This window comes from Rhodnius prolixus, unplaced genomic scaffold (assembly GCF_049639745.1).
Source record: "Rhodnius prolixus isolate KJV_2025 unplaced genomic scaffold, Rpr scaffold_16, whole genome shotgun sequence".
Classification (NCBI taxonomy): Eukaryota; Metazoa; Arthropoda; class Insecta; order Hemiptera; family Reduviidae; genus Rhodnius; species Rhodnius prolixus.
The window spans coordinates 3,180,821-3,666,849 of record NW_027411616.1 but is presented as its reverse complement, the minus strand read 5'-3'; the positions used below and the strand labels follow the sequence as shown (position 1 = coordinate 3,666,849).

The following is a 486,029-nucleotide window of genomic DNA, read 5'->3' as shown; positions in this document are numbered from 1 at the left end:
ACGTGGACAGCTGGTAGACGGTTGGCGAGTGCACCCCGGTCCACGTAATGGACCCTCGAAACGCGTGGCCAACTTCGCGCTATAATGTTTAGTTGCGGAAACATCACGAAACATCCCTGGCCAAACGTACGACCTCTTGCATACGATACCTTTCACCATCTAAAACGGTTCGAGCCCTTAGGAGATTCTTGGGCATATATATGATCTTGGTACCGTCGGTTTGTACCAGACATGTCCACAGTACGGATCCTCTAAATAAACTATCACGGAAGAATCGTAAATGGACTTGGGAAGCCGAGCAAGAGAACTCAGGAACTCAAAACCAAACTTACAACTGCACCACTGTTAGCTCAGTCACATTTTGACCACCCGTTCCAGTTACAAACGGACGCAAGCAGTTCGGAGCTGGGAGCGATCCCAAGTCATTGAAGGCCGTGAGTATATAATGCCAATGGGCTACGCTAGTCGCACGTTACTTCCGCGGGAAGGAAATTTTCCGTAACTGAGCTAGAGTGCTTTGCTGTAATCTGGGAGGTCCGTAAGTTTCGCCCTTATTTTGAGGGGTATCGCTTTACCGTGATCACGAACCATAGCAGCCTTCAATGGCTTCATAACCCACAGGGCGCCTGGCTAAATGGACATTAGAGGACCAGGCACTGGAAGAAGAGATGCATTCCGTACAAGGAGAGCGAATACGACGTATTTTTGAAGCAGAAGTCGCGGCGGTAGAAGATACCCTATCTAATACGGATGACCCTTGGTACCGCTATAAATTTAAGGGGATGACACACAGACCGAATGACCACCCAGATTGGCGTATTGAGGGTGGTGAGTTATAAATTCAGGGGCATAACCCTAAGTACGAGTAACTCGTAACAGCAGACAGATGGAAGCTGGTGATGCCAAAAGGTAAGCGGGAAGAAATACTGGTTGAAAACCACGACCGACCGGAGTGTGGCCATCTGTCTGGACGCACAAAACTTAACATCGTATTTCAGGGTCTTACTTTTTGCCTGGGATGTTTCGTGATGTCCACAATTATGTTAAGCATTGTCAGGACTGCCACCGTAATAAGTATGACCAACAGACTCCAGCGGGGTTGATGGGCCCCCGAAAAATAGTGGGACCATTGGAAGTAATGGCCACAGACTTGCGCCCTTACCCTCGGACTAGTGTGGGCCACCAGTACATTCTCGATTCCAGGATCATTTTACGAAATAGGTGGAAATAATACCCTTAAGTGAGCCACAGCTAAGGTCATCGCAGACCAGGTCCGGAAATTAATCTACCGTTGGGGAGCACCGCATGCGATGTTGTAAGATCGTGGCATGCCGTTCCTTAATTAAACATTGCAGGAGCTATCGGAAACATACGGCTTCCGGTGGAACAGCACCTGTTGCGTAGCGCACGAATCGTACCATTAAGCCCAGCTTACGACGTTCGTGAGTGAGAATCAGAAAGATTGGGACAAGTACCTGCCAGAATTCATGTACGCCTTATATTCGTCCACCCAAGAGTCCTCGGGGTTTACACCTGCTCTATTGCGTCTAGGACGTGAGCTGCCTCAACCTAGTCTCTCAAAAGCTAGCCAAAAGGACGGAGACCCCTCAATAATGGGTGCGTCGGTTTGAGATACTGGACAAGGTGCGAGCAAAAGCGGAGGAAAATATACTGAGGGCTGGCCAACGCCAAAGCAACCGGTATAACCTCAGGCGGAGGGTAGTCTCCTTCCAAGTAGGAGAACTAGAGAACTAAAAAAAACTCATACCCTATCTTCGGCAGCTAAACATTATAGCGCGAAGTTGGCCCCACGTTACGAGGGCCCATTAACGAGTGATCAGGGTGCACTCGCCAACCGTCTACCAGCTGTCCACGTTAAAAGGGAAGGATACCGGGTCATAGCATGTCTCCGAATTGAAGAAATAGAATGAACGCAGGGTGGTTCCGACTCCGTAATGTTGTATTAATGTAAGTGAGCGTCGCGAAGGACCGGACCAACTAAGTTGTCCCGGTATTGGGCAGTAGGTATGACGTAACGTCAAGAAATTAATTTATGCCTACTAATAATAACATAAAAAGAAGAGCAATGTAATTTTTGAATAAACTATTATAGTCACGGATAAGTACGATGGGGAGAGGTGGTAAGCGGTGGAGAGGGAATGAAGTTGGAGAGGGGATCCGTACGGAGCGGAGTGGGGAATGGCTAGTGCTGGCGAGAGAGAAGGAGTGAGAGAGAGAGCCTGGATACCAGCTGGATAAAAGATAGAGCGTGTAATGACAATAGACCGTTACGCCACTAACGCCTCAACTGGAAGATCGAACCTCTGGCTCGAGCCATGACCAACCGTGAACCATCGGCGGAAATAGGTTGCCGTGCCTCACCAACAGATACTCTTGTGTTGTGTGGTAACCCCCCCCCCCCCGCGTCTAAAACCACTAGGAACTGCCAGGACTATTAACCATTAAAACTAAAATAATTATTAACCAATCTGCTGGGGCACTAGATTTATTTTGCGTTTTATGTAGTATGTATGTTTAATTTTATTTTAAATGTAAACAAACGGTTAGTCCGTACTAAGTTTATGTGAAGGATCCTTAGTTTATTTTTGTGGGATTGTATACTATTATTATTATTATTAGTAGGCATAAATTAACTTACGTCAAGTGCTCACTTGAGGTGCTCTGTAAGAACCTGCTAGGAAGAAAAAATCTAAGGGCCAGCAGATCTCTGCTTGGGAATCCAATACGCTAACCGCTTAGATAAGCCCCTCCCCTCTGTATTCATATTTTAATATTTTTAAGTTTTGCAATTATTTAACTCCGCACCCCCAAATAAAAAACCATTAAGTCAATATTTGAGAATATAATTCATACACTCAATATTCAATTTAAAATGGTGGTTCTCTAGCCTCGTTTCGTTGGACCATCCCCTCATCTATGGATTTTTTTAATGCTTTCGCCTCTTTGCGTGGACAGTCTGTAACTTTGCATATACGCTTTAAAGTCAGTTTTCAACTAATTCGTTGGAATATTTACTAAAATTAGGTACATCTAAAGAGATGAATGATTCCTCTTCCTCTACTTTTTCGATATTTCGAAACTTCTCTCGATTTTCCTTTATACGTGTCCTTTTTTCTTCATATTCCTCTATTAAGAGTTCAGCATATCTAGAAAGAAAATAATAAAATAACGTATGAAGTTATAGTTAAAAGAATAAAAGTGTTGATATTGTTAACATGAAAAAGTAACAATCTGGTGTAAACACAAAAGTTTCTTATTACGATGCTCAAAAAATATTCTTCAGACAAATTTTTACTGACTAGTAGTATCTTGAATAATTGGAAAAATGTTATCTGTGTTGATGAACATGTTTTAAAAAAATCATTGTTTTTGAGTGCGTAGGAAGGGCAAAAGTGAGTTCAAAGAGCTAATTCCAACGCAAGACGTTGGACGCAGAAATCTTTGCTAATGATGTGAGATCTATCCACAAAGAAACTGCATTGTTTCCAAATATCTGTCTACTAAATAATGTCTCTTTAAAGGGCACGTCAATTAGCACTGGAATATTGGAGGGTGTTAAAACTACTTTTGTCTATAAATAAAAGTTATATATGCAATGGGATATGGACAAACATAATGCGGTGCAGGTACATATGTGGCCTCTTGTGGCTGCGGTGCCGTGGGGCACAGGTCCCGTCCTGCTTTCTAATCTTAATTTTAATCTTAACATGCGTGGAAGGATAACATCAAGTTAGATCCTTTATTTCGAGTGTACCCCCTTAACAATAAGTACCCTCTAATTTGTCCAGCAAGAGCTAGATTGGAATGAAAGATATCTCCTGATGCGTGTTTTTATCACACATTCAACTAAATGGTTATAGTAGTACTGATTGGAGGCCTACTGATTTAGAGATTTAATAGCAATATCAAAACCTTGGAAAGCTGGGACCTTGAAATGATGCAAATACATGGACTGAGAGCAGTGAATTTAAATAATGTCAACTAATAATAAAATCTGTCGATCAATTATTCAAATGTTTAACAAATCATCTTTATATTGATGTAAGGATGAAAGGTTGAATACAATATATATCGAGAATTAGCTTTAAATAATAAATTGACATGAGAAAACAGATAGTTTTCGCCGCGGTATAGGACGAGGTTCGACCTCAGATGTTCTAAGCAAAGCAAAAAGGACTATGTTAGACCAAGAAGCAAATATAGATCTGAATCTACTCGTATGATCACGGTCTCAAGTTGTATTCTATCTAAAAATGTAGTGCAAAATAAGGCGCTTCGAATTATAATAGGAGGAGCCAAATTATTCCCTTCTCACTTGGAACTACATGCCCAGGGCGAACCTCTAAGGCTCAGAAGATAAAAAAGTACCTTTGTTCTAAACAAAAAGTTGCTGGGCAAAGAAACGACCAGAATTCAGAGAGACAACATAGCGTTTAAACACTTAATTTTTTGTTGTCGAAACCAAGAAGCTTTTAGATGAATCGGGTATATGCGTGGAACAAATCGAGATCACAACTCAGTTCTATTCCAGAAAGGCTGCGAATCTGGTTTTCTCAGAATCAAGACCAGTAAGCAACACCATTAACCTCAGATTAAGAACTGAAGTCTGAATTTTTTGTTTTATTAATTTAATGTCTGCATATACGTATAATGCCGACACGTCTGTGAAAGAGGCATCTACAAATTCGCACCCACCTTTTCCAGATTGCTTGCCAGTGGAAACGCGAGCCAATTATTTCTATTGACAAGTCGCAGCGATAGACTTTGCTTCCAGTAAGTTGGCTGAGCTAACACGTAAGCAAGGCAGTAATTTATGTTGATTTCAAAGCGACCATTGCTGCATTATTTCGAATCGGCCAGAACTGTCAACCTTCAAAGAGAGTGCAGAGGTAGATTGTTCAGCTTTGTTCAGCTTCCAGAAGAATGTGAGGACTGTGGTCGCGCAATGGTTGCCGACACATTCCGTCGATACAGAAGAGGCCTGGCAAGAGTTGGCGACACACAACAGCAACCTCCAGTGTCCCTTAAGACTGCAAACAGGATAATTGCGGTTGAGATAAAACCGCAAGCGCACGGCTCAAACAGAAACAGAAGTCAGGATAAAAGTTGAAAAAAATGGTTTTCAACCCGTTACCAGCGGTTAGAGCGACTATGCAACGTGTTTTCGGTTTATAACTGGATAAAACTATTAAAACGCATTTGTATCAGACAGCAACAGTGAACCCCCTATATGCAGCATCTGCAATGGTGACGAGCCTATGAATATGGACTACATAGACAGATGCCCAGTATTTATAGTTATTTTGTGGAAGAGATCGCCAGCCTTGAGACGTGGGCTCACAGATAAAAGAGCGGCAAGAGAACGTATGGCTTAATAGCTACTATTAAAGCTTAGAGAAAGTCGTGTACGAGTAGTGGTTCGTATTTGTCGATATAACCTAAACAGGTGCCCTGAACGGCGGGTGCGTTCACTTAGCAACTAATATTTTCCAAAATTGACATAGTTCTAAAAATGACAAATCAAATAATAATATGAAAATTCGTTATTACATAATGCATATGTCAATATTTTGTATTGGCTCAATTGGGGCCAGCGGGTGACTTGGGAAAATGGACTGTACTGGTGTTATTCGGAATAATGGTGCGCTACTGTTGTAGATCTCATTCTCCGTCATAAATTGCTCCATATTGTATAACTTGCACATTAACCAGTACAACTGTTGTTCAATTACTGGTAATAAAACTTTGATCGGTGAAATACCAAATTTGTTTATATGATCTGTAACATAAATTGAAACTCTTCAGTCCCATCAAAACTGGCCGCGTTTTCCAAGTCTTTTAAAGACTCCTCTTTACAAGTAAGAGCCATAGCTTACCATAGTAAGGGGAATGAAGGAATCTTAAATACATAAATAAACAAGCAGAATAAAACGTTTTCAGCACTTAAGCAACCGTTATAAGGTTAGCCAAAAAATACTACTGATGATGTTTCAGCAACCGCCGTTTAAGATAAACTCTGGGATTCGGAGAAACTTGATTTATTTTAGCAAGGTAGATTATAATAAAAGGTGTAAAATGTATTATAACTTGCACACTAGGCATCTCCTTCCCACAATCATGGCACCACTCCACCACTTTAACTTTTATTCGAAACGTTTTCCTGAGATATAATTTTTAGATCTTTGGGGACAAAACTAAAGCATTCTGCAGAGGTAGTTACGCGAATAATATAACGGTTAAATGTTCGGAATTGGGTGATCGCGGCTAGGGATAGAGAGATAAGGTATGGAATTCTTGAGCAGGCCATGACCCAGCAATGGGTTGTAGCGCTAAGGAATAAGTTAGTGGCTGTTACAGTTTCGCTGCTACACAATATAAAGTTATAATGAATGTATTGCTTACTCTAAACGTTAAGAAAATTTGCATACCAGTTTGCATCTTTACATAATAGAATTTTAAAGGTTTAGAATTTTCTGATAACCATTAGATTATTTCTAATGTTAGAATGATGAAGAAATATTTATTTATTTCTAGCTAGGCAATTTTTTGCTAAAAAGTAGTCCCTTGAAAAAACATAAAATTAAAAATATCTATAAAACGGAGCCGAATCGAGCCGTAGTTTATATGGAATTTTTTGTTGCAAATGATGCCCACAATCACCTCCTGAAGTAACGGTAATTTTATGCTGAACACCCTGTATATACATAAAAGTTACAGTTTGTTATATTTAAATGTTAACATTTATTTCACTGATTAGCTGCAGCATATAATTTTTGCAATGCCAACATAAGTGCACGTGTACATTCCCGAGAAACCCCCTCTTGACATTTCTGTATGTAACATACTTCATATTATCCACAGATCATAATTATAATTTAATTCTTATTTGTACCTTTTTAGTATATGGACAATAGAGTTCTATAATTTTTATAAGTTAAGAGAATATTAACTATATCAATTTTGTATTCCTTTGTTAAATTACATAGCGGTGTATAGTTTATATTTTTTTTTTTTTTTAAATGATTTAAGGCGCGTCAACAGCTGAGGTTATTAGCGCCCGGAGCTTTTTTCAGTGCACTGTACGGCCTCCGGACAGTGTTCTCTCGTTACAGACAACACTGCCCATCACCGGACAGTGAGCTGTAAGAAGCTCCTAGGAAGAGAAAATCTAAGGGTCAGCAGCTGGATTCGAACCCGGGACCTCCGCGTGGGAGACCAGTACGCTAACCGCAAAGCTAATCCTTTCCCGGCTAATGTAAAGAATAGCGCCCGGAGGTGTGGCCTGTTTATTGTTGGTGCATGCGCAGTACAGCTCAGTTACCGTTGACTTTTTAAACTACTTCCCGCCAATGTTCAATATATTCTTTTTAAATTTCTCAACTTCCCGCTAATGTGCTGAATATAATTTTTTTGAATTTCTTACCTATTTATGTTTAGCGCGCGTACACTTACTGCTTCCTTTTCAACGTATTATCAGTTCCCGCTAGTGTCTAGTGTGTAACTTTAGGTGCCTTTTTTTTGAAACTTCATAAAGCATGAGCGTTTTGAATTTACAGTTTTTCTTTAATTTAAAGCATGAATGTAGTCTGAGGGAGGATGAAGAGATGAAAGTTTTATCATTTTGAATGGGCGTTCGTTTAATTAGTAATAGATATATATATCCGAAGTGTGGAACTGAGTTGATAAGAATGTAAAAGAGTCATTCTTCCATGGGCGATCACATGAGAGCATTATTTGAGGGGAGTGAATAAAGTGTACAGGATAGGCTACTTTTCTTTTGTTTTCCATGTGAGTAAATTACAAGTTAGAGTTGTGTGTGTGGATTTTGGGAAGGGTGGGGATGTGGGGGCGAAGCCCCCATAAAAATAAAAAATAGATCAGGAGGTGTGGAAATTTTTTAAATAAATTATCAATCTTGAATTAATAATTCGAAGTGATTCTGATTTGCTGTTACCTTATAACCCGCCAGATTTAAATGTAAATATAAAATAAATATTTTTATATTTACATTTGAATTTGGCGGGTTATATGGTAACAGCGAATCAGAATCACTTCAAATTAGGCCACACCTCCGGGCGCTATTCTTTACATTTACCCCCTTCCCTTTTAAAAATAAAGTTTTTAAAAACACAGCTGTTTAATTTAAAAATATAACTTATATATAAAATTACCTGGATAAGTTGGAACTTCATCAGGGGCACAACTAATGAGATGAAATAATTGTTTGTAATAAGCATAAAAGGTTTCACGTAAAATTTTATTTCCATGTATTTTCAATTTCAAATCTGTTAACTTTTTCAGTAACCGTTTGTTAGTTTGTTCCATGTCCAATATAACTTCTTTGATCATTTCAATTTCTATACGTTGCTTTTTCTTAACTTGCAAACGTTTTCTTTTAATATCCTCTACCTTCAGCATTTGTTCTTGAACCTAGCAACAGAAATATCTGGTATATACATTAGGAATATTTTAGAATTTATTTATATAAAGACACTGAATACATCATCAACGACTCACCATTGGACGAAAACATAAAAAAACATTATTTAAGGAAAAATTACAAATATAATTAATAGCACCCAAAAATACACAAAACAAAACTTAATGCATATCAAACCACAACAAATAAAGAACACAAAACAATTCCCACAAAAGACAACCGTAATATAATTACCTGTGCTGATAAAGGTCAAAAAACTGCAGTAATGGCAAAAACAGACTACGACTACGAAAAACAGACTATGGACAACTAGTTAAACGACACAGACATTTACAAAAACATAAAAACATCCAACTAACAAAATTAAAACAAACAATTGCAAACATTCTATACAAAACTGACAGCTTATCTTAAAAATTAAAAGTATCAATCACTACCCATAATTCCATTTCCCCTATGGATGTCCCGAAATTCACAAAGGTATAGATTTTCCACTACGTCCCATCATATCCTGCATAAATTCTCCCACCATCAATCTATCCAAATTTCTTATACAGCACCTAACACTAATACGGAACCAATATTACATCAAGAACTCATTTGTCTTTATAGATTTCATACACCAAACTACCGTATCTTCAGGCTGCAAAATGATCTCCCTAGACGTAACCTCCCTTTTTACCAACATACCAACTTCTAAAGCAGTATTATCCTCAATAAAGGAGACTCTCACATCAAACAAACACAAAAATAAACAAACAAACTTATACAGACATCTTACAATTTTGCATTAACACATTTTTTTTTTTTTTTTTTTTTGTTTTCTTTTATTGGCATTGGCTTCCGCCATACAGCCAGCATCGTCTAGGTGCTTATCACTAGAATATCACTCACTCTCCACATCATATTTCCGTTGTGAAAAATTTTATGAACAAACAAAATAAACTAGCGATGGGAAGTCCCCTTATCACGGTCATTGCCGACATTGTGTTAGAGTTAGACGATTTTTTAAACCAAATTACAACCAACCACCCACACATTTACTTCGCCAAAATATGTAGATGACACAATATTATGCATCAAAAACACAAGAAATGCTTTCACATTTCAACAACTATCGCCCCTATACACAATTTATAATAGAACAAGAAACCAACAACCGAATTCCCTTTCTTGACCTTGCTCTCATAAGAACAGGCACTGGACAAATTAACTCAAAATCTACATACTTACATATACAGGGTTTCCCAAGCTATATGGATAAAGCTATTTTTTAGTTTTTTTCTGGCTATCTTAGTTTCCGAGAAAAAGTCGTCCAACTAACCTCTAATACCGAAAACAAACTGTGCCAACAATTTCATTTAACTTAATCTAAAACTCACTTCCACCCAATATCATCAGGACATAATAGAAACTTCCAAAACAATACTTCAACTTAACAAGATAACAAGAACCCTCTTAAACACATCAACATCAACCGATCGGATCAACTCCTCATGAACAACAAACCAACACTAATAGTCACAAAACGATACCAACCTATAAATACAACCAAACAAATACGCTTCTTTACCATGTGTACAGCCAGTCACAAACAAATTAAAAACATTACTACAAAACTCAAGAAACACAATAATTGTTACAAAAAACAGCACAAAAAACAATTTTTCTTAAATTTGAAGGAACGGACTGAAAAGACAATCAAATCTTTACGAAATAGAATTCAAAGATTGTTACACAAAATATATAGGTCGTATATCGCACTACTTATTGTAAAAAAAAAGACTGTACCAACACTCACGACACAAAACTAAAAAAAGAACATCTCTGCACTTTTTTTTATATAGCACAGAAAATCATCACACTTTCAATTTCCGAAAGACAAAGATACTAAAATCAGAGACAAACACACAAAAAAGGAAAGTACTGGAAATGATTTATATCAAAGTCTGAAAATAGTCTAAATTTCAAAATTGGCAGGAACAATCTAAACAACATACACGCAAACTTATAAAACACTTAAAAGCATCTTTGAAAGTCGGAAACACGACCTAGTCACAAACGAAGCATTTAAAACCAACAACACTCAGTTCATAAGCAGACAGGACAGAAGATACCTTATAATAACAATGTAAAAATATTAAAACTGACCGGTAGGACAGTTATATAAGGGTTGATCGTCAAAAAGTGCTCGAAAAAGCGTAACGTTGAAAAACACCCAACTTTGACAATTTTTTCCTCTTTTTCCATGAAATATAAAATTCCTAAATTTCCTTTAAAATATAGGGCAAATCCTCCTTTGTAACTGTAATTTTTTTGGCCAAACCCAGATATAATAGATTACGAAAAAAAGTTGCTGAAAATGAGCAAAAACAGTATTTTCATCAAAAAATCTTCTTCTTCTTGTTACCTTTTTTGTAAACAAGGTAGCGCCTAAACGCGTGAACCGATTTTCATAAATGAGGTGTCATTCGATTTGGAATTTCATGTAGATGTGCCTTTTGGGGGCCTCAACGCTGTTATCGAATGGGAGAGGAGTTCGCCCCCTCTCTAAAACTATTATGACTAACATTTCTACAACGCATAGTCCGATTTTGCTAAAATTTAGCACGAAGAAGCGGCTAAAGCTTCCCTACGTGACTCTAAAGTGCCATCATGCTCTTACACCTACTAAGAAGAAGTTCTTCTTCGTTCTGATCGTTCAAATTATCGACGTACCAACTGATTTTAATGAATGAATTGTCTTTCGCTTTGAAATTTTAGATACGGTAGATAAGGCTATTTCAATGTTATATTGAAATATATAATGGTCTCAATGGTATATACTCGTATTTAGAAGGGGAGTTTGCCCTACGTAAATAAAGCCCCCTTTTAAACAATTATTAATAATAACTCTGTATAAATCTTCGCCCGTCTTTGATCAAATTGGCATGAAGAAGAATTTAGAATGCGTGAGATTTAAGTGTCATCCTGCTATTATACCTACTGAGAGGAAGTATTTGCAACCTTGCCATATTCGCAGTTTAAATTCTCTTTGTCCGTTTGCGGAGAAGAACTGTAATTGCAAATGATTTTTCTTTCCCCTCTTTAGAAGTTATCGGGATCACAGCTTGTTTTCTCTTACATCCTTTAAGAGGAATTTGTGTTATCAAAATTTATCTTACTGCTCTTATTGGAAGGAACGGGTAATTGCAATTTTCTATCTATTATCCCTCTTAATGGGTTGTAATTATTCATCACTTAATTCCACAACATTTCTCCACTCTCCGTCTTCTTCCCACCAACTTGTTACCATTTCCTCATAACTTGTGTGAGTTTTTTTCTTCTTAGATCTTCCAATTAATTATTCCCGATACCCATATATTTAAAAATCATTGGATGTATATAAATTTGTACCAAGCAAGGAACAAAAAGAAAAATGTATCCAAAAGATACAAAAATCTACTTTACAAAAACTTACAGTTTTAAAAGTTAAGTATAAGGGTTGATTAAACGCCAAAAAGTACACAAATCAGCAAGTACCCAACTTTTCATTCATACTCCTAGAATCATAATGTTTAGAATGTATTAGATGTCACAGACCCTTATGCTGGCCATTTTTATGCATAAAATATTTGTTCAGTAATAAGTAGCACCCATTTAATTTAGATTGCTATGATGAAAGTATGATGATGAGATACATCTTTTATTATTCTAGCAGAAAAATATTTATGGATGTTAAAAAACCAGCACATCTGCGTCATGTAATACATTGTAAAAAATATCATCTCCTTAACAAAAACTTACAGTTTAAAAAGTTAAGTAAAAGGGTTGATTAAACGCCAAAAGGTACACAAATCAGCGAGTACCCAACATTTCATTAACACTTCATTGATATTATTTAAGTAATTTTACCGCATTAATTTTCATTAATATTTTTTAAGAATTTATTAGATGTCACATACCCTTATGCTGGCCATTTTCATCTACAAAATATTTGTTCAAGTAGCACACCATTTAACTTAGATTGACTGTAATATCTATTATCTATAATAATCAAACTATTGATTACAGGTGAAAAAGAAAACGTTATAAAAAATAAAAAAATATGAGGCTAAAAAATTCATAAACGTTTTTTAAAAATTGCTTACACCAACTTACATCAATGATTTTATTTATTTATTTTTATTTTTAAATAAAAATCGTCGGTTTAAGTTCATTCTTCGATTAAAGCAATTGTTATTTTATGTAGTAGTCAATCTGGCTTTGTCGTAAATAATATAGTTTTCTTCAATTACATTCTCCATCTAGGTATTCATCCCACAATGTTGTGTATATGTAATATAAAATAAATAAGATATGCATATTTTTAGGACAACTAATTATTCCAGTATTTTACCATAAGTAAAATTAGGGGAACTAAATTAAATTACAATTGAGAAATGAATAAATAATGTTGAATAATCGACTTGTTATTAACTGTGTTATTTGTCCTCACGAATATTTCGGTAAGACGAATTCAAGACTGAAATATTGTTTTAAATCCTCCGTGATTCAAATTTAAACGGTAGCCGACTCTAAATTTGTCTTTTTCTAATTTAACATGCATGTATATGTGACATCTTCAGAATAAAGGGCACATTAAAGAGAAATCAGAAGAATAATTTGGAATAGAGTTAAAATAAAGTACCTATTTATACGAAGATATAATATACATTTTATCACAATTATAACTATTATGAATGAACTGGCCAGCATAAGGGTATGTGACATCTAATAAATTCTTAAAAAATATTAATGAAAATTAATGCGGTAAAATTACTTAAATAATATCAATGAAGTGTTAATGAAATGTTGGGTACTCACTGATTTGTGTACCTTCTGGCGTTTAATCAACCCTTATACTTAACTTTTTAAACTGTAAGTTTTTGTTAAGGAGATTTTTGTACCTTTTGGATAGATTTTCCTTTTTGTCTATTAGCAAAGTTACGTCTGCTTTACAGATTTTTTTAAAATTTGGAATAAGCTATTCTATCATTATAACCTGATAAGGTGTTAAATCGGAACCGTAACTACCACTGGAGAGATCTTTTTAAAGAATGGTTATAGTTGCGGTCCCCAAACCATCCTCAATAACCATTTTTTTGAGAAAGCGTTTTGAATAAAATAGGAAGGTATTTGTACGTAAATAGCAAAATTAAACTGCGATTTCAGTACTTCCTTTTAAGAGGAGCAAGAAAAATAAACTGCGATTACAGTACTTCTCCCTAAAAGGCAAAGATTTTGAATCGAACGACAATTCATTGATGTAAATCGGTTCACTCATTGATAATTTTAACGATTGCAGTACTTCCTCTTAGTAGGTGTAAGAGCATGATGGCACTTCACAGCCACGTAGAGGAGCTTTAATCACTTCTTCGTGCTAAATTTTATCAAAATCGGACTAAGCTTTGTAGAAATATTGGTAATAATAGTTTTAGAAAGGGCCTTATTTGGGTGGGGCAAACTTCCCTCCTTATGAGGCATAGCGTCGAGACTTTTAAAGGGCAATCTGTACAAAATTTCGATTCGAATGACACTTCATTCATGAAAATCGGTTCACGTGTCGATAATTTGAAACGATTGCTATACTTCCCCTTAACAAGTGTAAGAGCAGATCGTCGCTTTATTGTTAGGTAGGGGAGCCCTAACCCTATCATCCTACCAAATTTTATCAAAATCGGGCCAAGATTTACAGAGTAATTAGTAATAATAATTTTGGAGGGGGCCTTACATAAAGAGGGCTAACTCCTCTCCCATTCGATGTACAGGGCCGAGACCCCCAAAAGGCACATCTACATAAAATTCCGAATCGAATGACACCTCATTCATGAAAATCGGTTCACGCGTTTAGGCGCTACGTTGTTTACAAAAAAGGTAACAAGAACAAGAACAACAACAACAACAACAAGAACAAGAACAAGAACATTTTTTGAAAAAGCCGTTTTTGCTCATTTTCGGCAACTTTTTTCTCGAAACCTATTAGATCTGGGTGGTTGCAAAAAAATTACAGTTATAAAGGATGGTTTGGAGTAAGATTTAAAGAAAATTTGGGAATTTTATCTTTTATAGAAAAATAGAAAAAAATTGTCAAAGTTGGGTGTTTTTCAACGTTACACTTTTTCGTGCAGTTTTTGATGGTCAACCCTTATACAACTGTCCTACCGGACAGTTTTAATACTAGAAGTGTGAATAAAATGTTGGGTACTTGCTGATTTGTGTACCTTTTAGCGTTTAATCAACCCTTATACTTAACTTTTTAAACTGTAAGTTTTTGTTAAGGAGACAGCTATGGTTGATAAGGATTGTACTAAAAAAATGTAAACAAGGAATGGAGTACATAATATGTATAACATATTATGTGGAAATACTTACTGAGACCTTAAGGCGTATAAAGTGAAACAACAAATCACCATTTCTATAGATGGTATTTGTAATAATATTTGTCACCGGCTCAGAAATGGTGCCTGTAACTTGCAATTCGGTTCTTATATCACCGAATAATTTTATGTATCTCCAAATTTCTTTTTCGCATCCTTGTATATTAGTTGTGTACGTGTAAAAAGGATTCTTATGTTGCCTCCTGATGAAAAATAAATAATTAAAATGCTCGTAATATGTGTGGGTGTTTGCTAAGAAAAAATAAAAGTAAAAAAAATAAATAAAACGAAGTACCCATATCAGAAAAGATAAGATACCGTATAACGCAGAATAAGCATGAGGAAGTTTCCGAGTTCTATTAAGACCAGGCAATACTTCACTTCCAAAGACCTCTACAGCTCGCTGATAGTGTTTGCGACGAGATAACATAGTCTGGATGGCGCTAATGACGAAGGCAAGTCGATGCGCCAAAGAAAAAGAAAAAAAAACATAGTCTGGAGACTGACCGTGCACTAAAACAGCTCCGGACGCCCAAGGCTGGTACATTAAAAATAAATAAATAAGTAAAACTGTTAAAAAATTACAGCCGATAAAGCACTGAATAGGGGAGATACAATTCTGTTAAAATTAGGAGAGATTTTTCTAAGTAATTAATTCGTGAAACATGAGTAGGAACGAAGGATCAAATGTTGAAGACACAGAAACAATCAAGAAACACTACAAAAATATTCCATCCAGATTTTGGAGTCAAGCACAATTAAATTAATTTTTAGTACTGTCATTGAAACGGTCTTCCATCCTCTAGGCGCCAGAAAATGGTATTTATCGCTAAATTTAAAAAACCATAGACAAAGATTTCTGACTGGAGTATCCAAAAGAAAGGGAAAAATTGTGAGAAGTACAGGTTAAAAGAGCTCATCTAGAGTGGCATTAGATTAGATCCCCGAGGGGACGGCAGAGGCAAAACATAGGAGTGACGGTAGAATGGCAGGTCTTAATTCTGTACCCTGAAAGAAAGATCGGCTTGATCGAAGGAGTTGAAGGGAGACACTTCATGAGACCTTAACAGCTAGGAAAAAGCCGGATAAAAGTAAGTAAGTATCAAACTTCTTTGAATGGCGATTACTGATAGCAAATAAAATAAATAAGTAAACTTTATTCACTCACATGGAACGATCTCGGAGTTTCAAAGTTTGGAAAAATTGAACATCATATTCTCGGAAACATAAAAGCCAACCTTCCCTTAAATTTAATTCAAGTACTTTGATTATACGATTCATGTTTTCTTTGTTGGTCTTTATTTGTTTTTGAAATTTTTGGCTGTAACAAACAGGATAATAATAAATTGTTATGATTTCAAAATTATATATCAACATCTGCCAAGAGTGACCGAATGGGAATTAAAATATTACAAATTCTGATACTTGAATAAACATTTTAGTGAAAAATTCAGGATGTCTAAAGTTTTGCAATCATTTCTTTTAGCTCATCAGAGCTGAAAAATCAGTTAAATTGATTTCCTAAATTTAATTTTCTAATTCTATATCAAGGATAGTTGATAGTAGAAAAAACATAACTCTTTCTATCCCGGAGACTAATCCGATTATTCCGCCTCTGCCGCTACATAATCTTAATTCTTTGGTGTCTCAACTGTTACAGCACAAAACATGCAGCATAAGTCGTTAACTATGTAGTTTAAGCTTCCTATTTCTTTAAATTTCATTTCTTTTTATTTTAGAAGGATTTTTAAACTTTTCCAAACCTACCTTACTTCTGTAGGATGGGTTTTCATTTTTGCAACAAAAATTGTTATCCACTTTACCCATCAAAGCCCCTTAATTCCAAATAAATTTCTTAAAAATAAAAAAATATGGAAGATAAAATTAGAAATCAGATTCAGAATAAATTGTTTTAAACACAAAAGCCAAGTTAAAATGATCAGTGTTCTGTATCATCAGTCTCGAGCAGATACTAGGGCGGTTTGGTATACCGTACCCAAAAAACAGTCTGACTTAATATAAAAAATTTAACTGCAACGACATCGCAGCCAACTGTATAATTAAAATGAAATAATATATCAACTTGAAAACTCAGTTCAAAATAAAATCTAAGAGAGACAAATCAATTTATATTTTTCAACAGAACTGCGACCTAAAAGCTCTGTTGGGCCAACCTTAACTGTTAATAGGATGAAAAAATAATTGCCATTTCAGTCGAGTAAAATTTATTTTGCCGAGCTTTCGACCTAGGGACTAAGTCATCTTCAGTGCTAGTTTAGCAAGTATACTTTTACATTTCAGTTGGTGTGTCTTCTTTCTTGTCTGTTCATGGACTGACACACCAACTGAAATGTAAAAGTATTACTTGCCCTCTATATATTGTGTAAATGTTAGAGGTTCAGTGTAGGTTCAGTGATGTTCGTGTTGATAAACTAGGACACAAAGATCGAAGAAATAGCTAGTCAACTTCCCCTATTTTGGCAATGGAGTACATTTTACAAATGATTATTTATTTTTGTGCCTGGGAGATTTGGCATTTTTTGGGCTACTTCTAAACAATGATTTCACTTCCCTTTTACAACTCAGATAACGCTGCACAACGGAAAAACCCTCTAAAACAAGCCAGACAAGCTAGGAATTGATTTGTTAAATATTTACTTACATTTCTTTATACGTTTCCAATAATGTTGAAATCAACTTAGGTTCTAAGTTCCATAAATTTAAAAGGTAGTCCTTAGCATAATTATTCAATTCCAAGTAGAACAATCTCCGTTGGTTGAGAGCGAATTTAATTTGAACATGATATTGTTTTACTTTGAGTTGTGCATTGAATTTTTGAGGAATTCCCTAAAAATAATGTTATATTTTATATTACATTAGTTTAACAATATTCGATAATAATACTAATACTACCATTGTCATTATTAAAAAGTATTATTAAACATTAGAATCTCTAGAGAGATTTGAGAAGAGCTAAGAAGAGAAGTTTAAGGAAAGACTTAGGACTTAAGACTACGCTTTCAACTCTTGGGAGCTTCTAAGATCAAAGACATTACACATGGACAATGCTTGCATTATCGAACAGCTTTGACACAATTAAGTGGTTGGAATCAACCTTACAAGAAATAGACAGGTTATCTATGTAGAGGTGACCAATGTACAAAAGGATCACCCATCAGCCTCTGCAGAAAAATTATATTTTCAAAGATCGGATTATTGATTGAATAAGACAGAAAATATCTGTAGAAGGCAGGGAAAAGCGTAGATTGCGTACTTTCGCGCTAGTGCCAATTCTATTAATGAGCAGTCTGTAGCCTAGATAGGGGATGTAATGTATCTCCTAAACTACCCAATCGATAGTGATAGATGTAATCAAGAATACGATCTTGAGTAGTTACTAAATCATGCCAGGCAGCTACATCAGCAAGATAATCCACTGTTCCCGCAAAATTGCGCCCACAATCAGAGAGAATTTTTCAGGTTTTCCCTTTCGCGATAAAACGAACAAGGACATTAATGAAGGCTTCTGTGTATAATGAAAGCAACAATTTAAGATAAACAAGCATATTTTTGTATGAAGGGGTATTTACAACTTCACCTGGGTGATTTTAGTCAAGGTGCCTCTTTGCATAAATTTGGTACAGCTAAGATTATTCGTGTTTAATAGATGGCTCTGACTGAACAATATCGTTCGGGAGGCAGGTAATCCTCGATTGGTATTTGGTTTGATCTGGTCATTATACAACAAATGATGCATTTTCGTTTCCTTTGCTTCACCAAACTTCTTGCAGCAGGAATCCAATATTGCTGAATACAGCAAGAAGAGTAACAGGTCTGAATTATGCACATTTCCTTTATGAAAATAATCTACCAGAATGTTAGTTAATTGACTGTATGTTTAGGTTCAATGTGTAAAGAAGAATGACGTGATCTACTACCCACCCTAGGAGTTGTGTTGTAGCTTTCAACCTGTGAACACGTCTTTTGCTGTCTGTGTTAGTTTTATTTAAAAAATATAGTTCTATTTATTATTTTGCTATAATTTTTGGCGTCAACATTCTATAGTACATTCTGTTTAATGTGACAATTTTTTAAAAAAATCTATCGGACTGTTTTTCAAGAAATTCAAGTTGAACTTTCTAAAAATTTAATTAAATCAGTGATTTTTGTGCGGTGTGTTTGTTTAAGAGGGGATAGTGTGTTATCTGCTTATCCCTTCTCTATGTTTTTGTTCTGTTTGACTCTTGAACAGTAAATAATTTAAACAAATAGTTACTTCAAAACAAATTTTTAACTACAATTTCTAGTTGTTTATGTTTGCCGTATACTTTCCGTATTGCGCAGACCAACTTTCTTTTGCAAATAAAATATTCGTTCGTTCTCTAATTCAGATTTTTTATTACTTTATTTATTTTTTATTAACTGTTGAACGAATATGAAGGAAACGGAAAAAATTTTAGAGGCAATTAACTCATTAAAAATTAATATTGATGTTAATTAAAAAAAAACTGATGAAATTAGGAACATAGTGACTGAAACAAATAGTAAAATTGAATCGCTGAATAATGAAATAAAACATTTGAAAAAGAATAATAGCGAACTAAAGAAAGAAAATGCGTTACAAAATATTAAAATAAAAATGCTAGAAAGAGAAATTAGAAAAAGAAATTTAATACTTTATGGTTTGGAAACTGACGCTGATGATAGAGACAGCATTTCCACAGAGATTCTAAGTATAATTAATACTACGCTGGGTGTTAAGTGTACCGAATGTGATTTTACTTATATTCGTAAAATCATAAATAGTTCTAATAAATTAATTTTTTTAATTAAGTTTGAATCCGAAAAGAAAAGGGATGAAATATTTCTCAATCGATATAATCTGAAAGGAACTAAATTGGTTTTGACAGAAGATTATCCAAAGGGAGTTAGAGAGGAAAGAAGAGAGCATTATAAGTTTTACAAAGAGTCAAAAGAAGAAGGCAAAGATATTAAATTGCGATACAACTATGTTATTTTAAACAATAGAAGACTGTTTTATGAAGATGTTTTGCAAATTAGAGGCACTTCAGGTATTCCGAGTAAGAAAAAGAAAACTCCAAGAAGAAGAACAATAAGAAAAAGAAGTAGTGACAAAGATGTTTCCCCGACTGAACATTCCAGTCGACCTTCTACTTCCCAATCAGGTCAGCTCGATAAGTGGCTTAATATAGGTGGTCGAAAGAAATTGGATAAAATCCTCAAGAAACCAAAGACCAGTGATAGGCCTTGCGCTTCCGAATAGCAATCACTGCTTCATCATGAAAAGGAATCTCCCAGTTGCAACTCCAAATCATCTACCTCGCTCCAATGATGAATTCAAGAGAAGAAAATAATTTTAATGATAATGATTCTTTTAAGGTATTTGTAAACACGTTTAAAATTTTATTTTGGAATGTTGAAGGTATGACGAATATCCCAATAGAGTCTTCTGTTCTTAATGCCGCTGATATTCTTTGTCTAAGTGAAACCTGGGTTACCAGTAACAAAGTAAATTTGCCCCGTTCTCTTCATGAGTTTCAAGTGGTAAGTTCTTCATCTGCCGTAAAAGATAAAATCCGTGGCCGTGCCAGTGGTGGTCTCTTGCTTTTGAATAAACATGAAGGTTTAAATATTTCTGTTCTGCACTCAAAACCGTGGTGGTTAATTTTCAAAGTTGATACTATCCTCATTAGCGTAATTATAATTTTTGTTTATTTTAAGCCTAATATAAATTTGGAGGAAGTTCTGGTTTCTCTTGAAATAAAACTTAAAGAGCTGATGTCTAAATATAATAGCTCAATGTTTATTATTGGCGGCGATTTCAACTGTAGGGTTGGAACCGCCAATATGTTTGATGTTAACATAAATAGTCCTAATGTTAGCTCTTATCATTCCACTTGTGATAATGTATTAAACACCAAAGGAAGGGTTCTTACTGAGTTCATGGAGACAAACTCTTTTATTCTTCTTAATGGGAGAAATCATAGCAACAGTCCCGCTAATTTCACCTGTACCTCGGCACTTGGTCAATCTGTCATAGATTTGGTCTGGTGTGATAGTAATCATTTAAATGTTTTACAAGATCTAAAGGTTTCAGTTATCGATTCAGGGTCTATTCATCTTCCGGTTTTAATATCATTAGATATCGATGTTTCCCCAGCCTGTCATTACTTAAGTGTTAAACCTTGTGCGAGATCTACGTTAGTATGGAAAAACAATTTAAAAGAAAGTTTTGTCATTGATCTTATGTATAATAAGAGAATATCTTTTGATTTCTCTAATAGCACAATTGATTATGTATTTGATAATTTTCTTCAAGCTGTTTTTGATAGCGCTAGTATTGCTGGAATGTATGTAAGCAAACATTATAAAAATTATTTCCGCCCCAAGAGATGCCCGTGGTATGATAGTGAGTGTCGTACATTAAAGCTGGACCTCCTCTCTCTTCTAAAATATTGTAAGAAAAAGCATTTCAATTGTCCTGAGAAAGTTAATTATACTAGAATAAGGGCCGTGTATAAAATGTTAATTAAACGAAAAAAGGCAGAGTATCAAAAACTTATTGTTGATAAGATAGGTGAAATTAGCGATTCTAGGTCGTTTTGGGATACTGTTCGTCAGTTTAAACCTTCAACTATTGGCACTAATGTCTTGCCCATAGAACTATGGGAAAGATTTTATTCTCAAATGTTTAAACCCAGTGTAAAAGATGATAGTATGTATTTCGGTGTATGCCATCCTTTTTTGGATAATCCAATAACTAGTGATGAATTAATAGCTTCTTTAACAAAATGTAAAAATTGTAAGGCTGCAGGAGTAGATGGAATCTCTTATGAGTTCTATAAGAATCTTCCACAAAACTGGTTATTGTATTTAGAAACGTTATTTAATAAGATTCTATCTACTGAGGTTCTTCTAAAATCATGGAGTTGTTTTTCTATGACAATGCTGTATAAGAAAGGGGATCGTAGCAATCCATCTAATTATAGAGGTATTGCCTTAGCCAACTGTGCCCTGAAGATTTTTACCCAGGTCTTATTGAGTCGTTTGTTAGTGTGGGAATCGGACCTCTCTCTGATTCCAGAATGTCAATCTGGCTTCCGACCACAACGTAGTTGTGTTGACAACATATTTGTTCTTTCTTCAGCTGTCCATATACATTTACGGTTGCCAAAACGAAAAATTTATGCCGCTTTTATTGACTTCAGGAGAGCGTTCGATTCTGTGAATCACACACTATTATGGACCAAACTATATAGGCTGGGTTTCAGTTCTAAACTTATAAGAATAATAAGAAGTTTATACAGCAATGCATCTTTTCGAGTTAGAGTGAGAAATGAGTACTCTTCAGAGATTCATCTCTCGGAGGGAGTTTTGCAAGGAGAAGTACTCAGCCCATTTCTCTTTTCTCTATTCATATCGGATATAGAGATGTATTTTAGACAGAATGAAGCAATTGGGCTCAGTATTGACCAACATTCTGATATTATACTTCTACTGTATGCTGATGATCTTATTCTGTTGGCGGACTCTCAAGTTGGTCTTAGGAAAAAAATTAATATATTAAATAACTTTTGTGTTTTAAACTCACTCAGTGTCAATCCTTTGAAATCTAAGGCTTTAATTTTTCGTAAAGGTCGAGCTAGAAATCGAAAGGAGCATTTTGCCTATGGTGAGGAGGAGTTTCAGTTGGTAGATAAATTTAATTATCTAGGAATAGAGTTTAGTAAATCTTCCTTATTTGCTGAAGCCACAAGTTGCTCAGTTGGTAAAATGAATATGGCTGTTGGAACTGTCTACAGTATTCTTTGCAGCACTAAATGTGAAACCTGGGATTCAATAGTAAAATTGTTTAATGCTATTGCCCGTAGTATTTTATTATATGGCGCAGTAGTCTGGAGTTTGAGATATGTCAATATTTTGGAAAGAGCTCAGATTAATTTTTATAAAAGAATTCTACATTTACAGAAATGTACTCCGGATTACATAGTGAGAATTGAAACGGGTATAACACCTATCTTAGTTCACATTACCAAACTTATAATTGGTTGGCTGTGTAAAATTTTGTCCATGGGCTCTGAGAGGTTTCCTAGGATTTGTTATAATAGATTGTTTTCCTTGGATTCAAAACCAGGAAATATTTATAAGTACAACTGGGTGTCCAAAGTCAAAAAGATATTTTTGGATTTAAACTGTGAGCACCTTTGGAATGAGCAGTCTGCTGATAACTTTCGAAAAAGAAAGAAGGAAGTTCTAAATCTACTACAGAAAGAATTGCGTGAAGCAGATTATAATAAGTTGGCTGCCTCACAGTTTAGCAGAATTTATAGTTCACTTCCGTTAAAGGGCGGCACTGCCCAGGAATACTTAAACATAAGCATTCCATTTTCTATCACCAAATTAATTGCACAGCTTCGAACTTGCAATAATTACTGTATAAAGCTGACTATAAAGAATATAACATATGTTATCAATTCTACAAAAAATTGTTATATTTGTAATATGGGAGTGAATGAAGACGTAATTCACGTATTTATAGAATGCCCCGCATACCATTCTGTTAGAGAAAACTACCTTTCTCATTATGGTTCACCTATAACCTATGACAATTTGTTTCACCAATTATTGTCATCTGCGGTGAAAGAAGACCTAATTAAGGTGTTTAATTATGTTAAAAAAGTACTGCAGCTAAGGCAGTCCTTATGCCAATAATCTGTTTGCATTCTTTATCTTTTTAAATATAGTTAAAAGTAATTTTTGTTTTTGTTTATTTACTTTTCTCTTTCTATTTGTAACATGGAAGATTTATGGACTATTACAATATTTATTTTATTATTTCATTTTATAATTTTAAAAGAAATCTTTTGTGCACAATACTATTAAATTTTGATAATTTTTCTTTTATTACTATTATTATTATTAAGTAATTGTTATTGATAAGCAGATTGTATGTTGTTTAATTTCATTTAATAATTTTGTGTATATAGATGTGCAACTCAGCTCCTTCTATGGGTTATGTAACCTAAGCAAATAAATAAACTAAGAGAAAGAAGACAATGTTAAAAATTTTAGGAGTAATTTTCATTATTTTAATGTTCACTAATAAAAAGGATAGTCCTTAGCAAATGAATATCATTTAAAATATTAAAATGATGCCTCATAAAATAAAAAAATAAAATTATTTGTTCTACTACCCACCATAAGATAAGAACTTAGTTTTAGGTTTGATGCTAATGCAATGATGGGGCACTTAGGCCCAATGTAATTGGAAAACATCGTTTCAAGTTCCAATCAGTAAGCATAAGCAAAAGAATTAACCAGACGAAAGTATTTAGAAAATTCGTTCAATCCAGATGACAAAATCCGATTAAGGAAAAGTAGCTTTTAACAAATATGAATATATAGTTTTCGTGACCGCAGATTGTTAAGCTTAGGATGGAAGATTTGCGAGGAATCGGTCAAATACAACAACTCGTCTTTTTGCCAACGTTTCGACAAATATATTGTCCTCTTCAGGGCGTGGCTCTGCGGGTTGGTTGAGTTACAGAAACTGTTAACGTTAGCTGTTACGTAGCTGTTAACGTTATGTAAAACTATGATATTTGAGTTCTGTTAAATTTCCCGAGAAACTGTAACGTACTTCAAAAGGCTAAAAGTTTTCAGAATTGGTTATCCACAAGGGACCCACCATAAGAGATGATTGAGAAGACTTCTAAACCGCTGGTCCGGCAGACTGGCACCGGTCCATAGAAAAATTTGGCGGGCCCTCAGAGACTTTTACCTGTCCGCGTTATAAAAATTTTCTTATTTAGCACTGGTCTAGTTTTGGAACACTAAAGACGGAAATTACTCTTCTATCTCTATAAATACCTTTTCCTATTTTTGCACTTCTAGAAGACGGTAACTACTTTTTTAGGTCTCTAAATAAACGAGTTTTTCAAAATTTAATAGAGTTTTCCCGCTTCTACTTTCGGATTGAGGAGAATCTATTTATACTATCTGGCACTTATAATGTTTTGGGACTTGAGAGTTCTGTTAATTGGCGAGTTTTTTCTATTATACATGGAGTTTTCGCAATTCAACCTTGCAATTAGGGTAGCCCTTCTATCTGTAAACTTTTGGAATGTTCGATCCAATGCTAAGAGTCACAATTAATTTCTGAACCTTTGTAGAGTCGTATCTCCTTTAAAGCAAGAAGTCTACACATCTACGTAATTTATACTATTATTACCCTATCGTATTCATCTTTAACTTTCGACAGTCTCTTGATCACTTTATCCATCTCTTTACGATTTTTTTCTTTAACCATTATGCTAGTCTTGATCCTTAATATGCCTTTATCACGTTCCAACAGCTTCTCAACCGTTTTTATGTTTGCCGAAGTCCATTTCTCTAATTCATCAATTTTTTGCTATAAAAAAGTAATTATGTTAAATTAATGCACATAGCTTATTAATTACTCCTTAATAAAAACTTACAGTTTAAAAAGTTAAGTATAAGGGTTCACTAAACGCTAAAAGTTACACAAATCAACAAGTTACCCAACATTTCATTAATACTTCATTGATATTATTTTAAGTAATTTTACTGCATTAACTTTTCATTAATGTTTTTTAGAATTTATTAGATGTCACAGACCCTTATGCTGGCTCTTCATTTATAATAATGTTTATGTGAAAATAATAATTAATTGTACATTACATCTTCTTAATTAAATAGGCACTTTATTTTAACTATTCCAAATTATTCTTCTGATTTATCTTTATTATGCCATATACTCTGAGTAATCGCATACACATGCACGTTTAAGAAGAAAAAAGACAAATGTAGTGTTGGTTATACAAACATAGTGGGAAAAACACCTAGATTAAGAATGTAGTTATAGAAAACTACATGATTAAATATAAAGTCAGATCAATTATTATGTATTTTTAATGCTTGACTTAGTAGTACTTTATGAATCAGACAAATAATTTAGAATAGAGTTAAAAAATAGTGCCTACTTATTTATGGAGATATAATGCACATTCTGTGATTATATTCACCCAAAAAGGGAGTCTGGTGTTATTGTTACTAGAGTTCACTTCGTGTCTTTAGTGTCCGAATGAATTTTATCAGTTTGGTGGTTTAAAGTTCTCTGATTTGGATAAATTTTGGCTCAATTGGAGATTTTATTACATATATTAAGAGTTTCAATATTTTCCTTTTATTTGAAACTTTCGTCGAGCAAGATGGAATGTCAGAATTTGATGGCATTTTCTCGGGGTTTGAGCTTTTGTGGATTCCGGCGAAAAGAACAGCAAAGTTTGGCAGAGCATCTGGCGGGCGTCTGTGTGGTATTAAATCTCATGGCTTCACCAAGGAGTCAGCTTCATTCTATAATGTTTCGGGTAAAAATTTGTTGGTGGTTGAGATGGGGTTGCATACTTTACATATCTGTCCTGTTTATCTTAACTGTACTAGCTGGGACTCGGACTTCTCTGAAAATTATTCAATTAATATGTGTCTAGTTGGAGATTTCAATGCTCGAATCGGAAACCTGCAAATTATTTCAAAACATTGTTTTGATTTAAACTCTAAGATTCTGTCTACGAATAGATGCTCTAAAGATAGTGTTTTCAATTCCAACGGGAGAAATTTACTCGATTTGCTTGATAATTTCGGGCTTACGTTACTTAATGGTAGGAGTGGTCAAGACTTAAAAGGCGAGTTCACATTCGTTGGTGCGACCGGGGCTTCTGTCTTGTGTTACTAATGAATCTATTCCATTTGTTGATAATTTTAGAGTTGATGAGCAAATTTTTTCTGACCACATGCCATTAATTATTTCTTTTGTAGTTAGTCAATGTTTTTATTTTCAAAATAATATTCTGTCCCTGCTGCCAAAATTGAATTGGTCCAAACAGAATCTTCTTGAGTACCAAAATAAATTAGACTTTTATTTAAAATTTGTAATTTGTGAAAGCAATGGCATGGAGGAGCAAGTATTTTATCTGACGGATATAATTAATAGCTCAGCTGAAGGTAACAAAATTTTTAGTTCCCCAACAATTTGGAGAAAACCCTGGTATGATAAAGTTTGTAATAAGTTGAGGGTTGATTGTTTTAAGCAGCTTAGGTCATTCAGAAAGTCAAACAATGATGGTGATAAAGTGTTGTATTTAGTACTTAATAATAAATATAAGAGCTTATGTGCGCTGAAGAAAAATTTTTTTTATCTAAATTGTGCAAAAAACTTATGCTGTACAAAAGATAGTGTTAAGCCGCGTACCATCCTTTCTGGGCGGTACCGTTTGACAGTTCTCCATCTCGCCTGTTTCTATTGCTCTCTCTCTCTCGCCTTATTCCAATTCTCGTAGTACGCGTTATTTTTCGTTAATCTTTCCTTTGTTGTCGCCGCCAATATCTTATTTTTCTGCTATTTTGTGGTTTTGTTTATTTCTCAGTTCCCATGGTTTCAACCTTCCCCTTCTCTATTCTCTCTTAACCGTGGGGGTTTTCCGTCTGCTGTAGTTCAGTACGCCTTTGACACGGATAGAGTAAGTTTGTATGTGCCTCTATACCTGCTTTACAACGCCTCTAGTCGCTTCCGCCGTTCTGGATATTGCCCCGCTCAACAGCACTGTTCTGCCTGCAAGCTCCAGCTGTTCGCTTCAAGTACTGTTACCGCACTTCCGCTTCAAGACATCATCACCGGCCGCTTCTCGCACTTCTGGGCTCAATACCTGCTTCACCTTCCCTTGTACCGCTAGCCATCTTCGCTTCCTAGAAACCTTCTACGGATCACTTCTGGTCTGTTTCCGCCTATTTGGCCCTTACTTCCTCCTACGCATCTCTGTGCTGAAAACACACACACACACACACACACTCAATACACATTCAAACAAGCACACACCTTTCTTCCGTTTTCTTTCTTTGCCATCCCCTCAACAGCATCACCTTCATCATCAAGCTGAGACTGAGTACCTTCATCCACATTGCCTCAAAGGTAAGTGCATTCTTACCCTTCTCTTTTCTATATTTCTTTTAAGTATTTCATCTATCTTATTTGCGTTACTTTGTCACGGTGTCAACCTCGGTCACTTATCGATTCTTAAACTGCGTTTACGCTCACTTTCATCTCTGCATCTGGGTGTAAGCCCTACGCGCTTACATTTTGGTCCTCCGGGCCGGATATAACGCATATGCATTCTATACAGTCCACTTTTTCCGCATATTGAGTTCTGCTCAATTAACTGCTTCTATGGGGCCAAAAAGGGGAAAGGGCAATGCAGGTGCCTTATCCTCTGCCGCATTTACCCGCTTAATTAGCGGAGCTAAAATGGCTTTAAATCGCCATCTGGAGCCCTTCCTTCAGCGAGCCAAGGACGCTGAGATGACTTCATGCTTCATCGCGTCATTGCGTAGCCTTATTGATGATGACATCGCCGCCTTTCAGAGGCGAGCTGATGCATATCTTGAGGCGGACTCACCCCCTGACGGCCTCACTGAGGAAATGTTGTTGGGCGAGGTTCAGCAGGTGAGAGATCTACACCGTCACCTTGTGAACACGCTAGCGGAAGCCCGCCCCGCCTCCTCTTCCCCCACTTCTCATTTCCCCGCTGCTCGCCTTCCGCAGATTCCGCTTCCTCAGTTCGATGGGAATTTTCGGCATTAGGTCACGTTTCGAGACTCCTTCACTGTTCTGGTGGCAAACCAATCGGATCTTTCTGACGTCGAACGCTTACACTACTTACGCAGTGCCCTGCAAGGCGAAGCTCGAACTACCATTCAGCATATCCCCTTGGGGAAGGGGCAGTTACGGACGGCTTGGGCTACGCTGCTCCACGCCTATGACAACCGCCGGCAGCTCGCGCAGCAACTGTTATTCAAGCTTCTAGATATGCCCTCTCCAACTGCCACACCATCTGTGGAACATATCCAGCTGCTACGTGGCTTGTGCGGAAGCCCTGCTTGAGATTCAGGCCCCAGATTTAGCCGGTCTTCGCGCTGCTGGCTCGCCAGTTTTAAAATGCCCACGTGGGTGTAGAATTCCCCACGGTGAGGCACCTCAAGGCGTTCTTGCGCGACACTCTACATACCCTACAGGTTGCCCCGCCTAACCCCTGCGCTACTCCTCCATATCGCAAGCCGCGTTCACCCGCACGGGCCCAGTCTCGGCCATCGTCGCCCCTTACGCCCCCCGCGAAGTTTGCGGCTTCTACTACCACGCGAATGCCAAGCTCGGCCCCCCTACCCTCAGCGCAGAAAGTTTATACCTGTGAATACTGCAAAGGCAAGCACTCCATCCGTCAGTGTTTAGGATTCAAGGCCCTATAGGTGCCGCATCGCCGCGAGTACGTTGATCATGTTGCATTATGCCAAAATTGCCTATCCGCGGTGCATCGAACTTCTGCGTGCCGCTCTCTTCATCGATGCGGCTTTTGCGGGGAAGCGCACCACACGCTGGTCCATTTGGACCGCCGAACCGAGATTACTCCAACTGAACCGGCGTCGCCGCCACCTGAGGAAAAGCGATCTCCATCTTCTCTATCCCTGTTTCTGCGCCCTACCTCTTCTTCTTCACGACGGACACCCTCACCTCAGGCCTTGACGACGGCGCGCCCCCTCTCTCCTTTGACCCACCTCACGTGGGCTAACTGCCCTTCCCCACCGCAATCTCCTTCCCCGCTGCCTAACCGAGAAGATTCGATTCCCGCTGCCACCCGCGGTCACGTACGAACTCGGATGTCGCAGTCGTCTTCTTGTTGACGGTTTCCTCCGCCTTGCTTCTCTGTCAACGTGACTCCAGTCCCCACTTCTGTCCTCATGCCTACCGCAAATATCCACCTTTGCCACGAGCGACGCCAGTGCATCATTCGCGCTCTGCTCGATTCCGGCAGTCATCAAACCTTTATCACACTCCGCTGCGCCCAGCGGTTGGGATCACCGCTGTTTCGTGCTGATACTGATTTGCTGACCCTGGGATCAAATACACCCTTACGGTCGCGCTATCGCACCACTTTCACGCTCATGCATCACGCTGATCCTCCTCTCTTGGTGGTACATGCCACAGTCTTGGACAGCATCGTTCCTCCCACTCCGCAAATGCCTTACCTCGGAGAATGGCCACATCTCCGCCGTTTGCCTTTGGCCGACCTGGCCTTCAATCAGCCGCGGGAGGTTGAGATTCTACTAGGTAACGATATCCTCCCGTGCCTGCTTCGCTCCGGACATATCCATCGCACTCCCCGCGCCCCGGCCGCATTTAACACCACGCTTGGCTGGGTCCTCTATGGTCCTTATCAGCCTACTCTCAGACCGAAGAGAGTACGGTTTATTCTTCCGCCTCCCGCGAACCGGCTTCGTTCTCGGGCGAGGGCTCGTCCTGAGTCGGTGACTCGGCCTTCCAACCTCTTGACACCTGTGTCTCCGGGCGAGGCTTCGGAGGAAACCGCTGAGACCGAGGCTCCGGCCACACTGAGTAAAGGCGTTCATTGTGCAGCCGCACCTCAACTTCTACCTTCTTGTCCGCTCAAGATGAAGAAGAAGAAGAGCTTACATGCCTTGTGCGACGGTTCTGGGATCTAGACAAGGTTCCGGAGAACCTCCCGCTCACTGCTGATGAACGCGAAGGTGAACGCATGTTCACGCAATCCACCGCCCGCACTTCCACTGGCCGCTATGTAGTCGCTCTTCCGTTTCGCTCCCATGAGTTGGGGGTCTCTCTTAGCGTTGCCACACACCAGTTCATGCGGTTGGAGAAACGCTTACTTCGCAACCTCTCGCTTCGCGACGCCTACACAGAGTTTATGCGAGACTACCTGGAGCAGGGCCACATGGAACCTGCATCGTTGGATGAAACATCTTCCGCTACGCCCTTCTACATCCCGCATCATGCCGTTCACCGCCCTGGCGACCCGTCTACCAAGCTGCGGGTGGTTTTCAATGCATCCTGCGCTTCCTCCAATGGCCACTCTCTTAATGACCTTCTCCATGTTGGTCCTAAACTCCAGGCGGACATCGCCACTCTCTTGATGCGCTTCCGGATGCACCGCGTAGTATTCACGGCGGACATAAGGCAGATGTATCGCCAGATCCTTGTGACCCCTGAGCATCGCGACTACCAGCGCATTATTTGGGGGTTCTCCGCTCAGGAACCCGTTCAGGCCTTCCGCTTAAATACCGTCACTTATGGCGTCTCTTCCGCGCCTTATCTCGCGTCGGATGAAGGGGATCAATACCCCTTAGCCAAGACTACTCTGCTTCACGAGGTGTATGTCGACGACATACTTACCGGTGCATCGTCGGAGGAACGGGCGCAGGAACTTCGTTCTCAGCTTTAGCGACTCCTCATGGCGGGCGGCTTTGAGCTAAGTAAGTGGGCATCAAACTGCCCTGCCCTTCTACAAGATCTGCCCGCGGATCATTGCCGCCCCACTGCTTCTGAAGATCCCCTATGCTTGGATCGAGATCCAATACTTAAGATCTTAGGGTTAGGATGGAACCCCGCCTCAGACAACTTCTTTTACGCTGTTCGTCTCTCCGAGACCGCGCTTACCAAACGAACAATTCTCAGCCAAATGGCGCGGATCTTTGATCCTCTCGGGTGGCTGACACCCGTCACTTTTAGGGCAAAGATATTCTTCCGGGATCTTTGCCGGCTTCAGGTAGGCTGGGACCAGAGACTCCCCCCTGAGCTAGTGGAACCCTGGCACGCGTTCCAGCAGCAAATTCCCGAGCTGGGACGCATCCGGATACCCCGAATGCTGCCTGACCCTGCTCCACTCGCCCAACATCATTTGGTCGGGTTTTGCGACGCTTCCGAATCAGGTTATGCCGCCGTCGTCTATTTACGCACCTCTTCCGGCCAGGGCCCCGCTGAAGTGCAACTGTTGACGGCTAAATCTAAAGTTGCTCCTAATAAAACGTAATCATTGCCACGCCTCGAACTTTGCGGAGCCCATCTCCTAGCCAAATTGATGCACGCTGTGCGCACTCGCATGCTTGTCTGTCTCGAAGCTCCAGTAGTTGCTTTTTGTGACTCCACGGTCACTCTGGTTTGGATACGTGGCGAAAGTCACCGTTGGAAAACCTTTGTGGGTAATCGGGTCGCTGACATCCAAGACCTCATACCCTTGCAGTCTTGGCGCCACGTATCTTGCGCAGACAACCCCGCTGACTGCGCCTCTCGAGGCGTCGCCCCTCATCAACTACAATGCCACTCCCTATGGTGGAACGGACCGGTCTGGCTCGGGGATCCTCCGGATACCTGGCCTAACCTCCGCGCATCCTCGGATCCAACCGCGATCTCCCAAGAAGCTAAACCACAGGTCAGCTTGTCACTAGTCACCACTGCTCCTGAAGACGATATCATTTCGCAGTTCTCATCATTGCTTCACCTCCAACGCATCACTGCGTATTGCCTGCGCTTCGCGTTTAACTGCAAGAATCCTTCCGCTCCTCGTAAGGGCTGGCTAATCTCTGCAGAGCTGCGACACGCGCTTCATCAGGTCATCCGTGTTGTGCAAACCCGGCACCTCGCTAAGGAGGTACAAGAAGCGCGGAACCCGCAATCCCGGCTACGTTTAGTCCGCCAACTGAATCTCTTCCTCGATGCTGAAGGTCTTCTGCGAGTTGGCGGGCGCTTAAACGCTGCCTCCCTGCCATACGGTTTTCGTCATCCGATTCTGTTGCCCAAGGATCAGCATCTCACCTGACTCATCATCGATGATTCTCATCTTCGCTTGCTTCACGCTGGCTCCTTAGCCACTCATTCTTTCATCCGTCGCCAGTACTGGATCCTTGATGGCCGGAACGTGGTCCGACGCCGTATCGGAAAATGCAACAAATGCTTCACCGCCAAACCTCGCCCTGTGATTCAACCAATGGGGGTATTGCCCCCCGAACGCACTTCCGCAGCTGCCGCCTTCACGGTGACCGGTGTTGATTTTGCCGGTCCCTTTGCCATCTCTAGCGCGTGATTGCGCGGTGCCACCAAGGGTTATCTTGTTGCCTTCATCTGTTTTGCCACTAAACGGTGCACTTCGAGATTACCTCTGAACTTTCCACATCCCCCTTTCTAGCAGCCTTCCATCGTTTCATTGCCCGACGGGGGTTGCCCTCAAAGATGTTCTCTGACAATGGCACAAACTTCGTCAGCGCCCACAATGAGCTTCGTGAACTGGGTCGATTGCTTAACAACCCACAACATCAACAAGCGTAAGTCGCGCTGCTACTGCGGCGGGAATCGATTGGCACTTTATTCCTCCTGCCAGTCCACATTTTGGCGGTCTATGGGAGGCGGCAATAAAGTCAGCCAAGCATCATCTAACCCGCCTCATAGGGAATCAGCGCCTCACCTATGAAGAATTGCTAACAGTGGTGACCCAAGTCGAGGCCATTCTGAATTCCCGACCGCTCTGCGCCGTCTCTTCGGATCCAGCCGATCCCGAGCCACTGACCCCTGGGCACTTCTTAGCGTTTCGTCCATTGACTGCTCTTCCGGAGAAGGATCTCACCGCGGTAAATCCCAATCGTCTCTCCAGGTGGAAACTTGTTAACCGCATCCAGCAGGACCTCTGGAAACGGTGGCGTAATGAATACCTGCATACGCTCCAGCAGCGATCAAAGTGGTTCCTGCCTGCCTCTGACGTCAAGCCTGGTACCACTGTCATCATCAACCAGGATAATCTTCCTCCGCTCCAGTGGCCTTTTGGGCGCATTGTTGCCCTGCATCCTGGAGGATTCAATTAACCGCGTTGCCGACGTGAAAACCCCTTCTGGCATCATCCGCCGACCCTTAGTAAAGCTGTGTCCCCTGCCCACGCAGTAATCACTGAAGCCGAGTCTTCAGGGCGGGCGGGATGTTACGCCGCGTACCATCCTTTCTTGGCGGTACCGTTTGACAGTTCTCCATCTCGCCTGTTTCTATTGCTCTCTCTCTCTCTCTCCTTATTCCAATTCTCGTAGTACGCGTTATTTTTCGTTAATCTTTCCTTTGTTGTCGCCGCCAATATCTTATTTTTCTGCTATTTTGTGGTTTTGTTTATTTCTCAGTTCCCATGGTTTCAACCTTCCCCTTCTCTATTCTCTCTTAACCGTGGGGTTTTTCCGTCTGCTGTAGTTCAGTACGCCTTTGACACGGATAGAGTAAGTTTGTATGTGCCTCTATACCTGCTTTACAACGCCTCTAGTCGCTTCCGCCGTTCTGGATATTGCCCCGCTCAACAGCACTGTTCTGCCTGCAAGCTCCAGCTGTTCGCTTCAAGTACTGTTACCGCACTTCCGCTTCAAGACATCATCACCGGCCGCTTCTCGCACTTCTGGGCTCAATACCTGCTTCGCCTTCCCTTGTACCGCTAGCCATCTTCGCTTCCTAGAACCTTCTACGGATCACTTCTGGTCTGTTTCCGCCTATATGGCCCTTACTTCCTCCTACGCATCTCTGTGCTGAAAACACACACACACACACACTCAATACACATTCAAACAAGCACACACCTTTCTTCCGTTTTCTTTCTTCGCCATCCCCTCAACAGCATCACCTTCATCATCAAGCTGAGACTGAGTACCTTCATCCACATTGCCTCAAAGGTAAGTGCATTCTTACCCTTCTCTTTTCTATATTTCTTTTAAGTATTTCATCTATCTTATTTGCGTTACTTTGTCGCGGTGTCAACCTCGGTCACTTATCGATTCTTAAACTGCGTTTACGCTCACTTTCCTCTCTGCATCTGGGTGTAAGCCCTCCGCGCTTACAGATAGTAAAGAATTTTGGAGATTGGTAAAGGTGCTTAATGGTAATAAATCCTGGGCAGTGGGCAATATTTCTTCTTAGGATTGGTTTGAGTATTTTAAAAATTTACATAACTCTAGTCACATTTCCTCTAGGATGTTGTATGCAGAACCGTTCTACACGAATGATTCGCTAGACAGACCTTTTAATTTGAAGGATTTACAATCCGTTTTAAATAACTCTAAGGATAACAAAGCCACGGGAGTTGATAGAATATCCTATAAATTTTCTAAACACGCGTCATTAGATTTTCTGGAAAAGCTCGTAATAGTTTTTAATAGAATATTCGATAGTGGTGAGGTACCTGTTTCTTTCAAAAAATCTATTGCCTTCCCATTATTCAAGAAAGGTAATAAAGATCAACCCTCCAGCTATAGGGGCATTTCATTTATTAATACAATTAGCAAAATATACTCAGGTTTAATTCTGCAAAGATTAACAGAATGGTCAAATAATAAAAATATCCTACAAGAATTTCAAGCTGGATTTAGGCCAAACTACTCCACTATTGACAACATCTTCAATTTAACTAGTTTAATTAAATTACAGTTATGTACGAAAAAACAAAAAGTGTTCGCCTTTTTTATAGATTTCGCTTCGGCGTTTGACACAATCGACAGGTACAGTTTAATTTATAAATTATTCTCTCTAGGGTTATCAACCAAAATAATAACAAGGATAAAACACTTGCTACAGGATACCACAGCCTCTGTTCGGTGTAAGGACGGACTCTCTCCCGAATTCTATACAGAAATGGGTGTAAAACAAGGCTGCTTGTTGAGCCCAATTCTTTTTAGTTTATTTATAAATGACATCATTGACGATTTGGGAGGAGGAGTCTTGGTTAGTGATTGTAAGATTAAATTGTTAGCCTACGCCGACGACGTCGTTCTGTTGGCTTCCCATCCCTTGGCCCTGCAGTTAATGATTGATCACTTGGGTCAATATTGTCTCTTGTGGAATCTTAGATTAAATCTGAAAAAGTCAAAAGTGGTGGTCTTTCGCAATGGCGGTAGGCCGGCAAAAAATGAAAGATGGTCTTTTAGAGGAGAAAGTGTTGATGTCGTGAATTATTACAAATATTTAGGAATCACACTTACTCCCTCCCTGTCCATGGGCAAACATTTAAAAAATAAATTATCTAAAGCGAAAGCAAGTTTAAATGCTGTCTGGTTTCAGTTGATCGAGAACAATGACATCTCCTACCCTGTCAAAGTCCGAATTTTTAACAGCGTCAGCAGATCTGTACTCTGTTATGGGGCGCAGGTCTGGGGTTGGCAGCGTTTCGATGAGGTAGAAAAGTTGCTGTATTTCTTTATCAAAAAGTTATTCAGAGTACCCAAATACACTTCCTCCGCCTTTATTTGCACTGAAACAAGCCTGTCACCTGTGTTTATTTATACTCTTAAACTCCACTTTAAATATATTCTCAAAATTCTTGATCTCCCAAATTACAGATACCCAAAAATTTTGACCAGGGAAGTAATTAAAAGAAATCTATCCTGGTTAAAAGAAGTTAACAGATATGCAGAAAAGGTAAATTTGGAGGTAAATCTGAACTTAGACAACTTTAATGACACTGATCTATGGAGGAATAGCTTTATATTGCTAACTAACGAGCTTAGGAAATATCTTAAAAAGCAAGCTCTGCAAAAAACTTTAGAGACTAGCTTCTCTTCGCTTTACTGTGAGCTCTTGTTCGATTTGGGAAACAATTCCTATCTGAACAATGATCTTCAACTTTATAAGGCAAGGTGGATTTTTAAAGCAAGGGCAGATGTTTTGCCGCTTAATTACAAACGTTTCAAGACTTCCGATACAAAGTGTACGCTGTGTAACCGAGAGGAAGTTGAAGACCATTTCCTAGTGGTGTGTCCGGTATTCGGTAGTCTTTGTACAAAGTGGCTTGGCACCTCTTCCTTTTCCAGTGCAGCTGTTTTAGAGTTCCTAAATGGTAGAAATTGGCTAGCATTGGCAAACTTTATTGGCTCAGCCTTTGCCCTTAGATTAAAACTGATGAGCTCTTAGGTCTCTCCTAAGGCACAGTATGCCATCCCTCCTAACCTCTCTTCACTTTCTTACATAACTCCATTAATAACGGAGATGTTAATAGCAATAATAATGATTTGAACCTTCACCAATCTCTTAATGAACACTGAATTTAGACAAGTAAATCAATAGTTATTTTTATTTTTATTATTCAAGTCATAAATTCTGTAAATTCAAATTTATTGAAAGATTGTATAATCCAGATGTGTATACTTTTTATTTTACAATTTTTATTTTTAAATATTAATTAGAATTTTCCCCAGACCCCACACTGACGGTCTTGGACCAAGTGTTTTTGTCTTTATTTTGTATACATTAAGTTTTTATGTTCTTTTTGTGATTTTTTAATTTCAGCAGTTCTTTAAATTTTGAAAGATGTAAAGAAAAAAGTTTTTTTTTTTTTATAATGTAAATATTGTACTTAACAAAAACTTACAGTATAAAATGTTAAGTATAAGGGTTGATTAAACGCCAAAAGGTACACAAATCAGCGAGTACCCAACATTTCATTAATACCTCATTAATATTTAAGTAATTCTACTGCATTAATTTTCATTAATAAGTTATTTTTTAGATTTTATTAGATATCACAGACCCTTATGCTGGCCATTTTCGTCCACAAAATATATGTTCAAGTAGCACTGTAGATTGACTGTAATATCTAGTTATTTACTCCTTAACAAAAACTTACAGTTTAAAAAGTTAAGTATAAGGGTTGATTAAACGCCAAAAGGTACACAAATCAGCAAGTACCCAACATTTCATTAATACTTCATTGATATTATTTAAGTAATTTTACCGCATTAATTTTCATTAATATTTTTTAAGAATTTATTAGATGTCACATACCCTTATGCTGGCCATTTTCATCATTTTTATTTTTATTTTTAAATAAAAATCGTCGGTTTAAGTTCATTCTTCGATTAAAGTAATTGTTATTACATGTAGTAGTCAAACGTTTATAATAATAGATAATAATTATCTGGCTTTATCGCAAATAATATAGTTTTCTTCAATTACATTCTCAATCTAGGTATTCATCCCAAATGTTGTGTATATGTAATATAAAATAAATAAGATATGCATATTTTTAGGACAGCTAATTATTCCAGTATTTTACTATAAGTAAAATTAGGGGAACTAAATTAAATTACAATTGAGAAATGAATAAATAATGTTGAATAATCTACTTGTTATTAACTGTGTGTTATTTGTCCTCACGAATATTTCGGTAAGACGAATTCAAGAATGAAATATTGTTTTAAATCCTCCGTGATTCAAATTTAAACAGTAGCCGACTCTAAATTTGTCTTTTTCTAATTTAACATGCATGTATATGTGACAACTTCAGAATAAAGGGCACATTAAAGAGAAATCAGAAGAATAATTTGGAATAGAGTTAAAATAAAGTACCTATTTATACGAAGATATAATATACATTTTATCACAATTATAACTATTATGAATGAACTGGCCAGCATAAGGGTATGTGACATCTAATAAATTCTTAAAAAATATTAATGAAAATTAATGCGGTAAAATTACTTAAATAATATCAATGAAGTATTAATGAAATGTTGGGTACTTGCTGATTTGTGTACCTTTTGGCGTTTAATCAACCCTTATACTTAACTTTTTAAACTGTAAGTTTTTGTTAAGGAGATTTTTGTACCTTTTGGATAGATTTTCCTTTTTGTCTATTAGCAAAGTTACGTCTGCTTTACAGATTTTTTTAAAATTTGGAATAAGCTATTTTATCATTATAACCTGATAAGGTGTTAAATCGGAACCGTAACTATCACTGGAGAGATCTTTTTAAAGAATGGTTATAGTTGCGGTCCCCAAACCATCCTCAATAACCATTTTTTTGAGAAAGCGTTTTGAATAAAATAGGAAGGTATTTGTAGGTAAATAGCAAAATTAAACTGCGATTTCAGTACTTCCTTTTAAGAGGAGCAAGAAAAATAAACTGCGATTACAGTACTTCTCCCTAAAAGGCAAAGATTTTGAATCGAACGACAATTCATTGATGTAAATCGGTTCACTCATTGATAATTTTAACGATTGCAGTACTTCCTCTTAGTAGGTGTAAGAGCATGATGGCACTTCACAGCCACGTAGAGGAGCTTTAATCACTTCTTCGTGCTAAATTTTATCAAAATCGGACTAAGCTTTGTAGAAATATTGGTAATAATAGTTTTAGAAAGGGCCTTATTTGGGTGGGGCGAACTCCCCTCCTTATGAGGCATAGCGTCGAGACTTTTAAAGTACAAATCTGTACAAAATTTCGATTCGAATGACACTTCATTCATGAAAATCGGTTCACGTGTCGATAATTTGAAACGATTGCTATACTTCCCCTTAACAAGTGTAAGAGCAGATCGTCGCTTTATTGTTAGGGAGGGGAGCCCTAACCCTATCATCCTACCAAATTTTATCAAAATCGGGTCAAGATTTACAGAGTAATTAGTAATAATAATTTTGGAGGGGGCCTTACATAAAGGGGGCTAACTCCTCTCCCATTGGATGTACAGGGCCGAGACCCACAAAAGGCACATCTACATAAAATATTGAATCGAATGACACCTCATTCATGAAAATCGGTTCACGCGTTTAGGCGCTACGTTGTTTACAAAAAAGGTAACAACAAGAACAACAAGAACAACAACAACAACAAGAAGAACAAGAACAAGAACATTTTTTGAAAAAGCCGTTTTTGCTCATTTTTGGCAACTTTTTTCTCGAAATCTATTAGATCTGGGTGGTTGCAAAAAAATTACAGTTATAAAGGAGGGTTTGGAGTAAGATTTAAAGAAAATTTGGGAATTTTATCTTTTATAGAAAAATAGAAAAAAATTGTCAAAGTTGGGTGTTTTTCAACGTTACACTTTTTCGTGCAGTTTTTGATGGTCAACCCTTATACAACTGTCCTACCGGACAGTTTTAATAATAATCAAACTATTAATTACAGGTTAAAAAGAAAAACGTTATAAAAAATAAAATAAAAATATGAGGCTAAAAAATTCAAAACCTTGTTTAAAAAAATGCTTACACCAACAAACATCAATGATTTTGTTTATTTTATTTATTTATTTTTATTTCTTAAATAAAAATCGTCGGTTTAAGTTCATTCTTTGATTAAAGTAATTGTTATTTTATGAAGTAGTCAAACGTTTATAATAATAGGTAATAATTATCTGGCTTTATCGCAAATAATATAGTTTTCTTCAATTACATTCTCCATCTAGGTGTTCTTCCCACAATGTTGTATATATGTAATATAAAGTAAATAAGATATGCATATATTTAGGACAGCTAATTATTCCAGTATTTTACTATAAGTAAAATTAGGGGGACTAAATTAAATTACAATAGAGAAATGAATAATTATTGTTTAATAATCTACTTGTTATTAACTGTGTGTTAATTGTGCTCACGAATATTTCGGTAAGACGAATTCAAGACAGTAGCCTACTCTAACTTTGTCTTTTTCTACTTTAACATGCATGTACGTATATGTGATTTATCATAATTATAACAAAAAAATAATATAAATGAAGTGGCCAGCATAAGGGTCTGTGATATCTAATAAAATCTAAAAAATAACTTATTAATGAAAATTAATGCAGTAGAATTACTTAAATATTAATGAGGTATTAATGAAATGTTGGGTACTCGCTGATTTGTGTACCTTTTGGCGTTTAATCAACCCTTATACTTAACATTTTAAACTGTAAGTTTTTGTTAAGGAGATTTTTGTACCTTTTGGATAGATTTTCCTTTTTGTCTATTTTACAAAGTTACATATCTGCTTTACAGATTTTTTTAAAATTTGGAATAAGCAATTCTATCATTATAACCTGATAAGGTGTTAACTACCACTGGAGAGATCTTTTTAAAAAATGATTGTAGTTGCGGCTCCCAAACCATCCTCAATAACAATTTTTTTGAGAAAGCGTTTTGAATACCATAGGAAGGTATTTGTACGTAAATAGCAAAATTAAACTGCGATTTCAGTACTTCCTTTTAAGAGGAGTAAGAAAAATAAACTAGGATTGCAGTACTTCTCCCTAAAAGGCAAAGAGGCAAAGATTTTTTAATCGAACAATTCATTGATTTAAATCGGTTCACTCATTGATAATTTAAACGATCGCAGTACTTTCTCTTAGTAGGAGCAAGAGAATCAGCAACGTAGAGGAGCTTTAACCACTTATTCGAGCTGAATTTTATCAAAATCGGACTAAGCGTTATAGAAATATTGGTAATAATAGTTTTAGAAAGGGCCTTATTTGGGTGGGGCAAACTCCCCTCCTTATGAGGCACGGTGCCGAGACTTTTAAAGTGCAAATCTGTAAAAAATTTCGATTCGAATGACACTTCATTCATAAAAATCGGTTCACGTGTCGATAATTTGAAACGATTGCTATACTTCCCCTTAACAAGTGTAAGAGCTGATCGCCGCTTTAATGTTACGTAGGGGAGCCCTAACCCTATCATCCTAACAAATTTTATCAAAATCGGGCCAAGATTTACAGAGTAATTAGTAATAATAATTTTGGAGGGGGCCTTACATAAAGGGGGCTAACTCCTCTCCCATTCGATGTACAGCGTCGGGACCCCCAAAAGGCACATCTACATAAAATATTGAATCGAATGACACCTCATTCATGAAAATCGGTTCACGCGTTTTGGCGCTACGTTGTTTACAAAAAAGGTAACAACAAGAACAACAAGAAGAACAAGAACAAGAACATTTTTTGAAAAAGCCGTTTTTGCTCATTTTTGGCAACTTTTTTCTCGAAACCTATTAGATCTGGGTGGTTGCAAAAAAATTACAGTTATAAAAGAGGATTTGCCCTTTATTATAAAGAAAATTTGGGAATTTTATCTTTTATAGAAAAAGAGAAAAAAATTGTCAAAGTTGGGTGTTTTTCAACGTTACGCTTTTTCGTGCAGTTTTTGATGGTCAACCCTTATACAACTGTCCTACCGGACAGTTTTAATATACTAAATTTTAGTAATAAAGACATGTCTTCTTCTTCTATTCACCCAAACATTGTTACAAATGAAATGGCCAGCATAAGAACCTGTGACATCTAATAAATCCTACGAAAGGCTGACTGTACACCGTGCATTCCAATCAAGATGAATGCTTCTTTCTTCGCATGCCGTTGGTAAATGTGCCCGGTTTTTTCTCAATTCTTTGAGGATTGCCAACAACGCTACACACGCCACTTTCCGCAGTACATGACAAGATCACAATTTATTGGAGAACGAACGACACTGGATGTATACATTAAGGACGCGTGCATCACGCAGATCAAATTCAAATCCAAATCAAATTCGTGCAATATCCAACAATGGGAGAAAAATAAATCGCACATGGCTGAAGAAGTTTTCCTTCGTATTCGAAAGAAAAATTCAAATATTAACATGGTTTACTCAGCAGGAGTGTAACAACGAAGCGAGTTCTCAATCAATTGGGAATGTCATCACCAATCTGCTGTTGCTTTGTACGATGAAGAATTGCGTCGTGAACAAAATTACAACACGGTTGATCTTTTGTCATATGTGCAATCAAATATTCCCAAGCTAACGCTTGAGCAGAAAGGCATTTACGATCAAATTATGCAAACTCTCAACAACGGGGTTGGAGTAATTCTCAGATGCGCCAGGAGGAACCGGTAAAACGTTCCTAATTAGATTGATTCTGGCAGCAATTCGATCCCAAAATAACATAGCCTTAGCCCTTGCGTCGCCCAGAATAGCTGCAACATTGCTACTAGGTGGAAGAACTGCTCATTCCGCTTTGGAATTGCCGTTGAACATGCAATTCATTAAAACCTCACGTACAACATTTCCAAAGCATGCAATTCACCGAAATGTAGTTCCTTCTGCCGAAAAGCGCCCGGCCAAGTTGGCTCCACTCAAGACCGTCCGCTACTTACACGTCAGCTGCCCCACTCGTCACCCGCAACTACTACTATTGCTATCGCTCTCTATTTATTCAGTAATACCAAGATAACTTGTCTATTATTTGTTAAATTTTTTTTTCTACCATTATTATGATTATTTTATTTTATTTTATTTACTTCCTAAATATTGATAATAAACATTACTAAACAATAACCCGATATTTCACCCTTTACGAAAACCTCCATTTCGTGCTTAAATAACATAATTATAGAACACTCTTCGAATACCTTCGGGTTCGGGGTTATTTTCGAAAACCCCGCACACCTGACACCAATGTAATGCTCCAACTTATTGTAAGTATGCAAACTAATAACTTACTGTTTGAGATGAATGCACAATGGCGCACAAAAAATCACTTGAGGCTCTTGATCGACCTTTGCAAGATTTGCGTGGAAACATCAGACCATTTAGAATTCATTAATATTGCTTGAAGAAGGTTTCAGGCAAACATTACCTGTAATTTCTCGTTCGACATGACCGGACGAAATAAATGCTTGCCTGAAATACTCTACTTTGTGGTGACACGTAATGACATTAAAATTGACAGCAAATATGCGTGCCCAGCTGCAAAACGATCGATCAGCTAAGATATTTTCACATCAATTGCTGGAAATTTGGAACGGAAAGAAGCCGGTTGAACTGACACAAACTAACTTCCCACAAATTAGTGACGTCAAAAAAAGAATTGGTTGAAAAAGTATTTTTCAAAATTCAAACCAGTTATAAGAATCACGATTGGCTGAGTGAACGAGCTGTTCTTGCAGCCAAGAACTAAGTCGTCTACAAACTTTAGAATATTATTCAGTCTAACATTCAAAGTGAGGTAGTCCATCAACACTGTGGAAGTAGATAAGCGCTTAATTATTCAAAAGAATTTTTAAATTCACTCGATAGCCAGGGATGCCACTGCACGTACTGCAATTGAAATTATCATGTTACGAAACATCAACCAGCCAAAACTTTGCAATTGCACGCCGCTAGCAAAAAAAAAAAAAAAATGAGGGAGGTCGTAGTAACAATCTTGACAGGATTTCTAAGGTGAAGATATCCTCATTCCTCGTGTAATGCTCCAACCCTCCTTGGCTCTCGGGGTTTCAATTAAAAAAAAAGAACACCTGGTCGACACTTAAAACTTTATTATTTTACATAAAAACCCTTAACTAATAATGATACAAAAACAACTACTAAAACAGGAGTTCCCCCTTACCGCCCGTCGCCCTGCCTACCGGGACCAGAGAGTGGTAACCCCAAAGACCTTAAGACAGATTTGGCTTACCCGCCGCCAACACCTGCAGCTTGCCCATTCCTCGCCAAAAATATTCTCGTCTTCGTCAGGGTTTTTCGCACTCAGCACCAGCCACTTCTTTCGGTCACACTCACTGTTCTGTTTTCTGTTCCCTTTTTTCTCTCATACCCCATCTCACACAGCCCCACATAGACACACCCTACACACACACACACCACTCTCTAGGCCCCCACCATTCCGTCGGCAGCGCGAACAATGCTCAAAGTAACTTCCTGACTATGCATTCTAAGACTACATTATAGGTATCGTGTTACATTCTCTATGTATAACAATTTAATTCTAAAAGAAAATATAATTACAATTCACCAAAACCACAATTCCGTCCCCTACACTCGCATTCCTATGATTCCAATGGATATGCTATTTCAATTTAAGAAACTGCAATTCCCAATTCGATTGGCGTTTGCAATCACCATCAAAGCTCAGCACCAATCTTTAGAATTGTGCGGTTTAGATCTAGACACGGATTGTTTCTCACATGGACAATTATATGTTGCGTGTTCTGAAGTCGGAAAACCAGAAAATTTCTATAACTGCACAGACAATGTAACAACAAAAATATGGTATACTTAAACGCAATGCGAATTAAACAGATTAGAAACGTGCGCTTTCTCATTTCATTCTTTTCCATTTAACCAGACTGAGCCACAGCAATGCGTGGACGGGTACAGCTAGTATAAAATAAAAATAAAACATTACCTCAATCTTAAGTTATTGTTCAGCATCTCGTGACGAATAACTTAAATGCGAACTGTTCATTATTTTTGGTGACTGATTCATCCTAATAAATGCTTACCTTTCGTTCTATAAGATTTGCAATGTACGGTACGCATCTAACAAAATATTCATTTTCGTGATATTTTTCCGTTTCGACAACTTTGTAAGCTTCAATTATACTCTTGTGTTCTTCAAATATACCACATTTACTGAAAAAATATTTCAATATTTTTGTTTAAACGTGTCGTTTTACAATTCCGGCTGATTACGGAGTATATGAAAATGATTCGTGATGAAGAGTTGGCTAAACAGGATTCATTGCTCTCACCATTCGAACTAACTATGATTAGAAATGAATTAGTCGGAGAAATAATGAGTCTTCAGAAAAAAGGGGAAAGTCTGCTTAAAAGAAGAAAGAGGAATCCTTATTGCTTTCTGATGCCTATTTCCGCATCATACCTGTAGTACTTGCATCGCCTCGTTATTGCTGATACGTTATGTCATATGGCCACATTACAATGAGCGCAGATAAGCTGCTCAGCAATCTGTAACCACAACATTGAGAAACTGCTACTAGTTTATTTATTGGGAGGCTCGTAATAAAATGGTCTGTGCTATAAACCCTAGGTAAAACTTGTAAGACGTTTCCTTTTCTCCATAATCATTCAGCAGCTATCTCTGAAGTTACAGAGGAAGAATGAAAAAAGAAAGTGAAAAGCTAATTTGTTTAAAAATTTAAAGCTTTTTCCAACTTATTAACATACTATAGTTACAATGGATTCCCTCACTCACCTAATGCTCGAACAAGTTAAGGTGGTTCACCTAATCAATTACCTAAAGAAAAAAAACAAACAAAACAACGAAGAAACAACGTCCCTCCGTCGATTCAATTCTTAAACGCTTAGATCACTATCAGGAAAATTCTGTTCAATATCGTGTTTCCGCAAAACACAAATTCTGACCACAGGAGTAGAAAGAAAAAAAATACGTCTCTTAATCTTGTGAATTATAAATTTTCTTCACACTACCTAAAAAAATTCTTATCGTAACTTGTTTTTTCTTATGACTTCTTTCTTTTTATGATTCTACTGCTTTACAGGACCTCTTGTAATTTTTAACATTCAAACAACTAACTTGGTCCAATGCTGAAGCAACTAACTGCACTAAATTTCAAAATGCTTAGCACAACGTGAACAAATCACGTCTCCCCGAGTCAGGGTCAATTAGTGTAAGAGGCACATTTTTCGCTTCCTGAACATTGATTCTTATAGAAATTTCATTACTAACAAATAAATACATTTTTATACATTATTGCCATTTACGTAAATGCTTAAAAGAGCGATTCTCTAGAATTTTAAATAGGTTATATTTTTTAATATCTTTTACTTTTTACCATAGCACAACCTGAAAGTAGGAATTTCCCAATTCTTATTATTGGTACATTTTATTGCTATCAGTTTATGATGGCAAATCCAATAAATTGACAAGTTTCTGGATTTTGTTTTAAGTTATAAGATGTGTGGCGGCTTGCAGCAAAACAGTTTCAGTTGCAACGGAGATTAAGTTCAATAGGTGAGAGTCATGAATACTATTAGATGTAAATATTATGATAACACAAAATCTGAACTTGTAGTTCTTAATAGTTTACTAAGTGTTTGAAGATGTTAACAACTAGTTTACTGAATAAAATATTTTGAGTTTTAAATCATAGAAACGGGGACCCGTGTACAAAACCTTCCATTGAATGGTTAGAAAACGCCTTCTGAGATCAAATTATCTATCGTTAATCCTAGCTAACTTCATTAGATAAAAAAAATTGAATTTGATGAAAAATCAGAATAAATTTTAACAATAGACACCAACAGACGTGGCCTAATAGTGAAATGATTGTTTAGCTGTTACCTTCTCAACCGCCAAATTTAATTACACAAATATAAAACATTTTTTAATTGCACTATTTACACTGTATATTTCAATATGGTGGATTCCATACCACAATTATTCACGATCAGTTCAATATTGATCATTCTATATCATTTGAGGACTTCGCCCCCACGCTCCACTCGCTAGATTTCCCCTAGATTTTTCCCCACGCTCCACTTGCCTACATTTCGTTTTAAAAGAAACCTCACTTAATTTTATTGCAATCCGCAAGGCATGTGTAACGCGAAACTTGAAGCACATATTTCATAAGTTATTCTAACAAAGAAAAACAAAATTAACTTACCATATTCACAGCAATCCCCATCGCACGTTTTTTTTTCAAACTTATTTCTATTTCACACCTTGATCACATGTATATACCTAGTAGCAATCAAACCAACATCCACGCAAAATCTCACAACTTTCATCTCACCTTCTACTTTCATGCTACAACGCAAATAATAACTGTAAATTGATGGTAGTCATCACAAATGAAGTTACAAAAAAAAAAGACAGCAAATCTAAGGCAAAATTGTGGAAGCTATACGCAGCACATTACTACAATTCCAATTACTATACATACACACGTGATACTTAGAACACAAACTACACTTAAAACAAATTACTATCTCCTAATTCAATATGTATACATTTATTGGATTAAAAAAAGTTTTAAAATTCTAAACTTATGTGTCAGTTGGCATGGTAACAATAACAAATACTACATTCAAATTAAACTAGCAAAAAATAAAAAATAAACCACACTGGTAGGTAACTTAATTTTTACATCAACCGAATTTAGAAGCAATTCACTACACAAGCTAAAAGTTAATGGTGTCAAATTCACGATCAAGCTCGTCAACGGTTAATAAGATCTTGAATGGGTTTAGTACAAAAATAGAGAGTAATCACTTAATATTCACTGAAAATTGTAGACAAAGCAAATCTTACTCATAAAATCTGCTATTATTAGCAAAAGCCAGTGCCCTTTCTTTCTTCTCGACAGCGTCTCTCATTGAATGTCTACATCTTAGTATTTGCTTATACAGTTGCCTGAAACTTTTCATTTCTTGTATTGGAGACAATTTAGGTTTCTTTTCTTTTGAAGTCATTTTTGTTTTATTTATTTATTTATTGAAAATTTAATTATTTAAAAAGAGAGAGGTAAAATAATGTTGGTCCTGTTCTAAAAGGTTTTTAACTTCAATACTGAATTTCATCTCATAGCAACGGAAAGTTATAAAAATATACTTTATTCAAAATATTAAGCCCAAAGAGATAATTTAGAAGAATAAATTTTTAAATATTCATAATGATATTAAGCAAAACCCACAGTTTTCTCTGCGTATTCAAATTTTTTAGAAATTTTGTATTTTATTAAAAGTTAAGTTGACTTAAATTTAATTAGTTTTACTAAAAATATTTTTAGGATAATCTTGACATCCCTATACTAACCTAAAATCAATGTGGTCGTGGTCAAAAGAAAAATCGAAAAAAAGTCGGAGTAAAATCGAACTTCTGCACTGATAATCCTCAGAATTTTGGCAGTACCTTTCATTTTAATATTATTTCTTTATGCTAAAATCGAAGAAGTATTTAGAGGAAAGCCTTAAAGAAACGCTATATACTTTGTCAGTAAAAGAAAATTATCTTCTTCAACAGTTATGCACTTCAATCCGTGGTAGACTTTACTAATAAGTATGAGTGTTCTTAAATCGATGTAATCAGAAGAGACGAACTTGACGAGATGTCATGAATGCAGGAAGATTCATGTACTGCCACTCTACGGCTATAAAGATGAATAGTATTTCTTATGATGCAACTACTTTCAAAATAAAATTTCCAGGATGTAGTATAGTATGTAATAATAATCTTTATTTTTAAAAGATTATTGACCTATACAAACTCATAACTTTATACAAATTCATTATAACACAATTATATAAGCAAACTGTAAAATATATTCCACAGCCCTTAAGATGACTTAGTTCATAGGTCGAAAGCTCGGCAAAATAATATAAAATCATGACTGAAATTGGCGTTATTCTTTCTTCCTTCCTTAATAGACTTGTACAAAATGAATAAAGCATAATACACTTAATAACAAAGTGCAAGAGGAAGCAGTTAAACAAAAAATAAAAAAAGAAAAGTTAGCAAGAGTCAATAATCCAAAAATACCTAACCTGCCATGCAAGGCGGTTTTACGACACAGCGCGAGGATGTCCCTGGGCTGATAGAAAAGTAATTATGTTGGCCCTGGAGAGGACGCGTTTTCAAAATAAAGTAAGCGAAATTCTTTCAAAAGTGAGCATTCTCTCAGGAAATATTAAAAATCTTCAGGGTGAGAATTGCTACGTTGACATTGTTCCAGCTCCGAATCTCTTTCAAGCCATGATCTGAAATTAGGCATAACAGTCTCTCAGCTTGAGTAACCAACGCATTTCAGTAAAATTAAGATCAAGTGATAAGGAGGCCGTACCCTGGTCTCTGTTCCTGCATTCACTTGCCAAAACCATGTATAAAAAGAATCAGTTTGGAGACCTAAGGGGAGAGAGCTGATCATGCTATTTTGAGAAATTCTCTAAGCAACCGTTGAAGTGAAAAAATAAGTTCGAGACAGGGTGAGCCAGTGTTTGAACCAACGAGCTCTTTCCTTAATCACCTCGTGAGCAACCTTCCTAGGCGATCTATATTCCGGAAGATAAAGTATCTTCAGGGATACTTGAGTGACCTGAGTGTTGGTGATGAATTGTAAAACACTCGAGTAGCTCCCCGGTTATTACTATTGTCAACATGTTATGAGGGTGAATAATTTCCTGATGAAAAATATCTGAAACTTTCAGCATATCTGTAAACCCCACATCTGTCCTCCCTAGCCCCATTGCACACGATACACTGTTAAAGATCCGGTATTTAGTACTTAAAAACTTAAAGAAACATTTCTGTTCAGAATGAAGTTCGACCAAACTGACTTTTTTTTTATAGGCGTTTCCTCAAAGCAGAGGCTTTCGCTTACCTGGTTCCTCCATGTTAGCTTGGGTCTCTCTCTTTTTCTTCTGCCCTCCACCTGCCATTCCAACATTCTCATCGCTATCTGTTCCCTCTCCATCCTCACCACATGTCCAAACCATCTCAATCTCCTCTCCTCTATACGCATTAACACGTTACCTCTCACCTCCATTATCTCCCTTACTTCTCCGTTCCTTCTCCTTTCCAGTCTAGAAATCCCTGCCGACCTCCTCCAAAAATCCATCTCCGTAGCAAGGAGTTTCCTTCCATTGGCTTTGGATATTGTCCAGGTTTCCGCTCACCACTACACTGCTATACATAAGCTTTATTGTTCACTGTAAATTACTACTCCACAAAACTAAGTTCAGCATGCCTATCACTTTCCTACCAGACCTTAACCTTCTTTTCATTTCTTCAACTGACGAGCCCTTTGCTTCGATGATCAAACCCAGATACTTGAAAGAATTCACCCTTTTAATTCAATTCCCATTTACTAAGAGATCCTCGCTGTCGTTCCTGGTGGACATGCATTCCGTTTGTGTCTATTTTTGCTTTATATATTCTGTCCTCTAACTGGGAAAGAAAGGAAAGTCGAGGAGTCAGAACTACGCTAAGGTATTTACAACTTCAATTCTTTAGGCTTTAAACTTCCACTTTTCCGAAGAAGCAAACCTTCCTGCCATATTTTCGAAAAATAATTTTTGACTTCTGTAAATTAACCGCTAGATTCGATTGATTACAAACGCTTCTAGAATATTAATATTTCTTTGGAGTGTTCCTTAGTAGAATAGTATGTAGCTACTACATTATTATACATATAGAAATATTTTGGAAATCAATTTTATTTCAGTAACTGTAAAGTGTTGGTTGTGCGCAATAATAATAATAATAATAATAATCGTAAATAATAAATATGTAGAGTAGGTAGAGTACAAAGTGCAGTAAGGTAAGAACCCTGGTGAGTGGTGGGGAGGAGTGACGGAGGCAGAAGGTGCGAAGCCAGTGCCGAGTTAAGTCCACAAGTTGCTGAGAATTATATCTCTACCCGATTGGCGTGAGGTGAGCCAAACTCCAGACTAAGCCCTCTGTGTACCCTTAACCACTCACCAGGGTTCGGCCATTAACTCTTATCAATTAATAATTAACGTATCTATTTTTTTTAGTTAGAAGAAATTAAGTTTGTTTGGCTTTTAGTTATTTTGCGTTATAGTTGCTGGTTATTATTTCAAGTTATTTCAGGTTTTTTTTATGTTGTGGACATTCAGTTATAGTAAGAGATTTTGTAAATATTGAGTGTATGTAGAATAAGTCATTAGGTAATAAAGAGCTAACAAATTAACTGTAACTTATTCCTGCCCCCTACCTGTGTGTGAATGGTCGTGTGAGTGTGAGTGTGTGCAGAAGCTGAAGGAGAGCGCGCGCGTCTGAAGGACCGCGCGCTGTGCCGTAGGTTGGCACTCAGAGAGGTTTACAGTACTATAAAAAACCATTTTCTGAAATAAAAAGTATAATCCACAAGTATCAGTGCTAACTGCTTTAAAAATAACACACTTCATATAATGACGTGAAAATTATTTAACTGTACTCAATATTATAGTTCTAAATTATTTAAATTCATTTCATCACGTATGATTATAAATAAGTTCTTTTAGTGTAACAATAATGAACAATAAAATGACATAATTTGGGGCATTGGTTTGGGTTGTTACCAAAAAAAGGCAAGTTCAAGGCGGCCAGCATGTGATTCGATGAAGTTTAACAAGAAACTGGAGAGACATAATTCATTCACAAGTACTCGTGAACTTGCAGCAGTACTGACTAAAGACTCGTACTGTGAGAGAGTTGAAAAGAAGATGAAGAAAAGTGCTGCATGAAGGGGTAGTTGCAGAAGAATGTAAAACTAACAATTTGACCAAAAAATCATTTAGATTAGATTAAAGATTCAAGATCTTTTAGATTAGATTAAAGATTCAAGATCATTTAGATTAGATTCAAGATCATTTAGATTAGATTCAAGATCACTTAGATTAGCTTCAAGATCATTTAGATTAGCTTCAAGATCATTTAGATTAGATTCAAGATCATTTAGATTAAATCATCTTCTTTAAAAAAGAATACAGAAACTGAGGAGTGGATTTAGGTGAAACATGGCAATAATTATTTAGTAGCAATGAGGTCATTGGTGTATTTTGTTAGAGCAAAAAGCAATTCAAGAAAATGTCTATTTTGTGCGTATTCGTGAACAATTAAAAAGTAATTTATTCCCGATGAGAGAAATCGCCTGACCTCCCCCTTAAAAAAAGAAATCCAGACTAAGAAAAGAAAATTGAAGAAGTGAATATTTAACTTTTACATTCACCCTATATTTCAGATAGAGTTCCCACCGACTACCATTTCCTTCCATGCCACCTTTCTTTGCAGAAAAATGAACCAACTTCATTGGAGCTGAAACCTGAGAGGTGGAATTTTTGATGCCAAATCCAACAGTGGTGTGATGGGAGGCAGCCTGCAGAAAGATGGCAATGACAGTTCTTTTGGTCCAACAATAATGTACAATTAAATAACTTTTACATATGGGGCATCGGCTTAGGGTTGTTGGAATGTATCCCCATGGGTCGCAGTGACTATGGGCCAATTAGCTCAATTACATCTCAGCTTAATTATATATGAGGTCTGTCTAAAAAGTATCCGACCTTTATTTTTCCCTCGCAAAATAAAGACGACAGCGCGGCGCCACTGAACTCAGAAAAGGAAGTTATTCATGCACATGTGTGAATTTTGTGACTGCCTTCCAGCGCGTCAGTCGCTGCCTGTGGGTCGCTGAGTGAGGTGCTACACGACGTGTTCGTCGCATTACCGATTCTTCGACTTCCGGATCCGATTCTCTCAAGATGACTGAACGTAATGAGCAATGGCACTGCATCAAATTTTGTCAAAAGCTTGGTGATTCTCAAAGCGAAACAATTCGTAAGATTCAGCAGGTGTTTGGAGACGAAGCGATGGGTGAAACACAAATTAAGGAGTGGTTCCGCCGCTTCAAAATAGCCCCACATCAGTGGAGAGTGATCAAGTTGTTGTCGCCGGAACAAAAGGACCTCCGTTTTGAAGTTGCATTAACTCCAACCTCTCGGGCAATCTCCCGCACGGTCAAGCGACGATCTGCCATCACCAAATTTCGCATAGCCTCAACAACGGCTGCACTCCGAGCAGTCTGGGGCCCGCCAGAACGCTGGTCACTCTCCGCTGATGTGCGGCCATTTTTGAAACTGTTGAACCACTCTTTAATTTGTGTTACACCCATCGCTTCGTCTCCAAACACCTGTTGAATCTTACGAATTGTTTCGCTTTGAGAATCACCAAGCTTTTGACAAAATTTGATGTTTCAGTCATCTTGAGAGAATAGGTAATGCGACGAACACGTTGAGTAGCACCTCACTCAGCGACCCACAGGCAGCGACTGACGCGCTGGAAGGCGGTCATAAAATTCACACAAGCACATGAAGGTGTCTTCCTTTACTGAGAACAGTGGCGCCGCGCTATCGTCTTTATTTTGCGAGGGAAAAATAAAGGTCGGATACTTTTTAGACAGACCTCGTATATAGCGGGAAGAACTCTTGAGCACAGTTCTCTTTTCAATACATACTCAAAATTGGCCGAATTGACTTGGTCAATTTCGAGTATGAATTGAAAAGAGATGGTTAAATAAATAACACTCATTAAATTTTGACACAGGATTAAAAAAAGAAATAAATAAATAAATTGTGACATAAAATATACTTTTAATTATACACATTGTCCATATACAATATATTTTTTATTATGAATACAATCGTTGAACTTTACACATTAGTGTTTTATTGATTTACAACTGTACAAACAAGTTCTATATAAATTCCGCTGTGTGCAAAGTTCTTATATTGTTCTATATTTACAAATATTAAATAGATAATGAACTAACGATTGCAGTTCATTAGAATTAGTATATAGATTTTTTTCATAATATATGTTATTATTATTAGGTGAGACACAAGGAAGATAAACTGACAGATTGGTGACTTTACTACGTTCTATATTATGAATAAATATCAGAGCATAAGTCGCGTGTATTTTACTCTTGTAAGACACTCGTAAAACTTTCTTTTACTGCAATGCTTTGGGTGTAAAAAATGGGACACTTGGGTTGTTTAAGAAATGGTTTTCATAACTTTTTCTCTTTTTCTTTTGTGGCTGATCAGATTATAAAGTACTGATTATTTCGCAAAAATTGAGTTTTGTTTTTGATTTGTTATGAGGGTAAGAGAAGGCCTCAAAAAGTTAAACGCATCCTTTTTGAGAGAACTATTCACATTAGATATGCATTACACCTACTTACTTTTCTTAACATTAGAATGAGTTTAACAAACACATAAGTGTGTGCCGAAAAGGTTGTAGGGGCCCCGCCTTGCAGGAATGGAGTTATTAATTAAGTAAATAATCAAATCAATTAAGAATAACCACAGAAATATAATTAATAATAATAATAAATTACTTAAATCTAATTAAATAAATAAAATATTTAAACATTTTATTGTAAAGAAAAATTCCAAATATTAAGTTGGTAACCAGATAGAGGTTAAAAAGAAATAAAAAGATGAATGGGCGGAGATTTTGCCGCGAGCAAAGCATGCTTTTCCCTTACTTGAGTGTTAGTGCCTATCTAAAAGAAATAGAATGAAAATAAGTAATTAGAGAGATTGGGTTTATGTATTAAAAATGAAAGTGATTAGGTGATTAACTCAAAAGAATGAATAAATTATCACATATATCAAATCCGTGCTATTTATTTCTTAAACTATAACCCAAGACATCCGCTACAAAATGTTGTTGGAAGGAGGCAGAAGTAACATAAGTCTCACAGTTCGCATGTGCAAAGTACATTGCAGCAAATAATCCACAATTGTGGAACGCTTTAAGCGGGAAAGTCTAACAGCAGAAAGCGCAAATGAAGAGAAGCGAGAATAATGAAAAGGTTCAGGTTAATTTCGTTATGTTGGGAATGAATACGTGAGACGGGAAGTCGAGAGTTTACTTTCCCGTTATTCTGGAAAAAAGAAAGCAAGCCGTCTCAAGGCTTACCCAAGGCTGCGTCCGAACAATCAATAGATTTCATTCCAAATCCTTCTCGAGGTTTGTGGGTGAGCGCAGATAGAAAATTGATTAAGTTCAGAATCTAATAGCACAATTAGACTAATGTAGCATGAGACGTATTCTTTTCTCATACGAACCTTTTAATACTTACTAGACAAAGAGCCTGCTAGAAGGGAAAGAAAAAGGTACGACCAAACTGGGTGTTTACTTGCACCTCAGTAGATTATCGCTCTACAATTTGAAGTTATATTCCATCAATATGATCCCACAAACACTGCCAAAACAATTTTGGTAGAAAAATGTTACTAATGTGCATGTGTATCTGAACACTTAAAAGTACAACTATGATATTTTTTCCGCAAAATAAAGTTACAATCTGTCGTTATGTTTTTCCGCTCATTCTAAATTCCAGTTGAATGAATTTATTATTTACAATTTCTATTTGACATTGTTTAAAAAAGTGAATATATTCTCTTAATTTTATTTTAGAATAATAACATTAATAAACATCCAACAGTTAACACTACTTATACGTATATAAAATATATATTTTATTCTAGAAATAAAAATCCGCTAGTTTTTTAAATAGCGAATTAAAACAAAATGTAGCAAATCAATTTTTTGCCACAGAATAAAATGTTTAAAAAAAATGCTTGAGTTATATACTCTGAAATAGAGGAATTAGAGATTTGCATAAAATTTTTCATTAAATAATGTATCGTGTAAGCTATATTCTCAAGTCTATCGCTTACACTTATTCAGTTTAAAAAAATAGCAGTTGTGGCATTCTAGTTTGTAAAACATTTAGATTACAACAGAATCGGAATCTCTCGCTAACATAGCCAGAAACTGGAATGTAATTATACTGAGTTCTAGCAAAATAGGCACGCCTATAAAATGTAATCAACGTCACCCAAACTAAAGGAGAGGACTCAATTTCGAAGAATCTGTTTTCGAGAAAATGCAATAGCTATTCTTGGAAAGTCGCAATTCTGTTTAATCGATTTTCTTCATTCTACTAAGAATTTCAGCAATGCTTTTAATTTTATAGATATTAAATAGAAAGCGAAACATTAAGGGGAATCTTCCGTGAACCACCAAAATAATCTTTCCTAAACAAGTAATTTTTAAAAATAGATTGGCTACCGCTTAAAAACAAAAAAGATCTGGTGCGAAAAGTTAAATGTTCCTGGCTAAAATTGATGACCAGCCCTATGCAGTCTCCTAGCGCCAAATCTTTCTTCCTTTCAATTTCAAAAAAGTTTTCAATATAAGTGATACACCTTTATGTATATACTTATGTCATACTGTGTTCAAAGAGTAGTTTTAGCTGTTCTAAAAAAAATCGAGAACGAAAAAAAAAACAGTACAGTCGCACATCTTGTTAACGGATTTGGAGTGAAAATGTAATAATATAATCATAATACTTTTATATGAGGCGCTCGGCGCAATACTGGCCCAACCCCACTGAAGTACTTATTGGGTAAAGTAGATTTGAAAGTTTGATGAAAATCTGTATTTATTTATGGCAATGATTTTTCAAGTAAATTCCAAAACTTTATCATATATTGCAGTGTAGTACCTAGTTTTCACTTTTGCATTAAATTGGTACATTAAAACAAACTCTCCTTGCTAGTACATGTGGGTTGGGCCACTATTGCAATATCCGGTTTCAGTTTATTTGGGAAAATATGTGGGATAGACTTATATTATAATGCTAAAAATCCGGTAATATAAGAAGATAATACGTTATATTCTTTATGAATACTTTTCACACCTTATCCACTTCCTTCTTCTTCATCAGAACTTCCCAGCAATAAACCAGGGTCTTCTGTTGCTGCATTTTTTTTTATTTTAATGTTATTAATGTTTATGTCCTGACCTCCACATTGATCACTGTACATCATAAGTTTGCTTGTCTTTACAAATGCCTGTATACAGGGTGTTCAGCATAAGACTACGGTAACTTCGGGAGGCAATTCTGGGCATCATTTGCAACAAAAAATTCCATATAAACTATGGCTCGATTCGGCTCCGTTTTATAGATATTTTTAATTTTATGTTTTTTCAAGGTGTTACTACTTTTTAGCAAAAAGTTGTCTATATTTCTCAAACTATTAAAGCTACAGCTATTTTAATCATTAGAAAGAAGGTTAAATTTCCTTTTAAATAAGCTAATTTGTATTCCAAAATAATAATATAAAGTAATTCAAATTGTGGCCCAAACATAAGAAATAGCAAGTTTCTAATTTTTTCCAAAAACTTTGACTTCATTTTTCTCAAAAACATTTTATATGAAAAAAACCGTGCACTATTCAGGAAAAACATCTACATACGATCATCTTTCGAACGGTATACAATAATTGGGGTTATGTTAAAAATTGATGCAGAAATCTGTGATTAACAGCAAAAAAGTAGGCTTCAAAACAGCGTCGGCATGAAAGGAATTCACCTACCATAAAAATATAACTGATCAGAATCATCAAATCCAGTACGATTTTTTGCAAACGTGTAATTTAATAATTTATTTATTTAAGAACTATATTCAAAAATATAAAACTTACATTAAAAATAATAATCGCGATATTCAATATTCGTATACGTTGGCATAATGATAGCAAAATGACGAACTAAATATCTAATGAAAATGTAGACTTTTAACTATCTTTTCTTCTTGTTGTATTTATTTGTTTTTATAAGCCGTATTAGGATAAATCATGTCAGTTTTTAACTTGGAGATTAGAGCGGTAAGTAAGTTCTCGGCTTATTCATTAGCTCTTCACAACCTGTTAATTCCAAAAGTTTATTGAGTAGTTCAAGAAAATCTGTGATTTATTCACATTATTTGGCATATTTCTTTTAATTAACATCATATTCATTTTTCCTCTTTTTATTTTATTTTATTATTAACGTTTTTGCTAAAAAGTAGTAACACCTTGAAAAACATAAAATTAAAAATATCTATAAAACGGAGCCGAATCGAGCCATAGTTTATATGGAATTTTTTGTTGCAAATGATGGCATGAAACGCCTCCCGAAGTTACCGTAGTCTTATGCTGAACACCCTGTATAGTGCAAGATATAAGACCCTATTTCTTGAGGACCCCTTGAAGCCTTCGTCCCAGACATACATACAAGCATCCTGGTTATTGAAATTGTGAATCCCTTGACAATATGTCCAGAGCTGTCTTTTATAATAGCACATACCCACAGAGAGAACTGGTGTAGACAAGTTTTCATTACATAAAACGCTATAACTGTGACATCATTTTCTGGTTTGCCTACTTCAGCACCGGCCTTCATTCCAGCTCTGGCGGACTCACCTTTTCTTAAATGAAGTTCTTTTTGAACTTTGCAATGCTCTAGTTGCCTTCCAGATGCTGTGATTTTCTTCTGTGCAATAACACACTTTCCATGTCATCTGTTGAGTAGACTGAGAAGAAGGGTTGGGCCAATATTACACTCATAGATTAGCATATGGTGAGTGCAAACATGTTGTTATCTCAGTTTTCACATTTTTGTGGGTTGGGCCACTATTGCGCTGAGCGCCTCATGTATGAACAGTAGAAGTAAAATTAAGTTAACATATGTACTTGAAGATTTTTTTTTTAATTTGTACTATTAATTAAATAATTTTGAATTTTCATTATTATAAGATTAATTTAATTCCTGAATAGTAAAAAGTTTATGCACTCCCTAATTCATATTTACTATAATTAGTTTCTTAAATTTTTATTTTTAAATGTTAGCCATTCATGAAAGGCACATAGAGTCACCGTCTTTAGTAGACTTAAATAAGGCCTATCCTCGCAATTATTATGAATAAAGTAATTTTAAATTAATATTTTATATAAATATATATATATACACATATATTTATATATATACATATATATATATATTTGTTTTAATAAAATAATTCGGACCTTTACATTACTAAAAAAATACAATTCAGAGAAAGTAAAAACGTGTGGTTAGCTCCGCAAAGCTGGATAATATATTTGATTTTATCCGTCGTAGTATGCATATTTCTGACCGGTTTCGGTCTTTCCTCCATCATCAGAGGTGATTAATCTTGTTTAGCGTAGATTGACTTCACTGGTCAGCAGGTGCAGGCGAAAAGGTAACGCAAGTGAAGTCAAATCTACGCTAAACAGATTAATCTACCTCTGATGATGGAGGAAAGTCCAAAACCAGTCAGGGATACACGAAATATGCGTGCTACGACGGATAAAATCAAAGATAGAAAGTAAAAAAGCTTAACGATAGAAAAAAATAATTTCATAAAAACTTACAAGTCTTCGACTTTTTTGAAAGAATTTATTTTCTGAATTCTGTTAATTGAAAAAAAATCAACACCTCAAATACGGAATTATTTCATTAAAACTTAATGGCCCCTTAAAGAAATTAAGTGAAATAATTATAAGTTTATTCAAAAAATAAACGAATCACTCAATATGATAATAATTAGCAGAAAATAGAAACAAAGTTATTTGGAATTTAATAATTTTATACCTGATAGTTTACCCGCTGCTATCGGGGAAATATTTGCAAATTCATTCAAAATTGAAAAATACAAAGAAACTTTGTTGTTTAACAACCTCCTGAGGAAGCAGGTTATATAAATGGATTCTCTATAATGCATTATCTCCATAACTTAATATAATCATAGGGGATTTATTTATTTATTGTATTTATGGTCTTGTATCATAGGGGATACCATTTTATTTTAATTTTTATTTTTTTACATTTAAGGACTATGTATATTACCCACTAAGATTGCCAATAATATCTTAAGTGGATCGGTCAGGGCACTGAGAGGAATGTTGCCTATGTTATCAGGTACTTGTACGATAGAGGTACTGTCAAAAGCAAGAATGGACAACACAGGACCTGATTTTTTCTTGCTAGTAGAAGAGTAAAACAAAGAGATCGATTGTCATCTATCCTCTTTAATTGAGTTCTGCAGAAATTTACCGAATTTTAGCTTGGAACAAAAAAAATATATGAGAATTAATGGCACCTCCCTTCCTTTCAATTTGCAGATGGCGGTACTCTTTCCAAATCGCTGCAGGAACTCTCTGTAATGCCCCATTCAGACTATCATTAGTTTACTCTAGCATCAATTAGGTTTACACTGATCTCTACCTAGAAGGATCCATACCAAGATGTTTCAAAGTACCACTTATCTTTGTCAACTCATAACATTTACAGTGGTACTACCAAGGACACAAACAGTTGTATTATATTACCATAGCATGTAAAAGGTTTCGGAGCCCAAATTACCAATAAATTGACTATTTAGGCAAAATTTCTCATAGGTTACCGCGACTGATTTAATTTTTTCTTCTACCTTTTATTTTTTCCCTAATTAACTTAAGCAGACAATTAATTTTATTTTTACATACATAAATATTGCAAACTACTAAGTATTTTGTTTTAACAAAGATATCTTTTTAATAACTTTTAGAATCAAAATTCATAATTATTCGTTCGACTTTAACAAGAATAACGTTTCAATCGCGGGCCTATCATTCTCAAATTCTGTAAAAAAATTTAAAACCCATGTAAACGCATTACCAGCCTCCGGACGATATTCCCTTGTTACACTCAAACTGTCCATTCTAATGCACTAACCCCTCAGCTAATCCTTTCCTTTGTTATATTATTATTTTTAAAATTTAAGGGCTTCTTACAAACTGCAATGGTTGGGTTATTCATCAGTCACCATTCTTAAGAGTTGAGCAGGTGTTGGTTACGTCCAAACGCTGACTGTCCACTCTTATTCTTCCACTTCCCGACTTCTTTTAGACCGAGGAGTTCACATAATGACTCGTTTAGGGTAATCGGTGTTTAAACCAGGTAACGCCCACCCCATCTCAACCTGTTCGTGGGAGTCCAGAGTTTTGGATTGCCTATCCGTTGATTGTGCCTAGTTTGAACAGATTCTTTAAAAAAAATAACGTAATTTTGACAATAAACTGAAATTTGTTTTCCATATTTTAAAATACCATAACTTTTGAAAAACCTAACCGATTTCAAAAAATTTTTTGTGTGTTTTTTAGGAGCTCAAATACTATAAAAATATGCAACAAAAAATATAACGTTCCATTTAAAAAACAAAAGTTGGATGCTGTATCTCGAGATACAAGGGTTTAAAAAATTAATTTACTATCAATCAATCAATTTCAAATTATAACAATAAATGCAAAATATTCCCTAATTTAGACGTTTCAGTAACCAGAATTATTTGTTTTTTAAATTCTGTACGAAACACATGAAAAATGAAGTGATTTTAACGTTAATTAATAGAATTTTTTCAAAAATGTATATTTTTCCTAATATTTTTTTCTAAAAAATACAGCTTCTTTAATTATTCATAACTTTCATTCAATTACATGTTTTGCTAACAATTTTAGAAGATACAAAACATTTAATAAGGATTTTTTATGAAAAAAAGCAAACCAGAAATTTTTTGATCAATGGTAGCGACCTCTAAATATTAATCGATTTCGCTCTAATACGGACGAAACTTTTTGTTTTTAAATAAACTTTGATTTTCCGCCCGGCGCTCTTTAAAATTTAAAAGTCATCATTTTTTGAAACACCCTAATATATATATATATCTCGATTAGTCCCTACAATTGGCAGTTAGGCATAACTATTAGGCTTAAAGTTCCTTTTTATGCGCTTGGAAACTTCATAGTCGAGATAAGCAAACTACTGTTTCAAAACATTAAATGTGAACACCGATATTATTTCCAATAATATTTGAGTCGTTTGTTATACTGCTTGGTCTTTTCTTTATTAAGTCCCATTTTTGCTTTCGCTGACATACCGCTAAACACAAGCTAGAATACAATGTAAACCTTTGCCTGAACATACGGTTTTAAATAAAATATAATCTGCAAGGGCCAGCAGTTTTGTGAAAAACTGTACCTATCGTGCTCTCGCTTATTCCCTGACCTTCGCCAAATAGAATAAGGGAGGCGAGATTACTACCTGAAAGCGAGTTCAAGTCTTCCAGGCAACTCTTCTTCACTTCGTGAGGCCAGGAAAAAAAACAAACAGATAATGCAAAATTTTTCGACATGTGTATTTAAGTGCCCCTTTTTATTTTTAAAAGTCACCAATTGCACAGGAAACAGAAACTCGTGAATGAATATGTTGTAAATAATATGCGATAGTGCCTCTAAAAAATAAGCGAAACTTACATTGTACTCAAACTTTACAAACTTCCTCTCGCTAAAAACATTGTCCGAGAAGTTACAACAAGGAATTACTTTGCTTAACGCAGAAACAAAAATACCCAGTATGGATTTTAAATCACATATTTGTCCTAACAAACATATTATTACCTATTTATTTAAAAACCGTTGATAGTTTCAGCCTAAAAGGTAATTTACTCAGTATACATCGAAAAGCAATCTACATTTAAACAATGTTATAATTACAATTTCTTATACCAAACCAGCAAATGATTTAATGTAGAATTAAATAAAAAATAAAAAACTAAGATAGCAAAAAAACACGTTATACAAAGGTCCGAATTTATTCATTTATTTTCTCCACATAGAGCTCTTTCGACTTTTTCATTAAAAATTGGTACTTCTAAAACACAATTTTATATCATTGAAAATCTCTAATTTTGTTTATTTTTAAATTGAGAAGCCCTGTGATGGTTTCCACTCGCCAAACTGGTAAAAAGAAGAAATGAGTTGTAACCATGATTTCTTAAGTTGTACAATTTTTTTTTTTCAAAAAGTTAAATAATAATTTTTTGCACCATCTTCAGGACTTCAATGGTGTGCTTAAATTATACTAGAAATCCTTAACAAAAACTTACAGTTTAAAATGTTAAGAATAAGGGTTGATTAAACGCCAAAAGATACACAAATCAGCAAGTACCCAACTTCATTAATTCATTAATATTTACGTAATTTTACTGCATTAATATTCATTAATGTTTTTTAGAATTTATTAGATGTCACAGACCCATATGCTGGCCATTTTCGTCTACAAAATATATGTTCAAGTAGCACTGTAGATTGACTGTAATATCTAGTTATTTATAATAATCAAACTGTAAGAGGGGCACAGGGGCACTGGATTGAGCAGCACCGCGAGAGGGTCGAGGAGTAGGGCGCAGTTGGAGTGGGGGGCCGAGTCGGCACGGCACATACAGCGAGAAGTCAGTTCTGCCCAGAGCCAGGGCGAGGTTGTATTGCTAGACTGACTGCTACGAGCCCTTTTGCTACATCGGACGCCCTAAACCGGAAGGTGACCCAGACGCGCTGGACGAACAGGCATCCCGTTTGGAGAGCAAGGCGAATAATCACTTTTCCTTTTATTGTTTGATTTATTTTATGTTTACCCTAACTTTTCAATAAACAAGGTTATTTCTGTTGGTTACTTAATTGTGTTATTCCCCGGCCATCCCCATTCTTACAAAACTGTAAATTACAGGTTAAAAAGAAAAACGTTATAAAAAATTAAAAATAACTGTGTGTTATTTGTGCTCACGAATATTTCGGTAAGACGAATTCAAGACAGTAGCCGACTCTAACTTTGTATTTTTCGACTTTAACATGCATGTACGTATATATGATTTATCATAATTATAAGGAAAAAAATATTATAAATGAAGTGGCCAGCATAAGGGTCTGTGACATCTAATAAATTCTAAAAAATATTAATGAATATTAATGCAGTAAAATTACGTAAATATTAATGAATTAATGAAGTTGGGTACTTGCTGATTTGTGTACCTTTTGGCGTTTAATCAACCCTTATACTTAACATTTTAAACTGTAAGTTTTTGTTAAAGAGATTTTTGCACCTTTTGGATAGATTTTCTTTTTGTCTATTTTGCAAAGTTATATCTGCTTTACAGATTTTTTTAAATTTGGAATAAGCAATTCTATCATTATAACCTGATAAGGTGTAAAGTCGGAACCGTAACTACCACTGGAGAGATCTTTTTAAAGAATGATTATAGTTGCGGTCCCCCAACTAATCCTCAATAACAATTTTTTGAAAAAGCGTTTTGAATAACATAGGAAGGTATTTGTACGTAAATAGCAAAATTAAACTGCGTTTTCAGTACTTCCTTTTAAGAGAAGTAAGAAAAATAAACTGCGATTGCAGTACTTCTAGGCAAAGAGGCAAAGATTTTTTAATCGAACGACAATTCATTGATTTAAATCCGTTCACTCATTGATAATTTAAACGATTGCAGTATTTCCTCTTAGTAGGTGCAAGAGCTTGATGGCACTTCACAGCCAAGTAGAGGAGCTTTAAGAACTTATTCGAGCTGAATTTTATCTAAATCGAACTAAGCGTTATAGAAATATTGGTAATAATAGTTTTAGAAAGGGTCTTACTTGGGTGGGGCAAACTCCCCTCCTTATGAGGCACAGCGTTCAGACTTTTAAAGTGCAAATCTGTACAAAATTTCGATTCGAATGACACTTCATTCATGACAATCGGTTCTCGTGTCGATAATTTGAAACGATTGTTATACTTTCCCTTAACAAGTGTAAGAGCTGATCGCCGCTTTAATGTTACGTAGAGGAGCCCTAACTCTATCATCCTACCAAATGTTTTCAAAATCGGGCCAAGATTTTGCAGAGTAATTAATAATAATAATTTTGGAGGGGGCCTTACATAAAGGGGGCTAACTCCTCTCCTATTCGATGTACAGCGCCGAGACCCCCAAAAGGCACATCTACATAAAATTCCGAATCGAATGACACCTCATTCATGAAAATCGGTTCCCGCGTTTAGGCGCTACGTTGTTTACAAAAAAGGAAACAAGAACAAGAAGAAGATTTTTTGAAAAAGCCGTTTTTGCTCATTTTCGGCAACTTTTTTCTCGAAACCAAATAGATCTGGGTTGTTGCAAAAAAAATACAGTTATAAAGGAGGATTTGCCCTTTATTTTAAAGAAAATTTGGGAATTTTATCTTTTATAGAAAAAGAGAAAAAAATTGTCAAAGTTGGGTGTTTTTCAACGTTACGCTTTTTCGTGCAGTTTTTGATCATCAACCCTTATACAACTGTCCTACCGGACAGTTTTAATGTTCACAGTGTAATTTGAGGAATCGGATTTTTTTGTTAGTTCAAAAACACTTCACAGCTTAAAAAAAAATCTTGCATGAACAAGACTTTTCTTACTACGATTCGAACTTAACAATCATTTACTTCAAACTCTGAATTGTAAAACACACACTATTATTAAAACTGTCTAGTAGGACAGTTGCATAAGGGTTAATAAACAATTATTCAAAAAAGTGGAATGTTGAAAAACATCCAACTTTGACAATTTTTTCCACTTTTTCTATAAAAGTTGCAATTCCCATTTTTTATTAAATTAAAAAGCATACGCTACCACCTAGGATCAGAAAGATTTCGAGAAAAACCATCCAAAATAGCTTTTCCATTGTGAAACTGTTGTAACCTTTTTTGCAAACAATGTAGCGCCTTATTACGTAAACCGATTTTCATGAATGAGGTATTATTTACTTCGAAATATCGTGTAGAGATGTTTTGGAGGTCTCGACGTTTTACAAGCTGTACGATAGAAGTTAGCGCCGTCTAGCATACATAAGTGAAGTCGAAATCTCTACACCAATCTGATTCTGATGATGGATGAAAGTCCGAAACCGGTAGGGATACAATAAACATGCATGCTACGACGGATAAAATCAAAGAGTTGTATAATTCGCCTTATCTGCTTTACCTGTGTATAATGAAAGTGCACACTCTTGCCTTCAAGTCATGATATAATAACAAAAACTTACAGTTTAAAATGTTAAGTATAAGGGTTGATTAAACGCCAAAAGGTACACAAATCAGCAAGTACCCAACATTTCATTAATACTTCATTAATATTTAAGTAATTTTGCTGCTTTAATTTTCATTAATATTTTTGAGAATTTATTAGATGTCACAGACCCTTATGCTGGCCATTTTAGTCTACAAAATATTTGTTCAAGTAGCACTGTAGATTGACCGTAATATCTAGTTATTTATAGTAATCAAACTATTAATTACAGGTTAAAAAGAAAAACGTTATAAAAAATAAAAAAAAATTATGAGGCTAAAAAATTCAAAACCTTTTTTAAAAAAAACACACCAACATACATCAATGATTTTGTTTTATTTATTTATTTTTATTTTTAAATAAAAATCGTCGGTTTAAGTTCATTCTTCGATTAAAGTAATTGTTATTTTATGTAGTAGTCAAACGTTTATAATAATAGGTAATAATTATCTGGCTTTATCGCAAATGATATAGTTTTCTTCAGTTACATTCTCAATCTAGGTATTTACCCCACAATGTTGTATATATGTAATACAAAATAAATGAGATATGCATATTTTAATGCAACTAATTATTCCAGTATTTTACTATAAGTAAAATTAGGGGGACTACATTAAATTACAATTGAGAAATGAATAATTATTGATGAATAATTTACTTGTTATAACTGTGTGTTATTTGTGCTCACGAATATTTCGGTAAGACGAATTCAAGACAGTAGCCTACTCTAATTTTGTCTTTTTCTAGTTTAACATGCATGTACATATATATGATTTATCATAAATATAACAAAAAAATATTATAAATGAAGTGGCCAGCATAAGGGTCTGTGACATCTAATAAATTCTAAAAAATATTAATGAAAATTAAAGCAGCAAAATTACTTAAATATTAATGAAGTATTAATGAAATGTTGGGTACTTGCTGATTTGTGTACCTTTTGGCGTTTAATCAATCCTTATACTTAACATTTTAAACTGTAAGTTTTTGTTAAAGAGATTTTTGCACCTTTTGGATAGATTTTCTTTTTGTCTATTTTGCAAAGTTACATATCTGCTTTACAGATTTTTTTAAAATTTGGAATGAGCAATTCTATCATTATAGCCTGATAAGGTGTTAAGTCGGAACCGTAACAACCGCGAGAGAGATCTTTTTAAAGAATGATTATAGTTGCGGTCCCCCAACTAATCCTCAATAACAATTTTTTGAAAAAGCGTTTTGAATAACATAGGAAGGTATTTGTACGTAAATAGCAAAATTAAACTGCGATTTCAGTACTTCCTTTTAAGAGGAGTAAGAAAAATAAACTGCGATTACAGTACTTCTCCCTAAAAGGCAAAGATTTTGAATCGAACGACAATTCATTGATGTAAATCGGTTCACTCATTGGTAATTTTAACGATTGCAGTACTTCCTCTTAGTAGGTGTAAGAGCATGATGGCACTTCACAGCCACGTAGAGGAGTTTTAATCACTTCTTCGTGCTAAATTTTATCAAAATCGGACTAAGCTTTGTAGAAATATTGGTAATAATAGTTTTAGAAAGGGCCTTATTTGGGTGGGGCGAACTCCCCTCCTTATGAGGCACAGCGTCGAGACTTTTAAAGTGCAAATCTGTACAAAATTTCGATTCGAATGACACTTCATTCATGAAAATCGGTTAACGTAACGAGAATTTGAAACGATTGCTGTACTTTCCCTTAACAAGTGTAAAAGCTGATCGCCGCTTTATTGTTACGTAGGGGAGCTCTAACCCTATCATCCTACCAAATTTTATCAGAATCGGGCCATGATTTACAGAGTAATTAGTAATAATAATTTTGGAGGGGGCCTTACATAAAGGGGGCTATCTCCTCTGCCATTCGATGTACAGCGCCGAGACCCCCAAAAGGCACATCTACATAAAATTCCGAATCGAATGACACCTCATTCATGAAAATCGGTTCGCGCGTTTAGGCGCTACGTTGTTTAGAAAAAAGGTAACAAGAACAAGAAGAAGAACAAGAACAAGAACATTTTTTGAAAAAGCGGTTTTTGCTCATTTTCGGCAACTTTTTTCTCGAAACCTATTAGATCTGGGTTATTGCAACAAAATTAGTGTTATAAAGGAGGGTTTGCCCTATATTTTAAAGAAAATTTGGGAATTTTATGTTTTGTAGAAAAATAGAAAAAAATTGTCAAAGTTGGGTGTTTTTCAACGTTACGCTTTTTCGTGCAGTTTTTGACGATCAACCCTTATACAACTGTCCTACCGGACAGTTTTAATTTGAACTTCTTACAGAATTATTGGTGAAATTGTTTTTTTATTATACTTATTTTTATTGCGTTGCAACTCGCATCATTCATTACAAAGAATATGTTTCAAACTTTTAAGTCAATTTATAACAAGTCCCTAAACAAATCATAATTATCTCGTAATGATAATAAAAAACTTTTCTACCGAAAAATTACCCTGTCCGTTCATGAATCTTTGCTGATCAAATGAACCTGTCGGCAGATCATTCATCAAGATTCTGTACAATTTGGAGAACAGAGATCAATTTTTTAGTGTAGCCTCCTGTACCTAGCATGTTTCATTCAAACAGCGCGATGTATGACAGGACATTTCCTTAATAGGACGAAGATTATATTTTATTTTGCTTAAAAATTTGGCTAGTCCAGGAGCGATAGCTTGTCTTTCCATCAAGAAACATCTTATCATCATTAATTTTACAGAATTTAATTTTTTTAAAAATAGTTCGAAAAGATGTGATGTTTCTAGTGAACTGTATTTTTTTCTTAACACAATTTAGATTTGAAATGGCAGATATCTGCTCCTTTATCATAAAATTCTTATATATAATATTGAATTAGAACTTTCTCAATGCATTCATTTCTGTAATGACGTTTTAAGCTTTTATTATAAGTTTTTGTAATATTCTGTGGTGATCAAAAGCATAGGCATCTGAATTGGATGTCAGCTTTTTCATAAACTCGCTGCAGTGTCCGAACGATACGTTTATCTCTGCGCTGTGAATTTTGCACAACCCTAAAAATAACAACTTCACAGTTTTCAAGTAACTTGAAGAAACCGTAAACTAGCCGTTTTCTTGAACTCTTGCACTTATTAACGCATAGATTTTGTTGTCACATGACGTGTAGCCATGAGGAAAGGCCATGACCATGGGATAGGGGTTTCCTGGGAATCTTTGCAGTCACATGACGAGCAGTCAAGTGAAAAGGCAGAAACGATGATATGGAGTGACTCCTTATTGGACTGGCGACCACTATAAACAATAATATGCTAATTTTAGTTTAAATACTCATTTATTTTTTTTTAATTACCTTTCATTGCCTTAACATTTTTTGGAGTAGAATCTGCCCAACAAATTTTGTAAAGAATTCTGAATGTACTCAACCCAGCAAGCTTTACAAGTATCAAGAGTATAACTTCACAAATAATCAGCAGAACATCAAAATTAATAAAAACATTACAAAAATGAAATTTCTAGACCACTAAAGTACCTTTACGTTTGAAATAATAATGATTATGCTCACCTTCAACTAGGTTAATGTGAAGACATTTTTTCATTTTCATTTAAATTCAATTGATGGAATTTTTTGGTATTCTAGTAGTAACGCCAAGACCTGGTCGAGCATTACTGAAACATGAATAATTTTTAACTAGCAGAAGGAAAAATCAACACATAAAATAAGAAAAATATATAGATATAATTGGTTGTTACAATAGTTAAACTACTTATTTAAAAGAAGAAAGAAAACAACTTAACATTCACACAAATATCTCAAGAATACTCACCTAGAAAGTATCTTTTGCTTATTTCATTTAGGGAATATTGTAACTGTTATTAAGCATCATACAAATTTAAGTAATATTTAATATTATTAAGAAAAAAATATTTTTTTCATACATCAATACGTAATTGGTATAAACAAATTTTTGATTAGGGATGGATCAAACTACGATCGATTTATTAGTGTTTAGTTAAAGCATATATGTAGGTTTAAAGAACTTTTTAAATTAATATTTTTGGGAACATGCAATGTACTTATCAATACTAATCCATACATGTTCTATATTTATCTTAAAACTGGTTAAAAAGTTAGTTCTATGTTTTTTGTGGATACATGTGTTTAACATTGTTCGGGGTGACTATGATAAGACTGGGGATGGATGTTACCGAAGAATTGCAGGTCAGAATCTTAATACTACACCAAAGCGAATTAGAAAGTACAGATTTTGAAGTAATGCACCAAAAAAGATTCACATCAAAATTTCGTTTAGCAAATAAAAACGTTACATATAGACAACAAAATGAATTGGCTAGCATGACAGTTATATATGCACAAAGCTCTAGACATTAATAAATCTGATCACGAGCAGAAAGAGGGCTTAGCCAGAGTTTTGTTACAGTTTGGGAAAAAAATGAACTATTAAGAAACTACACCAAAAAACAGCAACAGACCAGTCTAGGATCGAAATCCAATCCTGGTACAAAACTACTGAAGATATACTCAAGTACGAACGAATAGAGAAACCACCTTAAATGTAAATAGGAAAGGTGGCTCCTTCATCGTTTACTTACTTCGACTAAAATCCTAAATCTAACTGCCTCGCACCCTAAACAATCCATAAGATTTCTTCGTCTCACAGACTTTAGGTTAGGAAATGAGCTCATTTTTTTAAAGGTGTCCGTTTAAACCATAACGTTCAGTCAGGGAGCCCGAGAGAGTTTGTGAGGAACCCCACAGCATCTCACTAACAACCATCAGGAGATAGCGGAGAGCTGTAATTTTGTCCAAAGAGAGGTGACGTCCTTAGGATAGCAGCATAATTTTTAATTCTTTAAAAAGCTGGAACTCTAGCCAAACAAGCCCTTTACACTACCACTGTATCCTCCATACTTAGGCTAACCTTACCAGGTAAAGGCATGTGCTTTCCAAGTCTTCAACAGTCATTAACAGAAGATTAATTATTTAAAGTTAATCTCAATTCAATTTATTTTGGTAAAATGAAAATCAGAATTTTGATATCTACTAAATAAAATATAAAAACTACCTAGTAGCTTTTCTAAACGAAGAGAAAACTATTCACTACTCTACAATAGCAATATAAAATAAATAATCTAAAAATATGGCGTAAAACACGCACACAACATTCTCTCTCTCCAATCCTCACAATTCTAATTGAACAATTACATTATAAAACGATAATTTATGGTAAATACTTACTATCCTTAATTACCACCAAGTGGATATAAACTGTTAAAGCATTATATAACAATCAAATCAACAAAGATGTCAATGGAAATGGACGGGACATATACTTACGAAAGGTAGAAAAGAAAATTGCGGAGTAGTTACCGCTTGTGAAAGGAAAAGAAGACATGGTTAGCCGAATTGGGTATTTTAGATTTATAAATTATAAGAACATTAACAGATTAAATTTTCAACACGATTGCACTTATTTTTGCCAATATATTACCTTTCTTTGATTAATTACAGCCTCTTTTTCTTCCAATTATTCTTTATGAAGCAATTTTCTAATATTTTTTTTATTCTCTTTATAATATATACATATGTATATTATTATACTTCTATTAATACATTTCGAAAAACAATTGAAACAACTTTTGCCTTCATTGAATTCATTTAGTGCAAGTTAATTCAAAATGTGATTATAGAGTAAATAAATTGATTGTTCAAAATTTGCTGAAGTATTCAATTCGTTAGTAAAATGTTATTTATAGCTATGTAGAGCTAGGCTAGTAAGCGAACGGTGAAATCAAATTTATTTGTTAAACGAATATGTTCGAATAATTCCCATCCCTGGGCTAAACTGAGATCTGAGGATTGCGCGAAATGAATACGAGCGCAAGATAAAGGGTTGTGCAAGTAACTGGGGCCATGCTCACGCCCAGAAAATAAATTATCACTTGCTCCACTTGGGTACATACTTCTGAAATATGGCGGGATGAACTTATTAAAAAATAATTTGCAGGATAATAATGTCAACTTAAATTTTAATTTCAGTCCAAATACTTAATTAGATAACGCTGACTTTTTCCGCCGTAGCATGCATACAAATGGTATCCCAAACCGGGTTTGGACTTAATTAGATCGACTTTGATATGCTACCTGCAAAAGAAGTAGATGCAGAACCTAAGATAGTCAAGAAAACGAAGAAATTAAGATGTCTGAAAACCAAAAGTCAAAGACCACTACAGTTGCAATATTAAATTTAAAAATTGCATTTTATTCTGGTTGTACTTGAGTGTGGCACGAAAATGGAATTCTTACATGATAAATTGGTGTTGAAAATTAAATAACTCCAGCAGAGTCAACGAATACGTTTTTGTTTTTCTCTTTTTATACCTTACTTATACGGGCGTCGATCCTGAGTAATTTACTTTGCTTTTCCAAAAGAGATTTATTTAGTTTTATTGGTTAAAAAAGCAGAATTACATTTATGATATTTAGATATTTTATTCTAGAGTATCGCACATCTTTTTGGGTGACGGCTTTATTGTAGAATATTATACATTGTTTCTGGCGACTGATAAAATAATCCAAAAGAAGAAAGATTATTGCCAATTTCAGTCATTTTTTTTTAAAATTATTATTTTGCCAAGCTTTCGGCTTCGGGACTTGCCATCTAGGGCTGTAGAACATATTTTACTGTAATATGTTACAATGTACATAATTCTGATATAAAAAACACAGTTCACAAAAATTATTTACATTTTGCTTGTTATAGTTTCTACATAAATATTTTTAACATCATAAGATTGATGTGTCTTTTGTTCCTGACTGTTTAGGTACAGACTGTAATAAGTTTCAAAATGTTCTTGTTTGTATATAACAGGGTGATCCATTTAAAACCCACCAAACGCTAATAACTTTTTAGGAAAGCGGAATTTCGAAAAAACCCACGAAGTAAACTATATGTTTTTTTTTGGTCTAGTTTTCAAATGTTTCACCGCCAAATGTTTTGGCGAAGTTACGGCCAAAAACCCGAGTGGGGTTTTAAAAAGACCACTGGATTTGACAATGATTATGAAAACTGAATAAGTCACTGTGGAAAATGACGTTAACTCCGTTTCGATATCCCTAATATTAGTCGAGATATTTAAGATCAAAGTTACAATTTTATCTATTCGTGAACGGTTTTCGATATTAATTTTCCACCAGAAATACATTTTTTGGGAGGTCCTCTGACTGCAAAAAATGTTAAAGAACAAAAATAATAATAATTGAAGATTTTAAAATATGAAGTGAAAAGTAATGGTTGTGGGTGAATTAGTTTTATCATCAAATAAAAGCAACCAACACATCATTTTAATGTACTCCGTACGCAAGACTTCTTGAACTGTGATTACGGTAAGAATACCTTGCCAGGTTGTTGGTCTAATGATTAAGAGCGTGGCTTTGTAAGTGAGAGATCACCAGTTCAAATCCCGCGTATGCAGTTATACATAATACTTAATACATCTAATACTTTTTTTAATAAAATGTAGTCATACGAGGGATTCGAACTGGGGATCTCCCACTTACAAAACCACGCTCTTGACCACTACAACAACACCCGCCCCTCCCTGGCAAATCTCGACAAATATTAGGGGTATCGAAACGGGGTCAACGTCATTTTTCACAATTTTTATGTAGTTTTCACAATCATTGTCAAAACCAGTGGTCCTTATGAAACCCCAATTGGGTTTTTGGCCGTAACTCCGCCAAAGATAAAGATACAGTATCGGGGGTGAAAAATTTGAAAACTAGGCCAAAAAAAACATATAGTTTACTTCGTGGGTTTTTTCGAAATTCCGTTTTCCTAAAAAGTTATTAGCGATTGGAGCGTTTTAAATGGAACACCCTGTATAATAAAGTTTTTTATTGTTTACTTGTTTTGTAAAAAGTTGGAGTTTATGTTTTTCAGGTTGTTCGTATCTGTGGCGAAATTTCTGTCTCTGACATGTAAATCATTTATAGTACTTTACTTTTTTATTTTGTGTTTGCCTCTTATTTAGTATTTACAAACTACAACAATTACATTTCATGAAACCTAAATCTCATGTCCACCCAATATCACCATGACATCATAGAAACTTTTAAAACAATACTCTACCTCTACCCTCGCAAACACGTAACTATACCATCGACTTTCACTACGAAAAAGCCAATCAAATCACTCCTCAAGATAATAATTCCAACAAAGGTGTAAAGTGTTGGTAGTGCGCAGTACGTTTAAGAAAGCCGACGGACTAATAATAATAAATATGTAGAGGACAGAGTTCGATAAGGTAAGAACCCTGGTGAGTTTTGGGGGGAGGAGTGACAGGCAGAAGGTGGTAAGCCATTGCCGAGAGAAGTCCACGAGTCGCTGCGAATTAAATAACCAGCCGATTGGCGTGAGGAGAGCCAGCTTCCAGATTAAGTCCTCTGTACATCCCTTAACCAGGCTTCAGGCTTTAACTCTTGTTAATAGTAATTTACCGTTTAACCCGAGGTTATTTTTTAGTTGAAAGAGTTTTGGTTTATTTTGTTTTTAGTTATTGTGAGGGATATTTTTAGTTATTATTGTTATTTATTTCAGGGGTTTTTATGTTGAAGAAACTTAATTATATTGGGAGATTTTGTATATATGAGTGTACGGTGGAATCAGTAATTAATAATAAATCGCTAACTAAATAACTGTATCTTTTCCTCCCCTCTACCTATGTGAATGGTCGTGTAAGTGTGAAGGTGTGATTGCAGAAGCTGAAGGAGAGTGTGAATGAGTAGGTAGATACCAGAGAGGTTTAAAACACAAACAATCTCACAAGGGCACCAACCTAACTATAGAACCAAAAAGAAACGCCTCTTAACCATATGTACAACCAGTCACAAAAGTTAGTGTAAGCTCACAAACGTCGATTTGTAAGTGGGAAATCCCCAGTTCGGATCCCGTGTAACTACTTTTTACAAGAGCTACTTCTTATTTGTTGGAAAATTTATTTATTCATTTGATATTATGCTTAGTACTCTAAGTAAGAAATGTAGTGCAATCAACGTCAAATAAAACAACTTAAACATTACATTCTGAAAACAGAAGGAATTGTACTACAACAATATGAAATTGTAAATTGGAAAATACTTAAAAAAAAAATTATTATTGTCTTCTATTGCTCACAAATGTTCATTTTATAGCGTACTATCACTCATACACTTACCCTCTTAATTGTTTCAAAATAAATCAGGCACAATTTATTGAGCTTAGCCCACTACTAAATTTTATCAAAATTCTAAGTTGTTTGCTCTTCTTGTCCAGTTCTTCTTTATAGAGATTTCTGAAAAAAACTTTTCATATTGTCTTCATAATATCGTTTCTTGTTTCAAATCGCCCTTCTCTTTATTATAACAGGAAGCCAGGGAGTTCTATCTAAAGTTTACCTCTTTAATTAAAACTGTCCGGTAGGGCAGTTGTATAAGGGATGTTTTGTAACAGTATTAGTGTTTTCAATTGCCATCTGATTAATTTTTCACAATTTTCATTAATTTCTTTAACCTATATGGTACCAAACCTTTTTGCACACAATATTACATTCAATTTTTTGCACTTTCGTTTTTTTTTCTTTCATCCCATCTCTTTGATTTATTAGTTCTTTAACTTCCTTCGACAGTATCAAACTTTTGTTCTTCTGAATAACATTTCTTGTCACAGACTGTTAAACTTATTTCAAATAAATTCAAACATCTCTTGTACGTCACAAAAATACTTCTGATCTACTATGCTCAATTATTCTTTTAATTTGTTAGTAACTAACTTCTTACTTAAGGAATGATGACTAATATCTGTGCGATAGCCATTCACGTCGAGGTTTTAATTTTATAATTTCCATATTTAATTCAATTCTTAAATCTCATCCCATCTCTTTGATTTATTAGTTCTTTAACTTCCTTCGACAGTATCAAACTTTTGTTCTTCTGAATAACATTTCTTGTCACAGACTGTTAAACTTATTTCAAATAAATTCAAACATCTCTTGTACGTCACAAAAATACTTCTTATAATTCTATGATCAAAGAGAAATTAAATTTATTTAATACATATAATTTATTTTATAATGCTTTATTCTTTGCAAGAATATTATCATTTTCATTCCAACACACACTTCGGTGATTCCCATGTCCACGTTTTGTCGCTAAGATCTTTAAACAAGATCTAGTATAATTCATACTTGATAATTGATTCATAATTGAAAATAGATCAATGATCTCTTTACCACATTGTACAGAAAAGTTTGCTCTTTCACCGATATAAATATCAATGTTCTAATGATAATAGTGAATGATATATGGAAGGTTAAAGTTTGGAGGTTTTCAAATACTTAAAATTTCAAACCTCTGTATCTCTTTTCGTATTGTTCAGAATTCAATGATCTCTTTTCCAAATTGGAGAGAAAAGATTGCTCTATAACTGTTGTAAATGACAATGTTCTAATGATAATAGTTAATAAGATACGTAAGGTTAAATTTTAGAGGTTTTCAAATGCGAAAAATTTTAAACCTCTATATCACTCTCATAGTGTTGATAGTTCAATAATCTCTTTACCAAAATGTAGAGAAAAGTGTGTTCTCAAAATGCTTTATATGGCAATGTTCTAATGATAATAAATAATGAGATATGGAAGGTTAAATTTTGGAGGTTTTAAAATAATTAAAATTTAAACCGCTATATGTCTCTTTGGATTGTTCAGAAGTCAATGATATCTTCACGAAATTGTATAAAAGATTTATATGACAATGTTTTAATGACATTGTAATGAGATATGGAGGGCTAAATTTTGAATGTTTTCAAATACTTAAAATTTGAAACCTCTATATCTCTCTTCGTATTGTTCACAATTCAATGATCTCTTTATCAAATTGTAGAGAAACGTTTGCTTTATAACTGATTTAAATGGCTATGTTCTAGTGATAATGAAATTTAATTATGCTCAACTAATTCCCAACCTGTTTGATTTCGGTCACCATGCCGGTTAGATTCCTGCAGACAAATTGTCAAAAAAGGTTAGAATGTAAATATATTACTGTTAAACTTGGATAAACAAGTAATACATAAACGTAATTATCAAAGTAGTAAATAGTAAATACGAGTATTACTGATCTCTCTTTGAAGCTAACCCAATTGTGGCCACAGATACACAATAAATCTACTTATCCTCATCTATAGATTCTAACAAGATCTCCACACATATGTAAATGACAACTTAAGTTCTTTTGTGTATCTAGAAAACTGACCGATAATTGCTAGGCAAATTTCCATGAAAGTACACTTCCTAGAAACTAAAGAAAACCACTTAATCACTGACAAGGTTTTTTGCAGCAGTGCTAGCTCAGAGAAACTGGTTTCGCTTTATAACGCATAATTCTTTCGCCTTTTAATTTTACTTTACATTCGTACAAGTGTCGTGCAAATTATTAATATATTGCATTAAAAGTTAGCTTTCCCAGTTAATAGCAAGACGATATTTCTTTAACTCACAGAAACTAAAATTCCTAATTTGCAATTACTCTTATTATCTATAAAATTAACACTTAAGTCTACCATTAATACAAAGTCTGAAACACTACGCTCAAATATAGGATTTAAAGCAATTCTGTTTTATTATCCAGCTAACCACTAGGAGGTTAAGAATTGAAAATTAATTTTTAAAAATATAATTTTCTAGAAATAAAACGCTCTAGGCTTAACTCGTTTTTGTCTATAACTATAAAGCACGAATAATGTTTAAAAAAAATAAAAACGCAGAATGACCTAGTGTGCAGAGGACTCAGTCCTAGTTACTATTGCACCAATGCAGAGTAACGAGTCCAGACTCGTTCCAGTACCGGAGTTGATAGCGTGCATTTCTATTAGTTAGAGTCGGTGAACGGATAGAAGGGCCAAGGAGTCCAGACTCAAAAGGATTTAAATGACTCCAGATTCTGCTCCACTGATTCTAAGAGATTTAACCAATGAAAGTGTTGGGATTGGAGCCGGAGTTGTTTAATCGTTCCAATCCCTCTGCTGCTTGTATTGAATCAGCTAGTTCGTATCTAATAATTGTTCTCTATTATGTAATATTATTGTAGTAGTAAATTCATTAATTATTAATTAATATTATCTGTTAAATTAAAATAATTTATGCTTTGATACTTATGAAATAATTTTCTATTGTTTACTTTATGTACAAATGAACATACAGTGCAACTAACATAGAGCTTGTTGGCTCATGGTGTTAAGAAATAAACAGAATAAATAAAGAAATCAATAATATTATTATTATTTTAGAATTATTGTCTTTTAAATATCTTGAAACTTATGCCCCGCTTCAACCATCAGTATTTTATGGTTGCCAGGTTTTTTAAGATGGTGCGGATTGATTTTACAAAAATATGTCAGAGATTCCTGCATGATAGCCTCAAGTCAGTTAAAAATTGTATTTCAGCGTAACATCTATGTAACTTCAGTATTGATTATTTCCAATTAGTTTTTCCTTAATTTTTGGGCTGATTACTTGTTAAATAAGGTTTTGAATCAACTAATTCCACCATTGGATTCGTTCCAGTGGACCGAGTTCGTTCAATTAGTCCATCACTACCCTCAGAATAGAAAACACTTCAACCTTTTATGATTACAATGTAAAACAAATTACAATTATTAATATAAATTTTGTAAACTATTTCGATATCAAATAAATGTACTCTGTAATCTGTTTCTGTAAAAAATATGTTCCACAGCCCAGATCGAAAGTTAGGCAACAAAAAAATTATGACTGAAACTGGCAATTATCTTAATTTATTTTATACTAACAAATGGATGAGAAAGGCTTATTATTATTATTATTATTATTATTATTATTATTAGATTGCACACAAAAAGTTTTATTGTCATTAAAATCCATCTATACTTGTCCGATGTTTACATTAATTATTTTTTCTCAAGGCATCTCTACCCATTTCTTTCCTTCGAAAACCGATCAAATTTTGTTTTAAAACAACGGTAGTTAAAGAAAAGAAGTTTGACAAACTTTTTTCAATTGGGTAAATTCACCTACCGTTATGTAAACCCCTCTTACAAAAATAATATTTTCTTCGAAGAGAGAGTGAGAGAGAGAAAATGAAATAAAAACTGTAATAACAATAATTATTGTTATAATTAAAAAAAAAAAGACAAACTCGTATCAAAAATATATTTACATATATTTAGTTATTTAAAAAGAAAAAAAAAATTTTTTTTGAAAACTTACGGAGTAGAGTCATGAACTGATGGGGCCGTTTGAGCAGATTCAACATTAAAAGAAGATTTTGCTATTGACCGTGTTAAGGGCCGTTGGCATACCAAGCTCGTCTTCGATCCAGTTGGACGTAACAGGTTCCGGTTGCTGCACACTGAACTCCCCAGCCAGACGTTTCTAAGCAGACGAGAAGTCTGATTTGAAACGTCTTAAATATTTATTTTTAACAAAGCCTTCTTTTATTTAGCGAATTATTTTAGAGGGTCTTACTAGAATTAACTTGTTTGTTACACATGCCTATCAGGTTTAAGTACAGATTACATGCAAGTCTATTCTACGTACTATTAACTATCTCTGTAAAGAAGAAAAAATAAAAAAAAATAAATGCATCCCAACATGCCCAAACCATTATGATAAAGATAAAAGTGAGAAACATAGTACACTTGATGTTTCACTTAACATAGTTCACTTAATGATTCATAGATATAAAATTCAATCAATCAAAATAAACATAATAGGCAGTGTTGTCAACAACAACAGAATATTACCCGGAGGTTAGCAGTGCCCTGAAAAGCTATCAGCACCAATGACCTCAGAAATTGACGCGTTTTAAATGTAAAAACAATTTATAGATTGAATTAATTTGTGTAGATTTGTATGTTTTTATATTTTAAATCGGTGACCGAACACTTTCTTCTTCTTCTTCGAGTTATTGGTTCATAAGGTTCGTGTAGAGAATTGGATTCCCAAATACAAAGCAAGGTTGAAGTATGTAGATGTCAAGCATTTGTGTAATCAAGACGTTTTTACTTTGCTTTGCAATTTTTTGTTTTTACTGTGGTTTAAAATAAATTATTAGAATTTTGTACCCAAGAGATACAGTTTGGTTGTTTACATTGAGGGTATTTTTTAAAAAAATCTATCGAGTTAATTTTTCATAAAACATGATTTAATGCGTAATTAGGAATTACAATTTGTAGCAGTGTGAAGTTCAGCTTTGGACTAGATACCACACTGCTGTTGAACAAAAACTTTGACACACAATTTGACTTCTCTAAAATTTCCATCTCTCCTAATCTAAGCTCTCCATCTGTTTTTTTTCTTTTTAATACGCGCTTGTTTTTAAGTCACTTGCCTGATGATATGATTTGATTATAAAAACATTTACTGACCTTTTATTCTTCTTTCATCGGTCAGCTGTTTCTAGAACTTATATGTAGTTGCTTAACACTCAATTACCTCACTTTTGAAAAGCAGTTCTGTCATCGAAAGTTCTTCCTACGATGTCCATGTCGTCATCATACGCCAAGATTTGAACGGACTGGTGAAAAATAGTGCCGCTTATCTGCATGTTCGCGTCCCGCAGTACCTTAGCCCTAGAAAAGCTAAGACAGAAAGCACCTTGCCTTAAGCTTTGATTCACACATAACTCAGAGGAGAGCAATGTCATTCGGACTAAAGTTATCTTAGGGAGAATATTAATTTCCAACAGCGCTTTGTTAAGTTCTTCCCACTTGACACGTCATAAGCCGAATTGAAGTCCATAAAATGATGTTGGGTCTGTTACTTATATTTTCTACGCTTTCCCAAAATCAAGGTTGCCAAGGTCTTTACTGGCTTACTTTTGCAACATCAGCAGGCTTTTATTATGGACAATGGTCTTTTGGGTTAGTAACTAGTCGAATTCCGATATGGTTAATCCAATTTTTCCGAACTTTTAAAATTAAATTAAAATGTCTAGAAAAAAAGAAAAGATCTATTGTTTTTTCGTAGATATTTCGGCGGCTTTTGGCTGGTTGACCGTCGGGCATTGTTTCTTAAAGTTATTCAACCTGGGAATAACTTCAAAATTTATTAGGTCATATTATTCCGATGCTATAGCGGCAGCTAGAGGTAAGCAGGGCATGACAGAGTGTCCGCATTAGTAATGGGGTTATTTATGGATGTCTCCTGTCACCGCTTCTGCTTTCGATTTTTTTGGATGGTTTAACCAGATATCTGGGGGAGGAGACGTATGGCGGGAAACTCAGTGAAGGTCCTTATATCTATGAAAACCCTCTCCAGTCCCAAAATAACAATAATATCTTAAAAAATTATTGCGTACGGTGAGATCTAGATGTTAATCTAGAAATATCAAAGATTATGGTGTTTCGTTGACGCGGTAGGCTGACCTCATTTTATATTGTTAAAGTGCGCAGTTCACAATAAATTCCTCGAGATTTACCTCCTACAGGCAGCTACATAGGCTGTAAATTATTTTCTTTTGATCACCATCTCTCTTCATTACGTTAAATAGATTTCAGATGGTTTTTTGAGACGCGAATAACTATATCTGAACTTTATGCCCTGAGTGGAGGGGGATGAGGATGGATGGAAGTGGTCCTCATGTAACCCCAAAGCGGGGGAGGATATTGTGCATTTCCTTGCAATTTGTCCAATTATGGCGGAATTTCGCGTGTGATATCTCGGGGTTCGTTCTTTTTCTGTATTCTCCTTGTGTAACTTCTTATTTCTTTGGATCGTACAGGTTTTATTAATTTTGCTCGCTCCCCATGGTAGTGTCGGTACCAAGTAATGCAGAACTTCAATTCTTAAAAAAGTAAAAATTTAATTATTTTATTTAATAATTTGTCTTTTACTTTTTCTACTTTTCTTATTTAGTTCGATGTGTTTTAAAGAAAGTACAATATACAGGGTGAACCAGTAAGTATTGTCCATAGGCCTACTGTGGGTAGTACATCTAAAGTGGAGTTCAATTGACGTATTGGCCAACTTCATATTTTCCACTGTTCTTGAGTGACGTCACTTTAATTTTTTTCTGAAGTCATTACTTTTTTCCAATAAAAATGTTATAACTCAGAAAGTTTTAGTCCGAATTCGATTCTGATGACACGGTTAGAAAGACAGATAAACTTTCTAAAAATTGATGCCATTTCAAAGCATAAGTTATTCTCCAAACAGCCTCAATCTTCCTCCGAATGCTGGAAAAATAAAAGTAATCGAAATTTTCAAGAAAACTCATTAGGCCCTTATGTGATCATTATCAGACCTAGGTACTGGCACTTTTTATAAAAGTTTCCTTGTTTAATGGGCTTTCAAACGGTTTATCATTTTCCAGGATTCCTTTCATCTTCGTATGAGAAATTACGTTTGTTTTGCAAGAAAACGAGTTCACGAGCACTCAAGAGTGTTAGTTATCAAGTTGTTTAATTCATTTAAATCACTTTTAGATGGACCAGTAGTCAATTTTTAAAGTAGATTGTCTTAAAATAAGGAATGAAGGTTACAAATTGCACTAAAAAAAAAAAAAAGGGTTGTTAAGGTTTATTCACATTATTTTCTTTGTCAACAGTGTAGTTGTGTGTGAAATTGTAATTTGGAGTAAATACAAACTACACGAATTTTTGTTTATAAAAATAGTACTTTCTGAAATATTTTCTCAAATATTTCAGATAGAGGCAGATTGAGGCTGTTTGGAGAATAACTTATGCTTTGAAATGGCATCAATTTTTTGAAAGTTTATCTGCCTTTCTAACCGTGGCATCAGAATTGAATTCGGACTATAACTTTCTGAGTTATAATATTTTTATTGGAAAAAAGTAATGATTTCAGAAAAAAATTTAAAGTGACGTCACTCAAGAACAGTGGAAAATATGAAGTTGTCCAATACGTCAATTGAACTCCACTTTAGATGTACTACCCACAGTAGGCCTATGGACAATACTTACTGGTTCACCCTGTATATTTAAACATGTTCCAATTTTCTAATTTTTAAAAACACGGTCTCGTATTTTACTTTTTTTTTAATATCCCAACAGGTTGGTTTCTTGCTTATAATTTATTATTCATTGTAATTATAATAGCAAGGGCTAATTATCTGTTACCATGAAAACAGTATATGTGAAAACCTTTCCCTCCGGTTTCTTTATTAGAAGCAACATACTCTCCCTCTCTCTCTTAATTATTTTTATCTAACAAAACTGAACTTACGAGTATTATAATCAATACAAAACATCTCACCTTTAAAATAAGAAAACTAACCTTAGTAAGAATGTTATTTAATGGCATCTTAACATATCAACATTGGTATAGAAAACATATGTAAAATTGCTATTTTTTGAAAATCGATTTTAATTAATTGATGATTTCAACAGAATTTCGTGTATAAATAATTTTGTTGAGGATTACTAGTAATTACATTTATTCATTTATTGTTTTTTTTTGTTTAAGTATCAAGTAAACTGTATGTAAACTTTATTACTTGCATTATAGAATTGATTATCTAGAACTGAAGAATTGTTGTATCTATTTGATCTTTTTTTTGTTTTTTTTAAATTTTTATTTAGGGCGCTTCAACATCTCAGGTCACTGGAGCCCGATGCTTTTTTCGGTGCATTGCTGGCCTCCGGACAGTGTTCTCTCATTACAAACAATACAGTCCGTTACCGGACGGTGAGCTGTAAGAAGCTCCTTGGAAGAGAAAATCTAAGAGCCAGCAGCTAGATTCGAACCCGAGATCTCCGCGTTGGAATCCAGTATATGCGTATATGCTAACCACTGGGCTGATCCCTTCGCTAATTGACCCTAATTTTCTGTTACCATGAAAACAGTATATGTAAAAAAACCTTTCCTTCCGGTTTTCTTTATTGGAAACAACATACTCTCCCTCTCTCTCTTAATTATTTCTATCCAACAAACAAAACATTTTTTTCATTTTATTCTTATTAAACTAAAAGTAAATTTGCTTAAGACCAAATTTAATTTATTTTTTAAGGGATATGATAAACCTTTATTACCAGTCTCATAAACTGTCAATGTGAGGCCAATAATAAAAGGAAACTATTCTTTTCATCAAATAATTAAAATTAATCTTTGAAGTTTTAATAAATTAAATTATAGTTGTAGCCATTAATGCCCCACAATTTAACAACAAATGAAAAGATACATCTCTAAATTTAATAATTATAAAAAATATCACTTAGAATATTTTTTGGGTGTAGTGCTACGCTCAGTTAAAGCGCGGCATTGAAATATGGCGTTCAGTCGGCGGCAGTCAATGTCTTAAAGGTCTTACCTGATGACTGGAAACGTTGACTATTTGGCCTAAAACGATACGAATTTCATCTGATTATGTGTTTGGTTTTCGTTCAAAATTTTATATTATCTGGGCTTAATTTTCCTTAATTCTGTGGCAGGTTTCTATTGTTTCATTATCTTTAAATAATACATTATCATTTACGTTAAACTCCTTCCCCATACCTTGTTCCTTTATTATTAATAAGACTGTTAGGAATTTTTTATTATTTAAATCACTGCTATATTCCAAAATTATTATGAATTTCAGTTGTAAATTTTCTGTCTGAAATTATGCAGGAGACCTGTTACTACCTGCAAACAGTGTAATTTTAAATTTAAAAAAAGCAGATTTCATTTCAACCATATCTGACTTTGGATATTTCAAACTAATAAACGACCAAAATCCTTCCAGTCGGCCATTTCTCAGTTTTCCTATGAGGAAAACGGAACATTGTAACCAAGCGATTGTAACCTTAGGTATACTGAACATAGAAAAAATGGATTTTTATTTTTTAATTATCTCATCTGCAGCTTTAGACTTAATGGGATTTAACACTAGCAATACAGAGTATTAGACATGCTCTTTTAAGTTCGCTATATTGTTTAAATCAAATACGTAGTTCCCACTTTTATTACAAATAGCACTCTTCACATTTCATATATAGTATTCTTAATACTGATTATAAGGTTATTATGCTGAAACTGTTCATACACTTTGCAACTCAATAAATTTTTCAATACTTTTTTGGGAGGGATTCCTGCCCAAAATGAATGTCTTCCTACTCGACTTTTTATTTAATTTAACTTGAGAAGCCCGAAATGTAAGATCTTATTAAGATATTAGGATCTTAGTTTTTATGAACAATTAATTTAAAACTGCAACACACCAAGCCATCCTTTCAAAGACAATTTATTGGCGTTCTTAGGCCATTCTTTCAACATTAAAATCCACTGATTCGCAGAATACTGTGTCTGCCCAAGTCATTTCTACAAAAAATTAATTTTTTTTGTCTTCAACTTCAGAACTTACTTCAATTATTTGCACTAATTCGCTAGCAAAATCGTCTCCTTTCCCTCATTTTTCAGACTGAATCTTGAAAGTATGTCAGATAAAAACATCAATTTGATTAAAGTTAATTTAATTCTGTATTTTAATAATTTTTAATCGCCGACATTGTAGGCGCGGGGAGGAGTGGATGCTATGGGCAACTAAAGGATTAAGATTCTTAAGTTCTTCAAACTAGAGATATTTCTTCTTCAATTTACGCAAAATTTATCTTAGTGCTGAAAAAACTTTGAGAAGCGAAATGTTATTTCATAAGGTAATACGCATGAGAAAAAAATTCAAACAGTTTGAATCTCCAAAATTTTCGGAATTCAGCTGAACTGATTTAGGTGGATAAAATTTTCATCAATTAATACCCTCTTTAGCGGGTCTTATCCTTCTTTAGAAAGAATCTTATCAAAATATTTTAATATTTTTAATTAATGAGATTAGAATGGATTTTTTTGTTAATTAAATTTAATATTTTTCTCCTTCTCGATCCAAAATTGTTAAGTATTAATTTTTTTTTTTTTTTTTAATGATTCAAGGCGCATCAACATCTAAGGTTATTGGCGTCTGGAGCTTTTTTCAGTTCTCTCGTTACAGTCAACACTGTCCATCACCGGACAGTGAGCTGTAAGAAGCTCCTAGGAAGAGAAAATCTAAGGGTCAGCAGCTGGATTCGAACCCGGGACCTCCGCGTGGGAGTCCTGTACGCTAACCACATAGCTAATCCCTTCCCTCGTTAAGTATTAATATGTTCTTCTTCAGTCGCGGAGTGAATTTGAATAAAATTAACTGTGACATTACCTAGAATTTAAATATATTCTTTGTCATTTCACTTGAAATTCCCTGGGTGCATGTGATACCTAACGGAGGTCTTTAAAATTTGTAAAAATCTTAAAAATTTCTCAAAACAGTTCATCTAAATTTTGCTTGATAAAATCCGTTTTTTTAAATTAAGTAAGGTGAAAATTTTTGCACACGTTAACTTCTTAGTTATTTCTTCGAATTACGAAATTTTTGGCAAATTATGGCTTTTTTTACTTCTTCGATGGGCGTTTAAGCAATTCAAAGGGAAGGTTTTTTTTCACTAATACCAAAAAAGTACTACTAACCTCGATTTGGGTTCACATTGTGAGAGTCCTTCTTGTTTAAATTTTTCTCATTTTAATTTCAACTTTCCGGTCTGCGCAAGGGGGCACGCCTAGAAGGCTTTATAATAGATTTTAAATCATTATCTATTTATATTTTAATATTGCAAAATTCTGAAGAAGTATTAGCCCTAGGGCTAATTAGTCTAGACTCTAATTAGTTATTTCTTATGATTACTTTTGCCAATATCCGTCATTATGTCTACTTTAAATTTAATTTCTTCATTATTTTGAAATTCTAGTACCAGTCACTTCATCAATTGCAAACCCATCAAAAACCATGGAATTTCAAATAAATTTAGCCAGTCGCAAAGAAATTTTTTATACTACATTTGTTAACTGCGACTAAAAGATGGACAGTTTCTATGCACATTATTAAAAGAATAACTAGCGTCTTTAACATAAATCGCTTAATTTCTAGCCTTTCCTGCATCACTAATCCACCCTTTTCACTCTTCTTCGCTGACTTGATGAAACTCTTCTTCCCTGACTTTTTCTTATCTTTTTTTACGTCCATTTCTCTCGTGGTATTGAGGTAATCTACTTAGTTTGGTAGCTAGATTAATAGCATTCACCTGTTCTCTGCATAGCTCAGCCGATCGTCCAATCTTAATTGCTTTTTCCAATAAAAAGTTTTTTCACTCGAACAAACGCTGATCAGTTTCCCATAGATTAGAAGCTAATCTGCAAGGTCTTTAGACTTTTTGAGTGATTGTTTTGCAGTATGTTTTTTTTTTTGTAGTTCCATACATATGCCTCGCAAGAAAACTTCAAATTTTTCTTCCTATCTCTCATATAATTCTTTGCTTTCAGGCTCGATAACCTAAGAAGTACGACTGTTATTCTTACTCTGAAGGATTTTGTGTTTGCGATTTCTGCAAATGTTATGAAATCTCCAGGTCTCTACGGAAGGTTTGCCAATTTTTCGTAAGATTTCCTTGAAATTTCATTTTAGAGGGTCTTGTTAACAAATCCATTTTATTTAAACTCGGTTATTTTATTAATATTTTCTTTATTTTTACTTTTACTGTTAGCAGATCACTGTTACTAATTTAGTGAAAGAATAATTATCAAACACAATTTTTCAGGCACTCACTAACTTGGTTCTAATAAGACTGCGTCATGTTGTGTATGGGAGAGATAAAACAGAAGTATCCAGGTGTGCACTCCACATCTCAACTTAGATCATTATAAACAATACACAACTTAAAGCACATTCAAATGTGTTCGCGTCACTCTAAAACGGTTTCAGGTGGTTCAGATAGTAGGTTTCAATCTGTCATGTAGCATTTAATTACTCGTTTTGGAAAGAGTTCATAATTGACTTGAAGTTTACCAGAACGCAATCGCACTTATTTCTCACCCTCCCACACGAGGCTTTAACACGGAATCTTCTGAAACAGCAATCCAGACATCCCTGTTACAGACAAAACTATGGACTAAGAGACAACTAACAACACAATATTTTCGTGCTGTAGAACATTTGAAATTCTTTCACTAGGTGTATCTTGCGCTAGGTTGCGTCAGTGGAGTGGCTACCTTAAGTTATTTTGGGCTACAAGATCGCGCAAGAAGAAAGAGGAGTCTCACGTAATGGCGTAGAAAATATCAATTACGCAAATATTGTCTCACACTTATATGAGGCAAAATCTTTGTAAATGAAATTAGTCAAATTCTCAGCTCAAATCTCATATAAACTAATATCTGTAAATTTAAATAACGATCAGATGAAAAAAAAAGAAAAAAAAACGCTAAGAAAATTAAAAAATCAACAAAATAAAATTGAGCGTTTTAGAGCCCGCTGGCTATAATAAATTATTCATTCCATGCCTTCCAGAATATTATTTTAATGTATATATGGTCGCCCAGTATAGAATGAAACAATAATTAACTGAAACGAAACTATTAAATTTTCCGTTGAGTAATTGTTGAACGTCAGTGGAGTGGCTACCTTAAATGAAGCGCTTCCACTTCGTTGGATTAATGAGCTGACATAGTTAAATCCAAGCCGGTAGTCAAGTTCAGCCCAGTTATTTTCCAATATTCCGCTGGATTTAACTCAGCCTTTTCCACTAGCTCTGTGTGTGTGTGTGTGTGTGTGTGTGTGTGTGTGTATGTGTGTGTGTGTGTGTAGCTGTGAAAGCGAGGCACTCTTTCACTAAAGACATATTCAGGTTTTTAAGATATCTCCTTAAGGAAAAAACTGTCTTATACAATATTCCATACACAATGTATGTATAATAATACTCTAGAAATTATTATTTTTTTTTTTAAGCCATCAGAATAATTTACTGTTACTGTAGTCCAAGATTTTGTGGGCATATCTTAAATCCCCTAAAATTGCTGTGAATTCATTTGATTAGTGCTGTGGATTTAAATTCATATACATAAAAGCATAGAACGTCTGGAAAAACATATCTCCTGAAAATTTATAGAGTAAAAATTATTTTTTAATAATTTTAGCTCTATAAAAATCAAGTAACTTTTATTGTGTCAACTCAAACCGTATAATAAACAGAGCAACTGCAGTTCCAGCAATATGAACTCAATTTTATTTAAAATCTAAAAATAAATTGTACATGCAAGGAAAAACAAATATTTTTTAAGTGATTTTAACTATTTAGATGATGTTTTATGAAAATGATCGATTGACTTGATTCAAAACACAATTTAATAGGGATTGTAGTAGCTCAAACCTTATAGTTTTCTTTGCTGTATAAAGATGAGGAACGCTAAAAAATAATTTTAAAAATATACATGGGATCTATAACCAACAAACTGTTTCAGCCCCTTAAAAAGTAACGCACAGAAGGTTAAAAAAATTCCTCAGTGCTCCATAAGGTTCCTCGGAATTGTCATTTTTACTCAATTCATTTACAGAATAATATAGGTTCATACTTGATCAATAATAATTTTGATTATTGTCTTATATTGTTATGATATATTTAATGAAATGTTCCAATATAAGTACTTATATTTAATATATAAGTACAACGGCCGAGACAACTCATAATGAATTTATTTCTGCCAGCAGATTTGAATTATTCTCTATTCCTGTACATCTGCTCCTTAATAAGGAATCAACATTTCTAGTCAGTGATTGTAGTATTTAATTAGGTGTGATTATATTCAAAGATATTTCAATAAATATTATAGATTTATCTTATAATTTTTATAAGATAAATTAATCCCTGCAACATAAAAATTTCTGAAAAATGTAACAACGTACATACCTTCTACTAATGACAGATCGGATTCCTCGTTTAGAAAGAGTTGTCGAAGAAAGTTTATCAACTACTTTTGTCACTTTTAACGGTGATTCTGTTTCTTTTTCTGTAACATTTTCTTTAATACGACCTGATCGCACCATGCTACTGTAAAGACAATTAACAAAATTAGAAGGATTAAAGATTCGAAAATTAAATAATTACTGAATTAATTCCTTTCTTTTACAATATTAATACAGTTCGTAGGAGAATTCTGATCTAATTAATCTATAAATAAGACCTTATCGTCAACCTCAACAAAATTTACTTGCATAACGTCAGGGCAAATGCGAGAGAAATCTCTACACCTGCAATTACAAGCACCAACTTCAACAACTTAATCGCTTTGGAGCATATTGCATTCATTCTCCAAGGAAACTGAACCTGGCCAAATTTAATGCAAACTGGTTTCGTAGCTATGTTAGTAGATGTTTCCGTCAAGGCAAGCCCTATGACTGGTTGAACTCGTGTACTGCCAATGAGATAATTTTTTTGGAGCTCTCCGCAGGAGAAACCTTGGATTGCTTCAGCTTAATGTTAGTTATAATTTACAACGTACTTTTTAGAAAACGAAAAATTATGTGTACTGAACCATGAAATAAAATTCTTTACTTCATTGGAATATTACTGGAACGAGGTTTTCTTCGCATCATTTTAATCTGGTTCAGATGATCACCTTGCGTGAGTAAACTATTTTGATTCTTCATATCCTTGATGCTAGATATTGCTTGCTTCTCCTGCAATAAAATCACTCCAAAATAACCAGAGCAAGTTAAAAAAAATACATTGGGTTTTCAATACAAAATGCAGAAGATAAAAGAATTTTGGTTCTATCCTACACTTTTCTGAATATCATCAAATTGATTCCCTTAATGTTCATGCATTTAGATATGGAAATTTGCAAATAAATACACGCATTTAGTTTTTTATTTTTCATTCTAATCACTTTTCAAGGGTTCCCTGAATCTAAGTGGTTTTTAGAAATTAAACTGCATCCGTGGGTGTTCATCAAAAACGGAAAAACGCGTTGAGTTCAAATTTAATACTTCGTCATGGAACCCATCAATAAGTTTTTGGCCGAAACTTATCATATGTAAAAGACACTATTCTTAATCAAGTTTCTGATTATTGCAATTTTCTCGAAAACAGCCGAACAGATTTATCTTTAAAATTTAAGTGTATTCACTAAGTACATGCAAGTCTATATTTTAATTTGAAACATAATATCTCTAACAGAAACTTACAGTTTAAAAAGTTAAGTATAAGGATTGATTAAACGCCTAAGTATATTTGCAAGAAATAATTGACAACTTCACGATTGTCACTACAATTCTATAAGTAAATGTAATTATTTTTAAATACAGCCGATATGAATATGTCTTATACAATAAAATATCCTTGGACTTATCCAAGGATGAATTGCAATTTTTCATAAACGACCCGCATTCAGAAAAAATCGCCTACCCGTGCTCCAGTCAAGACCTGCAAAACCATGTGAACTGAATGTGTTCAACGGGTTATGTATAGGATTAGTTGACTGGAAATGTGACTTTGACTTTTTTCCATTTATATGTATTCTCTAGATAAAAGCAAGAACGGATGTTTTTGGACTGGGCTAACTTAGTTCATCGCTTTTGGTGACACGATTCATTGAAACAAAAGGAAGAAAGATTGCTTATTTCAGTCATAATTTTTATTAGTTTCAGCAAAGCTTTCGACCTGGACTAGGTCATATTCAGAGCTTATGCTTGTAGACAATTATGCCCTGACTGTTTAAGTTTAGACTCTAGACTTTGTTTAGGACACACCAACTTTTACTGTTCAACATGTAAAAAATATTATAATTTCAACATGCATAAGCCCTGAAAATGACCTAGTCCAGGTCGAAAGCTTCGCTAAAAATAATAAAAATGAAAATAATAACTGAAATTGGCAATAATCTTTCTTCCTATTAGTAAACTACCTTTATTCATGACAGATGCCGGGCTGCAAGAGATGAATAAATACTATTTGGTTCACTCATGAAAAAAATGAGGTTGTAATTGTTTTCATTCTTGTTCGTTTAGAAGGATAACTTTACTTTATCTCTAGTGACTGCAACAAAGTGACACATTACTAATACTGAAATGAATACCTTATTTTGCGGATGTTTCTTAACTCCATCCACTTCAGCCTTATCTTCAATTTTCATTGTATCAACCTTAAATAAAATTTTCGTAATTGAGTCAGGATAATGAAGTAACTCGTTTCGAATACTCTCAATACCAACTCGATCAGAAATTTCTTTAAGTCGTTTACTATATATTCCATAATTGTGTACAGGGAATTTTGAAGATGATCCATATACAGCTTCACGATATTTATTTCCACAATACCACATCTGTTGTTCTTTTCTGCAACATTAGCAACACATTCATCTTAAGTGTAAGTTGGGACCGAGATGATCAGACTGTTAAAAATACATACCTATATAATCCAGGCATAGTTATGTCTGATTAATATGTAATACGCTTTAAACAGGCATAGTTTTACGGATCTGCCTTAAGAGAGAATTAGCTCATACAGAAAAGAGTGGCTGAGATCACAGTGCTATTCTTTGGAGGTTTTATACCCTCCGTGGGCTTAAGTTAGCAAGCAGTCGAGCCAGACTGTTAACTTGTTACTTAGTTTTATATCAATCTCCTTAACAAAAACTTACAGTTTTAAATTTAAGTATAAGGGTTGATTAAACGCCAAAAGGTACACAAATCAGCAGTTCCCCCAACATTTCATTAATACTTCATTGATATAATTTAAGTAATTTTACTGCATTAACTTTTGCTTCACATTTTTTAGAATTTATTAGATGTCACAGACCCTGCGTTTCAGGTTTAGCTCCCAACATTTCGGAGGTATGAGGTAAGGCAGTCTGTCAGGTTCAAAGAAGAAGAAGTGAAGAATTTGTAAAAGAAAATTTCTATTTAAACATGTTGTCGTATAATATTTGCGGGTTAGGTAGTAAACGTGAAGAAGTTGGGTTTTTTAATTTCATTAAAGAATATGATTTATTTTATTTAATAGAAACTTTTGTTGTAGAGAAGGATATAGTTATGTATGAAAAGTATTTTTCTGGATATAATTTACATTGGATAGCAGCAGAGAAAGTAAACAGGTATGGCAGAGGCAGGGGTGGATGTGTTATTGGTATAAAAAGTAATTCCCCTTATTCAAAATTTTTAAAAATTGTTAATGTAGATGGGCTCTCTGTAATAAGTTATGAAGATAGGAACATAAAATTTTATATTGTACCATTGTATTTAAATATTAGTAGCTGGGATGAAGAATTTGTAAAATTTTCTAATTTTGTTAATAAACAGTCTAGTAGTAATTTTATTGTAATGGGAGATGTGAATGCCAGATTCGCAGATTTGCAGACTATACCAGAAAGTGTTTCGAATAATCTCTATCAATTTAATATAAAACGACAATCAAAAGATAAATGTATAAATAGTAAAGGTAAACGTTTTATGGAAGTTTGCGATGATTTTAATTTAATACTGCTTAATGGGAGAACGGCTGGTGATTACGAGGGTGAATTTACTTTTGTAGGTGGGCCCGGTAATTCGGTTATCGATGTATGTTGTGTATCGTTTGATATATTACATATTATAAAAAGTTTTAGTGTAAATGTTAAAAATTATTCTGACCATATGCCACTAAGTATATCTGTTTATTCAAAAAAGGAGGAAAGGGATGCAAATATAATGCCTCTGCTGCCTAAATTAATCTGGTCTAAAAATGATTATTTATTTTTTAAGAAAAAATTGGAATTCAAATGTAAAGGAAATATAGTTGTGCCAAATAATACACAGTTAGCAATAGATTATTTATGTTCTATGATTAGAGAATCTGCTGCCTATGGTAAACAAACAAAAACCTTTCAACCTAAACAAGCAAAACCCGTGTGGTATGACAATACTTGTAATCAACTTAGAATATGTTCATTCAAATTGTTAAATATTTTTCGAAAGAATAATTCAGGGTATGTTAAACAATTATATTTGCAAGCTAATAAGGAATATAAAAGTATTTGTAGAAAAAAACGAAAACGTTATTATGAATCATTAAACAAAAAATTTGAAAGTATTAAAGATTCTAAACAAATGTGGTCATTAATAAAAGTTTTTGTAAAAAAGTTTTTTGTATGTGGTGCTAATATAAAGAGCGATATATGGTATGAGCACTTTAATAAATTGCTCAACCCGGCCTCTGAATATAGTCCGATTCTATATGCAGCCCCTTATTACGGTGACGATATTTTAGACTCTAAATTTACAATTAATGAATTGGAGGCTGTGATTATGAAAGCGGGCAGTAATAAGGCCCCGGGCTTTGATAGAATACCGTCTGAATTTTACAAAAACTGCCCACAAACTTTTTTGGTACATCTTTTATCTGTTTTTAATTATATATGGGAGTCCGGTAATGTGCCACATTCGTTTGCTAAATCGATAATATTCCCACTGCATAAGAAAGGCGATGTAAACAGGGTGGATAATTATAGGGGAATTTCATTTGCCGATGCCGTTTCTAAATTATTTACGGGTATGCTACTTTTGAGATTGGAAAATTGGTGTTCTATTAATAATGTTTTAAATGAGTATCAGGCAGGCTTTAGAAAAAGCTATTCTACAAATGACAATATTTTTAATCTTTTTAATATAATTAAAATAATTTTGTCCGTTAAACGCCAGAAAGTTTATTGTTTTTTTATAGATTACAAAAGCGCATTTGAAAATTAGATTACAATAGTTAGAAAATCACTTTTTTATAAATTAAATTGTTTAGGTATTTCCTCTAAATTTATCAATATATTAAAAATGCTATACACAGACACTCAATCAGCTGTTTGGGTCAAAGAGGGTGTAACCAAATGTTTTAAAACAGAACTAGGGTTGAAACAGGGGTGTCTACTCTCTCCGATCCTCTTCTCCTTGTATGTGAACGATCTCCCAGAATATATCGGCGGTGGACTCAATATAGATGAAATGAATATAAATTGTCTCTTGTACGCGGACGATATAGTCCTAATGAGTTCAGACCCGGTTGTACTTCAAAATATGATTAATAAAGCAAGTGAGTATTCGAAGTTATGGAACTTAACTGTGAATCTCAACAAATCGAAAATCATGGTATTTCGGAATGGGGGTAGACCGGCTAGGAGTGAATACTGGACCTGGGAGGGGTCACCTATCGAAATTGTAAACTATTATAAATATTTAGGAGTTGGTGTTACACCTCAGTTATCGTTGAGAAAACACTTTGAGGAAAAGCTCTCAACAGCTAAATTCGGTATCAATACGACCTGGTCTAATTACATTTTGAGAAAAAAAGTCCCATTATCAGCAAAATACTCCGTATTCGAATCGGTTTCACGGGCAGTGATGTGTTATAGCGCTCAGGTATGGGGTTTCAAGCCTTTTGATGAAGTGGAAAAAATTCAGAGATTTTTTATTAAGAAACTTTTTGGTCTTCCTCCCTCCACTCCCAATTATATGCTGTATTTAGAAACAGGACGTAAAATAATGTACCTATATACTTTACAGCTGCATTTTAAATACATTTTAAAAATCTTAAGGCTGCCGGAAAGTCGATTGCCTCAGTTTATCGCTAAGAAAATAATTCAAAAGAAGCTGTACTGGTACAGGGAATGGCTGGATATGTCTGAGAAATATGATTGCAATATCGAGGAAATTGGTGAAGATTGCGATAGGTTGGGAGAAAGTCTCGATATGGTTGTTTGCCGGGTCGATACTTTTTATTCGCAACACTGGTGGTTATTGGCCTCTCGATCGCAGCATCACTCTTTATATGGTGAATTGTTATTAGGAGAAAGTCCTCGAAGTTACATTACGAATGTAAATAAATTGCACTATATGGGAGTGTTGTTTCGGTCGAGATGCCAACTGTTAAACCTAAATTTTAAACCCTTTTCCTCGGACTCGAGCGGACTCTGTACCATGTGCAATCGATCTGAAAAAGAAGACTGTTTTCACTTTTTAGCGGTATGTCCTGTGCTGAATGAGTACCGTAGCAGGTGGTTGGGGAAAGCCCAGTTGTCAAGGGAGGAAGTGATTCAATATCTAAATGGTAAAAACTGGAACCATCTATACCAGTACGTGACCAGGGCATCCACATATAGAAAATTTTTAATAGACCACTATAATGAATGAATAAAGGATTCTTCATTATTCATTCACGTAAAGACCTATAAGAAGATCGTAAGGAAGGTAAAAAAACCTGAAAATTCTAAGGTTCAGATGTAAATTTTATTTTGAATTCAAACTAATTATGTTATTTTATTTTGTAATAATTAAAAATCATTTTATTTTCAATTAGAAGGTAACTTGGCAGACGGACAAATTGTCCATTGTCTTAAGTGTTTTTGTTTATAAAAAGTGTAAGTTTTCCTTTTATTTTTTAAATAAAACACTATCTATCTATCTATCTATCTATCTATCTATCTATCTATCTATCTATCTAGATGTCACAGACCCTTATGCTGGCCATTTTCGTCTACAAAATATTTACTCAAGTAGCACACCATTTAACTTAGATTGACTGTAATATCTATTTATCTATAATAATCAAACTATTAATCACAGGTGAAAAAGAAAACGTTATAAAAAATATAAAAAAAATATGAGGCTAAAAAATTCATAAACTTTTTTAAAAAAATGCTTACACCAACATACATCAATGATTTTATTTATTTATTTTTATTTTTAAATAAAAATCATTGGTTTAAGTTCATTCTTCGATTAAAGTAATTGTTACTTTAGTAGTAGTCAAACGTTTATAGTAATAGGTAATAAATTATCTGGCTTTATCGCAAATAATATAGTTTTCTTCAATTACATTCTCAATCTAGGTGTTCTTCCCACAATGTTATATATATGTAATATAAAATAAAGAAAATAAAGATATGCATATTTTTAGGACAGCTAATTATTCCAGTATTTTACCATAAGTAAAATTAGGGGGACTAAATTAAATTACAATTGAGAAATGAGTAAATATTGTTGAATAATCTACTTGTTATTAACTGTATGTTATTTGTGCTCACGAGTATTTCGGTAAGACGAATTCAAGACTGAAATATTGTTTTGAATCCTCTGTGATTCAAATTTAAACAGTAGCCGACTCTAACTTAGTCTTTTTCTACTATAACATGCATGTATATGTGACTACTCAGAATAAAGGGCATATTAAAGATAAATCAGAAGAATAATTTGGAATAGAATTAAAATAAAGTACCTATTTAATTACGAAGATATAATATACATTTTATCATAATTGTAACAAAATAATATTATGAATGAACTGGCCAGCATAAGGGTCTGTGACATCTAATAAATTCTAAAAAATGTGAAGGAAAAGTTAATGCAGTAAAATTACTTAAATTATATCAATGAAGTATTAATGAAATGTTGGGAACTGCTGATTTGTGTACCTTTTGGCGTTTAATCAACCCTTATACTTAACTTTTAAAACTGTAAGTTTTTGTTAAGGAGATTTTTGTACCTTTTGGATAGATTTTCCTTTTTGTCTATTTGCAAAGTTACGTCTGCTTTACAGATTTTTTAAAATTTGGAATAAGCTATTCTATCATTATAACCTGATAAGGTGTTAAATCGGAACCGTAACTACCACTGGAGAGATCTTTTTAAAGAATGATTATAGTTGCGGTCCCCAAACCATCCTCAATAACAATTTTTTTTAGAAAGCGTTTTGAATAAAATAGGAAGGTATTTGTACGTAAATAGCAAAATTAAACTGCGATTTCAGTACTTCCTTTTAAGAGGAGCAAGAAAAATAAACTGCGATTACAGTACTTCTCCCTAAAAGGCAAAGATTTTGAATCGAACGACAATTCATTGATGTAAATCGGTTCACTCATTGATAATTTTAACGATTGCAGTACTTCTCTTAGTAGGTGTAAGAGCATGATGGCACTTCACAGCCACGTAGAGGAGCTTTAATCACTTTTTCGTGCTAAATTTTATCAAAATCGGACTAAGCGTTATAGAAATATTGGTAATAATAGTTTTAGAAAGGGCCTTATTTGGGTGGGGCAAACTTCCCTCCTTATGAGGCATAGCGTCGAGACTTTTAAAGTGCAAATCTGTACAAAATTTCGATTCGAATGACCCTTCATTTATGAAAATCGGTTCACGTGTCGATAATTTGAAACGATTGCTATACTTTCCCTTAACAAGTGTAAGAGCAGATCGTCGCTTTATTGTTACGTAGGGGAGCCCTAACTCTATCATCCTACCAAATTCTATCAAAATCGGGCAAGATTTACAGAGTTATTAGTAATAATAATTTTGGAGGGGGCCTTACATAAAGGGGGCTAACTCCTCTCCCATTCGATGTACAGCGTCGAGACCCCCAAAAGGCACATCTACACAAAATTCCGAATCGAATGACACCTCATTCATGAAAATCGGTTCACGCGTTTAGGCGCTACGTTGTTTACAAAAAAGGTAACAAGAAGAAGAAGAACAACAACAACAACAACAAGAACAAGAACATTTTTTGAAAAAGCCGTTTTTGCTCATTTTCGGCAACTTTTTTCTCGAAACCTATTAGATCTGGGTGGTTGCAAAAAAATTACAGTTATAAAGGAGGGTTCGGAGTAAGATTTAAAGAAAATTTGGGAATTTTATCTTTTATAGAAAAATAGCAAAAAATTGTCAAAGTTGGGTGTTTTTCAACGTTACGCTTTTTCGTGCAGTTTTTGATGGTCAACCCTTATACAACTGTCCTACCGGACAGTTTTAATGTGATCTTTTTTTACAGCGAGGCTGTTGTAGAGCTACTGTTTTGCTAGCAATTTCAGTTCAATATTAGAATGGGACTGCTTCAATATCCCAACCGAGAATGGGAAGCCAAAATAAGGTTTCTTAGGATAGGTCTATGGTAACTCCAAACAAATAACTTTATTATTCCTGTAGAGTGCTGTTCACCTTTTTAGGTCACTGATTCATTGATCCAAAGGGAACAAATATTATTGCCCATTTCAGTCACTTCTTTTTATATTGCCAAGCGACCTAGGGTCTAGATCATCTTGAGGGCTTTGGAACATATTTACAGAAGCAGATTACAATTTACATTATTTCTGTGATATAAAAACAGATCATAATTATTTACCTTTTACCTACGAACAATTGTAATATGTTTTACATTATGCATGTTGGCTTTAACGGTATGTATTCTTCTGTCCTGATCATTGAGGTACTGAGTGGTCGGTTTTAAAATGTTATATGTGGGAAGACAGCTTGGCAATTGTCAGAAAGATTACTATTATTATTTTATTTATCTATTGTTTTACATGTATATGGTAAGTTGGCGTATTATGTAGTTTGGATTGTTCGTATCTGGATTGGAAATTTAAACTGTTTTCTTTTTGTAAACAATTTGCAGTACTATCTTTCTTTGTTTTTTGCATGACATTTTTTTTTTTTTTTCTTGGATGGGAGATCATCAGCTTGTGATTTCTACTCAAGAAGCCACACCAACTTTTAAGGCACTCTGCTGCATAATGTAAAACATAATTGTTCAAAAGTAAGGTAAATAACCGTAAACTGTTTTCTATACCAAATCAATGAGCATTGTAATCTATTTCTGTAAATATTTTCCAAAGCCCTGAAGAAGATGACCATGTTCCTCGGTCGGACGCTTAGAATTAATAATAATAATAAAAAAAAATATTGAAATTGCAATAAGCTTTCTTCCCTTTCATTGTTCCTATTTACTAAAACTTATCGCCATCAAAGTCGGGAAGCCTCGTTGGCAACAGTAGGCCTCTTTACTATCGATTGCAAATAATAAAGCAAATAAATCGTATGGGCATGTCCGAAGTGGAGAAAACAGCATTCCAGTGTGTGTCAGTGTGAAAGGGCTTGTATGACAGAGATCGACTCATTGCATTATAAAAATGACTCATGGTTTAAATTTAAACATGCCAGCTCTCTCCCAGCTCCTAATTTAATCGACAGATTTGTTTTTTTTTTTAAATGATTTCAAGCGCGTCGACATCTGAGGTTATTGGGGCCCTGAGCTTTTTTCAGTACACTGTCAGCCTCCGGACAGTGTTCTCTCGTTACAGACATCACTATGAGCTGTAAGAAAATCTATGGGCCACCAGCCAGATTCGAACCCGGATCTTCGCGTGGGAATCCATACGCTAACCGCATAGCTAATTCCTTCAGTTGGAGCTCTAATTACGGGTATCACACTGAGTCCCAACGGATCGCAGTGAGGTAAGGTAGCTGATTCCTAATCTAAAAGCAAATTCCAAAAACTAAACTAGCAGAAATTTAACAATTTAGCGTACTCCTTAAGCCAATGTTGTTGATGGCCAATGATTGACCCAGGTCTACATATCCTTATCCATGCAATCGCTTCCATCACATTGAAATGGTAATGCTTCATTATATAGCAACCAATTAAAGAACCAGTACGTCCTAGGCCGGCTGTAAAATAATGTTTTCTGTTAAAAATATAAAAAAATGGTATGATATTCTGAATGTTATTGACTTTGGGAATGTTTACTTGGAATTGTATAAATTTTACATTACCGTTAGTTAGTAGAAAGAGAATTTCTAAATACTTACCTTTACAATGAACAGCAATAGCATCAGGCACACTTTCAGATAATGCCAAAAACTGTTTCAAAATTGTATCGCTAGGAGTACTTCCATCAACAAAGAATAAATCCCTATGGTGAAATCCACAATTTGTGAATCTTGATGAATCATATATCTTTTTATTAAGGCGAATAACTGTACTAACGTTATTCTTTCGAAAATAATTAAAATATGATTCTGGAGAATGTAATGGGTAACCTTAAAAAAAAAATCTCATGTGAAACAATCACACACATTTCCTGCATGGCATTTATTGTAATTCTATCTTAAAAATAATCTTCAGATACCACGTTAAAAAGTACAACACATAAAGATGAGCAAAGAGGACTAACAAGTTTTTAAGTAAGATATACGATAGATCTAAAATGTCAAGAAGTCCCTAAGAGAAGCAATCCCTGTCTTCTTCCCTTTCTTGAACTTGTACAGTAGTCAATCCTAACTCCCCGAAAACTCTCCAACACTTTTTACAGAAACTTTTTTTAAATAATAATGATTGACTTGCATCTAAATAGTACCTGAACTTTACAGAAATTACCTTTAAGATTTTTCCATACAATTCCTCCAACCCAGAAATTTCATTAATAAATTTTCGTTTCCTGTAATCTATTTCCTTTACATTAAACATGATATCCTAGCAACGCTTTAAACAACCTTAATTGATTTTATGAAGGATAAAAAAAACCCTACGTCATGATGAGGTGGCTCTTTAGTGTGAGCTAATTAGTGAAAACAAATTGTTTTTCTGTGAATAAATCTCTAATAATAATCTTAGACCAGTCAGTAGTACACATTGATATGAAAATTAAAGGCGATAACGTAGGAGTGATTTGCGTAAAAAAGAAAAACCTCATAAAATTGCCATTCCGGTTGAGTGATTTGAAAATCGGAAGCTAACTTCAAGCATTAACTTTCTGCAAGTTTCCGTTTTTGAAATATTATGTTCATAAAGATAAATAAAATACATTTAAAATAAAGGAGATCAGCACAATCATAAACCAAGCGCTAAAGGCGGTTTTTCGCATTCTGGAGTTCAAAACAAGTATTTCCGGCAAGAACTTTATTTAACAGATTAGAATAGTGCCTCTGTCCAGGAGTCACAACTATATTTAAAAAACTATTGTAACATAGAAAGTAGATTGCACAGATTCATTCTAATGCAAGCAAGCAGGTTCATTGATATTACTTGTTATGTTTTTATTTGATGCTATCACACAATATGCAGAGGCAGATAATAGTGTTTGTATAATTTTAAACTGACCATTTTCTACTTTTGTGATTGCATGAGGGCCACAAAAAGCAAGAAATTTTTGTGGCACAATCCAATTTAGATCACCATTTTCTACTCGCTGAAAAAAAAATAGAAATAGATGTACTATAATAATTAGAAAACAAATTAGATGAACACTAATCAAAAATTATTTAAGAAAATAATAAAAATTCAAAGAATGAAAAGCACAGGGTTTTTTCTTACTGCGATTTTCAAATTCCAATTGGAACTTATAAGCCCCGTAAGCAGTGATTTAGATGATTGGAAGAAAACAATTTTTTTTTTGTTTTTAACAAAGCCATAAGGCGAAGAATACCAGACTTTTATAAGATCATTACCAATTTTGGGTCTTACAGCTCCTGATTCTATACCCGCGAATAAACGTAATAAATGAAGTGATTTCATTTGAGAAAAAGTCATACCTACCAGTTTTGTAGCAAGTGCTAGAGTCTGTGATTGAATCTTACCCAAAAAATCCCAAAAGTTTCCCAAGAAGTCTCCAATATTTAGAAAAACACAAGGCGGTACGCTATAAATGGACATTCAACTTTTTCTTTTCATTTAAGATTGTTACAATAGAAAATCTACCGCGCAAAACACTTAAGTAAAAATGCAATAATGTTGAAACTCAACAGCTGTCCTGCTTTCTTTTCCTTCCATAGTCAATCTCTTTTCTCGTCTTTTCCTTCTTTGTCTTCTAAGCTCGGCGACCTCATCTACCACAAATCTTCATTCTCATACTTCTTGAAATTTTTGAAGAAAATACTCTTCTTCTCCTTTTACAGAGATTAAGTTTTATCGGTCCATGCGATTGTATGGTACACGGATGGGATAGTGCTCCCGAGGGAAGTGTGACTAGAGTGTCTAAGCCAAGAACGAGTTACTCAGAACCCATGGCAAAATTGCCTACATCTATCAACAGATTGAGGAAACTCAAAGAAACCATCTCACTGATCGCATTTTAATTATTCAAGGAATTATTCATCATCTGATGGCAGATGATTGGACCACCCCAGATCCTTAGATTTTTCAGATATTCTGGACCGGAAGAGGAAGTTGTTGAGTTTCGACTAGAACCAGAAAGGGACCCTGATAAATAAAGGAAGTGTTTTCAATTTCACCGGACTTCTCCTTAATTGGATTTCCTAATGTAACTTCGTACAGTTTTCCCAATGTAGCTGCTTCACCGTATCTTTTAAATACGATACACACGATGTATCTTAAGTAGTGCCGCTAAGATGTAATTTCCGATAATAATTTTCTCCTTCTTCTTCTTAAAATTTTGAGATCTAGCCACTTAGTAGTTCGGCAACAATTAAAAGTCTGCGGCGCATTCTCCTGCCAAACACAATCCGTCGGGCTATTCTAGCACTCTAGCAATACTGAGTGCTATGCTAGAAAGCCATACGTTGAATCAGCGTTTTGTAGTATTGATTTCTGTTTAACTGTTGGCTTAAGAAAAACTTTGGACTTGCAGTGATATGACTAAAATGCCATTTTTGCGAAAATTTTCCAAAAATCAGCTAATCTTACTTGTTCACATTTCGTCACCAACATTTTAAGGATTCCATAAAAAAAATGCATGAGCGTGCAAAAATCCATTTGAGGCTCTGAATTAACATCGTTAAAATCGTTTTTAGCTTGGCGATAATATGATATTAACTCCAAATCTCTAGAAAAATTGTCCTAACAGACAAGAATTTTCTTACGTTATGCTCTAATATATCCGCCCCTACCTATATCTAGCTGAAATTGGTGTGGGCAACAGCTGTTTGATTTATTCTAGCGGTATTCGATGCTTGCATTTTTTAAGTCCCGACCGAAACATGACCACCTGATGCATTCTCGGGCATTTGAATAAATGATAAGTTTAAATGACAAAAATTTATTGATATAAATTAGTACTCATAAACATTACCCTACCTTCTATTGACTCCATTTCAATGGCCATCAATGTTTACAGGCATAAAAACTTTTATTTATAACTTAATACTAATAACTTTAATTAAAATAATTCGCTATAAGATGAAATATTTTTATTTCTAGATAGAAGCATGAAAATAAAAACTGATATATTAAAGAAACTTACCTCATAATGTTCATATTCATCGACGTCAAAATCATCGAAGTTAAAAAACCCAAGATGATATGCTTTGTAAACAGCCTGTAGACAATCGAGCAAAGTAACATGGAATACTGAAACGCCACTTGAAGCATCTCTAAAAACATGTTAAAGATGACTAAAAATGCATAAAATTTAAATAATTTCATTATGGTTGTCCAGTCGGTTACAGAACTTTTAATTGTCAATGGTTTGATTTTACGCATAAGTTAAAAATGGTTCGGGCAAAAATTAACCAACCAGATTTGCATCATGAAGGTGGGAGTTGGAATAAGACCTGGATGATTGGATAGGCAATCTCTTCCTTTTTTAACGAATTGCAATATTATACAATATATTACTTCTTGTCAATTAGTCATTAATTTTTTATTCCTAATCATAAAAAAAGTTCTCGCTGACGATAGTAACGAAGAGTTGAACTTATTCGTATCTGATTTGCCAAATTCTTTTTAAAAATATTACGAGGCGATAACCATTTCTCGTGCTTAATGTTAAAACTAAGATGATAGGTGTGACTTACAATAGAAGTTTAGGATATTCCGAAATTCTTATCAAGCACTGCTTATATTTTACTGGGTTAACATCCACATTAAAGCGCTGTACAACAATGGTATTGCCGTCAATTAGAAGGTGCAGTGGAGTTAACTCCATGCAGTATCTGCAGGCGCCATAAGGTTCCAGGCGCAGCTACTATAAGTACCCTTATAAAGACAATGCTCCTTAACGAAACATGTTGGCAAGTGCCACGACCGAATTTGGCGTGCCTAAGTCCTAACAAGTTGGTTTTTGCCAACCTTCTTGCTTTTGGACCGAAAACTTATTTTGTTTTCTCGATTTGGGAAAGCTTCCTTACTTAAGTTATGCTTACATATGAGAGGGAGGCAATTAATGGACACCATAAAAAGCTAATTCCTAGGGAAACTATGATACAATCTCAGTTATGTCTATGAAGTTTCAAAATTCTGATTTATTACTTTAAATTGTTTTAAACAGACATATTGGCTAAACAGTTCAACAAACTTTTTTTTTTATGAGAAAACAATTATCAACGAACTGATACAAATTCATTATCTTAGCCATTTTCAATACATAAATTCAATGTTGCTACAATTTTTACTTTATTATTACATATTACCAAGCAAGAGTATGTTTAAAATACATGAAATCTCTCCAAATATAACTTCTTCCATTGATTTTATTATTTCCTCTGCAATTAATAATGAAATAGTGTACATACAGCTCGCTCTAATTAATAATGAAATAATGTGCATACAACTTGCCTAAATGGTATGAAAGGTGGTTGTAGTCCTTCCACGAGGGCTTTAAATGCTTCTTCTGGTGTCTTCTTAAGATACAAGATCTAAAATAAAATTATTTAGATAAATCTGTTTGATTCCTTCAAACAATATTAAAAGTTTAACTAACGGAAAAATTTAAACTAACCGCGTAGGATGCTATTAGATAAGCAGCATTTACTCTTTTTTGTGGCTCAATTGTTGTGTAATGTACGACTTTTTTATTAGATTGTAATGCTACCTGAAAAATATTAGAAGATAGTCAAATGAATTTTAAAAAAAGGTCAACATGAAAACTAATCCACTATTGGGGGCAGCATTAGTAGTGGTCAATTTTATTAATTACTTTTAATTCAAAGTACTTTGGATAAATGTTTAAAGTTTACATTTGTGTTTTTAAATTATAGATCTACAATTAAGACCACACAATCTTATAAATGTTTAAAAATTACAGTAAACTAGTCTTGCCAAACTGCAAGCTGCAGACTGAGCTGTTAGTAACGAGGGGTATATCAGTGGGTGTATTATTTACACATTGGAAATATACTGCTGCACTTAATTCAAGAAAAGTTCAAGTTGGTATTTACTAAATCCGTTAAAATCCTGACAAAACTATAGTTAAAAGTATTCAATAGATAGATCCTACATATAACATATATATATATATATATATATGTTACATCTACCTAAATATATATACATATCAAACTAAATTACCTTTCTTTTACGATTAAGTTTGATACAATATCTGAAGAGCATTGCCAAATTGAGTGGACCAAAATCGGAAAAGAAATTTTCATAAACAAGTTCATCATCGATGCAGAAATAATGGGTATTTGATGTTGATTTGGGTTTAACTGGCGTCCTTAAGGTAATAAAATATAGTTGATCTAAAACAAAGATTTCCATGTAATTTATATCAATATTTTTCGTATTATTATCTTCGATTACCTTATTAGGTTATTAATTATTATTATTATTAATGGATTAGCTAGTTGTTAAAGCATTGTATGCCCACGCAGGGATCCCGGGATCTTGAAAAAAGTTGCATGATTTCAGATGTTGACGCGATTAAATCAGTTCTACAAGCCAACCCTATACTTGTGTTGAATTTATCCTCACCGAGGAAGACAACTCCATACGTTAATTTTACTATTGATGTTGGCTAGAAGGATCATGCGATCCTTGCCTGGGCTAGAAATTCATTTGCCGCTTGAAAGGACGGTTACAAAAATATTTTAGGAAGTCAGAAATGTTCGTAGCAAATCTGAAACTAATGTCACTTGACAAAAGGTAAGCGAGGAGATATCCAGAAAAACTTACCGCCATACTTGCATGGCAAGGGCTGAAGGCTTAGAGGGCCCTCGGTGGTCTGCTGGCAGGTTTAGGAAATACTTCAGATTACCACTAGTGGTCAGTATTTGTTTTGTTTGGTTTTGGAAACCACTTCAAGATTTTTCCTTATTGACTGAAGAATTGCTCACGGCGATGAATTAGCTGTACAGTGCAGCTATGTGGCTCGCGAGTAAGCTTTCAGCTGCTACATACTCTGGAGATGTTAACACGTGATAACCGAGGACTTAAGAAGGTTACAGAACTCACTCATTATTCAATGGAAAAGCATACTTTTCGTGTAATAATAGCGTGGGCCTGCTAGTGAGCGACGCGCGATGTTGTGTGAGCCTTTTGTTAACGCTGGATGTTACTTAGTTCTGAGGGTGCCCTCCTTCTCTCGGTTTCCATTTCCAAGATATACAAATAAGATAGAGGTTAGTAATATGAATACCCTTTAAATCAATAAATAAAGAAACAAAACTCTAATTATTCATTCACGGATAAAATCTCCCTTTTCCAAAATCAAATTATTCATTAAATCTGTTTATCAATTTTTTTCAATATTTTTGCAAACTGGGGAAAAAATTTGATGGAGCATAATTTGGAGCCTCATCGAAATCCGCAAAGGGAATGAATCGCCTACAGCGTCTAATAAACTTCACACACACTGTAACTGAATGCTGATATTGAATGAGTGACAGAAAAAGAGACTAGATTAAGAAGATGAGGGTATTTTCGGAAAGAATGGCTGAATTGAAGGCTCTGAATAAACTCTAAATTAATGGGTGGATGTAAAAGAATACTAAGTGTTGCTCAGTAGATAACCTGAAACTCCTCAGAGTACCCGAGCATATCGGAACGAGGGGCAGACGAACTAGTTGAAGGTGGGTTTCTACTTATGAAGGGAAAAAGTCTGGAATCATTTTATCAGATGGCAATAAGGAAAGTTTTTAAACGATCTATGAATATTAAGACACTCAGTTTTTTAAACCACCGAAATTTTATTTTGAACTTTCACTCTTTTCTTTACCAGGGTTATTCTACACGACTCTTTCATTTTTAGTGAAGATTCTTTATTTAAATAAACTCTTCCACATTACTTTTAAGAATATTGCCTTTTCAAGCAGCTAGCACACATTAAAGAATTACTAAGTATCCACTGTCTTAACAGGAACAAAAAACAAAAAGATTCAATGCCCTGCACATTGGAAACACTACTTTGTCGCATGATCTTTGCTATTCAGCTTTACCTATGGCTAATGAATGTTAAATAAGAGATTAAATAGAAGTTACTTATAATGATCGGAAATAATCTTACCTTTAATAAATTCACAAGCCGCTACTAAAACCCCATTATAAGGTTCCATGCTATGCATTTTTGGAAACAACCCTAGAGCCCTAAAAAACTAACTCGAGCTCATAATACAAAATTACCTAAAAGCTATAAACCTAAAAAAAAACATTTAGAGAACGTTATCACAGCCTCTACCCTTAAAATATTTTCGAACACACTTTATTTCACATGCACATTTAACGAAGGAATTTTTTTGTAATTACGTTAACTATTTTCATCAAGCCTGCATCACCATGGTCGTTATGTGGGTAGCTACACATAAATGAGAATACGCAGTTATTTACTGACTCCAACGCGCGCGCTCTCACTCCTACTTTACTGTAATCGGAATAAAATCAAATGAAATCGACATCACAACCTGTAGAGATGCTGGCAAGTGAAAGATCCCTTGGTATCGATAGGTACCCAACAATAAGTACTTCTAGTGGCGGATTTTCACATAAGCAATAAGCCTCTGCAGCACCCCTGAATTAAAATCTTTTTTGCTGCCCTTCACAATAAACGTTGTGAACTTGCTTCATTCTTTAAATAATCGCATCACAAGATATCTATGTTAAAATTTCACCCTCCGCTAGAAGCAAGAGCAAGACATTCTTTTTGTTCTTAGAATAGTAGAAAACCTTACTTTTTGTTTGTCATGAATATTTTTCGAACAGTATATGCGTAGAAAAACTATGGCAACTTTCATCGCCATGGCTTATGTTTTATATTTTGCATGTTCTATATGAAAAACTGAATATTCCTTTTAATACTCAAGAATTTTTATCATCATTCACTGGTTTCCTTCAACTAAGCGTTTTAAATGATTACTATACTCAAAGATATTCTATATTAGCTGTCAATTCAAGTTTTTTCATCCAAGTATAATTCTGTATAATTTGGCAATTTTATAAAGGAACCCTAAGATCAATTATTTTATTAGAAAAGTCTGAATGAGGCGTAAAAATCAATTATTTAGAGTATTTTAAAAATTAATTGTCGAAAGGGATCAAAACTTTAATGATTGGAATGCCTGGGTATGAAATGGCCATTATTATTATTATCTCCTTAACAAAAACTTACAGTTTAAAATGTTAAGTATAAGGGTTGATTAAACGCCAAAATGCACACAAATCAGCAGGTAACCAACATTTCATTCATACTTCATTGATATTATTTAAGTAATTTTACTGCATTAACTTTTTATTAAATTTTTTAGAATTTATTAGATGTCACAGACCCTTATGCTGGCCATTTCATTCATTATAAGTTTTTTGATATAATAATAAAAGGTGAGTAATATCAACATAATTAGTTATAAAAATTTAAGTAATTTTACTGCATTAACGTTTCCTTCACATTTTTAGAATTTATTAGATGTCACAGATTATGAATGAACTGGCCAGCATAAGGGTCTGTGACATCTAATAAATTCTAAAAAATTTAATAAAAAGTTAATGCAGTAAAATTACTTAAATAATATCAATGAAGTATGAATGAAATGTTGGTTACCTGCTGATTTGTGTGCATTTTGGCGTTTAATCAACCCTTATACTTAACATTTTAAACTGTAAGTTTTTGTTAAGGAGATTTTTGTACCTTTTGGATAGATTTTTCTTTTTGTCTATTATTTGGGTGGGGCAAACTCCCCTCCTTATGAGGCATAGCGTCGAGACTTTTAAAGTACAAGTCTGAACAAAATTTCGATTCGAATGACACTTCATTCATGAAAATCGGTTCACGTCTCGATAATTTGAAACGATTGCTATACTTCCTCTTAACAAGTGTAAGAGCAGAATGTCGTTTTAATGTTACGTAGGGAAGCCATAACCCTATGATCCTACCAAATTTTATCAAAATCGGGCCAAGATTTACAGAGAAATTAGAAATAATAATTTTGGAGGGGGCCTTACATAAAGAAGGCTAACTCCTCTCCCATTCGATGTACAGCGTCGAGACCCCCAAAAGGCACATCTACATAAAATTCCGAATCGAATGACACCTCATTCATGAAAATCGGGTCACGCGTTTAGGCGCTACGCAGTTTACAAAAAAAGGTAACAACAACAACAAGAACAACAACCATTTTTGAAAATGCCGTTTTTGCTCATATTCAGCAACTTTTTTCTCGAAATCTATTATATCTATGTTGTTGCAAAAAAATTACAGTTGTAAAGGAGGATTTGCCCTACATTTTAAAGAAAATTTGGGAATTTTATCTTTTATAGAAAAAGAGAAATAAATTGTCAAAGTTGGGAGTTTTTCAACGTTACGCTTTTTCGTGCAGTTTTTGATGATCAACCCTTATACAACTGTCCTACCGGACAGTTTTAATTTATTTATTTTTTATTGCCCTTTCAAACGTTATCTTGATTCTAGATTGAAGCATCAAGTTTAAAACAGAGGCAATACTGTTCGTTCGTATTCCCATAACATAATTGCAAAAGAAAAACTAAAATGCTTGGGCCCATAGACCAGAAAATTGAAACGTTAAATGTAGAAAATTATTTTTTTATTGCAGTAATCGGCCTTAAATGGTATTGTTTTTATTTTTAGCATGAAATGTATGTAATTATTTCATATTTTTTAAGGAGAAATTATTAAATTAGAGTGGATGTTACTGTTGTAGATACTGAACAAGCATATTCATTTGGGGGTGGTGGTAAATACAAGAAGACCATCGGGACCTTAATGGGAAATCTTATTTTATAATTGACATCGGTTAACAACCTTAAATTAATGAAACAATGATATTATGAAAAGGCAAAATTGAGTCTTCTCTTTTGCAACTTTTATTCCAAAATTTTGCACATGAGAATGAAACGAAGGTTTTGAAAAAGGCGCTTTGCCAAATGCCGTTGAAAAAAATACTATACTACGTTAGATTATTATTTTTTTAGCACCCATTCGGCTGATTTTAATCTGTCTTTCCCTCCCCATTTATTTAATTCATATCATTGAGAAATTGCTGCTGTTGATGTTAAACGAAAGTGACAAGTATGAAACACTATTTTTATAGTACAATGCATACATGAAATAATATTCCGCAAATTGTTTTACTTGCACCTGGGAGACGTCCCTTCACTATCTTCAATCCAAACTTCCTGGCTTACCTTAGACTATTTAACTAACCATCAGTCTTGTACTATTTACCAATTGCAATGTATTATTGCTTAGCCACTCTGTCCTTAAAACACACTTCGAACAAATGTCAACTTATCTTTTTAGTTTTATAAATGACAAATTTCCTTCAAACATTTAGCTTCTATCTAATAAATGCAGAAATTGTGCGGTATAGTGGGCAAACAAGTGATTACACTATAGTTCAATGGTAATGCGATACCCCTTAAAACTTGAAAGAAAGATCCTACATCGATTATCAAAAACCTAGCACACCCTTAAAATCAACTTCTATTTGTATAGAACAGCTGGCAAACTTTAGGTTAGTTATTTTCTTGTATCGAGCAAATCGTTGAATAACTCTTTAATTGAGACATTTATGTGACAGCTTTTAGGTCGTCGATTGAACGAGAACCTCAATGAATTTTTCTTTGGAGTTAATGAAAACATAGATTTGCCTATTTTTTCAAAAAACTGATAACAAGTTGGCATTTTTATGTACACCCATTTTTCGCCTAAAATCGACTTAACCACTTATTCACATTGCCATATTACACGGATGAAAAATCAACACTATTTTTGTTTTTTCAAGTTTTTGTTCATTATAGCTCTAAAAATTTGACACACAATTCGTTGAATGATAAAGGTTCAAAATAAAGGTGTTTTCAAAAAACAGAATGCATTTTTTTTACTTCGGGTTAGGTTACAGTCGAATGATAACTTGTCGACAGTTTTCCACCTTAATGCTCAATCTAAATATAATATTAAAGATTAAACTTATTCTATTCAATGTAGGACTTCGACATTCTTTGAAAAAAGTCAGTTCTGATTGTTTTAAATGTGCCCTTACTGTTTGATATAAAAAAATTAAATCAATAGGTGGCATTGTAAGTAAAAACGTATTTTTTTGTTTTTGTTTGAATCTACTAGAATTGCAAAGAGTGGTCAGTAATTAGTCATGTTTACAAAAAATAAAAAAAAAAATATTGTCTTAGTTCCATCAAGTCCAGGAGAAAAATCTCATGAGGGCAGAAGATTGTTAAGGCAAATTATTTAGAAATGTGAAGCAACATCCGCAAAAATATTAACAGATATGAAAGCTTTGAAGGGCGAAAAATATATGAGCATGAAATGAAAAAAAGAACCATGCCACACATAAAAAAATTAAAGCTCGTTTAAATTTTGCCAAGAAGAATAAGGCCTAATCAAGTTAACGGTTGATTCTTTAATGTGTTCAGATAAAAAAAGAACACTGTATATCTGATGAAAGAAAACACTTAAGTTGGAACTTCTAACATGTGAAATATGGGAGTCGCTTTTTTAGTTTTTATAGGGGTGCATAAACAGTTTTTTTAAATTTGTTTTTTTAACTCTCTTTATTTAATTTACAACTGCCTATTGACAACAAGTAAATCGGATTAAATACATAGATAAAAATGGCTTGAAAGATTCGAATGAGGGCCATCCAACGATAACCATCATGAGTCGGCTCAGGTGATCGCGAGGCCATCGACGCTTCAGTCTTCGGTGAGGATTAGAGGGAAGAGTACTTTGGGATAGATTGTTTATGAGCGGGTTGAAGTGTTGGGAAGGTTTCGAATGAAATTTGGTGTAACGGAATTTGGCTAGGTCCAGGACAAATGGGATTTTTAAGTCAGTGTGGATGGTGTGATTGCTTACGTAGAAAGGAGCGTTAAGGATTGTGCGTAGGATTTTCGATTGAAGGGATTGGATGTGGTTGAGATTGGAACGCTTTGCAGTACCGTACAGTTCAAGACCCAGATTGGGGCTAGGCTAGTAGAGCTGTGTAGATTTTCTTTTTGTTGGTAAGAGACAATTTGGAGCGTTTGTCGAGGAGTCTTTTGGTAACGTAAGTAAAGTTCCTGTCGTTTGAGTCGATTATGAGGGTTCTAAGTAAGGCGCTTGTCGAGGGAAAATCCAAGATAACGCACCTTATTTGCCGGAGGAATAGGAAAATGGTTCAGGTAGATTGGAGGGAGTACCTTGTGATTGAGGGTAAAGGTTATGTAATGAGATTTAGACTCATTGACCTTTATTCTCCATTTGCGAAACCATGGTTCGAGGATATGGAGATGAGACTGGATGAGACTGGATGGATCGGATTGCGTTCACTGGATCTGAATTATGGGATAGGATGGCCGTATCATCGGCATACGAATAAATTGTAGTGTTCGGATGGGGCGGAAGATCAGCCGTATACAGGGTATAGAGAAGTGGAGCGAGAATACTTCCTTGAGGGACTCCTGCTAGGATAGGATAAATAGAGGAGGAGGAGGAGGTGGGATAACTTGAAAGAAGCGGTCTGATAGGAAGGACTTAAGGATGAGGTAGTAGGTGCTAGGAAGAATAGATTTGAGCTTAGCTAGAAGGCCTTGATGCCACACTTTGTCAAATGCCTGGGAGACATCCAGAAAAACTCCTGGGCAAAATTGCTTGAGCTCAAGCGAGGTGGCGACAGTATCCACCACACGGTGGGCTTGGTGGATAGTAGAGTGACAACCTCAAAATCCGAACTGGTGGTCTGGGATAGAGAATATATGATAATGATGGGATGTTTTGTAGACGAATTAGGAGCACCCTTTCCAGCACTTTCCCAAGAATTGGCAGGAGGTTGATGGGTCTGTAGGATTTGGGATCATGGGAAGGTTTCATTGGTTTCGGAATCATGCAGATAGAAGCAAATTTCCAGAGGATGGGGAAGTGTGTGGTTCTTAAGACGGAATTATAGTATATGGTAGCAATGAATACTATATAGCTTTTTTGGGAAGTTGGATTAGGATGTTAGAAGTAATCAAATCGTAGCCAGGACTTTTTTTCCTAGGTAAGTTTTGTACAGCCATTTTGACGTCGTTCGGTGGGAAGGGTTAGGGAGGGAGAGAGAATATAAATGCTTCTGAAGACACACCAACCCTTAAATGTAAAAGTATTACTTTCTAAACTAGCCCTGAAGATGACCTAGTCCCTAGGTCGAAAGCTCGGCAAAATAAATTTTACTGACTGAAATGGCATTTATTTTTTCATCCTATCGAAACTATAAATCAGTCACCAAAAACAATGAACAACAAGAGGGAGAGAGAGTTGAAGAGGTACGTCAAGTTGACTGAGAACGTGTTCCGTATTGCTTGGATCCTGTATGTCTTCGTGAGGTGTAAATACAGATGAGAGTTGTTGAGCCAATAGTTCTACTCTTTCTTCTTCGGATTTGGCCCCATACACAGCTTATGATTCTATAATCATTCCCTGAATACAATGAATAATAAACAGCTTATTTACTAATCAATTCTACAGCAATATATCTTCTGTATCATTAGCATATGCCATTTTTCAAAAGCGAAGTCATTTATCATCATACACTCAGAACTAAATCGGTCGAGCAATGGCTAAGTCACGCATATGCAGTTTAGGATAGCCTGCAAAAGTCCTGAGCTTAACTTGATTGATAATTTCTAGGCTCAACTAGAAGAGATGTTACAAAATAAAATATATATATGTGAGTGTGTGTTGATGTATTTTTATTTAGAGAGGAGTTATGTTTGTGCTGTGCAGGGAGAAGGTATCGTTCTGTAGACTCTCACTCTAAACTGGTTTTATTATTGGTATAATAAATAAATAAACAATAAAGTATTTATACTAGTGCACATGATTTTTTACGTACTTTCGATTGCTGTGTTGTTCAGGTTATTTTCTGCAAGTTTTTACAATTGAAAATAGTGTGTGTTCAAGATGTGAACGGGCATTCAGATTGGGGAAAGAAGTTGCTGCTATCAGGCGGGGCTTAACGTCCAACTACCAATTAGGTGTCGTGGACGGAGGCGACTAGCAAACATACTTTACTATAAATTTCTTTTATTAACCATTAAATAAAATCCAAGGCCTAAGACCGAGAATTGAACCTAGTACCACAATGCATATTAGCTTTGCAGGTCTCGCCTCTAACCGCTCGGCTACCGTGGCGCCTTGCTACTAACAATACTTTTATGTAACTCTGACCTCTGAGGTAGCTCTTTACGTACTGTTGTAAGCAATGTGGACAATAAATTTGAGGATCTGTATAAACAATTTTACGTTGAAAGGAACTGGCAATAAATTATTCAGTTTTACCATCCCAATACTTTATAGTGATATCGCACGAGGAAATACAGACGGCTTTAAGAAACAGTTAAACTAAGTTGGATTCTTGGAGCACTAAAATAACTCTCCTAAAAGTTCAGGTTATGAAAGTTCTACTGAACTCCTCCGAGTTGTGAGGGGCCGTTTTATTGTTATAAATTGAAAACTGTGCAGCTTAGGCCTTTGAAATCTGTATTTCACTAGCCGCGAAATGCCCCAACCACTTCATACGTGTAGAATGTGTAATAGAACGAGAGAAAAATGATGTACTAAAGAAAATGCTTATTTACCGGAACAAAATTAGAGATATGAGCGATGACCGTTATCCAGAATCTACCTGAATACATTAGACTTATTAGCGCCAAAAAGTAATCAGAAATATTATTGGTATTTAAAATTTAAAACATAAACTCTCAGTAACTGGCACCGAGAGTTTTGTTCCTTTTGAACAAAAATGGAAAAAATATCGCAGTTTGATTGAAAAGATTCGTAAATTATAATATCTTTTTGGAGTTCAGCTGTGTTTTAAATTCCCGATTTAATTCAAACTACTGGAGAATTAGAAGTCTGAGTACAAATGCAGAGGTATATTTAAAACTGAAAACTAACATTTCTAGGCACAGCTAGTAACTAAGTCTTAACACTTATGTCAGAATTAGCCTCAAGGGCAAAGTAACTAATGAGTTATTGCAATCCAATATGTACTAATACTTCCCTTGATAATTTAGCTCTCTTGCTAGTATCATGTCTGTTGAACAATTAACGAAATAGGCACCGAAATGCTTTATTAATATTATCAATAATGATAGTGTCCAAGAGAATGTTAATATTCTCCTAGAAATACAAAAAAACAAAACATTTTTTATTATGCCACATCACCTTCAAGATACACATGTATATGTACAAAAATTATGTATGGATTTATAACATATGTTTGTTTAGATGTTTACGGTTATTTCATGTTTTTATATATTATTATTTTTAGGCCTGTTTAACTACATTCAAAATGTAGTACAACGCCGCCTGAACGAGTGTCCTATCTCTATCTGATAGAAAGTTATGATTTTTTCAGGTTTTTTTCGACTAAACCCGACCTTACCTCATAACAACACTATTTCTCAACTTTTGCCCCACTTATTTACATTTTTCACCTCATTTTCGGATTCAGCATTAAATTTCCTATAATAATAGATCAATTTCGTAGTTATTTAACTTTAATCAGATTCATTTATTACAATAAGAACGTTAATTTTTTTAGGAATTTAGAATTTTCAAAAATTAGCCTCTTCGACAAAATTGGTCTTAGAGGCTGTCAAATTTCACAAAAACTGCTCCTTTTAATACTCTTAATACTCATGCTTAAAGAAATGATTTTGTTAATAAATAATAATTTTGATATGCGAGTACGCTTCATCCAGTCCCCTTTGCTTCCTTCGCTAACACCGTGTTTTTCAGCACTTTCTCAGTAATAGACCAAAGGAAACAGCTATTATTGAAACTGATTATACCATTGGAAAGAGTATTAAAAGGAGCAGTTTTTGTGAAATTTGACAGCCTCTAAGACCAATTTTGTCGAAGAGGCTAATTTTTGAAAATTCATGAAAATTCTAAATTCCTAAAAAAATTAACGTTCTTATTGTAATAAATGAATCTGATTAAAGTTAAATAACTACGAAATTGATATTATTAAAGGAAATTTAATGCTGAATCAGAAAATGAGGTGAAAAATGTAAATAAGTGAGGCACAAGTTGAGAAATAAGTGTTTTTATGACGTAAGGTCGGGTTTAGTCGAAAAAAACCTGAAAAAATCATAACTTTCTACAGATAGAGATAGGACAGGGGTCGGCAACCCGCGGCTCGCGAGCCGCATGCGGCTCTTTTATCCAAATTGTGTGGCTCTTCAGCCTGTCCAAAATATATTGTATATTTTAATTTTTAATGAAACAAATGAAAAGTTCATTTATTAAAGTAAAGATATTTTTTCAAAAATGAATTTAAATGTGATAATTTTGAAATTGAATTAAAATAAAGTACGTAATTATATAATATTTTCATCCAAACACAGGTTTAGTTATTATTTATTTGTTTATTTACTTTCTAATATGTAAAAAGTAAATATATAAAACATTTATATGTTATTGAATATCATAAAGTAATAATTTGAGATTACAAATGATCTACAGAGTTCTTTACTCCTCATCCTTGCGGCTCTTGGTAAGATTTATTAAAATTATTTAAAGAAAAATGGCTCTCTACTTAAAATAGGTTGCCGACCCCTGAGATAGGACACTCGTTCAGCCGGCGTTGTACTACATTTTGATTGTAGTTTAACAGAAATAATTTTTCGTCACTTATCCGGTTCCACCCTGTATATATGTTATATAGTATATATATACATATATAAAAGATATATATTAGGTTTGGATGCCTGTTAAAGTAGTTTCTTTTTTGCATCGACTGTTTTGGCCAGGTGCGTCTAAACGTTTTCTTATTTTTATTTTTGTTGTAAAAGGAAATGTATAAACGTACTTCAGTTTTAAAAAATGTAATGTATTCATCGAATATTATATGCAACAAATTAGGAAACTTTGTTGGTCTAAACTGTTTTAAATTTTTATTAATCTCATTAATTTTGTTTAGTATATTCGTGTTGCTGCAAATACTAAATAAATTAAAGCTATAATAATTGTCCAATACTTTTATCACACGTACTTAAAACTAGAGAAGAAGGTCAACACAAAGCAATGAAATTTCTTGTTTTAAAAAAATAACCAATATATTAATAAAAATAGATCTGGAAATATCTTGAATACAAAATAGATACTTGGTGGACGTGAATCCCAAGAAGAAATAAAATTACAATTATTTTAATTTCAGTTTATTTAAACAAAAGATTGTACAAATAAAATTTACTTTCAACTTTAGCCCATGAATGCATTCATACAGCCTAAATAGTTATTTAAATCGTTGACTCTGTTGAGTAAAAAATTAAACTTTCTTATTCCAACGGTACGCAACTGAACAGTCTTCTGCAGGGTTTTATTCTGTAATTTAATACAAAATATTTCCAACCTTAATGGGAGTAAGACCACCATGAAGAGAAGTCTCGAAAGTGTGAATTCTTATCTAAGACAGGGGAGCGCCAACTGGGAGCGATGCATGTAACAAATTATTTGTGCCTACATAAGAACATTTGAATTGGAAACTGCTCAAACGATCAGCGAAAATAAGACCCTACAGAATAGTACACTAATCTGAGATACCGATGCTCAACCTATGTCTCTCAACTTTGTTTTTCTTGTTAAAAAAAATGTTGAAAAATCTTTAAAAATACAATGTATAATTCTGGAGAAGGTAAATTAAGTTTTTGTACCTGATTTTCGTCAGTTTTAACAACTTTCTTTAGAAAGGTAATTTTTTCAGGAATAAAATCAACCCATGCACTAAGAAAGATTCTGTATTGAGAGCAGTTCTCTTAGTAAAATAAAGCGCAAATCTGTACGATATTTCGATTCGAATGACACTTCATTTATGAAAATTGGTTCACGTGTCGATAATTTGAAACGATTGCTATACTTCCCCTTAACAAGTGTAAGAGCAGATCGTCGCTTTAATGTTACGTAGGGGAGCCCTACCTATCATCCTACCAAATTTTATCAAAATCGGGCCAAGATTTACACAGTAATTAGTAATAATAATGTTGAAGGGAGCCTTACATAAAGGGGGCTAACTCCTCTCCTATTCGATGTACAGCATCGAGATCCCCAAAAGGCACATCTACATAAAATTCCGAATCGAATGACACCTCATTCATGAAAATCGGTTAACGCGTTTAGGCGCTACGCAGTTTACAAAGAAGGTAACAACATTAAGAAGAACAAGGACAATTTTTGAAAAAGTCGTTTTTGCTCATTTTCGGCAACTTTTTTCTCGAAATCTATTAGATCTGGGTTGTTGCAAAACAATTACAGTTATAAAGGAGGGTTTGCCCTATATTTTAAAGAAAATTTGGAAATTTTATGTTTTATAGAAAAAGAGATAAAAATTGTCAAAGTTGAGTGTTTTTCAATGTTACGCTTTTTCGTGCAGTTTTTGACGATCACCCCTTATACCACTGTCCTACCGGACAGTTTTAATAAAAGCAACCAAAAGCCTACGCACGCCAATAACCGTGGTTAAGATTGGACTACCTTTGCACTGCCGTCGGATTATAAATACTAAGCGATAATATTAACGCTTCGTTTGACTATTTTCTATAATGACTGGTTATTTGTACCCTTCAGAATAAATTTCATTTATCGCAATTATTTTATTGCTTGCCAATATTCTTGGGAGGTTAGGAATTGTTATTCTTTAATTTAGACTTTCATTAAATATCAAAACCCTGCACTTATCCCTTCTTTTATTTATTAATTTGTAAAAGATAGTTGGATACATTATGAAGCTAATGCTTGAATATTGATTAATAATTATGTCGTAAGAACAGCCAGATAAAAATAATTAAATATTTTTGTGATCATTTGTGATGTGGAATTTTTCTTTCGTCAACAATTTCAAAATGTAAGCATCTAAGTTTGACTAGAATCTTGTAACAAAACGAAGAGAATAGTTATAAGAATTTCATGCAGAAATCTATTATAGATTGGAAATTCAAGCTGTGTTGCATCCTCGCATCTAATTCTGTTCGTAAACAAGCTAATAGAAGATCCAATAATTTATCCACTGCCCCTCCTTGGCTACTGAGCCAATTGACTGCGTACTAACAGATGTGCTTTCTCTAAATCCAAAAGTTTGATGTAGAAACATCAAAATAAATGGAATGAACTCTAAAATTTGCAGTTTAAATTGCAGTCACACAGGTTTGCAGCATGAATGGCGAGGATGAAAAATCGGGAGAGGGAAGGGATTAGCTCTGTGGATAGCGTATAATGGACTCCAACGCGGAATTCCCGAGTTCGAATCCAGCTGCAGGCCCTTAGAGTTTTTCTTCTTAGGAGCTACTTAAAGCTCACTGTCCGGTGTTGGACGTCTGTGATGAGAGAATACTATCTGGAGGCCGGCCGTACATTGAAAAAACGTCCAGGCACCCATACCCTCAGATGTTGAAGCGCCTTAAATTAAAAAAAAAAAAAGTAGGTGTTTATATTAGATTTTTCATATATTAACAATTTTGATGGGTTCTAAGACATCCTGCTTTTTCTTTATTTTAGCAAAATAATAATAATAATAAGTACCCACGCTAGAAAAATTAAAACCCTAAATCATGAAAAACGTTTTTGAGGTAAGCGTATCGAGATAAAAAAAAATGAGATAAGAATGCTGTACGTTAAAATAATTGTTTGTCCCTTCAGAATGCAGGAACTAAGTGGGCTATACCATGAAAAATGAAAGACAGTAAATCCTCCAAGTTAGCTACTACATACATAAAAGAGGCTCAATAATCTCAATGAAGTTCTGGAAGTGGAGGTTAAAGGTGAATGGACAAGTTGACCACGCTTTTTTACACTTTTGATCAAAGTTTTAAGAGCCTTTCTTAATCCATAACATTTTTTTTAAATTTTATTATTTTCATTTCATTTTTGAAAGAGGAAAACGGGGACTTTTTTATTAAACATTTTTATTTTAGGAACTTAAAAATTAAAATATAAATTCATTGCAGGAATTTTATAAAAAATAAAATAAAAATTGTCATGTAAATATTACACATAGTAAATATTAATTATAACAATTTTGATGAATTCTAAGTCTATCTGCATTTTGTCTCTTACTCTTACATAAAAAAAAAAATGAAAAAAAATATATATATATATATTACTTTATATATATATATATATATATATATATATTAAGTACCCACGTTAACAAAAATTCTTAGAAGTTGTAAATATATATATTTATATATACATTGTATCATATATATATATATATATATATATATCATATATATAAATATATACATGATTGTAAGATACGATATGGCAATTGGTTATGGCCTTTTTTAAAAACAGAATACACTCAAAATAATTGATTTTGTAAAAATGATTTTAAATAAAAAATAATGAAAAGAGATACATCTTTATAGAAGGAACATCATTCTAAACTATAATGTTAAATTAAATATAAAAAAATAAAAATCTTACATTAATTAAAAAAGAAAAGTTCATAATTTATAAAAAAAAACTTGAAAGGTTAAAAATTTTTATTGAGTATTTTATAAGTTCAGATCCAAAATTTCAAGTAATAATTATTGTAGAAATATGCTAATCAAAATAGGGGAACTGCTATTTTTGTGACGAGCGGTTGAAAGGATTAATAAACTCCTGTATTAAATAAGATGGGTTGCTTTGCGAATGGGCCCGTGGGCTGTCGAATTGTAATTTTTAAAAATACCATTCAAAAAGAAAGTAAGAAAAAGAAAATTATTTGTTAAAACCCTCATACAAATAAGTGGTTCAGAATGGTATGAATGTATAAATATAAGCTTTCCACTTTGTTCCTAAAAATTTTTGATTGCTATAAAATATTAAATGATATAAGTAATACTTAAATCTGTTTAGACAACTGCATCATTTCATACACTAAAAAATGAGCAGAAAATTCTTACTGTGTTGAAATAATTCCTAACCTAAATGCTCAAACAAGTAGATTAAGAGTGCAAATCACAGCACATTTTGAGGGTTAAAGATGGACAAGAGATTCGAAGCGCTCCTGAATACAATTCGCCATATTATTACACCGCCTGAAAAAGATTTCTTCTCTTTCTAAAAATTTGTCACTTCTACTCAAAATTTCTCTCTCACTTTCTCTCTTCAAAATACTGGCTTTTTGCTGGTGACACCATGAATGAAAACGAACATTTTTCAGAAAATTGTTCAGCTGTAATACCAAATACGGCACATAAAGAGATTTAAAAAGCTTTGAAGAAGGGTGAGATCCAATTCCGGCCAGGAACAAGAAAAAATCTTGCTTTGAATACCAATCTCACATATTATCAAGAACTATAAAAAAAAAGAAAGAAAGAAAAAAAAAAAATTACAAATTTAGAAAAATTTCGGTAAATTTAATTAATTCCATTTATGGAATTAACCTACCAAAAGTAAAAATTACCCAATGGATCACACTGAACAGATTCAATGTACGTTGTTGTACTTTGGATGAACTGGCGTAAACCAACCTTAACAGGCCTTTATTTGCTTGTACTATCACGCTGCACTGATGACACTAAATTATTGTCAACAGTAAGATAGCAATAGAATAAGAAGAAAATAAAAGCTTATGCAGTTTCAAGTTTAGAATCCTGAGTTTAGCATTCATCTGTTGCCATACCTCAGGTTTGCAGATGGTTCTTGAATAAATAGATATAAGATATAAAGTAGCAGTCTTTTCAGGAGACTGGAGAACACTTGACATAGTCACATGAAGAATGGATTTCTGTTCAAATTGATGTGTATGCTATTCATTGTTGTACAGAATGGATTCAGCTGGCCAGAACTAATCTTTAAAAGATGTGAACATTCGCTCGCATAATTATCCTGCGTTATATTCACGCTGCGCTTAAGACACTAATTCTTCTCTCTTCCCCTCAAAACTTGAGTAGCTGTAGATTAATAAGAAACAATGAGCTTTGTTTGTTTTTTGGGGAACCAATAAGAGTCTTATGTAGTGGGCAGGTAGATAGTAGGCTACACTAACAGAGACTAGGTGTAAATTCAAGTATGTCAACATACCCTCTTTCTTTATTTGATTACGATTACTGTTGCAACCGATAAGACTTTTACATGCTAGTAACCTAATAAAAATAGGAGGTAGGGAATGTAGTAGGCTCAGTCAAGATCACTTGAGTTCATCTCAGAAACCTACTTTATAAAATTGCATTACACATGGAAATTTCTCTGAATAATCGTTCATTTGGAATTTTAGAAATACTTGTAATGGCTCTTAATAATACTACACTGTTAGTTCTGGACTTTTCACTTCCTTTAAAGAAAGGCTGGTTTTAGGTCGAAACCCACCAAAGTGACGAATACTGAAAACCCACTTTCGAAAATTTGAGACGAGTCAGAGAAAGTGAAACAATACAACTTTACAATCCTTTCTACTTGTCACGCCACTGTGAAGGGCTATGTACACCCTTAAAATGAAAAGTAAAGATGAAACATTGAAATTTTTCTCCCTCTTAATTTCCTTAAAAAAAAAAGAAGAAAAAAAGCTGTGATTTATTTATAATGATTTCTTAAAATAATAATTCAAATGCTATTTAAAAAAAATTGTATACAGAATTTTTATTTTTATCTTTTCATTTATTTATTTATTTAATTTCTCGTTTTTGATAATCAGTATTAAAAATAAATTTCTTAAATTTGTTTTTATTTTATTTGTATCAATTATAAATTACTTCAGCAACTCAACTCTACAATTTCAACAAGAATAAATTATTTATTACATAATTTTTTTTATGATCAGCTTGTTTCTTCACAATTTTATTTATTTTTTTCCAAAAGAAGTGTCTATACTTCATTGTATTTATAATTTTTATTTTAAATTGTACGGAAGTTACTTTATATTTCTATCAAAAAAGTAAGCCATCAAGTGATCGTTATATGTATTTTAATTCATAACCAGGAAAATGCACAAATTACTTTAATTTTTTCACTTCCAAAAATAATTCTTTACAAGTTTTTATGTATATGTTTTCTTAAAACAAACAAGTACAGAATTTATGTTTGAATTTTATATACTGGTTACCCAAATTTAGTAGGGTTAGTAGTTTCTTCCAAAGTAGTGCAAGATAGAAACTTGTACTACTTGTAAACCATAGTTATTTTTTTAAAATTTAAGTAGATTCTAAATATGAAGTTTGATTTTTTTAAGGCTGTGCTCGTAGCCTGTTATAAATTTAGGTTTTTCTGGTTTTATTATTATTTATTAACTCGTTCAACATCTCTATCATTGGCACATACACACCTCTGTGCACTGTTGCCTTGCAGGCAGAAAATACTGCCCTTCACTGGTCAGTGAACTGTAAAACCTACTAGAAGGAGAAAGTATGAGGGAAATAGTGTCTTGATTCGAACCCAGAAAGTCTAGTGGGCTAAACCAATATTTTCCATTCAGTTAAATTTTAAATTAATGTAGTACCTGTCAGAGTTCAACGTGAAGAGGAGACTTTTTCTCAGTAATAACAAATATATGAAAATGTAAAAACTCATTCTCTTAGTCTGATTTTAATAAACTTTTTCCCTTTATTTCATTAACTAAACTAAGTAACTAATTCCGAACTGTAGGTCCACCATCAGATTTCTCCACTATTGTAATGAAGGGCATATATTTTTGAGCCTCTAGTCTCATTACTTGTTTTATTTATTTTAATGACACAATTAAATTATTGTTTGTTTCAGTTTCTTCTGCCTATTTTTTTTTATTTTTCTTAATTTGAAGGGGGTTTTATCTTTACTTCACTTAAGCCTGTTTTACAATATTTTCGCCTAGTACACATTAAAGTGAAGTGAATATAAACTTAAAATATATATATATATATATATATATATATATGAAACAAGATAGGAGAAACAAATAAATAAAACAAACAACTCAAATCTGCCATTTAAAAAAATAAAATAAAGCAAGTAATGAGAGATGTATAAAAAAAATAATAGTGCTACCACAGAATAGTAGAGAGATCCACTGAGACCTCGGAGGTCGTAACGTCTGGATAATAAAATAAAGGAACAAAGAATTAAAAAAATAGTAAGACTAAGAGAAAGATTTCTTGAGTTATAAGTGAAAAACAACGTTATCAAAAAAACTTAGTTTGTACATAAGAATCAAAGAAAATACAAGTGAAACTTCAAAATACTAGCTATAGTATGCCAAAAGGTCAAAATTTAGTATTCAGATGTATAAAATTAAATGTAGATAAATTACTGTATATGTTTAGCAAATTAAGATAATACATCGTTTTAATGTAGATACTGCAAAAAAAAACTAATTTAATTTTAATTTAGTGCTATTACTAATTTAATTGCAACTAAATTAATTATAATAAAGAAATAACCTATTTTTTTTCCATTTTTTATACACATATGTGTTATGTTACCATTTACATTAAATTATTTTAAAACAATAGTTTGGTTTGGTAATTAATGAGTTATAAAAATGCCAGCGTTTCGATTTATTTAAGGCCTAAATTATTAAAAATAAACTTCGGGTACAATGAAAAACTTTCAAAATATGTAAATGGTACTTTTATGAATAGAATATAAGAAATATAGAAGAATAATAAACATATTAAATTGATTATAGCGTCCATACATGTTTTTTTGTTCAGTTAAATTAGTGAAAATAACTTTTATAATAGCGGTAAAGCGGTATGGAATTTCCTAAACTACTGCAATGCAAGTTGTTAGGAATTTTGTGTTATAAGAAATTAGATTAGAGTTAATGCAGGTAAATTTATTTGTGTCCGATCCAAAATTAAGCGTTTGGATATTTGGTTTCCATGAAAAAACATCCAATTGCCATTAATTTCAGAACGGGCACAAATACGTAGACTTTCCGACATTTACTCAAATCTAATTTCTTAAAATACTACTAATATACTAATAATCTAATAAAATAATAAAATACTACTAATCTTCACTAATCTTGTACGCCATTTGAACTGAATAAATTACACTTCCCAATCAAGATATTTCAACTTTGCTCAAATTCTGTATTTAAATAGGTATTTTACACTCGTATTTTTCCTATATTTATTTAAAATAAAGTATTAATCACACATTTTTTACGTTTTCATTATTTTTTTTTTTATATTTTTGAAAATTTTGGTAAAAAGATGAGATATATCAAAACGTTGGCATTTCTAAATCTTATCCGTCGCCGAACCTTACAAATGATTTTAAAATAATTACTACAGACGGCTGATATAATATACATTACAACAATTTATATAAATTTATTTTAACACATCAGACAAAAAAACGTACGGGGAATCGGATTAGGCACTTCTTCATGGATCTTGAACTCCTTTTGGTACACCACTCTAATCACATAACACTGACACTGACACCTTTATTTCTCCCGCAGTTTACGTAGGGTCTGTAGAGGTGTTACTTTGTATAGTTGGGTTTTGCTACCAACAAGCAAACTTTCGTTACTATCTCTCTCTATTATCATACACACCTACTCACTCACTCACGTATATACATAATAGACTTTACAGATGCTTACATCAATGGAAAACACTGATAATTAAAGGGGTCATAATAGATATTTGAGGACGCTATATTTTTGAATTTACAGCGTCTCTATACACAAATTTCAATTTACGCCAACTTATTTGCCATTTTATTATTTTTTTACTCACAAAGTAAATTCCTCATTATTACTTTTGGGATAAAAATTATTATCACACTAAATACCTCTCAAATTCCATATTTTATTAGAATCAAGTACTAAACAATTTTTAGGTCTTAATAAATTAATGTTAAAATATAGTCATATCTACAATGAATCCAACCAATTTGGGTTCAGAAAATCGATAGAATATTCCACTTGAAGAGGAGGGAACTGTATCTCTAACCAATAATAATTACATAAACTGTACTTTCAAATTCGAAAGGGATTTAGGAGACAAGTACTCTTTTTTACTGTTTCAGGAAAATGTGCTGATTTGTTGTGCGTTAAAAACCCGTTTATTCATGAAACGGCCATGAAGACATTAGAGCAAGTTAAAAAGAAAGGTTGAAAAAATCTCTTTCTGGCTTCACGTTTAAAACAAACACAAAATATTAATTACGTATGAAGTATTATATTCAGGAATTTTATGTTTTAAATAAACAGGCTCTTAGAGACTTCAGATTATTTAGAATCTATAAAAATATTGCCAAGAGAATAGTTCGTATTTTTGTTTTCATGTAGTACTTACTACTTTCTTTAAATAATGTTTTTCCGTGAAAATCTACTGACCTGATAAATTTGAGCTACCCTGTACATATATATATATATATATATATATATATATATATATATACACATAAATTTTATATAAATATATACATATAAATACAATTTATATGTATATTTTTAATTAAAGAATAGCTGTTTTTGTCATGAAGGACTAAGATAACAGGAGATCAAATGATTGTATTTATTCAATTTCTCAAAACTATCAGCTATTCACAATATATACACTGTCTTATTCTGAATGTACTTATGAGAACACTACATTTACTTTTTTATTTCCCGCGAGTGATTGATATAAATCAACACAAAAAAACATGAAAATAAAAAGTAATAACTAAAATCTAGTAGTAAAAATTTTAATTGTTTAAAAAATATTAAATAAGAAATGAAAATTCTTTACAATATTGTCAATATCAGCCTGGCACTAGTTATTGTCACCAAATATGTCGATAAATATTTTCATGGAGAATGATCGTGTAAGGGTGAGGATTACTGGATGTTTAAGGGCCTTATAGCATCCTTTGATTGTCAAAAGATTGTGATAGAATGATTGACTTTTTTTGCAGGAAGCATTAGAGAAAACGGCTGAAATTTAAATATTTCACGTTTTCTTAAAAGCTGGGAGTCTATAATTTAATCCGTCAAGGCCGTGGGGCTATAAGGATAATTGTAGGCCTATTAGCCGGCCACTGCAGGCTCAGAAAACACAGGCATCGCATGGGCCTGGCAGATGATAGCCTTGTAGGTTCTGTCCGGAAGAGGAGGAAACGGCACTGCACGTGTTGTGTCAGTGTGAGGGGCTTGTATGGCTAAGGATGTTACTTCTCGGGGAGGGAAAACCAAGGCCTGTAAGCTTTACCCAAGAGTCGCTTTCCAGAATTAAGAGTCTGATTAAACGGACGGGTCTGGAGGGCGATCTCAAGAGAAGAGGAGCCACAATAGATCCAAAGGGGTCGCAGTGGCGTAGACTTAAAGGCAGCCCTATTAGAATCTTATCTTATCTTATAACTGAAAAAGGAGGAATTGAAAACAAATCCATTTTTTAAGATACATTACACTGAGCATTTCTGATTTCCCATTACAGATTGACCAAATGTTTAGGCAACATAGAACTCATCTTTCTGAAGTTATTTTCAAAGTATAAATGTACGAACTTCCATAAAAATTGCATCTAATATACAAGAAATTCATAATTAAATGCACTGTTTCTTTCATTTTCAGGCATTTGATATCAATTTAAAACTTGCCGTTTTCTTTTGCCACCCAGTACAAATAGGCAGTATTAGAGTTGGTGCTTTAATTGTGGAGCTACATAACCTATTTATCTCTATTAGGAAATAAGAGTGGAGATCCAGCCACGATTAACACAGTGCATGCAAACATCTTTTAAAAATATTATTTGCATTTCAAGAGAACTGTTATACATAGCGATCTAAATGCTGAAGTAATAAAAACAAACACCATCACATAATTATGGAAAGAGTGAAAACATTAATTTAAGACTTTTTTATTTTTATCATCCGTCGGGATAAGAAATAAATAAGAGCGTGATGTTCGCAAATAGCTATACTCCCTACAATATAGTTTTACAGACCTATTAAAGCATCTGAATTACTTGAAACGTGTGTTTCCTTTGGGAGTTGCTTTAGCAACTCTACATTCAAACCTTTTTCTTCTCCACAAAGACTATCGATGTAAATCAATAGACTTTTTGGACACTTTCAGAATAGCCTTTTTACGTGCACTTTATGTTAACCCACTTTTCATTTATTGAGTGTCTTTTCGATCCTTCTACCAAGTAAATTAGAAAAAACAGGTAAGGTAGTTTGCGATCTATGATTAGTTTTAATTTTTTTAAATAGGTTTAAATCCTTTTATTCTTATTAGTGGTATGAACTTGTACCCAAGTGCCTTTAATAATGCTACAATACGCTTTTATTATTGTTATCTTGTTCCAATAAATTTTATTTACTATAAAACTTACTGATCGAAATAAAAATTCAGGGACCCTGCAGGGAGACATGACATATTTTGAATGAATAAAAAGTGTTAGTGGTGGAGGACTAAATAAGCCTAATGATTGGCAGTTACTTGCTATTTATTTCGGTAACCATGTACCATCATGTCTTAGTTATTACACCATTTATAAAACGGGTAGTTCAATGGGATTATTTTGCATTTGGTTGCCAAAAAGTTAAGGTTTAAATCAATGAATCACGTATTCTAGAAGACCTTTCAAATGATGTGGATGAAAACTTTAACATTCAAATGGCTTCGTGAAAAATAATCTCACTCTAAATTCTGATGTTGAGTAATCACTTCTTAACTAACTGTTCTATTTAACGATCCTAAAACCCAGATCCAATATTCAATTTCAATAGTTTCATAGCCTCCGAAATGGTGTCAAATTGTCAATCATTTCGCAAGCGGCTAGGTCCTTCCCGAAATACATTTACCACCTTATCGGATCCAAATAATAGAATTTTCTTGTATAAGTTATTTTTCAGTTTCTTTTATTAATCTTAAATGCTAATAAGGGGTGGCTGTTTTATAGGATTGCAGGAAAGAGTGCGTTCCTATTGAAATATAATTGGAAAAATTTGCTTACTAAAAAATAACAAATAAAGCTGATAGGTTTATGATTGCAATGAAGGCTGCGTTCTACCTCAACATCGTGTAAATGCGCAGTTCTCCACTTGTGAGAAATGAACTGCTTGAGGCAACTATAGCTATGAATACAACAAAGGCGAGACGCTTATATAATCTATAATCCGCTGATGTTTTAATTGAATGCTTATTAAATTCTCTGCTGACTTTTTACCTTGAAATCTGCCACGTCGATTCATTCCATCAAGTATATCTTATTTTTTCGCTGGGATAGCGTGTAAGTATTTTTTTTACTGCGAGTTTAAGAGTTACAGTCAGGTGGGGTCGTCTTGGAAAGTAGTCTGGGATAGTGCAAACAGGTAATCCTAATCGACGGCTACGGAGTCACTGAGATGATCGCGGTGCAATCATGTTGGATTGGTGCTAATGAATAATTATTGTACAAAGGGATAAATGAGTGGTGGTAGATTCATGCAATTTTCCTTTACAGAATTTTATTAAATGGGAAACAAAAGGAATTGATAGAGGGTAATTTTTTGTGACAGTGTAGAAGGTAATTTTAGAAACATTTCATGGAATATTGGTTTTTAGGACTTTATCAAGTTTTTGTATTGTCAAGTTTTTCCAAGAGAAGTTTCAAGTGTCGATTGAGGTCTAGTTAGGATGGCACAACGAAAGTAAATATATAATTTGAGGGGGGGGTAACTTTTATTCGCTATTTTACAACCAGTCTTCTACGGAATTCACGTGGGTCTGGAGCGCTCTAGAGGCGAGGACAGGATCGAAATGCAGAGATATGATGCCAGTGTGATTTTCGTGGTTAAAGATTATTTTAGGGTGGATAGGTATTTCTGCAGTAAAGAAGGTGTGAAGGAGAGGAGCTGGTAGGGTTGAAAATAGGATTGAAAGAATCGGTATGGACCCAGAAGAAGCGGCCAAATAGGGAAAATTTGAGGATTAGGTAATGTAGAGGAAAGGATGCTATTGAGTTTCTATTGCGACTAAGGGTGCCATAACGATAAGTTTGAGTAACACCCTAGGGCGGTATTGTTTCTCTTAAGTGTAGAGGAGAACGTCTACAGTGCGATAACATAGTTCGACTTTGGAATGGAGAGATCGGAAGCCTAATTTGTTATCAGGAATGCATTTTTTTAGAACGAGACCTATGCGTTTAAGGAAAAGTTGTTTAAGGGGTTTTCACAGACGAGGTGAGAGACCTCTAGACGGTAGGATGATGGTAGATTTGAGGGTTTCTAAGGTCTGTGAAAGAGAATTATATTAGCGAATATACATTGGGACAGGAAATAGGTTCTCCTCAGGGCTGTAGAGGTATGTTAGAAAGCGAGTGGATTTTTTTGTAAAGAAGAAAAGTTGTGAAATGGCTGTTTAACTTTGAAGGAGCAGAAAGCTTAAATGGAGTTGATAGCTAAGAATGAAAATCAAGGTTCTTTAACACCTGTTTCGGTGTGTTGAGAATCATGGATGTCGGGATGTAGGACCAAGTTGGGAAAAGGTGTTTTGTACAAAAGTTGATTTTTTCTTCATCTGATCTTGGCCCAATATATTTTCTCGGAGGAGAGAGCGGTAAAAAGTTTTATACGAGAAGATCTTTTCGTAGCATTTCAAAGAGATTGGTCTTTAACAGATAATGACTCTTTCAAGTGTTGTTACACGTTATTATATAATTTTACGTATATATTATAGGGGCTGGTGTCCTGACCGTTAGCATTCCATATGAATATGGAAAGGGAATTATTTGTGACATACATAAATGTAAAGGGAGCTGGCAAGGAAGGATTTGGTGACGGCGGTAGTCAGGAAGGATAAAAGAGGGAGGTTTTTTGGCGACTTTAAAATTTGCAAGTAAATTCTTTAGGATTGAGGCTATTGATTCGATGTTTGGAAATGATGCTTGGGATACGAATCGAAACGTACTACTTAGATCCCGAAGTAAAAATAAATCTACATCAAAACTCAATCAATCTACATCAAAAGCGTTATTTGGATGCGTCCACTGTTCATAGGTGTTCTTTAAGAAAAAACGAGTTGTTGTTTTTATTTGACCGATTCCTCGCCAATTTTGAATCCTTACTTTAAGAAAAGTGTAGCTGTACAACTATTGGAGGGTAACCACGGTTACAGTCTTTATTGATTACTCTATTAATTATCTGCTTTTGAAGGTTTTATTTTATTTTTTAGCAATAAAAATTTTGTTTTTCTATTTTTGTAAACATTTATTGGGAATCACCGTCGCAGACAGATAGAAATTCATGTCTTCTGTGCTCCAAATTTTATACATACAAATATATGTGAAAGGTTTTTTAAGGAAAGCACTATTAGTACTATTATTTTAAATATTTTTTAGTCTTTTATAATTGACATAACATTTTTTGAGGATTCAACCCCCTGGTAAACCTTCAGAGTAGGCTTAATGAGGCGGAAGAGGAAGACAGAACAATCTGTGAAGACAAGCCTGTTTTAATTTATATTCAAAAAGATATAATAAAAATAATGTATATTCATAAATGTTCATGCTGAGGTCTTCAAGTATGGAGAGAATTTTAAATAAGCTAATACCCAGAAGTTGGTTGGAATAAGCCAGAAAAGACTGAAGCTAAAGAAACATATCTTATAAATTGGTTTACTTAGCGAAACAGTAAATTTCGCACCGACATGTAAATTTGTCTTTATTTTCTTCTTACTGGCCTTTGTATAACGCAAATTAGCCTGTAAATTTCATTCTCTTGTATAGCTAAATTTAAATTCACAATTAAAAAAAAAAAAAGACCGAAGGCCGAAAAAAAGGCCGATCGATAAAACATTCACCCCAAATATGCGAACTAATTAACAGGTAAAGTTTTCCTTGAATGCAATATATTCTAATCCCAGTCGCGCAATGTAAGTCTCTGTTATCGCACTGTTTATCAAAACATGCTGAAGGTGCACGGATGCCTGCAACTGGTAGATGGCAAAAATTAGGCAGTAATGAGCATCCAACCAACGTGATTAATAATTTTATTTAATTCTACAGACGAGCCATCCCTTGCACATTTATTTAAGATTATTAAAAATCTTTTTGAGTGTTGATTAGTTATAAATGTGTATTTGCAAAAAATGAGGTATTGGGTATTAAACCAGAGAGAACATTTAAAAAAATAAACCCTCCCTTACCCTGATAACCATATTTCAAGTATTTTTTCTTCAATGTTTGAATTTTATTTCGAACGCATTTTGAATGTATATAACCTCTTAAATAGACCTACTTCTAAAAGGTTTATTTAATTTAGTTTTAGCCTTTCATATATATATATATATATATATATATATATATATATATATATATATATATACATATATACATATACTTATATAAAAATAGTGTATATCATCAAAAAACTCTAAAATGTTTTGCCCATTATATTTAAGGAATGGTTACATATAATGTAAATGTAATGTTCTCGATAAGGCTTACGATTAGATAAGACATAGGCACTGAGTGTTTTTTTTTTTGTTCTTTAAGATATGCAATAAAAATCCTAAAAATATAGGACCTGAAAAAAATAGCATGCATATCCGGAACCTAAAATGGTTTTGTAATTATCACGTCGTTCAAAATACATACCATACAAATATATAAATTGAAAAAAAACTATACATTTATAAATTTTAATTATTTTAGGTGCATTTTTTGTTTTATATACACAAATTATAAATTGCATTATAGACACTAAACTTTAATATTTTATACTTTCTCTTCGGTCATTTAAATTCTTATTTTAATAATAATAATAGTCATCAAATGCACGCTTAAGTCACAAAACATTAAAATTAATCAATCATAGATTAGGTTATCAAATGGATTCTTGCCACCATTTAAAGGAGGTCTTATCTTCCATTCCAATAATTTCACACAATTAGAACGTTTTTTTAAATTAATTTTGTACTATTTTTAACTCAGTTTCGTTGAGTGTAGGTGTTATAAAAAACAGTTTTTACACTTCAGAACGCTGATATGTTTGTTATTCCATTGATCTCTACAAGAACTTATAAAGGTCCCATGTAATGTGGAGGTAATATTCTGTTGAATTTATAAGGTGACAAATGCGGCAATCTTGAACCTGTTTAATCGCATGCAATTCTTTTGAAAGTTTTTCTGCAAACCTTAAACATCTTATCCTATCAAGTTAGTTAACAAATCGTTTCTTGCAAATAAAATTAATCAATTTTACCCTGATCTTGTAGTGCTTTTGTTACTGTTGAGCACAAATATTTGTACCAAAATGTCATTTTTTAAATAGAATGAGAGAAAACCCAACTAAAAGTGTTTCAAAACGTCTATCTGAACTTTATATATGTATATATGTGTATATATAGGGTGACCAGAGTTATATGCTCCACCCACTTTTTTTTAAACGGCGGGAAATTTCGAAAAAACACGTATTTAACCATTTTTAGTCTAGTTTATTTTTAGTGATTGACCCATTTTTTTAAACCTCTGTATCTCGAGATACAGCATCCAACTTTTTTTTTCAAATGGAACGTTATATTTTTTTTCCATGTTTTTATAGTATTTGAGCTCCTAAAAAAAAGAAAAATTTTATTTTAAATCGGTTAGGTTTTTCAAAAGTTATGGTTATTTAAAATATGAAAAACAAAGTTCAGTTTAATGTCAAAATTACCTTATTTTTTCTAAAGAATTTGTTCAAACTGGGCACCATCAACGGAAAGGCAAGCCAAAACTCTGGACTCCCACGCTCTGTTTGTAGCAGCAGTTATGGTGGCGAAGTCAAGATCTAGGCAGGCTAGAGTTATTCGACGTTTCAGATCATCGACTGAAGCCACGGGATTAAGGTTACTGTACACTTTATTTTTTAGATATCCCCACAAAAAAATATTCTATTGGGGTTAAGCCCAGAGAGATCGAGGTGGCCATTGGATGGGACAATGAGTCTCTAAGCACTTTTCATATAAGAAATTATATGGACAGAAATGTCCAGGTAACCTCGAACAACTCTCGCATTATGTGTTGGGCAACCATCTTGTTGAAAATACGTACATATCTAGCCGACGTTGTAGATGAACATCTTCAAGCAGAAATGGCAAAATGTCTCTTAAAAAAAGTTAGATACCTTGCACCAGTTAAGTTCTCTCTGTAGAAGTATGTGCCGATTAGTTGATTTCCTAAATCTCCACACTAAACGTTTGTAGAAAAAACAACCTGAACGTCAAATAACTCTAGCCTGCCTAGATCTTGACTTCGCCACTTAAGTGCTGCTATAAGCAAAGCGAGGGAGTCCAGACTTTTGACTTGCCTATTCGTTGATTGTGCCCAGTTTGAACAGATACTTTAAAAAAAAAACGTAATTTTGACAATACACTGAAATTTTTTTTTCATATTTTAAATTACCATAACTTTTGAAAAACCTAACCGATTTCAAAAAAATTTTGTTTTTTGTTTTTTAGGAGCTCAAATACTATTAAAATATGCAAAATAAAGTATAACGTTCCATTTGAAAAAACAAAGTTGGATGCTGTATCTCGAGATACAGGGGTTTAAAAAATGGGTCAATCACTGAAAATAAACTAGACTAAAAATGATTAAATACGTGTTTTTTATTTTTTCGAAATTTCTCGCCGTTTAAAAAAAAAGTGGGTGGAGCATATAACTCTGGTCACCCTATATACATATATATAATATCAGTGGTTAGAATTAATGTTCAAGGACATATACATTCACATAAATTTCGAAGTAGATACACTGTACGAGTGAATTACAACTAAACAGAGCAAAAGTTGTAAGTCTGCAGAAGAAAATGTAATTAAAAATAATAGGTATTAATAATTTACATATATTTTTATTGAACAGAGAAAGCTTAACTCAGACTGAGAAAAAAATACAATTAAACGTTGGGAATGAATAATTGTCCATAAGTGATTCAAACATCAGCTCAGTCTCACATTTGAATTCAATCTGCATATTTATTTTTATTTAAATAAACCCACATTTAAACCTACAGTAAATGAAAGATCAGGTTGCAGAAACGATCAGTAAAAAACAAACTTTGAAGACCGCGGTAAAAAAGAATGAGAGAAAATCGATATGCCTTAGTAAAAGGTGTTTATTCAATGAAATGACTTTTAAAAAATTGCAATTATGCAGTTGGAATACCATACAGTATATTTATCTGTGCGTCCAATTAAAAACATAAGACTGTTTTCTAACCATAATCTGTACTTATTATTGTTTCTGTTACTGTGTTAATAGCTCAATTGATTAATAAAAGTTAAATTTCTAACCAATTACTCTTGTATTTAAAATGTTTCTCGTCACCAACCGTTAATTTTAACAGCAACAATTAGTTTACCCGGATTAAATATCCAGCAGATGTTCAGCTAGATGTTAGGTTACCATTCCAGCAATGACTGGAATGATTTATCAACAGTTTTTGTTTAAAGCTTAAAAATTCGGAATAGTTTTAAAAGAAAACACAAGAGACATGTATTTTTTAGGCTTAAATAAGATTTCAAGCTAGTCTAAAATTAGAACTATAATGTAAAAAAAAAAAAAGAAAAAAGAAGTACTAAGCGTTGGTTATTACATTCACCCTTCGTCCTTTCTCACGGATCCACAACAATCTTTCTTTAGCTAAGACATTCTATTTTATTACTAATTCCGTTCTATTGTAGTAAACACAGAGAGAGAGGTAAACATAACTGCAACACTATGGATCAAAACAGCACTTGTCATCCGATGCATTTAACGTTTAATATTATATGATATACTTTTAAAGCTAAAACTATAATGCAATTTATTTTTTGTATATATATATATATAAATGACCGAAGCAATATACATATAAATATATGATCAATTACGTGCTGATATATAATTACATTTTTACCCAAATACATATTATGTAATATATATATCACATATATTTATATTCTATTAAAAAAAAGAAAACCATAATATTAAAAAAAAAAACCTTATGTTTGATATTCTAAAAACAAAGCCATGACACTTTTTGAAAAATTTGTTTTAATTTTTTGTTTATAACTTTGCCCTCGTATCCTAGTCTTTGACAAGTCTGTATATGTGGTGCTGGGCGCCGTGTTCAGATGTAGACACTTCAAACACGTAGGCAGTACACAGTAAGGTTTCTTGAGTTTCACGGTTCGTTACAACCTGTATAAATAACGGAAAAATTAAAAAAGCATGAACAAATTAATTTATGCTCAAATCACTTTCTTCTACGGCAAATACAATTTTAATTGACAATTTTTGAAGGGTCAGATTATAAAATTAATAATACAATTGGTCTTATAGGCATTAAAATCGGCCTTAGGATTGACCTTAAGTACAATGTTTATGCTCTAACTTCTCAACCACAGAATATGTAAGGAAATTGTAAACCATCATTTCACTCATCAGTCTATAAAACCTCTTAAAATTAGTTTTCCTGGGTGATTATTTAATAAAGAAATAGTTAAAGGTTTAATGAAAATCGTTAGGACTATTTCCGTAAATAAGAATTTTCAATAGAAAATATTAGTGTTATTCTTCCTGTATTTCTCCCTTTTTGAGATGCATACACAAAAAGACACAATCTTTCTTACATGTTCTCAGTTTTCAAAAAAAAAAAAAAAATTCTTCAAGTAAGCAATTTGGAAACGATAGTAATACTTTCTTCTCACTTCTTAAGTATCGGAAGCAGTCGGAACCATTAAAAATTGGTTAGAGCTTTTTTTGAAAAAATAGCAAAGATGACAAAATGATTCAATAAAGTAGTTCCGATTGGTCGATTTTGATGAAAAGGTTATGTCGGCGTCCCTGGTAGCAACTAACGAAACGACAAATTTTCCACTTTTCATTTTTTGGGTTATTGAGGTTATTGAAATAGAGTAATTTGTAAAACACTTTTTAGGTCTACAGAGAATTCAAAACGTACATGTATAACTACATATACATAAATATAAAACCTCTCTTTCTATATGTATAAAGTAAATAAATGGATTTATATATATATATATATATTCAATAAAAGCTCATTTTTTAATTAGACATTTCTGAAATAATTCCTCTTACTGTGAATACATACTCTTAGAAGAAAAAGCAAATGTGGTGTACACTTATAAACAAACTTAATTAACAAAAGTTCAATGTTTTTACCTGAAGAATTGTAAAATTCTCAAGAACACTGTTTTTATTATATTTTTCTGGAAGGTGCTTGAGCTTGTGTATAAAATTAATCATATATTCACACATGGGAGATCGGTGAATCCGATAAACGAATCGTCCATTTTCGAACCGTGCATATTCTGTTTCTACCTTCTCTACCACTTGCTTGCCAAAGGAGCAGACCTTCGTAGAACAAGTGATGGTCATGTTTTCATTACTCTCATATCTAAAAAAAATAATAATAATAAAACTCAACATATAATATATTTAAAACTGAAAAGTTCGACTGCATAAATTTCAAAGAACCAAGAAACTTTAGTTTTATATATCCCATTCCGCTGGTCATTTCTATCCTTTAAGGAAACATTCTGAACCTCCTCTAAATTCCAAAATAAATAGCTTATATACCACAATAGATTCAAGGGTGTCGCAAACCAGGTGCTCATCAGATATAAAAGATAATATTCATCTGGAGGAAGTCGAGTTAATAGCTACGGTGTTCTAAGTTGAGGTTATGCTACTATTTATTATGACATGAAGGTGCAACACTGTCAGGAGAATCGTTATTGCTCCGATAGTCATGTGGTAATTAAGGTAATCTGTGTAGAACGAATTATTCCTAGGCTAGTGGTATTTTCTTCCATTGAGGTAGTTACCTTGAGATCCCTACTGCGGCGTGCCTAGGAGCTGAAACAAAACTAAATCTCATGGAGAAATGCAAGCGAAACTACAGGGGATCGTAACAAAACTTTACGGTAGACTAGCTCACTCGGCGCTATTGGGCTTCTTTAACAGCAATAATAGGCCTAATAATGGCACTATAGACTTAAGGAAAGAATTTACCTGCTTTCGGGGGTTCTATATAGTAGCAGGTTTTACTTGACGAAGAGACACAGCTTCATTACTCGGCCATTGCAAGAAGAAGCTAGAGCGAGATCCCTCTAATAGTTTGTTGAAACTCAACTACACAGAAGCGACTCTCAAGCGGCTTCGAAGCTTACTTGTTAGCGTCTTAAATCATCGGAGGATGTAAAATAGACCTTTTTCAATCAGTGTGATTATGAGTCATTAGGCTAAGTTCCATTTTTTTTTTTTTTTTTATCTGTGGACATTTTTTATTACCCTAACTAGTCCACCATAATCTGTCTTATCTAATTTTTGTTTTGAAAGCAGCTGACTTCTAATAGATGTTAAGATCTTCCTGCAACATAAATTTAGCTAAGGAGATCACTCTGTCCATAAAAGCTGTAGGTTGCTTTTTTAAAGTTAGCATCCAATGGGTACCACAACAAAAAGTAAGTTTTGACATTGAATTTATCTCTCACAGAGGTCCCAACCACATTTTCAAGTAAGCATTTGTGATGAGTAATGTATGACAGACGACGTCAGCAAGAAGGGGAGACTGCAGCGGAGCTGTGTGCATGGGAACTGTTGCGCTGTTCCTGTGCCGAAAGAGAGCAATGCTTGTACCTGGTCAGGAAGTGCAAAGGTGTTGTAGTATTAAGTGATGATATTTTAGGTCCTGGCATTGCTCGGAAAACAGCTATTTAATTTTAAAATAGTACTTTTTCCGCATACGTGTAAAATTTCATTATTAGCCTTTGTGACATTTTTTACGCCTATAAATTACTTATAAAGTAACATATTACTATTGAGGGGAAAGGCTTTGAGAATTGCGGAGAATATTTACACATCGAAGGGTATAAAAGCCAACGTGCGAGAGCGGGATTCTGTCTACTGATTAACCAGAAATTTAAAAGATAATATCTAATTGCAAATACATAAATGAGAGGTTAGTGAAGGTGGAAATGTCCCAGTTTGATAGCAAATAGTATATCTTTCGTTGCATGTCCCAACATATATTTCTAAGCAAGATGAAGAAGAAGACTACTTTGAGATTTGTTCCTACGTAATAGAACACATTTCGGATCGTAAGATACTAATGTGCATGAGGGATTTCAATGGAAGGGTTGGAAGGAGAAGAAGTGATAAAACTGTAGGGAGTTTAGGTGAAGATTATGTCAATGACAATGGCTCAAGATTACTAAGTGCACAGTTTGATCTGAAGATACTTAATGGTTTTTTTTAGACACAAAAGTATCCACAAGTTTACTTGGCAAATAATAATATTATTATTAATACTTCAGATGTTGATGCGTCTTATATTTATAATTATTATTATTATATTTATTATTATTTAATAATAGTAATAATAATAGATTGTATCATAGTGAGGCAAACTATAAAATTAAAGTAGATGATGATTAAGGAGTTATGAGAGGAGCCGAGTGCGAATCTGACCATTTTTTGTAGGAAGGAATTATTAGGTTTAAATCACACAATCTAAAAAATCCTAACCACCTTTAAGTAATATGTTTCAAATGAAAAATAATGAATGAACATGAATATTCTTTCGAAAGCACGACTTATCAAGATTCAGTGAATACTCTCTTTAGTTTTAGACTAAAAGAAAAATTAAGGATCGAATGTGAAAATAACGACATAAACGACAAAAAAAAAGGAGAGAAAGGCAGCGGCATCTGAAGTAGTTAGGGTCATAACAAATATTAAACAGAAGAGTGATAAATATTGGTGGAGTGAAGCTGTAGAAAAGTGGCTGTCCATAAAAAGAAACGCTCATATTGTGCAGGGTGATCCATTTAAAACGCACCAATCGCTAATAACTTTTTAGGAAAGCGGATTCCGAAAAAAACCCGCGTAGTAAACTATGTGTTTTTTTTTGTCTAGTTTCAAATTTGTCAACCCCGATGCTGAATCTTCATTTTTGGTGGAGTTACGGGCAAAAACCTGTTCGAGGTTACATAAGGACCATTGGTTTTGACAATGATTATGGAAACTATATAAAAAATTGTGAAAAGTGATGTTAACCCTGTTTCGATATCCCTAATATTTGTTGAGATATTTAAGATCAAAGTTACTATTTTATCAATTCGTGAACGGTTTTCAATATTAATTTTCCACCAGAAATACACGTTTTGGGAGGTCCTCTGACTACAAAACTGTTATTTGTGACGCAAAGAACAAAAAAAAAAATTAAAGATTTTAAAAATGTAGTGCAATGTAATGGTTATGGTTGAGTCAGAATAAATTTGTTTTATCATCAAATAAAAACAATCAAAACATCATTTTAATGTACCCTGTATGCAAGACTTCATGACCTACGATTGCGGTAAGAATATCTTGCCAGGGAGGGGCGGGTGTTGTTGTAATGGTCAAGAGCGTGGTTTTGTAAGTGGGAGATCCCCAGTTCGAATCCCTCGTATGACTACATTCTATTAAAAAAAAATATTAGATGTATTAAGTATTATGAATAACTGCATACGCGGGATTCGAACTGGTGATCTCTCACTTACAAAGCCACGCTCTTAATCATTAGACCATTATTAGATAAAATTGTAATTTTGATCTTAAATATCTCGACTAATATCAGGTATATCGAAACGGGGTCAACGTTATTTTCCAGTTTTTTATGTAGTTTTCATAATCATTGTCAAAACCAGTGGTCCTTATGAAATTCCAAACAGTTTTTTGGCCGTAACTCCGCCAAAAATGAAGTTACAGCATCGGGAGTAAAAAATTTCAAAACTAGACAAAAAAAAAAAAAAAATAGTTTACTTCGTGGGTTTTCCGAAATTTCGCTTTCCTAAAACGTTATTAGCGATTGGTGCGTTTTAAATGGATCACTCTTTATAAGAGTTAGTTTGTTTTGTTTCTATGCATGATTTAATTTTGTAATAAGTTTAAAAACCTGGGGTGAGGATACAAATTTTATGAATTTATATTTATATCATAAATTATATTATTATAATATATTGTAAATTTTCTGAGGCTATCTTTTATTCTTTGAATCATTTATACTCCAAGCGGGTGATTGGAGGCCCCGTTACCTCTGGACAACTGGTTTATTTCCTAGTCAGGAACATTTACCTAACTAGGTGAAACCTTAGGGACGGTAGTCCTAAGGCGTGTACTGTAGATGACCTTGTCTGTAGTGATCGTGTTTTAGTATTAGTGTACAATGTACCGTTAAGATGAGGGTGCATGGTGTAATGAGCTGTGGTAACACGTGGGGTAGCTGCTCCCCAAGTGTCTGCATGCATCAGACACCCCTTGCGGGGACATTAAGTCAGTATACCAGGAACCTAAGGCAGTTGTACGACTGAACGGGGAAGTATCGGGTCCATTTAATTTAGAGAGGGGTGTGAAGCAGGGTGACAGCTTAAGTCCTCTGCTTTTTAATCTTTTCATGGACGAGATAAATAAAGTGTGTAAAAGAAGAACACTCCAAGTAAAGGTAGGTAACTGGAGAATGAGGCCGATATATGCTCAATCGTTTCTCTACGCGGATGATGTAGTACTGTTAGCGAGTTCCAAAAAGCATCTGCAGCATTCAGTAGCTGAATGGAATGAAGTGCTCAAATCGAAAGGAATGGCGCTGAACGTGAGTAAAAGCACGTTGGAAGGACACAAGAATCAATCCGGGTGGAGTGTGTAGGGGCATTCATGGAACAGGTAGAGGAGTTTAGGTACCTTGGAGTCTTGTTTAGCCGGGATGGCAGAATCGATAAAGAGGTGCTGAATCGGGTGGGTGTGGCCAATAAAGCCTTCGGTCTGATTAGGAATACTGTGGTCGGTAAAAGAGAGGTCAGCAAAAAAGTGAAAATGACCGTCTTCAAGACCGTGTACTTACCTCTTCTTCAGTATGGGGCAGAATCGTGGACTATGCTGGATAAGCATGCAAGCCGAGTTACAGCTGCCGAAATGAGATTTCTCCGCCGGGTCGAAGGGAAAACTAAGCGAGATAAAATTAGAAATGAAACAATAAGGAGCAGCTTAGAGGTACAACCCTTCGTAAACAAGTTGGAGAATCGGCAGTTGGGGTGGTTTGGCCACGTCTGCAGGAGAAGAGAAGAGGAGAAGATTAGATGCTTGATGGAGGCCAAATCAGAAGGCCGTAGACCAAGAGGCAGACCAAGATTGGGCAAATAACAAGGAAGAGTACATCCGTTGGTTAACCTTCCAGCGGGCGCGCTATCTCACAGATACAAGCTTAGACTAAAATAATCGCAGTTTAGAGACGGAGCGGCGGAGGATGCTGTCCTTTAAGCAATGCTACACTCTCATGACTAGTTTCCTTCAGTAAAAATCTTATCTTGTTTGGGGTTGTACATTTCTTTGCAACTGCCGATCCGTGCCTGACATATACTCGCGACCATTCGAGTAAGTTTCCTGACTTATCAATTATTTATATTTTTTCTTTTATACGTGTTCATCAAATTGAACTATTTTCAACATTGTTTATAAGAATATTGTTTTCTACTGACAGAAAAAAACATTGTATATCTCAGATACGAGGAGGAAATAACTGCGAACACTTTTAGACAGTCTAATGGCTGAACATGCTGATTGTAAAATTACACTTATTGGCTTGTAAAAAATAAAAAGTTCTGTCGTTTTCTGAGTCTTTTTTTATTTGTTATTTCATTATTAATAATTATAGATGTTATTTAATTAATTTCATTTCTTCTATTGATAGAAAAAATTAAAAATACCAAAGTTTATCTGTAAGATACGCGCGCCCGTTTTTGTAACTTTTTGGGCGCGCCCGCTGGAAGGTTAAGGGTTTAAAATATCTTAAGCTCGACGCTGGAAGGCATAAGAGCATTAGATAAAAGAAGAAGAAGAAGAAGTAAATTTTCTGGCATTATCTATTGAATGCACTAGTCACATTGCCAACACTATTTAATACATCCTGAAGATTTTTATAGTGGTGGTTGTTGGGTTAAAAGTCTCAAACAAAAAAGAGTTCTGATTTGAGATGGCGTGGTCGGCAAATTGTATGCTGGTTATTACCGATATTAATATTTTAAACACTTACTTGTGGTTTGGTTGCCACTGAGACAAGGACAGGACGGACGTTTTGGGGGAAGATGTCATCACAGTTAGATTATCAGAATTTTAAGTTGAATTATACTATTCGGAACGGAACCTTGATTGTTGGAAAGAGAAACAAAGTAAGAATAAAAGGAACTGAAGAAGAAAAACAAGAACTAGTTGATGTATTACACAATTTTAATTTTTTACTTTAATAAAGAGGAAGTCAACTTAACCTAACTAGTGAGTGTAAGTGGGTTATTTTGCAAAAGGTATTTTGTTTAGTTTTCTAATTTGGGAGCGTCTTACACCTCACTCTCCAGGAATGGAATGTGTTGTCTGTAACGAAAGAACACTGTCCGGAGAACGGCAGAGTACAGAAAAAACTCAAGGCTTCAATTACTTATGTAAATTCAAAAAATAATTGAATGTGTGGTTCTTAAACTTACAACTTATACTAACTTTTTCTCAGAAAATTCAGAGATTTGTTGAACACCGACTGCCTATAGCATAACTTTTTTTTTAAAAAATGTGAATAGGGAAAAAATTGTGTGAACTGGCAAAATGAAAAGTAACGCAAATATTGAAAATGTAGTTAGGTTAAACCAAACCCTTAAATAAATGCTAGTTTTAATTGATTCTACTTTATTATTTGTCACACAAATTTGTCATAATATTTCAAAAAACAAAAATCTACAACACGTAACTACCCGCACTCAGTAAGTATAGAGTAAGACTGAAACTATAGTTGAAGTAAAATTCTCTATTCACGAAAAACTATAATTGGTGATTTGTATGTGAATTAAGATTTGTTCATGAATTTAGCCTTATAGCCACCAGGTCCATTAACTGAACAGGCAAGTCATGAAAACAATAGTTATGAAATATGAATTTCATATTTGGCTGATTACCTAAGTACATATTACCTACATAGCCTTAATTGAATAAGAAGGCCGTAAGTTGGAATTTTGTAGTAAGATGACCAACTTACTGGCTAGTAACACCATAAAAGGCTCCCGCCTCATCCTGGATGTTAGTATTGAGATCAGCCCAGAACTTCACCAGAAAGAACGCATTCTGTGGTCCTTTATCATACAGCTCCTTCAGGCCACCTTTTTTCTCAGGGAACTTGTCATAGATTTGTCGAACATCCACAGCCTATAGCAAGAATTAATTTTTCAAATGTGAATAAGAGGAAAATTGTGTTAAATGAAAAAAATGAGAAGGAACATAAATTGTGTCAGATTCTCAGTATTGATTTCTTATGAACATACTGAGGAGTACTTCAAATAAGCATTAAGTTAAAAACTCAATGCAATAGCAGTTGACTGAATAAAATATTTTTTATAAAACCTAAAAATAAGAATAAACTAACAAGTTTAATCAAGTAACAATGTTAATCTTACCTCTAAGAGGGGATCTGTGTAGGTAGTAGCCCCACCGATGTGGACGAACAGATGCTTGTGATACTGGAAGTACAATAACAAAATAAGATGAAGATGATATCTTTAATAGAGTAATGTAAAGTAATCGCCCATTTTTTCAGGCGGGGCTTAACGTCCAACTACCAATTAGTTGTCGTGGACGGGGGCGGAAGCTCACACTTTAAACAATTTGTTCTACCAAATAAAAAGTAGTCATGTGCGGGATTCGAACTGGGGATCTCCCACTTACAAAGCCACGTTCTTGACACTAGACCAGCACCCACCCCAAATAATAAATCATTTATAATAATAACATTAATCCCACTAAATATAAGATTGTTCCTACCAACATATACAGTTTTTATGATTGGCTAAAAAGTTTACTCGCATATCCGATGGTGTAAAAGTATTAGACCCTCAGAGAATACACTAAATATTCAATCAACATTGATTTAGTTGATTTTTTTGATTGACATAATAGGAATCAATTATTTCCCTTAAATTCATGAATGGAACATTGACGATATATTGATATCAATAAGTGATCAACTCTTATTAGCGAAACCAGCAAAATTTCATTTGCCGCGCAAATTAAGCTTGGCACGTGTACAAGTAACGAGTATTCAATTACAATTACTAAAATTATTCCTTAACAAAAACTAATCGTCAGAAAAGTTTAAGTATAAGGGTTGATTAAACGACAAAAGAATACGAGAGCCCAATTAAACACAGTTAATAACTGCCAGGTACAGGTAGTCCTCGGGTAACGACGGCTCGAGTTACGACGTTTCGTGGTTACGACTCCCATTTACAGTACAATACTGTACAGTATGTACTATGAAAAGCCCGCGAACTACTGTACGTGTTTTGGTGTGCAGTACTGTACAGTACTATGAAAAGCCCGCGAACTACTGTACGTGTTTTGGTGTGAAGTATGTACTGTACAGTAGTATGAAAAGCCCGCGAACTGCGATTTGGTGTGCAGCGGCTCGGGACCGAGGAAGACGGCCTCACCAGCATCCCTCGCCATTAACATCGTTGACAAGATCACTTTTTGCCCTTCATTATGGCTCCCAAACGTAAGGCAGACTCTTCTGATGGCAGTGTGCAAGCCAACCATAGAAATAAAGGTAAGGAATTGTTCTCTCTTTTTTATTACAGAACACTACTGTTTTTTATTACTGATAGATAGTTAGATAGATGTATTTAGTGTATATATACACATTTCAGGGGTTCTGTGTTACATAGAGTATTTTACAAAAGTGTAACTGATAAAATCATAATTATAATATAAATTGAATAATAAACATAATAATGGCTGTGGTGGCAACTTAAAACTAAAAATGAATATGAATATGAAACTGTTTCATTTCATTATTAAACGTACTGTCAGTATTTTATATGTGTTTTTTGATAATTATGTAGGGTACTGTGTTAGGATAGGCTAAGTGCTTACAGTACTGTAATGTTATTATGGCAATACAGTACTGTACTGTACGAGTATATGGTACAGTTTACGTATGTTCCGACTTTCGTCGAAAAAACGGTTTACGACGCCGCGTAGGAACGGATCAACGTCGTAAGTCGAGGACTACCTGTATGTTGATGAACGCTTTTTAAAAAAAAGTATCTTGAATTTTTAGCGTTATAATTTATTTAACAGTTTGTTAGCGTTTTTTAAGAGCCTACGCGTTAATAGTTTGATATCTAGCATTACAATCAATGAGTTAAAAGGCGAATGGCGAGTGGTACTCTTAACTAAAAAAAAAAATATATTGTGAATGAAAATGGCCAACACAAGGGTTTGTGACATCTCATAAATTATGAAAAATATTGTATTTATAACAATCCATTGCACTTTTGGTAATTTTTTGATTTTACCATTTAATTAATTTTACTGCATTAAAAGAATATACTGCATTACATCAGAAGGCTACTTATACAGTATCTAAAATGTATTAATTTATATAGTCAAATTTACGTTAGTTTAGTTATTTTAAAGGGAAAAAGAATATCGAGCACTTTCCCCTTGTGTAGATGCTTCCAATGAGTACATTATTAAAACTGTCCGGTAGGACAGTTGTATAAGGGTTGATCGTCATGCTATATTGTAGGGGTGAATATATTTATTGGCGAGAATGCATTTATTGGCATAAATGTATTTATTGGCAAAAAAAAGTCGTATGTATGTTTAGGTTAGGTTCCCCGTAAGGGGTAGTGGATTAGCCACTTCTTCAGGGTACTTGGCGTCCCTGCGGGTATCCCAGCCTAACAACATGAACATGAGTAACATTACACTGTAACACCCCAATACATTTACATAGTACACATAGAGCATAGTGGTGGTATACCCCCACAGCTAATCATTGCTTCTATCCCTCCTTTGATCCTGTCTGACCCCGCCCGGATCCCTACCCAAGCTGAGATGGGGACTCCTGTCGAGGCTGAATGCGAACAGGGTAGTAAAATATAAGTGCGGTAACGATCATCTTGGGGCACCGGGCGACAACCCATTGTAATGTAGCCTTCCTGTGGTAGTGAGGGTCTGTTACAGTGACCGTTGATCTCCCCACCTCATGATGGAAATGACTGCCAGAAGATGCCCTGGATAGGGGGGGTCCTATCCCCGCTCCTGTGGAGCAGGGTCGCAGACGACTAACTTGAGATGCTAGACCTTCGTGAGTTCTCTGCCCTCGGCTATGCAGATGATATTTCTGTGGTGGTCAGGAGTAGGCACGAGATAATCTTCGCTGCGCTCATGGAGGAAGCACTCAAGATCATAGATTTTACTGAGAACCCTTCTAAGACTATTCTGGACCCTTTACTAGGAGAAGGGACATAGAGACAAACAATGATTTTTGATAAAACTCTAGATGTGTCGCGTGAGGTTAAGTATCTGGGCGTTGTCCCAGACGCAAGACTCACTTGGAAAGCATATTTAGATAAAGTTACACTGAAGGCAAAACAGGCTCTTAGTGGTACTACTAGAACCTGTGCGAAACATGGGGTTTACGCTTTAAAATGACCCACTGGCTCTATACACGAACACTCATTCCTATTATCACCTACGGTGAGGTAGTGTGGTGGAGAAAGACTGAACAACAGGCCATCAAGGCTCTAGCCAGGGTGCAGAAACTGGTCTGCCCTTTTGATTACGGAGGTCTTGAGCAGTGCCCTTACAGCCTGGGAATCACCATGGGTGCAGTCCGTACGGCTCCCAGAGACTGAATCTGAAGAGAACATGAAAAGAACTTGGTGAAGTATTCTGGGGTCAAACACAGCAAGACTATGATGTCTTGGTTGTGTAAACAAAAAGCCAAAGTGACTCTATGATTGGGTAGAAATTAGATTACTCTGATCATAGGCCTATTCACAGGGCATGATAGGTTCAGGTAGCATCTGTTTAAGGTAGGGCTTATCAGCTAAGATTCGTTGAGCAAAGAAGAGGAGGAAACGGTTTCTTACTTGTTGTTCGATTGTGTTGCAATCGAGTGATTGCGCAATGAAACCTTTGGATCTTTGAGACCAAAGGAGATAGTAGCGCAAAAAGAACTAGTAGGGGAAGTCCTCAACCTCTTTAGTAGGGGAGGTTTCGTCTACTAGATCCAAAAAAGCGGAAGGCACAATAAACCTCTTTTAGCTGCGGTGCCATGGGGCACAGGTCCCGCCCCACTATTTTAAAGCTAAATCCTTAGGTTAGGTTTTTTATACTGGAGTTGAAAGAATTTTATACAAATATTTCAACCCTTTGGGATAATTTTATTTAGTTTTAGTCTCCTCAGATTAAGTGTGTACTATAATGAAGCCCAAGCAAACAGTAACTGTAGAAGTTATAAATATCCAGAAATACTTTTGGTATTGTTTAAAATCAATACAACAGAATATAATAATAATTATTAACTCTCACTTAGATATTTAATATAAAATTTATTGAATTTAAGGGATGACACAAGGATATTCCAATCTCTGTCGTCGATAAGGTCGATGAAAAAAGAGAGGATATGTGAAGACACCCTTGCATACCTAACCTCCACCCTACCTTATAAGGTGATTTGAGTTATAAGGTAGCACGTGTCATCCCAGCTCAAGTGACAAAAGAAAAGAGAAAAGAAACATGATTATGGGCGCTAATAAATGTGGCAGTCGATGCGCCAAAATACCAAAAAAACTATTTCTTTAAAATTTCTATTCTTATTGTAATAGTGTAGGTCTACAAATTCTTTTAAAATAATTTTTCAAGATAATTCGATTAAAGAGGCTCAAGGGAGAGAAGTTCTATTTCGGTGCAATATACGGCTCTGGGTGTTTTATGCAATAAAGGGCAGTTAAATGGCTTCGTTAAATTCTGAGTTAGTAATAAATTCCAAAACTACCAGAAGTACCTCATTACTCTTTGATCTTTTACTTATCTGCAATTTTTCTTTCAAATATGTCTTCTTACTTTTCTTTAAATTAAACTTCGCATTAATATAAAGTTGTTATTCAATAATTTTTTAGAGAAAATTTATTTTGGGCATTTTTTTGGAGTGTTCAACAACTCGAGAATAGTAGTAAGAGAATGTCGTGTGAGTGTTCACAACAGATTTCACTCAGTTTTTATAATCGTCGAGTTTATAAACAAGTCTTCGTTCGGCTTGCTTCAGAAATGCTTAATCTAAGAAAGGAGGGCGCTCTGGACAAGACTTATTTCCTGGCTCATATCACCCCATCTAATTTTTTTGAAACAGACCTGGGCAGCCCTTAGAGAAACGGAGGCTTCAAGTACCATTACAATCTTTTTTTTAAAAAAGTACTGACGCAAACTGGGCAGGAATTTTTAGATTTAACTTGACTATAATTAGTCAGTTCCTCTTTAGCTCCTGTAGAAATAAACTGAATGCAGAAGGGCTATCTTCGGTAATCATAGCTGGTAAAAAACACAAAGTACGAATGAGGATTAATGAAAAAAACGCTTGATTGCTTAGAATATTAAGTTGCAAAAGCAATCTGATGTCATATTTAAAATTAAAAATACAATTCTGCATAACTTACGGTGTCAGGTTCTCTCTGGTGCTCCATAAATGCTGAAAATTCTACCAATCTTAATTTATGGGTAGCTATCGCCCGTCCTTCCCACGGCGGCGGCGGAGGTACGCCCAGCTCGCTTGTCGCTGAGCTCACAACCCCGCTAGGTTTGCCACTGTACGTTCCTGCTCCCGAAAATGGTTTTACACTGAAATGTTAAACAGAAACAAAATATTATTAAATTTAATTTTAAGATTTTTTTTTTTTTTTTTAATGATCAATCAGTTTACTAAAGTAAATTTAAGTAATAAAAGAATTTAAACTCAACGAAAAGTGAATTCGGTTACATTACGATTCTCGATCAACACAAATTATGATGCTATTTATTTCAAATTAATATTAACTTTAAAGAATTTCTAGTTAATCGATTGGGGTTCAAGAGCTGAGAATCCTTGTTCGCTAATTTGCTGATGAAGAAAAGTTTATCTGTTCAGGTTACTTCCTCTCTGAAATATCAATTCGGGTTTAATCTGTTCCAGATATGCTTGCTAGGGGTTCTCAGGCGGAACAAAATCGTGAGACATTGTACATCTCAACTCTCACAGTGGTGCTAAAAGGCGTCAAGGCAGGCAGTGAAACATTCGGCAGTAGGAGCGAATTGCTGGAGCCCAAAGGCTACTTTGTATATTGGAAAGACAACTTTTTTAAATAAGTGGAAACTAAGAATAAAGGAGAGGGAAGTGAAACATTACAAGACTATCCACATTTTTATAGCGGAGTGGAGAAGCATGAAAGAGCTAAAGCAGGAGTAGCCGTTTTAATTTAACGGAAATTTAGTTAGAGACTATGAATGTATCAATGAAAGAATGATTAGAGTGGAATTGAAACTGTTCGGAGAGACTGTTGTCATTTTGGGGGTATACGCACCGACTGATGATAAGCCATTGGCAGAAAAGGACCGGTTCTTTGGGGAATTAGAGGAGGTAGCGGAAGCAGTACCAGGTGGGAAGATTCTCGTGATAATGGGAGATTTGAACGGAAGGGTAGGTAGAAGGAATGGTAATAACGTGGTTGGAAGGCATACCTTCATTCTCCATAGAGAAGAAGAGTGTAACCACAACGTAAACGACTTATTAATCTTTGTGAGCTGCATAATCTGAAAATACTGAACGGTTTTTTCAAACACAAAGAAATACATAAATTTACCTGGTGCCAACCCAAAAGACAGCTTAAATCTGTTATTGACTATCTGATCATTAGATACAATTCCAGATTGATGCCTAGAGATGTGAGAGTAGTGAGAGGCGCGGAATGTGGTTCGGATCACTACCTTGTGAGGGGCACCTTTGTGTTAAAGATACACAAATTACCCAGAAAACAAAACGCCAACAATTTCGGTGGCAGTAAACATGAAATAGTCCGTATTGTTTAGATAGTTTGAGCCAGGAATCAACTAAATACCTCTTCAAAAATAGAGCTTCATTGGGGTTAGGCAGTAATGAGAAGAGCATCTCTAAACAATACGACAGCGTAAAGAACTGTTTACATAAGGCGGCTTTTGAGGCTTAAGGATTGGAAAATAGAAAGAAGAAAAATAAATATTGGTGGAACGAAGAGGCTGAAGAATTGGTAGGTAAGAAAAAGAATTTATTCCAGAAATGGCTAGCCACAAAGGGTGCTGCTGTCTATGAAGATTACAAGAGGATAAATATAGCAGTGAAAAAGAAAAGAAAAGAATGGTCTAATAAATACTGGGAAAATACTTGTAATCGGATTAATACTTACATTGGAGGGCAGAAATCAGCTGAGGCTTGGCAAGTTTTGAAAGAAATAAAAAACCCTAAACCTAACAAGATTAATCGTCATCTAATAAGATTAGCTGATTGGCGGGATTATTTCGCTAAACTTCTAGAAGAAGATAGACCATCTTTCTTTAATGGCCAGACACCCTTTTCCAGAAACGAAGAGTTTCAAGACCGAAATATATTTCCGGTAACAGTGGAAGAACTGGAAGAGGCCATAAAATACATGCAAAATAAGAAAATCACCCGGGCCAGGCGACATACCCATTGAATTAATAAAGAACTCTGGTTCTGATTTAGAAGATAAGTTAGCAACAATATTTACGGAATGCATTAATGGAGCGGAAATTCCTTCTGATTGGACTGTTGGGCACATTATTCCTGTGTATAAAAAAGGCAGTAAAAAGGAATTTAATAATTACAGAAGAATAACGGTTACGAATAGCCTCAGTAGACTTTATGGGAGAATACTGGAAAATAGAATTGAAAGAGAGTATTCCGGGAAGTGCCCAGAGGAGCAGGCCGGTTTTCGAACTGGACGGTCCAGCGTGGACCATATTTTCTGCATAACCCAGCTGATAGAGAAGAAAAGTGCTTGCAACCGAGAAGTTTACTTGGCATTCATTGACTTACAGAAAGCATACGACACCGTTCCTTGGGTAAAACTCTGGGAGGCTCTGGGTAAAGCGGGTGTGAGCGATTATTTAATTCAAGCCGTACATAAGGAAGCGAGATGTTCGGTCAAAATTGGTAACTGCCTTTCTGAATCGTTCCCTATATCAAAAGGACTTAAGCAAGGTTGCTGTGTTTCGCCCGTCCTCTTTAACATCTTTATCGATGTAGCCCTCTCTGAATGGAAGAGAAAATGTTCTAATATGGGAGTTAAAGTAGGAGAAGAAACCCTATACACGTTGCAGTTTGCGGACGATCAAGTGCTTATAGCTGAAGATGAGGAGGACCTATCGTACATATTGAGGAAGCTGCTTGCAGCGTACTCAGAATGGGGTTTAGAGGTCAACAAGTCCAAAACGCAATATATGGTGGAAGGTGGATCTTCCCCTACGTCCCTGATTGTGGATGATTGGCAGCTGCATCCTTGTAGCGAGTTTAAGTACTTGGGTGCCTGGTTATCAGCTACTGGGTCTTCAGAATTGGATATCCACAAGAAAATTGTAAAGGGAAAGCAAGCTATCCAATTATTGAACTCGGTACTTTGGGGTAAATCTATCCGCATGGAGATTAAAAAAACACTCTTCCACGTTTTCTTGGCGAATATAACCCTCTACGCGGCAGAAACTTGAAGCCTAACGAAGAAAATGGAAGACAGGCTATTGGCCTTAGAAATGGATTGCTGGAGAAGTAGCTGTGGGGTCTCCAAGATATGGCATGTGCCTAATCCGGAAATACGAAGACGCTTGAATACAAATAAACATTTTGTATTCCATTGAAACACGGAAATTAAAATGGTACGGCCACGTGATGCGTATGAGTGGGGAGAGATGGCCTAGGAAGATGATTGATTTCATTCCTAGTGAGAGGGGCAGGAAAAGGAAGGCCTAGGAAAACTCAGATGGAGGGTATCACCGAAGGAATGGCCTTCGGGAAAGGGAATGGGAGGACAGGACATCTTGGACTTTGGGCATTGGGGATATGATTCCTTGGGAATGGTCTTTAACCCCCCCCCGAAAAAAGTTTGCGCCTAATCCTGAGGTCAAAGTAAATCGAAAAGTTAAACGACTTCAGGCCCGAACTGTGTAAATGGTGTATGCAAAATGAATAGCTACACGAGTTAATAACATGAAATGCATTGCCAGATAAGGATGCCGCAGTGAAAGGAAAAACGATTGGTCCGGCTGGGTTTGAGGAAGACCTAGGAGAAGGTGTTTAGAGGAAGTGGAGGTCGACTTAAATAGCTGGTAAAAAGTAGTGTAAGGCTCAGAATAGGAGTTTCTGGAAATAGAAAATTGAAGGAGGTCAAGGCCCTTCAGGAGGCAAAAAAGAAGAAATCCTTCAAAAAAGAGTAATTCAGAGTCTTGACACTAAACCACAACCAGAAAGAGAAATAAACAGTCGCCTAGTTTCCTTGACTGTCTAGTAGACCTCGGACCCATGTAACCAACCATTTTCTCTATTCTCTATTACTAACGTGGCGGTTTTACTGGTTTCCCACTTTCGGCTATTATTCAGCCTCGTTGAGAATTATTTTTTTTTTTTAACAGATTTTCAGCATTATTTATATCACTATTTTATTATTTTGACTATTAATTAACTTTCTTACTCTTGAGAGGTTCCTGGTTGTAATCCTGGCTGCCAGAACTGAAACAATACAAAATTTAAATAAAATTTAAATTTCTATAATACTTCAATCATTTCCTAAGGAACATCCCAATCCCATAGTCAGAATGCAACTTTCGTTCCTGACAAAATGCCCAACCTAATCACCGTTAGCAAAAAAAAAAAAAATCATGACTTTTTTTAATTTTATTTTTAGAAGAATTTTATTAATTTTTTGGGATCTCCCTCAGAAATTCGATAAATAATTATTAAAAGAAACATGCAAAAGTAAATTTATAAAACTTTAGACTTTTTACAACAGGTAAGTTATTTGCTCAATTCAATTAAGCGAAACACAATGGTAAGTACGCAAGCGCTCACACTTAGTAAAATAAAAGTTAATGATAAAAAAGTCAGTTGTTAAAAACAAAACAAATAAAAATTAATAAAAGAATCAGAAATTATGAACTTCATGCTACATACATTCAATCCTCGTTTTCGTGCTACATTTGTTGGAGGTTTCATTTTTTAAATTTTATTTGACTACATGTGATGATCATGACCAAAAATGCAAAAACGTTTTGGAGAATTGTAATGAATGGTGCCGACTATTATTTTCAAGTAAGAGTGGCACTGTGTACTGCAGTATTGACGGATAGTGTAAAACCAATACTGTGAAGTGCATTTTTTTTGGAGTGACCTATTAAAAGCTTTACCCTTTAGGGCTATTTGGAGTATGGTTTTCTGCGTTTCACTGGATGGCTTCAGAGTTGGTTCAGTTCCCAATTAAGGACTGTTTCGGAGACAGGTGCTGCAAGTTCTGTTTGGGATTTGCTGTTAAGAACTGTAAAGTTTTGGGTTATTTACTAGAATGTGTTGGAATCTACACTGATTTGGACTGTTTTGGAATTAGGTGGTAAGATCTGCATTCCGCTTTGTGTTGTTAAGATAGGTAGATATATTTTATGTTGTTAAGAAGACAATACTATTGGAGTTTTGGTGTATGGAGTTTAAGCAAAATCGTTTTGCGGGGAATTTCAAAAAAATAAAATAAATAAATAATTAAAAATAAACTTAAAAAAAAAAGATACACTGTTTTAGTAATTTATTAGAGTACTGTGTTGTGAGCTGCCAACAACTACTCAGAAAACAACGTTTTACGGCTGTTTGGAGATGTTATTAAATGCTCAGAAATTCTAGAGAACACTTTTGGATTATGTTGTAAAACTATTTTTTTGGGTGCAAGATATAATTTTGGCTCATTCCACTACAGTTATCCATTACAATTTATACAGAACTAAATTTTTATTGCCTAGTGATGGAAATAATTTTTTGCTGCCAATCGTATTTACCTACTTTAACCGCATGAAAATAAAGACTGTGTAAGAAAACTTTCGATAATACGTGGGATGCTTATAACATCCCAATATAACATGTTATATGTGGTTTTGCAGTCGATAGCATTTTTAGCAAATAACCGAGATAAGTACACACCCCACCACTTATCGAAACTTCTCATACATATTAATTATTACAAGATATATTTGATTATAGATTTTTCTTATCAAATTAGTTTGTTGAATTTTAAAACTAGAAGAATGGATTAAAAAATAATAATAATTCTGTGTTTAAAACTTCTCTGCTAAGAGTAATCAGCGATGCTTTGTTTAATTCAATTAAAGTTATAGCTGCATGCAACATGGTAAGTATAAAAACTTATATTTGATAGAAATCAAAGACACATATATTATTAATCAAAGGGAAGACAGATTATTACCAATTTCAGTCATAATTTTTTAATTTGCATTAGTGCCATTACCTCAGGACAGAATACATACCAACCTTTGAGGCTAACACCCATAATGTAAAACCTGTTACAACTGTTCATTAGTCTGGTTCGAATCCAGCTGCTGGCCTTAGATTTTCTCTTCCTAGAAACTTCTTACAGATCACTGTCCGGTGATGAACTGTGATGTCTGTAACGAGAGAACACTGTCCGGAGGCCGGCAGTGCACTAAAAAAAGCACCGCGCGCCAATAATCTCAGATGTTGACGCGCCTTAAATTAAGAAAAAAAAGCATTAGTATAAGCCCTGAAGATGATTGATTACCTGCGCCTAGGTCGAAAACTTGGCATTAATATAATACAAATAAAAAAAACTATGACTGAATATTGGCAAAATCTTTCTCCCCTTTGGATTAATAAATCAGTTACCTAACTAAAAAAAACTTATCTATAAAAATTTATATCCTACCCCTGCACCAAAAGAGGGCTGTTAATTTGTTTTTTATTTATGATTGCGCAGGATTCCGCTGGAAAGATTTTCAGTTTTTATATAAACTCAAAAAAATGTTTACAGATCGTGGGCAAACTCGATTTCACTATTCGGGTTTATGAAAAAGAAACGACCAATCTAATTAAAGACGTCTTAAGGACTCCTAAGCAGAACATTATATAAATCTTAGACTCCATAGAGTGTTACAATACATATATGACCCTTCAAACAGTACAAATTGTTGATTTTTGTTATTAGATGCGGCTGTGTTTTCGATGTATAATAATTTTACGTCATGATGAATAAACTGAAAGCCAAAATAGGACAAGTAGCTGAAGTTACGAATGATGAGTAAGATCCTCCATCATTCTATTGCAAGGCGTTGATTTCAAAATTAAATAATAGTGATACAACCTTAAGTAAGAAAATCAGGTTCTGGGCGGTCATCATGTGATTTTAAAACATAACAGAAAGCGGTAGAATTAAATCCAAATGATTCATGCACTTGCTGTAGAAATGCCAATGTCTAATGACACCATTAGCTGCCATCTTAATATCATTGTAAATGTAAAAAAAAATTGTGGATAGTGCCACATGAAGTTAAACAGGTAAAAAGAAGACAGTAAAATGGTTACTTGACAACTTCTCCTACCAGTTACATTTTTTGCATCTACAAAAGAATAGTGTCATAATAAATGTATTTAATGAGGCCAGTAATTGGATCACAGTTTATCGGTATTTCAGGTAGGTTTATGGGGAAAATGATACGCGTTTTAACCATCTCAAAAAAATCATAAGAAAGAATGACGAAAAAAAATAGAAAAAAAGATGAAGGCGGCAGAGGGTGGTGGATCTTTTTGAAGGGGAAATTGCTAAACCTCACCCACGGACATTTCACCCTCATCTTATACTCTCGAGTCAACGCGGAATGATGTCTCCTACAGGCACACTCTTTAGAACGGATGTGAAAATGAGGGCATGGCAAAATTGTCCCTGACGGAGGATAACTAAGTTAATTTAACGATTTTTAAAGTATTTCAGAAGGTCAGTAATTTGTCTCACTATAGGCTCAAAGTAATTCCTCACACAGATAGACGTAGAAACAGATATTACGATTTGAATATTCACTTGACAAAGGCGCTTAAAGATCGACTAGGCCAGGTCTATAAGAGAGAGACTGCATGAACAGATACTGTGGTGATTCACTGCGGGCATATCTTTAAAGCCTGTAATGGTTAGTAAAAAGTTAAGTAATAGCGTATTATTTCAGGCAGGGTTAAGGTCCAACTACCTTCTCTAGGGAACATAGAACATACCAGGTGTTGAAGCGGAATATATCCTCCCTGAAAGGCAGAGAGTTGTAACCATATCCTGACCTCTTGCCAAGCTGTGGGAATTCCCACGTTTAGGCAGTTTGGGTGGTTACCAAAATTGGAGGGAAGAATATTCTCAACTTCTTAATTTAAGGTGCCATCTTTGAAAAATCTATGGATGACGTTTTGAGGAGGAGTGCATGGAATACCAAAGAGGATTATCTCTGATTGTCCATTCTCCTTTCTTTCTACATCTCTCGAGAGCTCGGTTCCTTTAATTTGGGAAAGCAATCCTCAGAAATGCGGAAAACATAGGGGGAGGCGTGAGTTGTGCCCTAAAGAGAATCTAATAGTTACCAGTTGTTGCAGAGAAAAGTCAAATATTGCAAAATAGCGTTAGAGGTGCAAGTGATCAAGAAACGCTGTTTATTTCAAAGCCAATTCTGGGAAGGGAGGACGTGGTAGTACTAACAACCTGAAGCCTTGGGTTTAAATTCCTAGGATATCTAAAATTTGCTGTAGCTTGTACCCAAGCTAGATTGTTTTCAGAAATTCTGGTTAAAATAATGGACTATTGATTTCAGCAAAGTTCTTCAATTAAATATGACATAGGTTAAAAAGTGGTTTACCTAATAGTTAAAACAGTGTAGATTATGAAGTTAATTATGGCACATAACAAGTTGCAAGAAGATTCCTCGGGAGAAAGTCCGAATAAAATAGTGAACACACGGAGTAAACTCTTATTTTCTGAAGTTTTTAAATCACAAGAAACAAATAAATTAGAAACTAAAAGAAGAAGCGGAAGCACGCGCAATCATAATGTTAGTAAGGTGTTAGGGAGGGGTCGGGCTGGTGGTGCCGCTGGACAGACTCACCGGCGGTGGGTAGGAGACCTGGGTGCCAAGCGCCAGCGACGCCAAACCTCCTCCGGCTTTGCTGTGTATCGCAGTGGCTGAGACAATCTGTGCGGAAGACATTGATGACATAGTCTGTAGAGCTTTCTCCTTGGCTGCTTGATCCGTCGGCACTACCTACGCCAAGAAGGGGACAAACACCGTACCAGACCGCTCCCAGCCCAACATGCCTTACCAACAATCTTTTTTTTTTTTGTATTTCTTCCATTGAGACTGAGACCGCCTTTGGGCAAGGAACGATCCTACTTTCAATTTCATTATAAACTTTACTAAGTACGACTTGAAAAACTGATAGGTTCTCCAAATTATTTATTGCAAATAATTACACAAAGAAAATGGGCAGTATATCTGGAGTGTTCAGACAGCTTTTGGGACAGGTAGGCAGCTCGCAAGTGACGGTTATGATTGAATGGTGGCACGTCTAATTCACCTGAAAGTTATTTGATGCTCGTTCAAGTTTCTGCTTTTTCACAGCCTTCCTTAAGTCCTGGATCTAAGAATACAGAGATCGCCCTGGACCTAGCTCTTACCCCTCCCCTTTTTTAAAGTCAGTAATTCGGATGCATTTAAGTGTCTATATCTTGAATAAATTTTTCAGCTGTTTTAATATCGAAACCCTGTCTTATGGTGAGCTTCGGATCATCTTCTGTTTTGTTTAACCTTCTATTGATTCTAGGAACTTGAATCAAATTCTTGAACTTAAGTCTGCAGCCGACTTTTAGTCAACGGTTAACTAACGCTAGATAAAGATAAACAAATTTTTATAGACTACTTTTTTAGTTTTTTTAGTCACCTTCTCTTTGGTAAGATAGCCCTTCTTCAAACAGTAGAACAGATGTGTAAGGGATAATCATCAAAAAGTACACAAAAAGGCGTAACATTGAAAAACACACAACTTTGACAATTTATGTCTCTTTTTTTATAAAGACGAAATTCCCAAATTTTCTTTAAAATATAGGGCAAAGCCTCCTTAACAAGAGTAATTTTTTCGCAACAACATAGATTTAATAAATTTCAAGAAAAAAGTGTCAAAAATGATCAAAACTGCGTTTTCAATAATTGTTCTTTGTCTTCTTTTTCTTCCTACATTTATAAACACAACGTAGCGCCTAAACGCAAGACCGATTTTCATGAATGATTCGTCATTTGATTCGGAATTTCATGTAGATGGGCTCTCTAGAGGTCTCGATATCCAATTGGAGAAGAGTTAGCCCCATTTACGTATGGCCCTCTCTTAAACATTTATTACTAATAACTCTGTAAATCTTGTCTCGATTTTGATAAAATACTACAAGATTTAGAGTAAAAGCTCCCCTATGTAACATTAAAGTGGCGTCCTGCGCTTACACCTACTAACAGGAAGTATTGCAATAGTTTCATATTATCGATGTGTAAGCCGATTTATATGAATGATAAGTCATTTGGTTCAAAAAATGATGTAGATTCGCATTTTAGAGGTCTCGAAATCTAAGACATTGATGCCAAATGTTAATGTGCGTGGGTGTCCAGAACCTCGAAGCATTAATAATAATATTTTTATTTCCTATTCACGGCATAAATCAGCCCAACTATTCTAGATATCCCAATATTTATTTATCATTAGATATATTTTTTAAAAGTTGTTCAAGGCAAGGTACATAAAGAAAAATCTATTTGAAAGGTTCAAAAATTTCCTTAACAAAAACTTACAGTTTAAAAAGTTAAGTATAAGGGTTGATTAAACGCCAAAAAGTACTCGAATCAGCAAGAATGTAACATTTCATTCATAACAATTGATATCATTTAAGTAATTTTACTGCATTAAATTTTCATTCCTAATTTTTTAGAATTTATTAGATGTCACAGACCCTTTATGCTGGCCAATTTCAAAATATTAGTTCAGTAAAGAGTAGCACACCATTTAACTTATTGTACACTGACTGTAATAGGAGGTATCAAACTATTCATGCACAGATTAAAAAAAAACGTTAGTAAACAGTTAAAAAGTTATGATCCTTAAAAATTCAAAACACTTTTTTAAAAAATGCATACACCAAAATATATTAACGAAATTATGATAATTTTTATGTACAATATATCGGAGCCTGCGGCTCTGGTGGCGGTTGGAGTAATCCCCATCGATTTGATTGCCCAGGAACGGCCAGGATGGCCTACGATCTAAGGGAAGTCCTCAGAAGATTAGAGGCAAAGGTGGTAGCCAGAGATCACTCTATTAGGTCCTGGCATGAGAGGTGGCGGACGGGCACCCGAGGCAGATGGACTGCACGGCTCATTGGCAACTTTTCTGAGAGGGCCGGAAGAAAGCATAGCGAGGTCGACTACTACCTCACCCAGTTTCTTACAGGACACGGGAAAGTTGGAGACCCATGTATTTTCGAAGACTCTGACCTCGATGACGCACATCACACATAATTCTGGCTGATTGATGGATGCCGGAGAGGGAGAGCTAAGAATAGGAGATCGGGCGAATCACGCCCGAAAGTATAGTAGGGATTATGCTCTCCCACAGAGTCTGCTGGGACTGGGTGGCTACCTTTGTCAAGGTAATATTAAAAAGAAAGAAACAGGAGCTGGACTTCCGTCTGCTCTAGAGAGGTGAATGAAGGCCGGTTGGAGCTCGTATGGGCTATTGTGAGGTACCACCTTGAAGTAATGCGTAAGTGGTTCCAAGGTGGGTTTCTCTAGGGGAGGTGGGTTTTTTAGTGGGTGAGGGTCCCACATCCGTGGGCATTTCTCCACGATGATGCATTTTTCCCCCTCAGTAAAAAAAATAAAATACAGTCAATAGTCAATGTAGGTTAAACGTGCTTCTCTTTACTGAACAAATATTTTGTAGATGAAAATGGCCAGCATAAGGGTCTGTGACATCTAATAAATTCTAAACAAAATTAATGGAAATTTTTTACGTTATTAATGAACGTTTTTGTCAAGGAGATATTTATTCGAGTTAACTCCTCCTGAAGTATTGCTAGATTTCTTTTTAAGGGTCATATAATTCTTAGCAAACATTTGCAACACATCAACGAATCCAATCTCATTGTGAGGTAAATCGGTTGCAAGTTTTCGTATCCCAAGTGAAAGTTAATCTTAAACATACTTTCCTACCGGTTTGGCATCCAAAACCTTTTCCGAGGGTCGCTCGAATTTCTCTCTAACAAAGTGTCCAACTACTGTTGTGTATTAAAAGTTACTTACCTTAATTATACATTTCACTGCAACAAAAGGGTAATGTTGAGGGCAGTAAGATCGTATCTGCAACGTTCCCCAAATCGGCCTCTAAATAAGTGTGTTAAGTATGTCAGATCTTAACAAAATCCACTCATTCAGCAATTTTTTATAACTCTTTTTCATACTTGATAAATTACTTTTTTTAAAAATTAGTTTTTAGATTTTTTTCTCACTTTTAAAGATTTAAGTTTATTTTGACAATTTTTTTCGAGTTAGTCTCACATTTACATGTCATTTGACGTGGTACTTTAGCATTTTCTTTTATTATTATTATTATTATTATTATTATAAGTAATTACTCTTAAGTACAGAATGAAGTTTATACAGAATATTGATTTTGTATTTTACTTTGTTTCATTTCTTTTGTTTCTGTTTTGTTTTTCTGCTCATCGACCTCCGGTAGACAGATATTAATTCAAGCTGTAAAGTACTGGTGTATTTCAATGTAACATTATTTGTAAAATTAAGCTCTATGATTATTTTTTGTCCATAAGTTTAAGTAGACCGTAGGGGATTATTTCCAACCCTATGATCAAAATAATCCCATTGAAAAATTTCAGTACTATTATCACTATGTCTGGAACAATAGACTTCTAGGGTTCCTCGAAGAGCGAGGAATACAGATCCAGCGCGTGCACATTCCACAAAGTTTCTTCGGGCATCTGGCCATCTGCCGAGATAGGATTGTCCTTACAGCACTTAGCTGATCTTTCAGCTCTTTTATTCGATATTGAAATTTCCGTGTCTTTTCGGCCAGTATATTTGCCACAGGTAGGACTATCCAATATCTAAAAATAAACTGTAGAGGGTACCAGGAAGAGAAAATCTAGGAGCAACCAGCTGAACTTGCAACCTAAGTCCAGCACACTGAACTATTTCTTTCCTCTATTCTATTCATTGATATGGAGGTTTTAGGAGAGCTTAACTTCACCAGAATCTCTCGGAAAAAAACGCCAAATTAAATTCGAAGAAAATAATAGAGGCGTGAAAAAATTTATTGAGTAAAGAATTTCCTTGTTAATTTCAGGTCCACTGGTTGCACCTAAACTCAATAAAAATGTTTCACTTTTCCGCTATTTTCTGTTTATAAGTTATGCTGAACATACACATTTTATCTGTTGAAATGCTAACTCTAAATTCTGCACGTATTCAACGTTCTCTTTACCAGAACATTAAAAGATAAGATCTTCTGCGGCAGATATTCAAAGTACTATCTTGAATATTCTTACATTGTTTTGTATTTTTTTTTACTTATCAACAATATATTAAACTCTTTATTCCAAATGGTGAATTAAGCAATAAGGCCTTACAGATGATAGGATCGTACATTACCCAGTGGCAATCTCTGTCTCAAACTCTAAGTTCAAACCAATGGCCAAAATATAAATATATATAGTAATTTAAACAAATGAATGTTTAAGGTCGGTTACTAATTATAAATATCTCAGGTGTTACATAGTATGTGTGGAATTGCAGTCTATTTTCATTCTGGATTTTTTGAGCAAGGGTTACTTTTCTTCAAGTTGTAGAATTATTAGGTGAATTTTGGATGTGCAGGTAAGTAACAGAGAACTGTATCTGTTCGTACAGTTAAAGCATTGAATTCTTGAGAGCCTTCACCTCCAAAGAGGTGTTGGAATGATTTAGAAGACATGAAAAATTTCTATAAATGATATTTTTCAAGACTGGCTACCAGTAATATGGACTTCTTTGGCAATGAGGAGGTGAATGGATAGGTTAGCTAAATCAAGCTTTTCACTTCCATACTTTGTAGTTTCACACAAGTATTCGTGCTTCCTAGCATAGACGGTTTCACAGCATTCATGCTTGTGCGCGTACGTCCAGGGATGATTGTGAGATGAAAGATTTTTCACCGACTTCTTTCAAGTTCCTAGTTGGGTTCTTCGATTTATAGTTTGAAGAGAGTTTCTTTAAGTAATGGGGTTTATATCAGACCTCTTTTGTAAAACTAAGAAGAAACACTTATTTTATCAAAGAAAGCACTTATGTTTTAACTGCCAGATGTTTGGGATCTGACGGAATTAGGATCAGGAGGTTTGGTCTGAGCCTTGAAAAAGTTTTGGCATTTTCTCCTGAAGATTGTTTCCGGTTCTTCGGACTGCTACGTCAGTGCGATTAGGTCGATACATCCTCAGCTAGGAGTCTTCCAAACTCTGCACACTGTCTATCACCGGACAGTAACCTGAAAGAGTCTCATAGAAAAAAAAAATCTAAGAAAGTACGCCTGGAATTAAGCACAGGACCTCCGGTTTACTAGTCCACCGCTGAGCTAATCCCTTAACTTTTCAAATTTTTTTTTAAGAGAAAGCATGGGCCATTGCGGCTGTGCCTCTTTTCACAGAAGAAAAATGACATCCTTAATAAAATAAGGCCAGTACGTTACAATGGAAATCAGGGATTCCTGATAAAATTCTCGATTTGGGTTACACCATACAGAAGTTGATATGTGAGTAAATCTAATGTTTTGTGAAAAAATTTAATTTGTGAAAATTAACTTAAATTACAGTAAGCTGGTGATCAGTTCTTTTATTCCTTCAATCCAGTAAAATATGAGTGGCCATCATTGGTTCAACTTCAGGAGCAAATATTGTGGTACATCTTATTATAACATAAAAACAGTTGCAAATCATATCTGATTACAAACATTACCACGTAATCGATTTAAAATTGTATTAAAAATAATTTATACTATTCATAGACATATATAATACGAGGTAACATTTATGTATACATAAAAGATTTAAACAACGTTGAGTTCAGAGACTGTAAAAAGATACACTATGTAAATAACTAACCAAATAATCGTTATAAAATACTTCAATTCATAAAAATACAATTTTTTTATTAATTTATATGAAATGATTTTCAAGGCTCTATTGAAAATCGTGTACGAAGAAGCAACCATTATGTTCTGTTCAAATATTTACAGTTTAAAGGAAAACATGGCATGCTAACATTTTAGATATACACATTGTACAATTTCAATTTATTTTATCACTTTTTACACTAAAGAAGATATTCATATTTTATTTACTATTGTGTAGAATTTCATTTAGATTTTACTATTAGAAAGCGAAAGATAATGGTTTAAAGTTTGTGGATCTCGATGGTTTTTTTATAAATTCAACTTACTATGGGTGCGTTCCACAAAGCGTTCACGACCGCGGTTTTGCCCGTTCCACTTGCTTGCGAACGTTACAATCGAAAACCCAAGTGGAATGGACTATGGGGCGTTTTGACCGTTCATGTAAACATTACAAATGGCGACCTCGAAAATAAGTCAGAAGCTTGAAGAGGTTGTTTTTTTAAATTTAACCCCGTTCTTAAGCAGTTAAAATAAACTTTATTAATTATTGGTAAAGTTGACTTATATTAAAAATATATATATAATTCAATTTTTATATTACATTTTCGTGAAGTATTTATAAAATTTTCGTTTAAATAAAATTAAAATGTCTTTTGTGGCAACAATTGGATATTTATTAATGCAACGTAATAATGTGTAGAGAGCGCTAACAATGATGTCGTCTAGCCCCCAGAGGAATCCGTGAATAGTACTAAGGCACATCGATAGTTAACAGCTATCGATGTCGACCACCTTCCTTTTTGGTGGGGCACAGGAGATAACCAGGGGAGAGTTTTTAGATTGTGCTTTGGTCGCGGCATAAAAGAGGCGCTTGTTTTTGGTATGCATAATACGTTAAGGTTGCAACCTGTATTGTCAAATGTAATTTAGTGTTCGTACTTAGTTTAGTTATTTCATGCGTTTAGCTTTGTATTTTATGTTATTTTATACTATAAAAACCTAGTTTAATAAATATTTTGTATATTTCAATGTGTGTCCGTTACCCAGTTACCACTCAATGCTCCAACAGTGGTAACCCCGACGTGAGTAATGCTAATTAGTTTTTTTATTTTTAGTTTATGGTAATTTGTTTTAATAATTAAAGTTTAATATAAGAAATTGTTGTAATTATAAAGTAGGCGGTAGTACATCATTCACATTTTATGCCCGGATGTACCAATTAGTTAATGTATCAGTTTATGTTTTTTGAATCTAATCATTTCATTACTTCTTGAGATTCCTTTCATATTTTCTTTAATTTTAAGTGTTTGTTTTTAAATTAAATCAAGCATAGATTACTTCTCTTTCTCAATTTTAGTTATAGAATATTATTTAGTTTTAAGCTTTCAACATTTCGCTTTTCTTTTTAGTTTTTAGCGTTTAAGTAGTGGTAATATTATGGAAGGTCTTACTCTAAAGACAGAAGAAGGTGGTACTGCAAAAATGGAGGAAGCCAATAACCAGCAAGTAGAAGTGGCAGCTTATTCTCCCGTACTCAGAATTCCGTCTTTTCACAAAACGGACCCCGAATTATGGTTTCACCAGGTCGAGTCTGTATTTAAAAAGAATAATATCGCTTCTAGCGCATCCAAGTTTCACACTATTGTACCCGCGCTGGAGTTTGACGTCCTTCAGCTGGCAAGTGATATTGTTAAGAAACCTCTTTCTACCACCCCTTACGAAGATCTTAAGGCACGGCTAGTTAGCGCCTATACAGAATCGGAAAATAGGAGGCTACAGAAACTTCTGGAAGGTCGGCAATTAGGAGATGAAAAGCCTTCTCACTTATTGAGACGAATGAGACAATTGGCAGGCGAAACTACAGCGGATGAAATGTTGAAAACTCTTTGGATGAGGTCGCTTCCGAGTAGCATGCAAGCTTACTTATATCCACCGGACATACCAACTTGGCCGACCGAATTCAAGAGGTTCATTACCCAGCTGAAGTTTATTCCGTAGCTGCAAATGATGAAATCGGGAACCTTAAAGAGGAGAACCGGCGATTAACGAATGAGATAGCTGAATTGAAGCTCGGAAGGCCCAACGAGGGACGCACAAGAAAACTGAGCAACTCAAAGGGACGTAACCCCAACAGTCCTGATTGGCTTTGTTTCTACCATTTCAAGTTCAAACAAAACGCTAAAAAGTGCGAGCAACCATGCTCGTGGAAGCGAAGAGATGAAGATCAATCGGGAAAATAACTGAGATGTCGGAAATGGCGTCGTCCGGCATCGAAGAGAGTAGACGCCGCCTTTCATCAGAGACAAGAGGTCTGGACTGTTTTTTTTTATTGATACTGGTGCTGCTGTTTCCGTAGTGCCACCTAGTAGCCTACAAAAACGGAACCCCTGTGATTTTAATTTGTATGCCGCAAATGGAAGCACAATAAAGACATATGGTGAACGAGCAGGCACTTTGGACCTTGGGCTAAGGCGCACTTTCAAGTGGAAATTTGTGGTCGCCGACATTCCCAAACCCATTATAGGGGCAGATTTCATGTACACGTACGAGTTACTGGTCGATCTAAACAGTAGGCAGCTCATTGACAAAAAAACAGGACGCACTTCCTTCGGAAAAGTTTTAAGCCAAACCGTTCATATGATTTCAACACTTCCAGAAAGTCTGAAATATGGAGATATCCTGAGGGATTTCCCAGGGATAATCAGACCAAATGCGATGACTAGAGAAGTTAAACACCAGGTGCAACATGTTATAGAGACCACCGGACGTCCAGTAAACGCTAAAGCTCGCCGATTGCACCCAGCAAAGTATAAGGCAGTTAAAGAGGAATTCCAACGCATGATGGAGGAGGGAATATGCCGCACATCTAGGAGTCCATGGGCCAGCCCGTTACACCACCCGTTAAGGTGGTAGATAAAAAGGATAGCACCTTTCGCCCCTGTGGAGATTATAGGTAACTAAATTCGCAAACCATCCCGGGATAGGTATAGTGTACCCAACCTACAAGATTTTCGCAACAATTTACAGGGCAAGAAAGTCTTCTCTACGTTAGATCTGGTTAAAGCATATTTTCAGATTCCCGTAGCGGAAGAAGATATCTGCAAAACGGCTATAATTATGCCATTTGGCCTTTACGAATTCACGCGGATGTGTTTCGGGCTGCGTAATGCCGCCCAAACCTTCCAACGATTTATGGACCCAATACTTAGGGACCTGCCATATTGTTTCGTCTATGTCGACGATATCTTGGTAGCCTCAAGTGATGAAGACGAACACCGCTGCCATCTTCGTGAAATATTTCAAAGATTAGATAACCTTGGCGTTACCCTTAACCCTGGTAAATGCAATATGTGTTCGTTACCCAGTTACCACTCAATGCTCCAACAAATGCTTTAGAAAGTTCTTCATCTAGTTCCGATGAAGAGTGGAATGCAATTTTACAAAATCGCAATGGTGAGAAGCAAAAACTTAGGCCACGTATTATTAACTATCTAAGTGTAATTGATCGTTATTCAGTGATTTAGTATGTAAAGGGATAAGTAATTTTTCTTTTTATTTATTTTTTTTAGACTTTCGAGAAACACATTCAATTATTTACATGAGATAATACTTTCATTTACCTGATATAATTTTTTTGGTCGCCATCTTTTCGTTTAAAAATTGCGCCAAATTTCTGGACGCCCACTTCGACCCAGCTCTTTAGGTGAGCGAAAATAATGACGTCATTATTTTCGCTAACGCGAAGCCGCCCACAACGCCCCATCTATAGAGCTGGGTCGAAGTGGGCGTTCAGAAATATGGCGCAATTTTTAAAACAAAAGATGGCGACCGAAAAAATTATCTCATGTAAATGAAAGTATTATTTCATGTAAATAATAGAATGTGTTTCTCGAAAGTCTAAAATAAATAAATAATTACTTATCCCTTTACACACTAAATCACTGAATAACACAAAATCATTTACCTGAAATAACTTTTAAATTCTTCATCTGAATAAAGATTAATTACACTGATAGCTAATAATACGTGGCCTAAGTTTTCGCTTTTCATCATTGCGATTTTGTAAAATTGCATTCCACTTTTCATCGGAACTAGATGAAGAACTTTCTAAAGCATTATTACGTTGCATTAATAAATATCCAATTGTTGCCACAAAAGACATTTTAATTTTATTTAAACGTAAATTTTATAAATACTCCAATAAAGTGTAATATAAAAAATTGAATTATTTATATATTTTTAATATAAGTCAACTTTACCAATAATTAATAAAGTTTATTATAACTGCTTATAAACGGGGTTAAAATTAAAAAACAACCTCTTCAAGCTTCTAACTTATTTTCGAGGCCGCCATATGTAATGTTTACATGAACGGTTAAAACGCCCACAGTCCATTCCACTTGGGTTTTCGATCGCAACGCTCGCAAGCAAGTGGAACGGCCAAAACCGCGGTCGTGAGCGTGGTCGTTGTGGTCGCTTAGTGTAACGCACCCTAAATCTCTTCTTCTAATCTATCTAGAATGTTTATGTTACATCTATTTGTAGAGATAGCAGTTGTTATCTACTATTGTGTAGAATTTCATTTAGATTTTAACATTAGAGCGAAAAATAATGGTTTAAAGTTTGTGGATCTCGATGGTTTGTATAAATTCAACTTACTATATCTCTTCTTCTAATCTATCTAGAATGTTTATGTTACATCTATTTGTAGAGCTAGCAGTTGTTATCTACTATTGTGTAGAATTTCATTTAGATTTTAACATTAGAGCGAAAAATAATGGTTTAAAGTTTGTGGATCTCGATGGTTTGTATAAATTCAACTTACTATATCTCTTCTTCTAATCTATCTAGAATGTTTATGTTACATCTATTTGTAGAGATAGCAGTTGTTATCTACTATTGTGTAGAATTTCATTTAGATTTTAACATTAGAGCGAAAAATAATGGTTTAAAGTTTGTGGATCTCGATGGTTTGTATAAATTCAACTTACTATATCTCTTCTTCTAATCTATCTAGAATGTTTATGTTACATCTATTTGTAGAGCTAGCAGTTGTTATCTACTATTGTGTAGAATTTCATTTAGATTTTAACATTAGAGCGAAAAATAATGGTTTAAAGTTTGTGGATCTCGATGGTTTGTATAAATTCAACTTACTATATCTCTTCTTCTAATCTATCTAGAATGTTTATGTTACATCTATTTGTAGAGCTAGCAGTTGTTATCTACTATTGTGTAGAATTTCATTTAGATTTTAACATTAGAGCGAAAGATAATGGTTTAAAGTTTGTGGATCTCGATGGTTTGTATAAATTCAACTTACTATATCTCTTCTTCTAATCTATCTAGAATGTTTATGTTACATCTATTTGTAGAGATAGCAGTTGTTATCTACTATTGTGTAGAATTTCATTTAGATTTTAACATTAGAGCGAAAGATAATGGTTTAAAGTTTGTGGATCTCGATGGTTTGTATAAATTCAACTTACTATATCTCTTCTTCTAATCTATCTAGAATGTTTATGTTACATCTATTTGTAGAGATAGCAGTTGTTATCTACTATTGTGTAGAATTTCATTTAGATTTTAACATTAGAGCGAAAAATAATGGTTTAAAGTTTGTGGATCTCGATGGTTTGTATAAATTCAACTTACTATATCTCTTCTTCTAATCTATCTAGAATGTTTATGTTACATCTATTTGTAGAGCTAGCAGTTGTTATCTACTATTGTGTAGAATTTCATTTAGATTTTAACATTAGAGCGAAAAATAATGGTTTAAAGTTTGTGGATCTCGATGGTTTGTATAAATTCAACTTACTATATCTCTTCTTCTAATCTATCTAGAATGTTTATGTTACATCTATTTGTAGAGCTAGCAGTTGTTATCTACTATTGTGTAGAATTTCATTTAGATTTTAACATTAGAGCGAAAAATAATGGTTTAAAGTTTGTGGATCTCGATGGTTTGTATAAATTCAACTTACTATATCTCTTCTTCTAATCTATCTAGAATGTTTATGTTACATCTATTTGTAGAGCTAGCAGTTGTTATCTACTATTGTGTAGAATTTCATTTAGATTTTAACATTAGAGCGAAAGATAATGGTTTAAAGTTTGTGGATCTCGATGGTTTGTATAAATTCAACTTACTATATCTCTTCTTCTAATCTATCTAGAATGTTTATGTTACATCTATTTGTAGAGCTAGCAGTTGTTATCTACTATTGTGTAGAATTTCATTTAGATTTTAACATTAGAGCGAAAAATAATGGTTTAAAGTTTGTGGATCTCGATGGTTTGTATAAATTCAACTTACTATATCTCTTCTTCTAATCTATCTAGAATGTTTATGTTACATCTATTTGTAGAGATAGCAGTTGTTATCTACTATTGTGTAGAATTTCATTTAGATTTTAACATTAGAGCGAAAAATAATGGTTCAAAGTTTTTGGGTCTCGATGGTTTGTATAAATTCAACTTACTATATCTCTTGTAATCTATCAAGAACAGGGATGGCCAACCCGCCGTCCGCCTTGAATAATTTTATAGCCCGCAAAATTCATCACAATTTTACAAAATTTGTTTATTATCTCCAAATTGACTTACAATGTAATATGAACTAAAATCCATTTTTCAAACATCAGATTCAAAAACAGGTTTTTATAACACCTATTTCTCAAAAGAAAAGTTTTCTAATCTGAGAAATCTAGCACAAAAAGTTGTGAACGCATTTGGATCAACTTACACCTGCGAATCTTTTTTTTCGAAAATGAAATTTACCAAAGAAATCACGCTCGAACTTAACGGATGAAAACCTGCAACATCAATGTTGTGCAAACACGCGCATTGCGATCGACTTGTAAGAGATAAAGTGAAAGAATTTAGAAACAAATATCTCACTAATTAAATAAATTAAATATTATTCGACCATCTCATAATTGTCATTATTATATTATCTATGTTTATATGTATGTATAATAACAAAACAATAATAATAACAACAAATTATGATTTGACTTTTCACTGCTTAAAGTTTTTGTAGTCTGTCCAGTCTAACAGATAGACATATAATTTTGTAAGCGGCCCGTAGGCTTATAATGAATTTCCTAAGTGGCCCGCAAGATCATTTTGGTTGGCCACTTTAGATTTAGAACGTTTATATATCATCAATTTGTTGAGGTAGTAGTTATCTACTATTTCAGTTAGATTTGAACTTTAGAAAGCGTGATAAAATGGTCTAAATTTTGATGATTCCTTTGTTTTTATAAATCCAATTCCTTCTTCTAATCTAACTATAACTTCGTATTACATCTTTTTCTTGAGAGTTAGTTGCTATTGTGTTCAATTTCTCTAAGATTTGTACATTTAATAGCGAGATATAACAATTTAAATTTTGAGTTGAAATTTTAGAATTTTCTATTAAAATTTTTAAAGTCGTGAGACTCTAGAGAGCACTGTTGTGATGGCTTTTATTTCATAAAAGTGAGCCACGATTTTTAAAATAATTTATTGTGTACAAAAAACTATTTCATTGTTGAAATAGTGGAACTCCCTTTTGTTGAAAGATTTTCTGTGATTTAAAAAAAGAAAACTTTTTACGCCAATGGTTTTAAACTATATTTAGTTCTTCAATTTCGCTACAAAATAGAGGGAAGAACTGGCATAAAAAACAGAGGGAGTAAAATTTGATTTCATTAAATTGAATTTGAATTAAAATTACAAGTATAGAATTCCATGTCACTGTTAATGTCCCCGGCAATAATGTTAATAAATATTTCTCTGATTTTTGAAAATGCACGATTTGTAATAAACTCATAAAACTTGTGGTGTGTTAGACGGAATCAATATTAGCATTTGGTTTTGATTGCGGAACACTGATGTAGGGTCGTAGTACGTCTGCTACTATTGTGCAAGCAATATAGGCTAGGGAAATCACCAGACTTTTTGGGTCTGGGAGGCAGAAATTGAGTCAGCCAGTTAGTGTTTTCTTTTGTTTTTCCTAACACCTAATCTCCTGCACAAAAGAGGACTTCGGAACTCATCCACTTTCACCTGCTATCATATTCCGCTCTATACTCTGTATAGGTCTGTGACAGTTTGGCCAGATTCACACCAACTGGGCCTAACGTTCAACCTCACTTGAAGCTTCTCACTTCGTACACGACCTTCTAAGATTCAGTGGCCTATGTGGCAATAAATATAAAATAAAGAATAGATATCAAAATATAAATTCTTAAAAAAAAGTTCTGAAATTCAAACTAAATAAAAATGAAATAAGTAGTTACGAAAATGAAAATAAAGATTACTTGTGGAGCTGGTGTACTGACCACTTTCAGCTTGGCCTGAATCTCTCTCAGCTTCCGCCTGGCTAACACCTGAATGTGCGAACTGACTTGCTTCCGTGTCCTCGTCTTACCTGTTCTCAGCTTGATATATCGAGCTATCAGCTCATTTCTTCCTAAAAATAAAGTAAACATTTTAGTTCAAAACTGAGAGCGATTTTGGCGTCTCCAGGAAAGCAGGTTGGAGCTGCTGCCTCCTACCTATACAAATTAAACATGAATATATATATACACAGGCTGACCAGAGTTATATGCTCCACCCACTTTTTTTTTTAACGGCGGGAAATTTCGAAAAAATAAAAGACACGTATTTAATCATTTTTAGTCTAGTTTATTTTCAGTGATTGACCCATTTTTTTAAACCCTTGTATCTCGGGATACAGCATCCAACTTTTGTTTTTCAAATGGAACGTTATATTTTTTGTTGCATATTTTTGTAGTATTTGAGCTCCTAAAAACAACAAAAAAAATTTTTTTGAAATCGGTTAGGTTTTTCAAAAATTATGGTAATTCAAAATATGAAAAACAAATTTCAGTTTACTGTCAAAATTACGTTATTTTTAAAGAAGCTGTTCAAAGTGGGCACCATCAACGGAAAGGCAAGCCAAAACTCTGGACTCCCACGCTCTGTTTGTAGCAGCACTTATGGTGGCGAAGTCAAGATCTAGACAGGCTAGAGTTATTCCACGTTTCAGATCATCGACTGAAGCCACGGTATTAAGGATACTTTACACTTTATTTTTTAGGTATCCCCACAAAATATAGTCCACTTGGGTCAAGTCCGGAGATCGAGGTGGCCATTGGATGGGACAATGAGTCCCTAAGCACTTTTCATGGAAATTTCTGTCCAGGTAACCTCGAACAACTCTCGCATTATGTGCCGGGCAACCATCTTGTTGAAAATACATATCTAGCCGACGTTGTAGATGAACATCTTCAAGCAGAACTGGCAAAATGTCTCTTAAAAAAAAAGTTAGATACCTTGCACCAGTTAAGTTAAGTTAAGTATGGGCCGATTAGTTGATTTCCTAAAACTCCACACAAAACGTTTGTAGAAAAAACAACCTGAACGTTGAATAACTCTAGCCTGCCTAGATCTTGACTTCGCCACCATAAGTGCTGCTACAAGCAAAGCGTGGGAGTCCAGAGTCTTGGCTTGCCTATCCGTTGGATGTGCCCAGTTTAAATAGGTTCTTTAAAAAAAATAACGTAATTTTGACAGTAAACTGAAATTTGTTTTTCATATTTTAAATTACCATAACTTTTGAAAAACCTAACCGATTTCAAAAAAAAATTTTTTGTGTTTTTTAGGAGCTCAAATACTATAAAAATATGCAACAAAAAATATAACGTTCCATTTGAAAAACAAAAGTTGGATGCTGTATCTTGAGATACAAGGGTTTAAAAAAATGGGTCAATCACTGAAAATAAACTAGACTAAAAATGATTGAATACGTGTTTTTTATTTTTTCGAAATTTCCCGCCGTTAAAAAAAACGTGGGTGGAGCCTGTAACCATGGTTACCCTGTATACACTGACGTAATAAAAATATTGTACAATTTTCTTTTCTAAAGTTGAATTAGAACCAGTGACTGCCACTAGTAAATAAGTAGGCTCGTAAATGATAAAACACGCTTAACCGTTAACAACTCTGATTTATTACAAAGCAAAAGATGTACTAGCGTCAGGACTATTTTTACAGGAACTAATTCACTAAATTGACAACAGTTCACTGTTACACACTGATAACTTCACTACATAAACCTACAATAGTGACTTCTCCGCTTTTTCGCCGCTCTTTTGCTTTTTATACTGTCATAGTACGTTCTGCAATTAACTAGAAGCTTACAGTGTAAGCTAGGCAAAAACTACGTTACTCTACTCAGAGTGGAATGCTCCAGATCATTCTAGTTTTTCCTAGCCTTTCTATGCTAGCTCTTCCTAGTGGCTCCCTAGCGAACTAAAGGTTCTATTATCTTTCAAGAGAGGGTGCTAAAGTCACTTCGTTACAATATGTTTGCCACAATTGGTATAGAACAGCGGTTCCCAAACTGGGGTACGCGAAAGATTGTTTAGGGGTACGAAAAAAAAAGTTATTATGTCGGAAAATGTAAAAATTCGAAAAAATGTTGCTTTAGTTTTGACTAATATTGCACATGGTCCGCTACAATTTACTTCTCTTTTATTAACGCTTTGCTGTTTCAATTTACCACCCCTGCAATAGTTATTGGTTTGAAATGTTCACCTATTCATAGATGATTTTTTTAATAGGAACATATCATATGTGTATGTTCTTTACAAGACACATTATATTCAGATTGTTTTGCTGTTAATTTAAAGTTACAATACGTAAAATCAAGAATACGATTATTTATTTTTTTTTATTTATATATTATATATATGTATATGTTAGGGGTACACACTAAGGAAACAATCAGATAAAGGGGTACACTAATGAAAAAAGAGTGGGAACCGCTGAATAGAAGAAAGCAAAAAGTGCTGGGCTGCTGGAATTAATGATTATATTCATAACTGCGAGTTCGCTTATAAGGCAATGTACCAATCAATAACGCTGAACTTAAACTGAATAAATTTACTGGCGAGAAGCTTTCATACTTTATTTTCACTAACCTCGTAAACGATTTTTATTTGGGGAAAAATTGTAACAATTAAGTCTAAGTTTTTGGGAAAAGAGTAAATTGTTACAGACTAGCTGCTACACTGAAGGCTAACATTCACAGGACTCTATGAGCAAAGCCAGACTCCACGATAGGTATAGGAATCAGCGGGCAACCATTATCTTATTCAATGGGCCAGATTATTTTTAGCAGACTTCAACAATGTCAATGCAGATCGTCCTGCTGCGTTGTACCCGACCGCGACGGCTGGACCGTCCTCTAGTTCTGACCATTCGGACATTGCGTACCTGGAGTTTAGCTGGACCTTCTCCACGAGGTGAGGTTTGGATGTTCACCGTCAGTGAGCTCACCGTGTCCGTATATGATCCCTCGGTGCGAATTACTGCCATCAAAGTTATTTGCAGGAGTTGCGTGGGCTGTCGAAGCGTGAAACAGAAGTCACACTTCGCGGGAACAGAAATGTAAACCAAGAGCTGCTCTTCTCTTTTCCTAGTAGAATGCTCGAGTCAGTTAAAGGTTGCCGAGTTGACTTAAGGCTTTAGTTGAGGATGTGCTACGCAATTTACGATCGCGTTCCCTATTCTCTCACTCGTCATCTGAAGCAGATTCGTCTCCTGACTCTAGTCGCAGGGAAACTAGTTGGCAGGGAAACCCAGTGACCCTCAGCCTTTCCAGTCAATCTGCAGTCAATGACGTGCGCTCTGCCGTCAGAGAACTGCTTTGGGAGACCGTTTTTCGGGAGAAAGCTTCTATACTGAAAAGCTTCGTTGATTAGCGGCGCGGGCTCTCAATGGTCGCGACGTGTCTGAGAGATTGGTTGAGTGATTGCGATACTGCTTTCCTCATTCATTAAGAAAACTTTCCCTAAAAGACGAGACGTGAGAAGACGAAGGGGCATGCGATGTTTGCATTTACATCTATAAACATAGATCTGTTACTGTAAACTTAGATACAATTATTCTAGATTTTAAAGAGTAATTTGAATAATAGAGTGTGATGTTAGTAAGAAAAAGTGTTTCAAACATTCAGAGTTTGAGTTTGGATTGGACCTTGAGAATTTAGTAAACGAAAGTCGTATGAGTTTCCATAGTTATTTTCTCGTACACGTTGGAAAAATGTTAGGATTTTTCCAATTTCCCATTTTGAGTATTCACGGGAAATATCCGTTTGACGTCCCACATAGGCGCAGTCGTGATGTAAGGAGTCGAAACCCCTGAAAATGTTTTAAAAATAAAAGTTTTTCTATAAACTGCAATAAAAATGTAATTAAACTACACACTTAATTCAGAAGTTCCAGGTCTAAGACAACATTAACATTACTTGCTAACTCTCCTAGAACTGCATAGAAACATAACTGAAACACTTTTACAGTACGTAATATGTTTCGTTAGACTTAAAAATTTGAAGTGTGACACCTGAAGCAAGAGTTTAACTTTGCCAAAAAGCAGAACTTTCAGCTGTATAGGACTTTCTGACTACTGGTGCAGTGATGTATTTTCTTCTTTTTGACAAACTTATACATATAAGCTAACCGTCGATAGGCCAATGCAATGCGCTTGCACAGTTGCCCGACAAGAGGTCTAAATTTATGCGAATGGCCCCTCGTCTAGATGGTGTATTAACGAATGAACTTTTCGCCTGCCTCTTGTTTTTTATCTACCATTGCGTTTTGGCAATGCGATGCCATAAACGGCTCAGGTCATTTGAAGTACTTTAGGAACTTTAACAAACTAGACCAGCGCCATTTCATTATTCTCTTGCCCTGAACGGCACCCAGAAAAATATACTCGTCTAATACGTATCCACGGAGTTCCACACTCTCTTGAAATAAATTCTTAGGATTGATAGCCAGCCAGTAGAGCCACCTCGATGTCTGAGAAAATTAGGGCTTTCGAATAATTTCGTTCCCTGGCTAATACTACACTAAAATACAGAACGTTTTGGACTTCGAGTTCATCTTTAGACTTACAAACTAAAAAAAACATTTTGTTTTTCAGATTGTAACGGTTGTTGATAGATTCATGGAGGTCCGAATCGCCTAGAACAAATACAAAATTAACAATAAATTATAGATGCTATCAAGATAGCAAGAGATTTTTTTAAATAACTTATTAATGTTAATTTTATAGCTTAAAGAGGTCATGTTGCCTAAATCATTCTGTAATATCAGAAACAATATATGTATATATAAAAATTATTTTAATGCATGCTGAATTTAAGAACAGTTCTAAAATGAGAAATTAATGCATTTAATTTACATACCAAAACTCCCCACCAAAAAGATTTTGCTTTTTTAGGTTTATTCCGGGAGGAGGAGCAACTCTCTGATTTGTCATTTCAACGGAAATACAGTTTTATAGAGGTATAAAGTTAGTGAGAATTTAGAGTTTTTCTAAAATTCTGAGGGATAAAATGTGTGAGATAATAAGAATTGTAGTTTGAGTCTTTTACACACCATTTTCCCAAGTAATAAGAAACTAATTATGGGTTCTAAGTCATTGTGTACTGGAATAAAGAGATTTTTGCGAGTTTATTAAAAGTAAGGTAGGTTAGAACTAATTGAATTAAGGAGGAGACTGGGGAGGCACTTTTTCAGCTATAATTCCCCTCTGATTAACTTGAATGAATCAGCAGGCGGCCTCCCCAGAAAAGTGCAAGGCAAAACGTAGCAAAACAAAGCCTCTTCTTATCTCGAATTTAATTTAATATGAACCAGCCAGGAAAAAATCGATTGTAGCCATATATTTGTGTATTGATGAAGTCCCCTTTCTAAGTAATTTCTTATAAGTACACTTTCATATTTCATATACTGTCTAACGTTCGTCTCTTCTTGCACCAATACTGTCTAACGTTCGTCTTAATGCTACTCTCTAAAAATTTAGTTTAAACCAAATCGCTCCTTACCTTTCCTTCGAAAGGATTTGCAATCAGCAGCATTAAGTATTGCACTTTCAGAGATTACACTTTGTGGTTCCCTGAACCTAAAATATTTATTTTATAAATTGATCAGTGTGTCAGTTAATAACTAATTTTTCTTTATTGTTATGTTTCCATATTTGGTTTAGGTACGACCATTGAACCCGACTGCAAACTTGTGTCCAAATTAGCCGCTGAAAGGATTTTCAATAAAATAGCTCCAAGCATTTTCTTTAAACATACAACTCTCATCACATTTTTTAAAATAAGTTGTAAACCTCTATACATCAGTACCTCGGAGGTGTACAACACTATATCACATTTATAACTTTTTACAGGAGAACAAATAAAAGAGTTTTTCGCGGTTTTTTCTTACTTATAAACCCACGGAAGTTATTTTGTTTAAATCTTCGGTGGATAATAAGTAACATAGATTCACGTTAACAGATGGTTGGGTAACAAAAAAACAATAATTTTGATTAGAAAAATTAAAAAATAAATTTTGAAAAAATGGACTTAGTGTTGTACTGGATATATCTTCTTTAGAAAAACTTACAGTTTTAAAAGGTCAGTTATAAGGGTTGATCAAACGCCAAAAAGTACACAAATCAGCAAGTACTCAACATTTCATTCATACTTCTAGAATTTGGGGTGGGGGTGGGCGCAATGAACTCTTGTTACTTCTAGTATAATCTTTTTTAGAATGTAACATATGAGATGTCACAGACCCTTATGCTGGCCATTTTCATGCATAAAATATTTGTTTAGTAATTAGTAGCAACTATTTAATTTAGATTGCTATAGGAGATACTAAACTATTCATGCACAGGTTTAAACAAAAAAATAGTTAATGAAAAATATAATTGTTTTACGTTAAAAATTAAAAATGCATATACCAACGTACATACCGACTTTATTTTGTTTTTGTTTTTGACGTCTGATTTAAGTGCAAGTTAAGCGCAGCAGAAGGAAGTAAAAATCGTCGGTTTAAGTTCATTGTTCAAATAAACTGATTGGTACTTTACCTAGTAGTTACGCGTTAAAAATAATATGTAATTAATAATTAATCTAGCTTGTTAATACTAAATGTTAATGTAGTGTTCTTCAATTGCATTGTTATCTAGGTGTTCTCCTCACAATGTTATATAAAATAGATATGCATATTTTTAGTTGGTTATAAAACTTCTTTACAACAAGGACTCAATTAAAGGGCTACATTGCATAGAAGATTGAAGTTTGAAAATGAATGAATAATAATTACAAGTATTATTTATTTGTGATTAACTGTGTAATTTGTGCTCACTTAAGACGAATTCAAGACAAAAATTTCGTTGTAACTCCGTGATTCAAATTACATCAGTAATAGACCAACTCCAACTTTCCCTTTTTCTTTTTAATGTGCGAGTGAATGTGATGATTATTCACAATAAAGATAAATCGCAAGAATAATTTGGAATAGAATTAAAATGAAATGCTTCTTTAATACTAACTATGATGACGAGATACATCTTTTATTATTCCAACATAAAAATATTTATGGGTGAAAAAAGCCAGCATAATGGTCTGTGACATCTAATACATTCTAAAAAATATGATACTATGATAAATGAAGTGTTGGGTACTTGCTGATTTGTGTACCTTTTGGCGTTTAATCAACCCTTATGCCTAACTTTTAAAACTAAGTTTTTGTAAAGTAGATTTTTGTATCTTTTGGATACATTTTTCTTTTTGTTCCTTGCTTGGTACAAATTTATATACATCCAATGATTTTTAAATATATGGGTATCGGGAATAATTAGTTGGAAGATCTAAGAAGAAAAAAACTCACACAAGTTATGGAGGAATGGCGACAAGTTGGTGGGAAGAAGGCGGAGAGTGGAGAAATATTGCGGAATTAAGTGATGAACAATTACCACCCATTAAGAGGGATAATAGAAAGAAAATTGCGATTACCAGTACCTTCCGATAAGAACAGTAAGATAAATTTTCATAACACTACTTCCTCTTAAATGATGTAAGAGAAAACATGCTGTGATCACAATAACTTCTAAAGAGGGGAAAGAAAAATCATTTGCAATTACAGTTCTTCTCCGCAAACGGACAAAGAGAATTTAAACTGAATTTCCTCTTAGTAGGTGTAAGAGCATAGTAGCACTTTAGAGTCAAGTAGGGAAGCTTTAGCCGCTTCTTCGTGCTAAATTTTTGCAAATTCGATCGCAGCGTGTAGAAATATTCGTAATAATAGTTTTAGAGAGGGCCTTACCTGCGTGGGGCAAACTCGTCTACTAAAAGATATACAGCGTCGAGACCTCTAAAAATGCAAATCTATATCAGTTTTTGAACCAAATAACACTTTATTGAAGAAAATAGATTCACGAAACAATAATTTTAAATGATTGCAAAACTTTCCTTTAGTAAGTGTAAGAGCAGAACGTCGCTTTAATGTTACGTAGAGGAGTCCTAACCCTTTCATCCTTCTAAATTTCATCACAATCGAGTAACGTTTTTCTGAGTTATTAGTAATAATAATTTTGGAAGTGGCGTCACATTTATGAGACTAACTCCTCTCCCATTTGATGTACTGCGTCGAAACCCCCAACAGGCACATCTTCATAAAATTCCGAATCGAATGACACCTCTTTCATGAAAATCAGTTCGCGCGTTTAGGCGCTACGTTGTTTACAAAAAAGGTAACAAGAACAGCAACAACAACAAGAAGAACAAGAACATTTTCTGAAAGTTTTTGCCCATTTTCAGCAACGTAATGCTCGGAATCTATTTAATCTATGTTGTTGCAAAAAAATTACAGTTATAAGGAGGATTTGCCCTGTATTTTAAAGAAAATTTGTGAATTTTATCTTTTATAGAAAAAGAGAAAAAAATTGTCAAAGTTGGGTGTTTTTGAACTTACACTTTTTCGTGCAGTTTTTGACGATCAACCCTTATACAACTGTCCTACCGGATACACTACCCCTCACAAGTATTTTCCCACATCAATTTTCATCGAAAATCATGAATTTTAAGTGTTACAAAGTAATGAAAGAATCATATAAAACAAAATATTATGTTTTTGATTATAAATAGTAATATATAAAAATTTGTAATTTTTTTTGACTGGCGATTCATCAATGTAGCCTCCTTTTAACAGCTGTTACCGCACAACCAATTTAAGAAATCCTTTTATCAAGATAGCCGCTTTGAATCTTAACCCATTCTTTTTTGGAGGATACTCCAGAGGTGATGTTCAGATGATGGAGCAGATTTCCTCACATTCCGGTACAGTTCATCCCACAATAGTTATGGTTTTTTGAAGGCGCCCCTGTATGGTCTGAACACTAATATCTTCAGAGCGAGTTCTGGCAAATCCATTGGTTACAAATTTATTGACCTTATTTTTTATTTATTTATTTTTTTAAGCGTCCCTGAGCGCTAGCTCACACCCACATTTATTGACTTTATTTTTTATTTATTTATTTTTTTTAGGCGTCCCTGAGCGCTAGCTCACACCCACATTTATTGACTTTATAATCAACAGTTCTTCTTGAAATGCTTAATTAATTTGATATTTTCCGATTGCTTCTTCCTCTTTTATGGAATGCGATTATTTGACAGCACATTTCCAAAGAGATTTCCTTTGATTTAACCATTTTAAGCAACTAAATTAAAACACAATAATTTTATACAACCAATTAGCAAACGCTATAACGCGCTGATAATCAAATACTACAATAAAATGCAAATTATATTTAATACTCTTGTTGTCAAGATAAAAAACATAAAGCAAACAATAAAAGTAAATAAACTGCTAATGTTTTAAAAATGAAAACTAAAGATGCAGCTCTAAACGTACGTACAATTTAACCGTAATTCTGTTTGTTGTTACTAATTGTTTCAAATATAACATTTAAATTATGATAGTTTTATATAAATAGAATAGTTTATATAACTAGATATTTTAGAATAGATAGAATAGATATTTTAGATAAATAGAATGATTTCTATTTAAATGTTAGCAATAGTTATGCAATCGATTTAATGAACAGAACAAAATCTGGCAACTAAAAACTGTTAATTGTAAATAATGGGAAAAAATTGTGTGGGCAAATGCTTTTGAGGGGTAGTGTATATATGTCATTGTGCAGACTCCGTGTCTAGAGAGGCGTGCTGAGAGAAGCCAGTGAGTGCTAGAAGTCAGTACATGTGGTCTTGGGTGCTAGGAGTTTAACAGCCCGCGTGGCCTACTTCTGACACGCATTCGAGTTGAAGAGCCTCAGAAACAATTTGAAATCGTTCAGGGCAAACGATGCCAACAATTTGGACATATCAGCAGATCTTATTTCAACATAACCGGCTACACTATCCACAGAACTGATCACCCTGATGATACTGCCCATAGGGGGCTCTGCAATTCTAATAAAAAACTGTCTTCAACACAATCTGATCCCAACTAATCCTACCAATTCTCTTCAATCAACAGTCATCTCTCTCCCAATAAACTCTTTCCAATTGACAATAGCATCAGTTTACTGCCCTCCTAATCTTACGTAAGACTTTTAAATAAGTTAATAACTGTATTAACATAATTATAATGCAGATTAAGTGAATGGGAAAAAATGGATGGACAGCCCATTTCGGAATAAATAAAAGATGATGTAGTATGTATACTCAGGCAAATCAAAAAATTTCTTAATGAAAAAACAAAATTTTTTTTAGACTCCCGAGACTTGTGTTCCATAGGAAATAGATCTACTAATGTCATTTTTGCAAAAGGATATATAATTATTTTTAGAAAATCTGCTTCATAACCGAACTTGGCTTCGCAGAGGTTAACGCTGTTATTTTTCATGCAGAGTTTAGAAGAATGTCTAATTGCTAAACAATTATAACGATTTATATTTTCATTTTCGGCACCACTCAAGAACCACTTCTTGAGTTTACACAGCCACTCTTAAAAATCCTCATTTTAGATTTATTCCATGTTAAACTTTAAATCGTCCAAACAATCCTCAAGACCAATCTGTGCTTAGGCTACCGAAAAAATATTTAAGTTCTCAAAATGAATCACTCAATCAGAAATACTGTTAATGTTATTAGACATTAAGATAAGTTTTTTTAAACCTTTAAATATCTTATTCCCTTCCAAAATTCGCTACTAATTTTACTAGTATTAATTTGATTAAACGAATTAATAAAATAGTGTTTTTTTTTCAAACAAACATACATTTTTTTAATGATTATTATATTTTAAGTATGACATTTTATCGGAAATCGAATATGATAATGAAAGAGTCAAGCTGAAGCACAATTTATCAAACCAACTTTCGCTGCATTCTACATTTCGACGTGACAGCCAGCCGCCAATTGTGCCATATTTAATAAGAAATCGACTTCACAAACAATATTATCACAAAAGCGAACTATTCGCATTAAATATAAATAATGTTTACTTTTCTTTGCATCTTCAGACCATTCCAGTTTTGGTAAAGGTAATGTATCATTATTTGTTTATGAGATACCAACAATGATAAAACCACTGGTATAAAAAATATCTCTGGTAATAAAATTTGAGAGGCTGTAAAGATGCGTTTGGTGGGACTAAACCAAACGGTCTTAATCATTCCACTGTTTTCTCTTTTGAGATATTCGATTCGCATACGTAGTGCAGAATTTGTGTAGCAGGGTTTGAAGTACTGAATGGGGTAATTGATTCTATTACGACGCAGATGTTAAAATTTATTAAGTTAAAAAGTTATTTAAAAAACCAGTAAATAATATTTTTCTCCAGTTCTTATTAAGGCATTAAACTTGGATGATTACGGTTTGGCGTAAGCATAAATTTGATACACTTCCATGTAAGTAGAATAATGATATTTGTTTGGAAGTATGGGGGATACGAGGTTGGAGTGCCGGGTTCAGAGTGGCGCGAAAATAAGTGGAAGTGAGTTGAAGGATGGAGGGCAACTATGCCAAGAATGTGCAATTAGTGAAGACAGAAGCTGCGAGTTGGGAAGCCCTAGGATAAGAAAATGAAAGAACGTCATGTGGGGCTGCATTCCTGCGCACTTCCACCCTCTAACTTTGCGTCTCTATCAGGAATGCAACTTGCCCACGAATTAATTATTTTTAAAATTTGCAAATACCATTGCTCGCAACAAACATCAATTACTTTTACGTCACGAAGCTTACATTCAGAAATCGCTACTTTCCAGTTCGTTATCGCGTTTTCAAAGAAATTCATATTTGGGGAACCACTTTAATACGATGCAAAATTCATTTGCCTCAATATTACAAATCCAATTCACAATCATCATTAAAGTCTGTTTTAACGCAGACTCCGCTAGATTGGAAGGGTTAAAAACAAAATAATACAAATAAAAGAAAGACATGTACACTAAGTCATCTTCAGGACTGTTCAACATATTTTTTACAGAAACAGATTACAATAGGCATTGATTTGATATCGAAGGTAGTTTACAAAAATTGTTTACTTATTTATTAACATTATTATTAGTTTTACATTTTTAGCACAAAGATTGGTGCATACATCACCAGAAACTCATTTGATTTTTAAGATTTCATAGACCAAACTACCGACGTTCAGGCTACAAACTGACCTCACTAGACGCACTCTCTTTTTACCAACATACCAACTTCTAAAGCAATAGAGATTACTCGTATGTTCAGCACTTTATTTATCAGGGAAATTCTCTGTGAAGTTGGTATGCATTTTTATAACCAACACTAAAATATGGACAATTTAAGTACCATAAAGTAGGGTCAAAATTTCTTAACTAGGTAACCTTGTTGGCATATTTCGATGAAGTACTATTTTGTAAATGATGAAATTGATTGGGGTAACCTGGTGCTTCCAATATACATGTATGTATAAACACAAAAACTCCATTTAGCAGACATTTTCATTGTATACTATATTATTTGCGGAATTGTTTAAGGGTAAGCTATTACAATGAATATCTTGAATCCAACGATTGAGAAATTACAATTAAATTATTTAATTCCATTGAATTTTGTTGCATCAATTTCATTTAAAAAACACAAAGAGTAGTCGGATTGAGGTCTAATTCGAAATTTAATTTTAATTAATGTTGCAGATAAATGTTAGGATTTATAACTCATAATACTGAAGATTTAACAAATTTATACCTGCGCCCTTAAGTTACTAACCAGTTAGTCCTCTCTTGAGTTCTTGAGAACTGACTGGGCTCCATTTATGTAAAATATTCCAATATTTCATAACGTTCAAAATAAGTTTCAATGAGTTTTGTATTGGGCTTCGAGTTTGTCTTTGGACAAACTTGAGATTTTTTCGCTGATGGCTAAGCCATATGACGACCTAGGTACACTTGGACATATTGGACCCTTACATTCAAAATAAGTTCCTAAGGTTAATAAATTTTAAGTTGAAAATTCCAAAATAGGAAATAAATAACATTAAATAACGTTCAACGTAAAATTTATTAACTTGTTCTGAAAGGGAAAAAATGTTCGAACATGCTATATTTATGATTTTTGGCGCGGAAACCTAGTCTCGTCGACAATAATGTACAATATCGCAGACTGTTGTCCATAAATTTACTAAGAAATTTACTTCTTCCACTTTTCTATTCCTAGAAACACTCTTAGTATAGACAACAAGAATCAGTTTAAAAGTAAAGCAATAAATTGATGTAAATGTAAGTCCGAAGCCCGTTAGGGATGCCATAAATATGCCTACTGTGGCGGATGAAATCAAAGGAAAAGTAATTAAATTATTTAGCCTTAAATCATAATCAATCAGTTTTCAACACTTTTTAAATCGCGCTCAATTTCAGATCAACATCGCTTTATAACTCCTAAACAAAAACTTGCAGTTTAAAAAGTTAAGTATAAGGGTTGATTAAACGCCAAAAGGTGGCACAGCGTCGAGACTTAAATGCAAATCTGTACAAAATTTCGATTCGAATGACATTTCATTCATGAAAATCGGTTAACGCGTCGATAATTTGAAACGATTGCTGTACTTCCCTAAGGGTGTTAAGACAGGTGTAAGAGCAGATCGTCGCTTTAATGTTACGTAGAGGAGTCCTAACCCTTTCATCCTACCAATTTTTATGAAAATCGGGCATAGATTTGCAGAGTAATTAGTAATAATAATTTTGAAGGGGGCCTTATATATATGGGGCTAACTCCTCCCACATTTTAAATACAACGTCGAGACCCCCAAAAGGTACATCTACATAAAATTCCGAATCGAGTGACACCTCATTCATGAAAATCGGTTAGCGCGTTTAGGCGCTACGTTGTTTACAAAAAAGGTAACAACAAGAACAACAACTATTTCTAAAAAATGCCGTTTTTGCTCATTTTCAACAACTTTTTTCTCGAAATCTATTTCATCTATGCTGTTGCAAAAAAAAAATACAGTTATAAAGAATAAGAATATTAATAATCAATTAAATCATCAATGGAACTATTTTGTTGATAATAGTATAACCTTCTCGCGGAAGGTTATACTTCTTAATGCTGTACACGAGTATATTTCAAAAAATATTTATATATTTTTTAATAATGGGTTAATATTAAACTAAAATTATTAAAATTATTTTTCAAATAATAATTTACATTAAAAGTAAAAAAGCCTAAATTTTATTTCAACTAGAAACTATCAGGTTAGCATGTTAAAGTGGGCAGCCATTACTTGAGACCAATGCAGCTGCAGTTTAAAAAATAAAATTATTTGCTTTTATTATTTACTGGTTAAAAAAGAGGAAGGTTATGGGAGACTAAGATCTATCCTAATCAACTAAACTTTTTAATTCAATTGAATTAATACAATTAATTAGCTTTTATTTTCTTTCAATTAAATATTTAATAATTTTTTTAATTTAATTAAAGTATTGCTGCATTAATTAATAAATCTCAATAGAGTATCGTATCAGTGACTTTTGATCACTGACCCATTTACTTTGAATTCTAACTTGAAAATTTGATTTCTTTAAATGTTTACTATCTCTACTTCGATTCAATTTTTAATAGATTTATGTATAGAATTTCGCATGTAGAACTATCATTAGAATTCTGAATTCAAAGATTTTTTTTCAAAAACCCTTTTATTACTGTCAAATTCAAGTTAAATTTTTATATATACGTGATCAATTGAATTTATTTAAAAAAAATCAAATTGGATATTCAATAATATAGTTTGTAATTATTAGACGGGTTAAAGCACAATTGGGTTGAGCACTTAATAGTTCGTGTTTCACTTTATGCTCAAAGCTCTAAACTTTTATGCAATAAATAACTAATTTTAAAAATAATTTTGAGCTTTTTACTTTTAAATTTATTGTTAAAAAAGAATGTTGAAGATATTTTTAAATAATTTAAGACAGCAAGTTGATAATATAATTATAGGTTAAATATTTTAGTAATTATTGGTAGGTATTCATTAAAAACGTAAACTTCTTATTTTTAACAATAATTTGGACTAGAATTTATAGATTTTTTTAATGCCATATGGTAAATAAATTTGAAAAGAAGTTATAAAACATTTTGAATACAGAATTTTAATATAGTACTAAGCACCAATTCAAGTTATTTAAAAAAAAAAACAAAGTATTTAGTAGATATTAATTTGTAAATTGAAATGAAGAAATGAGAGTAAAATTTATTTAAAACATACTACATTCTAAACTGATGATCATGAAATTTACTTTGAGCTTTCGCGTGCTTGTTAATTTTTTAAAGTTGATTTGAATAATCTTAAAAAGTGCTTAAAAGTGTTTCAAGATCTATAATTTGTAGAATTTAAATGGGTGGAAAGTGAGGACGTTTTAATTAAATCTATATGAGATAAACTTATCAAAGACAAAACAAAAGTTTACATTTTTGGTAGATTAGGAATTCTAATAATTATTATTAGATCATTTTTTATTTCTAATAATTTTACTTCAAAATGTATTTTTTTGGCATATTACTGTGACAATTCGGTTGAAATTCAACTAATCATATTACTTGAATTCTGAAATGAAGATCTCAATCTTAACCATAACATATATGATAGGTTTGCTTTAAGAATTAAAGTTGATTTAAGAACTTTTAAAGTCTTATCAAATAACATCAAATAAATTAAAATGAAATTTTGTAAACCATATCATTTTTGGACAAAAATATATTTGTATTCATCAGATATTCCCTTTATTCATGAAACGTCTTAATAAAATAAACCAAATAGATTTTATATAAAATAACGATGAGTTCAATTTGAAACGGATTCAATTAAAATTTTATTGCAATTTGAATGAAGCATACAAAAATTTATTCCCAACAATTTTTTTATCTTTTTCTATAAAAGATAGCATTCCTAAATTTTCCTTAAAAAATAGGGAAAACCCTCCTTTAAAAGGGTGTACATTCGTACTTTGAACAAATAAAAGTTAACACTTTCTTAACGGAACGAAACTTTTACTAACTACTTTTTGTTGTTATTTGGAACCACATCTAAATTTTGTTTTCCGGTGGATTAGATAATTAAAGTAATATCAAAATGAAAGTTTACAAATTGCTTTTTAGTTAGGGTTCTCAGGTCGATCTTCAGGGGTCCCCCTCTGTTTTCTTTCTTCCCGGTTCTTCTTCTTTCTTATCGGGTCCTCCCTTCCCGAGTCCTCTTCTTCTCTCGTACCAGGTCCTCTTCTTTCTTCTCTCTTCCTGGGTCCTCTTCTTTCTTCTCTCTTCCAGGGTCCGTCTCTTTCCTCTCTCTTCCTGGGTCCTCTTCTTTCTTTTCTCTTCCTGGGTCCTCTTCTTTCTTCTCTCTTCCTGGGTCCTCTTGTTTCTTCTCTATACCTGGGTCCTCTTCTTTCTTCTCTCTTCCTGGGTCCTCTTCTTTCTTCTCTCTTCCAGGGTCCGTCTCTTTCCTCTCTCTTCCTGGGTCCTCTTCTTTCTTTTCTCTTCCTGGGCCCTCTTCTTTCTTCTCTCTTCCTGAGTCCTCTTCTTTCTTCTCTCTACCAAGGTCCTCTTCTTTCTTTCTCTTTCTGGGTCCTCTTCTTTCTTCCCTCTTCTCGAGTCCTCTTTTTTCCTCACATCGTGTATATGCATATTGTAACGAAGTTGACCTGGGCATAGAAGAAAGGCCTAGATTGTTCTAGGGGGTGAGCGATCAAAGTCAGTAACAGGCCGCCACTGCATAAACAAAAGGGCGGTATCTACCTGTGGCAGAGAAGAAAGGCCTAGATTGTTCTAGGGGTTAAGCGACCAAAGTCGGTATCAGGCCACCACTGTGTAGACAAAAGGGCCGGTTTCTACCTGAACTAGAAAGGAAAGGGCTAGATTGTTCAAGGAGTTAGTGACCTGTGTAAAAGCCAGCTAAGAGAAAGACCTCAGTTGGGGTGGGGGCACATGTGTTTTCCCAGCCAGTGATTGACAGGTAGGAGCGAGACAGAGATTAGGAGGAGGGCGGCCCCAGCTGAGGTGGTGGCAGTATGTTTTCTCCAGCCAATGAACATCAGGAGGGCGTGGAAACTTATGCTCAGAGAGTTGGAGGAGGGCAGTCCCAGTTGGAGGGAGGCACGCAGTTAAAAGGAGGCAGTCACAGCTGGAGAAGTCAGTTTTTAATCGAGTTCTAAGAGTTTTACAGTCTTGTAGTTTCTAGTCAGTCAGTGAGTTTTGGAGTTAGTCTTGGAGAGTCAGTGTTGAGACATAGTTAGAGTCAGTGTTGTGGAGTGCTTCAGAGATAGCTAGTCAGGCGGTTAGTCAGTTAGTGAGAAGAGCTTTGTTTGTGTAGCAGAGACTGGTGCAATTCGGTGCAGTGCGGACCAGTGGTCAGTCGGGGAACAGTTTTGTGGCGTTACGTAGTGAGTAAGTAACAGTAAACTGTTGTGACTGTTGTAAATGGTGACTGTAATGAATAGCGTTAGTTGCTAGTAAAGGTTAATGTGAGTAAAGGTAATGTGTTAATAAATCAGGTTATTACTTACAAATTTAGCGAGTTATATTATTTAATCAAACCCACATATTATTTAATAACTAGTGGCAGGCACTAGTTGTGTAAGTAAAGTTTTCTTAGTAAAAGGACAAGAAAAACTTTACAATATTGTAACGAAGTTGACCTGGGCGGAGAAGAAAGGCCTAGGTTGTTCTAGAGGTTGAACGACCAAAGTCAGTAACAGGCCGCCACTGCATAAACAAAAGGGGCGGTATCTACTTGTGGCAGAAAAGAAAGGCCTAGATTGTTCTAGGGGTTAAGCGACTAAAGCCGGTAACAGGCCACCACTGTGTAGACAAAAGGGCCGGTCTGTATCTGAACTAGAAAGGAAAGGGCTAGATTGTTTAAGGAGTTAGTGACCTGTGTAAAAGCCAGCTAAGAGAAAGGCCTCAGTTGGGGTGGTGGCATATGTGTTTCCCAGCCAGTGATTGACAGGTAGGAGCGTGACAGAGAGTAGGAGGAGGGCGGCCCCAACTGAGGTGGTGGCAGTATGTTTTCTCCAGCCAATGAACGTCAGGAGGGCGTGGAAACTTATGCTCAGAGAGTTGGAGGAGGGCAGTCCCAGTTGGAGGGAGGCACGCAGTTAAAAGGAGGCCGACACAGCTGGAGAAGTCAGTTTCAATCAAGTTTCAATCAAGTTTCAATCAAGTTTTAATCGAGTTTTAAGGAGTTCTAAGAGTTTTACAGTCTTGTAGTTTGGAGTTAGTCTTGGAGAGTCAGTGTTGAGACATAGTTAGAGAGAGTCAGTGTTGTGGAGTGCTTCAGTGGTAGCTAGTTGGGAAATTAGTCAGTTGATGGTTAGAGCTGTTTTAGTGCAGCTGAGACTAGTGCAATTCGGTGCAGTGCGGACCAGTGGTCAGTCGGGGAACAGTTTTGTGGCGTTACGAAGTGAGTAAGTAACAGTAAACTGTTGTGACTGTTGTAAATGGTGACTGTAATGAATAGCGTTAGTTGATAGTAAATGTTAATGTGAGTAAAGGTAATGTGTTAATAAATCAGGTTATTACTTACAACTTTAGCGAGTTTTATTATTTAATCAAACCCACATATAATAAAATAACTAGTGGCAGGCACTAGTTGTGTAAGCAAAGTTTTTTTTTTGGGGAAAAACTTTACATTGGTGTCAGAAGTGGGATTTGATAAAGCCGCTAGACGAGTAAGTGTGATTCGATTAGTTCGAGTGTATTGCCGGAAAGTTGTGGAGAACTGACGAGTGTTATATGCCCGTGAGTGCCAGGAAGCAGAACATGGATGAGTTAATAGCACTGATGAGGGAAATGAAAAAGGGCCAAGATGAGTTTAAAAAGGGCCAGGATAAGATGATAGAAGGTCTGAAAAACATGAAAAAAACCCAAAGTGAGATGATTGAAGGTTTGAAAAACTGGCGGTTCGAGATTAGAACCGGCAAAGATGAAATAAATGGAGAAATAAAAAGGGAAAACGAGATACCAGGAAAAAGGAAGGCCGAAACAGACAACATACAAGAAGAAGACGAAGGCAGCAAGGACGACGCAGGAATCAGGTCGGACACTGGAGGTAAATGTGACCAGATTAAAGGAAGACATTGCCTTGTACAAGTTCAGGAAGCTGCGTGGGAAAAAGAAAGCATAGCAGTGCTAGAACACTGCGGAGGGCAGGAAGAGAAAGAGCAAGGTAAGGGAACTTTTGTTAAACCAGTTGTGGAAGAGTGCCTTGAAGCGTGGACAGCGAGGAAAGAAGAGGGAGATAAAGTACTCCTGCCAGGGTCGAAAAGGGAAGAAGGGCTATCGGGAATTCACGGAGGTATCACCGGAAGTCACCTTGGAGTGAAGAGGGCATGGGCCAAGCGGAGGCAGCGGTTCTCTTTGGTAGGCTACCACGAGGACGGTGTAGACTGGGGTAGTCGTAGCACCGAGTGGGTAGCAAGAAAGGGAACCAGCCGGAAAACCAATGGCGCCCTGAGGCAGGACAAGGTTGGGTTACCGCTCAAGATAGCCTTCGATATGGCAGGACCTTCTCCTGATTACAGAAGAAGAATGCGCTGTAATCTGGTTGCGGTGGACCACGTCAGTAAGTGGGCAGAGGCACACGTTTTGGCAGATCAGGACGCGTCAACGGCAGCTGCAACAACGAAGGTCTACAAGATCCTCGGCGTCAGGAGGACAAGGTCGACGCCGCTACACCCTCACTCTGACGGCATGGGGGAGCGAATCAACAGGACAATAGAGGGCCATCAGAGGTCTTTGGGGAATGAACATCAGGAGGACTGGGAAGAATACACGCCTCTCCTAAAGATGGCGTACCGTTCAGCAGTTCCAGAGACCAAAGTGCGAATGCTTGCAAGCATTGCGTTTGGTAGGGAGCGTCGACAACCCAGTGACATTTTATTTGGCAGCCCAGAGACGGACGAGTCGGACGTGAACAGCTATGCTGTGGAACTTCGACGTAAGTGGAGAGCTGCGCGGGAAAAGGTACGTGGCAGGACGGAACAGGATGGTGACCGGACGAAGACATCGTACGACAGGCAGGGCATTAGAAGAACGTTCCAGAGAGGGGAGAAAGTTTGGTCATACAAGCGTGTCCGCAAAAAGGGAAAACCTCCTAGGTTGCTGGGTAGGATCTTACACCACTGTCTCACTGCTCAACGACCTGGTGTTCGAGATCCAACCTACGCCCAGATCCAAGATGAAGGTGGTGCACTTGGACCAATTGCTGCCGCACGTCACGAAGGAGACTTCTGTTCGGGACGAACAGTTCTAAGAGGGGGGCAGTGTAACGAAGTTGACCTGGGCGGAGAAGAAAGGCCTAGGTTGTTCTAGAGGTTGAACGACCAAAGTCAGTAACAGGCCGCCACTGCATAAACAAAAGGGGCGGTATCTACTTGTGGCAGAAAAGAAAGGCCTAGATTGTTCTAGGGGTTAAGCGACTAAAGCCGGTAACAGGCCACCACTGTGTAGACAAAAGGGCCGGTCTGTATCTGAACTAGAAAGGAAAGGGCTAGATTGTTTAAGGAGTTAGTGACCTGTGTAAAAGCCAGCTAAGAGAAAGGCCTCAGTTGGGGTGGTGGCATATGTGTTTCCCAGCCAGTGATTGACAGGTAGGAGCGTGACAGAGAGTAGGAGGAGGGCGGCCCCAACTGAGGTGGTGGCAGTATGTTTTCTCCAGCCAATGAACGTCAGGAGGGCGTGGAAACTTATGCTCAGAGAGTTGGAGGAGGGCAGTCCCAGTTGGAGGGAGGCACGCAGTTAAAAGGAGGCCGACACAGCTGGAGAAGTCAGTTTCAATCAAGTTTCAATCAAGTTTCAATCAAGTTTTAATCGAGTTTTAAGGAGTTCTAAGAGTTTTACAGTCTTGTAGTTTGGAGTTAGTCTTGGAGAGTCAGTGTTGAGACATAGTTAGAGAGAGTCAGTGTTGTGGAGTGCTTCAGTGGTAGCTAGTTGGGAAATTAGTCAGTTGATGGTTAGAGCTGTTTTAGTGCAGCTGAGACTAGTGCAATTCGGTGCAGTGCGGACCAGTGGTCAGTCGGGGAACAGTTTTGTGGCGTTACGAAGTGAGTAAGTAACAGTAAACTGTTGTGACTGTTGTAAATGGTGACTGTAATGAATAGCGTTAGTTGATAGTAAATGTTAATGTGAGTAAAGGTAATGTGTTAATAAATCAGGTTATTACTTACAACTTTAGCGAGTTTTATTATTTAATCAAACCCACATATTATTTAATAACTAGTGGCAGGCATTAGTTGTGTAAGTAAAGTTTTTTTATTTGGAAAAACTTTACAATATCTTATATGATTTACTAAACTCTTTAATATATCTTCAAGTGTTAGAGTGACTTTGCGAAATTATCCATTCTGATCCATTGACAATGCCAAGTTCTTTTTTTTTTTTTTTTGTTTTCTTATGTACATATCACATCGTCTGTTCAGCATCTTTAATGCTCTAACTCCGTATACCAATTCACAGCTTGTATTACATTATCAATCGATATTACAATCAACTTAATATCTCTTTCATTCGATGATAACATTATTTTGTAATTACAACCTTGATATTTTATAAATACTTTATAACACACACATAAAATGTGCGCGGTCATCTTCGAATATAACTGTAGTTGGGCGATCGAAAATTTATAGCAAGCTTTGAGAGGTTAAGAGATGATTTTAAAGAAATGGTTGTTTCACAATAACGATGGCAAAATGGACCATGGCTCGCAAGAATTTTTTTTAATACTAAGTGAACCTGAATCAAGTTCATTCAACGATGAATATTTTTAAAAACCTTTACTTTTGGACGCGCCCGCTGGCAGTAATCTAAAATCAAGTCACATATTCTGAAACTAGAGGTGACGGGCAACAAATTTTTCCTCCACCATTATTTTGCTCAGATCAACCGTTTAAGCATGAAATGCATTTCAGTCGTCTTAAAATGAACTCCCCGTAAATACTCTTTAACAAAAACTTACAGTTTAAAATGTTGAGTATAAGAGTTGATTAAACGCCAAAAGATACACAATAACCTGATATGGTGTTAAGTCAGACCCGTAACTACCACTGGAGAGGTCTTTTAAATGAACGGTCCCCAAAGAATCCGCAACAACAGTTTACTTCGGTAAACGTTTCATTTAAAATTGAAAGGTATTTGTGCGTAAATAACAAAATTAAACTGCGATTTCAGTACTTCCTTTTAAGAAGAGAAAGAAAATTTTTAGCGCGTTTACAGTACTTCTCCCTAAAAGGCAAAGAGAAATTAAACTTCAAATATGCACGATTGCAATACTTCCCTTTAGTAGCTGTAAGAGTAGGATGTCACCTTAATATCACGCAGTAAAAATCGAACAACTTCTTCCTGCCAAAATTTATCAAAATTGGTCGTAGTTATTGATTATTAAGGCGGGCCTTACTTAAGTGGTGCAAACTCCGTTTCTAATGTTGAAAACTCGAGATCCACAAAAGCTTTATTCTCATAAAATATCGAATCGAATGACAATTCGACGATTGACGTAAATCAGTTCACGCGTCGATAATTTAAACGATTGCAATACTTCCTCTTAGTAGGTGTAAGAGCATAGTAGAACTTTAGAATCACGTATGGAAGCTTTTACCACTTCTTCGTACTAAACTTTATCAAACCGGCCTTAGTGTTATAGAAATAATAGTAATAATACTTTTAGAGTGGGCCTTACTTGCGGGGGGCAAACTCCCCTTCTTATGAGGCATAGCGTCGAGACTTTTAAAGTGCAAATCTGTACAAAATTTCCATTCCAATGACACTTCATTCTTAAAATCGGTTCACATGTCGATAATTTGAAACGATTGCTGTACTTCCCCTTAACAAGTGTAAGAGCCGATCATCATGTTAGGTAGGGGAGCCCTAACCCTATCATCCTACCAAATTTTATCAAAATCGGGCTAAGATTTACAGAGTAATTAGTGATAATAATTTTGGAGGGGGCCTTACATAAAGGGGGCTAACTCCTCTCCCATGCGATGTACAGCGTTGAGACTCTCAAAAGGCACATCTACATAAAATTGCGGCTCGAATGATACCACAATCATGAAAATCGGTTCACGCGTTTAGGCGCTACGTTGTTTACAAAAAAGGTAACAATAACAACAAGAACAAGAACAATTTTTGAAAATGCCGTTTTTGCTCATTTTCGGCAACTTTTTGCTCAAAATCTATCAGATCTAGGTTGTTGCAAAAAAATTACAGTTATAAAGGAGGATTTTCCCTATATTATAAAGAAAATTTGGGAATTTGATCTGTTATAGAAAAAGAGAAAAAAATGTCAAAGTTGGGTGTTTTTCAACGTTACGGTTTTTCGTGCACTTTTTGACGATCAACCCTTATACAACTGTCCTACCGGACAGTTTTATAATAATACTAGGATTTTATTAAATTTAAGTTCCTTTACTTGTTAGCCTCTTCATAGATATCAGTTTCGGCATTCTTACATATATGTACATTTTTTGTTTGGGCAAAGTGAATAAAAGGCTGGTAATAGATTATTCCTCCGAAACGTCTAGTCACTTAAAGTTAAAGAAAAGGGTTTAATCACGACAGAACCAGCCAAAGAACTGTGGAGCGAAGTAAACTAGTCACACAAAAGCGCAGCATTAGGAAAAATAGGAGTGCGAAATGGGCTCATTTCTATGGTGAGTTGAAATGGCAATGGGCCGACCATATTGCAAGATAGATTCAGGCAGCGGGAGGAAAAAAATTTCTGATTTGAAGTTGTACACTCAAGAAGGCGAGTGCAAGGATAAGTGGTGACTCTGAGCTGTGACATGTCACGCTGCTTGGGACCGACAGACTTTAGCAGACAGACTGGGAGAAGCCTAGGCTCTGAGAAAAGTTTAGTTTACAAAAATAATAATTATTCCTATTTTATCTTTAATTTTTCTTTTTCATTAGCTTTTTTATTTATTTATTTAAAGAAATACTTGAAGAAATTTTCCATTTCTTATTTGGATTATTATTAATAACTGCAGAAAGAGGTCAGGTGAGGTTCACATGGGAATTTAATATTAAAATTAACGATCTAGTTTTATTTGCAGGGGGCTTAAGGTTGGCGTGGTATGTTTGGCGGTGCAAGACAAGTGGCTGTAGCCTGTCAAAGAGTCGATACGCGCTGCGGTGGGATGTAATTAAGGAGCCTTTGTAACGTGGCTCCCTTTTACGGAGTTCGCCTCGTCTCGTCCAACTTAACCGTCTCAACTACTTAATTCCTCGCTTTTCATCAAAGCTTCTATTATTGTAGAAAGGAAATGAGTAATGCTGAAATATGTTACAGTCTGTTCCCAACTCTGTGATCTTATAAGAAGAGAAATACCTTGGGTCGCTAATATTCTTTCAGTATATTCTAAAGGTATTTTATTACACCGCTTTGACCTTATTTAAGAATGAAAAAACTACCACCTTCTTGTGACGTCAATAATTCCAGTTTTTCTTCTTGGAATTTTGTAAATTATTATCTTGGTCTAGGTTGGTTCTTCAAAAAGTAATCGGAACTATTGGAATTTAAATGACGGAGTACTGAAGTAAAAAATATTTTGATATTGAGGGTACCTTCGCGATTTTCTTATCATCCAATTATTACTCTCTCTAACTGCAAAATTCAGCAACGCCCTTTTGTGCAAAATATTGGGCAGGGAGTGCATCAACAATTGGTATTCACCATTTTATGACGATTAAATTTTGGCTAAGTGAAATTTATTTTCTAATTATAGAGCGAAAACTAATAAAAGTTATGAGCACCAATGGGTAGAGGAGCGAGGTTCGAAACCAACGAGCTCGTACCTTTGTAACGTCTAGTCAGATCTGCGATAATAAATAGGATTTGCAAAACTTTCTTCACTGATTTTGGTAGCGTACTTAGGATAGCATAGCAAAAACAATTAGATAACTCTCTTTTATATGCCTTTATTTTATTTTTTAGGTGCCTTTATTTATTTTCTGTTCAAAAATAGAGCGCCAGATTATCTGTATTCACTATTTAGTAGCAAAGAACAGTTGCACTTGAGAACCACTCGCCAAGTGGATACAAAGTTGTACACGCCCACACCTAGAACTGCAACCTATCAAAATTCTTTTTATTTAAAAGCTTGCTAGTTATGGAACTCTCTTCCGATTGGTTTGCGTGCAAAGTCTGTCAATACGTTTAAACATCATTTATACGAACATCTAATCAAAAGTTATCTAAATCAGTGATTTATTATTAAAGTTATTAAAACTGTCCGGTAGGACAGTTGTATAAGGGTTGATCGTCAAAAACTGCACGAAAAAGTGTAACGTTGAAAAACACCCAACTTTGACAATTTTTTTCTATTTTTCTATAAAAGATAAAATTCCCAAATTTTCTTTACAATATAGGGCAAATCCTCCTTTATAACTGTAATTTTTTTGCAACCACCCAGATCTAATAGGTTTCGAGAAAAAAGTTGCCGAAAATGAGCAAAAACGGCTTTTTCAAAAAATGTTCTTGTTCTTGTTCTTCTTCTTGTTGTTGTTGTTGTTGTTGTTGTTGTTGTTGTTGTTGTTCTTGTTACCTTTTTTGTAAACAACGTAGCGCCTAAACGCGTGAACCGATTTTCATGAATGAGGTGTCATTCGATTCGGAATTTTATGTAGATGTGCCTTTTGGGGGTCTCGGCCCTGTACATCGAATGGGAGAGGAGTTAGCCCCCTTTATGTAAGGCCCCCTCCAAAATTATTATTACTAATTACTCTGTAAATCTTGGCCCGATTTTGATAAAATTTGGTAGGATGATAGGGTTAGGGCTCCCCTACCTAACATTAAAGCGACGATCTGCTCTTACACTTGTTAAGAGGAAGTATAGCAATCATTTCAAATTATCGAGGCGTGAACCGATTTTCATGTATGAAGTGTCATTCGAATCGAAATTTTGTACAGATTTGTACTTTAAAAGTCTCGACGCTGTGCCTTATAAGGAGGGGAGTTTGCCCCACCCAAGTAAAGCCCTTTCTAAATCTATTATTACCAATATTTCTATAACGCTTAGTCCGATTTTGATAAAATTTAGCACGAAGCAGTAATTAAAGCTCCTCTACGTGGCTGTGATGTGCCATCATGCTCTTACACCTACTAAGAGGAAGTACTGCAATCGTTAAAATTATCAATGGGTGAACCTATTTACATTATGAATGAATTGTCGTTCGATTCAAAATCTTTGCCTTTTAGGGAGAAGTACTGTAATCGCAGTTTATTTTTCTTGCTCCTCTTAAAAGGAAGTACTGAAATCGCAGTTTAATTTTGCTATTTACGTACAAATACCTTCCTATTTTATTCAAAACGCTTTCTCAAAAAAATGGTTATTGAGGATGGTTTGGGGACCGCAACTATAATCATTCTTTAAAAAGATCTCTCCAGTGGTAGTTACGGTTCCGATTTAACACCTTATCAGGTTATAATGATAGAATAGCTTATTCCAAATTTTAAAAAATCTGTAAAGCAGACGTAACTTTGCAAATAGACAAAAAGGAAAATCTATCCAAAAGGTACAAAAATCTCTTTAACAAAAACTTACAGTTTAAAATGTTAAGTATAAGGGTTGATTAAACGCCAAAAGGTACACAAATCAGCAGTTCCCAACATTTCATTAATACTTCATTGATATAATTTAAGTAATTTTACTGCATTAACTTTTCCTTCACATTTTTTAGAATTTATTAGATGTCACAGACCCTTATGCTGGCCAGTTCATTCATAATATTTTTTTATTATAATTATGATAAAATGAGTGATGAATTATTCTGAGTAGTCACATATACATGCATGTTAAAGTAGAAAAAAACAAAGTTAGAGTCGGCCACTTTTTAAATTTCAATCACGGAGGATTCAAAACAATATTTCAGTCTTAAATTCGTCTTACCGAAATATTCGTGAGCACAAATAACATACATTTAATAACAAGTAGATTATTCAACAATATTTACTCATTTCTCAATTGTAATTTAATTTAGTCCCCCTAATTTTACTTATGGTAAAATACTGGAATAATTAGCTGTCCTAAAAATATGCATATCTTTATTTTCTTTATTTTATATTACATATATATAACATTGTGGGAAGAACACCTAGATTGAGAATGTAATTGAAGAAAACTATATTATTTGCGATAAAGCCAGATTATTTATTACTTATTATTACAAACGTTTGACTACAACATAAAATAACAATTACTTTAATCGAAGAATGAACTTAAACCAATGATTTTTATTTAAAAATAAAAATAAATGCATAAAATCATTGATGTAAAAAAAGTTTATGAATTTTTTAGCCTCTTATTTTTTTTATATTTTTTATAACGTTTTCTTTTTCACCTGTGATTAATAGTTTGATTATTATAGATAAATAGATATTACAGTCAATCTAAGTTAAATGGTGTGCTACTTGAGTAAATATTTTGTAGACGAAAATGGCCAGCATAAGGGTCTGTGACATCTAATAAATTCTAAAAAATGTGAAGGAAAAGTTAATGCAGTAAAATTACTTAAATTATATCAATGAAGTATTAATGAAATGTTGGGAACTGCTGATTTGTGTACCTTTTGGCGTTTAATCAACCCTTATACTTAACTTTTAAAACTGTAAGTTTTTGTTAAGGAGTTATTATCATTACTATTATTACTTCTTTGTTCTAATTATTATCTTTATTTTGTCATGTTTTCCTCTACTTATTACCACTATCACTATTACTATTATTATTGATATTATTGTTATTAATGTTACTATTATCATTATATAATTATTATATTGTAAGCAGTAGACCTATTCTTTTCTTTTAAGTTAACATTTTTATTTAGGTATTGATTTGTGTACATACACAAACGGAAATGGAATTTTAGTTTTATTTTTTATCTTTTTGTTTTACTCTGTATATATTGTAAATATTAATTTGGCAGCAACTCAGAAGAGAAATTTTAGTTCATTAAATTTATGTATATACTTTTTGTTGTCCTTAAGGGACTAATGTCCCAGGACATTAATAAACGTATTTCTTCTTTCTTTCTTTTAACTCTCCTGAACATTTCTCATTAAGAAGTGTAAGGCAAAAGTTTTGTCTTTAGACAGAGTTACGATTGGAGAACGGAAGTCCATCTGTATGATTCCAAACATTATTGAATCTAATGGATTTTTTTATTTTAATTCTCCTACATTTATAAATGTCAACGCCCGACCACATGTGACTAGCAGATATTGCAAATGAGAACGTACGGAGTTTCTATTAGTAATGATCAAATTTCTTCAGTAATGTCGAACTTCCGGAAGATGGATTACGGTCATAACCTAAATATCGGAAGCGACAATACTAAAGGATGATATAACAATTTTGGTCTTTTGGTGACTCGTCGTTTTGGAATGTTCTGTTCACACCCTAACTTTAACTAGCAATCTATGATTGAAATAAATAGATGAACCCGATGCTGTTAATAGATAAACAGACTAGTTAGGTTTTCTTGATTTTTTAAACAGCAGCATACTGATCTTTTATTCACTTGGGACACTAACTAAACCAGTCCTATCTTTTTTATTGCAGCTTGTAAGGGAATAAAACAAGCAAATGAACGGTGCAATCCCAGACTTGGAGTTGGTGTAACAATACAGAAAGAAAGATTATATTGTTAACAACCATAGTAGGATAGCAGCGCTACTGGAATATTTGTTTTCTATTGTCCCAGAGAGATCGGGAGCTGTAATGTACAACGACACGAGGGCTGGAGGCAGGCCGTCATGGAATTTAGCGCTTTATTGGACGGGGGCATCAGTATTGCCAGCCCCCGAGAGGTGGATGTTGGCCATGCTAAACGTCCCTGGAATGCATGCAGCGAACTCAGCGATTTATTGCCGAATAAAGTCCGCCGCTGGGTCATGCGATGGAGAGTACATTTGTGTGCGCCATTTGCATTAACAGTGAGTTCGTGAACTTTGGGCACAACCAAAATATCGTATAACTGAGCATATAGGCTCGATTATATGAGCACTGTGGTAGCAGTTATAGTCTTTAATTTTTATCAATAGAATAGATAATACATATTCTTTAAATACGCATCATTTATGATACATGAGCACTGAAGATGGTCCACTTATTGTGCCATGTATTGATGGATGCTGTGCCATCACAATGTTCAAGCCAGCACTCACCATTTTCTGCAATTCTCATTTGCTATATTTTTAAACACCGAATCTTAAAACAAAATTATTAGATGTTACAAAATATCTAGCTTATAAACCTGCGCTTTATATAGAAATGAGCCTTTTTGAGGGATCCTGAATGCCCTAAAAAGAAATTTGCCACAAGAATTAAATAAAAGTTACTAATTTACACAAAATTTAAAGTTAAGAGACAATCGCTGGATGAACTTTTCGCAAAAGTAACTACGTTATGAAATGTATGATGCAGGGGTGGCAAACTTCCGGTCTTCTGGGAGAGACTTCTCCGCTTATTTCAGGAGCCACTGCATTCTGGAGGGTGGGTCCGTGTCGGGATTGGCTCCTCGACATAAGTGTGAATGGTCGTATGAATGTTGGTGTAAATAATTATGTAAGTATGTAAATAAGTTTTTATCTTAGATTAGGTTATTTAGGTGATGCGAGGTACATCAAGTACTCCATCACAAATTGCGATTAGTGTTAGTAAATTGTGAGTGAGTGAACGAGAGATTGCAGTTTAGGTAGATCTAATTTGTGATTGTATTTATTGGATGAAAGTATTTATATGCATGAATCTGTTTTTTTATTAGAACGAGTGTTTTAGAATAATCGCAGTTTAATTTTTTTTCTCTTTGTTGCAGTACAGGGAACTATTCCTCATTCCTGAAGGGCTACTATAAGGTAGTGGTATAAGGATAGTGGATTCTCAGGCTAGTACATGGTATAAGCGTTCCGTTATAGTGAGACTGACTGGTGTAGAGAAGTAATGTCAGATGCAAAGGACCTTAGATGTTGAGCACCTGTAAAAAAAATAGCTTTTTCCAGTGCACTGCCGGTCTCCTGACAGTGTTCACTCGTTACAGACAACTCTGTCTATCCAGACAGTCAGCTGTAAGAAGCTCCTAGGAAGAGAAAATCTAAGGGCCAGCAGCTGGACCTCCGCGTGGGAATCCAATACGCTAACCAAATAGCTAATCCCTTCCAAAGGGAAGGGAGGCAGGCCGTCATGGAATTTAGCGCTTTATTGGACGGGGACATCAGTATTGCCAGCCCTCGAGAGGTGGATGTTGGCCATGCTAAACGTCCCTGGAATGCATGCAGCGAACTCAGCGATTTATTGCCGAATAAAGTCCGCCGCTGGGTCATGCGATGGAGAGTACATTTGTGTGCGCCAATAAAGATTTTAATTAGGATGTTTTCATTATGTTTTAATGTAGCTATAGTGTAAGTTCAGAGTAGTTACTGTAGCACAATGTATTGGATTTGGTTACTTTCACTAATATTGGACTACACGATACCTAGGTTACCAATCCAAAAATGCTGATCAGTTTCAACATTGGTGAAGTTATTTAATTTCCCCCTCTATGGATCGTGAGACTAATGATAGTCGGATGACTACTTAGGTGGTGGCAAAAGAAGTCCAGTGACATCAAGATCATCAAGTTTTTCTGTGACAGGGGGTGTGTGGTCGAATGGAACAAATTTCATTTACGGGTGACCAAAGCTTAATGACGTTAGGCCAATTTATTTTAGCAATAAAGTTGTTAGGAATGAAGCCCTGGAATTCCTAAAAAATCCGTTAGAAACGAGGTGGATTTTTAAGGGAAGTTGGCAAATATCCATGACTTTTTGTGACGTACAAGATTCATGTTTTTACAGCACCGTCACTTCTGTAGCTGGTGTAAAAACATTTACGGTTAGTTCTGAAAAGCTACAATAAGGTCACTAGTTGGCCATCCATTTCGAAGAAGATACGTCTTCTTTCTAAGGGTAAGTTTAAGCAGATGATCCCCTTTGATTTCATACGAAGACCTCGACCTTCAACTAGTTATTAAAAAAACGTGAAACAGCCAGTTGCCCAAACAGCTCCAACTGACTATTTGAATGGTAATAGTTAACTGAATAACTCTTCACAGTGTATGATATCGTGAGTTTCAATCATCTGCTACATGCGAATTGTTTTCATATGTCAAAATCAGTCTTTGTTCATTTGCATACCCTAAGGACAATCACTTTATTCACTCACCATACATCTTTCCTTCATCAGAAAGGATGATCTTCCTCCTGCCACAGGGCGGATAGATAGCAAGGGCCTCTTGGAAGCTCTGTTCAATGTCAGGAGACCAGACGCCTTCCGCGTCCGCTGCCGCCAACTCCTTGTCATCCTCCGAGTCGGCAGCTACCTCTAGCGGAGACTTGTCCGGGCCGGGGCCGGCTGCAGCACTGTCGGCCACCCCCGGCCCGCCAGTCCACTGGCCGCTAATTCTGCTATCCCCTGCCAACCACAACCTGCACATACAAACAACAATCTTGCACTTCTACAATAATAATTATTCTCATATTTTCATAAATGGATTAATCCGCACTAAGAATTTCTTTTACATAAAAATTTATTTAGAAAAGGAACATTCATTAGAGCTGTAATGAAGTTATTGTTGAAAGAAAGAGACAATAATCAGGAGATCTTCCTTTACAGATTATAAATAAAATGCTTACAAAACTTCCAGCCAGCGTCACTTTTGACGTCAAAGAAGTAATATAAATCGTTCATTTATTTTTAGAACATTCACTTAGTTTTATTTATTTTAGTGATTTAAGGCGCCACAACATCTGAGGTTATTGGCGCCCGGAGTTTTTTTCAGTGCACTGCCGGCCTCCGGACAGAGTTCTTTCGTCTCCATCATTAGACAGTGAGCTGTAAGAAGCTTCTAGGAAGTGAAAATCTAAGTGCTAGCAGGTGGATTCGTACCCGGACCTACGCGTGGGAATCCAAAACGCTAACCGTTATGACGCTTGTCTTTTTAACTTGTGATTAATAGTTTGATTGTTATAAATTAATAGATATTACAATCTAAGTTAAGTGGTGTGCTACTTGACAAATATTTTGAAGATGAAAATGGCCAGCAAAAGTCTGTGACCTCTAATAAATTCTAAAAAATATTAGTGAAAAGTTCACGCAGTAAAATGACTTTAATGATATCAATGATGTACATATTAATGAAATGATGGGTACTTGCTGATTTGTGTACCTTTTGGCGTTTAATCAACCCTTATACTTAACATTTTAAACTGTAAGTTTTTGTTAAGGAGATTTTTGCACCTTTTGGATAGATTTTCTTTTTCGTCTATTCTGCAAAGTTACATATCTGCTTTACACATTTTCTTAACATTTAGAATAAGCAATAGTTTCATTGTAACATGATATGATGTTAAGTAACCACTAGAGAGATCTTTTAAAAGAATGTTTCTTGTTGCGCTCCCCAAAGAATCCACAAAACAATTTTTTTGGGAAAACGTTTCGAATAAAATTGGAAGAAATTTGTAGGTAAATAGAAAAATTAAACTGCGATTGCAGTACTTCTCCCTAAAAGGGAAAGAGAAATTAAACTTCAAATATGCACGATTGCAATACTTCCCTTTGGTAGCTGTAAAAGAAGGATGGCACTTAAATGTCTCGCAGTAAAACTCGAACCACTTCTTCCTGCTAAATGATCAAAATTAGTCGAAGGTTATTGATTATTAAAAAGGACCTTACTTAATCGGAGCAAACTCTATCTAAGTAGATGTCGAGATCCACAAAAGCTGTATCCACACAAAATTTCGAATAGAATTAGAATTCATTGACGTAAATCGGTTCATGAGTCAATAATTTGAACGATTGCAGTACTTCCTCTTAGTGGATGTAAGAAGATGATGGCACTTTAGGGCTTAACCTTTAGAGCTTTAAGCTTTAACCATTCTTCGTGGAAAAGTTTTATCAAAATCGGACTAAGATTTACAGAGTTATTACTAATAATAATAATTTTGGAGGAGGCCTTACATACATGGGGCTAACTCCTCTCCCATCTAATGTAGAGCATCGGGACCCCCCAAAAGGCACATCTTCAAGAAATACCGAATCAACTTGATTCAGGCGCTAGGTAGTTTACAAAAAAGGTAACAACAAGACCAATTTCTGAAAATGCCGTTATTGCTCATTTTCAGAAACTTTTTTCTCAAAATCTATCAGATCTGGGTTGTTGCAAAAAAAAAATACAGTCATAAAGGAGGATCTGCCTTATATCATAAAGAAAATTGGGGAAATTTATGTTTTATAGAAAAAAAGAAAAAAATTGTCAAAGTTGGGTGTTTTTCAACGTTACGCTGTTTCTGCACCTTTTTGACGACCAACCCTTGTACAACTGTCCTATTGGACAGTTTTAATAGGTATAATATTTCACCAAGAAAAGTCTAACTAAAATTTTAAGTAGGAAGTCCACGCAAAGAGGCTTTTTGCGTTTTCTGCTATTTCCTCGACAGTTCCCAAAGAATACCAATGGATAAAATATATGTTAGGTCTGTCTGTGAGTAGGTTTGAACCTTTTTCTCAACGATCATTTTACACTTTAAATAATTTTAAATTTTAAAAATAAACTTATTAAGAAAATTTTCGGAGAATTTTGTATGAACACACAAGATTTTTGTTTCCGTTTTTACATCACATACGTTAATGATTAAATTCCTGGAATAACGAGAGAAATGCAAAAGTAACTCGAACAGATGTCAACAAAGAATGCAATGTTATTCTAAGTACATTTGAAAATGAAAGAATAAGCCCATCAGAGATAATGTTGAATTGTGGGTAGTAAAAAACTGATTAATTACGTCGTTTCCCTAAATTTTAGTGACACTTTCATGAAAGCTAGCCCGCGCAAACGAATTGCTAGAGAGCAGGCTTCGATCCATTTTTAATTAAAACAGGTTGAGCGATGGCCTGTCCATAATACACGGCCAATTAATTTCCCATTGTTGCTTAATGAGATTTATGGCGTACTTTCCAAGCGAATGTCTAGTTGATAACGCTTTATGCCGTCGTTTTACCACTATTAGTAATCCTGCGGTAGCAATCAACGTTTACTGCAAAACTCTTTAATTGTTGCATTCAACTAGTTGTAGCATGTTTCTTTACTTTTAGTCATCATTTGTTAGATTTTTGAGCTTCGCATGTACGAAGAAACATTACTTAATTTTTTGTTTTCAGAATTTTTGTCAGTGAAACACAAATTTTTCAAGATATTGACGGTTTTTTTTTAAGGTCAATCCCACAATATTTTCTTTACAGTTGATAAACATTTGTCAACCATAAGAACCGGAAAGAATACCAGTTTTTTCCTGTTAAATTAATAAATCATCATGGGAGTACCTCGGAGTATCTTCACATAGTGTGAAACCTGTGACAACTTCTCCAAGGAGCAGGCCTGCAGAGACACTACTTATCGCACAACCGGCTAAGAGGTGAACAGAGTGCGTCATGCTCAAAACATCTGGAGATGTTTGGGGAAGGGAAGGGAATATACGGTAATATGGAGCAATATATCCCAGACTGCTACTCCACTCTCTTCCATCACTTTCTAGCCCTATCCAAAGCGTCATGGCACCCGTGTCGAAGAACAGATGATAGAGGGGTTACTGTGTCGAAAACAGAGCCTCTGAAGTGCCAGTAGCCTTTCTCATTTCACGCGAGTCTGAGAGGACATTAGGCCTCCCCAAAAAAACCTACTCTCTTGTGGGCTGGAAGGGTGTCAAGGCCTCAATGGTTAGTAATCCCAATCGGCCGGCCCAATGGGTACAGAGAGCCTGGTGGTCACCAACTGTTGGGACAGGAGTATCGTTCCTGGAGTGGGTTCTACCGCCAGGGAGTGGATACCTCAAACTACAAGCATTGCAGTAAACAAAGATGAATCTGTTGTTAGAGCAGTAAGGTGAACTTTCAGTCTTGTTAACAAACAAAATCACGGCCAGTTTGGGTGATCAGTTAATCAAAAGTGTCCGGTAGGACAGTTGTATAAGGGTTGATCGTCAAAAAGTGCACGAAAAAGCGTAACGCTGAAAAACACAACTTTGACAATTTTTTTCTCTTTTTCTATAAAAGATAAAATTCCCAAACTTTCTAGAAAATGTAGAGGATATCCTAGTTTAAAACAGTAATTTTCTTTGCAATTACGTAGAATTAAGAGAAAAAAGTAGTCAAAAACGAGATAAAATGGCATTTTCAAAAGTGTTCTTGTTCTTCTTCCAGTTGTTGTTTCTGAAGTTACCTTTTGGTAAACAACGTAACACCTAAAACGCGTGAACTGATTTTTATGAATGAGGTGCGATTCGGAATTTCATGTAGATGTGCCTTTTGGGGTCTTGATGTTGCATACTTAAAAGAGGGAGTTCGCCTGCACGTATCAGAAGCTATATGAGGAGCTGGAGGCTGGCCCTGTTTTGGGCCTGCCTTCGGATGTTATGATCCCCAAATATAGCTTCAACAAGCCTTTTAAAGTCTTTATTTGAGGCTTGGAGGCGCGGTTCCCCAGATGTGGAGGACTCAATGTGGTACACGGACGGCTCCAAAACAGTGGAAGGGGTGGGAGTGGAAGTGTACGGGGTGAAGCCGAAATGTAGGTTTTCGGTTAGCCTAGGAAATCTAGCTACGGTTTTTCAGGCTGGGCTAGTTGCAATTAGCTTCTGTGCTGCCGAGATTGTTGGACGAGGAATAACTAATTCTAAGGTCGTGATTTTCTCGGACAGCTAGGTGGCTCTGCGAGCTATCGGTTCATACCAGGTCAATTCAAGGCTGTATGTGACTGTCTGGGTGCCCTGAAGGAAATTAGTGACCAAAATAAGGTCTTTCTAGTGTGGTGCCTGGTCATTCCGGACATAAGGGAAACGAAGTGGCAGATTTATTGGCCAGGAAAGGCTCTGCGGGACACTTCGTTGGCCCGGAGCCCTATTTTGGAGTCCCCAAGTATCTTAAGACTGTGGCCATTAAACTATGGGTGCAGACTAGGTCTCAGGAGTGGTGGGTTGCCACCACAGGGCAGAGACAGGCGAAGGAGTTCATAACGGGCTATTCGCCAAAGCTGACTGCAGATTTAATCCGTCAAGGCCGTGGGGCTATAAGGATAAATGTAGGCCTATTACCCGGCCACTGCAGGCTCAGAAAACACATGCATCGCATGGGCCTGGCAGATGATAGCCTTTGTAGGTTCTGTCAGGAAGAGGAGGAAACGGCACTGCACGTGTTGTGTCAGTGTGAGGGGCTTGTCTGGCTAAGGATGTTACTTCTCGGGGAGGAAAAACCAAGGCCTGTGAGCTTTACCCAAAAGTCGCTCTCCAGAATTAAGAGTCTGAATAAACGGACGGGTCTGGAGGGCGAGCTCTAGAGTGAGGGAGCCACAATAGATCCAAAGGGGACGCAGTGGCGTAGGCCTTAAGGGCCGACCTATTAGAATCTTATCTTACCTCGCCTTCACGTAAGAAGACCCCGTCTTAAACCATAATTAAATAATAATTCGCCATATTTGCTATAAAAAAAAGTTAAAAAAATCTGTAAACCAGATATTCTTACTTTACGGAACAAACTTTTAAAGGTTTAGAATTTTCAGGAAAACGGCATTGTCGATTATTTTAAAAGTTAGAATGATAATTAAAGAAATATTTAACCATTACTTTAACAGGAAAGTATAAGCAAAAAATTAATTGGATTTATTTTTCTAGAAAATCTACGTGTTTGATGTCAAATGTTTGTGTGCGTGGTTGTCTAGAACCACAAGGCATCAATCCAAACTTTTTATCCCCTACTCCTGGCGTAAATCAGCCTAATTATTCTAAATAGATATCGTAATATTTATTTATCACTAGATATATTTAGAAGTGTTCAAATCAAGGGGAAAAATAAATGTATCCAAAAGGTACAAAAATCTCCTTAACAAAAACTTACAGTTTAAAAAGTTAAGTATAAGGGTTGATTAAACGCCAAAAGGTACACAAATCAACAAGTACCCAATTTTTTATTCATGCTTCATTGATTTTCTCATCTACAAAATATTTGTTCAAGTAGCTCACCATTTAACTTCGATTGATTGCAATTGGAGGTATCAAATTATTTATTAATCATGAAGTCTTTAAAATTGCGAAAATAACTGCCCTATGCTAATAAAAATTGCAATTGCATACAAATGGCGAGGAAAAATAGGTAAAACATTACCCACAATTTTCTTTTACCTACTTTCCAAGATAATAACCATTATTCCCAATTTTATTTTTACTTTTACGTTATTAGTATAGAAAACAAGACATTAAGCAATAAAAATCTTCTATTTTTAATGTTTTTATTGAGGAAATTGTTTATTGCATAATTTTATACTTCATTAAATACCTACGGACGAAAAATTAGTAAACAAAAAAAAAATGAAATTTTGTTTTACATAGAAATAATTAGCAATAAAGAATTGGCCAATGACAGTAAAGAATGGAAGTGTGAAAAGTAGGTTAGTTGAATAGCTAATCAGAAGTGAGAAACATTTATTAAACCACGCCTACCTTCCATGTATGTCACACCCCGCCCTCTTTGGCCCATAATAAAATGGAAAATCTTTATTTTTCATTTTCCTACTTTCTGTTACTTTTGACAAACTAAAGTATTTGTCAATTTTATTTAAATTAGGATTTTGTGCTATAGAAGAATACGAGAGCACAAATTACACACAGTTAATAACAAATAATTTTTTTTTTTTCGTTTTTTACTGAACAAATTTTTTTACCCCTTACTTAACAAACATTTTGTATTTGAAAAAAATGCATTGAATTCCTAATATCTAAATGTTTATTATCTGTATAAAAATGAAAGTAAGTAAAGTAATGCTGGAACTCGCCTGAAGGTCTATGTGTTTAAGAATTTTTTTAATTAAGTATGTATGTATGTCCATTACATGTAAGGAAGTCTCAATAGCACTTAATATTAGAACGACCAACTCCCCTTCTCACCGGGAGACACCACGGAAATGTATCAACAAAGAACAGTTAAGCCTTTATACGAATAGACTTTGTTAAAGGACGAGCTATGTGGAGGAACTCTGCCAGTTTTTGCTAAACAGTATAGTTCAATTCACAATCTGGGCTGTGGGAGTTATGGTAAATAAAATAACAGTTCACACCCATCTCTGAATCAACACAAACACGATATTATGTTCGAAATCAGAAGGCTTAAGCATACAATCAGTTAAGTATAATTCTTAAATGAGAACAGCTGAAAAAATCAATTAACAATGCAAACGCGGGCAAGCTCGCATGTAGCATAACAACCGAGAACCTTGGGACTCACCTTTTTTAATAAAAAAGATCCTAATGTGATATAAATTTTTTATTGCCTCAGCGGGCAACTTAAAATATCTGCGGTGTGAGGCGTGACAGAACAAACTAAAGGTCTGGGTGAACGAGAACTTCCACTATCGTACATATAAAGTGATGTTCACAAATTTTAAAGAAAGCTATTGCAGCCGTTTCTAGCAATCAGCAAAAAACTAAAAAATGGATTCAGTTAAAGATTCTCATTGGCGAGGAATCGGTCCAAATGAAAACAACAACTCGTCTTTTTGCCAACGTTCCGACAAATGTATTCAATCTTAGTAGCACTTCCAAATTCCGATTGCCTGGTTTGGTACAAAAACCTCACTACACGAACCCCTAGTGACACTTAATCAAAGTATACTTGCCATTTTTTCGTTTTTGAGTCATGGAAACCGGGTATACATTTCCTAAAAACACATTTCCATATTCTTGGAAATTCATAACGTATATTTTCAGTGAAATATAAAAATACAAATTTCAAAAAATTCAATATGTGCACTTATTAAGAAGTTTGAAGTCATTTTTGAGTTTGGAATACAATAAGTAGGTGTAATTACATGTTTTGCAAAAAAATAATAACTTCTTTCAACAAAATCAACAATATGTCCAGTGAATTGTTATAAGGTGAGCGAAATATTGTAAAGGAGATAAGGGTGATATGGACTCAAGCATTGATTGTTCCAAGCCGTTGCTAGATGGGAACTAAGCAAGCATAAAGTTAGACTTATAGCCGCTAGAGAGCAGACAAGTGTTGTATTTCCAAAAAAACGCTACCTGTTGCTTCAGACAAGCACGCTTTGTTGGCCATTCATATGTACATATGTTTTTATGTTCGCTTCCATGATGTTCAAAACTCATTAACATACTGCTGATAAAAGCAGGATATGAAACTTTGGCAAGCATTCAGATTAAAATACCTTCCAAATTCCCTTCGATTATAATTATATTAGTAATTTTATTTCACAACTGAAAACAATACATTGCGAACAATCACAAAACTTCTTCTCTCAGCATCTTTGTTTGGATTGCCTCTAAGTTTAAGCCACCTTCCGAGGTCATGGGCACCCGTTGCCTTCCTCGTGCACTACTGGCCACCGGATCGTTAGAGAAAACATTGCTATTCACCGGTCAATGAACTGTGGAGACTTCTAGAAAATGCGACATTTTAGTATCTCGATTTGGTTCCACCGGAGGACCTATTTCTTATAAACTACTATCTCTAACAAAAACTTACAGTTTAAAAAGTTAAGTTAACTTCCTGCGTAACTTTAACAAATCGGGCTAAGATTTACAGAGCAAATAGTATTAATACTTTTAGAGGGACCCTTACACACGTTGAGCAAACGTTTTTCCTTCACTGTGTTAAGCGTGGAGACCGACAACAGCCATATCTTTTATTGAAAATCTAGCCATCTGTATATCATTATCTGTTATAACTAGAACATTGCAATTTACACCAGCTATAGAGCAAACTTTTCTCTATAATTCAGTAAAGATTTCATTTTAATCGGAACAATACAATGAGAGACATAGAGGTTTGAAAGTTACACATTTACAAAACCTCCAAAATTTAACCTTCTATATCTCATAAACTATTATCACTAAAACAATTTAATATGTATCAGTTATAGAGCAAACTTTTCTCTATAATTTGGTAAAGATTTCATTTTAATCGGACCAATACAATGAGAGACATAGAGGTTTGAAAGTTACACATTTACAAAACCACAAAAATTTAACCTTCTATATCTCATAAACTATTATCACTAAAACAATTTAATATGTATCAGTTATAGAGCAAACTTTTCTCTATAATTCGGTAAAGATTTCATTTTAATCGGAACAATACAATGAGAGACATAGAGGTTTGAAAGTTACACATTTACAAAACCTCCAAAATTTAACCTTCTATATCTTATTAACTATCCTTAGCCGAATCTTCCCGGAAGTGTTATGAGAAATTTATAAATCTACTTATATGCAATATATGTTTTAATTTTAAAGAAATCCGTCTTAGCCATTTTCATTAAAATTGCAAAAACTACCTTCCCCCCCAAAAAAACGCTTTTGATTTTTTTCAAAGTGCTTGTTACTTAAGGTCCTAATGTGGGTCCAAGTGAGAATATTAATTTTGGCTTTGTAATATTTTTCGTTTTTGAGTTATGATGACTGAAAATAATGATAAAGCCTCCTGGCGCCAATAACCTCAGATGTTGGCGTTCCTTAAACGAAAAAATAAGGTTTGTTTTTTCTCAAATAATCGTTTACTGATTCACATGATCTGAAAAGAATTTAACATTTTAGTAATGTACTGGTTCTAGGCAGCTACGCTTACATTTGACATCAATGATTTTTCAGGATACAAATCTAATTTTTTAGGGCAATGGGATGAACGTTTAAAATAAAAGTACGAAATATAACATCTATAATAATAATAATAATAATTTTATTGCTTTAATTACAAGTGTAAATAAGCAAGGAGTTGTGTTTAAATTCACACAAAAGAAAATAAATAAATAAAAAGCATACAAAACCAAAAAAAAAACACAATAAATCATAAATCAGTATTGAAAAAAATTAATAAATTGAAAACAACTATAATGATAAAAGAATATAAAGCTTCCGCCTAAAATCAGTAATAAGGAAAAAAATAAATATCCTCAATGAACATGATAACCAAACGAAAGAAAAAATAAAAAACTTTTTATATAAACATTAAAATAATAATTAATTCACCCATATAAAAATAAATACACATACAGTGACTCCCATTAATATTGGGACACCTATTACAAAATGATTTAAAAGGAAAATGAAAACAACATACAAAAGTTTGGAATTTTTTTTTTTTTAAATAACATTAGCAACATCTGTAGAAATTATATATAAGTATAAATCGATGAAATTCCAAACTGTTAGGTAACACTTTTTGAAAAAGTGTAAAATAAGGCTCTCAAAAATATTGGGACACCAGAAGTGCTAGAGTTTAAATGTTCAATATTTAAAATCTCCTACTATTTAATAATTGGTTGGTAATAATTTAATAATTGCTTTTTGACTTAAAACAGCCCTCAAACGATCAGGCATAGGTGAAACAAGTTTTTGGTTAATTCAGGTGGTGTTTTTTTCCCATTCTTCCAGGAAACATCGTTTTAATTCATTTTTGTTAGATATTACTCGTTTGCTTAAAGCACTAGCCAACTATTGCCGTAATTGTTCAATGGGATTAGGATCTGGTGACTGCGGAGAGGTTTGGAAAACTTTTCGGCAATTATATAACAGTCACTGACGTATCACCCAAGCCGTAGGTTTGGGGTCGTTATCTTGGTAGAATTTAAAAGACCCTAAAATACCCAATTTTTTGGCACTTTTCCAAATTATTTTTTAATATATTACTATAAACTATTTTGTCCAACATTCCATCAAGAAAACACTAATTCTCCAAATCCTGATGCGGACATCCAGCCCCAAACCATAACTGACCCACCTCCACCCGGAGGTGCAGCTTTAAAACCCTTTAATGTTGGCTGTAAATTCTTCTTTTCGAGCTCAGCATTCGCTTTCCTCCAGCCCATAACCCTTCCATCTGACTGAAAAACATTAAATTTTGATTCATCGCTAGAGTATATCATTCCAAAAGTCACTATTTCCATTAAAACATTTTTCGGCAAATTTCACTCTCTTAACACGATTTATCTTACTGACAAAAGGATTCTTCCAGGCTACTCTACCATGATAGTCGAGTTTTCTTAGCACTCTCCGAACAGTTTCTGCCCCTTTTTTGCTTTCTAAACATGTCAAAAATTTCACATAGAAGTTTTGGAGCACTAAGTCGGTGATCTTTTTTAATTCTTTTAATATATAACGCTGCTCTCTGCTGCTCTCTCTCAGAGAGCAGTTGAGGACGGCCTTTTTGTGGGGTTGAAACAATTCTTTTTCTTTTTGGTAACGCTGAATGATGTTCCACGCAGTAGATGTTTTAGGTCCGATCAGTTTTTCTGTCTCTCTAACACTTTTTTTTTTTGTCTTTGTGCAAAGAAATTACAATTTTTCTTTGTTCAATCGTTGTATTTGTATTTTTGCGCGACATGTTACACCTGGCTTGATTTATATAAACTAATATAATTATTAATTTCATATTGAATATATGCTTAAGGTAAATATTTACAAATTGTATAAATATTCGGGCAAAACCTTGGACAAACTATAAATTATTTAATAATAGTGTCCCAATATTTATGAGAGGTAGAATTTGCACTTATTATAATATATATATTTTTTAATCTACCAAAACATTTTTATGTAATTATTTAAATAGTTTTTATTTAATTAATAGTAATTATAAAATGAAATGAATTTATAAAAATTTGAATAAATGGGTGCCACTTTTAATTTTCGTCAATTTTTAACTTCTGTATGTACTGTCCCAATATTAATGGGAGTCACGTACATAAATTTATAACCATAATAAAATTTTAATTTGTGTACCTTTTGGCGTTTAATCACCCCTTCCACTTAACATTTTAAACTGTAAGTTTTTGTTAAGGAGTATATTACAGAATAAAATACAAAAACTTCAAAATAAAGATCATTTACATTTTAGGCTCATCACAACAAAAATTAAAACTGTCCGGTAGGACAGTTATATAAGGGTTGATCGACAAAAACTGCACGAAAAAGCATAACGTTGAAAAACACCCAAATTTGACAATTTCTCTCTCTTTTTCTACAAAAGATAAAATTCCCAAATTTTTTTTAAAATATAGGGCAAACCCTCCTTTTTTTGCAACAACCCAGATCTAATAGGTTTCGAGAAAAAAGTTGCAAAAAATGAGCAAAAACGGCATTTTCAGAAATTGTTCTTGTTGTTGTTACCTTTTTGGTAAACAACGTAGCGCCTAAACGCGTGAACCGATATATGGAGTTAGCCCCATATATGTGAGGCCCCTTCTCAAAAGTATTATTACTAATAACTCTGTAAATGTTAACCCGATTTTGATAAAATTTGGCAGGATGAAAGGTTTAGGGCACTCCTACGTAACATTTAAACGACGTTCTGCTCTTACCCTTATTAGGGGGAAGTATGGTAAACGTTATAAATGATCGACGCATGAACTAATTTTCATGAATAAAGCGTCATTCGAATCTATATCTTGTACAGATTTGCATTTTAGAAGTCTCGACGTTGTGCCACTTCAGGAGGGGTGGAAGGGGTAGAGAGCTAAGACTCTCTTTAATACTACACCTAATAAGAGGAAGTGCTGCAAACGTTAAAATTATTGACGAGTGAACCGATCAATTTACATGAATGAACCTTAACGAAAACTTACAGTTTAAAATGTTAAGTATAAGGGTTGATTAAACGCCAAAAGGTACACAAATCAGCAAGTACCCAACATTTCACTAGTACTTCATTGATATTATTCAAGTAATTTTACTGCATTAATTTTCATTAACATTTTTTAGAATTATTAGATGTCACAGACCCTTATGCTGGCCATTTTCGTCTACAAAATATTTGTTCAAGTAGCACACCATTTAACTTAGATTGATTGTCTGTAATATCTATTTAACTATATTAATAAAACTATTGATTACAGGTGAAAAAGAAAACGTTATAAAAAATATATATATCTATAAGGCCTTATATATACACGGTGACCAAAGTTATATGCTCCACCCACTTTTTTTTTTAACGGCGGGAAATTTCGAAAAAATAAAAAACACGTATTTAATCATTTTTAGTCTAGTTTATTTACAGTGATTGACACATTTTTTTAAACTCTTGTATCTCGAGATACAGCATCCAACTTTTGTTTTTCAAATGGAACGTTATATTTTTTGTTGCATATTTTTGTAGTATTTGATCTCCTAAAAACAACAAAAAAAAGTTTTTTGAAATCGGTTTGGTTTTACAAAAGTTATGGGAATTTAAAATATGAAAAACAAATTTCAGTTTACTGTCAAAATTACGTTATTTTTTTAAAAAGGATCTATTCAAACTGGACACAACCAACGGATAGGCAAGCCAAAACTCTAGACTCCCACGCTTTGCTTGTAGCAGCACTTATCGTGGCGAAGTCAAGATCTAAGCAGGCTAGAAGTATTCGACGTTCAGGTTGTTTTTTCTACAAACGTTTAGGTGGAGTTATAGGAAATCAACTAATCGGCCCATACTTCTACAGAGAGAACTTAACTGGTGAAAGGTATCCAACTTTTTTTTCAGAGACATTTTGCCAGTTCCGCTTGAAGATGTTCATCTACAACGTCAAATAGATATGTATTTTCAACAAGATGGTTGCCCGGCGAGAGTGGTTCGAGCTGGGCAGAAATTTCCATTAAAAGTGCGTAAAGGACTCATTGTCCCATCCAATGGCCACCTCGATCTCCGGACTTGACCCAAATGGACTATATTTTGTAGGGGATACCTAAAAAAAATAAAGTGTAAAGTATCCTTAATCACGTGGCTTCAGTCGATGATCAGAAACGTCGAATTACTCTAGCCTGCCTAGATCTTGACTTCGCCACCATAAGTGATGCTACAAGCAAAGCGTGGGAGTCCAGAGTTTTGGCTTGCCTATCTGTTGATTGTGCCCAGTTTGAATAGATTCTTTAAAAAAAATAACGTAATTTTGACAGTAAACTGAAATTTGTTTTTCATATTTTAAATTACCATAACTTTTGAAAAACCTAACCGATTTCAAAAAAAATTTTTTTGTTGTTTTTAGGAGCTCAAATACTACAAAAATATGCAACAAAAAATATAACGTTCCATTTGAAAAACAAAAGTTGGATGCTGTATCTCGAGATACAGGGATTTAAAAAAATGGGTCAATCACTGAAAATAAACTAGACTAAAAATGATTAAATACGTGCTTTTTATTTTTTCGAAATTTCCCGCCGTTAAAAAAAAAAGTGGGTGGAGCATATAACTCTGGTCACCCTGTCTATATGAGGCTATAAAATTCATAAACTTTTTTAAAAAATTTTTACACCAACATACATCAATGATTTTATTTTATTTATTTATATTTTTTAATAAAAATCGTCGGTTTAAGTTCATTCTTCGATTAAAGTAATTGTTATTTTATGTAGTAGTCAAACGTTTATAATAATAGGTAATAATTATCTGGCTTTATCGCAAATAATATAGTTTTCTTCAATTACATCCTCCATCTAGGTGTTCTTCCCACAATGTTATATATATGTAATATAAAATAAATAAGATATGCATATTTTTAGGACAGCTAATTATTCCAGTATTTTACCATAAGTAAAATTAGGGGGACTAAATTAAATTACAATTGAGAAATGAATAAATAATGTTGAATAATCTACTTGTTATTAACTGTGTGTTATTTGTCCTCACGAATATTTCGGTAAGACGAATTCAAGACTGAAATATTGTTTTAAATCCTCCGTGATTCAAATTTAAACAGTAGCCGACTCTAAATTTGTCTTTTTCTAATTTAACATGCATGTATATGTGACAACTTCAGAATAAAGGGCACATTAAAGAGAAATCAGAAGAATAATTTGGAATAGAGTTAAAATAAAGTACCTATTTGATAACGAAGATATAATATACATTTTATCACAATTAAAACAAAAAAAATATGAATGAACTGGCCAGCATAAGGGTCTGTGACATCTAATAAATTCTAATAAATATTAATGAAAATTAATGCAGTAAAATTACTTAAATAATATCAATGAAGTATTAATGAAATGTTGGGTACTTGCTGATTTGTGTACCTTTTGGCGTTTAATCAACCCTTATACTTAACATTTCAACGAGAAAACGAGATATTTAGAGGTAAATTTTGGTTTCGTGTGAAACAGTGAAATCATTATCTTAAAATATCTCGAAAACTATTCAATAGATTTTGTTCATATTTTATCTGTACATATGTCGAAACATCTGTTGTCTATTACTGTTTAAAATTGCCTAAAAATCTGTCGAGTAGAAAACGAGAAATTTAGAGGTAAATTTTGGTTTCGTGTGAAACAGTGAAATCATTATCTTAAAATATCTCGAAAACTATTCAATAGATTTTGTTCATATTTTATCTGTACATATGTCGAAACATCTGTTGTCTATTACTGTTTAAAATTGCCTAAAAATCTGTCGAGTAGAAAACGAGATATTTAGAGGTAAATTTTGGTTTCGTGTGAAACAGTGAAATCATTATCTTAAAATATCTCGAAAACTATTAAATAGATTTTGTTCATATTTTATCTGTACATAGAGACATATTTTGTCTATAATTGTATAAAATTTCGTAAACATCAGTCGTCTAGGAAACGAGATATTTAGAGTTAAATTTTGGTTTCGTGTGAAAAGGTGAAATCATTATCTTAAAATATCTCGAAAACTATTAAATAGATTTTGTTCATATTTTATCTGTACATAGAGACATATTTTGTCTATAATTGTATAAAATTTCGTAAACATCAGTCGTCTAGGAAACGAGATATTTAGAGTTAAATTTTGGTTTCGTGTGAAACAGTGAAATCATTATCTTAAAATATCTCGAAAACTATTCAATAGATTTTGTTCATATTTTATCTGTACATATGTCGAAACATCTGTTGTCTATTACTGTTTAAAATTGCCAAAAAATCTGTCGAGTAGAAAACGAGATATTTAGAGGTAAATTTTGGTTTCGTGTGAAACAGTGAAATCATTATCTTAAAATATCTCGAAAACTATTAAATAGATTTTGTTCATATTTTATCTGTACATAGAGACATATTTTGTCTATAATTGTATAAAATTTCGTAAACATCAGTCGTCTAGGAAACGAGATATTTAGAGTTAAATTTTGGTTTCGTGTGAAACAGTGAAATCATTATCTTAAAATATCTCGAAAACTATTCAATAGATTTTGTTCATATTTTATCTGTACATATGTCGAAACATCTGTTGTCTATTACTGTTTAAAATTGCCTAAAAATCTGTCGAGTAGGAAACGAGAAATTTAGAGGTGAATTTTAGTTTCGTTTGAAACAGTGAAATCATTAACATCAAATATCTCGAAAAGTACTGGATAGATTTTATTTATATTTTATCCGAATATGGAGACATTTATTTTCTATTACTGCATAAAATTTCGTAAAAATCTGTCGAGTAGAAAACGAGATATTTAGAGGTAAATTTTGGTTTCGTGTGAAACAGTGAAATCATTATCTTAAAATATCTCGAAAACTATTAAATAGATTTTGTTCATATTTTATCTGTACATATGTCGAAACATCTGTTGTCTATTACTGTTTAAAATTGCCTAAAAATCTGTCGAGTAGGAAACGAGAAATTTAGAGGTGAATTTTAGTTTCGTTTGAAACAGTGAAATCATTAACATCAAATATCTCGAAAACTATTAAATAGATTTTGTTCATATTTTATCTGTACATAGAGACATATTTTGTCTATAATTGTATAAAATTTCGTAAACATCAGTCGTCTAGGAAACGAGATATTTAGAGTTAAATTTTGGTTTCGTGTGAAAAGGTGAAATCATTATCTTAAAATATCTCGAAAACTATTAAATAGATTTTGTTCATATTTTATCTGTACATAGAGACATATTTTGTCTATAATTGTATAAAATTTCGTAAACATCAGTCGTCTAGGAAACGAGATATTTAGAGTTAAATTTTGGTTTCGTGTGAAACAGTGAAATCATTATCTTAAAATATCTCGAAAACTATTCAATAGATTTTGTTCATATTTTATCTGTACATATGTCGAAACATCTGTTGTCTATTACTGTTTAAAATTGCCTAAAAATCTGTCGAGTAGAAAACGAGATATTTAGAGGTAAATTTTGGTTTCGTGTGAAACAGTGAAATCATTATCTTAAAATATCTCGAAAACTATTAAATAGATTTTGTTCATATTTTATCTGTACATAGAGACATATTTTGTCTATAATTGTATAAAATTTCGTAAACATCAGTCGTCTAGGAAACGAGATATTTAGAGTTAAATTTTGGTTTCGTGTGAAACAGTGAAATCATTATCTTAAAATATCTCGAAAACTATTCAATAGATTTTGTTCATATTTTATCTGTACATATGTCGAAACATCTGTTGTCTATTACTGTTTAAAATTGCCTAAAAATCTGTCGAGTAGGAAACGAGAAATTTAGAGGTGAATTTTAGTTTCGTTTGAAACAGTGAAATCATTAACATCAAATATCTCGAAAAGTACTGGATAGATTTTATTTATATTTTATCCGAATATTATTATTATTATTATTATTATTTATTTATTTGTTACATGGGCATAGCCCTATACAAAGGAGTTGCTACAAAAAACAAAAAACAGTACATATACAAAAAACAAAAAGAAAAACTTGTACATCTTACATAGCAAACAAAAGAAAACAATACCAGTGTTATAATTTAAGTAATAATTAATAGAAATCAAAATCATCTTGCGATAAATGAGTTATTAAATATTCATATAAATCAATAATTCATATTATTAGTTAAACACTGTATTATTCATTTAGAATAAATGCCCTCAGTTTTAACACATTTTCCACATAATAGTATAATTTTTTTATATTTTCAGCGCTGATATTATGAAATAATATTGGAAAATTAAATTGATCAACATCTTGTAAAAAACCTAAATATTTTAAACGAAATTGTAAATATATTGGGCAATTTAACAAAATATGGGACAAATCTTCAAATTGGGCGGTGTTACACAAAGTGCACTTTTCATTTGGATTTAATGTATATGTAATTTTACCAATACTAATCTTCAATACATATTTAGAGGACAAACGCAACTGAGAGAGCAATCGTATAAATTTAAAAGAAATAGGAAAATTCAAATAATTCTGTGGCTCCTGATCATTAAAAACTAACGCAGAATAGATTAAACTGAAATTGGAGCTGTGCAATTTGCAAAGGTCAGATTCTTTAAGCGACTTTTTATAGCTAACTAAAAACTGTTTCAACTGCTTCTTCAAACTGGAAATATTGTCATTGAATAAAATATCTGATAGATTTAAAGAAGGAAACAAGAAATTTAATTGTGAAACCCAATTATACTTGGTATTTACTGCATTACGACTTAATTCCAACAGCTTTAGAAAACACAGCAACGGGTATCTGTCGGGCGACATAGCTTTTAATTTATAAATCCAGTTACCAGCAAACTTGAGAAGAAGATAACTAATGTGTACCACACCAAATTCCAAACGCACGGCAAAGTTGGGCGTACAACGCGGTAATCCAAGCAAACGCTTGTAAAAATTTAGACTACATGCATCCAACGTGTTGCTGTACCTGAGCCCCCATATATGGGCACCATACAATAATACGCTCATCGCAATGGCTTCATTCAGTTTAACCCTGGAATCCCAACAGATTAATTTCGATGCAGCGCAAGTATTTAACACAGTTCCAATAGCCGCATTTGTTTTAGATACCGCATTTTCAGACGCTTTTAGAAAAACCATTTTATCCGAATATGGAGACATTTATTTTCTATTACTGCATAAAATTTCGTAAAAATCTGTCGAGTAGAAAACGAGATATTTAGAGGTAAATTTTGGTTTCGTGTGAAACAGTGAAATCATTATCTTAAAATATCTCGAAAACTATTAAATAGATTTTGTTCATATTTTATCTGTACATAGAGACATATTTTGTCTATAATTGTATAAAATTTCGTAAACATCAGTCGTCTAGGAAACGAGATATTTAGAGTTAAATTTTGGTTTCGTGTGAAACAGTGAAATCATTATCTTAAAATATCTCGAAAACTATTCAATAGATTTTGTTCATATTTTATCTGTACATATGTCGAAACATCTGTTGTCTATTACTGTTTAAAATTGCCTAAAAATCTGTCGAGTAGAAAACGAGATATTTAGAGGTAAATTTTGGTTTCGTGTGAAACAGTGAAATCATTATCTTAAAATATCTCGAAAACTATTAAATAGATTTTGTTCAGATTTTATCTGTACATATGTCGAAACATCTGTTGTCTATTACTGTTTAAAATTGCCTAAAAATCTGTCGAGTAGAAAACGAGATATTTAGAGGTAAATTTTGGTTTCGTGTGAAACTGTGAAATCATTATCTTAAAATATCTCGAAAACTATTCAATAGATTTTGTTCATATTTTATCTGTACATATGTCGAAACATCTGTTGTCTATTACTGTTTAAAATTGCCTAAAAATCTGTCGAGTAAAAAACGAGATATTTAGAGGTAAATTTTGGTTTCGTTTAAAAAAGTGAAATCTTCAACTTCAAAGATCTCGAAAACTATTAAATAGATTTTGTTCATATTTTATCTGTACATAGAGACATATTTTGTCTATAATTGTATAAAATTTCGTAAACATCAGTCGTCTAGGAAACGAGATATTGAGAGTTAAATTTTGGTTTCGTGTGAAACAGTGAAATCATTATCTTAAAATATCTCGAAAACTATTCAATAGATTTTGTTCATATTTTATCTGTACATATGTCGAAACATCTGTTGTCTATTACTGTTTAAAATTGCCTAAAAATCTGTCGAGTAGGAAACGAGAAATTTAGAGGTGAATTTTAGTTTCGTTTGAAACAGTGAAATCATTAACATCAAATATCTCGAAAAGTACTGGATAGATTTTATTTATATTTTATCCGAATATGGAGACATTTATTTTCTATTACTGCATAAAATTTCGTAAAAATCTTACGAGTAGAAAACGAGATATTTAGAGGTAAATTTTGGTTTCGTGTGAAACAGTGAAATCATTATCTTAAAATATCTCGAAAACTATTCAATAGATTTTGTTCATATTTTATCTGTACATATGTCGAAACATCTGTTGTCTATTACTGTTTAAAATTGCCTAAAAATCTGTCGAGTAGGAAACGAGAAATTTAGAGGTGAATTTTAGTTTCGTTTGAAACAGTGAAATCATTAACATCAAATATCTCGAAAAGTACTGGATAGATTTTATTTATATTTTATCCGAATATGGAGACATTTATTTTCTATTACTGCATAAAATTTCGTAAAAATCTGTCGAGTAGAAAACGAGATATTTAGAGGTAAATTTTGGTTTCGTGTGAAACAGTGAAATCATTATCTTAAAATATCTCGAAAACTATTCAATAGATTTTGTTCATATTTTATCTGTACATATGTCGAAACATCTGTTGTCTATTACTGTTTAAAATTGCCTAAAAATCTGTCGAGTAGAAAACGAGATATTTAGAGGTAAATTTTGGTTTCGTGTGAAACAGTGAAATCACTATCTTAAAATATCTCGAAAACTATAGATTTTGTTCATATTTTATCTGTACATAAGTCGAATCATCTGTTGTCTATTACTGTTTAAAATTGCCTAAAAATCTGTCGAGTAGAAAACGAGATATTTAGAGGTAAATTTTGGTTTCGTGTGAAACAGTGAAATCATTATCTTAAAATATCTCGAAAACTATTAAATAGATTTTGTTCATATTTTATCTGTACATAGAGACATATTTTGTCTATAATTGTATAAAATTTCGTAAACATCAGTCGTCTAGGAAACGAGATATTTAGAGTTAAATTTTGGTTTCGTGTGAAACAGTGAAATCATTATCTTAAAATATCTCGAAAACTATTCAATAGATTTTGTTCATATTTTATCTGTACATATGTCGAAACATCTGTTGTCTATTACTGTTTAAAATTGCCTAAAAATCTGTCGAGTAGAAAACGAGATATTTAGAGTTAAATTTTGGTTTCGTGTGAAACAGTGAAATCATTATCTTAAAATATCTCGAAAACTATTCAATAGATTTTGTTCATATTTTATCTGTACATATGTCGAAACATCTGTTGTCTATTACTGTTTAAAATTGCCTAAAAATCTGTCGAGTAGAAAACGAGATATTTAGAGGTAAATTTTGGTTTCGTGTGAAACAGTGAAATCATTATCTTAAAATATCTCGAAAACTATTAAATAGATTTTGTTCATATTTTATCTGTACATAGAGACATATTTTGTCTATAATTGTATAAAATTTCGTAAACATCAGTCGTCTAGGAAACGAGATATTTAGAGTTAAATTTTGGTTTCGTGTGAAACAGTGAAATCATTATCTTAAAATATCTCGAAAACTATTCAATAGATTTTGTTCATATTTTATCTGTACATATGTCGAAACATCTGTTGTCTATTACTGTTTAAAATTGCCTAAAAATCTGTCGAGTAGGAAACGAGAAATTTAGAGGTGAATTTTAGTTTCGTTTGAAACAGTGAAATCATTAACATCAAATATCTCGAAAAGTACTGGATAGATTTTATTTATATTTTATCCGAATATTATTATTATTATTATTATTATTTATTTATTTGTTACATGGGCATAGCCCTATACAAAGGAGTTGCTACAAAAAACAAAAAACAGTACATATACAAAAAACAAAAAGAAAAACTTGTACATCTTACATAGCAAACAAAAGAAAACAATACCAGTGTTATAATTTAAGTAATAATTAATAGAAATCAAAATCATCTTGCGATAAATGAGTTATTAAATATTCATATAAATCAATAATTCATATTATTAGTTAAACACTGTATTATTCATTTAGAATAAATGCCCTCAGTTTTAACACATTTTCCACATAATAGTATAATTTTTTTATATTTTCAGCGCTGATATTATGAAATAATATTGGAAAATTAAATTGATCAACATCTTGTAAAAAACCTAAATATTTTAAACGAAATTGTAAATATATTGGGCAATTTAACAAAATATGGGACAAATCTTCAAATTGGGCGGTGTTACACAAAGTGCACTTTTCATTTGGATTTAATGTATATGTAATTTTACCAATACTAATCTTCAATACATATTTAGAGGACAAACGCAACTGAGAGAGCAATCGTATAAATTTAAAAGAAATAGGAAAATTCAAATAATTCTGTGGCTCCTGATCATTAAAAACTAACGCAGAATAGATTAAACTGAAATTGGAGCTGTGCAATTTGCAAAGGTCAGATTCTTTAAGCGACTTTTTATAGCTAACTAAAAACTGTTTCAACTGCTTCTTCAAACTGGAAATATTGTCATTGAATAAAATATCTGATAGATTTAAAGAAGGAAACAAGAAATTTAATTGTGAAACCCAATTATACTTGGTATTTACTGCATTACGACTTAATTCCAACAGCTTTAGAAAACACAGCAACGGGTATCTGTCGGGCGACATAGCTTTTAATTTATAAATCCAGTTACCAGCAAACTTGAGAAGAAGATAACTAATGTGTACCACACCAAATTCCAAACGCACGGCAAAGTTGGGCGTACAACGCGGTAATCCAAGCAAACGCTTGTAAAAATTTAGACTACATGCATCCAACGTGTTGCTGTACCTGAGCCCCCATATATGGGCACCATACAATAATACGCTCATCGCAATGGCTTCATTCAGTTTAACCCTGGAATCCCAACAGATTAATTTCGATGCAGCGCAAGTATTTAACACAGTTCCAATAGCCGCATTTGTTTTAGATACCGCATTTTCAGACGCTTTTAGAAAAACCATTTTATCCGAATATGGAGACATTTATTTTCTATTACTGCATAAAATTTCGTAAAAATCTGTCGAGTAGAAAACGAGATATTTAGAGGTAAATTTTGGTTTCGTGTGAAACAGTGAAATCATTATCTTAAAATATCTCGAAAACTATTAAATAGATTTTGTTCATATTTTATCTGTACATAGAGACATATTTTGTCTATAATTGTATAAAATTTCGTAAACATCAGTCGTCTAGGAAACGAGATATTTAGAGTTAAATTTTGGTTTCGTGTGAAACAGTGAAATCATTATCTTAAAATATCTCGAAAACTATTCAATAGATTTTGTTCATATTTTATCTGTACATATGTCGAAACATCTGTTGTCTATTACTGTTTAAAATTGCCTAAAAATCTGTCGAGTAGAAAACGAGATATTTAGAGGTAAATTTTGGTTTCGTGTGAAACAGTGAAATCATTATCTTAAAATATCTCGAAAACTATTAAATAGATTTTGTTCAGATTTTATCTGTACATATGTCGAAACATCTGTTGTCTATTACTGTTTAAAATTGCCTAAAAATCTGTCGAGTAGAAAACGAGATATTTAGAGGTAAATTTTGGTTTCGTGTGAAACTGTGAAATCATTATCTTAAAATATATCGAAAACTATTCAATAGATTTTGTTCATATTTTATCTGTACATATGTCGAAACATCTGTTGTCTATTACTGTTTAAAATTGCCTAAAAATCTGTCGAGTAAAAAACGAGATATTTAGAGGTAAATTTTGGTTTCGTTTAAAAAAGTGAAATCTTCAACTTCAAAGATCTCGAAAACTATTAAATAGATTTTGTTCATATTTTATCTGTACATAGAGACATATTTTGTCTATAATTGTATAAAATTTCGTAAACATCAGTCGTCTAGGAAACGAGATATTGAGAGTTAAATTTTGGTTTCGTGTGAAACAGTGAAATCATTATCTTAAAATATCTCGAAAACTATTCAATAGATTTTGTTCATATTTTATCTGTACATATGTCGAAACATCTGTTGTCTATTACTGTTTAAAATTGCCTAAAAATCTGTCGAGTAGGAAACGAGAAATTTAGAGGTGAATTTTAGTTTCGTTTGAAACAGTGAAATCATTAACATCAAATATCTCGAAAAGTACTGGATAGATTTTATTTATATTTTATCCGAATATGGAGACATTTATTTTCTATTACTGCATAAAATTTCGTAAAAATCTTACGAGTAGAAAACGAGATATTTAGAGGTAAATTTTGGTTTCGTGTGAAACAGTGAAATCATTATCTTAAAATATCTCGAAAACTATTCAATAGATTTTGTTCATATTTTATCTGTACATATGTCGAAACATCTGTTGTCTATTACTGTTTAAAATTGCCTAAAAATCTGTCGAGTAGGAAACGAGAAATTTAGAGGTAAATTTTAGTTTCGTTTGAAACAGTGAAATCATTAACATCAAATATCTCGAAAAGTACTGGATAGATTTTATTTATATTTTATCCGAATATGGAGACATTTATTTTCTATTACTGCATAAAATTTCGTAAAAATCTGTCGAGTAGAAAACGAGATATTTAGAGGTAAATTTTGGTTTCGTGTGAAACAGTGAAATCATTATCTTAAAATATCTCGAAAACTATTCAATAGATTTTGTTCATATTTTATCTGTACATATGTCGAAACATCTGTTGTCTATTACTGTTTAAAATTGCCTAAAAATCTGTCGAGTAGAAAACGAGATATTTAGAGGTAAATTTTGGTTTCGTGTGAAACAGTGAAATCACTATCTTAAAATATCTCGAAAACTATAGATTTTGTTCATATTTTATCTGTACATAAGTCGAATCATCTGTTGTCTATTACTGTTTAAAATTGCCTAAAAATCTGTCGAGTAGAAAACGAGATATTTAGAGGTAAATTTTGGTTTCGTGTGAAACAGTGAAATCATTATCTTAAAATATCTCGAAAACTATTAAATAGATTTTGTTCATATTTTATCTGTACATAGAGACATATTTTGTCTATAATTGTATAAAATTTCGTAAACATCAGTCGTCTAGGAAACGAGATATTTAGAGTTAAATTTTGGTTTCGTGTGAAACAGTGAAATCATTATCTTAAAATATCTCGAAAACTATTCAATAGATTTTGTTCATATTTTATCTGTACATATGTCGAAACATCTGTTGTCTATTACTGTTTAAAATTGCCTAAAAATCTGTCGAGTAGAAAACGAGATATTTAGAGTTAAATTTTGGTTTCGTGTGAAACAGTGAAATCATTATCTTAAAATATCTCGAAAACTATTCAATAGATTTTGTTCATATTTTATCTGTACATATGTCGAAACATCTGTTGTCTATTACTGTTTAAAATTGCCTAAAAATCTGTCGAGTAGAAAACGAGATATTTAGAGGTAAATTTTGGTTTCGTGTGAAACAGTGAAATCATTATCTTAAAATATCTCGAAAACTATTCAATAGATTTTGTTCATATTTTATCTGTACATATGTCGAAACATCTGTTGTCTATTACTGTTTAAAATTGCCTAAAAATCTGTCGAGTAGAAAACGAGATATTTAGAGGTAAATTTTGGTTTCGTCTGAAACAGTGAAATCATTATCTTAAAATATCTCGAAAACTATTCAATAGATTTTGTTCATATTTTATCTGTACATATGTCGAAACATCTGTTGTCTATTACTGTTTAAAATTGCCTAAAAATCTGTCGAGTAGAAAACGAGATATTTTGAGGTAAATTTTGGTTTCGTGTGAAACAGTGAAATCATTATCTCAAAATATCTCGAAAACTATTCAATAGATTTTGTTCATATTTTATCTGTACATATGTCGAAACATCTGTTGTCTATTACTGTTTAAAATTGCCTAAAAATCTGTCGAGTAGAAAACGAGATATTTAGAGGTAAATTTTGGTTTCGTCTGAAACAGTGAAATCATTATCTTAAAATATCTCGAAAACTATTCAATAGATTTTGTTCATATTTTATTTGTACATATGTCGAAACATCTGTTGTCTATTACTGTTTAAAATTGCCTAAAAATCTGTCGAGTAGAAAACGAGATATTTAGAGGTAAATTTTGGTTTCGTGTGAAACAGTGAAATCATTATCTTAAAATATCTCGAAAACTATTCAATAGATTTTGTTCATATTTTATCTGTACATATGTCGAAACATCTGTTGTCTATTACTGTTTAAAATTGCCTAAAAATCTGTCGAGTAGAAAACGAGATATTTAGAGGTAAATTTTGGATTCGTGTGAAACAGTGAAATCATTATCTTAAAATATCTCGAAAACTATTCAATAGATTTTGTTCATATTTTATCTGTACATATGTCGAAACATCTGTTGTCTATTACTGTTTAAAATTGCCTAAAAATCTGTCGAGTAGAAAACGAGATATTTAGAGGTAAATTTTTGTTTCGTGTGAAACAGTGAAATCATTATCTTAAAATATCTCGAAAACTATTCAATAGATTTTGTTCATATTTTATCTGTACATATGTCGAAACATCTGTTGTCTATTACTGTTTAAAATTGCCTAAAAATCTGTCGAGTAGAAAACGAGATATTTAGAGGTAAATTTTGGTTTCGTGTGAAACAGTGAAATCATTATCTTAAAATATCTCGAAAACTATTAAATAGATTTTGTTCATATTTTATCTGTACATAGAGACATATTTTGTCTATAATTGTATAAAATTTCGTAAACATCAGTCGTCTAGGAAACGAGATATTTAGAGTTAAATTTTGGTTTCGTGTGAAACAGTGAAATCATTATCTTAAAATATCTCGAAAACTATTCAATAGATTTTGTTCATATTTTATCTGTACATATGTCGAAACATCTGTTGTCTATTACTGTTTAAAATTGCCTAAAAATCTGTCGAGTAGAAAACGAGATATTTAGAGGTAAATTTTGGTTTCGTTTAAAAAAGTGAAATCTTCAACTTCAAAGATCAGGAAAACTACTCGATAGGTTTTGTTTACATTTTATCTGTATATAGAGACATCATTTGTCTATAATTGTACGAAATAGTGTAAAAATCTATCGAACAGGAAACGAGATATTTAGAGTTAAATTTTGGTTTCCTTTAAAACGGTGAAATATTTAACTTTAAATATTTAGATAACTACTTGATAGATATTGTTTATATTTTATCTGTATATGGATATATCTTTTGTCTATAAATGTTAAAAATTTCGTAAAAATCTGTCCAGTAGAAAACGAGATATTTAGAGGTTAATTTTGGTTTCGTTTGAAACAGTGAAATCTTCAACTTCCAAGATCTGGAAAACTACTCGATAGATTTTGTTTGCATTTTATCTGTATATGGAGACATCTTTTTCTATAAATATTTAAAATTTCGTAAAAATCTGTCGAGTAGATAAAGAGATATTTAGAGTTGAATTTTGGTTTCCTTTAAAACAGTGAAATATTTAACTTCAAATATCTGGATAACTACTCGATTGATTTTGTTTATATTTATCTTTATATGCAGCCATTTTTTGTGTATAAAAGGTAAAAATTTCGTAAAAATTTGTTGAGTAGAAAACGACATATTTAGAGTTGAATTTTAGTTTCTTTTGAAATAGTGCAATCTTTAACTTCAAATATCTGGAAAACTACTCCATAGATTTTCTTTATATTGTATTAAAACTGTCCGGTAGGACAGTTGTATAAGGATTGATCGTCAAAAAGTGCACGAAAAAGCGTAACGTTAAAAAACACCCAACTTTGACAATTTTTTTCTCTTTTTCTATAAAAGATAAAATTTTCAAATTTTCTTTAAAATATAGGGCAAACCTTCCTTTATAACTGTAATTTTTTTGCAACCCCCCAGACCTAATAGATTTTGAGAAAAAAGTTGCCGAAAATGAGCAAAAACGGCATTTTCAGAAATTGTTGTTGTTCTTCTTCTTCTTCTTGTTGTTGTTGTTGTTGTTACCTTTTTTGTAAACTACGTAGCGCCTAAACGCGAGAACCGATTTTCATGAATGAGGTGACATTCGATTCGGAATTTTATGTAGATGTGCCTTTTGGGGGTCTCGACGCTGTACACCGAATTAGAGAGGAGTTAGCTCCCTTTATGTAAGGCCCCCTTCAAAATTATTATTACTAATTACTCTGTAAATCTTAGCCCGATTTTGATAAAATTTGGTAGGATGATAGAGTTAGGGCTCCCCTACGTAACATTAAAGCGGCGATCTGCTCTTACACTAGTTAAGGGGAAGTATAGCAATCGTTTCAAATTATCGACAAGTGAACTGATTTTCATGAATGAAGTGTCATTCGAATCGAAATTTTGTACAGATTTGCACTTTAAAAGTCTCGTCGCTACGCCTCATATGGAGGGGAGTTTGCCCCACCCAAGTAAGGCCGTTTCTAAAACTATTATTACCAATATTTCTATAACGCTTTGTCCGATTTTGATAAAATTTAGCACGAAGAAGTGATTAAAGCTCCTCTACATGGCTGTGAAGTGCCATCATGATCTTACACCTACTAAGAGGAAGTACTGAAATCGTTAAAATTTTCAATTGGTGAACCTATTTACATTAATGAATTGTCGTTCGATTCAAAATCTTTGCCTCTTTGCCTTTTAGGGAGAAGTACTGTAATCGCCCGTTTATTTTTCTTACTCCTCTTAAAAGGAAGGTCTGAAATCGCAGTTTAAATTTGCTTTTTACGTACAAATACCTTCCTATTTTATATAAAAAGGCTTTCTCAAAAAAATTGTTATATTGAGGATGGTTTGGGGACCGCAACTATAATCATTCTTTAAAAAGATCTCTCCAGTGGTAGTTACGGTTCCTACTTAACACCTTATCAGGTTATAATGTTAGAATTGCTTATTCCAAATTTAAAAAAAACAGTAAAGCAGATATGTAACTTTGCAAAATAGACAAAAATGAAAATCTATCCAAAAGGTACAAAAATCTCCTTAAAAAAAAACTTACAGTTTAAAAAGTTAAGTATAAGGGTTGATTAAACGCCAAAAGGTACACAAATCAGCAAGTACCCAACATTTCATTCAAGCTTAGTTGATATAATTTAAGTAATTTTGCTGCATTAACTTTTCCTTCACATTTTTTAGAATTTATTAGATGTCACAGAACCTTATACTGGCCATTTTCATCTACAAAAAATTTGTTCAAGTAGCACTGTAGATTGACTGTAATATCTATTAATCTATAATAATCAAACTATTAATTACAGGTTAAAAAGAAAACGTTATAAAAAATAAAAAAAATTACGAGGCTACAAAATTTAAAAACTTTTTTAAAAAAATGGTTACACCAACATACATCAATGATTTCGATTATTTTATTTTTAATAAAAATCGTCTGTTTAAGTTCATTCTTCGATTAAAGTAATTGTTACTTTATGTAGTAGTCAAACGTTTATAATAATAGGTAATAATTATCTGGCTTTATAGGAAATAATATAGTTTTCTTCAATCACACTCTCAATGTAGCTGTTCTTCTCACAATGTTATATATATGTTATGTAATATAAAATAAATAAGTATTGCATACTTTTAGGACAGCTAATTATTCCAGTATTTTACTGTAAGTAAAATTAAATTACAATTGAGAAATGAATAATTGTTGAATAATCTACTTGTTATTAACTGTGTGTTATTTGTGCTCACGAATATTTCGGTTAGACGAATTCAAGTCTGAAATATTGTTTTAAATCCTCCGTGATTCAAATTTAAACAGTAGCCGACTCTAACTTTGTCTTTTTCTACTTTAACATGCATGTATAAGATGTGACAACTTCAGAATAAAGGGCATATTAAAGATAAATCAGAAGAATAATAATTATTTGGAATAGAGTTAAAATAAAGTACCTATTTAAAAACGAAGATATAATATACATTTTATCATAAGTATAACCAAATAATATTATGAACGAACTGGCCAGCATAAGGGTCTGTGACATCTAATAAATTCTAAAAAATGTGAAGGAAAAGTTAATGCAGCAAAATTACTTAAATTATATCAACTAAGCTTGAATGAAATGTTGGGTACTTGCTGATTTGTGTACCTTTTGGCGTTTAATCAACCCTTATACTTAACTTTTTAAACTGTAAGTTTTTTTTTAAGGTCTGTATATGGAGACATCTTTTGTCTATAAATGTTAAACATTTCGTAAAAATATGTCGTTTAGGAAACGAGATGTTTAGAGTTAAATTTGGTTTCGTTAAATATTGAACTTCAAATATCTGGAAAATTACTTGATAGATTTTGTTTATAATTTATCTGTATATGGAGACATCTTTTGTCTATAATTGTGTAAAATATCGTAAAATCTGTCGAGTAGGAAACGAGATATTTAGAGTTAAATTTTGGTGAAACAGTGAAATGATTATCTTCAAATATTTACAAAAAATACTTAATAGATATTGTCTATATTTTATCTGTATATGGAGACATATGTTATCTATTACTGTTTAAAATTCCGTAAAAATCTGTCTAGTAGGAAACGAGATATTTAGAGATAAATTTTGGTTTCGTTATAAACAGTGAAATCATTAACTTCAAATATCTCGAAACCTCCACCATAGATTTTGTTTATATTGTATCTGTATATGGAGACATCTTTTGTCTATAATTGTACTTTAATTGTGTAAAAATCTATCGAGTAGGAAAGGAGATATTTAGAGTTAAATTTTGGTTTCGGTGAAACAGTGAAATCTTTAACTTCAAAGATCTGGATAACTACTTGATAGATTTTGTTTACATTTTATCTGTATATGGAGACATCTTTTTTCTGTAATTGTATGAAATTTCGTAAAAATCAGTGTAGTAGAAAACGAGATATTTAGAGTTAAATTTTGCTTTCCTTTGAAACAATAAATTTTTTATCTTCAAATTTATGGAAAACTACTTGATAGATTTTGTTTTTATTTTATCCGAATATGGAGACATCTATTTTCTATTACTGTATAAAATTTCGTAAACATCAGTCCTGTAGGAAACATGATAGTTAGAGTTAAATTTTAGTTTCGTAAGAAACAGTGAAATTTTAACTTCAAATATCACTAAAACTAATCCATAGATTTTGTTTATATATTATCTATATTTGGAGAAATCTGTTGTCTATTAATGTTTAAAATTACGTAAAAATCTGTCGTGTAGAAAACGAGATATATAGAGTTAAATTTTGGTTTCGTGTGAAACAGTGAAATAATAAACTTCAAATGTCTCGAAAATTACTGGATAGATATTGTCTATACTTTACTGTATATGGAGATATCTTTTGTCTATAAATGTTAAAAATTTCGTAAAAATCTGCCGAATAGGAAAGGAGATATTTAGAGTTGAATTTTGGTTTCGTGCAAAACAGTGAAATAATTAACTTCAAATATCTCGAAAACTCCTCCATAAATTTTGTTTATATTGTATCTGTATATGGAGACATCTTTTGTCTAAAATTGTACAAAATTGTGAAAAATATATCGAGTAGGAAACGAGATATTTAGTGTTAAATTTTAGTTTCCTACTTGATAGATTTCGTTTATATTGTACCTGTATATAGAAACCTCTTTTGTCTATAATTGTATAAAATTTAGGAAAAATCTGTGGAATAGAAAACGAGATATTTAGAGTTGAATTTTGGTTTCGTGTGAAATAGTGAAATCATTATCTTCAAATATTTGGAAAACTACTTGATAGATTTTGTTTATATATTATATCTATATATGGAGACATCTATTGTCTATTACGGTTCAAAATGACGTAAAAATCGGTCTTGTAGAAAACGAGATATTTAGAGTTAAATTTTGGTTTCCTTTGAAACAGTGAAATCTTTAACTTCATATATCTGGAAAACTACTAGATGGATATTGTTTATATTTTATCTGTATATGGAGACTTCATTGGTCTGTAAATGTACAAAATTTCGTAAAAATCTGTCGAGTAGGAAACGAGATATTTAGAGATAAATTTTGGTTTCGTTCTAAACAGTGAAATCATTAACTTCCAATATCTTAAAAACTCCACCATAGATTTTGTTTATATTGTGTCTGTATCTGGAGACATCTTTTGTCTACAATTGTACAAAATTGTGTAAAAATCTATCGAGTAGGAAACGAGATATTTAGTGTTAAATTTTGGTTTCCTTTGAAACGGTAAAATATTTAACTTCAAATATCTGGAAAACTACTTGATAGACTTTGTTTATATTATATCTTTATACGGAGACATAGTTTGTCTATAATTGTGTAAAATTTCGTAAAAATCTGTAGAATAGAAAACGAGATATATAGTGTTAAATTTTGGTTTTGTGAGAAACAGTGAATATTTTAACTTCAAATATCTTAATAACTAATGGATAGATTTTGTTTATAATTTATCTGCATATGGAGACATCTTTTGTCTATAATTGTACAAAATTGCATAAAAATCTGTCGAGTAGGAAAGGAGTTATTTAGAGTTGAATTTTGGTTTTGTGAGAAACAGTGAATATTTTAACTTCAAATATCTTAATAACTAATCGATAGATTTTGTTTACATTTTATCTGTATATGGAGACATCTTTTTTCTGTAATTGTATGAAATTTCGTAAAAATCAGTGTAGTAGAAAACGAGATATTTACAGTTAAATTTTGCTTTCGTTTGAAAAAATGAAGTTTTTATCTTCAAATATCTGGAAAACTACTTGATAGTTTTTGTTTATATTTTATCCGAATATGGAGACATCTATTTTTTATTACTGCATAAAATTTCGTAAAAATCTGTCGTGTAGGAAACGAGATATTTAGAGTTAAATTTTGGTTTCGTTTGAAACAGTGAAATTTTTAACTTCAAATATCTGGATAACTAGTTGATAGATTTTCTTTATATTTTGTCTTTATATGAAGATATCTTTTGTCTGTAACTGTATAAAATTGTGTAGAAATCTATCGAGTAGGAAACGAGATATTTAGAGTTAAATTTTGATTTCGTTTAAAACAGTTAAATTTTTAACTTCATATATCTGGAAAAATTCTGGATAGATTTTGTTCATATTTTATTTGTATATGGAGACTTCATTGGTCTGTAAATGTACAAAATTACGTGAAAATCTGTCGAGTAGGAAACGAGATATTTAGAGTTAAATTTTGGTTTACTACTCGATAGATTTCGTTTATATTGTACCTGTATATAGAAACATCTTTTGTCTATAATTGTATAAAATTTAGGAAAAATCTGTTGAATAGCAAACGAGATATATAGTGTTAAATTTTGGTTTCGTGAGAAACAGTGAAATTTTTAACATCAAATATCATTAAAACTAATCGATAGATTTTGTTCATAATTTATCTGCATATGGAGACATCTTTTGTCTATAATTGTACAAAATTGCATAAAAATCTGTCGAGTAAGAAACGAGATATTTAGAGTTGAATTTTGGTTTCGTGTGAAACAGTGAAATCATTATCTACAAATATTTGGAAAACTACTAAATAGATTTTGTTTATATTGTATCTGTATATGGAGACTTCATTTTTCTGTAAATGTACAAAATTTCATAAAAATCTGCCGAGTAGGAAAGGAGATATTTAGAGTTGAATTTTGGTTTCGTGCAAAACAGTGAAATAATTAACTTCAAATATCTCGAAAACTCCTCCATAGATTTTGTTTATATTGTATCTGTATATGGAGATATCTTTTGTCTATAATTGTACAAAATTGTGAAAAATATATCGAGTAGGAAACGAGATATTTAGTGTTAAATTTTAGTTTCCTGCTTGATAGATTTCGTTTATATTGTACCTGTATATAGAAACCTCTTTTGTCTATAATTGTATACAATTTAGGAAAAATCTGTGGAATAGAAAACGAGATATTTAGAGTTGAATTTTGGTTTCGTGTGAAACAGTGAAATCATTATCTTCAAATATTTGGAAAACTACTTGATAGATTTTGTTTATATATTATCTATATTTGGAGAAATCTGTTGTCTATTAATGTTTAAAATTACGTAAAAATCGGTCGTGTAGAAAACGAGATATTTAGAGTTAAATTTTGGTTTCCTTTGAAACAGTGAAATATTTAACTTCATATATCTGGAAAACTACTAGATGGATATTGTTTATATTTTATCTGTATATGGAGACTTCATTGGTCTGTAAATGTTCAAAATTTCGTAAAAATCTGTCGAGTAGGAAACGAGATATTTAGAGATAAATTTTGGTTTCGTGTGAAACAGTGAAATTTTTAACATCAAATATCTCTAAAACTATTCGATAGATTTTGTTCATAATTTATCTGTATATGGAGACATCTTTTGTCTGTAATTGTACAAAATTGCATAAAAATCTGTCGTGTAGAAAACGAGATATTTAGAGGTAAATTTTGGTTTCGTTTGAAACAGTGAAATGTTTAACTTCAAATATCAGGAAAACTACTCGATAGATTTTGTGTACATTTTATCTGTAAATCGAAACATGTTTTGTCTATAATTGTATAAAATTTCGTAAACTTCAGTTGCGTAGGAAACGAGATATTTAGAGTTAAATTTTGGTTTCGTGTGAAACAGTGAAATCATTATCTTCAAATATTTACAAAAAATACTTAATAGATATTGTCTATATTTTATCTGTATATGGAGACATATGTTATCTATTACTGTTTAAAATTCCGTAAAAATCTGTCTAGTAGGAAACGAGATATTTAGAGATAAATTTTGGTTTCGTTCTAAACAGTGAAATCATTAACTTCAAATATCTCGAAACCTCCACCATAGATTTTGTTTATATTGTATCTGTATATGGAGACTTCATTTTTCTGTAAATGTACAAAATTTCATAAAAATCTGCCGAGTAGGAAAGGAGATATTTAGAGTTGAATTTTGGTTTCGTGCAAAACAGTGAAATAATTAACTTCAAATATCTCGAAAACTCCTCCATAGATTTTGTTTATATTTTATCCGAATACGGAGACATCTTTTCTCTATTACTGTATAAAATTTCGTAAAAGTCTATTGTGTAGGAAAGGAGATATTCAGAGTTAAATTTTGGTTTCGGTGAAACAGTGAAATCTTTAACTTCAAAGATCTGGATAACTACTTGATAGATTTTGTTTACATTTTATCTGTATATGGAGACATCTTTTTTCTGTAATTGTATGAAATTTCGTAAAAATCAGTGTAGTAGAAAACGAGATATTTACAGTTAAATTTTGCTTTCGTTTGAAAAAATGAAGTTTTTATCTTCAAATATCTGGATAACTAGTTGATAGATTTTCTTTATATTTTGTCTTTATATGAAGATATCTTTTGTCTGTAACTGTATAAAATTGTGTAGAAATCTATCGAGTAGGAAACGAGATATTTAGAGTTAAATTTTGGTTTCGTTTGAAACAGTGAAATCTTTAACTTCAAATATCAGGAAAACTAATCCATAGATTTTGTTTATATATTATCTATATTTGGAGAAATCTGTTGTCTATTAATGTTTAAAATTACGTAAAAATCTGTCGTGTAGAAAACGAGATATATAGAGTTAAATTTTGGTTTCCTTTGAAACAGTGAAATCTTTAACTTCATATATCTGGAAAACTACTAGATGGATATTGTTTATATTTTATCTGTATATGGAGACTTCATTGTTCTGTAAATGTACAAAATTTCGTAAAAATCTGTCGACTAGGAAACGAGATATTGAGAGATAAATTTTGGTTTCGTGTGAAACAGTGAAATTTTTAACATCAAATATCTCTAAAACTATTTGATAGATTTTGTTCATAATTTATCTGTATATGGAGACATCTTTTGTCTGTAATTGTACAAAATTGCATAAAAATCTGTCGTGTAGAAAACGAGATATTTAGAGGTAAATTTTGGTTTCGTTTGAAACAGTGAAATCTTTAACTTCAAATATCAGGAAAACTACTCGATAGATTTTGTGTACATTTTATCTGTATATGGAGACATCTTTTTTCTGTAATTGTATGAAATTTCGTAAAAATCAGTGTAGTAGAAAACGAGATATTTACAGTTAAATTTTGCTTTCGTTTGAAAAAATGAAGTTTTTATCTTCAAATATCTGGATAACTAGTTGATAGATTTTCTTTATATTTTGTCTTTATATGAAGATATCTTTTGTCTGTAACTGTATAAAATTGTGTAGAAATCTATCGAGTAGGAAACGAGATATTTAGAGTTAAATTTTGGTTTCGTTTGAAACAGTGAAATCTTTAACTTCAAATATCAGGAAAACTAATCCATAGATTTTGTTTATATATTATCTATATTTGGAGAAATCTGTTGTCTATTAATGTTTAAAATTACGTAAAAATCTGTCGTGTAGAAAACGAGATATATAGAGTTAAATTTTGGTTTCCTTTGAAACAGTGAAATCTTTAACTTCATATATCTGGAAAACTACTAGATGGATATTGTTTATATTTTATCTGTATATGGAGACTTCATTGTTCTGTAAATGTACAAAATTTCGTAAAAATCTGTCGACTAGGAAACGAGATATTGAGAGATAAATTTTGGTTTCGTGTGAAACAGTGAAATTTTTAACATCAAATATCTCTAAAACTATTTGATAGATTTTGTTCATAATTTATCTGTATATGGAGACATCTTTTGTCTGTAATTGTACAAAATTGCATAAAAATCTGTCGTGTAGAAAACGAGATATTTAGAGGTAAATTTTGGTTTCGTTTGAAACAGTGAAATCTTTAACTTCAAATATCAGGAAAACTACTCGATAGATTTTGTGTACATTTTATCTGTAAATCGAAACATGTTTTGTCTATAATTGTATAAAATTTCGTAAACTTCAGTTGCGTAGGAAACGAGATATTTAGAGTTAAATTTTGGTTTCGTGTGAAACAGTGAAATCATTATCTTCAAATATTTACAAAAAATACTTACTAGATATTGTCTATATTTTATCTGTATATGGAGACATATGTTATCTATTACTGTTTAAAATTCCGTAAAAATCTGTCGTGTAGAAAACGAAATATTTAGAGTTAAATTTTGGTTTCCTTTGAAACAGTGAAATCTTTAACTTCATATATCTGAAAAACTACTAAATAGATTTTGTTTATATTTTATCTGTATATGGAGACTTCATTTTTCTGTAAATGTACAAAATTTCATAAAAATCTGCCGAGTAGGAAAGGAGAGAGTTGAATTTTGGTTTCGTGCAAAACAGTGAAATAATTAACTTCAAATATCTCGAAAACTCCTCCATAGATTTTGTTTATATTGTATCTGTATATGGAGACATCTTTTGTCTATAATTGTACAAAATTGTAAAAATATATCAAGTAGGAAACGAGATATTTAGTGTTAAATTTTAGTTTCCTACTTGATAGATTTCGTTTATATTGTACCTGTATATAGAAACCTCTTTTGTCTATAATTGTGTAAAATTTCGTAAAAATCTGTAGAATAGAAAACGAGATATATAGTGTTAAATTTTGGTTTTGTGAGAAACAGTGAATATTTTAACTTCAAATATCTCTATAACTAATCGATAGATTTTGTTAATATATTTTCTGTATATGGAGGCATCTGTTGTCGATTACTGTTTAAAATTACGTAAAAATCTATGGAGTAGGAAGCGAGATATTTTGAGGTAAATTTTGGTTTCCTTTGAAACGGTGAAATATTTAACTTCAAATATCTGGAAAACTACTCGATAGATTTTGTTTACATATTATCTGTACATAGAGACATCTTTTGTCTATAATTGTATAAAATTGCGTAAAAAACTGTTAAGTAGGAAACGAGATATATAGAGTTAAATTTTGGTTTCCTTTAAAACAGTGAAATTTTTAACTTCATATATCTGGAAAAATACTGGATAGATTTTGTTCATATTTTATCTGTATATGGAGACTTCATTGGTCTGTAAATGTACAAAATTTCGTAAAAATCTGTCGAGTAGGAAACGAGATATTTAGAGTTAAATTTTGGTTTCCTACTCGATAGATTTCGTTTATATTGTACCTGTATATAGAAACATCTTTTGTCTATAATTGTATAAAATTTAGGAAAAATCTGTCGAATAGAAAACGAGATATATAGTGTTAAATTTTGGTTTCGTGAGAAACAGTGAAATTTTTAACATCAAATATCATTAAAACTAATCGATAGATTTTGTTCATAATTTATCTGCATATAGAAACATCTTTTGTCTATAATTGTACAAAATTTAGGAAAAATCTGTCGAGTAGGAAACGAGATATTTAGAGATAAATTTTGGTTTCGTTCTAAACAGTGAAATCATTAACTTCAAATATCTTGAAAACTCCACCATAGATTTTGTTTATATTGTATCTGTATATGGAGACATCTTTTGTCTACAATTGTACAAAATTGTGTAAAAATCTATCGAGTAGGAAAGGAGATATTTAGAGTTAAATTTTGGTTTCCTGTGAAACGGTGAAATATTTAACTTCAAATATCTGGAAAACTACTTGATAGATTTTGTTTATATTTTATCCGAATACGGAGACATCTTTTCTCTATTACTGTATAAAATTTCGTAAAAGTCTATCGTGTAGGAAAGGAGATATTCAGAGTTAAATTTTGGTTTCGGTGAAACAGTGAAATCTTTAACTTCAAAGATCTGGATAACTACTTGATAGATTTTGTTTACATTTTATCTGTATATGGAGACATCTTTTTTCTGTAATTGTATGAAATTTCGTAAAAATCAGTGTAGTAGAAAACGAGATATTTACAGTTAAATTTTGCTTTCGTTTGAAAAAATGAAGTTTTTATCTTCAAATATCTGGAAAACTACTTGATAGTTTTTGTTTATATTTTATCCGAATATGGAGACATCTATTTTCTATTACTGCATAAAATTTCGTAAAAATCTGTCGTGTAGGAAACGAGATATTTAGAGTTAAATTTTGGTTTCGTTTGAAACAGTGAAATTTTTAACTTCAAATATCTGGATAACTAGTTGATAGATTTTCTTTATATTTTGTCTTTATATGAAGATATCTTTTGTCTGTAACTGTATAAAATTGTGTAGAAATCTATCGAGTAGGAAACGAGATATTTAGAGTTAAATTTTGGTTTCGTTTGAAACAGTGAAATCTTTAACTTCAAATATCAGGAAAACTAATCCATAGATTTTGTTTATATATTATCTATATTTGGAGAAATCTGTTGTCTATTAATGTTTAAAATTACGTAAAAATCTGTCGTGTAGAAAACGAGATATATAGAGTTAAATTTTGGTTTCCTTTGAAACAGTGAAATCTTTAACTTCATATATCTGGAAAACTACTAGATGGATATTGTTTATATTTTATCTGTATATGGAGACTTCATTGTTCTGTAAATGTACAAAATTTCGTAAAAATCTGTCGACTAGGAAACGAGATATTTAGAGATAAATTTTGGTTTCGTGTGAAACAGTGAAATTTTTAACATCAAATATCTCTAAAACTATTTGATAGATTTTGTTCATAATTTATCTGTATATGGACACATCTTTTGTCTGTAATTGTACAAAATTGCATAAAAATCTGTCGTGTAGAAAACGAGATATTTAGAGGTAAATTTTGGTTTCGTTTGAAACAGTGAAATCTTTAACTTCAAATATCAGGAAAACTACTCGATAGATTTTGTGTACATTTTATCTGTAAATCGAAACATGTTTTGACTATAATTGTATAAAATTTCGTAAACTTCAGTTGCGTAGGAAACGAGATATTTAGAGTTAAATTTTGGTTTCGTGTGAAACAGTGAAATCATTATCTTCAAATATTTACAAAAAATACTTAATAGATATTGTCTATATTTTATCTGTATATGGAGACATATGTTATCTATTACTGTTTAAAATTCCGTAAAAATCTGTCGTGTAGAAAACGAAATATTTAGGTTAAATTTTGGTTTCCTTTGAAACAGTGAAATCTTTAACTTCATATATCTGAAAAACTACTAAATAGATTTTGTTTATATTTTATCTGTATATGGAGACTTCATTTTTCTGTAAATGTACAAAATTTCATAAAAATCTGCCGAGTAGGAAAGGAGAGAGTTGAATTTTGGTTTCGTGCAAAACAGTGAAATAATTAACTTCAAATATCTCGAAAACTCATCCATAGATTTTGTTTATATTGTATCTGTATATGGAGACATCTTTTGTCTGTAAATGTACAAAATTTCGTAAAAATCTGTCGAGTAGGAAACGAGATATTTAGAGTTAAATTTTGGTTTCCTACTCGATAGATTTCGTTTATATTGTACCTGTATATAGAAACATCTTTTGTCTATAATTGTATAAAATTTAGGAAAAATCTGTCGAATAGAAAACGAGATATATAGTGTTAAATTTTGGTTTCGTGAGAAACAGTGAAATTTTTAACATCAAATATCATTAAAACTAATCGATAGATTTTGTTCATAATTTATCTGCATATAGAAACATCTTTTGTCTATAATTGTACAAAATTTAGGAAAAATCTGTCGAGTAGGAAACGAGATATTTAGAGATAAATTTTGGTTTCGTTCTAAACAGTGAAATCATTAACTTCAAATATCTTGAAAACTCCACCATAGATTTTGTTTATATTGTATCTGTATATGGAGACATCTTTTGTCTACAATTGTACAAAATTGTGTAAAAATCTATCGAGTAGGAAACGAGATATTTAGAGATAAATTTTGGTTTCGTTCTAAACAATGAAATCATTAACTTCAAATATCTTGAAAACTCCACCATAGATTTTGTTTATATTGTATCTGTATATGGAGACATCTTTTGTCTACAATTGTACAAAATTGTTTAAAAATCTGTAGAGTAGGAAACGAGATATTTAGAGATAAATTTTGGTTTCGTTCTAAACAGTGAAATCATTAACTTCAAATATCTTGAAAACTCCACCATAGATTTTGTTTATATTGTATCTGTATATGGAGACATCTTTTTTCTGTAATTGTATGAAATTTCGTAAAAATCTATCGAGTAGGAAACGAGATATTTAGTGTTAAATTTTGGTTTCCATTGAAACAGTGAAATATTTAACTTCAAATATCTGGAAAACTACTTGACAGATTTTGTTTGTATCATATCTTTATACGGAGACATCGTTTGTCTATAATTGTACAAAATTGTAAAAATATATCAAGTAGGTAACGAGATATTTAGTGTTAAATTTTAGTTTCCTACTTGATAGATTTCGTTTATATTGTACCTATATATAGAAACCTCTTTTGTCTATAATTGTGTAAAATTTCGTAAAAATCTGTAGAATAGAAAACGAGATATATAGTGTTAAATTTTGGTTTTGTGAGAAACAGTGAATATTTTAACTTCAAATATCTCTATAACTAATCGATAGATTTTGTTAATATATTTTCTGTATATGGAGGCATCTGTTGTCGATTACTGTTTAAAATTACGTAAAAATCTATGGAGTAGGAAGCGAGATATTTTGAGGTAAATTTTGGTTTCCTTTGAAACGGTGAAATATTTAACTTCAAATATCTGGAAAACTACTCGATAGATTTTGTTTACATATTATCTGTACATAGAGACATCTTTTGTCTATAATTGTATAAAATTGCGTAAAAAACTGTTAAGTAGGAAACGAGATATATAGAGTTAAATTTTGGTTTCCTTTAAAACAGTGAAATTTTTAACTTCATATATCTGGAAAAATACTTGATAGATTTTGTTCATATTTTATCTGTATATGGAGACTTCATTGGTCTGTAAATGTACAAAATTTCGTAAACATCTGTCGAGTAGGAAACGAGATATTTAGAATTAAATTTTGGTTTCCTACTCGATAGATTTCGTTTATATTGTACCTGTATATAGAAACATCTTTTGTCTATAATTGTATAAAATTTAGGAAAAATCTGTCGAATAGAAAACGAGATATATAGTGTTAAATTTTGGTTTCGTGAGAAACAGTGAAATTTTTAACATCAAATATCATTAAAACTAATCGATAGATTTTGTTCATAATTTATCTGCATATAGAAACATCTTTTGTCTATAATTGTACAAAATTTAGGAAAAATCTGTCGAGTAGGAAACGAGATATTTAGAGATAAATTTTGGTTTCGTTCTAAACAGTGAAATCATTAACTTCAAATATCTTGAAAACTCCACCATAGATTTTGTTTATATTGTATCTGTATATGGAGACATCTTTTGTCTACAATTGTACAAAATTGTGTAAAAATCTATCGAGTAGGAAACGAGATATTTAGAGATAAATTTTGGTTTCGTTCTAAACAATGAAATCATTAACTTCAAATATCTTGAAAACTCCACCATAGATTTTGTTTATATTGTATCTGTATATGGAGACATCTTTTGTCTACAATTGTACAAAATTGTTTAAAAATCTGTAGAGTAGGAAACGAGATATTTAGAGATAAATTTTGGTTTCGTTCTAAACAGTGAAATCATTAACTTCAAATATCTTGAAAACTCCACCATAGATTTTGTTTATATTGTATCTGTATATGGAGACATCTTTTTTCTGTAATTGTATGAAATTTCGTAAAAATCTATCGAGTAGGAAACGAGATATTTAGTGTTAAATTTTGGTTTCCATTGAAACAGTGAAATATTTAACTTCAAATATCTGGAAAACTACTTGACAGATTTTGTTTGTATCATATCTTTATACGGAGACATCGTTTGTCTATAATTGTACAAAATTGTAAAAATATATCAAGTAGGTAACGAGATATTTAGTGTTAAATTTTAGTTTCCTACTTGATAGATTTCGTTTATATTGTACCTATATATAGAAACCTCTTTTGTCTATAATTGTGTAAAATTTCGTAAAAATCTGTAGAATAGAAAACGAGATATATAGTGTTAAATTTTGGTTTTGTGAGAAACAGTGAATATTTTAACTTCAAATATCTCTATAACTAATCGATAGATTTTGTTAATATATTTTCTGTATATGGAGGCATCTGTTGTCGATTACTGTTTAAAATTACGTAAAAATCTATGGAGTAGGAAGCGAGATATTTTGAGGTAAATTTTGGTTTCCTTTGAAACGGTGAAATATTTAACTTCAAATATCTGGAAAACTACTCGATAGATTTTGTTTACATATTATCTGTACATAGAGACATCTTTTGTCTATAATTGTATAAAATTGCGTAAAAAACTGTTAAGTAGGAAACGAGATATATAGAGTTAAATTTTGGTTTCCTTTAAAACAGTGAAATTTTTAACTTCATATATCTGGAAAAATACTTGATAGATTTTGTTCATATTTTATCTGTATATGGAGACTTCATTGGTCTGTAAATGTACAAAATTTCGTAAACATCTGTCGAGTAGGAAACGAGATATTTAGAATTAAATTTTGGTTTCCTACTCGATAGATTTCGTTTATATTGTACCTGTATATAGAAACATCTTTTGTCTATAATTGTATAAAATTTAGGAAAAATCTGTCGAATAGAAAACGAGATATATAGTGTTAAATTTTGGTTTCGTGAGAAACAGTGAAATTTTTAACATCAAATATCATTAAAACTAATCGATAGATTTTGTTCATAATTTATCTGCATATAGAAAAATCTTTTGTCTATAATTGTACAAAATTTAGGAAAAATCTGTCGAGTAGGAAACGAGATATTTAGAGATAAATTTTGGTTTCGTTCTAAACAGTGAAATCATTAACTTCAAATATCTTGAAAACTCCACCATAGATTTTGTTTATATTGTATCTGTATATGGAGACATCTTTTTTCTGTAATTGTATGAAATTTCGTAAAAATCTATCGAGTAGGAAACGAGATATTTAGTGTTAAATTTTGGTTTCCATTGAAATAGTGAAATATTTAACTTCAAATATCTGGAAAACTACTTGACAGATTTTGTTTGTATCATATCTTTATACGGAGACATCGTTTGTCTATAATTGTACAAAATTGTAAAAATATATCAAGTAGGTAACGAGATATTTAGTGTTAAATTTTAGTTTCCTACTTGATAGATTTCGTTTATATTGTACCTATATATAGAAACCTCTTTTGTCTATAATTGTGTAAAATTTCGTAAAAATCTGTAGAATAGAAAACGAGATATATAGTGTTAAATTTTGGTTTTGTGAGAAATAGTGAATATTTTAACTTCAAATATCTCTATAACTAATCGATAGATTTTGTTAATATATTTTCTGTATATGGAGGCATCTGTTGTCGATTACTGTTTAAAATTACGTAAAAATCTATGGAGTAGGAAGCGAGATATTTTGAGGTAAATTTTGGTTTCCTTTGAAACGGTGAAATATTTAACTTCAAATATCTGGAAAACTACTCGATAGATTTTGTTTACATATTATCTGTACATAGAGACATCTTTTGTCTATAATTGTATAAAATTGCGTAAAAAACTGTTAAGTAGGAAACGAGATATATAGAGTTAAATTTTGGTTTCCTTTAAAACAGTGAAATTTTTAACTTCATATATCTGGAAAAATACTTGATAGATTTTGTTCATATTTTATCTGTATATGGAGACTTCATTGGTCTGTAAATGTACAAAATTTCGTAAACATCTGTCGAGTAGGAAACGAGATATTTAGAATTAAATTTTGGTTTCCTACTCGATAGATTTCGTTTATATTGTACCTGTATATAGAAACATCTTTTGTCTATAATTGTATAAAATTTAGGAAAAATCTGTCGAATAGAAAACGAGATATATAGTGTTAAATTTTGGTTTCGTGAGAAACAGTGAAATTTTTAACATCAAATATCATTAAAACTAATCGATAGATTTTGTTCATAATTTATCTGCATATAGAAAAATCTTTTGTCTATAATTGTACAAAATTTAGGAAAAATCTGTCGAGTAGGAAACGAGATATTTAGAGATAAATTTTGGTTTCGTTCTAAACAGTGAAATCATTAACTTCAAATATCTTGAAAACTCCACCATAGATTTTGTTTATATTGTATCTGTATATGGAGACATCTTTTGTCTACAATTGTACAAAATTGTGTAAAAATCTATCGAGTAGGAAACGAGATATTTAGAGATAAATTTTGGTTTCGTTCTAAACAGTGAAATCATTAACTTCAAATATCTTGAAAACTCCACCATAGATTTTGTTTATATTGTATCTGTATATGGAGACATCTTTTCTCTACAATTGTACAAAATTGTGTAAAAATCTGTCGAGTAGGAAACGAGATATTTAGAGATAAATTTTGGTTTCGTTCTAAACAGTGAAATCATTAACTTCAAATATCTTGAAAACTCCACCATAGATTTTGTTTATATTGTATCTGTATATGGAGACATCTTTTTTCTGTAATTGTATGAAATTTCGTAAAAATCTATCGAGTAGGAAACGAGATATTTAGTGTTAAATTTTGGTTTCCTTTGAAACAGTGAAATATTTAACTTCAAATATCTGGAAAACTACTTGACAGATTTTGTTTGTATCATATCTTTATACGGAGACATCGTTTGTCTATAATTGTGTAAAATTTCGTAAAAATCTGTAGAATAGAAAACGAGATATATAGTGTTAAATTTTGGTTTTGTGAGAAACAGTGAATATTTTAACTTCAAATATCTCTATAACTAATCGATAGATTTTGTTTATAATTTATCTGTATATGGAGACATCTTTTGTCTATAATTGTGTAAAATATCGTAAAAATCTGTCGAGTAGGAAACGAGATATTTAAAGTTAAATTTTGGTTTCGTGTGAAACAGTGAAATTTTTAACTTCATATATCTGGAAAAATTCTGGATAGATTTTGTTCATATTTTATTTGTATATGGAGACTTTATTGGTCTGTAAATGTACAAAATTACGTAAAAATCTGTCGAGTAGGAAACGAGATATTTAGAGTTAAATTTTGGTTTACTACTCGATAGATTTCGTTTATATTGTACCTGTATATAGAAACATCTTTTGTCTATAATTGTATAAAATTTAGGAAAAATCTGTCGAATAGAAAACGAGATATATAGTGTTAAATTTTGGTTTCGTGAGAAACAGTGAAATTTTTAACATCAAATATCATTAAAACTAATCGATAGATTTTGTTCATAATTTATCTGCATATGGAGACATCTTTTGTCTATAATTGTACAAAATTGCATAAAAATCTGTCGAGTAAGAAACGAGATATTTAGAGTTGAATTTTGGTTTCGTGTGAAACAGTGAAATCATTATCTACAAATATTTGGAAAACTACTTGATAGATTTTGTTTATATATTATTTATTTATGGAGACATCGGTTGTCTATTACTATTTAAAATTACGTAAAAATCTGTCGTGTAGAAAACGAGATATATAGAGTTAAATTTTGGTTTCCTTTGAAACAGTGAAATCTTTAACTTCATATATCTGGAAAACTACTGGATGGATATTGTTTATATTTTATCTGTATATGGAGACTTCATTGGTCTGTAAATGTACAAAATTTCGTAAAAATCTGTCGAGTAGGAAACGAGATATTTAGAGATAAATTTTGGTTTCGTGTGAAACAGTGAAATTTTTAACATCAAATATCTCTAAAACTATTCAATAGATTTTGTTCATAATTTATTTGTATATGGAGACATCTTTTGTCTGTAATTGTACAAAATTGCATAAAAATCTGTCGTGTAGAAAACGAGATATTTAGAGGTAAATTTTGGTTTCGTTTGAAACAGTGAAATCTTTAACTTCAAATATCAGGAAAACTACTCGATAGATTTTGTGTACATTTTATCTGTAAATCGAAACATGTTTTGTCTATAATTGTATAAAATTTCGTAAACTTCAGTTGCGTAGGAAACGAGATATTTAGAGTTAAATTTTGTTTTCGTGTGAAACAGTGAAATCATTATCTTCAAATATTTACAAAAAATACTTAATAGATATTGTCTATATTTTATCTGTATATGGAGACATATGTTATCTATTACTGTTTAAAATTCCGTAAAAATCTGTCTGGTAGGAAACGAGATATTTAGAGATAAATTTTGGTTTCGTTCTAAACAGTGAAATCATTAACTTCAAATATCTCGAAACCTCCACCATAGATTTTGTTTATATTGTATCTGTATATGGAGACATCTTTTGTCTACAATTGTACAAAATTGTGTAAAAATCTATCGAGTAGGAAAGGAGATATTTAGAGTTAAATTTTGGTTTCCTGTGAAACGGTGAAATATTTAACTTCAAATATCTGGAAAACTACTTGATAGATTTTGTTTATATTTTATCCGAATACGGAGACAACTTTTTTCTATTACTGTATAAAATTTCGTAAAAGTCTATCGTGTAGGAAAGGAGATATTCAGAGTTAAATTTTGGTTTCGGTGAAACAGTGAAATCTTTAACTTCAAAGATCTGGATAACTACTTGATAGATTTTGTTTACATTTTATCTGTATATGGAGACATCTTTTTTCTGTAATTGTATGAAATTTCGTAAAAATCAGTGTAGTAGAAAACGAGATATTTACAGTTAAATTTTGCTTTCGTTTGAAAAAATGAAGTTTTTATCTTCAAATATCTGGAAAACTACTTGATAGTTTTTGTTTATATTTTATCCGAATATGGAGACATCTATTTTCTATTACTGCATAAAATTTCGTAAAAATCTGTCGTGTAGGAAACGAGATATTTAGAGTTAAATTTTGGTTTCGTTTGAAACAGTGAAATTTTTAACTTCAAATATCTGGATAACTAGTTGATAGATTTTCTTTATATTTTGTCTTTATATGAAGATATCTTTTGTCTGTAACTGTATAAAATTGAGTAGAAATCTATCGAGTAGGAAACGAGATATTTAGAGTTAAATTTTGGTTTCGTTTAAAACAGTGAAATCTTTAACTTCAAATATCAGGAAAACTAATCCATAGATTTTGTTTATATATTATCTATATTTGGAGAAATCTGTTGTCTATTAATGTTTAAAATTACGTAAAAATCTGTCGTGTAGAAAACGAGATATATAGAGTTAAATTTTGGTTTCGTGTGAAACAGTGAAATTTTAACTTCAAATATCACTAAAACTAATCCATAGATTTTGTTTATATATTATCTATATTTGGAGAAATCTGTTGTCTATTAATGTTTAAAATTACGTAAAAATCTGTCGTGTTGAAAACGAGATATATAGAGTTAAATTTTGGTTTCCTTTGAAACAGTGAAATCTTTAACTTCATATATCTGGAAAACTACTAGATGGATATTGTTTATATTTTATCTGTATATGGAGACTTCATTGGTCTGTAAATGTACAAAATTTCGTAAAAATCTGTCGAGTAGGAAACGAGATATTTAGAGATAAATTTTGGTTTCGTGTGAAACAGTGAAATTTTTAACATCAAATATCTCTAAAACTATTCGATAGATTTTGTTCATAATTTATCTGTATATGGAGACATCTTTTGTCTGTAATTGTACAAAATTGCATAAAAATCTGTCGTGTAGAAAACGAGATATTTAGAGGTAAATTTTGGTTTCGTTTGAAACAGTGAAATGTTTAACTTCAAATATCAGGAAAACTACTCGATAGATTTTGTGTACATTTTATCTGTAAATCGAAACATGTTTTGTCTATAATTGTATAAAATTTCGTAAACTTCAGTTGCGTAGGAAACGAGATATTTAGAGTTAAATTTTGTTTTCGTGTGAAACAGTGAAATCATTATCTTCAAATATTTACAAAAAATACTTAATAGATATTGTCTATATTTTATCTTTATATGAAGACATATGTTCTCTATTACTGTTTAAAATTCCGTAAAAATCTGTCTGGTAGGAAACGAGATATTTAGAGATAAATTTTGGTTTCGTTCTAAACAGTGAAATCATTAACTTCAAATATCTCGAAACCTCCACCATAGATTTTGTTTATATTGTATCTGTATATGGAGACATCTTTTGTCTACAATTGTACAAAATTGTGTAAAAATCTATCGAGTAGGAAAGGAGATATTTAGAGTTAAATTTTGGTTTCCTGTGAAACGGTGAAATATTTAACTTCAAATATCTGGAAAACTACTTGATAGATTTTGTTTATATTTTATCCGAATACGGAGACATCTTTTCTCTATTACTGTATAAAATTTCGTAAAAGTCTATTGTGTAGGAAAGGAGATATTCAGAGTTAAATTTTGGTTTCGGTGAAACAGTGAAATCTTTAACTTCAAAGATCTGGATAACTACTTGATAGATTTTGTTTACATTTTATCTGTATATGGAGACATCTTTTTTCTGTAATTGTATGAAATTTCGTAAAAATCAGTGTAGTAGAAAACGAGATATTTACAGTTAAATTTTGCTTTCGTTTGAAAAAATGAAGTTTTTATCTTCAAATATCTGGATAACTAGTTGATAGATTTTCTTTATATTTTGTCTTTATATGAAGATATCTTTTGTCTGTAACTGTATAAAATTGTGTAGAAATCTATCGAGTAGGAAACGAGATATTTAGAGTTAAATTTTGGTTTCGTGTGAAACAGTGAAATCTTTAACTTCAAATATCAGGAAAACTAATCCATAGATTTTGTTTATATATTATCTATATTTGGAGAAATCTGTTGTCTATTAATGTTTAAAATTACGTAAAAATCTGTCGTGTAGAAAACGAGATATTTAGAGATAAATTTTGGTTTCGTTCTAAACAGTGAAATCATTAACTTCAAATATCTCGAAACCTCCACCATAGATTTTGTTTATATTGTATCTGTATATGGAGACATCTTTTGTCTACAATTGTACAAAATTGTGTAAAAATCTATCGAGTAGGAAAGGAGATATTTAGAGTTAAATTTTGGTTTCCTGTGAAACGGTGAAATATTTAACTTCAAATATCTGGAAAACTACTTGATAGATTTTGTTTATATTTTATCCGAATACGGAGACATCTTTTCTCTATTACTGTATAAAATTTCGTAAAAGTCTATTGTGTAGGAAAGGAGATATTCAGAGTTAAATTTTGGTTTCGGTGAAACAGTGAAATCTTTAACTTCAAAGATCTGGATAACTACTTGATAGATTTTGTTTACATTTTATCTGTATATGGAGACATCTTTTTTCTGTAATTGTATGAAATTTCGTAAAAATCAGTGTAGTAGAAAACGAGATATTTACAGTTAAATTTTGCTTTCGTTTGAAAAAATGAAGTTTTTATCTTCAAATATCTGGATAACTAGTTGATAGATTTTCTTTATATTTTGTCTTTATATGAAGATATCTTTTGTCTGTAACTGTATAAAATTGTGTAGAAATCTATCGAGTAGGAAACGAGATATTTAGAGTTAAATTTTGGTTTCGTGTGAAACAGTGAAATCTTTAACTTCAAATATCAGGAAAACTAATCCATAGATTTTGTTTATATATTATCTATATTTGGAGAAATCTGTTGTCTATTAATGTTTAAAATTACGTAAAAATCTGTCGTGTAGAAAACGAGATATATAGAGTTAAATTTTGGTTTCCTTTGAAACAGTGAAATCTTTAACTTCATATATCTGGAAAACTACTAGATGGATATTGTTTATATTTTATCTGTATATGGAGACTTCATTGGTCTGTAAATGTACAAAATTTCGTAAAAATCTGTCGAGTAGGAAACGAGATATTTAGAGATAAATTTTGGTTTCGTGTGAAACAGTGAAATTTTTAACATCAAATATCTCTAAAACTATTCGATAGATTTTGTTCATAATTTATCTGTATATGGAGACATCTTTTGTCTGTAATTGTACAAAATTGCATAAAAATCTGTCGTGTAGAAAACGAGATATTTAGAGGTAAATTTTGGTTTCGTTTGAAACAGTGAAATGTTTAACTTCAAATATCAGGAAAACTACTCGATAGATTTTGTGTACATTTTATCTGTAAATCGAAACATGTTTTGTCTATAATTGTATAAAATTTCGTAAACTTCAGTTGCGTAGGAAACGAGATATTTAGAGTTAAATTTTGTTTTCGTGTGAAACAGTGAAATCATTATCTTCAAATATTTACAAAAAATACTTAATAGATATTGTCTATATTTTATCTTTATATGAAGACATATGTTCTCTATTACTGTTTAAAATTCCGTAAAAATCTGTCTGGTAGGAAACGAGATATTTAGAGATAAATTTTGGTTTCGTTCTAAACAGTGAAATCATTAACTTCAAATATCTCGAAACCTCCACCATAGATTTTGTTTATATTGTATCTGTATATGGAGACATCTTTTGTCTACAATTGTACAAAATTGTGTAAAAATCTATCGAGTAGGAAAGGAGATATTTAGAGTTAAATTTTGGTTTCCTGTGAAACGGTGAAATATTTAACTTCAAATATCTGGAAAACTACTTGATAGATTTTGTTTATATTTTATCCGAATACGGAGACATCTTTTCTCTATTACTGTATAAAATTTCGTAAAAGTCTATTGTGTAGGAAAGGAGATATTCAGAGTTAAATTTTGGTTTCGGTGAAACAGTGAAATCTTTAACTTCAAAGATCTGGATAACTACTTGATAGATTTTGTTTACATTTTATCTGTATATGGAGACATCTTTTTTCTGTAATTGTATGAAATTTCGTAAAAATCAGTGTAGTAGAAAACGAGATATTTACAGTTAAATTTTGCTTTCGTTTGAAAAAATGAAGTTTTTATCTTCAAATATCTGGATAACTAGTTGATAGATTTTCTTTATATTTTGTCTTTATATGAAGATATCTTTTGTCTGTAACTGTATAAAATTGTGTAGAAATCTATCGAGTAGGAAACGAGATATTTAGAGTTAAATTTTGGTTTCGTTTGAAACAGTGAAATCTTTAACTTCAAATATCAGGAAAACTAATCCATAGATTTTGTTTATATATTATCTATATTTGGAGAAATCTGTTGTCTATTAATGTTTAAAATTACGTAAAAATCTGTCGTGTAGAAAACGAGATATATAGAGTTAAATTTTGGTTTCCTTTGAAACAGTGAAATCTTTAACTTCATATATCTGGAAAACTACTAGATGGATATTGTTTATATTTTATCTGTATATGGAGACTTCATTGTTCTGTAAATGTACAAAATTTCGTAAAAATCTGTCGACTAGGAAACGAGATATTGAGAGATAAATTTTGGTTTCGTGTGAAACAGTGAAATTTTTAACATCAAATATCTCTAAAACTATTTGATAGATTTTGTTCATAATTTATCTGTATATGGAGACATCTTTTGTCTGTAATTGTACAAAATTGCATAAAAATCTGTCGTGTAGAAAACGAGATATTTAGAGGTAAATTTTGGTTTCGTTTGAAACAGTGAAATCTTTAACTTCAAATATCAGGAAAACTACTCGATAGATTTTGTGTACATTTTATCTGTAAATCGAAACATGTTTTGTCTATAATTGTATAAAATTTCGTAAACTTCAGTTGCGTAGGAAACGAGATATTTAGAGTTAAATTTTGGTTTCGTGTGAAACAGTGAAATCATTATCTTCAAATATTTACAAAAAATACTTAATAGATATTGTCTATATTTTATCTGTATATGGAGACATATGTTATCTATTACTGTTTAAAATTCCGTAAAAATCTGTCGTGTAGAAAACGAAATATTTAGAGTTAAATTTTGGTTTCCTTTGAAACAGTGAAATCTTTAACTTCATATATCTGAAAAACTACTAAATAGATTTTGTTTATATTTTATCTGTATATGGAGACTTCATTTTTCTGTAAATGTACAAAATTTCATAAAAATCTGCCGAGTAGGAAAGGAGAGAGTTGAATTTTGGTTTCGTGCAAAACAGTGAAATAATTAACTTCAAATATCTCGAAAACTCCTCCATAGATTTTGTTTATATTGTATCTGTATATGGAGACATCTTTTGTCTATAATTGTACAAAATTGTAAAAATATATCAAGTAGGAAACGAGATATTTAGTGTTAAATTTTAGTTTCCTACTTGATAGATTTCGTTTATATTGTACCTGTATATAGAAACCTCTTTTGTCTATAATTGTGTAAAATTTCGTAAAAATCTGTAGAATAGAAAACGAGATATATAGTGTTAAATTTTGGTTTTGTGAGAAACAGTGAATATTTTAACTTCAAATATCTCTATAACTAATCGATAGATTTTGTTAATATATTTTCTGTATATGGAGGCATCTGTTGTCGATTACTGTTTAAAATTACGTAAAAATCTATGGAGTAGGAAGCGAGATATTTTGAGGTAAATTTTGGTTTCCTTTGAAACGGTGAAATATTTAACTTCAAATATCTGGAAAACTACTCGATAGATTTTGTTTACATATTATCTGTACATAGAGACATCTTTTGTCTATAATTGTATAAAATTGCGTAAAAAACTGTTAAGTAGGAAACGAGATATATAGAGTTAAATTTTGGTTTCCTTTAAAACAGTGAAATTTTTAACTTCATATATCTCTAAAACTATTCAATAGATTTTGTTCATAATTTATTTGTAAATGGAGACATCTTTTGTCTGTAATTGTACAAAATTGCATAAAAATCTGTCGTGTAGAAAACGAGATATTTAGAGTTAAATTTTGGTTTCCTACTCGATAGATTTCGTTTATATTGTACCTGTATATAGAAACATCTTTTGTCTATAATTGTATAAAATTTAGGAAAAATCTGTCGAATAGAAAACGAGATATATAGTGTTAAATTTTGGTTTCGTGAGAAACAGTGAAATTTTTAACATCAAATATCATTAAAACTAATCGATAGATTTTGTTCATAATTTATCTGCATATAGAAACATCTTTTGTCTATAATTGTACAAAATTTAGGAAAAATCTGTCGAGTAGGAAACGAGATATTTAGAGATAAATTTTGGTTTCGTTCTAAACAGTGAAATCATTAACTTCAAATATCTTGAAAACTCCACCATAGATTTTGTTTATATTGTATCTGTATATGGAGACATCTTTTGTCTACAATTGTACAAAATTGTGTAAAAATCTATCGAGTAGGAAAGGAGATATTTAGAGTTAAATTTTGGTTTCCTGTGAAACGGTGAAATATTTAACTTCAAATATCTGGAAAACTACTTGATAGATTTTGTTTATATTTTATCCGAATACGGAGACATCTTTTCTCTATTACTGTATAAAATTTCGTAAAAGTCTATCGTGTAGGAAAGGAGATATTCAGAGTTAAATTTTGGTTTCGGTGAAACAGTGAAATCTTTAACTTCAAAGATCTGGATAACTACTTGATAGATTTTGTTTACATTTTATCTGTATATGGAGACATCTTTTTTCTGTAATTGTATGAAATTTCGTAAAAATCAGTGTAGTAGAAAACGAGATATTTACAGTTAAATTTTGCTTTCGTTTGAAAAAATGAAGTTTTTATCTTCAAATATCTGGAAAACTACTTGATAGTTTTTGTTTATATTTTATCCGAATATGGAGACATCTATTTTCTATTACTGCATAAAATTTCGTAAAAATCTGTCGTGTAGGAAACGAGATATTTAGAGTTAAATTTTGGTTTCGTTTGAAACAGTGAAATTTTTAACTTCAAATATCTGGATAACTAGTTGATAGATTTTCTTTATATTTTGTTTTTATATGAAGATATCTTTTGTCTGTAACTGTATAAAATTGTGTAGAAATCTATCGAGTAGGAAACGAGATATTTAGAGTTAAATTTTGGTTTCGTTTGAAACAGTGAAATCTTTAACTTCAAATATCAGGAAAACTAATCCATAGATTTTGTTTATATATTATCTATATTTGGAGAAATCTGTTGTCTATTAATGTTTAAAATTACGTAAAAATCTGTCGTGTAGAAAACGAGATATATAGAGTTAAATTTTGGTTTCCTTTGAAACAGTGAAATCTTTAACTTCATATATCTGGAAAACTACTAGATGGATATTGTTTATATTTTATCTGTATATGGAGACTTCATTGTTCTGTAAATGTACAAAATTTCGTAAAAATCTGTCGACTAGGAAACGAGATATTTAGAGATAAATTTTGGTTTCGTGTGAAACAGTGAAATTTTTAACATCAAATATCTCTAAAACTATTTGATAGATTTTGTTCATAATTTATCTGTATATGGACACATCTTTTGTCTGTAATTGTACAAAATTGCATAAAAATCTGTCGTGTAGAAAACGAGATATTTAGAGGTAAATTTTGGTTTCGTTTGAAACAGTGAAATCTTTAACTTCAAATATCAGGAAAACTACTCGATAGATTTTGTGTACATTTTATCTGTAAATCGAAACATGTTTTGTCTATAATTGTATAAAATTTCGTAAACTTCAGTTGCGTAGGAAACGAGATATTTAGAGTTAAATTTTGGTTTCGTGTGAAACAGTGAAATCATTATCTTCAAATATTTACAAAAAATACTTAATAGATATTGTCTATATTTTATCTGTATATGGAGACATATGTTATCTATTACTGTTTAAAATTCCGTAAAAATCTGTCGTGTAGAAAACGAAATATTTAGGTTAAATTTTGGTTTCCTTTGAAACAGTGAAATCTTTAACTTCATATATCTGAAAAACTACTAAATAGATTTTGTTTATATTTTATCTGTATATGGAGACTTCATTTTTCTGTAAATGTACAAAATTTCATAAAAATCTGCCGAGTAGGAAAGGAGAGAGTTGAATTTTGGTTTCGTGCAAAACAGTGAAATAATTAACTTCAAATATCTCGAAAACTCCTCCATAGATTTTGTTTATATTGTATCTGTATATGGAGACATCTTTTGTCTGTAAATGTACAAAATTTCGTAAAAATCTGTCGAGTAGGAAACGAGATATTTAGAGTTAAATTTTGGTTTCCTACTCGATAGATTTCGTTTATATTGTACCTGTATATAGAAACATCTTTTGTCTATAATTGTATAAAATTTAGGAAAAATCTGTCGAATAGAAAACGAGATATATAGTGTTAAATTTTGGTTTCGTGAGAAACAGTGAAATTTTTAACATCAAATATCATTAAAACTAATCGATAGATTTTGTTCATAATTTATCTGCATATAGAAAAATCTTTTGTCTATAATTGTACAAAATTTAGGAAAAATCTGTCGAGTAGGAAACGAGATATTTAGAGATAAATTTTGGTTTCGTTCTAAACAGTGAAATCATTAACTTCAAATATCTTGAAAACTCCACCATAGATTTTGTTTATATTGTATCTGTATATGGAGACATCTTTTGTCTACAATTGTACAAAATTGTGTAAAAATCTATCGAGTAGGAAACGAGATATTTAGAGATAAATTTTGGTTTCGTTCTAAACAGTGAAATCATTAACTTCAAATATCTTGAAAACTCCACCATAGATTTTGTTTATATTGTATCTGTATATGGAGACATCTTTTGTCTACAATTGTACAAAATTGTGTAAAAATCTGTCGAGTAGGAAACGAGATATTTAGAGATAAATTTTGGTTTCGTTCTAAACAGTGAAATCATTAACTTCAAATATCTTGAAAACTCCACCATAGATTTTGTTTATATTGTATCTGTATATGGAGACATCTTTTTTCTGTAATTGTATGAAATTTCGTAAAAATCTATCGAGTAGGAAACGAGATATTTAGTGTTAAATTTTGGTTTCCTTTGAAACAGTGAAACATTTAACTTCAAATATCTGGAAAACTACTTGACAGATTTTGTTTGTATCATATCTTTATACGGAGACATCGTTTGTCTATAATTGTGTAAAATTTCGTAAAAATCTGTAGAATAGAAAACGAGATATATAGTGTTAAATTTTGGTTTTGTGAGAAACCGAGAATATTTTAACTTCAAATATCTCTATAACTAATCGATAGATTTTGTTTATAATTTATCTGTATATGGAGACATCTTTTGTCTATAATTGTGTAAAATATCGTAAAAATCTGTAGAGTAGGAAACGAGATATTTAAAGTTAAATTTTGGTTTCGTGTGAAACAGTGAAATATTAAACTTCAAATATCTCGAAAACTACTTGATAGATATTGTCAATATTTTATCTGTATATGGAGACATCTTTTGTCTATAAATGTTAAAAATTTCGTAAAAATCTGTCGAATAGAAAACGAGATATTTAGAATTGAACTTTGATTTCCTTTGAAATAGTAAAATCTTTATCTTCAAATATCTGGAAAACTACTTGATAGATTTTGTTTATATATTATCTATATATGGAGACATCTGTTGTCTATTACTGTTTAAAATTACGTAAAAATCTGTCGAATACGAAACGAGATATTTAGAGTTAAATTTTGGTTTCGTGTGAAACATTGAAATCATTATCTTCAAATCTTTAGAAAACTACTTGATAGATTTTGTTTATATTTTAGCTGTATATGAAGACATCTGTTGTCTATTACTGTTTAAAATTATGTAAAAGTCTGTCGAGAAGAAAACGAGATATTTAGAGGTAAATTTTGGTTTCGTTTGAAACAGTGGAATCTTTAACTTTAAAGATCCGGTAAACTACTTGATAGATTTTGTTTATATTTTATCTTGATATGGAGACATCGTTTGTCTATAATTGTATAAAATTTCGTAAATATTTTTCTCGAATAGGAAACGAGATATATAGTTTTAAATTTTGGTTTCTTGAGAAACAGTGAAATCATTAACTTCAAATATCTCGAAAAGTACTTGATAGATTTTGATTATATTTTATCTGTATATGAAGACTTCATTGGTCTGTAAATGTACAAAATTTCGTAATAATCTGTCGAGTCGGAATGGAGATATTTAGAGTTGAATTTTGGTTTCCTACTTGATAGATTTCGTTTATATTGTACCTGTATATAGAAACCTCTTTTGTCTCTAATTGTGTAAAATTTCGTAAAAATCTGTAGATTAGAAAACGAGATATATAGTGTTAAATTTTGGTTTTGTGAGAAAAGTGAATATTTTAACTTCAAATTTCTCTATAACTAATCGATAGATTTTGTTAATATATTTTCTATATATGGAGGCATCTGTTGTCGATTACTGTTTAAAATTACGTAAAAATCTATGGAGTAGGAAGCGAGATATTTTGAGGTAAATTTTGGTTTCCTTTGAAACGGTGAAATATTTAACTTCAAATATCTGGAAAACTACTCGATAGATTTTGTTTACATATTATCTGTACATAGAGACATCTTTTGTCTATAATTGTATAAAATTGCGTAAAAAACTGTTAAGTAGGAAACGAGATATATAGAGTTAAATTTTGGTTTCCTTTAAAACAGTGAAATTTTTAACTTCATATATCTGGAAAAATACTGGATAGATTTTGTTCATATTTTATCTGTATATGGAGACTTCATTGGTCTGTAAATGTACAAAATTTCGTAAAAATCTGTCGAGTAGGAAACGAGATATTTAGAGTTAAATTTTGGTTTCCTACTCGATAGATTTCGCTTATATTGTACCTGTATATAGAAACATCTTTTGTCTATAATTGTATAAAATTTAGGAAAAATCTGTCGAATAGAAAACGAGATATATAGTGTTAAATTTTGGTTTCGTGAGAAACAGTGAAATTTTTAACATCAAATATCATTAAAACTAATCGATAGATTTCGTTCATAATTTATCTGCATATAGAAACATCTTTTGTCTATAATTGTACAAAATTTAGGAAAAATCTGTCGAGTAGGAAACGAGATATTTAGAGATAAATTTTGGTTTCGTTCTAAACAGTGAAATCATTAACTTCAAATATCTTGAAAACTCCACCATAGATTTTGTTTATATTGTATCTGTATATGGAGACATCTTTTGTCTACAATTGTACAAAATTGTGTAAAAATCTATCGAGTAGGCAACGAGATATTTAGAGATAAATTTTGGTTTCGTTCTAAACAGTGAAATCATTAACTTCAAATATCTTGAAAACTCCACCATAGATTTTGTTTATATTGTATCTGTATATGGAGACATCTTTTGTCTACAATTGTACAAAATTGTGTAAAAATCTGTCGAGTAGGAAACGAGATATTTAGAGATAAATTTTGGTTTCGTTCTAAACAGTGAAATCATTAACTTCAAATATCTTGAAAACTCCACCATAGATTTTGTTTATATTGTATCTGTATATGGAGACATCTTTTTTCTGTAATTGTATGAAATTTCGTAAAAATCTATCGAGTAGGAAACGAGATATTTAGTGTTAAATTTTGGTTTCCTTTGAAACAGTGAAATATTTAACTTCAAATATCTGGAAAACTACTTGACAGATTTTGTTTGTATCATATCATTATACGGAGACATCGTTTGTCTATAATTGTGTAAAATATCGTAAAAATCTGTCGAGTAGGAAACGAGATATTTAAAGTTAAATTTTGGTTTCGTGTGAAACAGTGAAATATTAAACTTCAAATATCTCGAAAACTACTTGATAGATATTGTCAATATTTTATCTGTATATGGAGACATCTTTTGTCTATAATTGTGTAAAATATCGTAAAAATCTGTCGAGTAGGATACGAGATATTTAAAGTTAAATTTTGGTTTCGTGTGAAACAGTGAAATATTAAACTTCAAATATCTCGAAAACTACTTGATAGATATTGTCAATATTTTATCTGTATATGGAGACATCTTTTGTCTATAAATGTTAAAAATTTCGTAAAAATCTGTCGAATAGAAAACGAGATATTTAGAATTGAACTTTGATTTCCTTTGAAATAGTAAAATCTTTATCTTCAAATATCTGGAAAACTACTTGATAGATTTTGTTTATATATTATCTATATATGGAGACATCTGTTGTCTATTACTGTTTAAAATTACGTAAAAATCTGTCGAATACGAAACGAGATATTTAGAGTTAAATTTTGGTTTCGTGTGAAACATTGAAATCATTATCTTCAAATCTTTAGAAAACTACTTGATAGATTTTGTTTATATTTTAGCTGTATATGAAGACATCTGTTGTCTATTACTGTTTAAAATTATGTAAAAGTCTGTCGAGAAGAAAACGAGATATTTAGAGGTAAATTTTGGTTTCGTTTGAAACAGTGGAATCTTTAACTTTAAAGATCCGGTAAACTACTTGATAGATTTTGTTTATATTTTATCTTGATATGGAGACATCGTTTGTCTATAATTGTATAAAATTTCGTAAATATTTTTCTCGAATAGGAAACGAGATATATAGTTTTAAATTTTGGTTTCTTGAGAAACAGTGAAATCATTAACTTCAAATATCTCGAAAAGTACTTGATAGATTTTGATTATATTTTATCTGTATATGAAGACTTCATTGGTCTGTAAATGTACAAAATTTCGTAATAATCTGTCGAGTCGGAATGGAGATATTTAGAGTTGAATTTTGGTTTCCTACTTGATAGATTTCGTTTATATTGTACCTGTATATAGAAACCTCTTTTGTCTCTAATTGTGTAAAATTTCGTAAAAATCTGTAGATTAGAAAACGAGATATATAGTGTTAAATTTTGGTTTTGTGAGAAAAGTGAATATTTTAACTTCAAATTTCTCTATAACTAATCGATAGATTTTGTTAATATATTTTCTATATATGGAGGCATCTGTTGTCGATTACTGTTTAAAATTACGTAAAAATCTATGGAGTAGGAAGCGAGATATTTTGAGGTAAATTTTGGTTTCCTTTGAAACGGTGAAATATTTAACTTCAAATATCTGGAAAACTACTCGATAGATTTTGTTTACATATTATCTGTACATAGAGACATCTTTTGTCTATAATTGTATAAAATTGCGTAAAAAACTGTTAAGTAGGAAACGAGATATATAGAGTTAAATTTTGGTTTCCTTTAAAACAGTGAAATTTTTAACTTCATATATCTGGAAAAATACTGGATAGATTTTGTTCATATTTTATCTGTATATGGAGACTTCATTGGTCTGTAAATGTACAAAATTTCGTAAAAATCTGTCGAGTAGGAAACGAGATATTTAGAGTTAAATTTTGGTTTCCTACTCGATAGATTTCGCTTATATTGTACCTGTATATAGAAACATCTTTTGTCTATAATTGTATAAAATTTAGGAAAAATCTGTCGAATAGAAAACGAGATATATAGTGTTAAATTTTGGTTTCGTGAGAAACAGTGAAATTTTTAACATCAAATATCATTAAAACTAATCGATAGATTTCGTTCATAATTTATCTGCATATAGAAACATCTTTTGTCTATAATTGTACAAAATTTAGGAAAAATCTGTCGAGTAGGAAACGAGATATTTAGAGATAAATTTTGGTTTCGTTCTAAACAGTGAAATCATTAACTTCAAATATCTTGAAAACTCCACCATAGATTTTGTTTATATTGTATCTGTATATGGAGACATCTTTTGTCTACAATTGTACAAAATTGTGTAAAAATCTATCGAGTAGGCAACGAGATATTTAGAGATAAATTTTGGTTTCGTTCTAAACAGTGAAATCATTAACTTCAAATATCTTGAAAACTCCACCATAGATTTTGTTTATATTGTATCTGTATATGGAGACATCTTTTGTCTACAATTGTACAAAATTGTGTAAAAATCTGTCGAGTAGGAAACGAGATATTTAGAGATAAATTTTGGTTTCGTTCTAAACAGTGAAATCATTAACTTCAAATATCTTGAAAACTCCACCATAGATTTTGTTTATATTGTATCTGTATATGGAGACATCTTTTTTCTGTAATTGTATGAAATTTCGTAAAAATCTATCGAGTAGGAAACGAGATATTTAGTGTTAAATTTTGGTTTCCTTTGAAACAGTGAAATATTTAACTTCAAATATCTGGAAAACTACTTGACAGATTTTGTTTGTATCATATCATTATACGGAGACATCGTTTGTCTATAATTGTGTAAAATATCGTAAAAATCTGTCGAGTAGGAAACGAGATATTTAAAGTTAAATTTTGGTTTCGTGTGAAACAGTGAAATATTAAACTTCAAATATCTCGAAAACTACTTGATAGATATTGTCAATATTTTATCTGTATATGGAGACATCTTTTGTCTATAATTGTGTAAAATATCGTAAAAATCTGTCGAGTAGGATACGAGATATTTAAAGTTAAATTTTGGTTTCGTGTGAAACAGTGAAATATTAAACTTCAAATATCTCGAAAACTACTTGATAGATATTGTCAATATTTTATCTGTATATGGAGACATCTTTTGTCTATAAATGTTAAAAATTTCGTAAAAATCTGTCGAATAGAAAACGAGATATTTAGAATTGAACTTTGATTTCCTTTGAAATAGTAAAATCTTTATCTTGAAATATCTGGAAAACTACTTGATAGATTTTGTTTATATATTATCTATATATGGAGACATCTGTTGTCTATTACTGTTTAAAATTACGTAAAAATCTGTCGAATACGAAACGAGATATTTAGAGTTAAATTTTGGTTTCGTGTGAAACATTGAAATCATTATCTTCAAATCTTTAGAAAACTACTTGATAGATTTTGTTTATATTTTAGCTGTATATGAAGACATCTGTTGTCTATTACTGTTTAAAATTATGTAAAAGTCTGTCGAGAAGAAAACGAGATATTTAGAGGTAAATTTTGGTTTCGTTTGAAACAGTGGAATCTTTAACTTTAAAGATCTGGTAAACTACTTGATAGATTTTGTTTATATTTTATCTTGATATGGAGACATCGTTTGTCTATAATTGTATAAAATTTCGTAAAAATTTGTCGAATAGGAAACGAGATATATAGTTTTAAATTTTGGTTTCTTGAGAAACAGTGAAATCATTAACTTCAAATATCTCGAAAAGTACTTGATAGATTTTGATTATATTTTATCTGTATATGAAGACTTCATTGGTATGTAAATGTACAAAATTTCGTAATAATCTGTCGAGTAGGAAAGGAGATATTTAGAGTTGAATTTTGGTTTCGTGTGAAACAGTGTAATCATTATCTTCAAATATTTGGAAAACTACTTCATAGATTTTGTTTATATATTATCTATATATGGAGACATCTGTTGTCTATTACTGTTTAAAATTACGTAAAAATCTGTCGAATAGGAAACGAGATATTTAGAGTTAAATTTTGGTTTCGTGTGAAACATTGAAATCATTATCTTCAAATCTTTAGAAAACTACTTGATAGATTTTGTTTATATTTTAGCTGTATATGAAGACATCTGTTGTCTATTACTGTTTAAAATTATGTAAAAGTCTGTCGAGAAGAAAACGAGATATTTAGAGGTAAATTTTGGTTTCGTTTGAAACAGTGGAATCTTTAACTTTAAAGATCTGGTAAACTACTTGATAGATTTTGTTTATATTTTATCTTGATATGGAGACATCGTTTGTCTATAATTGTATAAAATTTCGTAAAAATTTGTCGAATAGGAAACGAGATATATAGTTTTAAATTTTGGTTTCTTGAGAAACAGTGAAATCATTAACTTCAAATATCTCGAAAAGTACTTGATAGATTTTGATTATATTTTATCTGTATATAGAAGATGTCTTTTGACTATAAATGTTAAAAATTTCGTAAAAATCTGTCGAGTAGAAACCGAGATATTTAAAGGTAAATTTTGGATTCGATTGAAACAGTGAAATATTTAACTTTGAAGATCTGGAAAACTACTCGATAGATTTTGTTTACATTTGATCTGTACATAGAGACATCTTTTGTCTATTATTGTATAAAATTTCGGAACAATCTGTCGAATAGAAAACGAGATATATAGAGTTAAATTTTGGTTTCGTGCAAAACAGTGAAATCATTAACTTGAAATATCTCGAAAAATCCTCCATAGATTTTGTTTATACAGGAAGTGAGAATAAAGAAGAGGACTCCGGAAGAGAGAAGTAAGAAAGGGACCCAGGAAGTGAGAAAAAAGAAGAGGACTCCGGAAGAGAGATGAAAGAAAGGGACCCAGGAAGAGAGAAAAAAGAAGAGGACTCCGGAAGAGAGAAGATATAAAGGGACCCAGGAAGAGAGAAAAAAGAAGAGGACTAAGGAAGAGAGAAGAAAGGAGAGAGGGGCTACTGTTTAAATTTGAATCACAGAGGATCTAAAACAATATATCAGTCTTGAATTCGTGTTACCGAAATATTCGAGAGCACAAATAATACACAGTTAATAACAAGGAGATTATTTGGCAATAATTATTCATTTCTTCATTGTAATTTTATTTAGTCCCCCACATAAAATAAAATAAATAAATAAAATAAACAAAATCATTGATATATGTTGGTGTAAGCATTTTTTAAAAAAGTGTTTGAATTTTTTTAGCATCATAATTTTTTAATTTTTTATAACGTTTTCTTTTTAACATATAATAATTAGTTTCATTATTATAGATAAATAGATATTAAAGTCAATCTACAGTTCTACTTGAACATATATTTTGTAGAGGAAAATGGCTAGCATAAAGGGTCTGTGACATCTAATAAATTCTAAAAAATAATTATGAAAATTACTGCAGTAAAATTACTTAAATTATATCAATGAATTATTAATAAAATGTTGGGTCCTAGCTGATTTGTGTACCTTTTGGCGTTAAATCAACCCTTATACCTAACTTTTAAAACTGTAAGTTTTTGTCAAGGAGATAATTAGTATAAATAAATTATTTAGATACACACTTGTTTATTTTATTATTTAAATTTAATTTCGTAACGGGGTTGAAATTGTGATTCAGCCAAACCAACAGTACCTTGTGGCATCATTATGTACAGAGGCTGTATTACAGACAAGTACCAACTGAATTTTATGACCAACCCTGACTAAGCATCCGATACGGGACTTATTAGGACGGAGAAAAAATTACTCAAAAGATTATAAATTTTGATTAAGCATGGCACGTAATAAGCATGTATCAGCAAGTTGTTTGGTTAGTGCACTTCATCACAGTGGTAAGTACAAATAACTATGAATATCTGCACAACAGCACGTATAAGTTGGCCATCTTGTACTCATATGACCTCCTCCATAGTAAATGATTACAATAATATTGACACAACCAAAATCTAAAGTCAGTGGAACAACCATGGGAGGGAATTACCCGCAAACTTCCGGATAGAATTAAATTTCCACTGGAGCTTCCAGCCAATTACTTCTTTCTTCCGTCTTTGCTGACACTTGCAATGACGCCATAGACATGATTGTGTCTCGACGCAAATGAAAAAGTAATCTGTTGAGGATATTCACGCACTTTCTGTTTATTTAATTAAATTTGATGACTATAAAAAACTGAGTAGTTGACTTGAATATTATATAAGTTCACCGTATATTCTTAAATAGTTAAGTACAAGAGTTGATTTTTTTTAATCATTTAAGGCGCGCCAAAGTCGAATAACTCTAGCCTGTCTAGATCTTGACTTCACCACCATAAGTGCTGCTACAAGCACAGCGTGGGAGTCCAGAGTCTTGGCTTGCCTATCCGTTGATGGTGCCCAGTTTGAACAGATTCTTTAAAAAAAATAACGTTCCATTTGAAAAAACAAAGTTGGATGCGTATCTCGAGATAATAATAATAATAATAATAATAATAGCCTTTATTGTTCCCAGAAAAAATACAAATAATATATACAAGAAGTACAAAGAAAAGGTTTAATTGAAAATTACGTAATAAAATAAAATAAAATGTGACTTCTATACAAATATATACCTTTCTATACACATACACTTTTCTATACACATATACTTTTCTATACAAATTGAAATCTGGTAACTAGGCCCATCTGAGGGCAAAGGCCTCTCCTAGATTTTGCCATCCCTTCTTGTTTTGGGCACTTCTTTGCCACAATGTTCCACAGAGTCCCGTTACAGCATCCTTCCATCTCGAGAGCGGTCTACCTTTTCTTCGAATGCTATCCAAAGGAATCCATTCAGTTACTCTCTTCGCCCATCTATCTTCCTTCATCCTTGCCACATGCCCAGCCCATTTCCACTTTATCTTCAACGCCGCTTCCACCACATCAGACACTCGAGTTTTTTCCTTTATAAGTTCATTTTTAATTCTGTCTTTTCTCGTAATATTAAGCATACTTCTTTCCATTGAGCGCTGAGTCACCTTAAGCCTGTTTTGAATTTTTCCCGACGTGGCCCACACCTGTGCACCATACAACAAGCATGGAAGAATACAGGAATCAAAAACTCGGGACTTCAATTCTGTTCTCATAGCACTTTTAAAAACAAATTTGAGAGACCAGTATTTCTTCCAAGCTATACTAATGCGACGGTTTACTTCTTTTAAGGTGCCATTGTGAAATGAGAGGAGCTGCCCAAGATACACAGTGCTTTCGACCCACCTCAGTCTCTTGCCTTCCAGGAGAATGGTACCAGCGTTATTACTATTTGTCATTAGAACAGTTTTTCCTTCATTGATCGTAAGACCAGCCTCTTTACCTGCCTCATTCAATGATGTTATCATCTCTGAAAGTTCCTGCTCCGATTCTGAAAAGAGGACAACGTCATCTGCAAAACGTAGATTTGACAAAAATACCCCATTTATTTTCACTCCTATATTACCCCAGTCCAAAGTAGGAAAAACCTCTTCCAGCGCGCAGTTAAACAATATGGGCGATAAAGGATCGCCTTGTTTGACTCCTCTCCTAACAGCGAAGTCTGGTCCAATTTTGTCCATTACCATTCTCGCCTGGCTTCCCTCGTACCAATCTTTTATAAGTTCAACAATATTATTATCAATGCCCTGGTTAATCAAACTTCGAAAAAGAAACTCATGCTTTACCAGGTCAAAAGCTTTTTTATAATCAATGAAGGCCATGTAAATGATCTTCTCATACTCTTTTGCTTTTTCGAGGATTTGATTTATTGTATGAAGATGATCAATCGTGGAATAGCCACTTCTGAAACCGGCTTGTTCTGCTGGCTGCTGTCCTTCTAGACTTCCTTTAATCCGGGATTCAATTAGTTTTGTATCTCGAGATACAAGGGTTTAAAAAAAATGGGTCAATCACTGAAAATAAACTAGACTAAAAATGATTAAATACGTGTTTTTTATTTTTTCGAAATTTCCCGCCGTTTAAAAAAAAGTGGGTGGAGCATATAACTCTGGTCACCCTGTATATAATTGGGGCGCCACGGTAGCCGAGGGGATAGAGGCGTCACCTATAAAGCTATTATACATTGTGGTACTGGGTTCGATTCCCGGTGTCTAGGCCTTGGATTTTATTTAATGGATAATAAAAGAAATTTACAATAAAGTATGTTTGCTAGTCGCCTCCGTCCACGACACCTGTTTGGTAGTTGGACGAAAAGCCCGCTTGAAAAAATAGGCAATTACTTTACTTTTTTACTTTTAGTCCGTTATCATAATCATTAAATCACCCCCATGAACACGTAAGTGCTCTGTCTGTTTCTCGTTCGAGGTTAATCGTTTGACAGAAGGGAACATGTATAATACTGACGTCAACTATCCTTTAGTACGCATTCCGTAAGTTGCAAAAAAAAAATGCAGTTACATAAATTGAGGTAAGGGGAAGTGGTTTAGGTGCCACAACATAATTTTGTTTTAGTTTAAATTAATATGTATTGATCCAAAGCGCTATGCGATTCAGGCAAAAGAGAAGAGATCGGAGCATCCAGGCATAGGGCAACCCATCTTTCCAGACTACGCGAGCTTAAGATGGCCGTTGACTTCCCAAGAAAGCATTGTTACATGATAGTGCAGAAGGATTTAACTTCTCTTGAGAAGGGAGGGTCATTTCAATTTGCAATGATCATTAAGCATAGCATTATTTACTCCTATACCAAAATTACAGTTCTAAGAACAAGATAAAAGAAAGGTAAATGCGAAAAATAGTCAGGATGACTCATTGATTCTGAAGATGAGTGAGAAGTTTTCTCGGTGCATTAATAAGCTTCAGGGAGAGAAGAAAAAAGAAGACATTTCATTTACATTAGGCCATACTTGGCGCATCTTATCTTAAGTAAGCAACGGAAATATTTGGAGGCGGAATGCCAGCTGACGAGGAATGTCGTATTGGAAACGTGAAAGAAGAAGGATGTCTTGATAATGAAATCCTAGCATTCCAAGGTATACTGCTGCTATATTACAATTGCACAACATTAAATAAAATTAAGCTTTAATTCTAAAGATAAACATGTCTCCAGCTGTGAGCTCTAGCACAAATCAACATTGTAATTCCATTTGTTCCTACTGGCACAAAGGTTTAAGCCGCAATTTGTAAAACCGCAGTACCACTTTATTGATACGATTTCTACAGCTCATTTCTCTAAATGTCTATCAATTTTATTTATAACTTTAATACAAATTGATTTTGGGTAACAATTTGCTGGGGGGAGAGATATATATTGCACCGTCGCCAAAACAACATCAATTATCTTAACAAAAAAACTTGCATTTTAAAAAGTTACTTAGCTTGATTAAACGCCAAAAGGTACACACATCAGCTAATACCTAACACTTCATTCATACTTCAGCTAGTAAATTCAGCCTTAGTTATACACGTTTGGAAAAGATTGGGTTTTATTTAAATTTGTTTCTAATTTTGTCCCAACTTCCTAAACTTATTTTTCTTTTATTGGAGCTTTCTAAGTTCCTTAACTCGCCTTTGAACATGTATTCATGCATCCTTACTAAAGATATTTAAAAAAACATTGTACTTCTGGAAATTTTATAACCATTGATACCATTGTTTTATCACATTACATTTTAATTAATCGTTTTAAAAATTTATTTGATGACACAGATCCTTATAATGGCATTTTCATATACAAAATGTTTGTTCAGTAAAGAGTAGCACACCATTTAAGTTGGTTGATTGTAATAGGCGGTATGAAACTATTCATGCACAGGTTTTTAGAAAAACGCTAATAAATAATTTAAAAAATATTATGCTAAAAAATTCCACATTTTTTTAAAAAAATGCAACACCAACAAACATTAATGAAATTATTATTTTTTGACATCCAATTTAAGTGCAATCTTAGGCGCTACAGTAGCTGAACGAGGCATGTGACCCAGTATTGTGGTAATGGGTTCAATTCCCGACAGGTATTGGATTTTATTATGGTTAACATAAGAATTTAATAGTAATGTTGGCCAGTTTCCACCAGCCACGAAAACTTCGTCAGTTTAAATCATATTTTAACTAATTCGTACTTTACATACAGCGATGTTGCTCCTTTATATTTTTTTGTGACATTCTTAAAAAAAAAGACTGTACCAACACTCTTACGACACTAAACTAAAAAAGAACACCACAGCACTTTCCTTACACAGCACAGAAAATCATCACACTTTCGATTTTCCAAACACAAAGATACTTAAATCAGAAACCAACACACAAAAAAGGAAAGTTCTAGAAATGATTTACAGACCAAAAACTACCCATTACATCAACCAAATACCCAGTAGTGTGGCAAACCAGCTTCCAGCGTTATGTGAATTCTCTTTTCTAGCTATTTCGCTAAATCCGATCACACCCACATTCTTTTCGCTCTCGTCTGGAAAAATTAAAAATAAATGTACGTGCACATGATATTTCAAGCGACCATTCCTGGAAATGTGTCGGACCTTGTTTTGTCTGTGGTTACCGCGAGTTTTAGTCTTTTTAGGTCTTTCTATTATCTCTTGAGCACCATAAAATATATCTTGCTTGTGACAATAAAGAAAATATTTGGTTATAAAGCAGTAAACGAAGGTAGGAATGGACGGAGAAGAATGCATACTTAGGGAAAGTACATCACCTGCCGTACTTGGTATTGATTTCCACGAAGAAAAGAATTATTGATAAAAGTAATAGAGTAAGGGATGGGTCAGAAACATAAAATTACCCTCTTGATTTTCGTCGACTCACAAGATCTTTAAAGGAGAATTAATATGAACATAGTTAATTGTGCATCCATTATGGTAACAACCAATTTGGGCGCCAGAGTAACAGGATTAGTGGCACGGCCCGCAAAGCTGGGTTCCATTCCCGATCTTGGGCTTTGACGTACATATAGCAAAGGGCATATGTTTGTTATCGATCCACGAAACCAAATTGAGTAAAGCCAGTCGTAAAATATTATATTAGATATAATGAAATATTTGGCGAGGAGAATTAGTCTTTGGTAATTTATGGACAGTTCTAGGGAATAAACTTCTCCTTAACTGCCATTATGTTATAAAAGATGGCTTCACATATTAACCAACAATAAAATGTTAAAGGAATTGGGAGTTTGAAGGAAATAGCGTGGATTGAAGTACCCAGTTCAGCTGTAAGGTTTTCCTCTACAACGGGTTTCTCGAAACTGAACTCCTAGCACTCTCATGGTATACCTCTGCCAAAAGACCCAAACTAATTTTCCCTGAAAATAATTTACACAATAGTTTTAGAGCTAAACCCACTGTGCCTTAAATCGAATTTTCCCCCAGAAAGTGTTTCGATTTTTTTTTTTGCGTTTATTTTTGCTCCAATCAGCGCGTTGGCGCTATAAGTAACAGTGATAACAGTAACAACAATAACAGAAGAATACGAGTGGAGAAGTTACCCAGCGGTAACACTCCAAATGTTTCAATTTAAAATTAAAAATTTATATATTTATAACTTATGCACAAAATAGAAAGAAGGTCGTTGGAGCCACTTTAGAGATAAACTCCAAAAATTTAAAATCTACTTAGAGTAGAATTTTGGCTTAAATAATTCTCAGAACTTTATAAACAAATTTAAGCCTACTTAAAAGTACGCAGTGAGATCGTAGATTAGATGATATGGCGCTGTCAAAAGAACTGTTTTTGGATATATTCAAGAGCACATTTGGGCGCGACGGTAGCAGAGTGATTAGAAACGAGGCCTGCAAAGCTAAGATGTATTGTGGTACTAGGTTCGATTCCCGGTCTAGATCTTGGATTCTATTTAATGATCGATTTGAGAAATTTATAGTGAAAAAAGATTCTAGTTACCCCTTCCACCGTCAGCCAGAATAGTCATTGCTTAACACAGAGCTTAATTACTTCATCAAAGAATTATCTGAAGATTCAAACCTTTTTACCAAAATTGTCTTCTCCTCAGTGATTTTATCCGGATCTGACTCACTGATTTCTTCTAAGTCCAAATCAACATCACCACCAAAATTCACTTCAATTCCAACAGAACTACGCATACTGCCCATTCGAAGTGAATAAACAATTAGAAAGAAACATACAAAGGTAGAATTCACTTCGTTAACAACAATTATCACACAGTTGAGAAAATACTTTGCTCGCGCAGTAAATAATAATAGAATTAGTGGGAGCTTAGGTTTAGAAAGGAAGATGCGGACAGTCGCCTTGCAATTGCCACTAATGGTACTAACTTTCAATGTACTATATTTAAGATTTCTAAGGGCGGCAGGAGGTGCTAGTAGGAAGGGATAGTTCTGGGTATCCTTTCTTCAGGTCAAACCTTTATATGGATACCTTTCTCTCAGCCCCAATGACAGCACAGTAAACTCTAGTCAGTTAGAATAACTGTTTCCATTATTCACTTGTAGGACTAGAACACGCTTTTCTACAAATTAGGACATTTTTAAGTAATTTACACAATCCTCAAATAATTATCTCAATCAAGCGATTTTATCAAAACTTTCCATTTTTGAGGTCTTATACGACTAGTAAACCATTTATTTACATTTTCTCGGAAAAATATTTTAAATAAACGAGAAAGTTCTCAGAATTTATAAAATACGCCCTTTTTGATGTTTTTTTTTTTAAAAAAAAGTGAATACCATTTTCTAGAAAATCGAAATAAAAAACAATTTAACTCAATTTAACTTCCAGTAGTTTTCCCTTTTTCATCACTATCTCTTACCCTCCAAAATTTTATGAGCGTTTCGAATTTGAAATTATACCGTAAATGCGAAACATGAGAAAATGGTTTCTACCAAGATTTCTAATGAGAATTGATAGTGATCAACAACAGGTATTAAATATGTTCCGTAACCACATTACCTCCCAGGTCACAGACAATATTATGAATATTAATAATATTCATTATGGTCGCTTCTGATTAAAAAAAGTCATGGGGCCCAGTTTTTTAATTTTCTCTTACTAGGTAAGGCAAGAATTGCGATTATCCACATGTACCAAATTTAGATTGTACCAGAAAACCGTTTCAGGTCTCCTGAGCCAGAACATGTGTACTGCGAGTGTAAAAGAAATATTCAAATTTCTTCATATTTGGACTTGCTCCGAAAGTAAATTAGTGGCGAAAACCTTGGTAGATTTTAAAAGGGTGTATGTATCTGTAGGAAACAAAACTAAAAACCTATCGAGCGTTTTAAGGTCTGGAGCTGTGACGATTTCTTCTGCTACTGGACAGGGTATCAAAGAACAGGACTGCCGCCTTTCAACTAGACCCCGAGCATGTGTTTTTAACCTCTAGGCTATTTGAGCCTAAATATGTTCAGAGTTGGGATAAAAGGCGACAATTCCAATAACTGGCCTATTGCTTGCAAATCTGTCCAGTAGCAGAAGAAATCACCGAACTATAGAACTCATAGAAGAAGTAAAGTGGCAAAAATTAGATTCTATTCCAATGTTAGTGAAGTAGGTTGGAATATTTGCTGAATTACTAAAATAGTTCTGTAAGGTTGGATAAATTTTCCTGTATTATCGGAAACGTGGTTTTGTGCGGAAATTCCTGTTCTGTTCTATAACATTGCATAAAAATAGGTCTACCTCTTCATTTTCCGCTGTTTGCAAATGTTCCAGTAACTAAGCGAATAGCAATATTATTATCATCCTTCCGACTTGATGTAAAGTAAGCACTCTTGTATAGTGTGATTGTATAAATGGTAGTAACTACTATATTATAATTTTAAGAGTATCAACTGTGTAGTTCAAATTGCGAATTAGAAGAAGAGCATTTGACTGGACACACGTGCGAATTCTCAAATGTTTTTTCAAGTTTTGGATTACTTTGTAGAGAGTCGTCTATGGGTTTCATTAAACTTAGAAACGGCTTTTTAGGGTTATCACTTTGGTATGCAATTTTCTCAGAGAATATTGATTTTAGGGGCACTTCCTTCAACTAAATCAATTCACTAGAATTGATTTCTACAAAATCAACTATCTTTTTAACGTAAATTTAAAGTTCATCAAAATTTAGTAATGTAATCGGAGAGTGTTTACACCAGATATTTACAGAAAAGGTACTTTTTCATTTCTTGATGGTGCTGGTATCCTAGCCGACATGAACATTCATCAGAGTGGAAGTAACAAACTATTCGCTGAGCATTCTTGTCGGCCTTCACACTGTGAACAAGTTCCACAGCCCTGAAGATGACCTAGTCCCCAGGTCGAAAGCTCGGCAAAATAAATTTTACCAGAGTGAAATGGCAGTTATTTTTCAATCCCAATAAATACTATGGTCGTGAAATAGATATTTGGTGAATTTTAAAACAAAGCTAATTACTGCCCCCTCCAGGTGCAGGTATTTGTCATAATGATCATGAGCGTGGCTTTGTAAATGGGAGATCCCCAGTTGGAATCCCGCGTAAGACTATTTTTTATTTGTTCGAAAAAATTGTTTATAGTAAAGTTTGAGCTTCCGCCCCGTCCAAGACACCTAATTGGTAGTTGGACGTTAAGCCCCGCCTAAAAAAATAGGCGATTACTTTATTGCCCCATCCGCTGCTTACCTAGACAGCTTTTAACCATTAATCTCGTAAGCCAGTTGGAGTAGTTACTCCAGCTCGTAGCGGAGCCCGTCGGAGGTGATTGATGTAAAGTGTGAAGGCCGACAAGAATGCTCAGCGAATAGTTTGCTACTTCCACTCTGATGAATGTTCATGTCGGCTAGGATACCAGCACCATCAAGAAATGAAAAAAGTACCTTTTCTGTAAATATCTGGTGTAAACACTCTCCGATTACATTACTAAATTTTGATGAACTTTAAATTTACGTTAAAAAGATAGTTGATTTTGTAGAAACTCAATTCTAGTGAATTGAAACTATGAATCAGTCACCAAAAAGAATGAACAACAGTAGTATTTATTATTTCTCCAATTAATGAGTGAAATTTTAGCACTTTAGAAAATGCAAAAAAAGAAATCCAGCTTCAATATAGACATTTTAAGATAGGGCAGGCCGAGTAAAGAGTGCAATGGAATCGATACCTTCAACTTCCCTTAAATAGGGCAACTACGAGGGTCGTTTAAAAAGTCCGTGCAAAAATAAAAACTACTTAATTTTTTGGGGTAAACCTTTTTTATTTTTCAACATAGTCTCCTTTTAGGCTTATACACTTCGTCCAACGCTGCTCTAGTTTGTTGATCCCTTCCGAATAATAGGATTTGTCCAAGTCTGAAAAATAGCCATTCGTTTCTGCAATCACCTCCTCGTTTGAATAAAATCTTTTTCCCGCCAGCCATTTCTTCATATTGGGGAACAAATAGTAGTCCGAGGGAGCCAAGTCTGGAGAACAGGGGGGATGTGAAACGAGTTGGAACCCTATTTCCATTAATTTTGCGACCACAACTGCTGAGGTGTGAGCTGGTGCGTTGTCGTGATGGAAAAGGACTTTTTTGTGGGCCAATCGTGGGCGTTTTTCTTGCAGCTCGGTTTTCAAACGGTCCAATAACGATGAATAATATGCACCTGTAATAGTTTTACCCTTTTCCAGATAGTCGATGAGGATTATTCCTTGCGAATCCCAAAAGACAGTCGCCATAATCTTTCCGGCCTTCGCCTTTTTTGGCGCAGATTCCCCCTTGGTAACCCATTGTTTAGATTGTTCTTTGGTCTCAGGAGTGTAGTAATGTATCCATGTTTCATCCATAGTGACGAAACGACGCTTAAAGTCCTGCGGATTCTTCTGGAACAGCTGCAAACCGTCCTTGCAACACTTCACACGATTTCGTTTTTGGTCAAGCGTGAGCAATCGCGGCACCCATCTTGCGGATAGCTTTGTCATGTCCAAATGTTGATGCAAAATATTATGTACCCGTTCATTCGAGATGCCCACAGCACTAGCAATCTCACGCACTAGCAATCTTCACTGTTCTGTCATCCATCACCATATCATGTATTTTATCAATGATTTCTGGAGTAGTAACCTCAACAGGGCGTCCAGAACGTTCAGCGTCACTTGTGCCCATATGGCCACTCCGAAAATTTTGAAACCACTTATAAACTGTTCTAATCGAAGGTGCAGAGTCACCATAATGTTTATCAAGCTTCTCTTTAGTCTCCTGAGGCGTTTTGCCTTTCATAAAGTAGTGTTTAATCAACACACGAAATTCTTTTTCGTCCATTTTTTGAAAATCACTCGACTTCCTCGATTCAAACGAATGCCAAACACAAAGAAATAGACCGATCTGGCTGAAACTTGGTGTGTGTTCTTCCAAGAGATGCTACTAACTAAACATAACCTCGATACGCGCCAGTAGTGCTATTTCTCTGACTTTGCACGGACTTTTCAAACGACCCTCGTATGTCGCTCTTCTTCCGAACGCATTAAATTGCAATTTAAATTAACTAATTGTCCTCTTAACTTAAAAATGACCTTCTTAAAACTGAAACTGTTATTATTAGATATGTAACCACTAACTGCCAAATCAGTTATTTAGCGTTTACACAATGAATGGAAATAATTACAACACTAGTAATTAACAGTTTGTAAAGCGTGCGTTCCCATGTCATGTTTCATTCTTAGCAAGCATTCCTCCCGATACGAAACACCATTACTTCTTTTTATCTATAAATTTACGGTTAGATTCCACATTTCACAGTACCCAACCACTCCATTCATCAAAGACAAATAAATATTTTGTATTAGAAAATTGCCAGCATAGGGTCTGCGACATCTAATAAATTCTAAAAAATATTTATAAAAAGTTACTGCAGTAAAATTATAACTTAAATGTCAATGAAGTATTAATGAAATGATGGGTACTTTTATCGTTTAATCAACCCTTATACTTAACTTTTTAATCTGTAAGGTTTTGTTAAGGAGATTATTAGAGTAAATCAAAGTTCAGATAAGGAAATATTGCAAAACATTTTTTTCATTCCTAATACATATAAGGAATTATTAAAACTGCCCGGTAGGACAGTTGTATAAGGGTTGATCGTCAAAAACTGCACGAAAAAGCGTAACGTTGAAAAACACCCAACTTTGACAATTTTTTTCTCTTTTCCTATAAAAGATAAAATTTCCAAATTTTCTTTAAAATATATACATATAAGGAATACTGTGGTCGTGTCAATTTGTGTGATTAAGATTTGATCAGAAAGCGCTTGTTTTGAGCAGCATTTAAGGTCACGTGTTTAGCAATAAAATACTATGAAACTTGAGTCTATATGTTTCTCAGATTCTCTAAAAAAGGATATTATTTTTGCTAGGGAGATTAAGGTATCGGGCAAAAACAGAAAACCGAAAGTAACATATCTGTTTTTTGACAATTTTCTTAAAATGGCTCAACTTGTTTTTAGCTTGGTTTTTATTAATAAAAATGTCGGACTATCGCGTCATTTGACACTTTAAACCGGAAACTTGATTTCTTCATTCGGATTCTCTTGAATACTACCTCTGCTTCCCTCTGAGTGATCCATCTGAAAACTTACTCTTCTGGATCTATCTTATACCTAGGAACATTAAAATTCTGGAGTTTCAAATTTGTACAAAATCTGATTTTAAGTTTTCTGTGTTTTTCGTAACTGGAAAACGGCTAAAACCGCTATTCGCTGAAATTCATCAATAATTACTCTGAAATGAAACTATAGGTTTCAATTTTAAATTATTTTATTTATTATTTATTTGTATTTCCGTGGTCTATTCAAAGAGGATTGTACATCATTATTATAACTGAAATCAGACAAAGATACAAAGAAATCAGGACAACACAAAAATGAATTACAAAATAAAAATAAAGTACTTTTTGACATTTAATAAATTCCATATGAAAGAAATTTTAATGAGCCAAGTATTTTCAAATTGGAAAAATTTCTTAACTGAAATAGATATTCTAGGCTCAAAATATGATAACTAAAACAATTTTTTCATTTCTTTTATATACTCTTTAACAAAAACTTACAGTTTAAAATGTTAAGTATAAGGGTTGATTAAACGCCAAAAGGTACACGAATCAGCAAGCACCCAACATTTCATTAATTCTTCATTAATATTTAAGTAATTTTACTGCATTAATATTCATTAATATTTTTTAGAATTTATTAGATGTCACAGACCCTTATGCTGGCCATTTTCGTCTACAAAATATTTGTTCAAGTAGCACTGTAGATTGACTGTAATATTTAGTTATTTATAATAATCAAACTATTAATTACAGGTTAAAAAGAAAAACGTTATAAAAAATAAAAAAAAATTATGAGGCTAAAAAATTAAAAACTTTTTTTTATAAAAAAAAATGTAATATGTAATATAAAGTAAATAAGATATGTATATTTTTAGGACAGCTAATTATTCCAGTATTTTACTATAAGTAAAATTAAATTACAATAGAGAAATCAATAATTGTTGTTGAATAATCTACTTGTTATAACTGTGTGTTATTTGTGCTCTCGAATATTTTGGTAAGACGAATTCAAGACAGTAGCCTACTCTAACTTTGTCTTTTTCTACTTTAACATGCATGAACATATGTGTGATTTATCATAATTATAACAAAAAAATATTATAAATGAAGTGGCCAGCATAAGGGTCTGTGACATCTAATAAATTCTAAAAAATATTAATGAATATTAATGCAGTAAAATTACTTAAATATTAATGAAGAATTAATGAAATGTTGGGTGCTTGCTGATTTGTGTACCTTTTGGCGTTTAATCAACCCTTATACTTAACATTTTAAACTGTAAGTTTTTGTTAAAGAGATTTTTGTACCTTTTGGATAGATTTTCCTTTTTGTCTATTTTACAAAGTTACATATCTGCTTTACAGATTTTTTTAAATTTGGAATAAGCAATTCTATCATTATAACCTGATAAGATGGTAAGTCGGAACCGTAACTACCACTAGAGATATCTTTTTAAAGAATGATTATCGTTAAGGTCCCTCAAACCATCCTCAGTAACAACTTTTTTTGAAAAAGCGTTTTGAATAACATAGGAAGGTATTTGTGCGTGAATAACAAAATTAAACTGCGATTTCATTACTTCCTTTTAAGAGGAGTAAAAAAAATAAACTGCGATTGCAGAACTTCTAGGCAAAGAGGCAAAGATTTTTTAATCGAACGACAATTCATTGATTTAAATCGGTTCACTCATTGATAATTTAAACGATTGCAGTACTTCCTCTTAGTAGGTGCAAGAGCATCAGCAATGTAGAGGAGCTTTAACCACTTATTCGAGCTGAATTTTATCAAAATCGGACTAAGCGTTATAGAAATATTGGTAATAATAGTTTTAGAAAGGGCCTTATTTGGGTGGGGCAAACTCCCCTCCTTATGAGGCACGGCGTCGAGACTTTTAAAGTGCAAATCTGTACAAAATTTCGATTCGAATGACATTTCATTCATGAAAATCGGATCACGTGTCGATAATTTGAAACGATTCCTATACTTCCCCTTAACAAGTGTAAGAGCTGATCGCCGCTTTAATGTTACGTAGGGGAGCCCTAACCCTATCATCCTACCAAATTTTATCAAAATCGGGCCAAGATTTACGGAGTAATTAGTAATAATAATTTTGAAGGGGGCCTTACATAAAGGGGGCTAACTCCTCTCCCATTCGATGTACAGGGTCGAGACCCCCAAAAGGCACATCTACATAAAATTCCGAATCGAATGACACCTCATTCATGAAAATCGGTTCGCGCGTTTAGGCTGTACGTTGTTTACAAAAAAGGTAACAACAACAACAACAACAACAACAACAACAACAACAACAAGAACAAGAACAAGAACATTTTTTGAAAAAGCCGTTTTTGCTCATTTTCGGCAACTTTTTTCTCGAAACCTATTAGATCTGGGTTGTTGCAAAAAAATTACAGCTATAAAGGAGGATTTGCCCCATATTTTAAAGAAAATTTGGGAATTTTATCTTTAGTAGAAAAAGAGAAAAAAATTGTCAAAGTTGGGTGTTTTTCAGTTACGCTTTTTCGTGCACTTTTTGACGATCAACCCTTATACAACTGTCCTACCGGACAGTTTTAATTAATAAAAGTTTGTGTGAATATTAATAGATATGTTCCTTGTTAATCTAAAATTAAATTTCTTACTTTACATTTAACTTTTTTAAACTTGATACTTGTAATCCACAAGAGGTTCGCTACGATTTTGGATATAATCCCGCAGAAATCTTTCTTTCAGGTTTGCCAGCAAGGGACCTCCTATAAAGAAGTGATTTAAATAATCACTTTCGCCGGAATTACATATCGGGCAACTTTTAGAGCTGTCCATCACATAACTATTCTCGTTGAGGAATAATCTTATTCATTTAATACGGCTAATTCGCAATTGAAATATAAATCGTGTTTTGATAATAGAGAATTTAAAGTTGCTATAAAGGTCAACAAAGTCCAGAGATGATATTTTCCAGTAAAATGGGTTATGGTTAGAATTCAATATCGGGACAACATCCTGGGAGAAAGAGTGGTTGGTTAATTTAGAAATCAAATCCGTTTTCAGTTTCTTGAAGTTCCAGTTATTTTGGTTTTCCCATATATTCTGTTCTCCTATCACAAAAAAGAAGAAGCTGTTGGAAGTAGAAAGATGGATTTCAAAAATTTGGATTGACGTTGCTCAACCACATCAAAATATCTGAGAGCCCAAACCTCCGATAAATATAATAAGGTTGGTTCGGCTATTGCTGAGAACAGTTTTAAGCGACCCTCATAGGATTCCACTCTTCCCTTTCTAAGGATTCCCTTAATCTTACTGAAAGCCATTAAGCCCTTATTTTTAAAGTAATTGGCAGCTATTAAAAACCTACCAGATGTAGAAAGGGGGACACCCAAGTAAGTATAGTTTTGAACTATTTCAATCTTTTGTTCTTCATAATATAAATCCCTCATTACCTTTCGTTTTCCTCTCTTTTGGAAGCACATCTTCTTAGTCTTAGATATGTTCAACTGAAGACAATGACATTTACAATATTCTGCCAAAAGTCTAATTTTCTTTTGCATATCTGACCAAGAATCTCCTAGTATTACAAGATCGTCTGCGTATAATAACATTAGTAGATCAATGTTATTGTTAATTTCAATACCAGAAACTCCATGATCTCTGAAATATTCCTCTACATTAGAAATAAATAGATTGAAGAGGAGAGCGCTCAAAGATTCACCCTGCAATGCTCCCTTGTTAATCGCTATTTCTGCACCATTGACATCAAGTTTTATTTTGGCTTCATTGTAAAAATTGATCATTATGCGTAAAAATTTGGCGCTCACCCCCAAGGTCCTTAGCTTGTCCCACAATTTAACATGACTCAAAGAGTCAAAAGCTTTTTGAAAATCAATAAAAAGACCCAACACAGGAGTTTTTTTCATGATCAAATTGGAATTAATTGTGGAAATCAACACAAACACATTATCTAAACAACTGCGCGTCTTTCTAAACCCACTTTGTATTTCGGGGTTTTTACTATATGTTTCTGCCCAATTTGAAAGTCTTAACCTTAATATATTAGTAAATAATTTAGAGATTGTATTGAAGAGTGCTATGCCTCTACAATTTCCGAGATCAGTTTCATTTCCTTTTTTAAATAATAATTTAATGATAGCTAAGGACCAAATTTTAGGAGGCTCCTCACTATCTAAAATTTTGTTAAGCAGCCGAAGCAAATATTCCATTAAACAGGGGGTTAAAATTCAATTTTAAATTTTCACTGGAAATTTATTATTGGAGAGTACTGCGATCAGAGTTTCCGGTTCGATGAGAGAGAAGACTTTTTGTAGCGAAGAATCTAACAGATCGATTCATAAATTTTTGCCTAAACCTTCTTAAGCGATCCACCGAACTACAATTAAAAGTCGGAAAAACTTTTGAATAAAAAAATAATCGTAAATTAAAATAACGTTGAGAATTGCAGGTAAGGAAGTTGAGTGCAAGTGTACCAAACGAGAGGATTCAACAATGATCCCCTCTGAAACTGCCGAAATTCTTACTTTCTCTATCGGAAGAATATCAGAAACGAGATCATTTCCAGTAATCTATCTCAAGAAGAAGAAGTAAACAAATAAAAATTATCTGGTGTTTGTCCAGACTCCCAAATCTTCATGAAGGCTGTGGCGAACAAATTTCATCTTAAGATTTCAACTGACACTGTAATAGTTACATGAGAATGAAGGAGCGGTTTCACAAGGTTCTTCCGGATAACCTAACATTTCATATGAAAAGTGACTATAAAAAAAAGTAATAAAAAAATGGAAAAGTGAATTAGGCGATAAAGAGACAAAATTAAAGACAGGTGATGCTTAAAGTTAATAGAAGAAGAGTTGTCACAAAACTGAGAACAGATCACTCCAGGCCGATGTTCCTGTTTTAGATAAAGAAAATTTTGGGTTCGGCATCAATTGAGTAAAAGAGAAAGTGACTTTACAATAGTTTCCGCTCCGGAACCGGCAATAAGCTTTTTGATAAATTAGTCCACCGGAACAAGCACTTTTTTAAAAATGGTTTTTTGATTTTCTCTAAAACAACTCTTACGATTTTCTCTAAACTTGACTGCAGTAAGTGCCTATTTTTTGGGGCGGCCTGTACTCCCAACTACCAAATTATGTGTCATGGACGAGGCGGGAGCACATGCTTTATTATTCACATTTCTCTCAAACAAATAAAAAGGAGCTACACGCGAGATTCTAACTAGGGATCTCTCACTTTTATTAATAAAGGTGTGATTGGAGTATTAAAGACAAGCAGGATATATTGTTGGCCATGTGAGCAATGTATGTAATTTGAAGGCCGCTGGAAGTAGATCTGGTCAGCGGAGTGTGTAATATGTAATGAAATTAGGGCTGTCGCTTGACAGAGGGAGGTTTAAAAAGAATTGTATACAAGGCGAGTTAGCAGATTAGCTGGGGTATGTAAAATATCGACGATCTAGGGTGGCTATCTGCAATTCAAGCAATGTATGTACGCTACTCTGTCTGTTAATTAAATAGGGGTGCAAACATGGAGAAGTGAATAAGTCCGGAGCAGGGTGCCAGAAGACAGGCGACAGATGGAGCTTGCTGCCAGATAGACATTATGTTCATCCTAAGGTGCCAACCTTCTTGGGCTCGGTCAGTCTTCGTTTGCTGCAACAACAGTTTACATCGACCAATGGCAGCATTCAATTACTTGATTGATGGTAGAGCAAGCACTGCAATTGTCTGGGGATTGAACGTTGTTCTTCTGGTGGTAGACATCCAGTTCATTCCTGAAAGTAGCCACATGTACAACAGGAAGAAATCTAAAAATTTACGGTGTTTAAGGAGAATCGTAGGAACCAGAAATGCGATAAAACTGAAAATCATGTAGTAACGTGTGGGTTCGGATGAGGGATTTCCACCAAAACTTTGTATTAAGTAGTCATTTTGATGTTGATCTAAAGACATAGAAGACATAAAGACATAGAGGAAAACAGTATTTTATATCTAGAAATGTCACTTAAGTCTGCCCTTGATCGGACTGTCCCAGTAAAAATGTTTCAAATAACAGCTGCACATTAACACAAGTACAGTTAGTTTATAGGAAATCGCTGGAGCTACTTTTCAGTTCTCAAAAAAGTGAACAATCCATTCACTAAATGGCTACTTCCGGTGGAGGTATTTCAGCACACTCGGAATTTCCGGAACACAATTACCCCCTTACCACCGTACATTATAATGAAGTGATATTTTGGAGGAAAACCTACCACCCACCACTTCTGGTAATGTCCTCAATAAAACTGCACTGTTGTTCTGAAACAATTTCACAAAAAAACAGACTCAAGAGTACAATGTGCGTAGATAGTATGGCGGAAATTGGAGCAGTTCTCGAAAAAACCTCATTAAAATGGAAAATCCATTCTGCAAGATTTTAATTCCGGCAGATGAATTTTACTGCTACCCACCGGTTCCGAATATCTAATCCTTGGTCCAAATGCTCCAGCTTCATTCAGTTCATTCAGAAATTCATGACCCATCCTTGCCAAAACAATCGCGGATTGCTGCTCCATTCTCTCTTTATTTGCGAAATTATATTTATTGATCACTACGTTGTTTGGGAAGTTGCAGAGAGGGAACAACTATTCCCGGCTGCCAATGCTCTTCTTCGCTCGTATTCTGAGGACTGGTAGTTGGAGTGGTGTCACTTTCATTTCAGAAAAGAATGATTTCGGTGTCACATGATGTTTTCATCAAAATCATTTTTTTGTTACGATAGATTGTATGACCTTATGGCTTGCATTCTCTATGTGTGTAGTATTGCAGATCAGGATGATGTGACAGCAGTAACTAAGTTTTAATGTTACTTAATGTTGTCAAGCAAATCTGTTAAAATAAACAGCTATTCTTTAGAGTTTTCTGGGTATTTAAAACGTTATTAGGTCTATAGTGATAGATAATTTATTTTATCACAAAGTTACAAGTGTAGTGCGGCACGGAAACATAAGTGATTTCGAATTCTCTACCTAAAGTGATTAATCTACTCTGATACTGGATGAAGGTCCGCAATCGGTTCGAGATAAACGAAAAAAATCGGAGTGATACTGGGAATTGCAGCAGCAAAGGAATGATAGATTTCATTTTTCCCTATTCACGTTCCTTCTTGGGACATTGATTAGAACTGTTTTACCAAAGAGAACATGAGACGAGAAAAGTTATAAAGTGTATGCGCATGGTAGATGGGAGCAGAGTAGGCGGTAATGGTTTGACTATCAGCAGATACGGCACACACATGCAATACGGCGCTCAACGAATAATGCAGGCCCGATCAAAGAATGGGAATGTGTGGTCACGATACTCGGTCGTTCCGGGAGGCAGCCTCTGCTGGCCACATATCCACGGCTCTTCAGACCACCGCATCTATAATTATTAGCACACGCACGACTTACTTCGCCAGACACGCCACTCACAAGTTACGTAAGAGAGAACATCCTCTTGGCCTATCCAGGGCTTCTTAAACTTTTTGCGACCAAGACCCCTTTTTAAAGTAAAAGTTTCTTGCCGACCTCTTTATATCCGAACACCTAATGATTAGGCTATAAGTAGATTTAAGGTTATATTTGGATATGATTGTATAAATAAGCTTATCTATGAAAACATCAGGCCGTAACATCGATAAATTTATCCTCGATTTTTTTAAACAGGAAACTAAAGTTCGTAAACATAAAAAACTGTACATTAATTTTAGGCTTATATAGTTAATTTATAATAAAAATTATAAACTATAAAATATTATAAAAGCAATTAAAACATCAAATCAATATCTCAACACTTTTTATAAATAAAAAAACATAAATATAAATTTTATCTTAAGTTATCACAAATAAACTTTTATTGTAAAACTAGAAAACCGTAAAAATGTTTTGTATTAAAATTAAATTTTTTATGAGAAGCATGTGCTTGTTTACCTTTACACAATAAATTAAATCTGGGATAAATATTTGTTATTGAAGGTCTCATAGCATTTTCAATATTTTTTAATATTGGAACGGTAGTTTGTTTTTATTGACGTTAAAGTTGAAAATGATGATTCACATAAGTATGTGGTGGCAAATGGCAAAAGAACTTTCAATGCTTCCTCAGGGATTGTTGGATATTCTTTTTTAACTCCAATCCAAAAAGTTGCTAAACTTTTCTTGGGAAATTCAAGTTTAAGACTTCAGCATCAGCAGAAAGTTCTGCAAATTCTTGCTGTGCCTTTAGTGGTAAATGTTGCACTTGATCCATTTCTATCAGCAATGGTTTCAATACCCAATCAAACTGATTAGATTCAATATCTGAATGTAAATATTTTTGAAATTGATTTTCTAAATTGTCCAAATGACCAAGTATAATCTGCTGTATTACCTGAAGACCGTTTAAACTAAAATTATCAATAATGAAGAATGCTGTTAAACATTTCATAGTTCTTGCTCTCTATTTTAGTTTCTTAAATGATTTTTTTTTTTGCGCATCAACTGCTGAGGTCATTAGCGCCCCTAATCATTTTAAGCTTCTCTCTTCTTCTCAAATGATAATTTTTTTTTTAATGAATGCTTTTACTTTATTTATCAGATGGAGAATGTTAGTATTTTCTCCCTGAAGAGACAAGTTTAGTTCACTTATCTTCCCAAAAATATCTGACAAATAGCATAATTTGTAAAACCAAATGTCATTGTGAAAAAAAATTTCATATTCAGAATTACCTTCTGATAAAAACAACATTACTTCATTTTTCAAATCAACTATCGTTTTAAAGTTCGCCCTCTCGAGAGCCATCTTACTTCTGTATGAAATAATAACCGTTCATTATCAGATACCATAATATGGTATAACTTTGCAAAAAGACGACTATTTAGTGATCGGCCTTTAATAAAACTGATTATTTTAATCGCGTTTTGTAACACTGAGTGTAGATCTACTGAGATCTGTTTTGCTACAAGAGCTTCTCTGTGAACAATACAATGGGCGAATGCAATATGGTTATTACCTTCTGCTTTAAGTATCTCTACAAATCCAACAATTTTCATTTCATGGCTGCACCACCATCAGTACAAACACCAACGCAGTTACCCCATTCCAATCCCCCTTGTTTAAAAAAATCCACTTTTAGGAATATGTCTTTCCCTGTTGTATGACCTTCCAATGCCCAGCAAAATACCAAGTCTTCATATATATTATTATCATGACAATATCGTACAAATACTGACAATTGAGCTGAATGCTGTAGACTCATCAAATTTTGGGCTTTGTTTAATTCTTTCCATTAATTGTTGAAACAAGTCCTCGGCAATTTCTGTAATCCTTGTACAAACTGTATCATTTGATAATTGAATTTTACGCAGTCCATCTGCACACTGTTTTCCATGAATTAACTCAGTAACTTTAACTGCTACATGCAATACAAGTTCCTCACCAATTGTAAAATGGGTTTTTCGCTTTCGCTGTTATGATGCTTTGTAGGATGCTTGTAAGTATTTTTCCTGGACCGAAGCTTAGCTTATTTTTCTAAACTTAGTTTTTCTTTTTTTCCAACCCTTCAAAAGCCTTTCAAAATTTCGACTTTTTCATTTGAGTGCTTCGTTTGGAAATGCCTGTTTAATTTTGTGGGCTTCATGCTACACTAACACTTCATTTTCATGGGATCTTTGATAGGATCACTACAACATATATCCTACTACTTGCTGACGAGTAACTGAAATAAACCAAAAAAACTTGTTTTTTTATTTACTTGTTACTAAAATGTTAATAAGTGAATTAATTTATCAGTTCACAATATATTTCCGACCCAGAGGTCGCGACCCATAGTTTAAGAAGCACTGGCCCTATGAGACTTTACCAAGCACGGTGTGAGCCGGTTCTCGTCCCTCGGTGGGTCCAATGGTAGTCCATTTCTTTTAAAGAAAGCTCTCTCTCCGATACCAAACTCTAAAGATAAAGCAGGGAGTCGGTATTTTGAAGCCACCCACGCCACAAGCTGCCCAGCAGTCCTGAGAATGCCTTCACCTAGATCAGGAGAACTAGGCTCTCCAGGAAAGTTATGAGAGAGAGAGAGATAGAGAGAGTACCTGGCTCTCTTGCCGCCCTTCTCGAAACACCAATATGATGAAAATTGTGAAAGCAGAATCGTAAGATGTTGAATTCTGGAGATTCCAAACGCACGGAGATTAACTCACAAACTTTTCAAATTGTATTTTTATGTTCGAAAACTGCATTGCAAATCAAATAATAAACTCAAATGATCCTAATCAGTTCTTACAGAAACCAAGTCATTGTTCGTATCTCCTACAATATTTGAGAGTAACTCGTATTATTCCGATTGGTCGCAATCCTTCCTTTTCCTACAGAAGAAAGTAAAAATCATTAAGTTAAATTCCGTTTTAAAAACTAAGAGTGAATAATATGACTGAAAGAAAGTGAAGTGGGGCGGGTGCTTGCAGCGCTGGAACGTGCTCCAGCACGCAATAAACACAAACCCTAGTAATTAAACCGATAACCCTTCATTACTATCATTAAAGGGCCACAAGGGGAATCAATATATGCGGCAGCACGACTTGCCCCCAGTTCATGCGGCTTGCCAATCCCTTCAAGCACACTTCAACTCCGCACTCTGGGGCCGCTACTCTTTTATTTATTGCTCTCGTATACTCTAATAACAATATATTCCTCGCAATTTATATATTAAACGCTTTTTGTGTTATATCGGAATTGTTGTATTTATTAATTTGCTAACCACTCCCCATGGTCTTTCGCCTAAACTGCAGACTAGAGGCGGAACCGGGTGCCATTGGTTGCAACCGCGCTCTGAAAATAAGGCGGCCCAATAGTTTCTCTCCTCAGCAGCAGCAGAAGAGCTATCACTTTCTTTTTCAAACATTCAAACGATAATTGGTCATTTTAAAAGAAAAGCAAGTGTAGTAAAGTTTCAAATTAATTCTCTTACTATAACCTAATACGTAGCAAATTTGCGATTGTGTCAAATTCGCGGCTTTTTGCCGGCAACGTTAGCTTTGACGTTCCTTGAGTGGAAAAGATGGTCTTTTCAAGTTGGTTTGTGTGTTTGTAGTTCTATCTGTGGTTAGCATCTCAAAAACGAAAAATCACAGCAAGTTCAAACTTGTTAACTGGATTAGGTGCAATCATTGCACCCACAATTAAGAGTGCTACTTTACAGAACCAATTTTCCCGTTTTTGAAGATCTTAAAAACTGCTTTGAAGATTTTTTGAACGCAGCATGTATTGCGAATTTATAAAATTTTCGGAAAAATTCAATTAAGCGCACTTTGGCGAGGGGCTTTCCTGGAAAGTCTTATTTGTGTGCAATGGATGTCGCCTGTTAAATATTAATAACATTTAAATGTGTATCCGGAATTCTAGATTTAAAAACATTGGCATACTTGAGGATTTCACTGGATACAGTTTTGTTCTTTTCAGCTAGTTTTTCGCTAAAGGAAAATGTGAGATTGAAGCACTTTTTATCACAATTGTAGTTTTAAGAAAACCATTTAAGAGGGTGACTTTATCATAAAAATTTCCCCATGAGAATTCCTGTTGGTGTAGTTCCGAAGAGAGTAGGCTTTCCTCTTAGTGCCGCTTATAGAAGGAGTAAGATTTTAATCTGTTAAACAATTTTAAGTTTGAATGAAATTCGAATTTTAGGAATAGCATACTCTTACTGTCTCATTAGCGTTCACACCAGATTGTATCTATAACTCTATCCAAGGTTTCATTAATGCGCGAGGAGACACCTGCCAGCTATCGGGTGGTCAACGAATTGGACTTCTCATATCGTTGTTGCATACAGACTAGAGAGGTCTGTGGTTTTTCTAGCTACGCTAGAATCTGTGTCTTCTACTTCTAAGAAGATAGGTACCAGCAGAGCAATTTACTTTTTAATATGAAAATGAGTCTAACAATGCATTTATTTAACTTGATGCATTATTGGCTTTGATGCAGTAACTACCGATCTAAATAAGCTTAAATATGTATGAAACTCTAGATGGACAGTGAAGAAAGAAGTAGAGGGGACAGACTGACAGTTCGGGCTTTACAGCTGCCTTTGTTAGCTTTCAAAACTCCCTATTTCATCGCTCATTACGACAAATGGTATTTGATTTGAACAGGGGCGCAAATTTCGTCTAACCCAAACTCTGGTATCCGACAGAAATATTTCGTTATAATGGATTCCAGCTCACTGCGTAATAACAGGAATAGATGTGCCGACGAGGCGGTTACAGGGTTACGCTCTCACCCCTCGAACTCCTTTAAATCTTGCGTTGGCCAAAGCCTTTATTAAAGAGTAGATATTTCTGTCGGATTGCGCGACTTCTTTACAAATCCAGGACTTCATTTTGCTGGTGAATACAATAAAAGTTGTGATTTTTTTCTCAGAGCTTTTATTACCGGCTATCTAAAAGTCATACCACAATAATGGGAGCTTGGTGTATTCGAGCCAATGAAATACGACAGAGATGAATGTTTGGAAGAAAGAGAAAGAAGTTTGCATGGATGTAATGTTAGTTGTAGCAGCAACGCTTGATAGGTATGCCTGATACTGAGAATAGAAGAGCGCCCTCAGGAGTAGGTACACATTCTGAATTCCTAAACAGATGCCAGTCAGGTTTCGAATGGGGAGCGGCTTCTTTCATCTCCGCGCACTTCCAGCTATTTGCTGCCCCACTCCTTGTCAACAAATCAACCACTTAGAATATAAAAGAAAAAAACGTAAATAAATAATAATACTAATAAGAAAAGATGGGAGAAAGACGGTCGGTTCGGAGAGTTAACCAGCACTACTTCTTCAGTCTGTAATAGTTCCCACGATATTTTTGGAGTGAACGCCACATCTGACCACTGATAGCCAAACAAAGTTTAATTTTCCAACGACAATAGCACCTAAACGGCCACCCGGCCGCAATTATATTAAAATCATTTTTAACTCTAAAAGGCAAACAAAAATCTAAGTAATGAGATATAATGTGAACACATGTATGACTCGCTCCTGCTGCAACTCCAAAGTTCTAACTTCTACTACATTTCATTGAAACATATTGAACCTTACTCATCTTTTACAGTTTGTAAAAACGTTCATTAAAATGGTGTGTCAATAAAGAGTTCTATCCTTTTCAGAACACCTCCCTAAAAAATTGTAGAAATTTTTTCAAAAATAAGTTAATCCAGTTAAAAATAAATCGTTGGAGCTATTTTGGAAAAATATTAAAAAAATGCAAAATCTATTTGGTCGACTGTAGTTGTGGTGGAGAATTTGGATCGATCAGGTACAACCGGTTACCCTAGAGGCGACAAATACGTATAGGGTTCTGAGATTTCCAGTTCTGAAATATTTTGTTCACACAGAGAGAGCTAGCGAGAGAGAGCCTTTTTTGAAAACCTCTTTTTCGGGGTCAGGAACCATAAAAAGGTGTATTCCCAGTGAAATTTCAAAATTGCCTATCTGCAATTAATTATGCAAAACCTCCTCTGACAAGCTCAAGTGGGAATTTTGATTCGTGGAAGTTATTTGTGTTGGGCGAGTGTGGAAGGTAGAGCAGCACAGGATAATGGAAACTGCGCCACCACTACCCACTAAATAGAATAACAGTTATAGAACATGTGACAAATGTGGCCGATACAACTATTGTCTTGCACTTCATACTTATAAAAATATTTCAACGAGACGCTGTGGGCATTGTCACTGCCGACTATTATACATTAAATCATAGAATTTATTTACAAATGCACAAAACATTACAAAAACTATTTATTACGGTAAATTGTAACAATTATATTATGGCTTAGTCTAGACAATACCATTCATTATTTTATACATCTCAAAAACTATTGAGTAATCTATTTATTACGGTAAATTGTAACAATTATATTATGGCTTAGTCTAGACAATACCATTCATTATTTTATACATCTCAAAAACTATTGAGTAATCTATTTATTACGGTAAATTGTAACAATTATATTATGGCTTAGTCTAGACAATACCATTCATTATTTTATACATCTCAAAAACTATTGAGTAATCTATTTATTACGGTAAATTGTAACAATTATATTATGGCTTAGTCTAGACAATACCATTCATTATTTTATACATCTCAAAAACTATTGAGTAATCTATTTATTACGGTAAATTGTAACAATTATATTATGGCTTAGTCTAGACAATACCATTCATTATTTTATACATCTCAAAAACTATTGAGTAATCTATTTATTACGGTAAATTGTAACAATTATATTATGGCTTAGTCTAGACAATACCATTCATTATTTTATACATCTCAAAAACTATTGAGTAATCTATTTATTACGGTAAATTGTAACAATTATATTATGGCTTAGTCTAGACAATACCATTCATTATTTTATACATCTCAAAAACTATTGAGTAATCTATTTATTACGGTAAATTGTAACAATTATATTATGGCTTAGTCTAGACAATACCATTCATTATTTTATACATCTCAAAAACTATTGAGTAATCTATTTATTACGGTAAATTGTAACAATTATATTATGGCTTAGTCTAGACAATAACATTCATTATTTTATACATCTCAAAAACTATTGAGTAATCTATTTATTACGGTAAATTGTAACAATTATATTATGGCTTAGTCTAGACAATACCATTCATTATTTTATACATCTCAAAAACTATTGAGTAATCTATTTATTACGGTAAATTGTAACAATTATATTATGGCTTAGTCTAGACAATAACATTCATTATTTTATACATCTCAAAAAAAATTCTTACAACTTGTCATGTACTGCATAATTTTGTTTTGAAAATTTTCAGTCACTGAGTTTGAAATGAACCCAAATTCTCGTTATTTCGTCATTCAGTAAGGGACAAAAAATGTAACAGATATTTGGATTTGAACGACTCTATCACACTGTCGCTGCACCCCATCCCTAAAAACAAAAATGTAAGCCACTTTACTATAGTTAAGGAAAGTATTATCTTGCGACATGTACTAAGCATTGTATTGCTTCGTTTAATCTAAAATGACATGATAAAGTAGGCCTTTCAACTTCCACTATGAGAAGAAATACCCAAACTTCTACGAAGTAACCAATTGGAAACAGAAAAATTGTTGGTTCGCAGAAGCAGGTTCTCCTTCCAAAAAATCGTGTATCGTTTGGAGAGCAGCTGTTTTCCGTGCCAAGTATCAAAATCTGTTGGAAATTCTAATCGGAATTTTACAAATTGAATGGACATTATATTTATTGGTGGCGGGGCATTAGTATGTCTTCATATCTCTAATAAAAAATTAATTTAACATGATACTCGTGTACCTTAGCTGAAAATTCATTGAAATCTGAAGAATACGAAAAGAAACACAACGGTTTAAAATTTGAACAAATTTGACAACCACCAAAATTCCACCTTCTATATCTCATTAACTATTATCACTAAAACCTTTAAATTTATACCAATTATAGAGCTAACTTTTCTCTATAATTCAGGAAAGAATTTGAACAATACGAAGGATAGATACCAAGGTTTGAACGAATATAAAAACTTCCAAAATTCAACCTACTATATCACATTGCACATATCACGCTTTAAGATGCTTTCCCGCCCAACTCCCCAATGTTTACTAAAACATTTAAATTTATACCATTTACAGAGCTAACGTTTCTCTATAATTCAGGAAAGAATTTGAACAATACGAAGGATAGATACCAAGGTTTGAACGAATATAAAAACTTCCAAAACTCAACCTACTATATCACATTTCACATATATCACGCTTTAAGATGCTTTCCCGCCCAACTCCCCAATGTTTACTAAAACATTTAAATTTATACTATTTATAGAGCTAACGTTTCTCTACAATTCGGTAACGAATTCATTTAAATCTGAACAATACGAAGAAACGTACAAGGGTTAGAAATTTGCTCGAATTTTAAAACCTCCAAATTGAAGCTTCTATATTTCTTCATTTTTGAAAAAGCCGTCTTTTCTCATTTTAGGCAACTTTTTTCTCGAAATCTATAAGATCTGGGTTGTTGCCAAAAAACTACAGTTATAGAGGAGAATTGGAGAAAAATTTCATCTTTTATAGAAAAAAGAAAAAAATTATCAAAGTTGGGTGACCAGACAGTTTTAATAACATCGTGTGAGTTTCGAACCCTATTCTCTCTTTTTTTATGAAGCAAATAGATGGGAGTTTGCTTAATAAGGGGGCAGGTGTGCCCAATGGGGGTCGGCCGGCCGTTATTTATGATTTAATTAAAATTTCTTGTTAGGATCCAATTAACCGGGTGCAATATACAGACCCACGTAAATCTCTTGTGCGTGGACGAGGTAGACCGCGTGGAGAATTCTCAGCCAGGCCGCGCTGCCAACTCTGGTCTAGCACTACATTTGCTGTGAAAGGGGTAAAATATTTTCTACTTATTCTTTATTTTGGTTGACCTTGCTTCTATTGCAGCGCAACAAGTGCTGCTGTGTGATAGAGTTAGAGTGCGCACGCGCCAGTTTTCACTACACGTTGCCGCGCTTTCAGACGCTTTCCCGCGCAACCCCCTAAGCAGGCGGCTAAATCAATTTCCAGCCCCATACACCTTACTCAACGATCAAATAGTTTTACACAATACTTCAATTGTTATATTACTTCTAATTGGCGAATCTGATGTGTACAAACGCGACTTCTCTAGCTGAAAATCTCAAGGTTCAAACGTAGAAAGCCCAAATTTTTATACATGAAATTTAATGAACTGTTCTTAACATTACACAATATGTTTAAGCATATAATATACTCCAACAACGCCTTAAAATTATGCTCCCTAATGAACTAATTTTTCCAGAGAAATGAAAAACTTATACAAGAATGTGCGTTTAATTAATATAATTATTAATAAGGCACAATAGATCCAGTTAAAGGTCTCAGTGCAAAACAAGCCACTCAGAGCCATCCAAACTCATTTTGCACGGAGTTAGTATTGATATTCACAAAGTTTGCAGCGCTTAGAATTTCTTCTCGTGCTGCCGAGTAGACAGTGTAGTGAGTAGGAAAAGAACTCTCCGAAGGCCGTTAGAAAACTGATGCGGTGAAGTATTCTCAGATGCTGACAGCAAAAGAGAGATGGTACTGAATTTTTGTTAATAAGATAAAACAGTATTTTCATTTGAACCTAAGCACAACATTAAAGGTATACTAATTTTAATTCCAATAAAATGACAAAATCCGAAAGAATAATTTGCCTCCACCATAGATATCTTTAAAAAATTCTTACCAATGACAGGGTAGCTTGCGTTTAGAACAGTCTTGGCGGCTAGCGAGCGTATTCTCGTTGGTTCACACTAATATTCACTAAATATTCAACCACACAAGCAAACAATAATTTGTCCAAACCGCACATACACAAGATTGTCACTGCTTTTTAATTAGAACTACACATATTAGACAAGAATCTTCGCTATCCAACAGGGTAAATCTGCAGCCAATACCTGGGATCAAAAGTTATTCATTAACAAAATAAATCATAAAGCAAAGCAAATAAATAAAGTTGGAATATAAATGATTTTGGGAGATAATGAGGTGGGGTCAATAATTTTACAAACAAATTTTGTTTCTTCATACCAACGTTTCGGAAAATATATTACCTTCTTCAGGGTATTGTAGAATTTGTGGAGTTTAATGTTAAGCTACATCATCATAACTGTTGGACATCAACATAACTGTTAACAACAGTTAGAATATAAAGTTTGACAACGTTTTGTAGGTTCGTTATAACCTAAAAATTCATGAGGGAAGATAACTCCCAGAAACCATCTACAATCTATGTTCCCTAAAATAGAGCTTAATTCCCACGAACTTCATTTTACCGACTTGCCCCGGAATCATTATTCAAATAATTATTGGTAGACCTGAAGGCATACCTAATAGTGTAGTGGTTAAGAGCGCCAACACGTAAAGGGGAGAAACCCAGTTCAATATTCACGGTAATTAATTAAGTTTCAATTGTTAGTAAAATGTCAATAACAAGTATGAACTTCGTCTCTGGATAAAGCCGAAATTCTACCTCTATCTCTTCCGACCAAATACTCGTGTTGCAGGGCTTGGAGGTAACAGCAATGTCATATCTCTTCAAGTTGCTGAGAAGTGGGCAAGAAGAGTCGGTTAAAGAGAACCTGGCCAAGATTATTACTTACAAAATGCCACTTATAAAATCTTAGAGAGAATTAAATAAGTTGTTCTTCCGATCTAAAGCTTTTCAAGTTTTTGACATTTTTTCTATAATGATGGTTTTGGCTTTCGACCGTTGTTGATTGATGATTTTGAGGAATATGAGGTGCGGTCATCAATTAAAAAACAATTTTCGTTACTTCATACAAACGTTTCATACAGACCTTCTTCAGGGTCTGTACAAAAGGAACATTACACTAATATAGATATACATTGAGAAACATAAAAATATACATACTTAAATTTTTTACAATGTAAGTCATTTCAAATATTTATTTATATTATTTTTTAGACAATTTAAAAAAAAAAAGAAGCAGTTTTATAACTTTTATTTGCAACATTTTGCCGGGAAGTTTTGAGCACTTCATGGCCCCTTTCTAATGCGCCACTTCAGGGTAAACATGTATCATCTATTCATTTAAAATAATAATCAAAGGTTATTTACAGAAAATAGGACGACAGCAAGTGCCACATTAAGAAATAAATTGTACGCATTAAGTCCTTTTAACCAGTTCGATCCAAATGACCTGCAAAATATTAAAGTAAAGAGTATCTTTGAGCACATTTTGTAAATCTCCTGAACAAAAACTTACAGTTTACAAAGTTGATTAATAAGTGTTGATTAAACGCCAAAAGGTACAACAATCAGCTGATTACTAGCTAGTACCCAACATTTCATTTATACTTCCGCTAGTGATGTCAGCCATTTAGAAATATTCGAAAAAACATGTGTTTAATGGAATTATTATAACAATCGATATCATTTAAGTAATTTTACTGCATTAATTTTGATTAATATTTTTTAGAATTTATTAGATGTTACAGATGCTTATGCTGACCAGTTTATTCATCATAATTATTTGTTACAATAATGATAAAATGTACATTATGTCTTCATAAATAAATAGACACTTGGAGATTGGACACGATAGTCAACAGGCTTACTAGGGCCATGTCATGTATGGACCGATTTTTTACCAAGTGGAAAATAAAAATTAACCCCCTTAAAAACAGAGGCTATCCTTTTCACCAAGCGCAGGCCGATCTTGTATCGACATGTTCACTTCGGGGGTCGGAATGTGCCGTGAGCTGCCACTATCAAGTATCTTGGGGTATTACTGGATCTTAGGCTGACTTTTACCCCCACACATAAAGGAAAGAGTCAATAAAGGCAAGGCAGCCATTCGGGTACTATTCCCGCTGTTCTGCAGGGACTCTAAACTGTCTCCAGAGAATAAACTCCTGCTGTACAAGGTAGTGGTTAGGCCCATGTTACTTTATGCTTGTCCCTCCTGGAGTCTGGAGTCTCTGAGTCTAACCAATATCGGCTCGCTGCAAATCATCCAAAAATCAATTCCTCAGGCTTGTGACAACTTCCCCCCGCTACAGACTTACACTCTAACACCAACATGGACTATGTAGAACACTACATCAAGTACCTCGCTACTGGTTTCTTCAGTAAGTGTGAATCAAGTCACAGCCACCTACGCAGACTATAGTTAATAGGGGACTATAGTTTGAACACGGTGCAAAGACACAGGAAAGTTAAGGACTCCCTGACGTAGAACTTTCCTTAGAGGCTTTTCATTGTTTTTTCCCCTCATTATTTACTTTTATATTCTGTAACAATTTATGTAATTTATAAGCAGGAGGTTATAGTATTTATACTGGCACTCCGATGTATATACTTTCAACTATTAAATAAAATGTTTCTTTTTCTTCCATAGGTACTTTATTTTAACTCTATTCCAGATTGATCTTTATTATCCCTTTATTCTGTGTAATTACATACACATTAAAATAGAAAAAGACAAAGTTAGTGTTGGTTACTGTTGAAATTTGAAGTTCAGAGTTAAAACAAAATTAGAATCTTCTATTTGTCTGACAGAAGTATTCGAGAGCACAAATTACACACAGTAAATTACAAATGGATTAATCAACAATAATTATTCATTTCTCAATTATAATTTACTGTAGTCCCTTAAATCGAGCAGTAGATTAAATTGATAGTATTAAAAGGGCGGTTCCACCAAAAAGGTGAAGGAACGCAGGCAATCCAAAATGCCCATTGTTCCCCGCCCACCCCTCATCTCATCTCCGAGATACCGGGGCTTTAAAACAACAAATCCGGCCACAGTTTGCCAGATGCCAATATAATAAACTAATAAAGTAGCAACAGGACACTAGGGAGCATAGCGACTCAATCTCCCAGTGCACTGAATAAACCTAGAAAGTTCGTTAAGATTACCAGATGCTACAATCTCCGGTAGGGAGACATTTGACCTTCCGAAGACGAGAAATCTAGTTTTAGAATAAACGGGGCACACCTCTACGAAGTGCCGCACAGTCTCATTGGTCTCACCAAAGTCAGCGCAAATTGGCGACTGGGTAAGGCCGCACTTGAAAATATGGTACGCTAAATTCGCATGTCCACTCAACACCTGAACCAACTGGCGGATCCGGGACCTGCTAAAACCAACTATAGCCGTTTTTGACAGACCAAGAATTTCTTTAGCCTGACGGCAGTCAGCTAGGGATCTCCACCGTTTCCGATGTTCCTTCAAAATCCACTGCTCCACCTCTGTTCTACAACGTCAATAGGATACAGGGACAATGGGCTGAGGAGTCATTGTTATCATCGCAGCTCCTTCCTTTGCTGTTTAATCAGCAAGTTCGTTTCCCGAAATCCCCGAGTGACCAGGGGACCAAGCAACCGAAACAGTATTCAAAGCTCCCAACAAATTGAGAGCAGCATGGCAAGAATTGACCGAAATTTGGTTCTTACTAGGAGAGACCAGAGCTTTAATTGCAGCCTGGCTATCTGTAAAGAACCTAATATCAGTATTGGCAAATCCCTTCCAGCGGAGTAAAGTAGCTGCCATCTCAATGGCAGATGCATAATTACCAGGGTCAAGACAGGCGCGTTCCCATCTGAGCCCAAACTGGGGTCCCCAGATGCAGAGGCCAGCACCTGCCCTATCCATCAATGAACCATCCGTAAAAACAGAGATGGCGTTTATTGGCAACTCGACAGCCGAAGCACAAGCCTCCTCCCTAGCTAGTATCTGAACCCCATAATCCCTACGGAAATCCAGAGTCGCAGGGAGGAAGTCCCCCGGCATGGAGAGCACTGCAATTTGCTTTTTATCTTCCCGAACCAGATCAGCATGACTCAAAAGTCTGCCTTTCCGACCGAGAAAGTTCGTAGATGCCCACGTGCCGACACTCTCAAGTCTACGCGCGGCCATCAAAGCCTCCTCTCTAAGAAAAATATCCAAGGGAGGAAGCCGTAACATAAATTCCAGAGCGGCAGTAGGAGTACTCAGGATGCTCCGGTAATCAATAAACATGCTAGCCGCTGAACGCGTTGCCAAACATTACAAAGCGTCTTCTGACGAGTAGCATTCAACCAGAAAATACAGCAATAGGCTAAAATAGGACGCACTACGGCCGCATACTTGAGCTTAGGGGAAATTTACACTGTGTTTTCCTGGGGTTGTTGAAGTTAAATTTTTCATGGCCTTTTGAACTGACAGAATACATATATATGTAGGAACCACGGTAGCCGAGCGGGTTAAGAGGCGAGACCTGCGAAGCTAATATGCATTGTGGTACAGGGTTCGATTCCCGGTCTTGGCCTTGGATTTTATTTAATGATTAATAAAAGAAATTTACAGTAAAGTATGTTTGCTAGTCGCCTCCGTCCACGACACCTAATTGGTAGTTGGACGTAAAGCCCGCCTGAAAAATTAGTCATAACTTTACTTTTTTACTTTATTTATCTTTCCTGTTCTGTATTATTTGGTAACTATATAATTATTTTGCAAAGAATATTATTTTAAATAGTAAAACTGAGAATGTCAGTTCTATGCTAATAGATGTATTACACGTAGCAATAAATGAATATAAGTACTAATCTCCTTAACAAAAACTTACAGTTTTAAAAGTAAAGTATAAGGGTTGATTAAACGCCAAAAGGTACACAAATCAGCTAGGACCCAACACTTCATTAATACTTCATTGATATTATTTAAGTAATTTTACTGCATTAATTTTCATTAATATTTTTTAAGAATTTATTAGATGTCACAGATCCTTATGCTGGCCATTTTCATCTACAAAATATTTGTTCAAGTAGCACACCATTTAACTTAGATTGACTGTAATATCTATTAATCTATAATAATCAAACTATTAATTACAGGTGAAAAAGAAAACGTTAAAAAAATAAATAAAAAAAAACATGAGGCTAAAAAATTCAAATACTTTTTTAAAAAAATGCTTACACCAACATACATCAATGATATTATTTTATTTATTTATTTTTATTTTTAAATAAAAATCGTCCGTTTAAGTTCATTCTTTGATTAAAGTAATTGTTATTTTATGTAGTAGTCAAACGTTTATAATCATAGGTAATAATTATCTGGCTTTATCGCAAATAATATAGTTTTCTTCAATTACATTCTCCATCTAGGTATTCATCCCACAATGTTGTATACATGTAATATAAAATAGATGCATACTTTTAGGACAGCTAATTATTCCAGTATTTTACTATAAGTAAAATTAGGGGGACTAAATTAAATTACAATTGAGAAATCAATAAATATTGTTGAATAATCTACTTGTTATTAACTGTGTGTTATTTGTGTTCACGAATATTTCGGTAAGACGAATTCAAGACTGAAATATTGTTTTAGATCCTCCGTGATTCAGATTTAAACAGTAGTCGACTCTTTGTCTTTTTCTACTTTAACAAGCATGCATACGTGACTACTCAGAATAAAGGGCATATTAAAGAAAATCAGAAGAATAATTTGGAATAGAGTTAAAATAAAGTACCTGTTTAATAACGAAGATATAATATACATTTTATCAAAAGTATAACAAAAAAATATTATGAATGAACTGGCCAGCATAAGGGTCTGTGACATCTAATAAATTCTAAAAATATGAATGATAATTAATGGAGTAAAATTACTTAAAATAATATCAATGAAGTATTAATGAAATGTTGGGTACTGCTGTTTGTGTACCTTTTGGCGTTTAATCAACCCTTATACTTAACATTTTAAACTGTAAGTTTTTAAGGAGATTTTTGTACCATTTGGATAGATTTTCCTTTTTGACTATTTTGCAAAGTTACATATCTGATATACAGATTTTTTTTAAAATTTGGAATAAGCAATTCTATCATTATAACCTGATAAGGTGTTAAGTCGGAACCGTAAGTACCACTGGAAAGATCTTTTTAAAGAATGATTATAGTTACGGTCCCCAAACCATCCTCAATAACAATTTTTTTGAGAAAGCGTTTTGAATAAAATAGGAAGGTATTTGTACGTTAATAGTAAAATTAAACTGCGATTTCTGTACTTCCTTTTAAGAGGAGCAAGAAAAATAAACTGTGATTACAGTACTCCCCCCTAAAAGGCAAAGATTTTGAATCGAACCACAATTCATTGATGTAAATCGGTTCACTCATTGATAATTTTAACGATTGCAGTACTTCCTCTTAGTAGGTGTAAGAGCACGATAGCACTTCACAGCCACGTAGAGGAGCTTTAGTCACTTCTTCGTGCTAAATTTTATCAAAATCGATCTAAGCGTTGTAGAAATATTGGTAATAATAGTTTTAGAAAGGGCCTTACCTGGGTGGGGCAAACTCCCCTTTTTATGAGGCACAGCGTCGAGACTTTCAAAGTGCAAATCTGTACAAAATTTCGATTCGAATGACACTTCATTCACGAAAATCGGTTCACGTGTCGATAATTTGAAGCGATTGCTATACTTCCCCTTAGAAAAAGTGTAAGAGCTGATCGCCGCTTTAATGTTACGTAGGGGAGCCCTAACCCTATCATCCTACCAAATTTTATCATAATCGGGCTGAGATTTGCACAGTAATTAGTAATAATAATTTTGGAGGGGGCCTTACATAAAGGGGGCTAACTCCTCTCCCATTTGATGTACAGCGTCGAGACCCCCAAAAGGCACATCTATATAAAATTCCAAATCGAATGACAACTCATTCATGAAAATCGGTTCGCGCGTTTAGGCGCTACGTTGTTTAAAAAAAGGTAACAACAACAACAACAAGAACAAGAACATTTTTTGAAAAAGCCGTTTTTGCTCATTTTCGGCAACTTTTTTCTCAAAACCTATTAGATACGGGTTGTTGCAAAAAAAATTACAGTTATAAAGGAGGATTTGCCCTTTATTTTAAAGAAAATTTGAGAATTTTATCTTTTATAGAAAAAGAGAAAAAAATTGTCAAAGTTGGGTGTTTTTCAATGTTGCGCTTTTTCGTGGTTTTTGACGATCACCTCTTATACAACTGGCCTACCTGTAAGTTTCAATCACAGATGGTTGTAATAAATTGAGTAAAATATTAGGTGCATTACGCCCTAAATGGGAACTTTTAATTTCGCACAAATGCATTCTAAATCCCTTGTGACGAGAATCTCTTCACGAGGTAGTTAACCCGAGTGCTGGTGTCAGAACATTTTCCTTTGCATTCACATAGTGTGTGAACTTGAGACAGCGTCTCGACCTCATTCCGCAATGTATTAAACTTTCCAATATTGCGCTGCTTTCGTACCGGACAGTTTTAATAGATATGTCAGTCTTACTACTTCCGTTTTTATGGTCAACTGTGGGAAAATCAACGTTTTCGTTTAAAAGGAAAAGTGAATTAGCGGACAGAAAAGCTGCGGTACAACCCTCTTGAATTCACAACACTGTCGTACCAACTGCGGGTCTCGCGGATTCATGTACTACTGTATCCAAGTAATTCAAATCGCACAAAATATCACTATCTCTTTCAAAGTAAACGCTAATTGCACAAAATTTAAAGTTTCATAACATGTACAATTGTCAGTTAATCAATTGAAAATGTATTACCTAATATTACATCTAGTTTATTGTTAATTATTAGAATAAATAAGATAATAATGGGCACTACAGCCCATAATGGGAGGGAAGGGATTAGCTATGCGGTTAGCATACTAGACTCCCACGCGGAGGTCCCGGGATAGTATCCGGCTGATGACCCTTAGATTTTCTCTTCCTAGGAGCTTCTTACTGCTCACTGTCCGGTGATGACACCTGTAACGAGAGAACACTATCCGGAGGCCGGCAGTGCACTGAAAAAAGCTCCGGGCGCCAATAACCTTAGATGTTGACGCGCCTTAAATGATTAAAAAAATAATGGGCACTACAGCCCATTACTGAGCCTTGGCCACCACAACTCGCTTCTGCCAGTAGTCTCTATTCGTTGCAACAACCTTCCAGTTTATTGGTATCCTCACTCACCCCATCCGTCCATCTGAATTTGGGTCTGCCTACTCCCGAACCCGGTCTGGTTATTAAGACTCCTTTTCTTAATTTATTATTTCTTTCTGATAAATTCTAAAGTTATTTGGAAATCCATTCATTCCATTACAGATTGTATAGGGTTCTTGCAATAGTGCGAGTCTATCTGGATGGTTAATTAATAGTGACAAAGTGTATCTACCACCTTTGATTTCTGCATCTTTATTTGAACCCATTTGACAATGTAAACTGATTGAATCATAGATTTTTTAGTGTTATTGTTACTATGCGTAGCCTATATTTTGTTTCTTTGTGATTCTGAGTAAGAGCAGAGGGTAAGCTCTGCTCTGGGCTGCGTGTAAACAGTCTACATACTACCGTGGCAGTGTTTAATATAGTTCAAAAGTTGATGCCCCTGTGTTCAGCAGTAGAAGACTTATATTCTGCCATACTGTGGTTTTGTTTACAATTATGTAAGTTCTACAAAGTGTACAACTTAAGAGAGATAAGTTCATAACTTTCCTGTTAAAATTCTTTTCTTAGGAGTTAAAGGATAATCTTAAGTAGTAAGAGATTTGTGTGAGCCCCTATTCCAGACTTTTTCGATTTCAAAGATCGCCAACGTTCATTACAAGTTCCAAAACGGAGAATCGGCACAATCGCGACACTTCCTGTACTGGGGCAAGAGAAAGCAAAAATCTGTTCGATCAAAGTATGACTCATCGCCGCGACTTCAATTTTAGAAAATGGTAAAATACACAGCAACTTTGGCGTGGAGTGTATGAGTCATGCAGTGGCCCAACCCATCTGGCCATCCCCACTGCACACAACACTGCCTGGTGTGCAGACATAGCACTACTCTAAACCAACAATAATGTCTAGCAGAACCACATACTTTATGTAAACAAACTCTCGGTCACCTTCTCACATCACTTCTTCCGCCAATTATTCTCTCTTAACGCTAAACTTCCCTATAGCAGTAATTCCCTGCTATTGGCCCGTCATACACATTCTGATTGTGACTAGTTACATTCGTGTCGCAGGCTACTCTTACTTTGTCACAAGTACGTTTTTTCAAGTACCGTTCGTCTGGGGCAAGAGAAAATGTTAAGAGGATCCCCTTGCTAACATCCCCGGAAATCACAGGAAACGCAAAGAGACTTCCGGTTTATGACATTCTTGCTAAGAAAGGACGAAGACTTGCCGAGGAAGGAACTCTAGTAGGGCATATTCGTGACCCTCAAACAGTATCCTAATATGGCTCTTTAGAGTAGAGCTTGAGTTTTTTTTTTAATTCTAAATCCATTGAATGGAATCGTTGAGGGATTTAAGAGGAGGCTAATTGGTTACAGAAACTCAGTTAATGTGGCTGGTATTTTGAGCATTAATACAAAATTCCTTAAAGGAAAAATTAGATTTTTCTTATTGAAAAACGGTCCCAACTTTTATATACTCATTCGCTTTTGGCGCGCCTAACAAAAAAACAACCAAACTAAAAGTAAATATTGTAAACTTAAACACTGATCATACCCGGTAGTTGACGAAGGCTTCTACACTCACCTGCCACAGTCAGATTAGTATTGTGATGCGCCAATAACTAAGTGCTTACACATTATATTACTTTCGAATTATTATTATTATTATTATTATTATTATTAGTTGCGCTGTATTTGTGTTTTTGGCAATTTTAGTTAATTTTTCAATGGTAAGATAAGAACGTGATATATTTGGTTATTTAATTGTTTGAATACAAAAATATAATTTCTATGCTTAAAAATACTTACAATAAAATACCTTAGAATAATTAATCAAAAGTTTAGACCTAAGTCATAAGACGTCAGGCCATTCCGTTCAAAATATAAATATCACAAATGCAGACAGTAAATAATTAACAGATATAATTTCTTAATCAAAATACATCACCTAGGTCTAAATGAAGACCTAAAAATAACTACGTCAGGGAAAGATTAATAATATACTTATTTCGTATAGTAAGAATGATATTGGACCTGAAATTGACCAATATAAACTAACTGATTAACTAACGTTTATAAATTAACTCCGTTTGCTTCAATCATACGCACGGCCCACAAATTTATTTACGGCGTGTCGTATTTGAGTGAGGAATATTACCAAGGTATACAAGTATATCTTCGCAAACCTCTGCAGCGAAAAGGTCGAAAAAAATTTTCCACTAAGTGGTGAAAAGTGTAGCGACACATGCTTCCGAATCCTGGACTTTATACCGATGAGATGAGAGCAGCTCGCTTCAAGATGCCCGAATAATCGGGCTTTGTAATGGTTAAATCACTACAACTACAGGGAACGAAGATGCAAGATCAATGAAATGTACATATCCGCACCAAACCTTCGCCTCCGAGGGAGTTGATCCAGAAACTCACTTCGGATAAGAAAATGTAAATCCGTATCATCTAGATTAAGGCCATGGAAATGAAGCTATGAAATACCATGAAATGGGTCCAATTGCTCTTCAGATTTCTCTTCAGATAGAACAGTTCCATACATTATCAAGACTGTACAAATTTTCTCGCCTGTGGTGAGAGAAGATAAATGACATGTCGTAATCCTAGGTATAGGTTAGTAAGTGAGAATGGAGACTGGAAACGTTATGTTACATTGATTAAGATATTCACTATTATAGATTAAAGGAGGGGCAGGACTAATCAAAAGAGAATGAGTGGCACGTGGCATTTGCCAGCGGAACTGGTCTCTCAGGACAAAGCCTTGAACTGGCTCCGCTGGAGGAGTTTTGAAAGAGCAAGGATCACGGGTTACCTTTCTCCTCAGCATCCAGCATCTCTGCTGTAATCATAATCTGTCTTAGGCAAAAACCGATCACTCACACGCTACATTCTCAAACAACCCGTTATTTGAATCATTTTCAATCCCTACTCACATTACACTGCAATGGCAGAATAGAGGGAAATCTACTCCAATCCATCCCGGAAACGTGGCAGAAAACGAATTTACTACGAAACAACATTAAGGTAAGTGTTATAGGTTTGCTTAGTGGAATGCAGACCAAGTTTTATGAAAATATCTTGGAGATGAAAAAATAGAGGTAAGACAATATTATCTTTTTAAATTCGAAATTATAGCCGTACGATTCTTGAACTCACCTTAGCAGGGCATAAGTGATACCCATAAAAGACATTTTAGAGTCTAAACTCTAAACTGTAGTCGCTATCTGAAACACATCAAAGCTACCTAAGTGTAGACAGAGACATGTAAGGTGCAGGTACTTCCCGCCGGTCCTTTCCTGATTATTTTTTTTAAAAAAAATTAGGTTAGATCTAATAACATCTAAGATCCATGACGGCCTTCTCAATGCACTGCCAGTCGCCAGAAAGTGTCCTCTAATAAGCAAAAAACTGCACAAGATATTCTTCCCACCAACTGGATGAAACGTTCATTTAGCAAAACGCTTTGAAAAGTACACCTTTTAAAACCTGCGAAAATTTTCTGCCCTAGTGTTGTACAGGCGGTGCAGCAAGTAAGTTGTTCTTTAGGTATTCGGAGGAAAAGTATCGTACTTCTCCGACAAGCTCCGGAAAAATAAATAATTGGAGCCACTTGATCAAACCACAAAATGTTATTATTAAGAATTAATTGTTTTTATGGAGATATCTTAATTGTAATTCTATCAACTGTAAGAGAAAGTGGTGCGTTATTAGAGAATTTGATCTCATGTAGTGAGAAAGGGACGGTGGTATTTGACTGGGAGAAGCGGTCGACCTTGTGTCCGAGGGTCGCTGAGACAGCTGTTGCCTCCCCAGTCAACCCTATACTTCCTACTTGCCCGTAAGTGGAGGAATATTACGTCACGGAAATGCGAGTTTTACTCCCTCTACCTCTCACAAAGTGATAAATCACTTCACCAACCTTATCATTACAATGGGAATATTTTTCTAATTAATGTCTTTATCTTAGCTCAAGTCCAGAAGTTCGCTCGGAGCTACGAAAGCAGCGCAATATTGGAAAGTTTAATACATTGCGGAATGAGGTCGAGACGCTGTCTCAAGTTCACACACTATGTGAATGCAAAGGAAAATGTTCTGACACCAGCACTCGGGTTAACTACCTCGAGAAGAGATTCTCGTCACAAGGGATTTAGAATGCATTTGTGCGAAATTAAAAGTTCCCATTTAGCGCGTAATGCACCTAATATTTTACTCAATTTATTACAACCATCTGTGATTGAAACTTACAGGTAGGCCAGTTGTATAAGAGGTGATCGTCAAAAACTGCACGAAAAAGCGCAACGTTGAAAAACACCCAACTTTGACAATTTTTTTCTCTTTTTCTATTTTCCAATTTCTTTAAAAAATAGGACCTCCATCATTCACAAGAATATTTTTTTTAGAGATAAGATTTATTCGATTTTGAGAAAAAAGTTGCCAAAAATTAGTCATTTACCTTAGACTGAGTGTAATGGCAGGTATTAACTATTGATGCACAGGATTTTCAAAAAATGCGCTAATTATTTAAAAAATTAAAAACTGCATTCACCAACACATAATAACGAAATTTTTATTGCAATTGTTTTTGATATTAGATTTACGTGCAAGTTTAGTGCAGTAGTATAAAGTAAACATCGTTGGTTTAAGTTCATTCTTCGATTAAATTGATTGTCACTTCACTTTATCAAGTTGTTTAGCATTAAAAATAATATGTGACTAATAATTTGTTTCTATTAAAATAGTATATAGTTTTCTTCAATTACCTTTTTAATCTAGGTGCTCTACCCACAATGTTATATATTTGTAATACCAAATCAAATTAAAATTTTATTGTTTTTGAGTAATACAACTCTACCACTTCGGCGGTACATACGATCGTATACTAAAAATATGTAATATAAAATAGATAAAAATATGCATATTTTGCAAATACATCCACAAAAGCTATATCCACATAAAATTTCGAATCGAATGACAATTCATTGGCGTAAATCGGTTCACGCGTCGATAATTGGAACGATTGCCATACTTACCCTTAATAGAAGTAAGAGCAGAACGTCGCTTTAATGTTACCTGGGGGAGCCCTAATCCATTCATCCTGCCAAATTTTATCCAAATCGGGCAAAGATTTACAGAGTTATTAGTAATTTATAATTTTGGAGGGGGGACTTCACATACATAGAGCTAACTCCTCTCCCATTCGATGTACAGCGACCCATTCAAGTCAGATCTATCTAAAAGTCCGAATCGAATGACACCTCATTCATGAACATCAGTTCACATGTTTAGGCGGTGTTTACAAAAAGGTAACAAGAAGAAGAACAATTTTTGAAATTGCCGTTTTTGCTCATTTTCTCAAAATCTATCAGATCTAGGTTGTGGCAAAAAAAAATTGAAGTTATAAAAGAGGATTTACCCTATATTATGAAGAAAATTTGGGAATTTTATCTTTTATAGAAAAAGAGGTAAAAATGGTCAAAGTCAAATGTGATTTCGAAAACTATGGCAGCGACCGTCCACATACTCAGCCAACTGTGGAGGATGGATTTAATTGAGTGGATTTTTTCAATTTTGTCGTGCTTTTCTTGGAAATGGCTCCCACTACTTTATTTAAACTTTATAAACTAATTTATCCGAACATTGGGCCATTTAAATATGCATTTATTTTTTGGAGGCGATCCTCCTAGTTCGGACGGATTTAGAAGATGGGAAATACTTTCTGAGGATGTATCAGAAAGGAACGGATAGTTTATATGAAAAGGAGCAAAAATCACGGGCCTAAAGACGTTCGCATGTTTCACGGACGGATCAAGATTGATTAACAAGAGAGCACTGGCCTTTCAAAAAATGGAATTTTGATAGGAAGAGAGGCTATTGAAGTCTACCACTGAGTTTCAAACAGATTGAGTATAGCATGCTAGGGATAGTTAGGAATTAACGGACAAAGGAGGTTAGAATGTCCTCCTACAGTCAGACTGCTTTGAAAGCACTGACTGGCCCGAAACGTTCATCAAAGCTTGCAAGAGAACGCAAAGAAGATTTAACGAAATAGGGCAGCCTAAATAGGCCATTTGTATTCCTCCGGTAATGAGGAGGCGGATGAGTGGCTCATCGCAACCGTACATCAGTCAACACGTGGTGCTAGCTAAAGCAGAGGAATTTTGGAACTCCAAAATTCCGGAATAGGAAGTAGATGAAATGAATAGACGATGGAGGCAGCGTTCGACTACCATTCAACCTAAGAGATGTGTACAGAATCACATAACAGACTTCATTAGAGAGCTGATTCATTTGATAAACGCTTTGACTAACACGGTAGGGCTGGCATGCAGAAAAATATTCTTAGTTTCAAAACGGACAAGAAAAAATGCGACTTTACAACCGAATAGAACTGTGGATTCTTCAGCATGGATGGGTATCCTAATCTTAAGATGTTTCTGAATAAGTTTTAACAAGAAATCAGATACAATAGAGTGGAAGAAATAAATAATTTGAGTAGCAATTAGGACGGTATGTGTTAATTTCTTGCATGAACATTGGGCCCCGAATTCAGTACTGACAGAGCGGACCCGCCAGCGCATTAAGTTGAGTTTGACAGGAGTACGATCCGGCAACAGCGCTCTACATCCCCACCAGCCGGCTTGCAATTATACTCCTACTAATATACTATTACATTAGCTACCACATTAACAGCAGTACTAAGGCACAACTCTTCCTGGAGATTGCGCTCAACAAACACCTTTTCGTGAACTTTGCTTTATGTTTTAAACTATAACAAACTAATTTAGCGCTAACTAGCCCAAAAAATGTATAACGCGTTCTTATCTAAAACACCTTAGCAAATTTAACTAGGATACAGTATACAAAAAAGATCTGCATCCCATTTTGCCATATCAGATTAAAAAGTTGTCAGAAAAATATCAAAACAAAATACTGCACATTGGTTAATGCATTTTACTGCAATTAATCCTTAAAAATTGACACTCGGTCGTGTGTTTTTTAAGATAATAAAATTAATTTTATTAATTAATATTTACCGCAAAAAAAAGTTTTCTCTATAAATAGTATATATTGCAATTTTCTACTTGCGTAATGAGATAGAAGGTTAAATTTCAGAGGTTTGCAAATTCGTTCAAATTTTAAACCTTCATATCTCTCTTCGTGTTGTACAGATTTCAATGAATTCTTCACCGATTTGTAGAGAAAGGTTATCTCTATAAATAGTATTAGTTGCAATGATGTAGTTATATTAGGTAATAAGATAATATGTAGTTGATTAAATTTTTACAGCCATAACGGATGTGACTGTTGTCGGTCTCGACGCTGATCAGAGTTAAAAGGAGATACGGTTGTCCCACGTAAGGCCCCCTCCAAAAGTATTAATAGTAATTACTGTGTAAATCTTAGCCCGATTTTGATAAAGTTTGGCAGGAAGTTAGAGCTTCTCTACGAGCTTTATTGTGTTTAAACTTTTACACCTACAAGGAAAGTACTGCAATCGTTCAAATTATTGACGCGTTAACCGACTTACATGAGTGAATTGTCATTCGATTCGAAATTCTATGTGGATATGGCTTTTGTGGATCTTGATGTTTACAACATTAGAAAGGGAGTTTGCCCCAATCTTTGTTATGCCCTTTTAAACTATTATCAATAATCTGACCAATTTTGATAAAATTTGGCAGAAAGAAGTGGTTCGAGGTTTACTACGTAAGATTAAAGTGCCACCTTACACTTACAATTGCAATCGTGCGCATTTGAAGTTTATTTTCTGTTTGCCTTTTATAGAAAAGTAATGTAATTGCAGTTTAATTTTTCTTACAACTCTTAAAAGGAAGTACTGTGATTGCTATTTAAGTACAAATACCTTCCTATTTTATACAAAAAATTTTCCCAGTAAATTATTTTTGTGGATTCTTTGGGGACCGCAACTCTAAGCATTCTTTTAAAAGATCTCTCCAGTGGTTACTTAACACAATATCAGGTTATAATGGAAGTATTGCTTATTCCAAATGACAAGAACTTGGTAAATCAGATATACGAGTATAACGTTAAAATTACAGTTTAAAAAATTAAGTATAAGTGTCTGTGACATCTAATAAATTCTAAAAAATATCAATGACAAGTTAATACAGTAAAATTACTTAAATGATACCAAAGAAGTATTAACGAAATGTTGGGTACTTGATGATTTGTGTACCTTTTGGCGTTTAATCAACCCGTATACTTAACTTTTTAAGCTGTAAGTTTTTGTTAAGGAGATTATTATTTCAATTGTTTTCATTTAAACTTTTTCATTAAAAGAGAGTATATGGAAAAGCTGAGCTGACACTAGGGACTATGGATCATTAATTTCAATCTGAGGGCAAAGACTGAATTTATGAAATTCACTAAGGCTAGCTAATTTTTACCGTTAATCTAAGCTAAGTCATCTAAACTACTAAGGGAAGGAAAGCGAGCCACTTAAACTGCTGAATACTGGACAAACCGCTAGGAAGTCCTCTCCTACACCTCGCTTACAAAGCATAAATCTGTCCTTGCTTTAAAAATGCTCCATAAAGCTGAAGTTCGTTGTTTACGTAAGAATGATTTCCAAATCGCAGGGAGAGATTGCAGTAAAGCGGGGAGAACATAGTTTCTATAATTTTTCGCTATATAATTTATTTTCTAATCCCATTAAGAAGGTTAAAATTATTTCTCCGCATATCAGCGTTACTAAAATTATCTAAGTTTAAATTTATATTTAAATTGAACATTACTGCATACTTTTGAATTAAACCGGAGTCAATATTTTTCAACTGCTTCTACAGCTAAAATTTTTGGATTTCAACAATAAAATGGAGTTTAAGGGCTTACATGAAGACAGGTATATTCTTCATTTCTTTCCTTGCGAATAAAGGCGGAGGGAGCCCCCCCTCTGAACAACTTTTATAGAAAGAAATAAAGCAACTTTTCTACATCAAGGAAAGGTTGCCAGCCCTAGGACCTGAGCCCCCAATTCAAGTAGGTTCAAACCTACTAACACCCTTGAAAATCCGAGCGATGTATCTTCCACATAAAGTTTCATTTCGGTGAAGTGCAGTTTATGATTTAGTAATATTAGTAAAATAATTAAATATGTTTTAACATTTGCAGGTTGTCACTAACAGGAAATCGTGTGGGTGTGTAGATTTTGAGTAACTTGACCCATATCTCTAATGAATCTTTATCATATATCTCTGCAGGGGCATTGATCTCCCTTTGTTGTTTTCCTTAACGCACTGCTCGCGCTGTGTTGCTCACGATCGATCTTATGAAGGATGATACTGGGACTGTCTCTTGCTTAGTTATATTCTCTCACTTGCTCCTCCACTAACTGCGAGGTCTCCTCGTCGCTGCGTCTACATTTAGCAAGAGCGAGAGGTTTGCAAGCACCCAACAACCAACACAATGGGGTGGACCTTCAGGCGGCAGTGGGCGCACAGACACAGCTTCATAATCCCGTGATGCAGGAGAGTAGACTTTCTGCGGGACAAGGCTGTCAGGGGGTTCGCTCAGGAATCCTGACAACTATGCGGGGAATTCCGCCTCCTGTGTGTTCTGGTACTAGTCGCACCCCCTGTTCATTACGAGAAGGACGAGTGGTTGTGCGTATATATACATAGGCTCAGCTCCTACACCGCAATCATATAATAATAGCGTATTAACCTGCCACCGACACAACCGCGCTTGCGTCCTAACCGCCCTTATTTAACATTAACCAAAAACAAGCCACTATTTGGGCAAAAGTTGGAAATTCCAAAGGCCTATCTGTCATCCTTTTATCTATTCCAATTTTTCAAAGTTTCTCAAACATAATATGGCGGCGACATTAGGTTCAAGCGCTGTAAGCCATAACAATTTGTTACTGCCTTCAATTTCTCTTGAAATAGTGTCAAATTTTCGGAATATTTTCACCGGTAATGCGGGTTTCGAAGACAGTGGAAAGGTTTTGTGTTTAACCTTTCGTGTTTTCCGGCCAACCAAAGGAAGATGAACAAGTTTTATTGGACAGCAATGTCCAACATATGATCGTTAGGGTAATACCCACACTCAATTTCCCTTTGAACACCATATTCCATATCAGTTGAGTTATTAAAATTTTTTAATAATTCAACGGTTAGAGGCGACTAGCAAACATACTTTACTGTCAATTTCTTTTATTAACTATTATATAAAATCCGAGGCCTAAGACCGGGAATCGAACCCAGTACTACAATGCATATTAGCTTTGCAGGTCTCGCCTCTAACTGCTCGGCTACCGTGGCGCCTTAATTATTTACAATATGAGTGTAATGTATAGACAACTTTACAATCAATCTTAGGAGGCATTTTAAGGAAAAATATTCAATAGTGAAAAGCGCTTTAGGGTCATTCCATGTCAAATCAACACGGGGTCTGAACCTCACCATCTCGGATTTTCTTGAAATTTGGCACATGTGTACTATTGGTATAGACTTGGAAAAATATGAAATTTTACTGTGATATGTCAACTGGTTTATGAGTTACATGGCTGTAAAATTGCCAAAAATGGGCTGAAAAACAGGGAACCCCGTGTTTTTGAATTACTGTAGAAGCTTTCCTAATTGAGCTACAGACTTGGGATTGGTGTCATTTTATAGCATATATAATGCCCTTTTCTGTGATATGCGACACCATATGAGTTAGGATAAATAAAGTTTGTTAAATTTAAATTTTAAATTTAAATTTTAAATTTAAATTTTAAATTTTTTAATAAGTACATATTTTAAAATTTTAAAATTAATTCCATGAATAGCTAGTAGTGTTATGAATCACTGGGCAAAATATTAATTTGGGACGACAATGGCTTCATTGTTAAAAAAATTTAAGACTAAAGCTCCAATCCGATTAATTCAACTCTGAATTCATGTTAATACAATAATGCTAATAATAATTCCACTAATAAGTCCAAAGTAAAACATACTGTTAAGTAATAGGATCTCTTTAATATTTTAAGCTTGAAAAGGCGTCATTTGTTTGTCATGCATCACTTTCTAGTAGGACATATGTAAGTTCTTCCAGTCAGAGTCACAGGATCAATTTTTATCAAAACATCCACTACTGAGACCCAAAGAATATCGGCATTTCTTGGATGCGAGATGATTTAGAGGGTCCAGCTGGATGAAGAAAAGTTACTTTTACTTCATCAAGTTCTTCATTTTTCTCTAAAACATATCCAAGCCAAGCCACCAGTTTCTTTATAGACTACACTGATATACAACCTGATATGGCGGCTAATTTTAGTTTATTAGGGAATTTTGAAACTTCCATTTCGCAAGCTTCTGAGTTCATAGAAAAGTTTTTAACCAATATTTTGGATTTACTTCTGGGAATGAAAGCATGGTATTGCTGTGTTCCTTTAATAGCCAATGCTTGAGCAAACCGATTTTTTAAAAAACACTCAGATTAAACAGTCTTCCTGGGTTGAATATGCAAAGTCTATGTTGGTGATGTTTTCTACTGCCCACTCAAAAAGTTGTAGTGAAGTTTGGATTTGATTTCCATAGGGTGGTTGCAAACTGGCACGAGCTGCCAGTCTCTTTACCGAACCCCCTACTCCATCACAAGGCCCTTTGCCGACTTAAACCAACTTAACGAGGCTGTTATCTCAGCCAAAGAAGACTATTCTTGAACAAAGATATTGAATTGAATTATTTTTGTATAATTTGATTAACTGCATAATTTCATTAAAATAATATATTATAATTACTGTAATCATAATTATTAATTCTAAAAATGATTTCAAAATCAATATTTTAAATCTTAATAATTATTAATTATGATTCATTGATTCATTATTACTATTTTCAATTTATTTATTACTTTAATTTTATTAAAATATATTTTCCATGAAAAGGAGCTGTAGTCTTAAGTTTTTTTAATAATGAAGCCATTGTCGTCCCAAATTAATATTTTGCCCAGTGATTCATAACACTACTAGCTATTTATAGAATTAATTTTAAAATTTTAAAATATGTACTTTTTAAAAAATTTAAAATTTAAATTTTAAATTTAAATTTAACAAACTTTATTTATCCTAACCTATATGTTGTCGCACATCACAGGAAAGGGCATTATATATGCTATAACATGATACCAATCCCAAGCCTGTAGCTCAATTAGGAAAGCTTCTACAGTAATTCAAAAACACGGGGTTCCCTGTTTTTCAGCCCATTTTTGGCAACTTTACAGCCCTGAAACTCATAAACCAGTTGACTTATCACAGTAAAATTTCATATTTTTCCAAGTCTATACCAATAGTACACATGTGCCAAATTTCAAGAAAATCCGAGATGGTGAGGTCAAAAATGGTCTTTTTTGTGTTGATTTGACATGGAATGACCCTTTAGTAAAAAAGGCTAATCGCGGATGTTAATTTTTTTCAACTCAAACTTTTTGCTACGCATCCTTCCGGGACCGAACATTGTACTGAGCTCTACAATCAACCCCCTCTCCAACATTTCCCTCAATCGCATCCTTCATGGACCGAACATTTTCAAGATAATTATTGTTTGGATCCATGATTTTGAGCCACTTTCCAGGAAAAATCTCCTTAAAAAAAGAAAAATCTTATGAAAGTGAAGAAAGATAAAAATGAAAACATTTTTTTAAAAACGTTTCGGGCAGCATTGTGTTCTCGTTTCGGGCACCATTGTCTCTCAGTTTCAATTTTTTTATCACATATCTGCAGCACTCTTCCTGAAGTCCGGAAGTTTCTGAAGTCCTGAAGAAGGACACCTAAGTAAAACACCAATAAAAAGTTTTTTTATTAAAACTTTCACTGGCCATTTCCAAAATATCCTTCTATTTCTAATTTAAGTTCAAATTGTGGACAAAATTAAACAATCCTATTTTTGCCAGCGAATGTCTAAAATTAAGCCTTATACTTAAATAAAAATTTAACTTAGCAAACGATTTCCTACTACATAACCAAACTATCTGGTATGCGGAGCACTTTAATTTAAAAAAGCTTAAATTAGTTCAGTGAGAGAGAGAGAGAGAGAACATTCTCGAAGAAATGGCAAGTATTGCGCAAAAGGGTACTGGAATGGAGATGCAGAGAGCGTCTCGAACTGGCTGAATCCCTTTGCGAGGTAAGATTTCGCCGAATACAGCATCAACATAACTTAATATTTTTGTGCGAGTTATTTTGCCGGCGCTGTTGCTGCCTCAAAAGCCAGTTATTGCTAAATAAGTGTTCAATGTAGCTCAAAGGTCCTCGCCTTAACTTCGCCTCAAAGGGCCCCTAATAATCTTCAGTCAATATAGATACGCAAAGTAGCTCCTCTTACAATGCCCACTAGTGCTTACAGCCACCTTGCTGTTAACTTTTAAAAAGAGCCCTCGTCTGCTACTTCAACAGATCTCTGTCCTTATTGTTTTTCATTTTTCCTCACAAAGAACAATTTGTTTCTGTTGGAACGGCTCAAAATCTTTCATTGCTTTTTTATTGATTTTTCTCTAGAAGTAATTTATCTTCGATTTATGACGCCAATGCCAATATTGTCCCAAACCAAATGAAATATAGTTATGGAGGTAGTTATTTTTTGCTAAGTAAGTCCTAACGACTTTATAACCAATCTGCTTGTGTATCATGTTTACTAACACGATATTATAATTACTAACCAGTCAATTCAAATTCAACCAATTTAGTAAACGGAGATTTTAACTTGTATCACAGTCCAACAGTGTTCAAGATTCTAATTTACACATTGCCTTCTCCGCAGTTAATTCTCACTAACTTTATGCAGTTGGTATAAATCTATAAATCTTCATTAGAGGACTACCCCCTCTGATCACTAGTACCCTTAAGAGTTAGAATGTAATGAAGGAGAATGGCGAACCAAACGGCACAAGTTACTATTTCTGGTATGAACTTAATTTCAATTATTTTTAAGAGAAATAAAAAGCTCAATGTAAGCTTTCAGTGCACTGCTGGCCTCATAATAGGACCTCAAAGTGACATAGGACATTAGGCCCCACCTGAAAAAAAAAAGGCGATTACTTTACCTTTTTTTAAATTAAATATCCTAATTTATTTGAAATAATACATTTAAGGGATAATGGTTTGATCATTAAAGGCGATGTTGTGGAATGTTTGACATAAACCGGGTAGTTGTGTTCCTTGAAGGAAAACAGCGATTCTGGCGTGCGATATCCGTCTGACCGAGCAAAGGGCCAGCTGTCATGTTAGGCTGGGCAATTGTTCAATTATCGTTTCCACGTGCTCGACCAAAGGAACCCTGCCGGCTGTTCCCTCTCCTTCGCATTGAATAGCTTTCCACTCTGATTACAACAGATTCTCACTTGTTACAATACTCTCCTCTACACATGCATACATACTTATATGTTTAAAATGCACTACAAATTTGGAGAATAATTATTCGCCTATCTCCGTAATAATGAGTTTGCTCTCAGTGAACTGTAAATAAATTTTCTCTAAAAACATTTACCGAAGAATAAGAGAAAGTCACGAACACTCTCTTAATAATTTACAAAATATCTCACAACATTGAGGTCCACAAATATTAGATGAGAATACCGTTTCTCTCTCTCAGACATAAAAGTCCTAAATTTCGCAGTCAGCCACGCCCCAAAGCACTCAAAAAGAAACTCCAAGTCTAAATCGTCACAATTTCACCAACAAACTATTTTAGATAAAAGTGACATTTTTAGAACTACCTGCTTGGCAGGTTTAAAGGGAAACAGTAAATTTAAATATTAAAATCACCAAGCGCTGCGGCTACCCAAAGGGTAATTGGAGCAAATTGGATCACTTACACATATCACAACACTATCACTAACACAACATATTTAATTTCTTTTTATTTTACTTGATTTATTTCTCTCGCGGTAGCGTCAATAATTTAATGTATTTCATGGTATTCTCATTACTCTTCATTACTAATAATCATAATTAAGATTAATAATAATAATAAACGGGCGCTAATGGCCACAGACGTCGATGCGCCGGCTGAAAAAAAAAATAATAATAATAAAGAATATAACAATGTAATCTTTAAATAAACAATTAAAATAACAAATAAGTGCAGCGTGAGGAGAGATGGTAAGAAGTGGAGAGGGAATAGTGACTGGCCTGAGGAGGAGAGGGGAACTTGATGAAGTGGAGTGGTGACAGAGTTAGTGCTGGCGAGAGAAAGGGCCCGCTTAGAGGGAGATTCGGAAGAGTGGGCCGACCCGCGAAGAACGCCACAGCTGGATTATCCAGAGACCGAACTCCTGGCTCCAACGACGCAAGTAGGCTACCGTCACAGGAGGGTGGTCAGCGAGGTATACTCTATGTTGTGTGGTACAGGAACTGCAAACACTATTAACTATCGAATTAAAATCATTATTAATCAATCCTGCTGTGGAAATTAAACTACCTTTCATTTTGTTTGGCTACATGTAAATAGCTGTTAGTCCGTAAGAAACTATTGGTGAAGGATCCCAACATTTTGTAAACCAGTATTTCATTTTGTTTGGCTACATGTAAATAGCTGTTAGTCCGTAAGAAACTATTGGTGAAGGATCCCAACATTTTGTAAACCAGTATTTCATTTTGTTTGGCTACATGTAAATAGCTGTTAGTCCGTAAGAAACTATTGGTGAAGGATCCCAACATTTTGTAAACCAGTATTTCATTTTGTTTGGCTACATGTAAATAGCTGTTAGTCCGTAAGAAACTATTGGTGAAGGATCCCAACATTTTGTAAACCAGTATTTCATTTTGTTTGGCTACATGTAAATAGCTGTTAGTCCGTAAGAAACTATTGGTGAAGGATCCCAACATTTTGTAAACCAGTATTTCATTTTGTTTCGAATATATTTGTATACACATCTTAGTATTAGCTTATTATTATTTGTCCGTTTCTTTGGTGCGTGAGGATGGTGAGTGAATAGCTAGCATCCGGAGTTTCCATTGCCCTATTCTTGCCACGTCAGCTTCATTGCGATACCAGTCGACGCTAAGTAACTGTAGTGTCACCACTAACTTCTTCACTGCGGTACTCACGTCTGATCTAAATAATTTTCTGTATTTACTATACATTCCCCTTAGTCTCATTCTTCTGTTAATTTCTTTATCTATCTTTTCCTCTTTATCAATAAGTTGTCCTAAATATACATTTTCGACTGCTTCTTCTATCGGTTCTTCGTTTATCGTTACCACCGCATCTTCAATGCTGTTTATTTTCATTATTTTGGTTTTTTGTGGACTTGTTTTTATTCCGAGCTCTCCGTCATATTTAATTAGGTCTCGCCACATATTCATTATCCCTTAATGGAATTTCCCAATTAGCACTAGATCGTCTACAAACTTCATGATTACCAATTGCTTTCCATTCACATTAATACCGTAGTCATGCCATTGGCATTTTTTAAAAATTTCTTCCATTACTACTTCAAATGTTTTTGCAGAAGGTACATCTTGACGTAGACCTAATATTCTTCCTTTGATATCCTATGTTAAACTAAAGTTCGGCATTTTTGTAAATAAATTCTATAATTTTAATACATTCATCTTAAATTTGTTTACTCTGGTAAGGTTTTCAAAATTACTTCGGTGTACACACTGTCTCGAAGTCTATGAACAGTAAGAGTAGGGTGCTTTCATAATCTTGTGTTTTCCCAATTAGTTCACGAATCACCAGAACAGCATCTTAAGTGGAAAATTTGTTCTTGAAACCAACTTGATCTACAGGTGAATCAAAACCTAAATGTCTGTCCATTCGTTTAGTAAGAATCGTTATAAATAATTTATATTTTACCGATAACAGCTTTATTGGCCTATAGTTTTTAATATTCAATTTATCCCCTTTCTTGAAAATTCATTTTGATTTCAGCCAGGATAGAGGAACATTTTGTTATTGTAAACAAACATTGAACAGGTCGCATAGCTCAATTACTTGTCTTTCACCACCCAATTTCAGCTGTTCATTCACCTCCTCCAGTTTTATCACATTTCAGTTTACTTATAGCATTTTCAACCTCAAAGCGTAGTATCTTTTGTGGTTTTTGTTCTAAGTTCCGATAGGTCTTGAATATCGTTATGCTCTTGATCTATCTGTTCTGGTGCACTATGTAGTTCACTATAGAAGTCGCAAATAATATTTAATATATCTTCCTTGTCTGTCCTAATTATACTATTCTTATCTTTCTTCGCTATAATAATTTTCCTTCCTAACATTTAAGGTTTTATACACTTCTTTAAACTCATTAAATGTACATGTAGTGTTTGCATATTCGCTGTTGCATTGATATCGGAATTCATCATTCTTGATTTTTTTGTCGTTAAATTCGAAGGTTTTGCTCTTTTAGTTAGAGAATTCTAGTAAGAATTTTACATAGTTTTTGTGATTTAATAAATTATTAAGTTTATTAATTAAGTGGCGCAGTTGTTGTTTCTCTCACTACATAGCAACCAAAATAAACAAACCTGAAATTTAATAAGGTACCAAGCCGACAATCTAAGCTAACTCTTTCAAGAGTTTCTCTCACTGCATTATACATTCTCGTTAAAAACTGTACTATAAATTGTCAAACTATAACACTCTGAAATTACTCTTCAGAGAGAAGCCCTCCCCTAGAAAAGTTTTAGATCTATGATAGTGTAATCTATACACGTAATTTTCAATTCAAGCCGGTCGCAAGAAATCTCAAAAAAACATTCGGTAAAGTGCTACTTACTATCGAAGAATTTTCTTAAAACTTCTCATTTCATAAACCAATTTGATCCTTCCTTATCGTATATCATGAAAAGACGTACCGCCGGAAATGACGTTTCAGAAGGATACGTCTCCTACCCGTCTCCAAATCATGACCTAAGTAGAATTTAAATGAAAAAGGGTTTTTAACTAATGTTCTTGATCTTTACTAGAGTTGTTCGATTCTTTTACATTTCATATACATTCCACACTACTTATGTGACATGGATCGTCGTGACGTAAGCTTTCTGATCAGTTCTTAAGGAACCACACGCGCAGCACTCACATGAAAGTAAAAGCAAATCTAAATAAGTAATCAAAAAAAGGGGACCCAAGTTAACAACTTATTTAAGAGTATTAATTTGTAGCATAACTCTCTTAAAATGAATAACTGTGACGGCGTGGAATTATCAAAAAGAAGGAAATGAAGTTTCTTGGGTTGGTTGTTAAATTCCACTTGAAAAGAAAATAAAGTTAAGAGAAAGGTATGAGGGATTCAAAGAGACAAAGAATGTTGGAATGGGAATGAAATTGTTATTAAGTGAAATAGCGCGATCAAGAACGACTGTGGGCAAGCCGAAGAACTGGGGTCGAGTTGACCAAGGTATAACACTGTGGCATAAAGGAGTTAAGAGGTGTGTTGAGGTATCTCAAATATAATGAGCACTCCTGACTCTGTTATTAAAAAGTTGCTATATTTTAAAGTTTGGTCCGGAGAAGGTTCTAGAAAAGAGAGATAGCGAGTAGGTCGCCCTCGCAGTCCCTCTGACCAGCCAGGAATCTCGCCTTTAATTAAACTTAACTTCCAAATGCAGCATTCCCTTTTATCCTTAGAACACCTCAATTGACAGCAGAAATTAATATTTTTCTGCAATTAGAAAGAAAAACAGAGGGATGGAGAAATGAAGGGAGAAGTGTAATAGGGATAGAGCGAGCACTAAGGCCTGCACAATCATGCTCTAGCATCAAGCTCTCAACCTTAGATGTTGACGCGCCTTAAATAATAAAAATAAAATAGGGGTTGTAGGATTTAAATGAGGGAACTGTTGGCTTTAAGTGAAGGGACTGTTGATTTTAAGTGAGGGATCTATAGGATTTAAGTGAGTGGACTTTTGGTTTTAAGTGAGGGGACAGTAACCCTACTGTTATGCTGCAAAGGGATTACCTGAAGCCAATTGTATCCGTATTTATTTAAGGAGAACTAATGGTCTGAAGAAAATTTTTACTTTACAAGTGTAAACATAGGCTCAGCCGGGGTGAGGGAGCCTCAAAAATGTCTGAAAAATTAAATGTTTTTCAATCATATATTCCTAACGTATATTAAAAATTCATTACACATTACATTCATTATTTAGGAAATTCAAGCTATATTACAAGACTAAATGGCTAATATCTCAGACAGAAAAAAACACGAATCTATCAGCTGTCTGAATTCTATTCATAAATCTTTAATCTGAAAAGTAGACCTGTTAGATTAGATCAGATTCCATGAGAATTGACCAATAAGCCTACGTCACTGCAACTTAGAGGGTTCGTTGTGGCAAGTTCTATTTATAGAAACCCACATGTCTGTTTGACTAGACTCCACGAGTTTGGATAGGTGGTCAAGAAAGCTGGAGTCTGACTTTTCCAAAACGCCAAAGTCAAGCGCAATCTGAGCAAATTTACTCATCCCGTCAAGGTGCCTGGTTGGCATAATGGCTACCTTATGCCTGAACAATAAACCCTTTCACTTGCCTCTGACCTGGAGTATCACTTAACATTGGTACCATTATTAGTGTGTCCACGCTTCTTCTGTCTTGGAGCCGTCCAAGAACCTCAAAGCTTAATTTATTAATTACTGTCAATTATTGTAGTAACGTTTATTTTACAGCTTGAAGAGATGATAAGCCTAAATTATTTAGTATACATATTCTCAGAAACAATCTCAATGAGAAAGTGACTGCGCTCTACCCTAAAGGAAATGAATACTTTCAAAAGGAAAGAGGACTGCATTTACTTCTCTAACTCCTGATATGCGCTTCTCATTGCAATTAGAGTAGGAAAAAGTCGTGAGAGAAGCCATACCAGACTGGTGCACTTTTACAGCTGGTAAGCGGGACCATTGTTTTGATCGATATACGAGTACGCAGCGAGACAAGCAACATAATGCAATATATATCGGAGTTTAGTCAGTATAACGCTTATTTCATTTTGTTTATTGTTGCAATAACTTCATGCTGAGTAGATCGCATAATTAGCAACAGCTGTAATTCCGCACTTTCCATTTTATGAAAGTATATTTTTTACTTTAATTGATAATAAAATATGCAGATGCTGTAATATTGCATTAGTATTGTGATGCCATTTTCTCCCATCACCGTAAGGGGTAGCAATTGTGATAATCCAAGACTAGAATATTTCAGCTTTTGCAACATCGTCCAAAACAAAATACCAAATGTGCATTTGAAGTTTCTGCTTAGAAATTTCACAACTACATTTTATACAGGCAACAAAACTTAAATAAAATGGCACTTTAGAGAACAACTCACCAATTTTTAAACTTGGTGAGTATAAATTTTAAGGCGCACTTTGTTTAATGCGGATATTTACAAATATGGGAGCGCTTCTTTAGAGTACAATCTCTCAGTTTCAAGAAAGTTGGGTTGCGAACCCAGAAGTAGGAGAAGGTCGTCTGGGTGTTCACCCAGGTTTTCTTTAAACCCCAGTCACAGGTTCAGAGGCCTTTTTAATTCCGAAATTGGAATAATTACAGTGTTAGAAATGAAGAGCTGAACGTAGGGCATAGTTCCCAATCTCGGCTAATAATAAATACTTCTGCAATCGTAGTAAATGCATTGCGCAACAAGTCCCAAATTAGCATTCTATTAAAAAGCACTATAAATACACAAACCCACTCTCGACACACTGGCAATGAAACCAATACAATTATAAATGTAAAATATTAGTAATTTACATGTTATAAAAGTAAGTGAGATATGGTGCGAAGATAGAGAGGGAGGTAGTGCAAACCGGCCGGTTACACAATCAGCAGTTCCAATCGCAACACCTTAACACGGATATAGGCAATCAGTTGGACTAAATATAACGCTGCAGTGAAAGCACACAACCTTGACAAAAACCGCTCTACACACTCGCTGGCCGGTTGAGGTTGACTTATTTCTCGTAAATTCATAACCAAAATCCTGGCAATAAAGCAAGATCCAAGAATTATGGAGTAACTTCAAAAATCCGCCTCAAATAAAAGGAGCAGATTTGTGTGCAGTTCAACTGTAAGATACCCACAGTTATCGCACATGGGCACATTAATGGAGGAGCATCACTCCAGTAAAATATCAAAAATTAACATGAAATATAAACAGAATATATCTATAGTTAATTGCGTGAACAGGTCACGAAGCAAGAAGGGCTATTTACTCCCTACGACTTGACTGGGAGGATGCAATAGAGGATCGAGTGCATCCTACTGGCGCAGTAGTTAAAAGTGCGCATTAAATAACATTCACTACAGAAGCGACTTCCATATCTCTCCAAAAATATCTTTGAATTAATTTTTCCATAAAAAAGTCAAATAAAAGTTTTTTTTCTATTAAAAAAAATAAATAAAATTTATATTAAGACTGAAACATTCGGAGAAGAGTTCACAGCACGCAAGAAAGGCAATCCTCTAAAACTATTAATTCTAGTAATATTGTAAATCTTCGCCCGATTTACGGCTAGGGAGCCACAATAGATCCAAAGGGGTCGCAGTGGCGTAGGCCTTAAGGGCCGCCCTATTAGAATCTAATCTAGCCCGATTTTGATAAAGTTTGGCAGGAAGCGCTTGCCTACTTAACATTAAATTGGCATCCTACTACTACATTTACTAAGGGGAAGTACTGCAATCGTTTGGGTGAACTGAGATTCATGAATGAATTTTAATTCAATTCAAAATTTTATGTACGTATGGCTTTTTAGGTTTTCGATGGTGTACTCTTTAGGAAGGGAGTTTGCCCCCACGTAAGAAGGCCCTTCTTAAACGATAAAAGGTACAAAAATCAGCAAGTACCCAACCTTTCATTCATACTTCACCTCGTAATTTTAGCCGTTTAGAAACGTTCAAAAAATCTAATGTGTTCTGTTCAAATTTTATAGCCGTAACGTCATTTAAATAATTTTACTGTATTAAATTTTCATTAATATTGTTTAGAATTAATTAGATGTCACAGACCCTTATGCTGGTCATTTCAAATACAAGAAGAAAAATTAGTAAAAAAAAAAATAATAATCTTTTATTTTTCGTTGAAATAATTAGCATTTAAGAATTGGCCAGTCACAGTTAAGAATGGAAGTGTGAAAAGTAGATTGGTTGAAGAGCCAATCAGAAGCTCTTTATTAAACCACGCCTACCCCTATGTATGTTATAGCACGCCCTAATAATATGGTAGATCTGTCTTTTCATTTGTCTACTTACTATTACTTTTGACACACGAAAGTATTAGCCAATTTTATTTAAACTAGTTATTTTTTGCTACAGAATAATACGAGAGAATAACTAAATAATAATTAATTTCAAAATTATAATTAAATGCAGCCCTTTAATTGAGAACTTATAAAAAAAGTTTTACATTCAACTACTTAGTAAATTACTTTAACAATAACTGTCTTTTATAAAAATATGCCTTTCTTTATCTATTTTATATTGCATACGTTAATATAACATCGTGAATTCCTCTAGATTAAGAATGTAATTGAAGAAAATTACATTATAATTTAATATTAACAAACTAGATTACATATTATTTTACCCCGCTAAACTACTAGATGGAGGGAAGCAATTTAATCGAAAAATGAAGTTAAACCGAACAAAGTTTACTTCTTACTGCTGCACTAAACTTGCGCTTAAATCAGATGTAAACATAAAAATCGGTAATGTATGTTGGTATGTGCATTTTTTATTTTTGTTTAAAATAATTAATGTCAATAATAATTTCTTATCATTGCCAGTTTTTTAAAAACCGTGCATGAATAGTTTGATACCTGCTATTACAATCAGTCTAAGTTAAGTGGGTGCTACTCTTTACTGAACAAATATTTTGAAAATGGCCAGCATAAGGGTCTGTGACATCTAATACGTACATTCTAAACAATATTAATGAAAATTTAATGCAGTAAAATTACTCAAATGATACTATTGTTATAAAATTTGAATAAAACATATAAGCTTTTACGAACGTTTCTAAATGGCTGAAATTACAAGCTTAAGTGTTGATGAAATGATGGGTACTTGCTGATTTGTGTTATTTTTGTCGTTTAATCAACCCTTATACTTCACTTTTTTAACAGCAAGTTTATATAAGGATATAAAGGTTGAGCTTCCCAGTATTTTTGTGGTTTGAGCAAGTGATTTAAACTAAAAACTAAACAAAAACAAAAAAAGAAGCCTCTTCGGAGAATAAAAAACATGCTTTCAAACTGTACTCGGAATTTTGTATATTAAAAATAAATGAAAGTTGGGTGTAATATTTAGAGTTAGAGCACTTCATGGAGTCCTAAACAGATATTTAAGGCACAGACAGGTTGTGTGCACAGACCACACATTACAAAAAAAAAAATAATTAATACTCTGGGGACCTCATAACAGTGAAAATATTTCGAAAATTTGACATCACATTGCGTTCAATTTTAAAAAGTAAGAGAACAAAAAATCGAACCAAAAGAAGTTGCACATATAAAATTCAAAATATTTGAAAAATGCTTCTCCTCTGAAAGGAAAAGCAAAAAATAAAGAAATACAGAAGAAAAGAATTTCGGGAAAGCTTTGGTGAAGAAGTCGGGGTGACTCACTCACCGTGGAGTCCCTTATTTACACGGATGAAGCCGCGTCACTCGCCTGCAAAAACTAAAAATATTTTAAATTAAAAATATCCTACGATCAAATAGTTCACTTTGGTTGATAAAATAGTTTAGATAAAATTTATGGGTCTACATACGTGCAATTAGACACCATCTTTAAAAGAAATAACTACGAGATATTTTCGAGAAAATACCTAAAAGCTGGAAAATAAAAATTCATTGAAAACCCGGAATTCTGAGTTCCGGTTTGCTGATTTTGTACAAATTATTGTCGCATCCCATGGTGATACCTAATCCAATTTTTAAAATTTTAAATTTCTGCAACACACACATATCAAAAAGGTTTTTGTGCACTTATGGGGCCTGTCAACAGTTATTTTTGTGAAAACTCTTTGAAAGAAAATTTCAAACCAAATTCAAAGACTCTCTCAGTCTCCCAATGTCATATTTCATTAACTATCTCCCAACCTAGACTTCAACTCTAGGTATGTTGTCTCCAACATTTAGTAGACATGTTAAAAAGCCCAGCAAAACTCTAACATGACTTGTCCTGGTCAAATAATTAATTAAAGTGAGTCACTGATGCGTGCAGTGAGACGACATTGAAAATCCCAACACTAAAGCAACAATATCTTCAACTGATTTGACAAAAGCGTATTGTCAGGTCCTTTGGAAGTGCCTAAAATGTAACAAATTGGAACGTAAGTGCTAAGCGATGACACGGCGACAAGCAATGTACTCGTATAAACCAATAAGTTGAAACCACTTTTTCGCGCTCAGGTGATCCTGAGGCACCACGATAGCTGAGACGGGTATTTTGGCACTGTGTTCGATACCCTTGCATTCGGATTTTAGTAGGTTCGGCCAAGTTTTATATGCCAGCTATCTGCATCCGTCCACGACAACTGATCAGTAAATGTATAAAAAAAAGGAAAGTAAAGTAAAGTAATCGCCTATTTCTTCAGGCGGAGCTTAACGTCCAACTACCAATTAGATGTCGTGGACGGAGGCGACTAGCAAACATACTTTACTGTAAATTTCTTTTATTAACCATTAAATAAAATCCAAGGCCTAAGACCGGGAATCGAACCCAGTACCACAATACATATTTGCTTCGCAGGTCTCGCCTCTAACCGCTCGGCTACCGTGGCGCCTCAGTAAATGTATATAACAATAAGCATTATTAGTAGGGTGAAATAAGATTTCCGGCGCACCTAATACTCGTACACATAATGGTAGCCATCCAAATCGTTCCTACTGCAACTCACTGCCCAATCATCGAATGCGAGGAGGCTTTAAGTTACCCCCTTAGTTAAACATTTCACTGTTTCAAACCAAACTAAAATTTAACTCTAAATATCTCGTTTCCTACACGACAGATTTTTACGAAATTTTATACAGTAATAGACAATAGATGTCTCCATATACAGATAAAACTCTTTAACAAAAACTCACAGTTTAAAATGGTAAGTATAAGGGTTGTTTAAACGCCAAAAGGTACACAAATCAGCAAGAACCCAACATTTCATTAATACTTCATTGATATCATTTAAGAAATTTTACTGCATTAACTTTTCATTGATATTTTTAGAATTTATTAGATGTCATGGACCCTTATGCTGGCACCAAAGGAGGGTGTACATTCGTACTTTGAACAAATAAAAGTTAACACTTTCTTAACGGAACGAAACTTTTACTAACTACTTTTTGTTGTTATTTGGAACCACATCTAAATTTTGTTTTCCGGTGGATTAGATAATTAAAGTAATATCAAAATGAAAGTTTACAAATTGCTTTTTAGTTAGGGTTCTCAGGTCGATCTTCAGGGGTCCCCTCTGTTTTCTTTCTTCCTGGGTTCTCTTCTTTCTTCTCTCTTCCTGGGTTCTCTTCTTTCTTCTCTCTTCCAGGGTCCTCTTCTTTCTTCTCTCTTCCTGGGTTCTCTTCTATCTTCTCTCTTCCGGAGTCCTCTTCTTTCTCATCTCTTCCAGGGTCCTCTTCTTTCTTCTCTCTTCCTGGGTCCTCTTGTTTCTTCTCTATACCTGGGTCCTCTTCTTTCTTCTCTCTTCCTGGGTGCTCTTCTTTCTTCTCTCTTCCAGGGTCCTTTTCTTCCTTCTCTCTTCCTGGGTCCTCTTCTTTCTTCTCCCTACCAAGGACCTCTTCTTTCTTCTCTCTTTCTGGGTCCTCTTCTATCTTCTCTCTTCCTAGGTCCTCTTCTATATTCTCTCTACCGGAGTCCTCTTCTTTCTCCTCTCTTCCTGTGCCTTCTTCTTTCTTCTCTCTTCGTGGGTCCTCATCTTTCTTCTCTCTTCCTGGGACTTCTTCTTTCTTCTCATTTCCTGGGACCTCTTCTTTCATCTCTGTTCCTAGGTTCTCTTCCTTCTTCTCTCTTCCAGGGTCCTCTTCCTTCTTCACTCTTATAGACCCGAGAAGAGAAAAGAAATAGGAGGACATAAGAAGAGAGAAAAAAGATGAGGACCGTGGAGATGAAGATGAAAGGAGAGGTCTGGGTCTTCCTCTTTCTTTTCACATCCTGGGTCCTCTTCTTGCTTCTCTCTTCCTGAGTCCTCTTCTTTCTTCTCTCTTCTAGACCCGAGAAGAGAAAAGAAACAAGAGGACCCAGGAACAGAGAAGAAAGAAGAGGACCCAGGAAGGGAGAAGAAACAAGTGGGCCCAGGAAGAGAGAAGAAAGAAAGGTACTGAGGAAGAGAGAAGAAAGAAGAGGGCTCAGGAAGAGAGAAAAAAGTAGAGGACGCAGGAAGAGAGAAGTAAGAAGGGGACCCAGAAAGAGAGAAGAAAGAAGGGAACCCAGGAAGAGAGAAGTAAGAAGGGGACTCAGGAAGAGAGAAGAAAGAAAGGTACCGAGGAGGAGAGAAGAAAAAAGAGGACTAAGGAAGAGAGAAGAAAGGAGAGATGGGTCCTCTTCTTTCTTCTCTCTTCCTGGGTCCTCTTGTTTCTTTTGTCTTCCTGGGTCCTCTTCTTTCTTTTTTCTTTCTGGGTCCTCTTGTTTCTTCTCTCTTCCTGAATCCTCTTCTTTCTTCTCTCTTCCTGGGTCCTCTTCTTTCTTCTCTCTTCCTGGGTCCTCTTCTTTTTCCTCTCTTCCTGAATCCTCTTCTTTTTTCTCTCTTCCTGAATCCTCTTCTTTCTTCTCTCTTCCTGAATCCTCTTCTTTCTTCTCTCTTCCTGGGTCCTCTTCTTTCTTCTCTCTTCCTGGGTCCTCTTCTTTCTTCTCTCTTCCTGGGTCCTCATCTTTTTTCTCTCTTCCTGAATTCTCTTCTTTCTTCTCTCTTCCTGAATCTTCTTCTTTCTTCTCTCTTCCTGGGTCCTCTTCTTTTTTCTCTCTTCCTGGGTCCTCTTGTTTCTTCTCTCTTTCTGGGTCCTCTTTTCTCCTCACATCGCATCTTCTTTCTTCTCTCTAAAAGCTTTTTAGAGTCACGTATGGAAGCTTTTACCACTTCTTCGTGCTAAACTTTACAAACCGGAATAAGTGTTATAGAAATAATACTTTTAGAGTGGGCCTTACTTGCGTGGGGCGTACTCGTCTTCTTAAGTGGCACAGCGTCGACACTTAAGTGCAAATCTGTACAAAATTTCGATTCGTAATGTGAATTCATTCGTGTAAATTGATCGGTTCACTCGTCAATAATTTTAACGTTTGCAGCACTTCCTCTTATTAAGTGTAAGAGTATGATGGCGCTTTAAAGTCACATAGGGAAGCTTTAACCATTTCTTCGTGCTTAATTTTATCAAAATCGGACTAAGCGTTAAAGAAATATTAGTAAAAATAGTATTAAAGAGAGTCTTAGCTCTCTACCCCTTCCACCCCTCCTGAAGTGGCACAACGTCGAGACTTCTAAAATGCAAATCTGTACAAGATATAGATTCGAATGACGCTTTATTCATGAAAATTAGTTCATGCGTCGATCATTTGAAACGATTACCATACTTCCCCTTAATAAGGGTAAGAGCAGAACGTCGTTTAAATGTTACGTAGGAGTGTCCTAAACCTTTCATCCTGCCAAATTTTATCAAAATCGGGTTAACATTTACAGAGTTATTAGTAATAATAATTTTGGGTCCACAAGGTCGTTGTGACTCCGGTTGAAAGCTTTATGCGATTCCGGAGGTCAGGCGGCAAGTCAACCCCTCTTCCTCGTAGTGTGGACTGGTAACGCGGCATTTGTTGCGGCTAACGGGGCTCTGACGGGTCGGTGTGTCTCCCCCATCGGCTTCCCTCCTTCTATTTCCCCATCCTTTAATCCTTTCTTGTACCCCTACTGCCAATCCTTGCGTCTATCCCTTTATCCTTTGATCCTATCTCTCCCTTTCCTGCCTCTTGAATCCCTACCCAAGCCGAGATGGGGACTCGTGTCGAGGCTGAATGCGTACAGGGTAGTAAAATATATGTGCGGTAACGATCACCTTGGGGCACCGGGCGAAACCCCATTGTATTGTAGCCTTCCTGTGGCAGTGGGGGTCTGTCACAGGTGACCGTCTATCCCCCACTTCTCGTGGGAACAAGATGAGTAATTACAATAAAAAACTAGATTGTAAAACGACAGCCAGTGGTGTTCCTCAGGTTACTGAGGAAGGAACACAGGCTGGGATAAAACCAAAAGGGGAAAGAGTGAAAGGCCCTAAGACGGATTTGGTGGGACTACAGGGAACTTCTTCTGGAGGGAGCGGCAACGCAGACCCTCCAGGTAAAGAGGCAGTCACTGGAGTCTCCCAGAAGTTGAAGGGTATTCACATTACACCTAGGAAGCCGAGTGGTGCTCAGCGGAGAAAGCTAGCTAAGCTTAAGGTCGCTGAGGCTGGGAAGGAGTGGATTCCTGGGAAGGACTGGAGGGAAAGGGGGAAGGGGCAGAAGACCTCCAGAGTGGTAAACCAGCCAGGTGGGCAAGGTATAATTCCTTCGACCTCCTCGGATGGGGCAGGCATTGGGAAGGAGGCGAGAGTCGTTAGTTCTCTCCCTCCAGAAACAAGTCAGACCCCTAAGAGGCCTAGGTCGGAGGTCAGTACTCCAAGTTCGGCATCGGGGAAGGCGGTGGCACAGGGTAGCAAGAGGGTGAAACTCCCAGAGGAAGGGCCTACGGGCTCTTTCAGGGACGCTCTCTGCGCTCAAAAGATGGCCATCGTTCTTGACTCCTATCCGAATGACTTTTTGTCGGAGGAGCAAGCGGATCTTCTTCAGCAGAAATTGGTGGAGGAGATCTGTAGTGAGAAATGTACTGGCAGCATCGGACCCCAGTTTCGGAGCTGCTTTCTCTCCAAAGGTGCACTCATTCTCGCTTGCGAGGGTGAGGATGCGAGACTTTGGTTAGAGAGGGTGGTTCCGGAGCTCCGGTTGGGTGAGGGAGCTAAGCTGAGGGTGGGTCCTGCCAGAGATATCGTGAGGGCGGCTAAGGTGGCTATGTGGGTACCTGGCGCTCTCAAGAATACCACTCCGTCCGTTATTTTGGACAAGCTGCTCGTTCAAAACGAGGGCTTGGATATAGCGGAATGGAGGCTCCTAAATAGGAAAATCGAGCCCAAGGGTCAAACTCTTGTGTTCGAAATATCGGAACAGGCCCTGAGTAGGTTGAAGGGGACTAATTTCGAGGTTTTTCTAGGACTCGAAGTGGTCAGACTCAGGGTAGTTTCGAAGACTTCTACTAGTGCTGCAGCTCATGACCCCCCTGAATCGATGGAGGTTGCTTCAGGTGAACCTCCATCACAGTAGAGGGGCGTCTGCAGCTCTAGTAAAATTCATCAAGGAGGAAGATATCGCCATTGTCCTCATCCAGGAACCCTGGCTGGTACGGGGGCGAATTGCAGGACTTGGCGAAGCGAAAGGTAAGATTTATTATGACCATAACCTTGACAATCCCAGGACATGTATTTTTGTTAGGGAAAACATTACTTCTTTACTGCTAATGGAATTTTGTTTCAGAGACCAGACCGCAATAAAGGTGAAGCTACATGTGGATAAGGAGGCCAGGGAGATTGTCGTGGCCTCGACCTACCTTCCATATGACTCTACAGTCCCTCCCCCATCGGAGGAGATGCAGTATCTGACCAACCGGTGTAGGGAGAGAGGACTGCAACTACTGATTGGGTGTGATGCTAATTCCCATAACGAGGTATGGGGTAGCTCAGGAACCAATCAGAGAGGTAAGTATCTTCTGGACTTCATTAGTGCGAATAATTTGCATGTTATAAATGAGGGAGAAGAACCCACCTTCCACAACTCTATTCGTAGGGAAGTGATCGACCTAACTTTGGGAACTAATTTTGTATCGACCCTTGTTAGGAACTGGCATGTGTCGGGGGTCCCCTCACTTTCGGATCACATGTACATTAGGTTCGACATTGGGTTTGACTGTAAGGAGGTGGTTACTTACAGAAACCCTAGGAGAACAGACTGGGACTCGTTTAGACGGGATCTCAGCGCAAACATTGGTACAGTCAACAATAACTTTAGGACCCGGATGGACATTGATGAAGCTGCTGAGAGACTTCAGGGCGTCATCAAGGAGGCCTTCTGGGAGAATTGTGCGGAGACAGTGATAACATCTAACAGGAAAGTAGGCTGGTGGAATAACCAGCTGAAGGAGCTCCGCAGTAAAGTTAGGAAACTGTTCAATGTAGCTAAAAGAAGGGGTACATGGAAGGAGTACCGTGAGGCCCTAACTTCTTACAACATAGCCATTAGAAAGGCTAAAAGAGATGCTTGGAGGAAGCTCTGTGAAGAGGTAGAGATGACCTCGGAGGGGGCTAGGCTCCATCGCATAATATCAAAAAGTCCAGGGGGTGCCCTGGGTACCATCAGGAACGAGGAAGGGATTTTTACCAAATCGGGGAGAGACACATTGGAGTGTCTCATGAGAACACATTTTCCCGATTCGAAGGTAATTGAGTCAGGACAGCATGGTGAGGATACTCTGGGACCCGATAGGTGTCGGGGGACCAGGGAAACCTGGGCCGTGGCTAAATACTGCATTACCTACAATAAGGTGGCCTGGGCTGTAAATTATTTTAAGCCCTATAAATCCCCGGGTCCTGATGGCATTTTCCCTGCCCTTTTGCAGCAGGGGAAAGATTTAATTACTCCTATTTTATGCAGGATAATGAGGGCATGCTTGGCACTCAACCATGTCCCTAGGGCATGGAGGCCTGTAAAAATTATCTTTATTCCAAAGCCTGGGAAGAGAACTCATACCCAGGCGAAGGAATTTAGACCAATTAGTCTAACATCGTTCATGTTGAAGGTGCTAGAAAAACTGATTGACATGTATATTAAGGAGGTGGCTTTAAAGCAACGGCCTCTGCATGCCAATCAGCATGCCTACCAAACAGGCAAATCTTGCGAGACAGCCCTCCATTGTCTGGTTAAGGAGTTGGAGGCTTCGGCATTTTGCAAGGAGACAGCTGTGGGCGTGTTTCTGGATATTGAGGGTGCCTTCAGTAACACTACCTACAGTTCAATTGCCTTGGCGATGGATAGACATGGCGTAGAGTCCACTGTTTCAAGATGGATCTGTAACATGCTATCGTCAAGGAGAATCACAGCGACCCTTTTTGGGGAATCGCTGGAGTTAACGACAGTTAGGGGGTGCCCTCAGGGGGGGTTCTATCCCCGCTCCTTTGGTGTATGGTCGTAGATGAGTTACTTGAGGTGCTAGACCTTCGTGGGTTCTCGGTCCTTGGCTATGCAGATGATATTTCTGTAGTGGTCAGGGGTAGACATGAGACAATCGTGGCTGAACTCATGCAGGAAGCTCTCAAGGTTATAGAAAATTGGTGTAGAAGGGTAGAGCTTTCAGTGAACCCTTCTAAAACTACTCTGGTCCCCTTTACAAGGAGAAGGGATAAGGAGAGCTACAAAAACCTTCGATTTTTTGGTAAAACTCTGGATGTGTCGGGTGAGGTCAAGTATTTGGGCATTGTCCTGGATACCAGACTCACTTGGAAGGCGCAGATTGAGAGAGTTACATTAAGGGCTAAACAGGCCCTTTGTGGAATAACTAGAACCTGTGGGAAGACATGGGGTCTTAGCCCAAAGATGACCCACTGGCTCTATACACTTACAGTCATACCTATCATCACCTACGGTTCAGTGGTGTGGTGGAGGAAGACTGAACAACAGACGGCAATTAAGGCTCTAGCAAGGGTGCAGAGACTGGCCTGTCTGATGATCACGGGGGCCTTTAGTAGCACCCCTACTGCGGCGCTGGAGGTACTTCTGGGGTTGGCTCCGCTTCAATATGTTATTCAGGCGGAGGCAAGGGCCAGTGCGTACAGAATGGCGAGCAATGGGCAATGGAGGCGTATAAGTTCCTGCATTGGCCATATGATTATTTCAGATAAGGTCGACCCTGGGCCGGTTATTGACATGGCAGGGGACAGTATCTGTCCTAAATACAGTTTCGAGACTCCTTTTCAGGTGTGTATTAAACCGAGGACTGAATGGAGGGTAAACTGGACGGATCAGTACCGGAAGGGAGGCATTTGGTTTACCGATGGCTCCAAGATGGACTGTGGGACTGGGTCTGGAGTGTATGGGGTTAAACCCGAGGTACTCATTGAGAGATCTCTTGGGAGATACGCCACAGTCTTCCAGGCCGAGGTTTTTGCTATTAAAATATGTGCTGAGGAAAACCTGCGGATGGAACCTAGAAATAGGGAGATTCGCATCTTTTCGGACAGCCAGGCTGCACTGAAGGCTCTCGTATCCTTCAGAATCACCTCTTCCCTGGTCTGGGAATGCAGGAAGGCCCTAGAACTACTGGCGCGGCACAACAAAGTTCGGTTGGAATGGGTGCCGGGTCATGTGGGTATTGAAGGGAATGAAAAAGCTGATTATCTGGCCAGGAATGGGGCTAACACTCCTTTCATCGGTCCAGAGCCTGTCCTGGGGATCACCAGGGGTTCGGTTCGCGCGGCTCTCAGAGATTGGATCTGGAGGGAGCACGAAAAGAACTGGGTGATGTGTCCTGGGGTTAAACACAGCAAGACTTTGATGCCTTGGCTGTGTAAGCAAAGATCCAAAGAGACCCTGTGTTTGGGCAGAAATCAGATTACTCTGATTACAGGCCTATTCACGGGGCACGGTAGGTTCAAGAAGCATCTGCGCAAGGTGGGGCTTATCAGCTCGGAGCCGTTGTGCAGATTATGTCAGGAAGAGGAGGAAACGGCCTCTCACCTGTTGTTCGATTGCGTTGCAATCGAAAGTTTGCGCTATGAAACCTTTGGAACGTTGAGGCCGAAGGAGATAGTAGCGCAAAAACAACTAGTAGGGAAAGTCCTTGACCTCTTTAGGAGGGGAGGGTTCGCCTACTAGAACTAAGAAGGGACTGGCACAATAAGTCTTCTGTGGCTGCGGTGCCTTGGGGTATAGGTCCCGTCCCATCTACCATCTAATCTAATCTAATAATAATTTTGAGAAGGGGCCTCACATATATGGGGCTAACTCCTCCCCCATTCGATGTACACCAAAAGGCACATCTACATAAAATTCCGACTCGAATGACACCTCATTCATGAAAATCGGTTCACGCGTTTAGGCGCTACGTTGTTTACAAAAAAGGTAACAAGAAGAACAAGAACAATTTCTGAAAATGCCGTTTTTGCTCATTTTTGGCAACTTTTTTCTCGAAACCTATTAGATCTGGGTTGTTGCAATAAAATTACAGTCATAAAGGAGGATTTGCCCTATATTTTAAAGAATATTTGGGATTTTATCTTTTATAGAAAAAGAGAAAAAAATTGTCAAAGTTGGGTGTTTTTCAACGTTACGCTTTTTCGTGCAGTTTTTGATGATCAACCCTTATACAACTGTCCTACCGGACAGTTTTAATAATACATATTTTTTTTTTAAGAATTATTACTTGTCGCTGTAGTGTGCAGTAAAACTTTCGGAATGTAGGCAACGAATGAAAATTTCCTTACCAATCTCGCTACTTTTCTGCTGTGGATGTCCCCACAACATGACGTCACTCCTAGTTAGCCAATAGAATTGCGTGGCTGTTTCCCCCACTCTAGCTCCCTCTCTCTCACTCTCTCGCCATGGTGACTCCTACCCCTCACCTCTCATTTTTGTAACAAGTCCCAACTTGTCCAACCACTTCTTGCACAAAATTTTGTTTAAGCAAAAACTTGATTAAGATTTCAAATTCAGGTAATCTGAAAGATTAGAAAATTTTATCATCTAATATTTCCTTTAGTATTGCATCTCTAATGTTTATATTTCTCCCACTTGGGAAGATAATTGTGGTCTATAATTATGCTGAAATACTTGGCGTACGGTACGAAAGAAATTAACTCAGTCAAATTAGGTAGTAAAAGTGGTAAACCTCGGAATGGAAGATAATAAGCAATCAACTCGTATAAATCTTTTTATAAGATTAACTCGTATTTTATAAGTTGGCTCAAAGTCGGAAATCAGTGGTCAAAGATCAGGAAAATCGGGTTTTTGTTAATATCTTGCTCTCTTTGCTCTAAATATCATTTATAGTTTATTACAAAAGTTGTAGAGCATAAAATTCTCTACAACTTTTGCTCCTATGCAACCGTACTTGAGATAGAGCGCGAAGAGTGGGAGGCGCTTAGCCGTATGTATAGTAACGTTAGGTCAACTGTGTAATTCAGTATCATAGTACGTTTCATAAAGTTACAAAAATATTATAATTATTAAGAAAACCTTGGTTATTAACTAATAATATTTACAGATATTATTCATAAATAAGATATATGTTTTATAATATTTAGTAAAATTATATAAAAAACTAGCTGCATCCGGCCACGCTTTGCTATGGCTCAGTCTAGTTAAATAGAACTATTCTAGAAATGAATGAAATCAATTTATGCAGAGCGCTAGAGGTTAAGACTTGTGATAATTAAATTGCTTATAGGTTGACAGTTGTTTTAAAAAATAAATCGATACTGTTCAGTGCGTGTAAATGATGTACTGTTAATCGATATGCGTAATCTAAATAAACATAGTACAGCTGCGTATGGTTTTTAGGTCTCAACGTTCATCACAACTAACTGGATTTTGCGCATGCATATGGTCGTTGGATGTGAACAGTACTTTTGTTTGAACAGTTGATTTTGAATTAAAATAGGCAATAGTGTGAAGAGAAAGTTTCCGCAATTTTTGTTCCAAAAGCTGTGGGTAAAAATACCACAGTTGAAATATGCATAAATTAGAGAAAATAAACACCAAATAGATTGTGGCCAGGGGCTAGAGATGCATACTACAACTGGTTCGCACGTACTCAGAGAGATTCTTAATAACTTAGAACAAAAATAAATCTATTGGCTAGTTGCAGTGTGGGCATAATGTTAGTAGCGGCAGGCAGGAGAGCAGCTTACATGTTAGTTCGCGTTTAGCTGTTAGGGCATGAACGTCGTCCAGGAGCAGCAGCAACACCAACACCAGGATCAAGGGGTAACTTCAAGTAAGGTTAGCATGATCAATTTTTATTTTTATTTATTTACTTTTCCTAATTAAATTTTTTGTTGCAGTGAGAAAGGGACGGTTTTCCATTCACCTGTTCTCCCGAGATCTCTTGGGCTGAAGAGGTAAGTTACTTAGGGTCGGTGTTATGCGTCATACTAGTTCACTCGACCATTTAAGACACACCTCCGCCTACGGCTCCGCCGTAACTGGTCACGGGTCACCAAGTCCTTTCTTTAGGGGCCTAAACCTTTTTGCAGGCTAAACATCAGTTCTCAGCAGGAAGAACTCAGGAGGGAGAGATGTGCAAATTCATGCTCTAGGCCAACATCCCAGCCTTCTTGTCTTGGTACATAGGGCAGGGGAAGTGTTCAAATGTTCTGCAAGAAAGGTTTTTGGGTCAGCTCTATTGGAAGCCAGTGAGAGAGCACGCTTTGTGGACGAGTGCTGGGCTTAACAATAAAATAAATAAAATAACGCCTATTGAGGAGAGTTTCCCTCCTACGTGCCATTTCACCATTTCAGGTTCAGGCGGCTTCACCGCCATGACAATAATAGCTTTATTAAGATAATCTATTAAAGCCAAGCCTCTCATACGGAGCGAACTGGTTCTATGCCACCAGTTCAATCAAGACTAACTCTTTGGCGAGGCTAGTCTATGATTAGACACAATCAAGCTTTGCTAGTGTTAGGTTTTCTCAAGAGTCATTGTCGATTTTAATGACTTCTGATGTAGCTGGATTAGGAACTGCAAATTCTATGGGAAGATAGAAGAATCACCTTCTATCTAACTGCGTTGCCATCGTTTTCGTTGAAAAGTAGTTTATCTAGTAGATGGAAGATCTGTAAAATTTACTGGCATGGCACATTAGAAGGGTATGCTGTTTGCCAACTGAAGGTTCCTAAGCAATATTAAGAAAAAGTCAAAATAAAAAGTTTGGAGCAAGTTTGACCCCTTGCTTCAAATGCTTTAGTTGATGGACGGCACATTTAATCCGAATATCTCTCAGAAAGAGATGCAGAGGCAAAGAAGAAAGAAGTTACTAAGCGGACTGGCCGTCGATCGATCGCCACTTGGAAATGATAACTCCCCGGACTTAATCTTAATATCCTTAATTAAAAAAAGGAGTAGCGAAGGAAGTGGACTGAGAGTGGAGGTTCAAACTTGGAATAGGATTCCAACTAATTAGCTTTAATATGATGGTTGGAAACGCTACAGCTCTTCTACTTTATTAACTAAATACAACCCTCGTCTGTCCTTTTAATTATTTTTAACTTTTTCGTTGATAACGACGGCATTCATATATCCGTGAGAACACCATTTCACAAAAAAGTAAAATCGTGGGGTGTTGGTAAATAAACATTTGGATTTGATCACACCACCTAAATATGGTATCGGGCAAAATCTGTTAATTCTCAGACTATTTCTCTAGGTTTTTTTATAAATTTGATTATAGGCCTCCCTGTAAAGAGCCTGGAGCGAATTAACGTCACTCTAGAGAAAGTCTTGAAAACCGAAAAATTCAATTATTTCCAAAACCATGGTACCAATGCGGAGTGAATTTTGTCAATAGGCGTGAGTGTTTCACAGAAAGCCAAATTGTTTCGAAATTACGTTTTAAAAGAGAGTGGGAGTCGGCTTCCAGCATAAAGTTTACACTTTTCATGCAAAAATTACAGATATTATCACAATTTATACAAAGAGAGTCTGGAAGAAATGGTACGGAATAATTATTGAATTAAAGGTTTTACGCAGAAGGGTAAGAAAAGAATTATGACAATAATTGGCAGAAAACCTTTTCCAGGGAGTGAAGCCACGGCTGGGGAATAGGGTGTGGGGTGTGCACTAATCCGGAAAGAGGAAGATTAATAAAATAAGGGACACGCGCGATGAATTTCTTATAAGGGAGATAAGAGAAGCTGCTTAGGCTTCTGGGAGCAGAGTCGACTGATTCTGGCAAGAAAAACGGGCCAGCGAGGTTCTAGGCCTAGAAAATAAATTACAAGTCCTCAAGGATGGGCTGGGCGATTGAGTAAGTAGGGAAGTATTCAATTTGGAGGGGAGCCACCCCAGGGTGTTTTGCAACGGAGAACAATGACACACTGCGCAAGAAAGTAGAACTCACAGCAGACCAGCTCCAAACCAAACTTATTAAACACAAAGAGGGGGCTGTTAGCACACGCGTTTCCCTCACAACTATTAAAATTGTAATTAATAACTTCCTTAACATTTTCTGATTCTTTCAAAATTTATGGTTGGATCAGTTAGAGGTAATATCACTGATTACGGTATTTTAATAACCTGACTACCCTTCCTTTGATCTTAGCGAATGCCCCTCACAAAACTTTACAAAAATTACTTTTAAACAAAAATCGCAAATAAGAGTTTTGGGAAGGGATTAGCGGAGTTGTTAGCGTAATGGATTTCCAGGCAGAGATCTCGGGTCCCTTAGATTTTCTCTCCCTAGGAGCATCTTACAGCTCCCTGTCCGGTGCTGGATAATATTGTCTGTAACGAGAACACACTGTTTGGAGGCCGGCAGTGCACTGAAAAAAGCTCCGGACGCCAATAATCTCAGATGTAGACGCGCCTTAAGTACATTAAAAAGTGTGCCACTTACCCGATTCCCTCTTATGCAATTAAATGCACTGAAACTTCGAATTTGTTCTAAAAAGATATATGAAAGTATTCTACAAAATAGATAGACCGTTTTGGCGGTTTGTCCAAATGAATCCTATTGGCAACTGCCAACGAAATTACAGGAAACGCGAGAATCCTATCTCTAAAGTTGCAATTATTTCCGCTGTGTTTCCTAGTTAAATTTAGTTCAATATTTCAAAAGCAAATAATACCAAGGAGTGACGCAACATTTTACTGAAGAGCTTCACCCCTCCCTAAGAAAGACACTAGAATTAAGTTCTCATTAAAACAAGTAATATATCTAATGTTTAGAGAAAATCATAGGAATTAATTTTAAAAAAAGGAGCAAATTTGTTAAATTAAATTACATTTCTATTCGGCCCACATTCCTAAAATTTGAATCATTCCTACGTATAAATTGTTAATTAAAACTGCACGAAAAAAGCGTAAACTTCCAAAAACACCCAACTTTGACCATTTTTTTCTACATTAAAACTGTCAGGTATTTTAACGTCATTTAAATTGGAATAATAGAAGGAGAGGCATAGAAGTATACAATTTGAACGATTTACAAAACCTCCACAATTAACACTTTTATATCTCATTAACTATTATCACTAACACAATGAGATTTATACCAGTTACAGAGCTATCTTTTCTCTTCAATGCGGCAAAGATTTCATTAAAATCGGATTATACAATGAGAGATTTAGAGGTTTGAAAGTTGAACGTTTTATAAAACCTCCAAAATTTAACCTTCAATATATCTAACTATATTCACTAAAACAACGAGATTTTTACCAGTTACAGAGCTAACTTTTCTCTATAACGCGTCAAAGATTTCATTAAATGGTTTGCTTAAGCGAAATTTAATATTATAATAATGTCAATTATTACCACAATGGAATACCCTTCCTAGTGGCAGTAAGAAAGCATTATTGCTGCAACAGAAAGATGGTGAGAGTTACCTCACATTGTTCATACTAATGTGACTTTTGAGTTTATTTTGAGTTTGAATTTATTTTGATAAATTTATCAGATGAAAACAAAAAAATGAAAATCTTCAGAATTGTGATAGTTCTTGTTATGAGTGAAAAGAGAAAGTAAATGCTTAATTTGAATCAAGAGGAAGCGAACCAGCCTGTACAGTGTTGTTGGCTGTAGTAGCGTGTTGAAAGCTGTGAGGAAATCGATAAGAAGGCTACGAGAAAGGATAGAGATAGGTGAAGGCAGCGAGCAAGAAAGACCAGGCGAAGAATAAAGGCGATTTAGAGAGAAGGAGCAGAGATGGATTGCATGGCGAGAAGGAGGTATGTGTGTTGCCTGAGGAGGTAGTAAGAGGCTGGGATAGAGAAAAAGTAGAAGAACAGTAGAAAACGGGGTAGGACTATTGCTTTGACTTGTCACATCCACCGGAGCAAGCAGAGTGTGTATGGGGCTGTGGGAGAGTGGGAGGGACGAGGCCTGAGAGGGTGATGGTCAAGGCTGGTCGCCATGGAGACCGACCAAGACACTGGTCAATGACGATCGTTGCCAAGCTGAGAGCCTAGCGAGCTTGGCGCTCCTTCAACAACACAAACTAATTAGCATCATCCTTCCGCAACAAACTGCACATTCCGCTAGTTGCCTACGTGCAAGAGCTCGCACTTCTCTCTCCAAGTGCACTAATAATTAATGGAACAATTTCTCTGAATACTCGTTTAATTTACGCAATAAATATTCTAGAAATATAAAAGTTGTACTTTCATCAGTCTTAGGTTGAAAGATAGTAGTCTAAATAAGAAAATATCTCAGAAACGAAAAATGGCAGTCAGGTGAAACTGAATAAAGGTCGAAATCCTCCCCAAAATATGAAAAATATAAATTTGTTAATAACGTGCTACAAAAATTATACATTACATGCACTATTTAGGAAATTCAAGCTATATTACAAGACTAAATGGCTAATATCTCAGACAGAAAAAAACACGAATCTATCAGCTGTCTGAATTCTATTCATAAATCTTTTCACACCGACCAACCTTTATCCAACTGTCCTACTAAACATTTTATAAATTTTCGCTGCTGTAGATTGACCCTCTCGGACGTCACGCTTCCCCAAGCCCCACTTTAATCGTCCTCAGACGAACGTAACTAAAGAGATAAGCCTAACCACCAAGTAAAAGACCTGCATGTAGCTTACACGAAGTCATCAGGAAATCATTGAAAACATTCTCCAAAAATTTGCTAGACACTGAAAAATTCTATTAGATCGAACTGAATTAAAACCGCAAAATGACTTAAAGTTCAAAATTAAAACTTGCTTTAGGTACTACCGACATAATAACTTCTTAGTCAAAATAAGTCAGCTAATGAGGCTTGCTGTAATCAAAATACATTTTATTCTCTGTTTTCTGAAAAACAACGATTTCCTTCAACTCCCGTACACTGGCTGCGTACAGTAGATCAATAACCTATATTCGAAATAACTTTCAGGGGCAATCTTGTTACGGCATTTTGGCTTCGCTCTAATGTGCCATTTTAGAAGAATGTACGACTTTACTTTTGTCATGTTAATGAAGATTAATGTTAAAATTCCAGGATTCGATAAAATCGCTTGAAGGCTTTCTTAAATTCAAATTTCTTTTAAAAAAATTAAAAAAACGCCAGCTGCTGTATTGTATTGTCTTTGTACCAGTTTTCGTTTATATTTACTTCGCAAACTAGGGAAGTAAAGTAGGGAATGAAGTCAGTCATGGCATCAAAATGTCACCCTAGTGCTTAATGGATAGGAAACCTGGATATCCGCTTGAGAAATGAGGCGAAAATTCTTTGGAGAGTCAAAATGCTGAGGACAATGTTTGGACCGATGAAGTACAGGTAAATATAGTTGATTTGCAAAAATTAAAATTTAATTGGAGAACTAGATATTGTGTTGACAATAAAGTGGACAATACTTGTTGAAATGGATAGGAGTATAGGTGTAGGAGTTGGGCGGCCAAGCGAAAAACCAAGGATGGGTTGTTGCACTTTGGAAGATGATTTGGCCGAATTGGGGTAGCGCTGGAGAGAGGCAAGAACTCTCCTTTTTATTTAAAATCATTTTCTGGAAATCAATGGAAAGGGGCTTTTTCGACTGTTGGACGCCTGGCTTCCCTCCCAAATATCGTTTTGGGTAGGATATTGAAGTAAAAGCGAAAAAGCTTTGTTGACAGATCCCTTTAAGAGAAAGTTGTGATTGTTAACGTAAGATTAGTTATTATGCTGATCACAACGCAATTATCTAACAATCACTTTTCTCACTCAGAGCACCTCAATCGTATATTTCCATTGGGAAATTAAATTAGAAAAATTTGCATGAATATGGCACTGATCTTTATAAATTGGTGAAGTAGTCAAATGTTGGTTTACATTTGGCAAGTAATAAAGTAAGTTGTTGAATTGTAAAAATAAGTAAGGATAAACAAAAAAAAAGTTTCAAACAGTATAAAGGAAAGGAGATGTGGGGGCGCGCGAGTGTGTAGAACTGTGAACAAGTGGAGTGCGCGTGGGTCCACTGTGAGCCCAGAGTCACTGACCCAATCTTACACAGCTTGCGTCAAGTAGCTCACTCACCTAACCTCTCCTTTATCAGGTGATAATATTTTGCTCGGTCCGAGATCTATTGTGCATCCATAATATACGCAATTTTTGTTTCTTTTGTTTACAAGGAAATTATTGCAATCGTGTCCAATTTTCGATATGGAGTTTCCACCGGAAATGCCTGTTTGGAGCTCCTTTGGGTCTGGAAATGTGTTTCTAGGAAAAGGATTAAAAACTCAAGGTCAAAAATGGCAGGAAGGTCAATAATTGACCTGGTGACCCCGATGGCGATGAAAATCCGCCGACCGGAAGTACCAATGTTCACAATGAGATTTCCATTCTTTTGAGATCTTCTAAAAAACAGGTCCTTTAGCTTTAAACAGAGTGCACACGTAACTCTGTATACATTTTATTTTATTCTAATTCGGGTATATTGCTAGCAACATCCAGCCGGAAGTGTTCAGTTTACGTCGGCAAGAGCTATTTGGTTCACAAGATTTTGTCATCCGCTTCCATTTAGTACTAGTGATAGCTCAAAGATGGCGTTGAGATGCATCGGCAAGCTCAATGACCAGGAGAAGGGGGAAGTTACAGCCATTCTATTCTGATGCCGAAGCGTAAGATTAATCAGTGATAACTTAAGAGAGACGAGGAGGGACTGGCTCCTGTGGATTGCTATTATCTCACTTGTATAAACAAACTACAGATTTTTAATTGTGCAGTAAATCATGGCACCCTCTAGGAAGGAAGCGCTCCAGGATGCGAGAAATGGAATAACATTTGCTAACAAAGGCCATTTCAAACAGAATGCGCTAAATTATTCGCGACTCGCCGAAATAACCAGTGACAAGAAATTTATCTGCCAAACTGATTCATTTGATTAAATCTTAAATATCCCTGCTTGTGATAAAGTGGTAGTTGCATATTTCAAAATTTAGCTTTCCCAACAAAATGTATGTTCAATGAACAACTTAAAATGCATAAAATTGAATGACATTATTTATGTTTCAAGACCCAATTATCAATTTGTAGTAATTGATGCAAATATTAGAAAGAATACGCAGGAAACTATCGCAATGCAATACTGAATTCAGATGGCAATTTATGATTTAGTAACGTTATTTATTGTATTTATTCTATTTATATGCATTTGGGATCTAGCCCCATACAAAAGAGTTTAGCGTAACCACAACGTTGAAGGAAAATACGAATATACTAAATTTATACAAAATAATTAAAACTGTCCGGTAGGTCGTATAAGAGTTGATCGTCAAAAAGTGCACGAAAAAGCGTAACGATGAAAAACACCCAACTTTAAAATGTTTTTTCTCTTTTTCTATAAATGATAAAATTCCCAAATTTTCTTTAAAATATAGGGCAAATTCTGCTTTATAACTGTAATTTTTTGCAACAACCCAGATCTTATAGATTTCGAAAAAAAAGTTGCTGAAAATGAGCAAAAAAGGCATTTTCAAAAATTGGACTTGTTCTAGTTCTTCTTCTTGTTCCTCTTCTTGTTCTTGTTACTTTTTTTGTAAACAACGTAGCGCCTAAACGCGCGAACCAATTTTCATATATGACGTGTCATTCGATTCTGAATTTTATGTAGATGCGCCTTTTGGGGGCCTGGACGATGTACATCGAAAGGGTTAGCCCCATGAATGTGAGGCTCCTTCAAAATTATTATTTACTAATAACCATGTAAATCTTAGCCCGATTTTGATAAAATTTGGATGATTGAAAGGGTTAAGGATTCCCTATGTAACATTAAAGCGACGTTCTGCTCTTACACCTAGTAAAGGGAAGTATTGCAATCGACGGAAAATTGTAGGACAATTTTGATAAAATTTAGCAAGTAATAGTAATTAAATCTTCCCTTCATGGTATTAAAGGATCATCATGCTCGTAACCTACTAAAGGGAAGTACTGTACGACATCGACGCTTGAACCGATTTTTATGAATGACGTATCAACTCTAAACTTTGAGTTAAATATTTTTTGGGCAATTCTAAATAGTTTAAGAAATATGGAAGGATAAATTTTCGTGAGTTTGTAAAAGGTTCAAATTTCCAACCTCCATATCTCTTTCAGAATTGTTCCGATTTTAATCAATTCTAAACCGAAAAGTAAAGAATACAATGATTTATAAACGATATAAATTGCCATGTTTTCGTGTAATAGTTTAAGAGATGTGGAAGGTTAAATTTTCGTGGGTTTCTAAAAGGCTCAAATTTCTAACATCTATATTTCGTTTTGTATTGTTCCGATTTTAATGAAATCTGCACCAAAATGTAGAGAATAGATAGCTATATAAATGATATAAATCGCAATGTTTTCGCGTTAATAGTTTCAGAGATATAGGAGGTTAAATTTTCTTGGGTTTGTAAAATATTAAAATTTCCAACCTCTATATTTCTTTTTGTAGTGTTCCGATTTTAATGAATTCTATACCGATATGTACAGAATTGATTGCTTTATAACTTTTTGTTTATTCATTTATCTATTTTTATTAGGATTTAGTAACGTTATAACAGCCTTAATCCTTGGAGGAAGAATAATAATTCCCACCGTACTAATGAGGGCCACAGCTTTCGAAAAAATATACTCTTTCACTAACCACAGATTACATAAGCAAATCTTAAAACTGATAATTGCTACTTGGAAAAAAGGTGACTTTAATATTATCTCTTACGAAGCACTTTTTTAGTACCTATCTACTTACCTCTACGTAGTAAACGTTCCTACTGCTATCGGTAGACTTACAGGAATGAATATGATGCTTTAAGGACCGACCTGAAACCTGACAATCTTAAAAGGTACTGGGATCGCGGGAGTACTGACTACTCACAACAGCTGTTCCAGACGTGTTTAAAGCACATTGGTGATAAAAAAAACTAGAAAAGTGGGTGCCTCATGATTATAAGAGTCAAATTTTCCTCTTAGGAGGTTTATTCTTCACACACCTCATCATCAAAAACGACCTATTTTTCGATTGAAAGGTGTTTTGTAATTAAAAGGGGACCCCGAAGAAAATTCTCCATTGAGAAGCAAGTATTATTTGTCATATCCGCAGAATTTGGAGCTATTAATTGTACACTAATGGAACAATTACTTATTTCTTGTTGGCAAAGATGTGTTTTCCAATGGTGCTTGTTTTTATCCAACTGAAGGAGTATTAATTGAGTTGCGTTACGTTAAAGCGAACTTTCAAAACTTTATTTCATCCTCAAATAGGTAAGTAACCATTTATTACAGTAAATCTAATAAAGGCAATCCTCACAGCCAGTTTTAAGTAAAACCAACTAGTACTGGATGCGAAAAAATTACTTGAAAGGGAATGTGTGAATTAAAACATTAAAAGTTGCCATAAGAAAGTAGAAAAAGTCACACTGACTTTATTTATTTACACAAATATATATTTTTAATGAATTTTATTGAGAAGAGGGTGGAATATGTTAGAACAGCCAGCAAAGCCAAGTGGCCATTTTTGTGGTGTGCCGCTGATATCGGATGCCTGAGTTCATTCAAATTCTTTCCCGAGATATGTAACAATCTACTCAACTCCATCACTCGCTCTTATTCCACTTTATTCTATCTAATACCAGATATTGTTTTGGCTCTATTCTTAATCCTCAGTGAGCAGATTTAATAATTATCAGGGGCAACACATTTTTTCTGGTCCCTAAACATTTTTTTTTTTAGTTCTATTATCCTCTTCTACCGCAGAGGTAGGGGATGTACTGAAGAACTGCCATTCTTCTGTCCATCTCTCATCTTTGTATTGAAGGTTCTCCCCCAGGTTTGCCTCCCTCTTCTTCTTACTGTCGATGCCCTGCCCGAAACACTAGCTAAAATGCTGTAAGAGGTGCTCTTGTTTTAACCATTCTTTTACTTGCCCAAATCTAAGCACCCAATGGCTTCTAAAGAGGTGCTACCTATAGGCTGGCTCTCAAGTTGATACTACCTGAAACAGTACATTAGAGGATGGTTTAACTCCATTCCTCTTCAAGAACTCCCTCTAAATAAAGTCTCCTTGAAGAATATTTCAAGTGTAAATTTTATAGACCTACAAGACATAGTGTACACACATTCTGAACAAAAGCATTGCAACCATTCCATTACATCAAGAAGTGTGACCTCAACCTTCTGACTGATACCCATACTGAACATTTCGTGGTCATAATATTGTTTATTCTCAAGTGGCCCTTCAAACATCCTTAACTCCCCTCTCCCGCCAGAAGTTTTTTTTTTTTTGGCGCCTTGGTCATTAGCGCCCACTATCAATAAGTGCTCTAAATAGCAATTTTTCTAGAAAAATGTTTAACAAAAAAATTGTATAACTACATAATTAGTATTTCCGGTTTAAAGGAAATAATTGGAGCTAATTTTGGGGGCAAAAAAACCCGGGTCTGACCGCTCAGAGACTTTTTCTTACGCAATTTTCGCAACTGAACTTCCTTGGCGTTACTGTTTGTACTCCAAAGTTAGAACTTGCATGTTATAAGTGTAACCATTAAAATTGCTAAAAAAGAAAAATCTTTTGAGAAAATCTAACGTACGGCAGACCGGTTTTCTTCCATCCTGGAATTCAGTGATTATTAACGTTTAACAGGTGATAAGTCCTGACGTAACTGAAGAAACAGGGCGAGGTCACCCTCCGCAACTCAAGTATTTTCCGGTTAAATGTTCCAAATAAACAGCCAAAAACTACTTGTGAGCAATAAGAAAACAAGTTTCCGAAAATAGCAGCGGTTCACGAGAAAATATCAAAAAAATAAAAAGTCATTGATTAAACTCCCGTTGTGAGCAGTAGTATTTATCACTTTAAATCGTGGGAGTGAGAATAGGTAATTTATTGTGCCAGATGGAGAAGCTTTTACAGACGAAAGCAAGTAATGCCCTCGGACTAGGTCCTGAAAACACTCCCATTTGTTCAATATTAATATTTCTCTGCGGCTGAATTATCAAGACCATATTGGGGCACCCACTGTCGCCACCTGAGCGAATATGAACTTTCTTTAATTTTTTGTTTTTGAGTTACCATGGATACGCAGACAGAGACACAGTTAACGAGATGTGTGGAAATATAAGGCCTCTGGTCAGGGTTACTCACCTAAAAACAAAAAGAGTGGACTCTAATTAGTAAAAAAAAACTTTTCTTGAACTCAGGTTTCGCTTCTCTTACCAAGAGAGAGGAATTGAAGAGAGTAAAATTTCTTTTAAGCACTTCTTTCTTCACTAGTGACTGAAGAAAGAACTTTCTGTACGAAATGGAGTGTAGTGAGAAACCTTTCTCCTTACACTGTGAGTGATGGGTGAGTACTTGCGACTGAAATACAACAGAGTTCAGCCTTGGTACCATCAAACACGTTTGGGCCAAATTTCTTGCGCTTTCATCCGCATAAGGTGGTCCTAGATTAACCCAGAGAAAGGGCCGTCATCAACGAAACTTTGTTTTTATGTTGGCAAACTCAATGAGCTGCAGTACTCACAAAATCTCACTTTAAAATATTCCTTACGACCGCGATAGTTTCTCTCAAGATGATGAGAGGGGAAGCAGATATAACTCGATGTAGTGAGATTAGGGTAGTAGTCAACGCACAATTTATTATATAAATGCATTCGTTATAGAAATCCGTGTAGTTATTTATTAAAAACCAAGCAGTAGGGATTTAGCAAAATAATGGAAACAAAAGCTAGAGCAAAGTTGTGTGTGAATAGCGGGAGCGAAAGTAGGATTGTTATGAGAAAGGGGGTACAGATCTGTCCCACTTGTCGTCCGGGAGGTGGATTCCACTGGAATGGGCCTGGAAAACAAAGGTTAGAACGGGGACGGCGGGAACGGTTGAGCGGCAGTCACGCACTCAGGACAAAGCGACGAGTGTAAGTGGACAGAGAGATGGGGCATACAGAGGGACCGGGGACTACAGTGGTCTGCGGTCCGAGCTATGCATGCTCCGCATTTCATCCCGCATTCCTACACTAATGCCTTGGCTGGGGCCTCGGGATTTCATTCCATGAACAGGCTGACACACGCGCATATACGCATATGTACGCTTTTGGTCTAGCCAGGGGCGAGCACAGGGAGCGCGCTCGTGCAAGTGATTGAGCGGCAGAGAGATATAGTGGGCCAAAACCCAGACGCTGTAGAATAATTAACCGTTTCTCCAACCCCTAACAGCAGCGCCTGCATTCTCTGGCCAGTTTAATATGATTATTACTTCATAAGTCCATTATGGCCTTGCTCACTCAGCCACAGTCTGCCCCCGGCGCACAGCAATAAATTTAGAATTTACCACACTTAGACCAAATTCTCTTCTTATCTGCCCTAAATTAGTAATATACCTAACTCCCTTACATTCCTCCACACAAAAAAAACATTACAACTTGTAAATTAGAAAATTTATACAGAAATTCTTCGTACGATATCTAGTAATTCGCTAATTCCTTACTATGGAAAATTTCTATTTTATATTAGGCCATTTAATGAAAAGAAGAAGTCGATAGGAAACTAGTAAATTTGTTCTTAAAAAAAATAAAAAAATAGTTTATTGCGATACTATCGATGTCCACATCGAAATGATCCCTTTGGCGGTAGCGCGAAATAAGCTGCTGCCGGCGTGCTGATATTCCTCTTACCAAGATACTCTTGGTCTTTAAGTACTGAGCACACAAAGTTAAATAAAATCGGAACCATTTAACAAAAAAAATACTAAGAACTGTAAACCTGTTTACTAAAGTGATATACGGGCTGACTTTTTTCTATATATGAAATTTCACTTGCGTGATGATTCGTATTAATAATACACATTCGTTGCTGTAGACTTGGAAGTCAATTCATATCACCTAAATTCAGTACCCGCAATAAGTCACCAAAACTGCAAAAAATAATTATAAAAACAAGCAACTTTGAATCACTAAATACCATTGAGGCTAATAAAATTAGTTTTACTGCAATGTAGTCATCTATTATAGTTAACAGATTACAAAAGTTGCGCCTGTTTCTTTTCCGAAATCCACCCTGCCATAACGTGCTGATCTCAAGTGTTATCAGCTCACCAATTAGAAATGTTTAAAGAAATATATCACCTGGGTAAAGGAACCCTACTTTGAGTACCAGGACATGTTGGAATTAGCTCGCTACTGCGACCGATTGAAGAAGGAAGCCAGCAGAGAAAAACTAACAACTGACATACAAGAACTGACGAGAGGATTCCCTCGGCAAGGCACGTGATTGCACCAGCAGTTTCTGTGGGGTGAAACTCTAATTCACCTACTTACTCACTGCCAAGCTGTTGTCCAGAAAATATTCAAATTCTTGGGTAGGTAAAGGTGTTGGAGGAGGTGCTGCAGCGAGCAGCAGTAGGGGTTAGAAATTAATAACCATCCAAACTAAGAGACCAGAACTTCTTTTTAAGGAACATTATCATAGCATTTCAGTAATCATGAAAACCAATATGTATGCACTATTACATGAAGTGAAACTTGAACACGATTCACAGCACTAAGGAAAAGCATAAATTAAATAGAATTAAAATTGAGGGTACATTAAATTAGACAGTGATATAGTTCTGCCACGTTTGTTGACACGTGGAATTGAATGTCACAGAGGAGATGGAGGAAGATGGCGATGGTTGGCTCTCCGGGTTTTCCCGTAAAAGTCAGTCGGCAATTCAAGCCGGATGCATTTTTCTAGACTAGTCAGATTATGTCTTCACTCTAGTATTTAAATGAAATGCATTTAATGCATCGCCAATAATCAGACATCTTGTATTTAAGAAAATGTACTATCTTAAACTTACTGCTCTTATTCCTCTTAAGACCTAGCCTTACGATGGTGTAAATTTAAATGATCATGCAATATTTTATATATGCTGGTGGAACTAATGCCTAAGGTTGCTTCAATCTCTCAGTATGTCACATTACGATCTTGCATTATTAGTTTTTGCACAGCATCAATGTTTTCTGACACAACAACTGATTTTGGACGACCTTCACGACTTTCGTCGGTGAGCGAACGACGACCACGATTGAATTTGTTATACCAGCGTTTCACAGTGGCAAACGATGCGGCTTTATCGCCATAAGTGGAAGCAAGTTGATCGATGCACTCCTGTCTTGATAATCCACGTCGAAAGTCGTAATAAATCATTGCACGAAAATTTTCAAGAGTTAATTCCATTTTTTCGCTGAGACACAATTTTCAAGTGACTGTAATCAACACAAATCGCGCTCAAATAACAAAACGTTCTGAAGAAGGTTATGGTCAAAAATGTCGAAACTTTCAAGTGGAAACGTCAGATAGCACCTGACAACACTCAGTGTTGCCAAGCTCAAAATATAAATAGTGCCCTAAGTATTTAATTACTTCTAATATCATAGTATTTGCAAAACTATACACCACACTGTCACACACAAATGTCCCACTAAAAGAAAGCGTCTCCCCCGAACTTTGTAAAAGCAGCTCTGGAGTCAGCTCTCCCCGGGCCAGTTAAGAGTAATATGAGTTCAAATTTGGAGGAAATCTGTTGGTTGAATACATTTTATAGATTTCAGCGATTTCTTCGCACAAATTTGTTCTTGGCGCTAATAACCTCAGCATCATTGCGGCTAGAAACAATAGAAATAGCGAACAAACCAATAATTGCCCTTGCAAGGAGCGTTCTCCTGCCCAGAACTGGCAAGAAACTAATTTTTCTGCAAACTTGTTAGAAACAAAGTTATATCCTCTATATGAATGGATAGTCTAATAAATTTAAGTCTACTTCAATGATTTTTGAGTACTTGATAGATGCGGGGAACTACAATTTCTTCAGGGAATACTCTTAAATATTATTTGAGATAGCAAACATTGTAGAGGAAAAGGGATGACTGACCAGCTGGCTCACAGGAGCAACCTGAGACAATATTGCAAATAACTGTTAGAGATCTCTTGTAAGATCCTCGACAATCACACCTGCAGTCTGATGCCTAAATCCCACCCTTCCGTCTCAAGGACCTCAAAACTGAGGTAAAAACTCGAGAACATTTTCTTCCTTGAGAGAGAAAAAGGCGCTGTAATGGTTGAGGTTGGTTGGAGAAGCGAAAAGCGGATATTGGAGGAAATTGTGGCTAACCTGCAGAGTGTGGGCCGCTGAGAGTTGGCGCCACAGGACTCCTGAATTCAGCGTTCTGCCGACCCTATTTATTAGCTAGCTGAACCCAGCAGCTGGCTCTGCTGACTGCCAAACATGGCACTCATTAATACATCAAGTTTAACTCTTACTCTTCCTCGCGGCCGAGCGGTCAAGAAATTTTCTTCCAACCCGGAATTTCAGCTTCACATTTACCCCTTAAAGTCAAAGACTCAGGAGCAGAAGTGGTGCTGCAAAAGTCTATCCGCCCTCTCTCACAGAAGCTACTCATTAAAATTTTTCAAACAACGCTGCAGAGCAACATGAGTACAATAAGTGTAAAAAGTATAGAGAAAATTATAAAATCAATTTACAAGAAAATCTCAATGTGAAAACTCCATTCAAATAAGTGTACTTCCCCTTCAGAGATTTCGATCGCCAAGGTACAGTCGGGTTCGCACAAATATAACTTTCAATTCCCACGAGTTTTCAGTTTTTGACATAAAGAGGGATCAATTTTATTACTGCAAGTGTCTTTGCTTCAGCGTACTTAGACCATGTAAAGTAGGGGTTTCGATGCAATCATGACCTTCTAATTTGCCTTAACTCGCCGTAAGTCATGTTAAAAGTAATAGCAGTTACAGTTCTAGCTAAAGAAAGGACGTGTCAAAGTCATACCACTCAATGTTGTACAGCACATTTCGAACTATAGCTATCTTTTCCATCCGCACTCTAAACTGTTCCGTTTAGGTTCAGATTCAGTAAAAGTGTGACTGTTATTTCCATTGTAAATTCCAAATCGAAAATCTCAGGATTATCATTAATATCATTTATGTTAGTTAAATGAACAGTCACCACACAACTTATCTGAGCCAGTATATGAAGACGGGGGCCCCCACAATTCACTGACATGTTCACCAGAAGTTAGCATTTGATGCGCCAAAGAAGTGTAACAATTACAGAAATAAACAGAGTTATAAGTAATAAATTAAGAGTGAAGAAAAAAAATTAAAACTAAAAATTTAGTAAGAATTCTGTAATAAAAGGTAGCGCAGTGGAGACACTTAGTTGAGCGATGTTGATGTGCGAAGTTCATTAGTAATAATAGTTAGAATAATAATAATATTAAAAGGGGGCCTTACTATTTAAATAGGGCTAAAACTAATTTCTTATCGGATGGACAGCTTCGGTACCTTTTCTAGAAATCTATAAATCAAGGTTGTTGGGTAACTTTAATCTAATCTGTAACAACAGTATTCATGCTGTGAACTGCACACTTCACTGAAATAGCGCTTTTGAACAGTCATCATCCTTCCTTAGAATACAATGAAATGACTTTTCGAAACATTTATTCAAATAAAAGCCACAGATCTACTTGAGTGATCATGAGAGCCATTTTCGAAACATCTCAGAAAAGTGAAAAATCAATAAGGTGGTAGCGGAATACCCTTCCAACTCGGAATTAGAGCTAAAATTAAACAAAATTCCAAATGTACAGAATATCGACTAAATGGGGAAATTACCAGATTCGTGAATAGATTTTTGTAGTTTTAAATGATTCTGTCGAATCGGTACTTTTAAGTGAAACCTAGAAATGTGAGCTCTATTACTTGTTGGTACACATTGTAAGTTTCAATTGACTACATGAGCTGAAGGTAAGAGTAAGTTCACGCCAGACTAGCTTTCCAACTTGGACAGCGATAATAGATTACAGATGAGTCTAGCATAATTCAATACGTCATATAATACAGTAAATAATTTATTTTTTACCGTACTCTGATTAAAATTGCACCTAAATTTGATTACAAATTTGAATTACGAGTATACTTAAACCATCCCACTTTCTCATTCTTCATCAGAATAGGAAGGGCTAGAGGAAATTTGCAGAGACAGTTTTTATCCCCCAACTTATAAAGAGAGGTTTGAGAACAGTAAACAAAGTGCATTTTTAATATTTTATATCTATATATATTTTTTTAATTATTTACGGCGCGTCAACTTCCGAGGTTATTGGCGCCCTGAGCATTTTTAAGTGCACTGCCGGCCTCCGCACAGTGTTCTGTCGTCACAGACAACACTGCCCATCACCGGACCACTGTCGGAAGCTCACTAGCTGTAAGAAGCTCCTAGGAAGAGAAAACCTAAGGGCCAACAGCTGGATTCGAACTCCACGTGGGCTCCAGTGAAGACTAAATCTAAGAGGCGTTGGTCTCACAACTACCGCTCCCTCTTCACATTCGTTGACATGGTGTTGGTGGTACACTGTTCCGAAGAGCACGATGGCCATCTAAAATCAGTTTATCAGAAACAATGTTTCTGTTGTTCATATAAACAAATGGAGTGTCCATTCATGTTAATGAAAATCGTTGGTTTCGAGAAATCTCTATGAAAATTTTCAATGTGATTTGATAGAGATAGAAAAGTGCATGAATCGTAATAACAAAAATATTAAAGCTTTTTAATCGCACCTAAATTTGCGTTCAGGTGCCAATTTGGTGTGGCTGCAGGTAGAGGTTTGGGCGCTGTTCCGCTTCAAAAATAAATTTAACCTTTTAAGAGTTGGACAGCAAACCGTCACCCTGAGACAGAGGGGAGCGATCGTCTGATTCAGAGCACCCTTCAATTAATTAGGTAAACAACAGAAATTCCAGATGGTTTCAAAGCAAACAACTTTACTGTTTCTCTTACAACTAGAAACAGGACATTTTGCGATCGAGCTAAATTTTCCAAGTAAAGTTTTTAACGTAAATACCTGCTTTGAAGTTCTTCTAGCACAAAAAAATCTGGTTTGTCACTCACCTTGTACTCAATTACACTGACTAAACTCAATATACAGGGTGATCCATTTAAAACGCACCAATCGCAAATAACTTTTTAGGAAAGGGGAATTTCGAAAAAACGCACCAAGTAAACTATATGTTTTTTTCGGTCTAGTTTTCAAATTTTCCACCCCCGATGCTGTATCTTTATTTTTGGCAGAGTTACGGCCAAAAACCCGATTGGGGTTTCATAAGGACCACTAGTTTTGACAATGATTATGAAAACTACATAAAAAGTTGTGAAAAATGACGTTGACTCGGTTTCGATATCCCTAATATTTGTCGAGATATTTAAGATCAAAGTTACTACTATTTTATCAACTCGTGATCGGTTTTCAATATTAATTTTCCACCAGAAATACACGTTTTGGGAGGTCCTCTGACTGCAAGTACCCTGCATGCAAGACTTCATGACCTATGATTACGGTGAGAATATCTTGCCAGGGAGGGGCGGGAGTTGGTCTAGAGCGTGGCTTTGTAAGTGGGAGATCCCCAGTTCGAATCCCTCGTATGACTACATTTTATTAAAAAAATTATTAAGATGTATTAAGTATTATGAATAACTGCATAGTTGGTTGCTTTTATTTGATGATAAAACAAATTTATTCTGACTCGCCCATAGCCATTACATTGCACTACATTTTTAAAATCTTTAATTATTATTATTTTTGTCCTTTGTGGTAATATCAAGAGTTGGGATTCAAGAGTTTATCTTTTTAGTTCAATTGTAAAAAACGCTCTGCTTTATTGCAGTCCAATTTGGAGTTTAAGATACATGGAGGAATTGGACAATGTACAATGTCGTTTCTTTAAAAGACTGTTAAATTTGTCAAGGAATACCCCCCACTATTTACTTCGTTTGGAAACAGGTAGCTCACAATTGCAACTTCTTATTGTAAAACAAATCCTTAAATTTTTATTAAAAATAGATCAAATGAATGCGTCTCGGCTCCCTAAAATTTGCCTATCAGAATTGAAAACTTTCCATTCCTCCTCCATAAATAATAGTAAATATAACTGGTGGTCGCAGTTCGTTTCTATAATTGAAAAATTTATTCCTGATCCTCAAAATTTAATTATCCATAGTAAAACTGATTGTTCCTCAATTTTAGATAGACATAAAACTTTTTTATTCAGTTTGGACTGCAATAGAGCAGAAAACTCAACATACAATAGTTATATAAAACAATTATTACCTAATGAACAGTTATGCCAGCCTTATTTACACCTTAACGTTCCTTTCAAATATATTAAACTGTTATCTCAGGTGAGATTAGCCAATAAATATTATTTTAAAATTAGTGTTGGGAAAACTACAGTTAAATTTGATGGCCAGTCTGTTTGTAAAGTTTGTAATACTGACAAAGAGGATATCTTTCACATAATGTGTAAATGTCAATCATATTTAGAAATTAGAAAATTGTGTTTTAACTCTTTGGATAGTGATTTTATTTTAAATGAATTTATAGCAGCCAATTGCAATTTGGAGAAATTACATAAATTATACAAATATTTAGATTTAATTTTAAAGTTTAGGCATTTCTGTACTACGTTCTAGGGTTCCTTAGCATTTTTTTTTTTTTTCTTTCTTACAGTTAAAAGTTCATTTAAGTATTATTATAAAAGAAATTTTTGTTATTTTAAGTTATTGCTTTTTTTGCTTACTTTGTAATTAACCATTGCTCATTGTTGATTGCGACTCTGTATTGTAACGTTCATTCTTATACAATACACATAAATAAATAAATAAATAAATAAATAAATAAATAAAAATAAATAAAATTATTTTTGTCCTTTGAAGTATCGTTCAATAGGAATTCAATTTGAACTCAAAAAGCAAACATAATTCCGTTTATCTTCCCCGAAATTCATATAACACAGCTTTCATACGCCAATTAATTTATCATTAATGTTTAAGTGCCGAGGGGGTGGGTTGCTAAAAGTGCTAGAAGGAGAGATGGAAAGTTTTGGCCTCCTTTTTTGCATCTTATTATTCATATTAATTTGTAGGGCTCCACAAATATAGATCTGCCCACTATCCACATCCCAAAAACGCAAATGTACAGCAAATTTTGAACAGAGTGACACATCTTTCATGAAAATCAGTTCAAGTAATTCGGCGCTACGTTCTTGTAAAAAAAAGTTCTGAAAATGCTGCTTTTTGCACACGTTTGATATTTAAATCTGTTTTAAATACGATTTCGCAACACATTTCGTTGGTTTTTCGCGCAGATTTTGGCGATCCACCCTGACAGACACCAAATTGAGAAAACCAATTTTCTGAGCCAGGGTACCGCAATTCAGATAATAATCGGATGAAAAATTAAAAAATGAAATCTGCCCGGTTGTTAAGAAATTGCTCTTAAATTATTGAAACTATTGAGAACACATTTAGTACTAAACAAATCTCCTTAACAAAAACTTACAGTTTAAAAAGTTAAGTATAAGGGTCGATTAAACGCCAAAAGGAACACAAATCAGCTAGTACCCAACATTTCATTCAGACTTCATTGATATAATTTAGGTAATTTTACCGCATTAATTTTCATTAATATTTTTTAAGAATTTATTAGATGTCACAAACCCTTATGCTGGCCATTTCATTCATAATAGTTTTTTGTTATAATAATGATAAAATGTACAGTAAGTACATCTTCATAATAAAAAGGCCCATTATTTTGTTTCTATTCCAAACTATGCTTAAGGTTGATCTTTATTATCCCATTATTCTGAGTAATTTTCACATGCAAGTTGAAATAGAAAAAGACAAAGTTAGTGTTGGTTACTGTTGAAATTTGAATCACGGAGTTAAAACTAATTTTGAATCTTCAATTCGACTTACAGAAGTATTCGTGAGCACAAATAACATAGATAATAACAAATCAATTATTCAATAATAATTATTTCTTTCTCAATTATAGTTTTATGTAGTCCCTCTAATTTTACTTGTAAAATCCTGTAATAATTAGGTGTCCTAAAAATATGCATATCTTTATGTACTTTATATTACATATGTATAAAATTGTGGGAAGAACACCAAGATTAAGAATGTAATTGAAGAAAACTATATTATTTAATATAAATAATTTAATATAATTATTAAAATAATTATTAAATACTGACTACAACATGAAGTAAAGTAACAATCAATTTAATTTGAGAATGAACTTGAACTGACCATTTTTATTACAAAATCAAAATTAATAAAATAAAATCATTGAAATATGTTGGAGTAAACATTTTTTAAAACTGGTTGAATTTTTTTGATTATTGTAAAAGTTTTTCTTTTTAGCCTGTGATTAATAGTTTGATTATGATTGATTAATAGATATAACAGTCAATCTAAGTGAAATGGTGCGTTACTTGAACAAATATTTTGTACTGAAATGGCCAGCATATGGGTCTGTGACATCTAATAAATTCCAAAAAATATTAATGAAAATTAATGCAGTAAAATTACTTAAATGATATAAATGAATTATTAATGAAATGAAGTCTGTGTTTGTACTTTGTGCAGTTATCTTCATGTCTGATAAAACTCTAAATTAATCATTTTATACGGTGCCTACGTTCATAAAATTTTGCATGTAAATAGTGACAGTTGCAGTTAACACAGTGTTGAAATTTAAATAAAATTTATGGAGTCGATTTTTAATTATATTCAAAAAACTATCTCAATATTTTATTAAATTTTGTGAATTTTAGAGTGTAATCTAGAAGAGAGGGGATTTATACAAATACATCGTGTGGCGTGCGCATTGTCTTGATTATAAAAATGTTATAGTACAGTAATATATGTACATATAAAAAATATATAAATATAATAATATATATAAAAGTTACAGTAATATACAGGGTGATCCATTTAAAACGCACCAATCGCAAATAACTTTTTAGGAAAGGGGAATTTCGAAAAAACGCACCAATCGCAAATAACTTTTTAGGAAAGGGGAATTTCGAAAAAACGCACCAATCGCAAATAACTTTTTAGGAAAGGGAAATTTCGAAAAAACGCACCAAGTAAACTATATGTTTTTTTCGGTCTAGTTTTCAAATTTTCCACTCCCGATGCTGTATCTTTATTTTTGGCAGAGTTACGGCCAAAAACCCGATTGGGGTTTCATAAGGACCACTAGTTTGATATATAACTACTTTATATATATATATATATATATATATATATATATAATTATATTACTGTATGTTGAAGTTGTTCATCTTTATACTTCAAAAGTTTAAAAGAGCATCCAAATAAACAAGGAGAGGTAACTTATTGTGATCTACTTCAACTGAAGGTGGGGACACCTGAACACACGTACATACTACAATCTCGCTGCACTATTTCAGGTACCTTCTAATGCAACTCTATCATTGTTTTAGTTTTTGTGTAATACTGGATTAAAAAAAAAAAATTAAAAAAAAGTAATAATAATGAATAAATAACAAATAAAAAATGAATCAACATACTAAAGAGCTATTAATGCAATTTAAAGATGAATTAAAGCAGCAAATGCAATCCCAGAGTAAACTGATAATGCAATTTAGAGACGAATTAAAACAAGATATGAATAATCAGCGTAATTCGATAGTATCTGAAATTAAAGATTTTAACTTGAAAGTTTAGATACCAAGGTAAACCAAATGGATTTGGTAACCATTGGATTTGAGACTTACGTAAACGAAATTTAATTCTGTTTGGCATATTAGAATATAAAAATTATCGGGAATTAGAAAATTTTGTCTGTACCTTTCTAAATGAAAAATTGCATCTAAACCTAACCGAAATTCATTTTGACTTTATAAGAAGACTGGGGATAATACAAGAAAAAATGGCTCTTACCCTATTCCGAACAAAATTAATTATCCTAAAAAATAATCCTAAACTGAAAGGTACTGGCATAAAAATATCTGATTATTACCCCAAAGAGGTACTACAAATAAGGAAGGCGCTTTTACCAAAATTGGTTGAGGCAAGAGAAATGGGTAAATACGGGGTAATAAAATATAACAAATTAATAATAAAAGACAAAATTACCTCTAACAATGAAAACAATTCAGGACAATTAAAAAAACGAATGCTGTCAAATTCACCCCCTACAGATACAGCAGCACATAATAGGAAGATGGATCAGGCGAAATCTTCAAAGAAAACTAAGTCAGCCACTGACTCCAGTCTAGCAAAAATGAAGCTTCAGCAGTTTAGCTACACTCGCAAGAGTTCTGACGAATAAAGTGAGAGCTCTGATTCTCAGGTTACACCTACATCTGTAGGGAAGAAATAGCAGTTAACAAGCTCTCTGGAAATTCGCGCCTACAATATAAGAGGACTACGTCACAAGAAGCACAACACAGAACTCACAAATCATTTCATACCTAAACATTGTGATTAGGCGTCCTGTATTTAAAATATCGAAATGAAATATGTGACAGTCACCACTTTTATTTATGTAAAAATTTATGTAAAAAATAAAATATCTATATATATATATATATATATATATATATATATATATTATATATGTATATAATATATAAGAGGGAAAATCGTTATAAATGAACTCAATTGAATTTATTATATTTGTACGTAGAGAGTAAAATAATATATTCTGTTTAAAGTATGCCGTTAATAATTTTTCTGCTGTACAAAAGTAAATATTTTGGTTAGTTGTTTGTGAAACATAGACGCCACGGAAGGTCAATGACGTCTTTATGGGATTGTATTCTTGTTTAGTATTTACTATGAAAAAGTGTTTTTATGTAGTTGATTTTGTCCAAATGTATGTGGATCATCTTTTGGTTATTTTAAATAAAGACTTTTTCTTCTTTTCTTCTTCTATGAATAAAAAGTTGGGTACTAGCTGATTTGTGCACCTTTTAGCGTTTAAATCAACCCTTATACTTAACTTTTTAAACTGTAAGTATTTGTTAAGGAGATTTTTGTACCTTTTGGATAGATTTTCATTTTTGTCTGTTTTGCAAAGTTAATAATAATAATAAGTGTTTTCTTTAATTCCAACTATTTACATAAGTTACATTACAGAAAGCAAAAATAATAACACTCGAGTGCATGGAGCGTACTCCGTCCGCAGAGTTGAGTTTCGTTTATATAAATTAATAAATACAACACATTTAGGAAAAAAATAAAAATAAAATAATCCACTAGTGAGTAAAATAAATGAGTAAAGAAAATAAATGAATATTTTTACAAAAAAAAAAAGGAATAAACTAAATAAAACATTTTAATCTCAATTAAATTCATTAATTATTAATTTTCTGTAATTTAAGGCCTCTTTTAAGTAATCGCATAAATTATTCCAATTCCAACCGTTTAATATTGCATACAAATCATTTTCAGTAAGATTTTTTAATTGAAATACTTTAAACAGACAGTATGGAGTTAAAATAGGACATACGCTAAATGTACTGTATCCTCTACTTGATTAAGATTGCATAATGTAAATAAGTGGCTGGTGTCAGGTTTAAAAGGTCGGTAGTTTAAACACAATGTTTCTGTTCTGGCTTTTAATACTAATTCTATGTCGCCGAATTGCCTGTTTGAAAAATAATCTAGATTATAAGTTAATTTGGGATAGACTTTATGGTGGATACCATTTCTTGCTTTTGACTCTTTTGCAAAGTTATGTATCTGCTTTACACATTTTCTTAACATTTGGAATAACTTTCATTATAACCTGATATGGTGTTAAGGGATAACTACCACTGGAGAGACCTTTTAAAAGAATGCTTATAGTTGCGGTCCCCATAGAATCCTCAATAACAATTTTCTTGGGAAAATTTTTACTTGGCATTTTTTTTTTTTTTTTGAGGAGTATGAAAAATTAAAGTGCGTTTACAGTACTTCTCCCTAAAAGGCAAAGAGAAATTAAACTTCAAATACGCACGATTGCAATACTTCCCTACGATACACTGCGTCGAGACCTCTAAAAATTCCGAATCGAATGACACCTCATTCGTGAAAATCGGTTCACGCGTTTAGGTGCTACGTTGTTTACAAAAAAGGTAACAAGAACAAGAACAACTACTACTACCACAAGAAGAAAAACAGGAACAATTATTTGAAAATTCCGTTTTTGTTCATTTTCAGCATCTTTTTTCTCGAAATATATTAGGTCTGGGTTGTTTGAAAATAATTACATTTATAAGGGAGGATTTGCCCTTAATTTTAATGAAAATTTGGGAATTTTATCTTTTATAGAAGAAGTTTATGACGATCAACCTTTATATAACTGTCCTAACAGACAGTTTTAATGAGGGAGTAGAAACTCAACTCCTCTTACTTGTATAATAAATACATTACTGAAAAATTGTCATTTTTCCCTTTAATTATTTAAAAATGCTGATTGAAAAAATACAAGCGACAGCAGTAAAGAATTATGAATAGTTTACATCGATAGTTATAAGTATTTATTGAAAATAATAGATGCGGAGGGTTACTAGCAAGAAGCAACACCAAAGTGAATTGAATAGCGAAGACTAGGCTGGGTGAAGCAAGGGCCCTCGTGCCCGACCGAAGTATTGCGCTAATCAAAGGGTGCTTTACAAAGCGCCAAGCCACTTCAAGCCAACAATCACATCTCAGCCACTCGCTTTAATCACAATCCAACAATACATAGCATTGTGTTTATTTTATGCAGCCAGCTCTGTCTACGAAACTGTAGTTTGTTCACTTTCTCTTAATGCACGTAACAGAAACTGATGCGCATTTTTCTCCTCTTGCTGCAATTGGTGCAATTACTGTTTGTAAAATGAAGCGTGAATAAGCGCACAAAGTTTCAAGTGCAATAGACTAGAAAAGAAACGCTGGAATTCCCCCTTTATTTTTCTTCGCTCCCCACGCTTCATCTGCTGCAGCCATCAAAATGATCCTTTACAAACTCCCGTACAAATGGATCATCAATTGGAGAGCAGAATATTTAAAGGCTAATGTCGTGCGGAATTTCATGAAGTTAGTGAAATAGGCACCCCTTTTTATTTATTTCTTTCTATACTGTGATGAGTCCCTCCTAGGTAAGTCTACGATGTTTAAGGGGAGGCATTCTTAGTACATACTTGCCTAAAGAATTTGCCAAATTGACCTAAAGAAATATCACAGAAAAGAAATGATGAAATTTAAGTAAAGTGATATTCAGTATCACTTTAACAGGAACTCAAAAAGACGTTGAAACAAAATAATTAAATTTCGCTATTCCCTGAAAACGCACTTGAAGCAAAAAACGGCTTCTGGCCACTGGCACTGTGTAACAGCCTGCGGCAGCATTTAGTTTATGTCGTTCTTCTAATAAGGCGTACACCAACATGAGAAGAAGTCCTATTAGGTCTAAACCAAAACAAAGTACATGTTTGCCACTAGGAGTGCAGCTTAATAATGGAATTATTAATCTACGAAATGATACGTTGGAGCATGTCGCTAGTTCAAGCTATGCTAATGGTGGTAAAGCAAATGTTATTGGCCACTCGAAGAGTTTTACGATCCGGGTTAATACAGAGGCAAGCCACATGTTGCCACACAAAACACAGTTAAGGCTTTCTGCCACTTATGGAAGCCAGAACTAAATTCCGACAAAGGGAAACTGAACGTCTGTTAAGTATTTGGGAGAAAAATGTTCTGAGAATGATTTTCGGAGCAGTTAAGAAAAAACCAGGTCCAGGAATTGAAGGATTTGTGTCTGAAGCAAGGGTTCTTTAAAAAAGAGAGAAGGTGGTTCGGCCACTTGGGAAGAAAAGTCGGAGGACAGCTGAGCTGTAAAGATACACCACGGTCATCCAGAAAGAGTAAGAAGGTGAAGAAGCTGGAGGAGGAATGACGTGGGGATTTGAGAGTGATGGTGTTAGAAGATGGAGAATGCTGGCAAAGGACGAAGTGGACGGCCAAAGAGGAAGGTAGGAGAGTCGCACTTCCGCCTGGTTATATTTACCACAACCTTATTGTCCACAAACCAAATACCATACCATACTCTCTGGCATTTTCTGTTCCTTCAACCACTCAATGACCACTTTCTAAAATTTCTCTTTTTCTCAAAATTTCTTCTCTATGCCCAACAATTATGCGTGTGCAATTTAGTCAGCCTGTGATAGTCTAATTAATTTAGACAAATAAGATATCGCAATGTCAGAACCACAGGAACGAAATTCCAAAATTCAATTTTTGACTTATTCGACGAAGGTACTTATTTCAATGAGTTCTTTGGAAACCGTGTGACGTATACGTAATTTTACTTTTTAATGGTATCGCCTTCTCACTATATTTTTAAATTAAGAAAATTCTAGAACAAATGTTTTGTCTGGAAAATTGTTTGAATTGGTGCTACGTCCTTTGGATCTCAAATAGTGTATGTATCTCGTAATAGGGTCATTCCATGTCAAATCAACACGGGGTCTGAACCTCACCATCTCGGATTTTCTTGAAATTTGGCACATGTTTACTATTGGTATAGACTTGGAAAAATATGAAATTTTACTGTGATATGTCAACTGGTTTATGAGTTACAGGGCTGTAAAGTTGCCAAAAATGGGCTGAAAAACAGGGAACCCCGTGTTTTTAATTACTGTAGAAGCTTTCCTAATTGAGCTACAGACTTGGGATTGGTGTCATTTTATAGCATATATAATACCCTTTCCTGTGATATGCGACACCATATGGGTTAGGATAAATAAAGTTTGTTAAATTTAAATTTAAAATTTAAATTTTAAATTTTTTAAAAAGTACATATTTTAAAATGTTAAAATTAATTCCACGAATAGCTAGTAGTGTTATGAATCACTGGGCAAAATATTAATTTGGGACAACAATGGCTTCATTGTTAAAAAAATTTAAGACTAAAGCTCCAACCCGATTAATTCAACTCTGAATTCATGTTAATACAATAATGCTAATAATAATTCCACTAATAAGTCCAAAGTAAAACATACTGTTAAGCAGAGTTGGGCAAAAATTTAATCAATTAAAAAACAACTGAATTAAACCGAAATTTAATTTTAATCATTAAAATTTTTAATCATAACTAAAAATTAAGATTAAAATTAAATAATCATAATTTTAATTGATTGAATTAAATTCCAAATTTAGTTTTAATCACTTTGGACGATTAAATTTTTTAATTTAATCAAAATTTGAGAGATTAAATTTTTAAAACCAAACATTACCAATGGTTAAACCAGAATCTGACCAATGCATCTTTATTCCGCCTAGCTGGTGCCTCTTCTCTATCAATATTATCACATTTCCCAAACTTGGCACCTTCATTCTACCAGTCTGTTGACTCATCTATACCATGTTAGTGTCTCTCAAGACTTACATAGGACCACCTTACACTCACATTTAACCATGTTTACCACTCACTAGACTTAGATAGGACCACCTTACACTCACATTTAACCATGTTTACCACTCACTAGACTTAGATAGGACCACCTTACACTCACATTTAACCAAGTTGGCAACTCACTAGACTTAGATAGGACCACCTTACACTCACATTTAACCATGTTTACCACTCACTATACTTAGATAGGACCACCTTACACTCACATTTAAACATGTTTACCACTCACTATACTTAGATAAGACCACCTTACACTCACATTTAACTATGTTTACCACTCACTATAATTAGATAGAACCAACTTACACTCACATTTAACCATGTTAGCGACTCACTAGACTTAGATAGGACCACCTTACTCTCACATTTAGCCATGTTTACCACTCACTAGACTTAGATAGGACCACCTTACACTCACATTTAACCATGTTTACAACTTTTAAATTTTTTGGGTCATGAAATTCTGTAAAATTATGGCCATTCTATATCTCCCACTGTGAACCACGTATTCGTATGGAATTTACTTCTCTTGTACACTTTGTTTTTATCAAATATGAACTATAGTTATTTTGTGCACAGATCTAAAAAGGTAGAAGATATAAAGGGTTGATAATTTTTTGGGTCATGAAATTCTGTAAAATTATAGCCGTTCTATATCTCCCACTGAGAACCACGTATTGATATGGAATTTTGTTCTCTTATACACTTTGCTTTTCTCAATTATAAACTATAGTTATTTTGTGCACAGATCTATAATTTTAGAAGATATAAAGGGTTGAAAATTTTTTGGGTCATAAAATTCTGTAAAATAGTTGCTGTTCTATATCGCTCACTGTGAAAAACGTATTGATATGGAATTTTGTTCTCTTATACACTTTGTTTTTCTCAATTATAAACTATAGTTATTTTGTGCACAGATCTAAAAAGGTAGAAGATAAAAAGGGTTGAAAATTTTTTGGGTCATGAAATTCTGTAAAATTATGGCCGTTCAATATCTCCCACTGTGAACCACGTATTGGTATGGAATTTTGTTCTATTGTACACTTTGTTTTTCTCAATTATATACTATTGTTATTTTGTGCAAAGATCTAAAAAGATAGAAGATATAAAGCGTTGAAAATTTTTTGGGTTATGAAATTCTGTAAAATTATGGCCGTTCTATAACTCCCACTGTGAACCACGTATTGGTATGGAATTTTGTTCTCTTGTACACTTTGTTTTTCTCAATTATAAACTACAGTTATTTTGTATACAGATCTAAAAAGGTAGACGATATAAATGGTTGAAAATTTTTTGGGTCATAAAATTCTGTAAAATAGTTGCCGTTCTATATCGCTCACTGTGAACCACGTATACGTATGGAATTTTGTTCTCTTGTACACTTTGTTTTTATCAATTATAAACTATAGTTATAATGTTCACAGATCTAAAAAGGTAGAAGATATAAAGGGTTGAAAATTTTTTGGGTCATGAAATTCTGTAAAATTATGGCCGTTCTATAACTCCCACTGTGAACCACGTATTGGTATGGAATTTTGTTCTCTTGTACACTTTGTTTTTCTCAATTATAAACTATAGTTATTTTGTGCACAGATCTATAATTTTAGAAGATATAAAGGGTTGAAAATTTTTTGGGTCATGAAATTCTTTGTAAAATTATGGCCGTTCTATATCTCCCACTGTGAACAACGTATTGGTATGGAATTTTGTTCTCTTGTACACTTTGTTTTTCTCAATTATAAACTACAGTTATTTTGTATACAGATCTAAAAAGGTAGACGATATAAATGGTTGAAAATTTTTTGGGTCATAAAATTCTGTAAAATAGTTGCCGTTCTATATCGCTCACTGTGAACCACGTATTCGTATGGAATTTTGTTCTCTTGTACACTTTGTTTTTATCAATTATAAACTATAGTTATATTGTTCACAGATCTAAAAAGGTAGAAGATATAAAGGGTTGAAAATTTTTTGTGTCATGAAATTCTGTAAAATTATGGTCGTTCTAAATCTCCCACTGTGAACCACGTATTCGTATGGAATTGTGTTCTCTTGTACACTTTGTTTTTCTCAATTATAAACTATAGTTATTTTGTTCACAGATCTAAAAAGGTTAAAGATATAAAGGGTTGAAAATTTTTTGGGTCATGAAATTCTGTAAAATTATGGTCGTTCTAAATCTCCCACTGTGAACCACGTATTGGTATGGAATTTTGTTCTCTTGTACACTTTGTTTTTCTCAATTATAAACTATAGTTATATTGTTCACAGATCTAAAAAAGTAGAAGATATAAAGGATTGAAAATTTTTTGGGTCATGAAATTCTGTAAAATTGTGGCCGTTCTATATCTCTCACTGTGAACCACGTTTTGATATGGAATTTTGTCCTCTTATACACTTTGTTTTTCTCAATTATAAACTATAGTTATTTTGTGCACAGATCTATAATTTTAGAAGATATAAAGGGTTGAAAATTTTTTGGGTCATGAAATTCTTTGTAAAATTATGGCCGTTCTATATCTCCCACTGTGAACCACGTATTGGTATGGAATTTTGTTGTCTTGTACACTTTGTTTTTCTCAATTATAAACTACAGTTATTTTGTGCACAGATCTAAAAAGGTAGACGATATAAATGGTTGAAAATTTTTTGGGTCATAAAATTCTGTAAAATAGTTGCCGATCTATATCGCTCACTGTGAACCACGTATTCGTATGGAATTTTGTTCTCTTGTACACTTTGTTTTTATCAATTATAAACTATAGTTATATTGTTCACAGATCTAAAAAGGTAGAAGATATAAAGGGTTGAAAATTTTTTGGGTTATGAAATTCTGTAAAATTATGGCCGTTCTATAACTCCCACTGTGAACCACGTATTGGTATGGAATTTTGTTCTCTTGTACACTTTGTTTTTCTCAATTATAAACTATAGTTATTTTGTGCACAGATCTAAAAAGGTAGAAGATTTAAAGGGTTGAAAATTTTTTGGGTTATGAAATTCTGTAAAATTATGGTCGTTCTATATCTCCTACTGTGAACCACGTATTGTTATGGAATTTTGTTCTATTGTACACTTTGTTTTTCTCAATTATATACTATTGTTATTTTGTGCACAGATCTAAAAAGGTAGAAGATATAAAGGGTTGAAAATTTTTTGGGTCATGAAATTCTGTAAAATTATGGCCGTTCTATAACTCCCACTGTGAACCACGTATTGGTATGGAATTTTGTTCTCTTGTACACTTTGTTTTTCTCAATTATAAACTATAGTTATTTTGTGCACAGATCTATAATTTTAGAAGATATAAAGGGTTGAAAATTTTTTGGGTCATGAAATTCTTTGTAAAATTATGGCCGTTCTATATCTCCCACTGTGAACAACGTATTGGTATGGAATTTTGTTCTCTTGTACACTTTGTTTTTCTCAATTATAAACTACAGTTATTTTGTATACAGATCTAAAAAGGTAGACGATATAAATGGTTGAAAATTTTTTGGGTCATAAAATTCTGTAAAATAGTTGCCGTTCTATATCGCTCACTGTGAACCACGTATACGTATGGAATTTTGTTCTCTTGTACACTTTGTTTTTATCAATTATAAACTATAGTTATATTGTTCACAGATCTAAAAAGGTAGAAGATATAAAGGGTTGAAAATTTTTTGGGTCATGAAATTCTGTAAAATTATGGTCGTTCTAAATCTCCCACTGTGAACCACGTATTCGTATGGAATTGTGTTCTCTTGTACACTTTGTTTTTCTCAATTATAAACTATAGTTATTTTGTTCACAGATCTAAAAAGGTTAAAGATATAAAGGGTTGAAAATTTTTTGGGTCATGAAATTCTGTAAAATTATGGTCGTTCTAAATCTCCCACTGTGAACCACGTATTGGTATGGAATTTTGTTCTCTTGTACACTTTGTTTTTCTCAATTATAAACTATAGTTATATTGTTCACAGATCTAAAAAAGTAGAAGATATAAAGGATTGAAAATTTTTTGGGTCATGAAATTCTGTAAAATTGTGGCCGTTCTATATCTCTCACTGTGAACCACGTTTTGATATGGAATTTTGTCCTCTTATACACTTTGTTTTTCTCAATTATAAACTATAGTTATTTTGTGCACAGATCTATAATTTTAGAAGATATAAAGGGTTGAAAATTTTTTTAGTCATGAAATTCTTTGTAAAATTATGGCCGTTCTATATCTCCCACTGTGAACCACGTATTGGTATGGAATTTTGTTCTCTTGTACACTTTGTTTTTCTCAATTATAAACTACAGTTATTTTGTGCACAGATCTAAAAAGGTAGACGATATAAATAGTTGAAAATTTTTTGGGTCATAAAATTCTGTAAAATAGTTGCCGATCTATATCGCTCACTGTGAACCACGTATTCGTATGGAATTTTGTTCTCTTGTACACTTTGTTTTTATCAATTATAAACTATAGTTATATTGTTCACAGATCTAAAAAGGTAGAAGATATAAAGGGTTGAAAATTTTTTGGGTCATGAAATTCTGTAAAATTGTGGCCGTTCTATATCTCTCACTGTGAACCACGTATTGGTATGGAATTTTGTTCTCTTGTACACTTTGTTTTTCTCAATTATAAACTATAGTTATTTTGTGCACAGATCTAAAAAGGTAGAAGATTTAAAGGGTTGAAAATTTTTTGGGTTATGAAATTCTGTAAAATTATGGTCGTTCTATATCTCCTACTGTGAACCACGTATTGTTATGGAATTTTGTTCTATTGTACACTTTGTTTTTCTCAATTATATACTATTGTTATTTTGTGCACAGATCTAAAAAGGTAGAAGATATAAAGGGTTGAAAATTTTTTGGGTCATAAAATTCTGTAAAATTATGGCCGTTCTATATCTCCCACTGTGAACCACGTATTCGTATGAAATTTTGTTTTCTTGTGCACTTTGTTTTTCTCAATTATAAACTACAGCTATTTTGTGCACAGATCTAAAAACGTAGATGATATAAAGGGTTGAAAATTTTATGGGTCATGAAATTCTGTAAAATAGTTGCCGTTCTAAATCTCCCACTGTGAACCACGTATTCGTATGGAATTTTGTTCTCTTGTACACTTTGTTTTTATCAATTATAAACTATAGTTATATTGTTCACAGATCTAAAAAGGTAGGAGATAAAAAGGGTTGAAAATTTATTGGGTCATGAAATTCTGTAAAATTGTTGCCGTTTTATATCTCCCACTGTGAACCACGTATTGGTATGGAATTGTGTTCTCTTGTACACTTTGTTTTTCTCAATTATAAACTATAGTTATTTTGTGCACAGATCTAAAAAGGTAGAAGATATAAAGGGTTGAAAATTTTTTGGGTCATGAAATTCTGTAAAATTATGGCCGTTCTATATCTCCCACTGTGAACCACGTATTGATATGAAATTTTGTTCTCTTATACACTTTTTTATTCTCAATTATAAACTATAGTTACTTTGTGCACAGATCTATAATTTTAGAAGATATTAAGGGTTGAAAATTTTATGGGTCATGAAATTCTGTAAAATAGTTGCCGTTCTATATCTCTCACTGTAAACCACGTATTGATATGGAATTTTGTTCTCTTGTACACATTGTTTTTCTCAATTATAAACTATAGTTATTTTGTGCACAGATCTAAAAAGGTAGAAGATAAAAAGGGTTGAAAATTTATTGGGTCATGAAATTCTGTAAAATTATGGCCGTTCTATATCTCCCACTGTGAACCCCGTATTGGTATGGAATTTTGTTCTATTGTACACTTTGTTTTTCTCAATTATATACTATTGTTATTTTGTGCACACATCTAAAAAGGTAGAAGATATAAAGGGTTGAAAATTTTTTGGGTCATGAAATTCTGTAAAATTACGGTCGTTCTAAATCTCCCACTGTGAACCACGTATTGGTATGGAATTTTGTTCTATTGTACACTTTGTTTTTCTCAATTATAAACTATAGTTATATTGTTCACAGATCTAAAAAAGTAGAAGATATAAAGGGTTGAAAATTTTTTGGGTCATGAAATTCTGTAAAATTGTGGCCGTTCTATATCTCTCACTGTGAACCACGTATTGGTATGGAATTTTGTTCTCTTGTACACTTTGTTTTTCTCAATTATAAACTATAGTTATTTTGTGCACAGATCTAAAAAGGTAGAAGATTTAAAGGGTTGAAAATTTTTTGGGTTATGAAATTCTGTAAAATTATGGTCGTTCTATATCTCCTACTGTGAACCACGTATTGTTATGGAATTTTGTTCTATTGTACACTTTGTTTTTCTCAATTATATACTATTGTTATTTTGTGCACAGATCTAAAAAGGTAGAAGATATAAAGGGTTGAAAATTTTTTGGGTCATAAAATTCTGTAAAATTATGGCCGTTCTATATCTCCCACTGTGAACCACGTATTCGTATGAAATTTTGTTTTCTTGTGCACTTTGTTTTTCTCAATTATAAACTACAGCTATTTTGTGCACAGATCTAAAAACGTAGATGATATAAAGGGTTGAAAATTTTATGGGTCATGAAATTCTGTAAAATAGTTGCCGTTCTAAATCTCCCACTGTGAACCACGTATTCGTATGGAATTTTGTTCTCTTGTACACTTTGTTTTTATCAATTATAAACTATAGTTATATTGTTCACAGATCTAAAAAGGTAGGAGATAAAAAGGGTTGAAAATTTATTGGGTCATGAAATTCTGTAAAATTGTTGCCGTTTTATATCTCCCACTGTGAACCACGTATTGGTATGGAATTGTGTTCTCTTGTACACTTTGTTTTTCTCAATTATAAACTATAGTTATTTTGTGCACAGATCTAAAAAGGTAGAAGATATAAAGGGTTGAAAATTTTTTGGGTCATGAAATTCTGTAAAATTATGGTCGTTCTATATCTCCTACTGTGAACCCATGTATTGTTATGGAATTTTGTTCTATTGTACACTTTGTTTTTCTCAATTATATACTATTGTTATTTTGTGCACAGATCTAAAAAGGTAGAAGATATAAAGGGTTGAAAATTTTTTGGGTCATAAAATTCTGTAAAATTATGGCCCTTCTATATCTCCCACTGTGAACCACGTATTCGTATGAAATTTTGTTTTCTTGTGCACTTTGTTTTTCTTAATTATAAACTACAGCTATTTTGTGCACAGATCTAAAAACGTAGATGATATAAAGGGTTGAAAATTTTATGGGTCATGAAATTCTGTAAAATAGTTGCCGTTCTAAATCTCCCACTGTGAACCACGTATTCGTATGGAATTTTGTTCTCTTGTACACTTTGTTTTTATCAATTATAAACTATAGTTATATTGTTCACAGATCTAAAAAGGTAGGAGATAAAAAGGGTTGAAAATTTATTGGGTCATGAAATTCTGTAAAATTGTTGCCGTTTTATATCTCCCACTGTGAACCACGTATTGGTATGGAATTGTGTTCTCTTGTACACTTTGTTTTTCTCAATTATAAACTATAGTTATTTTGTGCACAGATCTAAAAAGGTAGAAGATATAAAGGGTTGAAAATTTTTTGGGTCATGAAATTCTGTAAAATTATGGCAGTTCTATATCTCCCACTGTGAACCACGTATTGATATGAAATTTTGTTCTCTTATACACTTTTTTATTCTCAATTATAAACTATAGTTACTTTGTGCACAGATCTATAATTTTAGAAGATATTAAGGGTTGAAAATTTTATGGGTCATGAAATTCTGTAAAATAGTTGCCGTTCTATATCTCTCACTGTAAACCACGTATTGATATGGAATTTTGTTCTCTTGTACACATTGTTTTTCTCAATTATAAACTATAGTTATTTTGTGCACAGATCTAAAAAGGTAGAAGATAAAAAGGGTTGAAAATTTATTGGGTCATGAAATTCTGTAAAATTATGGCCGTTCTATATCTCCCACTGTGAACCCCGTATTGGTATGGAATTTTGTTCTATTGTACACTTTGTTTTTCTCAATTATATACTATTGTTATTTTGTGCACACATCTAAAAAGGTAGAAGATATAAAGGGTTGAAAATTTTTTGGGTCATGAAATTCTGTAAAATTACGGTCGTTCTAAATCTCCCACTGTGAACCACGTATTGGTATGGAATTTTGTTCTCTTGTACACTTTGTTTTTCTCAATTATAAACTATAGTTATATTGTTCACAGATCTAAAAAAGTAGAAGATATAAAGGATTGAAAATTTTTTGGGTCATGAAATTCTCTAAAATTGTGGCCGTTCTATATCTCTCACTGTGAACCACGTATTAATATGGAATTTTCTTGTCTCATACACTTTGTTTTTCTCAATTATAAACTATAGTTATTTTGTGCACAGATCTAAAAAGGTAGAAGATATAAAGGGTTGAAAATTTTTTGGGTCATGAAATTCTGTAAAATTATGGCCGTTCTATATCTCCCACTGTGAACCACGTATTGGTATGGAATTTTGTTCTCTTGTAAACTTTGTTTTACTCAATTATAAACTATAGTTATTTTGTGCACAGATCTAAAAAGGTAGAAGATATAAAGGGTTGAAAATTTTTTGGGTCATGAAATTCTGTAAAATTATGGCCCCGCTATATCTCCTACTGTTAACCACGTATTCGTATGGAATTTTGTTCTCTTGTACACTTTGTTTTTATCAATTATAAACTATAGTTATTTTGTGCACAGATCTAAAAAGGTAGAAGATATAAAGGGTTGAAAATTTTATGGGTCATGAAATTCTGTAAAATTATGGCCGTTCAATATCTCTCACTGTGAACCACGTATTGATATGGAATTTTCTTCTCTCATACACTTTGTTTTTCTCAATTATAAACTATAGTTCTTTGTGCACAGATCTAAAAGGGTAGAAGATATAAAGGGTTGAAAATGTTTTGGGTCATGAAATTCTGTAAAATTATGGCCGTTCTATAGCTCCCACTGTGAACCACGTATTGATATGAAATTTTTTTCTCTTGTACACTTTGTTTTTCTCAATTATAAACTATAGTTATTTTGTGCACAGATCTAAAAAGGTAGAAGATATAAAGGGTTGAAAATTTTTTGGGTCATGAAATTCTGTAAAATTATGGCCGTTCATATGGCCTATATCTCCCACTGAGAACCACGTATTGATATGGAATTGTGTTCTCTTATACACTTTGTTTTTCTCAATTATAAACTATAGTTATTTTGTGCACAGATCTATAATTCTAGGAGATATAAAGGGTTAAAAATTTTTTGAGTCATGAAATTCTGTAAAATTACGGTCGTTCTAAATCTCCCACTGTGAACCACGTATTGGTATGGAATTTTGTTCTCATGTACACTTTGTTTTTCTCAATTATAAACTATAGTTATATTGTTCACAGATCTAAAAAAGTAGAAGATATAAAGGATTGAAAATTTTTTGGGTCATGAAATTCTGTAAAATTGTGGCCGTTCTATATCTCTCACTGTGAACCACGTATTAATATGGAATTTTCTTCTCTCATACACTTTGTTTTTCTCAATTATAAACTATAGTTATTTTGTGCACAGATCTAAAAAGGTAGAAGATATAAAGGGTTGAAAATTTTTTGGGTCATGAAATTCTGTAAAATTATGGCCGTTCTATATCTCTCACTGTGAACCACGTATTGATATGGAATTTTCTTCTCTCATACACTTTGTTTTTCTCAATTATAAACTATAGTTATTTTGTGCACAGATCTAAAAAGGTAGAAGATATAAAGGGTTGAAAATTTTTTGGGTCATGAAATTCTGTAAAATTGTGGCCGTTCTATATCTCTCACTGTGAACCACGTATTGATATGGAATTTTTTTCTCTTGTACACTTTGTTTTTCTCAATTATAAACTATAGTTATTTTGAGCACAGATCTAAAAAAGTAGAAGATAAAAAGGGTTGAAAATTTTTTGAGTCATGAAATTCTGTAAAATAATGGCCGTTCTATATCTCCCACTGTGAACCACGTATTGGTATGGAATTTTGTTCTCTTATACACTTTTTTATTCTCAATTATAAACTATAGTTATATTGTGCACTGATCTATAATTTTAGAAGATATAAAGGGTTGAAAATTTTATGGGTCATGAAATTCTGTAAAATGGTTGCCGTTCTATATCTCTCACTGTAAACCACGTATTGATATGGAATTTTGTTCTCTTGTACACATTGTTTTTCTCAATTATAAACTATAATTATTTTGTGCACAGATCTAAAAAGGTAGAAGATAAAAAGGGTTGAAAATTTTTTGGGTCATGAATTTCTGTAAAATTATGGCCGTTCTATATCTCCCACTGTGAACCACGTATTGGTATGGAATTTTGTTCTATTGTACACTTTGTTTTTCTCAATTATATACTATTGTTATTTTGTGCACAGATCTAAAAAGGTAGATGATATAAAGGGTTGAAAATTTTTTGGGTCATGAAATTCTGTAAAATTATGGCCGTTCTATATCTCTCATTGTGAACCACGTATTGATATGGAATTTTCTTCTCTCATACACTTTGTTTTTCTCAATTATAAACTATAGTTCTTTGTGCACAGATCTAAAAAGGTAGAAGATATAAAGGGTTGAAAATGTTTTGGGTCATGAAATTCTGTAAAATTATGGCCGTTCTATAGCTCCCACTGTGAACCACGTATTGATATGAAATTTTTTTCTCTTGTACACTTTGTTTTTCTCAATTATAAACTATAGTTATTTTGTGCACAGATCTAAAAAGGTAGAAGATATAAAGGGTTGAAAATTTTTTGGGTCATGAAATTCTGTAAAATTATGGTCGTTCTATATCTCCTACTGTGAACCACGTATTGGTATGGAATTTTGTTCTCTTGTACACTTTGTTTTTCTCAATTATAAACTATAGTTATTTTGTGCATAGATCGAAAAACGTAGAAGAAATAAAGAGTTGAAAATTTTTTAGGTCATGAAATTCTGTAAAATTATGGCCGTTCATATGGCCTATATCTCCCACTGAGAACCACGTATTGATATGGAATTGTGTTCTCTTATACACTTTGTTTTTCTCAATTATAAACTATAGTTATTTTGTGCACAGATCTATAATTCTAGGAGATATAAAGGGTTGAAAATTTATTGGGTCATGAAATTCTGTAAAATTGTTGCCGTTCTATATCTCTCACTGTGAACCATGTATTGATATGGAATTTTGTTCTCTTGTACACATTGTTTTTCTCAATTATAAACCATAGTTCATTGTGCACAGATCTAAAAAGGTAGAAGATAAAAAGGGTTGAAAATTTTTTGGGTCATGAAATTCTGTAAAATTATGGCCGTTCTATATCTCCCACTATGAACCTCGTATTGGTATGGAATTTTGTTCTCTTATACACTTTGTTTTTCTCAATTACAAACTATTGTTATTTTGTGCACAGATCTAAAAAGGTAGAAGATATAAAGGGTTGAAAATTTTTTGGGTCATGAAATTCTGTAAAATTATGGTCGTCCTATATCTCCTACTGTGAACCACGTATTGGTATGGAATTGTGTTCTCTTGTACACTTTGTTTTTCTCAATTATAAACTATAGTTATTTTGTTCACAGATCTAAAAAGGTAGAAGATATAAAGGGTTGAATATTTTTTGGGTCATGAAATTCTGTAAAATTATTGTCGTTCTATATCTGCCACTGTGAACCACGTATTGATATGAAATTTTGTTCTCTTATACACTTTTTTATTCTCAATTATAAACTATAGTTATTTTGTGCTCTGATCTATAATTTTAGAAGATATAAAGGGTTGAAAATTTTTTGGGTCATGATATTCTGTACAATTATAGCCGTTCTATATCTCCCACTGTGAACCACGTATTGGTATGGAATTTTGTTCTTTTGTACACTTTGTTTTTCTCAATTATAAACTATTGTTATTTTGTGCACAGATCTGAAAAGGTAGAAGATATAAAGGGTTGAAAATTTTTTAGGTCATGAAATTCTGTAAAATTATGGTCGTTCTATATCTCCCACTATGAACCACGTATTGGTATGGAATTTTGTTCTCTTGTACACGTTGTTTTTTTCAATTATAAACTATAGTTATTTTGTGCACAGATCTATAATTTTAGAAGATATAAAGGGTTGAAAATTTTATGGGTCATGAAATTCTGTAAAATTGTTGCCGTACTATATCTCTCACTGTAAACCACGTATTGATATGGAATTTTGTTCTATTGTACACTTTGTTTTTCTCAATTATAAACTATAGTTATTTTGTGCATAGATCTAAAAAGGTAGAAGATCTAAAGGGTTGAATATTTTTTGGGTCATGAAATTCTGTAAAATTATGGGCGTTCTATATCTCCCACTTAGCACCACGTATTGATATGGAATTTTGTTCTCTTGTACACATTGTTTTTCTCAATTATAAACTATAGTTATTTCGAGCACAGATCTAAAAAGGTAGAAGATAAAAAGGGTTGAAAATTTATTGGGTCATGACATTCTGTAAAATTATGGCCGTTCTATATCTCCCACTGTGAACCACGTATTGGTATGGAATTTTGTTCTATTGTACACTTTGTTTTTCTCAATTATATACTATTGTTATTTTGTGCACAGATCTTAAAAGGTAGAAGATATAAAGGATTGAAAATTTTTTGGGTCATGAAATTCTGTAAAATTGTGGCCGTTCTATATCTCTCACTGTGAACCACGTATTGATATGGAATTTTTTTCTCTTATACACTTTGTTTTTCTCAATTATAAACCATAGTTCATTGTGCACAGATCTAAAAAGGTAGAAGATAAAAAGGGTTGAAAATTTTTTGGGTCATGAAATTCTGTAAAATTATGGCCGTTCTATATCTCCCACTATGAACCTCGTATTGGTATGGAATTTTGTTCTATTGTACACTTTGTTTTTCTCAATTATAAACTATTGTTATTTTGTGCACAGATCTAAAAAGGTAGAAGATATAAAGGGTTGAAAATTTTTTGGGTCATGAAATTCTGTAAAATTATGGTCGTTCTATATCTCCTACTGTGAACCACGTATTGGTATGGAATTTTGTTCTCTTGTACACTTTGTTTTTCTCAATTATAAACTATAGTTATTTTGTGCATAGATCGAAAAACGTAGAAGAAATAAAGGGTTGAAAATTTTTTGGGTCATGAAATTCTGTAAAATTTTGGCCGTTCTATATCTCCCACTGTGAACCACGTATGCGTATTGCATTTTGTTCTCTTATACAATTTGTTTTTCTCAATTATAAACTATAGTTATTTTGTGCACAGATCTAAAATGGTAGAAGATATAAAGGATTGAAAATTTTTTGGGTCATGAAATTCTGTAAAATTATGGCCGTTCTATATCTCCCACCTAGAACCACGTATTGATATGGAATTTTGTTCTCTTATACACTTTGTTTTTCTCAATTATAAACTATAGTTATTTTGTGCACAGATCTAAAAAGGTAGAAGATATAAAGGGCTGAAAATTTTATGGGTAATGAAATTCTGTAAAATTGTTGCCGTTCTATATCTCTCACTGTAAACCACGTATTGATATGGAATTTTGTTCTATTGTACACTTTGTTTTTCTCAATTATAAACTATAGTTATTTTGTGCACAGATCTAAAAAGGTAGAAGATCTAAAGGGTTGAATATTTTTTGGGTCATGAAATTCTGTAAAATTATGGCCGTTCTATATCTCCCACTTAGCACCACGTATTGATATGGAATTTTGTTCTCTAATACACTTTTTTTTTCTCAATTATAAACTATAGTTATTTTGTGCACAGATCTAAAAAGGTAGAAAATATAAAGGGTTGAAAATGTTTTGGGTCATGAAATTCTGTAAAATTATGGCCGTTCTATATCTCCCACTTAGAACCACGTATTGATATGGAATTTTGTACTCTTATACACTTTGTTTTTCTCAATTATAAACTATAGTTAATTTGTGCACAGATCTAAAAAGGTAGAAGATATAAATGGTTGAAAATTTTTTGGGTCATGAAATTCTGTAAAATTATGGTCGTTCACTATCTCCCACTGTGAACCACGTATGCGTATTGAATTCTGTTCTCTTATACAATTTGTTTTTCTCAAATATAAACTATAGTTATTTTGTGCACAGATCTAAAAAGGTAGAAGATATAAAGGGTTGAAAATTTTTTGGGTCATGAAATTCTGTAAAATTATGGCCGTTCTATATCTCCCACTGTGAACCACGTATTTGTATGGAATTTTGTTCTATTGTACACTTTGTTTTTCTCAATTATAAACTATAGTTATTTTGTGCACAGATCTAAAAAGGTAGAAGATATAAAGGGTTGAAAAAATTTTGGGTCATGAAATTCTGTAAAATTGTTGCCGTTCTATATCTCTCACTGTGAACCACGTATTGATATGGAATTTTGTTCTCTTGTACACTTTGTTTTTCTCAATTATAAACTATAGTTATTTTGTGCACAGATCTAAAAAGGTAGAAGATATAAAGGGTTGAAAATTTTTTGGGTCATGAAATTCTGTAAAATTATGGCCGTTCTATATCTCCCACTGTGAACCACGTATTGGTATGGAATTTTGTTCTATTGTACACTTTGTTTTTCTCAATTATATACTATTGTTATTTTGTGCACAGATCTAAAAAGGTAGAAGATATAAAGTATTGAAAATTTTTTGGGTCATGAAATTCTGTAAAATTGTGGCCGTTTTATATCTCTCACTGTGAACCACGTATTGATATGAAATTTTCTTCTCTCATACACTTTGTTTTTCTCAATTATAAACTATAGTTCTTTGTGCGCAGATCTATAATTTTAGAAGATATAAAGCAGTAGTTTTTAACCGGTGTTCCGCGAATATGGTCCAAGTGTTCCGCGAAATTTCCATTTTAAATGTATTGAAATTTGGAAACTTAGGAAAGCTACGAAAACAAAAAATTGTTCTTTTTTTTTTAATTTTAAGTTCTTGTTAGATACCGAATTTCAAATTATTTAATGTTAGTATTCCGCGAGAAAAATATATACATATAATCGTGTTCCGCGTCTATGAAAAGGTTAAGAACCACTGGTCTTGACACTCATGAAGAAGTCCCGGTCTACAAAAATTAACCGAAAAGTATTTATTGAAGACGCTCAGAAAAAGGGCCTCGCCAAAACGTGGTTCGAACCATTGGTTGAAAAGCCATAAAAGTGGATGATTAAATTAGTTTTATTAACGATTGAAATTGAACTAATTCGGTGATTAAAATTAAAGTTCAATTTAATTCTCAGATTTAATCATAATTTTTTTAGTTTGATTAACGATTAAATCTGAAATTTAATTGATTAAATAATTGTCATATGATTAAAATTACGATTAAATTCGCCGATTAAATTCTGATTAAAATTAAAAATAAATTTAATCAATTGAAAAATTTAATCAATTAAATTTAGAATTTAATTTTTTTTTTAATCAGTGCCCAACTCTGCTGTTAAGTAATAGGATCTCTTTAATATTTTAAGCTTGAAAAGGAGTCATTTGTTTGTCATGCATCACTTTCTAGTAGGACATATGTAAGTTCTTCCAGTCAGAGTCACAGGATCAATTTTTATCAAAACATCCACTACTGAGACCCAAAGAATATCGGCATTTCTTGGATGCGAGATGATTTAGAGGGTCCAGCTGGATGAAGAAAAGTTACTTTTACTTCATCAAGTTCTTCATTTTTCTCTAAAACATATCCATGCCAAGCCACCAGTTTCTTTATAAACTACACTGATATACAACCTGATATGGCGGCTAATTTTAGATTATCAGGGAATTTTGAAACTTTCATTTTGCAAGCTTCTGAGTTCATAGAAAAGTTTTTAACCAATATTTTGGATTTACTTCTGGGAATGAAAGCATGGTATTGCTGTGTTCCTTTAATAGCCAATGCTTGAGCAAACCTTTTTTTTAAAAAACACTCAGATTAAACAGTCTTCTTGGGTTGAATATGCAAAGTCTATGTTGGTGATGTTTTCTACTGCCCACTCAAAAAGTTGTAGTGAAGTTTGGATTTGATTTCCATAGGGTCGTTGCAAACTGGCACGAGCTGCCAGTCTCTTTACCGAACCCCCTACGCCATCACAAGGCCCTTTGCCGACTTAAACCAACTTAAAGAGGCTGTTATCTCAGCCAAAGAAGACTGTTCTTGAACAAAGATATTGAATTGAATTATTTTTGTATAATTTGATTAACTGCATAATTTCATTAAAATAATATATTATAATTAATATGAATAATTACTGTAATCATAATTATTAATTCTAAAAATGATTTCAAAATCAATATTTTAAATCTTAATAATTATTAATTATGATTCATTGATTCATTATTACTATTTTCAATTTATTTATTACTTTAATTTTATTAAAATATATTTTCCATGAAAAGGAGCTGTAGTCTTAAGTTTTTTTAATAATGAAGCCATTGTCGTCCCAAATTAATATTTTGCCCAGTGATTCATAACACTACTAGCTATTCGTGGAATTAATTTTAACATTTTAAAATATGTACTTTTTAAAAAATTTAAAATTTAAATTTAACAAACTTTATTTATCCTAACCTATATGGTGTCTTACATCACAGGAAAGGGCATTATATATGCTATAAAATGACACTAATCCCAAGTCTGTAGCTCAATTAGGAAAGCTTCTACAGTAATTCAAAAACACAGGGTTCCCTGTTTTTCAGCTTATTTTTGGCAACTTTACAGCCCTGTAACTCATAAACCAGCTGACTTATCACAGTAAAATTTCATATTTTTCCAAGTCTATACCAATAGTACACATGTGCCAAATTTCAAGAAAATCCGAGATGGTGAGGTAAAAAATGGTCTTTTTTTGTGTTGATTTGACATGGAATGACCCAATAACAAAATATAATTTTTTTTATACTATAAAAAGTAGTTCATTGCTTATTTTGAAATTGTCTGGTGAAGTAATTTTGGAATTTTAGGGTTTATTGTAATTAAAATATGATTATGTCTCGGTAGGAATTAGTGTACATATATACTCAGAAATTAGCCACACGCTCTAAAAGGCTGATTCCTGATGAAGAGCCGTAACGCAATGATCACAGAAATTTAGGGTTTTGGGCAGTCAGAGCACTAGTTTAGCTAGCAAACTCATGTAACTATAAATACTGACTCACCCCTTCATTGTATATTGTTAAGCTGATGATGATCGACTCACCTGTAACAAGACAAAACATAAGTTACCAGCCATTTTAATGTACAATATTCGGCCAAATAAATAAACGTATTAACAAACCTAACCAACAATAATAACAAACATAATGATAGTAATATTTTCGTTCATTTTATCCGACAATACAACTATTAACAATATGCCTGACAAATTTGTTTGATTCTCAAACGGGCAGAAGAAGAGCGGCTTTCCCACCCCCACATAGAAACAAAATGGCAACATTTTGATAAAGCCTGAAGAATTTTAAACGGTAAGTAATTGTTTCGAAACAAACTAGAACTCTTCTGAAAGTGGACATGAAGCCATTATTCAGTTCAATAAAAATGATGCACGAAAATAAACATAAAGATAAAATCAAATAAATAATCTGCATGAAATTATGAAATAAACGACAGCTAGTCTAGAAACAATGGGTGGCGAACCTATTGTCAGTTCGAAGAGGTCGCAATTAAGTAGGAGAGTTATCAGTAAACACAGCTATCACGGCCAGCTCACTTGGTCGAAATAATCTTACTCACAATGGGTTTTACCCAGTGCATAATTAATAGGTTTGAGAACTCGGTTTCCTTAACAGCAGACACCGAGTCAATGGGAATACCGCGAACAAGACCCGTCTGAGAAGGCGCTCAATCGATAATAATATGGATTGCAACCAATACAGAGCCACCTGGGAAGTCAATAAAAATCTATTCCTTCTCCATCTGCAAGTCTTTTATTTACAAATTTCCCGCAAATACTATATTAATTTAAAATGATTGTTGCCCCAATATTAAATTCAACGTTTTAATAAAAAGCATAAAATATGTAGAAAAAGTGTGACCAGCCCTTCCGGACCCTAAAATCCTAATGGAATGATTTGAACAAAAATTAGGCCCACAAGTATTTAAAGAATACATAAACCGAAAAAACATTTCAGGTTTTTTAATTCGCCCAAAAACTGAAAAATTTGGCACAAAAACTCAGAATGTTATTGAAATGACGAATTTTGATTCAAACATTTCCTCATAACTGGCTAGCACATAAAAAGGATGTTGAGGATGGTAGTTATAATCTTATATCTCCTTAACAAAAACTTACAGTTTTAAAAGTTAGGTAAAACGGTTGATTAAACGCCAAAAGGTACACAAATCAGCAAGTACCCAACATTTCATTCATGCTTCTAGAATCTTATTTTATAGAATGGATTAGAATGGACAGACCCTTGAGCTGGCCTTTTATCACCCTTCAATATTTTTCTGTTAGAATAATAAAAGATGTATCTCATTATCATAGTTTGTATTAAAAAGGCATTTCACTTTAACACTATTCCAAATTATTCTTGTGATTTATCTTTATTCTGAATAATCATCACATTCACTCGCATATTAAAAGGAAAAAGGGAAAGTTAGAGTTGGTCTTTTACTGTTGTAATTTGAATCACGGAGTTAAAACGAAATTTCAGTCTTGAATTCGTCTAACGTGAACACAAATTACACAGTTAATCACAAATAAATAATACTTGTTCATTCATTCATTTTCAAACTTCAATCTTCAATGCAATGTAGCTTTTTAATTGAGTCCTTGTTGTAAAGAAGTTTTATAACCAACTAAAAATATGCATATCTATTTTATATAACATATATATAACATTACGAGGAGAACACTAGGTTAACAATGTAATTGAAGAACACTACATTAACATTTAGTATTAACAAGCTAGATTAATTATTAATGAAATATTATTATTAACGCGTAACTACTAGGTAAAGTACCAATCAGTTAAATAGAACAATGAACTTAAACCCACCAATGTTTACTTCCTTCTGCTGCGCTAAACTCGCACTTAAATCAGATGTCAAAAACAAAAACAAAATAAAGTCGGTATGTACGTTGGTATATGCATTTTAATTTTTAAACGTCAAAACAGTTATATTTTTCATTGACCTTTTTTGTTTAAACCTGTGCATGAATAGCTTCTTTCACAATCTAAATTAAATGGGTACTACTCATTACTAAACAAATATTTTATGCATGAAAATGGCCAGCATAACATCTCATACATTCTAAAAAATGACTAAAAAGCAAGAATGAAATGTTGGGTACTAGCTGAGTTGTGTACCGTTTGGCGTTTAAGTTTTTGTTCAGGAGATTTTTGTACCTTTTGGATAGATTTTCCTTTTTGTTCCTTGGTTGGAACAAATTTATATATCCAATGATTTTTTTAAATAAATATACGGGTAATATATGGCGGTTTGGTCAGCTCCATGAGAAAATTCATTAGGATTTTTACATTTTTAAGTAAGCTAGAACTTTAAGAATTGCGGCTAAAAATAAAGTATAGGTGTCCACACAATTTTTTTTTTCTATAGGTCTGATCACGAAGTTCAGAAAATAAATGAAACAAAGTGTGAAACACAAACTAACTCAAAACTTTACTCAACCTTCACAAGGCAATTTCAGATTAGATAACGCATACATTTATATTAACACTAAACGCAAGTCTGTAAGACGCGACACACCATTAGTTCATTATTATATTTACTGCGTGACGCAGAAACTATCATTATCCTTTTATTGCTTTTTGTAACATAGGTTCCACTTGTTTTTAATAGTTTAGAAAAACTTAGAAACAGTTAAATATTTTTTCCCCGATGTAAAATAATTTACTATTAATTATCCTAACTTAATCAAATTGCTTCTTACATCTCACTGTCAGGTGACGGACAAAATTGTCTGTAACGAGAGAACAATGTCCGGAGACCGGCAGTGCACAGAAAGAAGCTCTGGGCACCAAGATTCTCAACATTAATGCGCCTAAAATCATTAAGAAAAATAATAATAACTAAAAGTAAATCTAAAGTGGAATCTGGAGTGAACACTCACACGACTTTCTCTTACTGCTATTCTCAAGGTTATAACTCATTAATATTCTCCGAACTGGGAATGTGGAGTGAACACTCACACGACTTTCTCTTACTGCTATTCTCAAGGTTATAACTCATTAATATTCTCCGAACTGGGAATGTGGAGTGAACACTCACACGACTTTCTCTTACTGCTATTCTCAAGGTTCTAACTCATTAATATTCTCCAAACTGGGAATCTGGAGTGAACACTCACACGACTTTCTCTTACTACTATTCTCAAGGTTCTAACTCATTAATATTCTCCAAACTGGGAATCTGGAGTGAACACTCACACGACTTTCTCTTACTGCTATTCTCAAGGTTCTAACTCATTAATATTCTCCAAACTGGGAATCTGGGGTTGCAATTTAAAAAGATTAGTGCAAATTAGCTATAGAGTTTGGAAATGTTCAAATAAAGATGAAATTAAATCTTTAATTATAAATCCATTTCAAAAACTGAAGTTGAACTGGTTTGATATCATTCCAAAATAATAAAATTAAGTATTTCAAATTGTGGCTTAAACATAAGAAATAGCAAGTTTCTAACTTTTTCCAAAAGCTTTGACTTTATATTTCTCAATAATATTATATTTGTAAAAAACGTGCACTATTCATGAAAAACATTTACATACAATCACCTTTCAAAAGGTATACAATGCAGCGGGGTTATTTTAAAAATTGATGCAGAAATCTTAAGTGCAAAAAAGTAGGCCTCAAAACAGCGTCGGCATTATGAAAGGAATTCACCTACCATAAGAATATAACTGATCGGAAACATCAAATCCAGTACGATTTTTTGCAAACGTGTAATTTAATAATTAATTTATTTAAAAACTAAATTCCAAAATATTAAATTTACAATATAAATAATAAAATAAAATAAAAAGAAGAAAAATGAATATGATGTTAAATGAGTGTTAGGTACCAATTTCGAAAGAAGGATTTTCGTTTAACGAGTTTAGATCTGTGTGTTATTCTTTAGTTAATTAAAGAAATATGCCTAATAATGTGAATAAATCACAGATTTTCTTGAACTACTCAATAAACTTTTGGAACTAGGAAGTTGTGAAGAGCTAATGAATAAGCCGAGAACTTACTTATCGCTCTAATCACCAAGTTAAAAACTGACATGTTTTATCCTAATACGGCTTATAAAAACAAATAAATATAAAAGAAGAAAAGATAGTTTAAAGTATACATTTTCATTAGATAATATTTAGTTGTCATTTTGCTATCGTTATGCCAACGTATTCGAATTCTGAATATCGCGATATGTTATACATCTACGGTTTTGTAGATGGGAATAGTGGAGAAGCTAGGCGGGAGCATTCTAGATGTTTCCCTGATAGGCGTGTTCCGAACGCAAAGACGATCGTTGTCATATGTCCGATCGCTAAGGCGGTTGTCATATGCTGAACACCCTGTATGGCCGACCAAATCGAAAAACCCCTTTTTTGAACTCAAGGTACGGACTTTTCCGGCGACAACTCAATTCTGAAAAGTTTAACCCATCTCAACTACTACTACTGCTATCTGGCCATCACAGCCCATGAAGGGCCTGGACCTCAGCCACAACAGCTTTCCACCGTTCACGGTCCCTCGCAGCCGTTCTCCAACCTTGCAGGCCGACCGCCTTAACATCGTCCTCCACGTCCCTCAGCCATCTCAGCCGTGGTTTGCCTCGGGGCCTTCTCCCGCCAGGATGCCCATACAACGCTCTTTTTGGAGCCCTTGTATCCTCCATTCGGTGTATGTGTCTCAACCATCGCAGTCTTCCTGCTTTTATGCAAGACAATATCAGGCTCACCAAACAGTTCAGCCACTTCTTGGTTCGTCCTGATTCTGAAGCCTTCCTCTGTCCTCGCAGGTCCAAATATTCTCCTTAATATTTTCCTTTCCCACCTGCGTATCCTTTGCTCATCCGCTCGGGTCAAAACCCACGCTTCTGAGCCATAGGTGACAATCGGGCTCAGCACAGTCTTAAAAAGCCTTATTTTTGCTGCTCTTGACACATTTTTACTTTTCAACACCTTTGAAGAGCCCATAAGCAACTATTTCCAGCAGCCATTCTTGCAGCAATATCTTCTGTTACACCCATCTCAACACTTCACAACAATTTAAGAAACAGAAATAAAAAATATAATCCCGGCCACCTCATACACAAGTGCATAATTATTTGTTCAGTAATAGTTGTTCAGTAATAGTTGTTCAGTAATAGTGTAGTAATTGACTAAAAAAACTGGAAAATCAGAATCGCAACCATAGCCGTAAGAGAATTTTGAGTGAATTGTAGTGGAGATGGCCCTTTGAAACTTTGGAGTTCAGGGCGGGCTGCTATTCTGGTTCTTCAAATTGGTGGATATAAAAATAAAGCTATGCAGCATTTTTTTGGCCAGGTTCCAGTCAATTCTTTTTGTGAAGCTAAATATATTACGCTCTCAGTAGAAACCTGCTCATTTTAGGGTGCCCTTGTAAGTGATTAATAAGGATAACGTGGCGAGAACCAATTAAAAGACCGCTAATTCTTACTCATTCTCTCTTTCTCCAGATAAGAGAAAGGACTGCGTTCTTCGTGTGTTCTATAACCTTCTACAACACTCTCTACCATCTGTACAACACTGATACTTCATGTGATTATCTCTATAACACTGGTACTTCATGTGATTATCTCTATAACACTGGTACTTCATGTGATTATCTTTATAACTATGATACTTCATGTGATTATCTTTATAACTATGATACTTCATGTGATTATCTTTATAACTCTCAAATGAACACTCACACGACTTCCCCTCATTACAATTCTTGGCGTTCTATCTTACACAGTCTTCAACTCCGAATTTTAAGCATATTCAACGATTACTAACGACTTCTAGATAATAATATGGCACAATACCCCATTTTATAGGATCTACTACACTTATCCGTCAAGGAATGAAAAATAAATTAGCCTACAAAATTATGCAAACAAATATTATCGATAACATTTGCTATGAATGTAATGTATATTCGAAGTAAAAAAAAACTCAATAAAGTAAAAAATCCCATCATTAGAATGGTACTTTGGGTTGAGCGATTTTGACTGGAGGGAAGAAAGTACAAAGTTTAAGCTGGCTGCGATTTTCCGTATATGAGATGGCTCTAACCCACAGAGACCACTTTGTAAAAAACAATTATTTTACTCCAGAAGTGCTCAATCCGGATACTTGCAGCGGAAACTTTCGATCCTGCGATCTAAAGTACTGCTACTTTCCTAGGAGGGAAGAAGTGACACCTAAAAATCGCATAACGCACAAGTTGATATTCTTTTTCTCTTCCAATACTTAACTTTCCGCTCTTACTACATGGAGTCCTTTAGTTTTTTGCAATTTCTTCACTAAACGCACTAAAAATTTCCCTCAAACTTGATGTAAACTAAGGCCACACTTGCTAATTAGTTTTGTTTGAAGCGTTTCCAGGCTCTTGAAGCCTTCTTCAAAGCGCCCGTTCTATTAGCTTTGATTAAATTCCAAGTTTATTCAAGGCAATCGAGTGTAAGCTTTAAATTCGATAAAAAAGGGAGTATACATTTTTATATGCCAACTTATTTATTAAATTAAGTACACCAAGTCCTAGTGAGTTCTCAAGAAGTCCTTGTAATAAGTAGGAAAGTTGGAATGACTTTAGGTTGGAAAGTCAGATCTGTAATTAACGTACGTTGAAGCTTATCAATCTGCGTAGAGATGAAGATCTAAGCGGGATCGTGATTTTGTGAGAATTTCCTGGTCTAGCCTTTGGTTCCCATTAGCTTATCAATCTTTTCGCAAGTCAATTTGCACAGTTATTCTCCAAGAACCTTGTGAACGGTTTGGAATTAACTTCCATCTAGAATGCTGTGTCTAAGCGTAGCCTAGCACTACGAATTTCTTTGAAACTGGGGTTATTTTCCTCTACTTAATCCATTTCAGAGATTCCTTTAGGACTGTCCAGGAAGTCTATTAATGCACCCAGCTGTTACATACTCTTCTTCAATGCTCTCTGGTGGACTAGGGGTCTGTGCGAGGGACTACAAAGGGCAAAGTTTGATAACGAAAGTTTTTCTTCTCTAAATAATCGAATATAATCGAATAATCCCTCTACACTGATAAAACAAGCTCTTCTTATTTGCTGTGATTCATGACAAAACTAAACAGCTAGACTCTGTCAGGTCCCATGCTATGCATGAATTTTTTTAGTCAAATGGCCGCCCAGCATTAAGTTTTCATGAACTTGAGCGAATATTTAACTAGGGACATTGTCTGATAATCTCACGCTAGCCCAGAATAGGGGTGAATCATACTTCTAGAGTATAAACAAATGCTAAAACCGGATATGACCGCAAGATTTTCTCCTAAAAACAGTGAGCAAAGAGCACAAGAGTAATTTTGTAAATGGTGGAAAGTATAGTGCGTTAGGGAAGTGGAAGATCCACAGGTGGCTTACTGCCGGAAGTGAATGGTGAGGGTGGTAAACTCATTTAGGTACAAATCGTGTATTAAAATTCCCTAATCCTGCAAGGCAGCATCTGGGGCAGACCTCTTCAACAGGCGAGATAACGGCCAACCTGCTGGATGCCAACAGAGACCAAGCGCGTTCCCAGAGACAAGCCCCTGGACGGGAGAGCTCTCTTTGTCATCCTGTTACTACAGTGACTGGAAGAAGCGTGGGGAGTGCCAGGGTTTAGAACATCCTTTGACCTCTTTGTTGTGAGTTCACTCGGAAGGCATCCCCGACTACAAAGCGGTCCACCGACCTGCGCAGCCCTCATGAACTGCAGAGCCACACACATATCCCCACCTCCTGTCACCAACGGAAATTCACTTCGTACCTCCTTACTGTAACAACTGTCTGGCCCTTTTTATGCTTTGTTTAATTCCCGCTTCATATAACTAACTTTCATTAACGTCCTGCGTTACTCGAATTGACACAGCTTCTCGCTTTGAAGACTTTAAAAATAAATTTACCAAGAGAATTTCTAATTAGAAGTAGCAGGGTCTACGTATGACTAGTTTTCCCCTCAAAACTCAAAATTAGTTTCCAGCTTCTAACTTGTACATTTCTATTCTAACTCCGAATTTTAGACCTTTTTAATTCTCACTAACATAGAACTGAACATCAGACCGACAAGACTTGAGGAAAGCCTACCATTTCATCTCTTGTGAAAACTCCTAAAGGAAGACAACTTTGCGAGAAGATAATTCAAATAACACGTTTACAGCCTTTTTTAAAAATATCACCGAACAGTAAAAATTTGTTCAATAAAGTGGAACTTCTGATTGAAGAATTTAAGTTTCAGCTTTCTATGGTTTTCCCTTTTTGAAATATTTTGTTCAAAAGATGTTCGAGTTGGCAGCTTACTAAAATCTTGGTTTTGCTTCTTTGCTTGTTAAAGATAACATACATTTGCAGGGGTGGCATTTTTAAGTGAAAACAGAAGGGCGGTGGGCAAAAAATTGAGAACCTGTGGTTTAAAGTAAAGGGTGTCTAACCCTATCACTCATCTGCTCAAAAACGTAGTCGCCTAGAAAAATTTAATAGAATAATTAATATGTTATAGAATACATGCTAATGCATGTAAATACGGAGTTCAGAGACAATCTCTAACAATTTTTTCGAAAAAATCTCAAACAAAAAAAATGAAAAATCCAGTTAGTTAAGGGGTTTGAAACTCGGGATTTCAGTGCATCATTTAATCTTTCTTAATAATATGTAAGAGCGTAATGATTTATTAAGTTATATTTTATTTTTGCGAGTTACAATCTACAGAAAAAGTACTTTAGTTAGTCTGGGACTGGGGCCTGTGAGGCAAGCAGCAACTACCTAGGGAATCGAATGATACCAACAAATGAGTTATGAATTTTACTATGAACAGCACGAACTGAACAAGAAGGCGCCAGAAGATATGTTGGTGCGGAGTTTATTCAATATAATTACAGCTTTATTCAAACTTGACTCTTACCAACACAAATGTAATTATAAACTTACAAATGATTCCCACATTGCAAGAGAACAGAAATATATCAGCATGTTAAAGTCGGCTCTGAAATGGAGCAACAGGCGGAACCCGTTATATATGAGCACGTCAAGATAGAGTTCAAATTCAATAGTTGCGATGTCCTTAAGAACAAGTACGTTGAAGTTGCCAGGAAAGAGATGGCCTTGCTGTTGGGACTCAATGGAAGGATTCCTACAAATCTTTCTTGAAAAGATTTAGTCCCAGGTCACGATTTCCTAGAAGCATCTCTACAATCATCTGTCGGCTAAAATTCACGCTGGATAACCAAGAGTCAATTTAGGAGGAAATAATAGTCTCCTCTCTTTTGGACTCTAGTTCTGTTTTGTAAGGATGAGAAACTATTTTAACCGATGAAACTTGTACTAGGCGGCTCCAGAGCGCTAGGGGCGTTCTGAAGAAACGACAAGTACATTAGTGCCATCAGGCGGGCTTTACTGCATGTCTGATCGGGTGTTGGGCACGGATGGGGTAGCTAATATTTCTCATATATTAAATAAAATCCAAAGCCTAGATCGGAAATCCAACTTATGAACACAATTCATCTTAGTTTTGCCGCGATCTAATCGCTCAGATACGTTGGCGCCTGCATCAATTTTTTTAATGAGTACTCTCAAAAACTGAAGCCAACATTTTAATAAAAAATTCCGTCAGAAATAAAAATTTGCGTAGCAGTCTGAAAAAGATGCGTGACTTTTTTAAATAACTTTTAATTTTAAAATAAAAAATTAGCGAATTCAAGTAAAAAAGAGTAATTAATAATGTTTTATGATGATTCACTGAGTTGCACAAACCGACGTAATAATGTAGCCCTCTCTGATTGCTTATCTTTTAAAATTAACAGATGTAATAATTTCAAAGAATTTATAACAAGAATTCTGAGTAACTTTTTAATATAACGAGTTCTGTTAGATTAACTCTTAACGAATCTCGAGAAAAATAAAGTAAATTCATATACAACGCTTTCTGTTAGGGTGTGCATTTCGTGTGGTACAGTGCACCCTCACAACTCTCAAAATAAATTGTGGTATTATTCTTGTCTCCATTTACATTAAATATTTCTCATTCTTACTTTCTGTTATTACTGAGATAACTGCAAACGTGACTAACTTTGCAAGTTCTATTTTCGACTGAGAACCAAAAAGCCTGACTTCAAACGAATTAATGCTGTTATGACACTAGTAGTGTTGGTAAAAGAACAGTGCAACGTTGGTTCCAAAAATTTTGGTCTGGAAATGTTGACCTCAAAAATAACCATATAGCAACCGCTAACCAGTTAGGGATAATTTATATGGTGCTTAGAGGTGAATCAAGAGAACTGAACCCATTTTAAACGGTGCCTCTGAATAGGACCAGATTTCAGTCCAGAATGTGACAGACCATATCAAAAGAGACGTTGGAGCGACGCTTCCGACAGTGGCGGGAGAGGAGTGTGTAGCTGCCCCTATAGACTTATTTGAAAGAGTTTTAACGTAAGATTATTGTCTCGAAATAATTCTCTTTTAATGAATAAAGTTCTCAACTTTTCTACACACCTCGTAAATAAACCAAGCGGTATTTTGGATTGAAGGGCTGTGTGTTCAACTCCCACGTCTCGGGTCCTAATGCCCAACTTTGTTTTACGTATATGCATACAGCAGCACTTGTCGTTTACTGTTGTTCAAACTGCTTGAGTAAGGTAATAACGTTATTATTATGAGTTAATTAATAATAATGCAAAACGAATCAATTTTTGGAGAAGGAACAAAAAGAAAGTAACCATTTTATTTTTGAATATTTGAAAAAACCTCCATTATATCATGAAGATCAGATTGTCAATAATATAATAATAGACGTGTAGATCATCATAAATTAGGCATAGCAAATTTGGGGGCGATTCGAACAATTTTTGTAGCGATTTTAGGTAGGCACCTCCCTTGGTATTTTATTACTACTGCGTTTTATTGCTACTGTGTTTTATTGCTACTGTGTTTTATTGCTACTGTATTTTTTACTTCCGTTTTATTAAATAATAATTGTCCAAAACTAAAAAGATTATTTTCTTTTTGTTCCTTCGCCAACAATTATTGACAAACGAGTAAATTAATAATTTGATATCTGTGAAAAGACGGTTACGCAACTTCCCAGTTTTCTGCATTTACACCCCTCTGTTCGGGGTAGGGTTTTATTAAAAACAAAAAAATCCATATCCATAAAAGAAATTACCTTCAACCCAGTCTAGAGCCTTAACTAAGGCTAACTGCTCAGCTTGGTTTTTTGAGCAAAAAGCTGCAAGACGAAACCTTTCTGGAACCACCACCTGTTTCGACCTTATCACAATAAGCGAGCACCCAACAGAGTCACCATCTTTACTTTCACCTGTGAAGATGTCTGTATTGTACTTCTAAGACCAGGTGAATAGTTGGAAGCTCAGCGGGATCTAGCAACCCTTAAAGCTAACAAGTGCATCCATATTTACTCCGGCCTCCGACTGTTCCACCCGACTGAATGGTATTAGTAGTTGTTAATTTCTCTATCTGACGGCAAATCTTCGTGACTCCAGCGATCACACTAGCAGCACTAAATGAAACAGTCCGATAGCCATTGATCAAACGCAGAAGAAACAATCTCTGAACCATTTTGAGATTCTGCCTATTTTCCCTAAGTTTTAAAGCAGATTGCCAAATAGGAGTCGCGTAGGTTACTAGAGGGAGAAACGCACCCTTGTAGATGACACTCAATGCCTGACCACCTTAACCTTTTCCTTAACCTGATAGTATATTAACCTTTTCTCACAATGTACTGCAAGTACAGGTCCCAGCATTCTATGGAAAATCAATTGCAGGTACTTTAGCTGGTCTACCATTTCTAGTTGCATTAAATCAAGATATACTGTTATTTTTAAGAATTTGAATGGAGGAGGACAGACTGCTTGAAATGCTCATCTACGGTCGACCCGGTGCAGCTCGCCGGAGACCTCGCTTGCGCTGGCTGGACGATCTCCAAGATGACCTCACCTCAATGGGTGTTAGGCGGTGGAGAATGAAGGCCAAAGGCAAGGATGTCTGGCAAAAGATTGTGGACGAGGTCCTTTAGGACTGTTGCGCCAAGGATAGATAGATTTTCAGAATTTAATCTTTCTCGCCTAGACATGCACAGAACCTTAGATTTGTTTTTGTTAAAGGCAATTTTATTGGCTGAAGCCCAGCTTTCTATTGTAATAAGCATTCTGTAGGCATCAACACTGAGTTCCAAGCCGGTTTTCCCAGCAACCAGTATTTGCAAGTCATCGGCGAACGCTATAACATCGCAACGTTCAGGAAGTTGAAGATGGAGGAGATCGTCGTACATAATAACCCAGAATCCTGGGCCGCAACATGATCCTTGTGGACATCCTCTGCTCACAATGGCCTCTTTTGATAATGAATTGAGATTTATATTTACACATCTTTTAGTGAAACTACTTTTTGAAAATTGAAACAGATTCTTGGGACATTGCCTTTCTTTTAAACCTTCAAAATTGCTGGCCCCAAGCAGCATCAAATGCTCCCTGAACGTCAAGCGAAAGAAGAAGCACGCCCACTTTACGTCGAAATAACTAATTATATATTCATTGACTGCTTTCACAGCACTAATTGTTGGCATTTGTGGCTTGAAACCGTGCTGTTTACTTGAAAGAAAATTATTCGAATTCATGACTCTATCAATTAACAATTTTTCCAGCACTTTGCCCGCCATAGCAGCAAACTAATGGGCCGAAACTTTGATGGTTCTTCTGATTCACACGTACCAGATTTAGTCAGGATCAATATTCGGGATTTCTTCCAGCACATTGGGAACGTTCCGCGTACCAGACATTCAGTAAATGCTAGTCATGGCTGTAGGATATAGGATATCCCATCCAAGTGCTGCATTCGATCGCATTCTCACCTCACCACAGCTCTCATAAATACGACATCATCATCTGTCTTAACTTCTTCCTCCACGGTCCGCCACGTATTTTTATTAATCAGCAATTCCTGATGAAGGTTGTCCTCAGGTACAAATTTCTTCATAATCACCTACAAGGGTTCATTTAAATCAGACGTAAACTCACCATTTTCTTTACGAACTGTTGTTATACAGGAACTTGGGTATAATTTACCAGCTGCCGCCTTGTTTATAAAATTCCATCGATTATTCAAAGAAGTAGCATCACTAAACGCCTTCCAGGAATCAAGTTTTGCATCCTTTATCTTCATCTGATACCGTTGCTTGAGATCATAATATAATTTTTTCCTTGTCTGTCGAAGAGTTTACGCTGATGCAGGCGCCTGGAAAGCATTGACTTCCATGAGAGTAGTAGAACTCAAGGATAAGACAATGGGAGTGTACCGTGTGGAATGCATTAGACCAAGCCCGGTCAAATGCATTGGTGGGCAGCGACCTCCGAAATCAAAACTGGAAGTCGAAAAGTCAACATTCAAGTGACTGTAGATTCCCTTGAGATGATTATTAATGAATCAGAAATAATTGCTTGTAACACTATGTCAATAAGGTTAGTTAATTAGTTGATAGTGGGCTTTTATTCGTGCAAAAGATATTACTTATCATTATTAAAGCAGATTGAGGATTCTTGATGTGTTTACCTTATCAAGGAATACATTTCTGTAGATAAGATTACATCTATTTGTTGACTTGTCTTCAGGTTTTAATGAATAATAAAATTTATTAAATAATGAAACAAAGTCAAAAACAATTTTAAACAGAAATGCACTTAGGAAACGTTACATTGACGATATATTCAAAGTCTACAACGACGTTACTTTTGATGTCCTTTAGATTAGCTTGTCATAAGAGTTTTGCCGGTTTTGACATTGATGGTATACTAAATATCAGTTTCTGCTTTTTAGGGATACACCACCGCTTCTTAATTTGCCCACTTTCATCAGATCATTGCTACATATTGATTTTCTTTATTAAGGTTGAACTCATTAAACAGAACAAAAGCGCTACTGAGCAAAATACTATAGTGAAAACAATGTACATAGATTACATTGAAGATCTCTAATTCGAAGACAGCCCATGTATCAGTTAATATAAAGTAATAAGACATGTAAGCAAACCCATCTCAAACGGTTCGGAATCGTCTAGCAAGTGGACGTTAGCCTTTCTGCGTTGCGGTGGTTAAAAGCGCAATAATAATGGGGAAAAAAAGAAACAAGAGTGCGTTCGGCGGGTCCCATCCCACTGCACACTACTCCCGTCCCCTGTTAATGCTACACGGCGGGTCCCATCCTATTGCACACTACTCCCGCGCCCTGTTAATGCTATACGGCCGGTCCCATCCTATTGCACACTACTCCCGCGCCCTGTTAATGCTACACGGCGGGTCCCATCCTATTGCACACTACTCCCGCGCCCTGTTAATGCTACACGGCCGGTCCCATCCTATTGCACACTACTCCCGCCCCCTGTTAATGCTGCACGGCGGGTCCCATCCTATTGCACACTACTCCCGCCCTCTGTTAATGCTACACGGCGGGTCCCATCCTATTGCACACTACTCCCGCCCCCTGTTAATGCTACACGGCGGGTCCCATCCTATTGCACACTATTCCCGCCCCCTGTTTACCTTCCTAAAACTGATGCCCACGTGCAATAATGCTAACCGTACTTATTTTTATTTAATTGATTATGATAGTTTACAAATACAAGTAAACTCTGAGACGCCCAAAACTTTCCTCCCAGTTTAATTCATTTGTGAACCTTCGAACTTGTAGCCTTTACTGACGATTAGTGCAGAGTTCACCTACCGATCAGATGTCTTGGAGGAGACGAATATGCACCTAATTCACTTGTTTCTCATTTGACTCTTAAAATAAAATCCAAGGTCAAGAGCGGAATCGAACCCAATATATCTAAGGATGGTGGGCCTCTATCCACTCGCTGCCGATACTGTTTAATGGTAGGGGTAAATTTACGCATCAGCATCGTAGCTCAATGTAACACTAGTTTTGTAAATTCTATTGAGAGCGACTATGCAATCAATACATCGTTATTTGCAACTGCAGAGGCTGCTACAGAAAACAGAGCTTCTTCTAACATAATACTAAATGTACCTTAATACCATTTAGCTGGGAAAAAAAGAGTAAAGTAATCACCTATTCTTTCAGGCGGGGCTTAACGTCCAACAACCAATTAGGTGTTGTGGACGGGGCGGAAACTCACACTTTGCTATAAACAATCTTTTCTAACAAATAAAAAGTAGTCATACGCGGGATTCGATCTGGGGATCTCTAACACACGAAGCCACGCTCTTGACCACTAGACCAACACCCGCCCCTACCATTTAGCTGTACGACCGTACATTATTCTGAAGCAGCATTTTAGAGCGATGATTAATCTAACACTTCTCTGACAAGTCTTTAAAAAAAAGGTATGTACACTTATACGAATTTCTCGAGAAAACTTTCTCTTTTTTTTTTGCTATAAAAATTAGATTTAAGACTCTTATTGGGTTGGTGCAGGCTTCCCTCCAACAAAAATCGCAGAAAGTTTTCATTTGATATCTGGTTTAGATGCCACTAAGAGATGTGAAAAAGAGTTTTTGAGTAAAATCAGTCCTCGGATTTATTACGTGAATTTTTCAGGTCTTTGAGATTTGCGCTATGGCTAAGATTTTGTTTCAACTTGGTGTTTTACTTCGCAATAGTACTTGATTTGTAATACTTTACCCAGAAAAATCAGATTATGGTCACTTGTGGAGGAGAGGGAGTGCTTAAGCTTTGCTCCCAAGTGCTTGACAATTATTAAATATTAATGAGCATTAAATAGCCAAATTGCAATTCTAAAGAAACGTAGCTGACCGAAAATATCAGAACAAAAAACGGAAAAGCTTTCTAGTAGGAGTTAACTTATCTCGATTTTTTTTTTTTTGTATTTAAGGCGCGTCATCACATCCGGCCTCCGGACAGTGTCCTCTCGTTACGGGTAACATTGTCCATCAATGGTCAGTAAGCTGTAAGAAACTTCTTGGTAAAGAAAATCTAAGGGCCAATCTGGATTGGAACCCAGGGCCTCCGCGTGGGAATCCAATACGCTAACAGCATAGCTAATCCCTTCCTTCCGGAACTGTTCCTTCACCAGAACTGTTATTTCACTGAATGTTTCAGTTCCGGGGGTTTTATTGAATAGGATTCCATAAGTTTTATGTAAATGCGTGATTGATGTAAGGAGTGGTGTGCCGGCCCATCCTCCTAATGAGACGGGTGTTGACAAGGCAGTGATGGAGGCTAACCGCAGACCTTTCTATCTATACTTAGTTTTCTACGCGCCTAGCGGTACGCTTGTATTCCAGAAGCTGGCGCCTGGCCAACAGCTCATACCATGCATCTGCGACTTGTTCGCTATACTTTACAACACTGCAAATAGAATTCCCATAAATGTTCTATCTGCTAAAACCCAAGCAATATGGTTGCATCTCTTTTAAAAGGGTGAACTGTGTTGATAGAAACGAGTTTCGAGGAAATTACACAATCCTAGCACCTTTTTGCACAATAGATAACTGTTTGCTTGGAAGTATAAGTAAAGTAATCGCCTATTTTTTCAGGCGGGGCTTAACGTCCAACTACCAATTAGGTGTCGTGGACGGAGGCGACTAGCAAACATACTTTACTGTCAATTTCTTTTAATTACCATTAAATAAAATCCAAGGCCTAAGACTGAGAATCGAACCCAGTACCACAATTCATATTAGCTTCGCAGGCCTCGCCTCTAACCGCTCGGCTACCCTGGCGCCCTTGCTTGAAAGTATAAACTTAATATATTTGTGTGTAACCAGCAGAGTATGTAACCCTGGCAGTTGATTTTCTATAAAATTTCTAACACGAAAAACTGAAATACGGCCATCTTTTTGGTGAAAGATTTTATAACCCAAAAGGAGAAAGATTATTGCCAGTTTCAGTCATAAGTTTGAGTGCCAAGCTTTCGTCCAAAGGAGAAGGTCTCCTTCATGACTATGGCACATAATTAACAAAAAAAATATTACAATACACAATAATTACTTGACATAAAAATGTTTATGTTTTGCCTTTAGGGAAATAATAGTTGTCAACTGGCGCTAATGACCAAGAAGTTGATGCGCCGAAAAAAAAAAAAAAAAAAAAAATTGTCAACTATTATTTTATTTTTTTAAAGTAAGTTTATAGAATAATCAAATAATTAGCGAAGTACTTGAACAATAATTTCCTATCCTAAAAATATGCTTAGCTTTATGCATAACTAGTGAGGGGTCTGCCACAGGTGACCGTTCATACCCCCCGTCGCACGTTGGAAATAACGACTTCCCGGGGTTGCCCTCAGGGGGGTTCTATCTCCGCTCCTGTGGTGCTTGGTCGCAGACGACTAACTTGAAATGCTAGACCTTCGTGGGTTCTCGGTCCTGGGCTACGCAGATGATATTACTGTGGTGGTCAGGGCAGGCACGAGATAATCGTTGCTGAGCTCATGCAGGAAGCACTCAAGATCATAGAAAATTGAGTTAGAAGGGTAGATATTACTGAGAACCCTTATAAGACTATTCTGGTCCCTTTACTAGGAGATGGGACATAGAGAGCTACAAAATCTTAGAATTTCTGACAAAACACTGGATGTGTCGGGTGAGGTTAAGCATCTGGGCGTAGTCCTTGACTCCAGACTCACTTGGAAAGCACATTTAGATAAAGTTACACTGAAGGCAAAACAGGCTCTTTGTGATGCTACTAGAATCTGAAGTCTTCGCCCAAAAAGACCCACTGGCTCTAAACACGAACAGTCATACCTATCATCACCTACGGAATAGGAAGGTAGGCAGTGGTTTGGCGGAGGAAGACTGAAAAACAGACGGTCATTAAGGCTCTGCCAGGGTGCTGAGACTGGCCTGTCTATTGATTACGGGGATCTTTAGTAGTGCCGCTACTCATGGAAATCACCCATGGAAGTACGTGTGGCTCTCAGAGATTGGATCTGGAGAGAACATGAACATAGGTGATGTGTCCTGGGGCCAAACACAGCAAGACTATGACTTGGCTGTGATAACAAAGAACCGAAGAGGCTCTGTGTATGGATAGAAATGAGATTACTCTGATTACAGGCCTATTTACGGGGCATGGTAGGTTCAGAAAGAACTGTACAAGGTGGGGCTTATTACCTCGGAAATTGTGTCAGGAAGAGGAGGAAATGACCTCTCACATGTTGTTCGATTCCGCTGCTATCGATGGTTACGCAATGAAACCTTTGGACCTTTGAGGCCAAAGGAGATAATAGCGCAAAATGAACTAGTTGGGAAAGGCCTCAAACTCTTTAGTAGGGGAGGATTCGTCTACTTGATCAAAAAGGGGAAGGCACAATAAGCCTCTTGTAGCCGTGGGGCCTATGCCGTGGGGCCTATGTCGTGGGGCTAGAAAATTCAAATAAAACACATAAGCTTGTTCAAACGTTTCTAAACGGCTGAAATTACAGCCAAGTATGAACGAAAATTTGGGTACTTGCTGATTTGTGTACTTTTTAGCGTTTAATCAACCCTTGTAATTAACTTTTTAAACTGTAAGTTTTTGTAAGGAGATTAATAATAATTTTAGAAGGGCCTTACTTACGTGGGGCTGACTCCCCTCTCAAAGCACATACAATACAGACCCCAGAAATGGCACATCTATATAATTTCGAATTGAATAACGATTTATTCATGGAAAGCGGTTTCTCAAAATCTATTTGATTTGTAGTTGAGTGGTTTTCAAGGTTACGCTTTTACGAGCATTTTTTAACGATCAACTGTCTCGGACGGTTTTAATATAGCTTAGATTAAACTCTATACAGAAGATCAATGTTCCTAATGCATTAGGAGATGATGCAGCTGCACTTTTTATTCTTCAAAATACTCTCAAAATTTAAGTTTAGACTTCAATAAGATCAGCAACTGAATAATAATAGACCTATACATTAAGGCTCACCTAAACAGTCAGGATGGAAGACATCAACCTTAAGTGTAACAATGTAAAAAATATTCGTAAAGCATTCCTGAAGACGACCTAGTCCCAAGGACAAAGGTTTGGCAAAAAATTATGCACGAAATTGGCAATCTATCTGCCTGGCTGTAAGTTTATATCGCTACACCTATGTATATACAAAAAGAAAGACCCACTAGCAAAAAGCACTTTTCTGAACTCAGGGATATGAAAATAGATGTGATCTTACCTAGCACCTTTTACTGTACGAGAGAGAAATAATATACTAATACTGTGAACAAGCGAGGGCTGTTGGTTGCTTATGTCTGACGACAATGACCACTGTGGAAATAGTCGGGTGAGGACCACAGGAAAAATCGGCAAAAGCCACGTGACGGACGGGCGAAATTACAATTTCCTATTTTAAGATAATGTGTATTAGGTAATTGACGAAGGAGGTGTAATCAAGAAAAGTGGCTAGTGAAGAAAAAGCTGGAAAGAAAAAAGCGGGGGAAAGACAAAGGAGAGCAGCCAGGGCGGGGAGAGAAACGAGTTGGCGATTTCATTAGGAGCGCCAATATCGGAGCAGCATTATTCATCTGTTAGCATTTGCTCCTCCTCCGGATTGATAATTACTTTCCGTTGTTATTTTTTGCCGCATATTTCTGAAAATATGCGTATAATGGATATGAGCGCAGCAGGGCATGATGAACTCGCGCTGCCAACGCAAGCTTGAAAAGGCCGTTCCAAGATAAACCGACCCTCTGCATTCCATTTCTCAACTCTTTCCCTTACAAGGTTCCCGGGACCCGCAGCAACAGAAAGTAAATCTGGTGTGAATCGCCATCCTCAAAGGACTTATATTTTTGTACCCAATTAATTTTTACTAAATGTGGCTTCATATCCGTGTAAGTTCACTCAATATCGCCGCCTTCACACTATTTGGTTTCTAAAGAAACGTATGTGAATACACTAAAGACTTCCAGCACAATTTTCATGGTAAATCGTTCCAAACAGAAGATAGATAAGTGTAGAATAAGTGTGCCCGGTAGGCAAGAATCGTGGAGGCGTTTTCGCGAAGATCTTAAACAAAATTGAAAAAAGAAAACTGATGTGGAGAGATTTAATGCGCAAATAGAATTTTTTGTTTTCGAGTAAAAGTCAGTACCATTTTTGTAGCAAAGGGCTACAAAGCTCCAAACATCAATTCTTTGATACTACTTTGGGAGAAATAATTGCTAAAATCTACTAAATTTAGATTCACTTGTATATGAAGTCTTATTAATGTAATAAAGGTGACCTTTAAATGATAACCCACCTCCTCTCCAGAACTTCCTTCTTGAAAAATGTTTCAAACAAAAGTTACAGATTTACGTCTTTATAATCAGCGAACTAAGTTTAAAGAAAATCGATTGAGCCGTTCGAGAAAATAAACAAAAAACTGAAAAATCGATGCAGTGAAGTACTTTCAGCTGGCACATTCAGCAGCTTATTGACTTGTACCAAAGCGTATTCCTGACGTATATAAAATTACGTCTGCAGGTTTCGCTTGGAGCAGTGGAACTTTGGGGATAACAATATTTGTGCCATTTTTCTGCTTATGAACTGACAATTATGTATTAATAAAAGCATTATATTCTTCTATACGTAGCAAGAATCAGCCCCATTATTCTCAACGTAGGAACATTTATTTATTATCCACAGATATACAAATCAATTTTATATATATCTACAGAAATCTAAACCAAAATTACAATCCTAAATTCCACTTTACAGTTGAATACGAAATTACTCACAATTAATAAAACCATTAACGCATCCGTGTACAATAGTGTGATAAGTAAATAGTTATGAAACTATTTAAATAATAACTGTTTTAACTAAAAATTTGCGTTCTTTAACAATTTTATGTAACAGACAACATTGTAGTGGCAGATTTGAGGATTATTTTTTTTTTTAAACAATATATTTTTATAAATTTATATAATTTGTAAGCGACTTGTATATAGTAATTCACATGAACTAACTAAAAATATAAAAATTATTATAGCAGTTCATAATTGATGAGTACTGTATTCACTTAAGGCGCGTGGGAATCCAATACGCTAACCGCATAGCTAATCCCTTCCCTCAAATATTCTAATATATTGTAAATAGGTCTAATGAAAAATTAAAAGTAGTCAATGGGTGAACTGAAACCCACCATCTCTACCTTCCTGTACTAACTTCGTCCTACAGTCTATAAAGCTGCAAAAAAAAATATAATTTTTTTAATGTGTCCTTTCGAAACGTTTTACCAAAAAAAAAATTTTTTAATGGAACTCTTTAGGGTCAGCAACTCTAAGCATCATTTTAAACTATCAAACTATTAATAATTAAATCTTTAACAATCTATAAATAACAGCCCAATTCAAATAAACATACAAAATGGCGGGGAACAATAGGTAAAACATCAACCACAATTTTCTTTTACCTACTTTCCAAGATAATAACCATTATTCCCAATTTCCTGTTTACCCTCACATTATTAGTATAGAAAACTAGACATTAAGACATCAAAATCTTTTATTTTTCAGGTTTTTATTGAGAAAATTTTTTATTGCATATTTTGATTCTTCATTACTTACCTACGGGGGGAAAATTAGTAAAAAAAAATAAACTTTAATTTTTCATCAATAAACAATTTGGCCAATCACAGAGAAGAATGGAAGCGTGAAAAGTAGGTTGGTTGAAAAGCCAATCAGAAGCGAGAGCTGTTTATTAAACCACGCCTGCCTCCCACATGTGTCACACACTACGTCCTTTTTGACCCGTGATAAAATGGAAGACCTGTATTTTTCATGTTTCTACTTTCTACTTTTGACAAACGAAAATATTGGTCAATTTCATTGAAATTGGGAATTTTTTTCTACAGAACAAAACGAGAGCACAAATTACACAAAGTTAATAACAAATAAATAACTACTTGGAATGGTAATATATTTCTAAATTATAATTTAATTAAGTCCCTTTAATTGAGTACTTAAAAGAAGTTTTGTAATCAAGTAATTAGCGAAGTACATTAGCAATAATTGCCTAATCCAAAAAATCCTAAATATGTATATGAGTATCTATATTAAACAATAAATAATTGTTTAATCCTAAAAATATGCATACCTTTATCTATTTAAATTAATATTAGGTACACGTATATATAACATTGTTGGGAGAAGATCTAGATAAAGAATGTAATTGAAGGATACTACATCAACATTTAATATTAATAAAGTAGATTACCTATCAATTTTAACGGTTAACGGTTAACTTCTAAATAAAGTGAAGTAACAATCAATTTAAATCGATGAAGTTAAACCGAGGATGTTTATCTTCCACTGCTATACAAAATGAGATGCCAAAAAAAGCGAAAAAAAAACGGCAAAATGTTGGTGTATGCATTTTTAAATTTTTTTCTTAAATAATTAGCGTCATAATAACTATATTTTTAATTATCATTTTATTATAGTTCGATATCTTTTATTACAATCAATCTAAATTAATGGGTGTTACACTTTACAGAACAAATGTTTTGTATATGAAAATTGCCAATACAAGGCATCTAATAAATTCTAAAAAATTAAAACTGTCCGGTAGGACAGTTGTATAAGGGTTGACCATCAAAAACTGCACGAAAAAGCGTAACGTTGAAAAACACCCAACTTTGACAATTTTTTTTCTCTTTTTCTATAAAAGATAAAATTCCCAAATTTTCTTTAAATCTTACTCCAAACCCTCCTTCATAACTGTAATTTTTTGGCAACCACCCATATTAATGACAAGTTAATGCAGTAAAATTACTTAAATAATATCAATGAAGTATTAATGAAATGTTGGGTACTCGCAGATTTGTGTACCTTTTGGCGCTTAATCAACCCTTATACTTAACTTTTAAAACTGTGAGTTTTTGTTAAGGAGTTAGAGTACTGGGATTCAATTTTGAAGATAAAAATAAAGGAAAGATAAGAACGAGTGAGGTAAATATTTGATTTAAGTGAAGGTTGCTACGTGAGGTTTGCACAGTCTAAATATCAAGGTTACTCCCTACACTCAAACCCTGTCCTGCTATAATGTACCGTTAATTGCTCTCCCAATGTACTCCTTCATTAGGCACATAATCAGACAGAAATCCACACAATCTAAAAAACAAAAATAGGGCAAATATTTCTATTTCCTCTTGGTATATTACAAAAAGGAAAGGTAATCGCGCGAATACTCCATTTTGTTTTTTCATCGGAAATATTCGTTCCGAGGTCAGCTGAGTGACTTTAACAAAATGGTCTGAGCGTGTACCGTTAACAAAATAGAAACTTCAAATTTGATATTGCGCTTAAGGCAGACCTGCTACAATATTTATATCAAAATCGGTAAACTTGAAGAAGTTCTTTAACGGTTAAATTTTTCCAGTTTTTTGAGATGTTTTTAAAAACGCTGTTCTTTAGAGTTGAATCGATTACATCTGCAACTTTAATTAAAATATTTACACAGGAAAATGCATAGAAGGGACTACTTTTAAAAATGTAGGGAGGCTTTACTCGCATGTGCCAACTGTCTCATGTTTTAACTACACCACCTAGAACATTTTCTTACGAATTAAATAGGTATGTGGAACGATTTATGATGGCCCAATAATGGAGGAAGGAGGCAAGAAAGGATCTTTCAGCCAAAGTAAAGTTAGGCAAGGTGTCCGCCTTGAAGGACACCCCTAGTCGCTCAAGTTCAACTGGCTGTGTCAAGGTCACAACACCAGATAACCACTCTATTTATACAACACACATCAATTTTAAATAAGATTCGCTTAATTTTAAGAACGAAATAATTAATATTTCACTTATACGCCAACAATTATTGGCTCTTACTTCTCTGGTACCCTTTAAAAAAGTACGTTACCAAATCTGCTGCGAGAAGACACCCGACTTGCTGAAGTTTCCGCCAACTTGGGTAAGAATCTAGGGCGGTGTTCTTAGATTTTCTTCTAAAATGATAGGCCACATTACGTCACAGCAACTCCAGAAACACACTTTCGAAAGAAGCTATTCATTACACGTTTTGTTCGAATCAAACCCTTCGGCAACTTTCTAAAAAATTACAGGAAATGCGAGAAATTCTGTGAAATTACACTTCCGGTGTATTTGCTTACTTAGAATTTTAATTAGACATTCGATAATAAAATGTTACACAAGTGTTAGAACCGTACAGTGTGGCACTTGATGGAGCTCCTCTAAACAATTGGGAATAAACTGGCTGGTAAACACAGTGCGTTCTTTAAACATCTAATCATTGCGCTCTAAAGATGGTTGCCAATAGGTGAATTTCATTCGTTTGGTTCAACTATAGCATTACTTATAGAAAACAGCCTTCTGTGATGAACTGCATAAAATAGATCCTTTATGGTAAGTTCCGTGTCTAGTCAGGTTTGATTTGAATTTGGACGTATGGCAGACCTACCTATAAACGTTCCCTTCCCAACTATTGTGAACATGTTACTATTGAAGTCAACTACATTTTGTCCGTGCAAACGCTCATTTTCCAAGATATTTAATAACTTAAATTGCAACTAAAGAAAATCGTTTATGTTTTCTCCACAGCTTTCTTTTACTACTGAAAGGTACTCATAATTCTGTGCACATCGGCTCGAGATTTAAGAACTTATGAGGCATTTTGATGAATTTTAAAACATTTTGTTAGGACACTCACACGACTAACTCGCCGTTTCAGTAAATAAATGTTATTGAAACTTACAATTTGAAATAAACGTCCACACCTAACTGCAAGAGAACAGCTGAAACTAAAATACGAGTATATTCAATAAAGTGACACATCCGTTCATGTCATTTTCTCAAAATCAGAAATTTGTTTCCATATTTAATACTTATTAAAATTTATTAGATGTTGAGCCTTTACTGAAATGACACCCTAGAGAATGTCCTGCTGCCAGGGGGGCAGATAGTCAAATTGTCCAGCAAGTGTTTCACCAGCTCCAGAAAGTTGAAAGAAAGACGATGATGGTTGGGATCTAATAGTACCAAGGACAAGAAAGTAAAAAATTGAACAAATTTGTAAAAATGAAAGTCTTGAATGCGATTTACGAGAGATGTGTTGATGCGACTGGAGTTATCAAACAAAATCACTCAACACTGTTGCAGACATTCATAATGTATACAGAGTTGAAACAAAAAGCTGCGAGTGAAGGTAATAAAGCAGACTGGCTGGTTAGTACACTTAGTCATCTCTGGTGCGACCAGTTTTTGTAACACAAGCTAACTGTTCCACTCCGGACACGCTTCTCTCAACAGCAGCCCATCAAGTTGCGGCCTATATTCACAGCTCCGCAACAGAAACCTTCGGCGCGCGTATGAGCAGAATATTTAAGAAATGTCGGATGTTGTCATAAAACATAAATTAAATATTTGTAACGATCGATCAACCTAAAATATCATTTGAATCGACTTTCTAGTTGGAGATACTAACAATCATTTACAAGATTTACTTTTAACTGTGCTGTCACCTGATAATTGTGGACATATTTATTTGATACTGTGGCATTTTTCAGTAAAAATTCTCTTAAAAAAGGTTCTGGGAAGGAATATCAGTTCAATGCACACCAGTAGCGGCTCCTATTTAGGGTGCAAACTCTAAACTAAACCTTACGTGCCAAATATTTCATCACGAAATTCCATAAACTATAAACATCAATGGCTTTCTTAATAACAAAGTTATGAGAGTTCACGCCAGATCATTAAAACTGTCCGGTAGGACAGTTGTATAAGGGTTGATCGTCAAAAACTGCACGAAAAAGCGTAACGTCGAAAAACACCCATCTTTGACAATTTTTTTCTCTTTTTCTATAAAAGATCCTTAACAAAAACTTACAGTTTAAAATGTTAAGTATAAGGGTTGATTAAACGCCAAAAGGTACACAAATCAGCGAGTACCCAACATTTCATTCATGCTTAGCTGATATAATTTAAGTAATTTTGCTGCATTAACTTTTCTTTCACATTTTTTAGAATCTTTAACAAAAACTTACAGTTTAAAATGTTAAGTATAAGGGTTGATTAAACGCCAAAAGGTACACAAATCAGCAAGTACCCAACATTTCATTCATGCTTAGCTGATATAATTTAAGTAATTTTGCTGCATTAACTTTTTCTTCACATTTTTTTAGAAATTATTAGATGTCACAGACCCTTATGCTGGCCATTTTCATCTACAAAATATTTGTTCAAGTAGCACTGTAGATTGACTGTAATATCTAGTTATTTATAATAATCAAACTATTAATTACAGGTGAAAAAGAAAAACGTTATAAAAAATAAAAAAAAATTATGAGGCTAAAAAATTCAAAACCTTTTTTTAAAAAATGCTTATATCAACATACATCAATGATTTTGTTTATTTTATTTTATTTATTTTTTTAAATCGTCGGTTTAAGTTCATTCTTTGATTAAAGTAATTGTTATTTTATGTAGTAGTCAAACGTTTATAATAATAGGTAATAATTACCTGGCTTTATCGCAAATAATATAGTTTTCTTCAATTACATTCTCAATGTAGCTGTTCTTCTCACAATGTTGAATACATGTAATATAAAATAAATAAGATATGCATATTTTTAGGGCAGCTAATTATTCCAGTATTTTACTATAAGTAAAATTAGGGAGACTAAATTAAATTACAATTTATTGAGAAATGAATAATTGTTGAATAATCTACTTGTTATTAACTGTGAGTTATTTGTGCTCACGAATATTTCGGTAAGACGAATTCAAGACTGAAATATTCTGTTAAATCCGTGATTCAAATTTAAACAGTAGCCGACTCTAACTTTGTTTTTCTCTACTTTAACATGAATGTATATGTGACTACTAAAAATAAAGGGCATATTAAAGATAAATCCAAAGAATAATTTGAAATGGAGTTAAAATAAAGTACCTATATTTAAAAAAGAAGATATAATATACATTTTATCATGATTATAACAAAATAATATTATGAATGATCTAGCCAGCATAAGGGTCTGTGACATCTAATAATTTCTAAAAAAATGTGAAGAAAAAGTTAATGCAGCAAAATTACTTAAATTATATCAGCTAAGCATGAATGAAATGTTGGGTACTTGCTGATTTGTGTACCTTTTGGCGTTTAATCAACCCTTATACTTAACATTTTAAACTGTAAGTTTTTGTTAAAGAGATTTTTGTACCTTTTGGATAGATTTTCATTTTTGTCTATTTTACAAAGTTACTTATCTGTTTCACAGATTTTTTTTAAAATTTAGAATAAGCAATTCTATCATTATAACCTGATAAGGTGTTAAGTCGGAACTGTAACTACCATTGGAGAGATCTTTTTAAAGAATGATTATAGTTGCCATCCTCAATAACAATTTTTTTGAGAAAGCGTTTTGAATAAAATAGGAAGGTATTTGTACGTAAAAAGCAAAATTAAACGGCGATTTCAGTACTTCCTCTTAAGAGGAGTAAGAAAAATAAACTGCGATTACAGTACTTCTCCCTAAAAGGCAAAGATTTACAATTCATTAATGTAAATAGGTTCACCCATTGATAATTTTAACGATTGCAGTACTTCCTCTTAGTAGGTGCAAGAGCTTGATGGCCCTGCACAGCCAAGTAGAGGAGCTTTAACAACTTATTCGAGCTGAATTTTATCAAAATCGGACTAAGCGTTATAGAAATATTGGTAATAATAGTTTTAGAAAGGGCCTTACTTGGGTGGGGCAAACTCCCCTCCTTATGAGGCACAGCGTTCAGACTTTTAAAGTGCAAATCTGTACAAAATTTCGATTCGAATGACACTTCATTCATGACAATCGGTTCACGTGTCGATAATTTGAAACGATTGCTATACTTTCCCTTAACAAGTGTAAGAGCTGATCGCCGCTTTAATGTTACGTAGAGGAGCCCTAACTCTATCATCCTACCAAATTATATCAAAATCGGGCTAAGATTTACAGAGTAATTAGTAATAATAATTTTGGAGGGGGCCTTACATAAAGGGGGCTAACTCCTCTCCTATTCTATGTACAGCGTTGAGACCCCCAAAAGGCACATCTACATAAAATTCTGAATCGAATGACACCTCATTCATGAAAATCGGTTCACGCGTTTAGGCGCTACGCAGTTTACAAAAAAGGTAACAACAACAACAACAACAACAAGAAGAAGAAGAACAACAACAACAACAATTTCTGAAATTGCAGTTTTTGCTCATTTTCGGCAACTTTTTTCTCAAAACCTATTAGATCTGGGTTGTTGCAAAAAAATTACACTTATGAAGGAGGGTTTGGAGTAAGATTTAAAGAAAATTTGGGAATTTTATCTTTTATAGAAAAAGAGAAAAAAATTGTCAAAGTTGGGTGTTTTTCAACGTTACGCTTTTTGACGATCAACCCTTATACAACTGTCCTACCGGACAGTTTTAATCAACCCTTATACAACTGTCCTACCGGACAGTTTTAAAACTGTCCGGTAGGACAGTTGTATAAGGGTTGACCATCAAAAACTGCACGAAAAAGTGTAACGTTGAAAAACACCCAACTTTGACAATTTTTTTCTATTTTTCTATAAAAGATAAAATTCCCAAATTTTCTTTATAATATAGGGCAAATCCTCCTTTATAACTGTAATTTTTTTGCAACCACCCAGATCTAATAGGTTTCGAGAAAAAAGTTGCCGAAAATTTAATTAGATGTCACAGACCCTTATCTTCTTCTTCTTGTTCTTGTTACCTTTTTTGTAAACAACGTAGCGCCTAAACGCGTGAACCGATTTTCATGATTGTGGTATCATTCGAGCCGCAATTTTATGTAGATGTGCCTTTTGGGGGTCTCGACGCTGTACATCGAATGAGAAAGGAGTTAGCCCCCATTATGTAAGACCCCCTCCAAAATTATTATTACTAATTACTCTGTAAATCTTGGCCCGATTTTGATAAAATTTGGTAGGATGATAGGGTTAGGGCTCCACTACGTAACATTAAAGCGACGATCTGCTCTTACACTTGTTAAGGGGAAGTATAGAAATCGTTTCAAATTATTGACACGTGAACCGATTTTCATGAATGAAGTGTCATTCGAATCGAAGTTTTGTACAGATTTGCACTTTAAAAGTCTCGACGCTGTGCCTCATAAGGAGGGTAGTTTGTCCCACGCAAGTAAGGCCTTCTCTAAAACTATTATTACTAATATTTCTATAACGCTTAGTCCGATTTTATAAAATTTAGCCCGAAGAAGTAATTAAAGCTCCTCTACGCAGCTGTGAAGTGCCATAATGCTCCTACACCTAGTAAGAGGAAGTACTGCAATCGTAAAAATGATCAATGGGTGAACCGATTTACATCGGTTCCGATGTAATGTGATTCCGATTCAAAATCTTTGCCTCTTTGCCCTTTAGGGAGAAGTACTGAAATCGCAGTTTAATTTTGCTATTTACGTACAAATACCTTCCTATTTTATTCAAAACGCTTTCTCGAAAAAATTGTTATTGAGGATGGTTTGGGGACCGTAACTATAATCATTCTTTAAAAAGATCTCTCCAGTGGTAGTTACGGTCCCGACTTAACACCTTATCAGGTTATAATGATAGAATTGCTTATTCCAAATTTTAAAAAAATATGTAAAGCAGATATGTAACTTTGTAAAATAGACAAAAAGGAAAATCTATCCAAAAGGTACAAAAATCTCCTTAAAAACTTACAGTTTAAAATGTTAAGTATAAGGGTTGATTAAACGCCAAAAGGTACACAAATCAGCAAGTACCCAACATTTCATTAATACTTCATTGATATTATTTAAGGAATTTTACTGCATTAATTATCATTAATATTTTTTAGAATTTATTAGATGTCACAGACCCTTATGCTGGCCAGTTCATTCATATTTTTTTGTTATAATTGTGATAAAATTTATATTATATCTTCGTTATTAAATAGGTACTTTATTTTAACTCTATTCCAAATTATTCTTCGGATTTATCTTTAATATGCCCTTTATTCTGAAGTTGTCACATCTTATACATGCATGTTAAAGTAGAAAAAGAGAAAGTTAGAGTCGACTACTGTTTAAATTTGAATCACGGATTAAAAGAATATTTCAGTCTTGAATTCGTCTTACCGAAATATTCGTGAGCACAAATAACACACAGTTAATAACAAGTAGATTATTCAACAACAATTATTCATTTCTCAATTGTAATTTAATTTAGTCCCCCTAATTTTACTTATAATAAAATACTGGAATAATTAGCTGTCCTAAAAATATGCATATCTTATTCATTTTATATTACATGTATACAACATTGTGGGGAGAACACCTAGATGGAGAATGTAATTGAAGAAAACTATATTATTTGCGATAAAGCCAGATAATTATTACCTATTATTATAAACGTTTGACTTCTACATAAAATAACAATTACTTTAATCGAAGAATGAACTTAAACCGAAGATTTATATTTAAAAATAAAATAAATAAATAAAATTTAAAAAATCATTGATGTATGTTGGTGTAAGCATTTTTTTAAAAAAGTTTTTGAATTTTTTAGCCTCTTTTTTTTATAACGTTTTCTTTTTCACCTGTAATTAATAGTTTGATTATTATAGATAAATAGATATTACAGTCAATCTAAGTTAAATGGTGTGCTACTTGAGTAAATATTTTGTAGACGAAAATGGCCAGCATAAGGGTCTGTGACATCTAATAAATTCTAAAAAATAACTTATTAATGAAAATTAATGCAGTAAAATTACTTAAATAATATCAATGAAGTATTAATGAAATGTTGGGTACTGCTGTTTGTGTACCTTTTGGCGTTTAATCAACCCTTATACTTAACATTTTAAACTGTAAGTTTTTGTTAAGGAGATATAACTATTGAACTATTGATTATATAACTATTGAAAGCTATTAAGTAAAGATTCCGAGTTTTATAAAATTTTAAACTACAGTAAGAAAAAGTAATGAAAATCAAACGTATTGATTTTGTACTAATGGGACCTTTAAGCGAGAAAAGTGTAAATTTACAAACAAAATTGAGTTCAACTGAGAAGCTAGGTTGTGAATGACGATTTCAGGTCAATGGAATACAGATTAGCTGGTGTTATGTTGGCTGGCTTGTAGGAAGACTGTAGCGGAAAGATTGTTTCAAGGAAGAAATGAGTAGAGGAGTTGTGAGGGGGCCTGTATACCGTCGGGAATTAGCCATGACTTGAACGGCTGGTAAAAAGTGGCGGCCAGACAGTGTGGGTGGGGGACAACACCACGACACGTCGGAGTGGGGCACGGTGTGCCTTCTGAGCAGACACAGGTGCTTCTAAGAAGTACCTGCCACAGACACGACCTGCTCATCCAACTCTTTCTACCTTAAAAATTAAATAAATCGGAATGGCAATAATTACCTAAACTTGAACCGCTATTATTCCAATCGTACATTTTAACGTAAATATGTTGAAATCCCTGGACGGCTTTTAAGGATTGGAGTAGGGCGATCAGCATTACTGCACAAAACTGCAAGAGAAATTCTCTAGAAACTTTCAAGTTTAAAGAAAACCGGACAGACACATCAGAAAAACGGAAAATCCAATCGGTCCTACTTCCCATTGCTGAATATGATGCGAACCCGCAGCTTGAGCCGCACATTTATCCCTCTTGTAAGTCAGAGGACCGTACATTATTCTCGAATGGTTACTTTTTAGGAAAGCCTGCTAAGAACCCTCTCCGAGAATTTCATTTAATGTTCACCCTATCAAGAGATTTGAAATCGATTCAGTGGCGTCATTATAATCACGCAATTATCGAGTAGCCTGGGTGGCGCACCTAATCTCAATTTCTTAGGGTTTCTTATTTTAAAGAAACTCAGCAGCCGAGTTTGACTGCATCATCATGTGAGTTTCTTAATTAGCCACATCTTCAAGCAGAACAATGTTAACAGTTTCTGCCATTAATAAATCATTGTATCTGACAAATCGAATGAATGATAAATGGAACGGTCGAATGCAAAAATCCACTGTTCAGTAATTTTGAATGGTACTGGAAGTCATAACTAGCAAATATAGGTTTTGAAATCAAGAATTATTAAGAGATTTAACTTTGTTTCCGGCATAGTTTAAATCCATTTAAAATCACCTCAAGAACACAATCAGCATGTAAGTTATAGCGCATTTTCCCTATTTTCTGGGGACACGTTTCTAATGAAAGTGAAAGGTATTTGTGGATAATAGAAATAGGATTTTTGTTTATTTAAATAGGAATAGAAAATTGCCAAAAGTTATAGAGGTTTTGTATCATGAGAAATGCACGTGTGAGAAAAGTTCTTAAAGTTATAGAGGAGCGGTATCAAGTGGCAGCAAGATGTACCCAGTGCTTGAAAGAAAAGTTATGAGGTAAAGAATTTCTCTTAACACAATTGCAACTTCAAAATCTTTTCATGCTTCATATTTCAAAACATTTTAAACTACTACTAATATCATCTTAAATGTTGATTATAAAACTGCATATTGTAGCCAAATAATATTTTAGGCGGTACCTAATGTTTGTATAGAACACATAGAACGAATACATAGAACAAGAAGCATTTTCACGACAGCTTTGGTAAGACCAAATCGAAATATTAAGTTTAATCTCCCGGAATTTTCATTTTTAGCATTGTTTTAGAAACCTACACAATGAACAGTCTCTGAAAAACACTTTTCGAATATGGGGCGCTCATGACAGATATTTCCGAAATTTTCGAACATTGGGCATGGTCGCAATACTTACGAGTATTAAGGCAAATGAAAGAAATAAGGTTTTTTACTTATTTAAATAGATGAACCTTAACTTACAACAATGGATGCGCTTAAAAGCAGAGTAGCTGGAAGGATTACCGGGAGATGGGTGCTAAGTAAGCAGTCACCTCACGACCCAATGGCAAAAACATCTGCATAACACGAACTTCGCTTGCCTATTCAGAGAGAAGCTGGATGAATTAAAAAAACTGACAAAATATGAATTTCATTAAATTCGAAAAAAAATAAAACCAAATTCAGCAGCAGATATTGCAATTTTGCGCGATGAAATACTGGCAAATATACAGCGAATCAAAACAAAATCATTGCTACAGATATTAATTCCCTTTTATTAGGCAATAAAACAAGAACTTTTAAATAGAACTGTTTAATGTAATATTCAAAATTGATAAGAGTTTTTCAATCTTAAAGAAGAACTCAACACAAAATCAATAATTCTACTACAAGTAGAGGTCCACCAGAATCTTAACAGCCCCCCAAATAACCGCAATGAAATTTAAACAGCGCTGATTACACCAGGAAAACCCAAAATTTAATTATTACTTTCCCTAACAGTACTACGTCAGAGGAAATTTTCTGGACTAATTTTCCATTTTCAATTTCTAGAGGGAATATGCAATACCCATCCGAATGAATACCCTCACATTCACGCTCTCATGCCCATACTAAAATACTTAATATACCCTACTTTGGCGCGGAGCACCTCCTAAATAAACGTAATAACTAAGGATGCTGTATAATTAAGCTGCATAAGATAATTAAAGATGATGCAGAAAATGATCACAAAAGAGTAGAATTGAGAGCATGAATACTCAGGCCTCGTTCCCTTAGTGGACTTGGATTGGCCAAAGACCATGCGTGACGCCACATCAAAGGAACATCAAGCGCAATAAAATAAGCGGAACCATAAAGGGTCGTTTGCAAATTCAACCCTTCGTTGAAATTGAAGAATAAGCAGTGCAATGACTGTCGAAGAAGTAAATAAAACGTGCTTAATGGAGGTCAGATCGGCAGGCCGAGATTGAAATGGGCCATCTGGAGTTCATTGATCGAGGGTTTAACCGTAATCTTCCCTTGCGATAATATCTCAAGATAGATGTATCCAAATGGAAGAAGATGAAGATTGTTACACGGAGTTTTAAACGCCCTTCATTTGTAATTTATGAGATGGTTTTATAAGTTTCTTATTTTTTCGAAATTCTTCTACTTCTAAAGCTCAGATTGATCAAATCTTCCAATTACTAACTTTAGCACATTGAGTTTATCTTCTGATTGAAATGATTGTCGGGAAAGAGTTTATACCAAACACTCAAAGAAAGGGTTTTATCAGCCTTCCTCACTATAACTATGGCGAGAATTAAGTATTTAAAAAAATATATTTATCTACGGAATATTCACTTAAATTCAAATGTAGTTGATGTCAAAACTGGTAACTGCGGCGAAAGCTTCTTGGAAACTTTGGTATGGTGGCCGTATTTGCTGTCAGATCGGGAATACAGAGTGGGGAAGCTAAGTGAAATTAATAAACGATCGACTCAGTGAGTGTATGATGACATTATGTGCTATATCTGATAGCTGATAGGGGCAGATGCATCTGGGGCGGGCTATTTATCATCTGCATTTATTAGAATGATTGCATGAACGGAGGGTGCCATCGCCCTCTTACATGGGGCCCCCCTTCTGGCGATAAAAGCGCAGGAATGTCTGACTCGGGATCTTTATATCGAGGGTAAACCTAAATGCTATGAATAATTACAGTATTTTATTTATTTTCAACGTCTTTGGATCTAGTTTGCTATCAAAAATTAGAAAAGTGTGCATCCGCAGCAAAGTGCCCTGTCTAAAGTATGCTTCTTGAAGAAGCAAGCCTTATTAAATTATAAGGTAGACATTACAAACATTCTGCAAACGTTGAGATCTATCTTCTAAATGCACACTTATCTGTAATTTATTGACAGCAACACCAGTACACTGCAAGCAACAAAAACAAAACTGTTTCTCTAGGTGAGAAAAGGACTGCGACCTAGCTAGATTTATAAATATCGTCTTGAGCTCCCCTGTGTTGGTGGGAGAGAATAAAAGAAGCGAAAAATGGCAGCAAGATGAAGTTGTTAATTGGTGCCGCTCTAAAACTTGGCAAATGAAACCGGAAGTACCTCTTTACTGAAAGGATTTTTCACGTTATTGAGGTTTTCTCCAAAATGGCTTCAACAATGTTTTGTAAACTTAGCACTCACAGTGTACTAATGGCGCTAAACAAGAATTATTGGAAAAATTTTGTCAGAACAATCCAGTTTAGATGGTTATTGATGATTTACTTCTATAGTACCATTTAGAATAATGGACAAATATTTTCCCATTTATTATAAAAGTAGGGACTGCTAAGATTCCGAATTTAAAGGGAATTCAAAATCCGAAATTCCACTTTGTTCTTTGGCTTTTTTAGCTTTTAGCAAATGTCTACTACGATTGTATTTAAACTTGGTATTTACATTAAAAATGAGACTATGTCCCCTCTAAAGAGTCGATTCGGTGTAAGGTGCTGGTTTGAAATCTAGGCAATGACAGTAATAATTAAATATGTAGGAAAATTCGATGTTGCGAGTGGTGCCATTCAGTTCGTGGCAGCCCCCACTCCGCCAGGTCAAGGTCCTCTTGAAATCACTTCTGCGAAATCGAATGATTGAGTTGGTGGAAGGAACACCCAAGTTCATAGAAAATCGTTCCCACAAAACTGCATTATCTCTATGCATTTTCCTGCAGCTCCTCTCCCCAAAGGGATCTTGATATCGGCCTCCTCGCTTCCTTCTTCGCCATCATGTCTTTACACTTTCCTTTGTATAGGGCTATGCCCATGTAACAAATAAATAAATAATAATGTCTTTACACTTTCTTTTTTCTGGTTAATGAGTTTTTGAGCTGATAGCGTCTGAGTAAGGAAGGCGACCTTCAGTTCCTGAAGCGGTAGACTGGACGCAGCTCCTTAATTGCGTGAAATTTCCCCTTTAACAAAATCTGGCAAATTAAACTAATTTCTCTAACGAGGATTATGAGAGATTAATAAAACGGTTCAATAAACACGCACTTTCGGTCAACAGTAATTCCCAAACACAGAATTTTGACAAGTTATTATCGGACACTCTAACGACATATGAAGTTTTAACTATATGCAATAGAAGAGATTACCTGAGTGTTAGCGAATACTGGATTCCAACGCGGAGATCTCTAGTTCAGCTGCTGGCCCTTAGATTTTTTCGTCCAGGAACTCCATACTGATCATTGTCAGGTGATGGACAGTGTTGTCTTTAACGAGAGAACACTGTCGGAGGCCGACACAGAAAAAAACTCCGGGTGCCTATGACCTCAGATGTTGACGCGCCTTAAAATAAAGTTTAACTGTATGTATTTTACGTTTTTGAATTATGACACAAAAAGAACTTTTTCCCATTCAATATACCCAAACATGCTGACCTAGAGTTGCACAATGTAATCAAATCATTCCTCCTCCTAAAATTAATTTTTTTAGAAAAGTTTCAAATAGGTGACAGACCCTACATCAAACTAATTTGGGAAACATTTTCGAATACTTGCAAAAAAATTAAGCAAATGTGGCACTTACGGAAGACTAATTAGACTAAAATATTATTATCGGGTTCCACTAGAGCCGCATAAGACTGACCAATTCCATCAGTGGTTAGAAAAAATACTATTTAGGAGAATCGTGCATGCAACAATCTAATGTGAGCTCACAGACGTTTTCTACCACAATGCTCAAGGCGCCAATTTCAGTAAACAAGTACTTCTGCTTTTCAAATTTTCTCTAACTCGAAATTTTAGCCATCCTTAATTGTGTGCAAGCGGTATAACTGCAGTTGCACAAATATGCAACACTAGGGGAAGGCCCAGGAAAAAGGTGTAAACTAAATTTGTAGCTCTCAATTAATGAAATGAATTTAAGAAGCAAACAAATTCGTAGAAACCGTTCTCGATAAAATCTCAGAAAAGAGAAATAGTGAATTTTAGCGATGCAATAGAAAGAATCGCACATTACAATGAAATAATACTTAAAGAGCAATATCCACCCCTCTCCACAAGAAGTGCCCTTATTTAAGGCGAGTTTAATGGAAATAGTTGAGGAACTTTCGAGGAAATCTAAAAAAAAAGAAAGAAAGAAGAATTCGATCGCTAGGTCCCATGATGAGGGCAATAAAGGGATAGTGTCCTGCGATTGGTACTTTATATGACTAGAACACACTAGCCATTTGCTAAAGACTAGAGACACTTCCTCACACTCGAGGCTCCTTAAAACTAGTCATTTGCTAAAGACTAGAGACACTTCCTCACACTCGAGGCTCCTTAAAACGCTCATTTCCGGTATAAATCCAACTTCGAAATTTCCCTAGTCAAGTAATTATTGAGGAGAGCCTTGGTTCCTAATTAGCTGACAATCGTTCAAGTCGCCGAACTTGATGAAAAGATCTATCTCAGTTCATTAAGTACTGTTCAATCATTCCCATTCAATCATTATTGTAGATAAGTCTGCAGGAGGATCAGCTGTAATAAAGGCAGAGGACGAAATCATATTGTTCAAACTGTAGTGTGGTACTGGCAAAGATGCATTGGTCTCGACTGAGACTCCGAGTATTAAGGTCTCGCTAAATCCCCTGTTAATTAGTACTAAATACCGTCTTTTGGATTCGTGGAAAAAGGCAGTAACTTGCTGTTAGCCCCTCATTCTGCGATCGCGCGCAATTGTCGCGATAGAAGTTTCTCCCGAAATTCTCCTCAAGTCCCTTTAAAAAAAAGTTCAACGTTCCCTATACTATTAGAAAAATTCTAATGAAAGTAATTCCCAGCAGTTCCAACCCGGGATTAAATTGCTTTCAGACCACTAGTCAGCCTCTTGCCCCCGAACACTTGGAATCCACGTCACAGGATCACAAATCCACTGTAGGACTTTAGGACCGCAACGCTCGTCATTTATAAATTTGCCCGATTTTTATTTAAAAACTTTTTTCATTTTTACTAAAATTGTCCTGATTGTAAAATGGTATCAACTTCAACACTTTGAGCCTGCCTAAAATAAAAATTGCTGATCTACATACAAGGTGTTCAGCATAAAACTACCGTTAATTCCGGAAGCGATCTAGGCATCACTTGCAACAAAAAAATCTATATAAACTATGCCTGCTCCGTTGCAGATATTTATAATTTTATGTTTGTTCAACGAATTACATTTTTTTAACTTTGCTAAATAATGTGAGTAAAACACAGATTTTCTTTCTGTCTTTAATGTTTAAAAAAACATTTTTGAGAAAATTAAAAAAACAAAACTCCATTCAATAAAAAATTTTAGGAACTGTTTTAGGAGGATTAGTTTTAGGCATTCCTGAGGAAGGACAAGGGATTTCCTCCTCTAGAGTCACTTCACTTCCTGTATCAGAGTTGAATAAGTGTGGAATTGCCAATTTGGAGAAACGCACAGGCTAGAATCTTTGAAATTGTATGAGAGGAGCTCATAAAGGAGCTCAAAACTTTTATTTGGTAAAGGCTTTGAAAGTTTGACAATCGTGTATTTCTATCTTATTAAGAGTGGGGGTAGGGGAAAATTAACAAAATAGTTTAGTAATGGCGTATCGGAACTTTATGGAGTATATGTGTAATGCAATCGATAGACAATGGATAGCTGCCTAGGCGAAAGCCTATTACCTCCTTGAGGACCCTGCTAAAAAGAATTTTGGTAGAAAAGAATTTTTAAAAATTGTGTTGGACCTGCATGCTGTGAGTGCGAAATTCAATAAAATGTTAAATCAGTTCCAAGAAAATGGCCGAAAAAATGAGAAATTGATTCAGTAATAATTCGAGAGTGAAGAGATTAGCTGAGAGGTTAGCGAATACTGGATTCCAACGCGGAGATCCCGGGATCAAATCCAGCTGCTGGCCCTCAGATTTTTTTCTTCCAAGGAGTTTCATACAGCTCACTGTCCGGTGATGGACAGTGTTGTCTGTAACGAGGGAACACTTAACGGAGGCCGGTAATGCACTGGAAAAAGCTCGAAGCCAATAACCTGAGATGTTGACGCGCCTTAAATACAAAAAACAAAGCGGCTTCTTTTTCGGAAAATCGTATTACCAAGTCTCAAGGTGACATCTGAAAAAATAAACATATGTTCACCTTTTTGCTGTTTTCTGGTTTTTAGCAAGTGCTGATCACACCTTACTGGCAGACTAGATACACAAAAAGACATTAGATCTTAGAGCGAAAAATAATTGTTTACTTGGTCACAAAAACAACGTCAAGTGAGATGCGAAGATTTGATAGATTGGCCAGCAGTTGGGAGATGGATGTACTGGCAGTGCAGAATGGACCTGGGTCGGTCTTGTACAGATCTAATTTTGGAGAGCATGCCAAAATGGCACCGTACCAAACGCCCTTGCACAGGCCACATTCATTCACAGAGAGCCAATTAAATAAACCCTCTCTCACAGTAAAATAAATGTTACCTCGCTATCCGACCGCAAAACTCAATTCGAAATCACCCACAGCGCCCCTAAACTCTCTTATTCCTCATTAAATAACCCGAGTTACACCTCTTGTATTGCAAAACATATAATGCCACACTTTCACATTGACATTATGAAGCTATTCTTTTTTATCTAAATTTTAAGAAAGCATTAAAAGATTAAAATACTCGTAATAAAAAGTATTTTCATTCTTAAAAACCACTGCGACTCCTTAATTTGGTTCCTTTTATTACATTCCATCCCTCACCAACATTCAAAGGGGCAAAAACGCATCATCTAAATTTTTCAAAAAATCTTGTTATTTTGCAATAAAAATAATTTAAATGGATAAAATAAAAATAATAAACTGGCAAAAAGGAAATTAAAATATAATACGTGATAACAACCATGGCCTGAAAAACTAGCAAGGGAAATAAGAAATGGTTTTCAGTCTAACCTACACTCACTGGCTGTACGACTCAAACTTTCCAGTAAGCTTTTACTTACCAGACACAAATCTTTACGACTAAAAGAGCAAGTTTTATGAATTTATTAAATATTTCACTTATACAGGATGAACTAGTAAGTATTGTCCATAGGCCTACTGTTGTAGTACATCTAAAGTGGAGTTCAATGACGTATTGGCCAACTTCATATTTTCCACTGTTCTTGAGTGACGTCATTTAATTTTTTTTCTAAAATCATTACTTTTTTCCAATAAAAATGTTATTACTCAGAAAGTTTTAGTCCGAATTCGATTCTGATGACACGGTTAGAAAGACAGATAAATTTTCTAAAAATTGATACCATTTCAAAGCATAAGTTATTCTCCAAACAGCCTCAATCTCCTCCTGAATTCTGGGAAAAATAAAAGTAATCGAAATTTTTAAGAAAACTCATTAGGCCCTTACGTGATCATTATCAGACCTAGGTGCTGGCACTTTTTATAAAAGTTTCCTTGTCTAATGGGCTTTTAAACGGTATATCATTTTCCAGGATTCCTTTTATCTTCGTATGAGAAATTACGTTTGTTTTACAAGAAAACGTGCTCACGAGCACTCAACAGTGTTAGTTTATAAAGTTGATTAATTCATTGAAAACTCTTTTAGATAGACCAATAGTCCATTTTAAAGTAGGCTGTCTTAAAATAAGGAAGTCAAAGGTAAAAAATTGCACTTCAAAAAAAAAAAAAAATTCTGAATTCTTAAATATTTGAGAAAATGTTAGGAAATATTTTAAACAAGTGCTATTGTACCATATTTGAAACTAAGCAAGTTAACCTTCGATTATAAAAATAGTACTCACAGTAGGCCTACGGACAATAATAATAATAATAATAATAATAATAAAATGTTTATTCATTCAAAAAATAATGCAGTAATATAAAACATAAAAAACAAAACACAAATAATGCATGGATTTTACTCCGTCTGCATGAATTGCAATAAAAATTAAAAATGTTAACCAAAAAATTATAATGTTTAAATAAAAAAATTTAAAATTCTTTTTTACTATTGAAAAAATAAATTTTATAACTAATATAATGTGGTATAAATGAAGAAACAAAAAATTGAAATTTTGCCAAATTAAATTTTTAAGATTTTACAAAACAAAATGGCGAAAAAAATAAAATTATTTTTCTTTTAAATTAATACAAAGAAAAGTGGTCAATAATCCCATTGTTCCAACAGCCAAGTTCTATACCTGGATGCATCTCTTAGAAATGAACACAGATTATTCCAGTTTTTTCCATTTAAGAACTCACAAAGTTCTACCTCTGTGAGCACCTTTCTATTAAAATATTTAAGTCTATAAGAAGACAAAATAGGGCAGACTGCGATAAAATGCATAATATTTTCAATTTCTCGCAAATTGCACATGGAGCAAAGCTGACACTCGTCATTATTAAAATGTTTATATTTTAAGTTTAGCGCTTCACATCTAGACTTAGTAGTATAGTACTCACAGTAGGCCTACGGACAATATTTACTGGTTCACTCTGTATAGATGAAATACACTGGGTGACCAGAGTTATATGCTCCACCCACTTTTTTTTAACGGCGGGAAATTTCGAAAAAATAAAAAACACGTATTTAATCATTTTTAGTCTAGTTTATTTTCAGTGATTGACCCATTTTTTTAAACCCCTGTATATCGAGATACAGCATCCAACTTTGTTTTTTCAAATGGAACGTTATATTTTTTTTGCTTATTTTTATAGTATTTAAGCTCCTAAAAAAAAAAAATTTTGAAATCGGTTAGATTTTTCAAAAGTTATGGTAATTTAAAATATCAAAAACTTTCAGTTTATTGTCAAAATTGCGATATTTTTTTAAAGAATCTGTTCAAACTGGGCACAAACAACCGATAACTCCAGCCTGCCTAGATCTTTACTTCGCCACTATGGTGGCTTATGAGTGCTGCTACAAGCAAAGCGTGGGAGTCCAGAGTTTTGGCTTGCCTATCCGTTGATTGTGCCCAGTTTGAACAGATTCTTTAAAAAAAATAACGTATTTTTGACAATAAACTGAAATTTGTTTTTGATATTTTAAATTACCATAACTTTTGAAAAATCTAACCGATTTCAAAATTTTTTTTTTTTTTTAGGAGCTTAAATACTATAAAAATATGCAAAAAAATATAACGTTCCATTTGAAAAAACAAAGTTGGATGCTGTATCTCGAGATACAGGGGTTTAAAAATGGGTCAGTCACTGAAAATAAAGTAGACTAAAAATGATTATTTTTTCGAAATTTCCCGCTGTTTAAAAGAAAAAGTGGGTGGAGCCTGTAACCATGGTCACCCTGTATATGTATATTATACAAAATAAAATGCATTATTAGTACCTACCACCTCATTTTTATTTCCCTTACAAAAAAAAAAGTTAAAAATTAGCTGATGGTTTGAGATTATAAAATCTAGATATTTCCCTGTACTAAGTTATATGAAATAACGTTTGTGGAAGGAGGGATAGGTATGCCAGCCTAAGGATACAAAGGTTTCGATACAAATACGAAAGAATCCAAAAAAAAAAAAAAGATGAACTGTAGACGACAAAATAAATGTTGACTTTTCAGATTGGCGAATGAAATAAAAGTATGTATACACATGCCTTCAGAATTAGGACTTGCTGACTGATAAACTGGAGCTGTTTTACTGACGGTAAGGAACTGCTGTGAACACTTTCTCCACAATGCACCACGTTCGACTAGAAATGTTTTGAAAGTTCGAATAATTAAACACCTTAGATTCTCCGACCATTATCTAAACTGTATGACTATACATTTCCCAAAATATCTCCAAAATGAATAAATATCTGAAAAGTTCATTCAGTCCCGGATTTGGACATCCCTTCGACGTGTTGTGTCTGAGTGTTGACAAAAAATCTCAACAACAAAAATTGTAAGAGGCTGAAACTGAATTTGGTCCTGGCAAACCAAGTTGAGAAACAGTGGTACACAAGTGGCTGAAGAGCCTTCTTGTGTTGTTTAAAGTCTACCAAGAAAAACAAAAGAAAATTTTGAAAGTTTCAAGAAAAAAAAGAGTAAATCGGCGTGCTTGAAATACATCTAACAATGTTTGTGAAACTGGAGCTGCTCTGGACCAAAACATTTACTCTTTCAAAAAGTCATTCACATTTTACCAGAGATAAGAGAATTAAGATAAAAAAGATAACCCACAGTTCAAGATCTACTGCATGTTTTAATACTACTTTTAATAAAACACACTCTCTTGCACCCCTCAAGAGGAAGTATTGCTATGGCACCATTTAAATTTTTCAATGTTGTTCAATACCATGAATTTAAAATTTATTTTTTTTAAATGGCGTCAAGGGACCTGGCAATAACTTGTGGCCAAAACAGAGAAATGCATCCATGCACTCCATCATCAATTTTCCAAAAATTTATTAAAGGCTGTTCCTTCTTCTTAGTAAAGCGAGGATTTAGTGCAGTCAGTATCTATTAACCATAAATTGAATGGCTGTACGCGGCGACAAAACTTGCTGTTGATCAGAACCGAACCGGACATTCGCGGAATTCATATCACTGGTCCATGTTCATCCTTCGCACTAAACTGTTCTTATGATAATTAAAATTCAATTTTATTACTCCTCAATCTCATCTTAAGTTTGTATTCTTTTTTATTTTATTAAATAATTTAGTTATTTCATGTTCCAAGAAGTTTTATTTGCATGAAAATCTTGTAAAATATTCGAGTTGGTACCTTACTAAAATAATGTATCTTAGACTTGCTTCATTGGTCGTTAAAGATACATTTACAGAGGGTGGCACATAAGTTACCTTAGAAAAGGGGGCGGTAGGCGAAAAAGATTGCGAGTCTATTATTTAGGCTCTTTAGAAGAAAACATCTTTCCTTCTCGTAGAATGAAATCTTTTCTATCTTCCAGATACAAATAGCAGATTGGATACAGAAATTAAACAAAATTACAGCATTTAGAACGTATAGGGAGTGATTATTAAATTCCTTAGCTCAAAATTCGTTAAACAAGGCGAGTAAGCAATAGTTTTCGCCAAGTGTCTGTCAGAAACGCGCTCGTTCAGGATGGTTAATTAATAAGAATCTAAATTAAGTTTTCCAAATGTGAAGAAAATAAGTAGACACGAGTGCGCATGGAGTTAGTGAACAGTATTGCTTTTTGGATGCATTAAATAGCCACTGTTAGTGACATCCCCCCAGAGTCTACAAAAGAAGTTTTAACATACTGTATGTTCCCCTTAACACTTTCGAGTTTTATTTCAAACACTTTGTACAGGAGAATGCTTCTAAAAGCAGTTCTGGGTTGAATTTGTCTGCTGCATCGATTAAATGTATTTTTCGGACTCGTTATTTTTTTTATCACTAATACCAATACAAAGTAAAATTCCAAATTGAAGACAATCATTTAAGCAGAAATGGCAATGCCTTTTCACTAAATAAGTTCGTCGTTTTTAGCGAAATTTTTAACAAAATTGAGAAAACGGAAACTGCGGTGAGAGACACCGCGGGAGGGTCCGCAACAGATTAAAGAATAATCCACATAAATTAAACTTAATTTCATTTCGGCAATTTTATGTTTTTCTTATTTCATAATTATCGCAGCTCAATGGTTTAGAAAATAAAGTAAATATTTTTTTGAAGACTCTCAGTGGAGACGCCAAAATAGCCATCTATCTACTGGTCCTAGATATATTATTATCTAAAACATTTTCGGGAAAACGTCACTTTAGAAGATTTCTATGGGAAAATGGATTTTGCGCAACTTTTTTATCATAGTTCAAAACTTTTGGAAAATTTCTGGGATGGCTTGTGACAAACACTGGTTACCATTATCTGTATAACCAACTTGAAATAATGAAAAAAAAAAAACTATAAAAAGAACATTGTGCATATAATAGTTTACAATGTTGTTCCTTCAATACTGACTTTAAAATTAGTAATAGGTAATGAAGAGGCAATGAAAGGAGTACAGAGTCAGAAACTACTGGGTCTCGGTGAGGAAACTGTCCCAGTAGCTCGCACTGCACAAGAGCTGTAGTAACGCGCTCTAGTGGCCATAACCATCTCAACTTCCCTCTCCTGCCATCCTAGCGCCTTTTGTGAGTGTCTTTAATACTGACGCTAATTTCTTCCGCTTTAGAAAGACCGTCACAATTATACCGATATAAACCCCCGCCAATATCTTTGTTTCTTGCACAAAATGGAAGCGGTGCGAAATGCTGGACTTTTTGTCGGTAATCTCCAAGAAAACTAGTTTAAGGGAACATCCATGAAGTACTTTAGAAAGGGAATCACTAAGAACAAACGACCCTTAACGACTTCCCTTATCTCAGTATATATTTATTTATTTATTTATTTTTGGCGCATCGACTGCTGAGGTCATTAGCGCCCCTACTCATTTTGTGCTCCTCTCTTCTTTTGGCCACTCGAACTGGGTCAGCACGCGGTACCTTCGGGCTTCCACATTCAGTATCTTGCTGAACAAGGTAGGTGGAGCCTAGGTAAGTGGAAGTCTCTCCACTCATCCTCTCTTAACTCATCGATCCAGTCGACTAGGTGACACAATTTACATAATTGAATTTTTTAATAAATTTACACCGAAACTAGTTAACAACAATTCTGTTCACTTTGAAAGTACCTTTTGGGGAAAAAGTTGCTAAAAACAACAACAATCTATTCAGAGAAATGGCACTAACGGTTTGCCAAATTCTTGCCAATTTGGAATTTTGGTTGTTTAATTAATCTCCCATAGGTGGCAGGTTCTACCAAATGCATCACATATTTTTTCTTCTTTTAATTGGCTTTATGTATAATGCAAATTAGTAAATTCGCATATTAAATTCTTAGGTATATTTTAAATATTTTATAGGTAGTGAGATCATACATTATACAGAAATGGGACTTGGGAGGGAATTCTCGGGCGTTAATCACATTGTGCGGGAAAAACTTTTCATGCGCAATAAGTAAACCGAATGTAGGAAAAATCGCAGGAATCGTCACGCAAAAAGCTCAAAAACTAAAAAATGGGAGGTAGGAGGTCCAAAACCCTACTGGACAGATGATGTCACCCAAATAAGATAGCGTATTTTTTATTTTTGATCATCCAGATCACTCACTCCTCACACATACACACACGCACCATGAAAACATAATTCATTTGTAAAAAAAAATTAATTAATAAAAAAAAAAATGGAGGGAGTTGCTCCTTACAGCTTTTTTTTTTGCAAAATGTTTTGACAAAAAATAATTGACTGTGATAAAAGCAATTAGCGAGCTAAGTTTAATGCAAATCGTGGCCCACACAATAAAAACAAACTTTATTCTTTATAATTGTACTTGCAGTTAGCCGATTTGCTAGCCGTATGCGCTGACGAATAAGGTGATCGTCTGACATCTTTAATGTCCTTGAAAGAAAAATTCACTGATTGGGGGGAATGAATGAGTTGCGAAATTGAGAGCGTTAAGCCATTTTCGAGTAAATCACAAAAATGTTTCCGCCGCCATGTCAGTGCCCTGAAGGTCCAACATACCAAGTAGAAAGTTTCAGCTACTTACAAGTTTTCCTTTCGAAGATATTTTGGACACTCATACCATTTTCTAAATCCACGTGTTGTGACCGGGATCACAGAAATGATATTTCCAATGAAAAGTCCATGAGATGACCGCAGTGCTTTTCTCCCGTAATAATGGAAAGCAACAGTAAATATTGTTTGGGAGATTTTAGTCTGCAAGTAAAGTCTACAATAGCTAAATAGTACCCTGTTCTGTAAAATTGTTTACAGATCGTTATGTCAAGTCATTCTGACATTTGCAAACCTCGAAGCATATAGAAATGACACTTTAGAGGGGATGTCCTCAACCAAAAATCCATTTTCACGGGGGAAGTATTACACAGAATTTGAAGACAGCAGCGGTGGAAGTCCCTAAGGAAATGCAAGAAGGTGGGATCTCTTGGTGGAAAGCCGTCAATCACATTCTTCATACTTGCAATTTTCGCTAAACGTTCTTATGAATAATTTTTTCTTTATACAGGGAATTCGTTACAGGAAGTACAGAAAGACCAGGAATGCCGCAACAGTCCCTCCGAATCGCAATGGCATAGACTTTATGGGAAACTTCGAAGACCCTAAGCTGTTAGAGTAGGAACGAGGTGATGTAGGTTCTACTAACTTACAAACACTTGGATGTTTGTTGAAGTAGAATAAGACTTGAAACGGTAGAACACAGTAAAGTCATACGAGGGGTTACAGCAGTTTTCCGATTGGCGCACTACTTTTCGAACTCAAGGCTCCTAAAAGTGTGTATTTCTGGGAAAAGATTAAAATCATGATTGCGATATTGAGTGCTGCGGGAGGAGGAGATGTAAATCCTCCCTTTCTCTTTCATCAAACTTTCGGCTATATTTTGGAATTTTAGTAAAATATTTAATTGGTCGTAAAGGCTAGAGTACTGGGAAAATGCTACCAAGTCGCGTCTGGCTGACAGAACTTCATAGAAGCTAATTTTCAAGATCATTTAAACCAAAAGTGAACTATTAAAGTGCTACTGTAGTAAGGGGGCTTTATGACGTATTTTGCCCGCTGTTCGGTACCACTCGGTCCAAAACTAAATATATTTGAATAGCAAGCGAGTTTTTCGTTCATACACGTACAACCTTTTCTAAAAACCACTTTTTCGGGCACAAGAAACCTAAAAACGGGTATATTTGACGGAAACATGTTCTCGAAAACTTGACAAGTAAATATGAGCTTGCTCTTATTAGTAGAATAAACCAAAGTATGCCAATTTCAGTCAGAGATTGTCATGAACACTTGTTCTCATTATTGAGGTGAGGAAGTGCCAGAACGTTAATTCGCGTAAATACCTCTAAACATTATGCAAGAGGAAATACCTAGTTCAAAATAAGAGAGATTGAGGGAAACTTGAGAACCTATCATAGGAACATAACAGCAAATTTTTGTCTGGGTTGTACCCCTCGTAAAAGGAAGAATTGCATTCGTTCAGATTTCAATTTGAGCTCTTACCAGAGAAACAGTTTTGGGAACCAAGAGGTTTTTAGAAGTCAGTCCTTGAGTCTATCTGCATATGTTAAGGTGATTCTATCATAACTGAAAATTAGTAAATCGCATTCAGTTCCGATCTGATACTTGGTTCTAGTGTCACAGGTCCGAAATTAGGGTCATGGCAAGTCATGGTCAATTCCGGCAACCGGGACAGTAATTTTAATCCATCTAACTTTAACATTTTCTTCGCACTTCGTGAACAAGCGTATCCGTGAGGGTATTTTTTTTATTTTCTGGCAAAATTCATTTTTGTGAGGTTTCTGGACATCGAGGGGGTCAAGAGGCTCTGCTCTTAAGTGTTATTCCATATCACAAAACTGTTTTGAATCGTGTTTTCTGCAACTAAGTATCCAATCTGAAGCCAAAATTTTGAATTTAATGAAAATCCTCTGTATATAAATTCTTCTTTGATTTGTTTCATTTTTTGTTTACTTTTTTTCGAAAACCGCTCTAATGAGATTCTTTAAACTTTTAAACGTCACTAAGTGATCTATTACATACATTTTCGGGGATCTCGAGGTCCAAGGTAGTAGGTGACATTTAGGTTTTCCTTTTTTGTAACTGCCATTTGAGGTCATTTTCTAGGAATTAATTACCTTTCCTAAGCAGTACCATCTTATCACAGTGAAACTTACTAAACTTTAGTAAAACTTCAACAATTTTATTAGAGTAAGTTATATAAGTACTCCAACACACTTTTTCGGGTAAGAGGAGGAGCCATGAAAACACGTTTTTCGAGTAAAAAATACATCATATTTGAAAATATGATAAAATGAGAAACCTTTCGATTTTGTTACTAACGGAAAAGATTATTTCTGAGGTTAGAAGGAACTTATGAGCAAGAGAAAGTCTGCAGAAGTAAAGAGTAACTTAAAAATAAAGCTACCTATGAGACGTTACAACTAAGGAATGAGAAGCACAATACTTATTAAATATTATTGATAAAACATAGTTTTGCTGTAATATTTTTTTTTATTAACTTACAGAACTTTTAACTCGTTATCCGTATCATAATTCCAACACCAATGTACTTTGTTTCCTTTCAAACCAATAAAATTAGTGAAAACTCACTTTTAAAATCACTAAACACTGAGTTTTTGTAACTACGCGGTTGAAGTAAATAAATAAATAATATATAAAAAAATGTAAAGATATCAACTGTTAATAAATAAAAGCCTGGCTTGTAATAAAAGTGAACAAAACTCAAACTGTACTAAATTGATGCATGCACTGCGAACGTTGAGGCCTTACTGGGTAAGGGGGAGTGGGGAAGCCGAGAGTTGACCGGGTGGGAAGGTGTCTACGCAGGGAAAGGGAAGTCAAAATGCTCCGACAAACAGACTCCGAGCTAAAGAGCAACAGCCCCTACTCCGAACAAGCCTACGCACACAATGTAAACAAGCTAAAAAATAAATAAATAGACGAAAGTAAATATTTTGAAAATGACGTATAAACAGTAAACTTTTATTAATGTATAAAATAATATATAAATTTCCAAATAATAATAAATAGAAACAACACTCACCAAATGGCTGGCTCCTTCAGTTTCTGTTTCGACGGACGAGTTATTTCGGACGGGCTAAGGTTTCGGCGCTTCTAATACGGGCCCCTGAGACTCCTTTAGGAATGCGAAGAATGGGATAAAGAATCTAGACAACGCGTGCTGTCCAGCGCGCAGCTCTAGCCGCGCATCTTCCCCACTACATGACAGCTCCCCACCTCCGGGCACGGCTCTGATGGCTACCTCAAGCACTACTACACCCCGCTCTATGCAGGAGTCATTCAACAACTGGTACGCCTACTAGTGCGTAATGTACTCCAACCTTTAATAAGCATTAATTTGTCATTATTATTTTATTTCAGTTACGTCAGCATTTGTTTTAGAGACATAAAATTATTGTGAAAATTGGCAATGCAATAAATCTTTTTACAAATTAAATTTAGACTGCACTAGTTAGTTGCATTTCATAAAACTCAATCTACAATACGTTGGTGACTGTTTTAAGATAATCTCAGAAAGTTGAAACGATTTCCCTTCCCAGCTCGAGTGGCTAAAAGAAGAGAGAAGCATAAAATGATTAGGGGCGCTAATGACCACAGCAGTCGATGCGCCAAAAAAAAAAAATCCCTTACGGCAGTTTTCGTAATTATAGTTTATTCAAACTCTTGCTTAAAAGTAGTTGTTTTCAATTTGACATGTGTTCACTTTAAAGATGCCATTTCGCTAAATCCAGCTAAACATAAAAAACTATTAAAAGAAATGTTAGCGCCGGTAGGGAAGCATGTGGTTTACGGATGGCTCCAAGATGGCCTGTGGGGCTGGAGTGTATGGGGTTAAACCTGAGATTCTTATTGAGAGATCTCTTGGGAGATACTCCACCGTCTTCCAGGCCGAGGTCTTTGCAATTTAAACTTGTACTGAAAAAAACCGGCGAATGGATCTTAGAAGTAGGAAGATTTGCATCTTTTCGGACAGCTAAGCTACACTGAAGGCCCTTACTTCCTTTAGAACTACCTCTTCCCTTGTTTGGGAATGAAAAGTAATGAGCCTGTCCTTGGAATCATCAACTGTGCAGTTCATGTGGCTCTCAGAGATTGGATCTGGAGAGAGCACGGAAAGAACTGAGTGATGTGTTCTGGGGCCAAACACAGCAAGACTATGCCTTGGCTGTGATTACAAAAACCCGAAGAGACTCTGTGCTTGGATAGAAATGAGATTACTCTGATTACAGGCCTATTCACGGGGCACGGTAGGTTCAGGAAGCACTGTACAAGGTGGGGCTTATTAGCTCGGAAATTGTGTCAGGAAGAGGAGGAAATGACCTCTCACATGTTGTTCGATTCCGCTGCTATCGATGGTTACGCAATGAAACCTTTGGACCTTTGAGACCAAAGGAGATAATAGAGCAAAATGAACTAGTAGGGAAAGTCCTCAACCTCTTTAGTAGGGGAGGATTCGTCTACTTGATCCAAAAAAGCGGAAGGCTTTTGGCTGCGGTGCCGTGGGGCACAGGCCCCGTCCCTTTTCTAATTCTAATTCTAAGTGACATGTTACTTCTGGTAAGCCCATTTTCTTCAAATTTAGAATTTTGGTTCCAAATTTAATCCTTATTAATAATAATAATAATAAAGCTTTATTAACACCCTTTACAGAGAAAAAGCCTCTCCATTGGAGGATTTAGAGTTCGATTTGTACAACTCAATTTAACAATTTCTATAGAATGTAGTATAATATACTAAGAAAAAAATAGCAAGTAATTAAAAATAATTAAATGAACAGCTAAGTATGCAAAATTTAGAACGTAATATACTGTAAACGAAATAAGCTACAAAATTTATAACAAAAAATAAAGAAAAATTACTATCTTCTACATTAATAATTTTAGATTCTTCATTAATAAATTATAACTGCTACATCTCAAAATAATATTTCACAACTTTAGCCCATACACCTCTATCTCTTGCTGTGGTCCACCACCTGCAACCCACTCTATCTGCCATCTCATCTCTCCACCTCACTACCTGACGACCTCTTCTTCTCTTCCGATTTTTTGGCGTCCACTCAGAACTTCTCTTTGCCCACCTTTTATCCTCCATTCTGGCCACATGACGTGCCCATTTCCACTTTAATCGATGGGCCTCCAATTCTAAATTCTGCATTTTTCCGAATTTCCTTCGTACTTCCACAATACTTTTCTTTTCTTGCCTCTTTATTTCTAACATACTCCTCAACAATTTATTTTGGGTTATTCGGAGCCTATTGGAAAGGTATTTGGTGAGGGCCCAGGTTTGACATCCATACAGAATGCAGGGATAAACGCACTGAGTAAGTACTTTTCCTTTCAGTTCATTCGAGAAATTTCCTTTAAAAATACTTTTAAGAGCCCAAAATTTCTTCCATCCCCTATTAATCCTTTTATACAATTCTTCCTCTCTCCTGCAATTAAAAGAGATCGTTTGTCCTAAATAGTTAAAATCTTCTACAAATTCTAGTTCCTCTCCTTCGATACTAAAACCTTCCCTTCTCCCATTAGTGAGAATTTTGGTCTTCTTCCAATTCGGTATTAATCCCGCTTTCTTGCATTCTTTTAGCAATTTCTTCCGCCTGTATCAGATTTGGTGCGAAGATTACAACATCGTCAGCGAAGCGAAGGTAATTGAGGAACGCACCATCTACACAGATTCCTCTCTTCTCCCAATCCAGCCTTCTAAAGATACTTTCCAATACGCAGTTGAATAGCATAGGAGATAAAGGGCAACCCTGTCTCACTCCAAATTTAGAACTTGGTTCCAAATTTAATCCTTATTAATATCTAAAATTGATGAAGTGCATTAGTTACACTGAAATGACATTTTAAAGGAGAACCCATTTCCAAAAACTGTTGAACCCCTCATGTAATCGTCTTTCTTCAGTACTTCGAAATCTTTAAGTTGAAAAAAATCCGGGCCCGATAGAGTTGCTTAAACTAAGCGTTTTCTCTGAACTTTGTGAAATTGCCTGAACTGATAAAATAACTTTATTTTGCAAGTAACAATGTATAATGTTGAAGTCAACTCCTGTTAAGTTCAAATAGTAAATTTGTAAAAAAAAAAATTCTATCACGTAAGAGCACGTTCACCCGATAGTTGTTACCCCTCACACACACTCTCACACCCTGTGGTTTTAAGATATTTATTTTCATTCCCCCTCCTTGCGAGATTGCCCTGAAACGGTCGAGATCTGGGTGTGTGATTTACACCATTGCAAAAACCAAACCTAGCAGGGACTCAAAATTTGTGTTTCGATTGATACCCTCATTGGACCTGAGGGTGACTTAGCGAAGACAAGCCTTCAACAGGAACTACCTCTTTATTAAATATTGTTTTTCCCATTTTTTAGAAAACGATTTCCTTTATACGTTAGTTTTAGTTCAATATCGAATATAAAAACATATCAATGCACTAGAGAGAAAACTGGTATAAATTATTGCACTCGCCCTGAAGTAGCCGTTTTGGGGTCCCATAAGTACGGAAAAGTTGTTGTTTCTGAGTGTGTTTTGGTTTGTCCGTCCGTGGTCGACATAACTCAAAAAAATTGCACAAAGTTCAGATTTGATCCCTATGTACCACCAGCGGAAAACATTGTAATATTTTTTCATCAAAATCGATCTGCTGGATGTGTCCCATACTAAATGAATTCTTTAGTTGTTTACTCTGTTCGGTTCGCACATAGGTAGATAAATCTATAACTTTCTTCTGCAATCGCTAAGTAATGTACCCATTAAACCAAATTTAAGGAAGGAAAGTGGAATTTCAATCTTTAGTGATTGAATGTACGGTTTAGAAAAAATGTCAATAATTGTTTGCGCTATGTGCTTTCTAGTAAAAATAAGTTTTTATTTTTACATTAATCAATTATACAAAACAATGTAAAATAATAAATTTACTTGATAATAAAATTCTGTATTTATAAATTTAAATTTAAAATTATAGATTAGCAATACTTTTTAAATAGTATACCTATTCTTAATCAAGAAGATATCTTCTTACACACTAACCTAACAAACATCACAATGCTATGACTATTTCACGTGACTGTGATGAAGCTTCTTCTGCTGCTAAAATTAAATAAATGCAGAAACCTAATAGATAACTTACTTAAAACCTACTAATACAAAATTAGCCTATTGTAAACTGTTATTATTGTCTGCCAAAGAGCTTCTGCTAAAGTCAGCTAGCTCAGATAAAAAGTGACTTTGTTTTAAAGACGTCTACTCCTCATAAGAGAGATTTGTTTTGTAAATATTTTTACAATCATTCGTTTTTAATTATTATTTCCTCTATTAACACTTATTATTATATTATTACTGTATTACATTTGTTAAATAAGTAATGCTAAATATTAAAGATTTCGATTTATTTTTAAGACCTATGAAATTCTGGTGTTTAGCAATATTTTCTAAAAAATTGAAAAGCGTTCTTTGATTCCGATAAGGTCGAGAACCACTGCTTTAAACATTCTGAGGCACATCTAATAACAATAGAATGTTTTCTATTCCTCCCCCATCAAGCTTATTCAGGATAGGCAGAAAAATTGCCTACTCACCAATGTGACCTTCTCCTTCGAAAGGTCTCTGGTTGATGACTCTCAATAATATTCCATACAAAATTAGAAATAAAAATTCTTACTTTGAGGCCTCACGAATTTTGTCGCTGTGAGAGGCTCACAATACTCAGAAACTCATTCGTGCGAACTGTACGCCAGCTTATTGACCAGAACGGATTAGCCTCTTGGTTAGCAGAATCCGGAGACAAAGAGATGGACCGCTGAGTGAACAAGCTTCTAGCAGAACCGGTACCCTCGATTGACTGTTTTCTCTCAAACTCATCAAATATGCTCGTAAAAGATGTATAAAAAATAGGTAAATAATGATGAGGGGTTTAGGTGTTTGTGTTGTAACAGAACTGCACTTAGAAGACTAGGAAAAGAAAACATTATTCCCAGCTAAGAATCAAGAGATTCTACACTTATCACTTTACACTGTAATTGTTACTAAGGTACCTGGGGGCACTAAGTCCCAAATAAATCGAAGGCTACCCGTTGAAAATGTATTTATTACTTAATTTATTAAAATACGGCATCAAAGTATGGGGATCGACTAAGCGTTCCAACTCACTACGCCTTCAGACATTACAGTCAAAAATACTTCGAAAACTTTTTAACGCTCCGTTCTATGTATCTAACTTCACTATCCATAATGACCTCAAAATCCCTTTCATTACAGATCTTGCTAACACTCTTTTTCTCAAATTTCATTCCTCTACAGCAGCTTATCCTAACCCTCTCATAGAACACCTATCTTCCTCCACATTACCAGGTAATCCTCTAAGGAGACTGAAGAGAAGATGGCCTCGTGATTTACTCTATCGTGAGAGCAGTAAATATAGCAAAGCACGGTACTGGGTGCCTTCTCCACTCATGATTTTTTTTTTTTTTATTTGCACTTACTATATATTTATACTATTTGCTTGTTGCAACAACCGTTGCAGTGGTAAATTCCAATAAAAGATGAAAAAAAAAATACAAAAATACAAAAATTATTAATTTATTTTCAGAACGGATTCTTTGGGCTGCTCTATAAAATGAATTTATTGTTGAACCCATACAGTAAAAGTTTGCTTGCAGATTAGGTATGTTGCAAAAATCAGAGTTTAAAGAAAGCGGTTTTTACCGCGATTATCTTCAACGATATTTATAGTTACATAAGTGTACCTCAACTTACTGATCTTTTTTTCTATTATTGTCACTAAATTTTATTTTAGGGAGTTCTTGCAAGTTATGAGTCACGAATGCTCAAAAGCGTTAATATAGTGATCCGAAATTGAGACCAATTCAAAGTTTGATAATTGTAATTTTAATTTTGTTTGGCTGCTGATAATCAAAAAGCCTGATGAATAAAATTAAACTTGAGGCAAACAAATTTTGAGCATTACGAGTAAAATGAGAAGATTGTAATTAAACAGAAATATCAGATTTCAGTGATATTTTCGTACTCGAAATAAATTTCACAAACCGAGACAATTGACTGCAAAATAAATTCTTCAAATCCACCCATCTGACCCAAAAATTTCAGTGAAAACTCAATGCGAAAATATTGCACGATCGCCATAGTTCTGAACTGCAGTAACAGCAAATGGTAAAAAATATAATTAATGGGTTGGAACAGTGAAATAAATGAAATAAAAATGCATTCAAGTAACTGCAAGCAGTGGTTTTCACTATCTGGAATAGAATGCGCTTTGTTCAAATCTGTTTCTTTACCCGCTAGATGTCACTAATGTAGACCAACTGCAATTCTGCGCAGTTTATGAATAATGCATTTTAAATGCTACTTAATCTTTAAAAATTTAATCCAAGATAATTGCTGAAGTTGCTACCTTTTTAGAATTTAATAGATATTTCCATGTATATAAATATTTTAGATATTAGAAACAGGTATGTCTGCTATATATTTATAATTGCATAATATTCCGTTCAATAATCAGTTTAATTGTGCGCTTTTAATGAAAACTTATATATTTTGGTATATTATTAATTTTACGTGACAACAAAAATAAAAAATAAAATATGGATTAGTATTTTAACACAGAAGGGACTATTGAAAAAAGACAGCTTTGGGATTATAGTCATGAAGCGGTGATGTGGCTTCAGGTAAGTTGTTGAGTAACATTTATGCTCGAGTCTAAGAACAGTTAGCTGCCACCTCCATAATTCGAATCCAAAGCTACAAGGTGTCATAATGCTATTGAACTTACACCTTGTCAGGTGAATACTTGGCTGAATACTTGCTAACTTCTCTCAAATTAGTTTGTACATATTTTTGAAAAATTTTTAATATGTTTGCAAATAAACATTTTTTTTAATGCACAATCCTTGGCAAGAGGGTTCAAGTTCTAAATTAATAAATAAATTTAGTTTTATTGCCATCACTTCGGTATACTCTAATTTACTACACTTTAATTGTAGTTGGCCCACTGCGATTTCACCATGAAAATACTAAAATTTTACTTTTAAATTTTTTTATATATTTCCTAACTTTCATGTCTTCATAAAAATGAAACTTTCTAATAACTTGGAGAATGCACACAACAAAGACACAAAGACAATTGATGGATATTCTGACGGTAATTCTGACTGATGAACTTCGATTAAAACACGATCACAAATTTTTCTTTTACAGGCTGTAAGAGAAAGTACTATTCATGCTAGGGATGAGTAATCACTTTATATAATGTAATATGATTTAAAAAATAAAGATAGTTGAAATAACAAATAAAAATAACAAACAATATACATCTTTAATGATAAATACGTTGAAATCAGATTAGAAAAAAGTATCATTGGAAAATTTATCACATTTGGGAATACATAATTATCACTAATTAATCAAAATATAGGAATATTTATGATAAAAAATCTATCTTCTTCTTTTTGAATCAACTGCCATAGCTTATTTACTGCGTCTATGGCGTTTGTTTTGGATATTAACGGCTCCAATAGAACATAAACTTCAAACTTTTCATTTACCTGAAAAATTATTATTTATTGTTATATAATTATTACAATACATACTGTATATCATAATTATTAATTATTATTTTTTTATTATTACAGATTTCTTTTTTAAAAATGAACAAAATAACAGTATGAGATCTATAAATCCGTTATTACCATTATAGTTTAACTGGTTAAGCGTGGAATTTAGTTTTAAAAAACACCCCACAGCGTACGGAATTAAAATCAGACAATGATTTTTATACACGTCGAACGCAGGGCAAAACAACCAAAAGTTTACAACGACGTAATAGTCACTGCAAGCACTTTTTCTGCAATCTCTGGAGCTTGAGATTACAGAGCATTCTGTGCATTTCAAAATCTTGCACCGCTTCACGTATGCATTGCCTAGTTAACTAGAGCTTTTACAAGGAAGAAAAGAGCTTTGAATTCTGTGCAAAATGAAATCATGCTCGTACTGAGGTCTGAATCTCTGTCTAAGCCAAAAACGGCAATGCACAAGAGTTGAAAGCTTTTATTTGTGTGCGCAATTCCCAATCTCTAATGCGGAGACCAAACATGTACCAACCACTTATCATTTGGCTGACTCCCTCTATCCCCCTCGGTATAAAATACTTGGCAGTTCTATTGGTAAGATAAAGGAAACATCCCACCAAACAATATTCTTATTGTATTTTATTAAAATTTAGAGTTTTTATAGTTAATTGCAATTTTGTATGTTTCACAACGAGTATACACGTCGAACTCACTGTTATAGAGAATTGGTTTGACGTGTATACACGTCTAACACACCTAACAGATTAAAAGAACATCAATGCAATCATTTTCGAGAATATTTAAGAAAACCCAAAAATCTCTGAATAACTTATTTCCTAAAATTCAGGAACCCAACAAAGTTCCTTGAATTGAAAATTGATGGCGGAACAATAAACTACTATGATGGAAAACTAAATAGGATTTTTGAGAGAAACGGTACTTTTAATAGAAGTGTGACTAGTTAGCTCCTACAGAAATCCCTAAAATAAAGGCTCCAGAATACAGAATAGGAACAAAATTTAACAAATTTGACAGGCTTATACGTACAGGTTGTTTGCAAACTAAATTCAGAAAAACACATTTATGTTTTTTTCGTTTTCCGTGGCAATTATTAATATTATTTAGAAGCAAATAACCAAGTAGTATGCTGAAATAACCCACACAAAAACAAAATACAGTGAAGAAAATAAATTTAATAAAAATAAAAATAGTCAAAGAAAGTCCTTACTTTCATTATGAATAGCTTTACTAACCCATGCAATGATTGTATCAACTGAATACTGTCTGTATATAAGCTTCAACTGTACTATAGGCGAGTGTAGTTCATCATAGAGTATCTGATAATGCTTCATCAGTTGTGACCAGCCAGCAGCACTCTCATAAGGAGTAGCTGCCATGCTGGGACTGACCACACCTCCGCTACGGCAATCTTTGTAAATAAAATGTCTGACAGGAGTCATGCACAGGCTGCCTGTGATTCCTTCGATCTTCCTTACTGCGTCATTAATTGCAGTCAGTAGATTATTTCGTCTTAACTTCTAAAAAAAATTAAATAATAAAAAAAAATAATGTAAAATGTAAAAAGACTGTTGCAGCAACTCTAAAAGAAAATGACAAAAAACATAAAAAATTGATTTTTTTAAAGTAACAGTTCCATGTGATCAATGTTGACGAAAATCTAATTGACGAGTTCAATTGCAGCATCTAACCGAAATATCGAATTTGAACATTGGACGTTTCTCTATTTTCAAGTTTGACACACTAACTCCACATACACAGTCCAATGTCTAAAAACAATCTTTTTCAAAGAATTTATTACTGTAATATCTAAAATTAGAAAAACTGTATGAAAAGTATATACACTTTCCCTTTCAAGCATTAAGAGATTGTAAAAACAGCTACTTAAAAATTACCTCAGTTATTTTCTTTTTGGCATCGGAGAGTTCAAAAAACAAATCTCTATCAACGGTGAATAAAAGTAAGCAAGCAGCACAATCTTCTGTTAGATAGGAGACGTGGCAATGAAGAAAACCACTATAACAAAAAATGATACAATAAATCTTTCAAAAAGTAAAAATTTGAAGAGGTAAAAATAACAGTGAAGGTAAAGAAAGGCTTATGTTATCGGCAAAAACAACTGACTTTAAGCACTCACTTGAGGTTTCCTTACTAATTTTCGGCAAAAAAAAAAAACATTTTTATCAGAAATATTTTCCATGAATATTATTTATTTAAACCTGTTTTTAGAATTCAACCATTTTCAGGACGAAAAGAAGAGAAACGTAAAAAATGTGGTTAGGTTTGCAGTGCTGGATAATATCTTTGATTTTATCCGTCATAGCTTATTGTACTGACCACGCCACAGCAATTTTTAATTCCCAGTACAAATGAAATGAGTTTAATTCTGTATTTTCTGCTTGAATTTGCGCCCCACCCCCGTATAAAGTTCAACTCTAACAACAAAATTCTAAAACATTATACATACATTAAACGCAAAAAAACTAAACTTGAAACCATAGGCGAGTATAGTTCATCATAGAGTATCTGATAATGCTTCATCAGTTGTGACCAGCCAGCAGCACTCTCATAAGGAGTAGCTGCCATGCTGGGACTGACCACACCTCCGCTACGGCAATCTTTGTAAATAAAATGTCTGACAGGAGTCATGCACAGGCTGCCTGTGATTCCTTAATATAAAGATTTCATTAATTTTTACAAAATGTTTTACGATTCAATAACACACACACCCATGTAACCTCCTTCATTCAGCCAGCAAGTGTAGTGCGATACGGTGACGTAAGAGAAGTCGAAATCTTTATATTAAACTGAATAGTTTACTAACGATGATGGATGAAAGTCCTAACCGGTCAAGGATTCAATAAATATTCTTTCAACGACGGATAAAACCAAAGACTAATGTAGTTAAAGAAATTGGTTCATTCGGTTGTACAATGATTTATTCACTTACTTAAAAAGATTTACCTGGAATCAAAGTTTGGTAGACAAATTGGAGTCCAACTTTCTGCAGTCTTAAATGATTCAGACGCATTTACCATATTGAACACAAGATGTAAATCGGATGGAGAAATATGATACTTCTTCATTCGCACTAGAGCAATCAGCTTGTTACCAGCGACCAATACGACAAACACTAGATTCTGAAATACAAAATGGAGCACTCAATGATTCGAAATATAATCCAAAAAAAAAGTATCTATAATCAAAGTAAAAAAAAAGTAAATATGTATAATAAAAAAAAAAAAAAAATCCTGGTAGTATAGAGGTCCACAGTAGTTCTCTGGATCCTAATTTTTTAGAGTGCATTCTTCTTTTTTGGAGTACAATAGAGCAAGTGTATGGTACACATAAAGACGAGAAAGACCGTCATTTGGGTCTCAACCTTTGTTTAATCTAACACCTTCCTTGAATCGACCAATTAGGAACAGACTGAGAACGGTCTGAATATCTAAGAAATCATTCCCTAGTAGCCACATCATGGACGATCTTAACATATATGTTAAGTGCATTTCATACAGTAACTAGTTTCCTGAAAGTCAGTGTCAAGCTTACCCACATTTACTAATTTAAAGTAAACATCCACGATTGATGATAAACTCTATGTTGGAGCCGTTCTTACCCACACGATCCGCTAAATAGCAATTCCAATTCCAAGCAATTGCTTACTTTAGAGTCTGTAATGAAATGAAACTTTGGAAAGACTTCAAAATTATTAAAACTGTCCGGTAGGACAGTTGTATAAGGGTTGACCATCAAAAACTGCACGAAAAAGCGTAACGTTGAAAAACACCCAACTTTGACAATTTTTTTCTATTTTTCTATAAAAGATAAAATTCCAAAATTTTCTTTAAATCTTACTCCAAACCATCCTTTATAACTGTAATTTTTTTGCAACCACCCAGATCTAATAGGTTTCGAGAAAAAAGTTGCCGAAAATAAGCAGAAACAGCTTTTTCAAAAAATCTTCTTCTTCTTCTTCTTGTTACCTTTTTTGTAAACAACGTATGTAGCGCATAAACGCGTGAACCGATTTTCATGAATGAGGTGTCATTCGATTCGGAATTTTATGTAGATGTGCCTTTTGGGTGTCTCCACGCTGTACATTAAATGGGAGAGGAGTTAGCCCCATATATGTAAGGCCCCCTCCAAAATTATTACTAATAACTCTGTAAATCCTTAACAAAAACTTACAGTTTAAAATGTTAAGTATAAGGGTTGATTAAACGCCAAAAGGTACACAAATCAGCGAGTACCCAACATTTCATTGATACTTCATTAATAGTTAAGTAATTCTACTGCATTAATTTTCATTAATAAGTTATTTTTTAGAATTTATTAGATGTCACAGACCCTTATGCTGGACATTTTCGTCTACAAAATATATGTTCAAGTAGCACTGTAGATTGACTGTAATATGTAGTTATTTATAATAATCAAACTATTAATTACAGGTTAAAAAGTTATTGTATGAAGTAGTCAAACGTTTATAATTATAGGTAATAATTATTTGGCTTTATCGCAAATAATACAGTTTTCTTCAATTACATTCTCAATCTAGGTATTCATCCCACAATGTTGTATATATGTAATATAAAGTAAATAAGATATGCATATTTTTAGGACAGCTAATTATTCCAGTATTTTATTATAAGTAAAATTAGGGGGACTAAATTAAATTACAATTGAGAAATGAATAATTGTTGTTGAATAATCTACTTGTTATTAACTGTGTGTTATTTGTGCTCACGAATATTTCGGTAAGACGAATTCAAGACAGTAGCCTACTCTAACTTTGTCTTTTTCTAATTTAACATACATGTACATATATGTGATTTATCATAATTATAACAAAAAAATATTATAAATAAATTGTCCATCTCTCATTTCTTCTCTCTTCCTTAATCCACTTCTTTCTTCTGTCCTCCTCGGTACCTTTCTTTCTTCTCTCTTCCTGAGTCCCCTTCTTACTTCTCTCTTCCTGAGTCCCCTTCTTACATCTCTCTTCCTGGGTTCCCTTCTTTCTTCTCTCTTCCGGGGTCCGCTTCTTTCTTCTCTCTTCCAGGGTCCTCTTCTTTCTTCTCTCTTCCTCGGTACCTTTCTTTCTTCTCTCTTCCTGAGTCCCCTTATTACTTCTCTCTTCCTGAGTCCCCTTCTTACTTCTCTCTTCCTGGGTTCCCTTCTTTCTTCTCTCTTCCGGGATCCTCTTCTTTCTTCTCTCTTCCTGGGTCCTCTTCTTTCTTCTCTCTTCTTAGGTCCTCTTCTTTCTTCTCTCTTCCTGCGTCCTCTTATTTCTTCTCTATTCCTGGGACCTCTACTTTCTTCTCTCTTCCTCGGTACCTTTCATTCTTCTCTCTTCCTCGGTAACCATTTTTCTTCTCCCTTCCTGGGTCCCCTTCTTACTTCTCTCTTCCTGCGTCCTCTTGTTTCTTTTTTCTTCCTGGGTCCTCTTCTTTCTTCTCTCTTCCAGGGTCCTCTTCTTTCTTTCTCTTTCTGGGTGCCCTTCTTTCTTCTCTCTTCCTGGGTCCTCTTCTTTTTTTTTTCTTCCTGGGTCCTCTTCTATCATCACTTTTCCTAGGTCCTCTTCTTTCTCCTCTCTTCCTGAGCCGACTTCTTTCTTCTCTTTTCGTAGTTCTTCTTCTTTCTTCTCTCTTCCTGATACCTCTTCTATCTTCCCTCTTCCGGGATCCTCATTTTTCTTCTACTTTTCTGGGCCCTCTACTATCTTCTCTCTTCCGGGGTCCTGTTCTTTCTTCTCTCTTCCAAGGTCCTCTTCTTTCTTCTCTCTTTCAGGGTCCTCTTGTTTTTTCTCTCTTCCTGGGTCCTATTTTATCTTCTCTCTTCCGGTGTCCAACCCTATCTCCTCTCTTCCATGGTCCTCTTCTTTCTTCTCTCTTCCTGGGTCTTCTTGTTTCTTCTCTACTCCTTAGTCCTCTTCTTTATTCTCTCTTTCTGGATCCTCTACTTTCTTCCAGGGTCCTCTTCTTTTTCTCTCTTCCTGGGACCTCTTCTTTCTTCTTGGGCCCTCATCTTTCTTCTATCTTCCTGAGTCCCGTTCTTACTTCTCTTGTCCTAGGTCCCCTTCTTTCTTCTCTCTTCCAGGGTCCTCTACTTTCTTCTCTCTTTCTGTTTCTTCTTGTTTCTTCTCTCTCCTGGGTCCTCTTCTTTCTTCTCTTTTCTTGGGTCCCCTTGTTTCTTCTCTCTTCCTGGGTCCTCATCTTTCTCCTCTCTTGCAGGGTCCTCTTCTTTCTCCTCTCTTTCTGGGTGTTCTTCTTTCTTTTAGGGTCCACTTCTATTTTCTCTCTTCCTGGGTCCTCTTCTTTATTCTCTCTTCCGGGGTCCTGTTCTTTCTTCTCTCTTCCAAGGTCCTCTTCTTTCTTCTCTCTTTCAGGGTCCTCTTGTTTTTTCTCTCTTCCTGGGTCCTATTTTATCTTCTCTCTTCCGGTGTCCAACCCTATCTCCTCTCTTCCATGGTCCTCTTCTTTCTTCTCTCTTCCTGGGTCTTCTTGCTTCTTCTCTACTCCTTAGTCCTCTTCTTTATTCTCTCTTTCTGGATCCTCTACTTTCTTCCAGGGTCCTCTTCTTTTTCTCTCTTCCTGGGACCTCTTCTTTCTTCTTGGGCCCTCATCTTTCTTCTATCTTCCTGAGTCCCGTTCTTACTTCTCTTGTCCTAGGTCCCCTTCTTTCTTCTCTCTTCCAGGGTCCTCTACTTTCTTCTCTCTTTCTGTTTCTTCTTGTTTCTTCTCTCTCCTGGGTCCTCTTCTTTCTTCTCTTTTCTTGGGTCCCCTTCTTTCTTCTCTCTTCCTGGGTCCTCTTCTTTCTCCTCTCTTCCAGGGTCCTCTTCTTTCTCCTCTCTTTCTGGGTGTTCTTCTTTCTTTCAGGGTCCACTTCTATTTTCTCTCTTCCTGGGTCCTCTTCTTTATTCTCACTTCCTGGGTCCCCTTCTTTTTTCTCTCTTCTTTGGTCCTCTTCTTTCTTCTCTCTTTCTGGGTCCCCTTTATTCTCCTCTCTTCTTGGGTGTTCTTCTTTTTTTGGTTTTGTAAAGTGCGCAACAACACGGGTCCTTTGCACCAATACTATACTGGAGAATAGACACTTTACTACACACAGCCTAATCTACACCTAGTCAATCTAATAGAAACTAACCTAGTGATTGGCCTAACTCCTATTTCCTGTTAACCTAACTAACTAATGTTGGGGCAGAGTACTCGATATTCCTCGCACCCCATAGAGATCTAACCTAAATTTAAAAAAAAACTATTTGCACAAAATTTATATATACACTCATACACTCATCCTAATAAGTACATTCACCCCAATAAATACGTACATCCCTAATATTTACATTCATGCTAATAATTACATTCATCCTAATAAATACAATCATCCCAATAAATACAATCATCCTAATAAATACATACATCCTAATAGATATAATCCTATATACGTATACATTGAGTGGAGTACTCTATATTCCTCTCACACATTTACAATCTTAAACCTATTTACATTCACGCAACCCATTCATACGCATACCAGGGTGCAAATCCCGGCACAGACCCACCCGTCCTAGAAAGCAGTGGCTCCCGAGAAAGTGTAGGAAGACGTCCTGCGAGACAAGAAGACAACTGTTTGCCACCACTGCCCCGGTGCCCTTCTTTCTTCTCTCTTCCTGGGCCCTCTTCTATCTTCCCTCCGACGGAGTCCTCTTCTTTCTTCTCCCTTCCTGGGCCCTTCTATCTTCTCTCTTCCGGGATCCACTTCTTTCTCCACTCTTCCTGGGTCCTGTTCTTTCTTCTCTCTTCCTGTGTCCTCTCCTCTCTCCCTGGGTGCTCTTCTTTCTTCTCCCTTCCAGGGTCTTCTTCTTTCTTTTTTTTTCCTAGGTCCTCTTCTTTTTCCACTCTTCCTGGGTCCTCTTCTTTCTTCTCTCTTCCTGGATCTTCTTGTTTCTTCCCTATTCCTGGGTCCTCTTCTTTCTTCTCTCTTCCTGGGTCCTCTTCTATCTTTTCTCTTCCAGGGTCCTTTTCTTTCCTCTCTCCTCCTGGGTCCTCTCCTCTCTTTTCTCTTCCTGGGTCCTCTTCTTTCTTCTTTCTTCCTGGATCCTCTTCTTTCTTCTCTCTCCCTGAGTCCTCTTCTTTCTCTCTCTTCCTGGGCCTTCTTCTTTCTTCTCTCTTCGTGGGTCCTCTTCTTTCTTCTCTCTTCCTGGAATTTTTTTTCTCACTTCCTGGGTCCTCTTCTTTTTTTTCTCTTCTCGGGTCTAGAAGAGAGAACATAGAAGAGGACTCAGGAAGAGAGAAGCAAGAAGAGGACCCAGGATGTGAAAAGAAAGCGGAAGACCCAGACCTCTTCTTTCATCTTCATCCCCACGGTCCTCATCTTTTTTCTCTCTTCTTAGGTCCTCCTATTTTCTTTTCTCTTCTCGGGTCTAGAAGAGAGAAGAAGGAAGAGGACCCTGGAAGAGAGAAGAAGGAAGAGAACCTAGGAACAGAGATGAAAGAAGAGGTCCCAGGAAGTGAGAAGAAAGAAGAAGGTACAGGAAGAGAGGAGAAAAAAGAGGACTCCGGAAGAGAGAAGATAGAAGAGGACCTAGGAAGAGAGAAGAAAGAAGAGAACCCAGAAAGAGAGAAGAAAGAAGAGGACCTTGGTATAGAGAAGAAGAGGACCCAGGAAGAGAGAAGAAAGAAGAGGACCCAGGAAGAGAGAGGAAAGAGAAGGACCCTGGATTCATTAATTCAATGTATGACAAATAACATTGGACACTTGACATTGTTTAAAAATATTTATAACGCAAAATGAAGCTTTTTAACGCATTATTGTAACGGAATTTATAAAAAACGTTAAGAAAACTTTTTTTTAAATTACTTTATACCCACTAATTAAATATTGGTAATCATTATTGGTCATTTACCAATCGGGGGTAAAACACTCCCGAGCAATAACTCCTGCTGATTTAACACTCCCGAAATTTAATAATAGGGAAAGAAAAACACAAATATTAGTAAAAAAATAATATCTAAGAAATTAAATTATGTAACAACTATCAGTTTTGGTAAAATTTTTCTCAAATTGGTTTGAATCAGTTTCGTCAAATTGAGTTTTACTTGGAGAAAAAAAAAGGCGAGAACAAGATTACAAAAAAACATGAAGATAATATATGATGAATTTGTAATAAACTATTTTAATGCAACTAAAAGTATTTTTAACAATAGTTATTATTTATTGTATTTATTTGGAACAATTTTGCAGGTTTTTATTGTCCATCAATGGTATTTCAAAATTTAGATGTGGTTCCAAATAACAACAAAAAGTAGTTAGTAAAAGTTTCGTTCCGTTAAGAAAGTGTTAACTTTTATTTGTTCAAAGTACGAATGTACACCCTTTTAAAGGAGGGTTTTCCCTATTTTTTAAGGAAAATTTAGGAATGCTATCTTTTATAGAAAAAGATAAAAAAATTGTTGGGAATAAATTTTTGTATGCTTCATTCAAATTGCAATAAAATTTTAATTGAATCCGTTTCAAATTGAACTCATCGTTATTTTATATAAAATCTATTTGGTTTATTTTATTAAGACGTTTCATGAATAAAGGGAATATCTGATGAATACAAATATATTTTTGTCCAAAAATGATATGGTTTACAAAATTTCATTTTAATTTATTTGATGTTATTTGATAAGACTTTAAAAGTTCTTAAATCAACTTTAATTCTTAAAGCAAACCTATCATATATGTTATGGTTAAGATTGAGATCTTCATTTCAGAATTCAAGTAATATGATTAGTTGAATTTCAACCGAATTGTCACAGTAATATGCCAAAAAAATACATTTTGAATTAAAATTATTAGAAATAAAAAATGATCTAATAATAATTATTAGAATTCCTAATCTACCAAAAATGTAAACTTTTGTTTTGTCTTTGATAAGTTTATCTCATATAGATTTAATTAAAACGTCCTCACTTTCCACCCATTTAAATTCTACAAATTATAGATCTTGAAACACTTTTAAGCACTTTTTAAGATTATTCAAATCAACTTTAAAAAATTAACAAGCACGCGAAAGCTCAAAGTAAATTTCATGATCATCAGTTTAGAATGTAGTATGTTTTAAATAAATTTTACTCTCATTTCTTCATTTCAATTTACAAATTAATATCTACTAAATACTTTGTTTTTTTTTTTAAATAACTTGAATTGGTGCTTAGTACTATATTAAAATTCTGTATTCAAAATGTTTTATAACTTCTTTTCAAATTTATTTACCATATGGCATTAAAAAAATCTATAAATTCTAGTCCAAATTATTGTTAAAAATAAGAAGTTTACGTTTTTAATGAATACCTACCAATAATTACTAAAATATTTAACCTATAATTATATTATCAACTTGCTGTCTTAAATTATTTAAAAATATCTTCAACATTCTTTTTTAACAATAAATTTAAAAGTAAAAAGCTCAAAATTATTTTTAAAATTAGTTATTTATTGCATAAAAGTTTAGAGCTTTGAGCATAAAGTGAAACACGAACTATTAAGTGCTCAACCCAATTGTGCTTTACCCCGTCTAATAATTACAAACTATATTATTGAATATCTAATTTGATTTTTTTTAAATAAATTCAATTGATCACGTATATATAAAAATTTAACTTGAATTTGACAGTAATAAAAGGGTTTTTGAAAAAAAATCTTTGAATTCAGAATTAAAACTGTCCGGTAGGACAGTTGTATAAGGGTTGATCGTCAAAAAGTGCACCAAAAAGCGTAACGTTGAAAAACACCCAACTTTGACAATTTTTTTCTCTTTTTCTGTAAAAGATAAAATTACCAAATTTTCTTTAAAATGAAAGGCGATTCAAAATCTTTGCCTTTTAGGGAGAAGTACTGTAATCGCAGTTTATTTTTCTTGCTCCTCTTAAAAGGAAGTACTGAAATCGCAGTTTAATTTTGCTATTTACGTACAAATACCTTCCTATTTTATTCAAAACGCTTTCTCAAAAAAATGGTTATTGAGGATGGTTTGGGGACCGCAACTATAATCATTCTTTTAAAAGATCTCTCCAGTGGTAGTTACGGTCCCGATTTAACACCTTATCAGGTTATAATGATAGAATAGCTTATGCCAAATTTTAAAAAAATCTGTAAAGCAGACGTAACTTTGATAATAGACAAAAAGGGAAATCTATCCAAAAGGTACAAAAATCGCTTTAACAAAAACTCACAATTTAAAATGGTAAGTATAAGGGTTGTTTAAACGCCAAAAGGTACACAAATCAGCAAGTACCCAACATTTCATTAATACTTCATTGATATCATTTAAGAAATTTTACTGCATTAACTTTTCATTGATATTTTTAGAATATATTAGACCTCACGGACCCTTATGCTGGCCATTTTCATCTACAAAATATTTGTTCAAGTGACGCACCATTTCACTTAGATTGACTGTAATATTTATTAATCTGTAATAATCAAACTATTAATCACAGGTAGAAAAGAAAAACGTTATGTTTATTTTATTTATTTAGTTAAAAAAAAAAAATCGTCGGTTTAAGTTAATTCTTCGATTAAAGTGATTGTTACTTTATGTATTCAAGCGTTAAAAATAATAGGTAATAATTAATCTTGGTTAATATTAAACAATATAGTTTTCTTCAACTACATTCTTAATCTAGGTGTTCTTCCCACAATCTTATAAGTATACATGGAATATAAAATAGATAAGATTTGCACATATTTAGGACAGTTAATTATTAAATTATTTTACTGCAAGTACTCAATTAAAGGGACTGCATTAAATTACAACTGAGAAATGAATAATTTACTTGTTATTAACTGTGTGTTATTTGTGCTCTCAAATACTTCTGTTAGACGAATTGAAGATTCAAATTTTGTTCGAACTTCGTGATTCAAATTTAAATAGTGATTAGAACTGCCTTTGTCTTTTTATTTTATTTTAATGTGCATGTGTATGTGATTACACAGAATAAAGGGCATAACAGAGATAAATCTGAAAAATGTGGAATAGAGTTAAAATAAGCTTCTATTTAGTTATGATGAAGAAATATACATTTTATTATTATTTTCACAAAAAAAATATTATAAATGAAGTGGCCAGCATAAGGGTCCGTGACATCTAATAAATTCTTAAAAAATATTAATGAAAATTAATGCGGTAAAATTACTTGAATAATATCAATGAAGTATTAATGAAATGTTGGGTACTTGCTGATTTGGGTACCTTTTGGCGTTTAAACAACCCTTATACTTACCATTTTAAACTGTGAGTTTTTGTTAAAGAGATTTCTAGAAAGCTTAGTCCGATTTTGATAAAATTTAGCACGAAGAAGTGATTAAAGCTCCTCTACGTGGCTGTGAAGTACCATTATGCTCTTACACCTACTAAGAGGAAGTACTGTAATCGTTAAAATTATCAATGAGTGAACCGATTTATATCAATGAATTGTCGTTCGATTCAAAATCTTTGCCTTTTAGGGAGAAGTACTGCAATCGTAGTTTATTTTTCTTACTCCTCTTAAAAGGAAGTACTGAAATCGCAGTTTAATTTTGCTATTTACGTACAAATACCTTCCTATGTTATTCAAAACGCTTTTTCAAAAAAATTGTTATTGAGGATGGTTTGGAGACCGCAACTATAATCATTCTTTAAAAAGATCTCTCCAGTGGTAGTTACGGTTCCGATTTAACACCTTATCAGGTTATCAGAATAGCTTATTCCAAATTTTAAAAAAATCTGTAAAGCAGACGTAACTTTGCTAATAGACAAAAAGGAAAATCTATCCAAAAGGTGCAAAGATCTCCTTAACAAAAACTTACAGTTTAAAAAGTTAAGTATAAGGGTTGATTAAACGCCAAAAGGTACCCAAATCAGCAAGTACCCAACATTTCATTAATACTTCATTGATATTATTTAAGTAATTTTACCGCATTAATTTTCATTAATATTTTTTAAGAATTTATTAGATGTCACATACCCTTATGCTGGCCAGTTCATTCATAATAGTTATAATTGTGATAAAATGTACATTATATCTTCGTATAAATAGGTACTTTATTTTAACTCTATTCCAAATTGTTCTTCTGATTTCTCTTTAATGTGCCCTTTATTCTGAAGTTGTCACATACGAGTATACATGCATGTTAAATTAGAAAAAGACAATGTTAGAGTCGGCTACTGTTTAAATTTGAATCACGGAGAATTTGAAACAATATTTCAGTCTTGAATTCGTCTTACCGAAATATTCGTGAGCACAAATAACACACAGTTAATAACAAGTAGATTATTCAACAATATTTACTCATTTCTTAATTGTAATTTAATTTAGTCCCCCTAATTTTACTTATGGTAAAATACTGGAATAATTAGCTGTCCTAAAAATATGCATATCTTATTTATTTTATATTACATATACACAACATTGTGGGAAGAACACCTAGATTGAGAATGTAATTGAAGAAAACTATATTATTTGCGATAAAGCCAGATTATTTATTACTTATTATTACAAACGTTTGACTACTACATAAAATAACAATTACTCTAATCAAAGAATGAACTTAAACCGACGATTTTTATTTAAAAATAAAAATAAATAAATAAAATCATTGATGTATGTTGGTGTAAGCAATTTTTAAAAAAGTTTATGAATTTTTTAGCCTCATATTTTTTATTTTTTATAACGTTTTCTTTTTCACCTGTAATCAATAGTTTGATTATTATAGACAAATAGATATTACAGTCAATCTAAGTTAAATGGTGTGCTACTTGAACAAATATTTTGTAGATGAAAATGGCCAGCATAAGGGTCCGTGACATCTAATAAATTCTTAAAAAATATTAATGAAAATTAATGCGGTAAAATTACTTAAATAATATCAATGAAGTATTAATGAAATGTTGGGTACTTGCTGATTTGTGTACCTTTTGGCGTTTAATCAACCCTTATACTTAACTTTTTAAACTGTAAGTTTTTGTTAAGGATATTATTTGAGAATTAAAGAACTAAAAAACTTGCTTTTCAAACAGCTAGATAACTGGCAGTACAGACTGAGTCAATAGGAACTAGTCTCTCTGTCTGGTCGCCACAGTCAGCTTATGACGCAGCTGAGAAGAAAGTTGGAAAATCATTTGTCTGACTAAAAGATTTGTAACCGCAGTATCATATTTCTTAGAGTAACATATTTTTATTTATTTTATTTTAAATGTATAAATCGCGAACAATTAGAATGTTATAGCACAATATCAAAAGATAAATAATTAAAAGATAAATAAAGCAAGTTATCTCCAAATATCACGCACCTTTATTTTTGAACAAGTTGAAATGATTGTATTAGAAATGGCTTCTCTTGAATTTAATGGTAAAGGTAGACAAGATACACCATTAACTAAAAGATCTGGTTCAAGCTCAGTTGACTTTAGTAAAGAATCTATAAGCCTTTCCGATCCAGTCAGAAGTCTTCGCAAATCATAATTACGGCGTTCTTCAAAAATTCTAGTCACTTGACTAAGGGTCAGAACGCTGACTATTTGACTATAGACGTAGCTGTAAATGTTTCAATTAATTAATCATAGTCTTACTACAACAGAATAAAAGCAGAGTAAAAAATAAATATTGTTCAATCAGTTTTAACGAATAATAATGAATCATTACGAAAGTTGTTTATTGAGAAATGAAATCGGTTCTCTAGTAGAAGAAACTGCCACCAGTATTATTGGTCCTCTGACCGAGAAAACTAGTGTCCTGGATCCAAAATAAATTGCTTCAATGCTGTCATCATCCATATCCTGGGTAACGGAGACAAGCGCCTGCATCACTCCGAATAGTGTCACCAATTTCTCCTCACTTCCATACCTGTTACATCATTTAGAAATAAAATACATTGGTTTTGCAGATCCCAAAATGTTCAAAATAAATTCACCACTGGTTTTGACAATGATTATGAAAATAACAAAAAATTGTGAAAAATGACGCTGACCCCGTTTCGACATCCCTAATATTTGACGAGATATTTAATATCAAACTTACAATTTTATCTGTTTGTGATTGGTTTTCAATATTAATTTTCCGCCAGAATTACACGTTTTTGGAGGTCCTCTGACTGCAAAAAATGTTATTTGTGAAGCAAAGAACAAAAGTAATAATAATTGAAGATTGTAAAAAATGTAGTGTAATGTAATGGTTGTGGGAGAATTAGGATAAATTTGTTTTATCATCAAATAAAAGCAAACATTGCATCATGATAAAACACCCTGTATGCAAAACTTCTTTACCTATGATTACAGTAAGAATATCTTGCCAGGGTGTTGGTCTAGTGGTATGACAGTTTATTAAAAAAAGTATTATGATATTAAGTATTATGAATGATTGCATACGTGGGATTCGAACTGGGGACCTCCTACTTACATAGCCACGCTCTTGACCACTAGACCAACACCCTGGCAAGATATTCTTACCGTAATTATAGGTCCTCCTCACACGGATATTCGTAGTAGGCAGGATACCAAGGAAATTGCATAACAGAACAACGCATCTCATGTGTTTTAATGCCTCTCAATCGGCGATACAGTAATCGTAGATACCGATAAACCGACACTACTTGTTGACCAACGTCGCAACATGCTATCGTCCTCGCAATGAACGAGCAACGTTTTAACATTCTTTACAGATATAAAGGATGAGTGATCAGAAGGTTAAATTAAAACTTGCGGGAATTAGGTAGTTGGAAGGAAAGCCTGTTGGAAAAAATTGGCATGGCTCTACTTTTCTTACATTAAAATTTGTGGAAGAATTGGAAGATATATACATATGTTCATCTTCTTTCCTTTTGTTGCAATTTTTATTGTATCGTAGACTTAAGAAGAAGGGGCAATTCAAGACCACCAGCCACCCAGTTTCCGAGCAACGATTTTGAAAATTCCCGGGCGAGGAGAGACTATGTAATACACTGGACGCATATTTAATCGTTATATAACCTCATTTTCCTTTTCACCTGGATGGGTCCACAATTTTAATAAGTTTACCAAATTCTCAAAATTTGCAGCAAATTTTCCCATGTAAGTTCACTTGCTATGTCTTGTAAACGTGAATTGTAGAGTACCAGATAAATCCAAATTGTGGAAAACATTAAAATGTGAAACGTATACAAAATTTATTCAGAAGTATATAGCTGACAATAAAATGCTATGGTAAAAGTTTTAGTACGATTGGCAATTATTAGAATTCTGAAAGTGCTCTAATACAAGTAGAACTCGAATCTACTTACCTGGAATAAACAGGTTTTCCAGCTGAGCTTAAGATAAAAATGTGTTTTTGCTTGGACTTCCAATCTTCGCAGTCCAAAATATGTTCTAGGGTTCCAGCTTCGGACATTTTGAAGCAAAGCTAATTACACTATAAAACTTCAGTTATTACATAAGTTAAAAAATAAGGATTTATGTTAATTCAATGAAAAACATGAGGAAGCTATTTTTACATTGTGTAAAGCATACAATGCCGACACACTTTTAGTTTATATTAGAAGAAGTGAGAAGGTTATCTCAGTTTATCGATAGGAATCGCAATCTTAGTTCAGTAAACAGCGCATAGGGCAAGTACACCACTACAGGACAACCGTTGTTGGAGGTTTCACTTCTCCACTTAGGTCCAATTGTCAACGAAGACGCAACGTTAAGTGTGTTATTAGTGTGTCTTATTAAACTTGTAATGAGAGATATGCCAGTTAATGCAACCGTCAACGACGCTATAGAAGCTGAAGTTGAAGACCAACCCAGAGAAACCACTTTAACAGATCACTTAAATAAACAATTGCTCTGTTATTTCTTACAACATTTAAATAGTACTGAAAAACAAAATTCAGAAGATACTGCTGCTGCTGAAAGTGTTGAAAGTGAATAATAATTTGTATTGTTTTTTATATCAAAAATGGAAGATATATTTGATCAATTAATGGAAAGAGATGAAAATAAAAGTGATGATTTAAATTCAGATAATGAAAATAACGGTCCAAGTGATGATAAAGAAGAGAAAAAACGTACCATTAAAGTTGAACGTCGGGTTATCAATAAAAGGCCTACTTTGGATGTTATGAGGTATATTAAGTATAAATTAGTAGAATAAGGGCATATTTAACTCACTTAAGTTGTCCATAATTATTTACATTAATTCTTATACATTTATTATTTCATCATATTGTAAATATCTTAATTAAATAATTAGCTTAGTTAAATACAAAAAGATTTTAAAGGAAATCTATGAGCCTTTTGTTCTAATCATAATTTTAATGGCTGAAACTTCTTTCAGCCACATTCATGTTTCTATCTTCTGACGTCTGAATGTTGAATTTGTTAAAACTACTTACCTAACGTGGAGCACATACAACTCTATGGGTACTTTTTTAATTTAGACCGGCTTCTAAAACTTTTATTTGTAAGTTTGATCAGCAATTAAATCGGTGCAGGCAAGTCTAAGTTATAGGGCTATCGAATTTTTTAGTCTGACTGTGTCGTGTCAAACTATTTGAAAAATTTAGAAAGGGTAACCTTAATATTGCATAAATCTGTTTATTTCACTTAACCTAATTGGGTAGATTTTTAGCTACCTACTTTGTTTGAAAACAAGACGTATAAAAATAAATTTTGTGGTTGTAAAAGTTTCTGTTAATCTGATGTTCAAAATTTTGAATTCTGGCTGCTACAATTATTGTAAGATATATCTGTCTCATTCAATTATTTTCTGAAGTAACAGCAATAGTTTAAAATAAAACATAAATATACAGATAGAAATATATAAACAGCATTTATTTTCTCGTGATTACAAGCGAATGTGTGCTGATTTCGTTAGTTCTAAGAAACTATCTTATTTAAGCTGACATTTATCCCAATCTTTCTGAAATAAGAAACTCATATTTCATGTAATGTTTTTATCCAATTAAGAACAGGAGGACCCATTGATCCAAATAAATATTATACACTGTGATGTGTGGAGAATATAGAAGTATGATTTATTTGTCTGTTGAATATTTCAAGTTCATGATTGTGATGGGAAGTTTTGAACATCGATTTAGTAATTTTAAAATAGGCTACCAAATTCGGTTAAAAGTAAATGCGGAGAAAACAAAGTATATGCTTATCTCGAAAGAAAAGCGATTTGGGAATTTTTTGGTGAGCACTGCTGCATTTAAGAGGCGGAGTTCGAATGCTTGGGATCGATTATAACGATTAGGAAGTTGATCATGATAGGCGGTACTTGCTTGAGGCCGAGAATTGATCTTATGGCCAACCCTTCGAAATAATTACATTTCCCGATGTAACAAATTAAACATAAAATAGATCTCCAACCTTTTGTTCTGTACGTAGTAGAGAGCTGGACTCTGTTATAGTCAAGCTCTGTTTAATTTTTCTGAGAATCGAGTATTCAGGAACAATAGTGAAAAAACAAAAGAATTCTTCAAAATAGAGGATCTTGTGGCAAAAACTAAAATTTCTAGGTTCTAGAGAATGCCTGCACCGTTAAGGGAGGGTGGTCCGAAACGGGCAAATGAAAAGACATCGGGGGAGTGGGCGAAGGCCCCGAGTTAGATTGCGTCTTAATAGCTGGAATAAGTACAATAGGATTTGGGACAGATTGGTGTGTAACAATGGAGGAGGAAGGCGGTAGACCTCAAAAGTGGATCATTTTATCGAGGGATGACCGTAGCGCCGTAGAAAGATCAAAAGGAAAGGTTAGAGGAAGACCTTTGCTAAAATTGGGAATGATTCATCTATAAATATATTTCTGTTCAATAGAAAATGATATAACGTTAACTACAACCATCTTAATAGGTCAGTAGTTTTTATTGAATAACTTATTATTTTAGACTGACTGGTTCTCGTGGTATACCCGCAATAGAAGAAATGTCAAAAAATGTTATATTAAAAGGAAAAGGCCAAGAACGAGAAGATCTTGCCAGAATTATGATCTTTTTGCACTACTGGACTCACAGATTGTATCCTAAGATGACATTCGAAGATTGTATTGAAAAAATTGAAAATCTTGGAAAGAAACGCCCAACACAGGTAAATACTCTTTAATTTTAATATTAATAATTATATTATTTTTACTTTAATGTTTTCGAAGTTGCGGTTTCGCCAAGCAATATGTTTCAGTCGCCAGCAATTTCATTGTGTCGCTCCAAAAACACATAAATGCGTTTCACACATCTATTCTATTCAAATATTTTTCGAACAAAATGGGTTTCTGTAAAATTTGAGAGTGCTCATTAGCTTTCCATACGAAGGTGATGTACTGTCGCCTTCACAATAAATATACTTATTGTTTACGTTAACAATTTTTTTTTTTCTTTTGCTTGTAAGATGTAATGTTACAGATTTTCTACATTTTACATTTTTCAGTATTTTGGAAATTTCTCGAAACTAGCCCATGTGAATTTATTTGATCTTCGAAGGATGATTAAAAACATATAAATGAACAAGTTGTATTTGAAACATTTTTCCCGAAATTTTCAATTAAGAGTGTTCTGGAAGACTGGGTAGGTAGATTCCCTTCTAAAGTGCCATTTTTGTTTAATGTCACGGTCTATTTCTTGTGTACTGTTCAGGAAAAATAATTTGTTGTGAAAATCGAATTTGAAGAAATTCTTCAAGCGGAAGTACCTTTTTACTCAATGGATATTTCGCTTTTTAGTAGTTGTCGAGGTAGCTCCTTGGATTTTCTGTAAACCTTTTATGAATATATACAAAAAGATATATGAGATAACTTACACTCTAAATATTTTGTTAGGAAAATTCGTTTTAGCATACTTCTTAGGGAAAAGGGGTTAGAGATGACATCTCTGTAAGGTTACATTTAAGTGTAATATACAGTTTTTAAAGCTGTATATGTTGGTAAGAATAAAATATTAGTTAAAAAATGTTCGGAGATTTGAGTAAATTTGTGAGTTACAGCTTTAAAAAATAGTCGTTAAATTAAGTTGTGTAGTATGTTACAGAATTGATGAAAAAAAAGGCGCTAAATTTTTTTATTGTTCGTGAATAGTATGTAGCGGAGGTGGTCAATAAAATTATAATGTTAATTTTTGGTGAAATAATTATGACGAAAAATAATTTGTTGCAGGCTTATTTAACGAAAATGAGGTTAGGAATTATTGATGATACCGATAGTACTGCCGCAGCCGATGACATGCCATCACTGGAGTTGACTAAATCTAAACAACCGGTATGATATTTTCGTCTTAAATGGGGAAAAAAATTGAACATAAAATTTAAGGGTTTTCTTAACTTTTGTATTTTATATGTTATTATTGTTATTGGTTCAAAGTAAAACAAACTTACCCACTTGTTCTGTATTACTTAGGATCCACAGTTCAAATTAATGAGCCAGCATCCGAATATTCCTGTCTCTTACAAATTGGTGTAAAGTTAGATAAGATGGTCTTAAAATGGAAATAACAGTGGACTATTAAAGAATGAAAGCTGAAAAGATGATTTTTGTTTTTGAAAGTACGGACTTGTGGGATATGGCTAACAATACTTTTTAATTAATTCCAATTTTTCAGTAATCTTTTTTTTTATATTAAAGCCCATGAAGGGCCTTAACCATCATAGCAATTCTTTTTATTATGCCTTGTCCTGGGTCTTTATTCTCCAGCACTTTATATGGAGGTCACTAATATAGTTTTTTCCTTTCTCCAGCGATCGTTTTTCATTCTTGTCTAACATCCTTCTTTTCAGTTTTCATCATATAGCTACTTTTATTAGTATTTACTTATTTGGAATTAATAACAGAACTGGGCACGACTACCTTCTCTTGTGGGAAGATAATGACGTACAATATTTGTTACGTGTGGACGAATTTCGGCGAAATTATTTTTGCGTTATACGTCGAATGAAGGGAGTTTCAATGGCAATGGCTTTTTTTATATTGATTTGATGAAGATTATAAATTGAGCATTTGCAAATTGTAGTGGTAAATGCCATTTACATCCTACACCTTCCCCTTGCTTTTTCTTTTAAGCATGTTCAACGATCAACCAAATATTATTCTAGAAAGTAAGTAATCCTTGCTTAACACCTTGTTAATGGAAAAAGCCTGAGAAATTAGGCTTCGCTAGTTAATTTGTGCCTAGTGACACTAATTATTTCTTACTTATGTCATGTCTTATTTTCTAATGCAAATTCCTTTGTTTATCGTCGACAACTTGTTACTGATAAAAATCGGGTAACAGAAATTTTAAATTTTCAAACAATTTTAATGTATAGTAAATAATTTTTTTTAAGTAAGAATAAATGCAAATATACGCCTGAAATATAATAACAAAGTACGCAGTTGACCATCACTTCCTTATGAAATTCTAATTGACATGTTTACAAATTAATTTAAGAAACAGTATAGGTTTATTGTAGAAAGTAAACATTAATAATTGACAGTATTAGATAAGTATATAAAAAATATAGAAATTATAAGTAAATGCTTTAAGCTTGTGACTCTATGAAGTTCTCGAACCGCTCCAGTCAGAAGAACGATGGGAGTTCGGTAGTACTCTGTTGCATACTTCGGTAAGCCTCGCCAAATTTCTCACAATCATTCAGACAGAGCTAGTAACAGTATTCTTGCGATGCTAAGTTAATAAGAGAAGAATATTCAATTCTTTCAGTCTCGATACTGCCTGGTGAGTATTGGTACATATTGTCAGGATTCACGGTCATGCAGAACAAAAGCGAAATGAGACGGCAGACTACCTGGCCTCCGAAAGGAATCCCATTTTGTTCTCAAAGGGCTAGATCTATTTGTAGCACAACAAAAAGCCGCGTACTGCAGCTTACCATGCGTGGCTGCAAAAGTAGCAGTGATGGATCAAATTTCTAGCTAGGGACAGACGAACAAGTTCATTATTAACGCTTTTAGTCCAGTTTGCTAACCACTATTGTAATATCTTCTCTCGTAGTTGTTAAACCAAAACTCTAAAGCTTCACAATACTATTTCTATTTACCATAGGCCTAGTGAGACCTTTTTTGCTATAATCAGTTATATGTGATAAAATGGTATTACAACGTCAAACACTAATCTACAGTTTTTGTTTCATAGTCGCTCACCGATGAACAAAAACAGAGGATAATGAAGAACAGAATGATAGCACAAGCAAGGAGAACGGCCAGGATGCAAGGTTCAAACAGACAAAGTGCTGATCCGCGCGTTTAAAATTCAGCTTCATAATTTGTGTGTACACATGCAGTATTTTGCTGTTAATAAAATATTAAAGAAAAAATATATGCATTTAATAATTCGTTTACCTTTGCCTTGTATTATTAATTAATATGTTGTGGATGTTTAGAAAGCAAACCTAAGTTTCGATATGAAAGAAGAAGTGTTCTAGGATCCGCTCCGTAAGTCACAAGCGCTATGAATCTCAGCGCATTTAATGCCTTCTTGCAGTTTTAGTGTCTTCTTTCCCTAAGGAATTTCCATTTCAGTGGATGATGTATGTAAAATCCTTACTCAGAACCATTTTTCGCTGGGCCCAGGTTTAATGCATTTATAGTAGATCGTTTTTTAAAAAAACAACAAATTCAAAAACTAATACAATAAAAAAAAAATGTATAATATTAAAAAAAAAAAAAGTACTGGATTTGAGGGAAGGGATTAGCTATGAGGTTAGCATACTGGACTCCCACGCGGAGGTCCCGGGTTCGAATCCAGCAACTGACCCTTAGATTTTCTCTTCCTAGGAGCTTCTTACAGCTCACTGTCCGGTGATGGACAGTGTTGTCTGTAACGAGAGAACACTGTCCGGAGGCCGGCAGTGCACTGGAAAAAGCTCCGGGCGCTAATAACCTCAGATGTTGATGCGCCAAAAAAAAAAAAAAATAAATAAATAAAGTACTGGATTTGATGTCTCTGTTCAATTATATTCTTATGGTAGGTGAATTCCTTTCATAATGCCAACGCTGCATCTTTCTATTTTTCGTAATTAATAAGAAATTTCTGTATCAATTTTTAAAATAACCACTATTCATAGTAATAATAATAATAAGACACTTTATTGAAAATAATTACAAAATTTACAATGGAAAACAAAACAAAAGCGTTTACGGCTAGGTAATCAGTCAGCCGGAAGTTAGGTGCTTTTATATATGTACATTGTATAAATAATATATACAATTAAGTAAAAATAAAATGAGAAGTGACAATAGAAATGAGAACTGTATAAAACAAAAACTGTTATTAATAAAGAAAAAAGAACATTATAGTATTATAAATACAATTAAGAAAAAATTGCCTCCATAAAGTACTAATAACCATTCATTGAAAAAGTAAAGAAAACATTAAAATTAAAACAAAAATCTCTTTAACAAAAACTTACAGTTTAAAATGTTAAGTATAAGGGTTGATTAAACGCCAAAAGGTACACAAATCAGCAAGTACCCATATTTCATTGATATCATTTAAGAAATTTTACTTCATTAACTTTTCATTAATATTTTTAGAATATATTAGATGTCACAGACCCTTATGCTGGCCACTTCATTTATAATAATTTTTTTGTGAAAATAATAACAAAATGTTTATTTCTTCATCATAACTAAATAGAAGCTTATTTTCATACTCTATTCCACATTATTTTTCTGATTTATCTCTATTATGCCCTTTATTCTGTGTAATCACATACACATACACATTAAAATAAAAATAAAAAGACAAAGGTAGTTCTGATTACTATTTCAATTTGAATCACGAAGTTAGAACAAAATTTGAATCTTCAATTCGTCTAACAGAAGTATTTGAAAGCACAAATAACACACAGTTAATAACAAGTAAATTATTCATTTATAATTCATAAATTATTCATTTTCTCAAGGTGCCTTCAAGGTCTTAAGGTGCCTAAAAGTGTTTCAAGATCTATAATTTGCAGAATTTAAATCGATGGAAAGTGAGGACGTTTTAATTAAATTATATGAGATAAACTTATCATAGACAAAACAAACGTTTACAGTTTTGGTAGATTAGGGATTCTAATAATTTATTAATAGATCATTTTTTATTTCTAATAATTTTACTTCAAAATGTATTTTTTTGGCATATTACTGGAACAATTAAAAAAAGACAAAAGTAGTTCTGATTACTATTTAAATTTGAATCACGAAGTTAGAACAAGATTTGAATCTTCAATTCGTCTAACAGAAGTATTTGAGAGCACAAATAACACATAGTTAATAACAAGTAAATTATTCATTTCTCAGTAGTAATTTAATGCAGTCCCTTTAATTGAGTACTTGCAGTAAAATACTTTAATAATTAACTGTCCTAAATATGTGCAAATCTTATCTATTTTATATTCCATATATACATATAAGATTGTGGGAAGAACACCTAGATTAAGAATGTAGTTGAAGAAAACTATATTGTTTAATATTAACCCAGAATAATTATTACCTATTATTTTTAACCCTTGAATACATAAAGTAACAATCACTTTAATCGAAGAATTAACTTAAACCGACGATTTTTTTTTTAAACTAAATAAATAAAATAAACATAACGTTTTTCTTTTCAACCTGTGATTAAGTTTGATTATTACAGATTAATAGATATTACAGTCAATCTAAGGGAAAAGGTGCGTTACTTGAACAAATATTTTGTAGATGAAAATGGCCAGCATAAGGGTCCGTGACATCTAATAAATTCTAAAAATATTAATGAAAAGTTAATGCAGAAAATTTCTTAAATGGTATCAATGAAATTTTGGGTACTTGCTGATTTGTGTACCTTTTGGCGTTTAATCAACCCTTATACTTAACATTTTAAACTGTAAGTTTCTGTTAAAGAGATTTTTGTACCTTTTGGATAGATTTCCCTTTTTGCTTTACAGATTTTCTTAACATTTGTAATAAGCAATAGTTTCATTATAACCTGATATGGTGTTAAGTGAGACCCGTAACTACCACTGGAGATGTCTTTTAAATGAATGCTTAGAGTTGCGGTCCCCAAAGAATCCGCAACAACAGTTTTCTTCGGTAAACGTTTCAATTAAAATTGGAAGGTATTTGTGCATAAATAACAAAATCATATCCAAACACTCAATCTTTTTAATGAGACAACAATGTTGCATTTCAATACAAACAAACGCTAATTCTCTTGCGAGAAGTGCAGAGGATTCATTGAAATTTGTGACCAGTCTAACAAGTCTACCGCATAATAAGCATTGAAATTAGTAACATATTATTATTTAACAAATAAAAAGTAATGAAAGTTATTAAAGTATTTTTTTCAAATAAGTAATACTTTTTAAATTTTATATTAAATTCTAGTAAATTTAGGGCATAAATCGAAATGAAATAGGTTTTCAGGTGTTCGTTGTCTACTCTTAGTAAAAATTAATCTAAAAACTTAAATTAAAACTGTCCGATAGGACAGTTGTACAAGGGTTGATCGTTAGAAAGTGCACGAAAAAGCGTAACGTGTTACTTTGACAAATTTTTTCTCTTTTTCTAAAAAAGATAAAATTCCGAAATTTTCTTTAAATCTTACTCCAAACCATCCTTTATGACTGTAATTTTTTTGCAACCACCCAGATCTAATAGGTTTCGAGAAAAAAGTTGCCGAAAATGAGCAAAAACGGCTTTTTCAAAAAATGTTCTTGTTCTTGTTCTTCTTGTTACCTTTTTTGTAAACAACGTAGCGCCTAAACACGTGAACCGATTTTCATGAATGAGGTGTCATTCGATTCGGAATTTTATGTAGATGTGCCTTTTGGGGGTCTCGACGCTGTACATCGGAATGATAGAGGAGTTAGCCCCCTTTATGTAAGGCCCCCTACAAAATTATTATTACTAATAACTCTGTAAATCTTGGCCCGATTTTGATAGAATTTGGTAGGATGATAGGGTTAGGGCTCCCCTACGTAACAATAAAGCGACGATTTGCTCTTACACTTGTTAAGAGAAAGTATAGCAATCGTTTCAAATTATCGACACGTGAACCGATTTCCATGAATGAAGTGTCATTCGAAACGAAATTTTATACAGATTTGCACTTTAGAAGTCTCGAAACACTTTATAGAACGAAAACAAATTTTTACCCTAAATATCTCGATTTCTAGTAGATAGATTTTTACAAACATTTACACAATTATAAAAACAATAGTAATCTCCATATACAGGTAAAATATAAAAAAAAATCTATCGAGTAGTGTTCCAGATATTTGAAGTTAAATTTTTCACTTTATAGAACGGAAACAAAATTTTACCCCAAATATCTCGATTTCTACTAGATAGACATTTACTAAAATTTACACAATTATAGAGAATAGTAGTCTCCAAATATAGGTAAAATATAAACATAATCATTTCAGTAGTTTTCGAGATATATGAAGTTAATGTTTTCACTATATAGAACGAAAACAAAATTTAACTCTAAATATCTCCATTTCTACTCGAGAGATTATTACTAAAATTTACACAAATATAGACAATAGTAGTCTCCATATACAGGTAAAATGTAAACAAAATCTATCGAGAAGTTTTCGAGATATTAGAAGTTAAAGTCTTCACTATATACAACGAAAACAAAGTTATACTCTATATGACTTGATTTCTACTTGATAGATTTTTACTAAAATTTACACAATTATAGAGAATAGTAGTCTCCATATATAGGAAAAATATAAACAAAATCTATCGAGTAGTTTTCGACATATTTGAAGTAAAATTTTGCACTTTATAGAACGGAAACAAAATTTAACTCTAAATATCTCCATTTCTACTCGAGAGATTATTACTAAAATTTACACAAATATAGACAATAGTAGTCTCCATATACAGGTAAAATGTAAACAAAATCTATCGAGAAGTTTTCGAGATATTAGAAGTTAAAGTCTTCACTATATACAACGAAAACAAAGTTATACTCTATATGATTTCTACTTGATAGATTTTTACTAACATTTACAAAATTATAGACATTTGTACACTCCATATAAAGGCAGAATATAAACAAAATCTATCGAGTAGTTTTCAAGATATTTGATGTTAAAATGTTTACTTTATAAAACTGAAACAAACATTAACTCTAATATCACAATTTCTACTCAATAGATTACCACTAAAATTTACACAATTATAGACAATTGTACTCTCCATATACAGGTAGAATATAAAACAATCCTATCAAGTAGTTTTCGAGATATTTGAAGTTAAATTTTTCACTACATAGAACGGAAACAAACTTTAACCCTATATGTCCTGATTTCTACTCGGTAGATTTTTACAAAAATTTACACAATTATAGACAATAGTATTCTCCATATACAGGTAAAATATAATCGAAATCTATCGAGTAGTGTTCAAGATATCGTATTAAAATTAAATTTTTCACTTTATACAACGGAAACAAATTTTAACTCTAAATTTCTCGATTTCTACTTGATAGATTTTTTCTAAAATTTACTCAATTATAGACACTAGTAGTCTCCATATACAGGTACAATATAAACAAAATCTATTGAGTAGTTATCGAGATATTTGAAGTTAAATTTTTCACTACATAGAACTGAAACAACCTTTAACCCTATATGTCTTGATTTCTACTCGATTGATTTTTACAAACATTTACACAATTATAGACAATAGTATTCTCCATATACAGGTAAAATATAATAGAAATCTATCGAGCAGTGTTCGAGATATCGTATTAAAATTAAATTTTTCACTTTATACAACGGAAACAAATTTTAACTCTAAATTTCTCGATTTCTACTTGATAGATTTTTTCTAAAATTTACTCAATTATAGACACTAGTAGTCTCCATATACAGGTACAATATAAACAAAATCTATTGAGTTGTTTTGGAGATATTTGAAGTTAAACTTTTCATTATATAGAGGGGAAACAAATTTTAACCCTAATTATCTCGATTTCTACTTGATAGATTTTCACACAAAATTACACAATTATAGACAACAGTAGTCTCCGTATACAGGTAAAATATAAACAAATCCTATCGAGTTGTTTTCGAGATATTTGAAGTTATTGTTTTCACTTTATAGAACGAAACCAATTTTAACCTTTAATATCTCGATTTCTGCTTGATTGATTTTTATTAAAAATTACATAATTATAGACAATAGTAGTCTTCATATACAAGTTAAATATAAAAAAAAATCTATCTAGTAGTTTTCGAGATATTTCAAGTTAAAGTTTTCACTATACAGGGTGTTCAGCATAAGTCTACGGTAACTTCGGAAGGCGATTCTGGGCATCATTTGCAACAAAAAATTCCATATAAACTATGGCTCGATTCGGCTCCGTTTTATAGATATTTTTAATTTTATGTTTTTTCAAGGTGTTACTACTTTTTAGCAAAAAGTTGCCTATATTTCTCAAACTATTAAAGCTACAGCTATTTTAATAAGCTCATTAGAAAGAAGGTTAAATTTGCTTTTATATAAGCTAATTTGTATTCCAAAATAATAATATTAAGTATTTTACTTTGTGGCCCAAACATAAGAAATAGCAAGTTTCTAATTTTTTCCAAAAACTTTGACTTCATTTTTCTCAAAAACATTTTATATGAAAAAACCGTGCACTATTCAGGAAAAACATCTACATAGAATCACCTTTCGAACGGTATACAATAATTGGGGTTATGTTAAAAATTGATGCAGGAATCTGTGATTAATTGCAAAAAAGTAGGCCTCAAAACAGCGTCGGCATTATGAAAGGAATTCACCTACCATATAAGTATATAACTGATCAGAATCATCAAATCCAGTACGATTTTTTGCAAACGTGTAATTTAATAATTAATTAATTTAAGAACTATATTCAAAAATATAAAATTTACATTACAAATAATAAAATAAAATAAAAAGAAGAAAAATGAATATGATGTTAAATGAGTGTTAGGTACCAATTTCGAAAGAAAGGATTTTCGTTTAACGAGTTTAGATCTGTGTGTTATTCTTTGGTTAATTAAAGAAATATACTAAATAATGTGAATAAATCATCATTTTGAACTACTCAATAAACTTTTGGAATTAACAGGTTGTGAAGTGCTAATGAATAAGCCGAACACAGGAGAGCTAATGAACTTATTACTCGCTCTGATCCCCAAATTAAATAATAGTGGATGGAATACTTCACCGAACCGCCAGTACACCTCCACGATCGTCTTAGCGTTCGGAATACCCTATCAGGAAAACATCTAGAACACTCCTGCCTAGCTTCTCCACTATTCCGATCTACGAAACCGTATAACATATCGCGATATTCAATATTCGAATACGCTGGCATAATGATAGCAAAATGACAACTAAATATCTAATGAAAATGTAGACTTTAAACTATCTTTTCTTCTTCTTGTATTTATTTGTTTTTATAAGCCGTATTAGGATAAAACATATCAGTTTTTAACTTGGCGATTAGAGCGATAAGTAAGTTCCTTTCATAATGCCGACACTGTTTTGAGGCCCACTTTTTTGCAATTAATCACAGATTCCTGCATCAATTTATAACATAACCCCAATTATTGTATACCGTTCGAAAGGTGATTGTATGTAGATGTTTTTCCTGAATAGTGCACGGTTTTTTCATATAAAATGTTTTTGAGAAAAATGAAGTCAAAGTTTTTGGAAAAAATTAGAAACTTGCTATTTCTTATGTTTGGGCCACAAAGTAAAATACTTAATATTATTATTTTGGAATACAAATTAGCTTATTTAAAAGCAAATTTAACCTTCTTTCTAATGAGCTTATTAAAATAGCTGTAGCTTTAAAAGTTTGAGAAATATAGGCAACTTTTTGCTAAAATGTAGTAACACCTTGAAAAAACATAAAATTAAAAATATCTATAAAACGGAGCCGAATCGAGCCATAGTTTATATGGAATTTTTTGTTGCAAATGATGCCCAGAATCGCCTCCCGAAGTTACCGTAGTCTTATGCTGAACACCCTGTATAGAACGATAACAAAATTTAACCCTATAGGTCTGGATTTCTACTCGATAGATTATTACTAAAATTTACACAATTATAGACAATTGTACTCTCCATATACAGGTAGAATATAAACTAAATCTAACGAGTAGTTTTCGAGATATTTCAAGTTAAATTTTTCACTTTATAGAACGGAAACAAAATTTAACCCTAAATATCTCGATTTCTACTCGATAGACTTATACTAAAATTTACACAATTATAGAGAATAGTAGTCTCCGTATATAGCTTAAATATAAACAAAATCATTTGAGTAGTTTTCGAGATATTTGAAGTTAAATTTTTCATTATATAGAGCGGAAACAAATTTTAACCATAATTATCTCGATTTCTATTTGATAGATTTTCACTAAAAATTACACAATTATAGACAATAGTAGTCTCCATATACAGGTAAAATATAAACAAATCCTATAAAGTAGTTTTCGAGATATTTGAAGTTATTGTTTTCACTTTATAGAACGAAACAAATTTTAACCTTTAATATCTCGATTTCTGCTTGATTGATTTTTATTAAAATTTACATAATTATATACAATAGTAGTCTTCATATATAGGTTAAATATAAACAAAATCATTTGAGTAGTTTTCGAGATTTTTGATGTTAAAATTTTCACTATATACAACGAAAACAAACTTTAACTCTAAATATCTCCATTTCTACTCGACAGATTTTTACTAAAATTTACTCAATTATAGACAATAGTAGTCTCCATATACAGGTACAATATAAACAAAATCTATTGAGTAGTTTTCGAGATATTTCAAGTTAATGTTTTCACTATTTACAACGGAAACAAACTTTAACCCTATATGTCTGCATTTCTACTCGATAGATTTTTACTAAAATTTACAAAATTATAGACAATAGTAGTCTCCATATACAGGTAAAATATAAACAAATCCTATCAAGTAGTTTTCGATATATTTGAAGTTATTGTTTTCACTTTATAGAACGAAATAAATTTTAACCCTAAATGTCTCGATATCTACTGAATAGATTTTTACTAAAATTTACAAAATTATAGACAATAGTAAACTCCATATACAGGTAAAATATAAACAAAATCTATTGAGTAGTTTTCGAGATATTTCAAGTTAATGTTTTCACTATTTACAACGGAAACAAACTTTAACCCTATATGTCTGCATTTCTACTCGATAGATTTTTACTAAAATTTACAAAATTATAGACCATTGTACTCTTCATGTACAGGTAAAATATAAACAAAATCTATCGAGAAGTTTTCGAGATATTTGAAGTTACAATGTTTACATTATAAAACCTGAACAAACTTTATCTCTAAATTTCTCAATTTCTACTTGATAGATTTTTACTAAAATTTACTCAATTATAGACAATAGTAGTCTCCATACACAGGTACAATATAAACAAAATCTATTGAGTAGTTTTCGAGATATTTGAAGGTAAATTTTTCATTATATAGAGCGGAAGCAAACTTTAACCCTAATTATCTCGATTTCTATTTGATAGATTTTCACTAAAAATTACACAATTATAGACAATAGTAGTCTCCATATACAGGTAAAATATAAACAAATCCTATCAAGTAGTTTTCGAGATATTTGAAGTTATTGTTTTCACTTTATAGAACGAAACAAATTTTAACCTTTAATATCTCGATTTCTGCTCGATTGAATTTATAAAAATTTACATAATTATAGACAATTATAGTCTTCATATACAGGTTAAATATAAAAAAAATCTATCTAGTAGTTTTCGAGATATTTGAAGTTACGGTAAAATATAAACGAAATCTATCGAGAAGTTTTCGAGATATTTGAAGTTACAATGTTTACTTTATAGAACCTGAACAAACTTTATCTCTAAATTTCTCAATTTCTACTTGATAGATTTTTACTAAAATTTACTCAATTATAGACAATAGTAGTCTCCATATACAGGTACAATATAAACAAAATCTATTGAGTAGTTTTCGAGATATTTCAAGTTAATGTTTTCACTATTTACAACGGAAACAAACTTTAACCCTATATGTCTGCATTTCTACTCGATAGATTTTTACTAAAATTTACAAAATTATAGACAATAGTAGTCTCCATATACAGGTAAAATATAAACAAATCCTATCAAGTAGTTTTCGATATATTTGAAGTTATTGTTTTCACTTTATAGAACGAAATAAATTTTAACCCTAAATGTCTCGATATCTACTGAATAGATTTTTACTAAAATTTACAAAATTATAGACAATAGTAAACTCCATATACAGGTAAAATATAAACAAAATCTATTGAGTAGTTTTCGAGATATTTCAAGTTAATGTTTTCACTATTTACAACGGAAACAAACTTTAACCCTATATGTCTGCATTTCTACTCGATAGATTTTTACTAAAATTTACAAAATTATAGACCATTGTACTCTTCATGTACAGGTAAAATATAAACAAAATCTATCGAGAAGTTTTCGAGATATTTGAAGTTACAATGTTTTCACTATATAAAACGAAAACCAACTTTAACTCTAAATATCTACATTTCTACTCGACAGATTATTACTAAAATTTACACAATTATAGACAATAGTAGTCTCCATATACAGGTAAAATATAAACAAATCCTATCAAGTAGTTTTCGAGATATTTGAAGTTAAATTTTTCATTATATAGAGCGGAAACAAATTTTAACCATAATTATCTCGATTTCTATTTGATAGATTTTCACTAAAAATTACACAATTATAGACAATAGTAGTCTCCATATACAGGTAAAATATAAACAAATCCTATAAAGTAGTTTTCGAGATATTTGAAGTTATTGTTTTCACTTTATAGAACGAAACAAATTTTAACCTTTAATATCTCGATTTCTGCTTGATTGATTTTTATTAAAATTTACATAATTATATACAATAGTAGTCTTCATATATAGGTTAAATATAAACAAAATCATTTGAGTAGTTTTCGAGATTTTTGATGTTAAAATTTTCACTATATACAACGAAAACAAACTTTAACACTAAATATCTCCATTTCTACTCGACAGATTATTACTAAAATTTACACAATTATAGACAATATTAGTCTCAATATACCGGTAAAATATAAACAAATCCTATCAAGTAGTTTTCGAGATATTTGAAGTTACAATGTTTACTTTATAGAACCTGAACAAACTTTATCTCTAAATTTCTCAATTTCTACTTGATAGATTTTTACTAAAATTTACTCAATTATAGACAATAGTAAACTCCATATACAGGTAAAATATAAACAAAATCTATTGAGTAGTTTTCGAGATATTTCAAGTTAATGTTTTCACTATTTACAACGGAAACAAACTTTAACCCTATATGTCTGCATTTCTACTCGATAGATTTTTACTAAAATTTACAAAATTATAGACAATAGTAGTCTCCATATACAGGTAAAATATAAACAAATCCTATCGAGTAGTTTTCGATATATTTGAAGTTATTGTTTTCACTTTATAGAACGAAATAAATTTTAACCCTAAATGTCTCGATATCTACTGAATAGATTTTTACTAAAATTTAGAAAATTATAGACAATAGTAAACTCCATATACAGGTAAAATATAAACAAAATCTATTGAGTAGTTTTCGAGATATTTCAAGTTAATGTTTTCACTATTTACAACGGAAACAAACTTTAACCCTATATGTCTGCATTTCTACTCGATAGATTTTTACTAAAATTTACAAAATTATAGACCATTGTACTCTTCATGTACAGGTAGAATATAAACAAAATCTATCGAGGAGTTTTCGAGATTTTTGAAGTTAAAATTTTCACTATATAGAACGAAAACCAACTTTAACTCTAAATATCTCCATTTCTACTCGACAGATTATTACTAAAATTTACACAATTATAGACAATATTAGTCTCTATATACCGGTAAAATATAAACAAAATCTATCGAGAAGTTTTCGAGATATTTGAAGTTACAATGTTTACTTTATAAAACCTGAACAAAATTTATCTCTAAATTTCTCAATTTCTACTTGATAGATTTTTACTAAAATTTACTCAATTATAGACAATAGTAGTCTCCATACACAGGTACAATATAAACAAAATCTATTGAGTAGTTTTCGAGATATTTGAAGGTAAATTTTTCATTATATAGAGCGGAAGCAAACTATAACCCTAATCATCTCGATTTCTATTTGATAGATTTTCACTAAAAATTACACAATTATAGACAATAGTAGTCTCCATATACAGGTAAAATATAAACAAATCCTATCAAGTAGTTTTCGAGATATTTGAAGTTATTGTTTTCACTTTATAGAACGAAACAAATTTTAACCTTTAATATCTCGATTTCTGCTCGATTGATTTTTATAAAAATTTACATAATTATAGACAATTATAGTCTTCATATACAGGTTAAATATAAAAAAAATCTATCTAGTAGTTTTCGAGATATTTGAAGTTAAAGTTTTCACTATATAAAACGAAAACCAACTTTAACTCTAAATATCTACATTTCTACTCGACAGATTATTACTAAAATTTACACAATTATAGACAATAGTAGTCTCCATATACAGGTAAAATATAAACAAATCCTATCAAGTAGTTTTCGAGATATTTGAAGTTAAATTTTTCATTATATAGAGCGGAAATAAATTTTAACCATAATTATCTCGATTTCTATTTGATAGATTTTCACTAAAAATTACACAATTATAGACAATAGTAGTCTCCATATACAGGTAAAATATAAACAAATCCTATAAAGTAGTTTTCGAGATATTTGAAGTTATTGTTTTCACTTTATAGAACGAAACAAATTTTAACCTTTAATATCTCGATTTCTGGTTGATTGATTTTTATTAAAATTTACATAATTATATACAATAGTAGTCTTCATATATAGGTTAAATATAAACAAAATCATTCGAGTAGTTTTCGAGATTTTTGATGTTAAAATTTTCACTATATACAACGAAAACAAACTTTAACTCTAAATATCTCCATTTCTACTCGACAGATTATTACTAAAATTTACACAATTATAGACAATATTAGTCTCAATATACCGGTAAAATATAAACGAAATCTATCGAGAAGTTTTCGAGATATTTGAAGTTACAATGTTTACTTTATAGAACCTGAACAAACTTTATCTCTAAATTTCTCAATTTCTACTTGATAGATTTTTACTAAAATTTACTCAATTATAGACAATAGTAGTCTCCATATACAGGTACAATATAAACAAAATCTATTGAGTAGTTTTCAAGATATTTCAAGTTAATGTTTTCACTATTTACAACGGAAACAAACTTTAACCCTATATGTCTGCATTTCTACTCAATAGATTTTTACTAAAATTTACAAAATTATAGACAATAGTAAACTCCATATACAGGTAAAATATAAACAAAATCTATTGAGTAGTTTTCGAGATATTTCAAGTTAATGTTTTCACTATTTACAACGGAAACAAACTTTAACCCTATATGTCTGCATTTCTACTCGATAGATTTTTACTAAAATTTACAAAATTATAGACAATAGTAGTCTCCATATACAGGTAAAATATAAACAAATCCTATCGAGTAGTTTTCGATATATTTGAAGTTATTGTTTTCACTTTATAGAACGAAATAAATTTTAACCCTAAATGTCTCGATATCTACTGAATAGATTTTTACTAAAATTTAGAAAATTATAGACAATAGTAAACTCCATATACAGGTAAAATATAAACAAAATCTATTGAGTAGTTTTCGAGATATTTCAAGTTAATGTTTTCACTATTTACAACGGAAACAAACTTTAACCCTATATGTCTGCATTTCTACTCGATAGATTTTTACTAAAATTTACAAAATTATAGACAATAGTGAACTCCATATACAGGTAAAATATAAACAAAATCTATTGAGTAGTTTTCGAGATATTTCAAGTTAATGTTTTCACTATTTACAACGGAAACAAACTTTAACCCTATATGTCTGCATTTCTACTCGATAGATTTTTACTAAAATTTACAAAATTATAGACAATAGTAGTCTCCATATACAGGTAAAATATAAACAAATCCTATCGAGTAGTTTTCGATATATTTGAAGTTATTGTTTTCACTTTATAGAACGAAATAAATTTTAACCCTAAATGTCTCGATATCTACTGAATAGATTTTTACTAAAATTTAGAAAATTATAGACAATAGTAAACTCCATATACAGGTAAAATATAAACAAAATCTATTGAGTAGTTTTCGAGATATTTCAAGTTAATGTTTTCACTATTTACAACGGAAACAAACTTTAACCCTATATGTCTGCATTTCTACTCGATAGATTTTTACTAAAATTTACAAAATTATAGACAATAGTGAACTCCATATACAGGTAAAATATAAACAAAATCTATTGAGTACTTTCGAGATATTTCAAGTTAATGTTTTCACTATTTACAACGGAAACAAACTTTAACCCTATATGTCTGCATTTCTACTCGATAGATTTTTACTAAAATTTACAAAATTATAGACAATAGTGAACTCCATATACAGGTAAAATATAAACAAAATCTATTGAGTAGTTTTCGAGATATTTCAAGTTAATGTTTTCACTATTTACAACGGAAACAAACTTTAACCCTATATGTCTGCATTTCTACTCGATAGATTTTTACTAAAATTTACAAAATTATAGACAATAGTAGTCTTCATATACAGGTAAAATATAAACAAATCCTATCGAGTAGTTTTCGATATATTTGAAGTTATTGTTTTCACTTTATAGAACGAAATAAATTTTAACCCTAAATGTCTCGATATCTACTGAATAGATTTTTACTAAAATTTAGAAAATTATAGACAATAGTAAACTCCATATACAGGTAAAATATAAACAAAATCTATTGAGTAGTTTTCGAGATATTTCAAGTTAATGTTTTCACTATTTACAACGGAAACAAACTTTAACCCTATATGTCTGCATTTCTACTCGATAGATTTTTACTAAAATTTACAAAATTATAGACCATTGTACTCTTCATGTACAGGTAGAATATAAACAAAATCTATCGAGGAGTTTTCGAGATTTTTGAAGTTAAAATTTTCACTATATAGAACGAAAACCAACTTTAACTCTAAATATCTCCATTTCTACTCGACAGATTATTACTAAAATTTACACAATTATAGACAATATTAGTCTCTATATACCGGTAAAATATAAACAAAATCTATCGAGAAGTTTTCGAGATATTTGAAGTTACAATGTTTACTTTATAAAACCTGAACAAACTTTATCTCTAAATTTCTCAATTTCTACTTGATAGATTTTTACTAAAATTTACTCAATTATAGACAATAGTAGTCTCCATATACAGGTACAATATAAACAAAATCTATTGAGTAGTTTTCGAGATATTTCAAGTTAATGTTTTCACTATTTACAACGGAAACAAACTTTAACCCTGTATGTCTGCATTTCTACTCGATAGATTTTTACTAAAATTTACAAAATTATAGACAATAGTAAACTCCATATACAGGTAAAATATAAACAAAATCTATTGAGTAGTTTTCGAGATATTTCAAGTTAATGTTTTCACTATTTACAACGGAAACAAACTTTAACCCTATATGTCTGCATTTCTACTCGATAGATTTTTACTAAAATTTACAAAATTATAGACAATAGTAAACTCCATATACAGGTAAAATATAAACAAAATCTATTGAGTAGTTTTCGAGATATTTCAAGTTAATGTTTTCACTATTTATAACGGAAACAAACTTTAACCCTATATGTCTGCATTTCTACTCGATAGATTTTTACTAAAATTTACAAAATTATAGACAATAGTAAACTCCATATACAGGTAAAATATAAACAAAATCTATTGAGTAGTTTTCGAGATATTTCAAGTTAATGTTTTCACTATTTACAACGGAAACAAACTTTAACCCTATATGTCTGCATTTCTACTCGATAGATTTTTACTAAAATTTACAAAATTATAGACAATAGTGAACTCCATATACAGGTAAAATATAAACAAAATCTATTGAGTAGTTTTCGAGATATTTCAAGTTAATGTTTTCACTATTTACAACGGAAACAAACTTTAACCCTATATGTCTGCATTTCTACTCGATAGATTTTTACTAAAATTTACAAAATTATAGACAATAGTAGTCTCCATATACAGGTAAAATATAAACAAATCCTATCGAGTAGTTTTCGATATATTTGAAGTTATTGTTTTCACTTTATAGAACGAAATAAATTTTAACCCTAAATGTCTCGATATCTACTGAATAGATTTTTACTAAAATTTAGAAAATTATAGACAATAGTAAACTCCATATACAGGTAAAATATAAACAAAATCTATTGAGTAGTTTTCGAGATATTTCAAGTTAATGTTTTCACTATTTACAACGGATACAAACTTTAACCCTATATGTCTGCATTTCTACTCGATAGATTTTTACTAAAATTTACAAAATTATAGACAATAGTGAACTCCATATACAGGTAAAATATAAACAAAATCTATTGAGTAGTTTTCGAGATATTTCAAGTTAATGTTTTCACTATTTACAACGGAAACAAACTTTAACCCTATATGTCTGCATTTCTACTCGATAGATTTTTACTAAAATTTACAAAATTATAGACAATAGTGAACTCCATATACAGGTAAAATATAAACAAAATCTATTGAGTAGTTTTCGAGATATTTCAAGTTAATGTTTTCACTATTTACAACGGAAACAAACTTTAACCCTATATGTCTGCATTTCTACTCGATAGATTTTTACTAAAATTTACAAAATTATAGACAATAGTAGTCTCCATATACAGGTAAAATATAAACAAATCCTATCGAGTAGTTTTCGATATATTTGAAGTTATTGTTTTCACTTTATAGAACGAAATAAATTTTAACCCTAAATGTCTCGATATCTACTGAATAGATTTTTACTAAAATTTAGAAAATTATAGACAATAGTAAACTCCATATACAGGTAAAATATAAACAAAATCTATTGAGTAGTTTTCGAGATATTTCAAGTTAATGTTTTCACTATTTACAACGGAAACAAACTTTAACCCTATATGTCTGCATTTCTACTCGATAGATTTTTACTAAAATTTACAAAATTATAGACCATTGTACTCTTCATGTACAGGTAGAATATAAACAAAATCTATCGAGGAGTTTTCGAGATTTTTGAAGTTAAAATTTTCACTATATAGAACGAAAACCAACTTTAACTCTAAATATCTCCATTTCTACTCGACAGATTATTACTAAAATTTACACAATTATAGACAATATTAGTCTCTATATACCGGTAAAATATAAACAAAATCTATCGAGAAGTTTTCGAGATATTTGAAGTTACAATGTTTACTTTATAAAACCTGAACCAACTTTATCTCTATATTTCTCAATTTCTACTTGATAGATTTTTACTAAAATTTACTCAATTATAGACAATAGTAGTCTCCATACACAGGTACAATATAAACAAAATCTATTGAGTAGTTTTCGAGATATTTGAAGGTAAATTTTTTATTATATAGAGCGGAAGCAAACTTTAACCCTAATTATCTCGATTTCTATTTGATAGATTTTCACTAAAAATTACACAATTATAGACAATAGTAGTCTCCATATACAGGTAAAATATAAACAAATCCTATCAAGTAGTTTTCGAGATATTTGAAGTTATTGTTTTCACTTTATAGAACGAAACAAATTTTAACCTTTAATATCTCGATTTCTGCTCGATTGATTTTTATAAAAATTTACATAATTATAGACAATTATAGTCTTCATATACAGGTTAAATATAAAAAAAATCTATCTAGTAGTTTTCGAGATATTTGAAGTTAAAGTTTTCACTATATAAAACGAAAACCAACTTTAACTCTAAATATCTACATTTCTACTCGACAGATTATTACTAAAATTTACACAATTATAGACAATAGTAGTCTCCATATACAGGTAAAATATAAACAAATCCTATCAAGTAGTTTTCGAGATATTTGAAGTTATTGTTTTCACTTTATAGAACGAAACAAATTTTAACCTTTAATATCTCGATTTCTGCTCGATTGATTTTTATTAAAATTTACATAATTATAGACAATAATACTCTTCATGTACAGGTAGAATATAAACAAAATCTATCGAGGAGTTTTCGAGGTATTTGAAGTTAAATTTTTCACTTTATAGAACGGAAACAAATTTTAACTCTAAATATCACCATTTCTACTCTATAGATTATTACTAAAATTTACAAAATTATCGACAATAGTAATCTATTTATACAGGTAAAATATAAACAAAATCTATCGAGTAGTTTTCGAGATATTTGAAGATAATATTTTCACTATATAGAAAGTAAACAAACATTAACCCTATATGTCTTGATTTCTACTCGTTAGATTTTTACAAAAATTTACAAAATTATAGACAATTGTACTCTCTATGTACAAGTAAAATATAAACAAAATCTATCGAGTAGTTTTCGAGATATTTAAAATTACATTTTTCATTTTATAGAGCGGAAACAAACTTTAACTCTAAATATCTCCATTTCTACTCGACAGATTATTACTAAAATTTACACAATTATAGACAATATTAGTCTTAATATACCGGTAAAATATAAACAAAATCTATCAAGAAGTTTTCGAGATATTTGAAGTTACAATGTTTACTTTATAGAACCTGAACAAACTTTATCTCTAAATTTCTCAATTTCTAATTGATAGATTTTTACTAAAATTTACTCAATTATAGACAATAGTAGTCTCCATATACAGGTATAATAGAAACAAAATCTATTGAGTAGTTTTCGAGATATTTGAAGTTAAATTTTTCATTATCTAGAGCGGAAACAAATTTTAACCCTAAATGTCTCGATATCTACTGAATAGATTTTTACTAAAATTTACAAAATTATAGACAATAGAAAACTCCATATACAGGTAAAATATAAACAAAATCTATTGAGTAGTTTTCGAGATATTTCAAGTTAATGTTTTCACTTTATAACGGAAACAAACTTTAACCCTATATGTCTGGATTTCTACTCGATAGATTTTTACTAAAATTTACAAAATTTTAGACCATTGTACTCTTCATGTACAGGTAGAATATAAACAAAATCTATCGAGGTGTTTTCGAGATATTTGAAGTTAAATTTTTCACTTTATAGAACGGAAACAAATTTTAACTCTAAATATCACCATTTCTACTCGATAGAATATTACTAAAATTTACAAAATTATCGACAATAGTAATCTATATATACAGGTAAAATATAAACAAAATCTATCGAGTAGTTTTCGAGATATTTGAAGATAATGTTTTCACTATATAGAAAGTAAACAAACATTAACCCTATATGTCTTGATTCCTACTCGATAGATTTTTACAAAAATTTACAAAATTATAGACAATTGTACTCTCCATGTACAAGTAAAATATAAACAAAATCTATCGAGTAGTTTTCGAGATATTTAAAATTACATTTTTCATTTTATAGAGTGGAAACAAACTTTAACTCTAAATATCTCCATTTCTACTCGACAGATTATTACTAAAATTTACAAAATTATAGACAATATTAGTCTCAATATACCGGTAAAATATAAACAAAATCTATCAAGAAGTTTTCGAGATATTTGAAGTTACAATGATTACTTTATAGAACCTGAACAAACTTTATCTCTAAATTTCTCAATTTCTACTCAATAGATTTTTACAAAAATTTACAAAATTATAGACAATTGTACTCTCCATGTACAAGTAATATATAAACAAAATCTATCGAGTAGTTTTCGAGATATTTAAAATTACATTTTTCATTTTATAGAGCGGAAACAAACTTTAACTCTAAAAATCTGAGCGGCGTAACAAGCGATAGACCTGGAGACAGTATTAAAAAGTTAGAACTTATGGGACAAGGGAACCATACTCTGAGCACCAAGAACTGACCAGACAGTATTAAGGGCTAGTTTAGTTATACAGACTCTCTCCTTAATGTACGTTTGGAAGGAAAGGCGAGGTGTCAAAGTAACCCCCAAATATTTATAAGAATAAACCACATCTATCGGCATATCCCCAAATCTCCAACTTTTCCTGGACGAAAGCCTCCTCTTCTAAAAACAATCTTAGATTTCGCCAGATTTACCTCCAAATTCCACTGCTCACAGTATTGTGTAAGGAAATTAATATTGTTTTGGAGTTGGAGTGGATTCTCGCTCAGGAGCACAATATCGTCAGCGTGCATAAGTACTTTGACAGTAGTATTAGAAATTCGTATTCCGCCTTCTAAACAACCAGGCAAGTCGTCAAGAAAAAGAGAAAACAATAAGGGGCTCAACAGGCAACCCTGCCTGACACCACTAGATAGCCGAAAAAACTCAGAGACCCCATTATTCCCCCTTACAGCAGACACCGTTACAGCGAACAAGGATTTCAGAATAATAAGCATTTTTGAGGACACGCCTAAATTGGTAAAATTGGATGTTGGTAAAATCTCCTTGAGTAAATTAAGGACTTGCTCGTAAGGAGGATTTGGATGAGTTGAAAACTAAGTTTTCAGCCTTACAGAATGAAAATAGGTTCTTAAGAGCATCTGTTGAGTATTTACAAAAGAGAAACGATACCTTGGAATACAGAATGGAGGTGATGGAGAACGAAGGTAGAAAAAACAATATTCTTTTTAAAGGTTTGAATAATAGGGATGTGGAAGATTCAGAAT

General features: G+C 33.8%; 5 protein-coding genes across 27 annotated transcripts; 1 reads left to right on the top strand and 4 right to left on the bottom strand.

The window, feature by feature from the left end:
* Window positions 1-2,848: 2,848 nt before the first annotated feature.
* Window positions 2,849-47,871, bottom strand: LOC141457437 (uncharacterized). Of its 2 annotated transcripts, XM_074134426.1 has the most exons (9): window positions 47,580-47,871; window positions 44,785-44,914; window positions 25,112-25,291; window positions 17,522-17,706; window positions 16,028-16,180; window positions 14,855-15,062; window positions 8,193-8,451; window positions 5,572-5,800; window positions 2,849-3,167 (listed from the first exon to the last, which is right to left on the bottom strand). In XM_074134426.1, exons 1-9 carry the CDS (start codon window positions 47,738-47,740, stop codon window positions 3,005-3,007), a joined length of 1,668 nt encoding a protein of 555 aa, XP_073990527.1. In that variant the 5' UTR covers window positions 47,741-47,871; the 3' UTR covers window positions 2,849-3,004. The 2 variants fall into 2 exon arrangements, with proteins under 2 accessions (XP_073990527.1, XP_073990528.1); XM_074134427.1 differs by lacking the exon at window positions 5,572-5,800 and having other exon boundaries at window positions 47,580-47,867.
* A 5,525-nt stretch (window positions 47,872-53,396) lies between these two features.
* Window positions 53,397-107,802, bottom strand: LOC141457436 (dual specificity protein phosphatase CDC14A-like). Of its 9 annotated transcripts, XM_074134419.1 has the most exons (16): window positions 107,659-107,802; window positions 107,420-107,550; window positions 105,484-105,656; window positions 104,915-105,007; window positions 104,752-104,831; window positions 103,439-103,568; window positions 101,266-101,428; window positions 100,050-100,280; window positions 99,770-99,908; window positions 91,523-91,781; window positions 90,001-90,125; window positions 89,356-89,496; window positions 88,819-88,854; window positions 78,860-79,024; window positions 69,126-69,229; window positions 53,397-68,854 (listed from the first exon to the last, which is right to left on the bottom strand). In XM_074134419.1, exons 2-15 carry the CDS (start codon window positions 107,475-107,477, stop codon window positions 69,172-69,174), a joined length of 1,851 nt encoding a protein of 616 aa, XP_073990520.1. In that variant the 5' UTR covers window positions 107,478-107,550; window positions 107,659-107,802; the 3' UTR covers window positions 53,397-68,854; window positions 69,126-69,171. The 9 variants fall into 9 exon arrangements, 8 of the variants coding, with proteins under 8 accessions (XP_073990520.1, XP_073990519.1, XP_073990522.1 ...); XR_012460379.1 differs by lacking the exon at window positions 88,819-88,854 and adding an exon at window positions 80,087-80,232 and having other exon boundaries at window positions 107,420-107,770; XM_074134418.1 differs by having other exon boundaries at window positions 107,420-107,771.
* Window positions 107,803-117,045: 9,243 nt separating this feature from the next.
* sd (TEA domain transcription factor 1 homolog scalloped) lies at window positions 117,046-435,839 on the bottom strand. 13 transcript variants are annotated; one of them, XM_074134411.1, is made up of 13 exons: window positions 435,670-435,839; window positions 435,129-435,524; window positions 422,266-422,458; window positions 297,418-297,631; window positions 203,951-204,213; window positions 172,702-172,853; window positions 158,299-158,454; window positions 153,840-153,877; window positions 149,787-149,967; window positions 144,738-144,800; window positions 144,323-144,489; window positions 137,428-137,662; window positions 117,046-136,443 (listed from the first exon to the last, which is right to left on the bottom strand). In XM_074134411.1, exons 5-13 carry the CDS (start codon window positions 203,955-203,957, stop codon window positions 136,330-136,332), a joined length of 1,113 nt encoding a protein of 370 aa, XP_073990512.1. In that variant the 5' UTR covers window positions 203,958-204,213; window positions 297,418-297,631; window positions 422,266-422,458; window positions 435,129-435,524; window positions 435,670-435,839; the 3' UTR covers window positions 117,046-136,329. The 13 variants fall into 13 exon arrangements, with proteins under 13 accessions (XP_073990512.1, XP_073990511.1, XP_073990506.1 ...); XM_074134410.1 differs by lacking the exon at window positions 422,266-422,458 and adding an exon at window positions 386,323-386,363; XM_074134405.1 differs by lacking the exons at window positions 297,418-297,631; window positions 422,266-422,458 and adding an exon at window positions 386,323-386,363.
* A 7,124-nt stretch (window positions 435,840-442,963) lies between these two features.
* Window positions 442,964-459,785, bottom strand: Mon1 (vacuolar fusion protein MON1 homolog). Of its 2 annotated transcripts, none has more exons than XM_074134403.1 (7): window positions 459,535-459,785; window positions 457,923-458,123; window positions 457,571-457,814; window positions 446,218-446,393; window positions 445,149-445,269; window positions 444,489-444,773; window positions 442,964-443,211 (listed from the first exon to the last, which is right to left on the bottom strand). In XM_074134403.1, the coding sequence occupies exons 1-7, from the start codon at window positions 459,639-459,641 to the stop codon at window positions 443,071-443,073; spliced, it is 1,275 nt and encodes a 424-aa protein (XP_073990504.1). In that variant the 5' UTR covers window positions 459,642-459,785; the 3' UTR covers window positions 442,964-443,070. The 2 variants fall into 2 exon arrangements, with proteins under 2 accessions (XP_073990504.1, XP_073990503.1); XM_074134402.1 differs by lacking the exon at window positions 459,535-459,785 and adding an exon at window positions 458,298-458,500.
* Window positions 459,786-459,793: 8 nt separating this feature from the next.
* LOC141457434 (TIMELESS-interacting protein) lies at window positions 459,794-465,542 on the top strand. The gene is made up of 4 exons (XM_074134404.1): window positions 459,794-460,360; window positions 462,127-462,325; window positions 463,383-463,484; window positions 465,355-465,542. Exons 1-4 carry the CDS (start codon window positions 460,194-460,196, stop codon window positions 465,466-465,468), a joined length of 582 nt encoding a protein of 193 aa, XP_073990505.1. The 5' UTR covers window positions 459,794-460,193; the 3' UTR covers window positions 465,469-465,542.
* The last annotated feature ends 20,487 nt before the right edge of the window (window positions 465,543-486,029 follow it).

Bases quoted from the DNA above. Each gene is read 5' to 3' on its own strand.
- sd (XM_074134405.1), bottom strand. The intron at 158,455-172,701 runs GTAATCTTTATT...TTCTTGGCGTAG, and splicing joins TCAGTACACCAGCTCCACAA to GTAGTGCCGACGGATCAAGC. The intron at 153,878-158,298 runs GTGAGTCTGTCC...GTATTGTTTCAG, and splicing joins AGGTCTCCTACCCACCGCCG to TTCTGGCAGCCAGGATTACA.
- Mon1 (XM_074134402.1), bottom strand. From the start codon at position 458,485: ATGATAAAACAAATTTATCCTAATTCTCCCACAACCATTACATTACAC. The intron at 446,394-457,570 runs GTGCGTGATATT...TTTGTATTTCAG, and splicing joins CAACTTGTTCAAAAATAAAG to AATCTAGTGTTTGTCGTATT. The intron at 445,270-446,217 runs GTAAATCTTTTT...TTTTTGTTATAG, and splicing joins CTACCAAACTTTGATTCCAG to TGGTTTTCTTCATTGCCACG.
- LOC141457436 (XM_074134419.1), bottom strand. From the start codon at position 107,477: ATGCATAGCATGGAACCTTATAATGGGGTTTTAGTAGCGGCTTGTGAA. The intron at 104,832-104,914 runs GTTAGTTTAAAT...ATTTTATTTTAG, and splicing joins ATCTAATAGCATCCTACGCG to ATCTTGTATCTTAAGAAGAC. The intron at 69,230-78,859 runs GTAAGTTTTCAA...TTCATGTTTCAG, and splicing joins TCAGTTCATGACTCTACTCC to TAATGCTCGACCAGGTCTTG.
- LOC141457434 (XM_074134404.1), top strand. From the start codon at position 460,194: ATGGAAGATATATTTGATCAATTAATGGAAAGAGATGAAAATAAAAGT. The intron at 460,361-462,126 runs GTATATTAAGTA...TTATTATTTTAG, and splicing joins CCTACTTTGGATGTTATGAG to ACTGACTGGTTCTCGTGGTA. The intron at 462,326-463,382 runs GTAAATACTCTT...AATTTGTTGCAG, and splicing joins GAAAGAAACGCCCAACACAG to GCTTATTTAACGAAAATGAG.
- LOC141457437 (XM_074134426.1), bottom strand. From the start codon at position 47,740: ATGACTTCAAAAGAAAAGAAACCTAAATTGTCTCCAATACAAGAAATG. The intron at 17,707-25,111 runs GTAATAATAGTA...CATTATTTTTAG, and splicing joins TTAAAGATGAATACGATAGG to GGAATTCCTCAAAAATTCAA. The intron at 8,452-14,854 runs GTAAGTATTTCC...TTCTGTTGCTAG, and splicing joins TTATACGCCTTAAGGTCTCA to GTTCAAGAACAAATGCTGAA.